This window comes from Argopecten irradians, chromosome 5 (assembly GCF_041381155.1).
Source record: "Argopecten irradians isolate NY chromosome 5, Ai_NY, whole genome shotgun sequence".
Classification (NCBI taxonomy): domain Eukaryota; kingdom Metazoa; phylum Mollusca; class Bivalvia; order Pectinida; family Pectinidae; genus Argopecten; species Argopecten irradians.
In genome coordinates this window covers 13,061,237-13,585,123 of record NC_091138.1, presented here as the reverse complement: position 1 = coordinate 13,585,123, position 523,887 = coordinate 13,061,237, and the positions used below count along the sequence as shown (strand labels likewise).

General features: G+C 34.8%; 17 protein-coding genes, 1 long non-coding RNA gene and 1 pseudogene across 30 annotated transcripts; 5 read left to right on the top strand and 14 right to left on the bottom strand.

The window, feature by feature from the left end:
- Positions 1 to 19,149: 19,149 nt before the first annotated feature.
- LOC138322922 (uncharacterized) lies at positions 19,150 to 21,150 on the bottom strand. The gene is made up of 2 exons (XR_011208502.1): positions 21,040 to 21,150; positions 19,150 to 20,652 (listed from the first exon to the last, which is right to left on the bottom strand). It is a non-coding gene; the product is annotated as an uncharacterized lncRNA (long non-coding RNA).
- Positions 21,151 to 21,767: 617 nt separating this feature from the next.
- Positions 21,768 to 37,689, top strand: LOC138322921 (uncharacterized). 6 transcript variants are annotated; one of them, XM_069267155.1, is made up of 24 exons: positions 21,768 to 21,978; positions 22,199 to 22,335; positions 22,812 to 22,926; positions 23,279 to 23,542; positions 23,871 to 23,976; positions 24,258 to 24,382; positions 24,939 to 25,040; positions 25,332 to 25,455; positions 26,176 to 26,345; positions 26,838 to 26,995; positions 27,461 to 27,657; positions 27,947 to 28,161; positions 28,893 to 29,021; positions 29,479 to 30,126; positions 30,725 to 31,060; positions 31,955 to 32,018; positions 32,572 to 32,643; positions 32,774 to 32,864; positions 33,056 to 33,184; positions 33,678 to 33,809; positions 34,126 to 34,220; positions 34,443 to 34,565; positions 35,092 to 35,165; positions 36,968 to 37,103. In XM_069267155.1, the coding sequence occupies exons 2-23, from the start codon at positions 22,203 to 22,205 to the stop codon at positions 35,122 to 35,124; spliced, it is 3,561 nt and encodes a 1,186-aa protein (XP_069123256.1). In that variant the 5' UTR covers positions 21,768 to 21,978; positions 22,199 to 22,202; the 3' UTR covers positions 35,125 to 35,165; positions 36,968 to 37,103. The 6 variants fall into 6 exon arrangements, with proteins under 6 accessions (XP_069123256.1, XP_069123254.1, XP_069123251.1 ...); XM_069267153.1 differs by having other exon boundaries at positions 21,769 to 21,978; positions 34,440 to 34,565; XM_069267150.1 differs by having other exon boundaries at positions 21,770 to 21,978; positions 22,203 to 22,335; positions 34,440 to 34,626; positions 36,968 to 37,689.
- Positions 37,690 to 45,928: 8,239 nt separating this feature from the next.
- LOC138322919 ((E3-independent) E2 ubiquitin-conjugating enzyme-like) lies at positions 45,929 to 69,136 on the top strand. 2 transcript variants are annotated; one of them, XM_069267147.1, is made up of 19 exons: positions 45,930 to 46,159; positions 48,166 to 48,339; positions 48,946 to 49,107; positions 51,881 to 52,039; positions 52,403 to 52,518; positions 53,190 to 53,736; positions 54,194 to 54,296; positions 55,235 to 55,346; positions 55,971 to 56,079; positions 56,318 to 56,449; positions 57,713 to 57,852; positions 58,155 to 59,347; positions 63,702 to 63,799; positions 64,140 to 64,202; positions 64,639 to 64,842; positions 65,272 to 65,329; positions 65,963 to 66,084; positions 66,389 to 66,468; positions 66,658 to 69,136. In XM_069267147.1, the coding sequence occupies exons 1-19, from the start codon at positions 45,959 to 45,961 to the stop codon at positions 66,917 to 66,919; spliced, it is 4,035 nt and encodes a 1,344-aa protein (XP_069123248.1). In that variant the 5' UTR covers positions 45,930 to 45,958; the 3' UTR covers positions 66,920 to 69,136. The 2 variants fall into 2 exon arrangements, 1 of the variants encoding a protein (XP_069123248.1); XR_011208501.1 differs by lacking the exons at positions 66,389 to 66,468; positions 66,658 to 69,136 and having other exon boundaries at positions 45,929 to 46,159; positions 64,776 to 64,842; positions 65,963 to 66,043.
- Positions 69,137 to 69,728: 592 nt separating this feature from the next.
- On the bottom strand, positions 69,729 to 93,932 carry LOC138322920 (oligopeptidase A-like). The gene is made up of 18 exons (XM_069267148.1): positions 93,802 to 93,932; positions 91,382 to 91,548; positions 90,814 to 90,953; positions 90,164 to 90,229; positions 89,584 to 89,747; positions 88,633 to 88,737; positions 88,044 to 88,232; positions 86,624 to 86,725; positions 86,093 to 86,233; positions 85,309 to 85,399; positions 84,915 to 84,978; positions 84,666 to 84,746; positions 82,186 to 82,292; positions 79,980 to 80,181; positions 79,356 to 79,431; positions 72,811 to 72,958; positions 72,010 to 72,092; positions 69,729 to 71,649 (listed from the first exon to the last, which is right to left on the bottom strand). Exons 1-18 carry the CDS (start codon positions 93,915 to 93,917, stop codon positions 71,529 to 71,531), a joined length of 2,163 nt encoding a protein of 720 aa, XP_069123249.1. The 5' UTR covers positions 93,918 to 93,932; the 3' UTR covers positions 69,729 to 71,528.
- A 194-nt stretch (positions 93,933 to 94,126) lies between these two features.
- On the top strand, positions 94,127 to 110,673 carry LOC138322918 (guanine nucleotide-binding protein subunit alpha-12-like). 2 transcript variants are annotated; one of them, XM_069267144.1, is made up of 4 exons: positions 94,127 to 94,603; positions 101,513 to 101,530; positions 108,163 to 108,213; positions 110,062 to 110,673. In XM_069267144.1, the coding sequence occupies exons 1-4, from the start codon at positions 94,142 to 94,144 to the stop codon at positions 110,629 to 110,631; spliced, it is 1,101 nt and encodes a 366-aa protein (XP_069123245.1). In that variant the 5' UTR covers positions 94,127 to 94,141; the 3' UTR covers positions 110,632 to 110,673. The 2 variants fall into 2 exon arrangements, with proteins under 2 accessions (XP_069123245.1, XP_069123247.1); XM_069267146.1 differs by lacking the exon at positions 101,513 to 101,530.
- Positions 110,674 to 113,174: 2,501 nt separating this feature from the next.
- On the bottom strand, positions 113,175 to 113,558 carry LOC138324270 (arp2/3 complex-activating protein rickA-like). The gene has a single exon (XM_069269350.1). The coding sequence runs from the start codon at positions 113,556 to 113,558 to the stop codon at positions 113,175 to 113,177; it is 384 nt and encodes a 127-aa protein (XP_069125451.1).
- Positions 113,559 to 113,843: 285 nt separating this feature from the next.
- LOC138324269 (arp2/3 complex-activating protein rickA-like) lies at positions 113,844 to 114,140 on the bottom strand. Its single transcript, XM_069269349.1, has one exon. It carries the CDS (start codon positions 114,138 to 114,140, stop codon positions 113,844 to 113,846), a length of 297 nt encoding a protein of 98 aa, XP_069125450.1.
- Positions 114,141 to 114,338: 198 nt separating this feature from the next.
- LOC138324268 (cornifin-B-like) lies at positions 114,339 to 120,286 on the bottom strand. Its single transcript, XM_069269348.1, has 2 exons — positions 120,203 to 120,286; positions 114,339 to 114,986 (listed from the first exon to the last, which is right to left on the bottom strand). Exons 1-2 carry the CDS (start codon positions 120,284 to 120,286, stop codon positions 114,339 to 114,341), a joined length of 732 nt encoding a protein of 243 aa, XP_069125449.1.
- On the top strand, positions 117,118 to 178,480 carry LOC138322916 (AP-1 complex-associated regulatory protein-like). Of its 2 annotated transcripts, none has more exons than XM_069267142.1 (9): positions 117,118 to 125,957; positions 128,426 to 128,477; positions 151,272 to 151,292; positions 159,994 to 160,019; positions 162,599 to 162,695; positions 164,081 to 164,253; positions 165,232 to 165,314; positions 165,589 to 165,693; positions 170,504 to 178,480. In XM_069267142.1, the coding sequence occupies exons 1-9, from the start codon at positions 125,914 to 125,916 to the stop codon at positions 170,698 to 170,700; spliced, it is 798 nt and encodes a 265-aa protein (XP_069123243.1). In that variant the 5' UTR covers positions 117,118 to 125,913; the 3' UTR covers positions 170,701 to 178,480. The 2 variants fall into 2 exon arrangements, with proteins under 2 accessions (XP_069123243.1, XP_069123242.1); XM_069267141.1 differs by having other exon boundaries at positions 117,118 to 125,963.
- On the bottom strand, positions 137,859 to 149,179 carry LOC138322917 (uncharacterized). The gene is made up of 3 exons (XM_069267143.1): positions 148,700 to 149,179; positions 140,298 to 140,444; positions 137,859 to 139,953 (listed from the first exon to the last, which is right to left on the bottom strand). The coding sequence occupies exons 1-3, from the start codon at positions 148,911 to 148,913 to the stop codon at positions 139,517 to 139,519; spliced, it is 798 nt and encodes a 265-aa protein (XP_069123244.1). The 5' UTR covers positions 148,914 to 149,179; the 3' UTR covers positions 137,859 to 139,516.
- Positions 178,481 to 179,866: 1,386 nt separating the features above from the next.
- Positions 179,867 to 222,162, bottom strand: LOC138322915 (polycystin family receptor for egg jelly-like). The gene is made up of 26 exons (XM_069267140.1): positions 221,811 to 222,162; positions 208,185 to 208,471; positions 205,090 to 207,821; positions 204,541 to 204,828; positions 204,219 to 204,391; positions 201,011 to 201,184; positions 200,348 to 200,527; positions 199,659 to 199,786; positions 197,105 to 197,272; positions 196,753 to 196,797; positions 196,452 to 196,595; positions 196,075 to 196,183; positions 195,035 to 195,267; positions 194,168 to 194,410; positions 193,421 to 193,886; positions 192,984 to 193,174; positions 192,551 to 192,781; positions 191,980 to 192,150; positions 191,725 to 191,885; positions 187,057 to 187,723; positions 186,794 to 186,926; positions 186,365 to 186,609; positions 185,465 to 185,639; positions 183,760 to 185,010; positions 181,313 to 181,413; positions 179,867 to 180,946 (listed from the first exon to the last, which is right to left on the bottom strand). The coding sequence occupies exons 1-26, from the start codon at positions 221,875 to 221,877 to the stop codon at positions 180,716 to 180,718; spliced, it is 8,994 nt and encodes a 2,997-aa protein (XP_069123241.1). The 5' UTR covers positions 221,878 to 222,162; the 3' UTR covers positions 179,867 to 180,715.
- Positions 216,359 to 216,847, bottom strand: LOC138324157 (uncharacterized; annotated as a pseudogene).
- Positions 222,163 to 230,422: 8,260 nt separating the features above from the next.
- LOC138322914 (polycystin family receptor for egg jelly-like) lies at positions 230,423 to 295,666 on the bottom strand. 3 transcript variants are annotated; one of them, XM_069267137.1, is made up of 34 exons: positions 295,471 to 295,666; positions 282,740 to 282,778; positions 270,031 to 270,096; positions 269,691 to 269,726; positions 268,744 to 268,776; positions 266,921 to 266,956; positions 265,667 to 265,702; positions 265,190 to 265,213; positions 262,505 to 262,645; positions 261,693 to 262,015; positions 258,732 to 261,493; positions 257,922 to 258,203; positions 256,924 to 257,099; positions 256,527 to 256,700; positions 256,026 to 256,205; positions 249,878 to 250,005; positions 249,229 to 249,396; positions 248,670 to 248,714; positions 248,387 to 248,530; positions 247,727 to 247,835; positions 247,220 to 247,449; positions 246,092 to 246,328; positions 243,276 to 243,741; positions 241,945 to 242,144; positions 240,930 to 241,151; positions 240,395 to 240,565; positions 239,044 to 239,204; positions 238,200 to 238,887; positions 237,643 to 237,775; positions 237,116 to 237,354; positions 235,315 to 235,489; positions 232,772 to 234,010; positions 232,301 to 232,392; positions 230,423 to 231,828 (listed from the first exon to the last, which is right to left on the bottom strand). In XM_069267137.1, exons 1-34 carry the CDS (start codon positions 295,568 to 295,570, stop codon positions 231,634 to 231,636), a joined length of 9,450 nt encoding a protein of 3,149 aa, XP_069123238.1. In that variant the 5' UTR covers positions 295,571 to 295,666; the 3' UTR covers positions 230,423 to 231,633. The 3 variants fall into 3 exon arrangements, with proteins under 3 accessions (XP_069123238.1, XP_069123240.1, XP_069123239.1); XM_069267139.1 differs by lacking the exons at positions 282,740 to 282,778; positions 295,471 to 295,666 and adding exons at positions 270,690 to 270,725; positions 275,502 to 275,539; XM_069267138.1 differs by lacking the exon at positions 266,921 to 266,956.
- A 13,146-nt stretch (positions 295,667 to 308,812) lies between these two features.
- Positions 308,813 to 351,104, bottom strand: LOC138322913 (polycystin family receptor for egg jelly-like). Of its 2 annotated transcripts, XM_069267135.1 has the most exons (27): positions 350,808 to 351,104; positions 336,637 to 336,965; positions 334,009 to 336,485; positions 332,223 to 332,507; positions 331,568 to 331,746; positions 330,893 to 331,066; positions 329,941 to 330,120; positions 329,472 to 329,599; positions 328,967 to 329,134; positions 328,268 to 328,306; positions 327,887 to 328,024; positions 327,205 to 327,313; positions 326,500 to 326,735; positions 326,108 to 326,341; positions 325,316 to 325,772; positions 324,771 to 324,946; positions 324,367 to 324,597; positions 323,500 to 323,670; positions 322,911 to 323,071; positions 321,799 to 322,516; positions 321,430 to 321,562; positions 320,700 to 320,947; positions 320,374 to 320,548; positions 318,812 to 320,068; positions 314,697 to 314,730; positions 313,250 to 313,347; positions 309,867 to 310,007 (listed from the first exon to the last, which is right to left on the bottom strand). In XM_069267135.1, the coding sequence occupies exons 1-26, from the start codon at positions 350,878 to 350,880 to the stop codon at positions 313,281 to 313,283; spliced, it is 8,577 nt and encodes a 2,858-aa protein (XP_069123236.1). In that variant the 5' UTR covers positions 350,881 to 351,104; the 3' UTR covers positions 309,867 to 310,007; positions 313,250 to 313,280. The 2 variants fall into 2 exon arrangements, with proteins under 2 accessions (XP_069123235.1, XP_069123236.1); XM_069267134.1 differs by lacking the exon at positions 314,697 to 314,730 and having other exon boundaries at positions 308,813 to 310,007; positions 350,808 to 351,102.
- Positions 351,105 to 391,672: 40,568 nt separating this feature from the next.
- On the bottom strand, positions 391,673 to 435,981 carry LOC138322912 (polycystin family receptor for egg jelly-like). The gene is made up of 25 exons (XM_069267133.1): positions 435,606 to 435,981; positions 415,874 to 417,378; positions 412,512 to 413,185; positions 411,891 to 412,063; positions 411,527 to 411,700; positions 411,043 to 411,219; positions 410,396 to 410,517; positions 409,628 to 409,789; positions 409,245 to 409,430; positions 402,720 to 402,857; positions 402,324 to 402,438; positions 401,787 to 402,034; positions 401,290 to 401,514; positions 400,538 to 400,985; positions 400,027 to 400,187; positions 399,080 to 399,313; positions 398,621 to 398,791; positions 398,347 to 398,507; positions 397,303 to 398,035; positions 396,952 to 397,072; positions 396,353 to 396,588; positions 395,961 to 396,135; positions 394,450 to 395,676; positions 393,982 to 394,096; positions 391,673 to 393,588 (listed from the first exon to the last, which is right to left on the bottom strand). The coding sequence occupies exons 1-25, from the start codon at positions 435,643 to 435,645 to the stop codon at positions 393,585 to 393,587; spliced, it is 7,725 nt and encodes a 2,574-aa protein (XP_069123234.1). The 5' UTR covers positions 435,646 to 435,981; the 3' UTR covers positions 391,673 to 393,584.
- Positions 435,982 to 446,305: 10,324 nt separating this feature from the next.
- Positions 446,306 to 465,581, top strand: LOC138322911 (probable flavin-containing monoamine oxidase A). Its single transcript, XM_069267132.1, has 12 exons — positions 446,306 to 446,699; positions 447,662 to 447,752; positions 450,460 to 450,589; positions 451,162 to 451,282; positions 452,447 to 452,604; positions 454,527 to 454,616; positions 460,000 to 460,087; positions 460,529 to 460,629; positions 461,419 to 461,619; positions 461,884 to 462,071; positions 462,859 to 462,946; positions 463,284 to 465,581. The coding sequence occupies exons 1-12, from the start codon at positions 446,582 to 446,584 to the stop codon at positions 463,512 to 463,514; spliced, it is 1,605 nt and encodes a 534-aa protein (XP_069123233.1). The 5' UTR covers positions 446,306 to 446,581; the 3' UTR covers positions 463,515 to 465,581.
- A 10,770-nt stretch (positions 465,582 to 476,351) lies between these two features.
- LOC138324506 (ionotropic receptor 25a-like) lies at positions 476,352 to 484,486 on the bottom strand. The gene is made up of 13 exons (XM_069269566.1): positions 484,076 to 484,486; positions 483,444 to 483,593; positions 482,780 to 483,031; positions 482,064 to 482,233; positions 481,479 to 481,604; positions 481,115 to 481,201; positions 480,521 to 480,601; positions 480,156 to 480,254; positions 478,893 to 479,087; positions 478,295 to 478,625; positions 477,391 to 477,955; positions 476,904 to 477,120; positions 476,352 to 476,570 (listed from the first exon to the last, which is right to left on the bottom strand). The coding sequence occupies exons 1-13, from the start codon at positions 484,161 to 484,163 to the stop codon at positions 476,424 to 476,426; spliced, it is 2,508 nt and encodes an 835-aa protein (XP_069125667.1). The 5' UTR covers positions 484,164 to 484,486; the 3' UTR covers positions 476,352 to 476,423.
- Positions 484,487 to 494,907: 10,421 nt separating this feature from the next.
- Positions 494,908 to 503,364, bottom strand: LOC138324505 (glutamate receptor ionotropic, kainate 2-like). Its single transcript, XM_069269565.1, has 13 exons — positions 503,261 to 503,364; positions 502,695 to 502,832; positions 501,929 to 502,192; positions 501,559 to 501,737; positions 500,374 to 500,538; positions 499,429 to 499,596; positions 498,536 to 498,763; positions 498,277 to 498,377; positions 497,607 to 497,697; positions 497,153 to 497,483; positions 496,697 to 496,914; positions 496,069 to 496,319; positions 494,908 to 495,255 (listed from the first exon to the last, which is right to left on the bottom strand). Exons 1-13 carry the CDS (start codon positions 503,343 to 503,345, stop codon positions 494,949 to 494,951), a joined length of 2,526 nt encoding a protein of 841 aa, XP_069125666.1. The 5' UTR covers positions 503,346 to 503,364; the 3' UTR covers positions 494,908 to 494,948.
- Positions 503,365 to 510,424: 7,060 nt separating this feature from the next.
- On the bottom strand, positions 510,425 to 523,182 carry LOC138322910 (ionotropic receptor 25a-like). Of its 2 annotated transcripts, none has more exons than XM_069267130.1 (14): positions 522,614 to 523,182; positions 521,701 to 521,870; positions 518,962 to 519,039; positions 516,498 to 516,731; positions 516,112 to 516,284; positions 515,714 to 515,851; positions 515,357 to 515,449; positions 514,996 to 515,061; positions 514,657 to 514,755; positions 514,172 to 514,363; positions 513,398 to 513,713; positions 512,304 to 512,871; positions 511,546 to 511,762; positions 510,425 to 511,111 (listed from the first exon to the last, which is right to left on the bottom strand). In XM_069267130.1, the coding sequence occupies exons 2-14, from the start codon at positions 521,762 to 521,764 to the stop codon at positions 510,950 to 510,952; spliced, it is 2,400 nt and encodes a 799-aa protein (XP_069123231.1). In that variant the 5' UTR covers positions 521,765 to 521,870; positions 522,614 to 523,182; the 3' UTR covers positions 510,425 to 510,949. The 2 variants fall into 2 exon arrangements, with proteins under 2 accessions (XP_069123231.1, XP_069123232.1); XM_069267131.1 differs by having other exon boundaries at positions 518,962 to 519,036.
- Between the last annotated feature and the right edge of the window lie 705 nt (positions 523,183 to 523,887).

The following is a 523,887-nucleotide window of genomic DNA, read 5'->3' as shown; positions in this document are numbered from 1 at the left end:
AGTTGGGTTAGGGAATTTATTTACATTATCCTTGGTCCCTTATTAATTTAACCATAATGAAGGTCAAAAAAGGGTTAATACGTCAATTCAAACTCCAACAAGATCTTACGTTTGAGAATTTGGAATCACCGCAGTTTTGTCATCTGGTAACGAGAAATAATACATGTTGGTTTTTTAACCTTCTTTGACCCCTAATATATGTATAATTTAGTATCAAAGGGTATTGAAACTCTACAGGGTAAGTGGAAAAATTAAAATTCAGTATTTAGTTATTGTATTCCGAAAGCTTGTTTTTTTTATTTATAAACTTAAACGAGTCTTCATATCCTGTCGTGCCGGTTGACCGAGGACTCTACAATCACAATTTATCTTGGTTAATAGGTGTCTGTAAAACTGGTACCTAAAAAAACATTTAGAAATATTTGCGTATTTATAGCAATGTACCGTTATTAAGGCTTTATCTAAAACTTCTACATGGGACCAAGAGAACAATTGTTTACAATAGATCAAGTTTGGTCGACATCCCAGGGGCAAAATTGCAGCAATTATAAGACCCAGATATTGGGAGATTGTCGAAATAGGTCCCATTTGAAAGCGCAGTCAAATTTGGAATTATAACCAGATATAGTCCGATATATGCAAGTTTTGAACTGTTTTTTATGCTGATCACAAACCATTCAAATACTTAGTCGTAAGAAGTAACATTGGTACATACCTTTAAAAACAAACGATTTTATAGTATATGGACTTTTGGGGATCGAACATCAATCTTCAGCTCTTATATGTGCTTGTAAAATAAAAATCTATGGATAGTAAGTCAGTGTATGGTTCTCACTAATGATGGTTAACTTTTTGTGAGTATATGAATGTATAACATTTGTAAAAAACTCATCTTGATTCACGAGTATGAGAAAATACGCGCACCTTAAACTTAAAAAGAAATAACTTGATTCCATACTTTGTTTCTATTGACTACAAATTTGTGTTAGGGTCCCTTGTTATAGACTTGCACATCTAAAATGTTTGCAGTTTTTCCCCGTGCGAAAGTTGATGGGTAACGACAATTACGGAAGTGTTTAGGTACTGTATGTTTCACTGGTGTTTGACGTTTCTGCTCAATATAACAGTTAGTTGAGTAAATATTACTTAAAAAACTACACTTCTATATATACTATTTTATATACATGACTTATGTATTAGTATAAAATATACCTTTATGTAGTATTTTATATAGTAGTATAGTACGTAGGGGTATTTTTTATTGTTAGCCCCATTAATTCATATTTTTTTAACTATTTGGTGTATATTTTATTATAAACTACGACAGAAATTACAGTCATATCACTCCTGTGGTATGTGTTATTGACAGAATTTTCAGATTTAGCCTATACATTGTAGCTACTAGTATATATCGATCGGGCCAAGAAAATGTTTTCCGGAGTTTCCGTGAATTTATTGTGGGCCTCATTAATTATTTCATATTTTTTTCATGACTTCACATTTGGTGTCAGTAACGTATTACCCAGTTTTAGTCAACATTTTATGACAGGGATCTAGAGAAACGTGGCAATTTTCTTGTAAATGTTTGCGATTACAAAAAAAAAAAAAAAAAAAAAAAAAAGGCCCAAGAGGCCTTCACCTGAGTGCTACTACAGAAAGAGCATTGCAAAGTTGGTTCAAATCTGTTAAAAGTATTTATGAATCAGAATAAACTTTAAAGTTGAACTTTAGTATTAGAATTTTTATTTTTTGTTTTTTATTTTGATAGTTAGTGTATTATGTTACCAAACCTTATGCTTAAAATTCCATTTGCTTTGCCAACGTTAAACAACAAAAACCAAACTAGAAGTCAGTCAGTGTTCAGTTGATTTTATTAATTTCACTTTTTAATCTATGAAGATGTATTTGGTTCTCATCAAACCTGTGAAATTCAGTAGCAGATTTTTGAAATTTAAAGCCTTTTTGATCCCATTTTGGCCCGCCCCTCTGGTCCCTGGGGGGTCAGCCAAGACCAATAGATGGATCTATTGCTGTGTTAAAAATGCTATTTCTTGGCTAATAAATCCTAACCCAGTTTGACCTCATTTCCTATTAAAATCTTAAGCAAATAATGTTTCATAAATGTTTTTTTACCTATATAAACATTTTGTGAAATTTGTACCCTTCCCAGGGGAAAGTAAGGTGATCCGAGGGCCATTGCAATTCAAATTTTTGTAAAGGGCCTTCTGACCTTCCAATCTAATGAAGAGTATCTGGTTCACATCAACTTCTGTGAATTCAGTAAGAAGATTCTTGTTTGAAAGTTTTAGGCCTATTTGACTCCCAGTTTTGGGCCCCGCCCCTATGAGCCACTTAGGGTAGGGATCCGCCGTCAGACCGGATCGATTAGAATTGGCAATGGACGTATAAAATGCCTGTTCTCAGGCCAAAATAATCATTACACAGTTTCGGCTAATTTCCTATGAAAAGATTAACGACAATACAACATCTATTAAAGGTGTGTGATTTTCCTTATATTAAATATAGTGAAATTTGAAAACCCCACCGATCCCAGGGGGTGTATACTTTAGGGTGTAAATACCCCAGTTGGTACAATTTTATTCACGAATTTTCTGTAATCAAGGTCCTTAAGACCTCTATCCATCTATGCATGAGTATTACGTTGATTCTACCAGTTCCCAGAAGTTTATGTTTGAAGTTTATTTGACCGCTTCTTTTTGGCCACCTCACCGCTAAAGGCCCCTAGGACGCTCGCGTCATGCGAAAATTTGTGAATAGGATTCTATCTAGATGGCCCATTTCATAGGCGATAATTCTGGTCTACAATTTAACTAATTTTCTATTAGTAAAATGACCTATTAAATGCTCCAATATGTGAGTTTTCACCTACATAATATTTGAGTTAATCTTTAACCACTCCCCACGGGGTAGATACCTCTAGAGGGACCCCAGGGTTCCATTGCTAATTCACATTTCTTTGGAGGAGGTGCCTTCTTGCAGACCTTTGTAGTATTTTGATTCTGCCATTTCTGGAATTTCAAGAAGCCTCGATTTATGTTAAGTTTTAGCCTATTTGACCCCTTTTGGTCCAATCCCCTCAGGGTCCCCTAGGGGACTGGGACCATATATAATTCACAATTTTGGTGGACCTTTGGCTATGAAAAATTTCTGCAAAATTTCAACATATTTGGTTCAGTAGTTTTGGAGAAGAAGTCGAAAAAGTAAATTGTTTATCGCCATACGACGCACGACGGACGACGACGGACAAAAGGCGATTAGAATTAGGTCACTTGAGCCTTCGTCTCAGGTGACCTAAAAAACTGAATAGTTACCTATATTGTACCTTTAACAGAGCTCTATCTAAAGTTTACATGTATACTATGATATATTGTCAAATCTCCTTATTTATTACATCTAACTAACAATATTCAGCATCAAAATTACATCAGCCACCTATTTCAATCATTCGCTAAGTGGAATTAAAGTTATAGTAATAGCACAGGCGTTTGGCTCTACAGACATTTTCTCCATATATATATGTATGATAATATACAGTATTACATAAAGAGAGCAAAATGTCTATAGAGTCAAATGCCTGTGGTAATAGTAAGTATACCTAACAGGCTTTACAACCTTTAGAAGTTGGAAAGTATTTATACATGTACAGTATCTTTACTATACGAGTTTGAATGTATAATTAAGAAAAAAGCACAGACCATTTCCACGCAGCCTCGCTTTCAATGCTTTCAACTTTTCTTTACTTTAATGGCCAGAACTGGGAAACTAAGCAGAACTTGACCGTCGTATTAATATGTGAGAAACTTTTGGAAGGCCAATGAACGCATTTAGACTGGTTTTCTTTGCCCGACAATTAACTTTAAGTGTAATTATTACTTTATTAATATTAAAATATTTTTTAAATCAGAATCATCTATTATATATATATTGCCGTGAATATGAGAAGGCTTCATAGGTTGAAATAACTTGTTCCCGATCCCATTGTTCTTACACAGATAAAAAATGTTTTAAATAAGAAAATAACTTAAAACTTTAGTCTGGACTAGGAATAAAAACGAACGTTACATACCTTACCACAGTACACAAACTTGCCTAGACACTGAAGGATCACCTCCAATGCCAGGAAGAGCGCAACGAAGAGTTCCATGATGAATCTTGGATAGGTAGCAAAGAGCGTGCAGTATCGTCAGAGAAAATCTGAGAAGTGGGCAGAGATCTGGCGCCAAATTCAGAACCAACAATAGTCCTCGTGCCACGTGACCAGCATATTCAATCCAGCCAATAGGATACTACGACCGGTTAGTGAAAAGTGGTCAACTCACCACATCACGGGGATCACACAGGGATACGAGAATTACCGATTTCTGATTTAGACCTTTAAAACGTCTAAATATGTCTTAGGGCACTCTGGTCTAAACTGTGACTAATTCTCAGATCCCTGTGGAGGATCTGGAAATTAGTTTAGAACGTTTCTAAATTTATCTTTTTTTTAAATTTAGACCCTTAAAATGCCCCATATTCCCAATGAACGTCTTGGAATAGTCCAAGACCTGGCATGAATTTCAAACTAACAGCATAAAATATATCCAGACGTCTTGTGTCTCTCACCTGTTTTTTTAGAGTATTTATCTTACAATTAGATAATTAGCAAATTGACCCACGATTTGTTTGTTTTTAAATCCAAACCATATAATGATGATATATATACCATAGGAATATCCTATCCAATACATATTTTCAGAGAGGAAGTAATTTATATGAAAAAGTAGCCTAATTCACCCTTTTGGCCTCGCCCCTCAAGCCCCCGGAGGTCAGCCCTATCATTTGTGCAATTTTGAATCCCACCGTATATGGATGCTACTATTGAATAAAGAGTGCTATCCCGTGCATAGTTTCTGAGAAGTCGTTTATAGGAAATAGCCAAGTGACCCCTTTTGACCCTGCCACTCACGATCAGTCCCAATGGGGTCAGCCTCGTCATTTGTACAATTTTGAATCCCCACGGTAAAAGCCAAATTGATCCCTTTTGACCCCGCCCCTCTGGCTCCCGGGGGTCAGCTCATCATTTGTATAATTTTGAATCCTCACACTATAAGGATGCTACCATTGCATTTTTGGTGCTCTCTCATGCTTACCTACAGAAGAAGTCGTTTACATGGAAATAGACAAATTTATCCCTTTTGACCCCGCCCCTCAGGCCCCCGTGTTTTGAATCCCCACTCTATAAGGATGCTACCATTGCATTAAGAGTGATATCCCATGCTTATATGGTAACAGCCAAATTGATCCCTTTTGACCCCGCCCCTCAAGTCTCGGGGGGTCAGCCCCATCATTACAGTCAGTAATCCATAAGGATTCAATTCTTTTATTCCTTGAATCTTACGGTTCATCAGAAAAAGTGCATTAATATATACAGTGCAACAAAACTTACAATATACAATAAGTATACAATAACATAGATATTTAACACACAGACACACATACATAGTGTAGATACACCCAACACGTGCACGACCGCTACGCTAGTGTAGAGGGTGTTTCTACATTTGTTTCAAACAGTGTTTATTCTTTTGTTCATGGCCAAAACTATAAATTTTCCTAAATTGGATAATTCTTTATTATTCCTTGTTTCCAGAAGTTGAATAAATTTGGCCATGCGAGGATTATTATGATGATATTTTTTGATAAAACGGTTTCTAATAACTAAGTAATTATTGCATTTAATTATGAAATGGTACTCGTCTTCAATGTCATCATTATCACAACATTTTTGAATGTGTCTGTCTATATTTCTATATCTACCGGTTTCTACATTTAATTGATGAGAAGGATGCTATCATTCAAATTTTGTGAATTCCGGTGAGTGATTATGGGAAGAAGTCGATTGTTGATGGACGGACGCCGGACGCCACAGTATCGCTTATGGACAAAAATATGTAAAAAAAAAAAAAAAAAAAAAGCTTCTCCCAAGCGCTTTCGCGGCTCTTGTCGTTCTTCAGAAGATTTCATGGTATTAATAATAAATCACACAGAATAACTTACGTTTGAAGAGAACGTGTCCACCACTTTAGTCTGTCTAAGTGTGGTAAATGCATGTGTATAGCAATGAAAAACGATGTCCAGCCGTCCCTGTCCAGTGCGTGAATCTTAACATAAAGAACGTACAGGTGCACGAACAGGTACACAAATCACGTGACACATTTGCATGACACTACTAAAGCACGAGGACTGCTGGCACAACATATCAAACAAACCGATCGGTTATACCACAGGGATCTGAGAATCTGAGAAGATTTGCGTGTTATTTTTAAACGGCGACAGCACTTAAGCTTTGTATAGGTCACCGTCTATCATCGGTACACCGGACTCGAAGCGACAGCTCAAAAATACAGCATGACAGGGAATGATTCAGTCATTGTTTTTAATTATACAGCACAAGTATGCAGACTCTATCCTGGTCTCGTCGTTTCAGAAAACATTCGAATTAGATTAAATGTAAAACTTGTGGAATTTTAATGCGTCTTTATTGAATAATCTGTTAAGATATATGGTGTGTACCTGCTAAAAATTTAGGTTACTCACATATTTTCGTTTATTTTGAAATGATTATATGGTTTTAACCCAGTTCACCTCTCTTACTTAAAAGGATATACATATATATTTATTAATACAAAATGTCGGTAACCTGGGTTTCTTCAATGATGTTTAGATATTCGTTTTATAAGGCGAAATCAGTGTACGGCTTATAGCTGTGGGGTGTACAGATACTAGCTAAAATTGTTATTATGGTGTATGGAGTATAGCGTGATAGTAACAATGATTTAATCTATATTTACGTCATTCAATTGATTAATTCGGTTTGTTTGCTTCATATTGACGATCCTGTTTACACATGTGTTAATATGGCACCCTAGCCCGAGATACTCTGGCCCTAACACCAGACTTAGACATAATGACAGATAGATGTCTGGTTTAGGGCCAGAGCGCAGTAGTACTCGAAAACCTGGAATAAGCCGACACCGTTTGGTATCGGGCCAGGTCATCTCCGTACGGCACCCGTAATAGAAAAGGAATTTAAAAACAGTTTGAGTTCTATGTTATCATTTAAATATAAAACATTTTTTTTAAATTAAATCCCAATAGTTTCTGAACTATAGTATGCAGAAGTGAAACGATTGAATTTGGTATAACGTAATTACTTATGCAATCTTGTAATTCCCCAGTACATGTATGTGTTACAGTGGATATATTTTCTGGTAATGATAGTGCAGTGTAATTGTAAGTTTCTTATTAAAAGAGGTGTGAAGGAACCAGTCATGTGATGCTGTACATGTTGTTCTGACGATAGTATTGCGTTCCCCCTGTTTTAACGTAACGTTATCATGAACATTTGTCGTTTCAACACAGACAAACGAGCAAATCTCCTTCATTCTCTTTGCTGACGGCAGAGGGACCATCGAGTTATAGTCTTAGTTTCCCTTAGCTAACTACTTTTTATTGTATTTGTGCATAAATATAAAGTTTAAACATTATACCATGGTCTGATAAGTATAGTTTTTCCAAATTAAAATGTTTTAATATGATTTTTGAATGCATGAAAACAAGTTTTTTTTACCTGGTTTGTCCAGAACCTGACATTCAAAACCGACAGTGCATTTTCTATTATTGGTGTATAAGTTAATGTATTTTTTTTATCCTACTGCATCTAACTATTTAGGAGTGTATTTAAAAACCCCATGAGGCATACAGAGTTACGTCTGCCGATCGTAACAAGAGGCCCAGAGGGCCTGTATCGCTCACCTGGTTTGTAATGCCAAGTAATGTTCTGAATACAGGTTCATTGTTTCTTTTCTGAAGGAATTTTAATATTAACCTCTAAGTCCCCTATTGGGCCCCACCTCTCCTGCCCCCAGGGTGTCAGAGACAAAGTTCTGTTCTCCTTCCCCCAAGGATGTTTATGGCCAAATTTGGTCACAAACCAAGAAAAACTCTAGGACAAGTAGCGATTTATAGGATTTACCTCTATTTCCCCTATTGGGCCCTACCCGTCCTGCCCCAGGGGGCTCAGGGTCACCATTTATGCAAAATCTGATCCCCCCTTCCCCTAGGAAGTTTCTGGCCAAATTTTGTTGCAATCCATGCAGTACTTTATGACAAGTAGCGATTTAAATGAAATGTTGACGGACAGACGAAGGACCAGAGCCAAAATTTATACAAGTTCTGTTCCCCTTCCCCCAAGGATGTTTGTGGCCAAATTTGGTTACATTCCATGCAGCACTCTATGACTAGTAGCGATTTAAAGGATTTACCTCTATTTCCTCTATTGGGCCCCACCTCTCCTGCCCCCAGGGTGTCAGAGCAAAAATTTATACAAGTTCTGTTCCCCTTCCACCCAGGGTGTTTGTGGCCAAATTTGGTTACAATACGTGCAGAACTCTATGACTAGTAGCGATTTAAAGGATTTACCTCTATTTCCCCTATTGGGCCCCGCCCCTCCTGCCCCCGGGGGATCAGAGCCAAAATTTATACAAGTTCTGTTTCCCTTCCCCCAAGGATGTTTGTGGCCAAATTTGGTTTAAATACGTTCAGAACTCTAGGACAAGTAGCGATTTATAGAATTTACCTCTATTTCCCCTATTGGGCCCCGCCCCTCCTGCCCCCGGGGGATCAGAGCCAAAATTTATACAAGTTCTGTTCCCCTTCCCCCAAGGATGTTTGTGGCCAAATTTGGTTACAATCCATGAAGAACTCTAGGACAAGTAGCGATTAATAGAATTTACCTCTATTTCCCCTATTGGCCCCCCCCCCCACCTGTCCCCGGAGGGTCAGAGCCAAAATTTATACAAGTTCTGTTCTCCTACCCCCAAGGATGTTTATGGCCAAATTTGGTTACAATCCATGCAGAACTCTAGGACAAGTACATATTTATAGGATTTACCTATAATTCCCCTATTGGGCCCCGCCCCTTCTGCCCCCCGGGACCAGTGCCAAAATTTATACAAACTCAGTTCTTATTCTCTCAAGGTTATTTCTGGCCAAATTTTGTTACGTTCCATGCAGAACTCTATGACTAGTAGCGATTTAAAGGATTTACCTCTATTTCCCCTATTGGGCCCCACCCTCCAGCCCCCGGGGCCAGAGCCAAAATTTATACAAGTTCTGTTTTGTGTTCTTTTACCATTCCAAGAGTCTCGCCAAAACAAGGCACTACAGAATTTTTAAGATACAACTGGCGCAAAGCAGCAAAGAATGATAAAATACAAAAGTATAAATATTTTATTAGTTCTTATCTCAATTCAGTAGATTTTCCCAAAAACATACGCTCAACATCAGATATTGATATTTATTACGAAAGTTTGAAATCCGTTCTCCTACTAGCATCAAAAGAATGCATTCCGAAACGTAAATTCAAGAGCCATTTGAAACCCTATTGGAGTGACGATTTGACAAGTAAGCACAAGCTTGTGCTTCGTAAAAGACAACTTTGGAAAGCTAATGGTAAACGTAGAGGAAACGATGTTTATTTCTTAGATTACAAATCTTGTAAAAGTGTGTTTAGAAATAAGTTGAGATGTGCCTTTAACGAATACATGAGACGTCAATTTGAAGAAATTGATCAATCAGGCGAAGTCGACCAAGCTCTGTTTTGGCAATTATACAAAAATAAATCAAGTAAACCCAAATTGGTTCAAACAGAACTCAAGTACAACGGACAAGTCTTTCGTGATCCAAAAGCAATAGCAAAAGCATGGGGTTCTCATTTCAGCACACTTTTCCAAAATAAACCTAATGAATTGTTCGACACGGAATTTTCAAACCATATTCTTAATCATGTAAAAGATATGTCTGAAAAAGCGAAACACGACAAAGATATTTTTCTAGACAGAGAATTCGGTATTAAAGAGGTTTCTGATATTTGCAAGTGTCTTAAGACAAACAAGTCTGGTGGATCAGATGGCCTTGTATATGAGCATGTAAAATACTGCAACAATCTTATGTTAAAACATATCACGTTTTTATTCAACCTTATTGTAAAGTACGAATATATTCCACAATCGTGGAAAGTTGGTACAATAGTCACTTTATATAAAGGTAATCGGAAACCCAAAGACGACCCTAACAGTTATAGAGGTATTACATTAATTCCAATATTTTTCAAAATATTTGAGTCACTTTTGTCTTCCCGTTTGAGTCCAGTTTTAGAATCACGGACATTTCCTAATAGACATCAATCAGCATATCGTAAAAAACTGTGTAGTTTATGCACCTCTTTTAACCTGCAGGAAAGTATAAATTATAACCTAGATAATGGATCAGATGAACTCGTTGCTTTTTTAGATAGTAATAAGGCTTTCGATTCTGTATGGCAAGAAGGCTTATTCTATAAACTTTATCAAATGGGTATCAATGGAAAGGTATGGATCATTCTAAAACAGATGTATTCCCGCTTCTCCAGTAATGTTGTCTTTAATGGTTTTATGTCGGAAAAAGTAATAATGGAAAGAGGAATCTTACAGGGTGGTTCTTTATCTGCAAAAATGTACCTCGTTTTCATCAATGACTTGCTTAATGAAGTAGAATTCAGCGGGAAAGGTTCGGTAATTAATTCATCGCGGGTAAATATACCAACCCAAGCCGACGACATATGTGTTATTAGCAATAATGTAGCTAACCTTCAATACTTACTTTCTATCTGTGAGAACTACAGTAGAAAATGGAGGTTTACATTTTCCGCTTCTAAATCGAAAATTGTCATATTTACTTCCAAAAATAAGCCAAATGTTTCTTGTAATGTTACAGTTTATGAAAATAAACTACCAATTGTTGATAGTATTGTTCATGTTGGTATAACATTGAATGGGTAAAAATAACAATGTTCAACGTACAGAACGTGCTTGTTCTAAATTAAAGTGTGGTGTAATGTCTCTTATTCGTTCTGGTGCTCACCAGTGTGCCCTGAATCCGTTGACCACTGCTAAGATTATTAAATGCAAAGTTTATCCATCTGCACTCTACGGATGTGAGTTGTGGCAATTAAAGAAAAATGAAGTATACATGCTAGAAAAAGCTCAAAATTTCATTGTCAAATCTATACAAGGTTTTAATATAAGAACGAGGACAGATATGTCCACATCATTGATTGGTTGGTTTTCTATTGAAGTGTATATTAGTATTAAAAAATTGTTGTTCCTTGGTAGAATATGTTCCATGGATATAGGAGTTTTAACTCGCGAAATTTTCATAAAACGTCTTTTCGATTTTAAATTGTGCAGTTTTAACAGAGGATTTATCCCTGACATTATCCAAATTTTGAAAAAATATGATTTGTATTTTGTACTGGATGGATTTTTAAAATGTGGTACATTTCCAAACAAATGCAAATGGAAACATTTAGTAAATACCCATGTTAAAAAATATGAACAGTTTCAACTTTGTGAAAGGATGAAAGCTGATAAAGATTTTTCTCGTTTTTCTCTTTTACATGAAAGAATAGAACCATATGCAATATGGAAACTTGCTTTACGTTTTCCACAGTATAGTTCATGCATTAAACGAATTGTTAAAATATGCGTAGAAATGCGCGATAATGAAAATTCATATTTGTGTCATTTTTGTGGTCTAATGTATAATGATCTCATATTGCACAGTGTACTTGAATGTAGCCACACTGAGAACTTGCGAGACCAACTGTGGTGTATTATCAGTACTGTGAAAGATATAGATTTTGTTTTTTTTATCTCAATTCAATGTCAAAATATCATCTACTGCATGTTCTTCTTGGTGGACTATTTAACTACCATTTATCTCAAAATGAAATGGAAGACTTTAGACTAAACTCAATTATCATTGTTAACAAAATGTTCGTACAAAGTGGTATCCATAACTGACCTTTTTTCTTTTTTTTTTTTTTTTTTTTTTTTTTTAGGCAAATATTTGATTGTATTAACTTCAACTGAAGTTATATGTATGCTTAATCTTGTGAACTCCAGAGTATTTGTATTATGTATGTTTTTGTGCTGGCCTTATATATAGACTTTTGATACATATATATCTGTTATTACAAACTGTATGTATCATTTGCGATGTCTCGTCTACATATGTTTGTAGCTAATTATTATAAGCATTCTCCGCTATCAGATAATGGCGAAATGTAGTCGAATATCTAATAGTATTTTCTTGTATTGATAGATTTGTATATATGTGTGTAACGTGTGTATGTTAGAATGTTTCTTTCTTTATTTATGTATTATTTTCTGTAAGCTCTTCAATATTGGAGGAAATAAAGGAAATAATAATAATAATAATAATAATGAGGCATACAGAGTTACGTCTGCCGATCGTAACAAGAGGCCCAGAGGGCCTGTATCGCTCACCTGGTTTGTAATGCCAAGTAATGTTCTGAATACAGGTTCATTGTTTCTTTTCTGAAGGAATTTTAATATTAACCTCTAAGTCCCCTATTGGGCCCCACCTCTCCTGCCCCCAGGGTGTCAGAGACAAAATTCTGTTCTCCTTCCCCCAAGGATGTTTATGGCCAAATTTGGTCACAATCCAAGAAAAACTCTAGGACAAGTAGCGATTTATAGGATTTACCTCTATTTCCCCTATTGGGCCCTACCCGTCCTGCCCCAGGGGGCTCAGGGTCACCATTTATGCAAAATCTGATCCCCCCTTCCTCTAGGAAGTTTCTGGCCAAATTTTGTTGCAATCCATGCAGTACTTTATGACAAGTAGCGATTTAAATGAAATGTTGACGGACAGACGAAGGACCAGAGCCAAAATTTATACAAGTTCTGTTCCCCTTCCCCCAAGGATGTTTGTGGCCAAATTTGGTTACATTCCATGCAGAACTCTATGACTAGTAGCGATTTAAAGGATTTACCTCTATTTCCTCTATTGGGCCCCACCTCTCCTGCCCCCAGGGTGTCAGAGCAAAAATTTATACAAGTTCTGTTCCCCTTCCACCCAGGGTGTTTGTGGCCAAATTTGGTTACAATACGTGCAGAACTCTATGACTAGTAGCGATTTAAAGAATTTACCTCTATTTCCCCTATTGGGCCCCGCCCCTCCTGCCCCCGGGGGATCAGAGCCAAAATTTATACAAGTTCTGTTTCCCTTCCCCCAAGGATGTTTGTGGCCAAATTTGGTTTAAATACGTTCAGAACTCTAGGACAAGTAGCGATTTATAGAATTTACCTCTATTTCCCCTATTGGGCCCCGCCCCTCCTGCCCCCGGGGGATCAGAGCCAAAATTTATACAAGTTCTGTTCCCCTTCCCCCAAGGATGTTTGTGGCCAAATTTGGTTACAATCCATGCAGAACTCTAGGACAAGTAGCGATTAATAGAATTTACCTCTATTTCCCCTATTGCCCCCCCCTCCTGTCCCCGAAGGGTCAGAGCCAAAATTTATACAAGTTCTGTTCTCCTACCCCCAAGGATGTTTATGGCCAAATTTGGTTACAATCCATGCAGAACTCTAGGACAAGTACATATTTATAGGATTTACCTATAATTCCCCTATTGGGCCCCGCCCCTTCTGCCCCCCGGGACCAGTGCCAAAATTTATACAAACTCAGTTCTTATTCTCTCAAGGATATTTCTGGCCAAATTTTGTTACGTTCCATGCAGAACTCTTTGACTAGTAGCGATTTAAAGGATTTACCTCTATTTCCCCTATTGGGCCCCACCCTCCAGCCCCCGGGGGCCAGAGCCAAAATTTATACAAGTTCTGTTCCCCTTCCCCCAAGAATGTCTGTGTCCAAATTTGGTTACAATCCATGTAGAACTCTATGACTAGTAGCGATTGAAAGGATTTACCTCTATTTTCCCTATTCGGCCCCGCCCCTCCTGCCCCCAGGGGGTCAGAGCCAAAATTTATACAAGTTCTGTTCCGCTTCCAAAAAGGATGTTTGTGGCCAAATTTGGTTACATTCCATTCAGAACTCTATGACTAGTAGCGATTTAAAGGATTTACCTCTATTTCCCCTATTGGGCCCCGCCCCTCCTGCCCCCGGGGGATCAGAGCCAAAATTTATACAAGTTCTGTTCCCCTTCCCCCAAGGATGTTTGTGGCTAATTTTGGTTACAATCCATGCAGAACTCTAGGACTAGTAGCGATTTAAAGAATTTCCCGTGAAAGAGTCTCCCGTGTATGCAGTGCGTATCGTGGGTGAAGTGCGAGGTGCGTGTTTTGGGAGACTGCGGTATGTTCGTGTATTGATATTTTGTATGTATTCTTATACGGAAGGGAACTTAAAATTCCCCATGGTGTTATTGGAATACATGACACTGTTGTGCCTTATTATAAGTCAGATAAATGTTGAATAAACCGTACGAGCAAAACAGGTAATCTTGGAGAGCGAATTTAAGAAAATGTACCAGACAAATGGACGGATAAATTAATATTGCATGCGATATCCCCTGTTTCGGTAAAAAGGGGGATAATTAAAAGTCTGTAAATGTCTTATATTGTTTCGAAATACTGTCCAAAGACTATTACCATTATCATGTCATTAATAGTTTCCATTTTTAGCTCTAGAAGAGAGGGGATTTATGGAATCACTTTGGCGTCGGCGTTCGAAATCCCAGGTTAAGGTTTTGGTGCAAGTGTTGCCATACTGCTATCCGTCACAATTGGCATTAATTTCTACAATCATTTTGTAATTGTTGTGATGGGTATGAAAAATCATTTAGATAAGCAAAATGCTGGATTTTGAGAATTTCAAGAGGCCCAATGGGCCGAAAAGTTATGTTATGTAATGACATTACTATATTTTGTAATACTGAAAAAAAATTACAAAGAACCTTAATTAAATCAACAAATCAATGCTTTATTTGTGATTGTAAATCCAACTATGATTATTTTTTTAAAGATAGTAAATTCCCAAAAACGAACACGTTTTAAAATGTTTTAAACTTGCTATACTCCGTAAACCTTCCCTGCTATACTCCGTACACTTGTTATTTTGAAATGGCTATACTCCGTACACAAGACGACTAAATTACGTATTGAAAACGGCATTTATAGTACAAATCATGTTGTTATATCGGTCTAATTACAATATTATAGCAATTATACATATTGCTAATGTACAATAAAGGTCATCCAAGCCGAAGATTTGCAATAAAATGAAATTATTTTCAGATTTCATCATCTCGCCGAAAGTACACGCCATGAACACCATACATATTGTCAAATAATTTTATAATGACTCCTTCAATTTACAAAGTTTATACCTTTAACGAATCTAGAATAGTTTGTGAAACACCTAAACCAGGAAAAGACAAGCAATATTAATTTTATATAGCTGAAAACATTGATTTGATTATCGGTGTTTTGTGCTGTCGCTTCGAGTATAGCTATATCCGGTGTACCGATGATAGACGGTGAAGGTGTGTGAGGATGATTTCGCTTTTTCCAACGGTAGAACGAATATACGTACCCGGCCTACTATACCTTTCGGCCGGGTACGAATAGGTTCCTATGTCTCGTAGTGGAGCACTGCCTCCGAAAATCACTCGGGCACAGTTTTCTATACTTTTTTGTAGGTTTCCAATTATTTTAAGCGTATACATGCATTTACATATTATTTTTGTCTAAAACAAACATAACTACCATTCTTAATATATACCGTATCGCTCACAAGACGTCAAATTCACAACTTGTGGAATTGCCGTATAAATTCCCTTCAGAATGACTTTCATATGTATTATGTAAAAAAAATTAATGATCGATGAGAATTTGATATTTTATATAGCTCAGTCCTATTCCCTACTAGCTAGTAGGTAAGCGATATCAAAAAAGTACGATAAAATGCAAAAGAAACGTTTTATAATGGTTTGTAATGTATAATCATTACTTTGCTCCATTAGCAGTAATAGGCACCAATTGTAGCTCTAAAGACGACACCATTTTCTGTCTAAAAGTCTTTTGAGCTACAATATTGCAGCTATTTCCAACGGTAGTAGCCGTTTTTGTGAAGACGTGATAGAAATGGGATTTTTAGCCGCTAAAGCTAGGTTGGGTAGAAGTTTTGTGTCGGGGAGCTTTCTGCCCTTTACGTGTATAGTAAATGTAATGTATGATTTTTACCGATTTTTTTTATCTAGACCCCTAAAACAGTCTATGGGCATCTGGTGGGTCCATGAATGATATAAACTGTAATTAATTCTCAGATGGTTCCAGGGTTGAAAATATTCGAATACGTAATAGATTACATAGAATCACCTCAGGACCACAGGGATCTGAGAATTAGTTACAGATTATATAATCTTGGACCCACCAGAGTGCCCTATAACCATTTTAGACGTTTTAAAGGTCTAGATAAAAAACGGTAAAAAATACTCTATATAGTACCATGTAGTGTAACTTGCAGTCGGCCGGAAAACATAGAAGGTCGGGTATATACATAGACCCTACGGGACATAAGTTGTCAATGGCAACAAGCATAAAATGATAAAAACCATGTTCCAAAAAACTGCCAGAGAGGTACATGGGAACCTATTTCTCCTTCCCCACTGTTAAGGATGATGATGTAGAGAATCAAATAGTGTAAACATGCTATCCGACAATATTCTATGAATTAAAGAGAAAGGTCGAGTATTAGATCTGAATAGACGATTTAATAAGGGCGCAGCCCTTCGTGCCCGAAGCACTTCTAAGGTAACACATACACGAAAATACAAGGAAAAACCACAATCTTCAAAATTCAATCCTACACACTGACAGCTTCAGTTTGCGGCCGCGATTTTTTCATTCATATGGGGTGGTAGACTGGATTACCTGCCTTAGTACCAATTCTCTCCGCTAGCTCATAAATACTGTGTCGTGCATGATTTTAATGCCTTGCCTTCAGTCATATTACCCCTAACTCACTAGCACCCCCAGTTATGGCAAGCCGTTTTGATATTTAATACATAATAGCTTAAGTTAAAAAGTTATTTAGCTTAAGTTGAAAAGATTTCAACTTAAGTTAAAAAGATTTCAACTTAAGTCAAAAAATGGTTTTTTTACATTATCACTTTTTTTCACTTAAGTCAAAAAAAAATCTTTTTGACTTAAGTTGAAATCTTTTTGACTTAAGCTGAAAAAAGTGATAATGCAATTAACCTTATTCAACTTCAGCTAAAAAAAATCCGGTTGTAGATAAGTATATCGTATTTCCAATATTCCACCTGCCATCCCCTTATATTTATAATGGGTTAGGCTAGTCCATCTGTGTTCCCGACAAGCTAGCCTGGAGGCCCTACCCATAATTCCTAGCGGTGGGTTAGGGCCTGGTACACGTCCGATAATGGCGGCCCACATCACCGTAAACAACATGGCGGACGGCAGTAGACAGGTATAGGGATACGATAAAGAAACGTGTTTTCCATGTGTTATATTGGTGACATAGGGAAACTGGCGTGCACATGTTTTCTCCATCATCTATTCTAACAGTACAATGTGTTATTTTAGCATGTCATGTGTGGTAATGGTAATTTATGATGGATTTGTAACGCTCTGAAGCATGCTGTCGTTTTATACATTTGACAGTTACCAGTAGGCCAATGGCATGTTCGTAAAGTTAACTTATATGGACGACATAGTGAAACTGGTGGACATATATTTTCTTCATCACCTATTTCACCAGTGCAGTGCGTTAATTTAGCATGTCATGTCGGATATATATGTGCAATATATACATTATTTATATCGCTCTATGTGTTTTGTTTACTTTTGACAGTTACCAGTATGGCATGTTCGGAACGTTAACAATTATGACAGAGTCAAGTTATGCAAATCGTTTCTTATAAGTGTATAATGATACTATTAGAGGTTCTGGTGGTTCTATCCATGAGGGTACTTGGTTCAATTCCAAGGGAACCTAGCTGTTGTCATTATACACATTACAATTACATTAATGTATCACCCTTTCCCTTATATAAAATTCAGATCTATAATATGCCATGCTGGTAACCATTTCATTTTCTTATATGTACTTCTGATTATGTAGTGCTCAAGCAAAAGACAACACATTGATTTTGGGAAAATGTCATAGGTAATTTATTATCAACATCTACGGGTACATGTATGTGTACGTACATGTAGAAACATGTATCACCAGGGGTTATTTTAGTTCTATCAATGAGTGTACTTGGTAATTTTGATCATTTTTGTGTAAAATAACAGTCAAGAGATACATTGCACAGGCTAATAATTTGTAGCGGGATTGGACTGAGTTGATCAACGGTGACCAGGTAGCTCATGATCAGTCCGTAGAGCACTTGGCTAGTGTTTGGAGGGTCCCGGGTTCGAATCCCGGTGTGGCATTTTCTCCTCTCCTGTTACAAATTTATGCTAAAGATTTACTATAAGAAAGTTGTGAATTACATTTAATTCAGGATTATTTTGAAATACATGTTGACATACAATGTTATCACGTGTCAGCTGACCATGATAATGAGTGAAGTTACACATACAGTATACAGAGTAATTTATCTAAATCAAATGTCACTGTGATCAGCATACAAATGTATAAAGCTGGAATAGCCAGGATTATTCAAGTGAATCAATACCATACAATTATGCTGGAATAGAGAGGGATCCGGATTAAATGGTGGCCTGTTTTGACAAGTTATACACAATCTTCCATACCCAAAACGTATTATGACATTATAGAACCTATATTTTTGTTGCAGGCATTTGACCATAGCTATTGCAAAGCTACTGAAAGATGTGCAAGTTTTCAACATCTGAATCTGCATACCTATGCTGTTAATGCAAAGAAATGTACTCCAAAGAAACTGAAGCAGCGTCCAAGGCCGATAATGAGCCCCACTGGATATACACCAAATTCAAAAGTGTTAAGGGTATTGATTTATTGATACTTTGAGAGACAGGTTTAGAGACTCTTTTCCAGATAGTGTTTCAAATTTAAAAAAGAAAAAAGATTGCATTACAGAGGTGTTTTGTATTGCTCCTTAAAATATATGTATTCATATTATTCTTCTGTCAGTCTATAGAATTTCCATACAGTTAATTTTGGAGTTAAGTTCTCCATGATCTGTTATATAACCAACAGATTGATTCAACATCAAGCATTATAGACTACAAATGTGTGGAACCATATTGAAGACAAAGAGTTGAATATCTTTCAAGTTCTCAATTTATTATGACAAAACATCAAAGATTTCAATATTACAAAACAAAACTACGTGGTCATCACTAAATGTGTTGAAAAACATAAAAATGATGAGCGTTTATGCTTTAAGCAGCATCATCATGACAATGAGATCATCAGAAAATTTTTAAATACTTAAATATTCAGTTTCAACAAACAACTTCCACACTCTGAAATATGCTATATTATAGACATTATGATTATACCAAAACCAACATCATGACAATGCAATGAGATCATCAGGAAATCTTTAAAAAATATTAAATTATTGGTTTAAATTTCATTCAAACAATCACCTGTTACACAAAACTGTGAAATTTACAAAGAATATCTACAACTCAAATATGTCATACAGGAACACATCTTATTTGGACAAAAAACTTCCACACTCTGAAAAATGCCATATTAATATGTATTAAAGACATCATAATTATGCCTAAAACAATATCACGACAATGATATCAACATGAAAATCTTTAAATATTTTTAAATAATCAGTTTGAATTTCATTCGAACAAACAAGTACGAGATCATCATGAAAATCTTTAAATATTTTTAAATAATCAGTTTAAATTTCATTCAAACAAACAAGTTCGAGAACAATATGAAAATCTTTAAATATTCTTAAATAATAAATTAAAATTTCATTCAAACAAACAACTACCACACAAAACTCTTGAAATAAATCAAATATCTTAAGTATTTCCACAACCCACACTGTATGTCATACAGCATCGTTACTGACAATGTTCATCAGGAAATCTTTCTTGACACATTTAACGTACAACTGTAACAAAAAACTCTCCAAGAGTCTCATCTTTGTAACTCCCATAACAGGTGTTAACTATCACAGATCAAAAAAGAATCGCATATGATTCATTCAAACAAACAACTATAGCTAACACACACAACTCTTGAAATAAATCAAATATCTTAAGTATTTCCACAACCCACACTGTATGTCATACAGCATCGTTACTCACAATGTTCATCAGGAAATCTTTCTTGACACATTTAACGTACAACTGTAACGAAAAACTCTCCAAGAGTCTCATCTTTGTAACTCCCACAACAGGTGTTAACTATCACAGATCAAAAAAAGAATCTCATATGAAATTCTTAATCAATTGGAGTCAATGTACATATCACATGATAATTTGATGACATAATGACAAGTTTTCCAAGAACTTTTGTATCGATTGTAATACAAAACATCACACAAAGTTACCTAGCTATAGGTCATTCTAACAAGACCATGTACACTGCACACTACAAGCACATTTCAACCGAAGCACGTTTGCGTTGAATGGCCTGCCAGGTGAATTCTTTCGAAGGATCTAGTTTTTTCATGGGGGAATTGAATTGTTCAAAACCTTGAAACTGTTGGTATAGCGATAGCTTGACAGCCGATGGGTGCCGAGAATGGACTCTGTCATAATTGTTAACGTTCCGAACATGCCATACTGGTAACTGTCAAAAGTAAACAAAACACATAGAGCGATATAAATAATGTATATATTGCACATATATATCCGACATGACATGCTAAATTAACGCACTGCACTGGTGAAATAGGTAGTGATGAAGAAAATATATGTCCACCAGTTTCACTATGTCGTCCATATAAGTTAACTTTACGAACATGCCATTGGCCTACTGGTAACTGTCAAATGTATAAAACGACAGCATGCTTCAGAGCGTTACAAATCCATCATAAATTACCATTATCACACATGACATGCTAAAATAACACATTGTACTGTTAGAATAGATGATGGAGAAAACATGTGCACGCCAGTTTCCCTATGTCACCAATATAACACATGGAAAACACGTTTCTTTATCGTATCCCTATACCTGTCTACTGCCGTCCGCCATGTTGTTTACGGTGATGTGGGCCGCCATTATCGGACGTGTACCAGGCCCTAACCCACCGCTAGGAATTATGGGTAGGGCCTCCAGGCTAATATTAGTGATGAGCGCAGCCTAGCGGAGAGAATTGGTACTAATTAAGGCAGGTAATTCAGTCTAGATTAAGGCCCACTAACTTTCCGAAACGGCTCTTTATTTTTAAAATGGGAATACAAAACGATATCGATAACTTTATAGAGTCACAAAAGTAACGTTAATACTACAATTAAAAATAATGATTTTCATAACGCCGGTCGTATTTGGTTTCCCGCCGTCATACCACGCTTTAGTTAACTTTAAATGCGCCAGACGGCAAAACTTCACTGTAAGGCATACACAGATTTCGTAGAGAAACTAGCATTTGTTAAGGTGTTGAAACCTCATCGAAATCCATCGATATAATTTTCTAATGCTGTTGTTTTTACATATGAAACATTTTAATTTTTGTTTCGAAGAGGTAGGCCTAATATTCAGTAGTGGTAACTGTAGTTATCATACAGCATCTTCACCAATTTTAATATGGGTCACTTAAACGACTGAATAGGTTCTGTTATGTTAAATGATTTGGGTTATTTTATAAGATAAACACGCACCAACTTTCGTTTTCTAAAAACCTAGCGGACAAAAATTATTCAATGGGAGACAATCCAGTCTAATAATGAATACACTAATGAAAAGGCACGATGCGTTCCGATGTTTTACCAAATTTCATTCCGAAAGTGTAAACATCGTCTGCTTGATTTGTGTGAATCGATAGAATATCAACAGGAGGACAATTAACATAAACATAGAAACCATGCATTTACGTAAGAAATTTAATCTGGAATAGATTTGATTTTTCTACCGTGATTTTATTCAACGTGACAGATGTAACTTTAACGAACGGTGAGTACAGTAGGATATGCCATGGCACTTCATTTTAGTGTGATTTGGCGGAAATTTACAAAATATCATTTCTAACAGTATTTCGGCAATGCAATCGCCAAATTAAGCTAGAAGTACAGAGGTTTAATAATACAAGTACGCTGGAATATTTTTGTTTAATTTCAGAGTCTGAGACATATTTTAATGACAAATTACCTAAGGCATTATTCCCTTACCTCAGTAAGATGGCAACAGCTGCACCAAAAATAAGAAATTTTCAATTAGGACGCATGGAACCATCAGATACTTTGGGATCTGAATATCATGACGCTGCAAGAAATGGAAATAGAAAGAAACTAAAGAAGATTATTGGAAGGGGTAATCTAACAAATAAGGACTGGTCAGATAGAAACACTTTTGATGGCTTATCGAAAAATCATTGGCTTATTTGTTATCTGAGGCTTACTCCTATCTTACACTGGATAATGTAAGGCACTTAAGCCACCATTGACAAAGAAAAATATCTTAATTGAATGTTTTTTTCTAATGTAGGAAATGATAAAAGTCCCACTCCAAAATAACCCTCTGATCAACAAAGAATGTTAGACTAAGCAGCCAATCAATGTCCATTGCGTTTTTAATTATTTTTCTGTTTAGACTTGCTAGTATCATGTAATATTTAAAGAGGCATTCACTTTTGTGAAAAGCTATCATAAGTTACATATACCAGTACACATCCATTAATTTTGATGGACATAATATCAATTTAACCACCCAGTAAATTATAATTTCTGCTTCAATACAGCATATTGATATAAATTTGATTTGTTTTTTTTAATTGTTTTTTTTTTCAGGTATTCAAATTGATTACCCAAATGATCATGGACAGTCTCCTTTGTTCATTGCTTGCTTTGAAAATGAACCATCAGCATGTGATCTATTACTGAGCAATGGAGCTAATCCGAATGAGTATGAATAATTGATTATATGATTTTAAAATACAAAAGTTAAATTTCATACAAATCACATTAACAAAAACACTCAAAAATACAACTAAATGATGTACTTAGGATAAGTGTGCAGGCACTAGGAAGAAAAAAAAAATGTAACCATATATCCAGTTTAGAGCTCGGTTGTAAGGAGGGCAGCAGGTACAGTTCTTTTGCAAATACATGGACGGTTACACACTTCATCACATTAAGTAATGCTAAGTAGATATTAATATTTAAACAAAATTTTAATATTAGATCATTAGGTAAGCTCATAAGCTATGTGGTAAAATTTAATCAGAATGGTAAATTTTTTGTTACCCTATTAACAGGAGATGTAATGATGGAACCACCCCTGTACATATGGCTGCCTACTCTGGTAATGTCAAACTTTTATCAGATGTGTTAGCCGCAGGAGGTGATTTGCGATTCCATGATAACTATGGACGAACCACAAAAGATTGGGCTCTCTGTCAACCAGATCCAAAGAAAAGACTGAAAATGATTGAATTCCTGGAAAAGACAAAATTGTTTGCATTGACATCCTCTGGAAGAGACATAAGAATGGACAATAAAGTGTCCAATCAAGTTCATGTGTAAGTTAATTTATACAAAATGATTTAACAATTATAATTAATATTGTCATGAAAATTATTCTAATTGAAATTTGAAGATCGTCATTTGATAACAAAAAAAGGCAGTTGTGTTTAAAAGTAAATATCTGTTGTTGGTTAATAATCATGTGTCGTGTTTAAATTAGTTATATGTGGGGACTCGCTTGTAGTGTAACAAAAAGAAGTAATTCTGGATACACACTTGATGGTCAATAAAATATATATTTGAGAAACACAAATATATAACACATGTGTTATCATAATGTACTTTGACTGAAAATCAATGTTTCCTTTTTTTCCTTTCATATAGGAACAAGAACAATTCATTGATGCATATCATCATGAATAAAATCAAAGGTGGAATTGATGCAAACATTGACCAACTGAAGAGTTCTCATAGCATGGGATTTGGAAAGGTACCATATGATTAGGAATCAGTGCATAGATAATTTGACTAGTGAAAACAAGTACCGGGGTAATTACGTTATTTTCTAGATGAATTAGAGTTTGGAATGGATTATTTTAAGATTATTTTGGAGTCTATATCTAAATACAAATCAAAATATCTTTAGTAACAGTAGCGATGCTAAAAATTTATGAAGTTACATTTGTATGTCAACTCCTTTTAAGAAATTCAAAGATAATGTACTTAACTCTGACTGGGTGTTTATTTTACAACTTGATTTGATTTTTTTAGGTGTATTTAGATGGTGACTTCAGTAGTGGTTTTATGACAAGTATCCCATTGATATCAGAGAGTTGTCTTAAACACAGCAGTGATGGAACAACTTTTGAAAATGGGGCTTTCATGGTAATGGAAAGGTATAATTTAATTCTTCTTCACACACCTCATTTCTTTACCTGTACTTATATTGTTGTTTTATAATAGACAGGTATATGACTCAGTATCTTTCTGCTATCATTCACTTATCATTAACTACTTTATGTAGGATTTTCATTTTGTTAGTTGTATTATGACAAATAAATGGATGTTTTTATTTTGCTTTTTGTGTGTGTTAGCAATAATGTTGATCTGTACTTATATTGTACATTCCATTTCTGTTGAAAAGATGTTTACAAGGATATAACACAATAGACATTTCATGTTAAAATACAGTGTTATACGGTTAAACTTGCCTTTCAACCACCTCTGTGTATTGTATAAAAACCACTGGCTTATGAAGACCACTTGGCTATAGAAGTCAATTTTGCCTTGCCCCTGGTTAAGGTATGGTCTTTTTACAGAGGTTTGAATACTGTTCAATATCATTTTATATTTTTGCCCTTTCCTGATGTAGGTTTAAGCTTACATTAATATTGCCAAGCCAGTGCTTTATTAAAAACAGAAAATTTTAGAAGTATGTCTCTTCTGTTTTAGTATGTTGTGGCAGTCTACTAAGGTAACAGCCAAAAGGTTACACCGTGAAGCTGAAGCAGGAGGGGAAGTGGACTTACTCATTACAGAGGCAGAGTTTGTGGGGTAGTATAGTGACACTATCATTACTCCAATATATATAGCTGAATATTAAAGTTATAAGTGACATCACTGGACGAGAATTTTGACATGCTATTTTTGCTTATTTGATCTATTGAAAACCATAAGGTTTGATATATTGAAAGTCAAGAATTAAGTAAAAATTGAAGATAAAAGTATATTCAAGCATATTTCTATATACCTTGGGTCAGATTAAACTAATTTGTTTTTAGCCATCTCAGCTTTTTCCCTTTACCGGTAATTCAACTTTTTCAATTAACACCATACATCTTTCAGAAAGTTGCGGCATCCAAATATTTTGCTGTTGATGGGGGTTTGTCAGACAAACAACCTTGATGGATTGGTTCTGCTCTATGAGAATGTTGCCTTGGGATCACTTTACTATCATCTGCATGAAAAGGTATCAACAAACTATATCTTTAATTTCAATGTTAATGCATTAATATTTCCTTAAAGGCCCATTACCTTTACGGAGCAAAATATAAAGGTTTCTTAAAAAACATTAATAACATCAGAAAATGCATACCGATGACCTGAAATAAGGTAACGACACCAAACACATGCAAGATTTCCTGTGTAATATATGAAAACAATGGAGAGTAAATTTGCTGTTTTGCCATCTGGCGCAGTGATAGTCAACTGCCGCGCGGTATTTAGGACGACGCCGGGAACATAATACGACCCACATTATGAAAATAAACATTTTATTTATTTTAATCAAATCGTTCAGAAGGTGATGAATATGTAGTATTAACGGTTAGTTAATAATTTTTGCGACTCTACAAAATTATCGATCTTGTTTTACATTCCCATTTAAAAAATTAAAAGCCGTTTCGGAAAGGTAGTGGGCCTTTAATTATTATTTTCAATGGATTAAATAATGAAGACATTGCTAGCAGATCACAAATCAACTTGGTGTTTTTCCATTTGCTTTTATGGACTTCTTATGAAATAGTGCTCTTTATTTTGTAAGATATGAAATAAATTTTCATAAAATCCTCTAACTTTATCTCTTTAATTTTTAAAAAGAAGAGTGTTTGCAAAAAAATAAATAAATAAATAAGTAAATTAAAATTAAGATATTGAAAGATTTTGAAAAATTCTGTTTATAATTTTTCAGTGTGACAGGATGTCAACAAACCACATACATGAAATATTGGTACAGATATGCAATGGTATCATATTTCTTCATGACCAGGATTTACTGCATTGCTATATCACATCACATGCTGTTTTCCTTGTTTCACAGCACACAGCTAAAATTGGGAATCTGGAATATGCCATTGAAAGGTATCCAATTTTTATTTCAATTAATAAGTACATCATGTATACTACATGTACCATTCATAATGTAACTTTGCAAATAACTTTGGCACCATGATAAAGCTGCTGAATGAAGCAATGGATCTGATGAATTGGATTTTGAATGGATAGGAAAGTTATGTACAGGCATGTATGATGTTTGTGGTATTAACTTGCATTCTACCTCATGTCCTACTTTACATCTTGATTATACTTTTATATTTTCTGTTTGTGAAATTACTCCTTGTGAAATATCAATTTAAGTATTGCCAATTATTAGTTAAATTAGTGAAGCAGCGTCTGTTTGAATGGGTTGACACTTTTTTTAATTTAAGAGTAGTCAAAATTAATACTGTATGTAACATTTAATGTGCATGGTCATTTATATTGTAGTTCTTCAATCTTTATATACTAAATACAGTGTACATAATGAACTGCACTGTTTTTTTTTTGTTTTAAAAAAAAAAAATCTTTTACTAGGAGAAAAAGTGAAGTCGGAAAAAGATCCCTAGTTTCCAACAACAAATACCAGAACGCAGCTTACAACTGGATGTCTCCTGAGATCATTAGTGACTCTTGTCCCTCGGAAGCTTCAGACATGTACAGCTTTTGTGCTATCATGTGGGAGTGTTTTGAAAGTAAGAATTGCCTGCTATATTTTTTTTTCTCATATCTGACTACAGGTATCGGTTCTTGATTTGAATATGTCAAAACTTTAAGTTGTCTTTCATCAAAGTTGCATGCTGTGGGCATACACTGTCAACATGATGTCAGTTTCTTTCAATCTGCTCTGCTTATATCTCATATTTTAAAACTGAAACCTCATATATTCCTTATGTTGGATTGTTTAACAGAAATGAAGGAATCCTAAAATCAAAGTCAAGATTGTTGGTACTTTGAAATTAAATTGATAGGCAAAGACATATTGTGCTTCTTCAGTTTGACAGATAGAGAAAGTTGAGGGTTCTTGCTTACATGGTCTGCTCACTATGTACTTTGCTTCATTTCCTTATAATATCATGGTTATTTTACTAAAGAGCATTTTTAACTTTATTTACCCGGTAAGTATTTTTTAAGTTATTTAAATCTTAATGTCATTTCAGATACGGTTCCTTGGGGAAGATGTGATTCATCAGCGATAAGGCACAAGATATTTAACAATGGAGAACAACTACCACCATGTTCAGGCAGGACACCTCAGTTATATCTAATTCTTATGGAATATGGTTTACAGCTTGATCCTCAACATCGTCAGCTGAGTTTCAGTCATGTTCGAGATATCTTGGGATTGTCAACAGAGGTACAAAAACAATATGCATATAATTTTTGTTTGCCTTTTTGTTGAAGTGTTTATTGGTATAGTGTTCAATGCTTTTGTCTGATTTGCACAATGATTTGCAAATTGATTAAAAAAATCAAGTTTGGTTGCAATGGCAATTAAATGTTGTATATAGAATGTCTTCGTTTCAGGAACAACTATATTTGTATGAAGACATTCAATTCATATGAAAGGCATTGGTTTTATTTACTAATAATGTGTGCTGTAAATTTTTTAACACACATTCAATAGATAGATTATTCTTTTTCAGAAAGTAAAGCAGTATATCTCCAACCTCTTACCCAAACAACAGCCAGTCAATGGTAACATAGATGCCATCACAGAACAGGAAGCAACAAAATCCAGACGAAGGTCATTGAGAGAAAAGGGGAGAGATGAAGTAGTTCAGGCTAAAGAACACTCACCTAAATCGGGTCAGAAACCTCAACGGCCAAAAAAACAACCGGAAGTGCATAAAGTTAATCGGTAAAATGAATATTTCTTATTGAAATTGTACACATAGAATGATCTATAGTATTGAATAAAAAATGAAGAAAGGGAAATGCCATAATAGCATTGCATTAAAAAAATGCACAGACAACAGGTGAAGGATATTTTCGTTTTGTTTCAGTTGAATAACTTAATATGACATGCTCGGTAACTTGAGTTAAATTTAACTTATTGACAAGTTTTTGTACTTAATTAAGCTGGTAGGGAATATGATGTAAGGCAGATTTCATGTTAACTTAGGTATTATTTTAAAGACACTCGTGTTAACTTTGGTATTATTTTAGGGACATTCATGTTTCATGTTGACTTTGAAATTATTAATGTTATAGACAATCATGTAAACTTGGGTATTATTTTATAACCATATTAAGTTTGGTATTATTTTATAAACATTCATGTTAACTTTGGTATTATTTCATAAACATTCATGTTAACTTTGGTATTATTTTATAAACATTCATGTTGTTAACTTTGGTATTATTTTATAGACATTCATGTTAACTTTGGTATTATTTTATAGACATATTAACTTTGGTATTATTTTATAAACATTCATGTTAACTTTGGTATTATTTTATAAACATTCATGTTAACTTTGGTATTATTTTATAAACATTCATGTTAACTTTGGTATTATTTTATAGACAGTCATGTTAACTTTGGTATTATTTTATAAACATTCAAGTTAACTTTGGTAATATTTATAGACACGATCAGAATCAGTCCAGTAGAAAAACAAGGCATGGGAGTGGATACCATTCTGCAGATGCAGTAGTTTCCCCAGACAAAGAGTACCAGTACAAGTCACAGGATGGTGTTTCTTTTGATATCAAAAAGTAAATGATATTTCTGATCTTATGTTAGATATGTTCAATATTACATTCCTACATATACAGATAAGATTTGGTAAGCATCCTTTCACAACGGTTAAAATGAAAGTGACTGCCGAGAAAATTCCTGAAAGTTTGTCATGATCTGCAAAATAATATTAACATTACCTTACTTATCTTATTCAAAACGTGTTTTACGGTAATTCAATATTTGTTTTACAAAAAATAGTAATCCCAGCAATCTAGTTTTTTGATGGAAAAGCAAAACTTAGTGAAGAAAGTTTCTTTAACGAAATCACAGTCACAGATTACTAAACTGATATCATGGATTTAAACTTCAGAGATCAAAAATTTTAAAACCAAAGTCACAAATTACCAAACATGGATTTTCAAAAAAATGAATACACTTTTATGCTTTATGAGGTCAGATAAGAAATTTAACTTTGAATTTTAACTTTGACAGTACACATTGGGATTTACAAGAGGAGCAGAATAAACATGAGTATTTCTACAGAGTAAAAGTTCTTCCAAAAGCAGAGAATGCCTACAACCAACGACAGCAAAAGTATCAACAACACCAACAGGTATGTGATCAGAAAGAGGTAGCTTCGAATGGTCCACAGCATCAACGGCAATACCACAAGTGCCAATTGTATGAGACACAATATCAGAATATTCAGGAGCAGAAACAACAAAGATATGAACAACAGGAATATGATGAAATTGATCAACAGAAAGGTGGAAAGTTAGCTTCTAATAGTCCACAGCGTCATCAGCAATACCACAAGGGGCAGTTGTATGAGACACAACATCAAAATGGTTATGGTCAGGAGCAGGAAAAACAAAGATATGAACAACAGGGATATGATGAAATTGATCAACAGAAAGGTGGAAAGCATTTTGATCAATGTTATGACCAACAATATCAACAAGGGAATGATTATATACATAACCAACATCAACCACAAATGTATGACCAAAGGACATATGATAAACAGTATAAGTCACAATGTAATCCTGAGCAACAGTACAGAGAAGTTTCACCTGGAAAGGTCACCAACCGCCTAACATCCAGTGAAAGTGATGAGTCCTGTAGTAGTACTCAAACAAGGTCAGCTCAATTACAAAATAATGGTAGTACAAATGTATTGCAAAGAAACTCTAACCTGTTCAGTCTAGCATTTCAAGGCATTGAAATAAACAATTTAATTATACTGGTTGCAAGGGTACAAGTGTATATCGTTGCTTGGGATAACAGTTTAAATGATATATTAGTCTGAAAATCTGGTCATTTAAGCAGAATTCTAACAAACAATTTGGAAGTTCTGGCCAATTATCTATTAAATTTTGAAGATCAGTGGCTATTGGAGCAATTTTATGACTATTACTAGTAAATATTCAGATACTCAGGGATTGAATTTTAAGAAAATGATGTTCAGGACCTTTATATCACCGTTTCCTATTTAGAAATATCTCTCTTTACCCTTATGTAGTAGTGTAAACTTAGGTATACATGTACATATATATATCTGCATGGTCACTAAAGTAAACACAGAAGTTGTATTCATAACTTCAAGGTCAGGTCATAGCACAAGACATAAAAATGTCATCCTTGTCACATGTGTTATATTATTTGTACATACATGAAGCATAACTTTGAATACTTTACATATCTTAAAAATGTCTGTTTTTACCTGTTGTTAATGTAGTACTAGCCAGGATGCAGAACTAAATTCAAGCCTTGCAAAGCCATTAGCGACAAGATTTAGTTACCTCCAAATCAAACAAATCAAGAGTCCAACTGGGGTGAGCGTTAAGCCTGCCAGTCATTGTACAGCACCATTTGAATCAATAGAGAAGGAACCAGAGAAAAAGCTCAGTAATGCGGGAAGTGTGTATGCTTTATATAACATGGACTGTTTTGAGGGCAGTGAGTCCACACCAAACAGACAATTACTTGTTACACAAAACCAGCATTATAGCACTATGCCAAGAAAGAGAAAAAGGATGGGAATGACACCAGAAATCCAAAGAGAAACTCGAATGTAAGTTTTAGTTGGAGTTGTGTTTGAACTGCTTAGCATTTACTTTAATTTGCTTACTGGTTTCATTTCAAACATTTTTTTTCTATAACTATATGCTTCAGATAGACTCCAATAAACTTAGAATATACAAGATTACTTATCTATAATCACCAGGGTTAAATCAAAGCATAAAAACCCTGGTATTATTATGGGGTGATATTTATCAAGACTTATTTAAAGAATGACTTAAAGTATGATTTTATTACATATTTGCCTTTTGTTATATATATATCAAAAAGGCAAATATGTAATAAAATCATCTTTTGAGATTGTAGTAGATTCCTTGTATGATGGCCAAGTGTTTGCATTTTGATCTATCAGATCTAGAGTTTTTCTTCGTTGTGATAAAATGACCTTGAAGTACAGGAGTCCATTGCTTCTTGTTGACTATCTGCTGTTCTTTCAAAAATTTGACTTCTTAAATGAAAATTTCATTTCAGTAATATGTTACCATAATTTTTGTATGCAAATTCGCTACCTACACCCATCTTTGTAGCCCCAACAAACATATGGTAAGTATATCATGAAAATTGGTTTTACATTGAAAAACCTCCAGCTCAAAGTGCTGAGACTGAGCCTGCAGTATGCTGAGATTAGGGCTGACAAGTTTATTCAAATTAATGATCTTGACCTTTATTCAAGTTCACAGGCATCAATTAGACTAAAATCTTTGAATGATGTACTTCTTGATAGTGCAAGCCTGAAGTATTTGTTTGTAGTATGCTGGATAAAGGGCTACCAAGTTTTTTTTTTAATGTTTACAGAGGTCAACTATATTACAAACTAACTACTTCTGTTGAAAAGTTCTTAATAATCAATACCTTAATTAGATTGGTGAAGTACTTATTTTTTCAGGTTGATGAAACAACAGGGAAGTGTTCGGAATTTGGTTGACCTATATCAGCATCAAGAAAGTAGTGTAAGATTGTTTCTTAGTTAGAATCATTAACAATTAACTTAATACTTAGGCCAAAAAAAATAACATGTCTGTTTAGGGTTACTCGACCGACCCTATTTTTTTTTATCCCAGACTCTAATTTTTTCTCTCCACTTTTCAAATTAAAAGTCGGGATTTCGATCTCAGACTTTCGATCTCAGACTCAGGCGCAGGCCATTGTTTTAGAGTGAAAGACACTAAAACTAAAAAAATGCTCCTTAACTACTGACCCTATTTTTTCTGCCAATGTAACCCTAAACAGACTTTTTTTTTGGCCTTATAACTGATTGAAATAACAAGGTTGTATGCAAATGAATCATAAATTCTATTGAGCTAATTCATGGGCATCAAGAAGTTTGTCGCAGTGAAAAATTGAAATAAGCAGATCAATTATCCTTTATATGGACATAATAAATATATTCTACTGAACCTTACATATGTCTTTAATTGAAATAGTTTAATTTAGAATTGATTTATAGAGAGTATAGAGGATGTTTTTACCAACTTTTTTTATGCGGTACATTATGATTTCCAGCATAAATTGAAGCAGGCAGTGTTACATGGAAACATAAAAGACTGTGTAGATGGGGATGGTTGCATATACCCAGTAAGTATAGTTATGTGTAGGTACTCATTAGCATCAAGTTTTCATAAACTGATCTTGCTTTTCTATATTCATAATTTCATATTATTAAAGATAAACTTGTTGTTTATATTGAACATTTATTGTTTAATAGAAATTAAACACACTGGAAGGGTGCTGTGATAGAGAAATTAACAGTCCAAACAACTGCAACAATCATGGCATGGAGCAACACAACTTCTCAGGTAAAAAAATCTATATCATTTAATGCAATGTGTTAATTTCTATGACCGATTTTTGCATAGGATTATTAATTGGACAACATTGTTTGATAAATACCAGTATTGTAATTGATTTCACAATGTTTAAGTCCAGACACAAAATCTATCATCATTATCTAAACTAAAAATATATACATGTGTATCCTTATCTACAGGTGTCCATTCTAATACGAAAACAAGAAAAACATCCCCAGGTAAAAAGAGCAACTATATACCACCTACATCTGTCAACAATGATGTGATGAACAGCAGTAGCCTGACTACCGTCTCACCATGCGATAGTGGTATGCTGATTAGTTACACATGTACTGTTACATATGCATACAAAAGGTTAACCTGTACCCTATACTAAAGTGCTCCACAATCATATGTTCATGTATCGATTACATTATCATGAAATATATATGTAGGTCACTGTAACATTTGGTGTACAACCATTGACTATTTGTTTATGCTAATCAATATTGGGATGCATGAAAATCGTATTTGACATGAATTTACTATATACCCATTGCCATCCTTTTATACCAAGTAGAAACTTATTCCTTTTTCAATGGTAATTCTGTTTGATTTTTAAATTTTAGAGGGGTGAATGAGAAATTCCCATTCACTTATATATTTTTAACTACTGTTAATATTCAATCATAAATATTACAATTAAAAGAAAAAGAAAAACGATGACATTTACTTCCTGGGTGATCAATTTTCAGTTAAAGAAGGTTATCAGCTTGACATGGTACACAAAAATGAAGTTCTTTTTTTCTTTGGTTTAATTAGGCACTTCTTTCTGTGACAACAGCAGTGTTGCATCTGAACTTATTGAGAAATGGGTAACAAATGAACTTATAAAAGTGAGGAACTCTATGAGTGAAGAAATATTTCATGCTTTGGATATCAAAGAAAATATCAGTAAGTTGATAAAATCAAATGAAATTAAAAACTTTTCTTCTTCTTTTTTTTTTACATCACTTCTGTCAAAGCATGCACAGTTTGAAAGGGGGTTGAGTAATGTTTATTTATTTAGATAGATGTCTAATCGTTTACACAATATAAACCATTTTCAATATAGGTTGGCAATGGATATATGCACAATTCATTGAGATTCAGTTAGATGTGAAATGTCCATGCTTTTAATTATATTTACATGTTTACTCATTACTATATTAATTGAACAATGGTGCCATTAATAAAGAAATAATATGAATTTGATCTCATTTTTCCATAGCATCAAATGCAAGAATAAGGAGCCCATTGTTTAATGATAGCCCACAGCATGGTTCTAGTCCAAGCAAGATGAAAGCAAAAGAAATGACGAAAAAAGTGAGTTAATCAACTCTATATTGATCTCAATTTTACTAACATGCAACCTCTCCCTTAAATGGTTGTTTGATACCTTCTATAAGATCTCAAAAGTTTTGTCAAATTGGATCCATCAGGCTAAACTTGGGAATTTTCACATAACTACTGCTGAGTTGGACCTTCTTAGTGCTACAATAACTATCATGACTTATTTAGATACTTTTCTCAAATTTATTTCAGAAGGGAAAGAAGACTGATGTGGAGGAATTTTATTTTGATGATGAGCTAAATCAGGACTTAGAAGAACAAAGTAACATACAGCTACAATCTCCAACATCCCCACCACCACCAACACATGGACTCAAGGCACGTAGAAGTTCCTTTATCATCACACCTCAAAAGTCCAATGACTTTGGAGAACTGGGAGGTGTGTTATACCATACACCTATGTCATAGTTTGAAAAATTCAGTATATCAACAATGAGTACATATTTTCTATATCATTTATTAACATAATCAATTATAAATACAAACGCAATGGAATTTTAATTATCGTTTCATATATCTATGATATAAGACATGGAAAGCATTTCTTAGGAATAATGGCCAAATATGGATCTGCTGTTGTATCAAAATGCACTGCAGTTAAGTTTAAATGGATAAGAGATTTAAAAGGAGCAATATCGTAGCTTAAAAGAGTTGAGGATTTAAATGGCCCAGAGGTTTAAATTGCTGCCAGATTTAAAGGGATCAGACATTTAAATAGACTAACAATACTTTTTAAGTCACATATATGTGTGACATTTATACCTTGAACTTATTGTACACTCTAATTTTTGCATACACAGCAGTTCTTGTGCTTTTCAAAGTTATTTGCTTGATTTGGTTTCAGATCGAACAGACTGCAACCAATCTATTTGTATAGAAAAATATCAGGAAGGCATTCAACCAAGTCCAGTTACAAAGGTTGTTCATTTAAATCTGTCACAATTCATTTTTACATATTATGGTCAATTACTGAATGTATATAACAGTATACTTTGTAATTATTTTTTAATGATTATCTTCTGGAAAGAAGGATTAGAATTTGATAATAACGCTTTCTAGCAAACCATGTTGATGGGAATTGTATTAAGGTGGGAGTGTCTTTAAAACTGGGGCTGAGCAATCCAAATGTCTCGACATATTACCACAAGCCATCCACCTCTGGATCACAAATTTGAATCCTATGTGGGATAGAAGCATGGTACTGCCTGCTGGTCAATGATTTTTCTCCAGGTACTCTGCATTTTCTCCACCAAAATCTGGAACATCCTTAATTGACCCTTGCTGTTAATAGGAATAAAACCAAGTCTTTAAAATTAAAGAGATATAAGTAAATACCCTGAAATAAAGCTGCTTCAGTACATATATGTAATGCACTGATAAATATTAAACCATTTGAAGGCTACTTAAGGTTAATTGTGAACCACTTGACTGGACAATAATCAAACCAACACAATGCTGAGATTATAACTGTGTTAAGGTGAACTGTCTGACTTCACATGATTGTGTAAACCATATACCCGGTACATACAAACAGAAGAATTGAACTGAACAGTTTTGATTGAATGACAGATGATTTTTTCTTTCTAGGGGGCTAACAATTATCATGCTAATTCTTAGTTTGATATCAGGTCTTGTATCTGCAATATGCAATTTTAATATGCTTACTATGTGTACTATTTGTTATCAGTAAACCAAGAACCTGCATTTCAGCTGCATTTGTACATCTGCCGAGTATTTTGTGTTGTTAGGGATTGATGTAAATTATGTGCCACGGAATCAGATTACCCCTGATGATATATATAGCAAAGCTCTATTAGAGACTATCTGTTTTTTTAATTTCGAGATAGCAATCTTACTTTCTTTCCTTGATTTTATGATATCTTTTCCATTACCACCTTGTAGATCTATACATGCAACATATTTCTCAATACCCATTTAAATTTAAGCCTGCTGTCTGTCTATGTATGTTTACACATGTTTAAGTTAGCCCAGTCAGTACTACATGGATAAAATCCACTGTCTGATTTATCCTTAAATTGAAAATTATATATAGATTTTATCTCATATAAATGTAATCTTCTAGTTATTGCATGTCATTTAATGTCGGTCAGTGCAATATATGATAACAAGATTACTAAAATGAATAAGCAACAGAAATAACAAGATATACCTATCCTATTCGACCCATTAAGCGCCCATGTCCCTGTAAGTGCCCCTCACCCTTTTGGAGGCCTTGATTTCAATTGCCCAGGCATAAATTAAGACCAAAACTGTATAGATTTGCAATAATTTTGTCTAATCAGCATCTTTTCATTATCATATAAAATTTTGAAACGCCCTGGGTGCTTATTGGGTTGAATACGGTATATATACAGGAAATCCCATACATTTGTTCTGTATTTTTCCCATATATGTTACTGTTAGGTGTTTCTACCTAATCATGCACTCATCAATGCAGTAAAGTAGTTGCAAAATTGAAGTTCAAAGTCTAGAACTAGGTACTTATTTGTATAGATTGTATATTTTGTCATTCTAGGTGGTCTATGTAATTAATTACAAAATATCTAATAAGTTGCTTTACTAACAAATAAAATATAAAAAAAAAAACACAAAAAAAAACAACATGAAAGACAGAAAACTATTTCACTTACAGACTGATTCAACTTTTACAGTTTATTACAACTTCAAGAGATTTTGATACATTATAATTGTTATTTCAGGCACAGACCGAGAAGTTGGCTCGAACAAAACCTGCTTATGTCAGCACGGTTACAATCTGTTCTAACCTCAAGGATCCGGAACAACACAATATCACCCACACCTTGACAGATCTAGACAATGGGGCCACAAACACTATGTATAAAAAATCTATCAGAGCTTCTCGCGTTGTTTCTTCACTATTTGAACAGTGATAGCAGTGTTTCCAAGTGCTGATCGAGACTATGGAATGTGCCAAACTGCAATACTGTTACTAAATATAAGTGAAAGTTTGACTGATTTACTTTTATGGCCATTCAAATGGAATTAATCAAAATTGACCTGTTTCTTATTGATCTTAATCTGCAAGAATATTTTTCTTATGATGAATGCATGTCTGATATTTTCAGCACATACATTAACAGTAGCAAAAGTAGACCTGCATGTTGGAGAATCATTTTAATATCCAGTATGTCTGGCTTGTAAAATTGATATGAATAGGTAAAGTGGGTAATACCTATAGGAGATAGCCTTTTTCCAGATATATATCTACTTTGTTTATAAGACTCAATGACTATAATATAGGTAAACTTATTTTCTTTTATACAAGGTACAGGTATTGGTAGGAAAAGGAGCTTTGGTCAAGGGGAGATAATTTAATATAAATGTATTATGTATATAAATATATATAAATGTAACCCCAACACCAGGTGCTTTGATTTATGTAACAGTTTTCCTCATTTTGTTATATAAATTAATTGATATTTTTGAATTATTGTGCTGAAATATCCTTCTTTAGTTTTAAAAGTTCAGTTAATTATCTCAACAGCTTCTATTTGCTGGTTGATTTCTGTACATACTTCTATTTAAAAGTTAATTACATAGCTCTCCCATAGAAATTAACTATTTTTTTTATAAATGTTGAAATTCCATATGTATGTATACTTTGATGTGAATACATTATTTTTGACAGCAAAGAATGGGATGGCAATTGATGCTGGGCCTCAAGTATATGATTTAAAAATACTATTTTTTGTTGTGGAAAAATTCTCAAAACGTAATACGTTCTTGTCAACAAATATTTATGCATTATTCTGTTACTAGCTGTTAAGTTTTCCTATATTATTTGTAAAATGTATTATTTGTTACAGTGTTAAGTTATTATTGTCAAATTAATCTGTGATATATGAGTTTACACTTGATTGTTGAGTGAGGTAATGTTTAAACATTATAAAATGTTATCTGTTGATATAGTTAAAATAACTAATATGATGAATCTAGTCGAACTGCTATCACTTTATCAAAGTACTTTGGTTTGTTATTCACTGTGAACAAGTGTCGGCACGTTGACGTATACTTTCCAACAATATTAGTACTCATAACACACCCCTTCCATTTGCCAACTGTATACATACTGTAACTGCATGTTAATTAGGTATTAATGAGTCATTGTTGTATGTTTACATCTAATAATTTTTTATTGTAATAAAACAATGTATATTATATTGGTATTATATTGAAATTTAACATTTTCCAATCTCTCAAGCTAGTTGCAAGTCAATTATGCTCTATAGTTGCAATATTTATATAGGGTATAATACTAACAGTACTGATTTATTTGTATCCCAAATGTCCCACATTTCATTTCATGAATGCTAACACCCTGTAGACTAAAAGGTACAATGTTAGTCATTGTTAAATGCAAAAGTGTGTTGAAGAGCATTCTGTGTTGGCATATTACAGAGTTATCTGCCCTTGTAGGTAAATATCACTTAAAGGATTTGTGCAGTCAAAAATGATAATTTCAGTTTATGCTGGAAATGGCTTTATTAGACCGTGTAGAAACCTCTCCATGCCGCGCGCGACCGGAATAACCTGTCAACCGCCGATATCGAGGTAAAATTTTCTGACCACCCGATTATGCATATTTTCTAGCCCTGTCACGTCACAATAGTCCGTGGCTTATAGCTGTACTTTAAGGATGTATTCTTCTGTGGTTTTAGTCCCGTTAAAAGCTCGTTTCGACATAGATCAAAAATGTTATGATACTTTCAAATACGATTTATCAATATCTCTAGCATGTGGTCTGTAGCAAATTTTGTCAAAAAATTACATTTCTATTTTTAGTAGATTTTTTTACACAGCGATTTTAAGAAATGGCCCATTTGGCGGCCATTTTGAAATTGTGTCTTTTTTGGCTTTGAGTAGAGCCACCGTTTTCCCATTTTTTACTTAAATTGTTTTTACTTAAATCATCACCGCGTCAGCATTTTTAGCTGTATCGAGTTAATTTTTGCTGTAAATCTTCACTGGGTTCATGTTAATTAAAATATTGAACATTAATGTGTGAAATGATACACTTTTGTCACTTTATTTCTACATTTAATGGTAATTTGAGCACTTTTATTTTTTAGTCAAAAATATTGAAAAATAACAAATATTTAAATGGGGCAAAAAAGTAAGCATACGGACCCCCCATTTTTCTGCCTGATTTAGAAAGAACAACCCTTTCCCTATTGATATGCAAACTAGTGACAAAAGTTTAATACCAGAACTTTTTCAATAAAGGGTTAAATTTGACAAAAATGGCTGAAAATGTGGTGCATTTTGGAGCTCAAAATTAAGAGGTAGGGGTAGCATATGTTGTTATTTTGAGAAAAAATATGACTCTTATTAATCATAACTGGTATATCTTTAATGAAGACTGCTTGAAAATGAATTCTACAAACATCCATACATATCAAACACCTCATTAGGTAATTGTGGCTTTAAATTCTAGTGTATGTGGTCAAAACGGCTAAATTTCAATAAAATCCACAATTTTGTCATTTTGGTATCTTTGAGTGACAATAGCTCAAAAACGAGCACACGGACATATGTTTTTTCTTCCATTTTCTTTCGTGGTATGAACTCCTTTTTCCAAAAATCTATATGAGAAAAAAAGTTAAATACAATAAAATTTTGACTTCTCAGAGGAGTACATCCTTAACTGATGTGCTATCACTTACTTCGACGGTCACAGGAAAAGCCGATCAAAGATTTTTTTATGATTACTTTTGAGTGAAGTTAATCGTACAATAACTTTGTCTCGAATATAAATAACTAAAAGAGTGAAATTTGGTGTTTCAAATACTCTTATTTATGCTCTAATAGCAGGTATCTTCGTGTAATTATGAAAGAAAATCCGCACAGAAATAAAAGTTTCAGATTTTTTGTCGAGGAGTTCAGCAACGAATACGCTTTAATTAGATAATATTTTCCTGTAGTCTGTATCTTTGATACATTGTGAATTGCAAAGTTTGTGACTGTAAAATGAAATTTTACGTAACAATTTAAGAAATCCTTGATTAAAGCATCAAGGATATGATGCTTAACATACGTACACACCGATGATTGATCATTACAAACATTGTGTTGTGTGTTGCTAACCGAATAAATCGAGATACATTTATTACAATACCGTAAAACGTTTCAACATGTGGTAGAAAGAATTTACTTTTGATATTATAAAAGATCTAAATATTGAGATATTAAGCAAAACAAACTATTTTTTTAGACTGTAGGTCGCTTTCAATTTTTAATCGATATACGAGTAGATACACCGATATTATAGATATATAATTGGCCATGCCTTTGGTTTGATGGTTATGTAATACCTTGACCAGGATGTTGTTTACCTGTACACAACGCCATTCATCGAACTCACCTGTAATTACCTGGCTGCGGGCAATTTGCTATTCGGTGGACTAAATCGGGTATTTGCTATTGTCTTACTGTCAAGCAGGTTAGGACATCCGTTAATTGGATTGTGATTTGAATTATGGAACCCCCGTACATCTATGCTCTAGGTTTTTTATTGTCACCTCCATTTTCAAAGGGAATATGTAAAAGCAAATGGAAATGAAATATACCTGATCATACCTAGGGATATATATTACATACACACATATATATATATATGTCGTACACAGGTAAAACAAAAATGGAAGGTGACTTATTCAGAAACAAAAGTGGTTCTAAGAGCTATTTCAACTAAAGGTTTAACCTTAAAAATTATTCCAGTCTAGTACTGTAATTATGGAATCGTGGCATAAAGCAATCTTCCGTAATTTCTAAGGTATTAGTAAAAATTATAAGCATGTATTTTCACCGTTTCGAATCTAAATGTACATGTATAGTCATACAAGAAGGGTTACAACATTATCACACTAAATAGTAAATATACCAGAGATATAAATATAATTACTATAATGTACTATATAAATCTCTGAATATACTTATTTACATATCACTTAGTATGTTTTTAAAAAGTTACAAGATATTATATCTTTTTTTAATGCCTGTATACAAGTAATTTCAATTTTCATTTGAACACTTTATGTGGTTACTTTTTGGATGATACGATAAATATTCATATATCATATTATTAAATATCGGTATGATATACAAAACGGTATAGATATACATACTATTTTCGGTATAAGTTCGGTACTGTAACTCCAATATCACTTAACTGATAACCGTCCACATTTTATTAGGTCATCTGACAGAAGGTCAGGATGACCTATTGTCATCGTGTTTGTCCGTCGTCGTGCGCCGTCCGCCGTGCGCCGTGCGTAAAACTATTTATACAAAAGCCTACTCCTCCTAAACCCTTGAGTGAATTACATCCATATTTGGTGTGAAACATCCTTGGGGAAGGACAATCATATTTTATATAAATGAGATAGGTCCGACCCCTAGGGGCAGAGGGGCGGGGCCCCAAAAGGGCAAATTTTCTTAATTTAAGCTTTAAAATCCTACTCCTCCTTCATCCTTGGATGGATTTCATCCATATTTGGTGTGAAACATCATTGGGGAAGGACAATCATATTTTATATAAATGAGCCTGGTCCGACCCCTAGGGGCTGAGGAGTGGGGCCCCAAAAGGGCAAATTTTCTTAATTTTAGCTTTAAAATCCTACTCCTCCTTCATCCTTGGATGGATTTCATCCATATTTGGTGTGAAACATCATTGGAGAAGGACAATCATATTTTATATAAATGAGCCTGGTCCGACCCCTAGGGGCTGAGGGGTGGGGCCCCAAAAGGGCAAATTTTCTTAATTTTAGCTTTAAAATCCTACTCCTCCTTCATCCTTGGATGGATTTCATCCATATTTGGTGTGAAACATCATTGGGGATGGGCAATCATATTTTTTATAAATGAGCCTGGTCCGACCCCTAGGGGCTGAGGGGTGGGGCCCCAAAAGTGCAAATTTTCTTAATTTTGGCTTTAAAACCATACTCCTCCTTCATCCTTGGATGGATTTCATCCATATTTGGTGTGAAACATCATTGGGGACAGACAATCATATTTTACATAATGAGCCTGGTCCAACCCCTAGGGGCTGAGGGATAGGGCCCCAAAAGGGCAAATTTTCTTAATTTTAGCTTTAAAATCCTACTCCTCCTTCATCCTTTGATGGATTTCATCCATATTTGTTGTGAAACATCATTGTGGATGGACAATCATATTTTATTTAAATGAGCCTGGTCCGACCCCTAGGGCTGAGGGGTGGGGCCCCAAAAGTGAAAATTTTCTTAATTTTGGCTTTAAAACCCTACTCCTACTTCATCCTTGGATGGATTTCATCCATATTTGGTGTGAAACGTCATTGGGGACGGACAATCATATTTTTTTATAAATGAGCCTTGTTGATCCCTAGGGGCTTAGGGATGGGGCCCCAAAAGGGCAAATTTTCTTAATTTTAGCTTTAAAATCCTACTCCTCCTTCATCCTTTGATGAATTTCATCCATATTTGGTGTGAAACATCATTGGGGAAGGACAATCATATTTTATATAAATGAGTCTGGTCTGACCCCTAGGGGCTGAGCGGTGGGGCCCCAAAATGCCATATTTTCTTAATTTTAGCTGTCCCAATTCCTGTTTTCAGGTTTCGGTCTGCGATCTCAATGAAAAATTTGTCTATAGGGGTTTTAATTGATGCCGAACAACATACAACATTTTCTTAAAGATTTTTGGTATTCCAAGATGGCCACTGGCCTACTTCCTGTTTTAAGGTTTCAGTCTCCGATCTCAATGAAAATTGGTCTATAGGGGTTTTAATTGATGCCAAACAACATGAAAACATTTTCGTAAAGATTTTGGTATTCCAAGATGGCCACTGGCCCACTTCCTGTTTTCAGGTTTCAGTCTCCGATCTCAATGAAAATTGGTCTATAGGGGTTTTAATTGATTCAGAAGGGGGAACTTTAGGTGAGGACAATCATATTTTATAAAGGACCGAGCTAAGACCCATGGGGATAGTACGGCGGAGGTCCAAAATGGGAGCTTTGCTGAAATTTGGCTTTAAAATCTGACGACTCCTCATATTAATCCTTGAATGGGTTACAACCATATATGGATGAAGGGCTACAAAGTTTGTTCAACAAATGACATTTACCTATTTCAGAAACTTACATATTCAACTAAGGAGTTCCTTGTATTGTTTATATTAATCGTTAACCAATACTTTATACTGTGACTTTGTTGTTTTGTGCCATGAGTCAGATGACCGTTTAGGCCCATGGGCCTCTTGTTTTTACTCAAAAACTGTGCCATGTTTGCATCGTTATAGCAGAAGTTTGAATGAAATAAAAACACGGATTCTAGATATATTCATGCTAAATTTTGGGATTTTACTCGTAAAAAGATAAGTGTTACATTATACTGTTTTTTATTACACTGAAATTTACATCATATGCTATCTAAATCTCAGTCCAGACTGATCCGAACATCATTTTGATATCGCTATCAAATTGGACTGATTATCTGATCTAAAGTTAGATATATGCTTGTTTGAATTTATGAAGTGGTGTAAATGGAATGTTTTGAAACTGAATATATCTACATCATAAAGCTAGAATAACCATTTACTCGAAATACTCAAATTGTAGATCTAACGTATACGTATATATGCTGTATACATGTATAGTACTAGGCTTACCTTGTGTAGCGGCGGACTACTCTGACATCACAAGACCACGTGACAACCTAGCTCATTATCTCTGAACTGTAGTGGACACTACCCGTAAATCACGACCAAAACCAACCGATAGCGCTAAAAGCTAGGCGATTCGTTGGGTGGGACTTAATTTTTCATTCATCCAAAGCAATATCCTGACGTATTATCAAAAAAAAAGTTTGGCTGCACAAATCCTTTAAAATGAGTGTAATATCATTACCGCAGAGGGGAGATAACTCCATACAAAGACAGGTCTAGACTAAGCATTTGAAAAGGGAAAAAAAGAACTAAAACAAATCCATCAATCGAGATAATTTAATAACAGACAGTATTCATATTCATACATACTGGTACATATATTATGAAAAAGTGGGAAAATGTATATTAATAAATTTGTAAAATGTCTTTTAACTAGGATTAATAAGGAGCAATATATGTTACAAATTATATGTAATCATATACTACATTATCTAACGAAATGTGAGAATCAGGTGAAAGTGTTAAAGCTGTTGAACATCTGTAATATTGTCATGAATATCCTGAATCGATACTTGTGTCTGTGGTCCAACAATTCCAATTTAGGAGCAGTGTACATGTATATTCCTTCTGTTTCCGAGATTACATTACATATATACATGTATCTTCATATTACTATTAATCAAAATGGTGTCTTAAGAATTTCTATCCAGAAGGTTGATGTATATCTTCATTTGGGTTATGTGGAGAACTTAAAGAATCTCTCAAATCAAATTTAGTTGTAAAATCAGGAACTCCCACATTTCTTCATCAAACCAGGAAGTCAAACAGCTGTACAGATTGTTCTCACAGAAAAATAATCATCACCTGAAATATTAAGAGATCATATTTAGTAAAATCTAATTACATGGTATATATAACAATTATGTGTATTGCTATACATTTATTATATATAAGTACATGTTATAACAATTATAAGGTATTGGTAATTTGGTATACACTTTTATGTATATAATATACTTAAAACAAATTTTCTTAATTGTCATTTGACTTTCTGGTAAGATATGGAGCTGAATGATTTCAACTAAACTAGAAAAGACAGACTGAATGTATTCAAGATAGGATAAGCATAAAGATTTAATGCAGACTTCAGTATATCAAATTTACAGAGTTATTGCCCTTTAATGATAAATTAAAATAAAAAAAAATATTTAAAATCTGATGCATGGGATATAACTCTAAATGCCCTATGCATTATAATGATACAATAACCAGCTACCGCACCAACATATGCCATTTTAAAAATATGAATTAAGCCATCATGTAAATGTCAAAATGTTGGCTATTTATACATGTCTGAACAGCGTTTAATTTTTTAATTCTTCTGTACAGCTGTTGTACCACACCCTCGTCCGCGTGTATACCCATATGGCTATCCGCCCCAAGTAACATAACATTAAAGTAGACAAATTTTAAACTTCTTACTCGCGTTAGTCATCATCGTCGTCATCTGGGACAAAAATATCGTTTTCCTCCATAAATGCTGCTCCCTCTTTTCCTATCGTTGCTCCAACGTACAGAAATGGCATGACAACCACCATTACTTTGAAGAAACCTAGACGATCGACGTGAGGCTCTGGAAGAAATGCTCCGGTTTCGCTGCATACTGCAGTTCTTTTAGATATTGCCTGAAGGGGCGATGGGCCTTTAGGTGTTAGCAACGGACGACGAACAGCCGACAAGACCAACCGAGAAAAATTTGACGCCATCTTTCTTGTTGACACTGCGAAGGAGTGACCAATATTTTCTCAATTTCAAAATATTCCGGAATTCCAAACGAACATAAAATCAATTCAGTTTTTAGAAGTTATCTAGAGCATTAGATATATTTTTTAGATAAAAATAAAAACATTGATATCTCTGTATTCATTTTACCCATTAAAAACAAACAAAACATTAGAAAAAAGACATTTATTATCAAACATCCGGAAAATAATCACCGCTTCCGTGTTGTAAAGTAAAAAGAGGAAAATGTCAGGAAAAGAGCTGGACCTCTTCGTCGAGGACGAAGTTTGCAAAAAGAAAGATGATGGTGGCTATGAATATGGCTTCGTATTAGAAAATTCTGAATATTTCAGTAGCGAAGACGAGGAAGATGATCGGTTACATCATGGCAGTGTTAAAGTCGTGTGGCATCCTGAGGGAAATGACGCGATTGAAACGGAAAGCAAGGTGATCAATGGTGCACTGCACATGCTCAACCTGACATGCTGCTCATCATAACCTTATCGTGAACGTCTCTCCAAACATGGTTTTCATTTAGGCATACACCATGAAAACTTACGTGACACCACACATTCATGATTACAGATAAACAAGTCACCAGTCTTTTTTTTTGTAAAAATGATTTGTCATCATTTGATGTCCATAAATTATATTTTGTACCCATACTGAATGAGAAAAAATAGATATTATGAATGGAAAGTAAAGGAACTTTGATTAGGCCTATATGTGAATTAAAATAATAGTTTCTATAAATATACAGCTGTTACGGAAAAAATGATGAGAATCATTATTGCTTTGCTTATTTCCTTTCTTTTGGTCATGTTGAAGAGGTTGCTGCTATCTCTACCTCGATACTCCAAGGGTTTCTATCACTTACGATCTCTAAACCCCTGGACTATCTCATAGTAAAACTGAAGGCAATAGAATAGAACAGGTACATTTAATTAAGTCATTTGGTGTACATCAAAAGAGCCGAATAACGGTACACTGTGGTTGACTGTGTGGCTTTGATGTTAGGTGTGGCTCTCTCTGTAGTCTTCAAAGGAAATCTTTGCTAGTCTGTGATTGGTCAAATGTTTTCCACTGAGCTGCCTTCAATTTCACTATGAGATAGTCCAGGGATGTAGAGATCGTAAGTGATCGGAACCCCTGGAATATCGAAGATGCTGCTAGTGACTGATTATACACAAGCTCCTTTCAGGTCAAATGATGGTATATAAATGACCATTTGGGACTTGTTTAAAAGTCTTGTGTAAAAGGACCAGGTTGGTGTGGTTTGTACAAAGTGTTAAATACGGTCTCTTGTCACTCATCTGATGAGCATGCTTCTTTGGCTGAGTCCGTAAAATCTTAGTTTTTCACTCGGAGAGCACTTGACAATATATTTTCACTATTCTTCTACACTTGATAAATATTTAGTGGTCTTTATACAGAGTTGGTCACATAGACAAGTTTCACTGTATTTTATAAGTGGTCTAAATTTATTCCTATTAAATTGCCTTGTCAATTACTGGGTTGAATACAGTATATATTTGCTTTGTCTTTCTGACCTTTCCAGCTTCCATGCTTCTTTCATGGCTCTGTGTTTAGCTTCAAGATCATTGAATATTATACAAATATTTCATGGGTTACTGTGCTCTAGTTCATAATATTTAACCCGAGGTGGTGGTAATCAACAAATGTTATATTGCACGAGGCCAAAGGCCGAGTGCAATATAATATTTGTTGATTACCACCACCAAGGGGTAAATATTATGAACTAGAGCACAGTAACCCATGGGATATTTGTTTTATTACATAATCACCAGTTTTTCAGTTGTATATTGTTAAGCGAATACGACAATCACTAACAAAATCTCAACACCGTATCATACGGAGAAGCTTCAAATTCTATTGAAGATTGACGTATAGCACACGAACGTTGAACAGGTTGTAACTCTGGTTTGGATATGTGTTATTGTCTTCTTTCACATTATTAGACCTGCATGCAGCCTTTTAATTCAACGCATTTGCCTTGTCCGTCCTCTACTCGATAAACGACTGCTTGATTCGAGATCTATAACGTTAGCGCGAAATTGAGCGTGAACCTTTGTGACGTCATAATAATGTCACTCACTGTTACGCGTGATTCCTCGGAAGTTTTCTATAAAACTAGAGAACAACAACGAGGTGTTCCTAAAGCCGTGCAATATAACATTTCGAACCGTGCAATATAACGTTTCCATGGAAGCGTGCAATATAACTTCGAACTGTGCGATATAACAAGGTTTTATTGAGCGGTTGGGATAAAGGTTGAAAATGTAACATTTCCTCAAATATAGATTGATGTAAACAAATTACGTAATTAAATAATATATTCACCCTACTCTTTTAGCAATTTTACAATTTAACTTCCCTGACCATAATTAGCATGTTTTATAATTCTGATTGTTTATGTGCTTTGTTTTATGTAGGTGATTTTGACAGACAGATCATTAATGCCCGGAGATGTGATTAGAAAGTTGATAGTTGGAGAAAACAGTCCACGTGGATTTGTGCAAGACACTTCAATGAAATGTCATCTTCACATTATTGGAACAAATAAATACATCTACAATGTAGATTCTAAAGACTTGAAACCCTTGCAGGTATGTTAAATGAAGAAATATAATACAAAAACTTAAAAATAAAAACATTTGCAATGCTATTTTCTTTATTTACACAAACAAAATTTGAAATTTATCTGAAAAATTGAAAATGACCTAAAAATGAAGTAGAGATCAATTTTACATGAAAAATCATGTGAGATTCAGGTCAATTTTAGATGAATTTCAAGTGGATTTAAGTTCTTGACTTGCATGAATTCAATTGATATTTTTGCCCTTTTCAGGTAAGTATTGACCTTGGAAAAATAATCACCTGAAATTGACCTGAATACCTTGCCTGTTTAATAATACATATATTAAATATCAGGCATCTACATTTGGTAATGTCAGGCCTTGGTGAACTATTAACCAGTTTAATAAACCAAATGATTTCAAAATTTGAGTTTAGTTCACTTGCTACTTGGTATATATTCCTTGGCCATATGCTGTATCCCAATTAAAGTCAACAGTTATAATGAAAAATAATTTCATATAAGTGATGTATAACGGTAAAATGGAGACCTTTTCGTTACATTATCACATTACATTTGAAGATATTTTTTCCTTCAGTTTATGAGAAAATTCATAAGCTTTCACTTTGTTTTACAGGGTTATGAGATTGATGCAGGGGAGATAACTATGGATTCTTGGGTTGGCCGTCCTGAAATGGTAAACCAACAAATCCAAGTTGTCTTTCCTGATGGAGCCAGATGTCTCATTATGGATACTGATCTATGCATGTTGGAGTGTACTAGCAATGTTATGAATGATGTGAGTAATAATAATTAATAAGAATAGTCTTTATAAGGTCATCTGACCCGAAGGGTCAGTATGACCTTTAGTCATTATGTTTCGTCCGTCGTCATCCGCGATACGCCGTGCGTTAACTTTTCACATTTTGAACTTATTCTCAAGTTATACCAGTGCGATTTGGCTGAAACTTGCGTGAAATGATCCTGACATGGTCCCGACAAAGTGTTGTTATTTTTCGGGTTGATCAGAAATCCAAGATGGCCGCCACAGCTGCCATCTTGAAAACACATTTTGAACTTCTTCTCAAGTTCTACCAGTGCGATTTGGCTGAAACTTGCATGAAATGATCCTGACATGGTTCCGACAAAGTGCTGTTATTTTTCGGGTTTATCTGAAATCCAAGATGGCCGCCACAGCTGCCATCTTGAAAATACATTTTGAATTTCTTTTCAAGTTCTACCTGTGCAATTTGGCTGAAACTTGCATGAAATTATCCTGACATGGTCCCGACAAAGTGTTGTTATTTTTCGGGTTGATCTGAAATCCAAGATGGCCGCAACAGCCGCCATCTTGAAAATGCATTTTGAACTTCTTCTCAAGTTCTACCAGTGCTATTTGGCTGAAACTTGCATGAAATGATCCTGACATGGTCCCGACAAAGTGTTGTTATTTTTCGGGTTGATCCGAAATCCAAGATGGCCGCCACAGCCGCCATCTTGAAAACACATTTTGAACTTCTTCTCAAGTTCTACCAGTGCGATTTGGCTGAAACTTGCATGAAATGATCCTGACATGGTCCCGACAAAGTGCTGTTATTTTTCGGGTTGATCTGAAATCCAAGATGGCCGCCACAGCCGCCATCTTGAAAATACATTTTGAATTTCTTTTCAAGTTCTACCTGTGCAATTTGGCTGAAACTTGCATGAAATTATCCTGACATGGTCCCGACAAAGTGTTGTTATTTTTCGGGTTGATCTGAAATCCAAGATGGCCGCAACAGCCGCCATCTTGAAAATGCATTTTGAACTTCTTCTCAAGTTCTACCTGTGCAATTTGGCTGAAACTTGCATGAATCTATTCTACGGGTTGATCCGAAATCCAAGATGGCTGCCACAGCCGCATCTTGAAAACACATTTTGAACTTCTTCTCAAGTTCTACCAGTGCTATTTGGCTGAAACTTGCATGAAATGATCCTGACATGGTCCCGACAAGTGTTGTTATTTTTCGGGTTGATCTTCCAAGATGGCCCAACAGCCGCCATCTTGAAAAATTTTGAACTTCTTCTCAAGTTCTACCAGTGCGATTTGGCTGAAACTTGCATGAAATGATCCTGACATGGTCCCGACAAAGTGTTGTTATTTTTCGGGTTGTATCAGAAATCCAAGATGGCCCCCACAGCTGCCATCTTGAAAACATATTTTGAACTTCTTCTCAAGTTCTACCAGTGCGATTTGGCTGAAACTTGCATGAAATGATCCTGACATGGTCCCGACAAAGTCTTAATATTTTTCGGGTTGATCAGAAATCCAAGATGGCCGCCACAGCTGCCATTTTGAAAACACATTTTAAACTTCTTCTCAAGTTCTACCAGTGCTATTTGGCTGAAACTTGCATGAAATGATCCTGACATGGTCCCGACAAAGTGTTGTTATTTTTCGGGTTGATCCGAAATTCAATATGGCCGCCACAGCCGCCATCTTGAAAACACATTTTGAACTTCTCTCAAGTTCTACTGATGCAATTTGGCTGAAACTTGCATGAAATGATCCTGACATGGTCTCGACAAAGTGTTATTATTCTACGGGTTGATCCGAAATTTAAGATGGCTGCCACAGCCACCATCTTGAAAACACATTTTGAACTTCTTCTCAAGTTCTACCAGTGCGATTTGGCTGAAACTTGCATGAAATGATCCTGACATGGTCCCGACAAAGTGTTGTTATTTTTAGGGTTGATCAGAAATCCAAGATGGCCACCACAGCTGCCATCTTGAAAACACATTTTGAACTTCTTCTCAAGTTCTACCAGTGCGATTTGGCTGAAACTTGCATGAAATGATCCTGACATGGTCACGACAAAGTGTTGTTATTCTACGGGTTGATCCGAAATCCAAGATGGCCGCCACAGCCGCCATCTTGAAAACACATTTTGAACTTCTTCTCAAGTTCTACCAGTGCGATTTGGCTAAAACATGCATGAAATTATCCTGGCATGGTCCCGACAAAGTGTTGTTACATTTCTGGTTGATCCTCAATTGAAGATGGCTACCATGACACTATATCTAATTCATTTCCCATATGATTATTGCCAAGGTAGTCAGATGACCGTTAAGGCCCTTGAGCCTCTTGTTTAAAGTCGATAACACTTTGAGTCAGAGACTCGTCTTCCAAGTGCTCAACATAAAAATAATGTTTTGCGCAGTTTTGAAAAATGTATCATGAGATACAAATATAAATGCAGGTAAAAATTGTAAAGAAAATGTTTAAATGTAAAATGTATACATATGTTTCGACTTAAGAGTTTAAAAATTGAATCAAGACTTTGTTAGGATTAAATTTATATATGTATATCATATGATTATAGGACACCGTTAGTTCTATATTCAAAATGGGTTTCATAGCTAAAATTCAAAAGAAAAGCAATGATTAGCTTGCAGATTGAATAGCTTTTATTAATGGTTTGGTATACATTTGAATAATTGCATTTTCAGAAATTTTATTTATTAATCTTCTAATTACCTTCACAAATTGGAATACAAATAGAATAACTACTGTACTTTCTTATTTTCAGGAATCTGCATTGAACTATGACAGTTGCTATTATCGTGGACAGACTTTTTCCGGTTTTATCAAAGATTTCAGGGATGTCGAATGGTTGAACCAAACAAAACTTCACAATGCTAGATTGGCAAAAAAGTCAAAGATGGCTGTCTGTGTACAGGTGGAGGATGTAAGTAAAAGCTTTGAACGCTCTGAAAGCAAAATGCATATATTTAAAGCAAACGGTTTTAAGTCAATCATTAGTTTTGGGAAATAAAATTACAAGAAGATATGAATGATAATTACCAGTATAAGAAAAGAAGATATAAATGATAATTATAACACAATAGTTAAATAAGTTCTATTTTATTCAAATCTGGGACAAGATTGGGTCTTTTGGATATGAAATGCATTTAACCATTGCACTATACACTACCAGGTACATATTCATAGGTTTCAGTATATTTCAGTTCAACCTTTTTTATTTAAAGATATGCTTCCTATGTTTCTAAATAATTTTGTAGATTTCTAACCTGATCTTGGGTTGTTTTAGGTATCTGTTAAATCTGTGGAGGTCCAATGGCTTTGTAGAGGTTTCACCAAAATGGATGATTCCATTGCTAACATGGAACACCCACCTAATGATGTGAAGGCTAAAGATCTGGACAGGTAAAACTCATTTACACATCTTCGTTTTCAGTGATGTCGCACCATAAGGAAGGCTAAATAAACCCTTGCAATCACAGGAATACAAACACAGACACAGCCAAACTTTTTTTTAATAGTAAGTCATGGGACCATAGTAATTCTTAAATTATTAGAATATTTGAGATAAACTTTTTGAAAAAAAAGGAAAAGGTATAACAGTGAGGGTTTAGTGGAGACCAACAAAATACTTCAAGTTATATGAGTTTATGTTAATGAGGATTGACTGTATATCACATTTTTTCTCCCAACACACAATTACCATACATGTATTGGACATAGCTATATAGTGATATGAGAACATTCTTGCGCAACCGTGTCTGTTGAAATGACATTTCTTTGTAAACGAAATCTAATCAATACTGATGTTTCCGCTAATAATTTGAGGACAAATAATTTTGCTCATGTCTGTCCTGTTGGATTGTATTCCTGTCCCTTTGCATGCTTTCTTTGAAATAAGAAACAGGAAATATTAATGCTATTCTGTAAGGTTTTTTTTATGTAAATGAAGTCTTTATTATGATAATTTTTTCTTTATTCGTCTCATTGGTAAATTTTAAAGAATTACCCTATAACAATGTTTCGGAATAGATACTGATAACAGGTATTTTAAGGTTTTTTTCCCTGTTACTTAGGTTGCACATACTTGAAGGCTTTACACATTGTGGTGTACAGATTGGTGATAAAAAGAAATATGTGATCAAAGCTACGGATACAATGACGGACGTTTCTCCTAAAGGGAACCTGGTACCGGACATTGTCACCAGGAAGAATGTGTTGACGTTTAAGGAAGGTATTAATCCTGTATTTTCTCCTGTCCAGGCATTGTCTATTAGTTCTCCAGATTGTTCTAAATCAGAACAAACCTTATTTAGTGCATTAAACGAGGAAAAGGAGGATTCTAAAAATAGCACAGATGACATTGATAATTCTGATGATTATGAGTCGATGGATGATGATGAAGAGGAGGATGAGGCAAATGAAAGTAAAAAGAAAGGAAATGTTGTGGTGGATGGAAAGACAGGAAGTAGAACAAAGAAGTCTAAAGCAAAGAAAAAAGGAGAAAAATCAAAATCTAGACAACTTGCAAAATTTGATGATATTTCTATTCCATGTGATCCTGGATCACAAGTGGCTGTAGAAGTATGTTACACATTCTCTACGGCAAACATAATGTGGCAGGTTAGTATAATAATATTGTTTATTTAATGCTTCCAGTCAGTCTATTTAGTAATATTTGTACACGAGCTTCATGTCATTTTGATTTTTCCCACTTCGATTCTAAGGCATTCTTTCAAAAGGCAACAGATGTTTTTAAAGTTAGTACATAGTTGTAGTGTCTTGAATTTACAATATAACCTGGTAACAATAATTTCCTGAAAATTCAGGATACACGATGTACGTATATAATACATGTATAATATTTATTCTGGTATTCTTGTTTCACTTTAATTATATTATCAATTGATATAATGAACCGCTAAGTTGCAACAGATAACAGAAGTATAACGTATCCATCTACCTGTACATATTTTTCATTCAATATTTTTTTATTTGGTACGCATGCTTAGTTACTTGTTCATTTCCAGATTTTATCTGATTTACCCATAAATTGTTCTGCTATGATGTATATTGATAGAACGGAGAAGAAGAAAAAGGAATACCATCACCGGACTTATATCCCATTCATCATCTCGATGAACTAGAATTTTTTCCTGGTGACTTTGTGATAGATTCAAAAGGTACAGTGATTATGTCTGACTTATAAATATGAAAGGAATATAGATGAATTAAAATGAAATTATTACAACAGGGGAAAAGACAATCCATAGATCATATGAAATTTAATATGATCAAATTTCCATAGTAATTCAACTTTTCTTACCTAAACCAATCCATAACCATCTATACAAAATGTAGCTACATAACTAAAATTGAAATGCAGAATACATATTTTAAGAACAAATTTAGGGTAATGTGTACCATATCAATTTATATTTGACAACAATACTGAAAAATCTACATATCTCAATTAAACTTTGCATTACAGTAACAGACTCTAGTTTCATGAACATTTCTTTGTTTAAAATTCTTCATGTGGAAACATTGTAGAAGTTAAGGACAAAATTTACATATAATGGGCCAATTTCACAAACATTCCTCAACTTAAAGAACTTCCTTAAAGATGCTCCACCGCTGACAGAGCATAAATGACATTCATCATTTGAACAATAATTGGTGATTAATTGTGTATATATATATGCTTAATTAACACAAAAATTAATATAAAATAATTTATTTCACCTTTGATGCGTGCACAACCAGTACTTCATCCCATATACGATATAGTGCCAGCGATTTTTTTCGGGATGCAATTAATTATTTTTTTTCATATTTTTAACTTGAAGTAAAATTAGAAGCTCAAACTTTTCAATGGTGGTAATAGTATAAAGTAAGTAACTTTTGTAACTGAAAAAAATAGTAAATTGTCTGCTCCTGTTTTTGATAGTGAATAAATATCATTTGTCGGCGGTGGAGCATCTTTAACTTTTGTAATGCATTCAATTGAAAATTTTAAATTAAGTAATTTCCTCAAGTTCAGTTATGTTTGTGAAACTGGGCCTACGAGATCTAGATCTACATAAAAGTAACTTTGGCATTACAATGTTTCTTTGATCAGATAACAACAATGGGAGGTCCACTAACTATGGTGTTGTTACCAGTTGTGACCACCTAGCTAGGACTTGTATGGTCAGATGGATGAAGACAGTGGACATAGCCAAGGGAGAAAAGTAAGTCCCACTATCAATATTGAGTTATAGTCTTACCTAAATCAGTCTGTAACTTTAGTCCGATGCCCATGACTAGTAAATTTATAGCCGGACTAGTGCCAATTTTAATGAACTTGTCCGATTGGACTAGTGACTCCCCATTCGATTAAAATCGTTAAATGCTACATTTACAAGAGCGGTGGTCAATTGCATTTTTCAACACATTTTGAGTGCATTCTTTATACGATTATTTCAGTCCGGATGCATCATTTTGTGAAAATTTGTGTTCACAAAAGCATCTAGACTGCAATTTGGATAAAAAAATGTAAACTGACCATAACTGAATCTGAAGTGCTGAAGCAAAACGGCTGTTTATTTAATTTGGACTAGTGGTTAAATAATTAGACTCGTAAAGTTTTGGGATTTACAAGTCCAAGAAAAAAATAAGCGTCACAGACTGCTAAATATCCTGAAACAATACAGGCCGTCGTGGCTTCTTATTATACAGGTGTTCAAATAAGGTGCTTTCTAAAGCTAAGATTAGTGTACAAAGACCTAATAATGATGTTTTGATGCACAGCTACTGCAAAAAAAGGAAGTCTTAGCAGCATGTGTTATATTTATTGCTATATTCTACCATTGTAGACCCGATGAATCTGTTGTTCCTGATGAGGTCAGTGTGTATGACATTAAAGACCACTCAGACTTTAAGTTTCGGCCAGGCCACACAGTCATCAGGGTGGCAGAACCAATGGTAGGTATGAGTAGATACATTTCACTGAAGATAATTATTATAACCCTTGTACCCCAACAACAAAGTTTGGGAGGGGGGTATACTGATATCACCCTATCTGTTTGTCTATCTGTCTTTCATCCAGAAATCTTGTTCGTACAACTTCTAAACTACGGGACCAATACATATTTTTTTATAGGTTGCCGTTGTAAATGGTCGTGAAACAAAATAAAACCATTGTGTTATGTGTTGGTTACAGAATGTCACAGACAATACCCCAGCTGTTGGACAGGTACATCGCCTTGACACCCAGGGATCCCTACAGATCCGCTGGCCTAATGGGGAGATAACTAGCTGTTACCCTCAGGAACTCTACATAGTAGGAGATGAGGTAAGTTTGGTAGTTGGATTGTTACTTAGACTTAGATTTATCCTCATGTATCTGTAGATGAGTGAATTTGATAGTGACACCTAGTGGTGTTCCGATGAACTTTATTGATTGGAACACTACTAGGCAGTGGTATAATAGACAGTATCGTTGATTTGGGGTGTTTGACCAATTAATTGAGAAAGAAATCTGTAATTGAGTTTTGTCGGAATTGCCCGACATCATGAAAAACAAAAGTGTATAATTAGCCGGTCAGTAAAACATACAAGAAATGCCATAGAAAACTTGTCACAATCAATCACTTGTGTGTGTTGTCGCTCATATCATTTCAAATAACAAGCTTCTAAATGAATTGAAGAACACATAAGCACTGCGTAGTAATGTAAACGTTCGGAGGAGTGTGATTTTATTTGTGAAAACATAAGCGACCTGAGAACATGGCAACACTTGAGCCTGTAGAAGAAAGTTTGTACAATTTTCTTGGAAAATGTACGCCATCAAATATAATCGATTTTAATTGATTATTAATTGGCTATACAAAACTGATGATTGATTATAAAATTTCAACCGATTCCCCACACTAGTGATGCCTTATGTATCTGTAGATAGGTGAATTTGATATTGACTTGGACAATGATTTATTTTTGTGTATGTGTAGATGAGTGAATTTGATAGTGATTTCTTATGTATCTGTAAATGAGTGAATTTGATTGTGACTTGGGCTATGGTTTATTCTTGTGTATTTGTAGATGAGTGAATTTGATAGTGACTTGAACTATGATTTATTCTTGTGTATTTGTAGATGAGTGAATTTGATAGTGACTTGGACTATAATTTATTCTTGTGTATCTGTAGATGAGTAAATTTGATTATTAGTCCTTGTATATCTGTAGGTGGATGAATTTGATAGACTCTTAGTATCTGTAAATGAGTGAATTTGATAGTGACTCTTATGTATCTGTAAATGAGTGAATTTGATAGTGACTTGGACTATGACTTATCTTTGTGTATGTGTAGATTTGATTGTGGCACAATATGTACCTGTGTATGAATGAATTTGATTGTGAGTCCTTATGTTTCTGTGGATAAGTGAATTTGATTGTGAGTCCTTATGTATCTGTAAATGAGTGAATTTGATAGTGACTCATATATATCTGTAAATGAGTGAATTTGATAGTGACTAGGACTATGATTTATTCTTGTGTGTTTGTAGATGAGTGAATTTAATTGTGACTTGGGCTATGATTTAACCTTATGTATCTGTAGATGAGTGAATTTGATAGTGACTCAGACTGGGAGACCACTGAAGAGGATGATGACGATGAGGACAGTGATGCCAGTTGGGAGACAGAAAATGAAGAAGAGGTTGATGATGAAACAAATAAATCAACAACACCAGATGCAAAGTAAGAGAGTATGATATTTATTATATGGATGAATTTGAACAAAGTATTTGTCCTTCTGTCAAACTGTGCTTTATTTTTGTCATATATTTGATAGTAAATTTAATAGTAAAAAGTAAAATAGCCAACAGGTTTGGTAATGATGTCAAAGCACAATATTGACAATGTTTTTGAATGATGTCAAAGCACAATATTGACAATGTATTTATTTGCTGGAGTAAAGTGTTATTTTGAATGATGTAAAAGCACACTATCGACAATGTATTTAGTTGCGGAGTAAAGTGTTATTTTGATTTTGTTTTCAGAGAGTTAGACTCCTCCTGGTTCCAGGTGCAGGAGAAAAGAGAACAGTTGGTTTCTTTTATACAGAGAGCTCAGACTGCACTTAGTAAACTGGAATCAATTTTTTTCACAAATGCTCTTGCTGACTTACGAATTCAAAATCCAGAACAGTGTTTTACAGACATAATAGCTATATACCGTAAGTGCAGAGAATTAGATAAAATTATAAAGTCCTCTTACTTTGATTGTCCTGAAATTGTGGTTTTAATCGAAGACATCAAGGCGAAACTACGCAAAGAAAAGTGCAATAAGATCAACAGACACTTGATACAAGTGTTTGAAAATCGGCGAGGACAGAGTATAAAGGGATCTGAGGGGAGTGTATCCCATGTATCAGCAGGTGTTCAAACAGACATGAATGAGGGCGCTGGTGTTGGTAAGGTTACCACATGTGTTCAGACTGATACTGGTGTAACTGAGGTCCCGAGTGAGGGGGTTTCTTGTGGAACTAATGCCGAGGAAATATCGGATAACACTCCAACTACTGAGGCAATCTCTGATTCTATGGATGGGGAAGGAGATGCTTTAAAATCTCCATCAGAAACTATGTGTAATGGTATAACTAGCGACTCTGAACAGAATCCTCCAGGAAATTGTATAGAGGGTTGTTCAGAGGAGATGAATTCAAATGACAAAAGTCAACAGACTGATTCGGCATCAGGATGTGAAGCCAAAACAAGAGACAAGAATATTGAATTATGTTCCCAGATATGCAAACAGTTACGCACACAAATGACCAAAATGCAGGAAGAGGTAAATTCAAGGAGTAGTCAGGCAATAGCTCAAGTTTCATTGACGTCCGTAGAAGGTGGACTGTTATTGCCCATGTCAGGTGCATCACTGATTCCAGGGGAAAGTGACTTGACAAAGACTGAGGCGACAGAACATGCATCATCAACTAATGATACGTCACTTGTTCAAAATAATACTTCAAAGACTGACAATGTTAATGAAGTTACAAATATAACAAATAAAGTAGACACCCAGGGGGACAGCATTGATATGGAAGTCAAATCATCAGAGATCGAGGGTGCTGGAGATAGTCATATCAACAGTGCGGTATCAACAGATTCCTCACAACAGACATCTCCTGGTGACGGTGATAATCTGGATATTAACATGGAGGACATAGAACCCATCAATGTAGAAAGGGGAAGTAAGTGTACAATTATATGTCGTGTATGCAGAGTAAAGAGTTATCTTCCCTTGCAGGTAGTTATTGATTTGATGTCATGTGTTTCTTGGCTTAACGTCGTCATTTCAGAGAAAATGATGTGAGTCGTGCTTACAAAACAAGGATGCTTCAATCAATACCTTCCCACAAGGGAGATAACTGTACACATTTGAAAATAAACTTTATTTATTTTACATCAATTGCGAAACAAGTTATACAACTTATGCAAATCACTCTCGATGGCCCGGATGTAAGTGCAGGAGGGGTCTTAGTGTGTGAGGAAACTGGAGTGCCTGGAGAAAATCCAGATGATCGGGCAGGTGACTCCTAAGCTTTGCATGCCAGGGATCGAACCCTGGCCGGCTAGGTGGCATAACCACATGATTCTGATGGAAAATTAGATTAGCTTTTTGTCTAGTTATCAACATCATACATACTATTGTGACTTTGTGTGAAAGACATTGATCGAAGTAAGCTTGAGGAAGCTGGCATGGATATGCAAAATAAATGAAAAATGTGAGCCATTATATTAAAGGAATACCATAGTATGGGTTATTATGATTTTCAAATCATCAAAAAACACATTGTAATAAATTTAACATGTCAGTTATTTGCTACAGAAAACATCGTTTTAATGACTTTATTACTGAAAACTATTTTTAAATTCAATATGAATGAAATGTATTTCACTGTTATATTTGTTTTAATTTTCTATTCACTAAACATTACAGTAAAACATGTTTATAACGAACACGCTTACAACAAATTCATGGTTATAACGTAGTAATTTTCATTCCCCATAATATATGTCAATATCCATGATAGTATTGTTTGGGTTAAAGTTGAATTATTACATAGTTCCGCTAAGCCTATACTTTTTGCATTTTGCTACATCCCCCCTGAAAATAGTGTTTACTATGACCATTATGATACTGATCTTTTACAGTGTTTAGAGGAGTCGATCTCTAAATATAAGAATATAGGAGATGTATACGTTGTTGGTGATTTAAACGGAAGAACAAGAAATAGACAGGATTATATAGAAAATGATCGATTACATGATAGTGTACGCAATAGTATGTTTAGTTATAATGATGAAACAGAAAAAAACAAGCGTAAAAGTAGGGACAATGAGGTTAATACATTCGGTAGAAGGTTATTAGAAATATGCAAATCATCAGGCTTATGTATAGTTAATGGTAGACACCAAGATGACGATCACGGCTCGTATACGTTTTACAACACAAATGGAAAAAGCTTGATTGATTATTTGCTGACTGAAGGTTCACATATTGAGAAGATAACCAAATTTGATTCTGGTAATTTTAATACATATTCGGATCATAGTTCCGTCTCATTTACCATTACTTATAGTAAACTCATTTCCTCAAATGAAGAGGATATAGTTACAGAGAGTGATTTTTCAAGCAGAGGAAAAAATACAACAGTAAAGTGGAATGATGAAAATATACTTTTAATCCTGAATAAATTGAATGAGTCTATAGGGAGAATAAATGAAGAAATGGACGTTGATTTTGATAGTCAAGATGTAGTTAATAGATGTGTAAATAATATAAGTCAAATACTCAATGAGTGTACTCTGCCATATTGTGTATGTACGTAGAGATAACTCTGTTCGGAACCCTGTCAATGATAGACGTCAGGTTAAAACTACAAAGGACAAACCATGGATAACCCAACAATGCAAAAACCTATTTAGAGAATATAAAAAATCATTAAAACAGTTTAATAGGGACAAGTCTGAACAAAATCATCGGATATTAGTTACTGCCAAACGTGATTATAAAAAATTAGAGTATAAATTGAAAAGGCAGTATAAACGACATGAAGGAAATATGTTGGATTTCTTGAAAAGATCAAACCCTCGGCAATTCTATAAGTTAATAAAAAAGAAGACACCGAACAGAGTTACATCTACCCTATGTATTGATGATTTTTATTCACACTTTAAAGAGTTAATGAATGACAATCACGAAGGAGACACAAATATGCCAGATGTTAATTTAAATCCAGTTTACGAGGAGCTTGATAATTATATTACTACATATGAGATAGAAAGAGCTATTCGAAATTTGAAATGTAATAAAAGTTGTAGTGAGGATTTGATTATTAATGAAATTTTTATACGTGGAAAAGGAATTCTGCTGCCATATTTAGAAAAACTGTTTAATGCTATTTTTAGATCTGGGTTTTTCCCAGAAATCTGGTCTCAATCTTGCATAGTGCCTATTTTTAAAAAAGGTTGTGTGAATGATACAAATAATTATCGAGGGATATCGCTAGTCAGTTGTTTTGGTAAACTGTTCACTAGTGTCTTGAATAACAGAGTTATGGAATGGGAAAAGGAAAACTCTATTTTGACCGATGCTCAATTCGGCTTTAGAAGGGGAAGGTCAACGACCGACGCCATATTTGTCTTACAGACCCTTATTAACAGAAAATTAAAAAATAGAGGTAGACTGTATTGTTGTTTCGTAGATTTCAGGAAAGCTTTTGATTATGTGGATAGAAGCAAATTGTGGACTAAATTGATTAATTGTGGAATTAATGGAAAATTTTTAAGAATTTTATTCTCTTTGTATAAAAACGTAAAATCATGTGTGAAATACAACGGTCATTTGAGTTATCGTTTCCCAAATAAATCCGGACTCTTTCAAGGCGAAATATTGTCACCTGTTCTCTTTTCCCTATATGTAAACGATTTCGAAACCAATTTCATTAATGATAATTGTCCTAGTATAGAGTTACAAATGTTGAATCTTTTCTTATTGATGTACGCTGATGACATGGTTTTGTTTGCAAACACCCCAGAAGGATTACAAAATATACTTGACTCTTTACAGGAATACAGTAGAACGTGGAATCTAGAGGTTAATGTTGATAAAACTAAAATTGTTGTTTTTAGAAACGGGGGCATTTTACGTAATAACGAGTAATGGACTTATAATGACCATGTGGTAGAAATTGTTGATAGTTTTAAATACTTGGGCATGTTGTTTAATTATAATGGAAAATTCTATAAAACGCAGAAACATATAGCAGAACAGGGAAGAAAAGCTTTATTTTCATTATTTTCATCTTTAAGAAATCATTGTTTGAATACAGAAACTTTTTGCTCTGTGTTTGATTCGCATGTTAACAGTATATTAAGTTATGCATCTGAAATATGGGGGTTCCACAAAGCCCCGGATGTAGAAAGTGTTCATTAGAAAGTTTTGTAAACAAATATTAAAGGTAAGGAAATCTACCTGTAATTATCTAATATACTGTGAGTTAGGACGGTTACCACTAATCGTATGTAGAAAATTAAAAGTGTTTAGATATTGGCTGAAATTAAAGCAAACGGATAATTTGATATTGAAAACATGCTATGATGAATGTGTGAGTCAAGATGATGTGTGGATAAGAAATGTAAAAAACGAGTTAGCAGTCCTGGGACTTAATTACATGTTTGACTCTTCATTATCTTTTCATGTTGCGTTTAAAATATTAGAACAGAGACTTATTGATATTTCAAAACAAAACATATTATCAAATGTAACTACGTCCCCTAAAGGATTATTATACCAACACCTTATAGATAGTCATTGTATACAATTTTATTTGTGCAAACCGATCGAAAATAAATACAAACAAATGTTAACCAAGTTTAGGATATCTGCTCATAAATTAAATATAGAAATCGGGAGGCATCAAAATGTAATAAGAAGAAACAGAATTTGAAACAAATGTAATTTAAGGGATATAGAAGATGAGTTTCACTTTATTTTGATTTGTCCATTTTATATTGATCTCAGGCGCCGATTAATCAAACAGTATTATTACAGGAAACCATCGATATTTAAAATGATACAATTGCTTAGTATAGAAAATGTCAGGGAGTTATCAAATTTAGGGAAATACTTGTATTTAGCTTTTAAGAGACGATGATCGAAAATATAAGTAAAGTTGATATTACGTTTTCATTTTATTGTATAGCGAATTTTGTATTTTATGTTATTCTCCACTGTCTAACTACATTTTAAATATATCTACAAATGTAATTATACATATGTATACATGTTTTGTACCTATAAGTCTAAGGGCTTTTGGTTAATAAAAGATTGATATGTGAATTATCTGTATAACGGACTATGTTTGTAACGATGTTGTTCAGAGGTTCGTTATAAACATGTTTTACTTCATACATTTTATTTTTCTTAAATATATTTTAATGTAATATAGATAAGCTTAAACTGGTAAGTTACCAGGAAATTCTTTTAAATATGGATTAGAACCAGTTGTTTTTCTAATCAATTCATGATTTTATTTTAAGGTTTTGTATTGGAGGAAGAAGTACCTTTAAGTCATAATTTCTGTTCAAAAGAAGCGGTTACAACTTCTAAAGCTTTCATGTCAGCAGTCGCCAAAGAGGTACATAGTTCTTCACTAATCATTTGAATTCATTTTAATGAGTTTAGATTTGAATGAATTATGTAGTTGTTTTGTGTTTCAATTTTAAAATAAGAATACATGTATACAAAAAAGCAATCGCAAAGTTACACTTATTATAAGTGAATAATCAGATTTTGGTTTTCAATATAGACATATCAAACCATTGGTGAATGCATTTTGGATAACGAAGATATTTCTGTGTAGTAAAGCTAAGTCACGAGCCAATAAAATAACATAAAATATGTACAGCTTTATAAAGCCTTGAAAAACTAATAAAACATTTAAGGTTGTAGATTGAATGAAATGTTTCTTCTTTAAGATGAAGCTGCTGCAGTCTAGTCTACCTCATGGAATAACAGTGAAAGGATTTGAGGACAGGGTGGTGAGTAATGGGGATGGTTTTTAGGTTAGCCTTGCCTCGGGATATAAATGATTTAATCATGAAATTTTTGTTTGTTTGTTTTTACAGTGGGATGGAAATCATGTAACGGTATATGTATATTACTTGCAAAGATTTTGAACAGAGATATAGATAACTATCAGTAAGTCAGAACTAGTGAGATTAAATGTCATGCAAGTGTGAATCTGCTAAATTAAGCTGCTACAAAAATAGGTTGGTTAAAAGCATATAAAAATTATTGGACCAATGGATTGGATCAAGATTAAAGGTACATGTGAAATTGTAGTTTTATTCCAAGTCCACATAAAAGATAAATTAAAAGAAAGAAGTGAATAATGAAATTTGAATATTGGACTAGGTTCCAATAATAACATAATAAATACATGTAATGCTATATTTTTTTAAACTTATTTATTAGGATCTCTTCTCTGCCATGATTATTGGCCCAGCCAAGACACCATATGAAGATGCCCCATTTTTCTTTGACATCCACCTGCCAGCTGAGTACCCGAACTGCCCTCCACTATTTCACTATATAGCCTTCTGTTCAGACAGGTTGAACCCCAATCTTTATGAGGATGGCAATGTCTGTGTGAGTCTGCTTGGAACATGGGAAGGCAAGGTAAGTTACTGAAAGTTTGATCATCAACTTTACATGATTTTGGTGTAATTGAAGCAGGATTGAATAAAAAAATAGAATAAAATTATAAAAAAAGTGGTTGAATCAACTTAAATTTAACTATAGACATAGACAAAACACAAATAGATTAACCTACAACTGAACATCAGTTTTAAAATCGTTGATGATTTAGATGAATTGTTATTCTTAGAAAGTTTCTTAATGGTTTTGTGGATGTGACTTTGTCAAAGTAAATTTTAAAAAAGGCAAAGATCCCGTATCCAGACTTTATATTCAGCTTGAATTTGTGTTTATTATTTGGACATGCACTGATAAGCTGATGATCAATGCTTTTCACTACACGTTATTTTATTATAATCTGTGAAATTGTGCTTAAATAACAATGCAGTGCTATGTAATTATTTGTTACAGGATAAGGAAAATTGGACCTCAAATTCAAATCTCCTCCAAGTTCTGGTGTCCATTCAAGGTAGGGATCTACACAATCCTTTACTGCATTGTCAGACACTGACCATATGTATTGTAATAGTGATATAAGTGCTGTGTCAGTGTACACTTTTAATATTCAAAACCAAACCTCTACTACTTTTATCTGTTTTAGTGTAAATTGCTTAGAAAACTATACTAAGGGCAATTTGTATTTAAGATTGTGAAGATTTGAGGAAAGATCTGAAACGGTTCTTTTCCCAGGTTATCCCATAAATATGCATGTTTCACACCGAAAAAATCATGTGATAAACTCCGTAACAGTTGTGTGTAAACATAAATGATAATCATAAACACAAAGCTGATCTCTTTTTCAAATTTTGGCAGTTTACTAACTCGAGATTGATAAACAAGTTACACTAGTCACTTGTTGCCGAACCTCTATAAACTTCAAATATATACACAATACATGTATACAAATGCATCATCATTAGTCGTAGATCTTTTAAAATGGTTACATTGGTTACAGAGGTTTTATTGGAAACAGAAGCAAAAACTATAATATCTTGTTTAATAGGTTTCACTTTACATGTAATGGTTATTTGATTTCTAAAATAATGGTTATTTGATTTCTAAAGTTAATGTCAATTGAATGCAATTGTTTGTGATATTTTAGGGCTGATACTTGTGTCTGAACCCTATTTCAATGAGGCTGGCTATGAGAGACAAAAAGACACTCAACTTGGAAGTGAAAACAGCAAAACTTACAATGAAATGGCCATATTAAAGCTGGTACAGGTAAGAACATGGATGGTTTGTAATGGTATAATAGTGAAAAATGTAGTAGGTAAAAATGGAATACCAAGTTAAACAGATATGATATTTCAGCACATTAGTATGTTATGACTTCATTAATGCATTTGTAGTAAAATAATATGAATTGTTTTCACTTTATGTTGTATGTAGGTATGTAATTCTATTCACATTAAAGGGAAATTATTTTGACTTTAATAAAGTGTCTCGTATTAAAGAGATTACATGTCCTGTAATAAGTAACAAAAGCTTAACTTGGTCAGTTATTTAGAATTTCGTTTTGTTTCAGAGTGTCACAAAGATGATACAAAGACCACCTCACAGTTTTAAAACAGAGACACTGGATCACATCAGAAAGTGTGGACAAAGGTAATATATAGTATTATTTACTTGTTCAACTTGGGGAAAGCATTTCACCTTTGAAAATCATAAAATATAAAGTCATCCATCAAAGTGTTTTGATTATAATCTTCAGTAAACTATAAGTTTACAGATACATTCTCTGACAATATGTTTCAGTTATCATTGAAAATAATATATCATTCTCTTATTGAATAGGTTTGTGCGACGGATTGACCACTGGATTTCTCTGTCGGAGCAAAAAACCATTTCGGGAAGTCAGAGCTTGGTTAATAATACAAATGTCAATGACGTGGATGGAACAATAGAACAAGCTGCAGAAAAAGACAATGAGGGAGAATCTGAGGATAAGCTGTGTGCACCTGACTTTCCATTCCTACCTGCCTCTAGAGGATTCTGTATAACAATGAATAAAAACCTTGCTCAGTTAAAGGAGAAACTAGCGGCCCTGGAATCTTGAGATTGATTTTAACTTCATAGCCATATTAGTATCTATGTGTTCTTGTGTCGGTATCTGCTGAGTGTCTGTGTCACTTCACTTTAGGCCTAGATGTTAGGCTCTTTCCTTTATTGACAGTTAGATTTCTGGTAATTCTCAAGTATTTTTTTTCTTCCCAATAACAACTAATTAGATTTAAGAAAAGTTAAATGATGAGAACAGATTTTGTTTTAGTTTGGTCCAGAGCTAATTTTGCAATACATACTCTGCATGTCCCTACCTGTTATTGTAAAGCACCTTTCTTTCAACAGCTACTGAATTTCTCAAATAAAAAAATGATGTGCTGACATTTATCGCAGGCAAAAGAAAATTGACTTACAGTAGAGAAGATGACAACTACGAGGTAGTCATTTCACCTTTACGAAAAAGACTTGTCATTTCATTTATAGTGAAGATGTTTGTTCTAGTCTGTCGTTAGTGATGTGTTTCAGTATCTCAGTGCAACATACTGGTATTTCAAGTTTGATGATATTCTACTATGTGTCTTGTTCCCGGTGTTCAGTGATGCATGTACAGTATGTTACATGTCTTGTAAAGAGTGTTTTGATGGTGTTGTTGGTCATGCTGTAAGAAGACAGTCTGAATACATTAATGCTTGAACTTATTTTTTTTTTTGATTGAATGGTAATTAGTCTACCAAAATATCAACTTGTTGTTTGAACGTTTTCCATTTTTTGTTACCTTTATCATTTTTGTTTTCCTATTTATGAAAGTGCTATATAGTTGATGTAAAATTAGCAGACATGTGAGGGATCTTAGTGATAATGTAATGTTATATTAGATATGATCGCCTAATGTGACATTGATGCATTGTATATACAGACCACAGCTCCTGATAGGAAATTAATTGATATCCAACTGTTTAAGTCTCCAGCTGTGAAGAATTTCTCTCTTTTTTTAATTTTTGTTCTGTATGGAGTAGAAAACCAAATCCTAGAAAATAGACAAATATAATTATACAAGTCTTTTAAGTGGATAAGAATATCACTTCCTATGTGAAAAGATTTTGACTTGCCTGCAGGAGGCTTGTAGAATGCTAACTTGCCAAAATCTACCTTTTTAACAGGCAGATGAATACTCATTGTGAAGTGCTATGTTGTAGAGGTCCTGTGGTTAGGTTATACATTCATGTTTATAAATGTCCTTTGGATTTGTGTGTTATATGGATCATTAAGTGTTGTGTTATGTGTAAACTCAATTACAATGAGCATTTAAAAATGTTATTTACTTATGAGAAAAATGGTGTTTGCTACCTACAGCAATTTATCTCTTGTATGAGAAAATAGTGAACACTTGTTAATGATAAAGAAATTTATAGAGGTACAGATGTTTATGTATCAATATTCTAATACATCTTTTCTGTAATATGTATCAAGCAGTAGTGATAAGACCTCATATTGATTTAAATACATAATGGTACATGTATGGTGTAACCTATGGTGTGCTTTCAGATGGTGCAATGTTGAGGATTGATGGTTGTTCTGGTGTGGCTTAGTGTTCAACTAGCTGTACAAAATTAGGTTGAGCAGATGTGAGAACCCTTCCCTTTATTCATATATTAACTTGTACCCAATTTATATGCTGTGATGTGTCTACACTTGTTCTAAGTTTCTGTGATCAGATCTACTGTCATACAGTATGGCTACGTGTATACCATGGACATCTTTCATCCTGGATTGTGTATACCTAGGATATCTACATAACCACATTGGTCACCATGTAAACAGCTGATACTATACTCAGCATTGTAATTGTATTCAGTGTGATCACAGCAAACCTCTTTTTGACCTATTAAACATTCCTGTTGATGTTTTTTTAACAATGTGCAGTACAATTTAGTTTTCTCAGACTCTCGGCCGGTTGTTAATAAAACTCCAAACTAAGGACGAGTCAACTCAGTCATAAGATTGTAGGAATGCTAAGTGTTGGTTTATCATGATGTACATGTATCTAGCTCCTATGATAATATAGTGCTACACTAGATGTTTACATTAACTGTTAGTGAAATCCATGGGGGCGAGATATGGCGAGACGTTGGAATGTTTTACAATATTATGCATACATTTTTGTCCAGCTGCTGTGGTAAGTTAGTGCTATTACAGGCAATTGTTTTATGGTGTATCTTTGAGCACATACCATAAATTAAAGTAATGAGTGTTTAATAAAAGTTAAAATGCACGCTCACTTAACCTCCTGTGTTGTTTTTCCAATTGCATGTACATGTATTATTAGCTCAGTTTTGCACTGAATCCGTTTGTCATCCTTTCAGAAGTCTTTCTTGTCCAGGCTTCAATTGTTACTGGAATTAAATACTTATTGCATAATGTACAAAAACTAAGTCATTATGACCTCTATTTTGGTCTTCATCACAGATGGCCAAACTCATATTTACTTTTTTCAATCATTTATGGATCAGGTCCCCGTTGCTGGCGATAAAGTAGCTCTATTGGTAGATCATCCAGTTTTAAGGTCCCTGGTTTCTGTCACCTGTCCTGAAGGACTGATGAGCTTATGCAATGGTGTGTGTCCAGAAGTCAACATATCCTTTTAAATTGTTATTTGTCATAAAGTTCTGAATGGATTTGCACCAAAATCCTCTGGGCCACTGGTTTTTATACAGATTTCATTTTTACCTTGAATTGATCAGTCAAATTTTTTATCACTACTTAGATGGTATTGTCAAGGGGAAAAGCTTTTTTAAATGGAAATTGAATAAGCAGTACCGGTACTTTTTATTTTACAGAGTATCAGACAAGACTAGAAGCACATCTTGTAGGCAACATGTCAGATTTATTTTTTATGTGAACAAAATCATTAAATAACACAATGATAGTACATTCTAGAAATATATAAAATACGGATATATCAACATGTATACATAAGTATTGATATTCTATCTGCATATTTCCCTTGTGGGTAGGTATCAATTGCAATGTCATTATTTTGTGAGCGAAATTGACATTGTTTTCTCTAAAAATATTATGTTGTGCTCTCAAACCCATGACTTCATAATCAATACCTACCTGCAAGGGGCAAATAATTCTTGAGAATAGGCAAAGACAGAATACAAGCACTTGCCACACATTTATACAATGTATTACTTCATCATACATCGTACTTTTGCCTCATACTATACAGTGCATTACTGCATTATACATTTTACTTCTGTCCTATATATTCTAATTTTATATCAACTTTCCCACTAAATTACTAACATGTCTATCACACTTTCAGCATAGAAGTTGAAGCATCTGTTGGTCAATATCTAATACACAGTAACATTTTACCAAATTTTGGCCAATGTTAATCAAAGAATAATCAATTAACATCACCTACATTCTATAAGTGCAAGGTTAATTACAGAATTATCTGTTCAAGGCATTTTATCACAATTTGTAGGGTGATGGAATAAATCTTAATTTTCTAGCATTATTTAAATTTATGTAATTTCTAACATAATGAGTGGTCTTGAGGTCTTTGGAAAATGATCAAATCCTTCCCACAAGGATAATTTTAAAATAGCCCTTAGTACATGTATAAAGGTATTTGTGTTTGTAACATTATCTTTGGGCAACAGAACAATTAACTGTTGATCAACATTTTGTTTTAAACACATCTCACTTTAGAGTTTGATGTAATATGATAAAGGAACAAATCAAGGATCACAAATATTTCTGGGACAAATTAAGATTTCTTCACAGAAGAAAACTTTGATGCATTTCTGATGTTTAGACAATTTGTTGAAGTCAATTCAATTGTTAATACATATTTACTTTACAGAGCAATTACTATAGTAGTTAGCATGCACTTGATTTAGTCATACATGTACATTCAATATTCACCTAAAATGCAATAGCAAGGATCAATACTATAGACAAATATGGGGCATTGATATATTGATTGTGCATGATATAAATTAGTTTCTAATGACACTAGGCATTAAAACATTGATCACAAAAGATAGGATAATAAACAGACCTTCAAGAGAGAACATTTTGTCACTCTGTTTGTGAAATGAAGTACATGACTGTATACAAGCAGTGACTGACACTATAGAAATAGAAATAATTGTATTTAAACATGATTTGGGTACACATACTTAACTTCCATTAAGGACAACATTTAAAGTTATTCATATATCACACATTCACACAATCCTCACACTTCAGACGACTGACAAGAGATAACTTAGATGTCTTTTCACCACACTTGTCTGTGTAAGTCTGCATGGCTAACAACCATTCGATTTCTCAGCTCTCCATTTTGCCGAGTGTTAGATTGTCAATACCATGAACGGTCCACAGATTCTGGTTACAGTCAGCCTAACTCAATTTGTTCTTTTCTACTTCTTAAACATAACTTCTGATCACTCCATTGTAGTTCTCCTGTTTCTGGATGTCTCTTGCATCTACGAGCTTTGAAGGTCTTCCAAGAAGATTTTTCTTTTTAGAAGAGTGCAAATTGAGTTGGCCTACTGATCCATTGAAGTCTTGACCATTGACCAATCAGGTGACCAGTGACCGTGTCCTATTCTCATAATGTTTCATCAATACTGACACGTATCACAGCATCAGTGAATTATCTTGTGATAAGATTTCATTGGTTCAACAGAAGGATCCCGGCCTCGGAATCTTCTAAACAGTTCCTTAGCCCTAACGGCACCAAGCGGATGGAAAAATGTGTCACGCAATCTGTAAAAAAACAAAAATACTCAGTAAACTTTAGGGTACTGCAATGAAACAAATTATAAAAGCACAGATTATGTTTTAGGGTATAAGCAACTGAAATCTAAACATGAATTTAAAAACAATTCATTTCATCCCAAGGACAAGGTGTATACGTTTTATAGTATAAAAATCAGCAATATACAATTGAATTAAAACACCTTTACATCTTTCCACTGTTTTTTTACAAAACTTTCTTTGAAATCTAAAATGTGATGAAGACATATTGTGAGCGACAAGATATTACAATTTCTCCAATTCACAGGTACAATGTTTTTTGTACACAAGATGGATTTGAAAATTTTTAAGTGAACTAACACCACTCACCTGGGCCCTACTTCTTGAAGAACTTTGTTGTCTGTTAAACTCCCAGTATCTTTGAAAACTTGTAACATATCTAAAGCCACCATCTAGAACAGTGGAGAAAATCAATATTTCATTATGAATATCATGATCTTGACATTGTCAAATAGGATGTTTTACTGCATCCTTAGTTTTAGGACAATTACCAATATAACAGACAGTTGACTTTAATACAAACTACACAAGATATGTATTAGTAGGGTATCAAGGTTTCAGTGCTCTAGTTAACAACATACATATATATTGAACTAAAATTATGGAGGTAGAGTAAACGTATTTTAATATTAAATATTGTTTTATCGTTCTTTCCTATGTATGGGCATAAGCCAATACTGGTCCCACATTGATGTAGATGTAGAATTCTCATCACCTTATCATATGGTTACCTTGACAATATCATAACACAAGATTTCCACAAAATTATGAGTGTTATCTCATCTGCTGTGTCAATGAATTTGGTATTTAACATGAATTTTGTATTTGACACAGCACACAGGACAAAAGTTTTTTTTTCATGTGATAGAAATATAATAACTTCTCAGAAACAAATTTAAACTAACACTGTAAGCCAATGGCTAACTAATACTCCCTGATACCCAATATTTGAGACCATGGTAACCTTTCTTGAATTATGTGTCAAATTATAGAAATCCAATTGTAGGAGGCGTTGTTCATACAACACTTTTCTATGGACAAACAGAGTTCTTTTGTCACAGCTGTCATAAAAAGAGACTCAAAACCCAGTACTGTTGCGGTGAAGCTTACCTCTGACCAGACAAGATGGTAACTACTGGTGGCCATGCCTTTATGGAACTGATACATATCAGAACAGGGATGGTTGTCCTCTACATCCAGTGGGATGGGCATGTACAGCGGCCAGATCTTCTCCAGTGTGGCATACCAGTTGTCGTGTCTGAAACAAGCAGGACATATAATACGTACTCAAACTTGGGTAAGAACATTTCTCTTTTGGATTTATTGATGGCAATTATGTGAGTTGTTTGATAATTCAGAACATCAATCTCTCTAAGCTATTGTCATCTAATGAATCATTAAAATTGAAACATGGTACCACTTGTGTTTAGAAGTTGTGATGAACAGTGAAATAGCTAAGAAAAGGTAGTAAAAAGCAGCCTCCTACAATGGAGGAGAGACTGAACAAGTATTAAGGAAGGAGTAGCCTCCTACAATGGAGGAGAGACTGAACAAGTATTAAGAGTATTAAGGAAGGAGTAGCCTCCTACAATGGAGGAGAGACTCAACAAGTATTAAGGAAGGAGTAGCCTCCTACAATGGAGGAGAGACTCAACAAGTATTAAGGAAGGAGTAGCCTCCTACAATGGAGGAGAGACTGAACAAGTATTAAGAGTATTAAGGAAGGAGTAGCCTCCTACAATGGAGGAGAGACTCAACAAGTATTAAGGAAGGAGTAGCCTCCTACAATGGAGGAGAGACTGAACAAGTATTAAGAGTATTAAGGAAGGAGTAGCCTCCTACAATGGAGGAGAGACTCAACAAGTATTAAAGGATTTGTGCAGCCAAAATTTTTTTTTGATAATACGTCAGGATATTGCTTTGGATGAATGAAAAATCAAGTCCCACCCAACGAATCGCCAACCTTTAGCGCTATCAGTTGGTTTTGGTCGTGATTTACGGGTAGTGTCGACTACGGTTCAGAGATAATGAGCTAGGCGGTCACGTGGTCTTGTGATGTCAGAGTAGTCCGCGGCTACACAAGGTAAGCCTAGTACTATACATTTATACAGCATATATACGTATACGTTAGATCTACAATTTGAGTTTTTCGAGTAAATGGTTATTCTAGCTTTATGATGTAGATATTTTCAGTTTCAAAAATTTCATTTACACCATTTCAAACATTCAAACAAGTATATATCTAACTTTAGATTAGATAATCAGTCCACTTTGATAACGATATCAAAATGATGTTCAGATCAGTCTGGACTGAGATTTAGATAGAATATTAATATTATGTAAATTTCTGTGTAATAAAAAAAACAGTATAATGTAATACTATCTTTTTACGAGTAAAATCTCAAAAATAAGCATGAATATACCGTGTATCTATAATGCATGTTTTTATTTCAAACTTCTGCTATAACGATGCAAACACGGCACCATAAAACTATTCCCAGACAGATTTTTTACTCAAGTTTATGATTTAACATAGACTTGAGTAAAAAATCTGTTTGAGAAAGTTTTATGGTGCCGAGCCCCGATCTTATACCGAAAATAATATGTATATCTATATTGTTGCCTTTGAAACTTTATCCATAACGTTTACTAAAAAGCAGACATACAACAATGATATTTCATATATTTCTGATATATGATTTTAGATACAGTATAAGTGTAGATTTAAAAAAAATCATTATTTAAAAATTATACTAATCCTTAAAATAGCCTATTCATTGTCGATCCTTTTGTATATCATACCGAGATTTTAATAGTGTGATATATGAACATACTTAGTGATATTTAAATAAGTATATTTAGTGTGGTAATGCTGTAACCCTTCTTGTATGACTATACATGTAGATTCGAAACGGTGAAAATACATGCTTAGAATTCTTACTTATACCTTAGAATTTACGGAAGATTGCTATATGCCACGATTACGTTATTACAGTACTTGACTGGAATAATTTTTTAAGGTTAAACCTTTAGTTGAAATAGTTCTTAGAACCATTTTTGTTTATGAATAAGTAAACTTCCATTATTATTTTATCTGTGTACGACATATATATATGTGTGTGTGTGTGTAATATATTTTCCTAGGTATGATCAGGGATATTTTATTTCCATTTGCTTTTACATCTTCATTTTAAAAATGGAGGTGACAATAAAATACCTAGAGCATTGATGTACAGGGTTTCCATAATTCAAATCGCAATCCAATTAACAGATGTCCTAGCCTGATTGACAGTAAGACAATACCAAATACCCGATATAGTCCACCGAATAGCAAATTGCCCGCGGCCAGGTAATTACAGATGAGTTCGATGAATGGCGTTGCGTACAGGTAAACAACATCCTGGTCCTGGTATTACAAAACCATCAAACCAAAGACATGGCTTATTCTATATCTATATCGGTGTATCTATTCGTATATCGATTAAAAATTGAACGCGACCGTACTGTCTTAAAAAATAGTTTGTTTTGCTTAATATTTCAATATTTTGATCTTTTATAATATCAAAAATAAATTCTTTCTACCACATGTTGAAACGTATTACGGTATTGTAATAAATGTATCTCAATTTATTCGGTTAGAAACACACAACACAATGTTTGTAATGATCAATCATCAGTGTGTACGTACGTCAAGCATCATATCCTCGATGCTTTAATCAAGGATTTCTTTACTTGTTACGTAAAATTTCATTTTACAGTCACAAACTTTGCAATTCACAATGTTTAAAGATACAGACTACAGGAAAATATTATCTAATTAAAGCTTATTCGTTGCTGAATTCCTCCACAAAAAAAATCCGAAACTTTTATTTCTGTGTGGATTTTCTTTCATAATTACACGAAGATACCTGCTATTAGAGCATAAATTAGAGTATTTGAAATATCAAATTTCACTCTTTTAGTTATTTACATTCGAGCCAAAGTTATTGGTAGTTATTTACATTCGAGCCAAAGTTATTGTACGATTAACTTCACTCAAAAGTCATCATAAAAAATCGTTGATCGGCTTTTCCTGTGACCGTCGATATAAGTGATAGCACATCAGTTATAGTACAGCTATAAGCCACGGACTATTGTGACGTCACACGCTTTAGAGCTAGAAAATATGCATAATCCGGTGGTCAGAAAATTTGACCCCGATATCGACGGCTTACGGGTTATTCTGGTCGCGCGCGGTACGGAGAGGTTTCTACACGTGCTAATAAAGCCATTTCCAGCATAAACTGAAATTATCATTTTTGACTGCACAAATCCTTTAAGGAAGGAGTAGCCTTCTACGATGGAGGAGAGACTCAACATGTATTAAGGAAGGAGTAGCCTCCTACAATGGAGGAGAGACTCAACAAGTATTAAGGAAGGAGTAGCCTTCTACAATGGAGGAGAGACTCAACAAGTATTAAGGAAGGAGTAGCCTCCTACAATGGAGGAGAGACTCAACAAGTATTAAGGAAGGAGTAGCCTTCTACAATGGAGGAGAGACTCAACAAGTATTAAGGAAGGAGTAGCCTCCTACAATGGAGGAGAGACTCAACAAGTATAAAGGAAGGAGTAGCCTTCTACAATGAAGGAGAGACTCAACAAGTATTAAGGAAGGAGTAGCCTTCTACAATGGAGGAGAGACTCAACAAGTATTAAGGAAGGAGTAGCCTCCTACAATGGAGGAGAGACTCAACAAGTATTAAGGAAGGAGTAGCCTTCTACAATGGAGGAGAGACTCAACAAGTATTAAGGAAGGAGTAGCCTCCTACAATGGAGGAGAGACTCAACAAGTATTAAGGAAGGAGTAGCCTTCTACAATGGAGGAGAGACTCAACAAGTATTAAGGAAGGAGTAGCCTTCTACAATGGAGGAGAGTCTCAACAAGTATTAAGGAAGGAGTAGCCTTCTACAATGGAGGAGAGTCTCAACAAGTGTCCAGGAATGAGTAGCCTTCTACAATGGAGGAGAGACTCAACAAGTGTCAAGGAAGGAGTAGCCTCCTACAATGGAGGAGAGACTCAACAAGTATTAAGGAAGGAGTAGCCTTCTACAATGGAGGAGAGACTCAACAAGTATTAAGGAAGGAGTAGCCTCCTACAATGGAGGAGAGACTCAACAAGTATTAAGGAAGGAGTAGCTTTCTACAATGGAGGAGAGACTCAACAAGTATTAAGGAAGGAGTAGCCTTCTACAATGGAGGAGAGACTCAACAAGTATTAAGGAAGGAGTAGCCTTCTACAATGGAGGAGAGACTCAACAAGTATTAAGGAAGGAGTAGCCTTCTACAATGGAGGAGAGACTCAACAAGTATCAAGGAAGGAGTAGCCTCCTACAATGGAGGAGAGACTCAACAAGTATTAAGGAAGGAGTAGCCTCCTACAATGGAGGAGAGACTCAACAAGTATTAAGGAAGGAGTAGCCTTCTACAATGGAGGAGAGACTCAACAAGTATTAAGGAAGGAGTAGCCTTCTACAATGGAGGAGAGTCTCAACAAGTATTAAGGAAGGAGTAGCCTTCTACAATGGAGGAGAGTCTCAACAAGTGTCAAGGAATGAGTAGCCTTCTACAATGGAGGAGAGACTCAACAAGTGTCAAGGAAGGAGTAGCCTCCTACAATGGAGGAGAGACTCAACAAGTATTAAGGAAGGAGTAGCCTTCTACAATGGAGGAGAGACTCAACAAGTATTAAGGAAGGAGTAGCCTCCTACAATGGAGGAGAGACATCTACAAGTATTAAGGAAGGAGTAGCCTTCTACAATGGAGGAGAGACTCAACAAGTATTAAGGAAGGAGTAGCCTTCTACAATGGAGGAGAGACTCAACAAGTATTAAGGAAGGAGTAGCCTTCTACAATGGAGGAGAGACTCAACAAGTATTAAGGAAGGAGTAGCCTTCTACAATGGAGGAGAGACTCAACAAGTATTAAGGAAGGAGTAGCCTTCTACAATGGAGGAGAGACTCAACAAGTATTAAGGAAGGAGTAGCCTTCTACAATGGAGGAGAGACTCAACATGTATTAAGGAAGGAGTAGCCTCCTACAATGGAGGAGAGACTCAACATGTATTAAGGAAGGAGTAGCCTCCTACAATGGAGAGAGACTCAACAGTATTAAGAAGGAGTAGCCTCCTACAATGGAGGAGAGACTCAACAAGTATTAAGGAAGGAGTAGCCTCCTACAATGGAGGAGAGACTCAACATGTATTAAGGAAGGAGTAGCCTCTACAATGGAGGAGAGACTCAACATGTATTAAGGAAGGAGTAGCCTTCTACAATGGAGGAGAGACTCAACATGTATTAAGGAAGGAGTAGCTTCTACAATGGAGGAGAGACTCAACAGTATTAAGGAAGGAGTAGCCTTCTACAATGGAGGAGAGACTCAACAAGTATTAAGGAAGGAGTAGCCTTCTACAATGGAGGAGAGACTCAACAAGTATTAAGGAAGGAGTAGCCTTCTACAATGGAGGAGAGACTCAACAAGTATAAGGAAGGAGTAGCCTCCTACAATGGAGGAGAGACTCAACAAGTATTAAGGAAGGAGTAGCCTTCTACAATGGAGGAGAGACTCAACATGTATTAAGGAAGGAGTAGCCTCCTACAATGGAGGAGAGACTCAACATGTATTAAGGAGGAGGAGAGAGACTCAACATGTATTAAGGAAGGAGTAGCCTCCTACAATGGAGGAGAGACTCAACAAGTATTAAGGAAGGAGTAGCCTCCTACAATGGAGGAGAGACTCAACATGTATTAAGGAAGGAGTAGCCTTCTACAATGGAGGAGAGACTCAACATGTATTAAGGAAGGAGTAGCCTTCTACAATGGAGGAGAGACTCAACATGTATTAAGGAAGGAGTAGCCTCCTACAATGGAGGAGAGACTCAACATGTATTAAGGAAGGAGTAGCCTTCTACAATGGAGGAGAGACTCAACAAGTATTAAGGAAGGAGTAGCCTGCTACAATGGAGGAGAGACTCAACAAGTATTAAGGAAGGAGTAGCCTCCTACAATGGAGGAGAGACTCAACAAGTATTAAGGAAGGAGTAGCCTCCTACAATGGAGGAGAGACTCAACACGTATTAAGGAAGGAGTAGCCTCCTACAATGGAGGAGAGACTCAACACGTATTAAGGAAGGAGTAGCCTCCTACAATGGAGGAGAGACTCAACATGTATTAAGGAAGGAAGTCAGAGAACATCATGGACTCATCACCAGTTGGGAGTGTATATAAGTCAACAAAAACACACATTACTCATCTAGGCGCTTTGTTTCAGATTGGGGACAAGAAAGCTATTTACATCTAATCTGCTAGACCCACTCTCGACCAGGACAGAGGGTGCTTTCACCTCTCATCAGACTATGCCAGCCTGATTCAATCACATAACACAGGGTTTATTCCTAAGTCATTTGAATGAATTCTACTCACATCTAAAGCCCCATACTGATCTCAGTAAGGACCGAGGCAGACACACAGTAGTCAAAATCTACCAAGCAAGTAGTTGTTATGTTAATAGACATTGGTTTAATTGGTGAAAATAGCTAGTCATATATTGTCACTCAATTCAATAAAACAGTTGTTTATGAATAACAACAATAACTATTTCAAGTCTTTATTATACTTACGATAAATTTATCTCCATATCAAAAGCAATCTTAAAGAGTTTGTGGCAAATGTCCCAACTTGCCATATGCTTGTTTGCTGCAAAAAGGAACACAAAAAAATAAATGTACTAGTAATACAGAAAAAATATACACCTCATGAACATTGTATCATATCTGACAGTTCATACCAATCTGAATTGAAAATTCCCAGATCATTTTCTTGGTACACTCAGTGCAATTCAGCTCTGATATTATACATTCTAAAATATTATTAAGTGGTTTCAAGAGAGCAAAATATGATTAGTATACAGTCCCATCAATATGTCATGATGTGACAATCAAGGACTGTACACAACAACTTCATTTCACTATCTGGAATCCACTGCATTGGTTTTATAATGTGTACACCCACTAACTTTGACATTTTATAAAGAAATATTATAATGATTTGCTCTATGTGTAAACAAATAAAAAAATAAAATTTTTAATTCAACTAGAAATTTCCATAATGCTTTTAACACTAAAACGACAGGATATTGGACACATTGTAGAAGTGGTCATTATAGTCACAATGAAACTGTCATTATAAGCAGGTGGTCTTTATATACAAGTATGTTTTGGTACATTTTGTAGCTGTAATATTACCATTTAACAAGTTTTGGATGACGGGCATTGGGAGCTTCTCTCCTGTTTTAGCGTGGCAGCTGATCTTCTGTAAGTACTCTGGGTCGAGTGTAAACTGCATGAGCAGGTAACCAAGCACAGTGTCTATATCTTGTTCAGTACCATTATTTGACAGCATGACGTACGACGTCTTAGACAAACATTGTTGTAAAAAGAACCCGAACTGAAACACAGAGTAACAATTCATCATGAAATAGATGCTGGTCTGGTGTAAGTGCCTGAGTATCTCGGGCTACCTTGGCCTTCAAATTATCAATTACAAGAGGCCCAAGAGGCCTTGACGGTCACCTGTGTGCTGCTACAGAAAAGCATTGCAAAGTTGGTTCAAATCTGTAAAAAGTATTTACGAATTAGAATAAATTTTAAAGTTGAACCTTTTAGAATTTTTATTTTTTGTTTTTCATTTTGATAGTGTATTATGTTACCAAACCTTATGCTTAGATTCCAACAAAACCAAACAAAAAGTCAGTCATGCAGTGTCAGTGATTTTATAAATTTCACTTTTTAATCTAAGAAGATTATTTGGTTCCACCAAATCTGTGAATTCAGAATAAGATTTTTGAAGTTATAGCCTATTTGACCCCTTTTGGCCCCGCCCCTCTGGCCCATGGGGGTCGGCCAGGCCAGGACAAATATGGATATGGTGTTAAAATGCTATTTCAGGCTAATAATTCTAACCCAGTTTGACTAATTCCTATGAAAACAAAGCAAATAATGTTCATAAATGTGTTTTTCTTATATAAACTACAGTAAATATGACGCCCTACCCAGGGGAAAATCTGAGATCCCAGGGCGATGAAATTCACAATTTTTGTAAAGGGCCTTAAGACCTTCCAATCTATGAAAAGTATCAGGTTTTATCAAATCTTTGAATTCAGAAGAAGATTTTTGAAGTTTTAGCCTATTTGACCCTTTTTTGGCCCTGCCCCTAAGGCCCCTGGGGGTCGACCAGGACCAATATGGATATGACGATAAAATGCTATCTCAGGCTAAACATTCTAACCCAGTTTGACTAATTTCCTACGAAAAATAAGCAAAAAACATTCATATATGTGTTTTTCCTATATAAACTATCGTTAATTTGACCCCCTCCCCAGGGGGAAACCTGAGACCCCAGGGTCATATAATTCACAATTTTTGTAGAGGGACTTGAGATCTTTCTATCTATGAAGAGTATTTGATTCTACCACATCTGTGAGTGGAGGAGAAGATTTTTGAAATTTTAGTCAATTTTACCCCTTTTGGCCCCTCCAACAGCCCCCTGGGGGGTGGGGGTCATATAATTCACAATTTTGATCGGCCTTATGCCTTAGAAGGTTTGTGCAAAATTTCATTGAAATTCCTTCAGCGGTTTTTGAAAAGAAGACAAAATGTAAATTGTTTATGAACACACGACGGACGACGGACGACGCACGACGACGGATAAAAGGCGATTAGAATAGGTCACTTGAGACTTCGTCTCAGGTGACCTAAAAATGTATAAAGGGCATAATTCTCAATATGCAAACATTGTGTATGTGGGTAATTCAAGAAAATATCTACCCCAGCTCAACAGGTTTATTCAAGGATAACTAAAATAGATTAATTTCATAACATGCAATTTATTCTTATTGTTTCGAAGTCAGTGTGACATTTTAAAATCCTGAGGACTACCCAAGCAGCAAAATGAGTTAGATGTTTATGGTGTATATTGGTTGGCACCAACAAGAAGTATTACCGTCCATTACCTGTGAGAGTGAAACCTAGATAGTACTGCTACCATGTACTGAACATAAGTTGTTGATTATTTCATGGATACTTTGGCTTTACTGTGCCTGTAATCTGTTAAGCTCTTAAATTACACTGGCTGTCAATATGACTTAAAAACTGATACATATCAGAATGGGCCTCTCGTAAGTTCCCCTTAGCTATGATTCAAAGCACCTCTAAATGACAATTTTCATTGAAATCAGACAATTTGTAAATTTTGACCCCTTTTGGGGCCACAGTGGCCATACCAGATTTCTTCAAAACTTTTACCCTTTAAGGGATAAAATTTTGACAACTTTAGGGGTCATGGAGGCCATCTTCAATTTCTCAGGTAAAAACTGATGCGTGCAGTTATAAATCAAACCAGAACATGCTATTTAAATAGGGCACCATGGTTATACTGTGGGGGTATACCAACCTCGAGATAGAATGAGCTGACACTGTGCCAGGGCAGACAGGGATCTGTGTCCAGAACCTCCATTGACTGGTAAGCATAGGGTGTTAGGGAGGGATTAGCACATCTCGCTGAAAAATTATACAGAAGTTAATAACACATTGAAAAAACATTCTTCATGAAGTTATGAAAAGAAATACAGAAATAATTTCATTTAAAATATATATATATATTTTAAACAGAGACAATCAAAAATCATTTATCACAGAAATTCAAAACAGATCATTTTTCAATTTCAATGAATTCCAAAATGTATTTTATTTACATGTTCAGCTAATTTAAATTTAACAGGATCCAACTATGTAGACAAATCTTTACATGTCATCAAAGTGAACAGAAGCTTAACTTTGGGATATTAGAGTGTTAATATGTAATGTGTACAGTTTCACCAAATTTGTTTGGAATCAACAGAATACTTCAAATCAACTAGAGTCTTTGAGTTACAGCATACAAGTTCAAGTTAATGAGTTTTAACTGTATTTTCATAATTATGTAGTTTTATTTTAACTGGTATCATTTCATCATTGAATCAAAGGATGAGTGTTAGTACCAATACATTAGCTGGTATTTTTTTCTGGGATGATATATGTATTTTGAAAGACAGTGTTGTGGTCATAATTTTTTTATCAGCAAAATATTAGCATTAGATAAATCATATCTGTCCTTGTAGCCATATTGTGAAATTTCATGTCTAAACTGTGAAATTTCTTATCCAAGAAAAGAACAGACTTTATAGTATTATTGATGCTGTGAAACAGCATTCTTAGGTACGCTCAGCGAGCCTGTGCACATCAGAACAATGAAACCACTCGGCGATGAAAATTAAAAGTTGTTTTGTTCATTTCACTTAATACTTGATGGTATGAAAAATAAAACCCCAATATTCAAAACCACAGTCGTTGAATTTGTACATACATATACACCATGGATGGAGTGTTTTAAGTGTTCTGTTGGGACTCTATGATATTGGTATATCGCGTATTACTCCGAGATAGTAGTCTCCCGAAAATCACGAACAACGCCTTCTTCGCTGTCTTCCTCTGCGGCAGACTTTCGGTGGATTATGGATTGTGTATGTTTATTTAAATTTTACATAATTCATGCTACTGATCGATTACTGTAATCAAATGTTTGGAAGGTTACTACAAAAGAAAGTTCTTATAACGCTTATAAAGTTTTTTGTGTTGGTTGCATTGACGAACTATATCCGATGATACACTGTATTATTGCGCAGTAAAAGTTAATAGTTTTGAGTATGTGTCTGTCACTGGGAGTTGTGTCTTTAGTTTATCAACAACTGCGTCATATTGAAAGGGGAAAGGTAAAAAATTTATCAACATAAACTTACAAAATATAATGATGATATAGATCTATATATGTACGAGCATTTTAAAGTGACAAATAAACTTATATTGCCGTGTAATGTACGGTAGCCTTATGAAGACTTGCTAAAGTCCGATGTATTGTATGAAGTTTTTGTGATGTTAGCGTTCTTATGAATTCCAAAGAAATTTGAGTGTTTTAAGTAACCAAATGATGTACCTTTTACTTGGCAAAAGTATATGGCCATGTTTCATCATGAGTCAAAAGTCGGCAAAGCACAACTCACGGTATAATGTTCTGCACGATAATATCTCGCCAACCAGTTACTGTTAGGCTTACGAAGACTTGCTAAAGTCCGGTACATTACATGAAGTTTTCTTGATGTTAACGGCTAGCGATCTTGTGAATTTAAAAGAAATCCGAGTGATATCCGTAATGAAATAATGTACCTTTTATTTGGCAAAAGTATCTGGCCATGATTTATTAGTCAAAAGTCATCAAAGCAACCTATGTAAGTTTTCTAAAAAGGAAACCAAAACATGTCCGGAAATGGTAATATTTCTAATGTTATATTTTTCCAAAATTATTCTTCAATGTTAAGTGGATATTAGGATACGGATATGTTTCCTTATTACTTTTTGTCTTTGAAGAGACATTGATGAAATTGATAATTTAGTAATTAGATAAGAATTATAAAAATGATACTCAGATTCTGAACGGTTTCATTGGTGTCGAAATTGTTATTTCAGAAATATATAAAATTTATTACAGTTATTTCAGGAAAATGAGTTATTCAACTTATTAATCTTAAAAACTTTAAATATCATAAAATAAATATGGTATACTGTAAATATATTTTGTTAAACTCCGAAATTCAACACTGCACACTTAAAGTATACTAAATTCAATATTAAAATGAAAAACCAATTACTTATTATTTGGTTTGGATCCTTCAATTACAGCATCTATGAGTGGCCTTGGCACTTTGATTTTGTTTATTGTTTTTGTTATGCATTGTTGTGGATTAAGATGATACTATTTTAATAGAACTGCTAGCCAAACTCCTCTTTAATTACAATAGAACTCTCCACTGTAAAATTGACATGAAGAAAGGTACAAACCTCTTCCTGGTGCCATCCATACCCCAGGTAACTTTTCTTGTCGAGGAAACGGGTCAAGGATATAGTGACCTAATAATTTACCTGGAAAGAAATAAAAACTACAGCATGTAAAGACTTACTTTGTTGTCATGTATACAATAGTATCAAAACAATACTAATAACTGGACATTGGATTTGTACATTTAGTATTATATTTTGACATATCTTTTTTTTAGAGGTAAGATAAATACGGTAAGATGAATTTCTTACCTTCTTCATCAAAAGCGTCAAACGCTGATATGTCTTCTGCATGAGTATAACGTTTTTCTGAATACTAAGGAAGAAAAAAACAACACTTAATTCATTTACATGCAGGTTTTAAAAAGATAACTTCTTATTACTAATAACTAATTGTATTTAAATATAATTATTTAAGATTTTATTTATTTTCAAAACGTAGATTCATAGCAAATACAATTTTTTAGATAAAAATAATAACAAATGTCATAATACCGAACTAAACATCAAATCATATCCAAACCTGAAACTTAATATTGGATTTTTTTTTATCTTGACGACCAATTTTTAATTGAAGTATTGAAACAAGAATTTAAATATCTGATGGCTTTATATTGATTTACAAATTGCAGTTGAGAAAGCTTACCACAAATTTGATACCAAACATTTGGGTGGCCAGATCCATTGCACTCTCAACAACATTTTTGTACGAGAAATATTTGGAGACATCCTCTTCTCTATAAATAAAATGGTACTAATAAAACATTCTAGGATCAATTCACTACTGACATTTACATCACAGAAGACATGTTTTCCTTCCTAGCTTTGTATCGAAAATTCAACATATCAATTTTTATAGTACACTACTTCAGTAAGTTTTGCTACCGTACCAGTATCCACGTACTACCTTACCAGTATCTACGTACCACCAGAGTCATTCAGTAAATACGTTACGGATGTTTGTACCAGCCTCGTTAAAGAACCTTCTTATTCCTTTCTAAACACGCCAATTTTCTAGTCATTTTCTGTTCATGTACATGTCTGATCAAAACCGATATCTTACAGTATAATTTAGATACAACTTCTACTAGTCATTGGTTTTTTTTTTTATACATCAGCAATAGAACCAATTCTATAGAACTGTTTCTGATTACTGTAAAACAACTTGTTGTATTACTTGTATAATAATATGGTGTTTTCATACATATTAACTTCTTTACCTGATGATAGAGACTTCTCAAATTCTACTTTTCCTGTATTTGAAATATTTTTTGCGGGAATCTACTCAATAACAATTTCTTAGCACCGTGAAATAATTGAAAATTAAAACACCCATGAAAACAGGTTGGTTTACAGTAAGGGACTAAGGAATCCTCATGTTACAGGGCTGATACTGATATAGGAACAGAAATCAGTGAAGTTACACTTACAGGTACAAGGATTCCTTCTGTTTTTGTCGGTAGTATGGAATATCACATAATTTTACTTCATCTTCAAACCCATCGTCTTCAGCAAACTTTTGGAGAGAATCAAACTCTTCCTCAGCTTGTGGTAAGTATGCATTTCTCAATCTAAATCAAAGATAGGTTTGTGTCTGTTTTACGTAATCGTGCATTGATTAAGATTTTACTAGTTCTTCTGCTGTTTTTTTAAAACTCTGATAAAACTTTCACTCTAGTCATCTAGACACTTATCCTGGTGTCATCTTAATCCCAGTTGACCAAGTTATTTAGAAGAATTATAAAATTCATTTAATTCTAAAGATAACTTTATTATTGATAAATAATTTGAAGCTTTTAGTTGGTCCAGACCAAACTTTTATAACTTTATAAATAAGTAATGTATTAAAATGATACCAGCCCACTATGAGTTAATAATTTAAGGTTTAACTGAACATCAAACTAAATATTACAGAAATGTTCTGTAGAGGCTCCTCAAGTTACGGAGATCAATACACTTACTCTTCTACCATATTCAGAACCGTGTCCACTGAACCTGCCATGGTATGCTCCATCATGTATTGTGCATAGTTAGCATAGCCAAGATCTTCGGCAATATTTTTTCTGGATAAAAAAAAGGATTACCATCAATATCTGATATTTTCTGTTTCAACGCTTACTCCAACATGCTTAAAATCTTATCAGAATATTAAATTTTTGTTTTTATAACTTAATTCAAGATTTCCTGTTTAATTATTCTCTTCCTTTTTACGTTAATGTATTTCCCTATCATATCATCGAATATAATATATAAAGGAGGATAAGAAAATTGAATTCAGCAAGTATCCAGGTACAATGTTATACAAACCTTAATCTGATGATTTCCTCTACAATTCTGTGTGTATCCAGGTACAATGTTATACAAACCTAAATCTGATGATATCCTCTACAATTCTGTGTGTATCCAGGTACAATGTTATACAAACCTTAATCTGATGATTTCCTCTACAATTCTGTGTGTATCCAGGTTCATTGTTATACAAACCTTAATCTGATGATTTCCTCTACAATTCTGTGTGTATCCAGGTACAATGTTATACAAACCTAAATCTAATGATTTCCTCTACAATTCTGTGTGTATCCAGGTACAATGTTATACAAACCTAAATCTGATGATTTCCTCTACAATTCTGTGTGTATCCAGGTACAATGTTATACAAACCTTAATCTGATGATTTCCTCTACAATTCTGTGTGTATCCAGGTTCATTGTTATACAAACCTAAATCTGATGATTTCCTCTACAATTCTGTGTGTATCCAGGTTCATTGTTATACAAACCTAAATCTGATGATTTCCTCTACAATTCTGTGTGTATCCAGGTTCATTGTTATACAAACCTAAATCTGATGATTTCCTCCACAATTCTGTGTGTATCCAGGTTCATTGTTATACAAACCTAAATCTGATGATTTCCTCCACAATTCTGTGTGTATCCAGGTTCATTGTTATACAAACCTAAATCTAATGATTTCCTCTATGATTCTGTGTATCCAGGATCTTAGACCCAAGACACTCTGGCCCTGACACCAGACTTAGACATTATGATAGATAGATGTCTGGTGTAGCCAGAGATACTCTGGCCCTACCACCAGAATTAGACATTTTTACAGATAGATGTCTGGTGTAGGGCCAGAGCGCACTGCTACATGAAAAGGTGGAATGCATTGACACAGTTTGGTATCAGGTCAGGTCATCTCCTATACAGACTGCTTACAAAATATTACCACCGAGAACCTCCACTTACCTTAGTCTTTTCAACAAGTGAATAATTTATCTACTCATAGCTCATTATCCATTTGTTGAATATTGGCAATTCTCTGTGGTACCAGTGGTGTCAGGGCAAGGGTATCTCGGGTTACCAGGTTCTATGTTATACAAACCTAAATCGGATGATTTCCTCTATAATTCGGTGAGTATCCAGGAACTGTGATACAAAGTCTGTTGATGCAACGTTGTTATAGGCATACCAAATGTTGTGTCTCTCCTCAGGATCCGGACAGTATGTTAGAAATAAGTTATACACAGTATCATTCAATGTAACCTTAAATGGGCCGGATGTTGGATTCCTCCTGTAAAAATCATAAAAAAATAGCTAAGCAAAGATTTTTTTTATTAATCTTTTTACCAACGAAAAAAGACATTGTCAGTATTAAACTAGTGTATAACACAAGAGTTCAAAGCATGGCAATATCTCATACGCGTCATTCTACACACATGCTATCACAACTTATTAATTTCTATAGTTTCACACTTTTCTTGTTAAAACAGACAAAATCAAATTTAAGATTGCTATCTTTATCTCAGAACAACATGGGATCAGTGAACTGATTTCCAAAAATATGCCTTTGGACTGTTTGTAAAAGGACTCATCATTGATATATTTGAGTTATATTTCTACATTTGACTGTTCTACAGATGAACTATTATTGAAGTGAGAAGCTGTCGGCTGCAAACCACTGCAATACTTACGGATTCAGTGATATGTAGTGGAGTAATAATTTTGGAAGTCTTCTGATAATTTCTCTGTCTGTGATTGTTTGGACAAAAAGCCGCTTACATGCTGTGGCGCGCTTTCTGAAAACATGAGAAAGACACCTGCATGACCATGTTCTTTAGAAATCAACACAAAACAAATTTTAATGATGATTCGCTGATTGTTACTAAAAAATGGTGTTCTGTATTTGCATATTACAGAATTATTTGCCCTTGCCTTTGACATTAGGGCTGCCTTTGACTGGCAACTCTTGGGTCAACAGAGTTAATACTCAGGCAGTCGAACGCGCAGAGTTCTTACTTGAGTATGGTAAAAACAGATTTTATACGGAAGGTAAATGTCGTTTTCAGAACCCTCGTAATTGGAGAGTTTGATCAGAGTTAAAATATCGGAACGAGGCTGGCCGTTTTCAATTATTCGGAACAACTGGTTCGGCTGTTTGTTAAGTTATTATTTCAAGTATGAATTATAACTGACCTGCAGTTTTTGATACAAAATTATGAGGGCTTTGTCAGGGCTCGTTTGATATAATATAAAATCATCAGATCTGTCTTTAATTCACAAAAACTGACTAGAGGTCCAACCAGTCAAACAGTTTAAACGAAAACGGCCTTACTCTCGGAGTGAAGCATTTGACTGACAGAGAGTTTGACATTTCTATAAATAACCTCATTCATACTCGAGAGTTGCCAGTTGAAGGCAGCCTAGATGTTTTGGAGCTTAATGCAATATGTTTTAAAGTGAAAAATGTAACTTCGCACACAAACTTATGATGTAACATTCAATAGCTAATCTCAAGGGCAGATAACTCTATGATATGCGAAGACAGGATAAGTATGATCAGTCCTGTCCAACTACTGACTATAAATTACTGAAATAAAGGGTTGTCAATATCAGCAACAAGTATTAAAGATTATCATACTAACCCAAAGTCCTCAGATAAGTCATGAAGTTTATTCAGGGAATAGTTAAAGTCTTCCTTCCGTTTAGGATTTACTTCCATTCCTGCTTTCTGGCAATACCTCAGCATCATTTCTACTAGAGATACTTCCTCTTCTGTCATAGATTCTTTTTGTGAAGTATACAGCTCCTACAACAAACAGAGCCAGCTGCTAACTTAAAACATCAGTTATAATGACTACTATAAGCATTTTATAACCACTATAACAACCAGTCTTCATGTGGTTATCAGATACATAAACAATGTGGATGCAAAACAATTTAGTTGGTTAATCCCACCGTTTCATGGTTTTGAAGTCATAAAATGAAACATCACATAAAAATATGAAGTCACAAAAAACAAAAGGTAGTAATCAACAGTAAATTATATTTCATCCACATTATTTTGTTTCTGTGTATTTCAAAATTAGTGTGCAGATATTGTATTGTACAAGTTCAATATTAACTGTGAATAAGTGATCTTTCACAACTAGACAGAGTCTTTGGAGCTTATAGTTGTAGGGACACAAATATCTTCCAAAGCATCACTATGTTAAACCTTTATACCTTTAAAACTGCATAAGCTTCATCTGTGTAGATATCATCAAGGGCCTTTTCAATCTGAGGGTCCACCTGTACATATATAGTAAATTAATGAAGTTAATATACTGTAAATAAATCAAATTGAGCATTATAATCATTAACCAAAGTAAAATGTCTGTTGAGCAGCAGCTTTGGATTTTTCATGTAAAATTCCTGTGTTGCATTAATGTTAGCAAAATTTTAGAATGTAGGCCAAAGAAATGGAAAGAATTTTAATTTATATCATCAAATGTGTAAGGGTTGATTAAATTCTGGTTAAAATCTTTCAGCAACTGAGATATTTGAGGCTTAAAAATGATGATCACACATAGTGGTGAGACAAAACCTAACAATAGGCAGAATTATGTAGGTAGGAAAGTATTTAAAATGATGATTCATGCGACAATATCCATGTGGTGAGCTAATACTCGCAGTTCACCTTTGTGACAGTGTAACTCTGTTGTTGTTTAAGCCATTATAATATACATAGCATCAACACATTATGTATTCAATAGAAAACTGGTATACATAGCAACAACAGTTTAATTTGCGATAGTGTAAATCTATTGTTTACCCCACCAGACTACATTTACAACACAGTAGCTTTATTTGATGCTCAAATGAACCCTACTTACCCTGGCCTTTGCGTCAATGAACGGCTGTGTATTCCGGAGCCAGGTCAGAATATGTACAGTATTTGTCACTGTTCTTAGAGGTGCATGGAGGGAATCAACTGGTGCTACTACACTTTCAAATGTCTTCGGCTTTTTTGGATCTAAGATATAATAAAGAGCAAAAACTTTTAAATACATTCTTTGAGTGGAAGAAATTTATTGCTTTTTTCACACCCAAATCTATTTAAAATATACCAACAGCATGCACAGTACATGCAGGAGTTTTACCTCCTACAGAGCAATATTTTCAATATGTTCTTTTCAGAATCAATTGTAAAGATTATACTTCTTTTGTCAAAATCCAAGATTACCACCTGTTGCCTATATTTCACTTTATTAATCTGTCTCAAAATTTAGCAATTTGTTAGCACAATAAGGAATCATGGTATGGAGTTTGATAAAATACCAATTATATAATTTCAAAAGACTGATCAAAGTCCAACAAATATATGCAGTTTTTTTATATCATCTGCAGTTTTTTTATATCATCTGCATGCATCAAAATATGTCAAATAAAATTGCAACAAACCTTCTACAAATGTTGTAAAATGTGTATCGACTTTCCTTTCAAAATCAAGACTTAATTTGGCACACGCCCTGACCACTTGTTTTGGTGTTACTCTTGAGAACTGTGGGTCTTCCTCGATTCTCAATAAGGGATTTGTTTCTGGTGTATCGTTTGGCGTTTCTGGAAGACTGCAAAAAAACACCGAAAAAACAATCATTAATTTAGATATCATTTTAAAATGAAATCATAATCTATTGCAAAGTGCAGCCTATGCCGTTACATCATTTATCCTTAATGTCAATACATATGAGTATTTCTATATAAATAAATTATGAATTGATTGACTTCAATTTGCCACATTTGTATGCAATTTAATTTCTGTACTTGTAGAAGATGTGTTGGTGCTTGTATATATACAATTAATTATAAAGTTAGTCCAAGTTTTCTGACGATGTTGTTGTAGATGTAGAAGGAGATATATTAGAATTGGAACCATATTAAAAATGAGCAATTTCTCTGCCTTACTCCTGAGTCAGTGTTAGTTTGGACAATTATTTCTCCTAGTAAAGTCAACTTTAGTGTGACATATATATACTGAGTGAAAGCATTTATGATAGACTGTTTTGAAAAGATATCTATCCATATTTTTGGCAGTCCTGTTTTCCGAACATTTTTTGAGAACAAAAAATCTCACGAGATTTAAAAATTGGAACAAATGGAGACAAGAGGCCCAAGGGCCTTAACGGTCATCTGACTACCTTGGCAATATAGCGGTATGAGAAATAAATTAGATATGGTGTCATGGTAGCCATCTTCAATTTGGGATCAACCAGAGATGTAACAACACATTGTCAAGATCATATCAGGGTCATTCCAGGCAAGTTTCAGCCAAATCGCACTGGTAGAACTTGAGAAGTTCAAAATGTGTTTTCAAGATAGCGACTAAGGCGGTCATCTTGGATTTCGGATAAACCCAAAAAATAACAACACTTCATTGGGACCACGTCAGGCTCATTTCATGTTTCAAGTTTCAGCAAAATCGCACTGGTATAACTTCAGAAGAAGTTCAAATGTGCTTTCAAGATGGCGGCTGTGGCCGCCATCTTGGAATTTGGATCGACATAAAATATAACAACACTTTGTCGGGACCATGTCAGGATCATTTCATGCAAGTTTCAGCTAAATCACACCAGTAGAACTTGAGAAGAAGTTCAAAATTCAAGATTTTGGAATATTTGACTCTTGTGATCTTGAAAGTAGGTCAAGGTCATTCATTTCCACAACTTTGATAGCCCTTTATCTCAGCATGCTACTGGCTAAATATGAATACCCTGGACCTTTAGGCTAGTTAAAAGAAGTAGTTAAAATATTTTAGCCTAAATGACCCCTGTGACCTTGAGAGAAAGAAGGTCAAGGTCATTCATTTTCACAACCTTGGTTAACCCTTCATCCAAGCATGCCACCGGCCAAATATGAGTAACTGAAAGTTATGTATCATATCTTTGGGTATTTCATGTAGCGTAAAGATGTGAAATATAACTATAAATTGATAAATAGATATATATATGTACTCTATCTATGTGTATGTGTGTGTGTGTTGTTTGATATACAAATGTCATGTGTGACTTTATATTGTAACGTAAGTTTACCTAATTTAGAAATAATATAAAACATTGCTTCATTTGTGTTACTAAATGTATATAACTTATATATAGGGCTGATTTGAATCTGGGCCAATTTCACTTGGGTGTCCCTGGGCCGATTTTACGCTGGGCCGATTTAACCAAATACCTTAGAGATAGGGGTAGATTTAACAATTTGAAACTCAATTTTCTAAAAACTCATGGAGTTATGCAAGCGGATATGTTCTGAAAAAACATTAGTAAGTAAAAATGTAAACTTATAAGGGTGCAGCCCTACATATGCAAATGACATAAAGTGTAAAGCACTTCTAAGGTAACACATACGTGAACATCCAGGCCAACAAACTGACAAGTAAGTTTTAGGCTGCCACACTTGATTCATTCACAATGGATATGTCAATAGTTAAAAAAATATTACGATATATGAGATATCTACGGAGTTCATATCTACATACCATGTTTAATCGAAAACAAGCATCAAAACGACTACATTAGTTTCCGAAATGACTTGCCTTCTACCGAAATATTCTGAAACAACTTGGTACCGAAATGACTACCCAAATAATTCGACCTATAAATTGCATTGAAATACATTGCGTTGTTAAGCCTTCCCTTGCTGCATTAATATTAAATATCATACTCATACTAGGTCACAATGGTACACGTTTAATCAATTACTTTTGTTGTAACATCCTACCGGCACTTGAACATGTCAAAGTTTACGTAAGAGCAAAACAACTCAAATATTCGGTTTTATGAAAGCATCCGACGAATGATGTTATTACAACTGATTCTTACGCAACAAAATATCTCAGGCGTCTTATTGGCACAGAAAATGGCAAACGGCATGGTGTCTGTAGGCATTTCAAAGTTTTCCCAAGGACTACCGAACCTCGAATTACGGAGGCCGCCATCTTGCTTTGCTTGTTGGGGTCATTGAATGTCGTAACCTTATAACTACATTTCAAAATTTATAAACAGTTTATTGAAAGTTATATTTGTGGCATAAAAAATGACTTTGAAACTAGTAACATCAAAGAAAATTAACCAGAATAAGGTATTTTAGAATAAATTATTTTGCGACATTAAAACCGGAAGTTTTTGTCTCTGACGTCATGGGCGGGGTAAGAGGGGCAAAATGGCCGACATAGTAATGTCATGTTGTATGTCTGATCAAGAAAGGGAGCAGAAAAGTCGAAGTAGGAACATAGACAAGACTCTAGCCAAAGAGAAAGTACAATTCAGAAGGACAATCAAAATTTTGTTACTTGGGGCCGGAGAAAGTGGTAAAAGTACTTTTTTGAAACAAATGAGAATAATTCATGGACAAAATTTCGACGATGAAGCCCTCCGAGAGTTTAAAGTTGTCATTTTTGCAAACATTGTGAGAGGTATGCGTGTTTTGATAGATGCTAGAGACAAATTAGGAATACCATGGGGAGATGAAGCAAATGCGAAGCACGCGGTTTATGTCTTTAGTTATGACACAAACAACAAATTAGATGAGACAACTTTCTGGGATTATGTCGAACCCATGAAAAAACTTTGGGGAGATTCTGGTATCTTGGCTGCCTTTGACAGGAGACGAGAATTTCAACTGGTGAGTGTAGTGATGCAATGAGATGTTGTTATAAAGGAAAAGCTGATGATTATGTTTTATATACCATTATGTGTTTGATAAAAATAATGTTTTCAATCACTTAGTCTTGATGTCTAAATCATTACAGTATGATTGTGTATATTGTACCAAAGTCTGACACCCTGTTCATTGTGTTCAATAGCGTTCATCATAGTTTGAAGAGTTAATAATTGACAGAAAACTCTTATTCGGAGAAAGACTTGTCTCTTTGATAACCTTTTGATTATCTGAAAAAATACAAGAGTGATTTGACATTCGGTCTTATAAGTATAAATCGATTGTATAATGTCTACAATTTTCTAGTCTGACATCTAATTGAAAAATGACAAATCTTGTTTTGAAATGCAGCGTTAGATATACATTATCAGATAGATAATTATATGTTATAAATCCTTGGTCATGGGTTTATCTGAAAATTTTCATAGATACTCATGCATAGATGTATAATTAGATTTTCATTATACTTATAGGGAACACATCTAGTATAGCGGACCCCATTTTTTCCGCGAAATATCACGAGTTTATTGACGGCGACCTGTATATATAGAGACCGCGTGAGCGGGCGGTCAAAAATTAAAAATAAGGGTTTTTATGCAAAAAAAATGTTAAAATTTGAGCTTACCGTGTCCTTTTTTGGTTAAAAACTGAAGTTTTCAACAAAGTTTTTAACTAAGGATCATGCGGAAAACATTGTAGACTGTACGAGAAAAAAATTCGGGATTTCGTTTTGGTTGTCAGCCGAGCACGTGCTGAACATGCGCAATGAGTGATTTTACGGACTTTGATTTTATTTGTAAACACAAGTACACGTGTAGTTTACGATGGTGACGATTCGAATGAAGGATATATGACAGAAATAATGAAAACGTGGCAATATCCATCCACTGGCTTATTGAAATTGGATCATTTTTCAGTTTGTCAGGTAAATATTGCTCAACAGAGGAAAATTTGGCATGGAAAAGACAGCGAATCAGTGTTCACATGTGCTGGCCATGGTCCAAACATTATCGAAGATCACATTGAGGCCAAAGTTCCTTTCAAACGTCCTAGAATTGTTTTTTTAAATATTTAAAATGCTACAAAAATAGTTAAGATGAGTTCAAGACGTAAAATTGAGTTGGTTTTATTTCTTTTCTCGGGGGTTTCACCCCTGAACCCCCGTCGGCTCTTCGAAGCGGTGATTCAAAATGGCGACATATTTACATGATCCGTAGCAACCTCTGACATGCGCACTGATTATTATGTTTCTAAACTTCCGGGGTCCGCTATACTAGAAACTTCCCTACTTATAGTCAATACAAATCATCTAAAACCATATGTGATTTAAATCGAAGTTGATGATGCTGTTTCACCTTTAAAGTTGCATTTGTTTCTATCTGATACTCTTCAATACCATTATTGAAATGAGATTTATATACTTTACTATATATAATTATTGTACATCCAATTGTATGTATGTGTAATTGTGCAGCTACTGCTGATAAATACATGAGTATTTTGTACACAAATTGCAGATTTTTAATATATGTTTTGTTTAAACAATCATACATGCATAACATCTTGCAGCCATGGGGTGGATATATATATGTATAGTATATCACATTCACAATTTCATTTGATGGCTTACAGAATTGTTATCAAAATTAGACTTAAAGATAGTCATTTCACTGAAGGGTTGTTCACATTGTTGTATGGAAGAAATCTCCAGAGCAGCTGAGAATAAGAACTCCATCTCTTTTTTAAACGATGCAATGCATAAAACTTTCTGAGGTGGAAGTTAGTATGCTCATCGAAATATTTTGACTGGTATTAAGAAGAAAGACAAATATATTATTTGCTCCCAATAATTTTATTTTGTTATATAAAATCATATAGGGATTCAGAGACGTAGCTATATATATATATAGTATATGAAAATTAGTGGTGTCAAATTGGTTGAAATCCATATATTTAATTGATTAATTAATTGATGGATTGGTCAAATCTGTTGTCTATTTATACACTATCAAGATCATGGATGATTAATAATCACATCAGAACTTCCACATTAATATGTCTTCTTTACATAGATTTTTAGGTCATCTGACCCGAAGGGTCAGGATGACCTATAGTCATCATGTTTCGTCCGTCGTCGTCCGCCGTCCGCCGTCCGCCGTCCGCCGTGCGTTAACTTTTCACATTTTGAACTTCTTCTCAAGTTCTACCGGTGCAATTTGGCTGAAACTTGCATGAAATGATCCTGACATGGTCCCGACAAAGTGTTGTTATTTTTCGGGTCAATCCGAAATCCAAGATGGCTGCCACAGCCGCCATCTTGAAAACACATTTTGAACTTCTTCTCAAGTTCTACCGGTGCGATTTGACTGAAACTTGCATGAAATGATCCTGACATGGTCCCGACAAAGTGTTGTTATTTTTCGGGTCGATCCGATATCCAAGATGGCCGCCACAGCCACCATCTTGAAAACACATTTTGAACTTCTTCTCAAGTTCTACCGGTGCGATTGGGCTGAAACTTGCATGAAATGATCCTGACATGGTCCCGACAAAGTGTTGTTATTTTTCGGGTCAATCCGAAATCCAAGATGGCTGCCACAGCCGCCATCTTGAAAACACATTTTGAACTTCTTCTCAAGTTCTACCAGTGCGATTGGGCTGAAACTTGCATGAAATGATCCTGACATGGTCCCGACAAAGTGTTGTTATTTTTCGGGTCGATCCGATATCCAAGATGGCCGCCACAGCCGCCATCTTGAAAACACATTTTGAACTTCTTCTCAAGTTCTACCGGTGCGATTTGGCTGAAACTTTCATGAAATGATCCTGACATGGTCCCGACAAAGTGTTGTTATTTTTCGGGTCGATCCGAAATCCAAGATGGCCGCCAGAGCCGCCATCTTGAAAACACATTTTGAACTTCTTCTCAAGTTCTACCGGTGCGATTTGACTGAAACTTGCATGAAATGATCCTAACATGGTCCTGACAAAGTGTTGTTATTTTTTGGTTGATCCGAAACCCAAGATGGCTGCCACAGCCGCCATCTTGAAAACACATTTTGAATTTTTTCTCAAGTTCTACCCGTGCGATTAGACTGAAACTTGCATGAAATGATCCTGACATGGTCCTGACAAAGTGTTGTTATTTTTTAGGTTGATCCGAAATCCAAGATGGCCGCCACAGCCGCCATCTTGAAAACATATTTCGAACTTCTTATCAAGTTTTACCGGTGTGATTTGGTTGAAACTTGCATGAAATGATCCTCACTTGGTCCTGATAAAGTGTTGTTATTTTTCGGGTTGATCTGAAATCCAAGATGGCTGCCACAGCGGCCATCTTGAAAACACATTTTGAACTTCTTATCAAGTTCTACCGGTGCGATTTGGCTGAAACTTGCATGAAATGATCCTGACATGGTCCCGACAAAGTATTGTTACATCTCTGGTTGATCACAAATCGAAGATGGCTACCATGACACTATATCTAATTAATTTCCTATATGTTAAGGCCCTTGGGCCTCTTGTTTGAAATAAAATTTGTTGAAAGAAATTGAAAATGATCCTGACATGGTCCTGACAAAGTGACACCATATATAATTAATTTTACTATTGCCAAGGTAGTCAGATGACCGTTAAGGCCCTTTGGGCCTCTTGTCCAATGTGCCTTTGTATCTAGAATCTTGCTTTAAAACGAATAATTAGGTTCAGCAATAAAAGCGTTTTTTTTTTCAATTTTTAACTTCAGATATTGTAACAGTGAATTTACTTAAAATCATATACTCAGTCAGTGTAATAAACATATTGTTTTAGCCAGAAAAATGGTGTAAAGTATTGCATTGAATTATAAGTAAATTCACTGTTACAATATCTGAAGTTAAAAATTGAAAAAAAACTGCTTTTATTGCTGAACCTAATTATTCGTTTATGAAATTTTGTAATTGATTGTCTTGAATGGGAAGGGTTACCGATTGAACAACAGTTCCAAATGGATCATCCTGACATCATTTATGAACATATTAAGTAATGATATATTGTAGTGTATATACTATAAAAGGTTCATGTATATATATATGGAAAGCAAAGATTTGTTTACAAGAACAGCTAATTATAATTATAAGGTTGCATTAGGTCAGAGGTCTTGATCTGTTAGATTAGTTACCCATGGACTATATACCATGTTGGTATATATTGTTCAGCACTGATGAGCAGAAGACACAAGTGAACTTGTACCAGTATTATATGTATCCCAAACAATCCAAATATTTTCTGTTTGTGTTGCAATTTAGAAGTTAAAAAAGACTTTTATAGTGTTAATTATAACTGACTTGTAATGTTCCATCCTGTACATGCCTTGTCATTGTCCTATTGTGTGATAAACACATAAATGAGATTTCATTCCTATTACAAGATATTGTGTTGGAGTAATTGCAAATTGTCACATGGACATTTATTGGTCACCATTAGATCTTCATCATCAAGCTTAAGTAACAAACTAACTGAAAACTCAAATTCAAAATAAGCTAGCTAAGACAAAGTGTGTACTGGTATTGGTGGAGTATGTATTTGCTTAACATTTACACAGTCGACAGTTAGGTTACTTAAATTTGTTTAAAGGCACAAAGCAAAGGTCACCTGTTTGATAACCTTCAAGTAAGTTTTAAATATCTCACCAGCTCCCTGTGTCAGTCCTGCAACCTATAGCTGCTGGACTGAATTTAAGCAGCTTTCAGTTTTAAAGCTGTTCATGATCATGCACAGATGACTGACCTTGACACAAGTCTCAGACCCAAAATGTCTTAAACACGTCTTCAATTCAAGGTTACCAGTATATTATTATATGATGCACACCTCTAATTTTAGAATATTTTTTGTTGGTAATTGAAAAGTCTAGATCCACAATAGTATACATTGTAGGCTATATGATAAGTTAAATGAAATATTCAGAATAAATTCTTTACTTTTGCGTGTCATTGAAGCTCACATGAATTGATGTGTCTATGAAACACACTTGGCAGAATTGTATGTCTGTCTTATTTTATACATGATGACAGATGATGCAATCCCTAGATTGTTAGCTTTAGATTGTTAGAGGGCAGGTGCAAAATATTGTGGCATGACATGTGCATATATAGTGTGTAATATCTTTGAATATCACAGGGATAACTGATTGAGAATGTGATAAGTTCTACCTCAGGATCTCATTTGGCCGAGTCTATACAGCTGATCAGTGGTGTTGATGTAAAGCAGGCATGAGCTGGGCCCTACATGTAGCTATCTGATGTATCTGGTGAAAAGCATGTCTACCACATGTTTTAGTCCCAGATTCACACATTTTATGCTGCCTAGATTTTATATAGGTGATTGTGTACTGATAATTGTGAAAGCTTTTAGTTTCCCTCAAACTATACAGTAAATATAGAAAAGAGAAAATAATATTGTGTTATAGAATGTTGTAGATTTTGCTAGCTCTTCTGAATCTCTTCTCTGTATACTTATAGAACATATGTTGTACATAATACAGACATAAAGTGTCTAGTAAATTAAACCTATATAAGTACCATATTTAGATATGGAAATGCCATATATTTTTGAGAGTATTTGAGAATATATGATGTTTAATGATAATTATATATTTACCAGTATAACAAATTGATATTCATCTTCAACATTATCTCAAACAATCGAATTGAAAATATGAATAGGCATCTATTGAAAAACTTAAATTTTAATTACCCAGACATTTGATTATGATGAAGAATGTAATGAAGTGCATCAACATGCACTGTATGGAAATTTACACTTGTAGTAAATTGAATAGAATCCTTAAGTTGAAGTCATTAAAGGATTTTATTATTAGAAATAGAAAAAAAGTGTTTGAAGATTAAAATGAAGTTGTTTATTTGCGGTTGTGTGGAGTAAACAGTGAGATATGTTTGTTTAGAGTGAGTTTGGATGTGTACATTATTTCTAGAGAGTTGAGACGATGAGCTCTGGAGTGTATGCTACTATTATAACTAATATCTGTGACACTGACATATAAGACATACTATTTGTTGTCTCTTTACCACCTGGTCATGCATTGTACATTGTCTTTAGGATGTGTATTACAGCTCAGTACAATGGTAGATATAGGTCACACTAACTCATCTTTTGTCCTCTCTTCCTAATTCTTTTGTTGAAATGTCATTATACTACAGTTAACACAATAGCAGGGATGATGTTCCATATTTGAGTGCTAGCCAGAAGGAGTTTTACCTTTACATTTTCTTTATGCAGAATAGAAACCTTTAACTGGTATAACTCATGTGCAGTATGTATATTCTCATATATATACTTAGGTTTATAAGCTGTTTTGACATTTGGCTATATAGCTTCATATTTTTATGTAGTGTCTAAAAGCTGAATTCAACCATATAAAGGTTTTCAAATTGTACTCAAAAAGACAAAACAACAACATGTTTTCCCAATATTAATGTTTTCAAGATTTTGTCCTTTCATAACTTTTTGTGCTCCAGTTATTTATCAAAACATATTTTTACCCATTTCAATTTTGTAACAGCTGAAACCTTCATATTATCAGTCTCCACTGTGATAGACATTAAAGTTGCTTTTGAGGACATTTTTTTTTTTGCTATGACAAATAGCTATCAAATAAAATCGACGAAGAGAAAAAAAGATTAATGTCAAGAGCAAAAATTCATGAACAGTGTACACATATATATAGTAATGGTACATCAGCTCATTTAAGCAACTATAGCTTCAGTATACTGTATCAGGAAGGGGACTTATCTGTAATATGTATGAAATGTTATGGTCAAATGATTCTTGATAAATACTAGAGATACCATAATTTAAAATTCCCATAAAATTCAGATAACCAAGAGGATTATGGTAAGTTTAAGCTTCTTTACTTGTTTGAGGTTGAAGTGTTTATAACTACATGTACTAGTAAATGTGGGGGCTTACGGTGTGTGTCCTACATGATGATTATCTATATGTGCTGTCATACATTTTGTACTTATATGTTACTGCTCTAATCATGCTTCCTAAGTTTCCGTAACAGTAAATATTTATACATCTGGCCTAAATATGTATATATATGAATCTATAAATAATATTTTCTTCCTGTGTATAACTTGGCCATGTTTATCTGGCTCCTTGAATAATGGTTTTAACTTTAGTTACGGCAGCTGTTTTTGATCAGCTGAAGCTAAACACTAAAGTTTGCTACTTGGAATGTATATACATATAGTAGATCTATACAAAACAGTTCATATTCCAGTAAGGGTCATGATACTAGGAGGTATGCATATGACTATATAATTATAGCCAGAAATTTCCTGGAGGCCAATATTTATATTTCCTTAAATAATTATTACCCCGGTATGCTTGTTGACATGACTTGAGACAGGAGATGGTACAGCTATAGTTTTACAATTATCAAAATTAGCCATGAGTTACATATTACAAAATTATATTGTCATTGGTTATCTGTAAATAACAAGACAAATGACATTCTGTGAATGTTGATATCATAGAAATATACATTGTGTTACGGTACCGGTATATGGAATATCTAACAGAATGGTAATTATCCCCCTCCCAACGAAGTACAAATGGGTTCCGTCCGTCCATCCGTACGAATTGTTTCCGGAGCATAACTCTAAAACCAGTAGAGATATTTCCACGAAACTTCATACACACATTGGTCTTATGGTCTAGTAGTGCCTTTTGCTATTTTTAGGTTTTCATTTTTTGCATTTTTTCCGTAACCATGGAAACATTGCTGAAAATATCATATTTTTGTACCAGGTTCGTTTCCAGAGCATAACTCTAAAACCAGAAGAGATATTTCCACGGAACTCCATAGACACATTGGTCTTATGGTCTAGTAGTGTCTTTTGCTATTTTAAGGTTTTCACTTTTTGTACTTTTTTCTGTAACCATGGAAACATTGCTGAAAATGGCAGATTTTTGTGTAAGAATCGTTTCCGGAGCACAACTCTAAAACCAGCAGAGATATTTCCATGAAACTTCATAGACACATTGTTCTTATGGTCTACTAGTGCCTTTTGCTATTTTTAGGTTTTCATTTTTTTGCACTTTTTCCATAACCATGGAAACACTGCTGAAAATATCATATTTTTGTACCAGGTTCGTTTCCGCAGCATAACTGGAAAACTGGTTGAGATATATGCACGGAACTCCATAGGCACATTAATCTTATGGTCTAGTAGTGCCTTTTGCTATTTTAAGGTTTTCACTTTTTGTACTTTTTTCTGTAACCATGGAAACATTGCTGAAAATGGCAGATTTTTGTGTAAGAATCGTTTCCAGAGCACAACTCTAAAACCAGCAGAGATATCTCCATGAAACTTCATAGACACATTGTTCTTATGGTCTACTAGTGCCTTTTGCTATTTTTAGGTTTTCATTTTTTGCACTTTTTCCGTTACCATGGAAACATTGCTGAAAATATCATGGTAAATGGTAAATGTTACTTTGCAAAACTCCACCCATCTTTGTGTATATAGTCTAATATGTCAAGGCTGTATACCTGATTCAACAATTGCAGCCCGCTCTACTTGAATTATACTCCATTTTTCTTTAGCTCAACTTCCTTTTTCCTGGGTTTTTTTCATACACATAAGTCACCACAATCAAACTTACTTCAGCTTTGATATCTCCATTGGCGGGGGATCTGAATGACTATGTCCTTGTTATTCTTTCAACTGATCATAAATTTGGTCAGTACTATGGATGTCAACTTTAATACTTAATTACTGTATTACTTAACAAACTTTCTTATTTAGACTATTTGTATTTAACTTCTAAACTGTGTTTGGAAGGGGTTCTCATCATGTGTGCTTAAGGTTATATTCTGAAATGTTCACCATATATATATATATAGTGATCATGATACTTTACCATATACATATTTGTCCCTTAATTCTTAACATTGTAAAGGAGACAAAAACTCTTTTTTGTTATCATAAATGTAAAGGTCTTACGGTATCTATGCTTGATTATATAAGGAGACAAATTAGCAGAATCAATGTCATATAAATGGATGTACGGGAAAGTTGCAGATATACATGTATATTCAAATCATAGAGACATGTCATGTTTATTGGTAATGATATGCCTAGTCCATTGAATTACCAGACCTATTTGTTTCATATTGTATGTACTATAACCACATCAACAATACAATAAATCAGTATAATATATGGAGTCAACAAGTCAGGGACAATTACTGTATTTACTGACAGTACAAAACCTAAGTATATGTATATAATATGTCTGTAAAATTTTCTCATGGTTGCATACAAAAAACTTCCCTTTTTTTAGGTCATCTGACCCGAAGGGTCAGGATGACCTATAGTCATCATGTTTCGTCCGTCGTCGTGCGCCGTCCGCCGTGCGCCGTGCGCCGTCCGCCGTGCGCCGTGCGCCGTCCGCCGTGCGTTAACTTTTCACATTTTGAACTTCTTCTCAAGTTTGACCAGTGGGATTGAGCTGAAACTTACCTGAAATGATCCTGAGATGGTCCCGACAAAGTGTTGTTATTTTTCGGGTCGATCCGAAATCCAAGATGGCCGCCACAGCCGCCATCTTGAAAACACATTTTGAACTTCTTCTCAAGTTCTACCGGTGCGATTTGGCTGAAACTTGCATGAAATGATCCTGACATGATCCCGACAAAGTGTTGTTATTTTTCGGGTCGATCCGAAATCCAAGATGGCCGCCACAGGCGCCATCTTGAAAACACATTTTGAACTTCTTCTCAAGTTCTACCGGTGCGATTTGGCTGAAACTTGCATGAAATGATCCTGACATGGTCCCGACAAAGTTTGTTATTTTTCGGGTCGATCCGAAAATCCAAGATGGCCGCCACAGCCGCCATCTTGAAAACACATTTTAAACTTCTTCTCAAGTTCTACCGGTGCGATTTGGCTGAAACTTGCATGAAATGATCCTGACATGGTCCCGACAAAGTGTTGTTATTTTTCGGGTCGATCCGAAATCCAAGATGGCCGCCACAGCCGCCATCTTGAAAACACATTTTGAATTTCTTCTCAAGTTCTACCGGTGCGATTTGGCTGAAACTTGCATGAAATGATCCTGACATGGTCCCGACAAAGTGTTGTTATTTTTCGGGTCGATCCGAAATCCAAGATGGCCCCACAGCCGCCATCTTGAAAACACATTTTAAACTTCTTCTCAAGTTCTACCGGTGCGATTTGGCTGAAACTTGCATGAAATGATCCTGACATGGTCCCGACAAAGTGTTGTTATTATTCGGGTCGATCCGAAATCCAAGATGGCCGCCACAGGCGCCATCTTGAAAACACATTTTGAACTTTCTCAAGTTCTACTGGTGCGATTTGGCTGAAACTTGCATGAAATGATCCTGACATGGTCCCGACAAAGTGTTGTTATTTTTCGGGTCGATCCGAAATCCAAGATGGCCGCCACAGCCGCCATCTTGAAAACACATTTTGAACTTCTTCTCAAGTTCTACCGGTGCGATTTGGCTGAAACTTGCATGAAATGATCCTGACATGGTCCCGACAAAGTGTTGTTATTTTTCGGGTCGATCCGAAATCCAAGATGGCCGCCACAGCCGCCATCTTGAAAACACATTTTGAAATTATTCTCAAGTTCAACTCGTGCGATTTGGCTGAAACTTGCATGAAATGATCCTGACATGGTCCCGACAAAGTGTTGTTATTTTTCGGGTCAATCCGAAATCCAAGATGACCGGCACATCTGCCATATTGAAAACACATTTTGAACTTCTTCTCAAGTTTTACTGGTTCGATTTGGCTGAAACTTGCATGAAATGATCCTGACATGGTCCTGACAAAGTGTTGTTATTTTTCGGGTCGATCCGAAATCCAAGATGGCCGCCACAGCCGCCATCTTGAAAACACATTTTGAACTTTTTCTCAAGTTCTGCCTATGTGATTTGGCTGAAACTTGCCTGAGATGATCCTGACATGGATCGACAAAGTATTGTTACATCTCTGGTTGATCCCAAATTGAAGAAGGCTACTATGACACTATATCTAATTAATTTCCTACATGTTAAGGCCCTTGGGCCTCTTGTTTGAAATAAAATTTGTTGAAGGAAATGGAAAATGATCCTGACATGGTCCTGACAAAGTGACACCATATGAAATTAATTTTACTATTGCCAAGGTAGTCAGATGACCGTTAAGGCCCTTTGGGCCTCTTGTGTTCCTTTATGTTAAATTGAATTTCTGGAAGCCTTTCAGTTATTCATCTGATTATCAAAAGCAACTAGAATCCATGTTTGCATGCTCGAAGTTTCCAATGTCGGGCAAAAGTTAATGACAGCTGTACATGTGATGAAAACCACTCATTGTTTGTCAATGGGACAACAGTTCTAGTGTGAAGTCTTATAAGAATGAGCAGATAGAACAGTACTGCCATATATAATATATGTATCGGTAGGCAAAGCTGGCCAGTATATAAACTTAGCTCGAGAAACTCAAAAGCTCATTAATCATGTTTTAAAGGAATGTGCTTACAAAGGCTGACTGGCACTTGCTTTAGTTCAAAATCAAAATTAGCATAATTATGTAACAAAAATCATTATAAGATATTTCATGCATACATCACATGTTTATTGCTTTTATACATACATTTGGCATCATTCTACATTGAAAACTTATATATTCCACCCAATCTTAACCAAGTTACCAACACTTTGAAATATATATCCATGGGTCTAAAAATTATATGGTTGTAATTGATAGACATCAACTACGTATACACTTACCGTATTTAACCCAATAAGTGTCCCATCCCTATAAGCGCCCCTCCCCCTTTTATAGACTTCAATTTCACTTACTTTGAATTAAATGCAGACTGAAAATATGAAAACTGTATTGGTTTTCTTACTGATTTCTTTTTTTTTCAAATTGATTGAAATGACTTATTTCTTTGTAGAATGCTTTTATGAAAGCTAGTCTAATTTGTTTCTATGAAGTGCCCCCTTATTTGCTTCATTTTTTATGCGCCTAATTGGGAGACTATAATTATTGTGTCGAATACTGTACTCAAATATGATCATTTTTTTGGAAACATGGCATTCTGAAGTTATGCGAGGTACTGGTATATGTACAGGTTATGTTTTTTAAAAGGGAAAGAGAAGCCAGTAAGGAAATTGTTGCAATTATATATCTCGTACATATTCGCAACATTTCTTTAAATGAAATTTCTTGACTCATGATCACCTATTGGGTTGAATAGGGTATAATGTAAGTTACTTTGATTATAAGTGTATATAGATAAACATGACATTTAATATTTTGATATGGCTCTATATAATGTTTGTAAACTATAGTCCTAAAGGGATATTCCTTTAATTTGTAATACAACAAAAAAGTGTTGAAATTTAAACGAAAAATACCATACTATTTGAAGTAGTGTTGTCTATTGGTTATATCATCAGTTTCGGATATTACCGGAAAAGGATGCAGTTTAAATATTATACTGTACTAAGTAAACATTATGATGTTAGTTCAGGTGAGCTTTGTTGATACTTTTAGGTCAACTTTCGGTTATAGTATCCGGAATATATCCGAGTACCGATAGTTTAAATTTCTGTTCAACGCGCAAAAACATTTTTAAACAATATAATGTCCCATTAACCTACTTAAGTTTTCAATTCTAACATTCTATTTGCAGCATGTTCAATGTATGTTGAGATATATAGGGTAGCACATGCAGTTATTTTAAATCCCTGCACCAGCTACTAAAAATGATATTTAATACATCTGCATATCCCTGCACATACATTTGACAGCATGGCCGGGCGCTGACCACTGCATCAGCTGACAGAATGAAGTATTTTTGTATCAATGCTGCAACTGATCTCAACCTGAAACTTCACTATATGTTTAACATTTAATTTGACTGTATATGAAGATGTATAAATTGAATCACAAACTAATTAACATAAAATGTATTCATTTATACATTATGCTGTAATGTATATTTTACAATGTCAAATTTCCATATAATCGTACAAGTGACAAACTCAGCAATGTCAGCCCCGTACATTTACGATTTGTTTGTGGTGTAACCATTTCAAATAGCACCTCCTGTGTTTGTGTTTTGTCACTGTGTCAACTAAATAGTTTTTGTACGATTCATTTTAACAAATAATTTGATAAATGAGAAAACAGTTTTGATTTAGTATGAACAAAAGGCCCTTTTGCTGTGCATATACTCACATTTAGGCTAACTTACATTGATGTGTAATTAGATTTTAAATACCAAGTATTAAGTTAATGTATACATGTTTGTTTTTGTTCATACTGCACCTTGTAATATGTGTTACAAGTTCGATAAATGTCAGAAAGTCACTTTCATTCACGTTTTTTTGTCCTGATGCATTCTTTATCATTTACGTGTAAAAAAAAATTGTGATAAAAACAGCGAAAGTGAGCTCTGAATTTAAAATGATGTGTTTGGGTTTTTTTTTGCAGGGTGAGTCATTGAAGTATTTCCTGGATAGTCTGCATCGGATCTCCCAGAGAGTAAGTCACTCACTCCTCATGATATTATCAGGAGAACAGATCTAGCTCAGCAAGTTTTTACTCTTTGTAAAGTTCTTTTATTTCAAGGACAATCAACAAACACATTACCTGCAATAAGATGTATGTAAACTATTCAAATCCATTTTGTATTGACTACCTTTGTAATTTAACCTCACTATGAAATAGTTTACTTATTGTTTATGGATAATTGTACATTCAATAGGGCTCCATTTAGTTATTATGATGCACCAGCAGTTTTCAATGGCATTCTTAGTTTGTAAACAATGTTCGCGTGGACAAGTTAGATAAATGTCTTCTGTAGAAAAGTGGACTAGAATTTTAAGAATCTTCAGACAGAAAACTCTAGCATAAACTTAAGTCTATATGTATAAAGCTATTTAAGAAGGTTGATGTAATGCTAAGATGTCTAGCTATATATTGTTACTCTGATCATGAAAGGGCAAGAAAGTTCCAATATTACAAGGAGACACATACAACATGAATATACCACAGCCTTCCAAAAACATTCAGAGATTCTTACTCCATACATTGCATATTCTAAATGATTAGGACGTTAAACATAATAAACCATTCCTGAGTCAACCTGACACATGCTTAAACTAATCCCTTCCTTGGTTTATTTGGACCATTCAAGCATTACTTTCCGACTAGCTGTATTCTATCTTTACATGATAAAGAGTTACCTCCCATATGGGTAATGATTAGTATCGATTATGATGTTATTATTTTGTAAGAGATACATTGTTCTCTGAAAAGTATGGTATACGCTCGCAAACACATGACATCACAATCAGTACCTACCCACAAAGGCAGATATCTGTACAATACAAATACAGAATATTTTGAATGATAAGATATATTTATACATAAATGTATGTGTAAGTGATTCAGAAACTTAACACTTTGATTCATCTCATGATGATGATGATGAATTTAATATTTCAATAGGTTAAGGCATAGGAATTGTATTACTTGTAACAAGTGCAATGATTATGCTTTAAGTGAACTGTACCAGTGAATCATTTGTACATATATGTGTCCTGTCAGCTTGACTTGTGTGTACATGTGGATTCATCCATTGCCATCTCCCTTCAAATCATTGTATTCATGAGTAATTAAAACTACATTTTAAGTACCAGAAAAGCATTGAATAATTTACTAGTTAGAGAAGTCAGCTGAAATTCTACCATATATTTTCAGATGAAAGAACTGTATCTGTTTGTAATGTACAAGTGTTCTTAATAAATAATAATAATAACATATACATGTACCAATAACTGTGCAACCCTTCCAGGCAGGGGCTTTCCTAAAAAAAAAGCCTATCTACTTCTGAATAACACAATTAATGACTAAGATCCAAATGGCAGTGTTATAGCAAAGAATAATGGACTAAAGGATTCTCAGATTTGGGGATTTAAAGTAATAAAAAATGTGATCAGTATGTTGTGTGAAAGCAAATCAAATGTCAAAGTGCTGAAGGCATTTAATCAACTTCTGTCATAAAGTGTTGGATTCTGCAAAAAATGGCTCTATAATTTTCATGCCTGAATATGTTTGAGGTGTAAACTATTGATGATTGAGAATGTCATTCATTGGACAGAATTAAGTGAAATAAACTTATGCATAGAATTTTGTGTTAGTAGGGGAAATAACTCTGTTGATCCTCAACGTATTAGATAAAGTGTATTCTAATTCAGTTGTAATATAATTGCTTCACAAGAAAGAAGTGTCCATAAAAAATCTTATATTACTTGTTAGATCTTCAGAAATTTGTTTTCCTTTTAATATATGTACTTAAAACTGATTAATATCATTTTGTTTTTGTAGAGCTACATTCCAACCAAGCAGGATATACTCCATGCCAGGAAGGCGACAAAGGGCATCATTGAGCACACCATTGACATCAGTGGCGTGCCTTTCTTGTTTGTGGATGTCGGAGGTCAAAGGTCACAGAGACAAAAGTGGTACCAGTGTTTCGAGGGTATAACGTCCATTCTGTTTTTGGCGTCATCCAGCGAGTATGATCAGGTTCTATTGGAGGACAGGAAAACAAACCGTTTGCAGGAGTCCTGCATTATTTTTGAGACAATCATTAACAACAGGAATTTCAAGAATGTGGCCATTATCTTGTTTCTGAATAAATTTGACCTGCTTCAGGAGAAGGTGACACAAGTTAGTATTAAAGACTACTTTCCAGAGTTTGAAGGAAACCCACACAACTTGGAGGATGTACAGAACTTCATGTTGACAATGTTTGACTCACGACGTCGTGAACGAGGAAAGCCTCTCTTTCACCACTTTACCACAGCAATAGACACTGAAAATATCAAGTTTGTGTTCCAGGCAGTTAAGGACACAATACTTCAGGATAACCTGAAATCACTAATGTTACAGTGAGGCGACTCTGAAATCACTAATGTTACAGTGAGGCGACTCTAAAATCACACTCTGAATCACACTAATGTTACAGTGAGGCGACTCTGAAATCACTAATGTTACAGTGAGGCGACTCTGAAATCACTAATGTTACAGTGAGGTGACTCTGAAATCACTAATGTTACAGTGAGATGTCTCTGAAATCACTAATATTACTATGAGGTGACTCTGAAATCACTAATGTTACAGTGAGGTGACTCTGAAATCACTAATGTTACAGTGAGGCGACTCTGAAATCACTAATGTTACAGTGAGGTGACTCTGAAATCACTAATGTTACAGTGAGGTGACTCTGAAATCACTAATGTTACAGTGAGGCGACTCTGAAATCACTAATGTTACAGTGAGGTGATCATAATTGATCCTAATTTTGAGACTAGAGATGAGATTAAGAGTTTATCATGCCTGACCCTAGACAGAGACAGTCTCATGGGTACAGTTTTGACAGTGTTGACCTCTTCCAGGCTTGCCCAGAGCATATGCTGACATTGGTGGGATGTAGCTTGAGGCAATTTTGACATAAGGGTGCTTCCTTCGATTTGAACCCATTCAGAACTCTTGGTATGGAGGTTATCAAGCTCCAGCAGGTCTTCTGACCTTATACGTTTGATATGCATAAGGAGACTGTGTTCCTAGCTCTAACTCTAGTGTGGATGAGCACCAGCAGTGTTTCATGCCTGGGATAAATCATTAATATTCATTAGGGTATACCTCCCATGGATCTAGAAAATGTGAGGCACCCTTCACCCACCCACCGCCAGTCCTGGGACTAGGTGTGCGCAACGAAAGAGTGACTACTGACACTGCTGATTTAATGCCTACCACCTTTGTTCACACCTCTGATTTTATACCACTGAGGTGCTGAACCGCTTCTACCAAATATGCTGCGGTTTAAGATAATGCATTTGTATGTTATAAGCAGCTAGATCATGGACTGTTTGGTAAACATGAACAATCTAGGTATGATTATTGCCTACCATGGTTAATCATGCAGAGAGCTTGTATTCCTAGCAGGGTCAAATTATCTGCTTATTAAAGTTGTTTGTAAACTGCATACATAAATTCAAACCATTCTTCTGCTGCAATTTTCGAATTTATCTCTTCTATTATTTCCCCATATTTTCCTGAAAATTCTTTTCAAGAAATTTCTAGATTACCTATAACTGTATGTGTACTTAGCTATGACGTTGGACCTGCTCAAGATAATAGACATGGACAATTAATGTTACACAGCGTTTATGTTAAAGTTTTTGGTGAAGGACTGTAACAATATATAATCTAGTATTGATACATTTCATACACTATATATTAATATATATGTAATTCTATACTGATATATGATAGGTGTTTTATACTCTGTACACATCGTACATCAGTTAATTATATTGATGTTTTTATTTAATATTAAGTCATAATTTTTCCATAAAATCAATATACAGTGATGATCAGCTTCATTGGCCAGATTGATAAATCATGCCGTGATATAGAACTTCATCATTCATTTCAAATTGATTAATTTTCAGTTTCACATTTCATATCCAAATTATATTATTCATAGCAACTATCAGGTAATTAATTATCAGTGAGTTTCTTCTTGGTTCGTATAAGATACCTTCAGGCATTTGAACTACCATGCAGACAGAATGAAATCGCATACGAGTAATGAAATTTGTTGATATAAAACCCAAATTGAATTGTTTTGTTATTATGACAAATGAGAAATCCAAGATTGCAAAGTGTCTAAAATATTTTTCAAATTTCTTTAGCATAAATATATACATATATGGAAAGCCAATTAAGGGTTATCAATGTTTAGGATTGGGGGAGTAGGGGAACATGGGTTATCAATGTTTAGGATGGGGGGGGTAGGGGACATGGGTTATCAATGTTTAGGATTGGGGGAGTAGGGGGACATGGGTTATCAATGTTTAGGATTGGGGGAGTAGGGGACATGAGTTATCAATGTTTAGGATTGGGGAGTAGGGGGACATGTGTTATCAATGTTTAGGATTGGGGGAGTAGGGGGACATGAGTTATCAATGTTTAGGATTGGGGGAGTAGGGGGACATGGGTTATCAATGTTTAGGATTGGGGGAGTAGGGGGACATGGGTTATCAATGTTTAGGATTGGGGGAGTAGGGGGACATGGGTTATCAATGTTTAAGATTGGGGGAGTAGGGGGACATGGGTTATCAATGTTTAGGATTGGGGAGTAGGGGGACATGAGTTATCAATGTTTAGGATTGGGGGAGTAGGGGGACATGGGTTATCAATGTTTAAGATTGGGGGAGTAGGGGGACATGAGTTATCAATGTTTAGGATTGGGGGAGTAGGGGGACATGGGTTATCAATGTTTAGGATTGGGGGAGTAGGGGGACATGGGTTATCAATGTTTAGGATTGGGGGAGTAGGGGGACATGGGTTATCAATGTTTAGGATTGGGGGAGTAGGGGGGACATGGGTTATCAATGTTTAGGATTGGGGGAGTAGGGGGACATGGGTTATCAATGTTTAAGGATTGGGGGAGTAGGGGGACATGGGTTATCAATGTTTAGGATTGGGGGAGTAGGGGGACATGGGTTATCAATGTTTAGGATTGGGGGAGTAGGGGGACATGGGTTATCAATGTTTAGGATTGGGGGAGTAGGGGGACATGGGTTATCAATGTTTAGGATTGGGGGAGTAGGGGGACATGGGTTATCAATGTTTAGGATTGGGGGAGTAGGGGGACATGGGTTATCAATGTTTAGGATTGGGGGAGTAGGGGGACATGGGTTATCAATGTTTAGGATTGGGGGAGTAGGGGGACATGGGTTATCAATGTTTAGGATTGGGGGAGTAGGGGGACATGGGTTATCAATGTTTAGGATTGGGGGAGTAGGGGACATGGGTTATCAATGTTTAGGATTGGGGGAGTAGGGGGACATGGGTTATCAATGTTTAGGATTGGGGGAGTAGGGGACATGGGTTATCAATGTTTAGGATTGGGGGAGTAGGGGGACATGAGTTATCAATGTTTAGGATTGGGGGAGTAGGGGGACATGAGTTATCAATGTTTAGGATTGGGGGAGTAGGGGGACATGAGTTATCAATGTTTAGGATTGGGGGAGTAGGGGGACATGGGTTATCAATGTTTAGGATTGGGGGAGTAGGGGGACATGGGTTATCAATGTTTAGGATTGGGGGAGTAGGGGACATGGGTTATCAATGTTTAGGATTGGGGGAGTAGGGGGACATGGGTTATCAATGTTTAGGATTGGGGGAGTAGGGGGACATGGGTTATCAATGTTTAGGATTGGGGGAGTAGGGGGACATGGGTTATCAATGTTTAGGATTGGGGGAGTAGGGGGACATGGGTTATCAATGTTTAGGATTGGGGGAGTAGGGGGACATGGGTTATCAATGTTTAGGATTGGGGGAGTAGGGGGACATGGGTTATCAATGTTTAGGATTGGGGGAGTAGGGGACATGGGTTATCAATGTTTAGGATTGGGGGAGTAGGGGGACATGGGTTATCAATGTTTAGGATTGGGGGAGTAGGGGACATGGGTTATCAATGTTTAGGATTGGGGAGTAGGGGGACATGGGTTATCAATGTTTAGGATTGGGGGAGTAGGGGACATGGGTTATCAATGTTTAGGATTGGGGGAGTAGGGGGACATGGGTTATCAATGTTTAGGATTGGGGGAGTTAGGGGGACATGGGTTATCAATGTTTAGGATTGGGGGAGTAGGGGGACATGGGTTATCAATGTTTAGGATTGGGGGAGTAGGGGGACATGGGTTATCAATGTTTAGGATTGGGGGAGTAGGGGGACATGGGTTATCAATGTTTAGGATTGGGGGAGTAGGGGGACATGGGTTATCAATGTTTAGGATTGGGGGAGTAGGGGGACATGGGTTATCAATGTTTAGGATTGGGGGAGTAGGGGGACATGGGTTATCAATGTTTAGGATTGGGGGAGTAGGGGGACATGGGTTATCAATGTTTAGGATTGGGGGAGTAGGGGGACATGGGTTATCAATGTTTAGGATTGGGGGAGTAGGGGGACATGGGTTATCAATGTTTAGGATTGGGGGAGTAGGGGGACATGGGTTATCAATGTTTAGGATTGGGGGAGTAGGGGGACATGGGTTATCAATGTTTAGGATTGGGGGAGTAGGGGGACATGGGTTATCAATGTTTAGGATTGGGGGAGTAGGGGGACATGGGTTATCAATGTTTAGGATTAGGGGAGTAGGGGGACATGGGTTATCAATGTTTAGGATTAGGGGAGTAGGGGGACATGGGTTAAGAGAATTTGGAGGGCTTGTGTACTTTGTAAGTATTAGGGAATGGGGTTGAGTTTAGTACAATTCAAAGTTTTCATAATTGGTAAAAATTTAGTTTTGTCCACTTATGTATCCAATTTCTAAAGATTTACTTGCTGATTAAATACTGTTTGGCTATAGCTAAGACTAGTTAGTAACCAGAGACGATGAGCTTGGTGATTGCAATTGGATGAGACCAGTAATCTAATTACACTGAATACTGATTGGCTGATGTTATTGGTGAGGTAAATTTGACGAGGATATTAATTTTTGCCGACCTCCTGACAATACATATTGCTCATGTGTGTCATTGCCTGTTAAACCCACAATGGTTGTGATATAGGGTATCACAAACACTTCACACGTGTCACATACCGGTAGTTATAAATATACGTGTGACTCTACTTGTATGAATGGATGGTTAGTGATTCTTATTGTTAATATTCAGATTTAGTTATTCATTAATTCTGAAAAGTAAATTGATGTTTTATTTCATGTGTTTCATAAGAGACTATGTAAAAATGGACATGTACGTATGCAACCTGCACTTTTGTGACTAAATTATATTATGGAAACTTTATAAGTGATTGATATTTAAGAATATCTGTATAGAAATGATTGAATGAGATTCAAACATAATTTACGTTTTATTGTACAAATATGAAAGTAACTGTAGAGTTATGCATGTATTAATTATAGCCATTAAATTTTTATTGTGCACATATATATATATATATATATTCAAAAATTTTTGAACATGTACATCTTAATTTGATACATGTATAAACACTTGTGTATGGTCTTGTATGATAGGATAAGATCGATGTATAGAGTTTTTCTCAGCAGGTCATATTTCCGTTAATTGTCAGTAAAATGTTAGAACATATAGTAACAGTAATGCGTGTAAGGATAGATCAACACTCATATAGATCTGTTAATAACAATATCATGTATAGACTTTAAATTTGATGTTTATAGACACAAACATGAAAATTTTAAGATGGAGGTCATTCAGAAAAATGGATAATAGATCTAGATGGATTTGAATAATCATTAAATCATCTTTATGTAACAGTCAACACTCAACTTACCTTAACTATTATAGCAGATAATTATACTCAGTGTATTATGATGGATTTTTTATGTATTGTGTCACATTAAAAAAGTTAATGTGAATTGGCTTTAAGGTTTCAAATCGCCAGATATACCCAGATATACAACGTATTCTGAGACATTCTTTTATACAACGTATTCTGAAATTGTACATTCTTTTACAAGGTATGAACAAGCAAATTTGTTTTCGTCCGTCGTCCGTCGTCCGTCGTCCGTCGTCCGTCGTCGTACGTCCGTTCGTCCGTCCGTCAACAATCGACTTCTTTCCATCAACCGCTGGTCGGAATTTCAACAAAATTGTGACTGGTAGCATTCCTTGCATGGGCTACTAACTGAAAAAATGTACAAATGATGGGCGCTGACCCCCCAGGGGCCTGAGAGGCGGGGTCCCAAAAGGGGGTCATTTGGCTATTTTCCATATTAAACGACTTCTTCTCTGAAACCAAGCATGGGATAGCACCCATAATGCAATGGTTGGGCATCCTTATAGGGTGGGGATTCAAATTGTACAAATGATGGGGCTGACCCCCGGGGCATGAGGGGCGGGGTCAAATGGGGTCAATTTGGCTATTTCCATATAAACGACTTCTTCTCTGAAAACCAAGCATGGGATAGCACCCATTAATGCAATGTTAGCATCCTTATAGGGTGGGGATTCAAAATGGTACAAATGATGGGGCTGACCCCCCGGGGGCCTGAGGGGCGGGGTCAAATGGGGTCACATTTGGCTATTTTTTCCATATTAAAACGACTTCTTCTCTGAAACTAAGCATGAGATAGCACTCATAATGCAATGGTAGTATCGGTAGTATCGTTATAGGGTAGGGACCAGATTAAAAATTGTACAATGATGTGGCTGTTTTCTACCAAGCCCGGGGGCTGAGGGGCGGGGTGAGAGATGGCAAATGGGGTCAATAGGGTCAAAAGGGTTGGCGCCTATTTCCATATAAACGACTTCTTCTCTGAACTGACGATATTACCCACATAACAATGTACATTCCCCCACAGCAGGCGATCTTGCTTATTTTTCTAATTGATCAGAGTCTTGTGATAATTACTAACAAAAAACCAGGTGAGCGATACAGGCCCTCTGGGCCTCTTGTTTGTTTTTCCTATACCAAGAAGTAGAATTATAGAAATAAATCTTTGAATTAGATATGCATATGCACCATTCATTATTGAAGCAAATTTAACTGCTGATAAAATTCCTACACAGGTTTATTGTTAATTATGATCACCTGGCACCTGGCATATATTTAGTGCTTATCAAGTTGGATTTTTCTGTATTTCTCATTCATCATTATTTTTGTAATTCCTAATAACACTGCATGATTTGGTGGTACTAGTGATTCAAGTTTTTCATACAGAAACATCAGCAAAAGATAACATTCATTTTTTATTGCCATAATTCAAAAGATTTATAAAAAAAATATTGCATCTGTTATGTTATTTCATGTGTTTGTGTGTGCAATTAATTTACAAAGAAAAATGTACAGAGGGTAGTCTTTGACTAGAATACCTTGACATAGTCACAACTGGAATATGTGCAATTATTTTTTTTTCATATGAATACTTTAGTTTTTGCAAAATAATTGGATAGAAATGACTATCATGTCAGGAAATTAAAAAGAAATAATGATTCTGTCAGGAAATATAAATGTTCATCATCATTTTTAGCTCACCTGGTCCGAAGGACCGAGGTGAGCTTATGGGATACCGCAGCGTCCGTCGTCCGTCAACATTCGACTTCTTCTCCATAACCGCTGGACAGATTTCAATAAAATTTGACTGGTAGCATCCTTATAGGCTACTAACTGAAAATTGTACAAATGATGGGGATGACCCCCCAGGGGCCTGAGGGGTGGGACCAAAAGGGGTCAATTTAGCTATTTCCATATAAACAACTTCTCTGAAACCAAGCATTGGATAGCACCCATAATGCAATGGTAGCATCCTTATAGGGTGAGGATTCTTAATTGTACAAATGATGGGGCTGACCCCCTGGGGGCCTGAGGGGCGGGGTCAATTTGGCTATTTCCATATAAACAACTTCTTCTTTGAAACTAAGCACGAGATCGCACCCATAATGCAATGGTAGCATCCTTATAGGGTGAGGGTTCTAAATTGTACAAATGATGGGCCTGATCCCCCGGGGGCCTGAGGGGCGGGGTCAAAAGGGGTCAATTTGGCTATTTCCATATAAACGACTTCTTCTCTGAAACTAAGCATGAGATAACACCCATAATGCAATGGTAGTATTGTTATAGGGTGGGGATTCAAAATTGTTCAAATGATGGGGCTGACCCCCCGGGGGCCTGAGGGGCGGGGTCAAAAGGGGTCAATTTGGCTATTTCCATATAAAGGACTTCTGCTCTGAAACTAAGCAAGATATAGCACTCATAATGGAATGGTAGCATCGTTACAGGGCGGGGATTCAAATTGTAGAAATGATAGAGCTGACCTCTTGGGGGCCTGAGGGTCGGGGTCAAAAGGGGTCGATTTGGCTATTTCCATATTAACAATTTCTTCTCTGAAACCAAGCATGGGATAGCACCCATAATGCAATGGTAGCATCCTTATAGGATTGTGATCCAAAATTGTACAAATGATGGGGCTGACCCCCCGGGGGCCTGAAGGATGGGGTCAAAAGGGGTCAATTTGGCTATTTCCATATAAATGATTTCTTCTCTGCAATTAAGCATGGGATAGCACCCATAATGCACAAAAACAGCATCCTTATAGGGTGGGGATTCCAAATTGTGCAAATAATAGGGCTGACCCCCTGGCGCCTGAGGGGTTGGGTCAAAAGTGGTCAATTTGACTATTTCCATATGAATGACTTCTTCTTTGCAATTAAACATGGGATTATGCTCATAATGCAATGGTTACATCCTTATAGGGTTGGGATTCAAAATTTTGCAAATGATGGGGCTGATCCCCCCCTCCCCCCCTCAGGGGGCCTGAAGGGTGGGGTCAAAAGGGGTCAATTAAGCTATTTCCATATAAACGACTTCTTCTTTGCAACTAAGCATGGAAGAGCACTCATAATGCAATTTTAGCATCCTTATAGGTTTGGGATTTGAAATTGTACAAATGATAGGGCTGACCCCCGGAGCCTTAGACGGCAATAGACGCGGGGTCAAAAAGGTCAATTAGGCTACTATTTTCATATAAATTACTTTCTCTCTGAACCTATGTATTGGATTGCATATTTGTATGTTATCAATAGCATCATTGTATGGTTGTGATTCAAAATTAAACTTTTGGATTCAATTTTGCTAATTTTTCTAATTGTCAGAGTCTTTGTGATAATTACTAAAAAAACCAGGTGAGTGATACAGGCCCTCTGGGCCTCTTGTTATAAGAATTAGAATATAGTAATGTCCAATGAGGAAGCAAAATTATTTCTGTTGTTGTCCTCTGTTTCCGAGACACAAATCTTCACTTCCCTGTACTTAGAACACTTATAGTGCTAGCCGTATCCCTCTCTATACGTAAAAGAATCTGCTCCAGCTTACTATAAACTAAACTACTAAGGTATCTACTTTGTGGTGCAATTTTGATTTCATGTATTTCACACAGATGATAAATAAAAATAATCACAGCGAAATAGTTTCAATCACAGACAACTTTTATGGCTGTATTAAATTGTACATGTAAGATACATCTGAAGCAGTTGATCTACAGTATCAGTTGATATATGATGAAAACATATTGTCTGGAGTAAGGTCAACTATCGCAATGACTAGTGTTCTGTTTCAGAACAAAAAGGATGTTTTTACTTTTTTGACCATTCCCTTGATTAACATGATTTTTTGTACTTTTCTATCCATATTTTAAAGGGAAAAAATACTGGTTAAAATGGACATGATAATTAGATTTAAGACATTTTAGATTATGTGTGTTCCTTAGTTGTAACTTAAAAAGAAAACAATTTGGAGGGTCAGCAATGATTATAGCCTGTTGTATATGGCAAGGAATTAAAGTTTAATGTATAAGTGGACTACCCAATATCTTGAAATTAACTTGATACAGTAAAACAATCAATACCTGCAAATCAATACAAATCAAAAACTCACTTTGTATCCTGATGTACCAGAGTTACTTACCTTTGTTTCACCCGTCATGACACAGTGAAATGAAGGGAAGTAACTCAGATACATCAGACTGGCCACCTTACCAATAGCCTTCATGTTTACAAAGATTTTCTTCAGGTATTTTAGCTGATATTGTAATATGCAAGGCAATTAAGTGAGAATAAATCAGAGGAGTACCTAAAGACAGCATATGGGGTCAGGAAGGTGTCTCGGTCCTTCAAATGTTTGAACAGGGAAGCTTTTCATTTGTCTTTTGCACGATTGACTGTGCCACTAAACCACCTTATAATAACTCTTAATTTGTTTGATATTTAGAACTTTTCATGATATCTATATATAGTTCATCCTGATAACATGTATTCCTCAAAGAATATTTGGTCAATATTTAATTGTTTCATTTATAAAAGACATTTATGTTTCATAGTTATACATTATGTGTATTATTTTTTCACTTGAAAAGGTTTTGTTAATTCTAATAATAAGGGAACTGTAGTTTGGCTGATCATGTGTTTTGTTATATGAATAACTTCGTATGAAGACAGATGTGCCTTTTATATATATATAGCATTGAGATTTATATATGTTGCCGAGCACCTGATATTCCATACTATAGGGTAGATGTTGATGCTTTTGTTTTTGCTTTTCTGCTTCAACCAGTCGGCACATAGACCTGTCTTTTTGTCAGACCTCATTTATTATATATTTTTTTTACAAATACGTAATACCATATTTCCCAAATAATTATTTTTCAATAGTAATTTTCCCTTTATTTGATAACCTTTTTTTGATATAATGGTATTGAGTACATGTAATTTTTAAGAAAAATGCTGTCAGAATTTAAGGCTCAACTTATTAGGTTCACTGTACCTCAATCACAGGGACTTGTAACTCTCTGAGAGAGAGTGCAATATATCACAAGGACTTGTAACTCTTATAGAGAGTGTGTAGTATATCTAAATTCTGATGACATATATAATAGCCATATTTTTGCCAAAAGGTCCTACCAATAACATTATTTTACAATATGCTACAGTGTAGCAACTTGTTCTTATCCATACTTGATGTATATATGTTAACATCTATCTACGTGAATGCATGCTGTCATAGTACGCTGCAAGGGTAATTGTTGTGTGGTAGAAAAGATGTAAAACGATACTTTCCACCAATTTTTGTGGATTATTATTTTGTTTTTGTATTGTAACAGAAATTGTTATATGAGAATGGTTTATCAGTGATATAATGGAAAAAAGAACAAAAGATTTTAAATGTATTGACTGTGAATATGGGAATATTTTCAGATGAAAATCATTGCCAGTCAGCTGTTGATGAATGGTGATAGTTGAATGTGTTGTGTTCTTATAATTTGATTGTCAAAATATATACACAGATAACTATACATTTTAGATCTATGTATTAATTAGTAGTCCAATGCATTTAATGATTGTATACACGGGAGTTTACATATTTTTAATTAAATGAATGCTAGTTGTGTTAAATAGATAATAGTTAGTACTTATTATAAATAAGGCAACAAGTTATAAACAGTGTAGACTGCATAATTATTAATATGGCACAAATCAAAAAGATATATGCCATTGACAGGGGCGCATTATAGAGGTGTCCATACCAGAGCTTTTATGCGGCCAGTTCACTTTCATTATAGCACCCTGTGTGTTATCACAGCTCCTGTCTTCAGCTTCAAAACTATGTTGAGGCAAGGTAACATATTCCGTAATTGCATATTGAAGAGTTATCTACCCTTGTGGGTAGGTATTGATTGTAATGTCATATGTTTGTGAGTGTAATATCATAATTTTCAAAGAAAATGGTGCGAATTTTGCTCACAAAATAATGATGTCACCATGCAAAGACGGAATATCTACAGTATGCTACAGCTAGACCACAAAACATGATAAGACATAGTCAAAAGACTGGGCTTCAGCTAGCCTTCAACACAAGGTGCAAGCAATGCCATGATACTGGCTAGGACTGGACCACAAGGCTTGACTAAGGTTAGGGTTCGACTCATAGTTTTAACTAATCTATGAGACTGGGCCAAGACTGAACCAGGAAAATCTGTTGGTGCATTTAGGTCATTGTGCTGTATTTTATCACAGCTGGAGGTTACAAGTGTATTTGATGGGTTGAATTTTACTATTTTGACCCATCAAAGTTACTTCCCTTCATTTCACTCTGTCAATACTGAGGCAAGGTACTGATGGAGTGACACAAACGGAAATATAACTGATAGATCACAACAGGTTTGACCAATGCCACCAAAAATGGTGATGTCTAATAGGTTATGTAAACAATATTGGTCATCCGTCTACACATGTAGGTCAGTGCCAGTGTGCTTCATTTGACCACCATTGTTTGTCATTTGACCATCACCAACTTGCTGATGTACTAGTCCAGTGACCTACTGATATATTAAGATCTACACATGGATAAATTTTTATTGTTATTACTTAGTAATTAACATTTTTTGTCAAGTATACACAGTTTTAACAATATACATGTTGTATGGCAGGATGTACGTTGTTTGACCAGTGCTTTCGTTTACCTGTAATTTTCGTTGTGGACAGGACTGCTTGCTTACCTGTAAACAGAGGTGTACATGACAGTGCGTTATTGATTGTGTCTGGTCTCCTAAGTAAGTGGACATGTCATTGATAACAATTATTATGAATAAACAATTACCATATAACAAGTCTGAATAGTTGTTATATCTACACCATAGGGCACTGCAGCTGCAACATGAATGGCCATGTAGCAATAAGCTCATAGGTCTTATTCAGTGGTACATCTTCGTCTGTCCATCTGTCTGGCAACAACGTTTAAAGTCAAGAAAGACCCAAGTATGAATTGACATTAACTTATTACCTTTGCCAATTGTTTTCTGTTGTTAATTGTGTTTATATGTTAATTTCCGTGTACTAATGAACCATGTAGAGTACATGTATGGATTTTATCGGTTTTTTTTTTTTATCTAGACCTCTAAAACGTCAAAAATGGTCTTATGGCACTCTGGTGGGTCCATGATTATATAATCTGTAACTAAATCTCAGATCCCTGTGATCTAAAGGGCAATTTGTATAGTGATTACTGATACTTTTTTTGGATCTCAAATGTACTTAACCATTCACAACGCATACTCTACGTAATATGTCTTATGATATAGACATAGAGGCTGTCAGCATACGTCATATTTTTTTCAAATAAATTAAACGGTTCCATTTCGTATTCCCTGCTGATTGCCTGCCGAACACAGGTACATCACCATGCAAATTATTGATTCTTTGATATTCAGAGAGCATAGTTACGTGCTTTCATATTTTAAATGTTTATCTGTATAAAGTTGGATCCTTACAACTCCATTTCTTATTTTTTGATTTACACTTGTAATATAGTTATCATACATTAATCACATATATGCTTTAATGTGGTAAAACACACGACCCTTGAATGTTGCAGAACCAAAGGTTGTAAAAACAGCTGCATAAAATTGATTACTACATGTATTTATTTCAATACACTATTACACTTGTATGATACGCAACATCATGTTGACTTATCTACAATGTATTATGAAGTTAAGAAATGGTATAACCTTGTACATCCTTTGGAAACATGATGGCGATCGGCGTACAACTTTAAATTGGTGCATTCAAAGTTTATGACTGCCTTTGATTTGTTATGTAAAGAATTATCAATACAATTTACGATGTATGTAATTATTTCTCATATATTTTTTGTATAAACTGATTCAGTAATAACATGAAAATGATGTGCATGCAAGGGAGTACTGAGAGTCTGTTAACATCCATATACATGGATGCGCAAACGATGACGAATTCTATTTGTCCATTTTTAGACACTACTAGGGGAGTGCAGATAATGTCCTCAACTAGATAATTAAATTATGATTTCATATAGCCTGATGAAAAGGTGGTGTATACAGCGAAGAATTGGGGATATCAACTTGGGTCCCCCAGGGAAGTTTGTTAAGTCCTGTTTTGTTGCATGTGATGAATAGCAATATGGACTCATTTGCCAATCTTTAGGAACGGTACAGACACTGAATTTTATTGGTAAACTTCTAGAATGGACAAACACATGGAAAATGAAACGAAACACTGAAAATGTAAGTAAAAAGGAAAGTGAAAAATCTGTGTTCCTGTATGTCAAAGTATTCTTAGATCATTGGTTAAATATTGAAAAAAGACCAGATTGCTACAGCAAATGTACAAATGTGGAAAAGAGAGCCAACAAGAGAGTCACAAGTCTAAAACCTTATACGCAACCACGAGTTCTAGTGTAATGCCTTAATAATGAAAACGCGCCACAATATGTGAAGGTAACAAAAGGCTAAGGCTAACGTGAGAACACGTACTGCATGATGATATATTTTCCATCTTCATCGGTGATATTACATGTAGGTACCGGTTATTTTCGCGCGTCAAAAATGGGCTTTTAATCTAAAAATGAATTAAACCATTGAAAATTAATTTTAAAGAGTTTCGAAGATTTACGCAAATTATAATTAATTTCTCCCGAACACAATAAAGTCCCGCGAAAATATCATCCCCGATTTTCATTATTCACTCACATTATTCATAGTGGACATTATAATTATCTTTTTTTTGACGAGTCAATCATCCTAATATGACATTAAACCCGTCTTTCTACGATTTTTATCCTATAAATCCTACAGATAATTTTAATGTCTTTGTGCTCCTAACATAATTATGCGTTATTTACTAGTAATTTGTACGTGATGTACATCGGGAAAAATGGTCGACTGCCAGCAGTTGCCTTAATTTCTTCCGCACTTGGTGCAGAAGGTTTTTGATGTAATACATCAGTGTTCTGATATTTTGAATTCAATATGAAAAAAATTTATAAATAGTCTATGTTTTCTAAGCTACTCTGTATGATATAATGTTGAATATAATTTACTTCTTTTGTTCCAGTTATTCTTCATCTAAAATCATAGTGAAATCAGCTCTCTTCTCTAACTTGCCTCTTCCTGTACCCCGCTACTACCTACATGGGGATAGAAAACTTAAAATACTTCATTCAAGATTTTTATAAATGCAGTTCTTTTAAGTACGACCTCTACCACGCTAATCTGTCCCCATACTCAATCTATTTTAAGTTGCGGTTACTATTGTGAGAATGTGAAAATTAATTTTCGATATCAGAAATTTAATTCCGTTATCGGAAATTTTAATTCAGGTATCGGAATTAATAGAATAAAAAGTTACTTGGCTTGCCATATATCACTACTTTTTGAATGTCAAACATATTATTTAAAAAAAACAACATATGTCTTTTGAAGTAAATTGAGATGTTTTAGTAAATTGCATATTTTCATAAGACCCATCGGAAGATTTTGACATGTTTACTTCATAAATGTTATAAGTTATACTGTATTGATTTTGATGTAAATGTATGTAACCAGTCTACGCTGTCATCTGTTGTCTATGTAACTGTGTAAGGAGATGGCTTCATAAGTTGTCATAACTTGTGCCAGATCCTTTTTCATTTTGGTAGGCCTATATAAAGTAAGTTGCGCAAGTGCACCCTACATATTTTTTCTATAAATAATTTAGAATTACCTCCCTTAGATACTTCCGGAAAGAAGAAGGAAGTGTTGGTCTGCTGGAGACACACCTCATCATGGGATTATGACACAGTAAAGAAGATATCGAGACTGAGACATGGGCAACTGTCTGGGGAGATGCTTCGGCATTTCCAGCAAAAAGTATATGTAAACACGATTCTTTATATTACCGTGTCTTTGCGCCACGTTGCAATAGAATGTCATGTCACGTCCTGTAACATGTTATTTCTCACTGTTGTCTGTTTATTACTTGTAACCTGTGACTGTACAAAGCAAATCTGTCCCGTTTCTTTTATCGATTGTTAAATACAAACGGTTGTATGCAGCTCACATATTTGTGGAATATTTCTATATAAATCAAGCTGTATGTGTGTCAACACTGTTTTGGATTATGAATTGACATTACCCAATATTTTCCATTAGTTTTAACATACTGAATAAAGTGTAGAATCTATTTTGAAGTTATTGTTATCTTGCCAAATACACATGCAATGTAACTGTTATCATCTGTGACTGACCGGTGCATGGGTCATGACAGGTGGTCAAACTAGGTTAGCTCAAATATGTACTCCAACAATGTTAGAGGTACAGTACAAGACACTTTTGCTTATTACGTCGTGCCAATATTGCCTATAGAGGTTTCTCAATACTTAGCGTCTGCTGTTATTGGATTACTCAAATATGATAATGTCTTCATCGAAAGTCTTGGTTCAAAACCAGATCTGCTCCCTTAACAAAGTCCTACAAATATACAAAGTTACCATTGTAATGACATTAGGACAATGTTCTATGACCAGCTTAATGTTGTAAAGGCTTACTGATATAATAAACTGGTACTTGCTTTTGATGGTGAGGACAAAATGACTTTCAGGAAGGAGGGAAGAATTTATAAATAAACCAGGATTCGAACCCAGAACCTCCGAACACTAGCTGAATGCTCTATCCGAACACTAGCTGAATGCTCTACCTCTGTAAACCGGAGATCGACCCAGTCCAATTCCACTACATATAAGTTATGTACTGAAAGGAATGATGCATTGTTGTTATCTTATTCACACTTGAGTCTGGCGACTACATTTTCTCCCTTTTTAGTTATAATCTTATCAACAGCTAATTTAATTTACAGAGCTATACAGACAGTTTCTCATGTATAAATATATTACACATGTGTCTTTGAATCCTGCATTATATTAGTGTTAATGAAACTTGATCTTTAACAAGGATTTAACTTATATACTTGTTAAAGATCATGTTTCCTATAGAGATAACTCATTAGAGTATACTACTTAAGACATCTAGCAGAATAAGCCATCCATACAGTAACATTGCATTAAAAATAGTCGTGGGTGAATACATGCCACTCATTCAATGCAATGTTGAGTTTCAAGCAGGAGCAACAAAAACAATTTTAGATCCTAGTGTAAAGGAGATGGATCCAGCCCCTAGTAATGGATAAAAGGTCCAGCATTCTCTAAAGAGTAAATTATTTATGGTCCTCAAAGTTTTGCACTCTGCAAAACACTGCGACACATTCTTCTGTGGAAAACATATAAACAATTGTTAAAAGGTTAATGCTTAATTATTGATAACAAAATATCAGAAATATTTGACAAAATTCTGAGAAATAGGTAAATATCATCATTCTGAAACAGCAGCACAGCTCTGTTGTGGTCTTCAAAATAAACATGAATGTTACAATCGTTCAAGATCAAAAATCACCTTGACAATTCAATTACTTGTTCTCTGACGTTTGTCCATCCTTCTGTTTCTACAGCAATCCATACATCTTTATCTCTATGGTGACCATCTTGATTAATAATTAAAGATGCTCCACCACTGACAAAAAGTATTTTTGCTCATTTAAAAAAAAAGGAGCAGACAAATTAGTATTTTTCTTCAGTTACAAAAGTTACTTACTTTACACCATTACCACCATTGAAAATTTTAAGCTTCAAATTTTACTTCAAAATAAAATTCTTAAAATGATTTATTGCGTCCCGAAAAAAGCCCATGGCACTATGTCCTATATGGAATGAAGTACTGATCGCACATGCACCAATATCAAAATAGATTATTTTTTATCATTTTTTGTGTGTTAATTACACACATATATACATGATTTAACACCAATTATTGTTCAAATAATGAGTATCATTTATGCTCTGTCGGCAGTGGGGCATCTTAAGCCTGTATACATGTATCTGTTTGTATACACCTTTTGTCTGAAATTACCAGAGGGATCCTATTCTATATGGTGGTTTCTCTTGTTCCTTTGTTTCATATATTTCTTTTAAATTATGAAAAGTCAACATTGTTGATAGCTGATCTTTCTTTAATTTGGTAATAAACTTAAGTAGGTGTATGGTTAGATCCAGAAAAATTAACTTTTTTTCTTGAATGATATGTAATGATGGTCTCTGATGTATTATGAATATACATGTAGTTTATGCTTCACTAAACATTGCTACCAAAATTAACCAAAAATGCTTAGAACTTTAAAAATGCTTAGAACTTCATAAATACTGAAACTCATTAAATCATAAGATTTAATATTTCTAAAATTGTCAGATAATCCAGATTTGAAAATAATAATTTTTTGTTTTCACTAGGCGGAAGTTTTTGAGAACAAGATACAGTGTGGAGAGGGATATTTCTGTGGAGGTAAGTTTCAATGTCAAATTTACTGTAAGGGGTGTTGGACAATCGAAGATTTCACAAGAAACAAATTTGTGTTTATTTTTCTGTCTGTGATATTTTATGGTCAAAATCAGTTAAATATATTGAGCAATATTACGAATGTATCATAATAATCGACAGGCAAACATGTTTTAAAGAATCCCAAGCTTCCATTTTTCATGTAGCAATTAATAAGATACAAAAAGCACCTGTCTATAAAAAGTAAAGGTAGCTCTGCTTTAAGTGTTTGTTGACTGTAAATGCATCCTACATGAAGGTTTTCGTGTGTGTGTGTGTGAGAGAGGCAGGGGGAGTAAATAATATAAGTGTACATAGCTTATCTTTTATCTCTGCATCTTTGTAGTTGTTATAAATCAATGGATGTATGTGTTGTGTACTTTCTTAAAATACTGTCTAGGATATCTCGTGTATGTGATCAATTTTAGCAGTTTACTTTCTAATTATTTACACATATATACAGTCCAATTTTGTGTCTCTGTGTCAGTGGGATTATAAAACTTTGAGTGATCAGAGAGGTATTTAAATTAAGTGTACTTTGTTGTTCAGCTTATTGTTTGGTTAAGTTATTATCCCCCGCCCAACGAAGTTGGCGGGGGATATACAAATGGGTTCCGTCCGTCTGTCCGTCCGTACGAATGGTTTCCGGAGCATAACTCTAAAACCAGTGGAGATATTTCCACGAAACTTCATACACACATTGGTCTTATGGTCTAGTAGTGCCTTTTGCTATTTTTAGGCTTTCAGTTTTTGTATTTTTTCCGTAACCATGGAATTATTGCTGAAAATATCATATTTTTGTACCAGGTTCGTTTCCGCAGCATAACTGGAAAACTGGTTGAGATATATGCACGGAACTTCATAGACACATTGGTCTTATGGTCTAGTAGTGCCTTTTGCTATTTTAAGGTTTTCACTTTTTGTACTTTTTTCTGTAACCATGGAAACATTGCTGAAAATGGCAGATTTTTGTGTAAGAATCGTTTCCGGAGCACAACTCTAAAACCAGCAGAGATATTTCCATGAAACTTCATAGACACATTGTTCTTATGGTCTAGTAGTGCCTTTTGCTATTTTTAGGTTTTCATTTTTTTGCACTTTTTCCGTAACCATGGAAACATTGCTGAAAATATCATGTTTTTGCAGCAGGTTCATTTCCGGAGCATAACTCTAAAACCAGCAGAGATATTTCCACGAAACTTCATAGACACATTCTTTTTATGGTCTAGTAGTACCTTTTGCTATTTTTAGGTTTTCATTTTTTGCACTTTTTCCGTTACCATTGAAACATTGCCGAAAAATATCATGGTAAATGTTACTTTGCAAAACTCCACCCATCTTTGTGTATATAGTCTAATATAAATGTCAAGGCTGTATACCTGATTCAACAATTGCAGCCCCGCTCTACTTGAATTATACTCCATCTTTCTTTAGCTCAACTTCCTTTTTCCTGTTTTTTTTCATACACATAAGTCTCCACAATCAAACTTACTTCAGCTTTGATATCTCCATTGGCGGGGGATCTGAATGACTATGTCCTTGTTTTTACTGTAAAGATCAATGCTACATGTTAAAGTGTATGAACAGAAATAAGGCAAACCAAGTGAGCATTGATTACTTTTGTAATACGACTACATTGTATTGTGTTATAAGACAATTGCACATGTATAGATTTTAAAAGTAATACTCCTACAACACATCTTTACACAAGTGTCATAGCATGATGCAATGTCACAAACATCTCTAGTACGTATTTGTGGAAACCCTTTATTAAAACATAATCCACCTGGTAATAACACAATTTTCCAGGTACAATCCCATAATCTGTATTTTGATTTATTAGTATTGATATAAAATATCACTTGCATTGGAATCCAGAAGCATTGTTTCTAAGTTTGTGAAAATGTTACAAACATTATTTTTGGATATAGATTTCACAGGAGCGTTTAAAAAGAGGGGGAGGAGGTTTGCTAGCTGAACAGCAGGTAACAGATAATAAACACCTAATTTCCACAAAGTTTTGTGGAACAGATGATGCAATACCTCTCACAATATCAATAGTATCCCACGCACTTGATCCTGATATCCTAAATTCCTGGACTGCATACTGTATATATACTGGTATGTTGGGTGTTAAGGATATCACCCTACCATATGTATGGCAGGAATTACATTTGCGGTATTACCATGGAGTGCACTTATAAGCTTCCACTTACAGCAAGCATTTCTTCAATAACTATAGACACAAGGAAAGTAACCAAAAAGCTGATATATCCCTATCATTACTATCCACCTTCACATCCTCCCTCCCCCAACACACACAAACTGAACTTCCACTTAGCTAGGTTAAGTGTATATAATATGGACTTCAATACATGCAGATTGATACGCACTACAAAAGGGATTTAGGCTAGAAATCAATGCTTTGTCAAACCTAACCCAAGCAAAAGTCAGGTGTAGGTTAGTTTAGCACTGTAATCTCTGTGAAAAGAGTTATTGTTATGAAGGTTTAGGACAAATATATGTAGAGTTACTTCCCTTTTACTACTTATCAATGGCATTGTGACATTTTGTCAAGATATTTTATCAATTTACTTCCTCTACAAATAATACAATGTTGAGTTTTATACAAATGTATATAGTTAGTTCCAAATACCTTTCAAATGCTTTTGCTCCATAATTATGTGACTGTCTATAACCAATTACAGTAGATTGTAAGACTGAATGAATACTGAAAACAGTTTTGTCTGAATATATAGTGGTGCAACAATTCCAGCAAAACCACCAGAAAAATATGTGTTTGGCAAACCAGCTATTACCAACATTAATTGAGCACAAGGAAGTTATACATTTTCCTCCATAAAGGTATGCAATGAATTTTACCAAATATATATCATAATAAACTGATCATTACTTGGTTTCAGTTTTATTGTAAACCGTATCAAAAAGATGTTAGGCCATCCATTTGTCCAGAGCTATATGTAAACCTTAATTTAGTTAGTACAAATATTACTGTGTGTCGTAATGGTTAGAAAAAAAACCCTCTGTGTCCTAATGTTTAGAACAAAAAATACTCTGTGTCCTAATGTGTCCTAATGGTTAGAACAAAAAATACTCTGTGTCCTAATGTGTCCTAATGGTTAGAACAAAAAATACTGTGTGTCCTAATGTTTAGAACAAAAAATACTGTGTGCCCTAATGGTTAGAACAAAAAAATACTGTATGTCCTAATGTTTAGAACAAAAAATACTGTGTGTCCTAATGGTTAGAACAAAAATTACTGTCTTATAATATAATAAATGTAAAGTTCTGTACTTCCACTATAAGAATAACATTGAGGGGAATTGAAAGTTATATGGATCAATTGTGTTACAAATCATTTGAAGGATAGAGATATGCCAGTGTGACAGACTTTAAGGTGAAATTTGTTTGGGCAGAAATCCATTCTGAAGGTTCAGTGAGTTGGTATTAAGCAAGGGTGGTGGTACTCCCAGGGAGCTTTGTATATAATGGCAATAACAATTACCAGGTATTCTCTGTTACCCACAATGTCATTACAGTTAGCTAAGATTATCTACTACATATCATTTGCAATTACCCTCTATAAAATTGAGTACATAATCTATATACATCTGTATATGTTTTGTATACAGAGAGACAGAATTTCAAGTTGTAAACAAAGGACTGTGTGGTGTGGGTCCTTCCTTTGCCCCAAATCTGTCCAACTTTTAAACCTGTATTTTATTTTACCTATTTTATTTAAGAAATTATAGTTTAAGAGTGCATCCTTGATAAAACTTTATATTTCTTTTTAAGATGCATCGTAAGCGCCTTCATATTTACAGTAAATGTTGAGTTTGTTTAAGATTGTGCTCTATTGTTTCTTGCAGAAAAACTTTCAAAAATATCTTAAAAAATTGCCACATTTACTGCATATTTTTTCATATTTTGGATGGTTACCAGGGCACCTAGAACTCTAATTATAAAAAAAACCTATAATCACGGTTGTGTTTGGGATGTACAAAGTATTTGAAATAAAACAGCTTAATCACTTTTCACTTATTTGAAAAATATGATGGATTTAGGGGCCAGTAAGGGCTCAAACCATTTATAGTCCTTTCATAGAAAAAAACACAACAACCTAGTAACTAATAGATAGGCCTATAATATATATGCTCTCCAAAATTTTGTACTATTTCCTTGCTCGATATTTTTACAAATGTTAGGACATTTGTTAAAGGTCATCTGACCCAAAGGGTCAGGAAGGATGACCTATTGTCATCATGCACCGTGTGCCATCGTGCGCCATGCATATACTTTTCATTTGAACAACTTCTTCTCAATAACTGAAAGGCCCATGGTACTGATGTTTGGCTTGTAGCATGCTGGTATGAAGGGCTACCAAGTTTGTTTAAGTGAATGACCTTGACCTTCATTCAAGGTCACAGGGGTCAAATAGGCTAAAATCTTTTAAACAACTTCTTGTGAATAACAAGAAGGCCAAGGGTACTGATATTGGGCCTTTGTAACATGCTTGGACGAATGGCTACCAAGTTTGTTCAAATGAATGTCCTTGACATTCATTCAAGGTTACAGGAGTCAAATAGGCTAAAATCTTTAAACAACTTCTGGTAAATAACCAAAAGGCCTAGGGACTGGATATTGGATTTGTAGCATGGTGGAGATCAAGGGACCTTCATTCATAGTCTAAATCATCAAATATATCAGAACCTGAACTTCTTCTAATAAAAGAGTTCTTTTGTATTGCCTTAATTGTTTGCCACTACTATATTCTCAGTAGTCAGATGACTGTTAAGGCCCATGGGCCTCTTGTTTACAGTACCTGGTACTAGGTATTAAACAGCCCTGACTTACTGAATTACACCCAGCTACATGTACAAAGTTTACCATTTAAGGATTTAATATCCATAGCCTTGGTAACAAATGTAACTCTTATTTAATTTTCACATTGTTGACTTTGCGATATTGCCTTCAGTTCCAATAGAAATAAAGGTTTATAATTTTCAGCTTATTCATCTTTCTTGTTTTACAAATGTACTGAAAGTGATATAGGTTGTGATCCATCATGTAAAGACATAACTTAGCTGTAGAAATGATGAAAAGAAAATGAAAAATGGCTTTGTACTTGATCTTCAGGGATTTTATAACGGTAAGTGTACTAGATATTTAATAGTGTATTAGAGCACATTTGAAAATTTCAATGGCTCCTTTATATTGCTGCATGACCCTATATAGGCATGTCTATAATATTTGGGAAAGAATAATATGCAGCGTTTGAAATTAAAGCCTGTCTATCTGCCCGTGACTGACAACTTTATAGTCGGGCAGACAATTTTTACCATGTAGTTGGTCCTTTGACTGCCAACTTTTGGTCAGATATATAGAGGATATACAAAACAAAAATGGCAGTAGAATTGTAGAAAGGTCGAAGATAAAACTGTACAAAACACTTTTTCGTAATATTTTGGTTTTTCGGTCAACTTTGTTGAAAGCTTTTTATACTTCTCCGGATATACGAATATACTTTAGTAATAAAGTACTTTGCACTAATCCTATAAACTACAAGGATGAATTATAACTTTGTAAAGACCAGTAACTTTCAGTCAGGACCAGTCACTTTTAGGGTCAGTCGGTTCTGAATGGAGAACACTGAACATACAAAAATGTGAGTAAAAGAAAATAGAAAAAAGTTAAACAAAATGTTGGAAAGTATGTAAGTATTATTTCTCTATTTTTTTTTACTTTTTAAGTTTCGAAAGAACTTTAAATACATATGTTCAAACAGGAATGATAAATAAAAAAAATATTCTAAACCTCTGGATAGTTAGTAATCGACTAGCATTGCTAACCATCTGTTATCTCCATGAATTTTACAAAAGTCACCTGACATTAAGCATCTTTAGTCTTTGATAGCACTATCACTGCCAGGGTCATGTAAGGACGTGCCAGGTTTGTTGATGGAGGAAAGCCAGAGTACCCGGAGAAATACCACCAACCAGGGCCCAGTACCTGGCAACTGCCATACATGGGATTCGAACCCGCATCCCAGAGGTGGAGGGCTTGTGGTAATATGTCGGGACATCTCAACCACTCGGCCACCGCAGCCCCAGAATGTCAAATAGGGAAATGTGCTATAACCGAACTGTCAAATAGGGAAATGTGCTATAACCAAACTGTCAAATAGGGAAATGTGCTATAACCAAACTGTCAAATAGGGAAATATGCTGTAACCAAACTGTCAAGTAGGGAAATGTGCTAGAACTAAATTATCAAATGGAGAAATGTGTTAGAACCAAACTTTCAAATGTGAAATGTGCTAGAACCAAACTTTCAAAAGTGAAATTTGCTAGAACCAAAAAATATTTAACATCTATTCATTTATATTTATTAATCAATATTTATTATTTATTTTCGTCTACCTATCTATAAATTCATCGCCACCTTTACGTTATATATCTGTGCTATAGATTTGTATCAACCAACTAGATGTATTTTACATACTTTGTATAACAACAACCACATCATAGTTACTGATATACATATTCAGTGATTTATACATTATAAATCAGTCCATTTCAGCCCTTTTAAATATAATTTAATATATTTTGTTAATGATCATTTTGTACACTGAAGTAATACTTTTCTAAACATAGAAAACATAATCCATAATCTAACAAAATATTTCTGTTAACTATTGTATGTATATGTATAAAGGTATCTAGTCACGTCACCCTACTCCACTTACACATGCACCTATTCAACAGCGAGTGAAATGCTAGAGCATATACAATATGAAATGTCAGGTGCGATACCTGGGTGGTTGATTGACAGCTAACGAACCATCAATTAGCAGCACATAGAATGTATTTGTACCATAAAGATTAATAGTACTTTTTGTCTTTTTTTTTTAGTTTCAGGACATCACCTTAATTTTTATCCTATGATATGCCTCTCATATTGGTAAACAAATGAATATTTCAATAAAGATGCTCATCAATGTTTGATCATTAGAAATTAGTACCTGTGATGTGGTTATACTAATTAGTGCAGGCCATTCAGGCATACAATATGATACACAAAACACTTGTTGTAAAAGAGAAGGCTTGTTGATTTTCTTATGTAACATCAGTTGAAGAACACTTATTAAATCATTATACATTTTCTCGTGAAAATCATTATACATTTTCTCGTGAAAACGTAGTCTCTGTATATGTAATGCTGTATGTGCAAAAACATTAACTAACTCAAAGTTAAAGTAGTACTTAAAAACACCTATTTTACATATTGATTGTTTGTTGGCTTCTGATATATGTAGAAGCTTTTGAGACTGACTTACTCCTTCACTCGGATAAGATTGAAATCTGCAATGTACATTTAAACACTTTATGGATATAGATTTGTTCACACTTATATCACCGTCCACAGGTATCCTTACATTTGATATAACGTTTACTGATTTTTTTTTATAAATGAGTTATGAATTTTGGCCATTTAACTCTGCTTTTCACTTTTAACTCATTTGCTCCTGAAAATCCATAATGAATTATTCAAGCATTTCTATTGGAAAAGTTCAAATGTGTCTTCAGGAGTGAATGAGTTAATATTCTTTCTTATTAAAGTCTAGTAACAGTTACAAAAATAGGATAGAATAAATCACAATATTACCATACAAGGGTTGTTACAAGTTATACAAACATGTAAGTAGATCTAATAGAATATTTTTAGATTAAAAAATAATACGGTTATTCATTTTTAACTCTACACTAACTCCCCCACCGTTCCTTTATCAAAGAATACAATAGATCATATTTTCTCTGGTGGACAACAACACTTGTTGAGAACTACATACTCTAGCCTATTTCAATAAACCAAGGCCAAGATACCACACAAAGAGGTGAAAATGTAAGCGTTCTTTAATTTTTGATTCCATCCCATAGCATTTGAAACGCCTTCAGTTATTGGTTGTAAATAAAGGTTAAGTGTGGTTATTTTCACTTAGCTAGTATGTAATAATAAGTTGGTGGACGTTATTATCGTACCGTTATTCATGCTAGAGGAGGAAATATAAAAAAAATATCCTTAATGTATTGAGCTCTTTTTATCGAAAATGATTTTAAATACCATACATACTTTCGTTTTTGAACCAGAGCTGTGACATCTTGCGTTCCCATATACGTTCGAAATTGTTCATGTTTAGATTATTGTAAGTTTAGAATATTAAAAAAAAATATTACTCTTAACTTCTATCAATGGTTGAAGTTTACGTCCTGAATATTTCATGTACGCTTTGCGTATGCTTTGTGAAATAGCATTTAAAGGAGTCAGATTCAATCTCCCCAATTGCGTGGACACTGTACAAACATACCACCGTCTCCCAAAACACACATTTGCTATATGCATAAATGGCATACATCTATATGGGAGTCTGTACTTAAATGATCTGAGATGATAATAAGACGTTAATTAATATAACATTTGGCTGAGGCCTGGGAAGACTTAAAGACCCAGACAATGTTTGGTGTCAAACATTCAATGTTTTGTATAACGATTGATTAACGAGCGGTATTTGGTGTTAATCAAATTTTTCTATTTTTTTTATTTTTTTTTTTAAAATATATTTTTCTAAATTTTACAGTTGGTCTCACCTGCCTTTAGTAAAAAAAGAAGAAAGAAAAAAACAACTAAAAAATTGCGTATATTGTGCCTTTAACAAAAGTGATCGAGTTTCATTGCTCTTAAAATCCTCGCTAGGTGTGAAACCTGTCGTATATTAGTGGCTTTACTAAACATAACTTATGGCGAAGTTCAAGCTACATAATATATGTTAATTTGTGTTAGAGTGATAAATATGTTGTTCCGGAATCAATTCCTGACAAACTGTTAATTGGAATGATATTAGTTTACCTCAATGGCAAGTGAGGTATCGATTCGTCATGGTATGGTGCATCTCCGCAGGTTACACTGTCTACCTTACTTTGAGGCAGTAATATACATAGGCTGGTGAATTATTAAACGCGTCATTTCGTTTCTAATGGACTAATAAACATATCCTTCCAATTATATATAAAATATTATGGGTATAATGAGGAAAGTCACGACGAGACCAATAAATATTTCAAAACTCTGTATGTGTCTGTTCATTGTATGGTCTTCACCCTATATAATTTAACATGTATTTTCATCAAGTGACATTTGTATGAGTTATGAAATCTATCTACCAATTACCCAGAACTTCGGTACATATATTTTCATATAGATGCAAATTAATTACTATATACAGGAATAAAAACAAACAATTACCTGTCTATAACCAACTTTAATGTTTTGATATTATTTAACAAGTTCGATGATTTGATGTGATGTAAATATAAATAAATGCGTAAAATTAAATGAAATGAAAAAATCTTTTGGAACCTATCTTCTAATAATTGACCTGCTGATTCCATAGAAATACAATATATCTTGTCAAAAGCCAATCCTTAACCTTACCATTGTTCTAGGGGAGTGCGTATTGTACTGCGTATGCCCCCCTTTTGAATTCTTTATGATGTTTGATGTACGGTGTATGTTTTAGACTAGCAGTGTTCTGTACAGGTTTTGTCATAATTATGATGCCATGCTGTGGTTCTAAGGTGTTACTGACTAGCAAGGGTTCTTTCATCCAATTTTTTGTTTGTAACTCCACACGATGGTACCACAATGTGTTCTAGACTATTTAGAGTCGTATCTTTCTACATTTTCTGTCCTGGCTATAATGCTGAATGTTTTTCGATATATGTGTGACTAGCAATGGTATATCACACTATGGACTTAATAATTATGATCATGGTCAGAAGGGTGTTATCTATTTTCTCATTGCCACTTTTTATTATTACGCAATGTCCGTTCCGAAATGCTGCTACTGCAATGAGAAAGCCTTTGTGGTCGAAGTAGTCACTTCTAAACAAATTTTAAGAATTACACGATTTCCAAAACTTGCCTTAAAACCTGAGAAGGCCCTTGGTGACCTTAAATTATAATACGACACCAATGTATTTCAGACCAACCGTACTGTCTACGCTTAATGCATTTTAGACTAATAGATGGTACTGTTATGTTATAGGTTATAAAACAAAGATGTCCGTACAGCTGTATCAATGGTACTGCTTTACGTGCTGTATGATGAATAGCAAAGGGCACGGAAATCGTTGAACTTTCATTGGCCGAATAATAATGCGCTGTTTTACAGCATCGCATTTAGATAATGATTTTACAACAGAAAAAATATGTATTGGGGAAAAAGGGAGATCAAACGAACGACCTCGTTTAATATTCCATAAGTTTCTGGTGCTTCTATCTGAAGTCGCTTTTATAATTTATGAAATATGTGACCTTTAGAATATCGGATTTCATATGTGTTTTTACGGTATTAATTGTCATACCACACGCTAAGTCCTTTCACTTTGGCTAGTCGATAGGCGTCAGGTTTTCATTATTCATCATAACTCGCTTTATCACTGCCATACACATTTTATATATATTCTTTAGACGTTACTAAAGAATCTACTTATGACAGTAGCGAGTAATTACACCTTTACTTTTGTGGTAAGGCTTTATGGGAGTGTTAATAGAAACGTCACACGTGTTGAAATGATGAGAAAATGAGACCTAATTCTCCAACACTGATATGTTACTAGGTTTCTCTAGACGTTATACACAATACTTTTTTGGTTACTGGGTATTCAGATGAAGCACTGCAACGGTAGTAGTCGAGAATCCAACAGTTTTCAAAACATATCCTACATGAGACAGGCAGTTGCCTTTGTAAGGGATCGATTCCAAGATTAACTTAAAGGAACCCACATTTAGTATACCTTATGCATTTAAGGATTACCACGTCCACATGCACCCGTTTGAATGAGTTAATGCTTAAATTCAGTGTAAGTCTAAGTGTTAAAGCAAACTAAATCACATTTCCATAATAAGCGTCATTGAAGGTAATGTCGTCACCTCGCCCTGTGGTCGTAACGAGATGCATACTTTGGTGTGCCGTACCGTCTTGTAGAAGACTGTACAGACATGACGGAATGTGACGTCACGCGAACTGCAGAAGGAGATATTACCGACCGAACTGGCGAACGAGCGCGTCTCGGAGGTACAGGTATAGGGGTCACTGTCCGTCGATCCCAGTCAGGTGTGAAAGGTGGTACCGAAGGGGTTTCCACCGGCTTGACAGGTGGTGCCGGCGGGGGTGTCACTCTGTTCCTCCTTTCAGGCTCTATGTCTTTAGATTTATAATGTTTCATGTCTTGCATAATTAAAAATCCCGCCACAGAAAGTAGGAGCAGTCCTGCGAAGACAGCCAATCCAAACGACCAGGAAACGAAAAAGTTGCTAGGCAACTGAACAAACCATATGATCATCATTATCAGTGATAGTAGAGCTGCAAATTGAGAAACAAAAACCTATTAATCTAAAATCATATGAGCATTTTTTTATAAGAAGTTAACTTCTTACTTAATAGGAAAAATAATTTATACATTCTCTATATCTGTACTAAGTAACGATTCAATAAATAATTGTAGCCTTTTTCAAATTAATGTCAAAACAACAGTCTTTATCGTCTAATTTTTTTCAGTCATTGACATCATGAATGCCATTTTGATAAAATAATATGTTCATATTTGAGACCTTCCTGGAATGAAGCCGTTATGATTAATGTATTCTATGAATATAAGAAATACAGAATATTCCTAATTATTCAATATTCCTAATTATTCAACTCACCTCCAATAAAACACAAAGCAATGATTGTCAGTGCCACTCCCCTTTTTCGGACATTCGCCGAAGCCACATACATAATGTAAAGCAAGAAAGCAATGGCAATGATTCCGATAGTGATGGAGGTTAATATCAACACTCCATTATGGCTACCTGTAAAAGCAGAAAACATTTAGTAAGTTGTATAACGGATAAGTCATGGATGTCGTAGATTATACAGGAAACCTTTATCGTGTTTATGATTTTTAATGTTTAATCAACTTTAGGTTACCGTATATGACATGCAACTAAAATTCACTTGCATAATTATTTGGTTATGCTATCGCACATGCTGATGTCAGTTCAAAGTCTAGAGTTTACAACATAAGTCTTCGTTCGTAATCACATTTGTTCTTTTACCGTTGTTAGGTTTTTGATAAAGATATCTCGAAACGTAGTATTTGAGAGAAGGGACGCCACAGGGACGTCACATTAAGTGGCGTAAAATTGGAGTAAACAGCTGAAACAACCCAGTACAATTAGAAAAGGGTTATAACTCTGTTACATCTTTGTACATGCAGTGTAGTATTTGTTATTACTCATAGTTCCCTGATTTTGTACACAGAATACTCATCATTTTACTAGGACTATTTTCGATTATGTATTACATATAGTGTCTAGGATTTTACAAGATCTCTGCTGTATTTAACCGTTAATCGTTAATTGTTTTTGAGCTTGGCCCAGTCAAGAACATTACATATTTTCAGGAAATTCATTAACTTACACTTTTTCCCATTTTAGAATCATCATTTACTTCCTTTAATGCTTTTCTATGGCATTTTAAGTTAAGGAATTCCTTAAAGATAAGGAATGTTAGTGAAAATGGGATCTGTTATATCAAAAATACTAAAAACATCTTGAAGAAATCACACGTTTGCGTCATTGGAAGGTGTTTATCTAGATGATTTAATCTCGTATCTACCATACCACAAGTAATATTTATCTGTTTAGTTAACGAGATAATTATATTGCTTTTATTTACTAAATGGACAAAAAGTTGATGTCCCATAAAATTGTATTGCAATTGTTCGTTGCTTGAGGTAGATAAATTAAGGCTTTAAATGAACTATTTGTAAAATTTAATATTTTTATACTGTAATAACCATTGCGTGAGCAGAGGTTCACTGACGGAGTCCTTTTCATATACATGGAGACTCATTCAAGGACTGACGATGCATTTCTTTACTGTATATATTAAAATAAACGTACAAAGAGACCGTAACCAATTATGCGATATGGGTCAACTGTGTTAAATTCTTTTGTAAAGTCATAGTACCCTTGGATTGTTCCTGGTTCGATTGTTTTGAAAAACTAATGTTCATCATACGCATAGTTGAATATTTGTCATTGAACTTGGCTAAACATCATTCAACATATTCAATTATGAAAACGTTAAATTCGAGATCAGTATCGGTTCACTGAGTTATGTGAGAATTAATATAGGTAGTTTAAATAAATAGGTGAATTTAATTTCCTTCAATTGACCCATTTTGCCTTTACGCCTTTAACCCTTTACGTGTTGTCGGTGGTTCTTTTCAAAGTACATGTAGTGATAATAGGGAAATTTGTATGATTTGGACCTCCCTGTACTAAGATTCTATTCTTCATTTTCATCTCGCTTTCTTAAGGACTGTGACCTGTCAAATGGTAAACATAAAAACTTTATATATATGGGTCCGAGAACGAGATATGAGCATGAGCAACTTGGGGTAACTGTCACGTTTCTGGTCATAAGGCGACATTTTGTGTGTGAATGGAAGCGCGTTCCTTTTACTTAAGTGCGAGATACGGTAAAACATGGCCAATTACAAAGGTATGCTGACGTCAGATGAGGATTGTTCCTTCTGTCTGCAATAAAATATCGCAAGATTATAAGGCATATTTTGCCCTCTTTCTTTATCACAATATTTTGTCGCCTTTATTTAAAACAAACTTGGACCCATATATATTAAACAATGCTCAGTATAAAACGTTTTTACGGTGGTTTGAATTATTTGATATTTTGAAGTAATTCTTGCATTCGTGTGAAAATTTCCAAAATATTTTTACTGCATGTGTAAGATTTGAAAGATTGATTTTCGAGTATTAAATAAACTTTAAACATGACAATTGCTTAATAGAAGAATTAATGAAATAGTAAATCATTATATCAATTTAATAATTTATACATAACTGTTGATTCAATTATGTCTTTTTGTAATACATCACGAAAATATGGCATACTGATATTTTCTTTTGATAAAAAAAAAGAAAACTGTATTGACATTATAATGTATCTTCTTACTCAACATTTTTTAGAGTGATATAGGGGTGGTGAAATTATTGCAAAGCTGGATTAGCTTTATGCGTCGAGTTTGTATATTACAGAGTTATCTGCACTTGCAAGTAGGTATTGATTGTGACATCATGTGTTTGCGAGCGTAACGTCATACATTTCGGAGAAAACGACGTGAAGTTTGGTTACAAAATAATGACGTAACAATCGATACCTACCCACAAGGGAACTAACTCTGTAATATGCAAAGACGGAATTAAAGAAAACTTTGGTTTAATTTGGTTCATTAGGTTTAACGTCCAACTAACATTCTGGGTCATTTCAGGACGACCTCCCTGTATGCAATGTTTACCCTTTTTATTTTGCTGCTTTACTGAAACATGCCGCCATATATTCCAAACAACACACGTCAACCGGTCATACTGTACTGACATTGGCCAAAGCAGTCGTCTCATGCCCTTTGTGCTGAGTGCTAAGCAGTATGGAGACTACTAATTCTATAGACTTTGGTGTATATCGGCCAAAGGTGAACTTTCGACCCGAAGTGAAAAGCGAGACGGTTACAAGACGTTAGGATAAAAAAGTCGGCTAGGAAGAAGAGAAAAAATCATATCATAGATTTAGTCGCCTTTTACAATCTTGCAGTTGGGTCAGCAGGTGCAATGCTAACGCCCTACCCGCAGGGCAGCATCTTTATTAATTAATATAACACCAATAATAAATCTTGAGTAGATTCGATAAAATGAAATGTTTAAAAATTATGGAAGTGAGCCTCTTCCGCTTTTAAAACTGTATAAATAGAGGTTACACAACGAGTGGTTGTTGGATATGGAATTTATTCCACAAGAGTGGAAGTTGGCGGGGGATATACAAATGGGTTCCGTCTGTCCGTCCGTCCGTCCGTCCGTCCGTCCGTCCGTACGAATGGTTTCCGGAGCATAACTCTAAAACCAGTAGAGATATTTCCACGAAACTTCATACACACATTGGTCTTAAGGTCTAGTAGTGCCTTTTGCTATTTTTAGGTTTTCATTTTTTGCATTTTTTCCGTAACCATGGAAACATTGCTGAAAATATCATATTTTTGTACCAGGTTCGTTTCCGGAGCATAACTCTAAAACCAGAAGAGATAGTTCCACGAAACTTCATTGACACATTGGTCTTATGGTCTAGTAGTGCCTTTTGCTATTTTAAGGTTTTCACTTTTTGTACTTTTTTCTGTAACCATGGAAACATGCTGAAAATGGCAGATTTTTGTGTAAGAATCGTTTCCGGAGCACAACTCTAAAACCAGCAGAGATATTTCCATGAAACTTCATAGACAAATTGTTCTTATGGTCTAGTAGTGCCTTTTGCTATTTTTACGTTTTCATTTTTTGCACTTTTCCGTAACCATGGAAACATTGCTGAAAATATCATATTTTTGTATCGGGTTCGTTTCCGCAGCATAACTGGAAAACCGGTTGAGATATATACACGGAACTCCATAGGCACATTAGTCTTATGGTCTAGTAGTGCCTTTTGCTATTTTAAGGTTTTCACTTTTTGTACATTTTTCTGTAACCATGGAAACATGCTGAAAATTGCAGATTTTTGTGTAAGAATCGTTTCCGGAGCACAACTCTAAAACCAGCAGAGATATTTCCATAAAACTTCATAGACACATTGTTCTTATGGTCTAGTAGTGCCTTTTGCTATTTTTAGGTTTTCACTTTTTGTGCTTTTTTCTGTAACCATAGACACATTGCTGAAAATATCTTATTTTTGTAGCAGGTTCATTTCCGAAGCATAACTCTAAAACTAGCAGATATATTTCCACGAAACTTCATAGACACATTCTTTTTATGGTCTAGTAGTGCCTTTTGCTATTTTAAGGTTTTAACTTTTTGTACTTTTTTCTGTAACCATGGAAACATTGCTGAAAATTGCAGATTTTTGTGTAAGAATCGTTTCCGGAGCACAACTCTAAAACCAGCAGAGATATTTCCATAAAACTTCATAGACACATTGTTCTTATGGTCTAGTAGTGCCTTTTGCTATTTTTAGGTTTTCACTTTTTGTGCTTTTTTCTGTAACCATAGACACATTGCTGAAAATATCATATTTGTAGCAGGTTCATTTCCGGAGCATAACTCTAAAACTAGCAGAGATATTTCCACGAAACTTCATAGACACATTCTTTTTATGGTTTAGTAGTAGCTTTTGCTATTTTCCGTTACCATAGAAACATTGCTGAAAATATCATGGTAAATGATACTTTGCAAAACTCCACCCATCTTTGTGTATAAAGTCTAATATAAATGTCAAGGCTGTATACCTGATTCAACAATTGCAGCCCCGCTCTACTTGAATTATACTCCATCTTTTTTTAGCTCAACTTCCTTTTTCCTGGTTTTTTTTTTCATACACATAAGTCTCCACAATCAAACTTACTTCAGCTTTGATATCTCCATTGGCGGGGGATCTGAATGACTATGTCCTTGTTTAAAAGTTACAAAAGATACGAGCTTTAGCGAGTATCTTTTGTAACTTTTAAAAATAACTTACGAGTGTGGAATAAATTCCAATCCAATAACCACGAGTCATGTGACCTGTTTCTACCACAATTATATCCGTTTTTAGCCGATAGAAATACGACGAGGATAAGGTAACGTGTGTTTGCCAAGATATGCAAATAAGATGTAGTGATATTTTCATCAGCAAAAAAGCACTAATTAATATTCGAAAGTTATATTTTGATAAAGAATCCATTCATATAAAAGTCTTCGAATCGGAAATAAACATTATGATGAAAAAGTTCTCATTTAACGTATTATTAAAGTTATTTTTAGGTCATCTGACCCTATAGCCATCATGTTTCGTTCGTCGTCGTGCGCCGTGCGCCGTGCGCCGTGCGCCGTCCGTAAACATTTCACATTTCAATCTTCTTCTCAAGTTTGACCCGTGGGATTTAGCTGAAACTTACCTGAAATGATCCTGAGATGGTCCCGACAAAGTGTTCTTATTTTTCGGGTCGATCCAAAATCCAAGATGGCCGCCACAGCCGCCATCTTGAAAACACATTTTGAACGTTTTCTCAAGTTCTACCGGTGCGATTTGGCTGAAACTTGCATGAAATGATCCTGACATGGTCCCGACAAAGTGCTCCTATTTTTCGGGTCGATCCGAAATCCAAGATGGCCGCCACAGCCGCCATCTTGAAAACACATTTTGAACTTCTTCTCAAGTTCTACCGGTGCGATTTGGCTGAAAATTGCATGAAATGATCCTGATTTGGTCCCGACAAAGTGTTCTTATTTTTCGGGTCGATCCGAAATCCAAGATGGCCGCCACAGCCGCCATCTTGAAAACACATTTTGAACTTCTCAAGTTCTACCGGTGCGATTTGGCTGAAACTTGCATGAAATGATCCTGACATGGTCCTGACAAAGTGTTGTTATATTTCGGGTCGATCCAAAGTCCAAGATGGCCGCCACAGTCGCCATCTTGAAAACACATTTTGAACTTCTTCTCAAGTTCTACCGGTGCGATTTGGTTAAAACTAGCATGAAATGATCCTGACATGGTCCTGACAAAGTGTTGTTATTTTGCGGGTTTATCTAAAATCCAAGATGGCCACCACAGCTGCCATCTCGAAAACACATTTTGAACTTCTTCTCAAGATCTGCCGGCGCGATTTGGCTGAAACTTGCATGAAATGTTCCTGACATGGTCCTGACAAAGTGTTGTTACATCTCTGGTTGATCCCAAATAGAAGATGGCTACCATTACACGATATCTAATTAATTTCCTATATGATTATTGCCAATTTAATCAGATGACCGTTAAGGCCCTTGGGCCTCTTGTTTCAAGGTTACTTAAAATATAACACTTTTTGTCGGACTATAATTGTGACTTCACTCGATTATTGATGACGCTGACAAATGACGACGTTGCACTGAGAAATAAGTAGTTCGGTCAAAGTTCACCGTGTCAACCAATGAGATTGCGTACAGAGTTTATACAACTTGTGGTATAAACAAATTGTTACTCAACAGCTGCATCGTTTATCTGATATCATGAGAGTTGAATAACAACTTCTATTGTGGTAGAAACATGCTTATCTGGCATCAAGGCAGATGAAATATGAACCTGTGGAATTGTAGGTTTTGTTAAAGTACTAAAAGTGATATAATGTTTGTTTCATTTATCTAATAGTTTGTTTGCTTTGTATATCATAGTTTGATATAATCACTTAATGAAGTTCAGAGCTAGATCATTGCCCCACAAAGATACAGTAGTGGCAGCCACATTTTCTGATGTATCGTGCAGCATTTAATCAAGCACCATTAAATTGGTCGGCGTTCACATTTTTGTGCAAATATATGTATACAATTTGAAAGGATCAGTTGCATAGATGCAATGGTGCCGGGAATCGAATTTTCACAAGACCTCACGATATGGTTAATGTTGAAATCGAATATCCTTTGAACGTTGAATGTTTTAAACATACAGTATCATTTTGCGCTAATTCCAATTTACTGCGTGGAACCTCAGCTGAGTCATATGTCCAAATACTACATAGTAGTTAATGAGAATTGTGTTCTACTTTCTGATATTTAATTCGAGGTTTTGTAATGAGCACGCGTTTCTATAGCATTACCTAAGACGCTGACAGTATTGTCTAGGGTCAGTGTTAGTCTATTAAACAACTGTTGTACTTGCATACTTGTTTAGAATAATTTGTAAAGACCGGAAAAGGGTTTAGAACATACACTAAGCACTACGGTCCGAATGTTAATATCGTGAAATCGCCGTCCTTTCAATAAATTTTGTATTTCATTGTCACTGCATTCAAATAAAAGTTTATTTACCTTTCTTATTGTTTGTTTTCATGGTTAGGTACTTTAAATCTTGTACTACTATATCAAACAACTTATCCAACTGGTGTGTAGAAGTTTGATAAATACGAACATATTATGTTTTTCAAAAAACTGTTTATTTCTACTTTGAATTTGGGTCCTAATTGAATCATTTGATTAAGTGGTACAAAAATGAAATAACTGTATTCAAAAATCAGTTTACGGGAAACATTTGACCATGTTGCGTTTTTGAATAAAAGGTATCAAATCGTTATTGAAAATAACGGAACAACGGCAATGCAGCAAAAACTATCAAAGAGACATATCTTGTTTTTAATCCGTAAGTTTCAATATAAGTGATATATAACGAAATCGAATTACCATATATTAACGCAAATAGAAATCGAATTACCATATATTAACGCAAATAGAAATCGAATTTCCATATATTATTAATGTAATGACAACAGTGAATAAATGCCCTGTTTATAATACGTTTAGAGCTTTTGAAAGCATAAGAGTGTCAATTTATATTGTTAAAGTACTGGCACAATTGTGTATGGTCTCAACTTCCATTTAATATTCGATGATATTTAATAGCTATGTAGATATTATGAATAATGAAACTTAACTACATGTATATAGGGTCGTGTAATAAACGCAAAATAACTTAATGACGACTGTGATTGGCCAAAATCCTAACTTGTTCTGGAGATTAAAAATGAAGAATTTGATATTTCGTTGATACAATATTTTGCTTTGCAGTGCTACGATGATGTTTTAGAGATTATGAATTCAACATTTTTAAATAAATCAAACCGTAAAATAAAATATTGGAAAGATTAAAACAGACTAGTCTGAACTGCGATGAAAAAATGAGAACGTTTAGGAAAACTCTAGAGTACTCTAATGATTTTTAAACAATGTGTGATTATGAGCGTTTCAATGACGATTTCAAAATAAAAAACAAAACGATTGTGATTACTATTGCTAAGTTGAAATAAATACCGTCCTGTGTCGGTTTTTATATAGTTTCGTATCAAACATATCGTTTGGTAAGAACGAAGGAGAAGTAGCAGGGGGTGATTATTTTGTTCTTATCAAACGGGTTATAGACAGGATATGGAAGTTTTCTTCATGAAAATATTCCTTTCGGAATGAATTTGATTGTGTTGACGACCAGCTTGTCATTAGAAAATAGTCCTCGCTGTATTTGGCGTTTGGATTATATTTCTTTATCAATAAATACTTACTGGTAGCGTAAACAGCTGGTACATCACTATCATAACAGGTGCTTGTACAGTTTGTCATTTTCCATAGTCCCACAGTTACATCTATTTTTTCACGAATTGTCCTCTCCACCATCCACGACACTGTTGCGTAGCCTGTAATGTATAAAGCTACAGCCAGAGTGATGACAAGAAGTCCAATTTTTGACCACGTAGAAGCGTCGCCAAAGACCGTCATACTGCACAGTTCAGCTCCTCTTCCGCTTAGTATAGTATCAAAATTTTATCAATTATATTCCATTGCAAATGAAAATCATAGAACATTATCTCTCCATTGTTTTAACTCTTCACATCTTGTACAGAAGCATATTTTGTTTTAGTAAATATGATATCCTGTCAGTAAATATGATCGCTTGATTTTTGTTATAAGATGCAATTCCACTCAGTTCCACTGGAGAATGACTTCAGACTGTTAACAAGCAAGTTACTTGACGTTTTGGCCGATTAATCACGTGGTCTGTTTTTGTCATAGTTTGGCATGTGTAAATCTTTTCGGTTTTTAAAACTTCAATACAGGCTATTTAAAGATTTTGTTTGAACTACGGGTATATTTTCATTTGCATTTGACGTCACTCAATATACTATTGTTAGTGTATGAAAGAACCTTGTTATTATACGATGTAGGTTTCTTTTTATGTAGAGAGGGTTTCCTATTAGGGCTATATATCCATTTGACAGGGAATTTATATTTATCAAAGGTCAGTATATATATTAAGCGATAAAATACAAAACACAAAGAGAAAACAGAATTAATAGTGTATGTGAACACTTTTGATGAAAACCCAGGAAAACAAAAAGTAGTTGACCGACTGTGAACTGCACATTGTCCATAGATCAACCGCATACATTGTCGTCTTTTAATACCTTGTTTTTAATGATATATTCAAATAATTAAATCAATATTAAATTTTCATCGTACTGATCATTACATTTGTAATAATACACCATTTATATTGATTTGACATATATCTAGACCGATTCTGTAAATGATACCATTGACCCCATATGACAGTTCCAGTAATATGGGACTGAAAGGATTTTCGTGGCGACTAATTCTAAATTTGTAAATATTACAAAACATGTGATGAATGAATAGATGTCTGTAGAAATGTTTCATTCAAATGCGATGAGAATTTTACCGATATGGAAAATAATGAAATTAATGTATCGATTGATTTTTCATATGATTCACCAATGGAGGATTTAAAGTATGGTTAAGGTTTAAGGCCCCTTCTTGATCCTATATATGTAGTAAAAAAGAGAACTGAATAATACAGATACTATTGCGAGTTGAGGCAATATATCTTACACATTTTTAGTATAGGGTTAAATGAATTTTTTAAACACAAAATAATTCATTTATTCTGTATTTAAAGATGATAAAACCACAGCTAGAATTGAAAATATTTAATGAAACAACGATTTTTTTTGTGCAAATCCTCAGCATTAACAGTAGGATTAAACCCAATAATGTTTGAAACTGTGGGTTAATAACCACATATCCTACTTCATGCTATGCGTTATAAAGAATAAATCACCCTGCAGGACACGCATTACACAAAAGTATCATGGTATACAATCATTGGAAAAAGTAGTCCATGGCTGCCATGTTGGATTTCTTGTTGATTTATTTGCAAAATTTTACCAGCCATTTCTAGATGTTTATCGTCCTGTTACATTCCTAAAGGCATAGCATGAGGTAGAAAGTAACACGTATTATTTGTTTTTGTACTTTTTCACACCATTTTTGACTTGGAAAAATCTGAGGATTTGCAGCAAGATTTGTGTATTTGGAAGGTACTGGTACCATAGGAAAGTCGTTTTACTGAAAACATATGACAGCAACAGATAGATGATGTCTTGCTGAACATTTTGGTATATAGAATGTCTGTTTTTCTTATTTTTTCACCTCTGAATTCTTTCTTACAAATTTGGTAAAAAAGGGACCTTCTACCTTAAAACATACGGAAAATAAAAGATTGTTTATATATGATAATAAGAGATAATTGATCTTGAATAAGAATAATGTGCGATGTTTGTTGTTTTAAATATATTGTGTTTGTTTTGAGTTCAGGAAGATATGCGAATCTTGTTTTTTTAATCATAAATGCTTTGCTGTATTTATTAGTGTCTTCATTAAAAGCGAATGTCTTTGAAGTATTCTTGTATGAATTCTTTTGTTAGTACCAACATGTTTTCTGTCGCCGTCGTGGGAACGTTGTTTGTAGTCGGATAATTAATTTGCCAGCACAGTATATTCTAAACGATTTATATACTTATTGTAGGCTGTTCAGTAATTTCGTTTTTCGTGCTGCTTAGAACTGGGAATGATATATCTAGGGTTGAATGTCAGTACCACGTTGTATTATACTGCATGTGGAAAGTGAGGCGGTTTATCAATAGCCATATTGTTCAATTGTTTATTGGAGAACTAATGCCTGCATGGAAACCTTTTCTACTCATGCCATCTTTTGATAAGTACTCTCTTTGAATTAATAATTGAATGCTGTATGAAAACTTTGGTTCTCTTTTTCAGTTTGAAAACCTCATGGATGATGTAAGTAGAATAAAAGAGGCTTTTTAATCCTTCTACATGTATCTTATAAACAAACCTTTTATGACTTTTTACACCAAGTTTATCACAAATGTATTCACTAAAGGCGTGTATTCCCTCGGGTACAATGCACTCGTTTATTTGAAAACACGATAGGACGTAATGTAATACCTGAATTTTCTGATGATATTACAATTATCAATTACTTACTCTACGCAGTAATCAAAATCTTTTGTATATGATAAAACATGTGATTACAAAACGTTTACTTGTGCTGATGATAACTAAAAGAGCAGTTGGTATCCTTTAACAAAGCCAAAAAATTAGAAGGTCACGAATTCACTTCTGAACTGTTGTCGGCGGCTCTCAGTGATGGAATTGAAAAGGTGATTTACTTGTAAATAATACACAAATATAAAATCATTTTTCACGTGGTCTCTCAACTAATGCAATCATCGTCATCGTCATCGATATCAAGCATACCTCCACAGTGGTCATGTTGCTATGCCGCAACATATTTATGATATTAATGCACGTATAAATCCTGATATCCAGAATCGCATTGAGGGCAGATGAGTTGACATATCTTAGTAATATATTCCGTTATGTCTGTCGAGTCTTTTTAGCCCACCAGGCTATTCAAATCGCTTTTTGTCCGTGGTCCGTCCTTCCGTCCGTCCGTCCGTCCGTCCTTCCGTCCTTCCGTCCGTCCTTCCTTCCTTCCGTCCGTCCGTTAACAATTCTTGTTACCGCTATTTCTCAGAAAGCACTAAAGGGATCTTTTTCAAATTTCATATGTAGGTTCCCATATGGCCCTAGTTGTGCATATTCCATTTTGGGACTGATCGGTCAGCCAGGCGGCTATCTTTGATTTTGGTAGTTAAAGTTTGTTACCGATAGATCTCAAAAAGTACTGAAAGGATTTTTCTTTAATTTCATATGTAGGTTCCCCTAAGACCCTAGTTGTGCATATTGCATTTTGGGACCGATCGGTCAACAAGATGGCCGACAGGCGGCCATCTTCGATTTTGATAGTTAAAATTTGTTACCGCTATTTCTCAGAAAGTACTGAAGAGATCTTTCTCAAATTTCATAGGTAGGTTTCCCTAGTACCCTAGTTGTACATATTGCATTTTGGGATCGATCGGTCAACAAGATGGCCGACAGGCGGCCATCTTGGATTTTGATAGTTAAGGTTTCTTACCGCTATTTCTCAATAAGTACCGAAGGGATCTTTCTCAAATTTCATAGGTAGGTTTCCCTAGGACCCTAGTTGTGCATATTGCATTTTGGGACCGATCGGTCAACAAGATGGCCGACAGGCGGCCATCTTGGATTTTGATAGTTAAAGTTTGTTACCGCTATTTCTCAGAAAGTACTGAAGGGATCTTTCTCTAATTTCATATGTAGGTTACCCTAGGACCCTAGTTGTGCATATTGCATTTTGGGACCGATCGGTCAACAAGATGGCCGACAGGCGACCATCTTGGATTTTGATAGTTAAAGTTTGTTAACGCTATTTCTCAAAAGGTACTGAATGGATCTTTCTTAGATTTCATATGTAGGTTCCCCTAGGACCCTAGTTATGCATATTGCATTTTGGGACCGATCGATCAACAAGATGGTCGACTGGCGACAATCTTGGATTTTGATAGTTAAAAAAGTTTGTTAGCTCACCTGCCCGAAGGGCAAGTGAGCTTATGCTATGGTGCAGCGTCCGTCGTCCTTCCGTCGTCCGGCCGTCCGGCGTCAACTTTTCCATTTAAACAACTTCTTCTCCAAAACTTGGAGACCTAGAGTCCTGAAATTTGAGTTATAGCATGCTGGGATGAAGGGCTACCAAGTTTGTTCAAATGAATGACCTTGACCTTCATTCAAGGTCACAGGGGTCAAATAGGCTGAAATATCTTGTTTAGACTTCTGCTTCATAACCAAGAGGCCTAGGAACCTGATATTAGGCCTGTGACATACTGGGATAGATGGCTACTAAGTTTGTTCAAATGAATGACCTTGACCTTCATTCAAGGTCACAGGGGTCAAAAAGGCTAAAATCTTTAAACGACTTCTTCTTAATAACCAAACAGCCTAGGGACCTGATATTGGGCCTGTGGCATGCTGGGATGAAGGGCTACCAAGTTTGTTCAAATGAATGACCTTGACCTTCATTCAAGGTCACAGGGGTTAAAAATGCTAAAATCTTTAAACAACTTCTTCTTAATAACCAAGAGGTCTATTGACCTGATATTAGGCCTGTGACATGTTGGGATGAAAGGCTACTAAGTTTGTTCAAATGAATGACCTTGACCTTCATTCAAGGTCACAGGGATCAAAAAGGCTAAAATCTTAAAACGACTTCTTCTTAATAACCAAACAGCCTAGGGAACTGATATTGGGCCTGTTGAATGCTGGAATAAAGGGCTACCAAGTTTGTTCAAATGAATGACCTTGACCTTCATTCAAGGTCACAGGGGTCAAATATGCTAAAATCTTTAAACAACTTCTTCTTAATAACCAAGAGGGCTAAAGACCTGATATTGGGCATGTAGCATGCTGGAATAAACGGCTACCAAGTTTGTTCAAATATATGACCTTGACCTTCATTCAAGGTCACAGGGGTCAAATATGCTAAAATCTTTAAACAACTTCTTCTTAATAACCAAGAGGGCTAAAGACCTGATATTGGGCATGTAGCATGCTGGAATAAACGGCTACCAAGTTTGTTCAAATATATGACCTTGACCTTCATTCAAGGTCACAGGGGTCAAATAGGTGAAAATCTTTAAACAACTTCTTCTTAATAACCAAGAGGCCTAGCGACTTGATATTTGTCATGTGACATGCTGGGATAAAGGGCTACCAAGTGTGTTCAAATAAATGACATTGACCTTCATTCAAGGTCATAGGGGTCAGATAGGCTTAAATCTTTAAACGACTTCTTCTTGATAACCAAGAGGCCTAGAGACCTGATATTGGGCTTGTAACATGATGGAATGAAGAGCTACCATCCTTGTTCAAATGAATGACCTTGACCTTCATTCAAGGTCACAGGGATCAAATAGGCTAAATTGTTAAATGACTTCATCTTAATAACCAAAAGGCCTAGAGACCTGATGTTGGGCCTGTGACATGTTGGGATGAAGGGCTACAAAGTTTGTTCAAATGAATGACCTTGACTTTCATTCAAGGTCATAGGGGTCAAATATGCTAAAATCTTTAAACGACCTCTCCTTAATAACCAAACAGCCTAGTGACCTGATATTGGGCCTGTGGCATGCTGGGATGAAGGGCTACCAAGTTTGTTCAAATGAACGACCTTGACTTACATTCAAGGTCACAGGTGTCAAATAAGCTTCAATCTTTAAACGGCTTCTCCTTAATAACCAAGGGGGCTAGAGACCTGATATTGGGCATGTGGCATGCTGGAATAAATGGCTACCAAGTTTGTTCAAATAAATGACCTTGACCTTCATTCAAGGTCACAGGGATCAAATAGGCTAAAATTGTTAAATGACTTCATCTTAATAACCAAAAGGCCTAGAGACCTGATGTTGGGCCTGTGACATGTTGGGATGAAGGGCTACAAAGTTTGTTCAAATGAATGACCTTGACTTTCATTCAAGGTCACAGGGGTCAAATATGCTAAAATCTTTAAACGACTTCTCCTTAATAACCAAACAGCCTAGGGACCTGATATTGGGCCTGTGGCATGCTGGAATGAAGGGCTACCAAGTTTGTTCAAATGAATGACCTTGACCTTCATTCAAGGTCACAGGGTGAAATAGGCTAAAAATTTTAACGACCTCATTTTAATAACCCGGAGGCAAAGGGGCCTCTAATGTGCTTAGGGATGATATAAATTCTTATTTACTCTATTTGTTAAGTATGAACCACGCATGATTACCGGATTGCAGGTGAGCGATTCGGGCCCATTGGGCCCTTGTTATTTCTATTTCTGAAAAGGTACTGAAGGGATCTCTCTCAAATTTCATATGTAGGTTCCCCTAGGGCCCTAGTTGTGCATATTGCATTTTGTAACTGATAGGTCAACAAGATGGCTGCACAGCCGCCATCTTGAATTTCATTGTTGAAGTTTGTTACCACTATTTCTTAGAAAGTATTATAGCGATCTGTTTCAAATTTTATATGTAATGTGTTTGAAAAAGTTTGAAAAGCAGGGAAAAGATCCCTCTTTCCATTGTCAGACATAGATCATTCTTTGGTGGGCGCCAAGATCCCTCTGGGATCTCTTGTCTTATTTTAAGCTTTAAAATCCTACTCCTCCTTTATCCTTAGGTTGATTTCATCCATATTTGGTGTGAAATATCATTAGGGAAGGACAGTCATATTTTATTAGCCCACCATCAACAGATGGTGGGCTATTCAAATCGCTTTTTGTCCGTGGTCCGTGGTCTGTCCTTCCGTCCGTCCGTCCGTCCGTTAACAAGTCTTGTTACCGCTATTTCTCAGAAAGTACTAAAGGGATGTTTCTCCTCAAATTTCATATGTAGGTTCACCTAGGGCCCTAGTTGTGCATATTGCATTTTGGGACCAATCGGTCAACAAAATGGCCGCCAGGCAGCCATCTTGGATTTTGATAGTTAAAGTTTGTTAATGCTATTTCTCAGAATGTGCTGAAGGGATCTTTCTCAAATTTCACATGTAAGTTCCCCTAGGGGCCTAGTTGTGCATATTGCATTTTGGGACCGATCGGTCAACAAGATGGCCGACAGGCGGCCATCTTGGATTTTAATGGTTAAAGTTTGTTACCACTATTTCTCAAAAAGTGCTGAAGGGATCTTTCTCAAATTTCATATACAGGTTCCCCTAGGACCATAGTTGTGCATATTGCATTTTGGGACCGATCGGTAAACAAAATGACCGACTGACGGCCATCTTGGATTTTGATAGTTAAAGTTTGTTATCAATATTTCTCAGAAAGTACTGAAGGGATCTTTTTCAAATTTCATATACAGTTCCCCCATGTACCCTGGTTGTGCATTTTACATTTAAAGACTGATCCATAATGCCTTTCGGGACTGATCGGTAAACAAGATGGCAAACCGGCCGCCATCTTAGATTTCATTGTTGAAGTTTGTTACCACTATTTCTTAGAAAGTACTATGGGGATCTGTCTCAAATTTTATATGTAGTGTGATTGAAAAAGTTTGAAAACAGGGAAAAGATCCCTCTTTCCATTGTCAGACATAGATCATTCTTTGTTGGGCGCCAAGATCCCTCTGGGATCTCTTGTCTTATTTTAAGCTTTAAAATCCTACTCCTCCTTCATTCTTGAGTTGATTTCATCCATATTTGGTGTGAAACATCATTAGAGAAGGACAATAATATTTGATATAAATGAGCCTGGTCCGACCCCTAGGGTCAGAGGGACAGGGCCCCAAAAGTGCAAATTTTCTTAATTTTAGCTTTAAAATTCTACTCCTCCTTCATCCTTGGATGGATTTCATCCAATTTTGGTGTGAAACAACATTGGGGAGGAACAATTATTTTTCATATAAATGAGAAAGGTCCTACCCCTAGGGGCTGAGGGGTGGGGCCCCAAATGGGCAAAATTATTTAATTTTAGCTTTAAAATCCTACTCCTCTTTTATCCTTGGATAGATTTCATCCATATCTGGTATGAAACATCATTGGCGAAAAACAATCATTTTTTATAAAAATGAGCCTCTTCCGACCCCTAGGGGCTGAGGGGTGGGGCCCCAAAAGGGCATATTTTCTTAATTTTAGCTTTAAAATCCTACTCCTCCTTCATCATTGGATGGATTTCATCCATATCTAGTGTGAAACTTCATTGGGGAAGGACAATTATTTTTTTTATAAATAAGATAGGTCTGACCCCTAGGGACAGAGGGGCGGGGCCCCAAAAGGGCAAATTTTCTTAATTTAAGCTTGATAAATCCTACTCCTCCTTCATCCTTGGATGGATTTCATCCATTTTTGGTGTGAAACAACATTGGGGAGGAACAATTATTTTTTTATATAAATGAGAAAGGTCCTACCCCTAGGGGCTGATGGGTGGGGCCCCAAAAGGGCAAATTTTCTTAATTTTAGCTTTAAAATCCTACTTCTCCTTCATCCTTGGATGGATTTCATCCATGCTTAATTTGAAACATCATTTGAGAAGTACAATAATATTATATGTAAATGAGATAGGTCCTACCCATAGGGGCAGAGGGGCGGGGCCAAAAAAGGGTAAACTTTCTTAATTTAATCTTTAAAATCCCACTCCTCCTTCATTCTTGTATGGATTTCATCCATATTTGGTATGAAACATCATTAGGAAAAGACAATCATGTCATGGCGCGGCGTCCGGCGTCCGTCGTCCGTCGTCCGTCCGTCCGTCCGTCCGTCCGTCTGTCCGTCCGTCCGTCTGTCCGTCAACATTTCCTTTAAATCGCTACTAGTCATAGAGTTCTGCATGGATTGTAACCAAATTTGGTCACAAGCATCCTTGGGGAAGGGGAACAGAAATTGTATAGATTTTGGCTCTGGTCCCCCGGGGGCAGGAGGGGCGGGGCCCAATAGGGGAAATAGAGGTAAATCCTATAAATCGCTACTTGTCCTAGAGTTCTGCATGGATTGTAACCAAATTTGGCCACAAACATCCTTGGGGGAAGGGGAACAGAACTTGTATAAATTTTGGCTCTGGTCCCCCGGGGGCAGGAGGGGCGGGGCCCAATAGGGGAAATAGAGGTTAATCATTTAAATCGCTACTCGTCATAGAGTTCTGAATGGAATGTAACCAAATTTGGCCACAAACATCCTTGGGGGAAGGGGAACAGAACTTGTATAAATTTTGGCTCTGGCCCTCTGGGGGCAGGAGGGGTGGGGCCCAATAGGGGAAATAGAGGTAAATCCTTTAAATCGCTACTAGTCATAGAGTTCTGCATGGATTGTAACCAAATTTGGCCACAAACATCCTTGGGGGAAGGGGAACAGAACTTGTATAAATTTTGGCTCTGGCCCACCGGGGCAGAACGGTTGAGGCCCAATAGGGGAAATAGAGGTAAATCCTATAAATCGCTACTTGTCCTAGAGTTTTGCTTGGATTGTGACCAAATTTGGCCATAAACATCCTTGGGGGAAGGGGAACAGAACTTGTATAAATTTTGGCTCTGACCCCCTGGGGGCAGGAGGGATGGGGCCCAATAGGGGATTTAGAGGTTAATATTAAAATTCCTTCAGAAAAGAAACAATGAACTTGTATTCAGAACATTTCTTGGCATTCAAACCAGGTGAGCGATACAGGCCCTGTGGGCCTCTTGTTTATATAAATGAGTCTGCTCCGACCCCTAAAGGCTGAGGGATGGTGTCCCAAAAGTAGGAAAATTTTTTAATTTTAGTTTTAAATTCCTACTCCTCCTTAACATTTGAGTGGATTTCATCCATATTTGGTGTAAAATATCATTGGCATAGGGCAATCATATTTTATATAAATGAGCTTGCTCCAACCCCTAGGGACTTAGGAGTTGGGTCCCAAAAGGGGAAATTTTCTTAATTTTAGATTTAAAATCCTACTCCTCCTCAACTCTTGAGTGGATTTCATCCATATTTGGTGTGAAACATCATTAGGGAAGGACAATCATATATTATATAATAATTTTAGTATTCCAAGATGGCGGGTGGCCCACTTCCTGTTTTCATTTTTCAGTCTCTGATCTCAATGAAAATTGGCCTATATGGGTTTTAAGGGATTGCGAACAACATGCAAACATTTTCATAAAGATTTTGGTATTCCAAGATGGCCGCTGGTTCACTTCTTGTTTTCAGGTTTCGGTCCCCGATCTCAAATGAAAATTGGTCTATAGAGATTTTAAGGGATGGCGAACAACATGCAAATATTTTCGTAAAGATTTTTGTATTCCAAGATGGTTGCGAGCCCACGTCCTGTTTTCAGGTTTCGGTCCCTGATCTCAACAAAACTTATTCTGTAAAGTTTTTAAGGGATGGCAAACAACATGCAAACATTTTGGTAAAGATTTTGATATTCCAAGATGGCCGCTGGGCCAACTTCCTGTTTTTATATTTCGGTCTCTGATTTCAATGAAATTCAGTATAAAGGGTTATAAAGGGATGCTTATCTGTATGATAAAAATTTTGAAAGGTTGTTTCTGGGCAAACCTCAGTGTCCGTTGCAATGAGTGCATGTACTTGTTTTAGCTTTAAAATCCTACTCCTCCTTAACCCTGGAGTGGATTTCATCCATATTTTGTGTAAAAGATCGTAGAGGAAGGACTGTCATATTTTATATAAGGAAGTTAGTTCAGATCCCTGGGGACATTATTTGTGTTAATTAGACATACATATACATGATTAAACACCAATTACTTTTCAAATGATGATTATCATTTATGCTCTGTCGGCGGTGGAGCATCTTTGATAATTTGATAATAAATCTACTAATTTTGATCAACGTGAACTTGATTTTGACCGGAAGTTGCGAAATTCAGTAGACCAGAAAAAATGTGTTTACAGTAAATAATATATGAAAATACGAAATCAGATTTTAAAATATGTTAGAATTAAAGGAAATCGCCATAGTCTGCAACAACTTGTGAAATAAATCTATTTGTTAAGATATATGATATTTCAATCAACAATGTATTTTTAATGTAATGCTCAGTCATTTTTACTCGGTAACCCTGTACTATTGAATTGACGCCGTTTGTTTGCTTTCTCTCCGCAGGACAGCCATGTCGATGAAATGAGCAGGTAGGTTCTTTGAAAGTCATTACCATAACACATAATACCTATTCTCACCACCTACTTTCACCCCTGGGAGTGGATTTTCAGATGGAACAGCGCGTACTTACCTCAACTTTCAACACATATCCAGAGTGTTTGAATGGGAATCGTGATTAATTGATCCCTACTTAATATTACATAAAAATGCATACAGGCTAAGTCGTATTCAGGCCACTTTAATGTTTATAGATTGATTGAAGAGATCACATTAAAATAACCTTTTTTTAATTTGACCAATACGTTTTTGTGAAACTATTATGTTAAAAAATATGACCTTGACTACATGGTTTATGAATAGCTGCAACATAAATGATTATGCAGGCTAGCATATTTTCAATAATTTCAATACTGAAACTTAGTTAAATGAACACTTTTATTTCAAAGGAAGAGCTATTACATTGTGAAGACACAATAAAAGTTCCAAACATCCATCACTTCTTGCAATAAAATTAATACGAAGAAATGTTATAAAAATAATCTCATTGGTATGTAATAATCCTGAAATGGTTCCACAAGGGGCAAATGATAGACGCAATATTAGCTTTGTATTGGTAAATTTTATTGAAATAATGGAATTGCAGATGCCAACTTGAACTTACAAATGGACCTTTTACGGTTTCATCCTATGTAAAGATGGTATGTATTTTATTTGTAGGATATCTATAATTGATGGGCATGACGATGTTGTGTGTTGTAAATCCTTCAGTTGTTTTGCTTCGGTTTTCAAAGATTTCTTTAGTCTTCATTTATAAACAAGTTAACGTATTACATGTTTTGTATCAATAAACCAAACTGTAAACAAGTCACAGAACACACAAAGCGAGAAATAAAAGTGTTTCTGTGAACACTCTTTTAGTACTTATTTGATTATACTATACACCGTCGATAAATGACGGGTAGAGTATTGTAACGCCTGTCTGTCTTTTTCCATTTCTTCTCAGTCGTACTTATTATGCATAACCCCCTCCCCTCAATGATAGTCAACTAACACGCGATATTTAACAAGACTGCGGGAAAAATAATACGACCCACGTTATGAAAATTTAATTTATTTTATTGTTTAGAAGGCGATGATAAATGTGGTACTATCGGCAATCTAATAAATTATGCGGACCTAAAAAAATGTGAACATTGTTTTACGCTGCCATTTTAGAAATAATAGCCGTGACGGAAAGGTATTGAACGTTTAGTAAATCTTCGGTCATTCTTGATAAATATAACATATTGTTAACATGGTTTTCCTTCTAGTCATGTCGGGGTACTACAGTGTCTGAAAGTGACTGAATTTTCCATAGACAATCGGTCTACAGAGAAAGAAAATTCTATAGCCCCAACCATTTTTTCATAGACCTGTTTTAATATCACATATATGTATATGCTATAGCACCAAAAACCAATGGAAATTGCTAAATTTACATACAGATTTTTCATACCGAATTTAATCTTCATCCTTGTTAAGCATTTCACTTAATATAGATCGAAATCAGAATTTGTCCAGGAATGCAGAATAAAAGAATTTTATGTAAAATTTACATAGCCAATAGGACCATCATGATTTTACATAGACTTGGTTCACGCATTGATACATCATAGTTATACATTTAAACTCCCTGTGTCTGAAAAGCTTGTACACAAATATCGGGCAGATACATGATGTAGTGGTATTTAGAACCTTTTTGTACTAACATTGTTTTGAATACAAATTATACTACAAGAAAATATCATCGAATGTGATTTATTTGCTTTAAATAGTAAATAAATAAAGTAAATAAATAAATTATAATTGTTGAATAGTAGGAAGGCACGATGTAATAGGCGTAACAGTTAACATGGCCACTGTAGGTGTAACTAGGTAAATGGATACGTGGACTAATATTGATATAACTTAATTGACCAGCGAATGTTATATGTTGTACGGAAATACAACCTCACAACACATTATGGAACGTGAAACTCCTACCGTTTATACTAAGGGCAATGATGTGTCAGCTTGAATTTCGTAATGCGTAATAGATACATAAGCTGACTATGCAAAGATGACAATGCATTGTAATTATAAGTTTCTTATAATTGTTATTGTAAAAAAGATATTGCGATCGTCTTTTGTGTGTGTATAAAAAATAATTACGTTGACATATTATCAATTAACGATAATAATGTACAGGAAAGGTATATTACTGCAATTACTTACCTGCATACTAGTATGCGAATATGGGACTACGAAAAATAAATTACCACATGAATATAGACAAAGAGTAAATATATCATCGCCATCAACATTGCTTTGGGATAGGTTAATTACAGAGATATTCAAATATAAGACCTGTTTGAATGATATATCGGGGCGTGATGATTGCTGTGAATGTGGCGATGATTATTATAATCAATAGATGTATCATAAATCGATAGATAAAGTCAACTAAACACATAAAATACAGATAATTGGTTTTAATATTTCATTCCAGAAAAACGGACGTGCATGCTATTTCGATTGTGGAAGTTGTGTTTTTGTGTTTCATATATTTTATTTTATCATTTCATGCTAGATTGGTGACCGAGAGGGAAAAACAACTAGTAGCATCAAAAAAGTACACAGAACTTGTGCATGAACAAAAAGAACTTGATCGTAAAATTGATAAAAAGGTATGCATAGCGACTTCTATATGTCATTGTAATGTTGTCATAATTGTCTCCTTTATCAATTTAGCTAAATATTGATTCGACTGAGTAGAGCTGGTTTGCCCTATCAATATTTCAACACCTGAATGTGAAGATGATAATTCATAATCTGACATAATGCTATGTTATTGAACTGCAGAAAAGATATACATTTGTATTATATAACATGAAGTTTCCGTTGTGTAGAAATTGACTTGGTTGCTATGTATCCACGAAAATACAATCAACAAATCGTTTTTATATATCATTATTGTTATCTTTGTTTCATGAGCTAGCTCTGAACATATCAACCCACGAAATTATTTGAAACCGCGAAAGAAAGAACGAATAAGTCATGTCCTGTACCTTTCTCTTAATTCCAAAGTCACCTGTATGTATGAGAGGAACTTATTTTGTTATTATTATGTTCTTATTGTTTCTTTGTGTTGGTTTCTGTTTTATTAGTCAGTAGAGGATGCTTTTGCTTGAGCAGTGTAACACGTATACAAAATACCCGTTTTATTTTTCTGTTTGCTGGAAAGCATTGTTAGGCATGCCACCACGAACGACCAATCCTTTGTTTAAAGCTAAATCTTATTAGCAGGAAACGTAGTGAATAACAGATTCAAGCAAAACAGTTACGATACGAATCCTTGTAACTGACATTCTTCATGGGTCCTGGTGAACTATTTCCTTTTCAAAATTAATTTCATATCTAGAGTGTCAAAATTAAGATGTGATATCAAATTGCCTTAGATAGTAATCAGTATTACATCTGCGTTTATCAGCGTTTGCTAATTAATAGGTACATTTGTTAGATATTTGATAATGCCCCAGTTTAAGCCCTTCTGGTAACCAACAATTACAGGTATAACGTTTCATAAACAGTCAGGTAGGGGGCATGATATGGCAGTGTGTTAATGAAGAGACCCATTATGCGTTAAGTACACTATGGTTTCAATGAATATACTTTGGTACAATTTTATCGGAGATGTGTCACTCCGTTGGTATAGTCAATGGGCGTCACTCCTAATTACGGCAATGATAGTAACTTTATGGCTTTGTAGTCTGAGCATGCGCATTCTTTATAATTTATTGTGTTCCTTTAACTTTTTCGATGTTATCGGCCGGTTTGGAATTATGAATCCTAAAGGTATCGTGTATATACTGAGACTGTATCTACGATATATTAGTAAACTAAATATTGTATATTTCTCTCTTTCATGTAGTGTAAACCGTAGCTCTTACTACAATAGAGTTGACGTTGTCCAAGCAATGCGATTTGAAATTGCAAATATTTATATCTGCACACATTAATATATTGATTATAGTAAAGCATGATGTAATAATCTTCATGATCACTTAAAAAGTTGGCACAACAAGAGGAAGAGCTTCGAATGGAAGAAGAAAAATTCTATGAGGCTAAAAGGGAGGCAGCTAGAACAGCCAAATTACAGCGGGCCAAGGAAGCAGCGGCTCGTGACAAAAACGCTAACCGGAAGTCAAAGTCGTGGCTAGGGGACGACGAAGGAGAGTGGGAAGTGTACGTTTCTTCATTATTTTGAGAACTGATCGTTAATATAAACATAAACATAACCAAATTTGATTGAGACTCAAATCAACCAATAAATTGAAAATGTTCACGTGATCACAGTGTTAAGTTGTGGGAAAATGTCTGTTTTATACATTATGTTTAATCCTGCAACTGTCCCACATACTGACCGATAACTACTGCCGGATAAACTTGTGCTTTATCCGTCAATACGAAATGCTTTATCCGTTAATACGATCACGTGAATTTGTTCCATATCTGACGGAACTTTTTCTAACTTGACCCAAAACTTGAACCTTCCAGTGAATGAAACGTCATTCAGTCCCGCTAAAACGTGACGTCACATTCACCGAAATGACGTCATTTTTACGATATCGAAAATATCGTATGGCGGTGTCGTCTTTTTCTTGGCTCATGGCAAAGGTATGTATTGTTAAGTAATTCTTTAATGGGTATTTATTGTTATTTGAGTATTTTCATTTCCTTTCAGTGATATATCACACTGAATAGAATATTACGGTTACTGTTTGTGAATGCGCTTATTTATTTCCCACGGCAGTAAAAAGGAGTACACTCTCATTCGGTTAAGTGAATGAATCTTTACCTCCGCATCAAAGAAGCGTCTCGCTTCGAGCGAAACAAAGTAAATAACTGCCAATTTGCTTTCGTTTTGAATGTCATAATGGTTGCAGGATAAACAGAATACACGGTTAGTATCTTACAATACAAGTTTCATTTTGGTGCTCGACACGGAAAGCCGAGATGACTCGGCAAAGCCTCGTCATCTCGACTTTCCTAAGTCTCGCACCAAAATAAACCTTGTATTGTAAGATACTAACCATGTATTCTCTATTTATAATTTATGGTTAACATGTATATACTTTAACATTTATGGTCGTGAAATTGATTGGCGATAAGAAGTTGCTGCTGAGGTTATGTAGATGTATTACAAAGTTTGTTTACTTTTAGGGCTGGAGGAGAAGACGATTTTGAAATGTTTTTGGCCAGCGTTAAGGCTAGATCTTATAAAGCAACGGCGCATTTACGTCATGGTAAACACTCATATTATTTTAATTATTTGGATATAAGTACAAGGAATAAATATTTCAAATACTAAAGTGACATAGTATCCAGATTCAATATAATTTTCGTTAGTATCAGTACGTCATTAATGTGAATCCCGTTGTCTGCTAGGCAAATTTTACTTTGAATTTTATTTTATGATTGACACATTTATTTTAATGCTTACTGTACACAAATAAAGAAGTAGTGTCTTGTAAGGTAAAAAAATACCTTAACTACATACGTTTTTTACTTGAAAATCAGGATCAGCCGACGGTCAAAGCTCTAATAGTTCAGGGACAACGCAGACGAGAGACCGGTCTCATACAGAAGGCTCCTCTCTAGACCTGGAGTGGGAACACGAGGAAGGTTCGTTGATCTTAATTAGCGCTACTATTGACAGTATATTGTGGTTGAATAAGGCTACCTTTACTATTTACAGTATATTTTGGTTAAATAAGGCGCTACCTATATAATGTCGACCGTAGACTTTCACTTTCAAGAAGAAGTAAACAACTTAAACTCCCTTTACTGACTGAAATAAACATACAAACATACCACAGCCTGCCAATTTACTCATTACGCGAATAAGGGAGCGGTCGTTAATATACATTTAAAGAACAGTACCTGTGTAAATTACTTTTGATTAATCAAATCTTAAAAACTGTCATGAGAATGTTGGCTCCAAAATGCTTACTATTTTTAGGTCATCTGACCGAAGGTCAGGATGACCTATTGTCATCGTGTTTTGTCCGTCGTCGTGCGCCGTGCGTCGTGCGTAAGACTATTTATACAAAAGCCTACTCCTCCTTCATCCTTGGATGGATTTCATCCATATTTGGTTTGAAACATCATTGGGGAAGGACATTCATATTTTATATAAATGAGCCTGGTCCGACCCCTAGGGTCAGAGGGGCGGGGCCCCAAAAGGGCACATTTTCTTAATTTAAGCTTTAAAATCCTACTCCTCCTTCATCCTTGGATTGATTTCATCCATATTTGGTGTGAAACATTATTGGGGAAGGGCAATCATATTTTATATAAATGAGCCTGGTCCGACCCCTAGGGGCTGAGGGGTGGGGCCCCAAAAGGGCAAATTTTCTTAATTTTAGCTTTAAAATCCTACTCCTCCTTCATCCTTGAATGAATTTCATCCATATTTGGTGTGAAACATTATTGGGGAAGGGCAATTACACTTTATATAAATGAGCCTGGTCCGACCCCTAGGGTCAGAGGGGCGGGGCCCCAAAAGGGCAAATTTTCTTAATTTTAGCTTTAAAATCCTACTCCTCCTTCATCCTTGGATGGATTTCATCCATATTTGTTGTGAAACATTATTGGGGAAGGACAATTATTTTTTTTATATAAATGAGCCTGGTCCAACCACTAGGGGCTGAGAGGTGGGGCCCCAATAGGGCAAATTTTCTTATTAGGTCATCTGACCGAAGGTCAGGATGACCTATTGTCATCGTGTTTCGTCCGTCGTCGTGCGCCGTCCGCCGTGCGCCGTCCGCCGTGCGCCGTGCGTCGTGCGTAAGACTATTTATACAAAAGCCTACTCCTCCTTCATCCTTTGATGGATTTCATCCATATTTGGTTTGAAACATCATTAGGGAAGGACAATCATATTTTATATAAATGAGACTGGTCCGACCCCTAGGGTCAGAGGGGTGGGGCCCCAAAAGGGCAAATTTTCTTAATTTTAGCCTTAAAATCCTACTCCTCCTTCATCCTTGGATGGATTTCATCCATATTTGGTGTGAAACTTCATTAGGGAAGGACAATCATATTTTATATAAATGAGCCTGGTCCGACCCCTAGGGTCAGAGGGGTTGGGTCCCAAAAGGGCAAATTTTCTTAATTTTAGCTTTAAAATCCTACTCCTCCTTCATCCTTGGATGGATTTCATCCATATTTGGTTTGAAACATCATTGGGGAAGGACAATTATATTTTATATAAATGAGCCTGGTCCGACCTCTAGGGGCTGAGATGTGGGGCCCCAAAAGGGCAAATTTTCTTATTTTAGCTTTAAAATCCTACTCCTCCTTCATCCTTGGATGGATTTCATCCATATTTAGTGTGAAACATCATTGGGGAAGGACAATCATATTTTATATAAATGAGCCTGGTCCGACCCCTAGGGGCTGAGATGTGGGGCCCCAAAAGGGCAAATTTTCTTATTTTAGCTTTAAAATCCTACTCCTCCTTCATCCTTGGATGGATTTCATCCATATTTAGTGTGAAACATCATTGGGGAAGGACAATCATATTTTATATAAATGAGCCTGGTCCGACCCCTAGGGGCTTAGGGATGGGGCCCCAAAAGGGCAAACTTTCTTATTTTTAGCTTTAAAATCCTACTCCTCCTTCATCCTTGGATGGATTTCATTTATATTTGGTTTGAAACATCATTGGGGAAGGACAATCATATTTTATATAAATGAGCCTGGTCCGACCCCTAGGGGCTGAGGGGTGGGGCCCCAAAAGGGCAAATTTTCTTATTTTATCTTTAAAATCCTACTCCTTCTTCATCCTTGGATGGATTTCATCCATATTTAGTGTGAAACATCATTGGGCAAGGACAATCATATTTTATATATTTGAGATAGGTCTGACCCCTAGGGGCTGAGGGATGGGGCCCCAAAAGGGCAAATTTTCTTATTTTAAGCTTTAAAATCCTACTCCTCCTTCATCCTTGGATGGATTTCATCCATATTTGGTCTGAAACAGCATTGGGGAAGGACAATCATATTTTATATAAATGAGCCTGGTCCGACCCCTAGGGGCTTAGGGGTGGGGCCCCAAAAGGGCAAATTTTCTTATTTTAGCTTTAAAATCCTAATCCTCCTTCATCCTTGGATGGATTTCATCCATATTTAGTGTGAAACATCATTGGGCAAGGACAATCATATTTTATATAAATGAGCCTGGTCTGACCCCTAGGGGCTGAGGGATGGGGCCCAAAAGGGCAAACTTTCTTATTTTAAGCTTTAAAATCCTACTCCTCCTTCATCCTTGGATGGATTTCATTTATATTTGGTTTGAAACATCATTGGGGAAGGACAATCATATTTTAAATAAATGAGCCTGGTACGACCCCTAGGGGCTGAGATGTGGGGCCCCAAAAGGGCAAATTTTCTTATTTTAGCTTTAAAATCCTACTCCTCCTTCATCCTTGGATGGATTTCATCCATATTTAGTGTGAAACATCATTGGGGAAGGACAATCATATTTTATATAAATGAGCCTGGTCAGACCCCTAGGGGCTGAGGGATGGGGCCCCAAAAGGGCAAACTTTCTTATTTTAAGCTTTAAAATCCTACTCCTCCTTCATCCTTGGATGGATTTCATTTATATTTGGTGTTAAACATCATTGGGGAAGGACAATCATATTTTATATAAAAGAGCCTGGTCTGACCCCTTGGGGCTGAGGGGTGGGGCCCCAAAAGGGCAAATTTTCTTAATTTTATCTGGCCCACTTCCTGTTTTTAGGTTTCAGTCTCTGATCTCAATGAAAATTGGTCTATAGAGGTTTTAATTGATGCCGATCAACGTGAAAACATTTTCGTAAAGATTTTGGTATTCCAAGATGGCTGCTGGCCCACTTCCTGTTTTCGGGGTCAGTCTCCGATCTCAATTGGAAATTGGTCTATAGGGGTTTTAATTGATTCAGAATGGGGAACTTTAGATGATGACAATCATATTTTATAATGGACCAAGCGTAGATCCATGGGGATAGTACGGTGGAGGTCCAAAATGTGAGCTTTATTGAAATTTGGTTTTAAAATCTGACTCCTTATATTGATCCTTGAATGGGTTACAACCATATATGGATGAAGGGCTACCAAGTTTGTTCAACAAATGACATTTACCTATTTCAGAAACTTACATATTCAACTGAGGAGTTCCTTTTATTGTTTATATTAATCGTTAATCACTACTTTATACTGTGACTTTGTTATTTTGTGCCATGAGTCAGATGACCGTTAAGGCCCATGGGCCTCTTGTTAGCTCACCTGAGCGCGGTGTCCGTCGTCCGTCCGTCCGTCAGTCGTCCGTCCGTCAACATTTCCTTTAAATCGCTGCTAGTCATAGAGTTCTGGATGGATTGTAACTAAATTTGGCCAGAAACATCCTTGGGTGAAGGGGAACGGAACTTGTATAAATTTTGGCTCTGAGCCCCCGTGGACAGGAGGGGCGGGTCCAATAGGGGTAATAGAGGTAAAACATATAAATTGCTACTTGTCCTAGAGTTCTGCATGGATTGTAACCAAATTTGGCCAGAAACATCCTTGGGGGAAGGGGAACAGAACTTGAATAAATTTTGGCTCAGACCCCCGTGGACAGGAGGGGCGGGGCCCAATAGGGGTAATAGAGGTAAATCCTGTAAATTGCTACTTGTCCTTGAGTTCTGCATGGATTGTAACCAAATTTGGCCAGAAACATCCTTGTGGTTAACAGAATTCGTATAAATTTTGGCTTTGACCCCCTGGAGCAGAAAGAGTGGGGCCCAATAGGGGAATTAGAAGTAAATATACAAATTCCTTCAGAAAAGAAACAATGAACTTATAATCAGAACATTACTCGGCATTACAAACCAGGTGAGCGATACAGGCCCTCTGTGCCTCTTGTTTTATAACGCTCTAAATTGATCCTTTGTAATTTTTCTTTTATAAACATATCAGATTATTTATGATTATGTCGAAACCTAATGTAGGCAGTATCAATTATGTTCATAACTGATGATCTGAACGCCATTGAATGGTATTGATGACCCATTGCGACAATGTATGTATCAACGGTATGGATATACTCACAACATAATTGCCAATTTAATTTGCACAAAAACACATTGATCTGTTTGGTTATTATATACCCAGTTCGGATCGTCTGTATGCAAAATTGAATGAATTGTTAATGAATTCGTGATCTCTCCCCAGTTTTTTTTCCCGAACTCTGTATAATTTCATGTAGCAATGACAGCGCCCAAATCGATATAATTCAAACCTAAGTAAGTGTAATCTAAACTTTGACAAAATGGTTGATTCTGTAAACATAATTTTTGGATTTGCAGTCGCTTGAATTTTAATTGGTATTAAAAGAAATTTTGGCTAGGATCGTTCCTGTGTCTTAATAGAATTAACAAAATTGCTATTATCTGAAATACACTATTTTTAGGTGTTGTACCTCAAAAGAAAACCAGATCATCAACGGAAGAAAATTTAGTGACAGCTTTTGTACATAAAAGTAGAGACAGTCCTGTGAATTCCACTGATTTAGAATGGGACAATGACTATGTTACGGCGGATAATGTGGACGATACAGAACAATTGTTGGCAGCAGAGATGAAAATCCAGGAGTACTCATCACGGTGACGTCAAAGGTGTTCCGAAAAAAGCGTTCTGTGAATAAGCGTGCTATTTCTATTTTGTAGCAATCGGAACACTTCGGCTGATTCCTTATGTCTTGGTTCTGAATCAGTCGAGGTGCTCCGATTGGTTTTGTTGGCCAAAGGTTAATGAATAAGGCTTAGGCAACATGTCTATTGGGCACGACTATGACATGCCTTAAAATGCAATTGATGGACAAATGTCAGAATTTGTAAAACTATAAAAAAATATTAACTTGAAAAATGCTGTAGATAGTTTTGAAGACAACACATGTTAATTATCTGCCATATGTATTAATACTCATCTTTTGAGATAAAAGTAAACAAGAAGCATTTATAGAAACCTCATTGTGAATTCCTCTACATAGATACATATACATTTTGACTATGATTTGATATGGGAAGTGTGTATGTGATATTAAATATTTGTATAACAAGGTTGATGCTGATATGTATGTAGGTTGGTGGTTCTGTATATAATTATGTCCATATTATATAATTATGTCTATATTATATAATATAATTATGTCTATATTATATAATTATGTCTATGTTATATAATTATGTCCATATTATATAATTATGTCCATATTTGAGTATGAGTCACTTTTGCTACCAAGGCAGGGATTAACGGTACGAACATTCAAAATGATTTTACGATATGCATTATTCTGGACAACGATATTTGGCGTACTGTTGCTCATTGTTTTATCAAAGTATCAGGGGTGTAAAAATCCACTTGCCCGACGCCCGGGGCAACCAGTTTTTGAGTTCGGGCAAGTAGAAAAAGTTGGTTCACTTGCCCTGGGCAAGTGACAGCTGAGTGAATTTCTGGACATAATTTTTCTGGTGCACAAAGTTTCATGCTATATCAGACTTATAACTAAATACCTGAGGAAACAAACCTGCCTAAATATTATTAAAAATAAATAATTTAATTTAGGATTAGAAACCAATTTTTATTTCACAAAAATAAACAAAAAATCGAAATGGGCATAACTGGGTCGCTAGGTGCACCTTCAGTTCAGAGACGTTTTTCAGACATTCAAGCTGATAAATCCAATAATTAACTGCTTTTAAGTTATATACAAATGCTCATTAGAACTCACTTACATTATTAGTTGTCTAACCATTATTTTTAGCCATCAGAAAGAAGTTTTTCTCTGTAAAAACGATCTCTGTTCAAGGTAGGAAGCTGCACTTGGGTACTAATAATGGAGCCGGAATCCGGTTTCCGGAATTCAGGAATTTAAAAAAATAAAAATGATAGAGAAACAAAAAAGAAAGTTAAAAATGCAAAAAATGCTGCAAATTAATTGCTTTGTTAATTATTATTTTTCTAATAATAGAAGGAAAATATCTAATAGAATTAGAAATGATTATGAGATAATTCTGAAGTTTTTATTTTTTTATTTTCTAGTTACACTGTAGACTGCGATAAAAAATGGTGTTTTTTGGGGGCAAGTAGAATTTAATTTCGGGCAAGTGAATTATTGGGCTCTACTTGCCCGGGGCAAGTGACTTTGAAAAATTTTTTACACCCCTGAGTATATAAGAAATTACTGATGAATCTAGTTTAGGAGTCAAATGCTGAAAATATCAGTTGATTAGACGATGAACTACTGTTTCGTTATTTGAAGAACACAAATATGTGTACAAGTGTCGGAAATGAATAGTGGATGTGGTGACATTGGCGTTGAATAATTTCGTAGTATTTTTTCTAATAATTTGAACGATCTTTATCTTTTGTGTAAACCTAGATAGTGCTATTTTTGCTAATGATATGTTATTATATGTAATAATAAAACATATATTATTTACGATGGTACGTCAATATCCAAAGGTACAATCTTTGTCTTTCTACTGGGGTATTGTGGTGATATTGATCATATAGCCAGTCTGCCTGTTATTAAATAATAACATGCATTATATGTGTCACAGTTCATTTGGCTGTTCATACGGATGTCATGATATCGACAATGTAAATGACAGCCATGGAACTATTCATTTGTATATGATATTTTGTAGATATCAAGTTATGCTTTTAATTCCTGCTGATTTATGTTAATCTAATGTGTAGTGCTAGTGAATAATTTGGTTATCAATTCTTTATAAGGATTCAATAACAATACATAGATTATTAATGAAGTTTTGTTTTCATAAGCAGCGTTTGTTATGGTGATATTGTTATATGTTTTTCTATTGGGGTTAAACTTAATTATCTTAGCTTGATTATTATGTAAATTGTTCGTTTAACAAACACTACAAAAACTAGAGATATGTGTAAAAGAAACTAACGATGTTTAATGCATGTAGAATCTTTCAGTTGACAACATGGAGAACGACATTACCCCAGAAAGAACTTCATTGATCTTTTTTGACCGTTCGAAAAAATGACGGACAGTAAATCATTTGATTAAGACCAATCCAATCAAATTATTTTATCGCTTTTGTCGTAAAAGAAATAAGATAATACTGGTTTGTCTTGAATTTCAACCGGCGGTTTCCCCTGTTTGGTGCAGGATGAATGCGACTTCAATTCACATTTTAAACATTATAAAATGATAAGATAAAGGGAAAGTAAAGGAAATAGCTCTCTTTGGACTGATAAAGCCCGATAGAGATTTACCTTCATTTAACTTGAGGCAATTATGACTGATGATGGAATTGTGTAAACATTTGTTGGGAAGAGGTACGTGGAAACGTCACCTTATTATGATTGTCATCATTATTCCAGGATAGATACATTCCATAAAAACGGGACTAAATGTTTACATTATGATGATTTTGTTTTTATATAAGATTCCCATTTTTGCTAGGTCTACCAGTCATACATTCAAGTTATCTGTTCAATATCCATACTACATTATCGTTGTGCCACTGTTATTGTCGTCACGTCTGTACGCGTGATTCCATTTTGAATTTTATATTACCTGGTATTTTGTTCTATATAACATATCACATAATGGGTCTCCTTGTCAAAATAGATGCTCAGTTTTTTAAGATGAACCCCTTATATCCACCTGACAGGAAAGCAAATTTACTTTCTTCAATATTTTAAACATTTTGCTCAATGAAATAATATTTTTGTTATGGTTCATGTAGGTTTTCCATCAGATCCACAGTTTATGATACTTTCCTGCTGTAAGACAACACATAGCATTTGCTTATGTGTTTTATGTATTTTTATCGTCTTAACCAGATTAAGTTTTCGAAGACCATGTCAATCGATATAATTTAGTTATGATATTGTTGTCAAGGTGTGGAAGGCCAATGGAAAATGCAACCGGTCACGGTGGCCTCCTCTAGCTGAATGTTTTGCCTTCATTGTCTTTCCATTATTTTGCGATTTTTGAAATGTTGATCCTTTTGACTTGCTCATATCATACTTTTTATATCCAAAATCAAAATGTTAAAAGCCTTTTCCCCCCATTAATTTCCAATTCAGCAGACCTTAAGGCCCTAACTGCGGGAATATACATCGTTCTGAATTGCTATCAAAGGTAGAATATCAAAGTCATTGGTGATAATAGATATTCCGTATTTGCATATAACAGAGTCATCTGCCCTTGCGGATAGGTATTGATGGTGAGGTCATACGTTTAGTAGCGTAACGTCATACTTTTCGGAGAATACGACGTGAATTGCGCTCACAAAATAATGACGTAACAATCGATACCTACCCGCAAGGGAGCTAACTCTGTAATATGCAAAGACGGAATAGTAAATCAAAGGCTTCAAGAAAGTGGATCGTTATTATTATGGATCCCAATTATCCAAACACCCAACACTGCTAAATATGTAAATATACCCTACGTTTTATTCAGTGATCCTGGCAGAGCATCTTTCACCATCCTGCAAATGAAAGTTCGATTAATAAATGTCCTTGTCTTCTCCTGGTGTAGCATTCGCGTACTTTTGATATGATATTGGATGCGTGGACATTGTATCTTTAATACATGTCTAGTTGCAAAATGAAATCCAAATAGGACCAAAGTATTGTATAAAATGTTTACTCGCGTGTAATGTCAATAAATGAGTTGCTTACGTTTATGTCGAATACTATTTAATAAGAAATTATCTATATCGAATAATATATGAAAATATGCCTCTCTAGCGAAAGACTGTCTTAATGTGAAAATGTTGTACTTGGTCTTTTTTATTATAACGTTATGAAGAAATGTTTTATGACATATTTGAGTTAGGAAAGATTTGTTTTATTAGCTCACCTGGCCCGAAGGGCCGGTGAGCTTATGTCATGGCGCGGCGTCCGTCGTCCGTCGTCCGTCCGTCGTCCGTCGTCCGTCTGTCCGTCAACATTTCCTTTAAATCGCTACTAGTCATAGAGTTCTGCATGGATTTTAACCAAATTTGGCCAGAAACATCCTTGGGGGGAGGGGAACAGAACTTGTATAAATTTTTGCTCTGACCCCCCGGGGACAGGAGGGGCGGGGCCCAATAGGGGAAATTGAGGTAAATCCTATAAATCGCTACTTGTCCTAGAGTTCTGCATGGATTGAAACCAAATTTGGCCAGACACATCCTTGGGGGAAGTGGAATAGAACTTGTATAAATTTTGGCTCTGACCCCACAGGGACAGGAGGGGCGGGGCCCAATAGGGGAAATTGAGGTAAATCCTATAAATCGCTACTTGTCCTAGTGTTCTGCATGGATTGTTACCAAATTTGGCCAGAAACATCCTTGGGGGAAGGGGAACAGAACTTGTATAAATTTTGGCTCTGACCCCTCGGGGACAGGAGGGGCGGGGCCCAATAAGGGAAATTTAGATAAATCCTATAAATCGCTACTTGTCCTAGAGTTCTGCATGGATTGTAACCAAATTTGGCCAGAAACATCATTGGGGGAAGGGAATCAGAACTTGTATAAATTTTGGCTCTGACCCCCCGAGGACAGGAGGGGCGGGGCCCAATAGGGGAAATTAAGGTAAATCCTATAAATCGCTACTTGTCCTAGAGTTCAGCATGGATTGAAACCAAATTTGGCCAGAAACATCCTTGGGGGAAGGGGAATAGAACTTGTATAAATTTTGGCTCTGAACCCCCGGGGACAGGAGGGGCGAGGCCCAATAGGGGAAATAGAGGTAAATCCTATAAATCACTACTTGTCCTAGTGTTCTGCATGGATTGTAACCAAATTTGGCCAGAAACATCCTTGGGGGAAGGGGAACAGAACTTGTATAAATTTTGGCTCTGACCCCCCAGGGACAGGAGGGGCGGGGCCCAATAAGGGAAATTTAGGTAAATCCTATAAATCGCTACTTGTCCTAGAGTTCTGCATGGATTGTAACCAAATTTGGCCAGAAACATCCTTGGGGGAAGGGGAACAGAACTTGTATAAATTTTGGCTCTGACCCCCCGGGGACAGTAGGGGCAGGGCCCAATAGGGGAAATAGAGGTAAATCCTATAAATCGCTACTTGTCCTAGAGTTCTGCATAGATTGTAACCAAATTTGGCCAGAAACAACCTTGGGGGAAGGGGAATAGAACTTGTATAAATTTTGGCTCTGACCCCCCGGGGACAGGAGGGGCGGGGCCCAATAGGGGAAATTTAGGTAAATCCTATAAATTGCTACTTGTTCTAGAGTTCTGCATGGATTGTAACCAAATTTGGCCAGGACCATCCTAGGGGGAAGGGGAACAGAACTTGTTTAAATTTTTGCTCTGACCCCCTGGGGACAGGAGGGGCGGGGCCCAATAGGGGAAATAGAGGTAAATCCTATAAATCGCTACTTGTCCTAGAGTTCTGCATGGATTGTAACCAAATTTGGCCAGAAACTTTCTTAGGGGAATAGGAACAGAACTTATATAAATTTTGGCTCTGACCCCCCGGGGGCAGGAGGGGCGGGCCCAATAGGGGAAATAGAGGTAAATCCTATAAATCGCTACTTGTCCTAGAGTTCAGCATGGATTGAAACCAAATTTGGCCAGAAACATTCTTGGGGGAAGGGGAATAGAACTTGTATAAATTTTGGATCTGACCCCCTGGGGGCAGGAGGGGCGGGGCCCAATAGGGAAATTTAGGTAAATCCTATAAATCGCTACTAGTCTTAGAGTTCTGCTTGGATTTTAACCAAATTTGGCCCAGAAACATCCTTGGGGTTAACAGAATTCCTATAATTTTTGGCTCTAACCCTTTTGTGCAGAAAGAGTGGGGACCAATAGGGGAATTAGAGGTAAATATTCAAATTTCTTCAGAAAAGAAACAATGAACCTTACTAGGCATTACAAACCAGGTGAGCGATACAGGCCCTCTGGGCCTCTTGTTTTGTGGGTACTACTTTCATTTTAGCTCACCTGGCCCGAACGGCCGGTGAGCTTATGTCATGGCGCGGCGTCCGTCGTCCTTCCGTCCGTCAACATTTCCTTTAAATCGCTACTAGTCATTGAGTTCTGAATGGATTATAACCTAATTTGGCCACAAATATCCTTGGGGGAGGGGGAACAGAACTTGTATAAATTTTGGCTATGACCCCCCGGGGCAGGAGGGGCGGGCCAAATTTGGGAAATAGAGGTAAATTCTATATATCGCAACTTGTCCAAGAGTTCTGCATAGATTGTAACCAAATTTGGCCACAAACATCCTTGGGGGAAGGGGAAAGAACTTGTATAAATTTTGGCTCTGACCCCCCGGGGGCAGGAGGGGCGGGGCACAATAGGGGAAATAGTGGTAAATTCTATAAATCGCTTCTTGTCCTAGAGTTATGCATGGATTCTAACCAAATTTGGCCGCAAACATCCTTGGGGGAAGGTGAACAGAACTTGTATAAATTTTGGCTCTGACCCCCCGGGGACAAGAGAGGCGGGGCCCAATAGGGGAAATAGAGGTAATTATATAAATGGCTACTTGTCCAAGAGTTCTGCATGGATTGTAACCAAATTTGGCCACAAACATCCTTGGGGTAAGGGGAACAAAACTTGTATAAATTTTGGCTCTGACTCCCCCGGGGACAAGAGGGGCGGGGCCCAATAGGGGAAGCAGAAGTAATTCCTATAAATCGCTACTTGTCCTAGAGTTTTGCATTGATTGTAACAAAATGTGGCCACAAACATCCTTGAGAGAAGGGGAACGGACTTTGTATAAATTTTGGCTCTGACCCCACAGGAGCAGGAGGGGCGGGGTCCAATTGGGGAAATAGAGGTAATTCTATAAATCGCTACTTGTCCTAGAGTTCTGCATGGATTGTAACCAAATTTTGCCACAAACATCCTTGGGGAAAGGGGAACAAAACTTGTATTAATTTTGGCTCTAACCCCCCGGGGACAAGAGGGGCGGGGCCCAATAGGGGAAAAAGAAAAAAATCCTATAAATCGCTACTTGTCCTAGAGTTTTGCATCGATTGTAACAAAATGTGGCCACAAACATCCTTGAGAGAAGGGGAACAGACCTTGTATAAATTTTGCCTCTGACCCGCTGGGGGGAGGAGGGGCAGGGCCCAATAGGGGAATCAGAGGTAAATATTAAAATTCCTTCAGAAAAGAAACAATGAACCTGTATTCAGGACATTACTTGGCATTACAAACCAGGTGAGCGATACAGGCCCTCCGTGCCTCTTGTTTATTTATGAAGCCAACTGAACGTTCTTTTGAGCTAGATAACCTGTTTCTGCAAGTTCTATTTATTTGATAGGTGACATCGATATACACATATAATAAACACATATTTGTCATGAAAACTGCCTTACAGTCTGAATGTGTGTGGTGATATAAGTATGCAGTATATAAGGAAATAAAGGTGTTAATGGTGAATATTGCATCTTGTTATTTGTAAAAAGGCCTTAAAAAGTTATCTTCCTGTTATTAAATTTTCATGCATTTTTAACCGTGCATCAAATATTTCAATGACGCTGAGACAGTGCGTAAATGGGCAACATTATTCAAAATGTTTTATAAATCGTGTGAGGACGTCATTGTTTGCTGTAGTACTTCAAAAACATCATTTTATTTGGGACTTCGCTTCTAACAACACTTGTTTCCAGACATACGTAGTTTCTATTCAGGTTTAGTCAAAATAATCTTATTTTACATGCTTAAGTGTTTTGGAAGTTTAAAGTGAAAAGTCGGGCAAAGGAAGGCTAAAAATGATGTGAATATATCCAGTATAATTTCTTATGAAATAGAAAAATAAAAGCTCCCGTCAAAATCGCTCTGCATGCAAAGAAATTGATTTATGTTATATGAATCCTAAAACGTCCTTTGGCTTGTTGTGTCCGTGGTTATATTTCCACGCAGCCTCACTTTCAAAGAGCTAGGCGAATATATTTTTAGAACTTTGCTATTTTACACTGGGCTTTTCCTTAATTTCAACGATCAAAACTGGACAACGTAAGAAGAACTTGGCCGCCGTTTTGATATGTACGGAAGGCCAATGAACGTATTTAGAATTATTTTTCTTTTGCCCGACTATTCACTTTAATATTTTGTCAAATCGTCCACTTTTTTTTTCTTTTGTGTTAATTAAATACATTTTCAGTGCGCTATGCACTTTAATTCGACCACTGTTATCTGTGTTACAACGTCTGACCAACATTTTAAAATCCTTGTACGTCATCTTGGGTCGTAAATTTATCTAGAAGAAATCACTCCATCACATTGGTAGGCTAAGAGGTTTGTGTACTAGCGAGAACCACCTCATACATGTCCAATTAAATGTTCGCAGCATCTTCTTAAAACTTTTAAACATTTTGAAGATTATTACAATATTTCATCCCCTTGGGGTGAGACAGGAACATCTCCACCTGAGGGGTAAGATTCTTAATTTGTGAAACACGAAGCTTTGCCGAGTGTTCGACAGCTGAAGAATTTCTTACCCATGTGAGCACGTGCAATGATTTTCTGTAGCTTCTCTTTATCATTGGATGAGATCTCACACCGGTAAAATTGTGGATATCCCTGTCCGGGGAAAGATAAACTGTCCAATCATCCAAACGAGAACAAAGAGTATACATGATTATTCAACGAATTACTCTCTGAAATGATAGGAATCGTTTAGAATTCTGTATTCTAGCTGTTCGTATTTTAGCACAAAATGCCAGATTTGCATAGTGCATCTTGTAACTAAGATTGAAGTTGGGTCCATTTCCGGGGATAATTAACAAACTAAATAAGTTCCTGCAAAAACTAAAGGAAACAACGCTATTTTATTTCTTTATTAAAACTGATCATAGAGAAATAAATTTCACAACAATAACAAGAATAAAATATCAATAAGAATGACTTAAGTTATAAAGCAAACGTCTCGGAAATTCTACTTTTCTATATACATATCATTGAAACGACCAGTATCACAGATAAAAAGGCACCAGAATGGTACATATAACACTAAAAAATCATTAATATACAGAGTGTACTTTTTAATAATGGTGAAATGTCCCTAATAATCGTGAAAAACACAATGTCTTTCGTGTCACCAGTGCTTGTGTCTTTCCTATTTCCTCTGTAAGCATTCTTATAATCCATTTTACTGTTTCTATGTCAGCATAACATGTTAATGAGAGCGTCAGATGAGGTTAGCAATTATCCGGTCGTAAGACGTTCTCACCACGCTATCTGATTGAAATACAAATTCTCATTCCGTTTCATAGAAGACCTAAAATCATCTCATATGGGTTCACGAAATCGTTTGCAGAGCTGTCGGAATTAATTTTATGCATTAATTAAGTTCGTCCATAGATGTTACATGCATATAAATGCTTTGGAGAAATGTCCCTTCCACTCGATTTAGCCAGATGAAGAAATGCATTTGAAATGAAGTGGAATGAACATAAAGGTCGTCAGAACGTGACCCGAATGGAATGTTATCAGGTCCGCTATGAGTGTGCATTAGGATAATATTTTATTCGGCTTGTCTCGCCACGCCTTGTGCTCGCCACGCAGTTATAGCTATTCAATACCGGACCATGCACAAAGCAAAATACAAAGTTACGTGTGGTATCCGGGCATTTTGACGGCTTGCGAACTGCCAATACAATACTAATGAGTGAACTACAAGTAAGCCATCGGTAAACTTTCAGACTTTTTGGTAGCAAAAGGGAATGTGTCGGTTTTCTCTAGTGGCTGCTTGCAGAATACTACTGAGTCAATATATGCGTCCATTTCACTTGTCTTCTCTTCCTGACAGTAGACGTTAAAACCATGGGAGCCGACCTGATCAGGTTCCTGTATAGGGACGTCGAGGCAGATGTCATCAAATGACTGTACCGGCTCCTTATTCTCCTAAACAAATAAAACAAATAAACTACAGTATATACTGTAAAAGTATGACTTTGCTTTGTTGCGAATTGTTTACATTAATTTTCGATTACTTTCCTTCAAAACCATCTATAAACAGTTGGCGTTTAATAAATATTCGTATAATTTTTCCCTAATGGAAAAGTATGCCATGGGAATTTCAACCCAATTACAGTTGCAAACATGTATTGATCTTTAGAAAATCTGATATCGTGGAAAAATCCAATCAAATTTCAAATTAATTATTCTTATTATTATCAATATTCGCCCATTCACATTGTGTTGTGAATTAGAATGAGATTTTATGCAAATTTCTATTTTACGGTTGAACAGTTTTTCAGCGTGACGTACCTCCTCCTCATCCCATCTAGTGCCAAATATGTCTCTGACTGTCCTCATGATGTTAGTCGTGTCCATCTTAGGGCGATGCTGAGTGCTGGCAGGATTGTAAACTGAAACGCAAAAAGGTACTTTTTTCGTAGAAATTGGTTGCAACGTTTTGTAGTTGTCTAAACTTTGAAAAGTAAGACAGACGGATATAATTCATGTCGATTTTATGGTGCTTAATGTATTTAAAGTTTTCTTCATGGCTTCGAAAGCGTGAACACACATATAGATCACTACATTTCATACAATAGAGATATACTATTTAGGAAGAAATCGGCAAATACTATGATTTATTTTGAGTGAAAGATTCACAGCAATCAATAAGTAAATTGAATTATTGAATTACAGAGGACTGAATCTCAATAATAACTACTGTATCGTTTGATATCATGGGGTGCTAGTTTCGTAATTTCTTCTTTTTTCACTCGCGCACTTTTAATTTCTTACTGTGATATCTCTAACTTGTTAAAGATTCTCCACCGCCGACAGAACATAAATGATACGCATCATTTGAACAAAAACTTATGTTAAATCGTGTATATATGCATCTAATTAACACAAAAATACATATAAATACTTTGTTTTGTTTTTAGTGCATGTTCAATCAGTACTTCATTCCATATGGGGCATAGTGTTACCGATTATTTCGGGATAAAATTAATTATGTTTAAATATTTTATCTTGAAGTAAAATTAGTAGCTCTTTTCAATGGTTGAAAGTAAGTGATATTTGTAACTGAAAAAAATACGAATTCGTCTGCTCCTTTTGTTGATCGAGAAAAATACCATTCGTCAACGGTGTAGCATCTTATCACACTTGCCATTCTTTTTATTTCATTCGTGGGTATTTTAGATCACGGAAATGAAATGGAGTGCAAATATAGGGAATTTTAATCACCGCAAACAAAAGCAACTAAACAACAATTAATCGACATCCCATGTACTTCACGAGCCATTGTTTGCTTCACTCGTATATTTATATTGTTTTGTAGGTTTGGTATTAATGATCATAATTATGCTAATCGAAATTCGTCTATATGAACATGTTTGCACAAAAACTTATAATTTAGATAGCCAAAACGGTTCCCATTCGATATGTAAGAACATGAACATATACATAGAGATTGAACGGTTTTGATTGCGTTAATATTCAATGTAGCGCGTATATGTCTATATCCCATTGCGTTCATACCACATTTAAAGCAATCAAAACACTGTTCAATCTATATATTTACATAAATAAGTACGTCAAATTTAAAACAGTGATGGTTGCTAAGTTGGGTAACTACGGTAGTCAGGATGACCGAAGATATAGTTCCGATTGTTGAATGTTATAGCTGCAAATGCAGTTTGGTTTGAAATATAACAATGACCCCTTTCAATTATTTTTAAAATATTATTTTTTCAATTTGATAATATCTCAATAATGTCCATTTCGAATAAAAATTGAGATAACCGAGGCGGAACGACTACCGGTACGGTATCGTTGTCAGTGTAGTGATGAGGTCCGAAGTGAAGCGAACCGCCATATTTGATTTTTAACCGAGGAAAGTTACTGTGAAATAGCCTATTGATGTTACGGCCGTTGAGCTGCTGAATGTTTGTCATGTATGTAACGGTCTGCGAACGCGATATAGACTAAATTCTTCAAAGTCATAGTCTTTCATTTTATTGTAAGGAGGATAGACAAGTGTTTGCGTGTGTGAAGGCCTATTCTGAATTCAAAGACGGGGGTAAAGCTGATGATACTGTTTCGGATAGGCTTCCTGTAATGTTTTTTTTCTTCTGGAAACCTGTATATGATCTGTTAACCTATTGTTCGCTTAGACGCTCCAAGAATTGTTCACCGACAATAAGATGGTTCTGTATATTTAGGTGAGATGAGTGACCGTACACACATGTACTACTGAAGGAATGGAACATTCCCGAGGAAAGCCCTCCGGTTGTAGCCCCGACCAGCGAATCATTTTGTTGTTTATCACCGTTACAATGCTTGAAAACGTCTTTTGTTTTGATGTCAAATACATATTTAATTGGATCTACTGAAAAATCTTGATTGTTATTTTGAAATCCGTTTAATTATGACGCAAAATCTTATCGAAGCGTGAACTAGAAGTAGTCCGAACCTGGACTGCGTTTGTATTCATACGTCATTGCGATCACGTTTATTTGAACGCAACACTCCTCCCAATGACTATATAGGGGCATATGTAAATATATATTCATGACGTCCATATCAATATCTTTCTGGTAGAGCAGACAACTGTTATATGCAAAGAGTGAATATACCCTATGTCACGACACTATTTATATCATTTATCAATAAGCAATAAATCATGATTAAATAATTATTTAGTAGGAATATTTCTTTTCTTAGTTATTAATAATCTTAATTTTATTTAAGATACTTACTGCGTTGTTTTTTGTTGGGACGCTTTGTTTCCTGTTGTCTTCTCCTAAACACTAAGTTTCGAAGTCCCACGACGTACTTCTTGAATATATCCAGAATGCCGTACGTTTCCGGTTGGTTCGTCATGTCTGATCTCACGGTCGTAATGCTTTGATTTAAAATTGCAGCAAAGACCGTCATGAGAATCAGCATGATGAACACGACATACGTGAAGAAATAAAAATTCGCAAAGTTAGGGGCAGCACGTGTCATAGCGTCAAGTTTGTTTTTCCCTATTAGGGAATTACTGAGGGTACCCCAGGTCGAAAACAAACTCCGGTATTCACGCATTATGGATCCAAACAAGAGGAAACCAAGTATCACCCATCCAAAAAATCCTATTCCGAAAATAATAGCAAATCCACTCAAGTCGGCTGCAGCGTTTCCAATCACCCTGGCGACCTGTGTCATCCGCTTATTATATCCCATTATTCGAAGTAGACGTATGGTTGCCACAAAGACTATTATACCGATTATCACGTTAAATGTCACGTCCCATACTACAACATGTTGGAAATTGATAAAAGCATCTTTGTCTTCATAGTATATAGCCATGGACTGTGAGGCATAAACGTACCGTAGACACCACAACACAACGCCGATGTAGCTCAAAATGACGCAAGACAGATCCGTGATATTCCATAAATCCTTCAGGAATTGCCATCGTTGTTTTGCGATTTTGCTCACTATCTTCACAGTTCCATAAATTAAAGCTATGAGGTAAATAAAGTAGCAAAGCATAGCATACGCTCCAAGTGCTCCAGTGTGTTGATAAGGACGGAAAGGGTACACATCTACCCAAGTCAGAAGGCCACCGTTTTCTGTGAACTCCGTTAGGAATATCATATATAAGAAGAGATTCGTATTTGCGTTATAAAGAGTGAATTCTAAAAATATTGCCCTTGTGGCCCTGTTGATCCAATGGTATTTCACTAGCTCCTCTGCTATGTATCTAGAGTTCTCCAGACCATTTTCCAGTTTAAGGATGTATCCCCCGCCTCCATATGTCTGGTATTCCCCAGTGATAGCCGTGCCCCAGATGTCCTCCGATTTCTGGTACCGCCATGCGTCCATGGAGTAATAATTAGGGCTTGTACATACAGGCGACGAGCCCTCGGTCCAACCAACACAGTAGGAATCCTCGTCTTCCTCGTGGATGTTGTAATCAGGTATACAATCTCGATTCTCTATAAGTCGATCATACGGACATTTTCCTGTGAAATGTGAAATGTTGTTGATAAAAAAATATGTGGTTGGGATTTTTATGCACAAATACATACACGCAATTAATATGTGATTTATAACAGCTGTCTAGTTCTGGTTTGAGGTTTCACTTCAGCGGATTGATATAGGATGAATGATAAGTTACCCGTTGTATATTTTCTATTAGACACTTAACCTATTTGACATATGTATGTTATTCTTAGGTTTAGATGACTAACAAGGAAAACTTCCTGATTAATCCACGTACCGGTGTTTGTTACCTTACTTTAGTCAAAGACGGTTGTCATTAATCATCATGTTACAATATCTGTTTAGGACGGAATCTTTTTATTTGTTTGAGACTCATAAACTTCTACTGGTGGATTCCAAAAGTATAGACATTTAAAGGGCACGTGCTTTGTAGATAGGGAAAATGTCACCATTTAAACATCATTGGAACCATACCTCTTTTCATTCGAACTTGGCGCAACCTTGGTGGTCCAACTTTCACATTGTCTAGATCAGAGAAGAAGAATTTATCCTGTACACCGATTGGATCTCCATTGTAGGCAGTTTCAGGGAAATATTTCTCGAAGAATGTTCCATTTAGCCAAGTCATGAAACCAGCGGCATTACCAACCTATTGGGAGTTAAAAAACAGAAGTCAATAAAATAGAGTAAGGAAATTCACTGTTTTTATGTATGTTTATTCTGATCTTTAACAGATTCTGCCATAATTTTCCTCTGTTTGATATCAATTTGCAATAAATGGACAGACAGGTCTAAGAGTGCATTGGAAGAAACCGTTCGAAAGAAAGTTGGGGTAGTTGTGATTACAGTAATGTCTTCTCAGTAAATATTGCTCAGTATATGCAATGCCAAGAATTGTGCTCAGTATATGCAATGCAAGAATACTTTACTCGCCACCATTGCAAACCGGTGGTAGCTACATCTTGAAATTGTTCTTATAGTAGTATATTTGCCTTTTTAGATGCACAATCCCGTCAAAACAGTAACCAGGTGGGCACTTTGTTTTATGCGAATCTGACTTGGGCGTGGGTATGGTGCACACATTGTAACTGCGAGATCGTACAGCTAAATGATTTAGAATTTCAGATAAATCAAGATTATCTTAACAAAGAATTCCATGTTAGGCAGTTACCAAGTACTTACTACTGATCGGTGGTTTTTCTACAAGTACTCCAGTTTTGCTCCATGTCCTGAACCTGGCAAGTCCATAAATAACCCTGACTGGTAACAGTTTGTTTCCCGGTTACGGGTATAACGAACTTCGATGTTCCTGCCATCACAAGTGATTCGTAAGAAGCAGAAATAAGTACCACCATGGATACAGTGAAACCTTACCTGTCCATAGCCAAACTGGCCATTCGAGTCGTTGAGGCCACGATAAATAGTATCCTTGAGCGCAAACGATCTTTGGTCCCGGTTTACGTAGCTGATGCTGTACACAATGAAGGCAAATACGGCGTAAAACAGTAGTTCTATGAATGCAATCATGGCCCGTTGCTCGTTTAAGCGTTGTTCTCTTTCCTTCGCCACAGAATTTTCAGCATCCGCGTCTTTCTCGCTCAGTACGTCCTGCCGGAAGCCTAAATTAAGAACATAAAAGATAAAATACGTTAAAATGCTTATTTGTGATGAACAGACCGGACATCATTCTCCTTGATGGCTGTAGATATATGATAATGATAAAGCGGGATGTATTTTCCATGTTAACTGTAGATATATGATGATTATAAAGCGGGTTAATATAAATACACGTGTAATACCTACATAAATAAGTCCTCATTGAATTTTCTGTGAACGTGCTTGATACTCTCTTCACTTCATCTAAATTCACTTGTGAGGTTTGACAGTCGAGTGGTCGTCTACATAAAAATGAAAATATGGCCGCCACAAACACTACCTGAAAGGAATTGTAAATGAAAACAAATATAATTTTATTTAAAAATGATATTATATTGTTGAATATGAACAGTAAACGTGTAAATTGTAACTCAAATTAACTGGTATATAATAATGTTAATAATGTTTACCTTCAGAGGATCGACGAACAAAAACGACTCAAAGAAGGACAAAACAAAGGAGGAGAGCCAAACTTCAGAGGCAGCCTTTCCCCACTCCATGCTGTACAGTAGCAGGAAGAACGTTGATGCTATGATGGCTAGAAAAACGACCAGCCAAGCGACGTAACCCATGAATGAAGGGAGTACCTGGTGGTCAGTTTTGAAGAACATTTCATCAGAAAATTCTTCGTTTGCCTTCGGTTTTTTTCTTCTCTTGCACAGCCGCGACGGTTTGGTGTTGGAGAATATCAGTGCTACCAGTACAACTGGCACTGTTGTCATAAGGGTTCCAATAATCGATACATAAAGTGCTTTCATTGAAAACGTCATGCTGCCAATCGAAACGGAGCTTGTCGTCTCTTTCTCATTTGGCGAGAAGAACATGGCATTGGTAATCATCGTGAGAAACAATAGCATAACTACACAGGATATTCTCTGCACTCTCGTGAAACTGCTTTTTTCTGGTCTCATCAAAGCCGACACCCAAAGATGATCTTCTGTGATGCCATGTACAGCTCGTTGATAGAACATAACACTAAATTTGGTCAGGTTTTCTTGTCCACACACAGGTAAGATTCTGTCGATAGTTCCATCGTCATGGTCATAGGAGAACCATTTGTCGCAGAGGAATACATACCTGAAACCAATAATTGGTATTATCTTTCTGCTAAATGAATTTGTCAGTGACTTTCACTTTATGAGTATACGGTTTACCAAAATATTTTATTTTGATATCCATACATATGACTAATTAAAAATTACAAGCCATAGTGAACATACATGAATCTTGGATCACTTACACCATTAAAGGATTTGTGCAGTCAAAAATGATAATTTCAGTTTATGCTGGAAATGGCTTTATTAGCACATGTTGAACCCTCTCCTTGCCGCGCGCAACTGGAATAACCTGTAAGCCGTCGATATCGAGGTCCAAAATTCTGACCGCCCGATTATGCATATTTTCTAGCTCTATACCGTGTGACGTCATAATAGTCCGTGGCTTATAGCTTTACTATAACTGTAACTAACATCGACGGTTACAGGAAAAGCTGATCAACGATTTTTTATGATTACTTTTGAGTGGAGTTAATCGTACAATAACTTTGGCTCGAATATAAATAACTAAAAGAGTGAAATTCGATGTTTCAAATACTCTAATTTATGCACTAATAGCAGGTATCTTCGTGTAATAATGAAAGAAAATCCACACAGAAATAAAAGTTTCGGATTTTTTGTCGAGGAGTTCAGCAACGAATAAGCTTTAATTAGATAATATTTTCCTGTAGTCTGTATCTTTGATACATTGTGAATTACAAAGTTTGTGACTCTAAAATGAAATTTTACTTAACAATTTAAGAAATCCTTGATTAAAGTATTGACGTACGTACACACCGATGATTGATCATTACAAACATTGTGTTGTGTGTTGCTAACCTAATAAATTGAGATACATTTATAACAATACCGTAAAACGTTCAACATATGGTAGAAAGAATTTATTTTTGATATTATAAAATATCTAAATATTGAGCTAACTATTTTTCCAGACCGTGCGGTCGCTTTCAATTTTTTCCTTACTATGTTGGATGCAATGTTTTTGTATAATAATGAATGGAAGCTTGCACTTAATGTAGAAAAAAAACTAAAATTGTAGTTTTTAGAAATAGTGGTATTGTAAGACAAGAAGAAAAATGGTTTTACGACTATAAAGAAGTAGAAGTGGTAGATGATTTTAACTATCTAGGTATGCTTTTTTAATTATAATGGCAAATTTAACAAAACTCAACAACATGTAGCTGAAAAGGGCAGAAAGGCATATTTTGCAATATCAAATAAATTAAAAAGTCATAGTTTTAAAACCGAAACATTATGTTCAGTATTTATATTTATGTAAGTAGTGTATTAGGTTATGCATGCGAAGTATGGGGTTTTCATAGAGCAGGTTGAAAAAGTACATGTTAGTTTTTGTAAAAGAATTCTAGGCGGCGGTAAAAACAATTGTAACGATCTTGTATACTATGAGTTAGGTAGATTGCCTATGCATATTATCCGGAAAATGAAAATATTGAAATACTGGGTAAGAATTAAAAGCATGTGATGAGCAAAGAACATTATATAATGATGATTGGATCATGAATGTACAAGCCGAACTGAATAAGCTTGGATTGGGGTATTTGTGGAATAGTACGTATGAGAGTAATATTGTATATAAACTGATTGAACAAAAATTTTATGATGTATGTACTCAAGAAATTTTATACAGAATACAGACTTCCTCAAAAGGAATTTCACATAACATCAGGTAGACAATTTTGGTTTATTTAAAGAAACCCACTGATCAAAAGTATAAAAACAGTATTACAAGTACGAGCAATTAAGTAGTCATAAGTTAAATATAGAAAGTGGTTGGTTTCAAAATGTAGCACGACCTAATAGAATCTGTACAGTTTGTAATACCAATGATATAGAAGATGAGTTTGACTTCATCCTTAAATGTCCTTTTTATACCCAACTACGAGTTAGATATCTGTAACCTTATTTCTTTTATCATCCATGTGTGTTCAAACTTGTTCAATTACTCAGTGTAAATAATGTTAAAGTTTTAAATAATCTCGGAAAATTCTTAAAACTTGCATTCCAGAAACGTTCTCAGTCTCTTAATACACCGTAACCGTATAGTATCTGATGTATAATAATTGTGTGTTAATGTTTGTGTTTTATTGTATACAATCACTCTCCTGTACATGTTTAAATTATTCAATATGTATTAAAATTGTACATTGTGTCTTATAAGCCGCAAGGCTTACGGAAATATACAAATTGAATTGAATTGAATTGAAGCAAAACAAACTATTTTTTCAGACCGTGCGGTCGCTTTCAATTTTTAATAGATATACGAGTAGATACTCCGATATAGATATAATTTGCCATGCCTTTGGTTTGATGGTTATGTAATACCTGGACCAGGATATTGTTTATCTGTACACAACGCCATTCATCGAACTCATCTGTAATTACCTGGTCGCGGGCAATTTGCTATTCGGTGGACTTAGATGTGTATCGGGTATTTGCTATTGTCTTACTGTCAATCAGGTTTGGACATCTGTTAATTGGATTGTGATTTGAATTATGGAAACCCAGCACATCTATGCTCTAGGTTTTTTTTTATTGTCGCCTCCATTTTTAAAATGGAAATAAAATATCCCTGATCATACCTAGGAATATATATAAATATTACATATATATATATTTCGTACACAGGTAAAACAATAACGGAAGTTGACTTATTCAGAAACAATAATGGTTCTAAGAATTATTTCAACTAAAATTTAACCTTAAAAATTATTCCAGTCTAGTACTGTAATTACGGAATCGTGGCATATAGCAATCTCCCGTAATTTCTAAAGTATTAGTAAAAATTCTAAGCATGTATTTTCACCGTTTCGAATCTACATGTATAGTCATACAAGAAGGGTTACAGTATTACCACACTAAATATACTTATTTAAATATCACTAAGTATATTTTTGAAAAGGTTCAAGATATTATATCTATTTATAATGCCTGTATACAAGCAATTTCACTTTTCATTTGAACACTATATGTGGTTACTTTTTGGGTTATACGATAAATGTTCATATATCATACTATCAAATCTCGGTATGATATACAAAAGGATCGACAATGAATAAACTATTTTAAGGATTTAGTATAATTTTGAATTAATGAATTTAAATCTACACTTATACTGTAATTAAAAAACATATATCAGAAATATCATTGATGTATTTCTGCTTTTTAATAAACGTTATAGATAAAGTTTCAAAGGCAACAATATAGATATACATATTATTTTCGGTATAAGTTCGGTACTGTAACTCCAATATCACATAACTGATAACCGTCCACATTTTATTTTTACTAAAAAACTGTGCCGTGTTTGCCTCGTTATGGCAGAGGTTTGAAATAAAAACACGCGTTCTAGATATATTCATGCTAAATTTTGGGATTTTACCCGTAAAAAGATAGAGTTACATTATACTGTTTTTATTACACAGAAATTTACATAATATGCTATCTAAATCTCAGTCCAGACTGATCCGAACACATCATTTTGATATCGCTATCAAATAGGACTGATTATCTAATCTTAAGTTAGATATATGCTTGTTTGAATGTTTGAAATGGTGTAAATGGAATGTTTTGAAACGGAAAATATCTATATCATAAAGCTAGAATAACCATTTACTCGTAAAACTCAAATTGTAGATCTAACGTATATGTACGTGTATGTGCTGTATACATGTAGATGTATAGTACTAGGCTTACCTTGTGCAGCCGCGAACTACTTTGACATCACAAGACCACGTGACCATCTAGCTCATTATCTCTGAACCGTAGTCGACACTACCCGTAAATCACGACCAAACCAACCGATAGTGCCAAAAGCTAGGCGATTCGTTTGGTGGGACTTAATTTTTCATTCATCCAAAGCAATATCCTGACGTATTATCAAAAAAAATCCTTTAAGTACAAAGGTACGATTAAACACATGACCAGTCTATTCTTATAACATACATATATAAAAATAATCCAATTTTACTGCTCTAACGTTATAAAGCGCACTAAATCAGTTACCTTCTATGCTGCTGTGGATCGTCTATAGTTATTTTACTGAGGTACCAGGAACATTCGGCCCCAATGCCCGAGTTATCATGCCAAATCCGTATGTAGTTCAGATCGCCCAGCTTTTCTGTTGTTCCCATGATAAAGCTTTTAGTGGAAGCGTGCTCAAATCCCTTAAAGAGAAAATATTTTTTTACACAATGTATCAAGGGCATTTGTCAAAAGCTATAGTTTCAGGATAAAACCAGACAGACACACTGAATGTACCTGTGACTTCCCGTCGCTGAGTATTCTGACACCAGAATCGGAGTAATCCCCAGCCACAACAAAACTGACATTAGATTTTGTTCCCGATCCACGCCGTAGCCCAGTGGTTACGCTAACAATGTAAAAGTACGAGTCATTCCTGTCGGTATCGCTAAGAAAATGCGTGGTCCACTGAAACAGTTCAACATCAGATAAAGTTTTAAGAGTCAATAATATTCCACAAGAAACAATGATGATATTAATGAACAAATAAGTATAAATGAATCATATCGTTCTATCTTTCAACGAATGTGATCAATGATAATGGTAGAAGATAAAAGTATTGACAAATTAAGGTCCGAGCAGACACCAGAATCTGGATAAAAAGAACGCCTATATATTAAATGCGATATTTTCAAATAGAGAGATAAAACAATAACATTGGAAATTTATTCATGACCGGCTGTTTTTAAAAGCGATAGAAGAGACGATTGTTTGAAAGTACTACTTTGTTAAACGTACTTTGAAGTTCATATTTAACATGACGTGCAATACATAAAATTATAAAGGGCTTGGCAAGACGTTCAAGTACCTTGACTTGATCTTTCTTGTCATATCTCCTTGCCCAGACACACACCAACACGTAGCAAAACAAGAGAGCAGCTAACGTTCCATAAACGGCTGCATTGGCGGGATCAAATTTCGCCCAAACACCGCTGAAGTCAATAGCATTCGGAGGAACGAAAAATGTTGTTGCAAATATATTGCCTGCCTCGTCATTGCATCGACAAATAGTCTCATTCATCGTAGAAAATGGTAACACCTACCAAAATAATATAAAATCAATTGATATGGAGTAGCAATACATCTATAATTGATAGGACACATGACATATTATCTAATGTTCCAAAAGAGTATTCGTCTCGTATGCTTCATTAACCCATTCATCCCTGACATTTCATAATGGACTGGCCTAATCAATTAGCCTATATTCAGGCATAAATAAGTTAATTTGCAGTACTAACCTCACATCCCGTAGATGTCCATTTGGATCCTGCTTCGTTCCACGTACGGCATCCAGTCGTGACGATGGTGGTCGTAAAGTTTACGTCAGCAGGTTCAAATATACTTGAGAAATTAGCAGCCATTGAAGTGTCGTTGTAATTGGCGGACCGACGTCTCCGCATTCGGTTTCCAATCTCAGGAATAGGGGGCGCTGATAATTAATGGAACATCCGTATTTACATGGTTAACATTATCATACTTAGTCATGATAGAAATGTCAAATTAGTTAGCATGCGAATCAATTGATCAACCACTAAATGTCTTTTAGTCGAAGGGAAAAAAGTTTTTTTTTTCGAATTTATTCACTGTAAAGCTTATTTTAAGAAAATTTACCTTTATTTTGTTATTCTATTCTGTCTGATTTTTCTTTCAAGTTATGCGATTCATTTATTCCTACCTGGCATTGGTTTTAAGGCTACAAAAGCCTTTCCAGCTTTAAGGAATCTCTCCGGAATAAATATCTTGAAGCCGACGTCTCTATCTACCCAATCTCGAATGTTCATACTGTACGACCAGTCAAACTGTTTGGTGTTAGGATATTCAGCATTACGAGCATATATGTCATACAACCCATACGAGTCAAAATCAAATGGATTGAAATTGTCCGGTAAGATGTAAAATATGATGGCGTCATCTTCGCTCAATACGTCGAAAGCGAAATACAGCATTTTGTCGGGGTCGTCTTTCAAATAGGTAGGCTTATACCGTTTTGAAAATGCAACGCCTTGATTTGAAATTTGCATATCCATGCTGACGTTTTTACGGGTACCATCACTTCGTTTTATGGCCACCATGATGCCCTTGGACGTAATTTTGCTAGCGTCCACCCCGTGGTAATGAGGTACCTTGTTAAAGACTGCCGTCTAAAACAATAACACAAATTTTTCACCACGAACTTTAAGCTGGACGATAATATGTTTTAACAGTGCTGACAACATATCATTTAATACGAATTTAGATAAATGTAGAAATACAGAGAAAATGTTGTCTCGATTTTTTAATACCCCCTTTTAATTAGGATAAATTAAATTAGTATTTTATATGTATTTATAACGGGGTATATATGTAGAAAACATAATTATTATTAAAAACAAAATAAACTTTACCTTGTTATGGACAAGAGAAATTTGTTATAGTATAATACCTGCATTTGAAGTTCCTCTCCTTCGTCTGCATTTTCTGTATTGTTACGATCCAATTCCAGCCAGAAGCCAGTCTTGTTAAACCCTGTGGCGTTGTTGAGTTTATCACCGGTCATTTTCTCTACAGCAATGACCACATTGTCTCTTTCTATAACCGTCTCTGGCTCGCCGGTGACCAGAGTTTTGCCTATGATATCCTGCGAGTTAATTAAAGCATTCACCAGCTTCGTGACTGTTTCGTTAGCCTGAAAAACAATAATAATGATATATATCATTAACATAATGTTTGGACAAGTGTGGCATATATTTGTACATTTTGTTTCTTAAGCTCATGTGAATGCCTTTTCATGGGCTTCTCTCATTTGACGTGCAATATCACGCGGCAATATCTCATTCAGTCTTTAACGTTTATTACATAAACTATTTCAGTTCTCAGTTGATTTTAACAGGCAATTTTCAAAATTTTGGCTCCTTTGATGAATGTGATGTCTCTACAAATGTCTAAGGCTGACAAGTAAAATTTCCTCAAGAGACTTAAGATAACTACTACAAAATCAGGATACGTTTCTATGTCTGTGTTAACCAAGTCCATCAAGTGTTTTGTCTCATATAGATTAATTTTTATATGAAGAAATTTCTATATGAAGAAATATTGAACAAGTCTTATCTGATATTCACAAAAACCTTTTTTGAAATTGATATTCTCGATTGCACACTGTCTTTAATAATTTGGTAGTATACAAGTATCACCGTTGAGTTCGGGGTTGTTATATCACTTGTTGAATACTTCTGAGAAACGTGTCGACCAGTCAAAAACAGCAAAAACACCAGTCATATACTCTTTCTCCGTTATATCTGAAATGTTTTACCTGTTTGGATCGCTCCCTAACAATGGCCTGCTGTTCCAGTCGAGCGTTGTACATTTCCAGTATCAACAACTCCCTCTCCTCCATCTCCTCGTCCGTAAACGTGCCGTTGATTGGAGGAGGATTTTCTGTGTTGTACTCCAATCGTATGTCTTCTATTAGAATTTCCTTGTCTGGGTCAATGAGGACGTCCGGAACTATGCCAGTTATAGTTGTATCTACTATATCCATCGCACCTAATAAAATATTCGTATAAATATACTGTGCAGTTAGTAATATTCGCGGGAGTTTAAATTTCGCTGAATTCGCGGATCCATCCGAATTCGCGAAATTTATCACCTCGCAAAATTAATAGGTTTACATGTTTAAGTCTGTCGTATGAATGATCCTTTTAAATGCTATAAAGGTAATTCGCGAAAATTAACCCCGCGAATACGTTCCAGACACTATATTGCGAAATTTTACATCCGCCAAATTTAACAACTATACAATAAGACAATTTTTATCATCAAAGCCTTTATACTTAATTACAATTGGTCATAAATGTTTAAATTTATAAATAAAGTTATTTATAGTGATAGCAATTGAATGGATAAACTACTTCGGGAATTAGGTATTTAATTCCTTTAAAAATTAAAGATGTTCCACCGCCGACAGAGCATAAATGATACTCATCATTTGAACTATAGTTGGTGTTTAATCGTGTATATATGTCTACTTAACACTAAAATAATATATAATAATGTATTTTGCTTTCGGTACATGCGCAATCAGTACTCCATTCCATATAGGACATAGTCATGGAATTTTCAGGATGTAATTAATTATTTTTAATATTTTTATCTTGAATTAGTAAGATTAGAAGCTCAAACTTTTCAATGGTGGAAATTGTGTGAAGTAAGTAATTTTTGTAACTGAAGAAAAATACTAAATCGTTTGCTCCTATTTTTGATAGTGAAAAATATCATTTGTCAGCGATGGCGCATCTTTAAAGTTTAGATGTTATTTAGATACTTTCTTCACTTTGATTTGAACTAGTTTACCTAAAATCCCATTGAGTATGCTTGGGAGATCTTCTACCGGAAATGGCCTCTTTAATATTAGCTTTTCCATATCTGCTGTTAATATCCCGGCAGTCTCTACTGCACCGTCCTACAGGCAGAATGATGTTGTAAGTGGTGTTGGTGTAGAAAGTCGTGACTTATTGAAACAATATTTGCATAAATATTGCGGAACCAGGACATCGGTATCAGTTCATACAGAGATGAGAGCAGTGCAACATTTGAGAATATTCTTACATTTAGATATTAGAAAATCTTGTTCTTAACAAAGCTAAGTAATAACTATACGACCATTGATTGTTTTATTTTGGAATTATGGAAATATATAAAGAAACATGATAATATGATCATTTTCTTACCAATATGGAATCACTGACAATGGCCAGATTAGTGATACACGCCATCACATTTTGGATGACGTTATTTGTGTCAGCAGAGTTCAATTTCTTGTCATCTCCAAGAGTTACGGATCCCCGTAATTGGTTCATCAACTCGGCGTTTAGCTGAAATATAGATTACGTTTAATTTAATTTGTTTTTATAATATGCATTGGTCAGATGTCAGGACAATAGCAATTGGAAATAATGATACATATATATAACTCAATGATTTCTTCATTAATATTTTTGGATTGTTGATAATCGAAATTAGGTTACTCACATTTGTCAGATTAGATTTTGTAGTGCTGTTTTCGTTGTCGTACCCCTGTCAAAATAAATAAATAATAAAATGAATAAATCGATAAAGAAATAAAGATAGAAAATAATCAGAAATTGAACCGTTTAATTAACTATGAAACAGAGTCAAACTATTATTTCACATAGAAATCATAAATTGCTGCTATTTGAAACTAGTGAAAATTTTACAACATCTTAGATGATAAAAAAGCAGAAAATAGAATGTTGATAAAATGGCTGACTTGAGATATCAAATTTTCAAATATTTTCAAATAAATAACTGCATGTATAGGCTGTAGTGGACAAAGATTTCACCTCATGGTTAATGTACGTACGGTTATACTGGAGAGCAGTGCTCCGGTGGCACCTATAAACTGGACCAAAGCCACAGTGTTGCCTCCGCCTTCTAAAGGCAGGAAATGCTGTAGATAGGTGGCGAAGAGGTCCCCCAACGCATCTTCGTCGTTGTCACCATTCGGGATCAAGGATTCGTTGCGTTTCACCTATTTAGTATACAATATCAATAAAACATGATTGTTTACTGTGATTTTTGACATGAGAAAAATCAACGGCAAAAAATATAAATACATGGTTCAATGGAACGTGAACTAATCCCATTATGGAGTAGTTAAACAAAACAAAAGTTTCAAAAAGCCGTTAGTTGTTCGGTTTGTCACCCGTTTACAGCTGACAGAAACCCGAAGCCACTTTTCGTCTTCAACTAGACAAATCTATTGTCAAAAATACAATTAAAATTGGATTTGACATTAGACACCATACCTTATAGACAAATTTCTCCATTATTAGGTTACACAGTTATAATTGTTCATACAAATCTTGATTAGCAAAGATCAATATATGTGACTTGACTGCCTAAACAGCTATAATCGGCATTCTGTATGCATCAATCTGAAGCAAACTGTTTCCAAACTAGAAAATGTTTCAATGTGACACTATTTGCCGTTTCATCCCTATAAAAGATACACGTTTCTCCCATACTTCACAGGGATATCCCACAGTTGCTAGGGAAAAGATATCTCTTTCTCCCATACTTGACAGGGTTATCCCGCGGTTGCTAGGGAAAAGATAACTCTGTCTTTTACCGGGGTAGGGAAAAGACAGCTCACACGCGCTAGACAATGACGTGACGTCATCAATACTACGGTGCCTATTGTCGGCGACGTCATTAATTTTGACGCTTTGTGACGTTACTTTGATTGCGGCGCTTTAAATTTTGTTTTCTAAAACCTGCATTTTCATAATGATTCGTGAAAGTATGGGAGAAAAAAAAATCAAACAATCGGCAAGCCTCGTGTTGACCAGCCAAAATCTTTCACTCGGGTTGCGATATCCCTGTTCACTTGACAGACCCATGTAAGATTCTATTATTCTCTTACCCCAGACAGGGATATCCACAGTTTTACCGGTGTGAGATTTTTCTATCTCACCCTAGGGTAAAGACAAGCTACACGAAATCTTTGCACATGCTCAACAATGGTATGCCGTCACGACAACAGTATCATGACGTCGCGGTGATAGTATTATAACGTCTCGGACAGAGAAATTTCACTTGATACCCGGTGCTAGATATTTCTATCTCGTCCGATCTGTCTGGTACCTTTATGTGATTTTTGGCGGAATTTTACGCCATTAATGTAACAGTCCGCGTATGTGACGCCATACTCTCGAATCGGTGACGTCACAAGCGTTATCAATATCAATATCATTAGAAATATTTGCATTCAGTCTTTTACCATTCATTGTTTGGTTGTTGTTTTTAATTATGAAAACAGTATTTACCGATTGATCATCGTTTTACTTTGAAATAACCAAACTATAGTTTTGCGCGGAATGACTGAAATCGAAGCGCAGATGAAATGGTTAATCGGCTTTGAACCAGGAGGCCCAGGAGGCTAACGCCTTGGTTGGGAATATGTTACAAAATCTTAGCCCTCGACTAAGATAACCCGATCTCGATCACTTACAGGTAATAGATTTTTTTTCTCGCGCCTCTAATATATAACAAAATCCATCTATATACGCGTTCAGAGTGTAAAATTATATCGTCTTGGGCCTCCTGGTTCAAAGCCGATTAACCATTTCATCTGCGCTTCGATTTCAAAGACAAACTACACGAGATCTTCGCACATGCTCAACAATGGTATGACGTCACGACAACAGTATCATGACGTCGCGGTGATAGTATTATAACGTCACGACTATAATGAAATGGCGTCACAAAGACGGCGAAGACGGCGACTCATTGAGGTCACGTCATCGTCGCTTGCATAAGTGACACGTTTATTAGAGACACAAAGTGGTGCATGGGGTTAGAGAAAAAGAATTATTCACCCTCTTTGGGGTGAGACAGGAGATCTCAACCCTCGGGATAAGATTCTTAAGATGTCAAACACGAGACTTGGCAACTTAAGAATCTTACCCCTCGGGTTGAGATTCTCCTGTCTCACCCCAAAGGGGGTGTAAGATTCTATTATTATTAAAGAAAGAAATGGAACTTTAACCTTATCAACATGTAGATAATTAATGTATACTGTAAACCAATTGATTTTCGCATATATAACATATCGGGTTTTCGTCATTTTCCACCAATTCGCAATTACAACATTCTTTTTCACTTGAAACACATTTTATTAGGTTTTTTTTCACAGTATACAAAGACAAATACAGCAGAAACATCCGTTTCACTCTCACTTTCCACTTATAGTATTTAGTATATTTTGAATGTCCTAGTTTCAGTCACCAGTTGACATTTAAAGGAAATCTTTGAATTTTTGAAATTACGCAAAAATCTGCACCTCGCGAAAAAGAAGTGATTTACCGTAATTAATGATAATGATATATTGTTAAAAAGTTATTTTAAAAACTTACTATAGCAAATGCGTCCCTATTCTCCGCGGCATCTCCAAACGTGTCCTTGATCCTCACCAGAATAGTGACTCTATAATCAAACTCACTTTCCCCTATCTGTAAGTGGAGCTCAGTAGCCGAATCCTCATCTACGGGCACAAAGTTCACCATAAAGCAATATTCAAAGCAGTCAATAAATAGCGTTTTAATTGTAGAATTCAATCATTCATTTCGGGTCCCTCAATGAAAATAAATGGTCGTTTATGTATGTAATCTGAAACATTGTGCAATTCTATTTCCATAGCAAATCGATCGTAGTCCAAATATCTTAATATTGCGTTTTATATTCTAATGATACAAAGTGTTGCATATACACTACACAATTATCATATTTTTTAACGTTATGATAATTCTTTATTAATCATAAAGACAAACTAATTTATTTTGAAGCGGTATGTATACTGTGACATACTTATTTTTAGTGCAGTCAAGTTTTAGCGCAAATGCAAATAACAGTAAATTATGATTTATAAGAGTTGATTCAACACCAGAATGACGGAAATAACCTTTAACTAAAATTATCATAGTATATGAATTCACGTTTCAAAGACAGTACTGAAAGCGCTAAAATTAAACTACTGCTAAAAAGTACGTTTACAAAAAAGTATTCAAATCTAAAATTATATAGAATGTACCTATAAAACACTTACTTCCCATGAACAATGGAGATCGAATGGTTTTTACTGTGTTGTTAACTGTCCGTTGGATTTCCTGAATATACTCGTAAGTGATAGGCTCCTCTATATCTAGGCTAGCGTTTCTGTTGATCCTGATGCCTTCATCCTTCCAGTCAATACATCTAACAGCAAATGTGGTCGACATCCCAGTACCTTTTACCAATATAAATCATTTTAACATACTCTGTTAAACTTCACAATAATAGTACAATGTTTAAGATATAGAATAAAGCAGCAACGATAACTTAAAATTGAAATATCTATATATACATGTAATATAACCTTACGTAGCAAAGATGCTGAACTATAAACAGCAATAATTACATGGAGTTACTTTAAAATTGACATGATCAATTCTGAAGTGCATATACTTCTCCACAACGAATATACGTACCCAGTCTACTATAATCTTCGACCGAAAGAAGACGACACTTTTTTAAGTCCTTAGAGTTTCAAGATTGGAGTTATGGCCCTCTCAAACCAACATTACAAAAGCAATTCATTGCAAGGAACTGAATTGATAATTCATGTATATATCAAACTTGTGATGCACTTACCATTTAAAGTACTAACGTACATTAACAATCTGCGGTTGGGTTTCAGAAGTTGTAAAGTAATCATAGTTTAAGAACCCACCTTGTGTCGGGTCAACAGAACAGGTTCCACCATAAGGTTTTATGTTGGTGATAAATTTTCTGCCCTTGGTATCAGGATCCGGGAACTCGGGAGACCAGACCGTCACTTCAAGTATGTAGGTGCTACTCTCTGATAGAACATTATCAGCCAGAGCAAAACTGCTCTGGTTCGTGCCTAATAAGAACAAAAACAAGCAATAACACACAAGTCATTTCACTAAAGTTAATGTATCAGATTAATGTCTTATTGTATAACATGGAATGTCAGTTGTGTGTAGACTCTTTCATTGTTATCAGTGTTACTACGAATCCACAAATATGCAAAAACGGAGATGCTTCAATACAAAACGGAAATCATGGTTACAAAGTCTAATTAGGGATATTCTATCCAAGAGAAAAACGAATGTTCCAGACCGGAAGAAAACACGCACGAATATTACATATTATTATACCTCAAGTGAGAATCCTGCATTCTGATTGGTCGAGAGATATTTGATATATACACTATCACACGACAGGTAACATTAGAATAATAAGAAACAATAGACACGTTCGTAGCAACCCCCTAGCAACGGGTGATAGTGTATTTTTGACAGTGCAAAATATGAACCGCCCGAAAAAGATGCGCACTCGTTTCTTTTTTCGACGCCATCTTTGTTTTTTGAAGCGACGCTTCAAAATGTATCTGGAGCTATTTAGTAATAGTTTTGCCAAATTAGTCTATTTAAGGATTAAAGTCTCTTTCTGGTGGTTCTATCGAAGGATAAAGTTGAGTAGGGTATCGATATTTGGAATGGACCGCGAAGCGGCCTATGAAACAAATATCGATACCCTACTCAACTTTATCCTTCGATAGAACCACCAGAAAGAGACTTTAATCCTTATATTTACAGTCTTAACTATTATTTTCATAGCTCAAAATTCACCTTTAATAGTGTTTGTGGCATTTATAAGACTAAAATTGAATTATATCGTTTTGTGCCGACAGGCATTTGGAACAGCCACTCGAAGTGGCGGAAATTCCCGCCAATTTATCAATGAATATACAAATAAAATGAGTTCCGTCTGATGAAGCATATATCTGGGGTTTTCCCGATATTGATCTATAAATCGTTTTATTTACCTGTTGTTAAAAACATCATGATGCAAAGCAGTTTGGTTTTAATCTTTTGCTTCGTATGATTACACACGCTTACACAATTCATAACGTGGCAGGATATTTAACGTAGTTGTGACGCGGCGTCCGATTCAAACCCCCTGTGTCAAGGAGGTGTGACAAACAGAGAGTTTCTTCAATTTTGTGATCACTTGAGTTCTACTTAATCAGTTCACGTTTGAAATTTCTTGAATACACGGATGTTTACATAGTTCCATGTCATTATTTCCGGATTTTGGAGATTTTCAAATGTATCGGACGTCGTTTCGAGGAACATGTACAAACACAGGTAGGCCCACTACTGTAAACGTTTACCGCTCTCAAAATGTTAGCTTATATTTATATTGTTGTTTCAAACACTTCAATAAATATTAGAGATATCTATTACAAGTATTGTAAAGCTACAATTGTAGGATTCCGTTTCATTGATATTTCGAAACACCCAAACGTACATTGCGTATGTAAGGCCTACTCTCGCCGATTCACAGTAGATAACGTACAGGACTTGTCTGTCCCCTGAGATGAACAAAAATGCTTTGTCGTAGTAGGTCATTTTGGTTAAACTTATCCAACTCAAAGACTGAAGTTGTCCTGATATATCTTATCCACTCGCGTACAACCAAGGATGTTAAAAATACAAGTAGGATGTAGATCTAGGCTACATGTTGTAGTGAACAACACAGACTCACCGACACACAACATGTAAACATTGCAACGTCATCGGAATGTGCAAAACTGTACATTGTACAACATTGTTTATTTATCATACGCACGGAAGCATTGCTCAAAGAGGTACGGTAGTAACATAAACAATGTAACTTTTCTACATTTGTATTTACACACGTACATGTATATGTGTTCAAACCTATTTTGATACATGTACATGTTCATCGAACGTACGTTCAACTTCGGTACTGAAAACACCAAAAGTTTCTGATTTGGACCATCATAAATTCATCCGCGCGGCTCCAAATTGCGCGTGACATACTCAATCTATCGAGAAATAAAGTTGAGTAGCCTTTGGTTGAAATCAACAGGGTTTATACTATCAATTCACCACTGACTGTAAATATTTGTCAATAATTGTTTTTCATATTAAGGACGGAGCTTTCCGTTCACGCCTTTTCGCTTACCGTCAAAGCGCTACATTTTTGATTTTATGAACTCGTCGGTGATCAGGTGAACGGAAGACATGCGATTTCAAGCGTCTTCGTTACGTTGCTTATGTTGTAAACAAACGACGGGACGAAACCAAAATTCCTTGAGATTTACGAGATTTACAAAAACGTTGAGATTTTTACAAACGCAGGAGACAAGACAACAAGAATTTTTCACTTAATGCTTATTGTGAGTATTCTTTTTTTATAATGCAATGATAGTTAGCGCTACTGAGTAGAAGCTGATATGCTATTCTACTGCCGACGGTGACTGTTCGACTTTTGCTAAAATCAGATAAATGTTTCAATAGATTGCAAATACTTGGAAACTAGTTTTGTTTCTAGACTTTTGGTATGATAAAATAAATACTACCTGCATTAGAGGGCGACAGTGCCTAGTGTCACCCCGAGGATATCACTGTCACCCGAGGCGACTGTCACCCTCTAATGCCGGTGGTATTTATATATTATACACACTGTAAACATGTCTGGTTTCTGCATGGTCAGAATTTCCTCTTATTAATTAAGTGATTAATTACATACTTATTGCTTAACTGTCATGGTGTTTCGACCACTTTTTTAAAACAGATAAGTTCTTGTGATTTTCTCAGATATTGCCATTGTGGCAAATGAAAGAAAAAGTAAAGAAATAATTATGAGAAAGTATAATAAAAAGTATTTTTGAATCCATGTCTTATATGCATATTGAAACACTGTTTTCATCTTAAAAAGTGAACGTATATGTTGTTTAACCTTACAGCATTATCTTATTGTATACTCTAGAAATACATCTTCCATGTTTTAAATAGGACACAATTACACAGTAATATAAGCAAAGGTAGAGATAGCAATTATCTCCTTCAGAAGTTTAGAAAAAAAAGTTGGCGGCTTTTTACCTGTATAAGTTTGTCCTGAATTAAGGTTTACTAAAATGGATTTGCCATTTTGGACCGTCTTCAGTTGCCATTTGTATATCAGGCCAGTAGAGTTGTCCATGCAGTTCTGACATATTACCATCGCCTTTAGAGTATTCTGTACGGCAACTTTTTCTCGGCAATTAATAACACATCTGTTATAACATGATAATGTTAAGCATAAATTACGGAGAATAGCATCAATCATGTTAATCCATATACATGTGCATAATCTAGATTAAATCTAAAAGTCCATATTATATCACGAGATCAAATGAGAGATATACAACAACTTGGTACTAACTTGATCCTGATGATTGGCCGCATGCCTTCATTTACAGTGATCATCTGCATAAACACCGACGGTAAAGTTAAAGGCTCGTCGACCCGGAGTACGATAAGGAATCCTCTGTATGACATGTCATTGGCGTTCAGGACGGCCCTACCATTACTCTGGACAGCAAACATGTCATCACAATTCCGGGAATCATTACTCAGAATACCGGTATCCACCGGATCTCCTTCGTACACCTCGGAACCACCGATAGTCTCCCATTCCTGCCTTAGTTCTGCGAACGTATCAACGGGGTATCTATAAAAGAGATACCAGCCGATAATGCTCGGGATTTTTTTTTTTTTAGGTTCTTGGATAAAAATCATTTGTCAGAAAAAAAGACTGTATGTTATGTTAGAACACAGTGCATTATTTTTTATTCACGTTTTAAGTTATGTGGATACATTTATATCGTCTTCATGATAGAACATTCAAACCTATTATGCATTCAAGCGGTGAAAGATAAGAATCTGAAAACGAGGTTGCCATTTGATATATTTTAGGACTATTTGTACTCACCGATAACAAAAGAAAGTGAAAGTAAGGTTGGCGATATAACCTTCACCTCTCTCCGCACTGTAGGACTCGGAAGTAGCATCAATAGTGACGTCACCCTGATTGACAATGCGTTCCACACCTCCTGATATCATTGGAAATGGAGAAGGCCTGACGAACTTCACATAGGAATTTTCTAATGCCCACGTCTCATCAAGTGTCACATTTAGGGACACTCTATGTAAATGGGGAGTCATCGAGCCCGCTAGAAATCTGTAGGTCCCCAGATTATGTATATAGGATTCTGCGACAAGAGTTTCATTGGAGTCTGGACCGTCATCATATCTGTAAATCTTCCAGTGAAATTTCGGGTTTTGATCGTAACATCTTACTGGCATTCTGTTGGACAAATCTGTTTGAATTGCTGTTGAAATAATCAGTGGGTGATGTGGTCTTGAAAACTGCCATGCAAATATCCCGTCATAAGTGAAACACTCATTAACCACTACAACTGGAGTGATAATCCCGAAAGATGTCACTAAATTAAAACAACTGACGTTTACTTTGTGAGTACCGAAGGTGAGGTAATTGAATGAAAATACCATGGGTTCTTCTATGGTGACGTTTTGAGTAACAGATTTTTGCTCAATATCAATGAAATCGTCGAATTGCATGAGACATGTGATATCAGGAAGAGGTCTTTGTGTGACTGTGAAGGAGACTGTGATTATTCCAGGAGGCATGGGAATGGTCGTGTTGGAGAGAGTTATTTCGGAGCCTTCAAACGAGTAATCCGTTCTGATTGGCTTAGACAGGTAAACTCGCTCATAAAACGTATCGCTCCGGACGATCAAGACAGGTACATACATACCCACAGCGCTATACTTGAATGGAATATTAGTATCGGTGAGGGTTTTGGATTTGTAAACCTCAGTTTGTTCATGCATGTCAAAACTTAAATAATAATCACACTTCTCCGGTGGTCCGCTTACTGTAAAAACAAAGTCGTCTGTTTGTCCAAGGAAGCCGTCGTACTTATCAATACTAAACTTTGTCACCCCTAGAGTTATCTTCCTTGTCTCCATGGTGTAATTCTCAGTCGATGATTTCAGCTGCACAATCACGTTATAGGCTCGTCGTTCTCGGTATTTGTGAGATTTTATTTGTTTTATTGGTTTGTATTTTGTTATCTTACCATCACCAAACGTCCATTTGAATTCTATATCAGGAGGTAGCCGCGAACATTGAAACAGGGTAAGAAGAAAGTCCACTACTACGTCATCAGAGGTGACGACCCCTATGTCGTCGTCATCACTTTTTTCCAGCGTCATGTTCATCATCACCATGTCAACAAAGGTCAACTTAAAGTCAGAAAGCGTAAAATTCCGTACTGATATTTGTGATAGTTTCGTAATCGAACTCACCAAATTATAACACGTAAAATTGACGTTTTTCATACCTGGGGTGAGGTATTCTATATATTTAGTAACAGGTGATGCATACTTCAGTACAGTTTTTATAGGAGGGAATGGTTCTTCTGTTGTCGTTGCTACTATCTCTGTTGTTTGAAAGTAGGTTGTGGGCAGCTCAGTCGTGGCATTCATATATAACGTAGTGCCGTTCATTTGATCAGTCATGTTCATTTGGCCAGTCATATTTTCAACTGCTAATTCTGCAGCTGTTGTTATCGCAGCTGTTGTTGCTGTCGTAGTTTCATCGAAATTTTCTGTTGTTCCGTTGATTGTGATGCTTTCGGTGGGAGGTATGAATTCATAACCCTCCTCTCCGAAATCAAACTTACAGTATACGTCCGTTGGTGATTTAATATCATCGTCGAGTGAGAGAACAAAGGTCTGCAGCCCATCCGGTATGGGGATTTCCTCAGCTGAAGGCGACAATGATATGCTTTCGTCAATGAGAGGCCGCTGAATGGTTATCACTATACTTGAGAAGCTGTAGTGAAATGGGTTCCATGCTGTCAGCTTCACTTCGTAATGTCCGGGATCTGGGTAGGAATATGTCCAGGGAGTTGTGTCCAAAGGTTCCGAATACAGCATTTCCGGAGAGTTGACCCTGGTGTCACCGTTGTCGTATTCTATCAGATACTGAAAGGTAAATCCGGCATGTCTTGCAAAAGAAAACGTGATATTCTCATCAGTCTTGGCTATTGCTGTAGATGTATTTAGAACTGCCTCTACAGTGTCCCAGATATAGACGTAGGTTTCAAACATAATTTCATTGAGCTCCGCGTATACCCGGAAGGTAACTGTGTAGTTACCTTGCCACTGATATTCATGTGAAACAGTCAGTCCGTTTGCCTTGATAGTGCTAATACTATCTTTTAAATTCTGCCTCAACGTTGTGTTGTCACCGAAAGTGGACTCAATCCACACTGATCCCATAGGCTCTAAAGCTGATAAGTTGATTGAGAATTTAAAATCCACGTCATCAAATGGACTCGGTCTGAGAGGATAGCTTACTTCGTGAAGAAGAAACCCCGACACACGGTACTGCACTGTAATGTTGACGTTCTGTTCGATCCTTGCTATATTGTTGGATATGATCACCTTGATCCCAGATAATGGTGAATTGAAGGTGTAGTTGAAGAAAGCTTCTCGCACTTGGTCGTCGTACTCCTCTACGTGCACATTATCGTCTTCAATATACCACTCCAGCATCACGTTACTGCCAGTATCCATGGTGACTTTGAATAAGACCGTGTCCCCCACTTCCACAAAGTGTGACGTCATATTTACCTGTAAATAAAATGTTGATAGCTCCTGAGTAAAATACACTAGAGATTACATGGGTACGGATAGTTCTGGGTTTTTTTTCATTTTATCAACCACTAGTATTTTTTTTTAAAAGGGAACGATACAGGCACCAATCGAAAGATCTTTTATAGATTGCAAACCAAATTACATAAGTCAACAAAAAAAATATATAAAATACGATTCTAGGCATTATATGTTGAAATTCAAGTTAATTCTGATTTAAAATGCAGACTCTGACTAAATAGGTGACGGCCTTAACTGTAAGCTATTAATATTGTTGACAATGTATTACCTACAACATTGAATAAAACCTGAATTGCCTTAAATGGATATGACGTCACTAACCTCTACAGCAGTGATGTTTACCTCATAGTAGATAATTACGTCAAGGTAATCATCACCATTTGACGACTCTAACACGATGTTTAATTCATGCGTGCCAAAGTCGTCGATATCAGTTGAAGACACCGTTATTGATGACGTAGCAACAGACCCTTGGATTTTTTTACCGCCATTTATCCTGCCTTCCAGTTTCGACGGTGTACCGTCTGTGTATCTCAAGTGAAATGTGACGTCACCTCCTTCAGCCAAATAACCAGTAGTATCGTTAGTATTGGTTATTACTATAGCCACTGCGAATACAAAAGAAAACAAAATTGCCTACATAGTAATTCTGAATATATAGACATTTTTGTCGAGGTCAGCATTTCACCAAATAAACATTAGAAAATGTTGACATCCTTTCAGGCAATGAATACAATAAAGTTGGCTAAAGGTGTTCTGATGTAATAGAATCAGTATGAGAACCATGACCTAATTGTACCGGAACCGGATATAGCGTAACCAAATATTTGTTATTCAGATAGTGTTTTCGGTAATTAGTGATGTTTTGTGTCCAATTTATTTAATAAGATGACTTCATATTAATTATCGATTAACATGAATCAAGATGTACTGTACTTTATAAGAGGCTGCTACTTTTCATTGCTGGTGAAAATTGGTTTTCCTTTTTTATTAGTTTCATTTCGACATCCCAGAACAGTTTCCAGCGGAAGAAGATATTTTTTAGAAAGCATAAATATGTCTAATATGTGACCGATAATACAGTCCTACACATTGCATTTTCAGTTGTATTACTATTTCGAAAAAAAAATAGTATTTATTTGAAATGAATCTACTAAACTTCAACTTCTTTTGGAATTCTGTCAGTTTTCTTCTATTCATAGTGTTTTGAATATTTTACAGGATCAACGATTTAGGGTTCAGAATATATTCAGAAACAAAAGTATAACATTCACACATTTCCTACTTGTAATGTAAGGTAACTCTCGAAAGAACTTAAAATAAGAATAAAATAGACTAGATATTTTGAAAGTTTAACGCCTTTAAAACAATATTGACTACCATAAACAGGACGCATTCATAAAAGTTTTGATTGATCAGCAGAAAAGGAAAAGGATATCTGAATATCAAGAAGAATTTGATGTTGACAAAAAATCAGTAAATTGTATCCCAAATAAAATTCGCAAGAACATAAAAGTGTTTATTTATTGCTTATATAGTGATCACATAAATTGTCACCCCCCCCCCCCCCCTACACACACACACACACACACACACACACACACACACACACACACACACACACACACACACACACACACACACACACAACACACACACACACACACACACACACACACACACACACACACACCACACCACACACCCTCCTAATTTTTTTTCAACTTCCTACGCAGCTGACAACGATTCAGTAATCTATACAAACTACATGTAACACGCTCGCATAGCATAACGGAACCACGACGAAAGGTGGCAAATATTTATAATGTCAATACATAAATCAGATAATATAATAAAATTCATTTGTTTCCTCCAAGCGGACATTTTTATTTGTTTAGAGATATATGGTATGCCATATGGTTTGGTTTTACCTATTCCGGGTTCTGTAGGACAGTTATTCATTATTCAAGCGTCACCTGTTTTGACGGATGCAACGAAATTAAAATAGTCATTTTTTGAATTCCTTGGAATAACTATATTTTTGCGAAGTTTTCCAGTAAATACTTAAAGCACAGACCTTTCTAAATCATTTGAGAGTTTTATTGTCGATAATAAATTATTTTACTGATACTAAATCTTAAGTTACGCTTACATTTATTTATTTTTGAACTCGAATGTATAAGAAGAAAAATATAAGATTTTCATATGAAGCATAATACTAATTAGCGGAACGCGCCCTGAGCTCTAGGTCGGAAATTGGATCTCCGGTCAAATAATACATGTTATGATTGGGTTAAGGAGTGTTTTATCCACACATATGTTTACTCCATAATCGCTGAAAACGTTATTTTGTGCAATTATGTTGGCACCTACTTAAAACACAAATTGAAACAAGATTACCCCATGATAGTTTATGATTTATTAATGTACAGAATATTTAATGGACTACAGTTTTATCAGTGTTAATTGTTCACGTCAGTATAGAATAAACCCATTAAATAATGCAGACGAAAAGACTGCCAGGTACTGTAATGTACAGTGTATGATTATGAAGCTTATTATCAATATTATAACCAACCTCATTTCACTAAACCAAGTGTGCAATATTTTCGATTTAAATAGCATCATGGTTGCTTCGAAATAACACAATTTCATTTTTAGCACACATTCAGTGCCAGAAATAGAAAAAATGAAGTCTAAACCACCGTATACTTGGTTGAAGCACATACGAAATATCATATCATGGCTTTTTAATTTCGTCATAATTCATTAACGATCTAACCATCTGGATGTAGAGATATGGATAGTCCATTTATACTAAAACTTATCTGTAGGGTAAACATATTAATAATTAAATCAATATCATCCTTTTTACACCACTATTTATTACTACTAGTACGTATTAAATTTAAGATTTTATATGTTTGGGAACGTCTTCCATTTCAACAGTTACTCAAAAACATATACATGTATATAGATATTATATTGAACGGCAGTAAATGAATGGATTGTGAAACCAGTTTTAATGCTGAATATATCTTTAATAAAGCGAGAGTAATGTAAGTATGTGTTCAAAATAATTAAATAATAATAATATCAAAATACATTAAATATGGACAGTGGTGTGAGAGTCCTTCTGCGAAAGAAAAAACACGTTGTCGTTCTACCAATATGATTTGAATACAGATCACCATTATACACCACGTTATGCCATGACTTAGTGTATAATGGTGATCTGTATTTTAGTCAGTTCGTCATACTGCATTATTTATTGAATAATATATTTGGTTGTTTAATCGCCCTACAGAAATTCAGCTGTAAGGTCCTGACTGAAATGCAATTTGTCCCTTAAGGGTATTTATTTTACGGAAGAGACATGTGAATTTTAGCATATTTGTAGTGTGAGAAAACTGTTCGGTATTTGCACATGGAACTATAGATAAATGACTTCATAGTATATCACAGGAAGCTCCGCATACTCGGGGCTATCCTGTTATTTGGTTACAACACGCACTGGTATTGTACCCGTTCTATATCACGTCCTGGGTAGGGAGAGTGATTGGACACTGTTGTAAATTAACAAAGGATATTGAATACCTGTCATAAAAACCGAACATAATTCACTTAATGCTATAGGTCAATGCGTGAGTCAATATACATAACAATCATATTGTAATACAATTCTGTTTGTCGTCGATATCAGTTGATATCGTATTTCGATATACACATTGACAGTAAATCTATCAAACTAAATCATAGAGGTTGTAGCTAGAACTAATACTCGATGAAAACTGTTTGTCGGAAATACCAGCCTTGGCTTGTCACTTTATATTGAATTCAAAGAATTATATAATTAGTTTTACGTAAGGAACTCCAACTTCACTAGCAAAGGGTATCAGTATGATACTTTCCATGAAACCCTTGACAGATCTTATATCAAATTTGAAATTCCCGCACTGCGCCACCTGCTGGAACCCCACAGTTGAGCCCCTTCCATTTACGTAATAAACAGCCAATGAAAAAAGCTCATATCATTGTTCTATGGGTGTTGAAAAAATGGCAGAATTTGTAAGCAAAAACTTCAGTTTTGACGTGAGATAGAATTACTGGATTACTAAAAGTATTTTCCCTTTGAATGAATATGGCATCAAAACTTTGAATGAAAACAGTTAAACATGTTCATAAAACTGGACCCAGACTTGCTGTGTAGTATCATTAAGCAGATGATATTTAGACAAAGACAATATCAGTGTTAAAGTACTCTTTGGAAACTATGAAGAATTTTAACACCAGTAAAATGTTGGTCATAATGAAAAGTATATGTTATATGGTATGGAGTTTTTAAATTTTTGTTTAATGGAAATGAGGACACTTTATGGAAATATTGACGTCGTTTTCTGCTTCATGAAAAATGAAGGGCAGTGTATTGATGTGTTGCTGTTTGATCAAGTGACTCTGAATAATGATTAATTAAGATTACAATTTATATGGACATGGCAATTTGTTGTTGAACTAATCTCATATCGCGGTTTTGGAGTCTATTTGATGAATGTTTTGTTGCAAACACATAAAACTTATGCTTGTAAAAGTTTAATGATCTGTTCTACATGGACGACAGGGTTCGTAACTAGCAGTAAATTACAAACTGTTTACAAAAATGACTATAATTATCCTAGAGTCAGGCCAAAATACATTTATAATTAACTTTAATGTGCCTTTTACTGCGAATTTCACGGTTTATGAGTGTAATTTATTTTATCAGAGATCGATTCAGTAGTTTTTTTTTATTTAAACCAGATTAACGATACGTATTTAATATGTAACGAATTTAATCAATTAAAGTAATGTATAAAATCACACTTTACATTGGTCTAAAATATTTACACCAACACAAATCAAAATGTCGTCGATTGCAGATATTGTTTGAAAACGAGCCGTATCTTTAAATGTATTTGAATACTTGAGCTTGAAATGATGTTTACATGAATTACAAGGAAATGGTGTTCCAATGCTAATTATTGCAATCGAACATCAGTATGATGTGAGAATAGAGAAACAACCTTACAATAAGTATTGCAATCAACACACGTCTCCTGCCGTCAATGACAGTTTCTAATCTTTGGTGAGTTATTATTATTATAGCTTAGTTATGCTATCATTGTGTTGAGTTTGAATAATTATGTTGATGTGTTCTCTAGTTATCGCCCGAAAACGAAAATTTGTGAAACAATCTAAATTTAGTTACAGTGACCTTTGTAGTTGACCTTTTGAGCCCCAGATTAAATCACAAGCTGTGTTAACTCCTTTGTTACCATTGTATGAAGTTTGGATAAATTCTGTTGATGTGTTCTCAAGTTATCGTCCGGAAACTAAGATTTTGCGTAAAATTATATTTTTACTAAAAGTGTCCTTTGTAGTTGACATTTTGACCCCCAAATTAAATCCCAAGCTATGTTATCTCCTATGTCACTATTGTGTAAAGTTTGATCAAAATCCGTTAATGTGTATTCAAGTTATCGTCTGGAAACTAATATTTTGTGTAAAAAATCTATTTCTAGTATTAGAGACCCAAAAGCCATCCCAAGCTGTATTCTCTCATATGCTACTTATGTGTGAAGTTTGATCAAAATGTGTCAATGCTTTTTAGTTTGTTTGATTATTCACTGTAGTGCAACTAGTACGGCAACGATGTTTTGATCCGTTTCCGGTATCGCTTCGGCGACATGAAGACCACGGTACTGTGCTTTGTATCACTAATTTGCTAGCGTTACGGATGATACCATGATTGATGGTATGTAGTGATTGCTGAAGAGTATGATAAATTTCAACCAAACCAAAAAATAAATTATTTTCTGTTTTCTTATATTTCAAAAAATGCATTTGAATATCACACATGACAGAAACCACAGCTAGATTTTTCGTTCAGTTTCGATTTGCAGTCTTATTTTGAGGTATAGATTTACTGTGATTCAATATTGGAAATCTTTAGACTTTCCCGTTTCCATTGGTATATAATTTGTTTACAATAATGTTAAAAATACTTATGAAATTCAACAACTTGTGTTCGATATCAGACTAATGTCGCAACGGTTTCGAATTTCAATAGTGTACGGTTGAGACACAAGTTAAAATCAAAAGTGAATGTACGGTTTGGATTTCTTTCTTTCAGATAATGACATGAAAATGGACCAATTTGTGTACTATTATTAGAATTAAATTCATTAAACATAATATTTAACGTGTACGCGGTTAGACGACTTAGGAAAGCGTCAAGTAAAGTAAGTAATGCTATCTTAATTTTGTAGTAGATTAGAAATGGGTTTACTAGTTTATCCCGTAATGCGCTTGATATACAATAACCTTGTTCATGTCATATTTTTGCATACATCGGCTATTGTAATTAAAAAAAAAAAGCATATCAAATAGCACGCACATAGACTTAAATATACTTATAAATACTTGGTGCGAATTAGCACACCATAATAGAAATATATATATCATATGAATGTGTTTTAACATATATCCGCACCATGATAGATATGCGAGAACAACCAATATATGTCACACACTAATGCATGTTAAAATATGACAACGAATGCTTTATTACACTAGTGATACATGCAAAAACACTGGTACACGGGCAAAATCACTAGTCGTTCCAGTTATAAAGAAAAAAAGCTACAGTTTAATAATAAAACGCGTTCGTATACGTCTGTATAGAGTAAGAATCATACATTGGGTTTCATAGCCATACATAGATACTGTACATGTGTACAGTGACAATATAAATATCGGCTATTAACGGGCACGAAATTCAATCTGACGTAATTTCAAAAACGATGAAGGGACATCAAGAAACCAAGATGTTACGCCCACAAGAGTCTGATAATTAGATAAAGTTTGTATCAATGTACACCCAAAACAGTACCCATGGACCATTTTACACGATTATAAAAGCAAAAAGTATCGTCCTTTCCAACTGCAGTAATCTGTTTCTTAAGAGTTCCTAAAAATACATATGTATGATTTTTGGCCGCTAAAGCGCAGGCGTGGTAGATTTTTCTTCGATTTTTTTTTGTGTTGGGGAGCTTCCACCTTTCGCAATATATACGTACTTTGTAGAATGTGAGTTAACCGATTTTTATCTAGACCCCCTAAACGTGTAAACATGGTGTATGGGCTCTTTGGTTGTTCCATATTGAAATGAGCTGTAGCTTATTCTCAGATCTTTTTGGTTACGTTAGGATTTGAGGACGGCGGGACAAGATGTCAGACTCTATTGCATATTTACTGCAAATTTTGATGTTAAAATTCTCCAAAAATAGTTTTTGTAGGTATTCGATAACAAGTTTCATAATTCAAAAGTGTTCAAAAGTAAAAAAGCGTTCTGAGAGAAAAATGAACATGGCGGTGACGGTTAAAGAAAGTGAGCTACACGATATTTAAATAGAGTTTCTACAAAGTATGGGTCATGACACCTCCAAAGGAGATTGTGGATGAACACAGTTCTGGGTACTGTTTACCACCACAAGCGTAGATTTTGTAATTTTGGCTTGGTTTTTGAGGTACCCATTAGAGCCGAGACGACATTTCAACCGGACAGGGAAATGTCTACCTAGAATATTTGTCGTAAATTTCCCGATTCATCAAGCCATAACTTCGTCAATACTTAGCCAATTTTGTTCATCAAGCACTCAATGGAAAGATAAATTATTTCTCTTTAAGGTAAGATATCCGTCAATGTTGTATAGAACCCATTTATTAAAATAATCACGGTTTTAAAAAAATAGGTCCGTTTTTCACGACCGCCGAGTTCATACCCTTGATACTATAATATATATATGTATACTATTGGTTAAATTCGCATTTGATCTTGAAATTGGCATTTCGTGCCAGGTCCCTATGCTATGGTCCCCTCCGGTTTCACCGGCAGGGGACTAATAAGCAAATTATGGCTTATCCGACTCGCCAGATAAACACATATGGGTGGGTTTGCTTTTATCACATACCATAACCATGCTATCGTTATTTATTTGTTACCTAAAATAAAAATAATCGCTACCCCATCGCTTAAAATTTATGTCTACTTTCGTTTTCAAGTCATGTGGTCCTGTTTCTCGGACTCTGCTGATCACTGTCACCGGTTACTTGGAATTGACTGCTTCGTTTATAAACAACATAAATCTGTACTTTCAAATTGAGAGAATTTTAATCAAATATTTGATATGAGTACAATAAATTACTATACCGAGTTCAAATTCTCCCAACTAAATACTCATTACTATCCGTTTCGGCTTTCGGGATTTTTTAACAATTATATTATCAAAGTTAAAAAACTTGAAGTAGTAATAAGTAGAGACTGGTCTCTTGATTCAATTTTGTATGATACTGTGAATAAAAGCAGATATCTTTGGCACCGAAAAAAAATCTCCCAACTTCAGACGCGACGTCACAACGCGTGCAGATTTCATTCACACTCTGTTCACAGAAACATGTCAGACAGAGTTATCATCATTTGAGTCAGTTATTGGAAGGATTCTTCGGTAACGAAGTTATGTGAGAGGATGTACATTGCGTCGATATTTGAAAAGAAATGTTAAATGTGCCGCCAGTAATATTGGCTTTAGAAAACATCCCGGTAGCAAGATTTTGTCAGTCTCCAGATGACCGTGGAAACGTGGAATTTTGATCAGGTGCGTTTTGTTTGGAATCTATTGCTTCGCGACGAGACAGAGTTGATAATGTACAATTTGAGTTTGATGACAAAGGCGTTTTTGGGACATTTTGTAAAAGTTCACACTTTCCACGCTGCTGATCCATAGATGCAACTTCATACTTGTTGACACTGTTTAGGCCTACATTTATGACTACTCAACTGCATGATTGTCGTCGGTGCAACGCAAGAATGTAAAAGTTTTTTGCACATAGTGTTTTCGGAGAGATTGGTTGGTCTTTTACTCAACAAGACCTGCATTATTAGCCATTGTTTATCACATATGTGATACAAACAGCTGAAAATACCCTGTGAAATTAGTTGTATATACGATAACACTATTGTAAAATAGCATTGGTATGTGATCAATAACAGAACCGTATAACGGGATGTTTTAACGCACCTTTAATTTGGCGGTTTGGCGGTCCCCAAAATTTAACTCCCTAAAATTTAATATCGCCTAGTATAGAAACACGAAGTATTCACTTTCGATCCTGTTGCTTTGATAAGTCACTAGAGTAACGAGTGGTGCGCATTGCCTGGCAACGGTAAGCCGAAAGGCATATTAGGTCCACCTACATTTATCTAGTGAACAACTGTCCAAACAAGTGTATGGTGTACCTATATCCAACACAGTAGAGATGAGTACTTTACGTTATTTGACCAAACATAACACGTTTCCGTCCGACACGGATGGTGAATCGCGTAATTTATAAGGAAGAGAGAAATTGAAAGAATTGAATCCAATAGCGAATCATCAGGGGAAAAGAGGAGCATATCTATATTCACCAAAGGAAGAGTAATATATGTTGGTATACTAAACGCCAGTAGAGTGGTTATAAACGCCAATTTAAAACCTCGCTTCAGATCGCCAAATTTTAAATCGCCAAATATTAATTTTCGCTAGAAAATTTCCCACTGTACGACTACACGCTAATATGGAAACCGAAATATTCACTTGCATGTATCCAACTCGGGATACCAAAAGGGGATCCCGCAAGAAACATTCAGAACAAGGAAATATGTTGCGGCACCATTTTTTTTTGCAATAGAAAATATGATTTTTTTCCACATTCACTCTCACTAGATTGCCCCAAACCTCAAATGAGCTCAAAATCGGCTTAGCGTTTATTTGATTGCAGGTGTTCGGTTAACAATTGTGTTTCGAAAAGATTCCCACAGGGATATGCTTAAAGGGCTTGATGTTCGTGTTTAAGACAGAGATATCCCATGCAGTGTTATAAAACATGTAAATATGTATCAGATATACCGTGTAGTAACAGATCAAGGAAGGTACATCGATTTGGTAATGGCTGAAGAAACATTTTGCAGATTCGGCAAATCTTTGGAAAGTATGGACAATATTAAAAACGGTAAAATATAGTTGATCACGATAAAGAGTATACGCCATATGGTAATGGAAATGATGATGTTTTATGGGAATTTGACGTCTTTTTCTGATTCATGAAAAATGAAGAACATTTTTTTGTGCACAGTCGGATATTTAGTGTCTAAAATCCACTACTATCAGACCAGAACGTAGTGTAGACTGATTACGTGGTAACTGACGATGTGTATTGGGTGTTGATGTTTGATCACGTGATTCTATCTAATGATAGATTAGGACCACAATACATGTATATGGAAATGACAATTTGCTGTTATCTCATATCGCGGTTTAAAAGAGTCTATTTGATGGATGCAAACGCAGGAAACGGATGCTTGTAAAAGATTGATGATCTGTTCTACATGAACGAAAGGGTTCATGACTAGCAGTAAATTACTGTTTTAGAAATGGTTATACATGTACATTGTACCTATCTCAGAGTCAACCCCAAACATACAATTTTAACCAGCTAAAATGTGACTTCTACCGTGAATTTAACGGACAGTTTATGTAAATTAACTGATCAGAGATCGATCAAGTAGTTTTTTTTGTTTATTATCAAACGATGCGTATTTAATATGTATCGAATCAAATGGATGAAGTTACGGTTTCGCTTTTACATAGGTGTAAATTATTTATTTTACCTTCATAGCAACCGAAAAGTGGTCGATTGAAGGTATTGTTAGAATTTAAATTAAATTGAAATAAATGCGCTTGAAATGATGTGTAGATGCATTACGATGAACTATAGTTTCAATGCCAATTTCTAGAAACGAACATCGGCATAATGTGAGAATAAAAAGCATAATTTTTAGGATGAGTTGATATTACGCTTTTGTTTGCGTTGCTAAATTTATCACATGGGTGATCAGGAAGTAAATTAACTAGAGAAATAACAGAAACCAGGTACTACACGATTAAATGGAAATCGAAATATAAGCTTGCATGTATCCAACTGGAGATCCCCCGAGAACTGTTAAGAGCAGGGAAATAGTTTGCGACACTATTTTCACAATAAAAAATATGATGTTTTTCACATTCATCATCACTGGATTGTCAAATATCCGTTTGGCTTTTGTTGTTTTCGTAGTGTAAAAAACAGTATATTTTAATGGTGGTAAACGATTTGTGTTAATATTTGTACATTCAGTTGACTGATGACAGATTGAAGGCACTGTTAAAGCTTCATATCCTAGTATGTGTGGTTGGCACTTGTTCCATTATAACGATGATCTCTTCGCATGGAGGTCTAACACGAATCGTTCAAACCAGTGTATCCTTATTGTTGTCAATAGAAACGAGTATCTTATCATTGACAATGCAAATTTTGTGTTTTGGGAGATTGCGGTATATGTGTGTTGTGATGCTTTGTAATATCAAAGATATCAAAGAGAAGAAGAACTTTATTGTGAAGTGATTTACATATATATATATCTCGTTTTATATTTACACGACACAATGCAATATTGTAACAACATAGACATCATAATTTGAATTGCTTAAAATTCATAACTATTCAAAATATGTTTATCGAGTATCAGTATTTTATACACCGTGATCGAGTTATAAATATTTAAAACATTTTATCTACTGATCATAAAGTTAAATTGTAACACAGACTTATCAAGCTGATTGTATTTCTGAGTTGATAGTGAGTTCTATAGTGTTAACAAAACAATCCGTTGTTCAGTTGGATATTAATTTTAAACTACAGACATTAATTGATGATACTGTGGGGCATTGTCGTTGCCCTGTCGTGCGTGTAAAATGGTTTTAAGGCTAAAGTTTACATTGTATACCATTTGGTGATAATAAATCGTTTCCTGGTGCTCTTGACGTGATATTAATTAGCTATATCTAGATAACGATTTATGCTCTACCAAGCATGAAACTAAATTTGGATATATTCAACTCCGTACAGTAAGGGTAAATTTCAAATATTTTTTTCTATTATATAGAGAATACATGGTTTATTTTGGTGCGAGACTTAGGAAAGCCGCTTTGACGCTTTGGCGCTTTGAAGCATCTCGGCTTTCCGTGTCAGATGTGGAACAAATTCACGTGATCGTATTGACGGATAAGCATTTCGTATTGACAGATAAAGCACAAGTTTATCCGGCAGTAGTTATCCATCAGTATGTGGGGCAGTTGTAGGATAAAAGGATAAATACTGATATGGGAGTATAGGGGAGAAAGTACATTAGGTTATAATATGTTTTTTGCATGAGGATATTTATTTATTAGTTTATCGTCCTATTAACAGGGTCGTTTAAGGACGTGTCAGGTTTTTTGGTGGAGGAAAGCCGGAGTACCGGGAGAAAAAAACCATCGATCAGCAGAATCAAGGTCAAGATCGGTACAAGTCTGTTTTTCAAAAGGAATATTATATAGATGAAAAAGGAACAAAATGGATTACATATATCACATTCTAAGATTTAGTGTTTTTTTCATTTGATGTGTTGACGTCAAACTGTTTAATCAATGAATTAATGACAAATTCAAACATAGAAGATACGTTTTTGAACCTCTTAGAAAACGCAAAACTATCAATTGGAGTACTCTCACTTTAAAAAATCATTTCTGCCTTTCGACATGTGTTTGGCATCATCAAAATCCCATAACATATTTGACTATGTTAAATGTAAAATAGATACCCCTCAACTAATTTATAACGATGACAATAGTTATCTATCTTCAAATAAGTGAATTATATTATTGAATTGGATAACACATTTAAAGATATTATTAATGATTACATGGACTATTTAGGTTTTGTAACATTAGTTATATTAGTGTCTGCCGTATTTAAACTTTTGCTTTTTGGCATCCTGAAGATTTATTAACATTTTTTGAATTTTTCCCTCAGGTATACTGTAGTTTTGATTTAGAAAATTAATTCTACTTGTATGCATCCATGTACACACAGTGTTTTTTTTTTTTAAATAATGCAGTGCTTAAGAATGGATGGTCCTTTAACCTTTGTTAGTTGGTGATATAACAGTAATATAAAATAAAACATACAAAATGTTTTATATATTAATTCCTGTCATGTTGCCTCATTTTGATTTCTTTAGAATTACAAGGACAAAAACGTTGGCGTATTTCACATGCGATAGAATACCGCGAAAATCTGCCGCGGCTAAATGGATTAAAACACAAGTAAAGTAGAATCAGTAAGAGTCTAAACCCCGAAATAATATTGTAATGAATAAGTCGCCAGACAGGAAACCGCGAAATTCAGTCGCCTCGAAAATGAGTTACAGAATACCTTGGAACTATTGCTTTAAAATAACATCTTTACAAATTATTGGAGTAAATGATATATTGAGAGCAAAAGGAAAAACAATTTTCAATAATAAAGATAAATGCTTAGAGATAAATGTAAGCATTTCTACATTTATAAATACATATGTACATATTATGTATATCAACATCCTTCACGGGACATTAACAAAAAGTGATGAAGTGAACATTTACTACACATAAATGAAACTATACAGGTTAATTTTTGAAATATGTATCAGAATGTACATTTTAAAATTTCGTTATGATAAAATAAGATAATAAGTCACTATTTAAGTCTAAACCATCTGAAATAGGGAAAATACTGTTTTCAGTATGCAAGATCTCATAAGTCTGAACAACAAAATAAGATATGTATAAGTCAAGTTAATGTAAAAAGTATGAAGTTCATATATTTCATTAACTCGACAGTGTTACAACATCAGGGCGACAACACACAAATAATACAATAAGACTAATTGATGAAAATAAAACAAAACTCTCAAATTCTTATAGCTATAAAGACTTAACAACAAATAACAATAAAGATATGTATCATTCTTACCTATTGAAGGCACCTGTAATGAAATCAGTAGAAGTCCAAACAAAACACCTTGGCTTGTGGGTGACATGATGTCACTTCCAGCGGTAAAAAAGTTTCCTGTACTTAAGTGTCCTAAGAAAAGTGAACAATCGACTATACAACAGGTGATCCCTGAACGGTACACGGCCCTCTTCTTACTTCGTTGTTTTAATCCATTCTACGTGTCATAATCCATAAAAAATGTAATTACGTGGAAGCACAACATTGAAATTCAAGATAAAACAATGATTTCAACAATATAACGAATTAACCAATAGATACTAATTACTTCTAATTAAATGATCGCTGGACGATTGTTCACTGTCTGACTTGTTGGTGCTGCTGCTGGGGAAGTGGAGGCACACACGGAGCGCTCCACTTACCGTGACCAGATAATCATAGAACCATCAAATGGCACATGACAAGTATTGGCAGCACACAATGGATAATGAATTGTGTTCGTAACATAGCTGTGGACCTAAACCGGTTTTATATTCATTAGAAGTGAGCAAGGTATTCTGATATAAAACATAAAAAACACTGGATTTTGCCGTTAACGAACCATTCTTAATAAGTTAAATTATCAGTGGCTTAGCTGTCATTTGTTTTTTTTTGTGTGTTTTCTCTCATTCTTCGATGATATTAACGTTATCCAATGATGCTGCTGTTGGTAATCAGTATAGCGTGAAGAGTACTTAAAGCATGTCCTCTATCTACCTTCGAACTTTGAATGCTATTTCAAATCTTTATGTGTTATTAGGAAGCATTCACAAGTTGTATGACCTATGATCTGTACTATCTTTGTCATAGAGAGAGAGAAAAAAAAACAAATTTGACGAGTTCTACATATGTTTCTTTGCCTCTCTATGATATAAGCTTTCCATATATAATAACTTTTTGTAAAGTTCGTATTCGCTACGTGGGCAATATTTCTTCACGTGAATTTCAGATGAAAGTTATGTGACCCCCACGTGAATTTTACGTGAAGAGACATTGCCCGTGTAAGTTATTAGACAATTCAGTATGTATATGCTGGTCCGATCTATTCCGATTTGTAAGGTTATTGATGTCGGACACATGATGCAACTAGGGAAACGCCGGTCTTTTCTGATCTATATGGTATCGTCGATGTCGGTCACGTTATGCGACTCCGGTTTCCGACATTACCCGAAAGTTGTATATTACGTTGATCTGTGTTGGCGTTTTTAAAATGCATGATATTTCAATTTTTAATGGTATCTTGGTGGTTTTATGGATCTGAATATATTATGTATATGCATCCTTATTCACACATTGTATGTTGTATAACACGGTTATAGAGTGGGAATTGCACGAAACATAATTTTAAGGTTACACAATGAGTTAATGATAAGACCTTAAGGAAAATAAAATAAGATTACTAATAATATTGATATTGAAAACAAACAACATCATAAGTAAATACACACTTTAGTCATTGGTATCATACAGTTATCAACTATGACAATCGTGCTATTATGACATCATAGTTATAATGACGACACAACCTTGTAAATACATTTACTAGGATAACAAAGAATCGTATTACCAGACATGTTCAGGCCAGAAGGGATGTATATTTTGTTAATTGATAGTTAGGATTGAGGTCCTATCTAAGTGTTGATGGCTTACACACTCATAAAAAACACTATACATAATTCCAAATACGATCATTTAAGACGTGGAAATTCATGTATTAGCAATGAAAGTTGGCTTTTCTCGCCCGAGTCGATAAAGATCTGTGTTATGTACTTGTCCACTGCATCGTATACGGGTGGATTCTATTATAATGTCGTCAAAAAGTCTGAATCAATTACCTTTGCATTTGCTGGGACTCCCATTATCCACACACTCATGGAATTTCTGATTAAAAATTAAAATCTAGTGTTCAGGAAAAAGGACTCGATATTGACTGCCATTGTATCGCACATAACCATTATAATATATTACGTTACTTTTTCTTTTGGTGTATCCTTGGGGTGCTCTTTAATTTTGGATATGGTCTTCAAGGATTTTATTTGCTGTTGTAATGACATTTTTTGATGATTTAAAATAACTATGAAATGTGATCCTTCTCTTTGATATTCTTTCTCGCAAACTTTTTTACTTTATTTAAATTGCTGTCAATCTTATCGGGAGAGTAAATTAGATATGCACATGCTTTCATTGCGCGGCGTACTTTGAAATCTTCTCAAACTGCCCGGCTAAGATTGAGCCACATGTGTTCAGTAAAGTACTTACTACATCCAATTTCTGTTGTAAAAAATGGTGGGACTGAAAATTAAGGTATGGGTCCGTGAATGTCTGCTTAACGTTTTTGATATGAAATGTGTTTTCTTTGTTAATATGACATCACTTTAAATGACGAAAAAATAATCTGAATACTTTTACCTCAAACTATGTGGTCACACGAAGTTAGAAACATTTTATACATTCTGTATGGATACACGATAGGTACCTCAAATTGCTTGACTTCATAAACGGTTTGTCTTTTTTTTTTGTCTGTATCACCTTTTAATACCTTATGATTGAACTGAGACCTCTATATTCAGCTCCGTTTTGTATCTGTCCCTGTAATATATCAGCCATGTCGTGTACATATTCACGGTAATTGTGGTAATCGCCAAGAGCAGCAGGGTTATTAGTCTGTAGTCGAATGTTCTATTGTTGTACTATACATGCTTCAGCTACAATTTTGTGCAGAGATTAATTAACAGGATAGGTATTTTTCGTATTGACGTGAGGTATAATTAAATATCGTCCACGCTGTAGTGACGCAGAAAAAACATTAAGGTGTGAAAGATCTACCTAGGGAATAATAGTATAAAATTGACATTAATATTTTAAAAAACATGATTGACAGGGATAAAAGATGATGGTATGATCATTATTTGTTTTGATGTTAATCCATCGGGGAAACCGTCAGTAAAACACCTTCTGACACATTATACTGACGTCAGACGGTATTGTCTTGTCATTGATGTTTATATGCTGAAAAAATGTTTGCGTAATGTTCAAAGCAAAATATGATTTCTGGGTGTCGGAAGATTTGAAAACAACTTCTATTTCAGTCATATTGTCATAATGTACAAAGCATATATGCATATGCATATAAAGCTAAGTAATAATTGTTCACTTGTGTCATATTGGTTAAAAATGAAGTACTTGCGTGCACTTAACGGCATAAATATTGCATTATTGACATTTTGGTTGATAATGCTAACACTTAATATGCCTGACGATGCAACTTTTTAAAGGTTTAAATAAAAGAGTTTTAAATGTTTCTTGATTATTTCTAGTGGTAGTCAGTGTTATACATAAGTTCAAAAATACATAAATTACAAGTAATACAATGTGGAGTTATGTGGGAGACTCTGTTACGTATAAAACATTAACGAAGACGTTTCAGGTGTTAGGCTTGGGCAATTACATATAGCGGGAATGATTACAAAAAATGTCTTCAAGGGATTGGATGCAGTAATACCGTTCAAATCATAATATAATCATACAAGCTTGTTTTCATGTCCGTTTATGTATGAGAGAATGAAATGATGTTAGCGCGGGATATCATCTTTTGACGTCATTTCATCATCAATAGAAACATTAGTCCCGCATCAACGTTACCGGTATCACGTGACGCATGATTTTTTCCCATTGAATAAGCATATTATTTAAAAAATCAAATCCATTCTCTACCTTTAGTCTCAGTTGTCGTTTCAACAGCTATTTACACGATACTGTTCTTACGGTGTTCTTCAACAGCTGGCTGCATTATAACGATAACTCCATGAGGTAGCTCATCTTTAAAATTCTAAATAAAATATAATTATACGATCTTGAACTTAATTACACAATATATTAAATGGATGCATAGTTACTTGTTGATGTGTCCCGAAGATTTCGTTTTACCAATACGACCAACGTTTCTCATAAAATAAATCATCTCTATCATACTTGAATAAAATTAATCAACTGAATACATATTTAATCAAATTAAATTTTTTTATTATTTTTTATTTCCCCATTTGAAAGTATTTCAGAACAACTGGGAATTGGAAACATAAAGTTGATGTCCTAGCGAGATAATTTCAAATATAGTATTTCTCGATCACTGAAATTAGAAACACAACAACAAACACATTTAAGTGAAAGAAAAGAATCCTTATATCCATTCACTTTGGATGTAACGTAATGTACTTTTATGCATACAACCGCCTTTTGGAGTGTTATGATATATAGTCGTTAGTGATAAAGATATTAAGTCTGGCTTACACCTAATCAAGTGTGTGTACCTGTACTTTACTGCTTATTAACTATTGTGCTGTACACTTATGCATTAAATTATTATTGATCCTTTAATGCGATTTTCACGTGCTAGTTTACAATAAATATGTGTTTAATTAATGTGAATTCGAAGGTGCCCTCGTGTATGACGATGCATATTATATATTCAGTGTAATCTCATAGATGTAAACACGGAAATTTCCCGTATGATATATGACTTTTTCATTGTGCTTTTAATAACCTTGACGAGGTTAACACCTTTGTATGCATCAACGGGATACAGCCTTTTTGAAAATAGCCTTATATTCGAATCAATTTTCACATGTATCGATGAAATATTCCTTAATCATTTTGGTGTCTATTAGATGACGTATTTTGTTTAGAAACGCTGCCAATTGTGAAACAATGACCTTTCAATTTTTGTACAGCCAAATAAGCATAGGGACGAATTATACTGAAATTATCATTATTAGATATTGATATAAAGAAATCATTATTATGTATACGTATGGCTACTTAATCCTTTGATATGTTAGATGCTTAATCAACTATTCCGTCTATTCATATTTCAGAGTTAGCTCCTTTATGAGTAGGTATTGATTGTGACGTTATTATTTTGTGGGGGTAATTCACGCCGTTTTCTACGAAAAATATGACGTTATGCTCGCAAACACATAACGTCACAATAAATACCTACCCACATAGACAGATAACTGTACGATATGCAAATAACGAGTAAACTTTCTTCTTCACAGTCCTTTATGATATCAACAGGACGATATCGACGGATACAGTTTGATTTTTAAAATGCTAAAGCATTGGGTCTCATTGTCAACAGTATTACCCGAATCCTTAACAGTTAAGAAATTAAAATGGACGTCATGTTTCTATGACAAAAAAAAAAGAAATATTAGGAATTTTCTCTTCGTTCTTTACAAATCATCTACCTTGATGTCAAACTTCCTTATATTTTATGTAGCAGTCGTTCATGTGAAGACCAATACTCTAGCATCACGTTTTTATTTGTTAAAGAAATAATGATGATATTACCTTGTTTCCTATCTGAATAATCGTACCCGGTGACAATGGGTCCATAGACAACGCTTACCCTATCGGCATACAACGTTAACGTTGCTCCGAAATCACATTATTGTCAGCATTTGTATTTTCTCCTTATAACATTTATTTTCATTGTGTGTATCGGTATTCTGTGTTCCCTCGTATTGCATTATAACACAATGCCAAAGGATAGTACTAAAGGTCCTTGTAATGAACCCTGTTTGTTTTTGCTAGAAGAATAGTCGGTAACTACGACTCTAGATTGTCGGATCCTCAACTTTGAACTCTTTAAAATTACGTCCCCGCATCCATCAATGAAATATATCCGAACTTTTTAAATTTCAAACTCAGCGGCTTCATAACGATTTTGGGGGAAAATAGCAATGTATTGTGAATTCTATCGCAAAAGCAAGTCTTTAATATTTATGCTAAAAATATTTTGGGACGACATCTAATATTCTAACAATATTATCAATTAACATTGGAAGCCATATATGACATTTACATACCAGTAATCTACATTTTATGCTGATATTTCTATTACAGCTGTATAATTTCAATATGTTTTCTATTCATTATTAGAAATAGGCTATGGAAGATTGGTGATGTTATTGTTGATGTGATGAATGTTTATAATATGGGATGAATGGGATGAGTCTAGTGTAAGTGGTGTGGTGAGTGAGAGCCCCTAGTATGTGGGGGAAAATTGTTTATATTTTTGAAGGCTGACCGCAAAGCCACCTCAACATTAACATCCTTCAGATGTTGTTGTTTTTTTTTAAAAATATGATGAAGTAATAATTAAATGACTGATATACAATGTATTGTATGGAAAATTAAGACACTGTAATTCTCTGTAAGTTCAATATGAAGTACCATAAATGTAATTTTGTCACAAAAAACTCAAATCGCGTCAACACTTGATATGTAATATCACCACCTTACACCAGCAGAATCTGTCCAAGCTTGTGATTTTGAAATACAATGGTAATTTCATACAATGGTATTAGTGTCTCGATATATTTCATTTTCCCTTTTGACGACTCATGAAATGCGGTCATTGTCCATTTGTTCTGTTCCTGACATTTTTTATGCTATCAATACGAAAGAACAACAGTTATATTTTCCATCGAAAAGGGTAGGACTAGTAACTAATTGGCTTTGTCTATCCGCATTGTATTATTGATAAATATGTTATCCTATAATTGTTCCCAACAACACCATGACATCTTTTTTTTTTATCAGATATGATATGTTCTAGCACAATGACCAAGTATTATTCAGTTGTTAACTGGCATTGACTAAATGACACCGCTAACGTTATGTTATATTCTATACACGACCTCGGCTATAGTTTCTGTCTTTTCACGTTCACCACGTGACAATGTTCCCAACAACACCATTTAACAAATACTAATTTCACTACATTTAAGATTAAACAACGCTTTGGTTATTGTTTTTTATATAACCAAATGTTCTTTTTTCCAATTACTAATCTTTATTCTTTATGTATGTTTTGACTATGATATATATAGAAACATGACGAGGCAATTCTGATTAAAAAATAAGTAGGTTACATGTAGATAATTAGAAGACTAGCATCAACAAAAATAAATATAGTTATTGTTTCGATAATTTTAGAGCATTTCATAAGTTATTTAGATATATAATTTGACTTGCTTTTCGGTAAGAGCTGAATGCATATGGATCATTGAAGAGGGTTTTAGAACCACTTGAAATATAGATGATTTAATGGTATAGAAATGTTTTAGACATGATATCTTGAATAGTTGTTCGTGGTGTAATGTAAAGTTACGGTGACACTGACAGAGACATGAATAAACTATGAACCAAGCGATATATGTATACAAGCTCGTGACTATCAGTCGATCTGAGACAGAACGTCCAAACTGCTACTTCAGGTATCGAAGCTAACGAAGCAGATATGTTTATGAACAATTATAATCTATTGATGACAAAGTGAAAAGGGTTCACTGGCTTACAATGGCTTAGACGATACAAAATGGGAGAAGGTGGTGCATGTAATATATATCTACATATATAACTTTCGCACCTATATTCTGGTGTTAAATGACTTTTTACTTTTGAAGTTTCAAGCAAAATACATTAAAATTAACAATGACAATTGTGTAATTCTGGCGGTACCAGACAGCCAAGTCACCCAAACCACCCATGCATATAAATTTTACCAAGGCAGCGAATTAATGACTAATGAAATCGCACTGAGATTACCCGATATGGATTGTGCAACATTTGTATATCACAACCATTTTATACAAATTCAAGGAGTATACGATGTTTATGGAATGACTTTCAAATAGTTTGGATATAGGAATTAGGTAATGGCACTTGTCTGAGAAGATCATGCCTTCACGGCTACTAGTTGTGAATTCACAATAGGTACACTTATACCATAATGTACCTTTATTGTTATTGACAATGGCAACGTTATAGTGACTGTTGTGACTTATCATTGATGAAGCTGAACATCCTGTTCAAATAATAAGAGGTACCTAATCAACGTGAACTATTTTACTCACGTGGATAGACATGATAACATATAGAAATTCAATACATGTAATATAATGACTGTCCATTTAATCTATCCTTGACGTAGTGTGTGTTCAACCTTTTTATTTTAACGAACAATATATCCATTATATGACATACATATGATTTTAAAATTGCGAATCAAAGGGAAAATGTAAAACATACCATTGATAAAACATGATTGAATATTTCACCTAAGTGGTGTTACTGAAATCTTTGTTAAAATCGTTTGCCGAAGTGTTTGATGCATTTTCCTCATTTCCAGCAACAATGTAGGATTTTCCTAAACTCAGGGATTTTCAAAAGTTTATTTTTAATATTGTTCGGCACTCTGATTCTAGTCACCTATCGAACGTACTTGGGAATTCAAGTTTCCTTCCAGAAGCTGTGATACCGAACTTTATTGACGCTGTCAAACTATACACTATTAATTACCTCGGGACAAATACCGTATTATAGGCCAAATTGTGTTAAAATGACAACTAATGGGCTTCACCGAGGTTTACGATATTATGGTAACCATAAGCTTTAATGATATAAGACTAATCGGCGGTCATTGGTTCATCAGTGAATATAGAGTTCGGATATGGAAGTCGTTTTAAATATATTGATATTAATGAAATAAAGCAGCTCGTCAAAATAAAGCATCCAAAGAAATAAAGCATGATCTTGTAATATTTAATTGCAAAATTAACATATACATTCTTTATTAATATCTTTCAATTGCAAATCATTATCACAATGTGGACACATTCAAACCCATAAACACAAATATAATCTTTTCGATAACTTAACCAACGAAAGTTTTACTGTTTCTATCAAGTATCGAACATGATAGTCTTACGTTAATTTTTGGTACGAATATAAAATATACGATGTAGTAAATACCTTCATAAAGCTTATTTTTATACATGTATGAGATTATCAATATATGTACATAGACACCGTATTGTGCAGAGAAAGAAAAAGTATCACAGATATTATGGTGTAAAGGTTTAATAAGGAGAAAACATAACGTAGCGAGCCTCGACTAACAAAAATTCCGATTCTTCGACACAAGTTTTATATATATTTCCATGAATCTAGACACCAAAATGTGTCGTAATAATCCAGAATTCCTCAAGCAATAATCAAGAATTTCTCACGATGTCCTCGAATCTTGACGTCACGTCATGACGTCACAATGAATTTCAAACCAATCAAAATCGCTCGAGGTTATATTACAATAGTGTCACAGATAAAAAATATTAAAAAATAAGATATTATATTATTAGGCGAACTTTACCGGATATTTGATACATAAATATACATAGAATTGGCATTATTTCGAAGAAGCATCCCATACAACATGAAATAATTGTAAACTTATCACGTATGTACATCGTCTGCCATTATAGCATATCATATAGTATGGTTCAATTCAAATTATGTAGATTTACCAATATAAATTAAATACGTGAAGTAAGACTTTAGATAAAATATATACACACTGTAAATCTGTATAATAAGGGATTAACACAACATAAAAACAATAAGTGTTTACGTAAACTACTTATTTCGTCGGATTATGAATTTAAAAAGAACATACAACTTTCTACATAGAATAATAAAGCTTTAAAAGGATTACTTTCTTTCATTTCAAAATGGCGGTCGTCCTGGACACTTTTTTCAAATGGCACTATAACAGAAAATGATTAAGACCTCAACTACTCCACGTATGCAAAGTATTATAATCATATCCAGAAGTGCACAATCTGTCCATTTGTATGTGCTTATCCGTCTAACTATATCCTCTTCTTATAGGAAAAGTTGTCAATGTTGATAAGAACAACGGAAGAGTTCGCGCCAGGTCGTCCGGTAATGCAGAACTTTGTCACGTATATGATAGAAACATTCGTTTATCATGTTCACTTTTCTGCTTCATTTCAGCTGTTGCTGTGACTGGTATTCTGAAAAGCTCAGGCATAAACTCGCGAAACCAGGCATTGTCTTGTGGTCGGTCTTCAAGTAATGGCGATGCTTTAATATTGATGTCTTGTGGCTCCTTCGATTCAGTTGGGACTTCTTTCTGTAAAATAGAATCATTCTTAACAATAGCGATACTTTGATGTCTGAGAATGAAGATATCTGAAGATCTAGGTAGTGGTCATCTTCACATGTCAAGTCAAGATAATCCATTACACTCCTTACTAAGCCTTGATCATCGACGTATGTCGGTATCGCTTGGCAGGCGAAGGTGGATAATGGTAAGAAGAGCAGCAATGTACATTTAGTTTATAAAACTACAATAATGATGCGTCTTACAAACACAATATATGTGTGAAGGTCTTGTACAGCGAAATTGATATATTGGTACGGAAATGTGTATGTTAATAATTTATAAAATAAAAACTGTTTCCTTGAATGCTATTGAACCACGAATAAAACAACAAAGATATAGAACAACTCACGAAATTATTTTAAATTCCTATCCGAAAAAAGAAAGTACCCACAGAGATCTCATGTTATACTGTAATAGACTAGTAAAATATGTTACAAACCTGATCTAACCAGTCGTCTCCAAAGATGTCTCTCATGGTCCTGACGATGTTAGCCGTATCTAGGTGTGGATTACTACTGCCAGGGTACCAACCTAAAAATAAATAGTAATCTTCTAAAATATACGACATGGTATGTAAAATATTTTTATCTTCAATATGGTTTTTTTCAAAGTTTGGGAGAATTTAGGAATACCATATGTCTTGTGCATAAGTAAAATCTTATTATTTTCCATGCGATTATTTTTTTAGTTTAAATTTTGGGGAAAGTTATGCATACCATAAGATCTCCAATAATTTAAATGCATGATGGTAATACCTTATTACAAATACAATCACAAATAAGTTGCGAGGAACTGTATAATAAATACATGAATTTAATTTGATCAAAATTCACCAGTAGATAAGGACATGAAGTTATGCATAGGAAATGATATTATTTTCTTGTTTCAGTTCTTACAAGCATTAACTTACTGTTGAACGTATTTTTTGAACATGTTTGGTCTGGCTTCTTTCTCGATATCCCCAGTATAGCATACAAAGAGTTCGTTAGCAGGTCAATAATTCCGAATGTTTCTGGTTTGCTCGCCGTATCGTTTCTCACATTTGCAATACTCTGATTCAAAATAACGGCAAAGATGGTCATCAGAATCATCATGACAAACAAAACGTATGTGAAGTAGAAGATTTTAGCCAGAGTAGGTGAAGCCTGAACCATGATGTCAAGTTTGTTTTTTCCAATGAGTGAATTACAGAGACTGCCCAACGCGGTAAACACACTTCTGTAATCGTTCATTTGGGATCCGAAAACTAGGAACCCGAACATCGCCCAGGCCAGGAAAGCGATGCTGAATATAACCCCGAAACCAAACAAGTCTGTAGCCGCATTTGTTATGACATTTGCAAGTTCTGACATTTTCTTGTTGTATCCAAGTAGACGGAGTAATCGTATGTTGGATATGAACACTAGTATTGAAGAGGTAATGTTGAATATCATATCCCAAATGACCACGTGATTAAAATTGATGAAGGCAGTTTTGTCATGGTAGTATAGGTCCATTGCCTGTTTTGTGAAGATATATCTCATGACCCAAACCGTCACTGCTACACAGCTCATCACCACACAGGAAACATCCACCAAGTTCCAAGACACACGCAGACACTTACAGCCATCTTCACGCAGTTTCATGATCAACTTGACAGTACCAAATACCATCGCAATTAGGTATATTATATAGCAAATCACTGCATACACGCCCAGGGAACCAGCGTGTTGGTATGGTCGGAAGGGGTAGATATCAATCCATGTAAGTAAGCCTCCATTTTCAGTAAACTCGGCCAGAAACACCGTATATACAAACAGGTTTGTGTTTGCATTGTAGAGTGTGAATTCTAAGAAGACCGCTCTTGTTTCTCGATTTATCCATTGGTATCTCATCAGTTCTTTTATAATATTCCTCGAACTATCCAGACCGTTCTCGAGTTTTAGGATGAAGCCACCTCCTCCGTAGGTCTCGTACTCTCCTGTGATAGGTGTGCCCCAGATGTCCTCAGACCTCTGGTACCGCCAGGCATCCATAGAGTACAAGTACGGACTATTACAAGTGATGGAAGTATTGTCGTTCCAGCCAACACAATAAGATTGGTCGTCTTCTTTGTATATGTCGTAGCCGGGAACACAGTCTCGATTCTCCACCAGTCTTCGACATTTTCCTTTGAAAAGAAGACGAGAGTTATTTGTTTCAAACACTGCCCTTAAATCAATGCGTTGTTTTAAGAATTTAAGTACAAAATATCTATAAAAGGCAAATTTCCTTTTTTTTTTCTGTCGTATACGTTAGTATAGAATTATGTATAATCAGTATATTGATATGTATTCTACTCGCTATCGAAATATTGTAAGTAATTGTAAAATGTGCAATTTACAGTTAAAACAGTAGTTATAACGATACTTTCTGGCCCCAAACATACTTAAGGATGTAAACCTCTGATGTCCAGTCCCTTTTAAGCTTCGTTTAGACATTGATCAAAGAAATTATAAGAATTTCAAATAAAATTCACCAATATCTATAAGTTGCAAATTTTGTCAAAAATTGACATTTCTATCTTTAGTAGATCTTTTATATTGGAATTTTAAACATTTTTTGCTTACAGATGCTCAATCGCTGACAAATGGTATTTTTTCACTATCAAAAACGGGAGCAGACGATTTAGTGTTTTTCTTCAGTTACAAAAGTTACTTACTTTACACCATTATCACCATTGGAAAGTTTGAGCTTCTAATTTTACTTCAAATTAAAATTACAAAAAATGATTACTTGCATCCTGAAAAAAAATCATTGCACAAAATCCCATATGGAATGAAACAATGATTGCGCATGCACCAAAGGCAAAACGAATTGATTTTTTTTATTATTATTTTGTGTCAATTAGACACATATATATACACGATTAAACACCAATTATTGTTCAAGTGATTAATATCATTTATGCTATGTCGGCGGTGGAGCATCTTTTAATTATTTTTACTAAAATCATCAGTGCGTCAGCATTTTTAGCTGTATCGAGTTATATTTTCCCGTAAATCATTACTATGTTCATGGTCATTAAAATATCAAGCATTAATGTGTGAAATGATACCCATTTGTCACTTTACTATTACATTTAATGGTAAATTGAGCACTTTTTTCACTCTAAAATATTGAAAAATAACAAATATTTAAATGGTAAAAAGAAAGCACACCAACCACATATTTTTTTGTCTAATTTAGGAAGTTCAACATTTGCCCTATTGATATGCAAAATATTTATAAAAATTCAAAACCAGACCTGTTTCTAGAAAGGTTAAATCATGCAAAAAATGGTTGAAAATTTTGATTTGTCAGAGGTTTATATCCTTATGTCAAAAATGGGATTCAGCTATCTTAGAGATCGGTTGCATTATGCAGTTGTGATGTCGGTGGTATCTATTTCGAGAAATTGGTATTTTGATAACTAACAAAGCAATGCGGTACAACCTCTGGACATTCGGACGAGTCTGAGACGAGGTGGACCTATCTTGGTGTTGACGAGATCATTGATGTAGAACATGTCCAGTTGTCCCATAGGTTCGGCGTTATAGTAGTTTTCAGGAAAATAATATTGGTAAAATGTACCATTCAGCCAGGTCACAAAGTCCTCAGCATCACGAATCTGATATAAAAATAACAGTATATTCAAATATGAGAATATTGGAAACAAATGTGAAACCTAGACTAATGTGTTTTGAGCACCTAGCATTTGGTCTTTGGCAAATACAAAAATAAAAAGTCAAACTAATCATGATCCAAATACATTTATCCAATGCTGATATCATGTTTAAAAGGCCTTTTTAAACTCTCTTCTTATCCTGCATGTATATTCATACCTAACTGACGAAGAAAACGATACATCAAAAATACCTTCCGGTTGCCATCATCATCATTATTGACTTTTTGTGCATCTCACAAAACAACTTTTCTACAGTGATTTACAAATAACTTATATCATTTAAGTCTGATCCAGATTAGATAGGAAAATAACCGCGATGCGAGAAATTTTCCTAGACATTTTTAAAAATAAAATGGCAAAGTTTTAAAATAGTTTGTAAAGTCTACTTTTATTTTGAATGTAAGACACTGTGACTTGGATAAAAAGAATAATGTGACGTTGAAGAATTCGATTTTTTAAAAATTATTTCATTGAAATTTATAACTAACAAAACACGATACTTCGTAGTTTTCATCAATATTATTCTAGTCTATTTAGTTTATCACTTAAAAGTTATGCGACAAAAAACGTTTCTGGCGATATGTCTGTAGTTGCATATATAAAGTTGTCGGAAGCATCTTGCAAAACATTAAGGTTTGAAAATCAAACTACTGAAATAGCATTACAAAACTTATCTCATAAGCATTGTATTTGCAGGCTAAATACTGCCTAGTAGATTGTTTTTATCATTTTATCATCATTTTGCAATGACAACGAATAAACAGCAACCACACAATCCATAAATAAACGACGTCATTGCTTTCTATAAAGTATCATATGATATGCAAACACAGTATATATAAGAAAATCAATTATCAAATTCAAAGTAGAAAAAATCAACACAAAACCATTGATACATTGTATATATAAATAAATGGATATGATCAACATATACCTAGGTGAGCAAAGAAAGATATTGAATATATTAATCATCAAACATAAATACCGATTAAACAACATTTCAAGTATAGAACAATCAAATGCGTTTGGCAAATCGTAATAAAATATAATTCATTTTGCTAATAACGATCATTAATAACGATTTACTGATATTTAAAAATCACCTTATCATATCAAAAGTAAAAAAGTAGGTTGTCTCTTCTTATAGGCTTTAAAAAATGACGTAATGCGTTTTAGAGGAAAATGATGTTTTACAAATGTAAAACTGTTCGGAAAGTGTATAGTTGAAGTTTTCGAGCAAGAAAGATGGTGACAAAAATCATCTCCAGTGTGCTTCAAAACGCTAAATAGCCGACAATTTATATAAGAGACGGTATTTATTACATATGTGTCATGTGACTAAAATGTAGACTAGTTCCCTTTGGAATAGTTTTGGTATATCATATAATCTATTAGAATATAAAGATTAAATGATTTAATAACTTTTATCTATTAAGAGAGATTAGTTAAGAGTTTGGTTTTGGTATAAAATATTATCCGTGAAACAAGTATTTATGTGAAACATCAGATGGTATTAAATTTAACTTGCATATTAATTTTCTCTGTACACATACGATAATAACTTTATACCTGTCGAAATCCTGTTTTAGGGGGGTCCATCACATTAAGGATGTGAGTTTTGTAGTGGTAGGAACGTACGTCTCTGTCAATGTAACTGATGCTGAACACAACATAGGAGAATATAATGTAGAAAATGATCTCCAAAAACGTCTGCAGTGCCTTTCGTTCATTTTCATGTTGTAAACGTATTCTTCTAATAGCATCAGTATCGATAACGGTATCGTCAGATAAAACCGATGAACGGAATGCTAAAATAAAAGAGGGGTAAGTCGAAACAATTAAAACTACATATAGTAGGTTACATATTGGGACGCATTGAGCGAATAAGTTGGGAAATGTCATTTTTTCAATGTAGGGGAGACAACACTTGTACTACAACTTATTATTGATTTCCTAAGTGCTTTTGAATATTTGCTTAATTTGTTATCTATCAACAATTAATATGTCTAAAAATGTTGTATCGCGTACAATTTCATTTTTTTTTACATCATCAGTATTGCAGACAAGTATTCTCATCCAAATATATTTTAACTTACATATAAGGTCACGGATATTGTTTCCGTGCATTGTCATGGCCACTTCACGAACTTTGTCTAAATTCATTCTTGGTGCTTTGGTTCGAAATGGTTTTCTGCAAATGACTATCGGCACCATTGCAAACAATAGGACCTAAAACGTATAGAGAAATGTATTACATAAATAGCGTATAACGTAAAAAAATCAAATACGGTATCTAAATAAAGACTATAGTGAATTTAAAGACTACTAAACTTTCTTGTTTTGAGATCAATGGTTTAAACAAATCATATAATGCTAATTGTACTCTGAAAACCTTTAGTTAACATGAATTCTGTGATGTTTGTTGATTGATTTATATTCATTTGATTGATAAATACATCAATTTTACAAACATTATCTTGTACATTTTTATTTCTACTTTATAATCAGTTTAACTCACAGCGTCATTCATTACTCAGGCACATCTGCTATTACATATGTACTCGGAATTGTAATCCATGCTATAATGATTTTATCTGTTTACTTGTCTATATGTTAGCTTTATATCTGTGTTTTTACTTCTCAGTTATATTACCTTCATAGGATCGACAAAGACAAAAGAAGTCGTAGATGAAAAGAAGAAGGACATCAGCCACTCCTCCGACTTATCTGGGCCCCATTCCATACTGTACAGTAGGAGGAAAAACGAAGATGCCACAACAGCTAAGGTGATAATGGCCCACGCTATGTACCGGACAAAGAACGGAAGAGGCAAATGGTCCATGGAGTAAAGCAGTTGGTCATCAAAGCATATCATTCCATCTTGGGCAGTATATTTGTTCTTCGTCCTTTTCTGTTTTTGCCCCCTCTGCTTTGAATATGTAAACAGAAGTGTCACGAATATAACTGGGCCAGTTGTGATGAGGATACCAAATATTGATATGTATACTGTAGAAAGGGAAAACTTCATCATTCCCACAGATATGTTAGCTGCCTGATTTGCCTCCTCCGACTCTGACTTGAAGAACATGGCATTTGTCAGCATGGTCAATATTAGCAGCATAAGAATACATGACACACGTTGGACGCGAGTGAAGCTGCTTCTCTCCGGACGCATAAAGGCGGAGAACCATAGGTGGTCCTCGGTCATACCGTGTCTTAGATACTCAGGGAACAAGACATTGAACTCACTCAGCTTTTCATTGTTACACACTGGGATTGTCCGTATGGTCTGTCCGTCTTCGTGTTCAGTAGATAACCAGCTCTCACAAAGAAACACATATCTGAAAAAGACACAACGTATTCTGATTTTAATCGGCATATAAGTTCAGCATCAATTTTCATTTCTAACTTTCTTTCACGAATATCGAGTTCTGAAGATTATATCGACATCAAGATTAATATCTCTTATTGCAAAGTCATTATTTTTTCAATTATACCGTTTGTTGATGTGAAGATCGTCTATTGTAACTTTATGGAGGTTCCATGAAGCGTTGTTTCCTTTCCCAGAGTTGTCGTGCCATATTCTCAGATATTGAGGGTTACCAAGGGATTCAAAGGTTCCCATTACAAACGTGCGCACGCTGCTCGTAGGGAAACCCTGCAACCAATTAAAAATGGGTATTTATTGATTTCAAAAATTACACGAATAGTAATGAAGCAATAAAATTTATAAATACATATATCTTTGATAATAGAGCTCAATGTTCCGATATTTTCAAATATAATGGTGATCGTATGTCAAATATTTTATTATGTCAGTTGAGAAATTTTGCTGGTAACCTTAATACTGATCTCTTTAATTCTCATCTCAGTGACAGTCCAGCCTGCCTGTGTGGATTTCAAAAACGAAGATTGTGAACACTATTTTCTATACTGTCCTTTATACGTCAACCCTAGACGGCTCCTTTTTAACTCTATCTTGGAACATGACAATGATATACCACTGTCAACGCAAGCATTTTACATGGCTCTGAAAAACACGATATTAACATAAATAAAGCTATATTGGATAAAGTTCAGTGCTTTGTCAGGGAAACCAATAGATTTCGCTGAATTTTGTTGAATAAATTTCGTTGAATTCGTTAAATGTCTTGTAAAATTACTTCATTTTTCTAATTGTAATGATATAAACTAGGAGACATTTTCTATATGATGTTTATCAATATGTAGCTTGATGTTTTAGGATATCATCATCATTAGATACAAATAGCAATTGAGATTATTTATGCATGATTTGTATGTACTGTTAATATGTAAGGAAAGGGCGTGGATAGGCATGTTGCCTGTTGCCCAAATCCGATTGTCTTTAACATCAGACAATAAAATATTCTGAAATGAATAAAATTCATACAAATTAAATCGCATGCTTTACTCATAATATGACATATATTGCAAAATAATATTTTCAGTGAGTTTATTTTCATTTAGAAAAAAATGCTAATTTCAAATAGGAGGTATCGGCCCCTGTCACAAAAAATGTTTTACGAATCAGTTCTTCAATTAAATTCAAAATCATAAATTAAAAAAAAATACATACAATTCATACACAAATTTACACATTCTCTTACGCAACTATCGAACACTTTATTTGCATCTAAGTTCTACTCTTTGCTTCTTTCACAAAATATATCAGAAGCATTTAATTGCTTACAAAACGGATATGTCTTTGTATGTATAATTGTCATTTATATTTTATACGGGTAATCGACTCGCACACCTTTTATCTATATAAAACATCTCTCGATTCTAACGACTATGACATAACCTTTGATGTCATCAGATGCTTACTATTTTGTCTCCGTTACTCAGGACTCTAACACCCGAGTCCTTGTCTTCGCTACCAACGACGAAGTTCACGTTAGATGTAGTTCCTGATCCCCGGGTCATGGCCGTGTGTACGGTTAACAAGTAGAAGTATTTGTCACTACTGTCACTATCACACAGGAACAGGGTTTTCCACTGCACAAAGATTAGCATGAACATATTAAACAATACATAATCAGGTATATTGTAAATAAAAAGATTTGTTTTCACAGCGACTTGTTTTTGTATTTTTTATTTTGAATTTTTCATGGCAATTTCATTACCAGTTTTACCGTTGAACATATCATTAATGTTATTATAATTTTATCATAAATTAAAAATCTTTTCTATAATATTTTTTGTCTCGAGAAAAACAGAAAATTTAAACGTTGGCTATAGAACATAGGAATATGCTAAACAACTACATAAATCATAACTGTTTTCTGGCAAAACATAAATTCATCGCGAAAAGTTCTTTTGACGCAAAAATGACAAGATACATTCTAAATAAGAAACATACCCTTTTAAGATCTTGTTTGTCTTTCCTCCTGACCCAAACACAAGTTATCACAAAGAGCACCAGTATTCCTATAAGCGTACCATACACAGCAGCATTACTGGCATCAAACTTCGACCAAACCGTTTGGAAGTTAATGCTATTGGCGAATGTGGTAGCAAATATATTCCCGACGGCTCCTGGACAGCTGCAGAAGGTCTCATTCAGGGTGGAATAGGGCAAAACCTTCATGTTGGAAAAAGTTCACAATTACAGCAAAAGGAATATGAATTTACTCATAATTATTAATTATGGGATATTAAAAATAACAAGAAATATGCATTTCAACGGTATGTGGATGGATATGTCCATGGTGTATGGCAACAGGGATTTCTTTACATATCTCGCTGTAGATAGAGCTCTGTGTCTCAGATAAATCTACTAGCTCTGCTCAATTTGTCGAAAACGCAAACCCACTGGCTAGTCTGTTGGAAGCTGCAAAACTACTCAATAGACTAAAATTATCTACCTTGTGGTTGTTCTTCCATTTTGTCATACATTAGTGTTTAAAGTTTAGAGCCCAGCGTTCTATATATGTACTGTAAACCCCGAATTTAACGAAACATAGAAAAATGAAAGAAATTTATCTGGACGTTTAAAAAAAATGTGTTTTTTTAACTGTTTGCCTGTGATCACAATATTATTTGTGCATACAGTATACAGTATAGTTTCTAACAAGCTGATAACTTATATTATTATTTTTACTACAGCCATTTTGGGGACCGAAGTAAAGTATAACCAAATAAAAATGTTTGATGATTTCAAATCAAATCGCTATACAACGAACAATATAACGAATTGAATTCTGAAGTCTTTTCAAACGACTTTTACTGTATATTGATTAGCAAGTAGCTTAATGTAACAAGCAACAAGATTGTATAATAAGCATAATGTTTCTATAAATGTATTAATGCGAAACTATAGACCATGGCATTTAAAAGTGTAATATATAAATGTTGATTTGGTAGGCAAGACTTACAGAACAGGTAGTGGAAGTCCAGGTCTGTTTACTTTCGTCCCAAGTGCGGCAACCAGTAGTTACAATAATCATGGTAAAATTGGCGTCAGCAGATTCGAACACTGACGAATTAGATACTGAAGTGTGATTGGTTGACGTTTGATTTACGTCTGCTGATCGACGTCTCCGCATTCTGTTACTTGTTTCGGGAACCGATGGCGCTGTAATAAAGATTTAACGTGAGGCTACCGAATTTGGAACGCTACCCAAAATAAAACACTTTTAAAATATGTGATACAGAATTCTCAGTAAACAATCTAAAATAACAATAACTCTACTGAAAATATGTAAGGTGGTAAATGGTAACTGTGGTAATTTTTAAATGGCATTTTCTTTTCTAACACTTATTATCTCTATATAAACATGAAAATAACGAAATCGTGAAAACATCCAGGAAACGATGTGGTGCGACAACCCTAAAAACACCATATATTTCAAAACAAGAAAACAATTGCTTTATGGGATATTTATGACAGATATGTGCCTGAAATAAACTAAAAAATGTTCGAAGTTTCCTGAAATGAATTAACATTTTTTCTAATGTCTAGACATTTTTTTATGAAATCATATCAAGCAGGTGTTCCATTTTGGGTACGCGAACATGCTGAAACACCGGACTTGCTTCAGAGCACTTTATTTCAAAATATATGCACTGTTGACAAGGAAACAAATCATAAAATTAAAACTGAAGGCACCTATTTGTAGAAAGTTAAGAGAAAAATCTGGATTCAAGCACACGTTAGAAATTTTTGATAATAATCTTCAAAGAGTGTTCCAATTTGGGTAGCGTCACGTTATATACTTTTCATTTGGTCCGTAAGGGTATCCCAACCCGGTTAGAAGCTTTTGAATACTAGCAAGTCGAAATTGTTCACATTTATTTTTCTTCTATACTTCAAACTACAAATTAAAAATATCCATTCAAAAGATTTGTTTTCAAATATTCACAATCCCGTGCTAGCCTGCGTCCAAATCGATGACGTTATTGACATTATACAAGAATTCCATAGTAACCTCTCATGCATTGATAGCGTCATATACTATTTCAGTGCGTGTAGTCCTTCAGGGTTATCATTTTCTAATCAAATTGTGATTAGCAAATTGCCTGATAGTTTTATTATGTCGAGTTTTAAACCGCGGAAATTTCAATGATGCTATACACAAACATATAACTACATATGTATATATTATATATATACACGGGATAACACTCTCCCTCATAGCACGTTAAGACTAAATATAGTTAAGGTATATTACATTCGTGCAATGAAAATATCAATCAAATCACTTACCATCGATAGGCTTCAGTGCCAAATAGGCCTTCCCCGTACCAAGCGTGTTTTGTGGAACGAAAATTTTAAAGCCGTAGTCTTCGTTAACCCAATCCCTGATAGTCATACTATATGTCCAGTCAAATGCTGCAGTTGTTGGCAAATTACTTAACTGCAGGTAAACATCATATAGGCTAAATGAGGTATAATCAAACGGATTGAAGTCATCTGGTCGGATGTAGAACAAAATGGCATCGTTTTCACTCTGCATGTTAAATGTGAAATAGAGCAACTGTTCTGGGTCCTCTGTGGAGTAAAAAGGCTGGTATCTCTGAGAGTAAGCAGCGCCTTGATTGGGTATTTCAATGTCCATGCTGATGTTTGCACGAGAGCTGTTAGGATATTTGATATCCACCAATATTCCTTTTGATGTCAATTGTCCTGCCCCTTTACCATGATACTGGGGAATCTTGTGGAACACAGCAGTCTAAAGCAAATCACATGCAGATTAGTTTTCTTTTCAGAAACACACCACAAGATTATCTTATCCCCATGATTGAGGATAATAATTATAGAATCGTTATAATAATAATAATAATAATATACTTTATTTAGAGTCGATAACACTTTGAGTCACAGACTCGTCTTCCAAGTGGTCGACATAAAAATATACAATATTTACAACATGGAATATATCATAGACCATACATATTACAGCGTTGCATGTATTATTATAATGGATATCACAGTCAGATTATCACAGAAAATAGTAAAAATTAAAAAGGCACTCATAAAGCTCATGGTTCATAAATATATGGAAAAATAAAAACACATCTTAAAGAATTAGTGTCTAATATACATATATGCCAATATGACAAAAGAATAAAAATTGACAGAATATATGCTGTTATAGCATGTATTAAAATTGATTTTGTTTGATTAATTAACGATAGTTTATTAAGACGATAAAAGAACAAAAAGTGCTGGGTTTACTAAAAATAGGTATTAAGAAGCAAGTGATAATTCACTTTATTGATTTTTATTGATGAAGTGAATTATAGAAATCGTTCACTCCCTTTGGGGTGACACAGGATAATCTCAAGCTGAGGGGAAAGATTCTTTAGTTATCAAGCAAGAATCTTATGCCGAGGATTGAGATCTCCTGTTTCACTCGAAAGAGGGTGAATGATTCGGTTTCTCTTACCCAATTACTGTCTGTCCCTAGGGTGAAATATGAAAAATCTCAAACAAGTAAAATTGCGGATATCCCTGCCCGGGGTAAGAGAAAAGGGAATTTCGACCCTTGTGGTAAGATTCTTAACGTGCCTAAGCTGTGTGTTTGACAACTTAAAAATATTACTTTGGAGTTGTGAAAAAGGTAAAAGAGAGATAAAAAAGATGTTTTAACATCACTTGCACTCCTCCACTTTCTATTTCAAAACCACCACAGGGTAGTTTTATTGAAGTTAAGTTAGTAGTATTTCTACCGAATCTGACGCATTTTTACATAACAATAGGACGTAAAGAAGCAAATCATGAGAAAATAAATCAAATATGAAATACTAACTACGTAAATGCTTGCTGCTACTTCGTTTAAAAATGACAGATCCTTGTAACTAACCCAGCATATTGATGAAGTGGATTATTATCAGAAATAAACCTTGTGTAACTAGTCCAGCCTATTGATGAAGTGAATTGTCATCAGAAACAAGCCCTGTAACTAGCCCAGCCTATTGATGAAGTGAATTATCATCAGAAACAACCCCTGTAACTAGCACAGCCTATTGATGAAGTGTATTATTATCAGAAATAAACCCCTTGTAACTAGCCCAGCCTATTGATGAAGTAAATTATCATTAGAAACAAGCCTTGTAACTAACCCAGCATACTGATGAAGTGGATAATTATTAGAAATAAACCTTGTGTAACTAGCCCAGCCTATTGATGAAGTGAATTTTCATTAGAAACAAGTATTGTAACTAGCCCAGCCTATTGATGAAGTAAATTATCATTAGAAACAAGCCTTGTAACTAACCCAGCATATTGATGAAGTGGATAATTATCAGAAATAAACTTTGTGTAACTAGCCCAGCCTATTGATGAAGTGAATTTTCATTAGAAACAAGCCTTGTAACTAGTCCAGCCTATTGATGAAGTGAATTATCATCAGAAACAAGCCCTGTAACTAGCACAGCCTATTGATGAAGTGAATTATCATCAGAAACAAGCCCTGTAACTAGCACAGCCTATTGATGAAGTGAATTATCATCAGAAACAGGCCTTGTAACTAGCCCAGCCTATTGATGAAGTGAATTATCATCTATCATCAGAAACAAGCCCTGTAACTAGCCCAGCCTATTGATAAAGTGAATTATCATTAGAAAAAAGCCTTGTAACTAACCCAGCCTATTGATGAAGTGGATTATCATCAGAAACAATTAATATTCTGTAAACCAATTTTTCACTTGCGATTTATTTTCGCGGTAAATTCGCTTAAGTTTATCTCTGCGCATTGATATCTTCAACAGCTCTAGCACAATTAAATTCAAATAAATTTCCATTCCATTTGAATCCGCGAAACTTAATCTCCGCGAAAAATGTTTTGAAACAGAAATCGCGAAATTATGTAACCACGAAAGAAGGTTGGTTGACAGTAGCATTTTCCTTGACAAGCAATTTACAAATTTCGCAATTATTCTTCAATTCGGAAATTTTTCAACAGACCATCATTTTCTAACATTTGATATTACAATGAAACTCCACTTCATTAAAGATACAAATACAGAAAAAGGGGTCTTTAAAGCAGAGTGGTTTTTCATACAATACAAACATTTTACCTGAACATGTAATTCTTCCGACGTATTCAGATTGTTGGTGATGTTAGTAAGGTCCAAACGAAAGGCCGTTTTATTGTGTGTTTGGTTGGCGAGATTTTGTAATGTAGTTTTCTCCAACGTCATAACAACATTATTTCTTTCTATGACATTTTCTGGTTCACCAAATAACACGGTATTTCCTATTATATCCAGTGCCTTTCGCAGTGCTTCCATCATGTTATAGGCGGTCGTGTTGACCTACAAAAAAGCAATCGTACTTGACAAAATCTATATAGTGCGTTTTACGCAGTTTCTAGTGTTGAGTTTAAATATCGTCTGTCTAATCAACTCTGTGAGCGCCTATAAATATCCATTGGTGAAAAAGAACATTCACAGAGTTTCGCTTTCATTACCTCATACCCTTAACCAAAGGATTACCTAAGATTTGTCACAGGTAATGGAATAAGGAAAATCATTATAAATGAATTTAATCGAATTACAGATTAAATTGGATAATCAAATGTAAACCGAATGTTTTCCGGCTCTTTAATTAGTAGGCTCAAGCTTTGGTTAAGAGAATTAGTTCCCCTTTATGAAACGCTCCATTTTCTCTGCTCAGACGGACAGACCAGGTGAAAGTATATTCAGGGAGTATAAAACTTTATACCCTCGCTCCCTCCCTGTGTTTTATATCCAAATACTGCTGTTGTTTTTCTTTACTGTTTTAGTGTGGCAGTCTCCTGAATCCACTAACCGTCATGGCTTCCCTGCTCATTACGGACTTGGTGGAATATTTTATGAACCGGAAATGCTTCCAACAGATTTTGGACTTATCTGATTTATAAACAAGTGTTTGATCATTTTCGTGAGTGCCTAGCTTCCAGAATAAATTTGGTTTGTTATTAATATTACCCATATTCATGGGCTTCTGTTCCCAGAGCTCATGAGGGTATTTGTCTGTGAAGCCATGACCATTTTTTCCAATTAAAAGTATACAAGTAAATTTTTTATTGTCTGGTTTTCTGTGACTATTTGATAACTATACTGAATACACTGTTTTAGCACAATTTATCTTTATACAGTAACTTTTATTTAATCCTGAAAGAAAACATACGATACCAAAGATATATCTATATAAACCCCCGTCACCTGTCCTGAAGCGACTCGTGTATTGGCATCTCGTTGTAAGCTGAGGTGTTCATCATAAGCCTTCATTATCTCCCCTTGTCTTTCGGCCTCCTCCTCACTTGTCAGAGTACCGTTGATGGGATATAACAGGTCGTATTCCTGAGCAAACCTTTCGTAAGTGATCGGCTCCACCACGCTTAACTTATCGGGAACAAGTTCACCAAGTGCTTTATCCACAATATCAAACGCGCCTAGTTGAAATAAGAGAAAAATCGAGTATTTGAAGCAGTAAAGCAGAATATGTTAATGTTTGAGGTAAATATGTATATTCTGTTAATGTGTAGCAAAAAGATACAAAATGAGATCAATTAGAAGTAACTGTTTTTATCCAAATGTTTGCATTAATTAAAATGTATTAAAGTGTAATAAAAATTTCCACTCGATTGTCGTATTAAAGCAAGAAGTTGAATCTCAATAATTATTTTAAATTATCAATCAGTAGTATAAAACTGCACATTACGATTATACCTTCTGTTCCATCGAGAATACTTTGCCAATTTTCAACAGGAAACGGTCTCATCAGTGGCAAATTCGCTAAATTATTAAGAAGATGAAGAGAAGTTTCCACTCCAATGTCCTGCCAATTCGAGTAAAATTGAAGTTCATTAAGATTAATAGAATCTTACATGGGTCTGTAAAATGGACAGGGATATCTCAAGCCGAGTGAAAGATATTGACCGGTCAACCCGAGGCTTGCCAAGGATTGACAGCCAAAATCTTTCATGAGGGTTGAGATATCCCTGTCTACTTCACAGACCCATGTTTGATTCTTTTTCTCCTATACGTAGCAGAAAAAGTGATGAAAGTCCACTTAGTTTCCAGCTTTGTGATAGCGCCATTAACAGGAACGTCGTAATGAGTAAAAATTGATGACGTCATCTACAATCAGTTACGCCGCATGTATTGATGACGTCACGTTATTGTCTAGCGCGTGTGAGCTGTCTTATACCAGCCTGTGTAAGATAGAGATATCTTTTCCCTAACAACCGCGGAATATCCCTGTGAAGTATGGGAGAAATATTAGTTTACCCTAAAATATACTGCTTTGAACATTAATTCCATTACTATTTGATCTTCATATATTGAAAACAGTAATTACATACCTGGTAATGATAATGAGTAACTTACCAGAGCAGAATCGTTCACGATGTTCAAATTTTCTAAACAGGCCTTTGCTTTCTGCATGACATTGTTTGTGTCGACCGAATTTAAAGCTTCGCTTGATTCCAACGATACAGCGCCTCTTAGTGTTCGCATCAACTGAAAGTTTTTCTGCAGGAAAATTAGAAACAACTCTCGTAAAAAATTATGTCAAATTAAAAGAAAATGAAACAGAAGATTTAAAGATTTTCTGTTTGTGATTGCTGGCTATTGAGAAAGAAATCAAATGACTCATAAGAAACAATATTACCGTCATCATTTCTTGTCCAAACTTGCTGGTTCCATTGGTCGATACCTGGTGAGAAGAATTGTAATTTAATGTACCTTGCATTGGAAGTACAGTAAATAAACAATAAGTTTACATTGGCTATGTAAAATTATGGCGTTTCACTTACAAAACTATGAGGTAAAAATCGATATCTACCCGCAAGGGCAAATAACTCTGTAGTATACAAATGCCGTATACGTAACAGAGCGCGTGGTGTTATACCAGTCTAACCAAATCTGTGGGATGTGTATAAACACAAGTTAAAATTTGAGGATGTCATTGGAACTATGAAAAATATATAACAAAGCGTTTGTAATCAGGTCTCTACTCTTTGACATGTTGTAAACAAAAGATATGACTTATAAGGAAGGATATCAGTGTAATTGTCGGTTTTCACTTTGTTATGCAGTCGTTCAATTATAGGGATAATAGCTAATAAATCAAGTTAGATTTATTGATAAATGATCTTGATATTCCTGAAATGAATTTCGAATCATACCTTTTCGAAAAACATAAAATTTCATATGAATAATCTACGCACATTTATACTGGAAAGTATAGAAGTCATCGATCCTACGAACTGCACCAACGCCATCTTGTTTCCACCACCTTCCAGTGGATAGAAAATAGAGTCAAACGTGTCGAATAATGCATGTAAGGAAGTGATGTCGCTCTCATCGTTTGGTACGAAAGACTGGTTCCGGTATACCTGATGACGGCACAAACAGAATATGTTGGTATGGAAAGTGATATCTAACAAGTTATCTGCGATTGAGGAACAAATTTTAGAAACAAATGTAACAAATCAGGCAAACTTTTACTTAAACAATTCTTAACGTGACATCTGACAAGTGCTCAACTATGTCGCCAAATAAAAATAAGATTTTAAAGAAATCGTTGGAAAAGCCTTTTTAATGATAATAACCTCTCTTCTCTAATATAATCTGTTTCATTTATACTAAAATGAATGCTTTTACAGATTTGAAAGTGTTTTATGCACGTCTCCGTATTATTGTCTAACTTTCATATGCCAATGATCTCCAACATACTTCTTTCAGTATCTCTCACACGGAACTTTAAAGATATATATAATCGAAGTTGACGTTTTCATTTGAATAATCTATATATTGTCTGTATTTTTATTTCCAGAAGCAGTAGTTATATTCTCTATTCGTTGTAACATTAATTACCTGTAGCTGGACCTCCCTGTTTTCCGTCACATCCCCGTACATGTCCTTCACCTTCACAAGAACAGTGACGTTGTAATCGAAAGCTTCGTCGCCCACTTGAAGTCTAAGCTGGGTTGCTGAATTTTCGCCTGAAAAAAACCCCTGAATCAGTTCCCGTGTATCGGATAGCTATTCAAGGACAACTTTTGGTAAAGGACCTTGACCTGTCACATCTTTCCACAGTTATCCGTTATGTCTTTCACTTTGTCCCCAAATACTCGTGCAAGTCTTCCGTTCTTATCAAACTACATCGGTCAGTAGGTTGGCAAATTAATAATAAATCTTGGGCTTCTGGTTTAAAACAAATTCGGTCACACGATAACTTAAAAGCATTAGCTAATATACACAACAATGATGACTGTATACATTATAAAATGACCAATGCACATATCTTTCATTTTTATACATTAAGAGACCGTGCCAATAAGCATCGAGCTTCGTACACTATATTAGTGGAAAGTGTGAAAATCACAGAAGTTGATGATTGTTTGTTTATTTGTTATATATAAAGAACTAATCATAAAAAGTTGGTTGATATGAAAAAATATTTTGTGTATCCATGGCAACCGGGGGTATATACAATTATGTATGTGAAAAAATGCATTAATCTAAAAATAACGAAATTTCTTAAAATTTATGCCATGTTTCATAATGCACAACATTTTAAATTGATTAAATCCTTATAGGCGTGTGAAAAATTAACAAAAAATATGTTTTCATAATTTTCTTAAGATCCAAGAGGCCGGAAACCCCCAAAATATTAGTTAAAATATGTTGAAATGTTGCTAAAAGTAATGAAAAATTTCTCAAAATCCATACATTGCTTGATAATGTTATTTATACTAAAACAATAAGCATTAATTGGTTAAAAATAATCAATAATAAAACTGGAACTCTCCATTCATGAAACAACAAAAGGCGATCTATTTACAGAACAGCATGTTTTCAAGCCTGCATAAATTTGCTGTTAACTATGTTTTTGGCCTTAATATTTGTGGAGGAATGGAGAAGAAGTGACAGAATTACTTTTGGTACTTTTTTATTATGCAAATGTTTTAATGAGACAGAAATTGAATGAATTCCAACAAAAATCACTTCATATATTCTATTCTATTGCTGGTGCCATTCTTGTTAGTAGACCTAACAGTTGTATGTTGTACTTAATTGAAATACTTATTTTCATAACATAAACTTATAGCTATATATAGTTTGATGAGAGTACATTAACCAGTGGCAGAATCAAAGACAAGTCTGGCGGGGGTGGGGGTGGGGGTGGGTGGAGGGGGCGGTCGCATGGTTGTCAAAACTTTTTCAACCCTTCTGGATCCATCACTGATATCGATCACGACCATATGGTAAAGATAAATTGATAAAAATTTTGAAGAAACTGACTATTTAATAATATCTAGAATAATCTAGGTGTATAAGTTATTATAAATATACATGAAAAATAAAAATAAAAAAACATGCAATATTTAGTAAGTGTTAGTAACTTATTAAATTATTAATATCTTGAATGAATGATTGTTGGATATTCCTTTTCTGTTTTAGTTTCTGTACGTCCTTTAAGTGCTGTACAGCTATTTATTACTGTTATTCGTTAGTAGTACAGGAATTATTTCTTATGTAGACTCTATATAAATGAACTATATTATGTATTATGTAGAAACATTTACATACCGGTATATAAAATTATTTTATGTATAGTCAGACAAAACAGAAATGATTTCAAGTACTCTAATACTAGTAATATAGGTTACTGATTGTTCTCTTAACAAGAATATTTCATATTGTGACATTTTAAGTATTTAAGATAACGATACAAAAGACTGACACCCCAGTGCTTAAACCAATATGTGTGTAAAACACCAACCTGGAAACAGTCGGTACAGTCTGTATAACTTAAGTGTCAATGTTTCTTGAACAGTAAAACACGGATGAATCGAATCATCGGATGTTTTACTGCAATTCATATCATTTAATTGTTCCACCATAAAACATACACAAACGTGTACATATATGTGTGTGTGTTTTTAATGTAGTGTCCCTCTGACCATCCGTACAAACTTTTCTGTCTCTAATTCTGATTCTATTAAGCTTAATTTGTTAAAATGTTGACTCTGAAACTTGTGTTGCCTATGGCAATATTATCTGTATCATTTAATTTTGCAAACATACATTCTGTTTTAGAAATCAATTAGTAGTAAATTTTAAATATTTTTTTTTCTATTTTTACTTCTAGAATGACATCTGCATTAAAAGACTCAGTGGATCAGGTATTGCTGATGGACCAATTGTCAATGTGTACCAAGTTAAGAAAGTTCCACAAAATACCAGTGCGAGACCCATAGTAATTGTACATACCATCGAAGGCGCTTGTTCTATACTTAAAATACATGGAGTTCTGTCTAGCAGACATTTTATCACTCTACTTTCACCAAGCAATTGATATGAAGCTGGATACTCTTAATATTAGTTTAACGTCCTTTTAATAGCCAGAGTCATGTAAGGACGTGCAAGGTTTGTTGGTGGAGGAAACCCGGCCTACCCGGAGAAAACCACCAACCAGCAGTCAGTACCTGGCAACTGCCCCACATGGAATTCAAACCCGGATCCAAGAGGTGGAGGGCTTGTGGTAATATGTCGGGACATCTTAACCACTATGCAGACTCTTAGTTGTGAACTGACCATCACAGTTTGGTGAAGTGTATGATATCAAAAGACCAAAGTGATGCTTATTAATTGAGATAAATTAATTAGCTTAAAGTGTGTTGGTTTTAATTTCAGTTTGGAACAGATACATTCACAAAATGAGTCTACAGAGATCTGTTTATAAGCCATTAGTTGATTTTTTTAATGAGGACATCAAAGGTTGTGAAAGGATGTTTAATAAAGATATTTCAGTCTGGTGAGGGTATGTTGAATGATGGCATAAAAGTTTATAGTGTGATGAATGATGTAATAAGTGTATGTTTACAGTCAAGTAATTATGACTGATGAGAAGCAAAAGCTATAGTGTGATGAGGGCATACATTTACACTCTGATGACTGATGTCTCAGTAATGATGAGGGCATCAAATTATAGTCTGATAGTGTTTCCCACAGGAAAAAAAAGGGCATGGTGCTGGATTTTGAAAAGGGCACCTTGACCGCGATAAATAACCATCAGAGGGGCACAAAGGTTATATCGACAACTTCCAATACAAGGAAAATTCTTTAAAACTGTCTTGTTGTTTATTTAATTCTGGTTCAACTTAATATCATTTAAATGCTTTAAACTCTCTGAGTTGCTAAGTAATATCAGGACATTATTTAATTATTCTGAGTGAAAAAAATGATTTTGAAAATTGTAATCTGCAGATCATATGATCATGACTATAATTGATTCACAAGAAAGATCTAAATTTCATTTATATTAATTAAAAGAATGCGAAAATTCAAAATGTATTCCTTTATTTCAATCCAATTACCTTTATTTTAATATATATCTTTATTTAAATATCAAAAATACTGTATTGATTTGAATAAGATAACATGTTTCATAATAATGGACAATTAATTAAAATAATGTTCTAAATTTTCAAGCACTAAATTAAGAAAATACAGATAAGTGTTAGAGTAGTATGCAAAATATTTCAAATTAATCTGATAGAGAAAAAAGTTGATTTCTTTTTAATTTGATTTATTTTAATTACTTTGCTATTAATAATTTTATTATTATTAAAATATCTTTTCTAAAAATAAATTCACACTGAAATTCTAAAAAAAATAATACCGTTTTCATTTTTAAAAACGTGAATATTAGTAAAATCCTGAAATTCAATACCTCCGGATCTACTATTACAATACACCCAAAATGGCGGCCATTACGATTGCAAATCTTGTGACATCCATCCGATATAGATAGGCCTATTAAACATTAAAAACGTGAGTAAATCATTTACAGTTGTAAGCAGTATTTGTTTTTGAAGTAATGCTCACTAACTGTAGTCATAAAACTTATTGAAAGGCCAGCTGATTGTTTTCTAGGCTGCCGATCGGCTGCTTGACTTCAGCTTACGTAATACACAGACCTGAAAGTGACACCACAAGCCAAGGTGGAAATAGCCCAAGGCTGCTAATTAGGGCCACTGGGGTGTTGGTCAGGGGGTCAGGGAGTGGTCACACTTCTTTTGTTTACTTCATTATCAAGCCACTACCTGGTATTTTGGTAGTTTAGTAGAAGTGTACTGGGGACAAACAGGGCACGGCGTTAGGTCATAGGGGCATGGCGTCAGGTAAAAAGGGCACGGCGCTGCGCCATGCTAATCGGGGCTGTGGGAAACACTATCTGATGATTGCTTAGGGCACAGGGTGATGATTGATGAGAGCATAAGTTTACATTGTGATGACTGATGAGGGCATAAGTTTACAGTGTGATGATTGATGAGGGCATAAGTTTACAGTTTGATGACTGATGAGGGCATAAGTTTATAGTGTGAAGATTGATGAGGACATAAGTTTACAGTGTGATGACAGATGAGGGCATAAGTTTATTGTGTGATGACTGATGAGGGCACAAGTTTACAGTATGATGACTGATGACTGATGAGGGCATATGTTTATAGTGTGATGACTTTTTTATTTATATAGCTGAATAAAAGTTGACAAAAGAATTTCTATTGATGCAGTTTTGTCTCTATATCTGCCTTTTCCCTCAAATCCATTTACATACAGTATATATTATATGGTTTGGTGAAAGGAATTAACTGTATTTTTGGTGTCAAGTAATGTCACAGTTCACATATTATAGTGACAATATAATTATTTCTATTTGAAAGAGGAGGCAGTAGAAATATAAGCAATAATAAGCTGTTGCTAAGGAAAACATAATGTTGATAGGGACATTTTCAATGACAAATGGTCCTAAAATTTCACTTTTTATATAATTAATTATTTTTAAGCATACTCAATAAGCTTCCAGCAGTGATATTTATTTTTTGAATGAAACAAATACAACATTGAAAGAATAACAAACAGAAATGACCCTATTTTTCTAGTAAAAATGTGTAAAAATGACCTAATTTCAGTCATCCAATAAGAAAACAGATTAATTTTTCTACCCAATTTTTTTTTCTTTCATTACTTAAACATCCATTAATGACCCTCAGTAATATAAATTGCATGGCAAATGTACGGATTTTCCATAATTTTTCGACAAAAAGTACACATTTTTCGTCAATATTTGGAAGTCAGGGATGTGGCTATTTACTGTTACCATAGCAACCATCCTATAATTTTGGATTGTTTATTGATGATTTTTTTTAATCAAATATACTTCATATAATATATGAAAATATATTGTTTTCATACAAATGTCATTTTCATAAATGCTTGAATTTTCCATACAAATATCCTTCTTTTTCAACATTTCTCCAATTATGAGACCTTGTTGCCATGGCAACCAAATTTCCATGCCAATCAGTAAAATGGCCTTCCAAACAACTTATTTCTTTATGGAATTTGTTTCTTAGCCAAAGGGGGTTACTTTAAAGTATATATTTTGAATTTCTATTTTTTTTCACTTTCCAAAAGCTTGATGCTTATTGGCACGGCCTCTTAAATATCACTGAGGTCAGCATATAACCGCATATACAGATATTGTCCTTTATTAAAGTGAAAAAAAATGCTCTACCGCTGGTTTTTTTCTCTATCAAAAACCAGAGCAGACGAATTAGGTTACCACTAAACCATTACCAGCATTGAAAAGACCGAGCTTCTAGTTTTACTTCAAGATAAAAATATTCAAAATGATTAATTGCATCCCGAAAAAATCCAATGGCACTATGTGCTATATGGAATGAAATACTGATCGATTATGCACCGAAAGGAAAATGAATAATTTTATATTATTTTTTTGTTTGAATTAGACATAAATACCAAACAGTGTTCAAATGATGAGTATAATTTATGTTCTGTCGACGGTGATGCATCTTTAATAGTAATCAAATATTGCTTTAAGATTTGTACAATGAACTAAGCGTAGTAATCTGCCTATTTTGATCAAAAGTATATATTTTCCCACAAGACAAACACTCAAAATAGTAAAAAAAAAAAAAAGAATGTTTACTTCCAAAGAAGAGTTCCGATTGTATGATTTCCGTCCTTCCGTTTATAAGTCGTGGAACTTCCTGTATATATTCGTATTTAATTGGCTGCTTTGCGTCCTCTACATAGTCTCTGTTACCTCTTTGTCCTTCATCCTTCCATTCAGAACATGTTACTTTAAATGTTGTCGTGATTCCTACCCCTGAAAACAAAACAAAGTGTTGGTTTCCTGTTGGTCTTATTGGTGTAAAGGTCAACATTTATTGAATGGAATGTGCCGCTAGATTTAATACCCACAATCGGTATCTTTAAAAAGCGATTTTTTAATTCTGTAGTAAAAAATGCAGTGTGTTGCCCATGCGGGTAGACATTCTTTGCAAGCGAAACGTCATATTTTCAGAGAAAATGACGTGAGGGTTGCTTAGAGAATAACGTTATTACGATATATATACCTTTTCGTAAGTGCCGATAATTCTAATAGATAAAGCCGAAAACCGTTTATAAAGATATTTAGCGATCATACCTGACGTTGGAGAGACACTACAGCTACCATTGTAAGGTAAGAGGTTTGTTGTCATAAATAAGGTGTCCTTTCCTGGTGACGGCCTGATGTCTGAGATAACTGTCAACTCCAACAAGTATGTCATACCTTCTTCAAACACACCTTCATTCACAACGAATATGTGTGGTTCTATTCCTGTTTAAAGATAATGATTTTTAAATACGGAGGTTATGGTTTGATAATAGCATTTGTACAACCTTAATAGATAATTGCCATAAACTTGTCATTATAAAAAGCGCAGACACAAATAGAGTCTTAATTTTGTAATGTTATCGTAATCAGAGTTATGGAATCTAAATAATTTATGACAACATATATAACAAGTATTTTTTATCCATAAACGTATGTCTTACGAAACCTTTCTTAGTTTGATTTTGTGACAGATCCAGTTCCTCGTGTGATCCATCCGGACCGATTTTATACAAGTTCCACTGATAAACCACGGTTTCCATGTCGTCACATCCGGAGTCACACTCTGCTTTCACTTTCAGCGGACTCTGCAAGGCTAACTTATCTTTGCAGTTCACCACACATCTACAAGAGCAAGGGTATATCATAATAGAAATAAATGCTAAGTAGCAAATGCATTTTGTGATTGTTTTCTCGTAGAGATCATTATCTAAAGTCAGACGTATCAAGTGATCATCTCACCAATCAATGTGTCTAATAAGTTTGGTGTGCAGGAGTTCAGTATCTTTTGATTTGATGATACATGGTATGTTAGATAGTTATTGGGAGAGTAAAGTGACCTCCTGGTTTCATCATGTTCTAGATATGTTTCCCTTTATATCAGTTTTCGTTGATACCTACGGAAACTCTTACGAAAAGAGCTTCAAGTTCAAGATGCAGTCAACAAGCATATGAAACCTTCTGCATGTCAGAAAAAACACGCTAATATTTAACGATATATTTGAATTTGAAAAAAAAATATTAATCCATTGACCAAAATGGGCCCGACACCATGAACTATTCTCTGATAGATTTTTTACTCAAGTCTATGATTCTACATAGACTTTAGTAATAAATTTATTTTAGAAAGTTTTATGATGTCGGGCCCTGATCTTGATTTCCATTGTAGTCTTTGGTCTATTTCTCTCACTGGTTCAAAGCGGATCTAAAGGATGACGTTAATTTGGTAAAGTCATTACGAGGTCTGTTTATAAAGACAACCTAACGGATAGAAGAAAATTGGTTTTCATAGCCAGGTTGAATAAACATATGTCATTTGGGATCCTAGAACAGTGGTTTTATCACACATGTAGTCTTAATACAAAGGTGATTGCTAAGGCAGGTTTTGCAGTGCATATGAAAAATAAGCAAAAATTAAAAAAAGAGATATATAATCAGAACACGTACTTAATTCTGATTTCAGGACGATCATTGGGACTGATGCTGATTGCCTGGAAGAAGTAACTTGGGGTAGTGTTGCTTTGACTGACTTCCACGGCGATCAAGAATCCTGTACTACTACTCAAAAGGTCAGTATCCAGCGTGGCTAAGCCTCCCGGTGTGGTTTTGAAGGCGCCCTCTCCACATTCCTTATGGGTGATATTAGCTGAGGTTAAAAGTTCTAAACTTGTGTTTTTCATTATATCTGCGAACTCATCCCGGATGGTACTGAAACTGGAATATGCTGACCTAACAAAATAGAATCATCAGGATATTTAATTATACATGTGTATATTAAGGTATTCGGTTCCTGTTTGAGGTGTATGTACTCACAAAAAGAGAATATCTATAAATATAACGATCTGGTATAACGTATAACACTTATTTTACTATCTTGATTATCCCTGTTGTGTCAATTTAGTTCAAAATCAGTCTGATACAGCCTAAATCTGTGTGCGAGCATTCATCTTTTAAGTATCATATTGTTAATCACATTTTTTTTTTAAATTTTTACTCGCCAAGGCTCGCAAAATTAAAATCTTCTTAGACTCGTTTCATGAAATCTCATATGAAATGAACACTATGTAAGATGTAAGATCCTATATTTATTAAATCCTCATCATTGGGGTAGAATATATATATCCCTACATATTAGCGTAATGTCAGCAAAATTCGAAACTAAAATAGCCATACGACCGTTGCAATGCATAACAAATTATACATGTGATAAAACAAGCTACTAAGTACACGGAGAAAAAACAAACGCAATTGACTAACCTGTAGCAATGAAATACGAAGCTAAGGCCTTCAGAGTGACCCTGGCCGTGTTCTATGCTGTATGACTCCGTGACAGCATCAATAGAAATAAGGCCTCGGGTTGCATTTCGTTCAGATCCTTCTTGGATCCAGGCAAAAGGACTAGGTCTGATAAACCGGATGTACATGTGTTCCACACACCACGTATTATCTAAGGTCACATTTAGAGTGACCTTGTGATCGCCGGGTTCCACTGACCCACGATTAAATCTGAATGTCCCTTTGTTGTCTATGGTTGACACAGTTTTATTGTCTATTTTCCAATCAAACCTGGGATTATTCCTAAAGCACTCTACAGACATTCGATTTGATAAGTCGATTTCATCTGCTGTTGATGCAATCATCGGGTTGGTAGGCTTAAAGAACTGCCATGCAAATATGCCAGCAATTTCACCTCCGTACGAAAAACACTTGTTGGTAACCGTGATTGTTTCGGACTTGGTTACGTTGTCGAGTAAATTAACGCAGTAAACAAATGCATTATGACGACCAAAAGCTTGGTATTGGAAATAAAATCTGATCGGATCGTCGGCTGAAATGTTCTTGGAGATTTCTCGATTCGCAGTATCCAATTTGTCTCCCATGTCGAAGACACACCTGACACTCGGGTGTGTATGACTAATGGTAACAGTGACAACAACTTCCCCTGGGGGTAACAATACTGAAACGTTAGAAAATTGAATGTCCATAAATGTTATCTCGTGATCTATTTTGATTTCTTGTGGAAGATACAGCCTCTCGTAGAAATTTTCATTTTGCACTGTAAGGTAAGGGTAATATATACCCATGTTATTATATGTAAATGACTCTGTCATGTTAGTTGTGATATTGGTAATCCGGTCATCTCCGTTGTCACCAAAATTAATCGCATATATACATGGTTCTGACGGACCACTCGCAGTAAAATGTATTTCATTCGATATTTCTAGGTATCCTTGATATGTACTCGATTCAAAATCAACCACTCCTACTTTCATTTGAAATTCGTAGATGTAAATTTCCTCTGATGAGCGTAGATGCACAAATAGTGTATGGACTCTCCTCTCTACGTAGCGGTGGACAATTTGTCCTGCTACAAGACGTGTCCAACTTTTGTTGTTTCCTGTGCCGAATTCCCATGCTATATCGATGCCTGGAGGGAGCCTGGAACAATTGAAAAGCGCCACCGAGAAGGCAACATCAACTGGATCGTGTGAGACGATTGCTTCTCTTTCTTCTCCTTCTTTAGGGAGGAATTCTATACTCATATTCATCATAACGTTCTCTGGAACTGCAATAGTGAAATTTTGAAGAGTGAAATCTCTTACAGACACCATTGCTATTTTCGTTACCTCGCTCACAAGATTAGAACAAGAAATACGTATCTGTTTTTGTCCAGATGATGAATAATTAACCAATTTCACGACTGGTTCGTTATATTTTATTACTGTTGGTTCAGTTTCCACTGTAATTGCGGCGGTAGTCTGACTTTGATATTGTGTGGTTGTGACATCAGCTGTAGTCGGGCTGTCATACGGTGTGGATGTGGAATACGTGGTATTCTGATCTTCATACTGCGTGGTTGTGATACCAGTAGTAATCTGACTTCCATTCTGGGCGGTTGTCATGTCAGTAGTATTCTGATTTCCATTTTGGATGGTTGTGAAATTAGTAACATTTTGACTTTCATACTGTGCGGTTGTGGGATGAGTAGTTATATGTTTTTCAAATTTTACGGTTGTGCCACTAGAGGTAGTTTGATGTTCATCAGCATATTGCTTTTTATCCTCTCCAAAATCAAAAGAACAAAAGACGTCAGTTGGGGATGGAAAGTAAGATTCCATGGCTAAAATAAATGTCATCTTCCCGTCTGGAATGGGTATTTCGTCGTATTCTGGCGTTAATGTAATATTTGGAACAGGTATTGGGTGTTGAACAATTATTGTAAAATTTGAATAGTTTGTATAGAACGGTTTCCATGTTGTCATTTTGACAAAATAGTGTCCAGACTGGGAATACGTATATGTCCAGCTGGTTGCATTGAAGAACGTGTATAATGCTCCATTTGGACTTTCTTTTTTTGTGCCATCGCCATAGTGAATCTCGTATTCCAAACCAACACTTGAAGGGCCTAGTGTAAAGTGTATTTCTTCATCCACTCTTGCTATGCTGTGACTAGCTGTTAGAGTTAGGTTGAGTGGGTTCCAAACGAAAATCTCCTGCTGAAGTGTAAGGTTACTAACCTGCGAGTACAAGAAAAATACTGTAGTATGATTCCCTTGATGGTCGAAGGCATGGCGAATCGGTAGAGGAATAAACAAGTTCATATCGTCAAAAGAAACAAATTGACTCCCGCCATCTCCGAAAGAAATATTCATCCAAACCTTTCCCATATTACGCGGGGTAGATGCATCATAGTGCAATTCAAATGTGACATTTTTTGATGTCTCAACGAGTTCTTGGTTCTTCTGAATGGAAAATCCAGCAACTGGATCTAAAGGAACCATGGTCACTGATTGGGTTTGGCTTCCTAGTCTATTGGATGCTATACATGTAAAGTTTGTCTCAACAGCATTCGAAAATTTGGCTGTCAATGTTGTATTTTTGTTTTTGTCGATTATTTTGTTCACTGCAGGCACGTTTTCATACTTATAGCATTTCAGTTTGGCATTGCGTCCGGAGTTAACAAATGCGTAGAAGGTCACTGAAGTATCAACAGCAACGAATGTCGCCGTTTGTGTCAGCTGCAGGAGAAAATAGTTCGATGATTTACATTGCAATCAAATGTTATCGATTTTTTGACAAAAACGAAAAGACAATATCTTGCTTGCTTTTGAATTCAGAAAACATAGTATGTAAAAGATATAATAGTGATATTTAAATGATTTGATAATTTGTATTTGTGTTGTCAAGAAGACGCATTAAAACAAATCTGCCACTTACTTGGAGACCAGAGATACGTTCCTCATAATGGACCAGGACGAACGCTGTAACGTTGGAGATGTGAGTTATCAACTGAACACTGACATTGTAGTCATCATGGTCGGGGAAATTATTTGCATAGATAGTCAGATTAGCAGTCTCGTTAGACATACCAAGCGTGTCTGTGACATTGAGATGTACTTCCTGTCCGCTTGAACTGACTATCGCAGCCACTATAGCGGTCGGGGTGCAGTCGGAATAGTTCACATGTAACGTTATCGAAAGCCCGTCTTCTAATACAACTTCAGACGGCGACACCGTCAAACCCGGACTTGGCAGTGGCACTGTAAACAGACTGTACTTATAAAAACTGCCATTTTATAAAATATACTTAATGGTCAATTTCTTCCGATATACACTTTATTTATGATTAGTTTCTTATCCAGAATCTAATAGATATGAAGGATTCTTAAAGCTAACAACGGAAGTTGAAATATTACTTTTTATCGTTTTAGAACGGTTTGCAGTTGGCCCACTAGTTACATCAAGCATAAATGGCCGTGACCTTTCTTGGAAACGACGGCCGAAATCACATGCAAACGAATTTTCTTCTCTCAATACGAAAGAAGTGTTTTTGATCTAAGGTCGATGACTAAAAACCAATTCGAAGTTTTACCTCGAAAATGTGTCTACTTGCAATTACCGTTTCTATTATTTTCACAAAATTGATGAGTTAGTTTTTACAAATGAAATTCCTTTTCAAACTTTGATATGCTTCATGTAGTGTTAAGATATTGAAAAGAGATAAATGATATCATTAAATGTGCACTCACTAGTTGTCGCTTCAATCGTGGTTGTTAATTCCATCGTGGTTGTTAATTCCATCGTGGTTAATTCCATCGTGGTTGTTAATTCCATCGTGGTTGTTAATTCTATTGTGGTTGTTGGTTCTGACGTAGTCGTTGTGTTGGATGCTAAAGAGAGAGAGACATTGGCACATTGTTAATTCTGTAAATGGTTACACAATATTACCTGTCAAGCACCCAAGGAACCAAGGAATAATAGTCTTTAGAGCCAAGTGGGCTTTATCGTCAAGTCGTCTATACATACAGAGAGCAATGTGCTGAGATTGAGCATTTAGGACCCTCAGAAAGTTGTCGTATTAAGCAAAAGGGCTTTATATACAGATGTGCTCGCTAAGACAAGTTTGTCTGTATATGCATTCAACAGGTCACTTCTATTTGTTTTATAAAAAAGATTCAATACATGTTTTTTTTGTTTTTATTTTATTTTTTGTTTTGCTGATACTGCTCACTAATGGGTACATGCTCTAACAGAAATAACACTAAATCAAAGATAGCCGGATTGGTAAAAAATATTAACTTACATTTCTCAAAGTCATACGAAATGTTTTGTTTAGTCATATTTAAATTTCGACATTGAACTTTTGAAAGGATTTCCAAAAAGTTAGCAGCAAAATATAATTTTTGTTCTACATTTATTTACATACTTTTATTGAACACAATGGAAATGAACATAGATAAGCCAATTTCAACGCATCAATAGGAGGTTTATTTAACGGAATTAATTACTAAGAGCTGGGGAAATAAACACAAGGCAACGAATATTAAGTTGTTATATACATCAAAGCGAGTATAGAAAATATACAAAGACTGGGATTACTTAACGGTTTTTATTTAAACGTATCACTTTGAAAAATTATGATAAAGTCCAGAAAAAACATCCCTCTTCAAAAATATTGAAATTCACTCTACATAATGCGTAGTGCAGTTCAAGGATGTGCTACTGTCGCTTAAATGAGATGTTGCTGTACGTGGAACATTAAGTAAATGGAGTACCGACATTGTTTTAAAATATTCTTCTGCAACTCTATATTTTCAGATTTAGAAGTTCATTTTATTACAATTACGATTGATAGGCAAACAAAAGAGTCGGATCGTAAATCAATATATCTGACAGAAAGTGCTTCTCCATGATGTTGTTTGAAGTTAAACTATACACCAAGATAATGAAAACACCATAGTTCCCGGATATTATTATCTGATTTGATAGCATACCTAAAATATTGGTAAAATCGCTAAACACTGTACTTATTGAGTTAAAGGGCACTTGTGCCTTCACACCTGTGAATATGACTTTGAAAGAAAGAATTATACAGGTAATTAGAAGCTAACGTTAATTAAGATGGTATAATGATAAAATAAGAGATGAATGTTTTAGACTAATCACTCATATTGAATTGTGTGCCAATCATATAATTCATCAGTATTTGCCAACAGCACCAACGTATTGGCTTGTTCAGGGAAGCCAATGTCCAATAGCCTATCCTCCTCAGCCAATAGTTCCTCCAATTTGTAAAACTCAAATAAATGCGATGGCGAATGATAAAGGAGATTGGGCTACTTAACACTACATTGTATATTGATGAAGGATTTTTTTTTAAAAACAAAACACAGTGTTGTGAACCTTTCAATGAAAGTAAATTGAATTTACTAAAATATGACTTTTATCTTTATGTCAACTTCTATTATGTATGGAAATAACTTCCTATTCCCTATGTCATCGTACATCTTGCCAACGCCATTTAGTTCTACAAACATGTATGTAATGACGGGCTCGTCTTAAAAAAATAAATACGAAACATATTGATACATACATGTACATTGTGTTTACGTAACATTTATCAGCGCTATTTTACATGTTAAGATAGATATTGTTTATAGTTATGCAATTGTGACGGCTGGACACCTAGTTATGAGCTGTCTTAGCCATTCTTGTAAGACTGGAGTTTGCAGCTTTTATATTTGTTATTCCGCTAGGGTCCGAGCCCGAATAATGCTTATTTGACTTTTCTCCCGAAAGCGCCAAAATTTAACACACCAAAACTTGACAACGTATTTATTTGTTTGTAATATACACATAAATATTTAATACTTATGGGGACACGTATTATGTGGTAGTCAAATTATGTTAACATATATATAGGTATGTTCTGTCAACCTGAAAAAACCAACACCGTTACCTGTGTAAGGTTTTCTTATTTTGTAAAAACACGAAGAAAGATACGTGATTATAAATCATTTCACTTGGAAACCAAAGGGCTGGCTTTGTATCGAAATGATTTCATGAGGATATATGCGTATGGACGAAAGGTTGCTGCAATATGGCATACAAGTAAACCTACAGGACAAAGGGAATGGAAACGCCAAATTTAGTCAAAATATCCCTATCAACGCTGCAGTATGGTACACAAACAAATATAACGAACACAGGGAAGGGAAACGCACCAAAATTAAACCACCATATTTCGATACAAAATCGTCAAAATTTCCCAACGACTAACCACAACTAACAGTAACTGTTTGTGTCAGTGTTTATTTACTTCTTATAAGTAAAACAAACGTATAAACTAAAATATTGTTTGGATTGGGAAGTGGATTTTATTTGTAGGAAGGAAAACTATGGAAGGGATAATCTACCTACTTTAACATACTTACCAGTTGTGCTGTTGGTTTCTGTAACTAAATTAAAAGTTTTTATATGAAACAATAGCTGTTATTGTTCATTATTTATGTTTCAGTTGTTATTATGCGTTGAAGTTAAATACTAATATTTTCAGATGTGTTGATAACCATATATATAAATGCTTCTGTTACAGATATTTAAACTTAAACCTCATTTAGCATACATATGTATATTCTTTTGTTCTTTTTGTATTATATTTCACAGTGTGTACCCATTACTGGCATATATGAATAACTGAATATACTTATGCATCTGCTACATATATTAGAATAAGTATTTGCCAATAAAACATAACATTTTAGAAGTTCTTTATACAACAAAAGAGAGATGTTCTTTTTGTGATTTTGTAGCTTAATATCATTTTGTCCCATTATGGAAATAGCAGGGAGGATATGTGAAGAAGTAAATGTGAATAATATCAATTATGTCTACCAGGAATGTATATTTACCTGTCGTTAAGTTGAATGGCGACACACTAGTTGTTTCTGTAATTACAATTTGAAGAGTTATTTTGGGATACACATATAATTAATATCTTCCCCATTGACTATACAGCAAGGTGGTATCCCAGATTTAAACAATTGATATTTGCATGTCTATTTACTAATTATTAGGCGTACTTGAACCTTATTAAGTTGATAAAAGTGTAAATATACAGCATGGCTAATCTTAGGGAATTTACTGTAGTTGCTTTATTTGGTGTGTAGCTTGTATATTTTCTTTAAAATATATATTCAATATATATGAAAAGGTAAGTAGGTTTTGAACATATATCGGTCATCAAATAAACTTGGCACTATGTGTAATTAATTGTGTATATAGCAGGTGTACTATAATCGTTTGGTTTGCTTGATTTAAATGAAACATTATATTTTTACCTTTACATGCATTTTACCTAATTAGTTGCCTTATTGCTTTGTTCTTTTTTGATCTAACATATATATAAGATATATGGAGTTTGCATATGCATAGTAAGGGAAGAAACTCGAATTAATCACATCGTTTTATACAATAATGTACCTGGCTGATTAATCTTCTAGTTAATATATTGTGATAATTTGTGTTGTTCGTTATTCGTTATAATTCATTGCCAAATTGCAAAGATTCAATATACGGACCAGTGTTTACCATTGTTACAAGACTAAGATAAGTAGGAAGGATACTGTGGCACCTAAAGGAGTACTCTATCTAATACTATATACTTACTGGTTGTATCTGTAATTGGATCAATAGTGTGTGAGGAAAAAGTATTTGTAACATTATTTTTTCTGTTTGATATTCGAATTTAATTTTTGTTTGCATCAGATATTTGCACTTCAGACACTTTCATATACAATTGCGTCGCTAGGGACATTTTGACATATCTTTTTCTACCAAACATTGAAATATTTCCATACAAAAATTATATAAATAGAACAAATGTATATTCATTTGAAGGAGAGACACTGGTACTGTTTATTTTTTCTACATTTTCTACCTCCGAAGGACGATTGTTTGATATTATAGATCTAATAAAAACAGATGTGTAGATTCTTTACGGCAAATCTACTGCTTGATTATCTAAAAACCCAAACACGAAACAAGGAAACAAAATAAACAAGCAAAAAAGCAAAACAAACACAAATCATAGGGACACATGACGTAGGATGGGTGTTAGAAACAGTGTGGTGGTAATATGGCTATTTTTTTTACCCGAAACTTACCAATCGTTAAGTTGTATGGAGTTGTATTAGCTGTTTCTGTAATTGGACATAAATTACGATTTGCATAAAACACTGACACTTTTTCAAAATACAGCTTGCTGCTCAAATTGCTGATCTAGTATTCAACATATCAGTGACATGGGATTCAATTATACTGTTTACCAGTAGATGTGACTGACCTTCAGTTTGGATTCCTTTACAATGGACAACAGATTAAATAACCTCCCAATGTCATCATTGGAAACGTGTTTGTTCAAATTGTCTTGATACTATTTATAAAGACAGGTAACCGAATCGTTAATAATTCGTATCATGAACTAATTCGTTAAAGATTTTTTGAGGTTTTGAATTAAAAATTACACATTTGTAATATTGGACGGACGATTAATTTGAAAATGTGAAATTTCAATCAACGTATTTTATGAAATCATATACTATTTTAAATTTGATTGACACACTTACCTGTTGTGTTAATGTTTTTAGACAGATCGATTATTAATGTTTGTTTTAAAATGTTAATGATATCTTATTATTTTCTCTAACGCTTTTAGCTTATTTTATAAGAAAAGTATTATTAATCTGATGAGTATTTTAATGATAATATTGATTGGTTAATCATATACTGTATCTGAAGTGTCAGTTACGTATTAGATAATGCTTCCTGGACTAAGGTGCATATAAAAATAATATTTAGGTATCACACAAGTATTGGGTAGCTGGTAACGATGAACAAAAGGATAGAATATTCTCATCTCATCCTCATTAGGCACACATAGGTACATGTACACAAAACCATTTAAAATCCAATAAGATTGAATACTGATTCATCTTAAATAAGTTACAGTACTCTGTCCTACCACTACTCAGTTGTTACATGTAAGGACAAATTAAGTTGTGGATCATTTATAAAATAATTTATTTTGGTATCAAAGTTATACACGTGCACAGACAAAGCACTTTCAGATCAATTCGACTAGAAAAGTAAGTCAATTTCACGTGAAATGTTTTACAGTTCTTGTCATAAATTTTGCTCTATCTAAATTTCAACTCCAATTTACCTGAAAATATTTTGACTCTTTATTGGCTAAATATTTTTATATATTAAAATCTCAGCTAACACCTCGTATATTGGATTTTGTAACAACAAAGGTAAGCACTGCAAACAAGTGTCGTCTCTAAGTGGATTTAAATGTATACGAAGGGAGTGGACACTATGACGCACATAGAGATGGTCTATCTAATAATATTCACTTACCTATTGTTACTGAATTAACAGTTTAAAAGCGAACACAATTAGATTATTCGATTTTTTCCTTCGGACGTTCTAACAAATAATCATTTTCTAAATGGAATACTTCAATTTATAATACAGACAATAAATAATATAGATACTTGATTGACAATGTAAACATTTGCCCCTTTGTACTGACGAAAGATGGACATTAGAAACGGTGGACCATTTCAATTAGAATACTGGGTGAGCATGTTTCAAAAGTATTTGCTGCCTAAAAGCAGATCAGTTGGAATTGTTATTTATTCCTCTTTCAATTTTTGGTCAGTTACGTTAAAGACAATTTGAAATAGTAGCGCTAGTCCGTTAGTCATGAATGAACAACCGGTCAATACGTAAAATAGAAGAAACACTTTGATCTTTATTATTAGTATAATTAGGATTATTAACATATATTTTCTAGTGAATATAACTCCAGGGGTGCATATATATTAAAAATGAATTTATTATTCAGAGGAGAATTTATAGTGTGTAGGAAGAAAATAGAAAATGGAACACATGCGGAAGTATTCAAGAGGAGATATTCACTTACCGAGAGTACTGGTTGTTTCTGTAACTGAATTTTCTGGTTGAGAAGAATAATATATTTTGCATTAGGACATTTATAGGGCTACTTCCTTTCCAAAACGGCCTTTGATTATTAAAATGTAAATGTAAAACTGAATTGATAATTTTATAGCCAAAAAAATATACTTACTATTAATACTACACTTAACGTTACCTTCGTAACAATTTAATTTATTAAATTACAATTTTCATAACGCGGGTCGTTTTATGTTTCCCGCCGTCGTCCTTATTACCACGCGTCGGTTGTTTACCACTGCGCCAGACGGCAAAACAGCGAAATGAATCTACACTGTTAACATAGTTTACGCAGGGAATCTTGCACTTGGTTGGGGTTAAAAATCCTCTTAGGCCATTAATAAACATTTTCATAAAATATATATATTTTTTTTAAGAAACTTTTAATTCTTGTTTCGCAAAGGTAGCGGGCCTTAAAATTACCATAAATAAAACACGTCATACTCGAACATGTTGTTGCGTTGGTATTTTATTCTTAATATTAAGATATGGGTTTGACAATATTTCTCAAAACTGAAGTTAAGAATTCTTCACTGTAACGTAAGACTGTATGTTACTTATGCAAATGTTTCAAATAAGTTAAAACATTTTCAATACATCGTAAGACTGGTATGCTACTCACGTAAATGTTTAAGATAAGTTAAGAATTATTCAATACATCGTAAGACTGGTATGCTACTCACGTAGATGTTTAAGATAAGTTAAGAATTATTCAATACATCGTAAGACTGGTATGCTACTCACGTAGATGTTTAAGATAAGTTAAGATTTATTCAATACATCGTAAGACTGGTATGCTACTCACGTAGATGTTTAACATAAGTTATCAGTGGCAGTTATAGGAAATATTAAAAACATTATGATAGCCCATCATTACAAATGGGAAGGCAAACTTACCGGTTGTTAAGTTGTTTGAAGATATACCAGTGGTATCTGTAACAGGTATTAAACAAATGAACATGGTAAGTTGGAGTAAAAAAAGGCTGATATATGGCTGGGAGTTTCAACAGCTGTCAGGCAAGTTAATTTGATACGGTGTTAAATTTATTAACCTGATGGTCAAAATATAATTATAAATGCTTATAAGTGTTGTTCAAATCATATAGTAAATCCAGTAAATACAGCAGTCAATACACGTAACAACATCTGATGTTAGCATATTTCCAAAATAAATAGTCAAGCTGAGAAAATAGTGTAGTGAATTGAAACATTGTCTCAATTGCAACGGTAAACTTACCAGTCATTAGGGTGATTACAGAAGTACTAGTCGTTTCTGTTATAGGGGAGGTAGCCTGTGTGGTCGCTATAAGAATCAATGACAATATCATGTATTTAAATATGAGAATATATAAAGGCTGTAGAACCTACTAAAGACTAGTTTCACATTGCTTTGAGGCACACGTGACTATAATCTTTCTCTCGAAGTCTTATGAATCTGATTATACTATGGAAAGCATTAATATTATTTGCTATTTTTCTAGTCAATCTACCTTCAATACTCGTTATTATCGTTAAAGGTACTCCATCGCCGACAGAGCATAAACGATACTCATTATTTGAACCATTAATAGGTGTTTCATTGTGTATGTATATGTCTATATGTCTGTTTTTGATAGAAAAATCATACCACTTGCCAGCGAAGGAGCATCTTTAATTAAAATTTGTTTATTTTATTACTCATTTATCAAGGTTCATAGAAATTTCAAAGCTGCTCCTTAATATTTCAGGACTTCTTCCACATAAATAGAAAAAAAGTTACTTTTTTTGTACCAAGATAGATGGCTCAACACTTACTAATTCTGTAAATATGTTTTGGTTCAAGGGAAGTCGAAGAGTAGATATTGAGGATAATACAACAGCAAATCACTAATTATTGTAATTTGTAACTAGTCTTACCAGTTGTCATGTTGTTTGGATACAAACTAGTTGTTTCTGTAATTTGATATTCAAAGTTACGAATTATTCTGTGTATAAACAAAGCATTATATGTAATCCTCCAACAAAAATAAAATTCTCAGTTCTATTTCAATTCATCAAATATTCTTTTCAATGTTTTTGAAAGACTGCATAGAAAATTACATTACAAATGTCCGACAACAAAAGTTAGTAACTGGTTAAAAATGAATGAAAGAGTAACGTGACGCTACCCAAATTGGTACACTTTTTAATATATATGAATTAGAATTTTCAGTTTACAATCCAAACCGACAATAACTGTCCAGAGCAAAACTTAAAGATGCTCCACCGCCGACAGAGCATAAATGACATTCATCATTTGAACAAGAATTTTTGTTTAATCATGTATATATCTGTCTAATTAACACAAAAAATAATATAACATAATTAATTTTGCCTTTGGTGCATGCGCAATCAGTACTTCATTCCATAAAGGATATAGTGCCACGGAATTTTTTCGGGATGCAATTAATTATTTTTTATATTTTTAATTTGAAGTAAAATTAGGTGCTCAAATTTTTCAATGGTAGTAATGGTGTAAAGTAAGTAACTTTTGTAATTGAAGAAAAATACTAGATCATCTTCTCCTGTTTTTGATAGCGAAAAAATACCAATTGTCAGCGGTGGAGCAACTTAAAGGTAGTCCATAGTAACTTTTCATATGTCACATTCTTTCCAGTTGCTTATTATCACTTTTTAAACATGAACATAATTAAATTGTGAAAAATCCTGGAAACGACGTCGTGCTACAACCCTCAAAACACCATTTATTTTAAAACAAGTGCTGAATGGGATATTTTTGACAGTCTTGTGACTTAGATTATGTTTGAAATTTCCTGAAACGTATTCAAACATTTTCATCATGTCTAGACATTTTTTATGGAGGAGTTCAAGCTAATGTTAAGAATCCCATAGAAATTGCTGACAGTCCAATCTTCATTAAACTTTGCAAATCGATAGCACTACTAGTTGCCACTTTGAAATAAGACTACTTTTTTCCTTTTGTTATTTCAAAAGGACCAAAGTGCCTGAAATCTTTATGTTCAATTACACTAAAATTACTTTCACAAACATTTTAAAATATGTCATCTTGCGCTAAATTTTATACATTTTTATTTCCGTTTTCTGAAAAATTATTTTAACAAAAACTTAAAACTTTTGTGAATTGTGAAAAATGGAGAACAAACTGTTGCTCTTTGTCATTTCATTTCATTTTCAGGTGTCCACAATATTGCCCTTCATTTAAAATACTCTCCAGACGATCTCTGTAAATTCAAAATTAAAATCCGGGGAAATATTTTTTGGTTGATTTATAAATAGCGAGTGTAGGTAGCAACACAACTCTTGTTTTGTTATATACCAAACTAAACACATCCAGTTTATGATATCAGAGTCCATTTCAAGTGAAAATTATTGTTTAGTAATAAATTTGGATGCTAAATATATTGGTTGCCTGTAATTTTTGACTGAAATTAAAGTGAAAATCGGTATAAAGAAGTAACGAGGTATACTGAGTATCATGGTATCACTTTCAAAAAGATAGATTGCCATAGTAACAAAATGGAGGCACCTGATTAGATAAAATTTAACACAGATATTTAGTATTTGTGTTCGTTATGCTTATTTTTAAATTGACAAGAATATTCAGAACAACTGGATATCTGGACAATAAACTCCCACTTATGTTACAAGAAATGCCATAAAAACCAGCATCTATAAATAGTGGCGACACAAAAACTTACTGCAAAGAGGAATGATGAACATTATGAATATGAAAAAAATGATTTTTATTTTTTTCTTACCATTGGTGATTACTAATTATTTTCTAGCAATGACGATTTGCACTTCATCAAATGGTGCGTTCTTATGAAGGGTTAAAACTAAGGAAGTAACTAGTAACCAAGCTGGTCACATGCAGGGTATGATAAGTAGAAGGAGAATGTTAGAGGTTGTACTGGGAGTTAATCTTCTTTTCGCAAACAATTAAAACTGCAAAGTATACACATTATCTGAAAGGAAATATGAATAACGAACACTATGAATATGACAATAATTATTTTATTTTGAAGTTTTAAAGCTACACTTACTGATCGTTAAGTTGATAGGAGACAAACTAGTTGTTGCTTTATAATTTGATTTTTAATTTTTGAGTTATTTCGGTCAATCTATTTGATGCTATGTAGGATACTTCTTCTTATTTTAAATAGACATTTGCAAGTTGACATATTACTTGTAGAAAAATAGGTTATATCTGTATAAAACACATTGGGTAAAGATGCAAAGAATTCCCGTTTGAAGGGTATTATAGATAGGTGGAATATATTCTCTTACCGATGGTACTGGTTGTCTCTATTGCTGAGTTAGGTTTTTATAGAAAAAAGGTTCATTATTTCTAATATCACAATGGAATAGTTTGTTCTCGATTAGTGATAAGCTTGATATACAATTACTCGTGTATCTTTCATTAAGCTTTACAATATATATTAAAATATTAAATAGAAAATAATTGTGTTTGGGATAAAAACTAAAATTAATTGCTTGTTTAAATATGGATAACGCAGTATGATATCAAAATTATTCTAACTCACTAAAATCTTAGGTAATAGTATAGTCAATAGCATGAATTTTGATTACATGTACAAGACTATATGAGGAAAATCTAAAAGTTGCAGTTACCCATTCGATACAAATAATACTAGTCACACGAGTGTTAAAAGATAAATACAGTTAATGAACGAAAGTAAAATTCATATTAACTACTATTTTCAAGTGAATGTAACACTCAGATACCCAACGACGGGTCAATGTAATATTTTATATTTATTAAACTTACATCTAAAATTAATATCGACTGCATTAAAACAAACAACGAGACTCTTTGGTATAAGCTGCATGGCATTAATAAAAATCAAAAGGAGACCAGTCGTGGTGTAGTCACAAGACAGTGTGCTAGGCTTGTTTATTATCGAATCAATGACAAACCCCAGCATCACTTATCACTGAAAAAATACTACATATCTAGATTTTTTTTCATTTTCAAAAGGTAAACTTAACGGTCGTTAAATCTTTTGGAGACGTACTGCTTGTTTCTGGAACTAGATATTCGAGTTTAGTGTTAGTTAAGTTAGTTAACATAAAATCATTCATCTTCCCCTACAGTGAAATACAATTTGATGGCCAGAATATTATTAATTAAAGACAATACTGGACAATTTTTGTTGTTGTTCAGAACCGATTACTTCAAGCAGTTAATTGGAATAAGACTTAAAACAAATACAAACTTAACTAAAAAAAATAAAATCAGATCAAAACCGTTTAAAAGCTACGTTGCATCATAGTGCTGACTGCCTTGCTAATCATGTTTGACATGTAATACAGGGCATACACCCGAATGTATGATTAGCGTACTGTTTTTATAAGGGATATGTTAGTTTCAGTTCGAAGGAGACACTTGCCAGTTGTCGGGTTACTCTCAGGAATATCAGTGGCAACTGTACCTAAATTAGCAATTTTTCGAATTACAAAATTTTAATACATTAAAAAGTCACAGTGGACGCTTTTGGCAAAGTTGTAAATAAAAGGGAAAATAATTAAGTTTTATTGTAATGTGGCACTATATAATATATCAATCAGCGTTTAAATGCATAATACCCAAATAATAATTGTTTTATCAAACGGAACACTCACTATATATGCTATGTATGATTTTAATATTCAAGTACATTTATTAGTTTTATTATGTCCCAGGGTATGTTGTTACACCCTGTGAGAGTGCAATATCCTACAGCTAAAGTGTACCGACTGTGGTTTTATAAAACCCGTACATGGGTATGGTTAAATAAAAGCGTACATGGGTACATATTTACAAATAGAGATATTGCACTGCTGGCGTATCGGTTTTTAACAGAGGCCATTATTCTTGAGTAAAAGTTACCGCACGCTCTTACATCGACAAATGCCTTTGCATTGGGCGTCTTTTTAAAGCGGGTAATTCTGGATAAAACAGAATGACAACTTCCCTTTTGTCTCTATATCTGAAACCATAACACATGTCCGTGCAATTGGTCTAAAATTGGGTTTATTCAAACAGTAGGTTTATTTGAGGTAATATAAATATAATACGCCGTTGTTTTCAAATATCGAACTAACGTCAAGTGCATGTAAAGGTTTACAATTTTAACTATACATGCAAACAATTGACATACAAAGGAATGTCATAAAAACTATGACTGTTGACACTTATCATTCCGGATACTGTTAATTTGTAAAACATACCAGATGTCATATAACTTGTAGGGATACATTTTACATAAGTAGTTTCTTGAATTATTTATAATGCATGCATAGTGTACATCATTTCTGAATAATGGTGTAAAACATTAATGGGTCATCTAACTAGAATGGATATGATGGGACCATCCAAAGGATACATAGTAGAAGCAGAACTTTACTATTTAGCAGAAGTACCATTTGCCGAAAAACAGATAATTTTTTTTTTTTGAAATTATTGATCACATAATCAAAACTTATACAATGGATAATAGCTCCATGCTTACCTTCAACTTAATTAATTATATTTATCTGTTTAGTTTGAAATGCGACCAAAAATATACAAAGTTTAAATAGAAAGCTAACACCTATTATGTGTGAATGATAAACGAGTAAAGGACAGTAGAATTTATTTATATGGTAGTTATTCGTATAATAAGAAATATCCACACATTTAGAATTTTCATTTTAAGCTACACTTACCGTTTGTCAGGGGAGACATACTTGTTGTTTCTGTAAGTGGACATTTAATGTACGATTAATTTTAGTAAATTTATGTCATTATTATCATTCTCATCTCATCAAAAAAATAATGATATATTCTGCTTAAGGAGTATCACCACTAATAATAGCTAATATAAAGATAATAGATTTTGCTGAAGAGTTGAAGAAAATGAACGCATTTGCGATTTACATGCATCACAATGGAATTGTTATTTCAGATATATAATTTTTAAGTATAATGGGATATACTCATTCAATGAGAAACATAATAAAGCGATTTTGAAGAGATGAATTTACGCAATTAACATAATGACTATAAAAAGATATACAGAGTTAGTACAATCCTTGTTTAGCCCCCCTGTTCTTCTGGCGCGAAAACAGTAAAATATTAAACGTTAGATTGGGGTCTAGTGAAGGTAACTGTGATAATCAAATATATTTATGTGGTATTCTACTGTTAACTTTGAGCACACCCTAGCACACTGACATGAAGGGAATGACAACAATAACACATGCAGGGATGGTATGATTTTAGGGAAATGTTAGATGTGAAGTAATAGGACCAATCCATGTACCACGTGATACCACATAACGTTTGCGCAGCATTTCCAGTGGCGAAATAATGTGACTTATCGTGAACTGAAATGACGTTAGAACGGGATATCACCTTTTAGCGCCATTCCATCACCAATTGAAACAATGGTCGTGTTACTTGAATTAATCCGATTACCCTGATTAAATGATCAAACATAAAGGGACAATTCAGTCTAAGAGTACATTTAAATTTGCACATATTTCAGAAACAAACCATTTCTAATAGAAATTAGATTAGTTGGTTTTACTGTGATATGCCAGAAAAGCCCACTGTAGTGAAATGTATATAAAGTGTTCAATATGTTCTAAATACTGTCGGCCATTGCACATATTTGCCAAATGCCTTGTATGCCGAACTCTGGCCCTTGCCAATGTAGTAAAGAAATGTTTGCCTAGAACTACTCAAATCGCTCTTACAGTAGTGAATTTACCTTGTTAGATGCATGTTCTTGTCGAAAAATAATCTCATCAACTCCTCAGTGGTTTTGTATTGCATTTGTTTAACGTGCATGGCTTTGGCTCGGATGTGGGTACAGTATGCATTTTGAACCTGTTTAATAGTATTGATCAACGATTTGGTATTTCAACGGTATCAAACAAAATACTCAACAACATCGTGAAATTTGTCAATATTTCTTGTTATATGTTTCATAAGGAATGTAGAACAATACATTTATGTCATATTTTGCTTCGTGGTTATGTAACAGAATTAGCCTCACTGAATTGTCCCTTTAAATTATTTCGCCAAAAGCGGCAAATTGAAGATGTTTAGGAAATGCAAAATTAATATGTGAAATCAAACGAAAATAAAACAAAGATATGTAATGCCGAATTGGTTCTGAATTCTAATATCGTTTTGCATATTTCTATATACTCATCAGTGTTGAATGATCTGAACGTTTTGTGATATCATAATATAGAATTATCTAAAAACACACAAACAAGTGCATTCTCATTATACACAGCTCTTTGTAATAGATGTGGGAAAGTCTAAATTTTGCGCATATGGCAAAACATTACAGGAGGCAGCAAGAAATTGGCAGAAACGTTCATTTTTTAACTTCAGGTGAGTTGAAGTTTTGAAAAAGCATTTTGTAGTGTAAGTATTATCACTTCCATATTTGTTAACGGTCTCAGTATATCTTCCCCTATCTATATTGTTATATCTATATTTACATCTGTAGTACAAGCTCACACATATAGTGCGATTTATTTTTTTCTTATCAAGAATAACAGGTTTGACGTAGACACGGTCGTTATGAAAGACAAAAAAAAAATTCCTCCATTTTATTATATAGCCGTTGCATATGACATTTATTCTGTATACAATTATTGGTATAGTGCGCTCTATGATAACGTTAGATCTTCAGCCACGTGCCATCATGGAGCTTCTACAAAAGTTGTACACCACCACATATTTATCAGCTTGTTTAGCCCCTGCCAGTGACAGACCGGTACTTACTGTAAAAATCCTGTCAATGGATTATTTAGGGAGCCATAATACTGTCCCGGTAAAATAAAAGCAAAGCGGGGGAAATTTTCTGTTGCTTCGGGTAAAAACACAACCATGAAAATTATACCTCTACACTGTTATTAAAAGGTTGTGTTGCAGTACAGCACAAGATATTTCACCCAAATATGAAACAGCGGAATTTATGTAAAAGGGGTAACAGAAGTAGGCAGATAATATTACTTCCATGTTTTGATAGTTAAAGAATGATAAATCATTTAATACAAATAGAGGAGTCAACTTAATGCTGCGGGATATATGACTAGATGAAAGAAGGGGAGAAACTGAATAATAACAAGGGTGACACGTATGTACGAATGGGTGTAAATAGATTGACACGAAAGATGAATATAATCAGACTGTTATATGACGGAAGGCTTTGGAATCAGCAAAAGTAAAAAAATATAATTTACATATTTGATATATACCAGATTACCACAGGATTCCTGTGATGTTCTTCACTTACCAGTTGTAACGATGTCTGAAGGCATACTTGTTGTTTCTAAATAATAATGTTTGAAAATGTAATTTGGAGGTTTGCTGCTATGTATCGTGCTTAAGTTTTTATTTTTATTTTCATATTTTGTTGACCTTCATAATTTTTTGTGTTATCTTTACGATATAAATTTAATATTGCTAAAATCAAATTTTGTCTTCCAACTTTTTGTGTTATGTCTTCCATTTGATAAACGACACAAAGCTTAGTAATCAACAAAAGTAATAATCTTATCTTACATATTTAATATATATCAAATGACCCTTGGGTACTTTTAGTGTTCTTCGCTTACCGGTTGTAACGATGTCTGAAGGTGTACTTGTTGTTTCTAAATAAAAGTTTTAAAATTGTATAAGTGTTTGGAGCTATTTTGCAGTTTATCGTGATAAGGTTTTCCTTTTTATTTTCATATTTTGTTTCACTGACCAAATATTGTTTGACTTGAGTTGACTAAAAACTTTGCAAATAAATGAAGATTATATATTTCAATTGTGACTGTTTCAACATAATTTTCAGAAAGGGAAATAATTAGTGGGAAGGGAAACATCCAGTTTGACAACAGGAGGGCGATATTCACTTACCAGTGGATATGTTCATGGCAGACATACTGTTTGTTTCCATACCTAAATGGTCAGATTTTAATTAAAAAACAAATAATCATAAAAAAACCAATCAATTTCCATCTCCATGTCCAACGCTTAGGCCTTATTACTATGTCACTAGCAAAATGATCAAGTATGGCGTTGTGAATAAGAATATATAGTATGATTGACGGTTGAAGTATTAGTTTACCTTTTTTAAATCCATTTATTTGAAATTTAACTTTGACGTAGTATAGATAATGTTAGTTGGTGTAATGTTTAGAACAATTATTTGTATAATTGGTCGTAGAATAGGAAGATAACTACTTAAGATCCGCCTTGACAGATATTTCAATGATGTAGTCTTCGCCATATTTATCATTGCTGATATACTGTGACAACTTCATTTTTGCGAGGTGCAAATATTCGCGTAATTTCGAGAGTGAGCTCGAAAAACTACAGTCATGGGACATAAGTATTCGTCACTGTTGTTTTTTCACTATATATTTTATATATTTGTATTTTTTTCCTTTGAATTGTCCTGATCTCAGTTATAAATTATATTTTCACCAAATTTGGCATACTTTAGAGAAGTGTTTACACTTTCATCTCATAATATTTGTAAATTTTTCAGATGGTTCGTTTTCATAATATAGGTAACGGATAATTATGCAAATATTATAAGCTGAAAATATAGACAATTCTCTCTAGGTATGCAAAATTTAGTTGATTCTATCAATAAATGAGATAAGGAAATATTTCAAAGAAAAAAGTAAAAATACATTTAATATGTATAGGGCAAAACAACAGTGACGAATACTCGTTATGACCAATAACAGTAGTTCAAATGTTCCTCGAATGTTTGTACATGTACATAAAGGATGAAATGAATGCACGTCTACAAGTAGACTGGCTACCAGTCTCTAGAATATTAAACAAATCACTAAAAAATGGCTTGATTATTTTTGTCTCTACTACATGCCTGATTCTAGACTAAGTTTTAAACTAGGGGGAGATAATCTAGTAAAGAACTCTGCTGAGAAAGTCTTATCAGCAGTTAACTTAGGGTCTGGTGGCCAGTCTAGTCTACAAGCAAATATCCTTTATTTATGTATTCAGGAATTATGTTGAAAATAAAAATGACACGAGATACTATGAACGTGATCATAAAATTGTTTAACGTGACGCTACCTAAACTGGAACGATACCCAAACTGGTTACGCTGTCCAACTGGAACGATATACAAACTGGAACGCTACTAAAACTGGAACGCTACCCAAACTGGAATGCTGCTCAAACTGGAACGCTACCAAAACTGGAACGATACACAAACTGGTTACGCTGCCCAACTGGAACGATACTCAAACTGGAACGCTACTCAAACTGGAACACTACCCAAACTGGAACGCTACTCAAACTGAAACGCTTCCAAAACTGGAACGCTACTCAAACTGGAACGCTACCCAAACTGGAACGCTACTCAATCCGGAACGCTACTCAAACTGTTTACGCTGTCCAACTGGAACGATACACAAATTCGAACGCTGCTAAAACTGGAACGCTACCCAAACTGGAAAGCTACTCAAACTGGAACGCTACCAAAACTGGAACGATACACAAACTGGTTACGCTGCCCAACTGGAACGCTACTCAAACTGGAACGCTACTCAAACTGGAACACTACCCAAACTGGAACGCTACTCAAACTGAAACGCTTCCCAAACTGGAACGCTACTCAAACTTGACACTACCCAAACTGGAACGCTTCTCAAACTGGAACGCTACTCAAACTGGAACGCTACATAAACTGGAACGCTAACCAAACTGGCACGCTACCCAAACTGGAACGCTAACTAAAATGGAACCTTTTTGATACACAATTTTCAGATTACAATTGATCCTAACAAAATTTAAGGTTCTGAATAATATCTGTGACAATTTTCGTTCCAGGTGTCTGTATTTACAAAGTGTAGCAATGAATATAATGAAATTGTAAAAAAAAAACTCCTGGAAACGACCCCGTGCGACAACTCTAGAAACACCATCTAATTTAAAACAACAAAACAATTGCTGGAAGGATTATTTTTGACCGATATGTGACTAGTATTTTTTTTCAATCTTTAAATGAATTCATACATTTTTTGTCGTGTATGGGCATTTATTAATCAAACTATATCTGGGATGTGTTCCATTTTAGTACTCAAATCTGCTGAAACATAGGGCTGGACCGCGCATGCTTCAAAGCTCTCTATCTATAAATATAGTGTCCAATTTTGGTAGCATCACGTTACGGGTATATGATAATTGTTGCACACTGTTAACACTCGCATTGTACTAGTTATTGACCGAAGTAATGATTTTATTACTACTGTTTAGAGCTGTATATTTACAAATACTTTCACAAATATTACACTGCATATAATATAATGCATGTTATTCTTAATTTACAACCGTCGGGTATTCTGCTCTTAACAGTTATGGTGATGTATATAGTTTTTATTCTGTTTGAACTGACATTTCATAGATCATCGGGTAATAACAATATCATTATGATTCCAAAAGCAATCAAATGGACTAAAAGCACTTCACGTAGATGATATACAGTATCAATAAACAGCTGCTATAAATATCTTAATGCTGTTCTAATGTTTACCCTAGAGAACATTTAAGTACATTAAAAACAAACTAGCATTACATACATATAGCAATAGGTGAATATAAACAAAATAGGCACAGAAGCCCCATATATTACATGTTGATTGACAAAAAGAGATGTTTCGGTCAATCATCCCAAACCAGACAGTTACAAAAGGATACACAGATATATCCAAATATTTAAATCACCACAACAAAACATATTGACCTAAATATTTTACTGTTATGAGTGAGAAATTATATAGGCTTTGTTTGCTTGATCTTTTTTCATATTTTTGAAATAATTTTCGAATACATTTTACGCTGTGTTCATTGTTTTCTTGGGTTAAAACAGTGTAGGGAAACTTGATTTGCGCAGTATCCGTAACACGAAATCGAGTTAGGCAGCACAGGTTATGTTGAGGATAAGATAACAATAGTATAGTAAGAGGACAATGTAAAAAAAATGTAAATTTGCTAAAAAAATGTAGTGTACTAACCTGTTAGTTACTAGGTAGGGTTAAACAATCTGACAAACAGTAACTGCATACAGTGTAACAAATATCGCGAAATGATATTTGTACAGTATGACAAACAGTAACTAGGTATTGTTTTACAATCTGACAAACACTAACTTCATAGAGTATAACAAACATCGCCTAATGTAATTTGTACAATATCACAAACAGTTGATTTGCATAGTGCAATAAATATAACTTACATTTACATGACATTTATACAGTTTGACAAAAGTAACTACGTACGAATAGGTATGATTTGTACAAACTTACACACATTTACTACGTTTATTGTAACCGTGACTACTATAATTTGTACAGTAAAATGAATAGTCGTTACGTTTGATTCGTACAATTTATTAGAATACTTAAAGATGCTCCACCGCCGACAGAGCATAAATGATATTTATCACTTTAACAATAATTGGTGTTTAATCTTGTATATATATATATCTAATTAACACAAAAAATAACATGAAATAATTTATTTCGCCTTTGGTGCATACGCAAACATCCTCCTTTCCATATAGGATATAGTGCCAAGGAATTTTTTCGGGACGCAATTAATTATTTTTCATATTTTGAACTAATAAAATTAGAAGCTCTAACTTTTCAATGGAGGTAATGGTATAAAGTAAGTAACTTAATTTACTGAAGAAAAATACCAAATCGTCTGCTCTTGTTTTTGATAGTGAAAAAATACCATTTGTCAGCGGTAGAGGATCTTTAATACATTAGTGAGTTAACAAATAATGACGAATTATGTGACAAACCCTGAGTACGTATGATTGTCGGACAAGACAAACTAATTACAAAACATGCCGTGTAGAGTCTGACAAAAAGCGGGTAAATATAACTTCGGTTGTAAGGAAAGATTGACTTACCGGCTGTAGTGTTCTGTGCAGGGACACCTGTTGATTTTTCTGAAATGAAAAGTACTCTGACGTAAAATTGAAAATGCATGATCATTCTCGGGTTAGTATCACTAACCACAAATCAACAGTACATGTACAATTGTCACATTATCAACTTAGTTATAAAGGTATTCGAAACCTTTCTTGTAGCTACAAGAGATAACAATTTAAACACTACAAGAATAATTTAGCTATACAATGTTCATTTTTAAGTAGTTGGTGCATGTTTTTTGTGTTTTTGGATGGGTTGCATTTTCATGCATATTCAATATCTTTCGGCGTATTGATTTGAGACGTCTGAATAGGAAACGTTAGTAATGGTTTTGGCGCATACTTAAAAGATAGATACTGACAACGTGTTTATTTTGAGAATTGGATATAAACCGAAATAATTTTAATTGTTTAAATTCAACATTATAACCTATTATACCTATTATTTAACTGAAAACGATGTGATTTAAACAAAACATACAGTTTGAAACTGAACATTCTAATTATATTGACCTGTCATTAACAATGTTATGAATAAGTTTTGTGTTTATAGAAAACTTACCCCAAAGTTATATCGTTTCATGAATAATGCCATAATGCTCTTATGTATGCAGGAAACAACCAGCTATTGGACCTTCGAAATAACCTCTGTGTATGGAATAACCAACTATTAGGCCTTCGCAATAACCTCTGTGTATGGAATAACCAACTATTAGGTCTTCGAAATAACCTCTGTGTAGGGAACAACAAACTATTAGGTCTTCGAAATGACCTCTGTATAGGGAACATCCAACTTAATGAAAACAAACCTCCGAAATTGATCCTGTATATATAACAACCCACTATATGAACAAATACCTTCGAAATATAACCTGTATATTTTAAGACGGAACTCGAGATATGATTTTGTATGGGCCACTGATTGGCTAGTTACTTAAAAATTTCCAAAGTTACGATGTAACAATGAAGCATCAGATTAGAATTTAGGTTATAAATATCAATTAAGTTAAGGAATAGGGAAAACATTAGAATTTCAAAATTGTTACGATGGTAGGAGCTTCAGCTGAATACCATTTCGTTAAATGTTATATGTAATGATAACCTAACCTTATTTATAGAATATGATAAATATTTTTGATTTATTGGTATGAATAGTACATTCCAAAATTTTAACACTTGGGTCTATCAAAAATTATGAAGTTGGTTTGTCTCCATACAGTATATGAAAAAAACCACTTAACTCTAAATCTGATAACTTGATGTGCTCCACGATCAATATATGTAGTTAATTGTTTAGCATCATCATTTAATACCCCAGAACATTTAACATGAGATAACTAATGGAGAGGTGACAAGTTTAATTGGCTCACGGCCACGTATAACACCTGTAACATGTTGGAAATGGTATCATTATTAGAGAGGCACAGTTACAGGACAAAGGGAGTTCGCCCACCAACAGGTCTATCAATAGGTGGATGTTATCAGTTGCAATTTGAGAAACCAGCCGTAAAACAGGATGGTTGGAAATCTAAAGATCCATTTTGTTTAATACACTGCTACATCAAAAATGTCCAATATTTATCAACATAACATAAAACAATTGTATATAAATGTAATTATAACGGTTAAAAGCAGCCTAAGCAGATCTTTAGGTATCGCTCACAGTTTCAACTATTTATGGTGGCTGATCTCGTTTTACCGTGTTGCCGCCTTGTCGTGTTGTCTCCTTGTCGAGTTGTCGCGGTTACAAACTGCGACAAACCGAGATTTAACAGATAAAATGTCGACTTGCCGCGTTTTCGAACCGCGACAAGTCGACATCACAACAACACGACAAGGCGACAACGTGACAACACGAAATGACCGTAGTCAGCCACCATAACTATCACCTTATTTGGCCCCGATTTTTTTTATCGAATCGGTCTTAAGTCATTACTTTTACTTAATAATTAGTATGTTACTACATGATAAGTGTAACTCAGGCCTGACTAAAGTCTTTGAAATTTTATTTATAGAAATCGGAGTCAAGTCTTACTTAATTTGTTAAGCAACAGGTGATAAAATTTGAAATATAAAGAAAGAAAAAATGAAATACAATTTTATCCTATCCGGTTAAAAACAAAGTAGTAATCTAATGGAATCGACAACCTATAGAGAGAGACCACCCGCTATTGATAGTACAGGATGTATAATGATTCCAATACACAAGCTTCTAAAATTTCATCAACTGTTGTGCTATAAAATCAAAATTGGTTTTTGGCATGACATGATCGTATTTGAATACAAAAATTGATCGGTAACCTGGAAAATATCAATTAATATTTCATAACAGTGTTAATTATAGTCAATATTTCACCTGATGTGCTATGATGTGAACGTAGGCTGGTTCTCCAAAGAATATGTCTGTACATTTTATTACAAACATGTATGATTATTTGTCCGTCTGCTTGCATGAAATTTTGTTGGAATAGATAGAATAGTGGTTGAGGGAATTCCAAGATTAATTTTCATTTCTTGTGAAATACCGGATCTCTATTATGAAATCTGTCCATATGATCGCTTTTACTCTCTATTTTACTGTCTGTTTTTCTTTCCGGCTGTTTGTCTGTGTATGTCTATTCGTCCGTAAAAACTTTATGCCGTCCGTCTATTCCAAACGCAAGATTTTCCCGTGGCGTTGGCTACCATGTGAATATATTCCATAGTTTATCAAAATCTAAATGCAGTAATATCAAAGGAGAATTATTGTAATTATTACATTCATAAACAGCAAACACGATTTACCAAAGGGATATCAAAATGTACGATGGCCCATATCAGCCGACATGGCAACTGCTTTACTAAACTGTAGTTGTACACACATTTGTGATCATTGTCATAGCAACTGCTTTTAGTAAAAAAACCCACTTGCCAACATGTTTTGTCATTTCACTCGTTTGGCAACTGCTTTACTAGAGTGGCCCCTATCAGCCGTATTGGCGAGTGTCTGGCTTTTGATATCTAGACCGATATCTAGCTTTGTTTGCTTCAGTGTATAAACCCTTTATCTTTGTCACCTACCAAGGATTCTACCAAGAAAAGTGTCGTAAACTGTCTTTTTGGTTTCAAAGGTTATTTAATCAGTGCACCTATGCAGCGTCAAACCTTGATATCTGTTGGAATGTTAATTGTCTCAATAGCCAGACACTCGCCAATATGGCTGATATGGGCCACGCGTAAGGATGACAAAACAGTTACTTTAGTTAAGCAGTTGCCATACGAGTAAAATGACAAAACATGTTGGCAGCTGCCATTATAATCACCACAAATGTGTGTACAACTACAGTTTAGTAAGGCAGTTGCTATGTCGGCTGATATGGGCCATCATAAAAATGTAAAAACCTTGTAAAAACAATTTTTGACTTATTAAAACCCAGAAACGTAAATTTTAGCAGTTATGAAATTTAGCCAAAAGGATATAAAACTATTTCACTGATTTCTAAAAATCTAGGAAACAAAATATTTTTTTGCGTTCGGCACAATGGAGAACATGTCTTTCCCGAAAAAGTTTTCGGCAAAACAGTTTATCTGTACAACGTAGTAATACTATCTCATAAAAAATAAATTTAACAAATGAACACGTAAACAAATAAATAATTCATTTCTGAAATGACACAAGCTTATTCTAGTAAATATATCTAATTACATTCGAACAATTGTAATAAGATATACGCTAGATTTTCAATTTGATAACATTGAACCGATTCTAACACGGGAGATGTTTACAATAATTGCAGTTTATTGATTTCTGAATCAAATCCGGCATCAATCAGCTACCGAACAACTCACTGCATATTAGATGTGCTGATTGATTGTATTATACCATTATTACTGTAATAGGGTATGATAATTTGAATTCTGAAGCCATTATAGTCTGTTTTGTCAATAACGGATACCAATCGGGTAGAGCAGCGAAAACGAATCAACTTTACATCCAATCTAAAAATACCATAAATGAAATTATAATTACTCCTTTGTAGAAAAGAAAAACATAAATCAGGTAGACGACTTTAAAAGAAATACAGAATTTGATTAGATTAAGAAAACTACTGATGTGTAAACAAAATCTGTATTTGAATCCATGTAATTACTCGATTTTATTGGAAAATATGTTTGGTCGGACCTTATGTATCTCGCTCCGTATTGATATGGAGAAAAAGAGATACCAGCCATGTAGACGAAACAGAGTGTCTCAAGACAGTTTGAACCTTGATATCAAGGCGCACATATAAAATAAACACGGTCACATGATATAGAATTAACATTACAAAATACAAAAGTACAAAGAAACAAACACTACTATAAGCTTAATCATTCTGTGTTAAAATATTATTGGCCCTTGAGTGTAGTGACCGTTATGTCAGACCTAACCACAAGGGAGGCAATTCTGTAACATGTAAAGACGGAATACTATTTGTTAATTTGCCCTCCTGTCTTTTTATGTGTAATGATCCCACGCTCTATAGTGGGTTAAGAAGAAGCCAGCTTTAAGCAGGCAATGAATGTCACCAGCAAAATCACTGGAAAACTAATTATACTCAGACTCCCGAACAAGAAATGCAAAATCTGTGGTCAAAATTGTGGATCCCACCACCACAAACCTCCAGATTGGCATTAATTGTCACACTGGTAATATTCAATTCTGAAGGCCACTTATTTAAGTTACCTTTTTTCACGCCGAATACTTACAAATGATGCACGTATCATTAATGTTAACTGATCCAGAACGCTATTTCGTTATGGTAATATTTACGTTCAAACGTAAGCCTGTCATTACGATAAATTTTTCATAACGATCTTATTTGCTGCCGTAGATAAAACAATTCTGACTATTCATTATTTATTGGCAGGAATATATGCATAAATAACTACAAACCAACAAACAAATGTTATGATAAAAATAGGTAGGATGTAACATTTACTAAATTTAAAAGAGTAATAATGTCATAATTATCCCTAAGAAACGGAGGCTTTTAACGCTTGTATTTTGACCAATTTTCGTTTAAGAGCTTAGAATGTTCCCACATTATTTGCGAGGAGTCGTGGTGTGCTTTGTAGATATGTACTTGTGTTAGTGTGTCTCATAAAACTGGGGCTCCATTGCCTTCTGTCTGGCGATATTGTGAATTGTACGATTTATTAAAACAGACATAAGAATGCTCGACACGGAAAGCCGAGATGACCCGGTAAAGCCTCATGATCTCGGCTTTCTTAAGACTCGAACCAATAATAAACATTGTATTGTAAGATACTAACCTTGTATTTTCAATGTATCTCCTAAATAACCAAAGTTAGGGCTGAAAGTGACAACCAGGTTTCTGTTAAGAGATTTTTAGTTTCATCTACTTTTACATATGCTTAGTGGCATCGCCTTTATTAACCGACGAGGTGGAAGCACGAGATTCGATATTTTTATCTAATTTTTATAACCTGAATACGATTAATTGTATCCCCTGTTGTTGTTTTGTTTAACGCCACTAGGGACAGTAAGATAATCAAGTTCGACAGTATTTATGTAACTTATGAATTCCTATTGTCATTTGGGAAAAAATATTTGATTTACGATGATGTCCGACATTACAAGGTTTATCTAACATATGTTGCCATCCGTAATAATTATTAATTAGTTTATTACAGCTGCACGCATTTATTTTTTTCCAAACTTTTCGAAGGTATCATTCAACTGAAATGTTAATTACCTGTCTAATTATATCGCATCAATATATAAGCAAGGTTGTGCTTATTTCTGTTATGTATGAGAGATCGAAAGCGTGAACCATGCATTTGGTGCTGAACTATTGTATCGAGAGACAATTTCCGGGAACTAAAAAAAAAAAAAAAAAAAACAAAAACATTATTTATTTCGCAGGGAGCGATTCAAAACCAATGCCATTTGACGTCTGATTTTGTAATGGAATATAGTTCATGTGCAGGTAATGAAGATTTTTTATCGCGCTAAAAACTCGCCAACCCACTCAGGTTTACTAGTACATGTACCAAATCTTTGCTTGAATAACTTATTGTTTAATGTAACTGCAGTACTTCGATCCCAAATCATTTAGCAATATTATTGAAGTGTTAATTGAAATCTATTTGTTATGTTATGGAGATATAAAAGAAAATCAGTGTACTCAGAACAGAAGCAGTTATGATGAGAGTACAGTCTGAATTTTGGGTTTTGTGTTATATCTTCACAACATAAATACTATTCAAGTAAATCCTTATACATGTAATTCAATATAAACTATAAATAAGTGACATTTTTAACTTCTGTAGAGAGAATTAAGCCGTGGTTTCAGATACGGCGTTATATAAAGTGACGTAAATTTTTACGTTGTGGGATTATAGAAACCTGTTAAGTCAATGGAAATGCTGATTTCAAGCAAGATTTAATTTTTCTACTTTGACTCAAATTTATCTAAATGATGATTTGAAGGATGCCAAATTTAAATCGCCATGGGAATTACTGTCACAAAGTGTATTCCGTATTTACTTGCTCATATAACCAGGGTCTCCTTATGGTACATTAAAATAATAAAAACACCTTCATTGTCAGAATAATTAATATAGGTGTCAAAATAACGAAATGCATGTTTAAAATTAAAGCTTCACACATGAGTTGAATCATTGAATGAGCAATTTCGCTCTAAAGTCATCGATGATAATGTTACCATTGTTGTATCCTTGCACGACATATCAGACATGCTTGGGAACACTTATGTACATACACTGTGAAATATCTCAATAGGCTTAATACTAGACAGTGTAAATACAATTTCTATCACATTGTCCCACAACACTTACCTTGATATCTGTTTAACAGCTCAATAATATTGATTTGGAATTGATTACAATAACATTTGTAATTCCCGGACTTCATTAGCTATACTAATATGTCTGTTTGATTTATCTTACAGAAATAAAACAAACATGGCATTTATCAAAGCAAATGGACCTAAAACATCAAAATATATCAAACAGTATTTATGCAATGAATTGAACCTTCTTTTATTCCATATCACATTCATAAGCGCATATATACTACCTACAATCGTCTTCAAGTAGCGCAAAAGCAACTATATATTAATAAAACATTATTTTATAAAATTTCATATTTCATAGGAATTGAAATATCATCGATGTATATATATAGCGTTTGCAAATATAGTATTTCCAAACACATTATTGATTACTACAAATATTGGAATACAGATATCACAAAAGCCCAAATAAGACTAATTTACACAAACGGATAACATATATCAATACAAACGATCAATGAGGACTATCCCTACCAGATCAGGATATGATGTAGGGAACTCGGTAAACGAGGACACTACGATCAGTTTCAATGTAAAATCAAACCAGGACACTTAGGTCAGTTTCAATTTTTAAATCAAAACGAGAACACTACGGTCAGTTTCAATTTTCGATATTAAAACAAGAGCGCAAGGGTCAGTTTCAATTTTTAAATTAAAACGAGAGCACAAGGGACAGTTTCAATATTTAAGCCATAGCGAGATCACAAGGGTCAGTTTCAATTTTTAAAACAAAGCGAGGACACAAGGGTCAGTTTAAATTTTTTAAATCAAAAAGGATAACACCAGTGTCAATTTCAATTTTTAAACCAAACGAGGACACTAGGGTCAGTTTCAATTTTTAAATCAAAGCGAGATTACAAGGGTCAGTTTCAATTTTTAAATCAAAGCTAGATCACAATGGTCAGTTTTAATTTTTAAATCTAAGCGAGATCACAATGGTCAGTTTCAATTTTTAAATCAAAGCGAGATCACAAGGGCCAGTTTCAATTTTTAAATCAAAGCTAGATCACAAGGGTCGGTTTAAATTTTTAAATCAAAACGAGGACACTAGGGTCAGTTTCAATTTTTAAATCAAAGCGAGATTACAAGGGTCAGTTTCAATTATGAAATCATAACGGATTAATAAACGGTCGGTATAGAAATTTGACATAAACAAGTGACACTCTCAATTAGTTTGCTACCAGAAAATGAAAAGTGTAGTGTAGTGGACAAAGACAGAAGCATCTCTCCGTCTTTTGTATTTTACCTAATTAAAAGGGAACTGAAAATAATAAGGCGTCCATGTCTTACCTTTTAAGAAAGTATAAATAGCAACGAGGCAGAAATATTCAAAGGAAGTTTTAGCTAAATATCTATGGACCAGCTTTAGGAGCAAATGTGTGTTTCAATATGGCGGTTTTGCATCTAAGGCCATTACAAAACAGGAACACTTTAACATAACCATTTGAATATCATTCGAAGCAAGATGCAGATAGCGTTTAACAGAAGTTCAAGCAAGAATGAAGCACGATTGTCACTGCCATTTCCAAAACAAATCAGAAAGATGATCGTAAATGCAACATTTGTTAGAAACTTGTAATAGATATTGAAGAAACATTATTCCGATGTCCACGTTAATTTATCTATTCCTCACTAATATTACGTATATTTTTGTTCTGTTAAAATAATATGAGAAAGCCAGAAATAACTGTTGATACATTTCCACAGTATTCTAGTGAAACAAGACTCCGGATATCGATGGCAAAGTGCGTTTGATTTAGCAGGACATCTGAACATTACAAAAGTTTGAATGCAATTATTGCAAAAATTGGAAAAATCTTTGCCATAAACACATTATTTTTTAAGTTAATTATCCTGTAAAAGTAAAACTGTTAGGCAGCTTTGCGTTAAGCATTTTGGTCATATTCTTACTGCAAATTTTACGTTTATGCACAGGCGTCTGCATCTAGTTTTGGAAAAATACAATGCCCTACCCCTACTATATGAACAAGGTAAGACAATCCATGAACCGGAAGTTGAGGGTATGCTCCAATTCACTTTGAAATTAGACCAAATTTGACGAAAATATTGAGTGTCCGCTCGTTCAATCAACGTACCTTAATTAAGAATCCTCTTTTTGCAATGTAAGCCAGGTTTTGTCGCGAAGTTACGGTTTTTAATATGAAGCAGGACACGAAGTATCCAAGTAGCGGACGATGCATCAACTACATGGAACGGAAGTTGATCTTTCAAGCAAGCATTTTTGCAAGTTGCAATCTGATTGGTCATTCAAATTAATTGACCAATCAGATTGCTTCTTGCAATTGCTCGCTTGAAGAGTTCCAATTCCGTTCCACAGTTGAAGTATCGGAGTGTCTCACCTTGTTCATATAGTAGGGTTAGGTTGTTATATTTTTATCAAACCAGAAGCAGACACATGTGGTTTATGCATGATGAAAAGATATTCAGCAAAATTTGCAGCAAGAATAGGATCGAAATTCGGGTCGCAAATTTACTCAGCAATTTTACTTTGTTGGAAAAATAATGTGTTCATACTAAAACACGTTTCCTCGTTAAGTAATCAGTGTTTTTGTGCCTTCCTTGACAACATGTAGGGCACAATATTTTGATAGGACTGCTATACGACCGCGTGATACATTCGCAATGTCGCCGTGTAGCTTTCATGTTAATAGTTCGATGCTTGGAGACAACAGGTGAAGATAAACTTATATATCTCAATCGTTTCGCATATGCCATTACAAAAGCGAAAAAAAACGGTGTCACAATGTATTCCTCGTCAAGTCCTGGTAACAACAAATTACGATATTTATAGAACGAGGCAACATTGGAAATGACGGAATAGATATATTTTTAATGTACCACAGATAAAAAGGATACGTATACCTCTTCTTATGGTTGTAGGTTGTATAAATATCTATCCCAACCCACTTAGAGTTCCGAAGAGACATTATATGTCTTGAGTTAGACAGGAGGGAAAAGGTTGTCCCCTTTTCTTGGGTCATATAGTTTTTTTTCTTTAATTCTATTTGGAACAGCAAAATGCAATTTGAATCAATATATTTGCACAAACTTTACAAAGTATTTTTTTTATTTTCAGTGTTCGGTAAAGCATTGTGTTACTTTCAATTTTGCCCACTACATACAAAACTTGTGTTACGTAATTCTAATTTCCATTATCAATATATCTCGATAGCTCTGAAAACGACAGTACTAAAAGTATTTTCCAATTTTACATTGATTTCTCAAGAGTTGTGAAACGGAAAACAAAATACAAACTAGGTAAGGTAAATAATAAATGCTAATTAGAAAAACTAATAAAAAGGCATGAATTGATAAAAAAAGAAAAAGAAATATCAATACCAAAATTTAACGAACAGTAAGCATGTAACATCGGTACCTTTTACCGAATGCATTCCATATTCAGACGCGTTCTATGTCGATATACAAGTATGGTTTCTATTTCAATCAATTTTCGTTGCCTTGAACAGTTATTTCATCATTACGTAATTTTCTTTATGTAATTGTTTCGTGTTATGGCTATACTTGACAATTTCTGCCCAAAATTGAAATTCACTTTAATCGGGCGTAAATTGGAGAGTTTCTTCCTGATCTTCTTATTTGTATATCAGATAGTTATCTGCTCTTGTGAAAAGACATTGGTTGTAATGTGACGCCATATGTTTGAGAGCGTATAATGTCATAATTTTCAGAGCAAATGGCGCAAGTTTTTTTCAAAAAATAATGACGTTACAAAAATGGATACTTGATCTGAGGTAACTCCGCAATATGCAAATGGAATAGACGATATATTTTCATATTCATACAATTATTGCAAAATAAACTACTATGAACAATTAATTATTGTTATTATTGCAAAATAACACCTTTACGATTCTAAGCATTGCTATTTATTCCATAACAATTAAAAATATAATCGTAATTAACTCCCAACACCGTATTTCCTCATTGTTATAATGGCAATATATTAGTTAAAATGATCCGAGATCGAGTTATGTTGACTTTCTTAATTATAATGGTGATGGGATGAAAATACACATTATATTTACATTTAAAGTTATATGTGCCGTAACTGGCCGAAAATTTTGACATGTTATTTTTTCTTCAATTATCTATTTAAAACCATAAGTTTTAATGAATAAAGCTGTGAAAATCATTCAAATGGACAGACAAACATATATGATGCCTTATAAACGTTAGTTAGAACACATAGGTTATGCACTGTGAAATTCTTGTTTTTTAAGCCTTATACATGTTTTGATGAAAACATACCTTCTGAAATCACTTTACAATTACTAATAATACTGTACAAATGTGAAATGAAATTGTAGACAACAATATGGCTTCATGGTCTGACCGTATGTACTCATTTCACTACACTGAAAATGTTAATATAATGATTTTTGGCAGCTCTTATTTGTACATGTAAATTAAAACCTGTGGATTGAAAGTATTGTAATTCTCAAAATGTTGGTAACTTTTGGTGTTGAATAACATATTAAAAGCTTATCTAGATTCGTGAGCATGAAAAATACGGCACATAAAACTTTAAACAAATAGCAACATCGTCAAAAGAAATATTGTTGAATTTCTACTATTAAGTACAGCTTTGATATAATAGGGATGATGGCAGAGGCAGATGCTATGGTAACCATCCTAATTATCCATATAATATTAAAATGTGGAAATGTTGTTCATTTTGGCAATATTTTTCCATCTAGAAACCATTGAGCGCATCCTTGAACAAACTTTTTTTTTGATAACTAGGTATACTATATAGAGACTACAGCTTGTTTTGTTGAAACATCGTAAACATAGCATAGATAGAAAATGTTGTTAAGGTCATTTTATGAATGACATTCATAAAATAATGACACTTAAAAGTGAACAAATGATTAGGACGGTGACTTTTGATTATATGTTTCAACAAATATGTGATAAAAAATAGGCACCGATGACAGGAATATGTAGCATACATTTTTAAAACTATTATAATGATATGCTGCAAACATTTGACAGCATCCTACCTGATTTTGCCTATATATTCTCAGAAAAAAATGTGTTTGTTCGAGATTCTAGATTGCGCTCTATTTTCTCGTGAACTGGCTTATGGTTTATGGTTGTATTAGTTATATAATCAGTCAGGGTTATGTAAGGACGTGCCAGGTTTGTTGGTGGTTCCCGGAGAAAACAACTGACCAGCTGTCAACCTGGCACCTGCCCACATGGGATTCGAACTCGAGGCCCAGAGGTGAAGGACTTGTGGTAATATGTCGAGACATCTTAACCAGCCGGCCACCGCGACCTCAGTGTTTCGTAAATCAAAGTTATCAAAAAACAGGCAAAAAAAGGGGGAAACTTTTTTTCCTTTTGCTTTATCTATGCCTATTTCGGATGGCTATCATAGTAACTAAAACTGCCTAATCATAAACTGTCATCACAATTCAATCAGAGATGTACTAACTATTTCAAAAACAAAATAATTTCTTCACACTTATTTTAAGAAAACGATGGATTTGGAGGCCAAAAATATTTAATGTGATTTGGTGATCTAAGTAAATTGATGATATATTTTTAAATAACATCTTTCAAACATTATACAACAATAGTGTAAAAGAAACGTATCTTTTGATGACAAAAATAAGCTGCAAAAAGAAATTCATTAACAGATATTTGTGTTTCGATTCATACATTGATACTCCGAGATGTAGGGTATATTTTATAAAAGTAAGAAAAGCATAAAATGCAAATAATCTGCCGAACAGAATCTCTTCATATGAAATAAACACCAGAAACAATGTGGAAACTAAACCACCATCTACGATAACTTACCGACGGTGACATGAGCCGCAAGCAAAACAATTAGAAATACTATCTTCTTTTTCACGGGGAAATACCAATGTCTGGTCCTCAAGTTGAGGATAAGCTCCATATTGTCACTGTCCGATTGGCTGTAAAATCAACAAACTATTTGAAAGTACCGTAATTGTATGTTAGCGTTACTGTCACCAGTACATGCACGAAGTGTTCGAGATTTAACTGAGTGAACATCAATATCAAACGCGAGACAGCAATATAAAGGTATATTGATTAACTTTTGCGTTTGCGATTCTATTGGATCGCACCTCCACAAAGCGTGCGATTGGCATTAATGGTCACGCGGGTGACATATTACAATATCTATTTTTAAAAGCGATGCATGGTTTTGTGGAGTGTGAGTGAACGAACAATACATATAAATGATATGCATGTATAATTATTGTTAAATGGTCCAAAATGCTATTTCTTTATGGTAATATTTATTACTAATTTGTCCAGTGACGTTTTCGCCTCACCTTTTTCAAATATCTAAACTAAAAAGCCTCTAAAAACACTAAAAACAGTGAGTTCTGTATTTTTCTTTGTGATCTTTTTGAAATGGCCGTTGCCATTGCAGACGACATTAATAAAATGTTTTTTTTCTTTCTATTTCTTTCAACAAAAACAACATTTAATGCCCCAGAAACATGTCATACTATTGTGAAAACTAATCTGGTAGATCATAGAAATAGACCTAGTCCGTACCGATTCTGTATTTGCGTATAACAGAGCTATCTGTCCTTGTGGGTAGGTATAGTTTGCTATGTCATGTTTTTTATTCGTGTAACGTCCTATTTGTTAGCGAAAAAATATTATTTTGCCGACACATTAATGACATCACAATCGATACCTGCTCAAAATAGAGATATCTCTGTAAAAAGCAAAGATGGAATATGTCTAAGTCACGGAGGGACGGAGTCGACGATTTACCTAAGGATACTTGTTATTATGAGATGGTTAACGTTGTACACAACGCTTTGACATCTATATAGACCATATTTTCGATAGGAAGATAGTTCAATATTTCTCTTTACATTATTATGACTGAAGGCAAAGCCTTAAAGGGCGCAGACAGATGTTTCAGTAACCATCAATTATGCAATGTTCAAAACTGCAACTTATGAAAACAACGGAGCCAAATTTTCTGTTCATATTTTCTATTCATGTATTCAAACTCTATCCTTGTCCGAAACCCCCATTTGAGAAGGAAGAAATTTCATTTCCGTAACAGGTATTCCGTTTTGGTCAGGTGGTTCAAATCACTTGAACGCTTGCAAATAAAGAGAAATAGCCCTAAGCTTCTGTCGGATGAAGATTACAGTCGTCGGACGGATCAAAAGAGCATTTGAACCGCTCGATTATATAATGAGTTTACTTCAAACATCGTATTCATGCTGATGGGAATTTTTTACAGTGGGTAAAAAATGGCGGGCGCAAATTGAAGCTGTCAGTGCATAGGATTAAATTTTGATAAGATTGTGTTTTATCTTTTATTTTCATGTATGTGTTACATTACAAGTCAGCTTCGAACTTCGGCCTGAGCCCTTATTTACTATTTGGTACTACACTAGTCTACATTTATAATATGACTGAAGGCAAGGCCTTAAAGGGCGCAGCCAGATGTTTTTATATGAATCATGCACGGCATGGGAAGAGCGAAGCTCTAGTTTTTTTTCTACTTGTTTATTATATATTTCATGTAGAAAACATAATTTAGAAATAAAAGGATGCACTTTAAAATATAGAAATATATGATGTAATAATTGTCTAGCATAAACTTAAAGAAATGAACTAAAAGATTCAGATTTCTCTGTATCAATTCAAGGCCCGGAGTGCCGCGTATGCGAATCCTATGATTTCACGCCATTTGTTGACGTTATGTGACGTCATGATTCTTTGTGCTCATCTTCGCCTTGGTGGATAATTTGACTGCATTTCAAAGCTAATAATTTTCAAAGTGTTATTATTATTAATTAAAAAAAAAACAAAAGAAAATGTTTAATTACTACTGTTATGCATTTGCATTAGTTAAATATATATTTACTTGGGAGAGCAGTACCGGTTTTTGAGAAAGTTTTCCAACTCTACATATATTGTATGATTACATAGAATAACGTTACTGAGACACCTCTATCACAATTATCTACTTGATACTACACTAATCTACATGTATATAATTTATAGATCTACTAGGTACTACACTAATCTACATGTATATAATTTATAGATCTACTAGGTACTACACTAATCTACATGTATATAATTTATAGATCTACTAGGTACTACACTAATCTACATGTATATAATTTATAGATCTACTAGGTACTACACTAATCTACATGTATATAATTTATTTTTTTTTTTAATTTTTTTTATTTTTTTTCTTTTTGCATAATTACATTACAACACAATGTACACAGTCACATAAAACAATATACAGGTACACATATATATGTATTCACAATCACATATCACTCGCGAGCACACACAAAAACACACATACACACACCCACACATCCTCACACCCACACACTCCCACCCACACACTCACCCTTACACACACCTACATTCGTGCAAGAATGTACACACAAATATTTCATTTCATGTATATAATTTATAGATCTACTAGGTACTTCACTAATCTACATGTATATAATTTATAGATCTGCTTGGTACTACACTAATCTACATGTATATAATTTATAGATCTTCTTGGTATTACACTAATCTACATGTAAATAATAATCTATGTAATTTATAGATCTAATCAGTATCTTGACCATAACATGATACAGTAAAATAAAAATCCATCTTGAGATGCACAACAGGTGTTACATAGGAAATATGAAAAGCACATCGTTTTAATAACACTGGCAATCCAGTGAATAAGTACTATATTTACCTGTTGGTGGCAGAACCATCTGTCCGCCTGCAATGGGTAGGGTGTGTACGGTGTATAATAAAGAGAAGTGGGGCAACCGACAGGTTTATAAATAATGATAAAAATCAAAAGATACCTGGTACTAGAATAACATCAGGAGGAAATAATGGCGTATTTTATGATTTATGATAAACAATGACTTAGTACCAGGAAATCGGTGGTAATAAATAGATATGGGTTTATAAAAGTGACAGAATAACTTAAAATTAAGGATTATTTTGAACATAAAAACTTCAAATAAACTGCGAACTGGTTTATGATGACAATATGTTTTAATGTTAGGCTGAGGCTTCATAACACAAAAAAACCCAACTTAATCCTTATAATTCAGTCTAATCTCGTCATAATTCAATTTTCTAGGGACGCCTTTTTTCTATGGAATCATTGCGTCGTTGAATCAACCAATCAAAGACGGCGTTACAAACGGCAATGCCATTTTTATGAGATGATAAAATAATGCAGGAAGCCGACGAAAATGTTCGTTACAATCAAGATTAAATTATTACAGAATAACAATAGGAACAGGAACTGAAGAGACATGAAACACGTAACTGTACTATCCATTGGTATTAATGCTTTTATGCTTGAATAAATTTTGATTACATGGTATCGTCGAAAACATCCTGTGTATCAATACAAGTATAGTGTCCAAATCAATCGATATATCAATATTTAAATTTCTATTTGTATGTGGGTCACTCCTGATGCGAAGGAAGCCTGTCTAGCATACAAATTTCATACCATAATTTCCTGTGTATTGTCTGCGTGCTATATGATTTTTTTCATGGGAAGATTCCTAGTGCGGGCTATCTGCCGATATGAGTTATCTGTGAAAACTTACCAACTAAAAGATGAAAGGGCTTTACGTTGTATTCTATTTAAAATACAGAAATCAGCAGGCTACCTAAGGTATCCTCTTCTTAGGTCAAGGTATTTCAGATGAGCTGATTTTCATGTATTGAAAGGCATGACATGACTTGATCATTACAGACTAATGCACAGAAAAGTACGACAGTTCGTTATACAACCATATCTTTGAAACCATAGTTGAGAGGCACCTTGGTGATCAAGGTGATTGACAAACTTTAAAACGTCATACGTACCAGGGTAACATGGATTTTCAACATTAAAAATAATCAAAAATAGAAATGTGAGGGGAAAGTAACGGAGGAAAGTGATTAGGAAAGAAATGAAGGAAATATTGAAGTATGACAAATTAAGTAAATACGTTAAGTAGAAAGAAATAAAAACAAAGTGTAATCGTGTTTGTTTTGTGTGTCTTGATAAAGGGGCAGATCGCCTCGAAAATTTGATATTTTTTGTCCACACGGTTGGAATTGTTTCTTTGCCCCATATTTCCCATTTGAAGCAATTCGTATCCTACAGACTTGCGTTTGAATAGAACCCGTTTCATCTGGAAAATCCTGTTGATATTACTTCTTTGACCTTTAAAAAAGAAGAAGGAAACAAAAGAAAATAAAAACGAGGAAAAGAGAAGCAAACACAGTAATTACGAGACAGAGCGTGGTCAGATAAACACGAAGGTGAATGGAAGGAACACTTTAACATGTGTCACTTGGCGAGGCTTTGAGGATGGTCGTTATACACAGGTTTGCCTGTATCCTGGTTTGGTACAAAGGGATTAAATGGCATAAGAGTCATGCTTATCATTGTGACAGTCATCATAACAAACATGTATCCGTTCTATGTAATAAATGGGTGATCACTGTCTGCACGAACAAAAAATGTTAAAAGCAATTTGTGATAGTCCTAGTTTTGTCATCGATTATTGACTTGTGGCACTCAAAACAAAACGAGCATTGCCTATTCGCCATTACTCTATACAAACCTAACTGAAAACTTAGACACTATGTATATCAATTATTCGATTACCTCAGTTTCGAGTGTATATTTTATGTGGTTAGGGACTTAACATTTGTTTATTTTTTTAAAAGGGTGTCTGTTTAGTTACAGTAGATTTAATTGATTTCAATAATCTATGTACTGTAGATACATTAACAGTTAGTACATTTATATATTTACAAGGATGGTTTGTATTTTTTTCTACTTGAAATACAAACAAGATGTCACATATTATCAATAAATCTGCTAATTATTGAAAAACTGACATAAATGTAATTACGGGTTAAACAATAGGGAAATATTTTGTATACGTGGAGTTTTATATTAAGCGTGTTAATAAATATGTGCATTTAAAATATGACATTAGACTTTTTAACATTGTTTTGTGGTCCGGATGTTGGACATAAAAGTTCGATAAACTAACGTTAACAAAACAAGGGTTACCCTGAACACTGATTGAATTTATTGACTGATTCTACCTGTACTAAGGCTAATGTTATTGATTGTCTACAACTTTTTAGACGCCAAATTTAAACATTTCAAGTTAAAACACAAATTCTAATAATGTTAAATTCTTCTAAACTTCGGAGGTTCTCATTACGACATTAGGTTTGAGATCGAATTCCATCTGTAACCTTACTTGAAAATCTTGAATGAAACCGAGAATTTTTTGCATGTTACAAAAGAGCTCTTTTGAATATATTTAAATGAAGGTTGTATATATGCTCACAAAGATAAAGGGCCTCGTTGTCTTTTTAAATTTACAACCAATCAAAATTCTAATAAAATGTCTCATAGAATTAAGAAAAAAAAGAAAGTTGATCATTGCTTTATTTGCTAGATCCAAGGATGCCAAGTTTGTACCATATTATAAATACATGTAATGGCAAACCAAGGGATATAGATTAAAACTATCGATTCCTCGATAAATTGTATGGTCTGGTCGAATTTTGCATTAGCTGCAGCGATTGAAATGCATAGTGAGCAATGCTTTAATGAGTGGGAGCTATTGTGTGGATCCACCCTGTGGACGAATTGCAAATGATGTTTAAATGATATCTATTTGTAAATGCGTAGCGTTTTGTATTTGATGGTATATTATTTTCTAACATTGAAATCAATCCATTAGTAGTTCCATAATGGAAGGATATTATTGACAGGTGACGAAGTCAAACAGTATATGTATTATGTAGAATGTATGGTCTTTCTCACAATACACTTATTTCAAGACTCTTAACAGCACCTATTATCATCGAAGTTTCGTTCGAACTTATCTGGGAATTTTACCACATTTTAATTATATATCAAGGGTAACGATACACGACTGTTAACATTGACTTAAACAACAGTTTCCTTCCAACTTGAAATCTGAACGCTATTGTTCTATCTTCAAAGCGTTTAATGGCCGTCCTAGTCGGATATGGGTCGATGTGTTTTTATGTATACATTATTTGTTGTATACATACCACATTCAATATACAAAGATGACTTCAATAATTTCAATAATATTTCTAGGTTTATATTTAGTTCATTTTAATTAAATGTTAATAATATTGTTTTTGAGGTTTCATCACGGTTCGCCCTCGATTAAATACTCTGTACATATTCTATAGACACAAGGGTGGGTCGTAACAAACAAAAGCAGTTGTAGGCTGGAATGACAGTCAAATTTCATGCTATTTGAATGTATTGGTGTTTATCATAAATACAAATATGTTTTTCTTTGTTTATTAATAGCCTAGTTGTTTTAGGAATTACGAACTAGGTGATTATTTCTGACACATTCAGTCTAAAAACGGGGCCTTTTGAATTAGGATTTTACAACTTAAAAGATGCAGTTTTGAATTTCAGAAGTAACTTTACATTTATCAAGGAAACTCATTTTTAAATGTATTTAGGCTAACGATTCTTTTTTATGTTTCATAATTTCATACCTGTACATAATCTGTTGGCTATTGGATTCCGAATGGCACCTTACAGTGGCCCAAAAATGCACAACACAATCGGCCCTGTATTTAGTAAACTTTATCCTTTTTCTCTGATTTGTTGTTGATGATTTGATTATATGAAGATTTTATCGGGAAAACATGAAGACAGATGGCCTTAAGTTGCAAAATATTTCGCACATTAAACCTCCAATTCGCGACCAAATTTATCGAATAGTTTTAAAACTGCAGTTCTGTATTCATATGAAGCTTGATTTAACAGGAACGGAATGAATTTATCAGTTAACAAAAATTTATTACACAATTATTGATACATTCGTGTATTTCATGAAATGAGAAATGGAACTATCCTTTTTAATTCGCCATATAAATTCAGGAGATATGCTTCATGGGTTTTCAGGTATGTATTGGTCCTCATAACAAAAGTACTTATAAATCGCTAGGATTGGTTTGTTACGATTTCGATTCCCTACCAACACCAATCAACACCATGTTGTTGTATTCAGACCCAGCATAAACTCTGACATTCATAGTGTTCTCTCCCATCTATTGTTTTACTTAACTCGCCTATTTCCGCATGTTGGCCGCAAGATATATTAGCTGACCGCCATTACGAATGACAGCCTCATCGCATCCTCGATACTCCAGGGCTTCCGATCACTAGCGATGCCTGATGTTGATCTGTTGTATGCGTCTTTTACTCTTTCTGAAGTCCTTCCATAATTTCTCGTGATGTGGACATGAAAACAAACTAAACCAGCTTCCATCTCTGTACATGAGTGTTTGTAATTTTTTCTTAAATGACATCCTTCAGCCCACCTCACTTCTCTATTTACTTAAGTCGGTAAGATGATTCAGTGATATACTACTTTGGACGGTGATTCCACCAGTATGATTGAAATACAAATCCTTATAATTGTTTCAGAGAATCTGTTACTACAGGTCTGGTGACCTGTCTAGTATCCGTACTTCAGTTTTAATTTATTCCCCACCTAGCTAAATCACATGAAAACGACATTTCGTTACAACATACAGTCGAAACGAAATCTCGAAATTCAACCGACCAACGAAAATAATTCGAAACAAAATGGACATGTAGCTATGTTGCATTCTTTGCGAATACGCAAAAATGCAATATTCAAAACTAGGGCCCTAGGGGAACCTACGAAGGAAATTTGAGACAGATCCATTTAGTGCTTTCTGAGAAATTGTGGTAACAAACTTTAACTATCAAAATCCAAGATGGTTGCCTTGACATCTCTTACTTACATGTATTTCGTCCCCGTCAATTTGAAAAGGTCTCTAGAACATGACTCCTAAATGAATGCAGCGAGATCCTCTACGGAAAGGAGTGATATGTATTTTAACCAGATTGTGGCTGTATTATCAATAGAGGACATGCCATGAACATACAACAGTCTTCTAAAACACCATGTGTATAGTCTTCCATAAAGACATTAGTTGTTTATAGGAAGTTTAACATGATCGATTAAACAATCAGTTCGATATTCGCCAACTCTTATGGTATATGGACAGGGTATTATGAGGAGGTGTTTGTATATAGTGTTAAAATTCAGCCACGATATGTTTTATTCTATTAATTTTTGTTATTAAATATTGTTGTTTATTTGTTTGAGTTGAACGACCAATCGACAACAAAGGTCATTTAGGGCGAAACTACAACTGCAAACTTAAGTGTTGTTGTGTGGAATGGGTGAAGATGTTAAAAGTGATTGTTTGCTTTTTGTCACTAATTGACTACTGAATAGTCCCATGCGGCATTTATTACGATATGTTTGGAACTATTTTGTAGAGGAGACTAATAAAGAAAACGGAGATCAAGAAGAAGTCGTAGTGTTTTGTGTGCGCATCTAAAATATTGAAATATAAATTATTCCCAGATGACACTGTGGTAAATAGTTTTGGTTAAAACACGTGAGAAATTCCATGCACAATGTTAATGAGGCGATAAAATGTTGAGTTAATAAGCATATGTCTATATTACTTATAGATGCTTCATCGCCGCAAAAGTATAAACGATACCCATCATTTGAATAATTTATATATAATTGGTGTTTAATCATGTATCTATGTGCCTTATTATTATACATGTTAGATAATTTGTTTTCTTTTGGCCAAAGTTTAATCAGTACTTCATTTCATGCAAGGCATAGTGCAATGTTTTTTTGGGTTTTTTTTGCGACGCATTTAATTATTTTCAATAGTTTTTTATCAAAGTAAAATAGAACAAAACGCAAACTTCTTTATGGTGGAAATGGTGTAAGTAACTTTTGTAAATAAAGAAAAATACCAATTTGTCAGCGGTGTAGCATCATAGAAACCTGATTGGACCACTTTTATGACTTCAGAGCTTCCTACATTGTCAGATATAAATCTAAGGTCCCTTGGGCCTTTTACCTGGCTAAGTCTAAATGAAATCACTTTTTGTTTTCTGACTGTTGCTAATGAACTACACCATGTCACAAGCAAGGTGGTGTCAAGGGGGCTACTTTTTATGAGTTGTAATCAAGCACTCAGATGCAGGTCATGCACTATCTATGTTTCAACACAAAATCAACCAATGATATAGAGAGATATTTTGAGGAACAAAACTTTCTCAGAAGATAGAAATCAAGCAAATAATACATTCCAGGCAGTAAACATAGTGAAAATGTTGCGTGCTTTTATGCGGGCAATCGAAAATGATTTGCATAAGTTGTTTAACTTACTTCGCAATCGATGTAAAATAGTAAAAATATTTGACCCGAATGGTCAGCGTGACCTTTACCAAGTGCTTCGCCCGTCGTAGTACGCCACCCGCATTTAGAAGTGTAAGAATTTCCTTAGTTACTACAATACTACTAGTTTAAAATATTTAATGTTGATCAAATATGATGGTATTTTCTTGTACTTAGATATGATGTATGGAGAGTTAACCCAAAATCTTGATTTACGTGTATTATAAACTGTTTCAAGAGGAAAACATTGACAAGATACACATACGAATTATTACACATTAATGTATATACACCAAAAGTCATTGCATCATACAGTAATTAATAATTCTTTATGGAATTTGTTTCATAGCCAAAGGGGGTTACTTTAAAGTATATATTTTGAATTTCTATTTTTTCACTTTCGAACTAAAGCTTGAAGCTTATTGGCACGGCCTCTTAACACCAAACACACAAATATCCACCAACAACAGGGATAATGAAAGTGGTTGGTACTGTCTGGAATGGTTTGACAGAATCGGCCGTGAACGCAGAGACCACGAAAGATTTTGAAATTCTATTGGAAAATCATCTAAAAGACACTATATATATAAATGTAAAGTAATTACCGATAGTAATATGGACCTCAAATGCACTTTATCATTCACAACATAATTATAATCTGTGTCATATGTCTTGTGATATGGACATAGAGCCTTTCAGTCTACGTCCATAATTTTTCAATTAAATTGAATAAGATATACAGCCGGTACCATACCACTGCCGATTACCTGCCGAACCCAGGTACCTCCACCCTTCAAATTAGGAATAGTATTAATTCTTTCTCTAGCGATTCCCTGGTATTCCGAGAGTGAAGTTTCTTACTTTCGCATTTAAAATGTAATCTTATTATAAAATAATAACAAAAATATTATATATCATAAAAAATGATAAAGTTGATCATACTAATTCCATTTCCTGACAGTTTTAATATGAAATTGTTACCTGGTTATCATATATTAGGCCTATATTATAATTAATTACGTGGGGAAAAAAATCCGCGACTCTCAATGTTGCAATACCAAATGTTGTAAGAACAGCTGCATAAAATTGATTACTACATGTAGTGTTATTTCAATTACACTACGGATGGATTTACAACAATAGAAGGTCATAATAACGCTAATATAAATGCAATAACATTTTGGTATATCTATAATGAAGTCAAGAAATGGATCAGCGGGGAATTATACACCCTTTACAAATTCTTTGGAGACATTTTGGCGATGGGCGTAAAACTTTTAGCGCGTGCGTTCAATTTGTTCTTTATGACTGCCTATGATTTGATATATAACGAATTCTTATTACATTAGCACTATAATTTGCGATGGACATATAAACCATAATAAACAGCTAATACAGTTCAATAGAATTTTTATCACATAATTTCAAATGCAAATTTATTCAAATTTCCCAAGTCATTTTTGTTTTTGTTGAATGCTGCTACTTTCGGGAAATGTCGTTTTTCCAACGGAATAAACTTTTAAATCATGTTACAAAGTAAAACACAATGGTTGACAAATCAGTAATCCTAAGACTTTTCGACACATAAAGGGGAATAACCACAGGAAAATGATTTGAAAATTATTGATTATAAATAAAATCGCGTTGCTTGTGTACCTATTATGAACAAATGACTCTGTGATGACAGGAGCATTTGTTTACTCTAGACCATGTCAGTGATAACGAAACATTCAACATGTATTAGTAATTTATTATTAAAATCACTTTGTAACCGATGCCTGACTTTTTTCCCGCTGTGATTTGACCGCCATCCTGATCTCAGACACGATAATACCAGCATATAGCGGTATGTCAATGTAGAACACGTACGTAATGGGATGGACTACGCTCGTCAGGGTTGGTAGGGGCACCATACAGAGATTTCCTCGTTTTAGGCAAGGCATTATCTCTCTTTTTAGGACTGGCAAGGCATTTTAGGATACCACAATATCCTACAACCACTGACGTGTCCTACATGTACGATCATATGGGGCTTCATACATTTTCCAAAATGAGCGCCAAATTTTTCAAAAACCTCATTAAAGATATATGCTAAGCAATGCTTCTGGGTTTTTTTCACTTAATTCATTCCTAATTGAGGTATTAATGGAAAATAAAATAATTGCGACATTGAATTTAAAAAAATAGATTTTAAAGAAAGGAGTATGTGTGGTAAGAGCCGTATTTGGCCTAATGAAATAATAATGAATTTTGCATGTCGTTTTGATGAATTTAGTATAGCCGGTATGCTAATCAGAATATCCGATTTTTTTTCTGGGCTCATGGCTGTTTTACAGCTCAAACGTCAAAGGATGAAAATTCATATCCACATCCTAATAAAATAAATATTATAATAGAAAATATTTTTTGCAGTTTTTGCATGTAGATAATGTGTTTGTGAAGTTCATTACAGAAAGTGCTGAAAATGTGAAAAAGTTGGTCACAGTGGCCAAGTTAAGCATTCGTTCTATCATAGCATTAAAAACTTTAATATTTTTGTTGAAAACTACTATTTTTCAACTTTTTGATAACTTGAGATTTATGTTTAGTTCTGCATGTGGATCTTGACATGACCTACTTAAGATATTTACATTCTACGTATACGTTTGCATTGGCTACGTAACATGAATAGATTAGGTCATGTTCAATGAATGGTATCATATGTCCACTAAGCATCCGCTGTTTTCCCATGTTTAAAGCAGTTTTTTTCAAATCATTTCAGTTTGTTTTATGAGCATATTTCAAGCAACACTTTCACTGAGGATAGGATGTTAATATTATGCCTGCTGCCCCACAAGATCATCGTAAATGGCGACTAAACTGGCAAGGCATTCTAGGATACCATACAATCCATTTAGAACACGTCGATGATGGTAGGGGCACCATGCAAGTATTTTCGCTTTCTAGTGCTGGCAAGGTATTCTACGACACCATACAGATGGATCGTCCATTTAGAACACGTTATTGATGGTAGGGGCACCATGAAGAGATTCCCTCTTTTTAGGGCTGGCAAGGCATTCTACGACACCATACATGTATGGTTGGATCGTCCATTTAGAACACGTTAGTGATGGTAGGGGCACAATGAAGAGATTTTCTCTTTTTAGGACTGGCAGGGCATTCTACGACAACATATAGTTGGATCGTACATGTAGGACAAGTCAGTGATACTTGAAAATAATTTCTTCTTTTTATACATGTCAGTCAATAGAATTTGAGATAATGGACACTGCAACCTTTTACATTGTAAGGATGACCTACGTTTAAAAGCTCGGTGTGACCGAACGCTCAATATGTCCTCAAGCCCTCAACCTCTGGGTCGCGAATTCGGATCCAATATGGGGTAGTTACCAGAAACTGACCGCTGGTCTGTGGTTATTTTAGGCACTACAGCTTTTCACTACCGCCTCAACCTGACACATCTTTAAATGACTGTTGCTGTTAAAATATGACTTTCAACTAATCACAGCTTAAACATAAGAAATGGGAAACATATTTTCATTTTGTGGAATTGTGCTGAGTTTAGGAATTTATTAGCTTAACGTAATATTAACAGTCAGGGTCATGTAAGGACGTTCCAGGTTTGTTGGTGGAAAGCCGGAATACCCGGAGTAAACCACCGACCAGCGGTCAGTACCTGGCAACTGCCCCAAATGAGATTCGAACTCATATCCCATAGAAATTGTAATGAGTGGCAACATGTATGACTAATGAAAATTCATCAGCGTCCGTTTTTTCTTAATTCTCCTGGCCTCCTTTAGTCAAAATAATAATAAAAAACTAGTAGGTAACACCAAACAGTTTTATTTAAATTCAAAAGTGATATCAGATGGTTTAACAAAAAGCAATGCCATATAATTTTTTAAAAAAAGTAACAAAGGAACAGGTTAAGCTTTAGAAACACTTGAAATACTTTAATAAAAAGACGGTCAAAGAATAACAAAACTGATTTATTTTTCAGCCATATCAAAACTTACTTTTATTTATGACATGTAAAACATAACGTCAAGAGTTGTTATGTTACCAAAGTTTTCCATGTCTTTGTGTGTTTGTTTTCCAAAAAAAATATTTTTATGACGTCATTATTAAAAAATGATGGACGGTATTTGAAAACAATAATATTCAACTCATATATAATCCTCCCACTGTACATTCAGACTGGCAAATCTTTGGTCGAAACAAAAATAAATACATGTTTTCAATGGAGCGAAGTTTTGTCTGAACAAACAGTGAAAATATCATTCGCGTTTCTAATAATCGTCTCCAGAAGATAGACATTGCATACACATTGTATAATTACAATACTGAGCTATCTATATAAAGTCCATGACACAATATATTATTGGAAAAATTCATAAATTGAAAAACAGTCATTTTTCGATGTGCATATCAGCCATTCTATGCTACGTTTTATAAAATATTATCACAAGACATCATGGTATTACAATTCATTATTTCAGACTACTGATTTCGTAATCAATTTGGGTTAATATTTATGTCCAATATGTTTTTACACATGTTACAATTTTAAAACTTCATATTCTGCATTCTTTGCATGCTTTATTTGCAGCCGGTTTATTACCAAAAATAAAGTTATCAATTAAACTTCCTAAACAGTATCAAACTGTGCGTCACAAAATAATCAACCTGACAAAATAAGACTTAACAAACAAAACCATTTAAAGCTAGCTAATTGTATCACAGTCTTCTATGTTATAGTGCGTGATGCTCTAACAATACTAGAGAACGTTTTACAGGGAGGAGGGGCGTTCACAGGTAGGAAGCGTAAAGCTGATCCTGGTCAACGTCAGGGGTATCCACCGTCAGACGAACATCACCCGGAGTCTCTGGCCGGTGTAGGTTCAGTTTCCCACCCATGCCTCCTTTGGCCCCAGGCTTCGGGTGAAGATAGGAATCAAGAATAAGAAGTTGTTCTTCAGCTTTCTTCCTCCTCATTAATTCCTCCTCATCTGGCGGATCCTCCTTTGGAACGAATGAAGAAAGACAAATCGTGTGTTACTCAAATTGGTTAAGAAAATATATTTTAATTATACAATCAACTAGCAAAGGAAAATAACTATTGAATAAAATGGCATGAAATTAGTAAATCGAGTTAAAACAATATTTTATGGACTTTACAAATTAATAAAGAAAAGAACAGTAGAATAAAACAGAATTAAATTAGTAAAACAAATATCAAGACCAAAGATAGACAATATCGAAATTGATATTTTCACTGGGCAGAGGTGAAGTTTATTGTGTTTATGTTCACCGCAAAACCTTATACATATATTTCACTGAGAAAAAAATGTAGTAAACAGAATTAACTTCGTAAGTTGTCCTTAACACACTATCCAAGAACAAAGGTAAATAATAAGTGAATTTAAGACAAAAATCATTGACAATTTTTTTTTATAAATACAATCGATCTTTTAAAATATCAAAAAACAAAGTTAGACAACTCTTGAAAGATCACAATAAAGTAAGTAAAAATATCTAAGAACAAAATTAGACAACTCTTGAATAAAAAGAATAGATTGAGTAAAAATATCGAAGAACAAAGTTAGACAACTCTTGAATAGATAGAATCAATTGAGTAAATTATTTCTAACATAGTTAAATGAAGAAAGATAGACAACTCGTGAATTTAAGAGAACTTACGAATGAAATAATCGATTTGTTAACAAAAATCTCACATAATACCAAAGAAAGAATTAATGAGAAAGTGTTTGTTTTGAAATCAGATATAATCTTGCAACGATGTGTTTTTCACTAGCGATCTTCCAAGACCATGTTTCCAACCAAAATGCATAGAAAAAAAATAAAAAAATCAGAAGCCTAGAGATATTAGAGAGTTTATAAGTTTTATACACTATGAGATCAAAGTTAATACATCCTTTATGCATTCATCAAAGATGCTTTAAGACACTACCTTTAGAGTTATAAAATGACAGGTTGAATGAAACATATATAAAACTAAACACATTTTGGCAATAGCAGTATTGAAGTGAATGAAATATGTCCTTAAATGGTTTATATCAGACCTTAGATATATTTATGCATCTACACACTGTCGCAAGAATAACACAACGATGAATATGAATGGAAATGGCCAACCTAAAGTAGGCTGACTTAGAATTTATTAATATGTATATTCAACACAAAAAACCAATATAATCAAAAATACATGGTACGAATTTTTAAGATATACATATTGAAAAAGGGGGCCAATGTGAATTATTAAACAAGAGGCCCATGGGCCTTAACGGTCATCTGACTATTAGTACAATACAACATAGTCATTTAAAGATTTTAGCCTATTTGACCCGTGACCTTGATTGAAGGTCAAGGTAATTCATTTGAACAAACTTGGTAGCCCTTCATCCCAGCATGCTACATGCCCAATATCAGTACCCTGGGCCTTCTGGTTCTTGAGAAGAAGTCGTTTAAAGATTTTAGCCTATTTGACCCTCGGGACCTTGAATGAAGGTCAAGGTCATCTATTTGAACAAACTTGGTAGCCCTTCATCCCAGCATACCACAGGCCTAATATCAGGTCTCCAGGCCTCTTAGTTATTCACAAGAAGTTTTTTAAAGGATTTTAGCCTATTTGACCCCTGTGACCTTGAATGAAGGTCAAGGTCATTTATTTGAACAAACTTGGTAGCCCTTCATCCCAGCATGTCACAGGCCCAATATCAGTACCCTGGGCCTTCTGGTTCTTGAGAAGAAGTCGTTTAAAGATTTTAGCCTATTTGACCCTCGTGACCTTGAATGAAGGTCAAGGTCATCTATTTGAACAAACTTGGTAGCCCTTCATCCCAGCATGTCACAGGCCTAATATCAGTACCCTGGGCCTTCTGGTTCTTGAGAAGAAGTCGTTTAAAGATTTAAGCCTATTTGACCCCCGTGACCTTGAATGAAGGTCAAGGTCATTCATTTGAACAAACTTGGCAGCCCTTCATCCCAGCATGCCACAGGCCTAATATCAGGTCTCTAGGCCTCTTAGTTATTCACAAGAATTTTTTTTAAAGAATTTTAGCCTATTTGACCCCTGTGACCTTGAATGAAGGTCAAGGTCATTTATTTGAACAAACTTGGTAGCCCTTCATCCCAGCATGTCATAGGCCCAATATCAGTACCCTGGGCCTTCTGGTTCTTGAGAAGAAGTCGTTTAAAGATTTTAGCCTATTTGACCTTCGTGACCTTGAATGAAGGTCAAGGTCATCTATTTGAACAAACTTGGTAGCTCTTCATCCCAGCATGCCACAGGCCTAATATCAGGTCTCCAGGCCTCTTAGTTATTCACAAGAAGTTTTTTAAAGGATTTTAGCCTATTTGACCCCTGTGACCTTGAATGAAGGTTGGAGGTCATTTATTTGAACAAACTTGGTAGCCCTTCATCCCAGCAACCTACAGGCCAAATATGAGTACCCTGGGCCTTCCGGTTATTGAGAAGAAGTCGTTTGAATGAAAAGTTTACGGACGGCGGACGGCGGACGGCGCACGACGACGGACGGTGCATGATGACAATAGGTCATCCTGACCCTTTGGGTCAGATGACCTAAAAAATAGCCACAAAGACATGAAATGTCTTCCCCAACAGGCGATCAGCACATGTTTCTCAATCTTAACAACAAATCTTGACTCTACACAACAATTAATTTTTGTGAAAAAAGTCAGAATAAAAAGTCTTAAAATTTAGCCCTTCTCTTCAAAATCCAATATGGCTGACTGATAAGTGGGGCTCCAGCATCCCACCATGTAATTGACCAATCAGCGTGCGAGTTATGTGAAAAGGGGGGCGCCCGATTTACAAAGGGGAATAACTCTAACAAACGAATATTGCCAATTAAGGGAGATAACTCTAAACACTCAAGTACCAAAAATACGAAAATACTAGTACTATTGCTGTGTGTTTAAGATGCATAAATTAAGCTAAACATTTAGCTGCCTTATATCGAAATCAAATAATATATCTTGTTAAAATAAGAAGTTGTATATTTCCCTTATGCTCCGTTTTACTACCTGATCAGTGATAGATCCTGAATTTTTTTGGGCTTAAGCAAGCCCCCTATCCTGATGATCTTTGAAAATCATGAACTAGCATTTTCATCAATTTTATGGCTACCCACATAAGAAATCTGCCCCCTCTCCCATACCCCTTAATAGTATACATGTATCCGCTACTACCGATATAAAGTAAAATATGTGTCTATACTCACCGCTGAGTCCCACGTTTCACCAAATGTTTCTCTAACTAGACGGAGAATGTTGGGGGCATCGATCTCCGGTGGCCTTTTCCCGACAGCAGGCATGTATTCTGAAGGAATAAAGACATTGATATATACAGGAGGATTGGCAGAAGACGGTAGGCTTAACTTCGGGATAAACGTCATTAGGAAAATCTGACTTAACAAAATAGAAAACCATATTACCTAAGTTGGTATTGTTATAATAGTTATTTGATGTAATATATGTATTGATAAAAATATTTTGACTTTTTGTATTTGCCAACGCAACAATTATTGGAGTTCATATCTGATATTAGCCACACTTGAAATAAGATAGAAGAATCGATGCAGTCAGTCATGCAAAACGTGGAATATACACAAAGGGAATTAATTCTGCATATGCCAAGTCCCCATGTTTGTGTGATATGTAGGATACCTAATAAAAATGTATAATATTCTGTTATTATAAATGTACTCCGAGATGACTGTTTTCAAATTAATCCCTCCATTTCTACAATTTTTACATACATTATCAGGAATTAAAAACGTCCCTCCATGTTCAAATACGATTTGCTAAGCTAAAACTGGTGTAAAAGCATGCACGTGTTTCCCCATCCTGCATGCAATGTTCATATATGCATGCTTGATTATTCCATTGTCATTTCGTTGGAATAAGAAATAAAGTCTGCATGCATGTTTCGTTTGATATCACATCACATGCGATAAACAACTGAATCTTTATCCGTTGCATGCATAAAACACATCTAATTAACAAAATATTATATATATACATCGCTGCTGTATGAGGTCGTGCCTGTTACCTAGTAATGCCGACATGCTGTATAAAATGTGTTATTTCACACGGTATTCCTTAGTCGTCGCATGCATTATTTTCATAATTGTTCATGCAGCTCATGCAGTATACAATGTACATGAATTATTCAAATATTTTTGTGCTAATCTAATTCTGCTTAGAAACATGCACTTTAATGATATTGTTGTTTTAGAGTTTGTCCTGGATAAGGTTACATTCGAAACTATATCATTAACATTTCGAAAGTTTGTCACAATTTCTCATTACATTCTTAAACACCATAGGGCTCAAAAAACGTAAATAGTTCAAAGACATTTTTTTTTAAAGTTTTGCCTCAGGTTTATAACAGCAAATTGTTGAATATAATTATTAATGTTCACCTCATTTGCTAAGATCAGGTTTTTTTCGGTAATGATAAATGCAAAAACTGCTTGGGCACCTAGACCGCAGGTGTTTCCATAAATCTGTATTCAGCCATGCAAAAACGTGCTATGTAGTCCATTTTGATATTTCATTAAATATAAGATTGAAATATATACCAAATGTAAAAACACCTCTTAAGTAAAAATGACTTCATGCAAAAACATAACTAGATTTCACAAGAACATTTCGGGATGCTTTCACCTTGGTTTTGTCTCACCCTCTGCCTTTTCTTTGTCTGTATTATATAGATATTGGAATAAGATAAAACACTTGAATGATGGACTGTATTGATAATTCTATCTGCATAAAGTGTGGTAATTTTACTATATTAATGGCAATTAAAACATGGCAGAAAAGCATGGCAGAAATTCAGAGGAAATCTGGGGTTAATGAGCATCCCTTAGCTTCAGACATTAACGAACAATAGTTACTGCCAGCCGGATCAACCAATGGGTGTGTGAGGATATTCAGAAACATAGGACAGGGCACATCTTATAGGCCGGGATCTAGGGGGTGGTCTACGTGCACCCCCCACAACTTAACGAACCAATGTTTTTCTGAAGCCTTATGACCCACTGATAACGAAATCGAGAGGTAACATTGTATAAACTGGGATGAACTTCCGGTTATAACGTCATCAAGATGACCGCCATCTCGAATTTCACTAAAGATTGAAAAAATAGTCATCACATTGACATTTTTCAACCGAAGAAGACAAATGAGGCATCAAAATGACCAACATAGAACAACAAATACATATCAGGATCATATAATCCTATATATGTAGTTATTTCTACGTAGGAAATGAAAAAATCGGATTTTAAGCTCAAAAATGGTAATTTTTTAGCAAATTTTTCATATTTGGCTTGACGCAGCAAAAATGTTTGCCAACAGCAAAACATTATTTCTAATCAGTTATTTGACCTCTTATCAATCAGTAAAAACAACACCAACAAAAAAACCAATGTTAACATTGTATAAGCTCCGGCTATGACGTCATCAAGATGGCCGCCATCTCTAATTTCACTAACAATTGAAAAATAGTCATTACATTAACATTTTTCAACCGAAGTAGACAAATGAGGTATCAAAATGATCATATTAGAACATCAAACTCATATCGGGACCACTTAATTCAATATATGTAGTGATTTTTAGGTAGGAAATGAAAAAATCGGATTTTAAGCTCAAAAATGGTAATTTTTTAGCAAATTTTTCATATTTGGCTTGACGCAGCAAAAATGTTTACCAACAGCAACAATTATTCGTAAACAGTTATTTGACCTCTAATCACTCAGTAAAACAATGAATTATATAGAGATACAAAATGAATTATTGTTATACCATCATTAAAGTTTACAAAACATCACCGGGTGCGTATACTGGGTATATGCTATTTTTCTAACTCCAAACCGCTGACACTACAGTTTCCTGGTGTATTATAAGTTCCTTAAATAAGTTTGACTATTGGCGATTTATAAGTAGGAAACATGAATGTTAAGTTGACAGAATATCTAGGATGGACAAGTCACAGTTTCGTTTATTTCTTATGCATATTATAAGCAAAAAGTCAGATGGTTACCACAATGTCACATATTTCTTTCACTGGTTCTCAATTATAACCTTTATCATTGTGCGTGCTTCCCCACCTCACTGCACTATCCTCTAATGTGACTCGGCATGTCTGGTAGCTTGTTCATGCAGTCCAAATCAGAGTAATCGAGATATCAGTATCCAATTCGTCGAAAGCCAGAGCGTCGTCTTCGATGTCGATGAGCTGAGGTGACACTACATTACCAGTGGTGTTCTAGCCTGTCATCTTTCATGGCCCATCCATGGCCAGAGTTTATATCAGGAACAACAGGTTCAGGGATGTGGGATCTCCTTCAGATTCTAACATATCGTATATGCTGTTTCAGACTTCTCAGGAAATTACACCAGATCCAGATTCTTCGAATGGTGGAATGATTCAAGAATCATTCATCAACCTACTGGACACTCGTGCGACTATAGATGGCACAGGTGATATCCTCAAGGTCTTTAATGAGGTCATAAATGTTAAATGTTTTTCATTGGTTAGACTTTCCCATGTCCCTTGATGGTACTGGTTGTGTCGCATCTGGTGTATGCGTGGATACACCTTTGAAGACTCTCCAGAAAAAAGTTTTCTACAGTGATCTCCAGACTTGGCAAAGAGAGGAACTTCACTGTAGACCTCATTTATGACCTCAAAGAATTCACCTGTGTCATCTATGGTCAATGAGGGTTCACAAGGATGAGGAATTGTGCTTCATACGAATTAAGGAGAAGCAACTCAACCCTTCGCAGAATGTGGCTCTGGTGTCTTTTCCATCCTACCGGAGAGGTCTGGAACATCATATACGATATGTAATTCACAAGGTTCAAAACAGGATGAGCTCCCACATCCGCGAACCCGATGTTCTTGATGTTACCTTTGGCCATGAACGGTTGACAGGTTAGAACCACGATGGTAAACCAGTAATGTAATGTCACATCAGCTCATCACTTTACGTTATACACTGGCAAGAAAGCATGCACAAAGATAATGCTTATCATTAAGAACTACTGAAAGAAATATGTGATACTGCAGTATCCATCTGACATCACCTTACGTTATACACAGAAAAATAAAGTTAACAGTGGATGCGCTACTTCTAAAAGAAACAAATTTCGGAAAGTGTCTTGGTATTAACGGAAACAAATGCTTTCTTCAGTTTTAATTTGATACCCTATTAGTTGGCGTTGTGCAGTAAAAATTCATTTTGAGACGCTACTAGTCTACAACCTTTCGAACATGAAAATGGATTTTGTTAGGAAATTGTCAAGTCCCACTTAGATATTAAGCCAACTCAAAATTCAATTGTGTTAAGATATGAATCGTCAATTGCCAATGTTATCTTCAGGAATTTCTAAGACATCCGGAAACTGTAGTGTCAGCGGTTTGGAAAAAACAGCAATCATATACCCTGTATACGCACCCGGTAACCAAATGATGGTATAACAATAATTCTCTTTTGCATTTCTATATATTTTTGTTGTTGTTGTTTTTACTAATTGATAAGAGGTCAAATAACTGATTACGAATAATAGTTTCTTGTTGGGAAACAATTATAGCTGCGTCAAGCCAAATATGAAAAATTTGCTAAAAAATTATCATTTTTGAGCTTAAAATCCTATTTTTTCATTTCCTGCGAAGAAATTACTACATATATTGGATAATATGGTCCCGATATGAATATTTTGTTATATTATGATCATTTTGATACCTCATTTGTCTACTTCGGTTGAAAAATGTTAATGCTATGACTATTTTTCAATTGTTAGTGAAACTCGAGATGGCGGCCATCTTGATGACGTCATAATCGGAGCTTATCCGATGTTAACATTGTTTTTTTGTTGGTGTTGTTTTTACTGATTGATAAGAGGTCAAATAACTGATTAGAAATAATAGTTGCTGTTGGCAAACATTTTTGCTGCGTCAAGCCAAATACGAAAAATTTGCTAAAAAATTACCATTTTTGAGCTTAAAATCCGATTTTTTCATTTCCTACGTAGAAATAACTACATATATTGGATTATATGATCCTGATATGTATTTGTTGTTCTATGTTGGTCATTTTGATGCCTCATTTGTCTTCTTCGGTTGAAAAATGTCAATGTGATGACTATTTTTCATTCTTTAGTGAAATTCGAGATGGCGGCCATCTCGATGACGTCATAACCGGAAGTTCATCCCAGTTTATACAATGTTACCTCTCGATTTCGTTATCAGTGGGTCATAAGGCTTCAGAAAAACATTGGTTCGTTAAGTTGGGGGAGGGGGGGTGCACGTAGACCCCCCTAGATCCCGGCCTATTATGTTATTTCCTGATCGTCTGTTTTTCACATTTTGATAAGAATTAGTTTGAGAAAAACTGAATAAATGAAACAAAGCTTGAATACCGAAAACAGTAAATTCTTGAGGATTCAGAACATTCAGCATGCAAAACAATAATAATTAAACAAATAAATGTTACTTAGAACCTTTTCAATTCAACACAACTATCTCCTATATTTCTTTATAGGTATATCAATATTAAGAATCAAACCAAACTTTGGTTCAAATGAAATCGCTCATTAGTAAAATGATTATCCAAAAATTATAACTTGAGACCGTTATTACTGTATGGAATATATGTGAGATAAGATTTTAATTACCTTTGATCTCATACGATTTTTAAATATACATACTGTGAACACGAACTTATAATGCAATGGACACATAAGTCATTATTTTATATTTTACGTTTACTTACTTCGATGTTTGTTCTCTTTCTCTGGTTCGTCCTTGTTCTTGAATTTGAAGGCCATGCCTAATATGTCTTTAACAGAGCTGCCGAGGACATCCATAATTCCATACGTTTGTGGTGTCTTCATCAGATCAGCTCGCACCTCTGATATACTTTGGTTCAGGATGACGGCGAACATGGTCATCAGTGTCAGAATGACGAAAAAGACGTAGGTGAAGTAATACATTTGAGACCAATTTGGTACCGCCCTAATCATAGAGTCCAGACTGTTCTTACCAATCAGGGCATTGGCTAAACTTCCAAGCGATGTGAACAGATTTCGGTATTCGTATATGTAAATACCGAACAAGAGATAGCCGAATGAGACATATGCAAAGAAGACAATGCCAAACACGACGGCAAACCCACAGAGGTCACTTGCAGCGTTGGAAATAACAGCGGCCAGTTGAGTCATCCTCTTGTTGTAACCGAGAATACGAAGTATGCGTATGGTAGCTATAAAGACCAATATGCCAACAATGACATTGAAAACAATGTCATATATTACTACATGCTGGAAATTTATAAAGGCCCTTGGGTCATCGTAATAGATTGCCAGTGACTGTGTGGCATACGAATACCTAAGCCCCCACATGACCACACCGACAAAACTGAGCAAAACGCACAGAGTGTCTATGACGTTCCAAACGTCTTTGAAAAACTGACAACACCCTGCTTTTCTGAACTTCATGACTAGTTTCACACATCCATAAATCATCACTATCATGTAGATGAAATAACAGAGCATTGCAAACGTGCCGAGTGCTCCAGTGTGCTGATATGCACGGAAGGGATAGATATTACTCCATGTTACCAGTCCGCCAAGCTCGGTAAACTCAGCCAGAAATATTACGTAAGCAAATAGGTTGGCATTGGCATTATATAGAGTGAACTCGACAAACACGGCCCTAGTCTCACGATTGATCCATTTAAATCTTTGTAACTCGTCTAAAATGAGTTCAGCTTTTGTTAGGTCATTTTCGAGCTTTAGGATGTAGCCACCACCGCCGTATACATCAAAGTTCCCTGCTATAGCCACTCCCCAAATATCTTCAGAATGTTGGTACCTCCACGCTTCCTGTGAGAAGAGAAAAGGGCTGGTACAACCGGCAGAGGCCACGTCCTGTGTCCATCCAACGCAATAATCATTGTCCTCCTCTGTTGTTACGTCATAGGCCGGAATACAATCTCGTCCTGGCGTGACCTTATCATATGGACATCCACCTAAACAAATCATACCACACAATGACGGCGAATCGATGATGTCCCTCTAATATTTATCAAAGGTTGAATAAAATAACATAATTTACATACACATGTACAGAGACTGCCAATTATGGCACTGTATTCATATTTAGTTCCCATTGAATTGCTTCTCTCGCAAGGTTGTTCTTTTAAAAGCACTTCTTTCAACGGTGAAAGAAAGCTACGCAATTACACCTGATAATGCTTTATTAATGGAAAAAATTACGTCATTTTTAAAAAAAAATGGTTATATTTCTATATATATATTTTGAAAAAGGTCTTACCTCTTTTCATGCGAACTTGTCGAAGCCTAGGAGGTCCTATACGCGTATTAGCCAAGTCCCAAAAGAAAAGCTCGTCTCTGATATCCAGAGAATCCCCATTATATTCTGTTTGAGGGAAATATCGCTGAAAGAACGTCGAATTCATCCAATCGATAAAATCTGTCTGGTTTTCAACCTAATCAAAAGAAAGTAATATGTTTTGTGCAATTATCAAAAAGTGTTAAATAATTCTCGAAAATTAAAATTTTGATTTATTAAAGATAATTACAAATACATATACACTGTAAATACTATCATAATGTATTCACTTGTTGATGACAACTCACCTTACTAAAACCCAGATGCGTCTTGGACGGGGCTACAAGTGAATCATAAATATTCGTCTTCAAATTGTAGGACCTCTGGTCACGGTTGACGAAACTTATGCTGTAGATGACAAACGCAAATATACCGTACAGAAGTAGTTCTAAAAACACTTCCCTGGCTTTCATCTCGTGTAAGCGTTGAATCCTAGTCTTTTCTAGCATTTCAGCTGACGGTGGACTGTTGCTTGACAAGACATCCATGCGGAAAGCTGTAAAATATAATATACATTGTATGTAAATGATGACTAGCCTATTTTTTTTTATTTTTTTTCTCTCTCTCTCTTTTTTAACAACATTTTTTCAACAAGAGACATTATCCAATAAAAATAGAATGTTATTAATGCACATTTCTATCATCAATTAAGATTTGTATAATTTAAACATATGTTAATGTTCAGTATATAAAATCTTCTGTTATATCATTTGATATTGGTTGTTAATTTAATACCTTAATACTATACTATAATTTATCATAGTTGTAAAACAATTGAGTATTTGAGCGCTTTAGTTTGGCTTTTATGTTCTACCTAACGATTTAGTTCTCAGCATGTTTTAGCACTTTGCACTCATGGGTATATATTAGGTTTGTTCTTGATATGGATTGGCGACGACTTAGTTCATAATTGATAATCATTCGCAAAATTTGATCGCACATCAAAATAGCTGATTAATACTATATATTGCAACTTACACAAGTATGTTCTCGACGATCCTGCATTGAACGTTTTAGCGGCATCCCTCAGTTTGTCCATCTTTAGTTGTGGTCCCCCTCCATCCACAGGCTTTTTAAACAGTAGGGCGAACAGAACAGCAATCATTATTACCTGTCGGAATCGAGAAGAAATAAACTGATACAATTTTGCATTCATAGACACTTTTTAACAGTTATTTGCACACTTAATACAATTTGATTGAAGGAATGTATGCATCTACAACTACACGTGTGTTCGTTATTCTGCTAATCTCTGTGTTATGGAAAATGGTGAATTCTTTTATTAATATAGTTATCACAGAGTACTATTGATTGTTATTTTCAGTGTTGTTATTCATTTCAGCTTACCTTAAAAGGATCCACCACCAGGAGAGACTCAACGAAAGAGAAAACAAATGTTGTTAGCCACTCTTCGGATTTGTCTTTGCCCCATTCCATACTGTAGAGGATTAGAAAGAACGCTGATGATATAACAGCCAGGAACACTATGGTTATGGCAATGTAACGCGACCAGGCGGGAAGAGGCAAATGATCAACACTGTAGAACTGCGAGTCAGAGAAGTGTTCATTTTGGTTTATAATGGTTTTTGTTTGAAATATGTTGCGTAGCTCCTTTTCTTTCTTTGGATCTATTTTCTTGGTCTTTGGAAACGTTGGTTTTGCTTTCTTGAAGATGTAGGTAACCAGTAGGATAGGTGGAGTCGTGATGATAATACCAATAAATGATACGTAGACAGTCGTTAGGGAGAAACGTAAGAATCCCAGCGATACAGAATTCGGGGTGACTTGATCACTCTCAGATCTGAAGAACATAGCATTGGAGATCATGGTGAGGAAGAGAAGAGCAAGTATGCACGATAAACGCTGCACACGAGTGAAACTGCTCATTTCTGGCCTCATCAGCATTGAAAGCCACAAGTGATTCTCCGTTAAGTTGAAGCGAGCATGCTGGGAAAACAGCTTGTCGAAGGTGAGTAGGTTATCACGTCCACAAACAGGTAGCAATCGCTCAACCATACCATCATCCTGTTCGGCGGCCAACCACTTATCACAAAGGAAAACGTATCTATGGAAAACACATTAAAAGTAATCAAACAAATTAAAATGTAATTTATTTTTAGAAAATTATATCACGATAAGTCGACCAAATCATCCTGATAAATCGACTTACCCTGATTATTTTGGCGAGATAATTATTTTGCTAAATATCAAGTTGTGACAGGAATGTTCCACCACATCTAAATATAAATTGAGGACACCCGAGTATATTCCCTCGTAGTCGTGACAGATTAAAGATAGTAACGTGATGATATATCAGGAAATAAAATGCGATAAGCCTGATGGAATTCGGGATTCTTTGTAATTGTGCAATAAAATGCAAGCTTTCATAGTAGGAACAGAGTGGTACACAAACAACTATTATGTTTGTTCTGTAATTGTTGCCATGTTAAACGAATTACCTTTGGCCTATTTGGGGATCATCAACTGTGACTTTATGCAGATACCATGACTTCTGGTCTCCTCGGCCAGAACTGTCGTGCCAAATCCGGAGATATGTCAGGTCGCCTAGGGGTTCTGGCGTCCCCATGAAAAACTTCCTCACACTGCTGGTTTCAAAACCCTGCGAGATTGCATTGAAATAATTAAAATACTCATTGAAATATATTAAACACTTTTCATGATGGTATTACACATAAAGTGTGAAAGTATACATAACGTTAACATATAGAATATAACGAGTGGATCAGTTGAGACAAGCGATGTTTACAACCTCTTTTTTAGTCATAACAATGAACATAGATTGTTTTATGCCGATGCTATTGAAAATTTAAACCCATTGACTATAATGTTTAATGATAGAATAAAGAAACAACCCAAGGAGCTTAATTTACCTATGTATCCTCCATCAGATTGTTTGAAATTTTATATAAAAAAATATCATAGACTGTAATATTTTATGAAAGAAACAACCCTGATTTTGAAATATTTCATATTCAAACCCATAGACTATAAAAGAAATGGTAAAAACTCTCCTTCATTTAGGCCTACCTGTTTATCACCATCACTCATGATTCTGACTCCCGTGTCCATCTCTTCCCCAGCCAGAACAAAGTTGACCATTGACTTGGTACCAGCACCACGTCTTAGTCCCGTGTGTACTGTGAGCAGATAAAAGTATCGGTCCTCGCTGTCACTATCACACAGGAAATGGGTGGCCCACTGTAACAGTAAACAGGTTTGAATTGCGGTGCTACACTTCCGGTGGTCATCTGTGTGTATTAGAGGTACAGAGGTACGTTCCATGTGTTAAATTTGTAGAAATACGCTCAGGAATGTAGCATGCTATATATGTCGAAAGGCGGTGAGGTGTGCAATATGCACATTAACGGTCGTTTCCCTATTTCGATTACTTACCCAAATGTCAAAGTTCAGTTCAAATTAAACACAAATGACAAAACATAGACATGGGGAATTTAGAGGAAAAATATTCTACCAAAATTAGTCGTGAACCAAATGGGGTCGCGCCACGACTTTGTGTTGCAGCAGCTTAAGATCACATAAAACCAATGATACAATGAATTTGGCATTCAAATGTTACATATCAACTCAAATCTAATAGCATTAAATATATGCATTATAAAGCAAAAAAGAACATAATTTTATTATATACATTATGTTACGTTACGAGGCTTCTTTAAAGTAATAACACTTACTTCTAATATTTTCGTTCAAAATAAAAAGACACGTGCCATTTTCTCGATCGTGTTTTAATTTCTTAAAAAAGGAAATCGTTTTATATGTTAATTTATTATTCAAGGTATTTCTATATTGTTGTACAAAGTTTTTATTTCATGGAATTGATACAAACAGGAACAATAAATCGTGGTTGTTTCATTCTTACCACGAGTTACCTACCCTCAAATAGTCTTTCCTATCCTCACGGTTGGCGATTACACATGCGATGATGTACACTACAAGAAGACCTATAACGGTGCCATATACGGACGCATTGGCTGGGTCGAATTTCGACCAAACTGTGCTGAAATCGATCATGTTTGGAGGCACGTAGAATGTTGTCGAAAAAGTGTTTCCCGGAGCCTCAGGACAACGACAAACGGTTTCATTTAACGTGGACATACTTAGCACCTATTGAAAAAGGAAACAAAATTGAAAAAGATTATTTTGGAAAAAAAAATGTCTAAATATAAAATATTAAAAAAACCCAGATTTAATATGAAATATATATGAAATTGCAAGGAGAGATAAAACTGGAGTTTCTAGTCCAATTTCTAAGCAAAAGTAATATACAGAATACTTACAGTACAACCTTTTGATGTCCATCTGGAGTTTGCCTTATCCCAACTCCGACATCCTGTGGTCATGATTAAGATACTGAAGTTGGCAGTGCTCATCTCAAACGGGGCATCTGTGTTGTTAGTTGCTGGAGCTGAACGCCTCCGCCTCATTCGGTTCGATTGAGGGGGCAGTATAAACTCTGATAACAATAGAAATGATAGCGAGCTCAAAATTATTTTAACTGATTGATTATATTGTACATATGTTTTCAGTATAGGTACTTTAAATATCTGTAATGAACACGTTTTCCTCCCTTCTGGGTAGTTATCCATTATTTTGTGAGCGAGATTCACAACATTTTCTCTAAAAGAAAATATAAAACCCTGGCAAACACATGATATCACAATCAATACCTACTCGCAAGAGCAGTTAACTCTGTAATATGCATATACAGAACATTTATATATAGACATTCCAGCCATTTAGTCCTTTTGATAAATTTTTAATTAAAATACCGAAGTTACGTTTATGATAATAAAAACCTTTCATTGTAAACAAACGTTCGTACCTTCTTGTGGTTCTAATCCCACGTAAGTTTTCCCTTCATCGCATAAGTCCTGTGGAATAAACACTTTAAATCCATATTGGCCTTCCCAATCTCTTACATTCATAGCAACCTTATAGTCGTATATGTCATTGCGGGCAAAGTCGATGCATCTCACATACACAGTGTACAAATTGAAGGATGAGACATCGGCGAAGCTGAAATCTTTTGGTAGGATGTAGATAAGTGCGGCGTCATCTCTGTATCTTAGATCGTACACGATGTGTGTGAGACCGTCTTCACTGACCATCGGCATGTACTGTGCAAACGGAACCCCTGGTCCTTTGTTCTTGATTTTAAGTTTAGTGTCCAAGGCCATCTCAGTTCCATTTTCATCTTTGATAGAAACAGTGTATTCACCGGAAGTGAGGCCATCGGCATTTGCCCCGTAAAAATGAATAGTGTCATCGAATACCGATGTCTGGTGAATGAAATAAGCACATGGTATTAACATTTTCTCAATGTATGCAATGATGATAACAGCTTCCTAGTATACATCATCTTATGTAAAGTGACTAGTATTAAGTGAAGAAAATAAATTAAAACAATTTAAACGCTAATAATTAAAAAACCAAATATTCACAAAAACATACAATTTATATTATCAATATATTAATATGAAGAATCAAGAAAACAGGTGAATACAGTGTATCATAAAGATATTTCAAAACAAAAAAATATACATTTGTATCTCAAAAATTGAAAAAAAAAATGTATTTTTTCCTGAAGATTAACATGTGTAGGTATTGGTCTTACATCAATCTGAACCTCTGTGTAACCGTCTAATGTTGAGTTTCCAAAATCAATATCAAAGTCGGTCTTGTTCAAACTTGTTTGATTAAGTAAATTCTCTAAGCGCGTCTTCTCTGTGGTAATGATACAGTTGTCTCGCTTTATCACGGATGCAGGTTCTCCTGGCTGAATCATGGCAGCTAACAAGGCCTGGACACTTTCGATGATGTCAAACAGCTCCGGTATCCCAGTTTGTGCCTACAACCAAGTTTGCATAACATGTATGCATTCCTTAGTATAAAATAACAAATTGTACCATCTCCAGAGTGAAAACTGATTGAAAAACTATTATTTATTTATGCGAAAACATAATGACAAATAAGAAAACAGGGACTTAATCTAAAAGAGTTGCTTACCGTAACAGCTTTTTCTTTAGTTTCTGCTTGAGCGGCTATTCTGCTCTCATACTCGTCCTGTATCATGCGTTCTCGTTCAGCCAGCTCCTCGTCGGATAAGGCTTCTGAAGTGTTGTTATAATCCCATTTAGCTTCCATTTCGGCGCGGACTGATTCAAGAGTTATATCAGCATTTGGATCAACAACTGTTGACGGAGTTATTCCCATAGAAGTGCTACTCACAATATCAAGAAGACCTGTCACGAAAGAGAAGTATAATCAGTCGTCACCACATCGTATTAGGCATGTGATCTGATAAAATTCATTTGATTGGTAACTTTGGCATCATTTCATTCTTTTCTATAGTTTATTCTTTGCCTTAATTAATTGCATATAGTTTTCTATCCTTTTGATATGTTGGGTTCCGTCGAAATTCGAAGCACAACTCATGCAAATGGCGGTGATCTAACAACTAATTTATTGTGAGAGAAAACTCGGTAACCGGATACAGAGGTCCGTACGTCATACTAAAAGCGGACAACAACGCTAAAGATGATGTAGCTGGAGCACACATTGAACTATCAATGTTAATACACTATAATCCTCTTACAGACACGAATCATCACTTGTCTTATTTTCATTTAGTACCCCGCTCGTTTTTCTGTTTTCATGTTTTGTTTAAATAACGACTATAGTATCAACATATTAGGTTATGAAAAAGCTCACTTTCACTGACTGATCGCATGCTGTTGACATCCTCCATCGGGAAGGGTTTCTGGCTAATTTTGGCATCTAATGAGGCGGATAACTTCTGAGCAGTGTTGATAGCAGATCCCTACAATATGGCAGATATATCGGTTAACGTTCCAGTTATTCTTCTAAAATAAAACACGTTTTAAAATGTTTAAATGAGGAGCATAGGCCTCTCACAATAAAAATGATATAATTCAAAGTATAAAAAATGGTTTTAGTTTATGCTAGGAATTGGCAATGTATTAACTTCTATTGTACCATTTTTGTAATTTTTTAAATAAAAAAGCACATATATATAAACTTATTAACTATTCTATTTCTAAACTAAATTTATAAACTAATTTAAAAAGAATAAGTTAGTTTTATATAGTTGTTTACTGATGGTAAAAGATAAAGTGCATTCCATTGCATATCAAAAATCAAAAACACACTTTTAATGTGATGTTTCAGAACATTAGCTTTCAATTCAAATAATCCAATATCGAACTTGATGCGACATATTTTCATATATTGGTAGTTGGAGAATGTTGAACCACATGCTTTCTATCAACATTTCCAGCGCCTTTTGTATTTTTGTACATATACATGTCGTGCACCTTATCATAGGAAAAGGTCCGATTAAGATATATAACGTAGTAAACTGAGATGAACTTACTATAGTTTCATCACTAACAATGTCGGAGTTAGATAGCAAAGTTTTCACGCCTCCCAATATATTGTCAGTATCACTGACACTGAGTACAGTGCCATTCGGAACAGCATTATTTAACATGGTCATCAGTTCTTGGTTTTTCTACAACAAATTAGTATAGAACTGGCGAATTACGAAAGTTCACAGAAATATTTATTTTAAGATATAATTAGTACATTTTTTTTATTACTTTTTAAGTAATTGCTTCATAAAGAATGGTTCGAATTATATGGTAATTAGGCTTTCGGAAATCAGAAGTTGTTTTACTTGTTTAATCATTATTTTATTTCATTTTTATCGATTCTGATTACTCATGTTTGACCTATAAATTGACACGTCTCTTACCTCAGTTAGCATGTCTGTCACTAGTCCTCCTTGTGACGACTGTCAAAAAGCATACATTAACAGTATGGTATAAAGCAATAAAACATACTAAGACATATACAAATAGGTGATTGTATTTACCCTGTTTGTGTTTATGAAATACATTTAATACATAGTTGGTTTGCAATTATGTGCAATGTCTGGATAATATTTTTAATAGATTTATCAAAAGTAGCACAGAATATATATAATGCAGAGACAATTCATACTGTATAAAAAAGTTTAAATATGCGAAGTAATGAATTATACAGGGAGTCCCATAAATTATGTGCCACTTTCAAAATTTAATTCATAAATTCATCAGCAAAAAGCCTACAATCATCGTTTCCCCCTAAAACAGCTTAAAACACATAAGTAATCTTAATTTGATTTGTTGCGAACTAGAACAGAAAGCATGGTGTCTTAGTGCCAATATTATTTTATTTTGGCATGACATTGCATTTAAAGTGGTGGCGTCATTATGATGTCAAGGTTTTTTTTATCAGAAGCAAATTATTCCTTTATATTATTCACGTTACAAAACTTGATTGTATATATATGTACATCATAAAACTTGCTTTGTCTTATCAGCTAAGCTTCAAATAAAACAAATTACAAAAAACGTGAAGATGATTTCAACATTACTATTATAAAGCATTTTAAAGTGAAATCTGTACTTACATCGATAGAACTAATAAAAGAACCCATCGCGGAAACTGCAGATACTACAGCTATCTTATTACCACCCGCCTCAAGTTGTTGTCGGGACTGGTTGAAGGTGCTGAAGAGGTCTGAGATGATACTGGTGTCATTTGGCCCACTTGGTACCATTGATTCGTTCCTGAGAACCTTAAAAAACAGTGAAATTGTGGAAATGGTTACGAGGAACAGAATATGTATTTATCAAGAAACTTTGTTAGTATATCACATGAATTGTGAGGTGGGGCAGGATATCAAACTTCATGAAAATTTGCTACTTCCGGATATAACCAGAACATACATGTGCTCGACTACAGAAATCTGCATACTTGACAATATTTCTTTACACATTATACCTTTGCTTCAGCCAGTCACAGGCGACGTTACAAAGGCCGAGGTCAGTTTTTACGTTGAAATGATAACTTTTTAAGCCAATAAAAAGGTTCGTTACAAGAAAGATAAAATTCTCAATATGTAAACGGCTTACCTTTGCCACTGAGTCCATGTTCACGACTGAATCTCCGTAATAGTCTGTGACACGCACTGCTATAGTGACGTTATAATCAAAATCAGGGTCCCCTACTTGCAAGTCTAACTGATTTGCCGCAGCAGCATCTATCCAATATAAAAAAAATCAATATGCACGATGCACCACACACCTTTTTGAAGAATGAGATTCAGTTTTAATTATTGTAAATATCAGTATGAGTCACAAATTATGTCATATACAACGATTTCCGAGAGATACATTGTTCGCTGCTATCTCACGTCAAATTACATAATTACCTTTATGAAGCAAAACTTACTGTCAATTATAACCTTCAACCGAATATAATATTTTGGTAATATAAACAGCATATAAATAAACATACAAAAGAAAAATGATTGAGATATAATCATATATTTCTTTAAGAGCTTGTGCTATTACACAAAGGTTAAATAATTCTGCCACTTACTTCCTTTTGTGATGGGAAACTCGACTGTCGTTGGCACACCGCTTACCAATCTTTTGTGTATTGCTATAAACTCATACACGAGCACCTGTTTAGTGTCTTCAATTGGATCTCTTTCATCATTAGCTCCTTCGTCTTTCATATTGCTGCAGGTGACGTCAAACTTCCCCGTAATGGCATATCCTTATAAGGAAATGATGTTCAATCAAACTCTTTTTGTAATTGTTATTTTTGTTTAATAATTTGTTTCACTTACTTAGAAACAGGAAAAAAAATCGAAAGAAAGGAAGAACAAGAATAAGCAATGAATAACATCATGTAAAGCAAATGTATATATTAAATATATATATTTAGTAAATCACATGATAATTACTAGCAATGCGATTGGATAACATCCATGATCTATTTTGTGACAGTTCCCTATCCTTCTCGACTACGGGAGACTATATCTGACTTCGGGAACTATACCAAAGTATAGTCCCCCACGCGACCAAATATATGACGTCATAATGAATGCCATGTGACGCACTAAATCTATTATGGCCCTTTCTCTCGGGAACAGTTCTCCTATAGTGTTGTCTGGCGAGGTATAGTCCCCTCGTCTTCGACTCGGGGACTATATCTTGCTAAACAACACTATTGAAGAACAGTTCCTTCTGGAAAGGGTCATAATAGAATTATATGTTGATGAAATATATTTCACCAGCATAAAACTCTCAGAGTTATATAACAGTTTTTAAACATAGAAACTGTTCTTAAACTTTTAGTGCTTTCAGCGCTAGGCTTTTTGCTCCGAAATATAAGTTCGCCGTATTTCCTTCATAGAGTTAGGTAGGATTTAATACGAATCCACGATTTCATCACAAAGCTAACATGTTCGATATCATGTTTTTCGCCACAAGTTAATCGCGCCAGGTACGTTTCTATTTTATGTTTTCGAACTGTGTGTAATTACCTTCAAGCGGATCGACAGCACAGCTACCACCATAAGGAGGAAGATTTACTTTCAGAACCCTCACAGCTTCCCCATCTTTGACTCGGTTTGGTAGAGACATTTTAACTACTATATTGTAAACCAATCCTGCTTCAAGAGATTCTGGTTTGATAACTAAGGAATGATCCGATGTTCCTGAAACAAAGTATCAACAACATTAGTAAACATTACTTTAGTTTAGTTCATTTTACATCCAGTGTCATTCATGCATATACCATGTAGTGAAAGAAAACCGAAATAAAAAAAAAACAGCATCTGGTATAATCTTTTTGCTACATCAAAGCATACAACCAATGATTTGCAACACAATCATCTATATACTTAATGTATCGGAATATAATATATCTAAATTTGAAATAAAACAGGTAATTATTAAGACATTGTGTAGCCCATCAGATGAGAAAAAAACCACACAATATGTTTATATGTTTCTCGCCAGCTGCTTTAGATAAGTTAGAGATGTAGGTGTGTTTAAATGTGAGCTAATCTGTGACTAATACTGTAACTGTAGCATGCGGTGACAGGGGAGGTACTGCATCTTACATGTTTAAGTTTTAAGTTGTTTTTAAGTCTCTTTCTGTAAACTGATTAATATAGTCGAAAGAATGCTGACATTTTTATTATATAAAAACATACCGGTCTCAGTCATGCTTTGGAAGTCTGGAACAGCTACACTGCTTCCGTTAGGAAAGACCGTATTCAGTGTCCATGAACACGTCAAATTGGGTATCTCTTCGGGTGTACAATCCGTACATTTACATTTCATACTTGTCTTCAGACTTCTTGCTACCTTGATCCGACAGTTGATCAGACATCTACAAACATACATACGTATATATTTATTTTAAGTAAAACAGACTGATGTATTATATTTCTACCATTTTACAATTTCACAACATATATCTAACCTTATGGCACTCTTTGAGGCATTAGTTTTTGAAGAATATGCCAGCGTTACGAGCTCCCTGGATTTGTTATGATTAGGAAGCCAACTCCTTTGAATAACACTTTATTAATAAAATATGCGGAAGTAACTTTAATACATGTAATTTTTGTTAAAGGATTAGATTTAATCACGTGGTTCAATATATTTATATGAACAAATAGTCAATAGGTGCTCTCACTAATCTTCTTTGCTACGACCAGATAGCAATGCAATATGTTAAAGAAAAAACTTTACAATCCAGCACATGACAACCACATATCACATAAAGAGGCAATACTAGTCTAAGAGCAGAATAAGAACGCGTGTATCTAACATTTAGGTTATCAGATTGAAAGGATAACTTACATAATGTCAGCCAATGGAAAATCGCCATCTTTGACCTCCATGACTTGAGTGACGTATGAGGACTCGGCCTGGTCAAGGTCTACTCTCATGATGAAAAAATACGACATAAAGTCGTTTGATGTAGCGTCCAGTTGCATCTTTCCTGTTGATATTTGCACGAAGGATTCGCAAACATTGACGTCGTCGAACAACGTGCCGTTTCTATCAAGCGAGTCATTCGAGAAGAAAGTTATCCCGCCATCAACTTCGAACTGATTCAGAACCCAATCGGTTGTTTCGTTAAATCTATATGAAAATGAGAAACATTATATTTATAGTCTATATGATAAGGTGATTTGGAAATAAAGAAACAAGCAATTTAAACGAACAAAGTCATAGGACAAATTAAAATAGGAGTAACGTAGTAAGGATTTTGTAATTGTTGTTCATGAAGTCGATTAAGTATTTTCGTCATAAGAGGGGATGCAAAAATATCTATTTAAACGTCGACATAAAAGTTATATCAAAGTAATGATATGAAACCATTAAAGGTCAGTTGAATAACTTATTATTTTATCTGAATAAAAAAATAATATCACTTTTGCATTTGGAGTATAACATACCACAATATGAATAAATATACTTTGATGGAATTAATGTAGTTCAGTTGTATACGTTTTAAGTGTTCAATTGCGCAGCCAAACTGAATTTATATTATTTCTGATCGATAATATTCGACAAAAATATCCATCTTGATTCAAGCTTTCTTTCACCATTACTTAGAATCTGTATATTGTCTTCGTTTTAGAAAATGTGGGTTGTGCTTAGATTTTCATTAAAGTGGCTCGATAGCATTGACTTGGCTATGTGATCTGTAGAGAGCAAGCTGTTGGAGTGGAAACTAGTTAGAGTAGGGAATGGGTCGGGTGGGGATGTTATGTTGACCATACAAATATTCTGTAATTTAATATTATAGAGTTATTTGCTCTTGCGGGTAGTTGTTGATTGTGTTGCCATCTGTTTGTGAGCGTAACATCACTCTTTTCGGAGAAAACAACGTGAATTGCGCTCATAAAATTATGACGTAACAATTGATATTTACCTTCAAGGGAGCTAACTGTGTAATATACAATGACGGAGTATGACCAGGTATGAACAAAGTTATAATAGTCTATAACAAAGTAGTAAGGTATTGCGATGTTATATCCGCATCACTGCTAGAATTTCAGATGCAACTGTTTTTTTTATATGTGTTCCCGATAGTATGTCTGATCAACATTGTACACCATTATGTCCATCTCAACTTCGGAAATAAACAATATTTGATTTTATGATCAGGATCTTCGAATAGTGTATCAGTAAACAATTTGTTGATTTGACACTTTTGACTTCCTTACTTTTATTATCATTAATATATAAGATACGCATTACAGTATACTACTTTCACAAACACATACAACCATGAATATAACTTCCCTTTAGAATAATTTGAAAGACTCAAAGAACAAAAGAACCCACAAATATTTCATGTTATATTGTATTTCATATTTTCGTGAGAAAGAATATAACTGGAACTTCCATTTTGGCAATGCAAAATTAGAAATCAAAGTCAAAGTAAAACGCGTGAACATGTTGAGAGCAGTATTTCGCTTTACTTCACTCCGACCGGACTGCTTTTAACTGAACTTTCAAGCTTGTGTAAAATTATTATTATTATTTTTTTTTTTTTTTTTTTTTTTGAAAATCGTAAATCAAAAATGTATGTAGCTTGATACCTGAACGGAATATAGTGTAAATACGTATTTACCTAAAACAAGAGATCGAATAGTTCAGTCCGTCTCTAGCTCCATATCCACCTTCCTGGTCGTATGTGTCTGTGTAGCCGTCAACGACGGTGATAGTCCTCTTGGCACTCCTTCCTGCTCCTCCGACTATATATGCAAACGGCGCGGGGCGTTCTAAACCTATATTGGTGCATTCGAAAGCGAACGTATCTTCAAGGGAAACATTCAGACAACATTGATAAACACCTGGCGATAATTTGCCTGCTCCAAAACGTATAGTGCCAGTAGGGGGTGGATTCAATGTACTGACATAATCAATAGGTACGGGAATTCCGTTAGTCCATTTCGAAATCGTCCACTGATAAGTCGGATTCAACCAGTAACAGACTACTGCCATTCCGTTTGCGAGATCTGTGTCTACAGACGTGTAGGCTTTCATTGGAGTTAATGGATCAGCATAGTCGAAGATAAACATGCCGTTCCAAGTAAAGCAGGGATTTCTAGCTACCAGATCAGTCGCATTGTAAAAATTGTCTAAAAAATTCGAGCAATTTACTTGAAGTACGTGTTCTCCTAGTGTCAAATAAGTGATGTTTAGTTCCATAGGCGAGTTACTTGTTATATTGTGTACAAACTGGTGCCAGCTATTATCAATGGCATCCCCATAGTTGATATTACATACGACCATTGGAAGGTCTACGCCTGAAGTTGTGACATTCATCGTCAAAATTCCGGGAGGAAGGGGTATGGTCAGATTGGAGAATTCCAGACCCAGATCTAATGGGTTATCAGCTGTATATGGTTTATCCAGATATACCTTTTCCATTTCGTCACTGTTAGTGATTATGGCATACGGGAGGTAGGATCCCCATGAATTGTATGTTGTTGTGGCTTGTCCAGTAAGAGCATTTGGGGAAGGAAAGGTATTTCCATTTGCATAAATTGTTATATCAGCGGCACTGTCAAGTCCAGAAACCGTAAATGTTACCGAAGTACCGACCGTACCTGCATATACACTGGCAGTAAGAACACCAATGCCTATTTGTATAGACTGTGGCGGTAGTGAATACGTATTGCTTGGGGTTAATGATGTCATATCGACGACTATTTGATAAGTACCTCTATTGACATACGTATGCGTTATCAGATCCCAATTCGTCACTGACTGCGTTACAGTCGGGGTTTGATCGCCGAAATTCCAAACAAACTCAATACCAGGGGGCGGTCTCGAGCAGCCTAGCAGAGAGATATTGAAAGTCACTTCGGTAGCTTCACTTACTGGCACCAAGTAACCCATATTGTTTGGAGTTGCAGTCATATTCGAGCTCGCCTTGCTTAAGTGAGTAACCATAAAGTCGCTTAGAGACCATGTCTTGACATCTATTGAAGCGAGTTGTGTTTCGGTTGAAACCAGATTCCAGCATGTAAAGTTTACAGCTTTTACAGCTGCCGAAGTATATGTAATTGGCTTTGAAATACTATTTCCGAAAATGATTTCGGTACTTTGATTCATTTCATTAGTGTCGTCAAAATCAAAGTCACATGTTACATTGGTTGGGCTTGGACCATTCACTGCCATGCTAAAATCAAAAGTCACCAATCCATCTGGATATGGAATTGTGTCGCTTGCAGGCGTAAGGATCATTGTTGGTATTGGTACTTGAACTGTGATTGTAAAATCACATATGCTCACGTAGAAAGGATTCCATGCTGCCATAGTGACGAGGAAGACCCCGGGAGTAGTATAGACGTGTGACAATGAAGGGGCGGAATATGCAGATGACAATACTGCCTCCGTATTTTCTAAAGCAGCACTTCCATCGTCAAGGGTAATACTATACATAAAACCAGAGTTCGGTACACTATTGAAAGTAAACGTGATGGTGTCGCCTGTTTTTGCTTCGGTAAGATCGCTGGAAAGGCAAACTGTGACACTATCCCAAACATAGACGTACTGAACAAACTCTACCGAGTTCAGTTCTGCGAATATTCTAATGTTTACAGTATAGTTGCCTTGTGTTGTAAACGCTTTATTGAATGTATGTCCAGCTCCTTGCATTGTTGCTAAATAACCTGAAATGGATTCGTTTGTCGGAGTGCTTCCGTCATTGTAATTAATCTCCATATGTATATTTCCATAATCTGGAGAGCTGATGCTCGAATCTAAGGTCACCGTAAAAACAACATTCTCTGAGGTCTGTACTGGACCTTCGTTGTTTGTGACTGTAAAGTCGTTCGCGCCTATTCTCATCTGTGCTGTGATGATTATATTGGTGTGTGTTCGGCCGACATTGTTAGCAGCCACAACCGTAATATTGTGTGTCCCGGCGGTGGAGAAATTATGGTTCCTCGATGCTGAAGTTATTACGCCAGTGTACTCCTCTAGGCAGGTTGAGTTCTCGTCCAAAAACCACTCTAACTCAATGTTACTACCAGACGTAAATGCCACTGCGAAGTCAAATGGTTCTCCTATGGCCACGACGTCACTCACCACTGTAACCTATTAAAACGATAAGCATGATATTCTATCAGCTGTTGTAAAAATGTAAGAGGAAAAATGAAACTTTTAATGAATCATAATATTTGAATCAGTTTATACCAGTTAACCATCAAAAAGTAATTATTTGCGTGAAAGTTTTCTTTTATCTTACCTGAAATCCTGCGATGGCTTGTTCGTAAAAGATGACAACCTGTTTATCTTGCGCTGCGCCTGATGATGGTGTTAGGGTGAGTGTCAATAGATACGTTCCGAAGTCAGAAGGCACATGGGCAGAGTTACCCGAATCTATTTGGAGTTGCCCTGTCTTGGTACCTGTATCCACGGTTCCCCCACCAGTGACAACATCGCTTGTATCGTAGGTTCCAGTTAAAGTGAGAGCTGTACCGCCGGCTGTGTAGACTAGATCTATAGTGGCTGTCTGTCCGGCTGCCAGTGTGATCAAGTTAGTGCCGCCAACTGCCATCTCAAATCCGGCAACATCTAGGTACAGAACATATAAAATATCACCATATTTTGTTAAAAACTAAGAAGAAAGTTTCATTGATATCACCATGATACTACATAGTAATTACGTCATCGTGTAACATTCGAATTAATCAAAAGCTCAAATAGGGAGGAATACGAAGGTTTAAGTTTAACAAAGTTAAACAAAATGTCATATTACTTTACAATATTTATTGCATTATGTTTTATTGCCATTTCACAGTATCAATATGTTGTTACTAATCCCATAATCAATTCAATATTATCATTGTCAGTTAGGCTCTGGCGTACTAATAACTTCATCAAAGTTCAAGAGGTCACAAGAAGACTAGGTTTACGTCATTAAGTGCAGAAGTTATCAAACTTTTCTTGATCAATATGAAAATATATTCTAATATTTTAAAAACGTTGTATTACTCAATAATGTCTGTTAATACAATATCAACTTACTGTACCAGAGACACTCATACAAAAAAATGTATAAAGTATATACCTTTTTACTTCTTCACTTAGAACAATGCTCTATTCCAAGAGAAAATGGTTTACTCAATTAGACAAGGGAAAATATACCAAATAACAACCTTTAAATACTTATTAAACTATTAATTTCTATTTTCTTCTTTGTTTCTTTAATTCAAATCATTTTCAATTTCAATTCTGTTTTAATTTTTCTGTTTTATAATGATCACAATGTAATGTTTATTTGACTGCGCCACGCGGTAAAACTTCGTTGTTAACATACCGTGCGTTCCATTTAGTCGTACCAGTTGTATCGACACGAATCTGCTATATCTCGAATGGAACGCGTCGTAACAGCAGAGCTGTACCGGGACAAGTGGTTCGTTTTGAGAAGGGTACCACTTGGATCCAAGATGGCGGACTCGAGATTTTTCATTTTTCATCGAAATGTTTTCTTTATTGAAAACATGACAGAGAGTATTTATATTTAATAAAATTACATGAATTAAATATTTCAATTTATACCGAAACTATTTAGGTATTGCTTTCATATCCATTTTATTGTTAACGGAGAAATGTGTATTTCATATGGGTGCAGAGTCTCACTTTAGTACAACTGGTGCGAATCCGCAAATGGAACGCACGGATAGGTTTAAACAGGAAATCTACAGTTGTTTCGTGATGTCATTTCATATCATCGATATATATTATCTGACGTTAATATTGATATATGTTCACTTTCAATGTTTTATTTCGGAAATATTTAGTTTCTAAATATAATAACTTGAAATGCGCAAAAGTTTTTATCTGGTGTTTTCTAAATACAGAATGGAGAGCTAATGCGTTTCTGCTGCTAGACGGTTTGTTACGTAGAGCACAAAGAAGGCATGTTGTTACATTGCCTATAAAAATATGTTTGTTGCCAACTACCGTTAAACGCTGTCAAAAAATCAATCATTAATTGAATTTTAAAAAACCCACTTGAATTGGAAAACTGCATTATATGAATATGATATTCTCTATATAAACCAAATATGGTTTTATCGTAATAAGTACTGTGTTATCATGTCTTCACCATAGTAAGTAGTTAGATAATGACTTCTTAAGAATCTTGTAGAATTGTCTAGACTTAGCATCACATGAAATCATTTTATCTTGATTTGAAAATTGTCGTAAAACTGTGATTAAGCTACTAAGCCTTCAAACAACAGGACCCAGAATTGTATACGGTTTGTGCTGTTTTTGGTTCCATTCTCACTTAAACATTAAGAGAATAGCAATTAATTGTCTTAGTGTGAGATATTCATTATATTACTAATTGTATTGAGTAATGATTTTATGATGTTCTTACAGTTCTTGCTGACATAGTAATCAACCGAAACGTGCAGAGATTTGTTGTCGTTGGGTTTTTTTACCCAATATTTGGTAGTTTCCCTTTTATAAACAGAGCGCAACCTTGAACAAACTTCATATTTACTAATAATTATGTAGTTACTTATACGATACATCTTGAAGAGAAATATATTTGGTTCAGAGATGCGTCTTACGATTTTAGATGAAAAATAACGAATATTGACAAAACATTTGAATGATGTCACCGTACTTATTTTTGCAGCAGTTTAATCTTAGCGCTATTCGCGCAATTTATGAAGCCTGTTAGTTTCCAAAATTATTGGTAGCAAAATATTACCTTAATCAATTATAAATAAGTTTTATTCGCATATGCGCTAAAAGTTGGCTGCACTAGAATAATTACGTTTACAATACTTTGTGCATGTTTATATATAATCAGGATGTCACCATAACAGAGCAGCTGCAATACTATTAAACTACCACCCCAATACTACTAAACAACCATCCCAATACTACTAAACTACCACCCCAATACTACTAAACTACCACCCCAATACTACTAAACTACCATCCCAATACTACTAAACTACCACCCCAATACTACTAAACTACCATCCCAATACTACTAAACTACCAACCCAATACTACTAAACTACCATCCCAATACTACTAAACTACCATCCCAATACTACTAAACTACCACACCAATACTACTAAACTACCACCCCAATACTACTAAACTACCATCCCAATACTACTAAACTACCACCCCAATACTACTAAACTACCATCCCAATACTACTAAACTACCATCCCAATACTACTAAACTACCACCCCAATACTACAAAACTACCATCCCAATACTACTAAACTACCATCCCAATACTACTAAACTACCATCCCGATACCACTAAACTACCATCCCAATACTACTAAACTACCATCCCAATATAACGAAACCACCATCCCAATACTACTAAACTACCATCCCAATACTACTAAACTACCATCCCAATACCACTAAACTACCATCCCAATACCACTAAACTACCATCCCAATTGTACTAAAGGACCATCCCAATACTACTAAACTACCATCCCAATTATATCGAGGATTTACCCAATACTACTAAACTACCATCCCAATACCACTAAACTACCATCCCAATACTACTAAACACCATCCAATAATACCAATAAATACCATCCAATACAATAACCAATACTACAAACTACCATCCATTTAAATTAACCAATACCACTAAACTACCATCCCAATACCACTAAACTACCATCCCAATACCACTAAACTACCATCCCAAACAGATACACCCAATACTACTAAACTACCATCCCAATTATATCGAGGATTAACCCAATACTACTAAACTACCATCCCAATACCACTAAACTACCATCCCAATACTACTAAACTACCATCCCAATTGTATCGAGGATTAACCCAATACTACTAAACTACCACCCCAATACTACTAACTACATACATAAAACTACCATCCCAATACTCCTACAAACTACCACCCCAATACTACTAAACTACCAAATCCCAATTACTACTAAACTACCATCCCATACCACTAAACTACCATCCCAATACTACTACTAAACTACCATCCCAATTATATCGAGGATTAACCCAATACTACTAAACTACCATCCCTATACCACTAAACTACATCCCAATACTACTAAACTACTAAAACCATCCCAATACTACTAAACTACCATCCCAATACTACTAAAACTACCACCCCAATACTACAATACTAAAATACCAAATCCCAATACTACTAAACTACCACCCCTATACTACTAAACTACCATACCAATACTACTAAACTACCACCCCAATACTACCAAACTACCATCCCAATATACTACTAAACTACCACCCCAATACTACTAAACTACCATCCCAATACTACTAAACTACCACCACCATACTACTAAACTACCACCCCAATACTACTAAACTACCACCCCAATACTACTAAACTACCATCCCAATACTACTAAAATACCATCTCAATACCACTAAACTACCATCCCAATGCTACTAAACTACCATCCCAATTGTATCGAGGATTAACCCAATACTACTAAACTACCAACCCAATTGTATCGAGGATTTACCCAATACTACAAAACTACCATCCCAATTGTATCGAGGATTAACCCAATACTGCTAAACTACCATCCCAATTGTATCGAAGATTTACCACCCAATACTACTAAACTACCATCCCAATTGTATCGAAGATTTACCCAATACTACAAAACTACCATCCCAATTGTATCGAGGATTTACCCCAATACTATTAAACTACCATCCCAATTGTATCGAAATTAACCCAATACTACTAAACTACCATTCCAATTGTATCGAGGATTACACCAAATACTACTAAAGTACCATCCCAATTGAATCGAGGATTTACCCTATAACTACTAACTACCATCCCAATACACTAAACTACCATCCCAATACTACTAATCTACCATCCCAATACCACTAAACTACCATCCCAATTGTATCGAGGATTAACCCAATACTACTAAACTACCATCCCAATATTGTATCGAGGATTTACCCAATACTACTAAACTACCATCCCAATACCACTAAACTACCATCCCAGCTGTATCGAGGATTAACCCAATACTACTAACTACCATCCCAATACTACTAAACTACCATCCCAATTGTATCGAGGATTTACCCAATACTACTAAACTACCATCCCAATACCACTAAACTACCATCCCAATACTACTAATCTACCATCCCAATACCACTAAACTACCATCCCAATTGTATCGAGGATTTACCCAATACTACTAAACTACCATCCCAATACCACTAAACTACCATCCCAATACTACTAAACTACCATCCCAATTGTATCGAGGATTTACCCAATACTACTAAACTACCATCCCAATTGTATCGAGGATTAACCCAATACTACTAAACTACCATCCCAATACTACTAAACTACCATCCCAATACCACTAAACTACCATCCCAATTGTATCGAGGATTAACCCAATACTACTAAACTACCATCCCAATTGTATCGAGGATTTACCCAATACTACTAAACTACCATCCCAATACCACTAAACTACCATCCCAGCTGTATCGAGGATTAACCCAATACTACTAAACTACCCATCCCAATTGTATCGAGGATTTACCCAATACTACACTAACCCATTATCACCAAACCCATCCCAATTGTATCGAGGATTAACCCAATACCACTAAACTACCATCCCAATTGTATCGAGGATTAACCCAATACCACTAAACTACCATCCCAATTGTATCGAGGATTAACCCAATACTACTAAACTACCATCCCAATTGTATCGAGGATTAACCCAATACTACTAAACTACCATCCCAATTGTATCGAGGATTTACCCAATACTACTAAACTACCATCCCAATTGTATCGAGGATTAACCCAATACTACTAAACTACCATCCCAATTGTATCGAGGATTAACCCAATACCACTAAACTACCATCCCAATTGTATCGAGGATTAACCCAATACCACTAAACTACCATCCCAATTGTATCGAGGATTTACCCAATACTACTAAACTACCATCCCAATTGTATCGAGGATTAACCCAATACTGCTAAACTACCATCCCAATTGTATCGAGGATTTACCCAATACTACTAAACTACCATCCCAATTGTATCGAGGATTTACCCAATACTACTAAACTACCATCCCAATTGTATCGAGGATTTACCCAATACTACTAAACTACCATCCCAATTGTATCGAGGATTAACCCAATACTACTAAACTACCATCCCAATTGTATCGAGGATTTACCCAATACTACTAAACTACCATCCCAATTGTATCGAGGATTTACCCAATACTACTAAACTACCATCCCAATACCACTAAACTACCATCCCAATACTACTAAACTACCATCCCAATACTACTAAACTACCATCCCAATACTACACAAAGTACCATCCCAATACCACTAAACTACCATCCCAATACTACTAAACCACCATCCCAATACTACTAAAAACTACCATCCCAATGGTATTGAGGATTTACCCAATACTACTAAACTACCATCCCAATTGTATCGAGGATTTACCCAATACCATTAAACTACCATCCCAATTGTATCGAGGATTTATCCAATACTACTAAACTACCATCCCAATACTACTAAACTACCATCCCAATTGTATCGAGGATTAATCCAATACTACTAAACTACCATCCCAATTGTATCGAGGATTTACCCAATACTACAAAACTACCATCCAAATGGTATCGAGGATTTACCCAATACTACTAAACTACCATCCCAATTGTATCGAGGATTTACCCAATACTACTAAACTACCATCCCAATTGTATCGAGGATTTACCCAATACTACTAAACTACCATCCCAATTGTATCGAGGATTTATATTATATATATTATATTTTATATTTCAACTACAAAAATGTTTTAGATAATAGTGTTTTATGAATTTGGAAGCCATTGAGTACACAAACAAAACATACGTTATTATTCAGTGTTAGCGATACAAATTTACATTTCATCAAACTGTTTCTCATACGAAATATTTGATGAGAAGTACAAGTATGTCGTAATCAATAAACATGAATATTACATTTAACAATAATACATAAGACAATATTTATTGTCGATCCATTGAACTTCGTGCTTTGTTTGCATGCATTTGGTCTTTCAAGTATTTTCCTCTCTTCAAAGAGAATACTTTAGTCGTAATTTCTTGGGCTATAATATAAAACAAATATTGACCCCGTACCGTGATGCGCGTACTTGATACCCTATTAACATTTATACTCCGTATTGATTTTCTGGTTTAAAATTATGATCAATAAATTATTGTCTTCAATAGAGTTCCAATAGATGTCAATATGAAGTTCGACATAGCCGTCCCTGGTGGACAATAGGCTTCATCATTAATCTTACAACTGCTCGCAATGAATATCATATGGATTCTTTACAGCTCCAGAACTATCGTCTAACGTTCTATCGGTTTGGTTTTATACATTTGATGTACAAACTCTTATAGTGCAATGTTTGTTGACTTGGTTATTGGGTTACTATAGAAATAGGTTGCTGATATATCTATGTGATTAGTCCAATATTCAAAATTCGCTGATTTTCAGACGTATTAGCGCGTGGAATGTTGCACTAGGAATTGCACTATCTTACGGAGCCTCCTGACTGACATGACAATTATATTTCGATAAATCGATTTGATATTTAGAAAAAATGAAATAACATTTTGTTATAACGAAATAACATTTCGTTAAAATGAACAAATTATTTCGATAAATGATGAAATAACATTTTTTAAAACGAAATATCATTTCGATAAAACGAAATATGATTTAGATAAATGACCAAATAACATTTCGTTAAAACAAAATGACATTTCAATAAAACGAAATACATACTGCAACAACTTCGTACGGTTTCTGTAAAACATGCAACTTTATGAATATCAGCCAATGTTATATTTATTTTATCTAATTTATTTTCTGTATACAATAGAAATAAAACTGTTTATGGTTTGTCTACTTCAAAAGAGACAAAAGCACGATATAATGTTAATGGCATGTCCATTTAGACGTCATAACCCTAATCATTCTGTGTGTTTGAGCATGGCGACTTTCATGAATACAGGCCTACGGCTCCTTAAATCCTCTTGGTATCATTTGAACATTTGGGTTTTTGTAAAATGATTCATTAAAATGGTAATGTGGTAATCTCAAATAATATTTCGGTGAAGCGAAAAATTATTTAAATAATAAAAAAATAATTATTTCGTTAAAATGATTTGATTATTTCGATAAAAAAAAATATGTTTCGATGAAACGAAATAAAATAAGTGTGTGGCATATCAGTCAGAGGGCTCACTGATACGACTATATCACTCTGTGAAGAACAATTATAGCTTATTCTAGTTTAATAGAAATATCTCATATCCAAACATCCAAAACGTCTGAACTAATCCTACAGATAACAAGATAGGTTAGAAATAAAAATAGATCCATGTGTTATATAGAGCGTGTATCAAACATTAGGTACCATACCCACAACCCCAACCCTAAAATACGCATGCCTTGTTAATTGAAAATTTGTTGTGAACATATCATATATGCCAATGCTATTATCATATGCCTGTTGTATTTTCACGTGTCATAAAGTCAGTTTATAGATTTTCTATCACAACTCGCCGTGTTGTTCCACTTAAAGGCCAGTGTACAAACGTGCTTGGTGACTTTCCGGTCTTTTGATTGGTCGATATTTTAAATTTTGATCTGACTTTTTTATCAGCGTCACGTCACAAATTGATAACGTCATCAATTATCGAATGACATAATGATATACTTCGACAGCTGCCTAAAGTACAAAGTGCCACATCATCGAGATCATTTACACATTTTCATCCGTAGCATAACATATCGTTACAAAATCTATTTGTGTTATGATTGGTCGATTCCGTGTTAACAGTAATTCAACGCGTAAGAAACTCTCTTATTTTTATTGTAAAACGTAAAAACTTGCAATTACTCAGTGACAATTAATTACTCTGAATTAAAATTCGATAATGGAACCTACTAAAGTTTACAGAGAGTCCAATTATAGTATTATTATCATAATATTACGACGTACATTGCGAAAATGATTTCTTGAGGATCCATTTAAAAACAAATGTGAAACAATAAGAAACGTCAGTTGTGACATATTTGATTGCACACAATATAAATAGCATTGCGTCAACTCGCACCATATCCCGTCAGTGTGAATATAATATTTGTTAAAATATTGTATCGATTCGTTTAGTTCAAGCAGCGACGCTTTTCGCAAATAGTGGTAGAGCATTCGGCTAGTGTTCGGAGGTCCCGGGTTTGAATCCCGGTCTGGCTGCTACATTTTCTTTTTCTCCTGTTACAATAAGGCAACCGTTGCAATACAAACATGAAACGTTTATACACGGTTTGTATCTTACAATACAAAGTTTACTTGGTGTTCAACACAGAAAGCCGATATGACTTGCCATAGCCTTGTCATCTAATATTTTAAAATACTAACAATATAATCACTTTATATTCGTTCATATCGGACCCTTTTGACCTCAAGGTGACCGTTTTCGAAACCCAAAAATCAAATATCAACATATAAAGTTTCTGAATACACATTCGTCACATCTGATACATAAATCATCTTATTTGAGAAAGGTAGTTTGTTAATTACAGATAATTCATTAAAATACTACTACTGAATATGATCAATAAATATATACAGTATCATATAGTCTCTCATAAAGCGTACATTTTACTGATATTATTTGGGATATATCGACTAATAAGGTTGAAACATAATGGTGAACAACTAATAGGTGGTTAAAATAAAACTATTGTTCTACACAGTTAAACTGGTATTGAAGTGGATTTAATACTCTAGTGCTCTGTGATAGGATGCCAATTGTAAAGAGTCGGTATTATGATTCTGCTATGAACAACTCACATACACATTTCATGGTGTTTTGTTATTGATTGTGTGCCAATGATTCTGGTTACTATGATGCTTGCTTTGTTAGGGACACTCTAACCATGAACATCAACAATGTAAACATCTACCTGGATTACGGAAAGACTAAAATGTGTACAACTATAAATACTATAAACGTATTAATTTTAGCACAGTCAATGTTCAGCGCAAATGCGATGAAAATAATACCTGTAAAAATGATTTATTAGCGCACGTTTAACTTTTACAGACTGAATATGGCAATGCATTCTTATCAACAAAGTTTATAATCTAGTAACATATCTTAAGTATGGAGATATTTTAGAAGTTTTAGAAGAACTAAACTATGCAAATGATATTATAAAAGTTCTTTTTTAATATTTCAAAATGATGAATATAAAATCTTATTTACTAAGCAGTCCGTCTAAATAGCACTCGTCAAAATCATGACTTAATTGTTTACAAAAAATAAGGATAATAGCAATGAATATCCAACAGCAATTTTCATAAAGAAGTAACTTGGCAAAACTTTCAGAAATCCCAAAGTTCTCCACCAGCTAAACAAAAATATATCATGATACATAAACCTTTTCTCAGCCAATGACAAAAATTTATACGAAGTGGTCCGAAGTCAAACTGTTTTTCCATATGATTTATCAACAGTTTCAAATAATTATTCAACTTCAGATATAATTTATGATAAAACTTGAAATATACTTTGTTTAATTATTTTTTAAATAAGGAAGCAATCATAAGGATAATTAATCAAGCATTTTGCGGCACATTTAAAACTTAATTACAAAATAGACATTTTCTTTCAAAATAGAAACATATGTCCTCTTTATACATTGCACCTTGTCTAAACCAGATTTCACCGGGACCAGAATATTTGGCTGGATAGCCAGGTTTCCGGATATTACTAGTTTTGATCATTTTAAAAGATTACGCAAGGATTACAAAGGATTACACAAAACATACAATTACGCCGTGGTCCGGATAAAAGTGCGGATATAAAGTAATTAAAAATGTATTAATGCGCTTATTTAAAGCCACACTGTACGTATCTATCAACAAAAAATGAAGGTAAATTCGACTCCGATATTGTTAGTATTTGTAGATGTAGTTGAAATTAAGATATATTATAGAATATTTATAATGGTTTTTTTTAATAACTTTGGTACAACAGTTGTTGAAAGTCGATACATGTAAACATGCCTTCATTTTAAACTGGTCGTCATAGAAGTTACGATTATTGCAGAACGGCAGTCGGAAAGTTCATGACCCGTTTTCGGAAGAGTTCGGAGAGACGTTACGTAGTTACGGTAGTCACATGGCGTTCTCGGCAACGACGTTACAATGTCGGCTAACTTCGGCTTGTTTGACTAAGTGGGAACCACCTAGCGATATTTAATATATATTTGATTTAAAAAAAATTATTCCGAATCATAATCATCATCTTGACTTCGATTTAGTCCTATCATTGCATGATTTACAACAATATTTTTCCCCGACATTCTTCTAATTCATGAAAAAAATAAGAAAGATACGGATATCAAATATCGTATGCAAGTACTGTGACATTGAAAGGAGATCATATTCTAGATCGAAAACTAAGCGGCCGTTGCTGACATTTCCGATGATATATCAGAAGAAAGAGTCATGCGTTTTGTAACGTACAAGGACGAATGTTATGCACGACCATCCTATAGTTATGTAAATAGATGTCATACTGATTAGTTACTTGTATTGGATTGACAATATAATAATAATTCCCTTTTACATCTCTTATCTTTTTTTTTTTTTTTTTTTTTTTTGTTGTTGTTTTGACTGATTTATTAGAGGTCAAATACCTGTTAGGAGTACAGATTTTTAGCCGTACCAGGGCAAATACATAAATATGAAAAAATTTACTTATTTATCTGACAAATAAATCGCAAAAAACGGATAAAGACCAAATCATATATATGCTGAACTATTATTATTTGTAATTCTTCCAATTATTAAATCAAATATTTCCGGATCGTTTTACAAGATGTTAGCTCTCGATTCAGAAGCAGTACAAATGGATACTTTGTGCTGCTTATATATATAATAGAATGGTAGCCGACCGAATAAAAATGAAAACCGTCTATATAGCCAAATGGTGTCATGTTGTAAGAAATTTGATCCTTTCAGTCAACGGTCTATAAACATGCCTGGCCGAGATAGGTTTACAGTGCCAAAAGTTCTCTTTAGCTCATATTCTTTGTCTATAAACATAGCTGGCCGAGATAGGTTTACAGTGCCAAAAGTTCTCTTTAGCTCATATTCTTTGAAACAAATACAAAATGATAGACTTCAATTGAAGGGAGTTGTTGCACTTTACTTTTTGATATCTTTGGTCAAGATATGTTCGATTTTTTAGTATATGTGTCTTTATCTGAGGACGTTAAATCTAACAAACGACATTAGCATCAGCAAGAAATTATTTAAAGGGACAATTCACTCAGGCTAATTCTTTTACATAACCAAGAAGCAAAATATGGCATAAATGTATTGTTCTATATTCCTTATAAAACATATAACATAAAATATTGAAAAAATTCCACGTCATTGTTAAGTATTTTGATTGATACCGATGTAATAACAAATCATACCCGAGTCAAAGTCACGCACGTTAAACAAATGAACTACATAACCACTGAGGAGATGATAAAATGAGTTTATAGGCAAGACAATTCACCTAATAAGGTAAACACACTACAGTCAGAACGATATGAGCAGTTCTAGACAAAAGTTGCATTACTCTACGAGGAATGGGCAGGGTTCGGCAAGATGTTCAACCACAATGTGTAATGGCGAGCAGCGAGCGAGTTTGAATGTGTCACATGTATTTCACCGCCATGGGCTTTTCTGGCATATCACAGTAAAACCGACTAATCTGATTTCAATTAGAACTATTTTTTTCGATATATGTACAAATTTTAATGTTCTCTTAGACTGAACTGTCCCTTTAAAACGAACCTACCTAACATAACAATATTTTGGAAAACACGTGATCGTATTTGATAAAATGCCAATATTGAATTAAAAAAAAAAACCGTACTCAACTTTTAATTATTTCTTTTTGACATCTTGCACTCTTTTTATAACGCACTTAGGTTTTCGCTCTATGCATCGTAACAAATAACAGTGACGTTCAAGCCTTAATGAATTATTAGAGTAAATGGGATGAATCTACCGCAGCAATCGATCATATTTCATATGGATATTGGCGTTAAAATGGCATAGGGAAAATGGCATAAGCTAGATATTATTAGGCTTCAGAAATATGACATCCATTTCGGGTACATCTAGGTTTAAATTTACTAAAAAGCAATCAAGTCGCCGGTATGTTTTACATCTGCCTTCATTCAGCATTAGTGGTAGACGTTTACGGAGCGCTAATCAATTACTTGATTAAATATACCCAACTAGCCGTGGAAAAAATACTGAAACTTTATATTTCGCCAACTCAATCGATATTATTCCAAGTCACGATGGAAACTGTCACGTCAAAGTAGGTAGTGGTACTAATTAAACAATGAGGGTTCGTGATGTTGCTTAGCATTGCTTTCCTTTGATAAACTCTAGCGACTAAATGACTAATGCCAATGTGAAATGATTCTCTAATCATCAGAAATTATACCTTTATGATTTTGCTTTTGTTTATACATGTATAGTAATGCATACCATGCATGCCATACTCGTGTGTCTTTTCTTTTTGTGGTTTAGAGCTTTGATATAATATCGTGGGTGGAAATATTTGCGGTTAGGCGATGGAGGAATAAAGACAATGACATACAAAACAAATCGTTGTTTTTGTATACTGTGGTTTCAGAGCAACGAATGTTTCTATACAACGGACATGTTATACAGTATACTACTATCGGTGCTATGCCTGCACTTTTGTATGATTAAAAAATAAAATCTTTAGAAAGGAAATTAGGATTTTAAAAACATATATGTAAAACAACCATATAATCATAAGACTAAACTGTATAACGTTCTTCTGTTGTCGTGAGTAAATGATTTTTCAGAAGGGAGACGATACTGAATGACATAGAAAAACATAAAGCATATAAAAAACTAGACTCCACATTTATTCATATTAATAGTTATACAAAAGTGTTGTCAGCAATACGGTTTGTATCATATATACCATCATCAGAGTTGAAACCATTTTAGACGATTTTTAAATAAAAGTAATTATACAATGTAATCATAAATAAGCATATAAGTAAGTTCAATCCCTTGTCAATGTTATTTTTCATGAAAAGTGAATAAATGATACTGTAAAAAAGTTTTGAAATTGATAAGGAATCGACCATTAAAACAAAAACCGTCTTAGAACATGTAACATTTAAAAAAGACCATCTGAAAACAGTCATACTTTGGTGAAAATAACCGTTCTTACCTTCTGCAGTGGACGTTTCCAAGCATACAATCAGCGACGTTATCCAGAACAAATAATTTGGAGAAAAAGCCATGTTGGACGCTGTCCAGGAAGGCTTTTTTTTCGAACTCCGCGCACTAGTTGCCGGGTTTTCTTATACTGGAATTTAGTTTGAAAATTGCAAGATCACATGATCAGAGTCACTCTAATCACCGAGTGCTGTTGGTTGGTGCGCAGATCCTTCTAACCGGGGGATCGATGACGCGCTAGCTACCTGGTAAGCTGGCTGGTGACACTTCACCGAGACGTTAGTATATTGAATACGAGTTATATATTTGCTAACACGATCATCGTAGGTGTATAGATACCCCGCTCTACACAGCAGTGCCAGACGTGGAGAGAAATTTAATTAGTTGGTATAAGGTTGTCACCATTTCAGTGAATTATTCATATAAGGCAATCGATTTGACAATATTCACCCGTATTATTCGATGATGCGTTTCATGTCAATGAATATTTCACAGAATAGGTCTGAAGTCGCTCAAGCAACACTCTTTCAGTTCCGGTTGATAAAATACGAGGAAAAAATCAATTGTTAAAACTATATACGCAGGTACATCGTCAACAGTAGCATGAACACATTAGCATTCAAACTACCTCTCTGGGTAATCAATTTATGAATAATGCTAATAAAACATAGAAAGGGTCGAATATCGCGCTGAATACCACTAATCTATAAATTTGTTTGAATATAATAAACTCACTTTGTATTGCTATCGTTCTACGTAATCAACCAGGTCATTTGGCGATACCATGTCCTGGCCATTTTGAAAACCCAATAATAACCGTTGTTTCAAAAATGTTGACTTTTATTCAGAAGGACAATACATTTAAAAACCTTTTCATGGTTATTTGGTTTATCATTTTTGTTTCACAGCATAGGCTAAGGTTAATTTAAAGCGGTCCTTGAATATGTTTGTTTTGAAAGACTGTGTCGTGTTCGTGTTTGATATCCTTGCCAGAGTGGAAACTCTTGTCCATCTACAGTGCTTTATAACCAAAAAACAACGAACAGTATACCCAATACGACAATATGGAGAGCAATCGTCTCACTATTTGTATGTATTGGATGGAAAATAGATGAAATAGCTTAAGTAACATGAGCGGAGGATGAAGGATCTTGAAGACACACGAACAATATTTAAAGACATTGGATATTACGTGGGGTAGCTTATTACAGTACTTAATGCGTCTAACATTCCCTCAAACGCGTTTTAGATTCGTTTGCGTTTCTTTCGTTTAGTTTCGTTTGCGTTTTGTTTCGTCGAGCGTTTTTCGTTTGCGTTTCGCGTTTTCGTTCGTTTGCGTTTCGATTCGATTTCGTTTGCGTTCGTTTGCGTTTTGATTCGTTTTGGCTTTCGTTCGTTTGCGTTGCGTGCGTTTGCGTTCCAATTCGTTTACCGGATGTTATTCATTGATATTTGATTAGGAATGGTTGACTGCGCATGTGTTGGCTAAACTAAAAGTGGAGTCAAACGACGGTGTAGGCCGATAAATTTACGTGTTCTGGACAATGTAGTAAACATACACAAATAAATTTAAAAAAAAATCCTTTTGTATCTAGACATTAATTACATTTGATACGTGTAACCTACACACATTGTTTGATAGTAATGATCATTTGTATACCTTTCTGCAAGGTCTTATATAGTACTAGCTATACACGTGTATGTGCTACAGGGGGACAGGTACAATATACACTTGTAACACCCGCGGGGCTCGATAAAGTGGACTGAAGGATTACAGACAGGTGTGAACTCACGCCACAGGACGCCGTACTGCTGGTCATAATATATATATAACTCACTGGTGCATACATCATCACTGTTAGCATTGGATCACATTATTTTCTAGTGGTACACACTATTCTAATAATTAAATAACACAATTAATAATATCTCAACCATACAACGAATACTTTTTTTTACATATTTTATGTGAAATTAAGAACGTACCGAAGTCAATAGATATCAAATCATAATTGACTTATATATATATACATATACAACACGAACTGACAGTTGATACATGTACATTCAACTGTATCTCTGTATTTACACGTATTGGCCATTGATATGATTGATCATGTATTTTATTGGTATGTTGATGTAACAAAACACACGAGGAATAAAACACCATAGAGCTGGTTTTCTGTAATGACTAGAATAACACAAAATTGTTGTTTTTGTGGTAAGCTTTGGTACATGTACATACACATCGTAGCCTAAATAAACATGTGAGGGGCCGTGCGCGTCTGAGGCTACGTATCAGTGAGCCATTGTTCATGGGTGACTGCACTTGACCAGGTGTGATACAAGTTGACACAAAATCAAAATATGCCGCTGTCAAATAACAAATGGTATAAATGAAAGCAGGTAAATCGAGAGGGGAGTGGGGATGGAGAGGGGTAGAGTGTTGTACATGTGTTGTCCGTGAATTATAAAGCAAATTTATATAAGACCTCCAAATGGGTCGGGTAAATGCTACAGGTGAGTGTTCACATTGATATCTATATAACGGCTGGTACGGGGACCTCCTCTGGAGTCATATATATATACATGTAAAATATAACTACCTAACCGCTAGACCTAGGGTTTATACTTGCAGTAATCAAACGTACATGTTCACAATACTTACACTAAAATAAGAAGTTCTTCTTAAGTGTTTTCTTTTCTGAAACTGATAATTTCTATAAAACAGTACTAGTATGTGTGACAAATTCAGAGCAGACTTATAAATACTAGCATTGATTGAAGACTATTTATACACATGCATGTTTTATAATTATTTTTAAAATCTCGCTTTATAAGTTAAAAAAATGTATTAATGCTTGGATATATATACGTAATCACATACTTATTGGTAATATATTTATAACAATTGCATATTTTCTAAGACAAGATATATTTTTCATAATGATAAATCGTACTAAATCAAAATTGCGAACGTAAAATAGACATCGCTTTCAGAATCCGGATCACTAAGCTACCGAAGTCCCGATCGACATTTATGATTGCATTCTGGTCTTCCGGTCACGCTTTCACTTCGTTTACGTTTTTCGTTTTTCGTTTGCGTTTTTCGTTTTGCGTTTAGCGCTTGACGAAACGCGTTTTTCGTTTTACGCTATTCGTTTTTCGTTTGCGTTTTTCGTTTTTCGTTTGCGTTTTCGTTCGTTTTCGTTTAACATTTCGTTTGCGTTTTGCGTTTCGCGTTCGTTTCGAGGGAATGTTAGACGCATTAGGCCTAAGTACTGTACACATGAACGATACATATGGGTAAAGATGGGCAAGAAAAAGAAATGGATGGTTACAGGTGGAAATATATCCAATAGCCTGTTACCATTTGGACGTTAAATGAAACAGCCTTTGACAGACAGACACCACAATCTTCCAAAACAGACAAACAAGCGCTTTATATTCATAGGAGATAGTTCTTAGATAACCTAAGCTAGTAATAGAAAGTGAAGTAAATGTAATCTATTTCACTAAAGAGTATGAACTAAGGCATGGTTTACAATGGAGAGCGGGTTATATTTCACGCATTCTATGAAGATATTGATAAAAAGAATAAATCTTTAAAACATATAACCTTAACTTGATATATACGCTGATAAGTTATATGTTATTTACCCAAAGGAAACTTTTATATCAAGTAAAAAAAAGTCTAGATCCGAAATTAATTCAATGAAGAACTAAATATTTAGATTTGTACGGAGACTGTGAAGAAAATTACAAACTAGATGCGTGTGGTCGAGGTGGAAGCGTCTTCGACCGCCTAATTAGTCACTTATATCCAGGTAAAACGAAGAAAATGGCTTGATTATAATTCGTGCACCGCCTTCAAATAAGTATCGAAGCCAATAAAAAAGCGCGTGCTATTATTGGTGGTGATTCTTTTTGAATATAGAATATTATCACAGTAATATTACATCAAATAAGTAGTTTGTGTTGAACTAGTGTCAAACAAACTTTTGTACCTGACAGACTGACCATTATGTTTCTAGGTTACCAAACATCATGTTACTCACAAAATCAGCATCTTTATAGCAAGAAAATACATCACTATATCGTATTTATAAAGACGTGTTTACACTCTTATTTTCGTGGAAAGAACCAGAGTCTACAATTTGTTTTTAGTTAATAGGGTTGGGTAGCAAAATTATCAAATGCATAGCAACTATGAAACAGCAGTTTCTTGATATTGACAATAGGTTTACTTGGTGTTGCACACAAGTAATTTATCGAAAAATTTAAAGCTTTAGTCGATATCACCATCCTACATAACAACGACCTTAATCTCTCTTTGTCAACATGATTAGATTACGGCTCATGATAAATCATGAAATAATTACCTTAATCCATATTACACGTATAGACTATTATACAGTTAATGTACAAGTGGTAGAACTTTCTCTACAGTGTGATGGGAATTGATCACTATTAGTAGAATTGAAACCTGGTTTAAAGTTTCTTTCTAATATTTCTAAAATCAACATGTTCGTAGTTGGCCGACAAACATTGGTTCTAATAATGTATACAAATATTTTTTTAATCCATGGTTCTACAGCCCCGACGAAAACAATGGATGTTTTATTCAAATGTTCTGTAAGTGAAATAAATAAATGTAGATCACAATCGATTTTGACACTGGTACAATAGTTACTGTATATACATAATATATAAAAACTAATTGGTGCGTCCGTACTGGTAAACATGTTCGATGTAGTTGGTTTGGTAATCTTATACGAAATAACTAATCACATCAATTTTAACTATCGTTTTAGTGTAAAGAATTATATGAGCAGATATTTGATCTTCCAGCAATTACAATAGCGGGTGTTAATAGTGAAATCATCTAGTAGGAGAGGTTTCCATAGGTACACCGGCAATTATTTTCCCGAAAATTTCACCCGGAAAGAGTTCGGCCTGAAATTCACCTGGAAATGATTTGATATTGATACTGATATTTCACCTGAAAAAAAATCTTCATGGAAAAAGAATTAAGAATCAATTTTTTCATTGCTTTTGATTAAGTATTAGTTTTTTGTTTGTTTGTTTGATAAATTTTCAATTGGTCATCGGACAAATAATTCTAATATTTTCTTTTTAGCATATTTACTCAAAATAAAAATATCACATTTTTAATTGTACAGTTTGTGTTAGAAAATCGATTTTTATATAAAAAAAAAAAAAAAAAAAAAAGGCGGCAAAAACGAACAGATACGTGACTCTAATGTTCCAGCATGTTAAAGTTTAAGAATACAGCCCAAACATTTGTGATATTAGTATGTGACTTGTGCTCACTATGACGTCACCTACAAGGGAGCTATCTCTGTAATATGCAAAGATGGAATACTCATTAGTGACTATCCATTCGTAGTAGTCAGTTATCAGCGTGATATCAAATAAACACACTTATTCCATCGTAGGGCGCTAGGTGTTTGTTGACTATTGATATAAATCACTAGCCTCTAATTACAGTAAGTGATGGCCTAACCGTGTAACCATTATAGTACAAATCCGACTATAGATTTACCGTTTGAGTGACTGTGTATCTGGGCTAGATCAGTGTTTCCTGTTACAATCCTAGTATACAGTACTTAACTACCATACCAACGTATTATTGGCAGATTCCGTCACCGAATCTCCTTTGTTTTATGCAAGGGAATACCAGTTTTCAGTCGCTAATAACAATCATTTTTGGAGAGAAGCATGTCATGACATGTCTGAGTATTGGAATCCGAGACAATACATATCCGCATGTCATCCCATTTTCCAATATTCCGTACTTAACAGTATTTCACTATCTCATTTGGCATACATTCTCTGTTATTATTTTTGTCAAATATGGTTAATAATTCAAAACATTCAAAATTTCAGATCTATTGTAGCGAGTTGTTTCTTTTTTATTTCCTTCTTTCATGTTACCTTACAAATATCAAACAATGCAGTTGATGACGTTATTGATACGGAGAAATGTCAATGATACCAAGCATTGAGACGGTATCCAAATGCTTTAATAAAGCCATCTAGAAAAGCCATCCATCAAAGAAAAGAATGAAGGTTGATTGAGTCTAGTGTTCAAAGCTGATAAATCAGATTGAAAATTAAAAATTCAAATTGTTGACGGAGGAATTCTCCAGGGAGATAATGGCTGTCGACCTGTTTTATGATATATTCTGTTACATTTGATATATACTACAAAAGAAGCAGTAAGATCAATACAATTTTGATTCTTGATGCATTTCATACTCTATTCGTTACTGTAGAAAGAACAAATCTATCATGACAATATCGTGGTTATGAATAGTTTAGCACAGTATTAGACATCTCCCATTTTGCCCGACACGGAGTACGGGCACCGACACCGACTTCCGAAATTTTGGGGCCGTCTCGAAATTTAAAATATGCAAAATTGTAATAACATGAAACGTTATAAATATATTCATTACCCAACTTCTGGTCATTTGATTGGCTCCGCTTAAAATCAGGGGACGCAATCAAATTTCATGTCTTCAAAACATACTTCAGGTATAATTCGTTACATTTGTTTATATATTTCAAGAACGTAGATAATATCAGAAACTTAGATATAATATTAAATCTAAGTCTCTGATAATATATACAAAATATGTATGTTCTTGATATTTTGTAATAAATTAATTTTTCTATATAACTTTAATTGTGTGATTACTTTCAATTTGTTAATTGTGTTCATTGTTTAAGTTAGTTTATTATACATGTATGATACGATGTTTATTAGTCCTCTGCTATAGCACTGTCCTGTCTCTATGCACGTGAAGGCTGACCTACCTGTGTCATGCTAGACCGATATCGTATAGTTTTTCATTTGATACACAGGCTTTTGACTTGATATGCTGACGACCCAAGTCTGCATGTGTACCCAGTATATACGTATTATGTTGAGATATTCGTATACAAAAAATGTATATCTAAGTGACAGTGTATGGCCGGTAATCATTTCTGATATATCTTATTTGTTTAAAAACAATATGATATAAATATATTAAATATTTTTTCCAAAGGTGAAATTGATCAGTGGCGTAGGAAGATGGAACGTAATAGGGGGCAAAGGTCCTCAAGATTTTTGACATTCTTGATCATAATTATATACTTAATACATTATCTAAGGACTTACACGGAATTCAAAGAAATAATTGAACACATAACACGTGCTTCGCAGAGTAAATACAAAGAAAATGTGACCATGTGACCACATTTCATTTAGACGATTGAACGAGTTACGCAATGCATTATGGATAAGTAGATAGTGACATAATTTTTGGTTCATTTTCGTATAATTCAATTTCATATGTTACCATCATTTCTTTGATTAGGTCGTGGAGGTTATTTTTCTATCGACCGAATTGGCCAAACTGAATTATTGGATAAGATATCAATGCGCCACAACTCGATATTTTTTTATTGTAAAAGTAAGTAAAATCTCGGAAATCTATGCCTACTTAGTACCTGATTGAGATATCTGAATTATATTATAATGATTTACTTAATTTTATATATGTTCGGATAAACATGGAATGAACATGAAAAAGTTAGGTGAGTTTAATTTGTTTATTTTTTTTACTTCTTTATTTTTATTTTTATTTTTTATTTTTTTTTGAGGCAACCCCTGAATTTCGGAAGTTCATTTCGGTGTCGGTGTCCGTACTCCGTGTCGGGCAAAATGGGAGATGTCTATTGACATCATCCAATAAACAGTGGTATCAACATTATGGGTCGTCTTTGCTGAGACGTTATTTTTGTCCTGTGAATAATTTTTCTCGTTATAAATTTTGGAAAAAAATGTTCATACCAAAGTTGAAAATGGAATGAAAATAATAAAATGATATATGCTTGATTATGGGCTATTGTGAATCAATGATAGGTATATAACCCAGATTGTGATTTTACATATCACGATGAACATATTTCGTATCAACTCTAAGAAAAAAACACTTCGTACATAAGTTTATTTTACATTACATTTTATCATGTCAGCAGGCCAACAAATCAATATCTATGAATATATTTAAATGCTCAGACATTGTGAACTTATCTATCCAGTTCATTAGTCCAGCGAGACACCATTAATCTGTCTTAATACATTTGAATAAGAATGGCGTTTCTTCCATACTTGACAAGATTATCCCTCGGTGGCTGGGGAAAAGATAACCATTTCTTTTACCAGGGTAGGGAAAATGACTCACGCGAGCTAGACAATGACGAGAAGATATTAAGGCCACCAATGCTCAACATGCCTCGGGTTGACCGGCCAAAATCTGTCACTCGGGTTGAGATATCCCTGTCCACTTGACAGACCCATGTAAGATTTCTCCAACAGCCGCGAATCGGTGTTTATTGTTAGTTAAAATGTGAATTTAGAACAAAGTGAACCCCTTTTAAAGGTAATTAACATTTCCTGGAAAACGATAACTGAGACGTTTTGATGGAACATATTCAAACAACAAATTAAACAAGAGAAATGAGAAACAGCTTATTCAACGAAGGTTCAGAAACACCCTCGCCAATTACAGAAAGAGAACACTTTCTAGAACTATCGAACTTTGTCCTTGATTTGCAGATAATCTTCGAAGATATGTTGCGCACTTAACCTATATATCAGTGAGCTTCCTCCATTTACTTTTTATTTCACATATGAATGTTCAATTTTCCTTTTCTTATTTTCATTCTTTCATTTTCAAGGATTATTACACACGCTTGACAGTTATGTGGGGATAGTCTTCATTAACGAAACATATACCATACAGCCGTTCATTTTCACGTCAGTAACATTATCGTAGGCGAAAATCATCAGATATATATTTATATTATTTACGAAACAAGAATTGCGAAACACCAAAATTACCAAATAGATAATTAAAACATCAAATGCATCATGTCGCCGCTAAAGGAATGTTTTAGTTGTGCATTCCTAAACACCATTGAGTTGTTTAACGAGACATTCATTTGGACATAGAAATTTCGATATGGTAAAAATAAAATGACCACAGAAAGTTCACAACATCAACAAAAGCGGAAAAGAAATATAAAATTGCGCTTCATAAAATTTGCCATTGTTCAGTTGGCATTTATATTTGCCATGAATGCCAACTGAAATGTTCAATGCTTAAATGACCTAACATATTCCGTCACGACAAGCGAAATATCTAATCATGCTTCTAAATTATTAATTTTGGTCTAACAATAAGATTTTGTCCTTTTTGTTGCCACAGTATGGTTTAAACAATATTTTATTCAATTCAATAACAATACAGTACAATATACATGTCATAAATCGTTGGATACAGAAACAAATACAATGTGTACCTATACTAATCCGTCTCCATATATAAACTTATAAGCAATAGGACAGTACTGATTTCAGAGTTTTCAGTGCTATTTATACAGTGATTTGGTAGGGAAGGGTGCAGGGATTGAGTAGAGAGAAAAGGGTGTTTATTTTTCAACCATACAAAACCAGAGATTTGTTGATAAATCGGCCATAGTTTGATCATCAGTAAAACTAACACGGGTCATGAGTATATACCCAATATACGAAAAAGATCAGATTGATTTTAAGATGGACAGTAGAGTAGTCCTGATAGATACATATGTATTTATATCTACTTGAAACGGTTTGAGCGACTGATAAAGTTTTGAACCGTATCAAAAATATTCACAGTGTACTGGTCGGGCATATTAGGGTTACCATAGAGTAAAGTGTTAATATCATAGTCATGGGGTAGGTTTCTGAAACATACCATTCTTGTTTGTTGGTAATTTAGACAATGCAGAAGGAAATGTTCAGAAGTTTCGTCAGATTGGTTACAAGAGCAGCGAGGACTAACTACAAGATTACGATGATATAGACGAGAGTTTATAGAACTGCAATGCATTCTAAGACGGGAGTGGTGAATCTGGCCGTGCCTTGTTTAACAATAATAATAGTTGAGAGGGACAGCTAGGATATCAGAATTAAGGAAATTTTTGAGACAGGTAATAGATGGATTAAATTTTATAATGACCTTAAGCAAGTTCCATAGGTCCACAGAAGCAGGTAGAAAGGAGTCTTTGTAAAGGTTAGTGCGGCATGGAGGTTGATAGAAAGAATGTTGTGTTGTATGAGTGAATATTACGATGACGAGCTGGGAGCATGCTAGTTAGGTAAGGGGGGCACTGACCATGAACAATCTGATGGAATTTAATGATTTTGTGTTTTCACCTTCTATTCATAAGTGTATCTAATCCAGATTCTGTGTAAAGACGATCATGACTAGTGAGTTTGGTGGCATCCTAGCTGCTTCAAGTTGAGTGTTTCTATAAGATTACTTTTCCTAATGTTATGTTATCACAGACAATATATCAATATTCTAGCAATGGTCTAATGAAAGAACAGTATAAAGTTTGAAGAGATTTTCTATCAATGCTGAATTTGAGGTTTCGGAGTAAATTTAGTTTTTAGATTTTTTTACTAATAATATGTTGTAGATGGTCAGACCAAGTTCCGTTAGCTGAAAGGGTAATGCCAAGATGTTTGTGACAAGTGACTTCTGTTAGTGTGATATTATTCATAAATAGGGAGGGGTGATTCCGTTTGTTAATTTTTTTGCTTACGGTCATTGTTACAGTTTTAGAAGGATTAAATTTACAAGCCATTTATTAGACCAATCCTCATTTTTTTCTAAGGTTATTATTTAGTAGATTTGCACTCAGATCTGGGGATTCCACTATAACAGACAATGATGTATCGTCCGCAAATAGTTTGATGGAACAGCTGATACTACTTACAATATCGTTAATAAAAATTAGGAATAGCAATGGGCCCTTGAGGAACACCCGCTGTAATACAAGCTAACTGAGATTGTTTGCCATTAATTACTACACATTGACAACGATTAAGCAGATGATTAGAGAATCAAGAGAAAATTTCCTAAGATACCGATAGATTTTAATTTGGATAGGAGACCTCGATGCCATACCCGGTCAAACGCTTTGCTAATGTCACAGAAAACTAATCTTACTTCGCTACCCTTATCAAGATTGGAAAAAAAAATCATGAGAAATGGATAAAGGTTGATTGATAGTGGAATCACCTGATCTGAAGCCAGATTGATTGGGAGTTAGTAGAGATTTATCAACAAGAAAATTGTAGACGTATTTATATACACACTGTTCCATTAACTTGCCTTAAATGGACAATAGTGATATTGGACGGTAGTCTTTAATAATAGATGGTGTTACATTTGCCTTTTCCGGGAAGATGGGAAAATAGAAGTGTTAAGAGAAAGATTGAATAGATGTTGTAATGGATAACTAAGGATACCGGCCGCTTCCTTGATAAGACGAGGTCTTATCATGTCAGGACCAGCTGCTTTTTTTGGAATTAAGAGATTGTATCGCATCGAGAACGTCTTGTCGAGATATGAAAATGTTTGAAAGTTTGTGAGGAGATTCGGGAAGCTCGTGTGGATGAATATTAGTATCCTTAATAGTAGATTGAGAGGACAAGAATGTATTAAAAGCTTCAGCTTTATCGAGATCATTGTCCAAAATCTTATTATCGACAGCGATAGGAGGGATTGAACATTTCTTGGAAGAGTTTGACATCAGACCAATGACGATTTTCCACCTTTCTCTAGCATTAGAATTAGTATTATCGTTTAACCTAAAATAACTACATTTCGATTTTCGAATGGCAGTAACACACATATTTCTTAAATTTAAACTTCTAAACTTGGCCCAGTCGCCTGCATTTCCGGATTGTTTTCTTATATTGTTAGTTAGCCATGCAGGAGAATTGTTTCTAACGGTGATGGTTTTAAAAGGTATACATTTTTTGGCTGTACTGAGAATAATTTCTGTTAGTTGTTCTGTACTTTTGTCTATATCGTTATCATCTAAAATAGTGTCCCAGTTGACTGCAATAAGTCTGTTTCTATAGTCATCGTAATTACCGTGATTATAGAGCTAAATGTTACGTTTGAAGCATCTTTGGGAAGGTTTAGATATATTTATACTACCATAAATGGGACAATGATATCTTAAAGTTTGATCAAGAAAGCTCTCACCGACATGACAGATGTTAATTAATAACGGATCACTAGTGCAAACTATATCAAGGAGAGAGGAAGAAGTTTCAGTAAAAAAGGAAGTATCGGATATAAACTTTGTGAGGTTGTAAATAGTTAACATGTTTTTAAGATGTAATGAGTAATTATTATTGACCAAGAGTTTGGCGTTAAAGTCGCCGGTAATTATTATATAAGATATTCCATTGTTGAAAGCGAGTTCGATGGAGTGTGCAATAAGGTCCCAGCCAGAGACTGGTGTGTTAGGAGGTCTGTATATAAGATAGATTTTCCAGATATATTTAGTTGTAGCCAAACGCACTCGACTAAAGGTAATTCGAGGTCAGATCTACGTTTACATTATAAGTTATTACTAACATATACAGACACTCCTCCTTCTTGCCTATCTGGTCTACAGTAGCGAAAAGGGGGAGAAAAACCAGGAAAATCAACATCAGTAGTATCATCAGGACTAAGCCATGTCTTCCATCAGATTGTCAGTATATATTATTGGTGGACCTATTACTTGGAAAGTTACTTTTTCCAACAGCGTCCATACCTTCTCTATCTACACTTCACTTACATTTGCACTTGGTCGAATAGTATCTGATAAGATTTATTTTTCAAATCATAGTACCACCGATTTCTGCATGTTACTGCCAGAGGGCTATTGCAATACTCAAACCATTGCTTGATCATGCTTATACATTATTAACCTTGGTCTAGTAATGCTGTTCTGTATTATGGTGTTAAACTATTGACTGATCCATGTAGTAATCGACAGGATAATGGATTGAAACAATCAAAATGCAAATTATCATGGAAGATCAATGCCCCAACAATGCATATAGTTTGTAACTTCATTAACTATATGACGTATTTTAAAAATACTCTTACCTGTTTGTTTCTAATGTCCATGACCTTTCTACCAAAATTAGTAGGACGTAAACTATTATCCGATTGAAATTATCTATATCTCAACTCATGGTATAGCACTGCAGGATATCACAGGCAGGTATCTTAATCTGAGTGCATTAAATGTAGGAATTAAAATATACTGTGTAGAAATATCCCTGGAAGTTAAAGTTCCCTCATGTTTTTGTTATATTTTTATTGTAAAAATACCATATTTTGCCTAATGATAGAGTCTATATTCTAATGGCGATATCATTTGATAAAAATATAATAAATAATCAGGTTCGTTCCGAGGATGGAGAAATTCCCATCAGTTTGAGAGAGATTCCGAACTTCTGTACGTCTGATGGGAGATTTTATACTTGTTGAATACGTCACTCTTTTGTGTTTTTGCGTGCAAGTTGTGGTTAAAGTCGTTGTTCTGTTAAAGTAATATTTCTTAATTTGAAAAATGAACATAACTTATTAGTATGAACATTGTTAAACATCGAATGAATCAGTGCAATTTTCCCTCAGATTTACCTGGTGACCTTCCAAGGACGTACATACACATAGGCTATTTTTAGACAATCACATGTACAAATAATATTTTCGCAATTTTTTTAATTTTCACTTCTGTCGAAACAGCAAAGATTAGAACAAAACTCAGTGAAGATAAATTCATAAGGAATATTAATGTTTAGTTTGCAGAACGTTTATTTTTATGGAACTTTAATGGACAAGAGCAATGCCAACATAATCACGATTGCATACATTATTATCTAATATACACTCAGTATAAAAAAACACACCACAACGGTAGCAGTAGATAATTCCTACAATCGTTTAATATGATTGTAAATGCTTTATATTATTAGTTATATCAGCAAATCAACAATCTAATATCAAGTAAAATTGATCCATATATTTTGTAATCTGTACTACATACAAATCTGTCTCAAAAACAGTGTAATAGGAAAATAATATTTCAGAGCAGGTAAAATTAACATATGAGTACTCAGTTAGTACATAGAAATACTGATGTCTATTGTCTATTGATTGCATTCTATCTTCATTGTGCGTTTTTTGTGTCTGTGCAGGTCATTTATTTTTACTGTGTGCTTTGCCTCTATACGTTATTTTGTCCTATACTTTATTTTGTCTGTGTGCTTTGTCTCTTTATGTTATTTTGTCTTATACCTTTTTTGTCAGAGTTCCTCATTAATATTTCCTGTAAAGGTTGTTCAGTACACATTTTTCCGGAAACGCTGTTTTGTTGGAATTCCGTATTTGAACATTAGCGTTATATGTCCCTGCGGGAAGGTATTGATTGTGACATCATACATTTATGAACATCACGTAATATTTTTCTGATATAACGTCGTTGGTTTTCGTCACGTAAAATGGCGTCACAATCGATATCTAACGGAAAGAGCAGAATACATAAATCACCTGTGATTTATATATATATGACTTTTTGTTATTTTGAGTCTATTTTTTTGAGCTATGGTTTTGTTAAATATTCAATAAAAAGTCTATATAATAAAGATTCGAGTAGATAAAATAGCGCTGTGGATCTAATATGTACCTGTACATGTTACACACATGGAATATATTTTGTTAAGGTATTAAGTAAGAATTGTTGATATCAGATATTCATAAGTATAAATTACTTTATAACGTATAAGTGTCCAAACAAAGGTACATGCATTATGTTCATTATCTACTGTGTGATTTGTGTTATATATCGTTTATGAACACAATTATTATTATTATTTTTTGTCTTTTTTTATTTAGGGGAAGCAATAAAGAAAGAAATAAAAGCTAAAAAAATATTAGAATCTACCCAAAATATGTCAGAACTGTAATTGGGAACCTTTCTTGGAAAACACTAGTGATGTAATACTGGAGGTATAAAAGGTTACGATAAACGCCTTTGGATGAAAAGTTGCATATATCCTACAAAGTATCTAAAAGTATCAAGGAGAAACTACCGTCTCTGCATTAATCATTTAATGATTCCAACACTGGCCCATATTATATAGGTAATGTTGATATCGATCAACTTACGTTTAATTTATTCAATACCTTTCACAATTTATTTTGCAACTCCGAGTATATAGATGAACAAACACTTGTTCGCTTATAAAACTGCTTGCCTTGGTGACGAGATCGATAGCTGTGACGTATACGTGATAAGTTTTTGTAGACATCAAACAACGATTTATTCGAGGACAATTTGAAATAAAGGGAAGTAATCGATAATCAGGAAATTTGACTATCGACTACTCGGATGAAGCGTTTTTAAGAGTTCTGAATCGAAAGGATATAAAAAATCTTTACAACCTATGGTAAAATAACATTCTAAAATTCGCAATGATTATTCACGAATTCGTTTCTTTCATCAACATATCTATAACGGGGTTTCGTTATGCATTCTCTTGAAAAAGTCTCCTATGTCAATATTTATTTAGTATACAAATTTGCAGCATCAATAATCTAACAAAAAAGTATTGAGTATGTCAACCCATTCACGTAATGACTAATTAGCGTGATTGCAGTTGTACCAAAGTCTGAAAGCATATATTAACAAAACAAATCTATAAAATAACACTGCATGTACAACATTATTTTTCCGTATCCGAAAACAATGACATAGTGTCGACAGACTATCTAATGTTGTTTTGTGGTTTTGATTTAGCTTAATGAGACACTTTTTTATGTGAAAGAGATTAATATTTCTTCGACAAATGTATAAGGACTCGCCCATGGTGTTTTGCCATGATTTTACAAAAATATAGCTTTGTTATCAATTGCAGTAGGGACCATAAAAATGTTTTCCCTTTTTCATTATATACTTTATAGTATTCATCTATTGTCACAGGATAAGAAAAGATTTTTTCTCGTCTCGTTTCCTTTTAACTGATCTGGAGTGGGACATTTTTTTTCTCGGTTTCTCGTATTATCGGATTACATGACAAATAGATCGATATGGGTAAAGATTACACGTCCGTATATTTTCAAAGTCGTCTTAAACATATTCTCTAGGAAATATAACGTGTCAGGTTTGAATATTTATCATAAATTGTTGAAAACTAAAATAATTTGTATAATGAATAACAAAGTGTTTATGAATGAGAAACTCTAAGAGAAACATTGCTACTATCTTAAATGTTTACATTATTTTAAGTAACTACTTTTTATAGTAGTAATTGACCAAACAAGCGACCACCTTAAAAGTAAAAAATAAGTAAAGTATAGAAAACATTATTTGATTTTGTACCAGCGCATATTTTTATCTAATATTGTTATGATACAAATACTAACTTCCATGAATTACCTATATACATGTGAGGATGATCAAAATAAAAATATGTGTACTCGTTCCAACGAAAAGAATCCCTTTAAAATCATCAAGATATTTATTTTTTACATTGCAACGAAAGGTGTTTGTTGTCTATTTATTTGTTTGTTTAAATTTTAGTAGTTTTGTGTGCATGTGATCAATACAATTACCATAATAATGTGTACTCATTTCGATGATTCTAATTAACTTTCCTAGGCTGTCAGGACATAGATTTAACACTGATAGTAGGTTATTGATTTACTGGGCATAACCTCATCGGGTCGATAATTACATGCGTGGGGAATATCTTGTTAAGGTAGGTCCATACTTTTGAAAATCGCGCCAATTCATTTGACACTATACCGGAAGTTGCGGAGGTTGTTTTGAATTCCAGAATGGTTTCCGATACGCCACGACATCACACTTGGATATTTTTCCATAAGGGAAAATTGTTTACATATAATATTGAATGTTTAAAATCATTAAATAAATCAAATAAAAGCAGTGAAGTGAAAATTATATGCTATCTCTGAGGTTTTTGCGGTCCCTGTCGTAAATGGGAATGGATTTTTAAACACCGGAAGTGCCGTTCGTCGCTATAAATCATAAGACGGGACCCGGCCGGACCGAAATTCCGGAATTCTAAAAAAATCGCATACGGATTTCCTTTAAACACCCAATTTGGAGAAAATCATAAAAAACAAACAGACATAAACCAGATATAATATCACAAAAACGTATGAACTGATGTGGAATGGTTTTTTTGCGGCATGATTTTCAAAAAATAGTCAAATATAACCCATCTCACTTACTTTAACCGTCACCGCCATGTTCTTTTTTCTCTCGGGACGCTTCTCGACTTTACATATCGTGACTACATTATGCAAATTATGTAATGTTGTGCTAATGGGTAAACTCGAGAAGCGTTCCGAAGAACAAATGAACATGGCTGTGACGGTTAAAGTAAGTGAGCTACATGATGTTTAAATGGAGTTTCTACAAAGTACGGGTCATGACACCTCCAAAGGAGATTGTGGATGAACACAGTTATGGGTACTGTTTACCACCACAAGCGTAGATTTTGTGATTTTGGCTTGGTTTTTGAGGTGCCCATTAGAGCCGAGACGACATTTAGACCGGACAGGGAAATGTCTACCTGGCATATTTTTCATAAATTTCCCGATTCATCAAGCCATAACTTCGTCAATACTTGGCCAATTTTGTTCATCAAGCACTCAATGGAAAGATAAATTATTTCTCTTTCAGGTAAGATATCAGTCAATGTTGTATATTTACCATTTATTAAAATAATCACGGTTTAAAAAAATAGGTCCGTTTTTCTCTACTGCCGAGTTCATACCCTTGATACTATAATATATATATATGTATACTGTTAGTTTAAAAAATCGTGCCAGGTCCCTGTGGGTTTTTCCAAAAGTATGGAGCTACCTTAAGGTAGGTCCATACTTTTGAAAACCGCGCCAATTCATATGACGCTATACCGGAAGTTGCGGAGGTTGTTTTGAATTCCAGAATGGTTTCCGATACGCCACGACATCCCACTTGGATATTTTTTCAATAGGTGAAAATTGTCTACATATAATATTGAATGTTTAAAATCATTAAATAAATCAAATAAAAGCAGTGAAGTGAAAATTATATGCTATCTCTGAGATTTTTGCGTTCCCTGTCGTAAATGGGAATGGATTTTCAAACACCGGAAGTGCCCTTCGTCGCTATAAATGATAAGACGGGACCCGGCCGGACCGAAATTCTAAAAAAAATCGCATACGGATTTCCTTTAAACACAAAATTTGGAGAAAATCATAAAAACAAACAGACATAAACCAGATATACTATCACAAAAACATATGAACTGATGTGGAATGTTTTTTTTGCGGCATCATTTTCAAAAAATAGTCAAATATGACCCATCTTAGCACTGGATAAAATGGGGGTAGGGTTGTGAGTTACAAACTTCAAGCTTACAAAATTGTGAAATTTTGATCGAGGACTCCATGTTTTTATATGATATTTGAAAAATATATATTATCTTTGGCATACCATATACAAATATTGTCAAATTGACATGGGTTTTCATTTCGTTTTTGGCATATTCATTGATTTTTTACGGGCGAAAATATGGCAAAACATGATAATTACGTATAGAAACGGTCCTGAAAAATAACAAAAATTAGTTAGTATTTGAAAAAATACAAGAGTTTTGTATATTGTTCTATCGTTAGAAATTTAGGACAAAAAATCAACAGGATCGAGACTACATTCACCCTAATATTACAGAAAACATAATTTTATGAATTTTTCTATTTTCGGCCAGCAAATTTGCAAGGATGGTATATTTCAAGCTCAAATATCTCAAAAAGTAGTTGGAGAACACCCATTTATCTTTACAGATTTGAAATCTACATGAAAAATGCAAGAAAATAAGACCTGTTAGAAAAAATGACATGGATTTTCACAAAAGTATGGAGCTACCTTAATGTTTATGTGTGGGAAATATCAAGTTAGTTAATGTGTATGTGTGGGAAATATCAAGTTAGTTAATGTGTATGTGTGGGAAATATCAAGTTAGTTAATGTTTATGTGAGGTAAATATCAAGTTAGTTAATGTTTATGTGTAGGAAATATCAAGTTAGTTAATGTTTATGTGAGGTAAATATCAAGTTAGTTAATGTTTAGGTGTGGGAAATATCAAGTTAGGTAATGTTTAGGTGTGGGAAATATCAAGTTAGTTAATGTTTATGTGTGGGAAATATCAAGTTAGTTAATGTTTATGTGTGGGAAATATGAAGTTAGTTAATGTTTATGTGTGGGAAATATGAAGTTAGTTAATGTTTATGTGTGGGAAATATCAAGTTAGTTAATGTTTAGTTGTGGAAAATATCAAGTTAGTTAATGTTTAGGTGTGGAAAATATCAAGTTAGTTAATGTTTATGTGTAGGAAATATGAAGTTAGTTAATGTTTATGTGTAGGAAATATCAAGTTAGTTAATGTTTATGTGAGGTAAATATCAAGTTAGTTAATGTTTATGTGTGGGAAATATCAAGTTAGTTAATGTTTAGGTGTGGAAAATATCAAGTTAGTTAATGTTTATGTGTAGGAAATATGAAGTTAGTTAATGTGTATGGGTAGGAAATATGAAGTTAGTTAATGTGTATGTGTAGGAAATATGAAGTTAGGTAATGTTTATGTGTAGGAAATATGAAGTTAGTTAATGTTTATGTGTGGGAAATATCAAGTTAGTTAATGTTTATGTGTGGGAAATATCAAGTTAGTTAATGTTTATGTGTGGGAAATATCAAGTTAGTTAATGTTTATGTGTGGGAAATATGAAGTTAGTTAATGTTTATGTGTGGGAAATATGAAGTTAGTTAATGTTTATGTGTGGGAAATATGAAGTTAGTTAATGTTTATGTGTAGGAAATATCAAGTTAGTTAATGTTTTTGTGTGGGAAATATCAAGTTAGTTAATGTTTATGTGTGGGAAATATCAAGTTAGTTAATGTGTATGTGTGGGAAATATCAAGTTAGTTAATGTTTATGTGTGGGAAATATCAAGTTAGTTAATGTTTATGTGAGGTAAATATCAAGTTAGTTAATGTTTAGGTGTGGGAAATATCAAGTTAGGTAATGTTTAGGTGTGGGAAATATCAAATAAGTTAATGTTTATGTGTGGGAAATATCAAGTTAGTTAATGTTTATGTGTGGGAAATATCAAGTTAGTTAATGTTTAGGTGTGGAAAATATCAAGTTAGTTAATGTTTAGGTGTGGAAAATATCAAGTTAGTTAATGTTTATGTGTGGGAAATATCAAGTTAGTTAATGTTTATGTGTGGGAAATATGAAGTTAGTTAATGTTTATGTGTGGGAAATATGAAGTTAGTTAATGTTTATGTGTGGGAAATATGAAGTTAGTTAATGTTTATGTGTGGGAAATACTAAGTAAGTTCATGTTTATGTGTGACAAAAAACAACCTCCACCGCCAATGATTGGTATCGTTTATGCTCTATTGGCGGTGGTACATCTTTCACTTTCACTAAGTGATTTAAGTCTTTGAAGCTATTTCTATCTTTATCCATAATGTATTATATTTGTTAGTGTTGAAATTGCATATATGTATTGTTATTTGTTAAAATTGAAATACCAAAATATCAAGATTTGATATATTTATTAATTCGAATATATATGTATTGTAATATAACATAAAATATTTATCATTCAATCTACTATAGATAATCTCTTTGAACTTCAAAATTCATTTGGAGTTCTTGTTTTCTCTGAATCCTTTACATCGTTGCATCAGACAATGAAACGTAACGGTGACATCATTTCTCCTTGATGGGTTGATAACGTTATTTATAAGCCAATGAAAATGTTCGTGGTAAGCGAATTGACTTATTTTTAATTACATTTCAAAGTAACTGTCCAATAACGGATATCATACAGATATAGATGATTCTCCAGGAGGGTCCAGTTTCATCAACATTTCTTACTTTACCATTAAGGAAATCCATCAGCTTCAAATTCTTCATAGAAAATCATAAAACAGTTACGAAAAATCCTCAACTTTATATTTTTATTATCATATGTAATGTTTTCTAAGGAGAATTTTAAGTAAAGGAATCCCATAAATAATGAAACCCAACTGTCTTTTATTTTTTAAATGAGTTTGATACCGTAATTCGCAAATTTTTTCGTTAATAATGCACTTATCATCACCTTCTGAAAAATTTGATTAGAATAGATAAAATGTTAATTGTCATAACGCGGGTCGTTCTATATTTCCCGCCATCGTCCTAGTTACTGCGCTTTAGTTGACTTTCATTGTACCAGACCGTAAAATAACGAAATAAATCTTCATTGTGAACATATTGTTTACACAGAAAATCTTTCAGTTATTTTAAAGACAATTGATATAAATCTTTTATTATTATTATTTTTTAAAGAACTAATTTTTCCAAAACAATATTAATGAATGAAGATAGAACTAGACTCAGGTATTAGTGTTAACTAGGATTGTTGATACAATTACAGCTATAACATCATTTGTATACGATAGAACTGTTCAGTATCTATATAAATAATTCATGTAATGATCACCATCTTCTTAATAGCATAACAATTTTGGGATATTGCAATCAATGTGTTCTGTATTAAAACAGGGATATATATGCATAGATAATTTCAACTTCAGCGTTTAAATTTTACAAAATAGACATACCGTATATTGCTCAGGTAATTATTTTGTTTTGGAAATGTGAGAAATAGTTTCTAAACTAAATAATTTATTGATACCTAATTGTGTAATAAAGACTAAAAACTTTTAAAACTAATTTTCCTAATCTCTCGGGAACGCTACAAAATAGGAATGTAACGAAACGAAACATTTTGTTGAATGTTTTTCATTATAATTACCCATAGATCCGAACAAGGACAGACAATATCAGTTAAACCTAACTAGATGCGGCGGATTATAAATAATGCAGGTCCTTGTGTTAATACCGTTCAACAACAAACTACATAGTCGATTGGGTAATCCCATGACTCCAGCTCGGTATATTACACTGTACTAGTATCATGCTTGATACCTTAGCCTAGCTAATGAAATAAATTCCTTGTCCATGATCGATGTTTATTGAGATAGTTCGCTGTACTTGTAAGATAAAAGGCTAGTATTTTAAATAAGTCGTTCTTTCAAAAAATGAACTAATAAAATAAAATAAAAAATAAATTTTTAAAGGCGATTTTCTTAGGCATTTTCCGAGGTATCTTGGTGAAGAATACAAAATGCTTTCATTGCATTAATTAATTAATCTTTATCTGTGTCAAGTCATTTTTATTATCCTCGAATACAAGTTTACAAAAACATGACAAAATTCAAATAAAATAACGAAAAAAAATCGAAATACAAATAAGAAACTGCTTCTAATTTTATTATATATTATCGAAGGATTGTGATGACTTGAGTTTTAGATATGAAATTTTACAACAGCAAAATTGCTTGTAGAGGGTGTCCCATATGTCAGGTTACACTTTCAAAATGTTATTACTCTTGTGATACATTAGGAAACGTTTTAATGTATGCATTATATAAAATAATAAAACGATTCTGCTGAAAACCATTAACGTTATAATGACGTCATCACTTTTAAGTTATTGGCACGCCAAGAGGACATCATACATGAACTGTGAAACGTTTTATACATTGTTTTTAGTCATGTAATACGCCAGTTCTCAACAACTCAAATATTTTCTGTATTAGTATTACCAGATGTACAGAAAGCAATCACCAACACCAGAAAATATTCTGCAATGCATTAATTAGGCATTACAAATTAAGAACAAATCTTCAAAGCTACTGTTCAAAGGTTGCTCAAATATCAAGGATAAAATCGTTTTTACCGCATTTTTCAAAAATGTGTTTTTTTGTGAAAATCGTTACTAAAATTACATAGATTTGTCTGTTAGAAGTTGTTAATCAAAATATGAAATATATGATTTCAGGCTTTTTGAAGATGAAATCCTGGTGCTTTACGTGCTGTATTAAGTAAAATATTAACTTTGGAAGTGCAACATAATTCATGGGACACCCTGTACATTATCTATATTCATCAATTGATTTTGAATAACCAATCTACCTTTGTTTATCCGCAGCTTTGCAGTATAGCGACTAAACTGGCTGTTTTTCTTCTTAATTTTATCTAAAATTTTCATTAAACATGTCAGAGAACACAATACTAATGATTTATATTGATTCTGTATTTCTGTAGCTGTATAGTTTAAAGTTTCATCAATTTTGTGTATAATTCATCTGCGTGACAGTGTTTCCTATCGATTATTTCTAACGAACGTTGGTTTATCATTATGTATTTTGAAGCTGTACTCTGACACGAGTATCACACGACATTGTCATGCTTCTCCCACTGAAATATACATGAACAAAATAGGTTTCGGATGGGGAAGTAACATGTTGAAGGCGACAGTATTAACCTTTTTTGAGACGAAATTTCACCTATTAATTGACTTGAAATAGAAAAAAAAGTAATTCATACACGTTTTGTTTTGAAACATTAGTTTAAAATGCTTCACTTGGGTAAATTATCTTTGCTATATTGTTATGGGTACTTGTAAAATAGAGTTCCTTTGAGGCACACAATATCAATATCTATATGAAATATTAATACAGAAACAAAGTCTTTTTGGTCAATGATTGACTCCGCGGGTGTCTTTAGTACAATCACTCTTTATTTGACAGTTTATCTATTATATAAATTATTCATCAATACATTTATCCCATATTCCGTAGCTTATCTTTGGCATTGTCAATAAGATATACCAAAGAATACACTGGATTGAACTTTAACAAAGTAATCAAACCGAATTTTGTATAATGTTAGCTGTATTATGTTCCTCGTCTAATGAGAAAGCCAAAATATATGGTCCAATTAAAGATGTATTGACGAAGTGCCATTGATTTGAGTGGTTGTGTAACGCCTCTAATGGAACAACATACACCCGGGCTGTACTGTACGCTATACATGTTAATTTCCTGTTCATCGATTGAGGTATGCCTTCATCAGACAATATCTGCGACGACCGTAAAAGCTTCTCTACCATTACAATGTTTTACTACCAATCGATTACGAATGTTTATAAATTGAACAGTTTGAACAGTGTATCTTCCATAGACTTTGTATCTTTAAATACACCGATAATTGATTGCACGGTGCTAGGATCGTAGGCCTGAATTTTATTTTTTGTTTGTTTTGTTTTTTAACAAGCAAACAACCTCTTATATATCATCATCGTTTCTTCTTCCAACGTGAACGTCCGGCCAATACAGAAATCCTTTTATATCTCTTGTTTAATTGGCATATATTGTGTTGGGTTTTAGATCCATTATCGGTGCCATTGTGATACATGGTACAATGTAACAATACCTTACCAAGATCTATGTGATGTTGGTCATGCTATTGTGATGTATTGTTTTCGGTACAAATCGTTTTAATCGAAGTTACGTTCATTCCTGGGAGAACAAATTTTATTTTCTCGGTCAAGCAGATTTCAGCGAACTTAAATACAATTAAAAAAATTACAAGTACAAATTGACAAATACGCAAATAAACACTAAAAATGAAACTGTGGAATTTTCTACCTGTGAAATTAAAGATAAACTTTACAATGAACAGATAAGTTAAAACTGAAAGAATGACACCCAAAGTAAGGTATCTGAGAGGTACTTTTATACGGGTCGGGGTACGTATAGCATAGAAATATTTCTAATAATAAATGAGAGGCAAAGAAGTGATCCTTACCATTTAGACAAAACAGTTTGTCGCATTATCAAGGCAGTCCACACCTTTTTCAAGACACATAAAACAAACACTGTCACATGATATAAAATTAACAATAGAAAACACACTGTACAAAAAGTCAAAGGAAACACATATTTTAATAAAGTGAAACGTAATAAATGTCGGTGATTTTTTCTGAGCAAATCTAGCGAGATTTTTTTCATGATGTACAACAGAACGCTACCATTGATACCGTTGAAAGGTTTGGGGTAAAAATCCGCTCGTGAAGTGGCCTTAACATAAATCAGTTACTGTCATGGATTATGTTTGTCTCCACGATTGTGAGGTTTGTCATCAAAAAGAATAATTTCCTCTATTGGTCAATCATTATCGTCATGAAAAATACTACTTTTCAAAAAAATCCTATATGAGTTATATAGTTAATATATTCTTCTTAAGAACGCAATAGTATGAGGTCAATGACTTATTGTGGTCACGACAATAAATATTAAGATTAATATTCTAATATTAGTCTCCCTATCTCTGAGACTTGTTTTAATGTGACACTTTTATACCTGTAGCCTTTGCGGTGGACTTTGCCCCTATTGTCAAGGTTCCCCGTCAGATCACCACACTTTTATATATACCAACGGCAATAAAAAAGTACTTGGTATTTGATAAAAAATATCCATACAAAGAGGACAAAGTCTATATCCGAAGGTTAAATCAAGCATACTAAATCTAGACAGGTTTTGAAATTGCATCATTATATTTTTTTTTGAAAATCGAATGCCTTTATTCGGTTCTATTTTATAATGCCGCCAAATGACATTAAATCAATTGCGCTTTCAAAATGAAGAATGACTGTGCCACACAGAATCTGTCACTAATGCTATCTTTTATTCAGCAGATAATTACAGATGCCATATATACATCAAAGCAATATACCATGAAGTCCAGTCAATCAATCCCTCTTTCACCTTAGCCAATAATCATCATCAATTGTTCATATTTTTTGTTTCCTTATGACTGAATACGAGCTACTTCAAACTGGTTTTTTTCAACAATATTTCTATAAGGTATGTTGCAAGAATCAGCATATTTAACCGGTATATACCGGTTCCAATTAATACAGGTTTCAATTATTATAAATTAAGAAGGAAATTCCTATACTTTGGTTTTGGTTTGTTTAGTTTTACGTCCTATTAACAGCCAGGGTCATGTAAGGACGTGCCAGGTTTGTTGGTGGAGGAAAGCCGGAGTACCCGGAGAAAAACCACAGGCCAGCGGTCAGTACCTGGCAACTGCCCCACATGGGATTCGAACCCGCATCCCAGAGGTGGAGGGCTTGTGGTAATATGTCGGGACATCTTAACCACTCGGCCACCGCGGCCCCAAATTCCTATACAATTACACCGGGCTGACTAGAGAGAAATCCGGATCAGACAAGGATTGGGGTTGACAGAATATACTGTAAATCAATCAACGAAATGCTGCAGGTTGAAATGCAATCTCTATATGTATATGAGGTCAAAAGAAAAGTGAGTATAACATGCTAAATTAATGTAGACGTTATCAATCATTTTGAACTTTGGTCATGCTATCGTTATCAAAAAGGTAAATTAAAAGTTAATCAATATTCAATATTCTGAACGTTTAAGGGAATATATCATACATATACTGTAACAATAAATTGGTTGTAAAATAACAATACTAACACTTTTTTATATATGTTAACCCACTTTGCACTTAATCACTCCTATTCGGAACACACCTATACCCGTTGTCGGCATTGTCCGATACTTTTATTGTACTATCTGTATAAATCAAATCAATATTACATTCTTAGCGCCGGGCATGTTACTCTTTAGAGTCAGACTCAATGATAGCATACGATTTGCAAGCACAGCTTGAATCAATAATGTTTACTTCAATATCGCAAATTCTGCATACATAAAGTGAATTCACAACGGTCCTATAACATGGTAACATGGTAATATGTTAATCATAAACTGAGATGAAACTTCATCGATTTTTTTATAAATTGTAGATTCAAGTTGGCTTTCAGTATATCATCGCTGAAATGAATTCTGTTCCTCTGTGTTTTTTTTTTTCTTTTTGTTTTCTTTCTTTTATTATTTATTTATATTTGTTTTACACATGTGAGAAATGACCAGTCCCACTAGAATCATAATAGAAAACCAACATCGAATGTAATGCATTTGAATATCACAGAATGTAATTGGCATGTAACCTAAATAAAGAGGTAGGTCATTCTCTGTTTTTTTCCTTATTGTGATATATGCCTGATACTTACCACTGGTCATTCTCTATTTTTTTCCTTGTTGTGATATATGCCTGATACTTACCACTGGTCATTCTCTGGGTTTTTCCTTGTTGGGTCTTACCACTGGTCATTCTCTATTTTTTTCCTTGTTGTGATGTATGCCTGATTCTTACCGCTGTCATTCTCTGGTGTTTTCCTTGTTGTAATATATGCCTGATACTTACCACTGGCCATTCTCTGGTTTTTTCCTTGTTGGGATATATGCCTGATACTTACCACTGGTCATTCTCTGTTTTTTTTCCTTGCTGGGACTTACCACTGGTCATTCTCTGGTTTTTTCCTTGTTGTGATGTATGCCTGATACATACTGCTGGTCATTCTCTATTTTTTCCTTGTTGGGATATATGCCTGATACTTACCGCTGGTCATTCTCTGGTTTTTTCCTTGTTGGGATATATGCCTGATACTTACCTGGGTTTTTTCCTTGTTGGGACCGCTTGCTATTCTCTGTTACCGCTTGCTTGTTGGGATATATGCCTGATACATACCGCTGGTCATTCTCTGGTTTTTTCCTTGTTGGGATATATGCCTGATACTTACCGCTGGTCATTCTCTGGTTTTTTCCTTGTTGGGATATATGCCTGATACTTACCGCTGGTCATTCTCTGTTTTTTTCCTTGTTGGGATATATGCCTGATACATACCGCTGGCTATTCTCTGGGTTTTTTCCTTTTGGGATATATGCCTGATACATACCGCTGGTCATTCTCTGGTTTTTTCCTTATTGTGGTGTATATGCCTGATACTTACCGCTGGTCATTCTCCTGTGGGATATATGCTGATACAACCGCTGGCTATTCTCTGTTTTTTTCTTTTGGGATATATGCCTGATACTTACCGCTGGCTATTCTCTGGGTTTTTTTTTCCTTTTGGGATATATGCCTGATACTTACCGCTGGTCATTCTCTGTTTTTTTTTTTCCTTTTGGGATATATGCCTGATACTTACCGCTGGTCATTCTCTGGTTTTTTTTTTTCCTTTTGGGATATATGCCTGATACTTACCGCTGGCTATTCTCTGGGTTTTTTTTCCTTTTGGGATATATGCCTGACACATACCGCTGGTCATTCTCTGTGGTTTTTTCCTTGTTGGGATATATGCCTGATACTTACCACTGGTCATTCTCTGGTTTTTTCCTTGTTGTGATATATGCCTGATACTTACCGCTGGTCATTCTCTGGTTTTTTCCTTGTTGGGATATATGCCTGATACTTACCGCTGGTCATTCTCTGGGTTTTTTCTTGTTGGGATATATGCCTGATACTTACCGCTGGTCATTCTCTGGTTTTTTTCCTTGTTGGGATATATGCCTGATACTTACCGCTGGTCATTCTCTGGTTTTTTCCTTGTTGGGATATATGCCTGATACATACCGCTTGCTATTCTCTGGGTTTTTTCCTTGTTGGGATATATGCCTGATACACACCGCTGGTCATTCTCTGGTTTTTTTCCTTGTTGGGATATATGCCTGATACTTACCGCTGGCTATTCTCTGGTTTTTTTCCTTGTTGGGATATATGCCTGATACTTACCGCTGGTCATTCTCTGGGTTTTTCCTTGTTGGGATATATGCCTGATACTTACCGCTGGTCATTCTCTGGTTTTTTTCTTGTTGGGATATATGCCTGATACTTACCGCTGGTCTATTCTCTGGTTTTTTTCTTTTGGATTATGCTGATACTACCGCTGGTATTCTCTTTTTTCCTTGTTGGGATATATGCCTGATACTAACTCGCTGGTTCATTCTGCTGGTTTTTTTCCTTTTGGGATATATGCCTGATACATACCGCTGGCTATTCTCTGGTTTTTTTCCTTTTGGGATATATGCCTGATACTTACCGCTGGTATTCTCTGTTTTTTTTTTGGGATATATGCCTGATACACACCGCTGGTCATTCTCTGGTTTTTTTTTCCTTGTTGGGATATATGCCTGATACATACCGCTGGCTATTCTCTGGTTTTTTTCCTTTTGGGATATATGCCTGATACTTACCGCTGGTCATTCTCTGGTTTTTTCCTTGTTGGGATATATGCCTGATACTTACCACTGGTCATTCTCTGGTTTTTTCCTTTTTGGGATATATGCCTGATACATACCGCTGGCTATTCTCTGGTTTTTTTCCTTTTGGGATATATGCCTGATACTTACCGCTGGTCATTCTCTGGTTTTTTCCTTGTTGGGATATATGCCTGATACTTACCGCTGGTCATTCTCTGGTTTTTTCCTTGTTGGGATATATGCCTGATACTTACCGCTGGTCATTCTCTGGTTTTTTCCTTGTTGTGGATATATGCCTGATACTTACCGCTGGTCATTCTCTGGTTTTTTTTTGTTGGGATATATGCCTGATACTTACCGCTGGTCATTCTCTGGTTTTTTCCTTGTTGGATATATGCCTGATACTTACCACTGGTCATTCTCTGGTTTTTTCCTTGTTGGGATATATGCCTGATACTTACCGCTGGTCTATTCTCTGGGTTTTTTCCTTTTGGGATATATGCCTGATACATACCGCTGGCTATTCTCTTGTCTTTTCCTTTTGGGATATATGCCTGATACTTACCACTGGTCATTCTCTGGTTTTTTCCTTGTTGGGATGTATGCCTGATACTTACCGCTGGCTATTCTCTGGGTTTTTTTCCTTTTGGGATATATGCCTGATACTTACCGCTGGTCATTCTCTGTTTTTTTCCTTGTTGGGATATATGCCTGATACTTACCGCTGGTCATTCTCTGGTTTTTTCCTTGTTGGATATATGCCTGATACCACCTGGTCATTCTCTGTTTTTCCTTGTTGGATATGCCTGATACTTACCGCTGGTCATTCTCTGGTTTTTTTCTTGTTGGGATATATGCCTGATACTTACCGCTGGTCATTCTCTGGTTTTTTCCTTGTTGGGATATATGCCTGATACTTACCGCTGGTCATTCTCTGGTTTTTTCCTTGTTGGGATATATGCCTGATACTTACCGCTGGTCATTTTCTGGGTTTTTTCTTGTTGGGATATATGCCTAATACTTACCGCTGGTCATTCTCTGGGTTTTTCCTTGTTGGGCTATATGCCTGATACTTACCACTGGCTATTCTCTGGGTTTTTTTCCTTTTGGGATATATGCCTGATACTTACCGCTGGCTATTCTCTGGTTTTTTTTCCTTTTGGGATATATGCCTGATACTTACCGCTGGTATTCTCTATTCTCTGGTTTTTTTCCTTTTGGGATATATGCCTGATACTTACCGCTGGCTATTCTCTGGGTTTTTTTTTCCTTTTTGGGATATATGCCTGATACTTACCGCTGGCTATTCTCTGGGTTTTTTTCCTTGTTGGGATATATGCCTGATACTTACCGCTGGCTATTCTCTGGTTTTTTCCTTGTTGGGCTATATGCCTGATACTTACCACTGGCTATTCTCTGGGTTTTTTTTCCTTTTGGGATATATGCCTGATACTTACCGCTGGCTATTCTCTGGTTTTTTTTCTTTTGGGATATATGCCTGATACATACCGCTGGCTATTCTCTGGGTTTTTTCCTTTTGGGATATATGCCTGATACTTACCGCTGGTCATTCTCTGTTTTTTTTCCTTTTGGGATATATGCCTGATACTTACCGCTGGCTATTCTCTGTTTTTTTTCCTTTTGGGATATATGCCTGATACATACCGCTGGTCATTCTCTGTTTTTTTCCTTTTGGGATGTATGCCTGATACTTACCACTGGTCATTCTCTGGTTTTTTTTCCTTGTTGGGATATATGCCTGATACTTACCACTGGTCATTCTCTCTGTTTTTTTTTTGGGATATATGCCTGATACTTACCGCTGGTCATTCTCTGGTTTTTTTCCTTTTGGATATATGCCTGATACTACCTGGTATTCTCTTTTTTTTATAATGCCTGATACTTACCGCTGGTCATTCTCTGGTTTTTTCCTTGTTGGGATATATGCCTGATACTTACCGCTGGTCATTCTCTGGTTTTTTTTTTGTTGGTATATGCCTGATACTTACCGCTGGTCATTCTCTGGGTTTTTCCTTGTTGGGATATATGCCTGATACTTACCGCTGGCTATTCTCTGGTTTTTTCCTTGTTGGGATATATGCCTGATACATACCGCTGGCTATTCTCTGGTTTTTTCCTTGTTGGGATATATGCCTGATACATACCGCTGGCTATTCTCTGGGTTTTTTTCCTTTTGGGATATATGCCTGATACATACCGCTGGTCATTTTCTGGGTTTTTTCTTGTTTGGATATATGCCTGATACTTACCGCTGGTCATTCTCTGGGTTTTTCCTTTTGGGATATATGCCTGATACATACCGCTGGCTATTCTCTGGTTTTTTTCCTTTTGGGATATATGCCTGATACTTACCGCTGGTCATTCTCTGGTTTTTTCCTTGTTGGGATATATGCCTGATACTTACCGCTGGCTATTCTCTGTTTTTTTCCTTTTGGGATATATGCCTGATACTTACCACTGGTCATTCTCTGGTTTTTTCCTTGTTGGGATATATGCCTGATACTTACCGCTGGTCATTCTCTGGGTTTTTTCCTTGTTGGGATATATGCCTGATACTTACCGCTGGCTATTCTCTGGTTTTTTTCCTTGTTGGGATATATGCCTGATACTTACCGCTGGTCATTCTCTGGGTTTTTTCCTTGTTGGGCTATATGCCTGATACATACCGCTGGCTATTCTCTGGGTTTTTTTCCTTTTGGGATATATGCCTGATACATACCGCTGGCTATTCTCTGGTTTTTTTCCTTTTGGGATATATGCCTGATACTTACCGCTGGTCATTCTCTGGTTTTTTCTTGTTGGGATATATGCCTGATACTTACCGCTGCTATTCTCTGGTTTTTTCCTTTTGGGATATATGCCTGATACTTACCGCTGGCTATTCTCTGGTTTTTTTCCTTTTGGGATATATGCCTGATACTTACCGCTGGTCATTCTCTGGGTTTTTTTTTTCCTTGTTGGGATATATGCCTGATACTTACCGCTGGCTATTCTCTGGGTTTTTTTTCCTTTTGGGATATATGCCTGATACATACCGCTGGTCATTCTCTGTTTTTTTTTCCTTTTTGGATATATGCCTGATACTTACCACTGGTCATTCTCTGGTTTTTTCCTTGTTGGGATATATGCCTGATACTTACCGCTGGTCATTCTCTGGGTTTTTCCTTGTTGGGATATATGCCTGATACTTACCGCTGGTCATTCTCTGGTTTTTTCCTTGTTGGGATATATGCCTGATACTTACCGCTGGTCATTCTCTGGTTTTTTTCCTTTTGGGATATATGCCTGATACTTACCGCTGGTCTATTCTCTGGGTTTTTTTCTTGTTGGATATATGCCTGATACTTACCGCTGGTCATTCTCTGGTTTTTTCCTGTTGGGATATATGCCTGATACTTACCGCTGGTCATTCTCTGGTTTTTTTCCTTTTGGGATGTATGTCTGATACTTACCGCTGGCTATTCTCTGGGTTTTTTTCCTTTTGGGATATATGCCTGATACTTACCGCTGGCTATTCTCTGGTTTTTTCCTTGTTGGGATATATGCCTGATACATACCGCTGGCTATTCTCTGGGTTTTTTTTCCTTGTTGGGATATATGCCTGATACTTACCGCTGGTCATTCTCTGGTTTTTTTTTTTCTTTTTGGGATATATGCCTGATACTTACCACTGGTCATTCTCTGGTTTTTTTCCTTGTTGGGATGTATGCCTGATACTTACCGCTGGCATTCTCTGGTTTTTTTCCTTTTGGATATATGCCTGATACTTACCGCTGGTCATTCTCTGGGTTTTTTCTTGTTGGGATATATGCCTAATACTTACCGCTGGTCATTCTCTGGGTTTTTCCTTGTTGGGCTATATGCCTGATACTTACCACTGGCTATTCTCTGGGTTTTTTTTCCTTTTGGGATATATGCCTGATACTTACCGCTGGTCATTCTCTGTTTGTTTTTTTCCTTTTGGGATATATGCCTGATACTTACCGCTGGTCATTCTCTGGGTTTTTTTCCTTTTGGGATATATGCCTGATACTTACCGCTGGCTATTCTCTGGTTTTTTCCTTTTGGGATATATGCCTGATACATACCGCTGGCTATTCTCTGGTTTTTTTCCTTTTGGGATATATGCCTGATACTTACCGCTGGCCATTCTCTGGTTTTTTTCCTTTTGGGATATATGCCTGATACTTACCGCTGGTCATTCTCTGGTTTTTTCCTTGTTGGGCTATATGCCTGATACTTACCGCTGGCTATTCTCTGGGTTTTTTTCCTTGTTGGGATATATGCCTGATACTTACCGCTGGCTATTCTCTGGGTTTTTTCCTTGTTGGGATATATGCCTGATACACACCGCTGGTCATTCTCTGTTTTTTTCCTTTTGGGATATATGCCTGATACTTACCGCTGGTCATTCTCTGGGTTTTTTCCTTGTTGGGATATATGCCTGATACTTACCGCTGGTCATTCTCTGGGTTTTTTTCTTGTTGGGATATATGCCTGATACTTACCGCTGGCTATTCTCTGGGTTTTTGTTCTTGTTGGGATGTATGTTTGATACTTACCGCTGGCTATTCTCTGGGTTTTTTTCCTTGTTGGGATATATGCCTGATACTTACCGCTGGTCATTCTCTGGGTTTTTTTCTTGTTGGGATGTATGTCTGATACTTACCGCTGGCTATTCTCTGGGTTTTTTTCCTTTTGGGATATATGCCTGATACTAACCGCTGGTTATTCTCTGGGTGTTTTTTCCTTTTGGGATATATGCCTGATACATACCGCTGGCTATTCTCTGGGTTTTTTTTCCTTTTGGGATATATGCCTGATACTTACCGCTGGTCATTCTCTGGTTTTTTTTTTTCCTTTTGGGATATATGCCTGATACTTACCGCTGGCTATTCTCTGGTTTTTTTCCTTTTGGGATATATGCCTGATACTTACCGCTGGTCATTCTCTGGTTTTTTTTCCTTTTGGATATATGCCTGATACTTACCACTGGTCATTCTCTGGTTTTTTTCCTTGTTGGGATATATGCCTGATACTTACCGCTGGTCATTCTCTGGGTTTTTTTCCTTGTTGGGATATATGCCTGATACTTACCGCTGGTCATTCTCTGGGTTTTTCCTTGTTGGGATATATGCCTGATACTTACCACTGGTCATTCTCTGGTTTTTTTCTTGTTGGGATATATGCCTGATACTTACCGCTGGCTATTCTCTGGGTTTTTTTCTTGTTGGGATATATGCCTGATACTTACCGCTGGTCATTCTCTGGGTTTTTTTCTTTTTGGGATATATGCCTGATACTTACCGCTGGCTATTCTCTGGGTTTTTTTCCTTTTGGGATATATGCCTGATACTTACCGCTGGCTATTATCTGGTTTTTTCCTTGTTGGGCTATATGCCTGATACATACCGCTGGCTATTCTCTGGTTTTTTTCCTTTTGGGATATATGCCTGATACTTACCGCTGGCTATTCTCTGGTTTTTCCTTTTGGGATATATGCCTGATACATACCGCTGGCTATTCTCTGGGTGTTTTTCCTTTTGGGATATATGCCTGATACTTACCGCTGGTCATTCTCTGTTTTTTTTTTTTGGGATATATGCCTGATACTTACCGCTGGTCATTCTCTGGTTTTTTTCTTTTGGGATATATGCCTGATACTTACCCTGGTCATTCTCTGGTTTTTTTCCTTGTTGGGATATATGTCTGATACTTACCACTGGTCATTCTCTGGTTTTTTCCTTGTTGGGATATATGCCTGATACTTACCGCTGGTCATTCTCTGGGTTTTTTTCTTGTTGGGATGTATGTCTGAACTTACCGCTGGCTATTCTCTGGGTTTTTTTCCTTTTGGGATATATGCCTGATACTTACCGCTGGTCATTCTCTGGGTTTTTTTCCTTTTGGGATATATGCCTGATACTTACCGCTGGTATTCTCTGGTTTTTTTCCTTTTGGGATATATGCCTGATACTTACCGCTGGCTATTCTCTGGTTTTTTTCCTTTTGGGATATATATGCCTGACACATACCGCTGGTCATTCTCTGTTTGTTTTTTTTCATTTTGGGATATATGCCTGATACTTACCACTGGTTATTCTCTGGTTTTTTTCCTTTTTGGGATATATGCCTGATACTTACCGCTGGCTCATTCTCTGGTTTTTTCCTTTTGGGATATATGCCTGATACATACCGCTGGCTCATTCTCTGGGTTTTTTTCCTTTTGGGATATATGCCTGATACTTACCGCTGGTCATTCTCTGTTTTTTTTTTCCTTTTGGGATATATGCCTGATACTTACCGCTGGTCATTCTCTGGGTTTTTTTTTCCTTTTGGGATATATGCCTGATACTTACCGCTGGCTATTCTCTGGGTTTTTTCCTTTTGGGATATATGCCTGATACTTACCGCTGGTCATTCTCTGGTTTTTTCCTTTTGGGATATATGCCTGATACTTACCGCTGGCTATTCTCTGTTTTTTTCCTTTTGGGATATATGCCTGATACATACCGCTGGCTATTCTCTGGGTTTTTTTTTTCTTTTGGGATATATGCCTGATACATACCGCTGGTCATTCTCTGTTTGTTTTTTTTTTTTGGGATATATGCCTGATACTTACCACTGGTCATTCTCTGGTTTTTTCCTTGTTGGGATATATGCCTGATACTTACCGCTGGTCATTCTCTGGGTTTTTTCCTTGTTGGGATATATGCCTGATACTTACCGCTGGTCATTCTCTGGGTTTTTCCTTGTTGGGATATATGCCTGATACTTACCGCTGGTCATTCTCTGGTTTTTTCCTTGTTGGGATATATGCCTGATACTTACCGCTGGCTATTCTCTGGGTTTTTTTTTCTTTTTGGGATATATGCCTGATACTTACCGCTGGTCATTCTCTGGTTTTTTTTTTCATTTTGGGATATATGCCTGATACTTACCGCTGGTTATTCTCTGGTTTTTTCCTTGTTGGGATATATGTCTGATACTTACCGCTGGTCATTTTCTGGGTTTTTTCTTGTTGGGATATATGCCTAATACTTACCGCTGGTCATTCTCTGGTTTTTTCCTTGTTGGGATATATGCCTGATACTTACCGCTGGTCTGTTCTGGGCCTTGTTGGGATATATGCCTGATACTTACCGCTGGTTATTCTCTGGTTTTTTCCTTTTGGGATATATGCCTGATACTTACCGCTGGCTATTCTCTGGTTTTTTTCCTTTTGGGATATATGCCTGATACATACCGCTGGCTATTCTCTGGGTTTTTTCCTTTTGGGATATATGCCTGATACTTACCGCTGGCTATTCTCTGGTTTTTTCCTTTTGGGATATATGCCTGATACATACCGCTGGCTATTCTCTTGTTTTTCCTTTTGGGATATATGCCTGATACTTACCGCTGGCTATTCTCTTGTTTTTCCTTTTGGGATATATGCCTGATACATACCGCTGGCAATTCTCTGGGTTTTTCCTTGTTTTGATATATGCCTGATACTTACCACTGGTCATTTTCTGTTTTTTTCCTTTTTGTGATGTATGTCTGATACTTACCACTGGTCATTCTCTGTTTTTTTCCTTGTTGTGATGTATGCCTGATACTTACCTCTGGTCATTCTCTGTTTTTTTCCTTGTTGGGATATATGCCTGATACTTACCGCTGGTCATTCTCTGGTTTTTTTCTTGTTGGGATGTATGTCTGAACTTACCGCTGGCTATTCTCTGGGCTTTTTTCCTTTTGGGATATATGCCTGATACAAACCGCTGGCTATTCTCTGTGTTTTCCTTTTGGGATATATGCCTGATACAAACCGCTGGCTATTCTCTGTGTTTTCCTTTTGGGATATATTCCTGATACACACCGCTGGCCATTTTGTGTTTTGTTTTCCTTTTGAGATATATGCCTGATACATATCGCTGGCAATTCTCTGGTTTTTTTCCTTGTTGGGATATATGCCTGATTTTTACCGTTAGATGTTAAAAGGACGTTAATTTAATCAAATTAAACAAAACCTCTTTACCTTTATATTTTCTTTATATAGGTATATTTAAATCATCAAACTTCATTCGGTTTTTTACAATGTATGCAATACATGAGGGCTTACGCTCTCCCCTCTCTATATCTCGAATTCGTTTACACGTGAATATATTTTGTCTGATCGTGTAGGGTGTGTTGCTTGGTGTCCTCTGCAGCATTTTCCCATGATATAGCATAATGAAAATGGGAAGAGTTCTATTACTGCAGTCTCCTCCCAAAACACACCACACACTATATACACGCTACACACCACATGCATGGAAGGCCGTCCTTACATGAACCCGGCTGTGACGTTGATAAGCAAACAAAAAATATATATTCTGATATCTATAGTTGGTATCTGCTATATATTGATATTGTCATGTGACTTAAGCTTCTGGATGTTCCAAGATTCCATCATCAGCAATTATCATCCATGTACGTCCATATTATGAATATATACGTGTATATTCCGTATTACCTTTCAATTGTTTGTGTTTGTGTGATGTGTGTGCTGCTCTGAACTCGTTATCTGTCATATATCATTTTCACCATGTATATATATATTATTTAGGTGTAAATGTAAAAGCGAGTTTGAACAAATCGATTTACACCTGCCTTCAAATATCATAATTTTGTACTTGAAAATTGGTCGAAGGGAGATAATTTGCTTTCTGTAGCATTCGATACAGTCAAGTAACTTCTCTTAGTCTGATAATCAATTACAGATTATTTAAGGAATAGACTTTTATTTTGTTGAGGTTATGAGGGTATAATGATAATTGAGCACGTATAAATTATGTAACCCCGGCGAACCGGGTTACATATAATTTACACGGGCTCCATTATCATTATAACCCCATAACCTCAACAAAATAATTATATATTCCTTATATTTACAGTTTTTCACGTAAATGCATGTTATTTATTATCGCGACAGATGCATATTTTTTTATTAGAATACGCATATTTTGTTCTCTCCCGTCATTGTCAACGAATTCGATTGAACAGGTGATTGGAACCGAGTCATTCATATGTTCCCACCTAAAGTGGTTATTCCCGTTACAATAGAATCGCCGCACGTGTTGTACTATCATTATACACTGATAATGATAAAACTAGAAAGCAAAGTTATTGAGTCCATGTCAGTGCAAACTGTAAGTATTCTTACTTAAGGACAATTTACTCAAGCATATAATAACTTCCCGAACAAAACAGAAAAAGGCATTTTTAAAGAATAATTATCATGTCAGGCTGAAAGGCATAGAGTTATCTTCTTCTTCTTTTTACTTTTGCTAAATGTGATATTTTTGCCATTCTTTCATGTTGTTGAGAAATCATTGTTGATACATGTATGTTTATTTTCAAACATGTTTGGAGAAGATTACGATCCACTTTATTAATTAAGTCTGAGTAAAATGCTCCTTGATATATCACAATAATGTTCTTGCCAACCGATTATCTTAATCATCTTGTGGTAAAGCATAGGTCTGATGCATTATCGAAATATCCATAGTCTATAATGTATGGCAATAGTTTGGTTCTTTGTGGTATATAATCTTCTTAATCTACAAGATTGCAGCAGTCAAGCAAACCAATATTAGAAAGAAAAATTTAAAAGTTACTCTTCAATAGTTTAATCCATTCAGAGCGCTTTCTAAAGCAAATGCACATATAATTTGGCCATTTAATTTGTTTTATGATTTGATATTTCGCTAAAACCGAGCTCCCCCTTATTTTAGTTTTCCAGTTACTGGATATCCCATAACCTGTTACGATATGAGTATGGTAATATCCTTAGATCTATTCACATATCATTCAGAAACCATTAACAGCTGCATTTGAAATATATTCCTTTAGGGCTGTCTTCAATATTTAAGAGATATTCTTTAAAGCTGACAATGCAATAAAAAAAACATTCCTGTTGAGATAGTAGAATGCAGATTCACTAGGTGATATTTATAATCATTTCTAAGGAAGTGTCGGCCATTTTTATTGGCATCTTGATATTTCAATCTTCACGTCTACGACACGTTGTCAGGTGAGTTTGGTTCTCAGAGCTCGTGATGTACTATAAGCGCGTGCATTCAGTGTCGAAATGAAAACTGGTTGTACTCACACTTATTCCAACAATGTTAACCAGGTGGTGTTTAACACAAATTGCCGTCACTTCCTCAGAAACGATGACTGACATCACAGAGGACATTAGGTGTTTTCATCACGAAAGTTTGTAACTTGCATTGTTACCTTTGAGACAAGAATAATTTGTATTTGAATTTAAAGTTGAGTCATAAGCACAGATATAGAAAGATCCAGAAAAACTATGGTTCTCGAGAAGATTTCTAACTTCTCAAATTATTTGACAGTATCACCTTCTACAACACAGTGGTGGCGCCATACATAAATAGGGTGGCAATGTATCTATATTTCATGAATGAATACTGAATATAAACCACAAGTTGATCTTTTTTGTCGAGGTAAGCAAGTATTTATCTGCGAGAACTGTTCGAAGAACGGATCGACGGGTCATCACAGCGACCGTAGAACTAAATCTTGGAGTCATGGAAATCAGACAGAAGATTTCACAGGTTAGTGTCATGGCTTGGTGACAAAGATAACAAAGTTTCAATACGTTTTAATGTTTAATGCTAGTCAATATGTGTAAATGTGAAATATATGAAAAAAATTTGATAAAATAAATCAGTTCTACAATTAATGACAGCTGGCTTTGTTATTTTGTGGCAACTGTATTAGTGGTTTTCAAAACATCAGTCGTTACTATTAAATGTTAAGTATCAATATGCAACAATTCCAGGGCTAAGAAATAAATTCTACACATAACTTCAGATGTGCATTAATTATCAAAGCATGTGTTTTAAATATTATTTATATTGAGAGTTTTTAGACAAATGTTGAAACTGTTTCATTGTTTTGACTGAGATACAGGATTTTGCTTCCCTTACACCAGGTATGAATGGTGACCGTGAAACATGATTTAACTACCCTTACACAAGGTTTAAATTTTGTCCGAAAAACATGATTTACCTCCCCTTCAACCAGTTATAAATGTTGACCGAGAAACAGGATTTAGCTCCCCTAATACCAGGTATATATAGCGACCGAAACAAGATTAAGCTCCCCTTACACCAGGTATAAATGGTGACTGAAGAACAGGATTAACTCCCCTTATACCAGGTATAAATGTGACCGAGAAACGATAGCGTGACGACACGTAAAACTCTTCACTTCGTGACCGAGAAACAGGATTTACCTCCCTTAATACCAGGGATAAATATGACCGAGAAACAGAATTTAACTCCCCTTATACCAGGTATAAATGTGACCGAGAAACGATAGCGTGACGGCACGTAAAACTCTTCACTTCGCGACCGAGAAACAGGATTTACCTCCCTTTATACCAGGTATAAATATGACCGAGAAACATAATTTAACTCCCCTTATACCAGGTATAAATATGACCGAGAAACATAATTTAACTCCCCTAATATTAGGTATAAGTGGTGAAGAGAAACTTTTAAAAAAAAAGAAAAAAAAAAGAAAAAAAACACAGATAAACACATGTAACAATTTATTAGAGCTAAATGTAGAAATATATTGAAACTATAACTATGCGATGATCAACCTAGTAACAAAGTAACAAGAACACTTAAACAATGATGATAAACAAGAGAATTGTATATCCGACTGTTTGATAATATATATATGATAAAAGAAAGATCAAGCAGCGATATGATTTCTTTTTTCTGAACTCATGTCATGGTCACGTATGCAATATGCCTGAAAGATACAGCATATAAATGGGTAGCTAAACTATGATGCAGATGAGATGGCTTTGATGGAGATAACGATTCGATACTGTATAGTTGTTTAATCTTGCGGAGAGTAAAATTCGCGATCTCCTCAATGATTAAACCACATAGACGAAAGTCCGCGTATTTGTCAATGTCTAACTTTCGATTAACCGCGAATTCAACAACTCTGCAACACAGACACCTGGTACGAATTTCTAACCAACCTTATTTGTATATATTTAAATTATAGTATCAAAGGTATGTACTCTACGGTAGACAAAAAACAACATATTTATTTAATCAATGATTTTTTTTAAATAAACAGGCTCTATATATGTGTGTTGCATATGTTAGCTTCATGAGAAATAATTTATCTTTCCAATGAGTGCTTGATGAACAAAATTGGCTAAGTATTGACCACGATATGACACATTAGGTCACGGATTAAGGAAATAACCTTTTGGTCTTGCTTCAAGTTTGATAACTTTCGCAAACTCCCGAGCCTGACACATCATCATGTGTTAGTTTTTGTTTATAGGAACAAAATCATATAACAGCATCAAGTTCATATAAACATGATTACTGGTAGATAACTATAGTCAAAACAAAATCCGGTAAAATTAGTTGAGTTAAATGATGATAAATGTTTAGAAACAGAAATAGATTTTAGATAGACAATCTAGAAACAAAGCTGGATATTGCGCAAAAGTGGTAAAATGGTTCGATGATGTTGATAGGCAATTCAACTACAATAATAGTCATGTTTTTTTTTATAAAGCTTTATAAATATTAAACTGTTTTATATAATCTATGATCTACATAATCATTTTTTTTATTTATTTTCATACTAAATCTTTCTTTCTGATTGGCAGACTCTGTTTCTTCATATATGAAGAAAAAGTCCGAAAATGGAGCGAAAACCCGACGTTATCATGATGTCAGAGACGTCGACGTTGTGTATTGATTTAGAAAAAAAATAAACCTTTGGACAATCAATGGAATCGTTCGTTTAAATATATTTTTGTGTTATTAAGTAGTCTGAAAAAAATTAAGCATTGATGCAACTACTTAAACTTCATTGTGTTATGAAATATGACGTTTTTCTCACATGAAACAAGTGAACATGTATCTATGATATCAAAATGTAGAAACTTAAATAATAGGATATAAAATATGTTAATATGACATGTAACAACGGCGATAGTATCTATATAAATACAAATGGATGAAGATAAAGGACACATGAGTGAAATGGCACATTGTTCCACAATTTTACAACTGAATTGATAAATAGTACACTGTGTTATGAACGGATGTTGTAAACGTCCTCATAGTAACTGTTAATTGAGGATACATCTTAAGATAGCATAATTAAACTTGTAGATAATGTAATGGATGGATAATTAGCCTACTTTCTATAAAGCGCTATTCATTAAGTGTATGGCTTACACGCTCCATGTCATGCCATATTAGTGAATTGTTTATTTGAACTTTGAACTCAAACTGATTTTGAACATTCCTGCGTTATTTCTAAACAATCAGTACATTTTAACCAACTTACAAAAATCCAAAAGTTTATAAATCAAGAAAAAAGCTCATCCCGACAAATTTCCTCTCGATATATGCCCTTGGAAGGCACACAAAGTTGTCGCTTAATGTGATGTATTTGAGAAACTATAAAGATATCTGATATATATAAAAGGCACTCGTTGACTTACTTCTGTATGACCAACTAATTATGATATTACAAAATGTCTGACCGTGTCTGGAAAAATGAAACACTGTCGGCGTTAAATGTTCAACAACATCACAAGACAACTACTTGATGTACAATGTGTATCCTTCTTCTCAGAATGTAAATTAATGTTCTCCTGAGAGGTTCAGGAGACTCAATAAGGCTATCTGAAAAAATAAAGTAAAATAATTCTATTCTACCTAATATATACATACTGTCAAATAAAAGAGTAAAACACGTATATATCGAGAACTTTGACATTTGCAGTCGACTAAAGTAGAGTGGGTGTATATTTCCACGCGGCGGAGTTGCCAGCCTTATGTTATATAGAGTTAACCAGCAACGCTATAACATTATGCTCTTTTACTTTACTTACTTTATATATATGATCTGCAAACGTCTGTTGTCATGTACTGACAGCTCTATAACCTGAGCATAGTTGATATGTTAACATTGTTTAATAGTGTTCTGGAAAAGGCTGGCTGTTAAAATGATCAATTATACCTCAGTCATGGAATCTAAATCTTGAATTAGAACTACGGTAGTCATTATACACTTACTTTGTCATGAAAGGGTTTCGCTCCTTTTCAGGGAGGGTTTTCATGATGTCATGGAGATTCAGTCGCAAGTCTGACAACAACTCGATGGGTTTTTGTTTTCCTATTCCTGAATCGTCTGTTGAAAATAGAAAACATGTGGTTATGTTGTTTTTGGTACAATTTACTGTAAATGCATAAATCTATCGGTATTCCCATTTTAATGATTCTGATTTACGTAGCTTTAATTCAAATTATCTAAGTACATTTTCTAATTAATATTTGATCGAAAAGAATCATCTTCTGTCTAGTTCGAATTTTGAGTGTATAATCAGATTCGAGTAGTGACATGAACATATAAAAAATTACATTTCTACATGACAATATTTTTTTGTATTTGTTTTCCTGATTATGATAAGTGAATAAAAAGTTTATAGATAATATCTTACCCTTGCGGTTTGAAATCAAAAGTAATATACACAGGCATCTTACCTTTGGGTTGTCCTTTTTGTTGTTTCTTTTTACTTTTGCTGAAGAATTTCTTAATGTGTTCGATGATAAATGCCACAAGTTCTTCTGAACGGTCATTTTTCGTCTGTGAATGCACCACTGCAATACTTTCGCACAAAATGGCAAGAAACATGGTAAGCAATACGTAGACGATCAGCAAAATGTAGGTAAAGAAATAGAGCTGGGCCATTATCGGGTCCTGATCATTGATTTCCGTGAATTTACTTTTACCGATCATACTGATGAATAGTGTCCCCATCGTATCAAAGATGTTCCAGTAGGCTTTGATGTTTCTACCAAAAACCAGATAACCCAGCATACAATAGCCCATGAAAATATAAAAGAACATTACACCAAACCAGAACAGGTCTTTAGCGCAATTATCTACCACTCTGAACACTTCACCGATTCGTCTGTCATAGCCAAGAACCCCAACTATTCGAATAGTTGAGAGGAATACAAGACATGCAAGTACAAGCACAAATATGAGGTCCCAAAACGCAAGGTGTTGGAAATTTACAAAGTTTTTTGGGTCTTCCTTGAACTTGGCTAGTGTTTGATTGGCTAGAATAAATCTTCCAAAGTACATGGCAACGCCAAGAAAACCAGCGAAAATACAGAAGAAATCTACAACATTCCAAGCGTTCGCAAACCAGTTTCCCTTTGTTTTAGCCATTCCGTAAATGACTTTTAATGTCAAAACCAATAGAAATACTAGAAAGGCGACCTCGCAGAAAATGACGTAGATTCCTGTGTTGCCATGGTGTTGGTAGATCCTCATTGGGTATATGGTGCTCATGGTGGTGACTCCACCGGTCTCAGGGAATTCAGACATAAACATGACATACGTGAACAAATTCAAGTTGGCCGAATACAGGGTGAATTCTAGGAACACTGCTCTGGTCTGTCTGTCGAACCACAGGTACTTGTTGAGCTCCGTAAGTGTCCTGTTTGAGAAGTCCCAGTTGACATCCAGTTCCGTAATATAGCCTCCTCCGCTATACGTCGAGTAATAGCCAGTTACAGGGACGCCCCAGACGGATGTGGCACTGGTGTGTTTCCATCCGTGATATGAGAACGAATATGCTTCCTTCTCAACGTCACAAGGTGGGGGTCTCCAATTGAAGCAGAAATCTCTCGATTCTTCGTTTGTGAATGTGTACTCTGGATATGTTTTTATTTTTCCGAAAAATGGATAGTCTGCCTCGTCTGAAATGTTGAATATATTATGAATTAATGCACTGGTACAGACCTTTGAATATCGACTACCCGAGGAACCAAGGAATAAAGACAAGCCAAGTGGTACTTATACAAAGGTCAAATTGTGTTAAAATTGGCATTCAGAGAGGAGTCTTATCATGCAGGTTGTCTTTATACAGAGGTGGTCTTTATACAGAGGTGGTCGCTAAGGTAGGTTTAACTGTATTTGTAAATATTCAACATAAGAAAATACAAGGAATGTGTGGCATTTTATGTAATGTATTGTGATATACCTTCAATAACTCGGACTTGACGGAGACGTGGTGGTCCCACCCGGAAGTTGGTCAGGTCAGCGTAATACTGACGCCATCGCCAATGCATCTTTTCACCATTATATTCATATTCCGGAAACAGAGCCGGGAATGCCGTCAGCTTTAACCAGTCGATAAAGTTAACAGTTGTCTGGATCTGAATCACAGATAAATAACTAAATAGATGATGTGTATGAATGACTGTGAAATTAATTTACATTCATATCTTGATAATAAAAAATTTGATGGTATTAATTAAAATATGTTTGTGCATTTTCATATTATTTTATTTTCATAATGTTTGTACCTAAACGATGACACTAGTAATTCCTTAAGTCCATACTCTTTTGAAACAACTGTGCCGGGTAACTTACATCAGGGAATGTCGGCTTGCCGTCTTGAGGGTAAATGAAATGTTTCGATATAATGTCGTGCACGCGGAACGATCGGTCGTCACGGTTGCTGAAGCTGATGCTATAAATAATCCACAGGAATAGTACCGTTATAAAGCTCTCCTTGACTGCCCGAGCCATCATGATTTCTCGATGTCTTTCCTTTCTCGCTTCCTTAATAGTTTCCGTGGTAAAAAAGCGTGCAGGCATCTTAATATCTAAAAGAAAAGTGTCCTTGTCTAATTAGAATAATTTTATGGTATTTTTTGGAATCTTTGAGCTTGTCTACTAATTTGTATAAAACAAAAATACTATTTGAAAAAAAAGAATGTTTTAAATACATCAACTTATACATCATTACGTTGCACTTTAATCTAAGAATATTAGCATTACAGTCTTTACTAATTATATAGTATCTCTGAAGAGTTTGATATATAAATGATATAAGATAAAACAGTTATCGAGTTGTTTCAGGGGGATATCGTAATTTATCAACCCTCACCATATCCACTTGAACATATGTCAATAATTATATATTGTATGATGAACTATATTGTTTTAAGCTGAGACTACGACTTTACCTGTTGGACAGCTAAATCGTTGACGGTAGTTACGTAGGATCAGGTTTCTATCCAAAGGCGACGGTTTGAACTTGTCTAGTTGGGTAAAGATGAATGCAAAGAAAGCCGCCATCAACACTACCTATAATTCAAAAACGTATTGGGTAAGGAATACATCAGTTACCAACTACGAGAATAACCCTAGAAATAAGAGAGTTCTGAAAATTTTGAGAAAACGAATTAAACATTATTTAGTGTTGTGTTGTTTGAATGAAAAGTAATTTATAATGTAAAAAGTAACGCATTGAGCCGAAATGGCTGTTAACTGTTTCAACAGATTTTTTTTATTTAGGACAGTTTACAGAATATTACCTTGACAGGATCCAATATGGCAGACGCTTCAAAGAATGATAGGACAAATTGTGTTAGCCACATTTCTGACTTCTGCTTTCCCCATTCCATGCTGTACAGCATTAGAAAGAACATAACGGTCGATGTTCCCGCTAGAGACAGAAACCAAGCTATGTAGGCACACCAGAATGGTAAGATGGTTCCATCTGCCTTAATGATACCCTTCGCAACCAGGGTTTTCTCCAGCTCCTTGCTTTCCTTGAGCATCTTTTCCGCTATGGAGTCTATAGCTGGTATAGCATACTTCAGAGCCGGATCTTGGAGATTTTGGTTTATTACTCTCGGTTTCGATTTTCGGAACATTAGAACAACAAGAAATACCGTTGGTGTTGAAATCAGCGCAGATATCACGGACACATATACAGACTGGAGGGAGAACTTCAGAGGACCGACTCGTACGAGACTGGGGTTCTCAAACTCGTCAGCAGGGGTGAAATATATCGCATTAGCAATCATGCTCATCATGAGGAACACCATCAAACACGTGACGCGCTGACATCGAGTGAAATGACTGCTGGTCGGTCGGAAAAATATGGAAATCCAGATGTGGTTTTCCGCAAGATTTTCTTTTGTATTCATGAAGAACATGTTTTCAAATGTTGTGACATTTTCTTTCCCACACACCGGAAGTACAGCATCAATGTTATCATCTGGAGTATCCATACACAGCCATTTTCCACACAGGAAGAAATATCTGTATGGGGATATATGCAAGAATTGTTATAAAAGACCATTATTTAGGTAATTTCATTAAATTTCTATGTCTAGAAAAAGTAAGTCAGTCAAACAATTAATAGACTGGGAAAAAGATATCAATGGTGTCCAATATTTTCTTGTAATGCGACATTCAATAAATACATGATATTTTAGTTTTTCTTCGTTTTGATTTGATTAATCTTTTAACACTTCTCGTAATCTAAACTACATAATGTATACTAAGTGTTTTTCTACAGTAATTGTATTGTGTTAATATGTGTAGTCGGCTATGATCGAGAAGAAACTCACTTTTGTTTATCTTGTATATCTTCGATGTCCACTCTATTGAGATACCAGGAGGCCTTCGAACCTTCTCCAGAGTTATCGTGCCATATATAAACGTAGTCGATTTCACCGAGCGGATGGGGTGTCGTCATCAAAAAATGGTTCACAGTCGCTGTTCCCATTTCCTAAAATATACATAAAACTCAACAATGAAAAGTGGTTTTTAGCGTATTATTTAAAAAGAACTATCTTTAAAAATATTTTTTTTTTTTCAACTTTTTGTTTTTAAGGAACCTACCCTACGGACGCCATCGAAGAGTTCTCGGACGCCAGTGTCACCCTCCGATCCCGATACCACAAATCCTATCCTAGATTCAGTTCCAGCATCTCTGCGCATGCCAGTATAGACTGTAACCATGTAGTAATATGTATCGTCGATGTTGTTGTCCATGAGAGGAGTTACGCCCCACTGTGAACAAAATAAGGCATACAGTTATTGTCTGGCTTCAAAAACATATCTGTACATTATTATAATCTTAAAAGGATTAAAATTTATAGGAAATTATGTTATTGTTTGTTTGATGTTTATGAAAGGTAAAAGAATAATTAATGTTGTCTCTTATTTTCAAAATACGGAAGTGATACACCAATTCTAATATGGTTCATATGCAGAGTGAGAATCTCCACTGATACCTCAAGGTGCACTAGAATTGTATTGATTAACAAAGGCATTGACATTAAAACATAACTAACTTACCTTGACAATATCCTTCTTGTCCTGATGTCTCGCCCACACCATAAGGATGATGTAGGACAGGACGATTAGGATGAGGAGGGAGAGGACTGCAGCCTGGTCTTGGGGAGAAAACTTAAGGAAGGCAGTCGAGAAATCTATCGTGTTTGGTGGTACGTAAAACGTGTTTCCAAAGGTCAAGTCCTTTTCTGTATTACACGTACATTCTACTTCGTACCTAGGTGGGTACCAGTCCATCTGTGTAAAGAAAGTATATTTATAGGCAAATTATTTGGGGTTCAATCTAGAATTTAAGTTTAAGGATATCCCTAATTGCCCAAATACCAAACCGAGCTAATTGAATAGTAAACATTTCAATAGTGCGCCATTGTCTTAAATACACGCACACGTAATTTATCTATATATGATACACAAACAATTCGCCAAAGGATATACGTATCACGCACTTATTTATTTCGTGTAGGTGTATCCTACAGCGCACTTATTTATTTCGCCTAGTAATATCAGTATACTACCACATTTTCATCTATATCGTCTATATATGAATTAAATTGCAATGCACTTATTTAATTACCCCTTGCATAAACATGGATGTATTACGCATTTATTCATTTACATCTGGTATACACATATTAAAATGCACTTGTTCAATTACCCCTGGCATAAACATGTTACGCACTTATTATTTAATACTGGTATAAACATTTTACGCACTTGTTTATTTAATACTGGTTTTTAAAAAATACGCACTTATTCATTTAATACTGGTATAAAGATATAACGCACTTATTCATTTAATACTAGTATAAAAATATAACACACTTATTCATTTACTACAGGTTACATACTTATTCAATTACTCTTAGTTTAACATATTTATATATTTATTCATTTACACCCGTTATAAAACATATCATTCACTTATTAATTTACACTTGGTATATACATACCACACACTTATTGCCTTTCCATTTTTCCTTGTTCTTGTCCCATGTAAGGCAGCCAGCTGTCGTGATAGTCAGGTTATAAGGATTCAATGTTGGATCAGAGATGTTATACGAGCTGCCGTAGTACGGTCCATTGACAGGTGTCCACTCGTAGGCCCCCAAACCTAAGATATTTGTATGCAGTAATTATAATTTTATATTTGTTCAATTTCGAATATTCTTTCACGGCGAATCTTTATTGTAAAAGGTTTTCTTATATCTATAATGCAACGAAGTATGATTTTTACATTTGTATTGCTATATCTAAACAAACCATTAAAACATATTTCTTGCATGGTGATTTTATAATAGTACATACAATGCAACTTATATATATTTTGATTTACATTTATTTGACAACCCCAGCTTATTCGTGTTCAAATTTGCATTATTTCTAGGAAGATAACACCAATAGTATTCTCATTTATAAGTTTTGCGCGTCTTCTAGTACCTGTGTTTGTGATATACAACATACCCGGTATTGGAATGGGACGAAGCCCTACATAGGTAATTCCAACCTTTGTGAAATGATGAGGCGATATGCACGACATCCAATCTCGATCAGCCACGAGATAGGTACTCTGATCATAGGTCAAGTGGGTTGGATATTCTCCCTGACGGATGAATACATCATATTGCCGAACTTTCTCTGGATCCTCCTGATTAATGAACACACAAACGTAGTCACCTAGTTTTCTATAAATAAACTCGTGGTAGAAACACCGTGAGGCGTCGTCTGGTGTGTAGAAAGGCATGAACGAACCGGAAATGAGCCCTGGGACAGGCTGTATGACCATCACCATGGTGATCGGTACGTCTTTGTCGTCACTATCGGTTAAAGAGATGCGGTGGACATCAGATGTAATGGCCGACGCCGACACAGTGTCCCCAAACATAAACGGATTCTTTCGGAACATGGTCGTCTGCAAAAAAATCGAAAAATATGTTTTGGTGCTATTAATAATGAAATATATATGTTGAATAGTGAACCCATTTTAAATAATGCATGAATTGTATAATTTTTGAATGTCGATTTGGCAGTCATTTAACCGAGATCTTTAAATTGGTAGAATTAAAATATTTCAACTTTTAAGGCAATAAACTTTCCGAGAAGAACCTAAATAATTTACACAATAAGCAAAACCAGGCAAACAATGCGTAATGGTGGTTCTGGTTCTGTATGACCTTGTCACCGGTATAGCATCCTAGACTGTGATACATACTAACCGTAAATTTTATAACTAAGTATGGATCTCCAACTCCGTCAAGAGTGACGTTTGAATCGTCTACGTCGCCTATCTTTAGATCTACGTTCTTCAGATAGTCATGAACGAGGGTGACGTGGAATGTATCGTAGGAATAGTCATCCCGGCAGCCGGTACAGACAGAGTTCTGGAGCATGGCAGAAATGGCATCAGCAGAAGCAACAGCCTGTCTCATAGTCACTTCAGCCTGTAGTAGATTCAAACAAAGGAAACCGTTCATTTAAAAGATTAAGTGATGTTAAATGTGCGAGAGCCATAATAAATGTTGTCATTGCTATATCAAATAAATTCTAAGTAGGCACAAGGCTATATAAGAAACTTCTTGAACTCTGGATATCCATGTTCGGATTACCCAATTTGTAGTTACTACATTTGTTCATTTCAAAGAATATAGATATTATCTTAACCATATACTAATTAAAAAACGGATTTTTCTTGATGTCGGTAGTACATTATTACCAATTCCTGCTGCTGTTTAAACTTCATTTGCTGAATCCTGGCTCTCATCTTAAATAACCCGACTTTTTCCTCTGGTGTCATATCTGCTGCCTCCATTAGAGCGTAAGCCTCGTCCCTGTTTACACGTGCCATGAAGTCTACGTACAGACGTGCATCAGCGGTCGACGCGATAGACAAGGCTTCGTAGGTATCGGGCAGTTCTGGTGGTACCGTCACATCTACCAAGCCATTCACCAGTTCAAATAAAGCTGGAGTGAAATACAATTCTTGATCAGGGCATGATAGGTATTGTACAATGGCTGATTGTTGTTGACCTATTAAAATCACTTAATGTTATTACATTTATAGGAACACCTTTTCGAGGTAAGGGGAAAGAATCGACCTTTCCGTAAATCCATGTTCCTGTGAAATCGAATTAAAAAAGGTTAAGAAACTCCAGTTAAAGAAGTATGATGAACCAGACTCCATATGATTATATTGTTAATCGATTGAGGTCTAAGTAAACAACAGCACAAGAAAAGAAATTTCATCACTCACTGCCGGCTGCTACTTCGATGTTAGGGTCGGATTTCCCGAAAAAGTCATTGAGTTTGAAATCCGTAATGTTTGTGTATCCATTGGTTAATGTTGCCAGTGCTTCAGCGGCATTGATCTGTAAATATAGATATACAAAAAAAATGAAAAATGAATAAATAACGCATCATAATATCTTTTTCTTTTCTGTTGATAAACTTTATAAATTATATTTCAGAAGGTATTTTCCTTACAAATAGTATAAAATCAAGAACGAGACTGTATTAGTTGATTCAATCATTCATATAAGTCTGAGTATTGAAAATAATTATACTGACTGTATAAGGAAATAAAGGACTTATGCCGAACCAATATATCACAATTAACTCAGATTAATCAGATAATAAATTTCAAACTTACCGCAGAGGCACTGGACGTTATAAGAGGATCTCTGATGGCTTCTGTGAAGGCGGAGGCGGCTGTCATAACGGTGTGATACGTAGTCACATTGGCCTGTGCCAGAGCTGCCATCATCTCATTGGTCAGGTTATCCATGGCCTAAATAAATAAAGATTAATTAGCATCATTTCATTAGTCAGGTTAACCATGGGCAAAATACATAACAATTAATTAGCATCACTTCATTGGTCAGGTTATCCATGCCTAAATCCATAACAAATAATTCTTCATCATCACATTGGTCAGGTTATCCATGACCTAAATACATAATAATAAATTCATCATCTAATTGGTCAGGTTATCCATGGCCTAAATACATAACACATAATTCGTCATCATCTCATTCATCAGGTTATCCATGACCTAAATACATAACAAATAGTTCGTCATCATCTCATTCGTCAGGTTATCCATGACCTAAATACATAACAAATAGTTCGTCATCATCTCATTCGTCAGGTTATCCATGGCCAAAATACATAACAAATAGTTCGTCATCATCTCATTCGTCAGGTTATCCATGACCTAAATACATAACAAATAGTTCGTCATCATCTCATTCGTCAGGTTATCCATGACCTAAATACATAACAAATAGTTCGTCATCATCTCATTCGTCAGGTTATCCATGACCTAAATACATAACAAATAGTTCGTCATCATCTCATTCGTCAGGTTATCCATGACCTAAATACATAACAAATAGTTCGTCATCATCTCATTCGTCCAGGTTATCCATGACCTAAAATACATAACAAATAGTTCGTCATCATCTCATTCGTCAGGTTATCCATGACCTAAATAATAATAACAAATAGTTCGTCATCATCTCATTCGTCAGGTTATCCATGCCAAATACATAACAAATAGTTCGTCATCATCTCATTCGTCAGGTTATCCATGACCTAAAATACATAACAAATAGTTCGTCATCATCTCATTCGTCAGGTTATCCATGACCTAAATACAGTACAAATAGTTCGTCATCATCTCATTCGTCAGGTTATCCATGACCTAAATAGATAACAAATAGTTCGTCATCATCTCATTCGTCAGGTTATCCATGACCAAAATACATAACAAATAGTTCGTCATCATCTCATTCGTCAGGTTATCCATGACCTAAATACATAACAAATATAGTTCGTCATCATCTCATTCGTCAGGTTATCCATGACCTAAATACATAACAAATAGTTCGTCATCATCTCATTCGTCAGGTTATCCATGACCTAAATACATAACAAATAGTTCGTCATCATCTCATTCGTCAGGTTATCCATGACCTATACAATAACAAATAATTCGTCATCATCTCATTCGTCCAGGTTATCCATGCCAAATACATAACAATAGTCGCATCATCTCATTGCAGTTATCCGTAATCATACAAATAGTTCGTCATCATCTCATTCGTCAGGTTATCCATGACCTAAATACATAACAATAGTTCGTCATCATCTCATTCGTCAGGTTATCCATGACCAAATACATAACAAATAGTTCGTCATCATCTCATTCGTCAGGTTATCCATGACCAAATACATAAAAATAGTTCTCATATTCATTCGTCAGGTTACATCAAATACATAACAAATAGTTCTCATCATCTCATTCGTCAGGTTATCCATGACCTAAATACATAACAAATAGTTCGTCATCATCTCATTCGTCAGGTTATCCATGACCTAAATACATAACAAATACATAACAAATATTTCGTCATCATCATCTCATTCGTCAGGTTATCCATGACCTAAATACATAACAAATAGTTCGTCATCATCTCATTCGTCAGGTTATCCATGACCAAAATACATAACAAATAGTTCGTCATCATCTCATTCGTCAGGTTATCCATGACCTAAATACATAACAAATAGTTCGTCATCATCTCATTCGTCAGGTTATCCATGACCTAAATACATAACAAATAGTTCGTCATCATCTCATTCGTCAGGTTATCCATGACCTAAATACATAACAAATAGTTCGTCATCATCTCATTCGTCAGGTTATCCATGACCTAAATACATAACAAATAGTTCGTCATCATCTCATTCGTCAGGTTATCCATGACCTAAAATACATAACAAATAGTTCGTCATCATCTCATTCGTCAGGTTATCCATGACCTAAATACATAACAAATAGTTCGTCATCATCTCATTCGTCAGGTTATCCATGCCTAAATACATAACAAATAGTTCGTCATCATCTCATTCGTCAGGTTATCCATGACCTAAATACATAACAAATAGTTCGTCATCATCTCATTCGTCAGGTTATCCATGACCTAAATACATAACAAATAGTTCGTCATCATCTCATTCGTCAGGTTATCCATGACCTAAATACATAACAAATAGTTCGTCATCATCTCATTCGTCAGGTTATCCATGACCTAAATACATAACAAATAGTTCGTCATCATCTCATTCGTCAGGTTATCCATGACCTAAATACATAACAAATAGTTCGTCATCATCTATTCGTCGTTATCCATGACTAAATACAAACAATAGTTCGTCATCATCTCATTCGGTTATCCATGACCTAAAATACATAACAAATAGTTCGTCATCATCTCATTCGTCAGGTTATCCATGACCTAAATACATAACAAATAGTTCGTCATCATCTCATTCGTCAGGTTATCCATGACCTAAATACATAACAATAGTTCGTCATCATCTCATTCGTCAGGTTATCCATGACCTAAATACATAACAAATAGTTCGTCATCATCTCATTCGTCAGGTTATCCATGTCCAAAATACATAACAAATAGTTCGTCATCATCTCATTCGTCAGGTTATCCATGACCTAAATACATACAAATAGTTCTCATCTCTCATTCGTCAGGTTATCCATGACCTAAATACATAACAAATAGTTCGTCATCATCTCATTCGTCAGGTTATCCATGACCTAAATACATAACAAATAGTTCGTCATCATCTCATTCGTCAGGTTATCCATGACCTAAATACATAACAAATAGTTCGTCATCATCTCATTCGTCAGGTTATCCATGACCAAAATACATAACAAATAGTTCGTCATCATCTCATTCGTCAGGTTATCCATGACCTAAATACATAACAAATAGTTCGTCATCATCTCATTCGTCAGGTTATCCATGACCTAAATACATAACATAGTTCGTCATCATCTCATTCGTCAGGTTATCCATGACCTAAATACATAACAAATAGTTCGTCATCATCTCATTCGTCAGGTTATCCATGACCTAAATACATAATCATCTCATTCGTCAGGTTATCCATGACCTAAATACATAACAAATAGTTCGTCATCATCTCATTCGTCAGGTTATCCATGACCTAAATACATAACAAATAGTTCGTCATCATCTCATTCGTCAGGTTATCCATGACCAAATACATAACAAATAGTTCGTCATCATCTCATTCGTCAGGTTATCCAGGTTAGTTCCATGATTCGCTTAAATACCTAAATACATACAAATAGTTCGTCATCATCTCATTCGTCAGGTTATCCATGACCTAAATACATAACAAATAGTTCGTCATCATCATCTCATTCGTCAGGTTATCCATGACCTAAATACATAACAAATAGTTCGTCATCATCTCATTCGTCAGGTTATCCATGACCTAAATACATAACAAATAGTTCGTCATCATCTCATTCGTCAGGTTATCCATGACCAAAATACATAACACATAGTTCGTCATCATCTCATTCGTCAGGTTATCCATGACCTAAATACATAACAAATAGTTCGTCATCATCTCATAGGTTATCCATGACCTAAATACATAACAAATAGTTCGTCATCATCTCATTCGTCAGGTTATCCATGACCAAATACATACAAATGTTCGTCAGGTTATCCATGACCATAAATACATAACAAATAGTTCGTCATCATCTCATTCGTCAGGTTATCCATGACCTAAATACATAACAAATAGTTCGTCATCATCTCATTCGTCAGGTTATCCATGACCTAAATACATAACAAATAGTTCGTCATCATCTCATTCGTCAGGTTATCCATGACCTAAATACATAACAAATAGTTCGTCATCATCTCATTCGTCAGGTTATCCATGACCTAAATACATAACAAATAGTTCGTCATCATCTCATTCGTCAGGTTATCCATGACCTAAATACATAACAAATAGTTCGTCATCATCTCATTCGTCAGGTTATCCATGACCTAAATACATAACAAATAGTTCGTCATCATCTCATTCGTCAGGTTATCCATGACCAAAATACATAACAAATAGTTCGTCATCATCTCATTCGTCAGGTTATCCATGTCCAAAATACATAACAAATAGTTCGTCATCATCTCATTCGTCAGGTTATCCATGTGACCTAAATACATAACAAATAGTTCGTCATCATCTCATTCGTCAGGTTATCCATGACTTAAATACATAACAAATAGTTCGTCATCATCTCATTCGTCAGGTTATCCATGACCTAAATACATAACACATAGTTCGTCATCATCTCATTCGTCAGGTTATCCATGACCTAAATACATAACAAATACAACATTTCGTCATCATCTCATTCGTCAGGTTATCCATGACCAAAATACATAACAAATAGTTCGTCATCATCATAGTATCACTCATTCGTCAGGTTATCCATGTCCTAAATACATAACAAATAGTTCGTCATCATCTCATTCGTCAGGTTATCCATGACCTAAATACATAACAAATAGTTCGTCATCATCTCATTCGTCAGGTTATCCATGACCTAAATACATAACAAATAGTTCGTCATCATCTCATTCGTCAGGTTATCCATGGCCAAAATACATAACAAATATAGTTCGTCAATCATCTCATTCGTCAGGTTATCCATGTCCAAAATACATAACACATAGTTCGTCATCATCTCATTGTCAGTTATCCATGACCTAAATACATAACAAATAGTTCGTCATCATCTCATTCGTCAGGTTATCCATGACCATAAATCATAACAATGTTCTCATCGTCAGGCTATCCATGACTTAAATACATAACAAATAGTTCGTCATCATCTCATTCGTCAGTTATCCATGACCTAAATACATAACACATAGTTCGTCATCATCTCATTGTCGTTATCCATGCCTAAATACAGTACAAATAGTTCGTCATCATCTCATTCGTCAGGTTATCCATGACCTAAATACATAACAAATAGTTCGTCATCATCTCATTCGTCAGGTTATCCATGACCTAAATACAGTACAAATAGTTCGTCATCATCTCATTCGTCAGGTTATCCATGACCTAAATACATAACAAATAGTTCGTCATCATCTCATTCGTCAGGTTATCCATGACCTAAATACAGTACAATAGTTCATCATCATCTCATTCGTCAGGTTATCCATGACCTAAATACATAACAAATAGTTCGTCATCATCTCATTCGTCAGGTTATCCATGACCTAAATACATAACAAATAGTTCGTCATCATCTAATTGGTCAGGTTATCCATGACCTAAATACATAACACATAATTCGTCATCATCTCATTCGTCAGGTTATCCATGACTTAAATACATAACAAATAGTTCGTCCTCATCTCATTCGTCAGGTTATCCATGACCTAAATACATAACAAATAGTTCGTCATCATCTCATTCGTCAGGTTATCCATGGCCTAAATACAGTACAAATAGTTCGTCATCATCTCATTCGTCAGGTTATCCATGTCCAAAATACATAACAAATAGTTCGTCATCATCTCATTCGTCAGGTTATCCATGACCTAAATACATAACAAATAGTTCGTCATCATCTCATTGGTCAGGTTATCCATGGCCAAAATACATAACAAATAGTTCGTCCTCATCTCATTCGTCAGGTTATCCATGTCCAAAATACATAACAAATAGTTCGTCATCATCCCATTGGTCAGGTTATCCATGGCCAAAATACATAACAAATAGTTCGTCATCATCTCATTCGTCAGGCTATCCATGACTTAAATACATAACATATAGTTCGTCATTTCATTGGTCCAGTTATCCATTTTCAGATGGTTTATTACTATGTGGTATTGATTTCAATTTGTTGTGTATGACATGCAATATATTTAAGGTAGTTCTAAACTGAATGTATATTTGGTAATAAAACATTTGTAAATTTGTCACAGATTGAACAGAACTCATTTGCAATAGGATTTTATTATATATACAGAAATCAAATATTGGGTTGTAAACGTAAGTGTTGTATCAAATATCATTATATTATTTCACTTGGTTCGTCAAATTTATATGAAGCTGAATATAAAACAAGATCGTTATCCTGTTGTCATACCTCGTGCATTGCTGAGACACCTATTGAAATGATGAAATAACATAATAATAAATCACTATAAATTGTGTTCATCATACTCTACTATTTTTCAAACCGTCCTATATTATTTGCATACTGGCCTATACTACTTATAGCTTTTCGTGAACATATACGTACTGCTATGACTGCATTTTGGACCCTGTCTACGGGTCTCTCCAGTAGATCGTCCAACAGCTCTTGGTAGGGAATGGTGCCATTGCCAAACTCATTTGCGTCAATCATGCCTGCCGTCCATAACATTGGCTGCTCTACCAGATCAAAATTTGACAAAGTTGTGTCGTTCTCAAACTGGTGGTCTTCCGCCTATATTACAAGTTAGAATACATCACAGTAATGTGGAACTAGTTCATTATGTTTATTCATATTATGAATATATTTTGTTTTCCTTATTCCAAATGTTGAACACGTTGTCTTGGTACTATGATATTATGATATTTAATTTTTTATTTACAGATAACTTTTGCTCGGCCGATTGTGTTTTTGCTTTCGCCTTTACTTACCAACTGGTTAATGACAGAGGCAATAGATTCTGCGTATTGCATGATAATGTTTCCGTCATTAGAGTAGGTGGCTTCCAAAAGGTTGTCAAGGACAAAGTTCTGAGTGGCATTCTGGATATCCTCCGAAGACCACGTATCGTTGATTTCAAGGGGATGGGTTACCTGTGTGAATAGAGATACATTAATAACAAATAATATCTCGTTTCTGTATTACATAGGTTAATTTTGAAATGTTTATGTTATTTTGGTTAATCTAACGGCCAATCCGATGTACGTACTTTTTTTTTTTTTGGTAATGCTGACGATGCAATTTGAAAACATTTATTCAGGTAGAGATTAAAACAATAATATTGTTTTTCGTTCATGTGGTTTTTTGATGTCCCTGTATACATGTACAGGTCATGTTTTTTAGGGAAGTTGGTCTATTAAGGCATATATTCACCAGTATTGGAGTGTTTTGTTTCAATATCTAGGACATATTTTGGGATACAACTGATAAGTACTGACAATCTTCACATCAATGACACATTATGAGATGAATGCATTGTTTATTTTGAGGTGAGTTATCGGGACTTGTGTTTCACTGTGTACACTTTCGTGTTGTACAAGACTGTTTTTTATACCCACATATTCCATTGGTGAGTGCCCCCAAATGGCAGATATTATTTCTATGTTATTTCAACATGAACGTTTTTAACCTTCGTTCTCAGCTTTTACCATCTTTTTAGATATTTATACATTTGTTATACTTGAACGTCCAAAACTTACAATGACGGGCAGGACCACTTCAGTATATCCGTGGAATACATCCGTGATACGCACAATGACATCAGTGGTAAAGTTATTGTTTGGATCCCCGACATTGAGAACAGCCTTAATGATAGATTCCGCTGCCAAAAGGGATTAAACTTTAATTAGTCAGACATAACTTAAATCCCTGTAGTAGATTAGTATGAAATTAAGGTAGACTTATTTAAATATCTGTGTCATGGAATTAAGGAAGATTTATTTAAATATATGTGTCTTAAACTTCTATTATGCATATCACTTCACACTCATATTACACTCATGTTTCACTCATGTTCACTCATATTTTACTCATGTTCACCCATGTTCACTGATGTTACACGCTTGTTACACTCTAGTCACACTCATGTTAAATTCATGTTAAACTCATGTTACACTCATGTTTCACTCATGATTCACTCAGGTTACACTCTTGTTACACTCAATCTACACCGATGTAAAGGAATAATGCCACGTGTTGAGATGTATTAATAATATCTATTGCTTTCCACAATTGATGTCGAACACAGGCGAGTACTTAGGACGTATTGAATCTGCTTTAAATAATATTTAAAATATTTGTTCCACACTTTTATAAAAAAAATATAATTATAAAAACTCAGACTTACACGCCATGCCTATGACAGAGACAACTGGTTGAGTTGAACTTGATGTCATCCGCCTCTGATAAACGTTGTATTTTAGAGCCTCGTTAGAATCACTGTCAGGCGTTCCCCTCTGGAGCCTCGTCCCTTCGTCAAGCATCCCAAGACATTCGATGGTGAAAAGGGTTACCGCTGCTTCACCTGGTAATAATATCAACAAGTGTTCATACCTTTATATCTGCAATTCTTACGAACTAAAAAGGCCATCTATATATATGCATCAGCACACAAACTTCTTACATATTTTTTGGCTCTCAATCGACGACTGCATATCTAAAACCCTTAATTTGGACTTTGCTTTTTTCTATATGGTTATAAGTAAATAGCAAAATATACCTTGCTGTTGCGTGTTGAAAGTAAAAGCGTAAGAAAAGAGAGCATGTTGGTTTGAAAGACATAATTTACAATGCAACTAATACATGCGTATCTAAAGCCTTGTAAGACCTACCTTCAGGCGGATCTATTTCACAAGTGCCCCCATAAGGAGGAGGGTTAACAGTGGCTACATAGGAAGCTGTTGCAGTGTCTGGATGATCGTGTTTCTTGACCATATTCGTGAACCTCAGTATATCACCAAATACTAGCGTATTCGGCTTAATAGCTATGGTGGGACCGTCAAGGCCTGTTTTAATAATATAAAAAAAAAAACACCACACAAAATAATTCCAAATTTGTTATCTTGTAAAGAAATGTATCCTAATACGTTACAAAGTGTATCTGGACAAATAATATTAGATGTTGCCATACCTCCAACTTAAATAAAGAAAGTTTCAAAATAAGTAAACCATGTTTCAAATTCTTGTTCAAATTACCTGTATCTAGTATGTCTGCCAAGTTCGCATAAGGCTCGTACAAGCCAGTTGCATCATTGTAAATCTCGATTACCCAGGTAAATGTGGTGCTTTCCAGTAGACATTCCGGACAAAGACTTTCCAGGATAAGTTTGGTGTCCTGAGCTATTTTCGGTAAACAGTTACGGAGACAGCTATGAAAGGGAAAATTCGTTAATTACTATGTTTACGATTCTAATAATATTTATTATCAATGTTAATATCTTATCTGGTAATCGACAAATTGCAATATATTTTGTAACAGAAAAAGAACCAATAAAACCAAAATGCACATAAGCAACCATAACTACACATGAATCCGAAAATTACCCAACCCTTTACAGAGATTTATTTCCAATCTTATCCGGATATTTATCGCAACAAATATTATGTGACATGAGGCTGAATAATTATCAAACTTCCTCAAATGAATCTATCCTAGTAAATTCATATAATTTAAGACGATATAGGAGCCTAGAGTACAATTTGGTAAAAGACACATTTCAATGTACTGTAAAAGGAGAAAATCTAGACTTAACTGAAAATGTTGCTTTCAGATACGCCATAATTTGGGTACAATGTCCTGTACATGGTTATACTAACTTGATTGATATTGTAGGTGGTGTCGTTGGCATTACGTATATGCCCTGGATGGCCTCCCCTCTCCTGGTGTCTCCAGTTTTTGTAAGTTCTACAGAGAACAGATACCAGAACGAATCGTCCACTGACGAAGCATCAAACGGTATAACACCATTCGTTGGCCAGCTTGGATCAGAACAGTCGGTCCCTAAGGAACTCACATCAACACTAACGTTCTGTAACTGAAAATTGGCGATGATCTCGGACATCTCTGCTTCAGTGGAAGACGACTTCCGGCAGACCCACCTATACGTGAATGGTACCCACTGCATGTATAGAAATGGGTCGTGTGAGGCGTCCTTTGAGTTGATCTGTATGACGGCATCATTTGCAATATTCCGTGTAGACCCACCTGCAATCCCAGCTATGAATGGAGGTAACATGAAGTTCCCATACACATAGTCTATTATATAGCCACCGACAACGTCAGTTAGGTTGAACAAAAACTGAATTTTGTATAGCCCTGGCGCCATACTCATTTTACTCCAGGTTATTGTCAGAGAGTTTGGCTGGTTATATTCCTTCTCGTAGAACGTCTGTAGAATCAGGTTATCGTTGGGCTCCACCTTCCACAGGGTCCACCAATAGAACCTAGAGCTGTTCCGACACATCTCAGCCACGTACGCCTTCGCTGTCAACTGTCACACCAAACGCAAATATCACAAGTAATAAAAAATACATTACTAATTTAAATATCAACGAAGATTACCATTTTCAATAAAAAAAAAGAGAAAATCGTTTATAAAGATGATATTTCTCAATACAGCCGACTTTCAAAAAGCGTTTAGACAAAGAGCATTGTGAGTTGATATCCTGAAAAATATACTATTTGAGGACATTCTTTATATGTATATTGCGCATTGATATATCAGCCCATAGTTGAGTTTGGATAATGATGCTTTTAAAATTTCCCGCGAAAACGTTCTTTGTGTATAACGTCATAAAACTCAACGTACAAATGTTTCAGTATATTGGAAAATGACCTCAAATTTCTAACCAATAGAATGGCTACCCATGCTATACAGCCTCGTGACGTCAGAGCGTCAACAAAATTAATATTCTCTCTTTACAACATTACATTATTTTCAGAAACTAGGCTCGGTTTAAATTAAAAGATGCAATTAACGGGATTGGTGTTGAATATATCACGCAATTTTCATGAATGGAAATTCAGTCGCGTTTTTATTCGAATTTATTTCAAATTGGCAGGCAACCGTAGCAGGAAAAAAAACCAATAAAACGTCGAGGTTTGAGAGAAAAATACTCTTTCATATGTGGATATGAAGGATAAAGCCTCGAGATTAACAACTTTTTGTGACCCTCGGGTAGAATATCCCTATCCTTCATATCCACATATGAGAAAGTCTTATAATACTGAAGATGGATTAGCGGATAGAAATGTCAGTTGGTCATCTATGGCACAATTAGTACAGTAGTGTATGTTTAGTTATCGTATTTGTAAGTTGGATTAACAATGTCAAATAAAATAAACTGAATAGATATCATTGAAACCTAGAAGCATTTATAAGCACAAACATTTCATAAAAATATAATCACTTAACCGTAACAAGAATCGTAGTGGAATTCCATTTACTTACACAGGCAATATACCTTCAGGTCAAAATCTTAAAATTTTCATGAAATTTACCTGAAAATGACCTGATATTGAGGTCAATTTAAAGACATAATACCTGGGTAGGCCGCCATTACTATAAATATTTGTAAATATGATTTTTTTTTTATTAATATCATTCATTTATTTTCGTGGTACCACAGCAATCAACAAAATAACTAAAGATTTAACACAAATAATTGATTTTGTGATACGGCTCATGCATATTCCGTTCGTTGGCATTTCATTGATTCTAATTATGTGTGTTGAATTCTAATAAAAAAGTCTTTGACACCTTACGTTACTAAACACGATACTTCCCACGTCACACAGGAAAAAGACGTAACAGAGTATGAAGCATCTAGCTCTGTTTAGTGGACTGGTTTGAGTGATGTATTCTAACCAAGCTGTACACAACAAGATGGTTTGATATGGTTTACGTAATGCAAACAATATCGAAACTACAGTTAAATGCGTATACATTTTACTTTATTATTTCAAAATATTCAAGCAAAACCTATAAAAACCACTCAAGTGGCAAAGCAAAATGGCAAGCCACTCAAGTGACAATGAAAACTCGTTTTGATAGCAAAATGATCATAATTTTCGATGAACTTCGATAATTTAGGACACCGATAAAGTGTTAAGTAGTTTGTATTTATATAGGCGTAGTCACTATGCAAGATAGAATTATAAAATCGAAATAGTGTTTATTTGTTTTATTAAGTCGCATCTGACATTTGGTTGATGACAAAGTGCATCTTATAAAATCGCGTTTTGACTATTGAATGTAAGTATGCGCTAATGGAATCACTGGGAGATGTCCAATATACCGACATTATCCTTCAGAATGTAATAATCTAGAACATTTGAAAACGTTCGATATCTTTTTTATTACTGGTGCCATCGTGCATGCTTGTTTCCAGATCGTTACTCCAATGACGTTAGACATCGTTACACATTCAAGTGTCGCAAACAACATTAAAATCGATATAACATGTTTATCAGCTAGTGCAGTGATACGGAACACTTAAAATTCAATACTTCTAGTAGTTAACACGTGATTCTTTGTAACCACTCCGCATAAAAACAATGTATTCCGGTATTATCCTATCGGACTGGAACATACCTTAAACAGTATTACTATGAAAGTAAGCTGTCAAAATGAAATATCAAACCTAACACCGTCACCCAACCCCATCATACAATGTCCTGTTACGTCTGTTAAACATTGACGTTTACACCCTTCTCATTAAAACTTTTTTTAACATTTGCAATCATATACTTTCTTAAAAATCATATTATGTATTTGGGTAGGTACTGATTGATACGTCATTTCAATATGTTTGTAATATTTGTATAACGAATTGCGGCCTTGAGATAAGTTATAAAATTATTTTACTGTATTTTTATGATAATTCATTTCAATTTCGTGATGATATTAAACATTTAAGCCCTTTTGATATGCCAATAAAGACTTATGATATTTCAAACCCCACACCATTCTGCTATATCGAGAAGATTCTTGAATTAAAGTGGGTTACGGAACGGCGTTGAGATCAAGCTATTTTATGTTTATAGGATTTGCGGAACAGAGCGGCGAATATCATGATATGGTCTTTATGTGATTGTCATCCATATCGTGTATCATTTTGTAGAATATCTATTTTACAAATGTATGAAAATAACATTTCAATGTCTGATCATCACTTACCCGATTGATATCCGTTACGTACATCTGCACCGGAGTGTCTTTGTTTTTGTAGATCGGACTAAAGAGCTGACCGTCGAGGAAACAGTCGGTGTACAAGTCCATATAACTTATGCCTGCCTGATTCGAAAGCTTATTTGAACAGTTGAAAGTGATTGTCTTGTTTCCATCTCCAATAAAAGGGTGGATGATGGTAAAGTTGACGCCATACACCAAATCAATGGATTCCACGTACTCAGTACCGTCTATGTCAAAAATACACGTCATATTTAGGAGCGGGGACACCGTCGGGTCAGTCATGCGTAGACTTACATTCTGCACCGACTCGGACATCGGGGCTTCCGGCAGGTGCACAAGTTCGAGTCCCTGAATATTGTTCTCCACATATTGCGTCCAAGAGAAATCCATATGAGAACTTTCTGAGAATACAGAAATATTCACAAAGAAGGTACCCGCTGCATAAGTTTTAGGAGAGTCAGAGAGTGTCGTGCCCTGAGTAAGTGCCATCAGATTCAAGACAGTTGATGTTCCGTCACCATAATCAATTGATGCGTTCAAATTGCCCATAGGAATGAGGGCATCGGCTGCCATTTCAAATACTATGTCGAGGGTCTCGGTAGTGAAGATGAGGTTTATCCCAGTCGCTGTGATATTGTTGACAGGATACTGGACCACCACGTTATACGAGTATATTTCGCTGTCCACCATATTGGAAAATATTACATCAAATGTAAATGTTCCTGTCGTGGTCCATGTGTAGTTCATGCACATCTCACGGACCTGCCCAAATAATCTATCCACGTAGGCAACATCTGCGAACTCGATGGCGCCGATTATGTTTGATCCAAAACTCATCGTTTCTTTGAATGTAGCAACGTCATATATGTGCATGTGAGATCTGACGTTCGTTGTCATGACAGGAGTAAGAATGAGTTCCTCAACGTCGAAAACCACATAACGCGTCTCTTCGTGTAGGGGATTAGAAAGGGTGACTTTAATTGCATGTTGTCCAAGAACACCGCCGAAATCCGCCGGTGTTATTGTCTTCGTCTCGCTGAACCCTGTGGAGTTCCCTGAATACACAGGAGCACCAGAAATAGCGTTGGTTATGTTTAAAAACACATCCGTTCCTAGTTCATACGTGATTTTTAACGTCTTTGACCCTGTGGTAGATATCGGTACAAACATCTGCCCATCTACCAACGCTGCCATGTTGTGAATCTTGTTTCCCACGTATATGGTTGCTGAGTCGTTGAGGTGAATGTCGGTGGTGAGGCAATGCGACCACATGGTGTAGTACCCAGCGGCGCTGTAAGCATGTGACGTACATTGGATGCTGGTGGCGTCAGCTTCACAGTAAGACCTTCCTGTCTCGTCCCCGTAGTCCATGAGGCAGGTGATATTGATGCCGGTGTCGAACACTGGACACAGACTGGCCTCTATGTTCGTCCCCTTGGCTGTAGCATTTAGGTCCAGAGTTGTAGGGGAGACTGCCGTTGTTGCCCATACTGCAACAAAAATGTCAACATTATAATAAATATCTTATCATAAACAAATGAAAAGATTTGAAAACTTTTCATTTTTAGAAAGTTGATTGGTTTGGTGGTTTGTTGTTCCTGCTTCCCTCCTCATATCAGTATGGTACTTGTGTGACTTTCTTTTTGATTTAGGTGGCTACAGTATATTAAGAAACAAAAGTATTTCGATGATAATTAAGTAAAGGAACAGCATCACATTCTTACAACAATCCGTAAACGAGTTACATTAAATAAGTTCAAAAGAAGGAAGACATTAATAGCTGCCATTCAGTGTATTATGATGTACAAATAAATGAATAAGAGAATCGCAAAACATCAAAATCAGTTTCGTAAAAAAACAATATGAACAATGAAGGATCAACATTGATGATTTTTGGTTTAATAAGATACATCTTTTCAATTTCAAAATATTTGATAATTGCCATATCAACAATATATATATATAAACTTTAATACGTTACAAATGACATATAAAGGAAAATTCGTTTTCTTGTTTATAGTAAATTGAATCAAAACATAAAAATAAATGATGTGATAGTAATTTTTCTGTCTGCAGGTAAATTCATTTTTTTCTCTCAAAATAATACAATCTGGAATAAATCAGATGAAAAATCGGACTGGTTAATAGCATATTAAAACAAGTCAATTCCTTATACTATATCTACAATGTTTTATATTTACTAATAACTGGTATAAACTATATAAACTTAAACACGGTAAATGGTCTATAACGAACACACACACAACAAAGTCATGGTTATAATGTAGTAATATACATTGCTTAAAGATGCTCCACCACCGACAGAGCATAAATGATGTTCATCACTTGAACAATAATTGGTGTTTAATCGTGTATATATACGTCTAATTAACACAAAAAAAAATAATGAAATAATTTATTTTGCCTTTGGTGCATGCGCAATCAGTACTCCATTCTATATAGGATATAGTGTCATGGCATTTTTTTCGGGATGCAATTAATTATTTATGGTAATTTAACTTTAAGTAAAATTAGAAGCTCAAACTTTTCAATGGTGGTAATGAGGTGAAATAGGTAAATTTTGTAACTGAAGAAAAATACTAAATCGTATGCTTCTGTCTTTGATAGTGAAAAAATTACATTCGTCAGCGGTGGAACATCTTTAATATCGTTTAACTGAGCGTTAAAATATTCTTTTTTATTTTACTAACTTCAGTAAGTTGCGATATACGTTGGCAACAACAAAAGTATGAATAGAAATAAACAGCTACAACCACCTCATCAAGCTCAAAACTTCTTCTACTGAATCCTCTACCAACTTAACCTCTTGCAATATGTCTATTTAACGCAGACATGAGTCACTTTTCCCATCCCTTTCCCAACAATGTCACTCTAATAAGTCCCTCACTTTTCCCTACTCCTATTCTCACCCTCATCGAATATAAGTACGGTTTTCATGTACACGAAAGATACATCGAAACATTAACTTTAATCAATATCACACACATATACAAAAAAATCCATAGAAATATATATAAAATGTCAAATCGATCTGTAGCCTTCGCAATTCTAATCAGCATAACGTTCGACCCGGTGTGAGTCTTGCCAGTGATATACAAAAAAACTAACGATATGAACAATTGATTTACTGATACGAAAAAATCTCAGTTATTATTGGCCTGCTGTGATGTATCCGTCAGCCAAGGTTTACTTCTCTAATAAATCACCACAGGTAATTTTACGCCAATTCAAATATAGCTTGACCATCCTTCTGTGACATTTTTTGAAGATTTATGACAAATATTAAAATGTCTCATTTTCATTAGAATTAATTTCATTGGCGGAAGAGTGATCACCTGGCATTTCATACATATATATATATATATAAATAGTTTTTTTTTTTTTTTAAATTCCATCACAAGGATATTCAACATTTATCTATTATATATATAAATATATATATTGATTATTCCAGAGCAACGGCTATCATCGCTTAAATAACAGCGGCAATAACGGGAGGAAAATAACCTTTCCCAGAATTCCGGACTTGAACACATCCGGAAGTTGTCTGCTCATCGCTCCAAATAAAACCAGACATGCCTTTAGATCGTATAAGGTCACAATACGAGAATGCATCCCTACTGAAATCATTTGAACAAGCTCCATGTATTTATATATCTTTCTATTGTTATCGTTACCTTTTTATATATATATTTACAGTTTGCACTGACATGGACTCAATAACCATGCTTTCTAGTATTTTCATTATCACTGTATAATGATAGTACAACACGTGTGGCGATTCTATTGTTACGGGAATAGTCGCTGGCGTAGCAACGTGGGGTCATGGCCCCAATTGTGGTGGAAACAAATGAATGACTCGATTCTAATCAGTTGTTTAATAGAATTCGTTGATGATGACGAGAGAGAAAAAAATATGGGTATTTTAATAAAAAATATGCAACTGTTGCGAGAATAAATGACATTCATTTACGTGAAAAACTGTAAATATAAGGAATAATTTTTCATTTTGTTGAGGTTATGAGGGTATAATGATAATGAAGCCCGTGTATATTTTATGTAACCCGGCTTCGACGGGGTTTTATAATTTACATGTGCTCCAGAAGCCGGGTTACATGAAATTTACACGGGCTCCATTATCATTATACCATATAACCTCAACAAAATAAAAATATTTTCCTTAAAGATATCGATAATTTTATTTTTTTAAATGAGAATATTGATATTCATATCAAGTTAGTGTTATTTGTATTACATTGTCATAAAAGAACCAGCTTTATGGAGGACGCTTTCATAATTACATAATAATTCATACACATGCAAAACATGAAGATGCCGGAAACCCTCAAACATACACATAGCAATGATAATTACCAAACACAAGAGTGCAAGGCAAACTCTGCTTGGTGATTTGATTGCATTTTGTGATGTCATTCCCAGTATTTGATGTAACTGCCTGTCAATAAGCTTAAATTTCGTAATGGATATAACACACGCGAAAAAGCAGTTTTTATTCAGCACTATCCACAGCACCTGTCATGAGACATCAATAAATACACTGAAGCGTGACGGATTGTTTTACGACACAAAAGCGATAACACTGTTATACTTTATTCCAAAGTCTCCAGGGATTATCTATTTTTCATGAGTTTGTCTTATTCTACTTCCAATGGTTAAAAATACCCCGTTGACAGATCTAGACACAGAAGATTGCATCTTAAATTCATGGCATTCGGACAGGGACAACGCTTAGTATACAGTGAGACACGTAATGAAGGATACAGAACGCAATACGTACCTTGACATTTGAATTGGTTTCGTTATAATGTACAAAATGATAAGCTTATAATTAGTCTAGTTATATCAAACATACTGTTTTTTAATTGAGTTAACCAGTAATGCCCTTTGTTGATTGGATTATATCGAGAACATCTTTTGTTTGATTGGTTACCTTGACGAGCGAAGAATGGATACCACAAAAACAAACATTTTAGGTTAAAACCTTACAAAGATCTCCATTCCCTTAATATTCACCGAAATCAATTAAAGGATTTTATGTTCGTAACAATATGTAATCGTATGCATCAGCAGAAACTGGCTTTATAAAAATATCGTCATGACAACAGCTGATCATGTGAAATGATGCGCAAATACACTACATTTGTACAGCTGCAAAACAGACTTGCTTTTCAGCATGTAAAGATGTACTGAGTGTATAATGACCAACGTAATTTGATCATGCTAATTGCTACATCTACTTATCAGGATGTTTGTGGCAGATGTTTACAGCTAATGGCCAGTTATTTACGCCGGTGTGCATCTATTGAAGACTTTGAGAAAGTTTTGCAATCAACAACATGACTTCATCAAGTCATACTTCATGGCATGATCAGTGCTGTTTGATATGACTTTAGATTGAGATACTTTTTTCCTGTGTTACATGTTATATCGGGAAGACGTCATACATTAGATATTCCTCCAGACAATACAGATACAGATAACGTTGGGAAATTATGTATATATAGTCAAATCCATCAATTGTTAACCTGTTAAAACCATTCCTTGTCTAATCCGAATCCCGGTCTATTATGGCATAATTGTATGTTATTTTTCCTTCGTAATTTTGTTATATATATATATATCGTAACCTGGTTAAGCATGCCACTTGTGTTGGTCCCAGTGGCATTCGGTTTAGACAATTATATATATACCATTTTTTATATATGAATAATGCTGATATCACAATGCTCATTGGCTGTGGCTCCATACTCACCATCTGATTTATCCGATATACCTATAACTAAGATACATAATCAGGAGTTGACATGGATTTCTAGATCTCTAACCGTTACTCTGGGATGTCCGTATGAATAATACATTTGTTTTTCTCTTACCGTGTTACTGAATTTGGACGAGGATTTTGTTTTGTTACACTATATTTATTGACCAATGTTAATTGGAGACACCTATTTACAAGTAATTTGTAAGACTAATTATGCAACGTCTAGTTATGCTTGAAAAGCTAAACATATTGGATTTAAACAAAGAATTAAACAATGTATGAGACCCATTTTCCTATTGACAAATAATTCAGCTGTGTCAATTAAACAAATAATTCAGTAGTGTTTAAGACTCCTTGTCATTTAAACACATAATTCAACAGTGTTTAAGATCCCTTGTCATATAAACATATAATTCAACAATGTTTACGACCCTCTTGTCCTTTTAGCGAATAATTCAAAATGTTTAAGACCCTTTGTACTAAAACCAAATAATTTAAAAAAAAAACAACTATCTTTTTTTAAATAATGTCCTTAAAACGAATAATTCAGTAGTGCTTAATTCCCCTGGTCCTTTTATATATATATAATTAATTAATAATTCATTGTTGTCTCAGACTCCCTCGTCCTATTAACAAACATTTCAACAGTCATTTTAGACTATATTGTCATCCAAAACCAATAATTCAACAGTCTTTAGACTCCCTTGCCCTTTGAAATGACAAGGACGTCTTACACACCGTTGAACTATTTCTCCAATGTGTCTAACTTAGCCAAGCGTAACAAGAGGTTGGAAATACTTATTGCATCATTAGCATTCCGTTTGGGAATGGTATATGTACATTGGTTGTACATATATCATGTTTACGGTTGATACAATTCATTGTCTTTTGCTCCAAACTGCTGAATGATTTATTATTAGGAAAGTTCATTAGGGTTCTCTCTGTGTATATTGACGTATTGTATATTGATTATATACTGATCATGTGTATGATTTCTTTCTTTTTATTTTTGCATGAGGCGATATCTCTAAATTATATTGTTTTGATAAAATGAACATTATACATAGATGATTTAATACTTTTTTAAAACTTTGATAAAGAGTTGTTTCATCTCTCTTTTTCCAACATTCAATATACAATTTGTCCAAAAAAGTGTAAATCGATATACCAACGCTTGAAGAACTTGAATCGACATGTAAGGATATATATTTATTCAGTTTAAAGGGTTTGTGACATAAAAATCTTTTTATAAATTTTCTAATAGTTTGACCCCATCAATGTTGGCTGTTTCACAGCACTCCGCAAAGCTGTTTATCTACTTTAAGGGCAGTAAGGGTAAATTGCTGCGGTGGAGAAAACTTTAATGAGCTAGCCAGTCACGTGGTACCAACTACGCGTCATCCGTTTCACCATGCTCTGCTGTCTGCTGTAGATACTATATATTTAGAGAGAAAAACTACAGAGTCTTCTAGTATTTTTTTTAATCTGCTGTGGAAAACAATGACAGTGATATCCCTGCTTTGGGATTTGTTCTGGACATTATCCCATACCAGTTTGACCTTTTGATGAACACTGATAATTCTCTTTCTACGGAGGAGGGGTAACGTCCCCAGATGTTTCAGATGCTGATCAAGAAAACCAAGAAGATCGGTTGACAAACACAGCATGGTTTGTAATAGATCTATAATTATTTTAATTTATTGGCATTAAATATAGATGTGGATGCCTTCATGGATATTCATCAGATAATTTCTTTTTAATAAGTGAATATAATCTGTAATATATCTTACATAATTATTTATTTTTACATTAAAATCATCCATTCAGAACAATTAATTTATCCTTTTATTACTTTATAAATGCATTAACCTAAATGCATTTGTATGATTGATATCAGTGACTTACGACTTATATAATTACTACACTAATTTTACATTCCTACATATTACAAATATCCATGTATCTCAATAAAATCTATTTTTTAATTAACATCAATGAAAACAATGTGTAATACACTTTATTACTATGTCAATAAACAATTGCCAAAAGTTAATCTTTCCATTTTATGTTGTGGATACATATTTTGTTATACCGGTATTTTTTGTTTTCAACAGGTGTTCATGTGCAACCATTATTTTGAATACTTGAAAAACTTGAATTTTTAAAAAAAAAACTTATTTTATTTTAACTTATTTTATTTCTGTGATTGTTATAGCAGCCATAAGCAGCACATTGCACCACACTGAATTTATACTGACAGCCTGTAATTATTTCATGTGAAACACAGGATAAGATAACTGTAAGTTTATGTGTATAGCTCTATTCGTGTCCGTCTCATCAGCAGCCATGAGCCAGTCGGTGAACCAGTGACGTGTGCTGGCTGACAGCCTCGTTATCGCAATAAATGTTTGCATATCGGTCAGCTGCCCAGATGGCCCTATGTATAGCCTGGTAACTCAGTGTGTGTATTTGCCATCCCCATGGAGTGGGCTATTTCGGTGATCTTAAAGGGGGCCCAATCTATAGACAACTAATCACTTTTTGTGTCACAAACCCTTTAACATATATATACTCTATGCTTCGTCAAGGTTTACAATCAAGTTTAATTACAGGTTGTTCAAGAGTTCAATAAAATTGTCTCAGAACGTATCGTGATTCATACAGCCATGAACCTCTTTAAGATAATTGTAGTCATCTCTACGATACTGGAACATTTCAACAAGTATACCATAGAACTTACTGACTTAATTTTTTTTTCTAATTTAATTATTTTGATGATAATCATATACCAATGTTATTTAAGGATTAAAGTATCTTTCTGGTGGTTCTATCGAAGGATAAAGTTGAGTAGGGTATCGATATTTGGAATGGACCGCGAAGATCTACATGTTGTAGCGAATAACACACACTCACCGACACACAACATGTAAACATTGCAACGTCATCGGAATGTGCAAAACTGTACATTGTTCAACATTGTATATTTATCATACGCACAGAAGCGTTGCTCAAAGAGGTACGGTAGTAACATAAACAATGTAACTTTTCTACATTTGTATTTACACACGTACATGTACATGTGTTCAAACCTATTTTGATACATGTACATGTTCATCGAACGTACGTTCGGTACTGAAAACACCAAAAGTTTCTGATTTGGACCATCATAAATTCATCCGCGCGGTTCCAAATTGCGCGTGACATACTCAATCTATCGAGAAATAAAGTTGAGTAGCCTTTGGTTGAAATCAGTGGGGTTTTTACTATCCATTCACCAGTAACTGTAAATATTTTGTAATAAATAAAATTTCAAACAAGTGTTTTTGACGTTCGTATACCCACGCATATTTGATATAGTTCATAGGAAAAATGACATAAATTTTGATCGATTCATTAAGTCTGAGCTTAGTGGAAATATAAATATTGCATAAATGACTAGGTTTTGATGGTACAATAAAATGTATAATTTATGAAGCTTAATGTGACAATGCAAAAATATTTAAAAAAAATACAAACAAACAAAAACAAAAACAAAAAAAAAACACGTAGACATAAAGGTTTGGATGCAAAACTGTCTCGAGGTAATCAACCTGGCTGCCGGTTATTTTCACTACATGGAAGTTTCATTAGTAATGATCGCTTTCATGTTGTTGTTGTTTTTTTTTCAAAACGTCTGTGCTATAGTTCATTCCAAGGAAATTTCTTATCCCCGTGACTAACATGAATACTGTCTCGTTATATTATTACCATGGTTCAATAAAGTTTATAATTAAATTGCAGATCTCTACATACTTACATGAAGCGTCACTATTGTCTGATCATTCACAGTAAATGCGGAAATGCCTCAGTAATAATTCAAAAGTACGGTATCATTCTTTAGCAATAATTGAATTATATGAGATTTCCTACCACAATATTTTTTTCCAAAGTTTACCAGAAATTTTTGGCCAATATATGTTTTCAACATTTAAGTGCGTCTATGTCTAGTTTCTTGAACATTCATTTAGTTTCAGGAGATCCTTAACTTAATTCTTCATAGGAAAGCATTACGGAAATTAAGGGAAAGTCTTCAGTTAAGGAGCCTTCCCTAAAATCCATAATGCTTTCCTAGGGATAATTTTAATTTAATGAACTCCTTAAATAGAGAAATATTCATGTAACTGGGCCCTGATAATAATAATCCATTACCTATAATGTCTGCATTTATACAGATAAAGAAGTAGGCTAATAGACAAGTACGTGTTCGTGTAGGAACGAATTTGCCCAAACAGATATTGTGAGATATGGTAATGTCTTGTGCAAAACAAGTCTATCACGGAAGTACTCTTATTTAACTAATGAATTTTAATTTGATATTGACATCTTATACTGAGGAATTCATTCTACAAACATTAATTCTACAAGTCCAGATAGCAATCTACGACTTCGTCATATGCTTATTAACATAGGATAATTGTTCAGCCTGTCGTTGTATAAAATTAATTTATCTTCAACAATCAATCAGGATAGGTCCTCAAAGCGTCGTAAAACGCAATTGAAAGATAACGATATCTAATTGCAAATCACTGTAATTGACGTCATTAATAATGTATGTTGTATATTTGTTTTAAAATGGTTTTCTATTACCTTTGTTAACTATAAATGAAATCAATATTTATTTTAAAAAAAAAGGATTGTTAAACCATGGTTTCTCAGCCCGGCGTAATTGGTACCCTAATTATTGTTTTTTTCTATGACCTATATGTATAGGAAATTATTCTACAATAATGTTGTAAATTTAAAAAGTAAATTCTCCAACCGACATAAGCTCAATAGGTTAGGATGTAAATGTTTATGCACTTGAAGCCAGTGGGCCGAATCCGAAAAGATATAAAAATAGAAAACATAGATAAATGAACAAAACAAATCAAAATAAAAAATCTGCTATAAAATGCATTTTTATCGAGTACCTAACTTAACTTTTCAAACCCCGGTGGTTTAAAAGATAGATTTTAATTTTAATTTTAGAATTTTGGCAAAATATTTTCATCCAATTTGTAGACAGATTAAGACCCGTGCATAAGTTATAAACATAAAATAGTACTTATTATTAAAGCATTTATCGACAAGCATTTGATCAGGTTAATCATTCTTTGAACGAGTTCGGTCTTTTTAATTGCAACTGCTTCTCGAAAAGTAGTTTCTTCTAACATTTACATTTCGAACTATCACACGATTTATAGTTCAGATACATAATATGTAATGATAACGCTACAACACGTAATCTTTGGCACTAAATCATATATAAAAATCTAATAAAATTGAGATAATTGAAAATCTCAGGAGAAAGAAAAGCATAAAACAACTGTCATCATCAGTTCGTAATAAAGCGTATGCATCGATATGTAACATAATATGGAAATGCTCATGAAAACACACCCACCATAAAATCCATTTTCTAAGTCTGAATACAGAATCAGTTTCCAAATTTGAACACGTTAGTACACTCCCATGATAAAATCCATTTTCGAAGTCTGGCACAAAATAAGTTTTCGAAATTTGAACATTTCCATATTATGTTATATTCGCTAGGTTAATTGTCGTTAAATTACTTAAGTAGGAATGTGTTCTTGACAGTTATTATAAAATGATTGATTTTGTATGTTTATGTATTTCTTATATAAACTGTGATTTTGAAAGTAAACGGGGACATTCTTACGGACTTCACAAATAAAAATTAAAAGCTACCAATCTGCGTTTTGAGTCCTACATGTGTACACTACACAAAACCTACAACATAACCAACGGGAGATCGACATTACAGATAATCAATTAGTGAATCATGCAATTATATCAAGTTCCGTATACTAGAAATATTTTAATACAGATTGTCTAAACATTTGCCGAAAAAAATCAAAAGATTTAGAATATAGGCGAGAACCATTGATCCCATCGACGTCTACAACGTATCATTCTACTCATCGATTTTTCACCTGGTAGACATTTACTAAATCTAGATCCTATAGGCAGTACACGTCGTATTTATGTTGGTATAAAAGGAGTAAATACAAAGTACATGTGTACGAAACATTTTTTCTTTTTATTCTTTTCCGCCTTATTTTTTCCTCTAATTTCAATAGAATTGCTAATTACGTTAAGTTACTGCATTATCCATATTTGTTTTAAATCATGACATTAACAATAAAGTTACAAAAATCAATAAGAATACATCTAAATGTACTGCAGATTGCTTTGCATATATAGATGTAGACATTTTTATTTCTATTTTGTAGGATTATGTTCAAAGTTTGTTCCAAACTATCTCATTCGGCTGCCTGCTATGTCCTAGTTTTTAAAATCAATTCAGGTAATGTCAGTCAATTCATGTGGTGGTTATTTTTCGTGGTTTTTGTGTATTCAATATGCGATACTTAATTAATAACAAAAGAACAGATCACAAATACTCCTTGCCAATGCAGCGATTAATCCTAGAAGGCTTTCCCTATGGTTGTGAATAAACACCGAAACTGAAGTAGTCCTGAAGTCGGCCATGGGAAGTAATATTGATCCAAATGATGGAAACTGACCTCGTCATACATGTAGTGCTTGATATATAGTTTATACTTTTGATTAGGAAATAGAATAGGCATGCTATACTTGGTTTGACTTGATTAAACTGAAGTACTTAAAATTCAAATAAGCTATTATCAAACAAAATGTTTAGATGCGAAATAAACTTTTCACTATAAAACGAGTTTACCTAATTGTGGGCCACTGACAACATTATGATACATGTTAATTATGGCATTTCAATTCTTTCTCGTTAGCTACCTGTTTAGGTTTTACAAAATAACTGATGTAAGTGAAATAAATACCATATCAAACATTCTGTTGTAAAACATGACTTAGCAAAGCCCTGGATGTGTTCATTAGAACATATTAGCAATAAGGATAGATCTACAAGGATTTTAAAGTTTAATTATTGGAAAATAAAAATATTTTCATTCATATAATGGCTTTGTCGAATAGAGTATTGATCTTGTAAGGTGTAAGCTGATTCGTTTGATAATAATAAAGCAAAAATCGATTTAAAATGCTGATGTTCAAAAATCTGTAGGATACTTTAAATTATCATTGAGTCAACCTTTTATTTTTTAACATTGATGGAAAATGAATGCGCGGTATTTGAGTAGTGAAAAACCAACTCAAAGCGATTGTAAATTACATGAAAGCTTTTATTAAGCGGCTTTAGAAAAAGATCAATACAAGATCTGCCTAATCTGCACAAGAGCAATGGAAGATGACTTGAAACATTTCGCTATGAGATGGAAGCTTCCTGCCGTCTCTAATGACCTTTCCGTGTAGTGATGTATACATGTATCAACGCTATCTCAATTACTCATGAATACTCTTATCCTAGACGTAGTATGTATAAACTGATTGATATCAAACGAAGTGAATATCTTTTGAATTATTGGTCGTACCAAATCAATTGCTAGCTGTCTGATTTCATTTTACCTTATTCAAATAATCTAGACCCTGTTCTTTGAATGTGTTACGAAAGCAGCTATAATGTGTTTTTTGTTCTATAAACTTCCTATCTTGTATGTCATGGTTTTTTTATTTTTATTATCTGATATGGATAAAGGAAAGAAATATACAGTTTTTGAGTTAGAGAGCAGTGAATTTCCTAAACTTTCAAAAACTATAGCATCAATAAATCAGGTAATATCATAGTCAGCCGATTTCCACGGTTAACAAACTGGGCACGACCACACTGATATAATAGATATAGCAACTCGTATAGTAACGATATCAGCAACGGAATCATCATACGACGTAACATCATGTACAGAAGTAAAAATGTCATCTAAAAAACAGAATCACTTTCACCTCAAACTAAATAACAAACGTTCGTCAGGTTGAATAATTAATCACTAGAGAAATCAAAATTAAAACAAACATTACATTTGTCTGTTTTGACAAGTAATTTATCATGCTTCTCTAGAAATATTTTACATATTGCCATGAAACGACGATATTTTAGCTTTCAAGGTTAAAGGGAGGAATTAAAAAACTGTTTGTTCAATTATGAATGCCATATGGACGACTCATGCATTAATCATTTTTCAATTGTTCTAGATACAGGGAGAGATAGCATAGACAATACTAAAAAGAAAGAAATTGTTCTTTGATGTCAATGCAATAACGATATTGCTGTTTATTTGAAGAAACACTATGAAACATGTTGACTCGACATAACGAACAGTAAACAAATGCATGGGGGATTTTACATACAGCATGTTGAAGTGACATCGACATAGCAATAAAGGGAGATTAATTAGTACGAAGTAATATGAGGATCAATACCTTACGCAACAAGGAAATAATCACACGAGTACTGTTTAGATATTCATCAACATTATAATGACTCTTGAAAACAATAACGCATTTTTTCAAGTTAGATCTATATGAATTGAGGATGATTTTTTTTTAATTTCATATTAATTTTCCTTCTTAGAATTGACTCGTCATCTTTATTGCATAGTCAATGTCATAACTATAAACAATGTTATATGCAGTAAAATTAGCATTTATTCCATTGTGCATTAATATTTATCTAATTATACAGTTGTATATGGTATGTTTATTCCGTAGCTTTAGCTATTTTGATACAAATTATGTCAAATAGGTTAAATATAGCAATTGCCTCCAAAATAATCAACAGAAATGGCGAGAGGTACACATTTTTGTAACTGGAGTTCTTATTAATTTTTGCGACAATGTAACAGCAGTGTTAGGCAAATGTACTTATATACATATATATATGTAATAGAAACACATTCATTAGAATTGTTTGATATCAATAGTTGACCGACCGTGGTTAAATGTATGTTAAACGTTGGATCGAAATGAGACTTGAGTGTGATTGTAAACTCAAAAGGACACATCATTTAGGCAAAAATCCATAATATAAACTGACTGAATATATATCAGTAAGTGGAGTATGTTTATTTAAATCGAGTACCCAGCTATTTAAACGTACGACAGTCTATAATTTGATGCTGGTTAGAGACAGTAAATCGAACGTGCCTCTATACCTTTCTACCTACTTTATGTCCAGTAAGAATCTGTGAGATATGTCCATTCCATGTCCATATGAGAATGTCTTCGTACTTATTTTTACGAAATGATAAAAATAGTCTTTGTTAGTCGATTTAAAACTAGTTTTTAACTAATTTGTTCTGACATCGATCGACACTTCTAGTGCCTGCCAATTGCTTTATCGAGAGATGGATTACGCCCCACATTGAAAGTCGATTAAAAACGAGTCTTTTTTGTATCTATTAATGTGTATCTATAGAATAAAAATGTGGCTAAAAATAAAAACAGCAGGAAAATCAACAATTCTTAAAGCAAACGTGATCCCAGACCAATATTAAACTATACAAAAGAAGAGACTTGTGCCCATACATTAAAAATATAAATCTTTTGATAGATTAAAAAAATTGGTCCACTCATTGTTGCAAAATGGTATGATGGAATAAAAAGACTTTGAAGTAACGATCATGCCACTCACTTGATATAAAAAAGAATAATTATAAAAATATTAAGATATATAAGTAATCAACATTAGATTTGACTCAAATCATTTTGCAATAATTCCGTCTTCGAATATTACAGAGTTAGCTCCCTTGCGGGTAGGTATCGATTGTTACATCATTATTTTGTGAGCGCAATTCAAGTCGTTTTCTCTGAAAATTGAAGCTACAGTATACGTAACTATCAACCAAAATTTAAGTTAAATTCGACTCCGATATTGTTAGTATTTGAAGATATAGTTGAAATTAAGATACAGTTGTATATTAGATATATCAAAATATATTTAATAAATTTGGTACAGCAGTTGTTGAAAGTCGATAGATGTAAACATGCCTTCATTTTAAACTGGTCGCCATAGAAGTTACGATTATTGCCGAACGGAAGTCGGAAAGTTCATGACCCGTTTTCGGAAGAGTTCGGACAGACGTTACGTAGTTACGGTTGTCACATGACGTTCTCTCAACGACGTTACAATGTCGGCTTACTCCGGCTTGTTTGACTAAGTGGGACCCACCTAACGATGTTTAATTTTTATTTGATTTTTATCAAAATATTCCGAATCATAATCGCTCATCTTGACTTCGATTTAGTCCTGTCTCTGCATGATTTACATCAGGGTTTTTTTCAACATTCTTCTAAATCCTGACAAAAATAAGAAAGATACGGATATTGGGCCTTTAAGAATGCAAACACATGACATCACAATTAATACCTACCCGCAAGGGCAGATAACTCTGTAATGTGCAAATAAAAAATACGATATTTCTGACCTCACTTCCTTCACCTTCGTACATCGCTGCAATATATCCTGACTTTAGTTGACGTTTAAGCGGTCGATAGATATTTGTGTGTTTCTCCAATAACTGCCCATCGTGTTACGAATTTATTACACATTATATAAACACTACCTGCATTTGAGGGTGACAGTGCCTATTATTATACCTCAAGTGAGAATCCTGCATTCTGATTGGTCGAGAGATATTTGGTATTTTACACTATCACACGGCAGGTAACATTAGAGCAATAGGAAACAATAGACACGTTCGTAGCAACCCCCTAGCAACGGGTGATAGTGTATTTTTGACAGTGCAAAATATTAGCCGCCCGAAAAAGATGCGCACTCGTTTCTTTTTTCGACGCCATCTTTGTTTTTTGAAGTACAATATGAAATCGTAATCATTGTTAAGTGTTTTAAGATGGTAATTTTTCACTGCCCATATTTCCTTTGTTCATTAGGCTTATGTAATGTGTATTTCTGGTGTGGTGCCATATAGGTTTATTGTTTGTGATGTGGTGGTGGTAATAATTCATGTGATGCTGCGATTCAAGGTCGTATTTCCACTGTCGATCACTCTGCATTCGGCTAATGAATTCGTTTTGCTCCAGTGCACCGTTGTTTATTTTGTTGTGCAGAATTTAAGCGAACGTATTATTGTTATTATTATGCATTAATCTTCCTGCACTATGGCAGTATTTTCTCACCCCATCGATTACTGACGGCTAAAACTTATCGATTATACTTAAAATGAAACACATTTTTGTATATCAAATTTTTTAATTTGATGACGATGTTTCTAAAACCGTTATGTGTTATCTTGTAATTAATGAATCAGTGGGATTTTTTTTAAACTTTTCAATCAATGAATATCGGTCTAATGGACCAATACCCTGGCACTCTAAATGAAAACTTTGTCCATGTATTTCTACAGAAATAAGGCCAAAGTCGTTCTGTATTATATACCAGGCAGATTCCAGTTGCAAGTCGATTATGTTAATGAAAGCACTAGTATATCAATATTTGAATCGATTTGCAGAATGAATGTAAAGTAGTTTTTCTTGCATACTGCACCCTGACATTCTTTATAATACACTTTATTTCACCAATTTATTTAATATCTTAATCAATTTTATTCACCTTATAAAAACAGGTGCTGCATTATGATCTCACTATATTGCATGACAATGTACCAAAATTAATATGGATACGATAAACCGTCTTCGAGAAGAAGTACTTGATGAAAAGAATAACGGTATATCATCTGATTTTCATATCAAGAGCATAAAGTCAGAATTTTCAGAATTTTTGATAACATCAGATTTGCGCACAGCATAATAAGTGTAATATAACTAGGGGACATTAAATATCAGATACGTAGATAACTTTATGATCGTCGATGATATAACCTATTTATGCTTTATCTTGTCAAAACAATTATTTATCGCCCAGGAGATAAAAATGGATACGATATATCAATAAATATATTCATGAAAAATGTGATATATTGAATCAGTGACTGCTGTTGGTGTGTTGTATTATCATGCACTAGGGTATACATTATTGTAAAATGAACACTTCTTGGCCTGTACTGAAGAGAAAGGGCCATCATCATATTGAGTTCTGGGACATACTTGTTCTAGCTAATGTCCGGTTAACTTCCACATCCGATCCAGGAGAAAACGGAGAGGGATCACTTCGGCCCCGTTTTACTACGGATACTTAGTGATAATCAACATATTTTGCATGGTCAGCTGCATATTACATGCTGTTTTTTTCTGTGCTACTGCTGGTGATTTCAGAGGTCGGCCCATGTGGTCCTAAGATGTAACTAACTTACGCAGACAATGACAAGATCCACATGAAGAGCTATAAAATGGTTGAAAAAAGGTATTTTGATTTAGGTAACCATGAGAGATAAAGATCCCAAATTTAGTCACCTTTCACTACAACTACCATCATAACTTTAGTGTAGGTATTGCTGGACATTATCATTTAATGGTAATGTCGATGTCACTTCAACATGCTTTAGTCATGGTTTTAGCCACATTATAAAACAAACTTAATTAAAAAAATGATTTACACATGTAAAATCACAAAATGCTTAGTTTACAGACGATGCTATGTTTTTAATATGACCTAATTTATCCCCGTCGCCAAACCCATTTGATACTATGATGTAATCGTCATGTCAAGACCGCATGCAATACTTAACATCATTCTTAAGCTATAAAATCGTTGTTAGATGGAAAATTTTCAACAACATCATTTAAAGTTTTTAATGCGACAGTAGAATAAATGTGACCTAATTCTTCAATAATTGATCTGAGTTTTGGACTGAAATTCGTAAACCCGTGATTTCCAGGCAAAAACCTAACGCAGAAAAAATAAATAATTTCAAGATAACATCATTAAATGTCAACCTTTGACCTTTGATCTCTGAAACGACCATGAGCTCGGAAACACATCGAATGTTCTGAATAACATAAAATATGCATTCTCCAAACACTTTTGCATGTAAATGAGACGACATAAAACAGCCCAAAGAAGCCTTCTTTGGTCGATCAGTTAAAAGTATATCTACACTTGTGTCACAGACGTATGCTGCCTTTGACATGAATAACAAGGTTTTGACATGTTCATACATACAGAGTCTGATTTTAATTATTTGTATAAATAATCTTTCAATTAATATTAATTGTAATATTTAATTTCTGTAAAAACTGTATCTGTTATGTGTTGTATAACTATAGTTTTTTCTTTTTAAATCAATCAATTGTAAAAACTCAAAATACATAAGGAATGACATTATTAGAAAAAAAGAAGAGAAGATCCCGATGAAAAGAAATTGATGAAAAGATATTTATGCAGAAACATATACCGTCCGAAACATCAGTTGTTGGGCAAAGCAAAGTCGAATATGAAATGTATATACATATACATAACACCCATACGGATTTTCCTTCTATTCGATAACAATATCTTTAAAAAAGATGGAGATTATAAGTTCCATCGATTCTTCTAGATCACGTGATGTTACAGTTTTTACAAAACTTATGATAAATGAAATATCACAATTAAAAATTAGCCAGACATTCATAATCAATACACCTACTATATACTATATATCCGTAATATATTTCGGGGGGAAAACTGGTATACATATTTATACATTCTAAAACTTCCTGCAATTTGAAAGATAGACGGCAGTATTTAAGATACGAAAATGTCAAGGCATTTTGTATGGCTTTGTATTTCATTGATAAAAGAATACATAAAGAAAGAAATATTTTCAAATTCAATATTTCTAGTCAACCCTGATATATGACAATGATAATCTGTAACTACAAAACAATACATGCCCAATAAGTACTGATATAACGCTAAAATTTACGTTAAAAACTTAAAATAAACTGATACAAATACATTGTCTCGCTGATAAGAAAATTAATACATTTTTGGAGTGACCAAATTTACGATGATAATGAATAGGTTCTTTACAAATAATTCTTTCTTTTCTTTTGAGAATATGGCTTAATCAACACGCATAAACTTACGTGACAATAGAAAAACGGCCAGTCGCAGAATGTTACACATGGTGGTAGATTCCTGTTAACTCCTACCAGCGCTCACCATTTTGATATATAACCAAAAAGTCCCTGCCTTCAACCTCCCTTGTCACACGGTAATTGTCACACCGACTTCAAACTAGGAATATTGTATCAATATTTTATACCAGTCTATCGCTGAAATATCTTTCCGGTGAAAAGATATCGATCACTTCTTTGTTTTTTTCTAATTAGGCATCTTCCATATCGCTTTTAAGTAGACCCATTTGAAAGAAACATGAAATACAAATTGCTACTGTATGATATATACAATCCCTGTGTGAGTTGTGGAGCAGTCGGTTTTTATATCCAGGTAACAGCAATACCTTTGGTTCCTTTACTAGACGACAGGGCATGACACAGTCAGGTAGCACGGCGAGAGAGAGAAAATCGATTAGGCTCTATATTAGCATCCCGAAAGCGAAATGAAAACCCATTTTACGGTTTACATAATGTATGACCCGTTGACAAACACTTTAGAATTGATATGTATGTTCTTACAAACTGCATTTTATATGTCTACTGTATACAAATATCTTATTTTGTAGTTGATATTATAAAATGCAATGATAAAACAGTCCTTCTGTTTTAATTGATATCTTTCAGTCGTTGGTACTAATTAGCTGTTGTGTTAGGTCTCTACCATATCTGTTGATGATGTATAATGACAATACAGTTTAGGAGACTGGTATCACGTAGACGATATGGTAACGTTTACATTGTAACTAACTTTGGCTTAAATTATGGCGATGTGGAATTAGGGGTAAATTGTTATAAGTGATTAAATGTATATCAATGTATAATAATGTAAAATCATGTACTAAGTTCAGCGGAAAAGTATCCGCAATGTTTGATTTATATGTCGGACTCTTACAAGGGGAATCTTTGTCTCCAATAATTTATTCTTTTTTGTTTATGATATAGAAAGTGAATTGATAAACTCTAATTGTCAAAGCTATCAATTGCAACTTTTAAATTTTTCCATTACTTATGTATCCTGGTGATACAGTTTTGTTTACTGAAGATGCTAATGATCTACAAAATATGGTAGATTTTCTGCAAAATTATGCAAATAAATGGAGTTTATTTGTTAATATTGAAAAAAAAAAGTTGTTTTTAGAAAATGCAAACATCTACAGGCTAATGAGTACTGGACCTTTCAGGGAAGGGCTATAGAAACTGTTGATAATTTTTTTGTTATTTGGAGCTAGTTTTCAATTATAATGGTTTACTCTTTACTCTAGCACATAATACTTCAAGGAAGAAAGTCATATTGTCTCCTTAATAGTAGAATAAAAAACATAAGCTTAATGTGAAATAAAATTATCATTATTTGATACTTATGTGTCATGAATACTTAATTACTGTTGCGAGGTACTGGTCTTTCACCCAGCACCTAAGATTGAAGCTGTTAATCTTTTATTCCTTAAGAGTTTATTGAATGTGAAAAAGTCAATAGTTCTATGGTTTATCTTAGACTGGTAGGTTTACTTTACATATACAGCGTAAAATTATGGTTATGCAATATTGGTTAAAGCTATTAAGAACAGATAACTGTATTTTAAAGTCATGCTATAATGTTCTATTTGAGCTCATCGTAAGAAAGGCTAATTATAAATTAAATTGGTTATACGATGTAAAATTATTTATGTAGATGTGGTTTCAATAATATATTTGGTTTACTCAGATGTAATCAATGAAAAGCACTTTTTGGAATTGTATTCATAGCGCTTGCATGACATATTTATTCAGGGATTGCGTTACGCATTTGCTATTTTTCAAAATCTGAAATTTACAAACATCTTTGAAATCCAATTTTATTTAAAGAAACCTCTGAATTCTAAAACTAAACAAATATTGAGTAAATATTGCATGCAGGCTCACTATCTGCATATTGACTCGGGCCGATATAACGCCGTAACAAAAATGATGTTGAAGATGAAGTGCATTTTGTATTACTGTGTCCTGCTTATTCTGAATTACGTAAAAAGTTTGTAAAAGTATATTACCACAAATATCCAAGTGTATATAAATTAATGATGTTATTCTCATCTAAAAATGTAAAGAGCTTATATTTGCTGAGGAAATATTTGATCCAGGCAACAGAAAAAAGGAAAATTCTCATTAATCTGCGGTAGTATATCATACTCATATATTAGTCAATTTGTGTAATTTGTTATGAAGTTTATCGTAAAAAGATCATCTTGAAACATAACAATGGTTATTGTATTATGTATTTATGTAAATGTTTTACCTATTTGTTGTATTGCATTTTGTAAATAAAAAACTTGAAACTTGTTTGCCATGTCCAAGGTTTCGAGTGTGATTTTTTTATCAATAATTTTGAAGAAGGACATCCATGTGAATATGGTTTTTTTGTCAAAGAACTATCATCTTGCTAAATTTTAAGATAGTGCTGCCATCTTGCTTTAAATTTTGCACAATTTTTACACACCTGTGTACATGTATATTTATTCATGATCTACCATTAACTTTAAGGTAATATCTAGTGTTTAATTTCGCATCAAAAATTGACCCAGACTAAATATAATTGAGAATGTTGAAAACTGACCAATTAATACCGTTATCATTTAATGTTTTTTTTTACAACAGGAAGATATGCATGTTATTCATTGCTATATGTAATTTATTCTATAGTTTTTCAGTAACATGTACGATATGTGTTAATTCTAAAAATGATGAATTATAGATCCAATCTAGTGCAAATATGCTTGTAGAAATATGCTTCAATACACATACATGTAATCATGTAGAGATTGCGTATAGGCTTTGCCTGCTGCCCAATCCAAATTAAATCTTTTGATTTAATGAAATCTTTTGAATTAAAAAACTGGAAATAATTTTACTTTTTCTTTATATATTTTACATATACATGCTATTAAGATAACCAAGAAAATGTTAATGTCTCTGTAAGTTGTCGAGTTGAATAACGTCCTAGTACTGAATCTGGCACGGTATGGTGAATCTGCCGGCACATGTAAAAACACATAGGTAACGTAGGTTACAGCAATGTTTTCATCCGAAATAGTAACAAATGAGGATTCAAACATAGAATTGGTCACCCACCTCATGTAAGATATCGGGAACTCATGTTTATAACAGAAAGGAAGATAATAATTCAGAGATATTCGATTAGTAAAAACGAATGCTTAGTGAAATGTATGGAGATGTGGTTACATAATCATGATAAGAAGAGTACACTGATGTGGTGAGATATGTGTGAGATACATAATTGAATTCAGATTAATATTATCATTATTATAAGAGAGGAAAACAAATTTACAGAGATCAAGCATCACATCAAACGGCCCTCTTTGTCAATGGGTGGGAGAATGGAAAATCATAACCTTAAATATTGTTTGTGGAAAGGAAAAACAATACATCAAGACCATCCCTGTAGCTTTAAAAACTTATCGCTAAAAATCAACGAAAACATAACATGTCCACAGTTGAGACGAAGATAGTTATATAATTGGAATGAATTTAAGATGGGTTATTTACCGCCGGTACCAAACGGTTTGTTGATTTCCAATGTCCCATTATAGCTGAACTAATTTAGGACAACAATCCTGTTACTCATTACGATGTAGGTTACTTTTTAATGTTCGGAATAGTTCGATGACCGAAAACGAACACAATTTCGTCAACAAAATATGTACGTACAATTTTAATAAAAAAAGTTACTGAAAGTCATACTGATATAACAACAGACATATCAGTCGTCTGGCGAGTTTTGTTATTAACATTACGCTTAAGCAGAAACTGTCTCTGACAAGGGACAGATCCAAGGATCTGCATTCTTTCTTTCAACCTTTATAAATGAATTCCCTTTAAAGTTGTATGGTCTGTGACTTTTGTTGTATTTTTGGCATAGAAAAAGTATTTAAAGTGTTCGACATGATATAAACTTTCAATATTACCGACTTTTGTAAAGTTTGTATTAGTAAAGTTATCAAACAGTTAAATTAAAATATTGATTTTTAACGTGTACACGTTTAAAATAGCTCGGAAGTATCCGAACTGTTCCGATCTATTCAGATCTGTACGGGTATTGCCGATATTGACCACGAGATACGGCTCGAGAGGTTCTGATCTATACCGGTATCGCCGATGCGGTCACGTGATGCAACTCGGTTTTCCGATATTACCCGAAATTTTGAAACATGACTGTGGCGGTTCTTTCAAAACGTGTGATATTTCATGCGACATTTACCGCTATGTCAATATTATTTTGGTGCTTCATTATTTTGGTGCTTCATGGATATGAACCATCATATACAGGTATAAGCATCCATATTCACACATTGTATGTTTTATGAGAGTTTGTGATGGTGGACATTACAAGAAATACAACTTTAATGTTTCCTCTGTTATTCATTACCAGAGGTAACATTAAGCTTGAAACGTTTGTGTTTAAATGATCTATGAAGGTTACATTTACTCACTGCTCGTTTAGAACTCTATTCCGTCTTTGCATATTACAGAGTTAGCTCCCATGCGGCTAGGTATCTATTGTTACGTCATTATTTTGTGAGCGCAATTCACGTCGTTTTCTCCGAAACGTATGACGTTACGCTCGCAAACACATGACGTCACAATCAATACCTACTCGCAAGTGCAGATAACTCTGTTATATGCAAATTCGGAATAGACAAAAAAACTGTATTTTGTAATACCATGATATTTGTTTTATGGTGGTGTTTGTTGAAGTTGATTGCGTCTGTTAATTAACTAAATTGGATCAAATATACTAGTCAATAAAACATAAAGTCTTCTCCCGGACAGGCTATATGATACACGAATCAAATATACGGACCGTTCTGAATTCATTAACAAGTTCACTTATAAATTGTGACATCTTCGAAACCTTTTTGTTCAAGCTTAGATAAAAGAATATTGATTAGAATGGAAATCTCGGCGGTTTGTCACTAAGTGTATTAAGGGATCAATGCATTTGAACGAGTTGCTGCTATAGAGAACGGATTAATAACCAGTCGGGATTTACATTTCCTAGAATATCTTAAATGAGAGATTCCTCGCCAAATAAGTCAGGTCTACTAATAAACAACTTTAATGAGATGATCTACCGTTGAAAACATTTTTGTTGAAGAATTATCGTGGAATTAAGAGGCCATAAATAACCATCCGAACGAGTAAGCTACTACGCAGTGTAGTCATCGACCTGGTACTGTGACAAGTTTGTTGAATCTCTGACACACTGTACGCCCTTTCGACACGACTCCTCAGCATTAATGCTTAGACTTAGTACGCTGTCGTCACAGCTAATAATGCATGTTGTGAAGTCGCTCAAACTGGAATGAATATTGATTCCTTTCTAGAACAGTGGGAATTTTCAGTAGCACTAAAGATCGATTTCATTGCACAAACATATGTCCCAACCCATCTACATATACATCAATGTAGAATGAAAACCCCATTTAGAAGCTTATCAATATTCACGAATATTTCAAAATGATGTGAAATTCTAATACTTTTTTTCATTTTTATGTGCAAATTGAAAATCAAACATGATGTTAAACATTTGCATACTGTAAACCAACTTCCCCTGCGATACGAAATAGCAAATATTACTCGTCGCGAAAATATTCAGGGTATTTAATACAACTGTATTATTAATAGTCTAGTAAGTATTATTCGCGAAATTAAATCGACGTGAAAAGACCATTAGCTATGATAACGCGAAATTAAATCGACGTGAAAAAGTCATGAGACATGAAAACGCGAAATTAAATCGACATGAAAAGGCAATTAGCTATGATCACGCGAAATTAAATCGACGTGAAAAAGTCATAAGGCATGAAAACGCGAAATTAAATCGACATGAAAAGGCCATTAGCTATGATTACGCGAAATTAAATCGACATGAAAATGTCGTTAGGCATGGAAATTAAATCGACGTGACAGGCTTTAAATCGCGAAATCAAATCGACGTGAAAATGCCACTAGGTAGGAAAACGCGAAATTAAGTCTATAGTTCACCCGCACACAAGCTGGTTTACAGATGATTACGGTGGATGTCGATAACGTTAAAGGAAATAAATGTAGTTCCATACAATAATTACCGTAATAAAATAAGGCTTATTTTTATTGGTGCATTTGTATTTTAGCGCGATATTGAATTTGGACAGGTGAGTGAAATGATATTTATGCATTCACATTATTTTCATATTTACAATATCCACACAATCCAATTCGTGCTAATCCTTTTTTTAACAAATATAGGTAAAATATGAGCACCACTTACATAGAGTCACTATTGTAATGCGACGACAAAAAAGTATAACATACAATTGCATACAATAAAACACGAACGCACCTGATACAGGAGAGACCTCAGCAATTCGTATTATGTAAGTTAATAAAACATTTGTTTACTTTGTATGGTTTTCGTAACTAATTGGGATCTTATCTTATCTTTCTAATTGGCTTTTACCTTCCTAATATCAAACTTTCCCATGAGGTACCGCAGATGTGGATACAGTCTAACAAACAAATAAATTCAACGATAGTAAATTTTCGATATAAAATCCTTTTTTCCCTCCTAACTTAGTTTCTTCTTCTTGACGTCTCCCTTGACAACGCCTTACATTTGGTCTTGAGTTGAGCTTTCTCCCTGTGATGAAAGTTTTGGATTATGTCCCCTGGTTCAGAACAAACTATAGTCTATTCGGGATAAAGGGAGTGGGCGACTAGTTCTCCCATTGTCAGTATAAGTTGATATAATAATAATAGGGTGTATAACCTGGTATCTCTGGTGGTATGTTCCGTTGTAATTACACTATAAGATGAATAAGAGTTACCATAATTGCAAAGAGACACAAAACTAAGTATACCGCAAAACACACGCAACGAACGTGCATAGAGGAGGCAGCCCTTATATGATCATGACTGTTAAAGATACTCCACCGCTGACAAGTGGTATTTTTTCACTATCAAAAACAGCAGCAGACGATTTAGTATTTTTCTTCAGTCACAAAAGTTACTTACTCTACACCATTACCACCATTGAAAAGTTTGAGCTTCTAGTTTTACTTCAAGTTAAAATTACAAAAAAAAATTAATTACATCCCCAAAAAATTCCGTATCTTATATGGAATTAAGTACTGATTGCGCATGCACCAAAGGCAAAATGAATTATCTTATATTATTTTTTGTGTTAATTAGACATATATACACACGATTAAACACCAATTATTGTTCAAGTGATGAATATCATTTATGCTCTGACGGCGGCGGAGCATCTTTAATATTACGAAACGCAAAAACAACCAACCAACCTTGAAATGATGAGTACCGTCGAATATTATTAATAGTTTCTTCGTGAAATAAAGTTATCGTTGTCGATGTAAAAACATCTAAATCTGTAGATATGTCCTGGCGAATATGTGGTATTGACCTTGCCTATTTGCCAAAGTATGATTTCAAGTTTTTCATCATCGCAACCGATCGGTAAGTGAATAGGTCAAATATAACTAATATATGTGGCATTTCACTATAAATCAGGGAATATCGCATAAACTATTATTAAAATCCGATACTTTTTTTCTATTTATATCTCAATCGCATACCGGTATTGTCTACTATAGATACATGCATTTAATTGTAAAAATATTGTACAAGTATTCTACCATGTAGATTTACGTTCATTTTATATTTGGTGCATTGGCTAGTCATGTAGAGGACTAAAAGACAACAATGTCCCATACACACTTGTTCTATGTCGCCTGCATATGAGTAGACATTTTGTCATTTTATATCCTACCTCAGATAAAATAACAGACAACACAGGAGATATGCAGAAAAAATCGAATAGTTCGGTGTACCAGGCGAAATTTTAAAATGTTAAATATGTTTAAACATTTGTTTTTTATTTCTAATGACTGTTAATGCTCAAACAAAAACTTATTTTTGGTTTTGTACCAAGGATTTAATATCACTTACTCATTTATAAATTAAGACCAAGAGAAGGATATCCTCATAATCAGCAAAATGTCATGTGCATGCCTTCACAAGTTCACAAGATATGTTTAACCTCATAGAATTTAGAAATAGATTCCAAAACTCTGAATTATAAGTTATTGTTTAGTGACTTTTTTACAAAAAATGTTTTATTTAATGACAAATGTAAATTGCATGTTATAATATTCCACAAAAGGGCTCTCACACCATTTTTCATCATTCAATGGAAATTTATTAATACCTTAAGCTAAAATGATGACAACATACACATTATATCAAATACCGTAAAATTATTTATAAATATGTATCAAACGTCTAATACTTAAGCATGATGTCACTACTTTTTAATTTTATCGGGTTATGAAAAAAAATGTTTGCACACTGTGTGAATCCGCGTAGCGGATTCTCACAAAAGTTTGCGAGCAAATTTTTTTTTCATAACCCGATAAAATTAAAAAAAAAATAGTGACATCAATAGTACTTATTATTAATTTTATGCTCTATGTGATAAAATAAGGTATGTTTAAATGTAACATCATAGTGGTTTTTCAAGGGATTCTTTTTTCCGAATAAATACGCAACGTCAATGTCTCTATTGTGACGTCACGATAACGTCGGGGTTTCGCGTCATTCTCGGAAATCTTTTTCATAGTGGTATGCAAAAAAAAAAAAAAATATTGGCCAATCAGAAAGCCAGATTTGGTATGAAAACAAAGAAAAATTGATTATTTAAGCATTGATGTCACTATTTTTTAATCTATCGGGGTATGAAAAAAAAATTGCTTGCAAACTGTGTGAGTCCGCGTAGCGGATTCTCACAAAAGTTTTTATCATATCATATTACAATATAAATTACATAGTATCTTGTAGATACATAACAGCATTTTGAAATTTGAGAGGTTTTTTTCAATCATAAAAGAGTCAAATAGAAAAAGAGGAAAGGTGTTCTATCTTATATCAATTAAGATGTAGAATCTCGTAGCTACGCTGAAATGTACATGTATTATAATATTAAGTATCACCAGTATCTGGAGACGCGTCATTGCTATACATGTATACATAATATGCGTTTTCATTATTCAAATAAGTTGTAAAAAGAAACAAAATTAAATACAGTACTAGTACTGTGACAGTAGATTCAAATCTTACAATATATATAGGAAAGTGACTACTTTTAATATGGAATTTAATTAATCACTTGATGGTCACTCGGGTATGACCAAGTCTGACCAAGGTGTGAAAACAGGAAAGTTGGCCAGACTGGAATTTTGTCCGCTGAGAAGGTTGGCTAGACTGGAATGAACCCGATTATTCAACTAGTAATGTCTTTTGATTTGGTCTTGTATAACCAAATGCCGATTTGATTTGGTCCATCCAATCAAACGTGCCCAGAAGCGAAAACTATCACATCTTTATTTCATAGTAATTTCATAAACAAGTCTAAGATATGTGGATCACATTTCCAAAATATTAGAGACGCCGAATACAATATTTAGGTTTAACATATGAGACTTTGCAAACGAACCTATTTAGTCATTATCATACCTACAAAAGTAATGTTGAAAAAATAACTAACACCTTTATACATTCCATTTATTTATTATAAACATACATGTGTTACTATGGTAACAGACTCAGTGTGTCTACCTTTTTGTAAATAATATAAACTTCGTAAGACACACATCTCTAAATGTTTATCAATATATTTATTATCATATCATATCGGGCACTATTCCATTCCTCGACAATAATAATACATTTTGTATTGATAGATAATACATAGGTATGTGTGTAACAGCGAATGCTGTTCAAATATCTGTAAACTTTATCATAATGATATAGGTATCATCTCTACATACAGTGTTTGTTCAAAATAACATTGACATCAAAGTTGATACCATACAAACAGTATACAAACAATATTTATTCAGAATAAATGTCCTTCACCAGAGGAAATTAAACAATAATAAGAAATTAATTGTCGCTTTGTAATATCCGAATCGAAACGGTCGAAAATTTGTATACAAGAATTTATAATATAGGAATATATATGATTCATTTATGTATGTTAATAATTCATATTGATAAATATGTACCAAATATGGTGCAAAGTGCACTTGTTCTTACACTCTTATGCATTAATTTTCTCCATTACGGAAAAAATAAGTTTTGTTAAACGATTTATAGTTAGCATGTACATTTTTATCAACTTCATATCCGTGGCATGCTAAATCGTGTTTTACTTGCGCAAGTCTTTTCTATAAGACATATAAAAATAAAGTAAATTGAACCTGGAGGAGCAATTAACGAATAAAATGCATTTGATAGCAATCACCGCCAACTTTGTTTACTTAACCTCACTGTAATTAAGAAAATGATATCAAATCTCATAAAAAATCTGCTAATTTAGCATTTAATATATTTGTGAGTCGTGATTTCTGAAAAGATTTTTTTTCTTATATTTCAATGTTAATTTTGTATGTGTCCGAAACTCTATACTGGTCAGTTGTCACGTATACCTGTAAAATACCTTATCAGCTGGCTAATGGCCTAGTGAGGGTACAGGTAACAGATGTAAAAAGCACTGTTATACATGTTAGATTAAACACAGACCACAGTGCACGACAACGTGGTGTAGACATACACACAGGAATGGGTGATTAATTGTCGAATCTCCGTAAAACCAATTTACTGCCTAGACGAAAAGTAAAGCCAGAAGTCGCATAGGTTAGAGTTCAGGTGTTTAAACCAAATTAGTTCGGTGTTCTCCCCTATAGCTGCGGCATGTCACGTACAGATTGTGAGGACGGGTTTGGGAGCTACACATGTCAGATCTGTATTGATCGTTCTACATAAACGTGTGTGTCTGTCCGTAAACATTACATATACAGAAATTTACTTCATCTCAGCCCGGGGGGTCGGGGATGGCGTCAACTAAGTATGACGTTGTGGTGGTCGGAGCTGGACTATCTGGTTTGACTGCGGCTAACTTCCTCCTAGAAAAAGACAGTACTTTAAATGTGATTGAGCTGGAAGCCAAAGGTATGTGTGTCTTATTTTTAGAATTCCATCGCCATTGTATATGCTTCGGTTATCACGTACATATTAGCGTCATTATTATACATTTTGTATAGGAGTGTACTGCATCAGTATCCCAGGCTCCAAACAGGTTTTCATGACCTTCTAGTAAAAGTATTTTTGGGACAATTAAAATTAATTTTTAAGCATTTTTTTTCTGTCAATATCACATTACTATTTATGAACGATATTTACAATAAAAACACATATGGTTTCGGCAGTACTGATAGTATGTATACCGGTATATGTTATGAGTATATCATCTTTGACCCTTCTGATCCATGCGTCTGATATGGTATCGATTTGGAAAGGGAGATAATAAGATATCTTAATAAAGTACACATACTGAATAACACAACGATTGATGTTTTCTGTCTATTCTATTGCTTAACTGTTCTTCTCTGCCTTATTTTCTGTGTGGGTCCCATCGTGCTATCACAGAAATGTTATGTCTATTTCAGGTTTTTTTAAAGCGTCATGCTGCTTTGTCTATCTGCTATCATGCTATGCACACATATATACGAACCTCGTGACACATACTGTTTACCTATTATCATTATACACACCCACCCTTCTGTAAATCATAATAAATTGTTTCGGCGATAAATGTTAAATGACTCAGTCGTTAACACAATATCGATAATTAACTTATCAAAATTAATGTAGAGACCAGTTTAAAACGATACGAGTAAAAGTTAAATTGTTTCCAATTACATCTTTGTGCATTTATAGTTAACTGATATTTTATGTGTGAAAAAAACCCAATGTTGTTAATAACACTTCAACAGTTGTAAAGATATGTTGCGACGAGTAAGGAACCATGGCACACGGAAAACGCATTGGATAACGAATTTGCTGTTATTGAACAATTAAAAAGACTGCCATCAAGTCATCATGTCAATAATTACGCACACGCTCATTTACAGATCGTATCGGTGGAAGGACACTAACTAAACAGCTCCAGGGATCTGATGGGTTTTCTGATTTCTGGGATGTCGGAGGAGAATGGGTTGGGAGGTAACATTAACTACTCATTTATAACATTTTATCTCTAACGCAATTCAAATAATCTAAATGTATTTTAGTGCCCTTACCCTGTAGTTAGGACTTTAGAATGGTACGTGCTCGCTCCTTATTTTCTGTCGTCTCCCTAACGTGTCTCTAATAACACCGCCTCACTTGTAGCATTCAGTTTAGCATTTACGCCTATGAGTTCCCTGTCCGAGACACACCGTAGTCTAAATGCTTTGCGTTCACCAGTAATGTGAATGGGCGTATCGCAATTTCGCAAAACACGCACTTTAATTAAGCCTAGCTGTTATGCTAGGTTTACACTATGTTCCCGGCGACCACGGTAGCCCCGTTTTCCCCGAAACGTGGTACGCCGTGGAATTTTGGCTAGTTTTGTCTCTGTATTCAAGTTGAGCCAGGTCTTGTGAAGTTTTGCCACGGTCTTTTACGGATTACGTGGTGGACCGTGGATACAGGGGAAAGTGCTGTTCCCGGAGGTTAAAGGTACACTACGGCTTTAGCACGGTCTATCCAGGATAACACTACGTTCTCTAAAGTCCTGTTACGATCTGATGAGGTCTGCTACGTTAAAACACGTTTTGATCAAGCTCCGATACGTTTTGCACGGTCCGCCAAGGCTTACTAAGGATGAAAGCCTGATTACGGGCTTTTTTGGAGCAAATGAAACAATATTTATTGCCGAAAATGTCATTTCAAACACGTTTAGTTACAAAATGTGTTAAAAGAAATATATAATTATTATAGCCAAGTGTTTCTACGCAATTTTTTCCTGTAATGGTTATCACCTATTCTGCCTTTTACAATAATAGGTTTCGTATAATTTGATGGTTTAAATGTGTTTGATAATGACTATTTCTATCTATTAAAACAAATAATTCCAAAAAAATATCAAAATGCACCAGGCAAGGCAATGATACTCTATCATATATTGCTTGCAACGTAAGACCGTAATAGGACGTAACACGCCGTATTACGTCGGGCTTTCAACCGCTGTGCCTTGACAGAACGCATCAAAACGGCTATCATCCACCTTGGCTTGCCGTCAAAACCTTGACAAACCGGCACAAAACGTGCAGTCAATATGCATCAACCTTGGCAAAACGTGGAAAAAACGCAACATAACGTCACAAAACTTGAAATCACCGTGAGATACCCGGGAACGTGCTTGCTGCCCGTTCCACCACGGACCGTCTGAAAGTTTTGTTACGGCCTCGTACGCGCTGTTACGTTTTGTTACGTCAATGCTGTTTTATTACGTCGTGTGACGTTCACCTCCTGTACCGTGACCGCCGTGGCAAATTTTTTGACAGTTTAAAAATCTGGCACGGCATCCACGGTTATCACGACCGCTCACGTTTGTCTATCACGTCCTTCTGCGTTGTCTCACGTTGTCTCGCGGTCACCACGTTTTGTCCACGGTGGTCTGAAACGGGGCTGCCGTGGCCGGCGGGAACATAGTGTAAACCTAGCATAATGTCTACCAAGGATACCACTACGTTATCTTCAGGCCCTCTATGATCTGATAAGGTCTGCTACGTTTTGCACGTATTGATCAAGATATTATACGTTTTTCACGGTTCGCCAAGGCTTACTAGGGATGAAAGTCTGATGACGGGCTCTTTGGAGCAGGTGTATGCCCAGAGTATTAAAGTTGAAATGAAATAATCAGAAATGAAACAATATTTATTCCCGAAATTTCTTTAAAACACATTTTAATTACAAAATGTATTAAAACAAAAGAAAAATATTAACTAGATTTGGTATAAATATACCATTATCATATATTAAAGGTATTATATAGCAGCTACGTAATAGGAGACAGCTGTTTAATATGGAAAATGTTTCTACGCAGATCATTTTTTATGTTATGGCTCTCACTTAATAGGCTTTTTTGTAATAATAGCTTTGGTATAATTTGATGGTTAAATGTGTTTGATAATGACTATTTCTATTATTCATTAATAGAAATACTCCATGATAATCAAATATGTACCAGACCAAGCAATGATACTCCCATCATATATTGCTTGCAACGTAAGACCGTAATATGACGCAACACGTCGTAGCGCGTCGGGCTTTCAACCGCTAAAAGCCGTGATGTGCCTTGACAGAACGCATCGAAACGGTGACCATCCACCTTGGCTTGCAATGAAAATCGTGACAAACCTGGAAAAAACGGGACAAAACGTGCAGTCAATCTTCATCAACCGCTATAAAACGTGGAAAACCGCAACAGAACGTCACAGAAGTTGAAATCACCGTGAGATTCCAGGGAACCTGCTTGCTGTCCGTTCCACCACGGACCGTCTACAAGTTATGTTACGTCTTCGTACGCACTGTTACGTTTTGTTGCGTAAACTCCGTTTTATTACGACATGTTACGTTTACTATTCGTACAGTGACTACCGTGGCAAATTGTTTGACAGTTAAAAAATCTGGCACGGCATCCACGGTAATCACGGCCTCTCACGTTTGTCTATCACGTCCTTCTGCGTTGTCACACGTTGTCTCGCGGTCACTAGTTTTGTCCACGGTGGCTTGAAACGGGGCTGCCGTGGCCGCAGCGAACATAGTGTAAACCTAGCATAGGCCAAATGTGAGGCGATGTGAAGGCAGACGTTAGGAAGAAGCAAACATAGTACATCCCAAATTAAGTCACGTTTTACGATGGTCAAATTTACTTGTCCGTTAGGCCCTATCCACATCTGCAGCACATGTTGGAAAAGTTTGACATGGACACATTCAGTCTCCGACAACAAGGGGTTACAGTGGCTCCTCTCCGCTTCTTACCGGCATGGGATATCTACCAACTGTCTCTCAGGGTAGGTATACAGCTGGAACACAATAAAAATTCATTTAACTGAACATTTCCAACTGATGTAGATATATTGCCTTGGATCTATTTATTTCATGTGAACATTTATTAACTGCGGTTTAATCTAATTGCTGGATTAAAATGTCACGACTATAGTTAATTAAAGATTCATTGGCGGAACTGTTTGGTAGATTACCAAGTTAACATCTCATAAGAAACACTTGAATCTCATTAATTTAACACGATTACTATACCAAGTCTCCATCTTTGTGAATCGTTCGATGTTAAAATCTAAAATAAATATCATGTTAAAAAATTTTACTCAAATCAACCGAAAGAAGAAATAATGATCGAATTTCAATAGAAATAATCTATAAGGTGGTATTAAAGTAAGTATCGTCAATACCCTTGATAATTTATTGTATAATATAATAATACATATAGTTTTAAAGAAATTTGATCATTCTTTTACCTCCTTGCTGAATGTGTTCTATAACTGTCAATAGCAGTCACCCTCCGAGTAATTTGTTTCTGTATGTATTTGGCATGTAACATTACTATTATCATTGTTATTTACAGCTACGTAAACGGAAGAGGTACTTCGACAAACTAGGCAGCAGGCTGGAGAACTCGGTCAAGGCTCTTGAATGTGATGGGATTTTGTTTGAAGACTACTGTAAGAGTCGCTTATGGACTGAAGGTATGTAAAGGGAGGTGAAATATCACATCACCATTTTGAGATTCGGGTAGACTTGCAGAAACGTCACCATCACAATTTTCTTGATATATTTAGTAATATGGAGAAACGTATGAAGAACAGCAAAGCTCGCCTATTCAGAAGAAGTTGATGTTCAAGTATTTACTATTTAAAAATATCAAGCAGTGCCCTCAGTCTATATTATTTTGCCTCCAACAGAAGTTGAAATGTCTTCTTTTGCAGTATAATTTTTTTATGGTAAACACAGACATTGTTATGAGTCTATGTGAAAAATAATGGCATCTTTTTTGCAATTAGGTGAGGATGAAATACATGAAATAGCACTTAAAAATAAACTGCGACAAGTTTAAAATAGGAATTGCCAGACACTTTATGCAACTAATTTACTGAAAAATTATACTCAATTATGCTCAATTATGAAAATTGAAATTGTACAGGAGAAATGTAAATCTACAAAATAGAAACTTGCTAAAAAACTTTAACGTGGAAATATGACAAAGTAACAGACTCAAAAACCCCCTAAAGGGCCCCAAATTGGTTGTATTATCACGTTCAACATCCATACACATTAGGAAAATAAAATCATAAACATTTATGATGACTTAAGCTTAAACAATAGACAAAATAGAAACTTGCTCAAAAACTTTAACATGGAAATATGACAAATTAACAGACTCAAAAAAACCTAAAGGGCCCCAAATTGGTTGTATTATCACGTTCAGCATCCATACACATTAGCAAAATAAAATCATAAACATTTATGATGACTTAAGCTTAAACAATTGACGAAACAGAAACTTGCTCAAAAACTTTAACGTGAAATGGGGCGCTGACGCTGACGCCGACGCCGGGGTGACAAAGAGCTAAAACACTGATGGCATATCTTCGCCTATTTTAAAGTCATATCTTACTAAAGCAAATTTCTAATTCAAAGACGCAGAACAGCATGTCTCACCCGGTCACAAACCAGTCGTCCCACTCTTTTAATGCTTTAACTAAGCAAGAGCAGAAACTTCAGATTTGCATTGTTATACAGAATGAATCAATGTAAACTGTGTTTAGTCCATTATATCTTGATTTTTGTGGTTACTAAAAGGGATATTTATTTATTCAAACGCCAACGAAATTCATCACTTACTTATACAGATGCCCGGTTCACAGTGGAGGCAGCATGTAAGTCGATGTTTGGTTTAAAGCCATCAGACATGTCCCTGTTATATTTCCTAATGAATGTGTCGTCTGCTGGGGGATTCGAAACGTTTCTGCATCCTGAATTGTGTTCGGGACAGGAGAGAAGAATAAAGGTAAAATCATTGTGTGATATTATAATAATTCATAAGTACAACCATTAAAGGTAGGTTTCGCCCAACCAAATATTTTTTTTGTAAAATCCGATAAATGGAAGTAAAGGTGAAAAACATATAAAAATACCTCAATTAATTTCTTTATGCGTATGAGATTGAACAAATGTGTCATGAATACAAAATTGAAGGATATCCTTGATTTATTACGATGTCAGGCTGACAGGATAATATGCAAATGAAGCTGCCATAGATTGTGTTGTCGAAGTTTCGCGCATGCGCATTGTTACGCACTAAAAGTAAACATAGTGGCTGAACGAAAGCGTGTGAGAAAAAGTACCTGAATCGGCTACAACGAGGTGGAAATTAGAATGGAATCGGTAGCACCCTAGGATATCTCTAGGGAATGAAATTCAGAGATGACATGTAGCAACAAAAGAAACAGAAGCCACCTCGCCCGGATTCTGTTGGGACCCGTGTTGCACGTGGTGAGTTAAATTTTAACACATATCCCAGCGCCCACACAGCGGCAGACTAACTAAACATATGTTTGATGTTCTAAGCTAGCGAGCGTTTGTAACTTGAAGTGTTATAAACCATATGATATGTATAAACAATCCATCGCAATTCGATTTGTTGCACGCTTCCGTTTATTGACGCGGCCTCGTTTTGGGGAAAAAATACGTCGCTGTATGCATCGAAAATGATCTAAAGATTATATCTATGTACAGGATAAATTTCAATTTCGTAGTCTTTACTTTTCATAGGGCGAAACCTACCTTTAAATATGTTAGTCGATTTATCAGAAACAATAACGTTTCAAACAAATGACGAAAAAAAAGTTATATAAATAGCGGAACTGACATCATGATTTAATTTTCATATACATTGTTGTCTCAACTCTTTTCTAAAGGTATAATTGGTATTTGGCCTGGATTTTTACAGCGGATGTCGACGAGGCATATTGTTTTGAAGCACCTGATTCCATTTTTTCTAATGCATTTGAATATAATTTTCCTTCTTTACTTCATTTTTTTTCATTGTGGTTTTGTTATTTAGATATCAGAATCTAAATATTGCTTACGTGTCCCTTATGACCAACTCGTATTATAATATTATATATTATTTGGTTAGAAATTTCTTTACCGTTTTTTATATGAGACATACGTATTTCCATATATCTAATATTATACAAACTTAAAGTAGTTGCTGACTTTAACCCCGTCATTTAAATATGCTCCACCACCGATGAAGTATAAACGATACTCATCATTTGAACAATATTTTGGGGTTTAATCGTGTATATATATATATATGTCTAATGTTTAATCATTCCATAAAAGATGTATTGCCACGGGTATTTTTCGGGATGCAATTGAATATTTCTAATATTTTTATCTTAAAGTGAATTAGAAGCTTAAACTTTTCAATGCTGGTAATAATGTCAAGTAATTAGCTTTTGTAACCAATTTAATTAAAATTAGACTTGTAATTCCGCTCCACTACGATACTCTACGTTACGCTCCAATACAAGATCTAACGATGCCCCATTCGGGGTCACCTCAGCATGACCCCTATGGTTAGCCAATCAGCGTGTCGCCTACGGAATCTTCGGTGTGGTTGATTCATTCGAAAGTGTAAACGGATAATAGTACATCCCGAGATGTTCCAATTCTAGGCCAGAGGTCATGCTGAGGTGACCTCGAACGGGGCATCGTTAGATCTTGTATTGGAGCGTAACGTAGAGTATCGTAGTGGAGCAGAATTTGAAGTCTAATTTTAATTAGATTGCTTTTGTAACTGAAGAAAAATAATTTCGTCTGCTCCTGTTTTTGATCGAGCAAAAATACTTTTTTTTTCAGCGGGGAGCATCTTTAATCGATAATAGATTTTAGACTTTGTTTTCATTTTCTTCCATAAACCAGGGAGGTGCTCAACAGATATGTCATCGTCTAGCCCAAGGAATAGGTAGGAATCGGATTGTGAAGAACCAGCCAGTTACACATATCACTCAGGTAACTATTGCCTTTTTATGCCACCATCTGATGATGTGCAAATCGTCTATCATCAAGATCGCTCTATTACTAATATGCCCTAACTAACCAGTCGCAGACATCAGACAGGCAACTATTGTCTTTTTATTGCTATGCCCTAACTAACCAGTCACACGTATCAGGCAGGTTTATAATTTTCTTTACAACAATAAATTTCATTGCGAAACTAAATTGCCTCAGTCATTAAGTTCAAAGCTAATTGTGTCGCATTAAAATAAGTTTATGATCCTAGTGGAGATTTTCCAAAGTTACAAGTGATCATCAGTTAGGATCAGAATATAAAAAATAACTTTCTATTGTAGTGTACCTGAAATATTATATAGGTACATGTACACTTGTAACACACTATCTTAGTGCACTTGTCTCGTATTGACATGGCGAGTTTAATACAAATCGATTTTATGCCACAGCGTCTCTTTTATTAATAGGAATTCAGTGTTTATTTTCACACTATAGGTCATTTCCATTACTTCGGTGTCAAAGAGTGATTTGTTACATATATAAAAATGAACTCAGAAGCCCGAAGCCATCGATATGTCAATATGCCATCTGAATTACAAATTTTAAAGCTGACTTTTATGCCGTCATTCATAACTCCAATAAATATCAGAATTCATTTTCCATTACGTTGTTATTTACCTTTTTACTGAGCACATCTTTATTGATGCAGATTTAAATTCTGTTTCTTGGTTTGAATGTGTTTAGATTATACGATAGACCTTTGGTTTGGAGGTATTGGGATTATATGATGTCCATCGGATTGTTGGTATTGGGATTATATGATGGCCAATGGTTGTTGGTATTGGGATTATATGATGGCCAATGGTTGTTGGTATTGGGATTATATGATGACCAATGTTTGGAGGTATTGTGATTAAATTATTTCAATTTGTTTAGAGGTATTGGGATTAAATGATGACCATTGGTTTGGTGGTATTGGGATTATATGATGACCATTGGTTTGGTAGTAGTGGGATTATACGATGATCATTGGTTTGGTGGTATTGGGATTATATGATGACCATTGGTTTGGTGGTATTGGGATTATATGATGACCATTGGTTTGGTGGTATTGGGATTATATGATGACCATTGGTTTGGTGGTATTGGGATTATATGATGACCATTGGTTTGGTGGTATTGGGATTATACGATGACCATTGGTTTGGTAGTAGTGGGATTATACGATGACCATTGGTTTGGTGGTATTGGGATTATATGATGACCATTGGTTTGGTGGTATTGGGATTATACGATGATCATTGATTTGGTGGTATTGGGATTATATGATGATCATTGGTTTGGTGGTATTGGGATTATACGATGATCATTGATTTGGTGGTATTGGGATTATACGATGACCATTGGTTTGGTGGTATTGGGATTATACGATGATCATTGGTTTGGTGGTATTGGGATTATATGATGACCATTGGTTTGGTGGTTTTGGGATTATATGATAACCATTGGTTTGGTGGTATTGGGATTATACGATGACCATTGGTTTGGTGGTATTGGGATTATACGATGATCATTGGTTTGGTGGTATTGGGATTATACGATGATCATTGGTTTGGTAGTAGTGGGATTATACGATGATCATTGGTTTGGTGGTATTGGGATTATATGATAACCATTGGTTTGGTGGTAGTGGGATTATACGATGACCATTGATTTGGTGGTATTGGGATTATATGATAACCATTGGTTTGGTGGTAGTGGGATTATACGATGACCATTGATTTGGTGGTATTGGGATTAAATGATAACCATTGGTTTGGTGGTATTGGGATTATATGATAACCATTGGTTTGGTAGTAGTGGGATTATACGATGACCATTGGTTTGGTAGTAGTGGGATTATACGATGACCATTGGTTTGGTAGTAGTGGGATTATACGATGACCATTGGTTTGGTGGTATTGGGATTATACGATGACCATTGGTTTGGTAGTAGTGGGATTATACGATGACCATTGGTTTTGAGTAGTGGGATTATACGATGACCATTGGTTTGGTGGTATTGGGATTATACGATGACCATTGGTTTGGTAGTAGTGGGATTTATACGATGACCATTGATTTTGAGACATTGGGATTATATGACATGGTTGTGATGGATATTGACATTGGTTGTGTTGGATATAGATGTTGGTTTGGATTATTATACGATGATCATTGGTTTGGTAGTAGTGGGATTATACGATGACCATTGGTTTGGTGGTATTGGGATTATACGATGACCATTGGTTTGGTGGTAGTGGGATTATACGATGACCATTGGTTTGGTAGTAGTGGGATTATACGATGACCATTGATTTTGAGGCATTGGGATTATACGATGATCATTGGTTTGGTGGTATTGGGATTATATGATGACCATTGGTTTGGTGGTATTGGGATTATACGATGACCATTGGTTTGGTAGTAGTGGGATTATACGATGACCATTGGTTTGGTGGTATTGGGATTATACGATGACCATTGGTTTGGTGGTATTGGGATTATACGATGACCATTGGTTTGGTGGTATTGGGATTATACGATGACCATTGGTTTGGTGGTATTGGGATTATACGATGACCATTGGTTTGGTAGTAGTTGGGATTATACGATGACCATTGGTTTGAGGTATTGGGATTATACGATGATCATTGGTTTGGTGGTATTGGGATTATATGATGACCATTGGTTTGGTGGTATTGGGATTATATGATGACCATTGGTTTGGTGGTATTGGGATTATATGATGACCATTGGTTTGGTGGTATTGGGATTATATGATGACCATTGGTTTGGTGGTATTGGGATTATATGATGACCATTGGTTTGGTGGTATTGGGATTATATGATGACCATTGGTTTGGTGGTATTGGGATTATATGATGCATTGGTTTGGTGGTATTGGGATTATATGATGATCATTGGTTTGGTGGTATTGGGATTATATGATGACCATTGGTTTGGTGGTATTGGGATTATATGATGACCATTGGTTTGGTGGTATTGGGATTATATGATGACATTGGTTTGTGGTATTGGGATTATATGATGACATTGGTTTGTATTGGGATTATATGATGACCATTGGTTTGGTGGTATTGGGATTATATGATGACCATTGGTTTTGGTGGTATTGGGATTATATGATGACCATTGGTTTGGTGGTATTGGGATTATATGATGACCATTGGTTTGGTGGTATTGGGATTATATGATGCCATTGGTTTGGTGGTATTGGGATTATATGATGACCATTGGTTTTGTGGTATTGGGATTATACGATGACCATTGGTTTGGTGGTATTGGGATTATATGATGACCATTGGTTTGGTGGTATTGGGATTATATGATGACCATTGGTTTGGTGGTATTGGGATTATATGATGACAATTGGTTTGATGGTATTGGGATTATATGATGACCATTGGTTTGGTGGTATTGGGATTATATGATGACCATTTGTTTGGTGGTATTGGGATTATATGATGACCATTGGTTTGGTGGTATTGGGATTATATGATGACCATTGGTTTGGTGGTATTGGGATTATATGATGACCATTGGTTTGGTGGTATTGGGATTATATGATGACCATTGATTTTGAGGCATTGGGATTATACGATGATCATTGGTTTGGTGGTATTGGGATTATATGATGACCATTGGTTTGGTGGTATTGGGATTATATGATGACCATTGGTTTGGTGGTATTGGGATTATATGATGACAATTGGTTTGATGGTATTGGGATTATATGATGACCATTGGTTTGGTGGTATTGGGATTATATGATGACCATTGGTTTTGTGGTATTGGGATTATATGATGACCATTGGTTTGGTGGTATTGGGATTATATGATGACAATTGGTTTGGTGGTATTGGGATTATATGATGACCATTGGTTTGGTGGTATTGGGATTATACGATGACCATTGGTTTGGTGGTATTGGGATTACACGATGAATTGGTTTGGTAGTATGGGATTATACGATGACCATTGGTTTGGTGGTATTGGGATTATATGATGGTTTGATTATTGGGATTAATGATGACCATTGGTTTGGTGGTATTGGGATTATATGATGACCATTGGTTTGGTGGTATTGGGATTATATGATGACCATTGGTTTGGTGGTAGTAGGGATTATACGATGACCATTGATTTTGAGGCATTGGGATTATACGATGATCATTGGTTTGATGGTATTGGGATTATACGATGACCATTGGTTTGGTGGTATTGGGATTATACGATGACCATTGGTTTGGTGGTATTGGGATTATACGATGACCATTGATTTGGTGGTATTGGGATTATATGATGACCATTGGTTTGGTGGTATTGGGATTATATGATGACCATTGGTTTGGTGGTATTGGGATTATAGATGCATTGATGTTTTGTGGTATTGGGATTATACGATGACCATTGGTTTGGTGGTATTGGGATTATATGATGATCATTGTTTGAGGATTGGGATTATATGATGTTGGTTTGTGGTATTGGGATTATATGATGACCATTGGTTTGGTGGTATTGGGATTATATGATGACCATTGGTTTGGTGGTATTGGGATTATATGATGACCATTGGTTTGGGATTGGGATATATGATGACCATTGGTTTGGTGGTATTGGGATTATATGATGACCATTGGTTTGGTGGTATTGGGATTATATGATGACCATTGGTTTGTAGTATGGGATTATACGATGACCATTGGTTTGGTGGTATTGGGATTATACGATGACCATTGGTTTGGTGGTATTTGGATTATACGATGATCATTGGTTTGGTGGTATTGGGATTATACGATGACCATTGGTTTGGTGGTATTGGGATTATACGATGATCATTGGTTTGGTGGTATTGGGATTATATGATGACCATTGGTTTGGTGGTATTGGGATTATACGATGACCATTGGTTTGGTAGTATTGGGATTATACGATGACCATTGGTTTGGTGGTATTGGGATTATACGATGACCATTGGTTTGGTGGTATTGGGATTATACGATGACCATTGGTTTGGTGGTATTGGGATTATACGATGACCATTGGTTTGGTGGTATTGGGATTATATGATGACCATTGGTTTGGTGGTATTGGGATTATACGATGACCATTGGTTTGGTGGTATTGGGATTATACGATGACCATTGGTTTGGTAGTATTGGGATTATACGATGACCATTGGTTTGGTGGTATTGGGATTATATGATGATCATTGGTTTGGTGGTATTGGGATTATATGATGACCATTGGTTTGGTAGTAGTGGGATTATATGATGATCATTGGTTTGGTGGTGAATATATTATGTCCTCTCCTTTACAGACAGACGATACTGTAACTGTGTTAACTTTAGACAAGACACAGTACATCTGTAGCAAGGTGATAATGGCGGTCCCGCCTCATCTTATAGGTACGCCAAATACTACTAATCATTTCATCAACTGAATACTTAACCTTATATATATATTTATGATAAGGCTAAATACAAGTTGCTATGCTTATCAGCATTATGTACAGTTTAGCTAATGATAAATTCACAACATGGAGTGAATGTAGAATAGACATTTATTGTCTATGTCCATCTTGACTAGTGTCGAGTCACGCCCGTCCCCCTTTGAAATGAAAACAAGTTAATTTATACACATTTCTAGCTTATACACATTTCTAGTTAATTTGTGAGAGTAAATAGAGTTTTTAATAGATCTAAATGGTAAATAACTACAATAGACTCTCCTAAACGTATGATATTCTCCATCGGAACCTGACTGGAACTCATTTTATGCGTTATTGTCATATATGATTTACTAATTGTTGTAGGGGTAAGTAAAACTACAGGTTTACAATGTTACAGCGGATATCCACTTTGCACCTGTCTTACCTTCAAGTAAAGTAGATGTCCTCCGGAACATCCCTCTTGCCCACATCGTCAAGTTTATCTACAGTTATGAAGAGGTAATGCTTCCCCTTTATTCTTCTGACAAACTGATAAAACATCAAAATTTCTTGTCCTAGTTTTTCCAATAGCATGTTTTCATAGCAAGTTTTAACCGTAAATAATTGTTATATAGATCATTTGTTTGGTATACTTTTATATGTTAATGAAGTTTTCGCCTTAAAGATTGCAATACAAGTTAATAAGCATGCATTTGAGAATTATAAAACCAATAAAATGTAGTTAAATTTTCCAAAAATCGTTTTTGAGACATACCGTAGTTTTGAAAATGAAGTATTCAAGGAAGTTGCCTTTTTTCTTTTGCTCTGCTTCGATACCTTTCTCTGAACGATCTCTGCATAACACATTCTTAATTGAGCGGGTCCCGGTAGAGAGAGAAACAAAAGGACTATCTTCTACAGTTGAAAAAAAAATCATAAACTATTCTTAAACATCTTTATTTTTTAATCTCAAATGGATAGTCATTTATATATGTATATACGTGAATATACCAACCCTATGTTATGGGTTCGAAACCGTAGAGTTAGTTTCCAGATATTGATATCTATCAGTAACATTTTTTCTCTCCGTGTGCCAGATTTCTGGCATTCCTTCAACTCATGGCACGTAGGCCTACTTTACTTTAATTTGAAATGGTAATAGCGTTGGCCAACAGGGTAAATTTGTCTAAATGCGTATTCCAAATAGATCAACCAATTTACACCATTGTAACTCATTCACACAAACTTCATTTCTCTCAAATATGTCTAAAATCGATATTTGTCTATTATATATTGTATATTCTGTAGAGGTTCTGGAGTAACAAGGGGTCTGAAAATCACGGTTTACAAGTTGTGTTGGAAACCCCTATTGATGGTCCCGTTGGGATTGCCTATGATGGAACTTCAGCTAGGAACAACCCTGCCATTGTGGGGTTCATTTCCAGTACAAAGGGTCCCTTTAACTTACAAGACATTCAGCTGCCCCATCAATGTACACCTGAACAGGAGGTTTGTCTTTGATATCAAGTTTTCATACTTGTCACTTTGTTTTCTCTTTAATGATATTAAGACAACTGTATGATGTAATGTTCGGTGCCGCCTTTCGTAATACACTTCATTAAGATAGCACTTTAAAATTGGCAAAAATTGGTGGTGCAATGATGCACATGTCTTTACCATACATGACAGGAAGGCTTTCTAAAATGACCTTCGTCGTTAATAAGCATTAAGCATATTCAACTAAAAAACAGAATTCATATTTTATTTTTCCAGAGCCGCCGCCAGAATGAGGCCATACTATCTCTTCTGGAGGATGTCATAGGTGCAGATGTCCATGATTATATTGACTGTGCTTTTATTGACTGGAGCACTGAGAAGTATAATGGCGGCTGTTTTCTAAAGAGTATCGTACCTGGGACAACACGACACTTATGTAAAACACTAAGGGAACCTTTCGGGAAGTAAGTTATATTCCTTAGAGAAACTCAGTTTTTAAAGATTAACGCATCTTAATAATGATACTAGCAATGGTTTCTAATTACGAGACAAATGTTTAAAAGTTTAAAAATTTAAGCTAAAGTGTTTGGTTAGTGGTTGAAATTATTCACTCATGATTTTTAGTTTATTAACTCGACCTCGTACTTCATCAGAATTGCATAATACAATAGTATCATTTTCGATGGTATATTAAGGAGGAATTATATGTAAATGTAATAGGTTTTAATTAAAAAGGTTCATGGCGGTTTTACAAGTCATTGAAACTTTATCCAAATCATATATGTATATATATGTTTATATGTGTGTCGCTAACAATGGTTGGTTACGTGTATTGTCAGATTTGAATATATATATATTAACCTTAAAGTACATTCATAACAATGTTGAGAGGCTTTCAGACGCAAAACAAGCATCATGCTGAAAGTGCACTCGTAATGTTACCGTAACCAAATCTGAAGTAAGATAGCAAATATTTGACCACCAGGATTCAATTGTTCATTATACTCTATGCAAGACTACAAGGGGGAAAAGTATCGATATCTTTCTCCGTTGTATGGATTACGAATAAACATAAACTCTTTGTAAAGTTTTGAGGTTGTTCAAACAAGTGAGTTGATGGAGTCGATACTGGCGAATGTGGTTCACATTATGATGTACATGACCCGAAACAATAAAAATTTGCAACTCAATTTTCAATAAGCGCTTTCAAAGCAAGGCTAGTTATAAATAAAACATTGAATTTATTGTTAGTGTACATTTCGCTGGAACGGAAACCGGAACAGTCTGGTGTGGTCTAATGAATGGGGCGGTACAATCCGGACTGAGGGCTGGATCCGAGGTAAGCAGCTACAATCAGATCGGTATTACATTGAAAACGCCGAATGTATTGATTTGGCTTTGTTTGCAATTTTATTTTAGCATGCACTTGTACATAGAGAAAATCATAGTTTATATGCGTTTGTCACTCAATATAAAAAAAACATTGGATTCACTAAGCTTATTTTACTGGAACGCTTTGACTTAATAAATACGTTCCATAAAAAAAAAATAAAAAGTTATATCGATTCACATAATATATGTATTTTGTATGTACTGAATTTGAGATAATGAAAAGTAAGTGTGAATAGTATTCATGTACAAATGAAGATTATGTTTGTATTTATTTATTCAAATAGGTACTCTTTCAACTCCGCCCGGAACTTCAAAAAGACGATAATACGGAAAGTGATGGTTTGTCTACAACACATATAACTTCCTGTTCCGGTGGAAATGGTGTCTGGGCCTGTGCTATGTTTGGAGTTGTGGGTATTGCAGTGGGGGCATTGGGATTAATTTTAGCCAGACAGAAACTATTCTCGCCTTTGGATACATGTAGACGGTTGTATGATATATTTCAAATCCGTTAATTAATAAGGAAGCAAAACCAAAACGAAATGCCAAAAAGATCAATATTTAGTGTGGTATTGAAAGGAGGCGTGTCAATTTGGGCTTTCTGGTTGCCATGACCGATACCAAAGTATTATTTATGTTTACAGATTCCCGGGGATTAGGTCATCATGTCATCATGATATCACATATGATTAAGGTCAGATCGAAGTCCCTTTTGAGTTATGGGGGGTTAAACAGGAGGGGCAATTTTCTGTTTTGTCCAGTTTTATTGGAACCAAATGATATTTTTTTAATGATTTTTCATGAATTATAATGCATTTATATGTTGAAAGCAAAACAATTTGGAAAATATAACTTAGTGTCAAAAAGTAGGTAACAGTGACCTAATTTTGGAAAATATCAATTATGAAAGAATAAAGTTTATCTGGTGCCAAAATATACCAGAAAAGGTTACATATATTAAATTGTATTGAGCAATATACTTGCATATTATAAACTTTGGCAAAGAATATTATGAATGAGATAGGATTGAGGAGGGGGAGCAGGGAGGAAGGGTGACTGAGGGTTTTTTATTTTTCAAACTAAAACTAAATAAATGTTTTGTTACGCTCAGAGGTTCATATACTTGCTCAAATACTTTGATATAAATTTTTGAAATGCAATAATGATTTTGCAAATGTTTAAATGTGCATTGTATGGTGTATAATTACATTTTATCAAATGCCATTCATTACAGAAAAAAGTAATATTTGAGACAGTTAATCTTAATTCTGAACATAACAAAATATTTAGTTGTGTTTTAAAGTTTGAAAAAATAAAACTCCTCTCCCCACCTGCTCCCCGTCCCCAATCCCATCCCATCCACAATACTCTTTGCCTAAGTTTATAATATGTAAATATATTGCTCAATGCAGTCTAAAGTGATATATTACATTTACTTTTGGTAAATTATGGCACCAGATGATCTTTCTACTCACATACAATGTAATTGACATTTAACAAAATTAGGTTACTGTGACCAATATTTGTCACTGTTATATTTTCCAAAATGTTTTATTTTCAACATATAAATGCATTATTATCAAAAAATAATTCAAAATATCATTTGGTTCAAATAAAACGTGAAATTGCCCCTCCCGTTTTACCAGAGACTCCGAACTGACCGTAATCATAGGTCATATCATGATTTCCTAAACTCGGGTATCTGTTACCAAAAGAATAATCGATCATGGCCACCAGAGGGCCCAAATTGACACTCCTCCTTTGCCATTTGGGGTATTTCTATAAGAATGGCATGGTTTATTATTTGTTTGTTGTGTCTTTCGTGTGTTGGGGCAAAAAGTCACATATAAAATCATTGGTGCTGGTTCATCTATCTCTAGTCAATCAAAGTATTTAGGATCTTTAGTGGTAAATGCAAAAATATCATATTTATTTTTAACTACAATTAGCAGCTCTCACTTACGAAATCTGCAAGAGACAGAAATAGTATTTGTGGCCTAATACATCAGTCCAGATGGGCACTTGACTTTTATTATTATCACTGACAGCTCAGATAAAATGTCTTCTCACAACTAAGCAAGCATGCTTCATGATCATTGTCAGGAAAGTTTTACTTTCATATCGACCAGTCGATCTTCCTTTTTAATATTTGTTTCTGACATTAAATATTCTCACAATATTTAAATTCAGTTCATTTTACACAAAATTATGTAAAGCAAATGAGATTCAACTCGAAACTGCATGTTATTGCCATTGCTATGCAAATGTATAGAGATGATTACAAATGCTGCATAAATATGTGTGTTCACATAACGCCGACTATAAGATATCATGTGGATGAACACTCACCGTGCAAAATGTTATACAAATGGGAATATGGTAGTTATAGGACAGAGGACATGATAGTCATTCGATGAAATGTTATTATGTCAGCATGATCTCATTTGTTTCCGTTGTTGTGATAATTATCGTGTATTTATTTTTCTTTCACTGTATCAGTGATAAGTTCATTTGTTTAATGGTATGCTGTATGTATTCATTATAAATGTTTGCCAATAAAATACGCCTACGAGTTACGCTTACATTGTATTTTGTTTTACTAAAACGCCAGGAGTCCAAAGTTAGGTAATATTGATTCATTTGTCTAGGAGTCCTCATCTTGACGTAAATAATGTATTCCCAGTGATCTTGTTTACGTATTCGGTTAATCAATAGTCCGTCCCACCACAGCCCATGCATAAAGACAACAGTTATTAGTGTAGTAAGAGCAAAGTTGTGTTTTCCATAACAGGGTATTAACCTTGGGGTTAATTTTAGTTGAAATAAATAAGAAATGCCATTAAACTTTCACAGGTAATACCAAAGCAATGTCGAGGAAATAACAAATTGTATCAGGTAATACGAAAGGCATGTGGTGCAGAAAAAGTCTTTGGTTAAATTATGCTTAACGTCATATGAACAGCCAAGGTCACTTAAGGGCAGTTTCCGCTGTATCAATGCGTTGCGCGTATGAATGTCTATCTTTTGGGAGGCGACGGTATATTCATGCTGTGTCTCCTGTGTGTACTATTGCCGCATTTTGTAGTGCTACCTCAATGAAGCATGCAGTCAAAGATACTAAACAACACACCTATATAGGTCACGTTATACTTACGTATTGCTGGGCGCTAAGCAGAAGCAGAAAATATCACTTGTATAGATTAAAATGTGTATCGACCACGGAACAGAAATCAGAACCTCAAGTTAGGAGCCAAAAGTGAGGCGATGTCAAGGGGGACGTTAGAAAGAAGACAGTCACGAACAGAAAAAATATCCCAAATTTAGTCGCTTTTATTGATCATGAAAATAAAAATCTTAATATGCAAGCAATATAAACCTTTACAAGTAATACAATACAAAAACCGAGTAATGAAAAAATAAAGTTTTACAGGTTAAGAACTAATCACTTTGATAAAAATAAAAAAATGTATTGGTAATACGAAAGTCATGTAGCGACTACAAAATTAATAAAACATACAACAACAAAAATAGGAAATATTTTGATGTTTTCATTACAACATTCTACCTTTCTTTCTGATTTGATTGTATGTTTCATGTATTCATGGCTTAACCATTCTGGAATTAGACTTATTAACATCGAGTGTCAAAAGACTGTTGAACTCTGTTGTGGTTAATAGAAACAAAAATTCCTTAATCACCAGACCTATTTCTAGGTAGGCATATCGTTTTTTTTAATCACTATGCAAGTAATACATTGCTATAGTAAAAGTGATAATCATTACTATTTAAAATTTTATCTTCAAAAAAGTAACCTTATGCGAGGTGGACTTTTTCACACAGACTTTTCATGATATTTATTTTTACTTTATGCAATGGTATTAACCGTAATTTCATTTTCCATTTTATATAGTATGAATGTTACTAAAGGTAGAACACCGATTCCTTGAAATCAAATGAGTTATGTACATTGTTAAACATTCTGAGTAAAGGGAGAAAACCCAGATTTATAGGCTTATTCAAAAATATAAATAAAATAGTGGACAATGGTTAAGGAACAGGGTGTTGATAAGGAAATGACATTGCCTCTTAATTAATATTTTAACGTCATCTTCTAAATACAAAATGCCTGTAGTTTACATGAAGTCATGACTAATTGGCGGTGTTTGGAGATCAAGATGCATGCTATGTAATGCCCCTTTTTTATTACCCTACTATACAGAATAATAATTATGTTGAGCATCAAAAAATACAAAGAATTAATGTAATTCAATCATTTTAAGGAAGAGAAGTATACATTGTTGTATAAATTAAGCATATGTAAAAAAATAGTATATTACATACAAAATTGGAACACCATTGACATCGTTCTATCTATCAATATCCTTCCACTATGTAACCACAATGAACCAAGGGAGAATACTCTTATGGATCTGAATCACAAATTATGCTATATCGTACACAGCTGGTATGTTTCACGGGAAAGTCATTTTCGCAGGATATTGGTGTGATCACGAAAAGTCCCACCTTAATGAAAATATACCCTCGATCTAAATAACCCCTGTGTTTAGAAGATTGAGCCCAGGATAGAATTTTGACCAGGCCACTGATTGGCTGTTTAATTATGAATTTTAAAAGTAGAAATGTTTTCTGACAGGTAATTATTCCTAGATAACAAAGATATGAATTGAAATCCAGATTGAAATTTTGGTTCAAAATATCAATTTTTATCATGAATAAGTAGAACATTGGAATTTCATGATTCTGAAGTGCAAAATGGACATAATTTCAAAATGGCTACGCTGGTTGGAGTTTAAGGTAGTGTTATATGAGAACCTAGACTTAATGATCGAACACAATAGCTAACTAATATTGATTTTACACAAAAACTGAATTTAGATTAAAGGGGTTTAATCGCTACTCTAACAAATCATAACACATAATATATATGGGTTCCTGTACTTCACACACCTTTTTCACACCTCACACCATGTACTTAAACAAAGTAAACTACAAATCACAACATTTATATAATTACCCAAAATATATTTTGGCTCTCTTGGGGGCTGCTTATGTAACAAGACTCAAGTGATGAAGTTAAGGTTTCTTGGAACATCTCAAACTATGTCTAACCTATACTAAAAACTAGCCTATGTGGTGACCGGTGGTCACAGTGGAAACCGGAGGTTCCCTAGCTAAAGTGTGGACTAGAAGTTACAGAGTCTATGTGGGGAACGGAAGTCCCAGAGTCTATATGGGGACCGGAGGTCCCAGAGCTTATGTGTTAACCGGAGGTCCCAGAGTCTACGGTGTGAATCGAAGATCCCCTACTAAATGGATACCCAAGGTACCAGAGCCTATGTGTCGACCGGAGGTCCCAGAGTCAATGGTCCTCTGAGCTGTGATGAGATGCTCCAAATTAAAGAAACAAAAGGATTTGAATGCAAATCTTATATACGTATAATAATCCGAAAGGGGATAAATGAACAAAAGGAATCTTGTGTACAGAAACAGCCCCATGCCGATAAGTAAGAAACATCAACTTACACTTAAGACTTAAACTTGATTTCTCTTGCAGCATTTGGTCACTGAATACTAATTGAACTTGAAGGAATCCCGAAGAGGAAAAGTGGAGGCTAAGCTGTTGATGGTGGCGGGTTAGCCTGCAGGAATGGTTCAACTGAAGTGAACTACCGGTATAAGAGCATCCGTATGTCCCGACCATTTCATCCAAACTGACGCTACACAATTAGGGCAGTTGCATCTCTATGTCTGATGTCGTGCATTATACGTGCATAGATTGGTTCTTGCACATATTCTAATTACAACAATTTTTAGTTTGGCCCCTTTTCAATAGGGTCCTTAAGAAGGTTAGAGTGGACAAGCCTATTGATTGGATCTGGTATGCATACTAATTTACATAGAAACAAAAGATTCCTTGACCAGGAAAATAACTAGCACTTGTGTAGACATTGACCTCAGCTTGAACCAAACATCATGTTAAGACAGAGACTGCATCATAAGCATATAGATAGAGCTTATTGAAATGTAATCTAGGTCAACAAAAATAATAAATTTTAATCTTTTTTAGTAATGCATAACAAAACTTTAACAAACTTGACACTGTGGTAGATGTAAAATTATTTAGTTGGTTGGTTTATAAGGACAAAATCGCCTTTTTTATTTTGATCTGCTATAATAACGAAACGAATATACAACATTTTGTCACTCGTCCAAACGTTGTTAACATGTTAACCCAGATGCTTCACCGTTTATGTTTAAGGTGCTCTAGTGCAACAGAGCTCAAATCATCAATATTTATGTTTTCAGTGATTCGCGTAAGGTGATAACGATTTGTCCTCAACAACACAGATGACTGAGGATAAATAAAAAGTGATAAAATGTAAAAATAATCGGTACAGCTTAAAATCAAACGAAAAAAGATATTTGATGACTTTTTAATATCCAAAAATATATAGTATTTGATAATTTAATAAACAAAACAACAAAAGACAGGTCGCAAGTTTCAATAAAGTTGTTATTGTCAGCAAAATTACATGCTTATATGAATGATTTGTAAAATGGAATGAGTGCATTGATTGATAAAGAGCAACGATTATATGCATTATGTATTTGATAATTAGTGTGACACAATTACACTGTCCTTTATATCCGTAAAGCACTGATTCACATGTCCATACTTGGGTATTTCGTTTTAGTTTTCTAGATAATACCACAACCACCAAACCCTTTACAAAGTAATCAAAACCCACGTGTTCACTTTGATCATATAGATTACACTATTATTCCATGGCCTTAATGAGATAACGAAATGCACTTCTGGTTGTTTTTTCCCTTTATATTCCTAATATAAAGGAATAGCACATAACTATATACTTGTTTCTTCATTTTCATAAAGTCTGTCTGAAATATAATCATTTCGTATCATATGGATTCACTCGAGGTAAACATCGGTAAGGAAGGTTTTGATTTCTGTCCCCTAACCACGACATATCCTAGTCTGTAAAATTTTACATAACGTTTAGACGAAGGGGAGTCATACGGAGTGTTTGCCCGTCGTCAGTATAATGTGGACACATAGGTTCAGTATCTTTGGCGGCATGTTTCAGTGGGATTACGCTTTTATATTAGGAACAAATTACTTGAGGCTTATGTAGACAAGCCAGGTTTAAATAGAAAAATATTATCTTAACTACTGTATACTTCATTTTACACATATTAGGAATTATTCTGTGAATTGATCTTGACGTTATATTTTGTGTAGTTCACATACTATCTGTAATCTGGTTAAGAGATCTAGAGCTATAGTCAATTTATTAGGCTAAGGCATAATATAGAAGAAACCTTAGATAAGATATACATAGGTAGGGCCTTGAGGGTTCCGGGGTCAGTGTATAGAGTGACCGGTCACGTGATAGGGGCAGTCATCTGATTGGTCAAGAATAATCTGATAGCGTCACTAGTCCAGTTCCAGCAGCATCAGAAGCAGCCTTTGTAATTTTCTCGGGAAGTCTATACGTTAATTTTATCCTTATAATCACCAAAGTGACCATACTACAACTCTAATCATAATGGATTTACGTCATTCGTGACCTGGTAGAACTTTGTGGGAACATTTTATTGTTCATTAGCCTGTGTTATGTACTATTTTGGACTAAGTGTGTAAGCCGAATACATAAACAATGGCGAGTCGACAATCTCGATCCCGCACTACTAATTCACCTTGGGATTCTTCTAACCCGGCTAATTGGACAGTAACTCAGCTCAAAGAAGAATTGAACAAACTAGGTATCAACGTTCCGTCGACAGGCATGACTAAAACGGCACTCAAAGCATTGTACGTGGAGAATGCTGCTGGACGTCCAGCTATGGCGCGCAGACAAGTTACACGTATTAGTGCGGAAGTGAACAGTAGGCCTACTAATGAACAGACAAATGAGAATAATATATCTCATAATTTACATGGAAATCGTGATAACCCCGAGAGACACGAAGATTCGAATTATACCGAACTATTACGCACTGCGTCTGCTTTAGCCAACAGCTCTAGATGCGAAACTAACGCGCCAACACCGGAAGTGACCAAACAACCGACATCAAACATGGCGGCGCCCAGTGTAGTAGAAGGCATGCTGTCAACTATGAACACTATGCAGCAAACCATGATATCGCTGCAACAGACAGTGCTAAATTTGGTTAACAACAAGGAAGGAGGGAACAACTCGGCTCCTAAATAAACTCTGTCGACAGCGTACGCCTCACTAAGACGACAATAATCGGCCAATTTTCCAAACACAGGCGGGTACTCAATCAATCCAGCGAATACGTCTGAAGGCATAGCATCGGCAAGCATACCTCACGTAGATGTTGTATCGGACGCTAATAGAAAGAAAATTCTTTAAGGAAAATATGTAAATTTAGCTGCGTTACTTATTCCCAAGTACGACACCGACAGGCAAGACGACACCCATCGTAATTTTAATAATAACTTATACAAAGAGTCCGATGATCCGAGATTAAACAAGTCACTCTCGGAGTTTATCACAGCATTTGGGAAATTCAAACGTGTGATGTGCGGGAAATTCCCTGAGCGTAGAGACGAGCTCGACATTTATGAGGCGAACATTGTTCAAATCAGTAATGTGTATGGTCATGAATATTATGACTACCACTGTCAGTTTGCGATGAAAGCAGCCGCAGCCCTCCGTAACAACAACCAAAAAGTTAGATGGGAACTTATGGACCAAGGTCTTTTAAGTATGTGTGTCGGTAACGCAAAAGTCAACACTTGCCAGTTGTGTGGTCTCACATCTCACGCAACTCCTTTCTGCCCACAACAAGTTTTATTCGTCGCAAACATCTGCACTAGGTAAACAGACAAAGAGCGGTGGTAAGGAAACCGACAGATTGGGCCGTCCCAAGATCAAAATCAACGGTGTTGAAGTTTGCAATAACTTTAATGAAGGTGCGTGCCAGTTCGGATCTAGTGTGTTTTCTCACACTTGTCTCAAGTGTAGAGCCTCAAGTCACGGGCCTGAGGATAAGTGACTCAATATGATAACTGAAACCCCTATCAATATTGATAGACTGAGATATGAGCTTCGTGATCATCCGGATAGACATTTTGTTGAGTACCTGTGTGATGGTTTAACTTATGGTTTTGACACTTTGGTTCCGGACATACCTTTGCCCAGTTAGGTATGCAAGAATCTTCAATCAGCTTTGAAAGACAGTGATACAGTTACGAAATTAATTCATAAGGAAGTTATCAAGGGATTCTTGCAAGGACCATTTCATGCATTGCCATTTTCATCGTATCTGGTCAGCCCGATAGGTGTAGCGTATGGAAAATATTCGGGTAAACCTCGTCTTATCGTGGATTTATCATCGCCACATGAAGATGACGATCATCCAAGTGTTAACAATTTGATTGACAAAGATAGTTGTTCCCTTTCATACGTGCGGATAGATGACGCTATTCAACTAATTCAACAACTAGGGAAGGATACTACTATGTGTAAAACAGACATCTCTGATGCCTTCAAACTTTTACCTATTCATCCATCACAATGGCATCTTTATGGGATATGCTGGGATAATCAATATTATTTTTACACGTGACTGGCCTTCGGCTGTAGGTCAAGCCCAAAACTTTTTGATAACCTTTCGCGGGCTATATGTTGGATAGCATATAATAATTACGGTGTGTCTTATATATTGCATCTTTTGGATGATTTCATCACTTTTGAAGACCCAAGTAAGTGTTGGGAAAGACATATGCAGATGTCATTCCTATGGCTCTTCACAAAACCTGTGGGCCCGAAACGGACATTGAATATTTAGGTATTATTTTGGATTCACACAAAATGGAAGCAAGATTAACAGAGGATAAACTCCATAGTTTGGTTTGGTTTGTTTATTTTTACGTCCTATTAACAGCCAGGGTCATGTAAGGACATGCCAGGTTTGTTGGTGGAGGAAAGCCGGAGTACCCGGAGAAAAACCACCGGCCAACGGTCAGTACCTGGCAACTGCCCCACATGGGATTCGAACCCGCTTCCCAGAGGTGGAGGGCTTGTGGTAATATGTCGGGACATCTTAACCACTCGGCCACCGCGGCCTCCATAGAGACATTTCAATGCTGCAATCATTTCAAAGTCAACAATCATGTACCAAACGCGAACTTTTACAATTGTTAGGAAACTTAAACTTTGCAAGCAAGGTCATTATCCCTGGTAGAAGTTTTGTGTCTTACATTATCAAATTGTCCACTACAGCCAAGAAGTTACACCATTTCGTTATAATTAGTCAGGAATGTAGAAGTGACATTAAGATGTGGATTTCTTTCCTTAAACATTGGAACGAAGTGACCATATTCTACGATCAGCATATTACCAAATCTGAGGATATACAACTGTACACGGACACATCGGGTAGTGTAGGTTACGGAGGATACATGCAGGGACAGTGGTTTGCCGAGGCATGGCCGGACACTATTAAAGAACATATATGTAGTGGAGAGGAAATTACCATTGCATTTAAAGAGTTATACCCAATAGTAGTAGCAGCAATGATTTGGGGTCATAATTGGAAAGGAATTCGTAAACTTTTTAACTGTGACAATTTGGCTACCGTAGCTATTCTCCAAAAGGGGAGATCAAAAGCAGTACATATCATGCCTTTAATGCGTCGCTTGACAATGTGTGCAGCTATGAACTCTTTTGTTGTACTTTCTAAACATGTGCCTGGCAAGTGTAATGTGATTGCTGACTCTTTGTCTCGTTTACAGATGGAAAGGTTCCGCAAGTTAGCTCCAGAGGCCAACAACCTGCCGTGTGCCGTACCAACTCCATCAGAGGTTTTCTGGGATTAACCCCCATTGTAGACAACTTGTGGTAGACAGCCATCGCTCCGAACACTAAACAAGCATACTACACAGGATTCAACAACTTTATTAGGTTCCTGTTACTAGCGGGTATCCTGACTGATGTGAAGTTATCAGATCTGCAAGTTTCGGAGGATATGCTCATATACTTTGTAGCACACTGTTACAATTCAGATCTTGCATATTCTACAATCAAATTATACGTGTGTGGTATTAAATTCATGTGCCTCAAGCACAATATACCTTTCCCAGGTGTCGATGGTCTTAGTAGGATGCACGCTATCCTTGGTGGTGTGAAGAGATCACATAGAAAGATAAGTAAATCACGATACCCAGTTACATTTAACATTCTGAAGGATGTGGTAGGATATCTGAGAAAAACTTCACATTTGTTCGAAGATCTGATGATGAGGACAGCCTGTATCGTCGCCTTTTTGGCTTCTTAAGATGTGGTGAATTTACAGTTGGAACATCATTTGATTACACTCAGCATTTATGTGTTAGTGATCTTATAGTATCATACGAGTATGTCGTGCTTCACCTCAAAAAGTCAAAAACTGACCCATTTAGGGAAGGTGTGAAATTAAACTGTTCAAGGTTGTGGGCATTATATGTCCTTATGCTGCCTGTTGTGAATATTTGTCAGACAGAATGCAGTTACGTCCTGCATCACGTGATCCCCTGTTCGTGGTACAAAATGGACAAGCTTTAACACGCTCAATATTCATCTCTAAGTACAAACATTCTCTGCAATGTATCGGTATAAACTCTGAACACTATAATGGCCACTCATTCCGCATTTGGGCGGCTACCTCTGCGGCAGCAGCACATGTAGAGGACCATCTGACCATTAGGGAGATGGTCACCGGACACGTGTTGCAGATACATTAAAACGCCTCAATCATGTCTGAGGGACGCTGAAATCGCGCTGACTAATTCATCATAAGTTATCGTTTTAATGTTTTTCATAGTCTTATAGACTAATATTGTACATGTGTGTGTTTATATATGTTGATACATATCGTAGTTTTCAGATTCGTTTTCACATAATCTAAAGACGCTTATTGCTAAGCAACCTGTTTTCTCACTTAAATGTTGATACATCATTCTTATTTCAATATACGCTGACAAATTATAACTTGTTAACTATATAATATTCCTAACTTTATTATAATTTCTGTTAAAAATTTATTATTATGAATACAGGCACATTATTTTTGGGTCACTCAAATCATAAATACCTGAGTTTGGGCATTATTTTCATTCAGGAATATTATTTTATTCATACATGTATATGTTTTAATATAATCTTTCATGAAAATCTCCCCAAAAATATTCCTGCTGGAGCAATGTGACCAAAGAGTTACAGCCAGCCTTTTTCATAACATTATAGGTATTAAATAATTATGCTGGAGCAATGTGACCAAAGAATTACAGCCAGCCTTTTTCATAACATTATAGGTATTAAATAATTATGCTGGAGCAATGTGACCAAAGAGTTACAGCCAGCCTTTTTCATAACATTATAGGTACTAAATAATTATGCTGGAGCAATGTGACCAAAGAGTTACAGCCAGCCTTTTTTCATAACTTGTACTCATTTTGCTGGAGCAATGTGACCAAAGAGTTACAGCCAGCTGATAATATCAATAATTAGTAGGTACTCTATATTATTCATTTTTAAGAAGCTGGAGCAATGTGGCCAAAGTGTCACAGCCAGCGTATGTACGCTTCATAGCGTTACAGATGTATGTTATAAGTAGGGCTGGAGCAATGTGACCAAAGTGTTACAGCCAGCGGTACTGTAATTATCTATAGCTGAGTTGCCCCGTGTGCCAAACATTTTTTATGTATTGTTCTGATTGAATATTTTTTGGTAACTGATAAATGTTTTGTAGTTATGTATATATGTACGATGTGTTATATATGTTGGTTAATTAAATGTTGTAAATTTATCCTTTTTCTTGTTATTTTTTTCTATTTAAAACACACATATATAATATACCTCAGCCTCACCCCATGCAACGTATCTTATACAGGTAAGGTCATCCTTAATATAAATGAGTTTTACTATTAATAGAACGACCAGAAAAATCAACCAATCAATATTATATAGTGATACTAGGAAATCGTATGTCTCGCCTGAGGATTTACCCGACAACAATCATAAAATGAAGATGGCTGGTGTGTGTGTTTCTGACACCAATGAGTAATTGTTTTTGTATTTACTTATTGACGTTTGTTGGTGATGGAAATTTATTAATTCAGCTGAACCTTCTTTGATTTTTTTTTCTTTCTTTTTTCCTGATTTATTATCTTTATTCAGTAATCTCAAACTTAATCTTGTACTTCATCAAAATATTTATGAATAGAAGTATATTGAAAAAATGCTATTGACAAAAATTAACCAAAATAAAACATACTTTATACCTAGAAAATTTATTCAATAAAATACAATATTAATTACGAAAATCATAAAATTCCCTTTGAGGTTCGTTTGCGACGATTAAAATAATTAATTTTAAAATGGCGATGTGTTTTCATAATTCTGTAGTTCGTACGAACATAATTTCAATGTGCTTGCATTGTTGCCGTTGAGTGATACGAATTTCTGGGGCTGACTGACATCATTTCGCTCAGTTTTCTCTTCTTCGGTAAGGCAATGCGTCTGGAAATACAAATAGATCATTTGTATTTCTGTAAAAATATCAGATTCAGTCATTTGATACATTCCTATATTAAAACCTTTATTATGGTTCCATAGTTTATACTTTATATAGCATTTAAAAGGAAATATTAAAAGTCTAAATAACGAATCATTTGCATCTTAAATACAATACTTTTTGTTTGGTTATCTCATTTCGCGCTTTAAGTCTGTGATTTTGGTTTTTTAACTTATTTATTGAAATATCGTTTTATCACATATTTTAGTTACTTAATATATAAATAACCTTTTTAGAACTTAAAAAAAGATATCGTATACTAAGTTTTATATACATACCTGGGTGCCATTTTGACTACATTTAGCGATGAGAAGCTCCATGCCCAATACGACCACACTCAGTAAACATCCTCCACACATAACAATGAAGATACCGCCCAGGGCATCTAAGGTCAGCCCGTCACTGTCGTCTACATCTAGGCAGGTGGCATTGTTACTCTCCCACCATTTCTCTTTCAGTTTGGTTAGAAGAGTCGTTGACTGAATAGAAAGTATTCTGAGGAGAAAGAAACATGACGTCGCCCGTTTAGAAATTTTCGATTTTTTTTTATTTTTTTTACTTTAGTGAATTAAGACTTCATTCGATAAAACTTAAGATAAAAGTAATGATTCGGTATAGAATATGTATCGAGTTTTGGAAAGTACATAAAACAAACATTACAACTCCATAACAATACATTACAAGTATTGAATTGGTTGATGGCGCGTCTATTGTTATGTTGGAAAACAGAAAAAAATAATGGCAATGGTATTTGAATATACTTACGAACTCGATATGTTTCTGACAATGGGCGAGTTATGTGGCAGGACAAAGGCATATGGTTTAGCGCTGAACATGGAGCCCACGGAGAGAAGTCCACATCGACGGCTCATTTCAAACTTTATCATGGGAGTTTCATGGAACAGAACAAACTTGCCTTCCAAGACTTTGGCGATACCTTCCTCAGTGTTGACGACATAGCCAGTTTTCTGTATGGACTCCCATAGTTTTATGTACTTGTCTCCTAATGGGTAATCCCACACAGCATGTTGTGTCAAAGCCGAGCTCGGGTCGGTAGAGAAACTCACATCCTTCCAGTAACTATAGAAACCCGTCTCAATCTTTGCCATCCTGTGGAAATATGCCTCTCCCACTGTTCCTTTTTGAACTGTGTACTGAAAGTCTGACTGGGTGACCAGATCGTCAAGAGACTCAACTGGTGAGGCTAGACGTGATGTCGTCAGGAAGGCGGCGAGATTGGCAGTGTAGGCACTCATAATGATCTGACAGAAGAACCAAAATCCGGCAACTACCAGGCGAGTCGAATTCATTGACGGATGCTGTTGCGGACCTTTTATTTAACAATCAATAGGATTTTAAGTAGAGATAAAATAATTTAGATTCATTTTTGTAAAAGCACAATAAATGAAATAAGGGGAGAACTAAGTCGTGGAAAGTTGTTTGTATTGAAGTTAATCTTTACACCAAAAAGTGAATCAACTTACTCAAGATAATCCCTTTTTAAACTTCCAAAATGGAGGTTACTTATTATCAGCCAATCAGGAGCGACGTAAAACTCGGCAACGTCCTTTTATATCTATGAGCTGAGAAAATTATTTTAAAAAGATGTTAATGCAAGTAAAATTGAATTGCATAATGACATTTGACTTAGCTGTGAATATTTACTTACCTGATATTGCGACAGACATGACGACGAACCAGAATGAGTTATTGACGGTGAATTGCTCTTTTGCATCGTAGTCCTTGTTCGCGTCAGTAATGTATTTGTATTTGAATCTATGGAACACAGATAGAATGACCACTGTTGCGATGAGAAGTGATAGCCACACACCCCACGCCAGCTCCGTGAACACTGTCACAAACACGAACAAAGGCTGCGGTTCTCTGGTGTCTTTTGTGAGGATCTGAAGTCCAGCGTAGTCGTAGTATGGAGCGGTGAAGTCGATCACAGTCTCACGTTCAGCTGTCACCGATATCGGACCAGCTCCCATGTCGGCCATCTATAGAAATGGAAAAACACATCATACAAACATATGCTTGACAAATGCTCTCAGTTGATCACTTGCATGTTGATATTTGATAAAATGTATGAATAGAAATAACATAAACATTTTCACGTTGCAGTATTTTGCAGCAAAAAGTATTAAGTCTTTTGCATTTGACATAATATATTTACTGTGTCTTAACAGATTTTAAGTAGATATAGGGTTAAACACTTAGGTCAAAATATTTTCGATATCATTTTTTTCTTCTGCTTATATACTTACTCCTGTTGCAACTTCACCAATAACCCCTGACCAAGTTCCGTTTGACCTCTTGACTCCATATTCGTTGTCAGGAACTTCATAAATCTGGTACTGGAATCCGTTCCTTCGCGATAATTCCTGCAGGACATCAATGGTATAGCCTTCGTAGCTTATGCTTCCATTTTCATGGATTACCCTCTGAATAAATGGAGGCTCCTGTAGAAGAAAAAATGCCTGAACGATAAGGCTGCTGCTAAATATCTTATCTACTGCTTTGATAGTGGCACACAGCGTTGAAGGCTAAGAGATATCTCCCTTGTTCAATACAATCAATTAGATATATTTACCATCATCTGTGTAGTGGCCCAATAAGCTTATCATCTCTTTAGTAACAAATATATAACGTGTATGGAGTGGCATTTAGACAATATCTTCTGATACTTCCTAAAGAAAGGACCCAGTTTCATTTAAAAAAAAAACAAATTAAATAAAAGCGTAACAGACATTCCTTAACTTAAATTTTCCCCTTAGAGTCTGTAATGTATAACTATGGGAATTTTAAGTTTTGAAATTTCCTTAAGTTACGGAATAGTCTTGAAACTGGGTCCAGCATAAATACAGTTACAATTTTGTAACAAGTATTAGCTTCCCAAAAAGCTAAGTGGGCTATGTTCCTTTTTCATTCCGCTTTTAGTATGTGCTTTCATTCCGCATTTCAGTATGTCCGTGTTCCGTTAATTAGTATCTAAGCACTGTCTAATTATTATTGTTACACGATAGTGATCTAAATTAAGTAAGAAATATAAACGTAATGTATCGAACATGTTATACTACTACAGATATATTTGTTCCATTTGTAAATAATGGAAGCCGATTTCATTTTAAATGCCCGATTAATTTCTAGACAATCCTTATTCATGAATGCTTGTTCTACAGTGAAAATCTGAACGGATGCAAGCGCTGTGTGATCATGCCTATCAGGAAGATGGCGTCCGAATCCGGACAGATTGAAGTCTGTTTCCGTAATTCGTTCTATTATTACTTTGTCAGGCAATGCTTTTAACACACCGAACTTCCGTCTGATTCAAGCGTTCTTGCTACATGGCTATCCTTAAAGATCTAAGATTCTAACTGCTACGCCTCAAGCGGCGTAGCAAAAATTTCCATTGCCATCAGCGATATCTACCATCACCATAGTAAAAAAGTTCTTGTCAAAAGGTAATCTAAAGTTTTAAAAAAAATCTAACATTATTAAATCATAAAACAAAACAAAAAATAGCCTACATGGATTATGACAACTTTTAACACCGGAGGTGGCGGAGGTTCAAATATATCATCTGGACGTTCATATAGAGTTGTCTGTCCTTCTGAGAACTCTCCCACCTACGAAAGAAAATTAGCATACTAATCAAATAACGAAGATGTGAAAATGTAATCGATAGTTGCCATGCTTCGTGGAGACATTTAGTGTTTAATATCAATGCAATATTGAAAATCATAACATTTAATCAAATAGTTTGATTGAACGGACTATTTTTAAACTGTTTTTGAATCTCGTGTCTTGTATGACTTTTTGTCACACTTTTCTATCAAATATTTGCTTTTTAAATAAATCTTAGCAAACTCACAATTTACTTGTCGATACATACCAGTGTTGAATGATTGAATGATGTGTGTTTCGTTATGCTGATGGAGGGATGACGACATAAAGAATACCGCCGGAAATAGTCCTAAATATAGATGAACCAGCCGGGGGTTAAAATAACAAAAATGATATCATACTGATCAAACACTATTCATTCATTCAACATTTGCGTACTATTGAAGATCGAATTAATATTGGGATTCAAGGTATTTTTTACAAAGACGATCATTTTGATTTAAGATTTAAAAGAAAGATTTAAAAGAAAACACTCCGTTAGTTTTGAACGTCAGATGAACACTCTCTTGTAAAAATTAAATGTATAGTTAGAAGAGCACAGACATGAAATGTGTATTAAGTTACAAGTACATGTATATGAGTGAAAAAATCTTTTTATACATGTTCCGTCAGTAATTCCTAGACTCATAAACAATTAACTCTGAATCGAAAAAAAAACCCACATTGTTTTGAAAACATTAAAAAAAATATTATATTAGTAATAAAAATTCAAGTCATGCATCTAAACAGTTTCACAGAAGATCAAAATAAGGGAGATTTTGAAATAATGTTTCATTTAAAATTGAAATATATATATGCGTACCATGCTTAAATGATTCGTTGTGACATTCGCTAGCTGAATCGTTTGTAAAGCACCTTTGATGAAACTCAATGCATCCATCCAGATAGGCTAAAGAAAAGGATAGACGTCTCAGTAAAACATGTAATCAATGAGTATCTCATTTAGAAACACGGAATAGTAGCATTATCCATATGCATGCAATCAATTACTTATCATTTGATTGATTGTATGGTTCTATAGATACCGTTTATTATTATTGCATGTGTTCAATGATATCTTTATAATAGTTGTTTTTCAAACATATAAATACCACGGATTTCTACTTAAATATATCATATACAATGAAACCAACTTCTATGATAATGAGCAATACACTGTATCTAACCGTTGTGTCCTGCTCGTCCTGTTGGTGTAGACAGATGAACGACACATTTAGATGTCCAGGACAAGTGTTGGAGTCCACGGGTATCAGTATCCATTCGTTATTTAACATCCGGACAGTCTGATTCATCTAGGTAGGAAACATTTTAATTAAACAAATTTGAGGAACATTAGGTACATAAAACTCAATGTGCACTGATAACGCAATTGTTTAATTAAATGCATCTTTATCGCGTATTTTACAAGATAAGTGTTGAACTTATACATCCTTTTCTAAATCACAATGATATTCTGTGTGTTCTTATCCAGAGTTAGGAACTGGTTACTACACGTGTTTTAATTAGAGCAACGTCATTTTTTCAGCGAAAAAGATGCAATGTTTTTAGCTCAGAAAGTGATGACGTCATATTTGATGCCGACCCGCAAGGGAGATACATGTGCAATATGCAAAGACGGAGTACGTAAGTATGTGAAACTTAAATAAGTTGCAGGTTGGTTGAAGTCATACTAAAAATATACATAAAACTATGAAATATGTCTGTATAGCTATAGTTTGTATTGAATGAAATGCTTATGAAGGACTTCTTACCTCTTCAAACAAAAGCGTTATTTGCGAATATGCCGCAAAGAAAATGACTCTTCTCGCATCTAATAGTACTCGTCTAGATGTCTTGTGATCTGATATTATCTCTTGGTAACTGGATACAATTATGTCTCCTCCAGTTTTATTGTAGGTATCAATTATGCCAGGATCAAAATCTGCAAAAAGGAACATATATTTAAAAAATAAAACTTTAAAACCTGTCAATACTGCTAGTTCAAATTTTCGATGAAACATTAAAATGTTCTTATTTTACAAAAACAAAATAGGTTAAAATCATTTCAGTAAACAACATATTTATTCTGTTCCTTCAGACTTTTCGTACACCGTGTCTTACATTTGGCTTAATGTCGGGCGTTCTATCTTATAATGCTTATGGTACCGTCTCTTAGTCGAATCACTTCAATATTTATAAAAGAGAAAGTTGGTACCGCCGATTGACGCAAAGCATAATTCCCGTTGCCAGTAAGATAACGTTAAATTATAGGCAGAAATTCAAATTCCGCTATGAAAAGGAGATAACTTTACAATCTTAGAAGAGGAAAAAATAAGTATGCGATGCCTACCTTTAATCCTATCCTCTTATAATAACTAAGGAGAATAAGTTGAAACAGACATCATTACCAATCATGCAGTGACGCAATACGTCTTTCTCCGAATTGTATACTGTATACCACATAACAACATAACAAAGAAATACTTACCATAGTATTGGTCCAACAGAAGGAGTATAACCTCAGAGAGAGTCCCGACTCCACGGAGAATGTTTATCACCGAATATAAAATGTTTGAAGGGGACGGAATGAATGTGATTGGCTGACAGTTTGATGACGTTTCTGATGACGATGTTAAGTATGGAATGTTGTCCGCCATAAATATCCCACAATTCATAAAGTCAATAGTTGTTTTTAAGTCCAAAACAATTTTCCAGTCATCCATTCTACCTGTAGGATGATCTGCATCAAATCAATGAAACACAAATAATATCAATAAATTAATCTGCTTGTCCGTATTTCAAAGCAGACATCATAATAACCTCATTGGATTCTTTTATTTACATTGTTATACAAACTGTACTGATTCCTGATGAGTGAAAGCATCACAAGCCAAGGTTAAACGATTTCCAAACTTGATATAATTACTCATTAAACTCTACAATAATCTAAAGCCACGGCAATGCAGGATATACAGTTTAACATATCGAAGTAACTAAATGTACCTGTGAAGATATGGTTTACCTCTGATTAAGGATATGTGCTGATGTTAACCAACGACAAATTAATGTCATGTTTTTAACAGGCTATAATTACAAATCCGTGACAAAGGCTGGGGAAATGGCACAGGCGCCATCAGATTATGTTTACGTACCAAATATCGTGTAATCTATTGGAAGGATATCATCTGTGAAGTGCAGGAATACGGGCATATCAAACGTGTGTTTCCACGAGGCTATTTCCTTCTCCATCAGTGTCCGTATGAAATGGGTTTCATTACTCCAGTCGTCGAACACATACGTATCTAGGGATTGTATTTATTTAATAGATAGCAGTATTTAAATTGTAAATGATATGCTTGTTTTGTCTACTAAGCAACGTTCTTTCTTTTTATGTGTAAGGAAAACGTTCATCACAGCTTTACCAAATTATGAAATAATCATTGAATACAATGGATACCACCTACAAAGTAAGAATAGGACAAAAAAAAAACCTACAAAGTGAAAACAAATTGAAATTGACGAAAAGAATTACGAATAATTATGAACATGTATTTCATATAATATTTTTCAAACGCAATAGCTTGTCATGATACCATGTCTTATAACCAATGGTAAAATAAAAACAACAATTATATTTCAATTAACTAATATTTCGTATTTGTTGTTAGAGTCAATGGTAATGTTCAATTACATAGGAAAATTACAGCAATACATTTCAGCAAAACAACGGATATAAACATATTAATTAAGAAGCTTGTTTTTTAAAGATGGATTAAACGCTTACCAATTCGTAACGACGAAATACCAGTAAAGGTAATCCACAGTAGGAGTGACAACTCACACACTAAATATGGTGTCCACGTGGGTACCATCCGGCTGGTGAATTTAACCTCTGGTGGCGTCAGTCATGTCTCGTTGAAATCACACATATGTTTACAGGTATATTGATGGGGAGCCGATCTCTTTCAGCGTTAGCATCAGCCGCCGGTATCGACCGTCCCTTTGTCAATGTCTGCAAATGCCAAATAGTTGTCAATGGCCGATATATGAAACTACCGGTGTCATGAAATGTCAAGGAGTAATTATTGTACATAGTGTAGTATGCATTGTGTAATGTCCCATGTCTATAAGTTAATGTCCTCTATAATAGGATGTCGGTATTTAAGCATATGGATATTTCTTATACTATAAGAAAATGACGTTAACTTCATAGTCAATCTTCTGACAACGCGATAACTGTTAATGTGCACATAACCCGTAACAAAATGAACTTTGTTTACTTATTTAACCCCCAAGTTCACAATAAAACTATCAAGACATATAATTAATCCAGAACTCATAGGAATTTAAGTTCTGTATCGATTACTTTATGAAGACATTTCCACGTCCTTTCGGAAACAGCTTCGGTAAAATAATACCGATAATTGATTATTTTTCCGCAAATTGTGACGTTATTTACCTTACTGATTCTTTATGTAATTTAACAAACAATAAACAATGAACACCATCCTTAGGACCACCTGTCAATACTGGATAATAAATCCATACGTCAGGGGACGTTCGCTTGTCCTGCTTTGTAAGTATCAAGTTTGTTTGTAAAAATTTCAGTTCATTGAGAAGGATTACAATAAAGACTCGACATTTAATATATTCTTAATGACCAATAGGTTAGTTAACAAGTCTGAACGTGTAGAATAAATGAAAAATGTTTAACTTGTATTCTATTTTAATGGAAATTAATGGGTTCATTAGGTAAAAATAATTTAACTTGGAGGGTTTGAAAATGTCACAATATCCAGATATTAAAAGATATAGATAAAACTTGAAATCTTACACAATTCAATGTTTACGTTTAAAAATCAATTAATTAGTAATAATTAATTGTAAGATATGTCACGTATATCTAAATATTGAACTTGTTTATTATATTACGCAACCGCTAATGCAATATTATATATCCAAGAGACTTAACTAGCAATGTTTTAGAAGCACGTGCTCAGTCACCTTTACAGCCTTATAACAATCAATAGTCGCGTGTTTTGTTTCTTTATTATGTTTACACTAATTATTATCTTAAGTAAAAATCACTAAATCATATTGAGTCAGGAAACAACAAATTAGTATTATTGGCGGCCATTATTCTTATCTAACGTCAGGTCACTGTGAACTTCTCCACTCAAGGCTGTTCAGTACAAATACGGACGGAATAGATGTTGGGTAAACAGAGTAAGGTGATTTCTTAATGGAATCAATTACAAACATGTCTCATACAATAAACCCTTCTCAATCGGCATTCCATTTCGTCAGTAAGACCATTTTCTATATTATGTTTTATAGATTCTTCTTAGAGTGGAATAATTTTTAACAAGTGACCACTTCATTACATATGTTACATTTAAGTTTTCAAACAATTAAATCTGAAATCAATTAAGCAAATGTTATGCATTAGCATCAGTGACATATACAAGGAAACTGGTGCCCAGTGACTCAGCAATTTACTGCTCTGCAACGTCCATCAGAATTTCTCCGAAATAGGTTCGGATTAATTGTTGAATAAATCAATAAATGTCTACTTTTAAGGAGAGAGTATATACAATTGTTAACGGTTGTTAACCATTTATGTTTGGATTTCCTTCGTTAATTCTATAAAAAGAAAAATAATAGATAATCGCTAAATGATCTTTTCAGATATTACTCCGGAAGGAGGAATCGATGAACAATGTCAATGACCAGAATATAGCTTTTAGGATTCTATTTCCCTGGAAATGTTTTGCTGTAACGTTTCCATGGACATGCACGTTTGTCAATGGTTACTAAGCCTTTAATGATGTTAGGTTTTTATTTCTTAGGTAGGCTTATTATTTGGTCAGTAAAACGAAGTTGTGGTTGTAATGGTCTGTGTTGATTTACTATTGGTGGTATTAGTGTGGTGTGCATTTGAGGGAAGAATAATTTTCAAGTAGGAGATGCATCGGATGTAATATGATTATGATCATAAATTGGTTGTAAACTAAATATTTAAATTTAAGAATCCTCATTTTTAAAGCCTTATGTTTAAGTTTAAGTGTCGCTAACCTACGGGAAAACGTTTGTCAAAATTTCAAAAGAACGGTTTTAGTAATTTAACACTTTAATTAAAAGATTCACACATAAAATTTGAATTATTTATTCATAGACGATAGTATTGATAATATTTATGGCCGAGAGTTTTAATCGTTTTACTACAGCACAGAAATTTTCTGTTTTCCTTGCTGATTTTATCATTGTTCAACACTATAGAAAACCATGGTATGCCATAGATGTCGGTGAAATTGGCCAAATCCAATGGTATTCTTTTTTACTAATATATTTCTTTGCTTCTGTGTTTTGGTAGGCTAATTTTGATGTAGCCTTAATAACTCTTAGGTTTAAGAATAAAAAAAACTGTCCAAAGTGAAGGAAATAGGCATTTTTAAATAATAAAACGGAAGCCTTGTTCAGGTATCGCATTGTTTTTTTTATTTTTTTTTTTTTTTTTTTTTTTTTTTTTTGCTATGATCGGTTATTCGAAGGCAAAACTTCAAATTTATGGAAGGAAGTTTAATCTGAACAGTTATTCTAAAAGCAAATCAGACACTGTTATTATACTTGAGATAAGTGTTAAATGGAAATGTATTTGGAGTATAAAAATCGCCATCGTAGCAATAAAAATGTGTTGCTATTCCTAAGGAAAACATTGTCATAAGTGGCGTTATAGGGAAATGTTCCCTACTTCAATAAACTTGCCAATATCTGAGCGCGCTTCATCATGAAGTGAAGCATTGACTTAACATTTAAATAGCTAAATATTACCAATACTGCCAAGTGTCACTATTTTGGTTCAACGTCATGGAACAGCTGATGCAAGAATATTCTAGCTGTTTTCAAATGATGTAGGACATGTTTAAAAAAGTGGTTTGATTTTAAAGACATTCATATAAAATCATAATATTTTTTCTGACTATGGATTAATGTTATAATTAACATTCAATAACTTATTTACCAGATCGATACATTCATTAATAAAAGTCAAAACATTCAACGATGGCGACAGGAGTCTATTGTCCTCTGGTAACTAATCAAGCACAGGTGTGAAGAGAAGGAGAATAATAACAGCACAGTGTCAAACGAGACAGGTGACATACCACACAAACATACCCACACGTGTTTATTGGTTTTCATTATTTTATTTAGAGGTAAGTCATTCCTAAATAAAGCCGATTAAAATAATGAATAAAATCATAAGATAAATATTCTTTACTCAATTTTTGTTAACTACTTGTGAAATATTGAGTTACGACTTAATGGAAAGTAACGCTGTTGTTTCCCACAGTAATGATTTAGGCCGTTCTATAAAAGAATGGACTATAAAAGGTATACATATTAACATGTGCTGTTTCTTTCCATGAATTACATATAACGTGACAATACAATTAGTTTAAATATGAAATTATATTATGACGTATCTTTTAACTTTAACCCACTTTATTTTTTCGTATACTTTATTTCATGTATTGTTTATCTACATTCACGAATTTCAATACCTACATTCGCGATAAAAAGATCCTACTGGCAATCATTAATTTACTAAGTTAATGATACAATTTGTTTAAATTGATTCGCATTATAACTGGATCGGTTGTAAAACTTAAACTAATAAAGAATCTGAATCTGGTTGGGAGGAATATTTAGACCATTGCATATGTACTGTCTGACCTCATGCAGCCTCTCTATCATGATGCAAATTACTAAAGAAATAAAATACCGATACGTTCCATTTTCAATTACGAAATTAAAGAAACATCAAATATCCATCGGATGTACATATCGTCTCTATGGTAACGGTGTTGTTTTATTGAAGAGTTAGGTATAGCCATTTCCGGTGTTGGAATTTCAATAATGACATTCTCCAATAATTATACCTTTTTACCCATTCATTGAACATCAATTATATGTATCGTCCCCTGAATAGCATGATAGCATCCTTGTTATATATGTGTTATCTGAAAGGAGAATGACAGTCTCTCGTGACCGGCTAGGGGCGTCTTTTCACGACACGATTTAATGCATTAAATGATTGTATCTCATTATGCTACAAATCGTTTCCAATTGAAAATACGTGTTTGTGATTTACCATAATGTCTCCTCTTTAATCTATCAGGTTATAAATACAAACCAAAAAGTGTTTTCTCTCTTTGTAAAAAAAAAGGTAATTTAGACATCAGCTTCCATGTCAACATGTTCAATTAGTCATCTTGCTAATTGCATAAAATATCGAACGTTTGTTTGCACCAATTTACTTATTGGTTGTCACAACCAAAGCTTCAGCCAGATTTTATTTACTATCATCTTTATGTAAATCGTGAAAGTATGGCAGACTACTAAATAATTTATGAATGTTGAAACCTATGTGAATGCATATTAGCGACCACGGAGACATCCTTACCCTTATGACTCGCACTTGCGGAATGTATGGATCTAGTGCCGGAATACTGTGTGCATGCGTTAAACGTCTTCGACAACATCGAACTAATACAAAATTTTTTATATCCTGTATCTGGTGTCTTGATACTGTATTCTTATACATCGGTATACGCTCGAAAGGTATGATATAATGTTGAAATATTAGATATACCATTAGAGCTTTTGCTGGTTAACATAGCATAATAGGCATGATAACTGATGGTATCAGATCCAAAGCATCGGGAAAGTGGTAAGTTGTCAAGTTACCATCATTGGTGGATACTGCATGGACTCAGTTTAATGACAACCACACTTCTACTTCTACTGGCATAACCTGTATACTAGTTACCTACTTCTACTGATCTAACCCGTACACTAGTTACCTACTTCTATTTCTACTGGTATAACCCGTACACTAGTAACCCACTTCTACTGGTATAACCCGTACACTAGTTACCCACTGGCACTGGTATAACCCGTACACTAGTTACCCGCTTCTATTTCTACTGGTATACACCGTACACTAGTTACCCACTTCTACTGGTATAACCCGCACACTAGCTTCTACTTTTACTGGTATAACGCGCACACTAGCTTCTACTTCTACTGGTATAACCCGTACACTAGTTACCTACTTCTACTTCTACTGGTATAACCCGTACACTAGTTACCCGCTTCTACTGGTATAACCCGTTCACTAGTTACCTACTTCTACTTCTACTGGTATAACCCGTACACTAGTTACCTACTTCTACCTCTACTGGTATAACCCGTACACTAGTTACTCGCTTCTAATAGTATAACCCGTACACAAGTTACCCACTTCTACTGGTATAACCCGTACACTAGTTACCCGCTTCTATTTCTACTGGTATAACCCGTACACTAGTTACCTACTTCTACTTCTACTGGTATAACCCGTACACTAGTTACCCGCTTCTATTTCTACTGGTATAAACCGTACACTATTTACCCACATCTACTGGGATACCCCGTACACTAGTTACCTACTTCTACTTCTACTGGTATAACCCGTACACTAGTTACCTACTTCTACTTCTACTGGTATAACCCGTACACTAGTTACCTACTTCTACTTCTACTGGTATAACCCGTACACTAGTTACCCACTTCTACTGGTATAACCCGTACACTAGTTACCTACTTCTACTTCTACTGGTATAACCCGTACACTAGTTACCCACTTCTACTGGTATAACCCGTACACTAGTTACCTACTTCTACTTCTACTGGTATAACCCGTACACTAGTTACCCGCTTCTATTTCTACTGGTATAACCCGTACACTAGTTACCCACTTCTACTGGTATAACCCGTACACTAGTTACCTACTTCTACTTCTACTGGTATAAACCGTACACTTGTTACCCACTTCCACTGGTATAACCCGTACACTAGTTACCTACTTCTACTTCTACTGGTATAACCCGTACACTAGTTACCTACTTCTACTTCTACTAGTATAACCCGTACACTAAATAACTACTGATACTGGTATAATCCGTACACTAGTTACCCGCTTCTACTTCTACTGGTATAAACCTTACACTTGTTACCCACTTCCACTGGTATAACCCGTACATTAGTTACCTACTTCTACTGGTATAATCCGTACACTAGTTACCCGCTTCTACTTCTACTGGTATAACCCGTACACTAGTTACCTTCTTCTACTTCTACTGGTATAACCCGTACACTAGTTACCTACTTCTACTTCTACTGGTATAACCCGTACACTAGTTACCTACTTCTACTTCTACTGGTATAACCCGTACACTAGTTACCTACTTCTACTTCTACTGGTATAAACCGTACACTTGTTACCCACTTCCACTGGTATAACCCGTACACTAGTTACCTACTTCTACTTCTACTGGTATAACCCGTACACTAGTTACCTACTTCTACTTCTACTGGTATAACCCGTACACTAGTTACCTACTTCTACTTCTACTGGTATAACCCGTACACTAGTTACCTATTTCTACTTCTACTGGTATAAACCGTACACTAGTTACCCGCTTTTACTGGTATAACCCGTACACTAGTTACCTACTTCTACTGGTATAACCCGTACACTAGTTACCTACTTCTACTGGTATAACCCGTACACTAGTTACCTACTTCTACTTCTACTGGTATAATCCGTACACTAGTTACCTACTTCTACTTCTACTGGTATAAACCGTACACTTGTTACCCACTTCCACTGGTATAACCCGTACACTAGTTACCTTCTTCTACTTCTACTGGTATAACCCGTACACTAGTTACCTATTTCTACTTCTACTGGTATAAACCGTACACTTGTTACCCACTTCCACTGGTATAACCCGTACACTAGTTACCTACTTCTACTTCTACTGGTATAACCCGTACACTAGTTACCTACTTCTACTTCTACTAGTATAACCCGTACACTAGTTACCTACTTCTACTGGTATAATCCGTACACTAGTTACCTTCTTCTACTTCTACTGGTATAACCCGTACACTAGTTACCCACCTCCACTAGAATACCCCGTACATAAGTTACCTACTTCTACTTCTACTGGTATAACCCGTACACTAGCTACCTACTTCTACTGGTATAATCCGTACACTAGTTACCCGCTTCTACTTCTACTGGTATAACCCGTACACTAGTTACCTTCTTCTACTTCTACTGGTATAAACCGTACACTAGTTACCCACCTCCACTGGAATACCCCGTACATAAGTTACCTACTTCTACTTCCACTGGTATAACCCGTACACTAGTTACCTACTTCTACTTCTACTGGTATAACCCGTACACTAGTTACCTACTTCTACTTCTACTGGTATAACCCGTACACTAGTTACCTTCTTCTACTTCTACTGGTATAACCCGTACACTAGTTACCTACTTCTACTTCTACTGGTATAACCCGTACACTAGTTACCTACTTCTACTTCTACTGGTATAACCCGTACATTAGTTACCCACTTCTACTGGTATAACCCGTACACTAGTTACCCGCTTCTATTTCTACTGGTATACCCCGTACACTAGTTACCCACTTTCACTGAAATAACCCGTACATAAGTTATCTATTTCTTCTTCTCCTGGTATAAACCGTACACTAGATACCCACTTCCACTGATATAACCCGTACACTAGTTACCTACTTCTACTTCTACTGGTATAACCCGTACACTAGTTACCTACTTCTACTTCTACTGGTATAACCCGTACACTAGTTACCTACTTCTACTTCTACTGGTATAACCCGTACACTAGTTACCTACTTCTACTTCTACTGGTATAACCCGTAGAGTAGTTACCTCTTTCTACTTCTACTGGTATAACCCGTACATTAGTTACCCACTTCTACTGGTATAACCCGTACACTAGTTACCCGCTTCTATTTCTACTGGTATACCCCGTACACTAGTTACCCACTTTCACTGAAATAACCCGTACATAAGTTACCTATTTCTTCTTCTCCTGGTATAAACCGTACACTAGATACCCACTTCCACTGATATAACCCGTACACTAGTTACCTTCTTCTACTTCTACGGTATAACCCGTACACTAGTTACCTATTTCTACTTCTACTGGTATAAACCGTACACTTGTTACCCACTTCCATTGGTATAACCCGTACACTAGTTACCTACTTCTACTTCTACTGGTATAACCCGTACACTAGCTACCTACTTCTACTTCTACTAGTATAACCCGTACACTAGTTACCTACTTCTACTGGTATAATCCGTACACTAGTTACCTTCTTCTACTTCTACTGGTATAACCCGTACACTAGTTACCCACCTCCACTAGAATACCCCGTACATAAGTTACCTACTTCTACTTCTACTGGTATAACCCGTACACTAGCTACCTACTTCTACTGGTATAATCCGTACACTAGTTACCCGCTTCTACTTCTACTGGTATAACCCGTACACTAGTTACCTACTTCTACTTCTACTGGTATAAACCGTACACTAGTTACCCACTTCCACTGGAATAACCCGTACACTAGTTACCTACTTCTACTTCTACTGGTATAACCCGTACACTAGTTACCTACTTCTACTTCTACTGGTATAACCCGTACACTAGTTACCTACTTCTACTTCTACTGGTATAACCCGTACACTAGTTACCTACTTCTACTTCTACTGGTATAACCCGTACACTAGTTACCTACTTCTACTTCTACTGGTATAACCCGTACACTAGTTACCTACTTCTACTGGTATAACCCGTACACTAGTTACCCACTTCTACTGGTATAACCCGTACACTAGTTACCCACTTCTACTTCTATAACCCATACATAAGTTACCCGCTTCGTCATCTCTGTTTGACATAAAATAACCTATTTTAACTTCAAAGTTCAATTTCATACTCAAAAAAGATATTTTCATAGACGTATAACCTATAGAAGAGTGATTAAGGCTAATGAACTTCCACGCGAATGACTTTTTCCCGGATAATCAAGCTTTATGAACGTAAGGTGATACACAAGTCATCAATGTTTTGAGTAAAAATGTTAATCATCATATTCTTTAAACTTTGATCAACATAAAATATTTTCTTTGATTTCCTTTGAGATAAATAACCAAAGTTTTGATGTTGTAATTACACGTTTCTCTTACTAAAGACAATTTTGGATCAAGTAATGAGTGTGCGTAAAACGTTGATGCCCAACACCTTAACACCCTCTAGTGAATTTGACATCTTTACAACGTCATCAAAACTTAATATTGACTTCATGACATAGGTTATTACATGTTAATCATCTTATCACATGCTAAGTCAATTCCACTAACAGAGTCAGAAGACCCACACTTAACAAAAGATAAGATAAAAGGTTGTACTAAAAGGATAGTTTACAACTTATTGTACCAGGATCCCATCCCGCTTTGACCCACAAAGAAACATCTTCAAAAGATACAATTAGGCTATTAATTTTTCCAAAGACCGGTCCACTAATTACACATCGCATAAAACACTGTTTTGTTAAAATTACATTGTTTGTCAACCAGAAAATCCACTAGACATGATAACACTATAATAATAAGATCAATAAAAACAAAGAAGAACAAAGACAAAGATCAAATGTGTACGCGTCGGGTGAAGCTTAATTTTAAGATGTTGCTTAATCCGCTGGCCAACACAATTTCATAAAATAAAGTTCTCCCAAGCGTAGATGTTTTAAATGTCAGGATGAAAAACACCTAAGTTCATTATATTACTATCATTTTGCTACATCATGATGGCATCCATTTTCCTAGCCACGGATTATTTTAGTGCGTTACACTATGAACAATGCATATATATGCACTGTCTGAATATCGTTCACAGTAAAGATTATTAAAGTCAATATATACTTAACTAACTGCAAAAAGTAAAGTTAGATTCAGACCCCGATATTTTTACCCTTTAGTTAAAATTAAGATATATAATAAGAATAAGAAAAAAAAATATTTATAATTATTTCTTAGTAACTTTGGCACAGCAGTTGTTCAAAGTCGCCATAGAAATTACGATCGTTGCCGAACGGAAGTCGGGAAGTTCACGACCCGTTCTGAAAGACGTCACGTAGTTACGGTAGTCACATGGCGTTGTAGACAACGACGTTACAATGTCGACTAACTTCAGCTTGTTTGACAAGTGGGACCTTCTTAGCAATGTTCAAAATTGATTTTAATTTTATCACAATTTTCTGAATCATTTCCGCCCATCTTGACTTTGATTAGTCCTATGTCTGCATGATTTATAAGAGGAACTGTTTTCAAAATTCTTGTAATTCACGAAAAAAATCAGACAGATAAGGATATTGGGATTTTACACATCGTGCTAGAACGGAAGCTAACTGGAATTACTTCTCAAAGATGATGATAAAATGCAAATATTGACACAAGAGAAGTTTCATAAAAAAATTGATATCTTGTATAACTGGGTGACAACGCTGGATATCACAAACATCTTTTGAGGTGTAAGTTCGTTGCGTCAAGAGCAAACATATCTTACCATACTATCATGACCGACGATTTTCGCGGCAATGAAAGACAAATAAGAAGGAAAACAAATTTGTATTTTTATTATTATTTATTAGATACAAAAAAGTCATAGGATGTGCCACGAATAGTCGAGGCTATTGGCCAGAGTAACGAATTCAATCGAATTCAAACCCATTATTGACCGCACCATTTCCAACACCATTGGTCATACAAGTATTATTGGGAAGTTGGGTCAGTTTCTTCTGTTTTACGTAAGCTCGCCGCTTCAGGCATATCTCAATCAGAAGGCAAACAAACGACAAGGCTGCAATACAAACATACACGAGGAAGGGTCCGGCCAAACTGTCGATACCCAGGGCTGTGGCTGAACTGGTCCGGTCCGACACAGAACATTGGTCAGAACGTGGCCACCATTTCTGACGCCATTTCTCGATAAGTCCTGCTTCTTGCATTCTCATGATACTGAAAAACATAATTTGAAATAAAGTCATTTAGAGTTTGGACAGTGTTAAATGATTGTCTGTATAGATATCCTGAATCCATATTTTATTTTCTTTAAAATGATTATTAGCATATGCTAACATTAATTCGAAACACGATTACTGGTTCATTTTTTAGAAAAATGTGACCGACTCTGTTGTGTTGCTTTAGGGCATAAGCAATAGGTTTCAGTATTATAACACTATAAAATACAATCACCCCGATAACACCGAATTCTCTCAAATGCGCGTCACACACATGCATAATGCATGTGCGGTTTTTAAATCATTTAATTAAATTAGCTGTTGATGGGCTTTAAATCAGAATGAAACAACAGACGTTTATTTCGATTCGGCGCAAAAATGACACGAACATATATCTATTTACCACTGTAGAAGGTGCATGACGAACACTTGATTATGTTGATGATTACTTGTATGTGGAAATCCAATAGTGGCATTGCTGCCATGTATGACGATTTTAATGCAGATTATACAATTTCGGAAATGAATCGGTAATTGTACGATATTCATCAAAGGCACAAGGTTAGAAATCTATCCTGTTAGCGTCCCAAGTCGATTAATTCTTTTAGCCATTTAGACGTGGAATCTCTGTTATCAAGGTATATATGATTGATCCGAGTTACTGAACTATAGCTACGTCCGTGTTGCCCCAATCCATCTAAAGAACGCTGTCACACAATCTATCCGTTTACAGACTCAGTGTATTGGAAAAAGTTTGCCCTAACCTGCCAAACATGTACAGCTAAAGTATGTCATTATAAAAACTAATTACTTGTAATTGAAGCTATCCAGGTAAGGTGCATGTTCCGGTACCACAAAGCCATAACCAGCTGTGTTGAATATTTCGTCCGCTAACGCATATGTTTTGCAATCACTCAGGACGTGATACTCCAGTTGCGATCGGTCGGTCATATAGGCTGTGTTGGAAGTCCGGACAATGTCTAGTGCTTCGTTTGTACTCTTGACGACTGGCATATCGTTCATCCTGCTCCATATCGTCTTGTAAATACCAGAATCTGCTGTCTGTTGAAGATAACAAATTTGGTATTGGATATCAATTAAAAATTAAAACTTTATGACATGATTGCTCTTTCATCATCATCATCATTTTAAACCCTTATCGTGTAATTAAACAATGAAAATATACCAAATAAACAGTAATGCCTATTGCTTTTGACCAAACCATTAGATTATAACCTTTTTGAGATATATTTAGGTGTAAATGTATTCAAATAAAACTATATACACAAATTATAGACCAAATCACAAATCTATTTTCCTTATTCCGCTGATAATGTATTTGAACGAATCCGTTGTATACTCCATTGCATAATTTTGATCCTATTTAACAGCATCTTTCTGATATTGTACCGATTTCATATAGCGAATCTGAACTTTACCTGGAAGAGTGAGTAGAGGTTGGTTCCTGCCTTCACCAGAGGTTTGATTTGCTCGTGAGCTGCCAATTCGTTTAGACTGTTGATGGGTTTTACTGCGATGGTGACGGTAAGAAAGGCAGCAAGGTTGGCAGTATATGTTGAGGTGATGAGAATGGTAAACACCCACCAAAACCCGACAATACACCGGCCGGAAATGGCCGTAGGGTAGGTCACTCCACCTGGTAACAATGATTACATTAGTTTTTACCAATTGTCATTTTACATTAAAATTTTACAGCGCGATTATTATCAATTAATCTATAAAAAGTAATGGTTTATTGACATTTAGCTCCGCACGACTTACTTGTACATTCCTCAAACAATACTGAAATTCTAATCATGTCAAAAAGGAAATTTGTTTCTTGAAATAATATTGAAATAAAATGACAGATTATGTATGTTGAGTTAATACCTCACCTTGGTTGACGAATGTACCAAACACAAGCCACATATTGCTGGTGAGGCTGACCTCTTCTGGTGACGAGTCCTTGTGTCGTCGGTTGTAGGCCGTATATGGACTGAGTCTGTTCACAATAAACAACAATAGACCAACACAGACGATGGCGATGGCGATACAGCCCCATACTGGCAGAGCGAATGGCCGGATTATCCTGAAAAACTTATCGGAGTCCGCATCGGGACGTGTAGTCAGAATACCCGCCCCGTCTTCCATGAAAGGTTTGGTGAAATCAATGACTTGCTCCCGGAGGGATGTGATGGTGAATGGTCCTATAGCAAATGCTATTTCCTGTAAGCATTATATAGAATGAATACCCAACCCAATTTCTTGGGAACATTATGACATGCTAAATGCTAAGTGTTGACGATTTTGCAAGGACCAAAATGTAGCAAAATAGGTTTGTATACCTACCCCTCTCTTCACCATGCCAACCATGCCATTCCAAGAGCCGTCCGGATTAGGTCCCCCCCACAGACCGTCGGGAGGTTCTATTAGAGTATACCTGAAGTAGGACAAAAAGCGTTACGGAATGGTCTGTTAGCGACAGAAAGATCATAGTCCACCTGTCTTAGAAAATAAACACTTCAAGACATCATGAATGTCCTGTGTATTTTTAAGGTAATTAATACGAATTGAAATGTAATGGTTGATTTTTTTGATTTTTTTATGTTTCAAGTAAAATCCTATAGCTACTACCAGAGATTAAGGCAAAAAATATGTCTGTTTAGGGTTTCTTTGGCAAAAAAATAGGGTCGGTTGTTTCGGGAGGACTTTTTTTCTTTTTTTTTTAGTGTCTTTCACTCTAAAATAAAGGCCGGAACCGGAGTCTGAGATAAAAATCTGACCTTTTATATTTTTTTCGTTGAAAAGTGAGGGGAAAAAAATAGGGTCGGTCGAGTAACCCTGAACAGACATATTATTTTTGGGCCTAATAACGAGGCGTGATACTGTTACTGATTTTAAGCTGTAAGTAATTTTGTATCCGAAAAAAAATATGGTAAGCCATTACGTTGAGTTAACGACAATAGCATGTAAAACATCAATGCAAACGTTAGAATCATAGAAATGATAAATTCATTACCTGAAGTTAAACCTCATCGCAAGTTCGTCTAATATGTCCAAACAAAACCCGGTGAATGTAACAGTGCCGTTGACCTCAGATCGGATTGTAAAGGGTTTAGCCTACAACAGAAATAATACTGCGAGATATGAGAATACAAAAGAATTTTGACAAAAGATAATCGTAAATATTTTTTGAAATCATAAAATAAGTAATCTACCATTTTTTTCAATTTCAATAAAAGTGGTAAGACTTATTCATAGACAATAAGCCTACTTACCTCTTGCGTTGCGATGAGGAGTGTACGGTTTCCGAAGTCCATAAACGTATTCAAATACAGCAGCGAGTCTTTAAGTTTGAATCCGTTTTCATTATCCCAGCCTGCTACAATATTCAAGAAATTGTTTCCTCTATCAGAAGTGCTTAGAATGTCGTACTTTACCACGTCTGGGTAACCATTAGTATCGAAACTCAGGTCAGCATCCGTAGTTATCTGTGATCCGTTTACCTGCATAAGAAATAACGCGTGGTTATGTTATTTTTAAATTGGAAAGTGATAGTAAACAATCAAGTTGATGAAGGAAACACTTAAATTAATTAATGTTTTAAAATGTAGCTTTCAAAATTAACTTCTATATAATTGATAAATACAATAAGACTTAACTTGAAGATAGCTAAATCTGAAATCTGAAACGTACACGACATGAAAATATTCGACTTGAATTAATATGTGAGTATTTGAGAAGAATTTCCCTGATGTTTAATATACTATTGATATTTTAATATTTCTGTATATTGATGTACGACATATTTCAATATTAATGTGTATCCGTGATTTTTGTTGGTTTTAAACTAAAGACCGAGAAGTAGTGAAAACACATTTGCCATCAACCAAGGTGTATCCCACAATTTTCGCTGTTACCATGGTAACCACTCCCGATGTATGAAGAATGAACCCAAACAATGCTTCAATAACCGAATCAACTGTAATATGCTATTAGATTCTTATTAGCTCAGCACAAAATTAAACTCATTTTACCTCAGATGGTTTTATAACATTGGCGTTTTACACTACTAGTGATATTTGCGACAACAATGACGAATGTTCAATATCTAATTCTAGTCAATTACGGCATGATAAAAGTGCTAAGATTAATATTTTTATTTACGTACTGCATACAAGTTGGAGCGCACTGTCTGCATCCATGGAGATTGAGACATCTTTAACTCGCTACAAGTTGTTGATTGATTCCCAGAGTATCTTTCCCAACCATTGACGTAACTTCTGGTGATGGCATCATACAAAATGTCTCTTCCCTCTTCAATTAGTACAGTGTTGATCTATGGACAAAGGAATTTAGTAAAAGGAAATAATTGTGATATTTTTTTTTTATATAATCGCTTGAAACCGATTTTTTAATTGTTGCATAATTCCATTACACGTTAAACATGCAACCAGCTGAAGCGTCACATTTCATGTGTTTGTGATAAACTTCATACTGGTGAACACTTATGTATCGTGCTACTGATATGCCCTTTGACAAAAAATCCAAGTTTTCTTTGCATCACGAACATCCCTTAATGAGGCTGATAACTTGACATTGCATGTTATTTCACTATAAGTCAGGTGAATAGTTAAGATAAATAATTAACTGCTACTGAGTAATAAAAACTGACGTAACAGATGGGATAACAAATGAACTTAGGCTTTTTATGTACAGTTGAATATCATTATACTTTAATCGTATAACTCAACGAAGATATGTAATTTGTTGACATCAACTAAATTACATACCATATTTATTAAACTCGCATTTTAAGATAATATGAATGTAAATGTTGTCCAGACGATGTCGAAGAAACGGACCTTTATTTTGTGGAGTTAGAAATATCAGTGTTCAAGAAATTGTGACTACTGCACATGTTTCCTTTAATCCCTCTAACACGTATCGGATATAATGCCTATCATTTTCTGCTAACTTCAAGACAAGCACGTTTCTCTATTTTACTTCTCTTGTGCGGCATAGTTCAGTAGCCTGTATCAGGCTTTAAAATGTATCGGATATATTGCCTATCAATTTCTGCTTACTTCTGAACGAGCACGTTTCTTTATTTTACCTTTCCTGTGCGGCATAGTTCATTAGTTTGTGTCAGACTCTGCCTTCTCTGAAGCACTAAGAGATGACTTTGTGACAGATTTGCGGGAGGTGTCCAGCAGAGGTTAGGGCTACTCTCCACTATCAGCCAGAAAAAGTTCGAACCCAACATCCCATTGTCGTACGCCTGGTTACACAAAAGGTTTTTTTTAGAATAAACGTCCTTATAAAGTCAAATAATGATATATGTCAATAGCTAAATGAAAGATGAATACGTAGATACGGCAAAAATTATGGAATGAACTTTGTCCAAGTTGTGATTGGACGATGATAATTTTAAAGATGCCGACAGTCCATGAACGACTCTCATCATTTGAACAAAAATTGGTCTTTACTCATGTAAATGTGTGTCTAATTAACACAAAAATAATATAAAGTACTAAACTTTGCTTTTGGTGAATGTACAATCTGTTCTTTATTTTTCATAGACATAGCGACATTGGCTCTTTCGGGTCGCAATTAATTATTTGCAGTATTTTTATCTTGAACCAAAACAAGTACTTTTAAATGTTGGTAAAAAAAAAGAAATTAACTTTTGTAACTGAAGAAAAATATGTAGTCGTCTGCTCATGTTTTTGAGAGAGAAAACATACCATTCGTTAGCAGTGCAGATCTCGAAGAAATGTAGTAAGAAAGATAAATTTCTTTTATAGGCATACCATCTATGATAATTGGCATGCAAGGACTGTTTCTACTGTAAGAAATATGCCATGTTGTCAAGCGTAATTGTCAACCAGCGTGGGATCTGACGTCATCAACGTAGACAAAATAGACAAACTATTTATCTCATCCATTAACATTGTTCTAACAACGAGAGGGTCTTACGTACTTCGTTGCTGAGCACTAGACATGAATAATCAATGTATTTTTTGTTTTTTCTAAAATATGGTAAAACGAGTCGAATGCTGTAATATGGAAAAGAAAACTTTAAAATGTAGATGAAACAGAAAACAAATTATCGTGATCTGGGGGCCTGGGGTTATCTCAATATCTCAATAACTCAGCAAATGTTTTAATAGAATTTATAATTCAAATTCAGCAAAGCCTACCAACAACTACCTAGCAAGTCAATACGCCATGTTGTTGTCATTTTGGTCATTTGATTAAACAAAGTTGTAAGTACGACAATGATATAAACAAGTATTACCTGCTGTAAAAGCCCATCGAGTCTGTCCTCAGACACGATAACGACCATATTCAGACCTCCCGGACCTTCTGTGGTAGGCATCACGTATTTGATGTCGGTAGTATTTGTAACTCTGATGAGGCGTGAGTGTGTCAAAAGCTTGGAGATTTTCATCAATAAATCTTGCATACATCGGGAATCTGGTTCGTGATAAAGACGTATACTATCAAAAATATAGCATTAAATTAATATTGGTAACAAACCGCAAACTGTTTTTCTCTCTTTTGAAAAATGAATTTCCATACTGACAAAAGCAAAAAAAAATTGCTTAAAGACAAAATACGATTATTATAATTTTGTTCATCCTGATAAAGGGAAAATTAAAACTTACTATAAATGGAATCATACAGAATGGTGACTTCCGGCCAGGCCTGCGCCTTGACAATACTCGTCACAGCTTTGTTGAGCATGTAACAGTCAGGCACCATTTTGATGGTGGGATATGTCGATTGGTGTACCTCACGATCACAAGGTTCCGTTGAGTATAACACGCCTGGGATTCCAAGCCGTGATGTATAATAATCCATATATTGAGTTGAAGAACAATCAAGATAACTCACGAATCCAGCTCCTCCTTCCTCTAGATGTTTACAAACTGAAACATGAAATGAAAATTCAACGTTGAAACACATCAAGAAGAAAATAGTTTTTATTGGCATAAATCGCAGTTCTAGCTCGCAAAGTTACAATTGATAAAGAATTTTTTTTTAAATGTAATAAAACACTTTTAGTGACCAAGCAAATTTCTAAAGCAATATCAGTTTATTTTGAAAATTATCTGGACTTTTTATAACAGTGCAAGTGAGTGAAACTAAAAAGAAAATATTTCGAAAACAGTGGTACAACACAATTTTTATTAGATCATGATCATAGTATTTCGTTGGTAGAACATACAGTCATATTAGTAAAAAAATAAGTCTAACATTTGCATGTGCTTTTTGCTCAATACATTCCGAATGTTTTGTTGCGATTGTCTTGAGGGGTTAATTGGTTAAATAGACAAGTCCTCCGCTGATATGTTTCAACAAGTTCTATTTTAACCATTTAGGCCCACTGTCTATATGCCTTGGTACGGGCATGTTATACTAAAACCTTACCTATCCTAGAGAGTTCCAGTATGTTCTGCTGAGGAACCTCGTAATAAACTAGTGACATGTTGACGGATGTACTATCCTCCCTTACAACTGTCATATTTGTTGTGGACAATGGAGCTTTGTCTTTATGATATAACACGGCTGAAAATCAATGTTAGTTCAATTAATATATACATCACAAAGCACAAAATATAATATCTGTTATTGTTTAAACAATTGATTTTATAGCGAAATTGGAAAAAAAATGTTCACCATGAAATAAATTAATTGGTAGACCGTACATGCACATATATATTTTTTCTACTCTTATTGCGAGATCGAGAAATAATTCGTTCAATTCCAATTCAATTTCAATAAAGATCGATTTTTACCAGCAAATATAAGCGACTGTATTTTTAGAGACTAGACGTACATTTGAATTATGAATATTTCTCAAAATAACCAGTATAACATTTAAGTATAAAATAGAAAGTTAAATATTTTATTATTTTTGAACATATTAGATATCATCGTATGGCAAAAATCTCAACAAAGGAGCAGTATAAGTGAATTACTATTCAGATACTCACCGATATGATGTGTATACGAATTAGTCCCTTTCACTTCCGGAAGTATCATCGCCATTGTTAAAATGAATTTCGCAGGTAGACTCATTTCCCCAACAAGGTGCCGATATTTTCTGCAAAACAACCGATCTTCTTAGAAATACAAATCGATAAATGAGTAAAGCCGAGTCCGCATGTATTACACCTTGAGCAGCGATAACCGGGGGATATTCATTCGGACTAACATGTCCAATATCAATTGTCTCGTTAGGTACACAATATCGACACGGTATGGAAGAATCACAAACATTCTCTATAACCAATCAATAGGTAATCAATTATGTAGGATATTAATCCATCGACTGATGATCCCACACAATTAATTCAATTTAACTTCAGGTATATTCAGATGAAAATCAGAACTTTACGTATGTAATTAATTATTAATGTTCGAAACAGTTTTTAACGGGATCTGTCAAGCGTAAGTCCCAGGGATGTTATGCTATGAGATTGTAACACCTGTCACACTGTTATAATTTCACTATTCCAATATTAACTGAATGTGTTTTTTTGTGTCGGAAGGGGTGTGCTGCTCAGTGTCTTTAGTGACCTGCTTTATTGTTAGAGCACTACAAATAGAGGAAGAGTTCCACTATTACCATGTGATACAACACGAATACATGCACACCACAAGCAACACATTGTATGCGGGGAAGTTTGTCTTTAAAAGGTCTTCTCTGTTAATATGACGTTCTGTCTAACCAAGCAGTTTACTAATCTGCTCTGTGCTTTACAAAATCTACAACTAAACTTGATAAAGATGTTATCACATTATCGGCATGCTACTATTCATAATTGTCATATTAATATTTCTACCTAAATCACTAATGTAATATAATCTGGGGTGATTGTCTTTCTGCAGCACAATTTTACCCTTAGTAACAGTTTATCGTAGTTTGAAAGGCTGGGGTCACAATTTATGATCATCTTATACAAATCACATCAACACCTTTTCCGATGTTATTTTTTTACTTTATTTTTCTTATTATTGTTTTTATTTGTTTTATTTATTATTGTTTGTGTGTGTGTGTCTTTTCAATGTTCCTTCTTCTTTAGGAGATGAACCATTGTTTATATCTACATATATTTTGGGGCTGAAAATAATAATTATCAGTACATAATGAAAATATCGGTCTAAACAATTTATGGATAGATTTTTATCACTTTAACTATTAGTTGTCCGTGGAAAAAATATGCATTACCATCAGAATCAAAATTATTTTCTTATTTTTTTTTCATACCCTTTTCGATATGGTATTAAACAAAAGTGAATGAAGACGAAAACAGTTAACTATATTAGCATGTACACTTTGCAATATATTATTTATCAATCAATATTAGGTCTAAGTCCTTTGCATACAAACACAATTACCATATAAGGGATAATTTCTTTACAAGCCTCGTCTTTTTCAAGCGGAGTTGATTGTTTCCTATTTTCGGGTAAATGTTAACCATTGTTCTCCTCACAAAAGGGGTTCTATTGTTGATACATAATTATGGTACTTTAAACTTGAGAAGTATAACTACATGTTCTTATTTCACTTCTAGAACTAGATTTTATTGGTACAGTGGATATTTACACTCGTTAACCTGCATCAAATACCCTCTCAAATACCCAATTAAATGTTGTATTGGTAGATCAACAACGTGAATTAATTTAAAAACAATCTGAAAAATAATATACTAAAAATAACACACAATAAGAAATTTTATGATATCTTATATCTATACAAAATAACTGATTTTCTAAAATTATATGGATTTGAATTAAAATATGTATAACTCAATTAAAACCCGGCTGAATAAAAACCAAAATGCATTACATTTAACTATTATTGAATGTTAAAAGTCGTAAAATAAATGTAAACACATTATGGTGGTCTTATCTAAAGATAAGAGATTTAAACAAAGCTAATTGTGATAATAAAAAGAGTAAAAAGTAACGTCGGTTTGATTGTTGCAGATGTCTGTTTTCCACAGTTGTGAATAAAACTTATAAAAGCGTGATCAAAGCAGATACAATGTAATCGACTGTTACACAAATATAGGATATATACAGAACACTATATCCTGTATCCTATGTGTAATATCAATGACAGTGCACTGTGTTTTAATATCCTTTGTTATTTGTCTATTATAAATCAACTATTTGTCTTCCTTAATATTTTAATATTTACATAACCACAATATATATCTAGGTATTCCATGAATATAATTCTATACAACATTTATGTATTATTCCGGTCAAAGTATTGTCTTTATAACTTTTTATGATAAAGACAGAAAACGCATGTCTGATAAGAGCTGTACTTGATATTGAAAAGATGTAATACCTTCATTTAAACTGTCATTCTTCTCCAAACATGACTACACCGGACACACAACACACAATTATTCAAATTTTTATATATACCAATTACAGCAAATTGAAAAAAATTAAATTGGTGCATTAAAAGTGGTATACATTGCACGATATGTAAAGCTCTTAAACCTTAAAAGTCTTGTTTCTTACGTCCACTTTTCCCTAGCAGACGCGGTACTTTCAGATAGGTTGTCATGGTTGTACACCTTAACCGTAATCTTGTAAAACGATATTTAGTTGCCAAGTTATTTCACACCATGCTGCAATTATAAACTGTTTGGATATACAAATAGCACATAAATCAACTAATATAATATTGAAATTGTGACAAATGATATACTTACATTACAGGTAGGCTCTAGTAGGACTCGCGACTGCAGCAGACGACAGGTGTGTGAGGATGCGTATAGTAGCAGGCACTAGTCGATCAGCTACCCCGATACCATAGTCTGCCGATCTCCGTTGGGTAAACAGTACGTAGCTCACGTTATTAATTAAACATCGGACTGTACTAACACAGTGATGGTCACACGTTTGCTTCCCTGATCTTTAGTAACTCTCAATGCAAACACTATACAAAACATATATATGAGTAGTCATAGTTTATTCACTTGACGAACAAACACCGTGTATCTATTACATTTTTTATTGATCTGAAAAAAAAAGAAGTATGTACGCGATGAAAGCAAACTGTCTAACCACCAAAGACATACCAATTTTCCATGTCCTGCCTTGGCATTCGTTCTGTATCACTCTCCCCAAATCCTTTTCTCCCCTCTTTACATATTTTCTTATCTTTGTTCTATCTATGTCGTGCCCCCTCTTCCACGTACCGTGCATTTAACTTATTATTGGACCCCCTCTTACCCCCCCTCCCCCTTGAGCCGTCTTTCATCTGTCCTGCCTCTATATTCTACTTGCGTCTTACAGCCTCTTTCCCCGCATTTGATCCTTTCTTTGACCTACTGTATCTTTGTCTTGTACTCCCTTATCTTATGTGCAGTCTCCTACGTAAATTGGAATATTTTGGCTTATTTGACACTTGGTCCAACAGAAAACAAAAAAGAAATTAATCACAAAAAAAAATCAAACTAAATTATCAAAACGAATGAAAATATATCCTGATTCATTGTTTCAGACACTTTTGTTAAGGTAGTAAAAATTACCAAATTTGGTTAATGCTACTGTCTTGTGCCATACCTTTACCCTTTGTTCTACCTGTGTCTTATCCCCTTTGTCTCTGGTTTCCTCTCCTCTCTGTGCCTCAATCTGCCAAATGTTTTCTATATTTTTTTCTCTCTTGATTTTTTCTGCATTGTCCGTTGGTTTTGCCCTGTTTCCACTACATCTGACTCTAAACCTGAACATGGACTGTCAGCTTTAACACTAAAATGTAACAACTTTGCTGAAACTTCAAAGCATAATAAATACCAAATGTAAATGTACTTTTATAAATGCCTTGTTTTTTTAAATGTCTTTTTATAACGATTATCATGTAAAGATAGTTTGTTTACACACGAATTTTGGCATCCCGTTCCATTTTAATTTTCCTCCCTGTCAACACTTTTGCCCATGAGTAACACCGATGAGGTATACATATATTGCAGAAAAGATACCGGACATAAGTGATTATCGGTTCCTTGCAAACAATCCACAATTAACAAATTGTTCTTTCTGGTTTTTTTTTACTCAGTTCTTTGTTTGTATTTAACATGCAGAACATTGATTTTGAATTTGGATTCGAGATACATCTATATTGATAAGTCGTGTGTTTGCTTGTTCCATGTGATTAAATTCGCTTGTCATCTTAAGTCGTTGTTTCCCTTTGAGCCTCTTATTTTACACTGTAAAAACCATTATGAGTATTATATACCGCCTGACCCCTGAAAATTATATTGATATTCACTCTATAGAAATACATCTTAATTAGGCTTTATCAGCAATCAATTTTACCATACACTTTGGTGCGTATTTAGGAAACCTATTCAAATTAGTAGCTAATGAAAATATTGACACAATTTCATTACAATAACATTAAGTGTTATATGAGTTTTCGTGAATATAAAATTTACTTGAAATATCGATAAAATTTTATATATCGGTATTTAGGGAAAGTATATCAAATATTGGAATGGTTATTACTTGAAACATGATGGAATAGTTGTTGTTGATATACCATTAGGAACATTATAAGAAAATCTAGGTAAAACAAGGTCAGATTTAAATAGGGTTAGAGTACTATTTATTCATAAACTTAAATAACAAAAATAACACCACTTTGTCTTTGTAATAAACCTGCAAAACATATTTCAAACGTGAAATTACCATACCTTTCCGTTTCTAAATACCCTAATCGCCGTAATTTAGCATCCATTCCATTTTCTGGAAAAAAGTTGAAGTTGTATCAACGCCCCCATTCCATGGATTTAACTGTGTTTTACATGTGATGCCACTAACATCAGCATTGTATTCCTTATTACATAAATTGCCAATCTTTTACATGTGAATCAAGAAATGATACTGTGTCTGAAACAATAAAATGTGTATGCATCTTTACTGTAACAAGTTAATGTACCATGAGTATAGAAAGATTTAAAATATGGCTATTCTCCCGCCCACAACTTACATTTTGGTTCAATAATAAGCATCCCGCCCCCCCTCCCCCATTTTTTTCTTTACAATTATTTAAGCGACCTGGGCGCTTATTATTGCGAATATAATATGTGTTTGTTAAAAAATGTTTATAAAACTGTATATCTTTAGTAATGTTACTTTGTTTGTGTATAAAAGTAAAATTTGATTTCAAACTTTCATCCCAAAATGAGGCCGTGAAATGTCATAACCCCATGACAAGTAAAGTATATCAAACTAGGTGAATATTTGTGAACAGATGTTCATAAAAACAGTGTTCGAAACTAAATTACATATCGATTACACTAGTGTAGATCAACAATTAGACTTGCGACATGCGGTTACTCTTCCGGATCGCCTAGTTGTGTGACAAGTTTATTCTTTCGCAAATGTATACTTTTCAATATGTATTGATCGCCAACTTGCCATGATATCGTGTTTGGGTTCGTGTATCATTATCATGTCACTATTCTTTTTATCCTGCTGTTTGCGAACAGGCTTCAATATGCTGAATGTGTCTTTTATCAATGTTTTTTATGGTGCTTCAAAAGACTTGTGACATCCGCCAGGAAAACCCCGCAAAGTGCCAGGAAGTGGAGCGTAATGGCAGCAAGTGTTTGTCTTAAGTTAATATCCTTGGCTTTTAAAAATGTTTTATCTCAAGTGTTACATGAGAAAAGGTGTTACACTCCAAAGCAATCTAAACAAGGAGGGAAGTTTTAATGGTGATCTTCAATTACTCAGAAAAAACTGAAAGGTTTTATTTGCAAGAATTTTCAAGAAAGATTTCGAGAAACACTTTTATTTTAAAATACAAATTGATTTAGAATATTTACCGATGATCTATGACATTTCGACATTTTGCGCAAATTTCCATATATGTTTTATGTCCAGATTTGAAAATTTGCTTGCAGAAAAGACAATTTGAAAATGTCAATACGAAATCAATATCAACTTTAGTGACCTATCGATCTGTAAGATTTGTCACTCGTTATAGAATCAGAGCAGTCAGAAACTGATGAAACTTCATATTGTATGTATAAAGATCTAATCGATCTATATTTTGTTAGCTTTATGTAAATCAGCGTTGTTTAGAATTACCAATAGATGTATGAAATCAATTAATTACAAATACTTATATCTTTAATCCATTATTCAGTTTTTGCATACGAGAGAGTTATCTGCTCTTGATGGAAGATCGTTACACCATAATAATAGACCAGGGTATGTGTCAAAATTACGTCGTTATCTCTGAAAAGAACGACGTTACTATAACAAAACATTTAGATTCTAAAAAATCTATCATGAAGACATCAATAAAAAAATAGTAGTTAATTCTTATGAGGTATCGGGATTTTACGTTTTTTTAACGTTGACGGTAAAGTGTGTTAATCTAAGAAACACGAATGTTATAACTCTCTCCATATGTAATGGAATGTAATGGAGAAAATAAATGTCAACATCTGTCAATTATTTTTATTACAAATATAATACAACAACTACATTGACTATACGGATGTATAACGTTCATTAGACAATCATGTAGTAATAATGTAGCAATAATGACGAATTACGTACATTGTATCTAAGGTAAATACTGACTATATCGGTCTATCGATCTGAAGGTGAAATCATCGCATGTCCTCTCTCATTAGAATGTCTGCTCCAACTCGAGCAGTGTGTAACGCCGCACACAAATTCTGTATTCTGTGTTTCTATCTAGATTTTATCGCGACCAACACGTCTCGTTAGTCTTATATCCATCAGAGTTGTTTAGAATCAACAGGATGCCACCGAACGTCTCATTCTTTATCGATGACACTCGCCATACAAACATGACTAGTTTGTCGACAAAACACCTCCTCCTCCAGATATTTTCAACACTGAATTGTTTCAAAATGTCGACTTGCTTATATTTCATTTCTCTGTCTTGAATTAAATTATTTTGTCCGTTCATAATGGTTTCCTTTGTTATTTGCAAGTAGAAATCATTCGCTCAATCTCCTGTCCGGCAATGATCTGTATTTTTTCAATAAAGAAAAAAATACACATTATTCTGTAATTTATAATTAAACGCCATATTATCCCGACCAAAGGTTATCATAGGTGATACAGAAAAAAATATAACGCTGTCTTTTGGTATAGTCACGAAGATTTAATGGTATTTAATACACGGGTGCATATCACAAAGTGATATTCGATTACGATGTTTGTTATTCGGAGGGTGTCAGTGTTTTTCACTGATCTTGTTGATGATGAATATAGTTGTCTTACCACCTTGACGAAATATAAGGCATACCAAATAAAATACATATCCTGAAGATTTGGTATCCAATGTAATGGACATATTTAGCAGAAATGTATTTTATACATTTGTGTGCGCCCCCTAATCCTGCTTAACACCTTAAAGTTCGGCTATTCAATATTTTGCTATACATTTTTTGAACATTTGTTCAGCCTCTGATTTCGTAAACTATAACTATATTTTTACCATCGACCTATTAGATTAGTGAAGCGTAAGGCATGAATTCATCCTTCGGCTTTGATCACGATCACATTCCTCATAGAAAAAAACACTTATTCTTCATTTGAACATTTAATGATACAGTATATATCAAAACAAGATAAATCAACAAAAGTAAGGTTTCTTTCAGAAATGTTTATAGATAAGACATGCCTTTGTTGCCGGCAGTCATCACATTTTTAGAACTATCGTCACAAAATCCATTGGTTGTATTCCTTGTATTCTGTCCATTGCGCTCTTCTCCATCGTTGTCCTGAAAATGCTGTGATTTTGCATAACCATTCCGAACAGTGTACTTCTGTTGAAAAATGAAACATTAAATTACTTAATTTTCATTAAACTGTTTGCGATATTATATAGTACACTTATTACACTTACTACAGTTATTTCTTTTCATTGTTAATTTGGCTTAATTTGATATTTACCACAAAAAGATAAAAGCTAAAAAGTAACTACAGTGTAATTTATAATTGTAAACGTTTTTAAAGTAAGAGAATACACTATCAAACCTGGATAATATCAGGTAAAAATTAGGTTAATAACATAAATGACGTATGTAAATGTAGGTTAATAAAACTAGTAAATAAAAGACCTATGTAAATGTTTGCGAACCCTGATCTCCTCTATTGATCAATACGTTCTTCATTCAATAAACATATTCCTTGAACTAGCTATAGATAGATTTTGCCCCCTCCCCCGTTAACGGAAGTTATTCCTTTCACGACTTATTACCTTAGCTGTGGTGCTGATTCGGTACCGGACGATACGCTCTACTCCAAGGACAAATACCCCAAGGCTGATACCAAACAAGGGAGTCAGAAACCAGTAGGCGATTTCTGTGAACCCGATCTCCTGTATCACCTCTCCAGTGTCACACATCAAATCTCCATTTTCCCACCATTTCCTCTTCAGACTTTCTACGCCTGAAGACTGCTGAATCTGCATGAAACTGTGTAAAAGGGAGAATTTCTATAATCGTCCATCAACCTATTTTCATTTTAAATATAAAGGCTGTAAAGTTTTGGATTAGTATAGCTATATACACGTACGTCATCTCATAACAATCGACCATTGTCAACACTCGTTTCTCGTTTATGAGTAACTTAACTTGAACTATATTTGTATGGTGGGTGTCGCTGTGACCTATATCTGATGGGTGTCGCTATGAACCATAGTTGTAGGGCGAGCATTTATGTGGCCTATATTATGTTGGATATCGGATTGACCTATATTCGTGTCACTCTGAACTATATTTGTATATTGTCGACGATGAAGAATGGGACGACTTCGCAATTATGTCACTTGGTTCTCTTGTAAAGATTGTCTTTTTCTTTCAGTTTTTTAGTTTTTAGTAAGATTCCGTTATCTAGGTGACTGGTTATCAATGATTTATACTCGTACTTTCTTAAAACTATAGTAAATGGAAAATGCTACCATGTGACAACTAATATTTTTTTCTTGCTACAAATAGCCTTCTGGCATTAAGTTACCTGTTGGACAGTGTTGATAAAAGGCTGGAATCTTTCTTTAGTGCGAACCCAACAGGATGATAGCCCATGGGAGACCCCAGGGACTTCACGTCACAGTTATGTGATATTAAATATTTCGCAGTGTCTGTCTTTGTCAAAAGTATAAAATTCCCCTCAGCCACTCTTTTCAGTGCCTCGGCTGTAGTATTGAAAAATCCCGTAGTTGACATACTCTGCCATAGTTTGGTAAACGTATCTCTGACAGGGTAGTCCCAGACTATTTCATTAAATGCATATTGTTGATAGTCCGGGTATAGGTTGGAACTTTTCCATAGATCGTGAAATGCTTCTTCGGTTTTCATCATGTTCTCAAAATACAGCATTTCATCTGAGCCCCAGACTACGGAGAATTTGACATCCTTTTTGTTCACCAAGTCCGAAATGGCTTTGACCTGTATTTCGTCCATGCGGTAAACTGTCATGAAGGACGCCAAGTTTGCTGTGAATGCGGACAGGAGGATAAAAGACAATAGCCAGAAGCCGAATCCCATTAGCTTTGTACTGGTCCGTGACAAGCGAATACCGTCACCTGAAGTCAAGATATAGCCTTTATCACCGATTCAATCAATAATCCCCCAGAGTTTTCTCTGGGTTCTGAGATGTAAGCTTCAACCATTAATATGTCCTGATAAATGACATTTTACTTTGGTGACAGATCAGATTATAATGCATTCTTATACTACCCACATCAAGTTAGATTTTACACTATTGTGTCAGGTATCGTGCAGAATACAAAACAATGGGAAACAGTCATTGTATTTGTAATACCTTGAATATCTATGATACTTTTATAATTGATAACTTTTATCCAGACGTAATATTTGCAAAAGCTTCGTGTAAGACACCATAATAATGTTTATGTTTACAGCTGTCTGCAGTGATACCTCTACAATATCATTATTGTTGAATAATTAATGGAAATCAATCAAACCACATCGCAATGATCCTTGGGTGTGGTGCATTGCATGGAAATATGACATAATTATCATTGGAGTGTTGTCAACTTTAAAACATAATGTATAATGCACAAATTGTGAATCATTACTCATACTTACATTCAAATTCTGCCTTGGTAATGATGAACCACACCACATCTTGAAACGAGCAGTATTTCACATCTGGATTTTTCTTTCTCTCCAGCTTTTTAATTATATTTTCGTAAATCCATAGGGTCACTGAGGTGAATATAAAGCAACTAAGCCATACAAGCATTGACCAGTGGTCAAATATCGCTAGGAAGTCAAAACGACGCCCCTTGTTTGCTCTCGTTATCATCTGAACACCGTCATATTGTATATATGGCAATATGAAGTCGACCAAAAAAGCTCGTCCCTTCGTGACTGCTATGGGTCCTATCACCATGTCAGCTCTCTGAAATATTGCGAAATTATAATAAGCTTATACCCCAGGTGTAGTTTAATACTTCATTGTAAATGTGCATTGATAGAGACAAATCGTGTTTTAACAAGCACCATACATCAATCGAACTTTGATGTTTGAGACATGAAAATTACAAGATTATGTAACGGTGCTGAATGCATAGTATACAGTAAGAATGCTTTCATTCGGAACTATTTAGGATTACACGCCCAAACGGATTTCATTTTAGTCTCGTCGAGAGTTAGATAAATGGTGGTAGGGAGACGGTATTCTTGTTGGGATTACAAAGATGGGCATGAGTAACGTATTTGCATAAGGTAATGTATTACTGAAATTAAAATATAATTTTATTGATTCATATTCATTTTATTTTACATTTTTTAAAAAGACAATCGTAGGTGAAAATCAAGGTTTTGTGACGATGAACACTAGATACAAAGTAAACATACCCCAGAAACTACATCTTCGATACATTCATTCCACGTGAAAACAGTAGCCTCTACAAAAGGTTGTGTGACTGAACACTCGTTTATGATAAAGTCAATCCCTGATGATTCCGCGAGTTTGCTCAGTAGTTCCACCGCGTATCCACTGTATGTGGTGACGCCTTGGCTAGTCTCCGTGTAAACATAAGGCGGCCGCTGTAACAAATATCAATACCAATTCATATAAACAAATACATGATAACACCTTTTTGAACATCGCTATTGTTGGTATCATACAAAGGATGATAATACCGAGTTAATTTCTTTCCTAATAATACTTTCTTTTGTTTGAACAAGTCTATTGAATAGTATAAGCAATACTTCTCTCATAGAAAACAATTTTCTATTTTTTATTTAATATATAGATGTCTAATCTAAAAAAATCAATTTCTCAATAACAAATCGATGATCTTAAATTCCTTTAAGTCCATAATTATTTTCAATCCTACATGAACGGTAACAACTCTGAGTGCCAATTTCCCGCCACTTGTCGTAAGGTTGACGGGAAGTCTACCAGACGTCTCTGTGATGTTGTTCCACACGCCCACCTACAACAATCAGGTGTTGGAATTCTAACAAGTTTTACAAAAAAAAAATAAAAAAAATCATATCTTCCATCAACTTGATCGATTCTGATTCAGAATAACAATTTCACTTTTATATCAGTCACAAGTCATATATTAACAGTCAGTTTATTTTTTTTTTTCAAATATAATATTTTAATAATCAACAATAGTTTTTAACAATATAATTACGTAATTATGATGGTATATATAATTTATATTTACCTGGGCAAATGTTCCATTCAGTGTCGGCTGGAATATTTTGATCTCGTGCTGAACAGCAGCCAACGCCTGAATAATCAAAGATGTCGGGTGAAAATATTGTATTTTGGCTGTTTTATCTCTTACTGGTATATTTACATGTGTCAATGGTATAAACATATTATATACAGTGTACGTATATGCTATATTTGCATCGTATAAGTTTTAAATGAGTCATCTCTCGAAATGAAAGCCAATGTAACAATATTAGTATTTAGGTCTAAACACTCCAATAACATCTTTCATTTTCTCTTTTAATCAGGACAGTTAATGAATCTGCCAATATTGAGATAAGGGTGTGTCGACGTACAATGCTTTTACTTACCTGTTTCAATTCGGAGCTAAGGAAAAATTGATCGGTCCCTTGGTTGGCTTGGAACTCTGAAGTGTTCGATATTTGACGAACAACGGACTCAATCTAAAGTGAGACATAAACATATTTAATATTTTTGTTTTCTCAAAGATGATTGCATATTACATGCAATTGTCTTGATTTCAATGGCTCAATAATAATTGGGAGTGTTACTTGTAAATAAGGTTATACTATTTGAAAAATTGTACATAATCCAATCATTTTACTGCATTTCTCATTACAACTAAATAACACATCACATTAATATGTTATTTCTGATTAGTGACGAAAACAAAATATTCTATATAATATAAAAAGTCTGGAACTTACAGTAGCGTCGAGTTGGTGTACATAGTCATCCCTGAGTATATTGACTGAGGTGCCACAGGTGGGACAGATAGGGAGAATTCCCTCTGTGTCCAGTAACAACCAGATGGTGTCAGACACTAAAGGCGACAGCTCCAATATCTACACAGTATTGTACAAAAGGCACGCAAGGTTTAGTAACGTGTTGGTGATAGAAGCAACCATATGTAAAAATCAAACAGATCAAATCAAATGGCGAATTGTGAAATGTGCAAAAGATCCATAATTCAACTTTTTTGAAAAAGTTATAGAAGCTGAATAATCCAAAATTGTAATATGGTCTAAAATTCTCGGATATGAAATATTAAAGAAAATTCATCGGTAAGTTTTATCTTTTTCATTACAGCTATAGTCTATATTACCAAAGCTGTGACGTTCTGAACCAGTGACGGCGTCCCAAGGAAGATGAATTTTCTAGAATCCGAGCGGGACAAGACTTTGCGGAGTGAGTCTAAGAAAGTCCCTTCCATAGGTTTGACATCTACAAGAACTACGTCGACCGACTGCACGTGCTCAAGCAAAACTGATATGGGAACTGCCAGAAAATAAATGCATTATGTATTTTTGTACATGTATAGCATTAAACTTAATGTTTTCCTATGAAAAAGTCCCATGCAAATCATTTAAAAAATGTTATTTACGAAAACTACTTTATTATAATGAATTCGTAATATGTTTCAATCTCTTTGTGATGAGGAATGACCCGGAAAAACTGTTAACATGTAGATATTGTATAAACCATACATACTATTCATGTCCACATCGTTGAGGACGATGAGTTCCGTATGCCGATCTGACTCACTGGTCAACAAGCGTGTCAGCAAGGTACCGTATCTTAGTTGGGGAGACAGCAGGCGTATCACGTATTCTGAAGGAAGTGGACAGCGACCATACAGGCATACAACGACGGATTGGCTCCATTCATCCAGGTCCCTGTGGCCGACATTAGGATCGTACACAAATACCACAAATGGGAAGAGTTCTGAAAACACGTTTGGTAAAAATATTTAGCTTTGTCTTCATTCTCGTAAAAAGAGTTTAAGATTATCTTGGTATACATGTTGATTACATATGTATTTTAGATAAAGTAGTGTGATACACAAGTGTCTTTGTCGTATTAATTGATATCGCGGTAGCGTTATCAATGCTATTAGTGTATAGGTAACTGTCTTAGCCCTATAAGTAATGCGGGAGATTTGGTTATATTCTTTTTGATATCCTACTTATATCCAGTTAATCAAAGGACAAAACCAGTTTATGGTAAAAACAGAAAACTACATATGTTAAATATTTCGTAGCCTATGTAAGAATACAGAATTTATTATTGTTATTGATGTTGAGAGACAGATTCCAAACTATTTCTTACAGAAGCGAAAGTTCGTATAAACTTCTAAAAGCGATCAGTAAAGGCCCCTAATTTTGAAATTTATTGCTATTGTCATAGACTTACAGTAGCTCTTCCATGGTTTGCCTGTTGCCAACACAATGTGACCAGCATTTTATGGGATGTTGAGCAATTGAAAACCACACTAAACAGTAACACTAGTACAAGCTACAGCATATGTCTGCTGCTCGTGTAGTTTTGACATTCAATAGCGTTTACTAAATACTAATAAACTAATATTAGTGCATCTAAACCTTCCCTTCATGTTCCTGTTTTGACTTTTGTAGACATACTGGATTTCCAAACTATTATTTGTTCTGAATTATTCAATATTTTCCTCCCGGCTGATGCTGAATGTATTTTTGGATCTTTTTACAATTTGCGCAATGACAGTATCAATATTGTTAACAGAATCTGGCTAATCAATGAGGATTTAATCCTCTAAAACAATAAGTCAATACTCCTTCAGGCAACGTTTAGAAAATTTAAAAAGTCTCTGTTTCTCTTTGTTCACATATCTAGTCTTAGGTCAAATTGACCCATGTTAGACTTCAAGTAATCCAATAGTCGTATGGAAGCAATGATTAACAAAATTTATGCAAAAAGATCCAACGCTATCCGAATCGCAATTCATATCCAAACTGCATAAATATTTGCAAGTACCAACTAAATATAGTTTGTTAGATTGAAAATGTACAATTAGAGAATAGAACCAGATGCTCTCTTAGTACATTTTACAAGTCTATATAAAAAAGTTGGTGTCCGTTGCCCGCATTGAAAATTTATCCACTATATAGAGTATATTTATATACATGTAGTCATTTACATTGGGTTCCCCTGACAGTGTCAGTTCATAGGGGGCCAACTCAACGAAAATGGATGTTGTCATACATTTTTTTTTTTTTTTATTTGTTGGATGAACTGATGAATATTCATAACAGTCATGTAATCTTTTTTCCAAAAAACATGTAATTTGAAAAATTATTTTAAAAAATCGGGATAAAACTAATAAAACAGTAAATATCCCGATTTTTTAAAGTTGACCCCTGTGTGTCAGTTATGCCCGCTATATAAAATTGTCCGCTGTTACAGGTTTGGCTGTATATATATTTCTTCAACAATAATCGTCAAATCACAATCTCATATGATAATCAAAAGACCATACACCGAAATCTAACTTCATATTATCAAGAGAAATATAATATTTTTAGGTGACACTAAAAGTCATAACTATATATTTGTGACTAGTTTACCTTTCTTGAAATGCTTGAGATACGAAATAATTGTATTAAAGATGCTCCACCGCCGACATATGGTATTTTTTTCTCTATCAAAAACAGGAGCAGACGATTGAGTATTTTTCTTCAGTTACAAAAGTTACTTACTTTACACCATTACCACCATTGAAAAGTTTGAGCTTCTGATTTTTCTTCAAGTTAAAAATATGAAAAATAATTAATTGCATCCCGAAAAAATTCCGTGTCACTATATCCTATATGGAAGGAAGTACTGATTGCGCATGCACTAAAGGCGAAATAAATTATTTTACATTAATTTTTGTGTAAATTAGATATATATATACACGATCAAACACCAATTATTGTTCAACTGAGGGATATCATTTATGCTCTGTCGGTGGTGGAGCATCTTTAAGTGGTGTTCTAAAGTCTATATGATACACGAGGGCAGTGACATGTCCTAATTCATTGTAGTATAAATATCAGGTAATGGCTAGATTCGTAATAATAATCAATAATAATATAAGGATTTCCATTACGTTTGAAATATTTGTGTCAGTAGAATTGTCATCTAAGATTATCATTATTACCTGTTGATCTGTAATACCGCACTACGCCAGACTCACTCTTATCCACCGTTATGTTCCCTACGTCAGAATTGGCTACTGCTAAGAAAAGGAGTCATTAAGGGCAAAACATGTGAAATATGACACAAACATTATTGCATCTAAAGGTAAATTCATACCTTAATTAGCCATCAAAAAATCTATAATTTGTAAACCTTACGGAAAGAGATACTGAAATGTACTTTATGTTCAAACATTTCATAAAGTACATTTGAGTGCAAACACATTTGTTTTAAGAAAAGATTTTACACTTATATTTGATATCTAAGACAAATGGCATTATAATCTAAACATTTTTATTGGTTATTTCCGAAAGTGTAGTAATGAGGACAAGTGAATTATGATTCCACGATTTTGTGTAAACAGAAACTTCAACCTGAGGCCAACCTTATCAATATTAGATAAATACAGTTGTGTGACCGCGCAACATTACACGGTGTGCGGTGTGCGGTGTGCGCACGATGTGCGCACGATGTATGCACGATGTGCGGTCTGTGCGGTCGGAACGCACGGTGTCTGGGCGATAGCTATCATGGTTGATACAAATTTAGGAATTTAACAAGCGAAACGATGATGGGGTTACATGGTAAATCTAAATGTGATATATAAAGGATATCCATTAAATAATATATACGTATTCTTTTGTTTTTTGTTTTGTTTACTTGACAATTTACGTACTTGAGCTGATAAACAGTCTTCTGTACCGGCTAATTAGACCTTTACAATGGAGATTTTAAATAACTTCAGCCTTTTTTTCTTTTTTTTTCTATTGTTACAATATTTCAGTTTTAAAATTGTGTAAACAAAAATATTTTGAAGCAAGACAACTTTATTAATTAAAACTATTGTCATGTGGTCTTATTAAGAAATTGCATTCAGATATTCAAACTTAACTATACGCAAAACTGTTTGAAAGATACAGTGTAATATGATCTTTTGCACTAGTATATATCTACACCTGAGCCAGGATATCAGTTAAATTGTCAGAGCGGCGAAATACACATACAATTTACATGTAGGGGTAAGTTATGTACACACTACACAGGCGGTCATAACATGCTATCAATTGAATCGAATGATATAATGAACCCCCTGGGGTTACAGAAAATAGGTATACCTTACCTGTGACGCTTGACTGCATCATCTCAGGTAAGGTGTCAATTTCTCAGATGGAGGGATGGGAAAAGAGGGAGAAAAGGGCCCTAGGCCAAGTGACCATAACGACAGCTCTGTGTGCCTATAGTTTACAGTTCACAATTCAAGTCAGTAATAATTACGTGTATGCAGGTAGAGTGTATACCTGTATCCCCACGTACATATGTACACTGTACAGTAGCCCGAGAGATTCTGGCCCTGACACCAGACTTAGACATTATGACAGATAGGTGGCCTACGCTAGACACCTATCTGTCATAAAGTCTAAGTCTGGTGTCAGGACCAGAGTCTCTCGGGCTAACTGTACAGTACATGTATATAAGTGTATGTGACTGACTTTTGTGCCTATACCAATAATGAACGTACAAAATAAAAGCGCTTTATTTAGGATATATAAAAGTTTTCGTAAGTACATACCCATAAGCATGACTTAGAAGAATATAATTTTTGGTTGATTTATTAACTGCCACTCTTGATACAAACTATTATTGTATCACTTAACTAACTCGTTTCTGGACACGTGCCGATACTTCATAGATTTAATTGTTTAACGGAAATAAATATGCTGTTAACGTTATTTTTTTGTCAATTGATGTCCGTGATTAATTTGATTAAGGTTACCATTAATCATCTTGTGAAGTAAAGCATTGAGGATTTTCCGAATTATTGATCGATTACAGGCAACATTTTTTCTTATCATTACATTTGTTAAAAAAAAACTAGAAACAAGAAAACTTTGTAAAAGTGATCTTTTTAAGAAAAAAATATCACCAGGTTTCTTACTTAATAATGCTGTTTAAACATGCTTTCTATATGCTTTTAGACTAATGAAAGGTGTTAATGGCGCTCAGACATATCCCACTCCATTACAGTGCTCTAGGTTACGCTTCAGTACAATTGAAGCGGAACGTAGAGCATCGTAGTGGAGTGGAATTACAAGTCTAATTTTAATCAGATTGGCATAAAGCCATTTGATATATCTTATATCAGATAATTTACCGACCTATCAAGTATTTTGCGATTATATTAATTCTATACTATTGATAATACCAATAAAAGAGTATGAAATTACAGCAGCCAACATCCGTAAGTAATATGTGAATAATGTTCTTATATTTTTGGTGCTCCAGAATACTTTAAGCCACTATATGATTTCGCATCTGCTAAATTTGCGTCTTTATTGATTTCAACATATTAGCAAATATATAAATTTACAATCAGTGCCTGACAGGGATATTAATATTTAACAATTGCGTTAAGTAGAAGTTTTGAATATTGAACCAATGATCAATGAGTATGCAACAGCGTTATTATAGTGCAGAAATACATATTGAAAGAAACAGATAAATATAATATAATAAGTTTCATTGTTACTGAGGGAACAGTTGAATCATTGACCCTAAGTTGCAGCTAGGGGAGCCCTAGGGATCTGTTTTACTCGGTCGAAAATAAATTAAGGTTTTTACAGTAGTGAAAAAAATTACACCATGAGAAAATTTATTTTTCTTAGTTCAGGAAAACTGTTGTAAGCATTACAAGAATACATACCTTGTGACCCACATAGATGAAGGAGGACCAACAATCCCAGTACCGAGGTCCACACACTTATCATTTTATACTGAGGTCCACACACTTATCATTTTATACTGAACACTCCTGGATTCTCCACGCCTGGTCCCACTCCAATACACTAAAGTCAATTACGTGCCTGGCTTAAACTAAACCAGGAAAGGAAAATATCATCAGTGATAGTAGAACTCGTTATATTGAGTGTATGCTGTGAGCAAATAGTATGTGGCAGCAAAGAATGCGCCTTCGATTAAAGCTATATATTGGAGCTTGATATGGTACAAACAATTAACCCAGTTCTTATTTCCTCATACTTTTTCGTTATTACAATACTGTTCGTTATACGCTTGCATTCTCCTTTGAGTCAACTTTTGGGGTTTTGTTTCAGCTATTGTCCTGATGACTGAATAATCATCAGGTGGCATGATAAGGTGGCCTATTTTGAAAGGATTCGAAAATTAAATAAATGAATTCGCTGAATTCAACAATTAAAGAACATTGATAAAAATTGGCACAACAAATCAAATGAAGCATAAGTTAGGATATGTTACAATTCCAACGGAAAACTATCGTGTATACTAGTATATCTGTTTATAGATTCCAAACTGATAAAATAGTGAAGACGATATGCCTGCTATGTTTTAACATACAAATATTAGTTTATTCAACTTCATGTAAAATGTCAATTAAGGTATTTATCAATTAGCACAAGGTATGCCATTGTTTATTAACTTTGTGGTATTATACAATATAAGTAAACTGAAACAGCTGTGCAACACCAGTGAGCCAACAAGAAATTAAATGATGATGGAAATGTATTGTTTTAGACAGGAACATTACACATCCCTTCCGACGTTACTCTCGTGCATTAGGTCCCTAGGGTAATACTCACGTGCTAAGGGTATCGTGATGCTATCAGACGTTGATTGTGTCCGATTTGGGCCGATAAGACGTCTCACCCAGCATAGAAAGCCTTGTTATGGTATTTCGGATCATCTGCACATGGCTTGCTGATACTCTCACACTATCGATCAGTTCGGCCACTTTGTTTACCAAATGTGGGTAGGTATGGCCGAATATAGATTAATGGCGAATTACAGAAGAAGATTAATTGGACAAAGAGCCTCTAGCGGTTCGAATGTCACTATATATCGTAGCGCTTTAAACCCAATCACACATGGACATTACTTTTCACTTTATCCGGTTATAACATTTTGATATTGATTTACATATTATGTATATTGGTTCCGAATTCCCGTTATAATCAATAGGATTACCATTAACTCTCTGATGTCCCTTTGCGAATAATACCATTTATTAAATATTTATTTTCGGAAACTTAAATGAATATCCAGATGACGAACGTGCTGTAACGGTAGTTGATAATCGTAGGGGGTTCGCTACGGCGATTAGTCACCATAGTATCCAGTCTGATGTTGTTGTTTTTTTTTTGTAGAGATTTGATATTTTACTTACAAAAAAAGAAAGAAAAGAATTTAACAAATACAACAACTTGCAACCGAATACGTATCCGTAAACAAATTTATATCACTACTGTTGTTTTGATAAGCTATCAAAAAGTGTTCTTAATGTTTGACAGTTTACCATGATGACAATAGCCATATATTGTTTCATTTCAAACACAATCACTTCTATGGGTCTGCCTTTATATTTGTATTTTTCCTTGTATCAACTAATCCACTAAAGTAATTGTCGTAATTACACGTAGTATATGACTGTGTATTTTGGGAGGCTGTATCCTCTTGTGATAGAGCTCTGTAATTCTTCTTATAGTGCTACTTCACTCAAACATACTGTCGAAAACACAGTTGAAAAACAAACCATCATCCCACTCACCATTTATGGTATATGAGTAGAAAAAAATAACTGATACACAGTATCCTGTGTTGGGCCAAACGCCCATCTCATTGCTAAAAGTGAGGCAATGTCAAAAGAAACATTTGGCAGTATTAAATCTTTGAAGAAGGAATATATAGGAGTAAATTGAACCGCCTTTTAAGGTTATGCAATAACAGCAGTCAGTACATCTGCAATGCTTTCAAACCTGATAACAAACAATATTGGATTTGCTCCCTTGGTTTTAGCGCGTAACATTTGAAGCTAGTTATATAAAAGTTCGATATGGAAACTTGCATCAGTTAGTCC

Bases quoted from the DNA above. Each gene is read 5' to 3' on its own strand.
- LOC138324270 (XM_069269350.1), bottom strand. From the start codon at position 113,558: ATGTCCCCTACTCCCCCAATCCTAAACATTGATAACCCATGTCCCCCT.
- LOC138322912 (XM_069267133.1), bottom strand. From the start codon at position 435,645: ATGTGTAACATTCTGCGACTGGCCGTTTTTCTATTGTCAC. The intron at 413,186-415,873 runs GTAAGTGATGAT...TTGGTGTGACAG, and splicing joins ACGTAACGGATATCAATCGG to TTGACAGCGAAGGCGTACGT. The intron at 400,188-400,537 runs GTATGTTGTATA...CAAATATCTTAG, and splicing joins TCGTCCCATTCCAATACCGG to GTTTGGGGGCCTACGAGTGG.
- LOC138324505 (XM_069269565.1), bottom strand. From the start codon at position 503,345: ATGAGTCTACCTGCGAAATTCATTTTAACAATGGCGATGATACTTCCG. The intron at 501,738-501,928 runs GTAAGTTTTAAT...ATCACGAACCAG, and splicing joins TCTGTATGATTCCATTTATA to ATTCCCGATGTATGCAAGAT. The intron at 500,539-501,558 runs GTAATACTTGTT...TTGTGTAACCAG, and splicing joins TCGATGGGCTTTTACAGCAG to GCGTACGACAATGGGATGTT.
- LOC138322910 (XM_069267130.1), bottom strand. From the start codon at position 521,764: ATGATAAGTGTGTGGACCTCGGTACTGGGATTGTTGGTCCTCCTTCAT. The intron at 514,756-514,995 runs GTAAATATAAAT...TGATTGTTGTAG, and splicing joins TGAATGGAACATTTGCCCAG to GTGGGCGTGTGGAACAACAT. The intron at 513,714-514,171 runs GTATGTTTACTT...GCAATATTTCAG, and splicing joins TCGAAGATGTAGTTTCTGGG to AGAGCTGACATGGTGATAGG.
- LOC138322918 (XM_069267144.1), top strand. From the start codon at position 94,142: ATGGCCGACATAGTAATGTCATGTTGTATGTCTGATCAAGAAAGGGAG. The intron at 108,214-110,061 runs GTAAGTCACTCA...TTGTTTTTGTAG, and splicing joins TGCATCGGATCTCCCAGAGA to AGCTACATTCCAACCAAGCA.
- LOC138322917 (XM_069267143.1), bottom strand. From the start codon at position 148,913: ATGACGGTCTTTGGCGACGCTTCTACGTGGTCAAAAATTGGACTTCTT. The intron at 140,445-148,699 runs GTAAGTATTTAT...CTGCTTTTACAG, and splicing joins ACCAGCTGTTTACGCTACCA to GTAGCCATAATGGAGTGTTG. The intron at 139,954-140,297 runs GTGAGTTGAATA...CTCAATTTGCAG, and splicing joins TGCTTTGTGTTTTATTGGAG to CTCTACTATCACTGATAATG.
- LOC138322919 (XM_069267147.1), top strand. From the start codon at position 45,959: ATGTCAGGAAAAGAGCTGGACCTCTTCGTCGAGGACGAAGTTTGCAAA. The intron at 64,843-65,271 runs GTAAGTTACTGA...TATTTGTTACAG, and splicing joins TTGGAACATGGGAAGGCAAG to GATAAGGAAAATTGGACCTC. The intron at 65,330-65,962 runs GTAGGGATCTAC...GTGATATTTTAG, and splicing joins AGTTCTGGTGTCCATTCAAG to GGCTGATACTTGTGTCTGAA.
- LOC138322911 (XM_069267132.1), top strand. From the start codon at position 446,582: ATGGCGTCAACTAAGTATGACGTTGTGGTGGTCGGAGCTGGACTATCT. The intron at 447,753-450,459 runs GTAACATTAACT...CTTGTCCGTTAG, and splicing joins GGAGGAGAATGGGTTGGGAG to GCCCTATCCACATCTGCAGC. The intron at 451,283-452,446 runs GTATGTAAAGGG...TTACTTATACAG, and splicing joins GAGTCGCTTATGGACTGAAG to ATGCCCGGTTCACAGTGGAG.
- LOC138324268 (XM_069269348.1), bottom strand. From the start codon at position 120,286: ATGAAGGCTATTGGTAAGGTGGCCAGTCTGATGTATCTGAGTTACTTC. The intron at 114,987-120,202 runs GTAAGTAACTCT...ATACTTACAAAG, and splicing joins TCATGACGGGTGAAACAAAG to TACACAAGCCCTCCAAATTC.
- LOC138322913 (XM_069267134.1), bottom strand. From the start codon at position 350,880: ATGGCTTTTTCTCCAAATTATTTGTTCTGGATAACGTCGCTGATTGTA. The intron at 328,025-328,267 runs GTAAGAGACGTG...AATTTGTTGTAG, and splicing joins TGACAGACATGCTAACTGAG to AAAAACCAAGAACTGATGAC. The intron at 324,947-325,315 runs GTACGAACGTTT...TATTGTTATCAG, and splicing joins GGGATTAGAACCACAAGAAG to AGTTTATACTGCCCCCTCAA.
- LOC138322920 (XM_069267148.1), bottom strand. From the start codon at position 93,917: ATGGCGGCCTCCGTAATTCGAGGTTCGGTAGTCCTTGGGAAAACTTTG. The intron at 88,738-89,583 runs GTTAGTATGATA...TCATGTTTTCAG, and splicing joins GACTTATCTGAGGACTTTGG to AAAGCGCGCCACAGCATGTA. The intron at 84,979-85,308 runs GTAAGCTTTCTC...TTTCTTCCTTAG, and splicing joins TGTTTGGTATCAAATTTGTG to TATTCAGAAAAACGTTATAC.
- LOC138322916 (XM_069267141.1), top strand. From the start codon at position 125,914: ATGGGCAACTGTCTGGGGAGATGCTTCGGCATTTCCAGCAAAAAGTAT. The intron at 164,254-165,231 runs GTACGTTTCTTC...GTTTACTTTTAG, and splicing joins GACGAAGGAGAGTGGGAAGT to GGCTGGAGGAGAAGACGATT. The intron at 165,315-165,588 runs GTAAACACTCAT...CTTGAAAATCAG, and splicing joins AACGGCGCATTTACGTCATG to GATCAGCCGACGGTCAAAGC.
- LOC138324269 (XM_069269349.1), bottom strand. From the start codon at position 114,140: ATGTCCCCTACTCCCCCAATCCTAAACATTGATAACCCATGTCCCCCT.
- LOC138322914 (XM_069267137.1), bottom strand. From the start codon at position 295,570: ATGGAGCTTATCCTCAACTTGAGGACCAGACATTGGTATTTCCCCGTG. The intron at 257,100-257,921 runs GTACGTGTTCTG...TTGCTCTTGTAG, and splicing joins CGTCCTGAAATCAGAATTAA to ATGTGTGGTGAACTGCAAAG. The intron at 247,450-247,726 runs GTATAATCGTAA...TATTTCAACTAG, and splicing joins TATTCTCGATGGAACAGAAG to GCGCGTTTGATATTGTGGAT.
- LOC138322915 (XM_069267140.1), bottom strand. From the start codon at position 221,877: ATGTCACCCACAAGCCAAGGTGTTTTGTTTGGACTTCTACTGATTTCA. The intron at 204,829-205,089 runs GTGAGTACAAAT...TCTCTTTTATAG, and splicing joins TTCACTTTCTTTTGTTATCG to ATACCCCGTTGATACGTTCG. The intron at 204,392-204,540 runs GTTAGTACCAAG...ATGTTATAACAG, and splicing joins CGGCCAATCATCAGGATCAA to ATGTGTTATTAATTGCCGAG.
- LOC138324506 (XM_069269566.1), bottom strand. From the start codon at position 484,163: ATGGTACCCACGTGGACACCATATTTAGTGTGTGAGTTGTCACTCCTA. The intron at 481,202-481,478 runs GTTAGATACAGT...CCTTTTCTTTAG, and splicing joins AGGACGAGCAGGACACAACG to CCTATCTGGATGGATGCATT. The intron at 479,088-480,155 runs GTAGGCTATTTT...TTTCTTCTACAG, and splicing joins TAAAAGTTGTCATAATCCAT to GAGCCTCCATTTATTCAGAG.
- LOC138322921 (XM_069267150.1), top strand. From the start codon at position 22,203: ATGGCAACAGCTGCACCAAAAATAAGAAATTTTCAATTAGGACGCATG. The intron at 27,658-27,946 runs GTACAAAAACAA...ATTCTTTTTCAG, and splicing joins TCTTGGGATTGTCAACAGAG to AAAGTAAAGCAGTATATCTC. The intron at 31,061-31,954 runs GTAAGTTTTAGT...TTATTTTTTCAG, and splicing joins ATCCAAAGAGAAACTCGAAT to GTTGATGAAACAACAGGGAA.